The sequence below is a fragment of the Schistocerca piceifrons genome, chromosome 3 (assembly GCF_021461385.2).
Source record: "Schistocerca piceifrons isolate TAMUIC-IGC-003096 chromosome 3, iqSchPice1.1, whole genome shotgun sequence".
NCBI classification, from domain to species: domain Eukaryota; kingdom Metazoa; phylum Arthropoda; class Insecta; order Orthoptera; family Acrididae; genus Schistocerca; species Schistocerca piceifrons.
In genome coordinates this window covers 229,945,519-230,522,234 of record NC_060140.1, presented here as the reverse complement: position 1 = coordinate 230,522,234, position 576,716 = coordinate 229,945,519, and the positions used below count along the sequence as shown (strand labels likewise).

Below are 576,716 nucleotides of genomic sequence, written 5' to 3'. Positions count from 1 at the left end.
AAACTATTTTCACACATCTTCTTTTCAAAATGTCATATAATATTGGGCGCCGATCTTCAATACGACGCTGCATAATAACTAAGGTATATGAATGCACTTACCTACTTCCTTTTGTGGAGACCATATATAATTTTGTTCTTAGGTCATGGTAAGCCGCGACCAGGAACCTGCAACTATTTTCCTTTCACGAAGTGCGATCCAGTCTATTTCTTTAAAGATAAAATAAATTTATTTTTCCCCCAACTTTCCTTTGTATAGGCCACACGGGACAAGTCGTGCATGCCTCTGAACGAAGTGAACGTTCAGGGGTTTCACATAGGGACACGCAACAAACCAGTATAAATATTTGAGAAGCACAGGATTATTTTTTATCTGTGTTCTCGTTTTATCGCGAATGTACACTATGTGATCAAAAGTATCCGGACACCCCAAAAACATACATATTAGGTGCATTGTGCTGCCACCTACTACCAGGTACTCCATATCAGCGACCTCAGTAGTATCAGACATCGTGAGAGAGCAGAATGCGGCCATCCGCGGAAGTAAATATCCCTATTGTATTCTAGTCTACTGTATGGAACTGGGGACCTAGGAACGACGGAGAGGCTTCGCCCCACCGTAGGCTTCAGTTGTTCACAGCCCCACAACAGACTACAGCAGTCCACTCACCCCACCGCCGCCCCACACCGAACCCTGGGTTATCGTGCGGATCGGGGGTGTACGCGTACGTGGAGAAAGTGTTTGCGCAGCAATCGCCGACATAGTGTACCTGAGGCTGAATAAGGGGACCCAGCACGCATTCGCCGAGGCAGATGGAAAACCGCCTTAAAAAACATCCCCAGACTGACCGGCACACCGGACCTCGACACTAATCCGCCGGGTGGATTCGTGCCGGGGACCGGCACGCCTTCCCGCCCAGAAAGCAGTGAAACATCCCTAGGTCCACTGTTTCCGATGTGATAGTGAAGTGGAAACGTGAAGGGACACGGATAGCACGAAAGCGTACAGACCGACTTCGTCTGCTGACTGATAGAGACCGCCGACAGTTGAAGAGGGTCGTAATGTGTAATAGGCAGACATCCATCAAGACCATCACACAGGAATTCCAAATTACATCAGGATCCACTGCAAGTGCTATGACAGTTAGGCGGGAGGTGAGAAAACTTGGATTTCATGGTCGAGCGGCTGCTCATATGCAACACATCACGCCGGTAAATGCCAAACGACGCCTCAGTTGGTGTAAGGGGCGTAAACATTCGACGACTGAACAGTGGAGAAACGTTTGTGGAGTGACGAATCACGGTACACAATATGGCGATCGATGGCAGGGTGTGGGTGTGGAGAATGCCTGGTGAACGTCAGTGTGTGTAGTACAGACAGTAAAATTCGGAGGCGGTGTTGTTATGGTGTGGTCGTGTTTTTCATGGAGGAGGCTTGCACCCCGTGTTGTTTTGCGTGGCACTATCACAGCACAGGCCTAGATTGGTGTTTTAAGCTCCTTCTTGTTTCCCACTGTTGAAGAGTAATTCGGGGATGGCGATTGCATCTTTCAACACAATCGAGCACCTGTTCAGTATGCACGGCCTGTGGCGGAGTAGTTTACATGACAACATTCCTGTACTGGACAGGCCTGCGCAGAGTCCTGACCTGAATCCTATGGCACACCTTTGGGATGTTTTGGAATGCCGACTTCGTGCCAGGCCTCACCCACCGACATCGACACCTCTCCTCAGTGCAGCACTTCGTGGAGAATGGGCTACCAATTCCCAAGAAACCTTCCTGCACCTGATTGAACGTATGCCTGCGAGAGTGGAAGCTGTCATCAAGGCTAAGGGTGGGCCAACACCCTATTGAATTCCAGCATAACCGATAGAGGGCGCCACGAACTTGTAATAAGTCATTTTCAGCCAGGTGTCCGGATACTTTTGATCACATAGTGTACGTTTTCTCTTATTCTTACAGCCAGTCCGGTGCCATATTTTAGTAACTTTTGTTCCATATCTTAATCGCACCGCCGCTTTCCGACGGAATTTATTACGCGATTTGTCGGAAAGCTTTCTGTTTCCAAATTGCCGCGCTGACTGGTCGAAATGTAGAACAATAAACATTAGCAGAAGCAAAGGGAGAACTAACAATGGTGACTGAATGCCATGACCATTGTTATTACCGAATTCATAAATAATTATTCGACTGAAGTATTTAAGTAATTTTTGTTCAACCATTGTTGTGGCTGTAATAAATTTCTTCTTGTTGCTTGTAACGCCAACCGTGTACAATACGAGGAAACCACTAACTAATCCCGTCTACGCAAACCAAATTTAAAAGAAATTTAAACAGAGAAAATTTTGGAAAAGCAAATTTTATTTCACTTTTTCCAACCAAAAGTGCTGACCGACACAGGAGAGATCGTAAGGTAAGGTTAACAGCACTATCACGCTTCTGTTGGCAGCACATGTGGGCTATTTTTTTTAAATTTTTCCGACATCCACTGCATAAAAAGCATAAATTTTTCAAAAATATTTTTTGATTCAATTTGCGCAAAATTTAGTAGTTTTATTACACGAGGATATATCACAAGTTGGCGGATCATTTTCATTGATTGCGCGCATAGAAGTCACTTATCAGTCTTCTGTTTCACCAGAGACATATTTTACTACACTGAATTTCACGAACGAGCGCGACGTCATCTGTGATTTCCTTACGTGTAGTACGAGCCACAATAGTAGTGAAGTTCGGCTGCAAGCTGATTTACGGCTAAATACAGCTATAGCGAAATTAAGATCACAAACCAAAAGATGGATACTTCATCCGATGAGCAATCAATTTCTCAACCTATGCCTAACACATAAGTAGAAAATATTGCAGATACTGATAACGCAGAAACAGCGACTAATGGGACTCAGTCGCAAGCGACAGACGATAATATGTCAACTATGGAAGCTGTACCAGATTCCGCAAATGTGGAACGTCCGGTAGAGCCAGACATTATGCAGAGGGTTAGAGTAATGCAGACAGATTTGATGTCACAATTTGTAACTCAGATAACAGCCCAAATTAATACAGAGATAGGTAATGTCACAACACAGATAAGCAATGTTACTACACAGGTAGACAATGTCACAACTCAGATAGGGAGTGTAGCCACCCAAATGTACAAGCTAGACAGTGGTGTAAGAAACCTTACTGATACGCACAGTAACCTGACAACACAACTGACACAACTAAAAAGAGAGGTAGCGGATTAGGTAACAGAAGTAGTATATGAAGATTTAAATTCCATGTATCGGGATATTGATAGTTTGAAAACCACAGTTAAGGATGTGCCAGATCAGATACGTAAGTTAACTGAAAATTTCAATGCTATAAGTGTACAGCAAACCAAGCTCAATACAAAAATGCAGAAAGCTTTAAATCAAGTTGAGGGCAGGACAAAACAGCAAAAACAGCAGTTTGAGGGCTTTCTAGACGAAAAAGGCAAACACATAAACCGTACTCTAGAAACAGAGTTAAAAAAAGCAATAAGTAACACAATGGAAGAGGTATACTCTACACAAAACACATCTGTAGTTAAACTGCAAACTGATATAGGGCAGATACAGAAAACTTTGACACAGGACTTACCAGGCTGCCAGAATCAAATAGTTGAGCAACTTAATACAATGAATGGACGACATCAAGACGCACAAGAAATGCTTGACAACATACCCACAGGTAAGAGCGATAGTGCAGTTAGTGACTATATTACGCCGAATGTACATGTGTGTTCACCAAATTATGAGATGTACGGTAACCAACGACACCGTGATGAAAGAAAGAAATAGCAGATAGCTGAACCCACCTTCTCATCAAATTTGTTCGAAGAGAGTCTTATAAAACACCGACAGTTTCAAGGGTTCATCCCTGAAAAGAAGTCTGTGCATCCAGTAATTTTTATAAAGTCATTCAAAAATGTATTGCCTAAAATGTGGTCGGAACAGCAAAAGATCCAACATGTTACAGGTCATATTCAAGGTGATGGAGCGTTATGGGAGATGGAAATGTCAGAAACTTGCCAGACATTTAGAACAGCTTGGAAACGCGTTTCTTTCAAAGAGAGATTAAGAAAAGCCCTATTCAAGCCTGCACAATGCAATCCAAAATTTGAATCATTGCAAAAGTATTTTAAGAAATGTCTAATTAAGACGAGATTCTGGGACAAGCCAGTGACACACACTGACGTCCTACGCATTCTGGAAGCTAAACTACCGCTTAATATTCGGGAAAAGCTAGTATAAGTACACGAAAGCAATTTGGAGTATTTTCTATCTGTCTTGGACTCTATTGACTTAATTAATGAAGATGCACGACAGAGCCACACCATCCAAAATCATTTCCATGGCAGTGGTGGCAAACAGCCTCCGTAGCACCAGCCGCAGTACAGCATCAAAAATGTAGCGTGCGTGACTGAGTCACAACTGGCTTTTATTGATACCGCCGCAGCAGCGCATATGCCAGGCCCGAGGTCGGGAGGCAATTTTAGTAATAACTATAACCAAAATTTTAACCCAGAGTATAAAAAGAAAAGAATAAATGGTGACAGAAACTACTCTGGAACGAAACTGGTATAGAAACAATAATGGGAATCAGTGGGGTAACGCCTACAGTAATTTTCAGCCTCAATGTACCAACAACAACACGGCTAACCCACGAAATGTGCAGTGGCAGTTCCCGATTAGTAATCAACCCTATCTCTCCCAAGCGCAAAGTAGCATTACGCCTATAAACTCAGGGCAGAATCATGATCGGAATGCGCAACAGAGAAACAACACGTCGGGAGTGAATATTATAGAAGTGACAAACGAAACACCTACAAACGGTAATATGTTGTTGTTGTTGTGCTCTTCAGTCCTGAGACTGGTTTGATGCAGCTCTCCATGCTACTCTATCCTGTGCAAGCTTTTTCATCTCCCAGTACCTACTGCAACCTACATCCTTCCGAGTCTGCTTAGTGTATTCATCTCTTGGTCTCCATCTACGATTTTTACCCTCCACGCTGCCCTCCAATACTAAATTGGTGATCCCTTGATGCCTCAGAAAATGTCCTACCAACCGATCCCTTCTTCTGGTCAAGTTGTGCCACAAACTTCTCTTCTCCCCAATCCTATTCAATACTTCCTCATTAGTTATGTGATCTACCCATCTAATCTTCAGCATTCTTCTGTAGCACCACATTTCGAAAGCTTCTATTCTCTTCTTGTCCAAACTATTTATCGTCCATGTACTGATCTTCCCCGAGGTTGGCTTCTACTAGTTTTTCCATTCGTCTGTAAAGAATTCGTGTTAGTATTTTGCAGCTGTGACTTATTAAACTGATAGTTTGGTAATTTTCACATCTGTCAACACCTGCTTTCTTTGGGATTGGAATTATTATATTCTTCTTGAAGTCTGAGGGTATTTCGCCTATTTCATACATCTTGCTCACCAGATGGTAGAGTTTTGTCAGGACTGGCTCTCCCAAGGCCGTCAGTAGTTCCAATGGAATGTTGTCTACTCCGGGGGCCTTGTTTCGACTCAGGTCCTTCAGTGCTCTGTCAAACTCTTCACGCAGTATCATATCTCCCATTTCATCTTCATCTACATCCTCTTCCATTTCCATAATATTGTCCTCACGTACATCGCCCTTGTATAGACCCTCTATATACTCCTTCCACCTTTCTGCTTTCCCTTCTTTGCTTAGAACTGGGTTTCCATCTGAGCTCTTGATATTCATACAAGTCTTTCTCTTATCTCCAAAGGTCTCTTTAATTTTCCTGTAGGCAGTATCTATCTTACCCCTAGTGAGATAGGCCTCTACACCCTTACATTTGTCCGCTAGCCATCCCTGCTTAGCCATTTTGCACTTCCGTCGATCTCATTTTTGAGACGTTTGTATTCCTTTTTGCCTGCTTCATTTACTGCATTTTTATATTTTCTCCTTTCATCAATTAAATTCAATATTTCTTCTGTTACCCAAGGATTTCTACTAGCCCTCGTCTTTTTACCTACTTGATCCGGGGCGTTAAACTAAACGTCGCCTCATTATGTTCCCCAATGTTGGCCGTGGATAGTCGTGGGGCGATCCATGCTACCATGATAGTAATTTGCTAAGGTATCAATAAAGCGGACATGTGTGATTTGTTGGCCAATGGGGAAGGATCACATTTGTATGAAGAGGATGGTATAGTGCAATCTAGTTTACAGGCTATAGTAGGAATTAGTATGATGTCGAAAGCATTGTTTAAAGAGATTGACAGCCACACAGCTTTGCCGACCTATACAGGGCAGAATTGCAAAATATTTGGAGCCACAGGTGGAAAATCTAAACTAATTAAGGTACAAACCATGGTCGAAATAAAAATTGAAGATATTGTTTTTCAGTCAATTTTTCTAGTATCAGAAGGGCTTACGGAAAGGTGTATTTTCAGCATGGATTTCTTAAGCGGAAATTGTGCAAAAATTGACCTAGAAACTGGTAAGTGTCATCTGTTTATTAATGGCAAGAACTCCCCTAGAGATTTGATAAAAGTCAAAAGTAGGAACGGCGAGCCTTGTTAAGCTATAAACATTCAAATCTTAAAGGTCAATACATTTCGATGCCATGACTCGAACGAACTGAGGTGCCAAGAAGTAGTGCAGGACGAATTTGAAAATAAAATATCGGAATGCACATAAATCTCTCAGCAACAAGAGAACGAACTTAGAAGTGTGTTATTATGTTATGTGTATATGTTCGACAAGAAACCTGGAGTTGTTAGAACGCATCAATATTGCATGGATGTCCAGTCCCATGACACGTTCTCTAAAGACACTTGTTCCATACCATGGTCGCAAAGAGAGGCGGTGGCCCAGGAGATAAAAAGGATGCTCGCGTGGAATACTATAGACACATTATCGCCATATTGCAATCCGCTACTTGCAGTACAGAAAGCAGATAATTCAGTGAGACTTGCTCTCGATGACAGGGAGATCAGTAAAATTATTGTCCTTGTAACCATCCGACCTGAAAACCTAGAAGAACAATTACAGTGGTTCCATGGAATACAATATGTAACTAGTGTCGACCTTTGTAGTTCATACTGGCAGATTGCTTTATCACCTGAAAGTAGGAAATACACAGCATTCATATTTGTAGGTAGGTTCTACCAGTATTGTATTTTGCCTTTTGGGTTAAACACGAGTGCTGGGGTTTTCATTACTGCTCTTGACACTGTGTTAGGGCCTGACCACCTAGACAAGCTCACAGTATATAGAGACATCTTAACAGCAAAACCTACTCCGAATGAACATCTAGAGCTTTTAGATAGGATACTAGAGAGGTTTTCAGCAACTGGTGTCACAGCGAACCTCAAGAAATCTAAATTTGTAAGAAAAAACATCAAATTTCTAGGTCACTTAATTTTGCCCGCAGGGATAAAACCTGACCCTGAGAAACTGTTGGCGATAAAGAATTTTCAGCACTTCGCACAAAACGACAGCTAAAGGCATTCGTAGGTTTGTATTCACTTTTCCGTCAGTTCATACCGAACCAGCTACTCAAAAGCCCTGGATTATTAGGTCTATTAAAGAAGGACAGACAGTGGATCTGGACGCAACAGTGCCACGCTGATTTTCGTGATATAAAACAAGCTCTGGTAAATTCCAATATTTTAGGACATCTTGACATGAGCAAAGATTTTTTATAGCGGCAGATGCTTCATTTTCTTGATTAGGAGCCTGTTTATTTCAGCTGGACGAAGGTGGGGGCATCGCCAATGTTAAATTTATTAGTTTTGATAGCCGCACACTATGAGAATGTGAAAGTCGGCATTGCACAACAGAGTTAGAAGTCCTTTCTATTGTGTGGACATTTAAGAAATTTAATTATTATCTATTTGGCAGGCACATACGAGTCTACAGTGACCACCAGGCATTAAGGTTTTTACTCTCTTGTAGACTGTTATATAATCGCCTTGTGCGGTGGCCTTTGTTTTTGCAGTCCTGCAATTTTGAAATTATAAATGTGAATGGCAAAGACAACGTAATCGCCGATGCACTGTCTTGGTTACCCCAAGGTTTGCCTCAGTTTGGAGAGTTGATACAACAAAACACAGAATTTAATGTTATGCCCATTAAGGACACTACATTTAAAAAATATGTTTTGGATATGCGTAACGACATGGCGAAACTGCAGGAAGAAAATGAGCGGTGGAGGAATGTCAGATTTTAATTAGACAATAACCCATCTGCACCTGTACGACAGTATTTACAGTCGTATAAAGATGTATTATTCTATAGGAGAAACCCAAGCAGCGATACATAGTGCGTTTGTACACCCGAAGCGTATGAGAAAAGTTTAATTTGGCATACTCAGTTCACTTGGGGACACTACAGTGCCGGCAAATGCTGTAAGAAGTTGAATATGTACTGCTATTTTTCCAATATGCTTCGACACAAACAACAGATTTTGAAAACTTGGATTGTTTGTCAGAAGGCTAAGCCTGGCGATCTGAACTACGAGACAGAGTTACATCCTGTATTACCTTTTATATATATATATATATATATATATATATATATATATATATATATATATATATATATAAACCTAGAGCAGGTATGTGTAGATGCTACAGGACCTTTACCCTCTGCACGAGGAGGTGTGAAATATATAATTGGTGTACCGGTGTATGAAGTATTTTCAAAATATGTGAAACTGTAACCACAAAAACAACCGCAGCTAAGCCTATCATTAGACGAATGCTAAATGACTACTTTCCGTCTGCTGGGAAAACCTCAGGCGATCTTATCGAATAATACAACCAATTTTACATGTCATGCTTGGAAACAATTTCTAAAAGAGCAGCAGGTCAAATAAATTTAATAACCAAATATAGCCCACAATCCATCCCGATAGAATTATTCGTGAATTGAATAGGTTTATGAGGATGTGTGTAGCCAACAAACGGTCTAAATGGATTGAGTACTTAAACGTATTTGAACAGGTGGTAAATAATTTTCCGATTTACGATACGACAGTTACACCGTCGGATTTAATATATTATAGGAAAGAAAACAATGAATGGGTGAAACCCATCCCATCTGTTCCAAGACAACCTGTAGATTTAAATGAAAAGGTACGACAGGTATTGATCTCTATTACAGAACAAGCTCAACGCCGTAAGAAACATTTTGACAAACAGCTACATGGTGTTACCAGATTTGTGCTAGCGAAAAAGTATTATTTACTATCAAAAACAGTCTTGATCACAATTTATTTATTATGGTGACCGGTTTCGATCACTACTGTGGTCATCTTCAGCCCAATGAGTAAGAACCTCCTTCTGCTGGAGATTCTCCAGCAGGAGGAGGTTCTTACTCATTGGTCAGAAGATGACCACAGTAGTGGTCGAAACCGGTCACCATAATAAATAAATTGCGATCAAGACTGTTTTGGATAGTAAATATTTGTAACACATTGATCACTGTCACTCCCATAATGTATTCAAAAGTAATGAAAAAGTATTACTTTAAGACCCATGCGAAACCTTCTCTGTTAATCAAGAAAAACGCTAAGTGGCAAATCAGGTATAGTGGTCCTTACATTATTGTACATATTCGGCATGACTGATGTTATTTACTTGCGTATCCTCACAATGATAAAATCTATGCACACAGAGACTTGAGGAAATTCTACCATGTTTAAGTATCACACGTCACATCTATCCATGCACACGAGTGAAATAAGTAACCAATGGTAAAATGAAGGAATACGATTAAGGTAAAGTAAGTATATTTTATGTAGCTTCGTGGATCAGACTATTTCACTACCTTTATTTACATTAGTCAGTGACTGTGGACACAATACAGAAGCACGCTAGGAGAAACACATCAATTGATGACTAGCAATGTTAGCACAAGGTGTACTGGAGCGAACAATTTGCACAGACCTCAGAACAAAGAAGCTGTAAGTATTTTTTTTTTTTTTTTGCCTCTTGTGCATCAAGATTGTAAGGTTCATGGTAAGTTACAGAAAATATTGGACTCCCTAAGATACTGCAAAGTATATGGCCACGCAAGTACATGTCATGTTGCAGAGATAATTTTTTTCTGACGTATCCACACCAACAGACATTATCTATGAAGACATCGAGCAAACCGGTATTATTATTATTTTTTTTTTTTTTTTTTTTTTGTATGCTGCGATGATGAAATGGTTTCTGGCTGCTAATGTGCCAATGAAAGCTTAGTGTGGTATATACCATACGCGTGACAACCTAATATGAGTCAAGTGCATCTAAAGATGTAATCTATGAGTAAAAACTAGTGTGATCTTACTTAAGTCAAATAATTTTTCAACTGTATACACACGTTAGGGCGCAAATACACTTTTGAGGTACGATCTGTAGATGTTATCTGACCAAATTTAACACCGTCTCTTACAATAACGAAAAATAAATATGTATGAGGTAAGCTACAGGAAACTGACCAGCGGAGAAATTAGGTAACGCCGAAACAAACAATTCTTTACAGGTGGCGTCCATCGAGATGCTACGGTACTTCAACCGGAGATGAGAAGCAACTACGTCAACACTAACGTCACTGCGATTTACGATCGACGTTCTAAAATATTACCAAGATCACTGAGAAGTACACTACTTGACACTCAGTAACACCAGAGATTTTTAATAATTTGTCGTTTCTCCAGCATGAAAGTACTAAGAATCTATGTTGACTTTAGAAGAATACATACACTGATTTTCTCTTACGTTTATAATATTTTATCCAATCTGAGTTCAAGATGTTTTGTGGAAGAAGTAAAATAAGGGGTGACTAAAGTCACGTTCAGTATAAAACGATGAACGCTTGAACATGAAAACATGTACAAATACAGACACAGACTTAGGAAGCAGTATAGCGTACAGCATCAAGGCTTCATTATCAATCTGTTGTTCGTACTACCTAGCATTTTAATGAATGAATTTAAGTATGGTGATTTGTTTATTCGTGTGTTTTTATTTCATTCTACTTGTCTTTGATGTGTGTACCATGCGTTATTACAGTGTTGGGTGACGTAAAAATGAAATTCCCCCTCTCCCCCAACAGTAACTCGCAGGTAGTTAATGTTCAAATTTTGCCTCATTTGGAGACAATCTATGAGCACTCTTTGCGCAGCCACTGTTTCCCAGTGTCATTTCGGTGGTATTGTGCAGTTGCAGCACGATCGTATTGGAGCGGTGCTGTTAATCGTAAATTACGCATTCTCTTGTATCCACGAGGTGTAGAATATTAAGTCACGACGATGAATTAAATGCAAGAGACATATCCTGAGGGTGCATTCACCTACCAGTAATTTGTATTTTGAACTATAAAGGGCAGTGTCATTATAAACGAAGTCTTGTAAGTAATTATCGGGAATCAATGATGAATGTGGGCATAAACTCACATATACGAGCTGGTAGTATCATGATCTACGGTATTGAACGTTCAAGCGATTAGGGAAAGTGAACATTTTTGCGAGTGACAATGACATATTCAGTGATAAGTGAACTCAAGGGATAAGTGTAATTGAGATCAGTTTTCGTGTCACGAACCACTTACTTCGAACTGAAAAAGACTTGGTGAATTAAGGAAGCTCCCTACGTCACGAGTGTTTGTGCAAAGACGCAGTGCACTGTAGCCGCGCTTAAAGAGAAAAATACAGTACTTACCCTTGTGCACCGAATCTGGGATGTGCCTGTGGCTCCGTCCTGCAGCCAAGGTGTTTGAAAATTGGAAACATTTAAGTGGCCTTGCAGATACTGTAAGCGCCGCGCAAAACACTTTGCAAAGGCCAACTTTCAGCGCACGTGTGGCACCTAACCGACGAACGGCCGTTTATTGGATTTCAAACGGCGAGTACGTTGCGCCCATGGTGATTGTTGAGTACGTGTTGCGCCACGTTACTGACATATTATTGACTGACGACGTATTGTAAGAGTGTAATTTAAATTCAAAAGTGGAAGACAATATTAAATGGACGCTGACTAAAGCAAAGAGGAAAAGTATTAGAACCCCGAAAGAAACCAGCACCACTACAGCTCATGATATCTGACCTATGTCCCGAATTAAACACGACACCCAAGTTCAATATACCTATCCATGGGCCTTACCCATGTTCTTATGTATATATTTATATTAGAATTAAATTAGCTTCAGTATTAATCTACAAAAATTTTATCTATTTTTGTAAATATGTCTATGATGAGAGGATGTTATGAAACCCAGTAGAAAATAAAAGAGTGATGTGAAATAGTGAACTGATCCGGGTACACAGGATGAGAGCCTTGGAGAATATATAGGTTGTCCCACTAAAACCTCCCTGATTTCAAGGACCCAGGAGGGAAAAACCACAGTAGATACGACAATGAAAAATGCACCACATTGTAGAGCATCTCAAAGAATTTATATTCCCGCTCAGAAGTGCCAATTATCGTCGCCAGAGTGCAGCATGGTCGCATGAAGTGAAAATGGCGACTCCACAGCAGTGCATGCAAGCAGTAGTGTGGTTTGCAGAAACAAAATCGCCGAATACTGTGAAAAGAAATTATCGTCGTGTGTATGAATGTGATCCACCTGATGTAAAAACAATTTAGGAATGGCATAGGAAGTTTCTGGCAACAGGAAGTGTTCTGAAACATTCTGGCGGTGCACGTTACGGAGTTTCAGAAGACAGAGTGTAGGACATCAGACAAACATAAGTCAATTTGTCAAGCATCTAGGCAACTTGATATACCTCAATCAACATTGCATTGTGCAGTTCACCAGCATCTTCGTGTGTGTGCTTACAAAGTGCAAATTCTGCAACATCTGACGCCGAAAGACAAACCACGCCAACAACAATTTGCTTTGGGTATGCTGCAGCATTTTGATATGGATGCCAGCTCCCCAGAAATATTATTCTCAGATGAGTCAACTTTTCATCTATCAGGAAGGGTTAATAGGCATAATGTTCGGATTTGGAGTTCGCAAAATACGCACATTGTCATTAAATATGTTGGTGATAGCCCTAAACTAAACGTTTGGTGCAGGCTAATGCACGACAGGATTCTTGGACCTTTCTTCTTTGCGGAACAAACAGTGAATGGGTCAATGTATCTGGACATGTTGGAGCAGTTTGTGTACACTTAGATACAAGACTTGCAACTCATCATCATTTTTCAACAAGATGGAACTCCGCCGTATTGGTCAACGGCTGTTCACAAGTTTCCTGGACCGCGTGTATGCGACCAAAGTGGACGATATCCTACATTGTGACATCATATCACTAATGTGATTGCAACAATAACAGAGAAAATGCTACAAAGAACTTGGCATTTAATATAATATAGACTCGATATTCTTTGTGCTACAAATGGTTCACGTGTAGAGGTGTTTTGATGATATATAAATAAATTCTTTTGGTCAGGTGAATACAGGGTTAGAAATACAAAATCAAATAGGGGTAATGCAGGAGTAGGTTAATAATGAATAAAAAAATAGGAGTGGTGGTAAGCTACTACAAACAGCATAGTGAACGCATTATTGTGGCCAAGATAGACACGAAGCCTACGCCTACTACAGAAGTACAAGTTTATATGATAACTAGCTCTGCAGATGATGAAGAAATTGAAGAAATGTATGATGACATAAAAGAAATTATTCAGGTAGTGAAGGGGGACGAAAATTTAATAGTCAGGGTGGCTGGAATTCGAGAGTAGGAAAAGGGAGAGAAGGAAACACAGTAGGTGAATATGGATTGGGGGAAAGAAATGAGAGGAAGCCGTTTGGTAGAATTTTGCATAGAGCATAACTTAATCATAGCTAACACTTAGTTCAAGAATCATAAAAGAAGGTTGTATACATGGAAGAATCCTGGAGATACTAAAAGGTATCAGATAGATAATATAATGGTAAGAGATTTAGGAACCAGGTATTAAATTGTAAGACATTTCCAGGGGCAGATGTGGATTCTGACCACAATCTATTGGTTATGAACTGTAGATTAAAACTGAAGAAACTGCAAAAAGGTGGGAATTTAAGGATATGGGACCTGGATAAACTGACTAAACCAGAGGTTGTACAGAGTTTCAGGGAGAGCATAAGGGAACAATTGACAGTAATGGGGAGAAGAAGTACAGTAGAAGAAGAATGGGTAGCTCTGAGGGATGAAGTAGTGAAGGCAGCAGAGGATCAAATAGGTAAAAAGACGAGGGCTAGCAGAACTCTTTGGGTAACAGAAGAAATATGGAATTTAATTGATGAAAGGAGAAAATATAAAAATGCAGTAAATGAAGCAGGCAAAAAGGAATACAAACGTCTCAAAAATGAGATCGACAGGAAGTGCAAAATGGCTAAGCAGGGATGGCTAGAGGACAAATGTAAGGATGTAGAGGCTTATCTCACTAGGGGTAAGATAGATACTGCCTACAGGAAACTTAAAGAGCACTTTGGAGAAAACAGAACCACTTGTATGAATATCAAGAGTTCAGATGGAAACCCAGTTCTAACCAAAGAAGGGAAAGCAGGAAGGTGGAAGTAGTATATAGAGGGACTATACAAGGGCGATGTACTTGAGGGCAATGTTATGGAAAGGGAAGAGAATGTAAATGAAGATGAAATGGGAGATATGATACTGAGTGAACAGTTTGACGCAGCACTGTAAGACCTGGGTCGAAACAAGGCCCCATCTGGTGAGCAAGATGTATGAGACAGGCGAAATACCCTCAGACTTCAAGAAGAATATAATAATTCCAATCCCAAAGAAAGCAGGTGTTGATAGATGTGAAAATTACCGAACTATCAGTTTAATAAGTCGCAGGTGCAAAATACTAACACGAATTCTTTACAGATGAATGGAAAAACTGGTAGAAGCCGACCTCGGGGAAGATCAGTTTGGATTCTGTAGAAATATTGGAACACGTGAGGCAATACTGACCTTACGACTTATCTTAGAAGAAAGATTAAGGAAAGGCATACCTACGTTTCTAGCATTTGTAGACTTAGAGAAAGCTTTTGACATTGTTGACTGGAATACTCTCTTTCAAATTCTAAAGGTGGTAAGGGTAAAATACAGGGAGCGAAAGGCTATTTGCAATTTGTACAGAAACCAGATGGCAGTTATAAGAGTCGAGGGACATGAAAGGGAAGCAGTGGTTGGGAAGGGAGTGAGACAGGGTTGTAGCCTCTCCCCAATCTTATTCAATCTGTATATTGAGCAAGCAGTGAAGGAAACAAAAGAAAAATTCGAAGTAGGTATTAAAATCCATGGAGAAGAAATAAAAACTTTGAGATTCGCCGATGACATTGTAATTCTGTCAGAGACAGCAAAGGTCTTGGAAGAGCAGTTGAACGGAATGGACAGTGTCTTGAAAGGAGGATATAAGATGAACATCAACAAAAGCAAAACGAGGATAATGGAATGTAGTCGAATTAAGCCGGGTGATACTGAGGGAATTAGATTAGGAAATGAGACAGTTAAAGTAGTAAAGGAGTTTTGCTATTTGGGGAGCAAAATAAATGAAGATGGTCGAGGTAGAGAAGATATAAAATGTAGATTGGCAATGACAAGGAAAGCGTTTCTGAAGCAGAGAAATTTGTTAACATCGAGTATAGATTTAAGTGTCAGGAAGTCGTTTCTGAAAGTATTCGTACGGAGTGTAGCCATGTATGGAAGTGAAACATGGACGATAAATAGTTTGGAAAGGAAGAGAATATAATCTTTCGAAATGTGGTGCTACAGAATAATACTGAAGATTAGATGGGTAGATCACATAACTAATGAGAAGGTATTGAACAGAATTGGGAAGAAGAGGAGTTTGTGGCACAATTTGACGAGAAGAAGGGACCGGTTGGTAGGACATGTTCTGAGGCATCAAGGGATCACAAATTTAGCGTTGGAGGGCAGCGTGGAGGGTAGAAATCGTAGAGGGAGACCAAGAGATGAATACACTAAGCAGATTCAGAAGGATGTAGGTTGGAGTAGGTACTGGGAGATGAAGAAACTTGACAGGATAGGGTAGCATGGAGAGCTGCATCAAACCAGTCTCAGGACTGAAGACCACAACAACACATAGATGCTCTACAATGTGGTGCACTTTTCATTGTCGTATCTACTGTGGGTTTTTTTTTGTTCCCGGTGTCCGAAATCAGGGAGGTCTGCGTGGGCCATCCTGTATGTATCAGGATAGAAGATTTGTGGAGTTGCTACTACTCCAGGCATGCCTACCGAACATTCAGACTGGATCGTCACAGCGAACACCACAAATAATGTTACAAATGAAAGTTTTGTTATGTCATGAAGAAAGTAAACTTCAATTGAATCGAAACCAAAGACTCGACAAAGGTTCATATAACACAATTGCCAAAACACCAAAAAAAAAGTATTTTTCTTGCGGACAGTATGCCCAAGGGGGCGGTGAAGAAGAACTATTTAAATATTCATTTTTTATTTTCATTTATTGTCTTTTCTGTTTTCTGTAAATATTATAGTAATTTTCAAACAGATTTTTTTTCCAAAGATGTATGTAAGCTGTCGGAAGGGATAACGCGGAAAAACAAAGAACCGTTCACCTTCAATTTTTTCCTCGGCGAAGAGTCACATTTCGTTATCTGTGAGTCGAATTGTAAAGACGTATGAGAATGCGGTGAGTGCAAAATGCTGAATAATTACCACTTAAACACGTATCGACACTGTTTTTCATTGACGATCCATCGAATCCACAACCTTGGAATCCCGTGAAGTTATTTCTTGGAAATTTTCTTTTCCAAATGTCATATAATATTGGGCGCTGATCTTCAATACGACGCTGCTTAATAACTGAGGTAAGTGAATGCAGTTATCTACTTCCTTTTGTGGACACCATATTTAATTTTGTTCTTAGGTCACGGTAAGCCACGACCAGGAACCTGCAGCTATTTTCCTTTCACGAAGTACGATTCAGTCTATTTCTTTAAAGATACATTTATTTTATTTTCCCCCCAACTTTTCTTTATATTGGCCACAAGGGACAGGCAGTGCGTGCCTCTGAACGATATGTACGTCCACGAGTTTCGCATAGGGACGCGCATCTAACCAGTATTTGACAAACATAGGATTATTTTTTATTTGTGGTCTCATTTTATGGCAAATGTACATTCTCTCTTATTCTTACAGCCAGTCCGGCGCCATATTTTAGTAACTTTAGTTCCGTATCTTATCGCATCGCCGCTTTACGGCGGAATTTATTACGCGATTTGTCGAAAAGCTTCCTGTTTCCAAATTGCCGTGTCGAGTGGCCGAAATCTACAATAATAAAAATTAGCAGAAGCAAAGAGAGAACTTCACTGCAGTTGTAATTGACGATGTCGTCTACTTGCGGTTCTGCCGTCCTTCAACCTCTTCCATAGATGCTCACGATGGGACAGTAGCAAGCCTGTGTTGTTTCCGAGACAATCGTTCCCAGGCGCCAGGCTATACCAATCTACCCTGTGTAAAAGTCACTTATTTCAGTAGATTTCCTCATTTGCGTCCCATATTACCGGTACAATTATTTCCTATTACGCTGTCACGTAGCACAATTTAAAAGCCAATCTATACTGTGGAAGAAATTCACACAATCACAATTATTTCGAGGCAGAAACTGTATTACTTCGTTTTATGTAAATTGAAGGTGGGTGGTGTAGAAAGGAAAGGACAGGGAAGGAACTAATAATACCAGCTGCATTGAGACTTACGCCTAATCAGCAACGACGATTGAAAATGTGTGCCGGTCGGGACTCTGCACACAATCTCAGTCCTTGCCGCTGATTTTCTTAGCCACTACAGTTTCTTGACGAATCTTGCACGAGTAAAGGCAGTACAATAATTACTTGCGGATTTAACTTCAACATGAAATCCAGTTATTCTTCCTGCAACTGTCACTGCACTGTTCATACATACTACAACACTTTTTTTATATTTCCAGTCCATTTCACAGAAAAATTCGTTCGCTTTTTGAAAAACCTCCTCAAACATAATGGCTAACAAAACTAAATCTTCATATACACACTCAACATAACAGTACCTCTCACGGATGCCAACAGCTGCGTGAACATTGTTTCACCTGGCGATTCACACACAGAATTGCAAATATCGAACTTGCTTTAATTCTTGCGCTATGTTTATCACACTGGGCAGTGTTAATTTCGAAAATACGTTAACCTACGCATCGTTTAACAGTGGAGTTTATTTTAATTCGTCTGCAAAATGTTGGCCCATAATAATGTCATTCAGTCTTACTGCCACTGGTGTCACAAGATCTTTTTCAATAGCATACGATTTCTTCGCCTTTGTGATTAAGAGGGTTCATAGGCTGTTCGTAAGCGGTTCTCATCAACTACCAGAAGAAATTAGATACTCATTATCCATTAACCAACAGCTTTTCTTACAACTGTTTATTGGAACAGGAACGTACGCATGCAAATATGCATGAAAAATGCTTAAAATGCATGAAAGTGTCGAAATATGCAAGATCAGATATTAAAAAAAGCCTGGTAGTTACTGCGTGTATTATACGTCAAAGTCGAACCTGTGCATATCAGTTATGAAGAGGAGCGCCGGCCATGCCAAAAATCGGTACATTTAGAGCGCTGATGTCATTTTCTGAATACTTTCTGGTACACGTTAGAAAGGGGGCTTTTCTGGGATTATTGTCTAAAAATTTGCAAAATGGGGACGCATACCGTGTTTCAAGAATTGTTCCTTTTTTGCTATTGTTGTCGGTAACAAGTGGATGCGATGTCAATAAGTCGCAGCGAAACAATCGACATGTATAGGACCAACTTCGAGATACATCGCATGCAGAGGGGCACGCTCAAAAACTCCGTAACGTTTTATTTAAAAAACAATACCATCATGAAATTTTCTGAACATCATTAACTTTTAATTAATACTATCGGACCAAAGCATCATTTACAGTTTATTTTATATTTTTCTACTATTGTAGACAAACGACCAAGTACTGTTCCAAATGTTCGGTAGCAAGATTGTGTCTTCGATCACTAAAAATATTTTTTGTACGCGGAAAAGGACCGTTCTACATCAACTGAGGTAACTGGGCAGTATTTGAATTTGAGTGCTATGTTGGCTCTTATTTATTCTGGGAAAAGATCATCTGTCCAATTTGGCAGAAGGGTTTAAGGCCTGGGTTATGTTTAAAACGTTTTCAAACTTTTCTTTAAGTTTTCTTGGGAATACCTCTGGCAATGAGGAGTTCACTAGAAAAATTTTATTCATTAGCTGAATAGATTCATTCAACACCAAACCTTGAGTCTGAAGCTTAATACTTGCAGGTATATGGGAAAAATGAGTGCTAATCACAGCATCACTGACATCGCATCCGTATCACAGTATTTTTTAATACCGGAGTCGTTAAAATCTTCCTTGCACTGGCAAACTGCACTATCGAAGTCGTTTACTGGCCCTCTAATGGCCGCGAAACGTTCATTGTAAAACAACACAGCTCTGACCCACGTACCCCAACGAGTTACCACTGGCTCGGGAGGTAAAGGCACACTTGGTAGTTTTTCTTTGTAGGTCTTGATGCGAGCATGATCCTTTAGAAACAGTTTCTTTGTGGATAAAATCAATTTATTTAATTTACATTCACAATCGCGGAACGTACTTCTTCAGCAAGGCATGTACTCCATGACCAATGCAAGTCACATGAATCAAATTGGGATAAAATACTCGGTGGGTTTTTCCTGTTTTGATCATATAGGGAGCAGCATCTGAAATAAACACAAACACCCTTTCATCTGCAGAAGATTCTGGAAATATTTTCCTAGTACTCTCATTCACAAAGCTGGAGGTTGTAGAACGATGTACTTTTTCAAGTTCTTTGCAGGTCGCTAAATAGGAAGAAGAAGGCTCTTCTTTTAGAGCACCAACAATTAAATTTGCAGTGTAACGGCCACAAGTGTCTGTTTCGTCAACTGAAATCCAGATAATGCTGTCCTTGAGTTCACTGCGTATCTCTTTCAGAATATTTACGTAAATTGTCAGTATCTAATTTTTACGCAATGTTGGTTTATCTGGTATAGTTTGAGTTAAGCAATATTTGCGCAGGAAGCCTTTGAGAATAGGGTTGGTAAGTTTGTGAAGAGGAATATTACTTGCAATGAATTCTTCACATAGATCCATGTTAAACCGACTTTCTTGGTTATCTTTGGACAAATCCCTGCTACAGCAACTTGCTCTTGTTAGAAGTTATCGTCGTGGTACTTTTTTCTGCATTCCTGTGATATGAAGACTTGTCTTGACATGCTGGTCTATTTGAAACTTTTTTTTTTTCTTTTTTTTTTTTTTTTTTGCACGAAACGTTTCTCCCGCAAATTTGACAGTCTACAACAATTCGGTCGTATGTAAATAAATATTCCAGGATGGTCAGCTATCCACGAAACGACGTTTCTTTTTCGGGCGATATTGCGCACAAAACGTTACACACTACACGTCGTAAACACGTTCAACTGTGTACAAATAAATAGAAAGCTAAACTGAAACAATGGCCATGCGACTAAAAGCTTACATAGTTTAATTGTTGCCCACCGTACGACAGCAGAGGGGATTAACCGAGGGCACGGGCGAAGGAGCACTGACTGCCTGTTCCTGTTCTACAATGACTTCCTTAGGCAGTGGCACTCGGTTACCCATGGCACGGAATTATTGGTCGCGGTCAATCTGTGAGACATCAAAGCCAATTCGAGCTAGAAAATATTGCAAACATAGAGGGAAAATATGCATCGTCACTAGTTTTTTTTTTATTGTCTCACACGACAAAAAATACGATCTATTAACCGAGGGCACGGGCGCAGGAGCACTGACTGCCTGTTCCTGTTCTATAATGACTTCCTTGGGCAGTGGCACTCGGTTACCCATTGCACGGAATTCTTGGTCGCGGTCAATCTGAGAGACATCAAAGCCAATTCGAGCTAGAAAGTATTGCAAACATAGAGGGAAAATATGCATCGTCACTAGTTTTTTTTATTGTCTCACACGACAAAAAATACGATCTGCGTGAAAGTGAAAGAAATCGGAAACTCACTAACTTGTTAGGTGCTGTGTAAAAACTGATTTTAATTTGAACTGGATTTTAATTTGCATAATGTTTCATCTTTATTCCTTAAAAGGAACCAAATATGCAAATGCATATAATCCAGTCTCTAGTTGTAAGGCATCTTTCAAATTTTGTGGGTTTCAAGCTTTCACTAGCATTTACACACATCTTTTGCATCAGCCCGGTTCCCAGAACTCCTGAAGATAGACTTTGACTGTGGATATTATATTACAGACACAGCGCCTTTGGCTGTTCAGAGATGTCACAAAACCCGCCCAAAGATGTGAACAACCATGCATCAGCAGCGCCGATTAGACGAAGTGAGTCCGACAGCTGATCAGTTCCGGTCATTCCACCAGGAAGGAGGTATACAGCTCGTGTGGTCTGTAGTTCAACCATGCCTAAACGGTCAATACCGCGATTCGATAGCGTCCGCTTTGTTACTTTACGCCAGGAAGGGCTCTCAAGAAGGGAAGTGTCCAGGTGTCTCGGAGTGAACCAAAGCGATGTTGTTCGGAGATGGAGGAGATACAGACAGACAGGACATGCCTCACTCAGGCCGCCCAAGGACTACTACTGCAGTGAATGACCGCTACCTACAGATTATGGCTCGGAGGAACCCTGACAGCAAAGCCACCATGTTGAATAACGCTTTTCGTGCAGCCATAGGACGTCGTGTTACGACTCAAACTGTGCACAACAGGCTTCATTATGCGCAACTTCACTCCCGACGTCCATGTTGAGGTCCATCTTTGCAACCACGACACCATGCAGTGCAGTATAGATGGGTCCGACAACAAGCCGAATGGACTGCTCAAGATTGGCATCACATTCTCTTCACCGACGAGTGTCGCATATGCCTTCAACCAGACAATCGTCGAAAACGTGTTTGGAGGCAACCCAGTCAGGCTGAACGCCCTTGGCACACTGTCCAGCAAGTGCAGCAAGGTGGAGGTTCCCTGCTGTTTTGGGGAGGCATTATGTGAGGCCGACGTACGCCTGGTGGTCATGAAAGGTGCCATAACGGCTGTACGATACGTGAATGCCATCCTCCGATCAATAGTGCAACCATATCAGCAGCATATTGGCGAGGCATTCGTCTTCATGGATGACAATTCTAGTGCACATCTTGTGAATGACTTCCTTCAGGATAATGACATCGCTCGACTAGAGTGGCCAGCATGTTCTCCAGACATGAACCCTATCGAACATGCCTGGGATAGATTGAAAAGAGCTGTTTATGGACGATGTAACCCACCAACCACTCTGAGGGTTGCCATTGAGGAGTGGGAGAATCTGGACCAACAGTGCCCGGATGAACTTGTGGATAGTATGGCACGACGAATGCAGGCATGCATCAATACAAGAGGATGTGCTACTGGGTATTATAGGTACCAATGTGTACAGCAATCTGGACCACCACTTCTGAAGGTCTCGCTGTATGGTGGTACAACATGCAATGTGTGATTTTCATGAGCAATAAAAAGGGCGGAAATGATGTTTATGTTGATCTCTATTCCAATTTTCTGTACAGGTTCCAGAGCCGAGATGATGCAAAACTTTTTTGATGTGTGTACCATAAATCAAGCACACAAGTCTGTCTTCAGTATTTACAGACATAAAAGTAAATTTTTTTTTTTTTTCTGTTTTGTTTTGGATGGCCCTGTTAGGGCAGGACCTATTAGTCTCAGTACTGTGTGTTGTTCTGGTCTTTGACAAATTTAACCACTTATTCATTGCTTAGAGGCTTGGATTGTTATTGGTTCTCAAACGGTGCCAGAAAATTGCCAATATAGTTACCAATATTTTGTCTACCACTTTCTCATACAGTCCTTACCGAGCTGCAGAAAGGGACCATTCTTAACATGCTGGTGCGAGTATTCTGTCATATATTCCCAGCAAAAAATAAATGGGCCTGCAGTATGCCTGCCTGACATCTGGCCCCAAGTTCCACCCCCTCCTGTCAAAGCACAACAGTGGTTACCATTTGATTGCTCAATGAAGACTCGTCTCGGCTTACTGATACCACTTTCTGTTTCACAATTGCAAAACAAGTGTAGAACTCTCTGAAAAGCATATTTTGCAATATCAACGGTGCTTTCATTCATACTCCATCAACGGATGCAAACACATCCTTCGAAAAGAGAAAATAAAAAAAGTTATCCCACACCAGTACTTGGGACTTTCTCACATGCCATGGAGTGCAGCACCTCAAGATGCAGTTATACACTATCTGAACAAAAGTACACAGACAACCATTAGTGGACATTAATATAGTGTGTGTCCACGATTTACAACAGCTTGAACTCTGCTGGGCCCATTTTCAGTGAGGTGTCTGTGGAGAAATCACTGCCTACTCTTCCACACGAGCCTAAAGCAGATAAGACAGTAATGTTGAACACTGGGGTCTGGAGAGAAGTCTACGATCTAAGTCATCCCTAAGGTGTTCCATTGGGTTCATGTTGGGACTGGGCAGTCCAGTCCACTTCGTTATTGTTATTGTCTACATGCCATTGTCTCACAGATGAACACGGCGCACTGTCATGCTGATACAAACAATCATCTCTGACCTGTTCCTCCACTGCATGCTGTAAAACGTGTTCATATCCTTCTGCATTTAATTATTTCTTATGTGCAATATGAGCATTGCACATTAACCCTACCAAACACCCTCATACTGTAACAACTCCTTCATAATTCACTGCTGGCATTACATGTGATGGCAAGTAATTTTCTGGAGGCATTCACCAAATTCAAACCAGAGATGTGTTTCTTGAAGAAAAATAATTTTCCCTGTTTTTGTCTTAGAAAAACTAGCATCAGAAAATTTCGTACCTTTAATGACTATGGTTGTCTTTAAAATCTATGTACATACTTTATAAGCCACTGTGAAGTGCATTATAGAGGGTACATAGCATTGTACATGTTACGATTTCTTTCCATACCAATCATGTATGGAGCATGGGAAGAATGACTATTTAAAAGTGATCAGTCAATGTCCATTGGGACTTCGTGGCCTGGACAAAGAGCTCATTTTTTTTATGTTTACTGTATTTAGTATTATTTAGTATTTGTGATCCCTACAGCAACGACACTTAGTGTCCTGAAAAATGTTTCTAGATTCTTTACTTAATACTAGTTCTTAAAACTTTGTGCATAGGCTTTCATACGATGATTGGAGTCAACTTCTAAGTGTCTTCTAACTCATATGTTTCTGAATTTCCATGACATTTTCCCCCTGAGCCGAACAAACCTGCTGCCTTTCTAAAAAAAACCTTCAAAATTCGCTGCCAATCCTGTTCGGTATGGTTCCCACACACTTGAATAATATTCTTAGGTGTAATGTGAAGTGTTTTGGAAGCAGTTTCCTTTGCAGACTGACTGCTTTTTACCAATATCTTGTCAATGAACCAAAGTCTGCCACCTTCTTTACTACAACTGAGAGTGTGTGATAATTCCAATTCATATTCATACAAACTGTGACACTCAGGTATATCTAGGAATTCAATCTTTCTGAAACTTTGAAAAACTATCAAGATATTGCTGAATATTTGTGTAATTTTTTTTCGAAAGTACTTCATTACAGTCAACAGCATTCCAGCAAGCAATCTGAGACTGTTAATACAGTCTGCCAAGTCAAAAAAAAAAAAAAAAAAAAAAAAAAAAAAAAAAAAAAAAAAAAAAAAAAAAGTGAAGCACCTAGAAGACATGATTGGATACCAGTGTGACTTAGTGCATGTACACATCGGCAGGTATGTAAATTATTAGAATTGCAACACTGGAAGGTAGCATGGCCATCAGAATGCATTATTATTGTTTGTGTTTAGTGTTTTGGCAGACCTTGTGGTGTATATAAGGGACGTCAACAGCAGCAGTGTTGAGTGATCACTGTAAATGACACACAGGTTGACGCATACTCAAGTGAGACATTATCAACACCTAACAGAGTGTTAAAATGGCCTCATTATGAGTCTTCATTTGGCCAGCTGGTCAAATCATGCAATAACCAGATTTGTGGGGCATTCAAATGTGAGTGTGCCCTGATGTTGGACTGCAAGGGACCACCACTAGGGAGGACTGTCATATTGTGCACAAAACACATTGTAATCCCTTCACATCTGTGCCTCACATCTGACAATGCGTTACGGACTCCCTGCAACATTCCGTTCCATTCTACATTGTTGCAGACTAGCAGCAGACACACAGACTAGGGAATTACCATCCCATGCTTCAGCTGCCACTGACACCCAACACAAACAGCTACAATTCGAGTGATCCTGTGACTGGGAAGCATGAACTGCTGATGTATGGTATCGAATTGTGTTCAGTATGAATCGCAATTCTGCACAACCCACGATGACCACCATTGGCGAGTATGAAGGTGACCTGGGAAAAGGCCCCTTTCTTCCGAAACTTTGGAGAGCCATAGCAGTGTTACTTCTGAAGTCATGGTGTTGGGAGTCATGGGGTATGACCAGTGTGTGATTTGCAGGGAGGGATGGGGGGATTCCCCCCCCCCCCCCCCCTCTGCATCAGACCATCCCCTCCTCTGGTTTTCGTTTATGTGTCCCAACCTGGGATGTTTATTTCCCACACAGTGGAGTAAAACTTTACATATAATTTAAATTTGTGGAGCCGAACACTGAAAGTTTTTAATAAGTCTCACTATTAATACTATTAATATGTTTCAGTTTTCTATCATCAGAAAAAGTACAGCATTTCACAAATGTGCCTCTACTTTTTCAATTCCCCTCGTATACCTGTATGTTGATGATTTTGTAAATAAGCTTTACCTATAATGTACTTTTAAAAATACAACAAGGAATGGCTTTTCTGATAGTGCATATGCGTGAATAGTGAGGTTCGGCATTAACATCTATTTATAAATAGCTGTTTAACCATGCGTAACGCCACGGTCCAAGCTAGTAACATACATAATTCTAATAACCCCCTAAGACATCCCCCCCACTGGTAAAAGCACAAATCGCACCCTGGGTATGACTTCAGCTGATAGTGACTGAGGAAACTCTGGCAGCACCAAGCTTCCTTTGGCCTCCAGTGTTACCTCTCATGAGTCCCATTTCATGATTCCCTTTTTCAACAAGACAATGCTTGTCTACACATGGCATAAGTCCCTATGAACTGTCTGCATGATATTGGGATACAACAGTTGCCAGCAAGATCCATACATCCGTCCTCAAATAAAATGTGTCGGACTAGCTCAGACATCCACCCCATCCCAGTGGCAGCATTCAGGATATCAACAATCAGTTACAGCATATCGATGAGTGGGCTCATACTGCCAACTGCTTGGTAAGCTGACTCAATTCTGTAATCACTGAAATAACATGACATGCCATCTCTACGTGTCATTCCACTGCCGCCTCTCCATCTGGATACTTAATATTTTCTGTCAGCTAGTGTATTAAGAGGAATAGTGAGGGGTCCCAATACACTTCCCTAGGTCATGCCTGAAGTTACTTCTAATGCTGTCAATAACTCTCCAAAGAATACAACATGTTGTGTCCTCTCTACCAAGAAGTCTTCAATCTAGACACAAATTTTGTTTGATTCTCCACATGAATGTAGTTTTGTTAGAGTAGTGCCTAGTGAAATGCTTTCAGGAAGTCAAGGAATATTGTTTCCACTTGATTGCCTTGATCCAAGGCATTTCTCATTTGAGAAAAGTCATGGGTTTCACAAGATCAATTTTTGTCAGATTCTATACTAGTTGGCATGTTCTAGGATGTCAAAGAAGTCAATGAACTATATAGTACAGGGTGTCAATAAATTATCTTTACAACTCACAACTTTAAGACCTTTAAAACTATACTAAATATTAACAAATAGTTTTCCACATGCAATAAGGTAATTCGGTAACTTTTCATTTATAATTCATGTTTTCAAGTTCAATTTTACATCAAAATTGTATCACCCGGAAGATTTATATATAAAAAAAATTAGTTATATCAATATAATGGAAGGAAACATTCCACGTGGGAAAAATTATATATAAAAACAAAGATGAGGTGACTTACCGAACAAAAGCGCTGGCAGGTCGATAGACACACAAACAAACACAAACATACACACAAAATTCAAGCTTTCGCAACAAACTGTTGCCTCATCAGGAAAGAGGGAAGGAGAGGGGAAGACGAAAGGAAGTGGGTTTTAAAGGAGAGGGTAAGGAGTCATTCCAATCCCGGGAGCGGAAAGACTTACCTTAGGGGAAAAAAAGGACAGGTATACACTCGCACACACGCACATATCCATCCACACATACAGACATATTTAAAGACAAAGAGTTTGGGCAGAGATGTCAGTCGAGGCAGAAGTGTAGAGGCAAAGAAGTTGTTGAAAGACAGGTGAGGTACGAGTGGCGGCAACTTGAAATTAGCGGAGATTGAGGCCTGGCGGATGACGAGAAGAGAGGATATACTGAAGGGCAAGTTCCCATCTCCAGAGTTCGGATAGGTTGGTGTTGGTGGGAAGTATCCAGATAACCTGGACGGTGTAACACTGTGCCAAGATGTGCTGGCCGTGCACCAAGGCATGTTTAGCCACAGGGTGATCCTCATTACCAACAAACACTGTCTGCCTGTGTCCATTCATGCGAATGGACAGTTTGTTGCTGGTCATTCCCACATAGAATGCGTCACAGTGTAGGCAGGTCAGTTGGTAAATCACGTGGGTGCTTTCACACGTGGCTCTGCCTTTGATCGTGTACACCTTCCGGGTTACAGGACTGGAGTAGGTGGTGGTGGGAGGGTGCATGGGACAGGTTTTGCATCGGGGGCGGTTACAAGGATAGGAGCCAGAGGGTAGGGAAGGTGGTTTGGGGATTTCATAGGGATGAACTAACAGGTTACGAAGGTTAGGTGGACGGCGGAAAGACACTCTTGGCGGAGTGGGGAGGATTTCATGAAGGATGGATCTCATTTCAGGGCAGGATTTGAGGAAGTCGTATCCCTGCTGGAGAGCCACATTCAGAGTCTGGTCCAGTCCCGGAAAGTATCCTGTCACAAGTGGGGCACTTTTGTGGTTCTTCTGTGGGAGATTCTGGGTTTGAGGGGACGAGGAAGTGGCTCTGGTTATTTGCTTCTGTACCAGGTCGGGAGGGTAGTTGCGGGATGCGAAAGCTGTTTTCAGGTTGTTGGTGTAATGATTCAAGGATTCCGGACTGGAGCAGATTCGTTTGCCACGAAGACCTAGGCTGTAGGGAAGGGACCGTTTGATGTGGAATGGGTGGCAGCTGTCATAATGGAGGTACTGTTGCTTGTTGGTGGGTTTGATGTGGACGGACGTGTGAAGTTGGCCATTGGACAGGTGGAGGTCAACGTCAAGGAAAGTGGCATGGGATTTGGAGTAGGACCAGGTGAAACTGATGGAACCAAAGGAGTTGAGGTTGGAGAGGAAATTCTGGAGTTCTTCTTCACTGTGAGTCCAGATCATGAAGATGTCATCAATAAATCTGTACCAAACTTTGGGTTGGCAGACTTGGGTAACCAAGAAGGCTTCCTCTAAGCGACCCATGAATAGGTTGGCATACGAGGGGGCCATCCTGGTACCCATGGCTGTTCCCTTTAATTGTTGGTATGTCTGGCCTTCAAAAGTGAAGAAGTTGTGGGTCAGGATGAAGCTGGCTAAGGTGATGAGGAAAGAGGTTTTAGGTAGGGTGGCAGGTGATCGGCGTGAAAGGAAATGCTCCATCGCAGCGAGGCCCTGGACGTGCGGAATATTTGTGTATAAGGACGTGGCATCAATGGTTACAAGGATGGTTTCCGGGGGTAACAGATTGGGTAAGGATTCCAAGCGTTCAAGGAAGTGGTTGGTGTCCTTGATGAAGGATGGGAGACTGCATGTAATGGATTGAAGGTGTTGATCTACGTAGGCAGAGATGCGTTCTGTGGGGACTTGGTAACCAGCTACAATGGGGCGGCCGGGATGATTGGGTTTGTGGATTTTAGGAAGAAGGTAGAAGGTAGGGGTGCGGGGTGTCGGTGGGGTCAGGAGGTTGATGGAGTCAGGTGAAAGGTTTTGCAGGGGGCCTAAGGTTCTGAGGATTCCTTGAAGCTCCGCCTGGACATCGGGAATGGGGTTACCTTGGCAAACTTTGTATGTGGTGTTGTCTGAAAGCTGACGCAGTCCCTCAGCCACATACTCCCGACGATCAAGTACCACGGTCGTGGAACCCTTGTCCGCCGGAAGAATGACGATGGATCGGTCAGCCTTCAGATCACGGATAGCCTGGGCTTCAGCAGTGGTGATGTTGGGTGTAGGATTAAGGTTTTTTAAGAAGGATTGAGATGCAAGGCTGGAAGTCAGAAATTCCTGGAAGGTTTGGAGAGGGTGATTTTGAGGAAGAGGAGGTGGGTCCCGCTGTGACGGAGGACGGAACTGTTCCAGGCAGGGTTCAATTTGGATGGTGTCTTGAGGAGTCGGATCATTAGGAGTAGGATTAGGATCATTTTTCTTCGTGGCAAAGTGATACTTCCAGCAGAGAGTACGAGTGTAGGACAGTAAATCTTTGACGAGGGCTGTTTGGTTGAATCTGGGAGTGGGGCTGAAGGTGAGGCCTTTGGATAGGACAGAGGTTTCGGATTGGGAGAGAGGTTTGGAGGAAAGGTTAACTACTGAATTAGGGTGTTGTGGTTCCAGATTGTGTTGATCGGAATTTTGAGGTTTTGGAGGGAGTGGAGCTGGAAGTGGGAGATTGAGTAGATGGGAGAGACTGGGTTTGTGTGCAATGAGAGGAGGTTGAGGTTTGCTGGAAAGGTTGTGAAGGGTGAGTGAGTTGCCTTTCCGGAGGTGGGAAACCAGGAGATTGGATAGTTTTTTGAGGTGGAGGGTGGCATGCTGTTCTAATTTACGGTTGGCCTGTAGGAGGATGCTCTGAACAGCCGGTGTGGATGTGGGAGAGGAAAGATTAAGGACTTTTATTAAGGATAGGAGTTGACGGGTGTGTTCATTGGCTGAGTTGATGTGTAGGTGAAGGATTAGGTGGGTGAGGGCAATGGATTGTTCAGTTTGGAACTGGTATAGGGACTGATGGAAGGAAGGGTTGCAGCCAGAGATGGGAACTTTAAGTGTGAGGCCTTTGGGGGTGATGCCAAATGTCAGACAAGCCTGAGAAAATAGAATATGGGAGTGTAATCTGGCTAGGGCGAAGGCATGTTTGCGGAGGGAATGTAAATAAAACTTAATGGGGTCATTGTGGGGGTGTTGTGAGGGTGACATGGTATTAGAAGGTGGAAAGTGTAACATGAGGTGAAATGAAAATGAAAATAAAAATATATGGGGAGAGATAAAGGTGAACCGGAAAGAAACTGGAGATCTGGAATGAAAAAAGGCGAAAAGGTGTTGGTTACAGCTGGGCTATGTTGGACTTGGGTTGGTAGACAACGATGTGCATAAAGGTTAGGTGGTTGTGTTGCCGCCAAAACACGTTAAAGGACGGAGAAATTCGGGAAAAGTTCGAAAAAACTGCGTGTAGTATATTAAAAGGAGTGGTATTGTGGTGGCAGATTATGAAAATGAGACTAACAATTCTCTGACGAAGAAATAATCGCGTTAAAACCTGTGGGAAGCGGCTAAAAATGATCAGTGATGTGGGAAAAACGGAAATGGAAATAAAGCGAAAGTTATTAGAACTGGCCGAAATGGTTGTTTAAAAGGTGAAAGGAGCTGTTTGTGAACTAGAAACGGTGGATATTATAGCGGCGGTAGTGCTGAAAGCTGCAAAAAAAAATTTTTTTGGTTATGGTTTGTAAGTGGGTTACGTATTATTGAGTATATATATAGGCGGGATAAAATAGTATAGCAGATTACGGTAAAAAGGAGAAGGTGAATACAAAGTGAAACTACTGGCAAAAACAGAAAGAGGAAAATAAGACGACAGAAAAGATTTCGAAATGCAACAGTGACAATAACAAACGTAATTGTTGGATTCAAATTAATGATATCAATATAATGGAAGGAAACATTCCACGTGGGAAAAATTATATATAAAAACAAAGATGAGGTGACTTACCGAACAAAAGCGCTGGCAGGTCGATAGACACACAAACAAACAAACATACACACAAAATTCAAGCTTTCGCAACAAACTGTTGCCTCATCAGGAAAGAGGGAAGGAGAGGGGAAGACGAAAGGAAGTGGGTTTTAAAGGAGAGGGTAAGGAGTCATTCCAATCCCGGGAGCGGAAAGACTTACCTTAGGGAAAAAAAAGGACAGGTATACACTCGCACACACACACATATCCATCCACACATACAGACACAAGCAGACATATTTAAAGACAAAGAGTTTGGGCAGAGATGTCAGTCGAGGCAGAAGTGTAGAGGCAAAGAAGTTGTTGAAAGACAGGTGAGGTATGAGTGGCGGCAACTTGAAATTAGCGGAGATTGAGGCCTGGCGGATGACGAGAAGAGAGGATATACTGAAGGGCAAGTTCCCATCTCCGGAGTTCGGATAGGTTGGTGTTGGTGGGAAGTATCCAGATAACCCGGACGGTGTAACACTGTGCCAAGATGTGCTGGCCGTGCACCAAGGCATGTTTAGCCACAGGGTGATCCTCATTACCAACAAGTCCGCCCCAGTAGGTGAGTGGTCAGCGTGACGGTTTGCCATCCTCTGGGCCCGGGTTCGATTCCCGGCTGGGTCGGAGATTTTCTCCGCTCAGGGACTGGGTGTTGTGTTGTGTTCATCATCATTTCATCCCCATCCGGCGTGCAGGTCGCCCAATGTGGCGCCGAATGTAATAAGACCTGCGATATGGCGGCCGGACCTGCCCCGCGAGGGGCCTCCCGGCCAATGACGCCAAACGCTCATTTCATTCCATTACCAACAAACACTGTCTGCCTGTGTCCATTCATGCGAATGGACAGTTTGTTGCTGGTCATTCCCACATAGAATGCGTCACAGTGTAGGCAGGTCAGTTGGTAAATCACGTGGGTGCTTTCACACGTGGCTCTGCCTTTGATCGTGTACACCTTCCGGGTTACAGGACTGGAGTAGGTGGTGGTGGGAGGGTGCATGGGACAGGTTTTGCATCGGGGGCGGTTACAAGGATAGGAGCCAGAGGGTAGGGAAGGTGGTTTGGGGATTTCATAGGGATGAACTAACAGGTTACGAAGGTTAGGTGGACGGCGGAAAGACACTCTTGGCGGAGTGGGGAGGATTTCATGAAGGATGGATCTCATTTCAGGGCAGGATTTGAGGAAGTCGTATCCCTGCTGGAGAGCCACATTCAGAGTCTGGTCCAGTCCCGGAAAGTATCCTGTCACAAGTGGGGCACTTTTGTGGTTCTTCTGTGGGAGATTCTGGGTTTGAGGGGACGAGGAAGTGGCTCTGGTTATTTGCTTCTGTACCAGGTCGGGAGGGTAGTTGCGGGATGCGAAAGCTGTTTTCAGGTTGTTGGTGTAATGATTCAGGGATTCCGGACTGGAGCAGATTCGTTTGCCACGAAGACCTAGGCTGTAGGGAAGGGACCGTTCTTCCTAAAATCCACAAACCCAATCATCCCGGCCGCCCCATTGTAGCTGGTTACCAAGCCCCCACAGAACGCATCTCTGCCTACGTAGATCAACACCTTCAATCCATTACATGCAGTCTCCCATCCTTCATCAAGGACACCAACCACTTCCTTGAACGCCTGGAATCCTTACCCAATCTGTTACCCCCGGAAACCATCCTTGTAACCATTGATGCCACGTCCTTATACACAAATATTCCGCACGTCCAGGGCCTCGCTGCGATGGAGCATTTCCTTTCACGCCGATCACCTGCCACCCTACCTAAAACCTCTTTCCTCATCACCTTAGCCAGCTTCATCCTGACCCACAACTTCTTCACTTTTGAAGGCCAGACATACCAACAATTAAAGGGAACAGCCATGGGTACCAGGATGGCCCCCTCGTACGCCAACCTATTCATGGGTCGCTTAGAGGAAGCCTTCTTGGTTACCCAAGTCTGCCAACTCAAAGTTTGGTACAGATTTATTGATGACATCTTCATGATCTGGACTCACAGTGAAGAAGAACTCCAGAATTTCCTCTCCAACCTCAACTCCTTTGGTTCCATCAGTTTCACCTGGTCCTACTCCAAATCCCATGCCACTTTCCTTGACGTTGACCTCCACCTGTCCAATGGCCAACTTCACACGTCCGTCCACATCAAACCCACCAACAAGCAACAGTACCTCCATTATGACAGCTGCCACCCATTCCACATCAAACGGTCCCTTCCCTACAGCCTAGGTCTTCGTGGCAAACGAATCTGCTCCAGTCCGGAATCCCTGAATCATTACACCAACAACCTGAAAACAGCTTTCGCATCCCGCAACTACCCTCCCGACCTGGTACAGAAGCAAATAACCAGAGCCACTTCCTCGTCCCCTCAAACCCAGAATCTCCCACAGAAGAACCACAAAAGTGCCCCACTTGTGACAGGATACTTTCCGGGACTGGACCAGACTCTGAATGTGGCTCTCCAGCAGGGATACGACTTCCTCAAATCCTGCCCTGAAATGAGATCCATCCTTCATGAAATCCTCCCCACTCCGCCAAGAGTGTCTTTCCGCCGTCCACCTAACCTTCGTAACCTGTTAGTTCATCCCTATGAAATCCCCAAACCACCTTCCCTACCCTCTGGCTCCTATCCTTGTAACCGCCCCCGATGCAAAACCTGTCCCATGCACCCTCCCACCACCACCTACTCCAGTCCTGTAACCCGGAAGGTGTACACGATCAAAGGCAGAGCCACGTGTGAAAGCACCCACGTGATTTACCAACTGACCTGCCTACACTGTGACGCATTCTATGTGGGAATGACCAGCAACAAACTGTCCATTCGCATGAATGGACACAGGCAGACAGTGTTTGTTGGTAATGAGGATCACCCTGTGGCTAAACATGCCTTGGTGCACGGCCAGCACATCTTGGCACAGTGTTACACCGTCCAGGTTATCTGGATACTTCCCACCAACACCAACCTATCCGAACTCCGGAGATGGGAACTTGCCCTTCAGTATATCCTCTCTTCTCGTCATCCGCCAGGCCTCAATCTCCGCTAATTTCAAGTTGCCGCCACTCATACCTCACCTGTCTTTCAACAACTTCTTTGCCTCTACACTTCTGCCTCGACTGACATCTCTGCCCAAACTCTTTGTCTTTAAATATGTCTGTATGTGTGGATGGATATGTGCGTGTGTGCGAGTGTATACCTGTCCTTTTTTTCCCCTAAGGTAAGTCTTTCCGCTCCCGGGATTGGAATGACTCCTTACCCTCTCCTTTAAAACCCACTTCCTTTCGTCTTCCCCTCTCCTTCCCTCTTTCCTGATGAGGCAACAGTTTGTTGCGAAAGCTTGAATTTTGTGTGTATGTTTGTGTTTGTTTGTGTGTCTATCGACCTGCCAGCGCTTTTGTTCGGTAAGTCACCTCATCTTTGTTTTTATATATAAAAAAAATTAGTTAATATCTAGTATTGTTACAATGCTATTAAACTCTCAAGTTATAGTAAAGATAATTTATGGACATCCTGTATATCGGGAAATAAGTTATGGAAATGCTGTACACCAGAGATGATATAATCAGTGCAGAAGCAACTTTGTGTACTACCTGATTACAGATTTCAACTCCACTGTTGTTAGTTGTTCAATGTCAGATGTAAAAATGAAGTTCCTAATTAATGTGTAACAGTATCAAGAATCATAAAATGTCTACTTTGTACAGGATGAGAATTCAACATCCAGGCACTGAGGTATCGGAAAGCATATAAACAAGACTGTGAACTTTGGTAACTTTCAGGTATTTTGAAAAACTGCATTTTGCGTTGGCAGATCCGAAGATAATCTGCAATGCACATTGAAACGTATAGTCAGCAGCAAAAAGCTGTGATCCAGATGGTTTTTATTTATTTATTCATTATAACAAATGACATCATGGTTCATATAATATATCTATTACGAATCCTTTTTCAGAGCTATAGATCTGACTCACATATGCACGTACGAAAGTGCATGCGCGCGCGCACGCACGCGCACGCACGCACACACACACACACACACACACACACACACACACACACACACACACACACACACGGAGCTTTATGGAGGGGGAGTGTTCTTAATCTTGTTTATGTGCTTTTGACTAATCAGCACCTGTACTATTTGGTAAGTTGTTACCTTCACTTCTTAAATTATATATGTTTGACTACATTAGCACAGTAAATATAGGGTACTTCCACTTAAACTTTTATTACTTGAGACAGTGTAGACTGAAAACTATTTACCATATGGGCAATTAACTTCACAGGAATGAGCTTCAGATTGCACGCTGCAAAATTTGCGTTGTTAGTGTCATGATTTGCAGGTAGATGGCAGTATCGGTACAGTGGTGTAGGGCCAAAACACAAGCATCACTGTGTGTTACAGCTGCAGACAGTCTACACAAGTCAGCTCAAGGTGAGCATGGTTTTACTCGTAAGCTTTTGCCATGAACACAGACATTCAACTAGACTTTGCTCCTATATTTCAAGCAAGAGTTGAAGTTGACAACTTGCGACCTTAGAATATTTTGTGGAATTACAAAGCACACTTTATTTGTTACTGCTCTTCTGCACGTCCTTAACAAATGTTTCCACAAAGTTTCATTGTCCTATGATCACTTGTTTTTCATGGTGGCCCTACGAAGCAGCGAAAGTTTAACTATACCCACCCCGTATTTTTAAGGTTTCTCAGGTGGAGCAGCAAGGGACACTTTTTATCCAAAATTGTACACAAACCTTGCCACTATCACAGCATTCAAAAGCGTTGTTCTAACTTTCAGTTCAGATATAATAAAGACAACACACAGCTGAAAAAGAACGCATACTAAATTGCTTTGTTAAAAACCTAAAAACAATAGTCTGCCCATTCTTGCCACCTGTAAATAATCAGATGCGACTGAAACACAGTTGCTGCAAGTGCACAAAACAGAAAAATCACCCTGAAAATAATAAAACTGAAGTAGGCTCTTCACAGTGGATTGTATACAGCCCAATACTGTCTAGTGACACATCGTGCAAATTGGACACCACTGTCATGATATAAAGTATTATGTAGCGAGAATGAGGGTCGTTTAAAGATGGGAAAAAATTTCCCTATCTATGGCACCGTCCAAGTAACGTCATATAGCTCATAGGGACTGAAAAGAGAGAATTAATAGATGTAACATGGAGGGTAAAGCCTGATGTATAAACTGCTGCCATGCTTTATCAATAGTGAAATAATAACTGGTAATCCCTACCTGGCTTCTTTCCATATTGATTGGCATATCTCGCAAAAGTAAGGCAAAATTATGGAAGAGCATCTTTCTTTCCCTAAGAGGTGCTTATCTTATGCAAAATCTAACCGTAACTAGGGTGTACTGCTGAGAGCTGAAGAGTCACAAATTCCAGTACCCTGGCTTCCTACCAGAGGCCACACATGTTCCAATGCAAGATGAGAATAGTCGACATTTTGTTTGTCTTCTCCAGTTTTGCCAGTGAGTATGGGATCACATGACAGGTGACAGGAGTAGAGCAGGAAGGGGGAGAGTGAGGTACATTATGTGCTAGACAAACAGAATTCATAATCCACTGCTGTTGTGACAGAGTCGCCAGATCCATTAAATATAACTTACCGTATATAACAAGGCCAGATTGCATTTTGTCTATTTTTCTGGTTCATGTGTTCTACATATATTTCTGTCCTTCATTTATTAATTTATTCAGAGAAGCATCCAACTGAGGTCTTTAACAAAACATATATTTACTCTTTAGTGGAAATATGCTGTGATGAACATTTGTCAAACGTTAGAATTGTGTGGCAGATTAGGTTTGTCACCTTGAGCACTACCACTGGGCAATTGGAGCACACAGTAGAAGCAAATTAATGTTCAGAGTCGGTCCTTGAGAACACTGCCCACGTCAGGTTGGGCTACAGTTTTCACATGTCATACTCTGAATTTCTACTAGTAGGTTCTAGTATGGCATAGTACATAGAAAAAAATAAAATAAAATAAAAGAGAGAGAGAGAGAGAGAGAGAGCTATCTTAGAGACTATTGGAAAAGTGGAAACAGATAAACGTTGAAAACAGAAGGGAATATCCCACAGAAATAATCTGTCGGCATAAAAGACTTTTATAACAGAATTAGCTACTTACAACAAAGGGTCCTTAGCAAATCACTATTGAATAATGAAAGCTAACTTTGAATACCTTTTGATGTATGGTGTGCACATGAAAATTTGTTTCTAAATCAAGAATAGTTTAAAATCTAAGGTCCAAATAATGTTCATTCTTTTACTGATTGCAAAACTTTAACTCAATGATCAAACAAAACATTTATGATCATTTTGCTAGAACATTTTTAAAACATCTGTGATTTTGCAAAACTTTTATAATAAGTAGGATGTTGATTGTTCATTATAATTTTCCAGGTTAGAAACCATCTGCTATGACATCATTTTTACTTCTTTGGTTAATGCTGCTCCCAGTTTTTTAAAGGCATTGCTATACTTCTGGAAAATAAACTGCCATCACACATTTGTTCTAAGATTATTAATAATATATTTTCTTTCAAGTTAAAACATGTTATCAAACATATCAGCCAGTAGCCATTTCTGACATTGACCTGAAGTAGAAGATCTAGTTACTTTTACTTTTTTTAGTCTTTTGATAGGTATCTTTACCTTTCCTCCATCTTCTCTTATTATCTTCATCTGCAGTAAGTCAGTTTTAGTTATTAGAGAATCATTCTGTGGCATCATACTATACATCCAAGAATTCAGCTATTTGTAACTTTCAGTCCCCTGTATTTTCTGAATTTTAATTTAATTTTGTTTTGTTTCGAAGTTCATGGCAACAGGAGAGCCATTACACCGTTAGTGATTTGTATTCAGAATATCATACAGTTCCATCAGCAGAACAGTGCAAAGCACAGTCAGCACTTTGAAAGAAATTAGTGCCTCTATTTCTGAAGTTGCCCTCAACTGATGATTTGAATAAGGAGTCTGAGGAATTTGAACATACATGGAATTTCCCGAATTGTGATGGAGCTATCAATGGAGAGCATGTGCAATTTTTTCCTCTGCCCAAAGTGGCTCCCTGTTTTATAATTACAGACATTTTTTTCTCCATTTTGTTGCTTGCTATTATCAAACCCAACTACAAATTCACATTCACTGGTGTTGGCTCCTATGGAAAGAAAGATGGGTTGGTTGGTTGGTTTGGGGAAGGAGACCAGACAGCATGGTCATCGGTCTCATCGGATTAGGGAAGGATGGGGAAGGAAGTCAGCCGTGCCCTTTCAGAGGAACCATCCCGGCATTTGCCTGGAGTGAAAGAAAGATGGGTATTAGAATTTTGGACAAAAGCAACATTTCACAAGTGGCACTATCTCTCCACATCCCTGCAAACTGTCCAATTCTGACATCATTTTGCCACATGTTCTTAAAAAGGATGAGAGATTTTGACTGGGTGTAAACATGATAAAACCTATTCTCGGATAGCTGCAAGTGTCAGCAACAAGAAAACAATTTTTAATTATCGTATCTGCTGAGCTCTTAGTGTGTCAGAAAATGCCTTTGCTTTATTAAGCCATATATTTTACATTTTTTTATATCTCAATTGCTGTAAAGTCTTATACAACCATGGCTTTAATCACGTAATTTGTTGTCTGCACAATCTACTTAGGAATGCTTTCCAGGAGAGTAGCAACAAACCATATTATGACAGTGCAAGCAGAGCCACCACAATCTGAAAATCTTATCCGACTTGCTAGGGTTGATGGTTTTGCCAATATAAAATTTCCCTGTGTACTACTCACACACATACTATTTCAACAGCATCACAGGGGTGGTAGCATGGCAAAATAATCAGCTTACCAATATCCATTAGAATAGTTATTTCTGGTTGTACAAAGTTTGATTGTAGTACAAATTGCTAATAAAGCACACAAATAGAGTAAATACAGTATTATTCTTAGTTGATCTCTGGACAAATTCTCTAGTTTCCATCCAAACACTGTCTTTAACGTTTTGACCTTTATACACAGCACTGGCTACACACAGACATGTGGAAACTTGAACAAAATTTTCACTAGTTTTTTGTTTTCTACAAATGTGACACTTCTGAAGCAGACATTGTCAATAACTGGTATGGTAACAGCAGTGTACCGTGGTTGAGGCTGGACTGCTCTCTGTCTGGTGTAAGGACATGGCTGCTGCAGCCCGCCTGTTACGAAGGGCTGCAGACACTGCAAAGGAACTGCTCTTGATACTTTCCAATGGGACACTACGCTGTGTCAGCTGCCACAGCCGCCAACCACATGTTAGGAACCGCACTTTTAAATATCTTTTAACTTTCCTGAGTGTGCTAGTTGGGTATTTAAATATGCCGCAGGCTCACTTGAATTAATAAAACTAGTGGTGCCAATATCTACATGCAAGTTTCTAATGCATGCAGAAATTTGGCTTTCCTACTGCAATACTAACACAGAACTGTGTGATCGCTAAAGCTGGTAGTGAGTGGAAGCAAAATACAAACAGCCTGGAGACTTACGAATTCTATCTATCAAGTACTAAACACAGAGCACTCACAAAACTTTATAGACTGCAATAACATTTTTAGTGATGACTTAATCTGCAGGACTTAATGTGTACTCACATCAACATCCATCTAACTTCAGTCCTTGTCTCGGTCCATTCACCTGGTGAGATGCATGTTATTAAAACACCCTCAGACTCATTTGTTGAGGAATTTCTGGTACTCAAAACCGTTATCTTTTCGGTATCGGGTACAAAAGAGCCACTCTTGAAAACACAGGCTGCTGTGAAAAGTTTTTTAACCTGCCACTGAAATCTGATGGGGCTGTTTATCAAGCAAGTTATTTCAAACAATAATGCTCAATGTGTTATGAGAATTCATTAACAACTGTAGAGCTCCGTTTGAACTGGCAGAAATTGTGTATACCGTCCCATCATTCAGGGAGTTCATTTTGTCACTTCTTTAAATGGTTTGAAATTTTTTATGCCTGGCAAAAGTAGGCACAGTTTCCCAGTTTACAGGCCCTTTGTGTGTACTTCAGCTGTTCCTGAGTTGTTGCAAGGTTTTATTTACGTTCCTCAATTTTTCTTTCCTGATTTAATCTTACTAACTCCAGAGCATCAGGAGCTATCTTAGAATGCATAAACATATGGCTTATATAATGTTTATTGAAAATTAACAGATTAAATTTTTCAGAATTCTTACATTATAATTAAAAATTGATCTTTGAGTCAACAAATTTCTTGTCAAGCTGGGCTAATGCTAGAAGACATGCTCAATGTAATAGTATTAAATCAACTAAGGCTTGGAAGGAAATATGAAACAGGCAGGACACAAAACAAAGTGAGGATTAGAAAAGTTAAGGAGGGAAAAATGTAAGCAAAAGTGTTTGCTGAAACAGTGACAGCAAAATAGAGCTAAAGAAAAGAGTAGGAAATTGATAGCAAGAAGAAACTTGAAGGCATATCAACTGGATTGTAAACGTCAGAAATTGTGAGAAAAAAATGCTAATTTATGAAGTTCTGAGTATCATGAGACAAAGTCAGTTGTGTGTAGGTTGCAGTAGTTATTCAGAGATGGTGATGCCTGCGAAAGACAGCGTAGCATGCAGGGCTGCATCAAATCACCTCAGACTTCAGTTTAGATCATAACAAAAACACAATTCCGAAGAAATATGCTACTCAGAATGTCCAGTGACTGAGCACATCAACGCAAGAAACAGCAAATGAAGGCTGAAGTGCAATATGGTATCCATGAATCTTCCATTGGTTGCTGCTGTTGTTAATTTGTTATCAATGATGGTAAGTAACTGCATAAAAGTAATTGAATTACATGTAATGATAACTTTCCATGTAATTTTCCTTGTAATTGGTGCACATTGGGAGATGTATTTTGTACTTTTAATTTACTTATTTGAATAAAATAGTAATCATTACAACATTGGAATCATTACTTTGTAACAGTCATAACTTGTTCTCTAACACACGTATCTTGCAGGCGATGAAAAACATCTCACCTATATACACTGATGGAAATTGAAATAAGAACACCGTGAATTCATTGTCCCAGGAAGGGGAAACTTTATTGACACATTCCTGGGGTCAGATACATCACATGATCACATTGACAGAACCACAGGCACATAGACACAGGCAACAGAGCATGCACAATGTCGGCACTAGTACAGTGTAATCCACCTTTCGCAGCAATGCAGGCTGCTATTCTCCCATGGAGACGATCGTAGAGATGCTGGATGTAGTCCTGTGGAACGGCTTGCCATGCCATTTCCACCTGGCGCCTCAGTTGGACCAGCGTTCGTGCTGGACGTGCAGACCGAGTGAGACGACGCTTCATCCCGTCCCAAACATGCTCAATGGGGGACAGATCCGGAGATCTTGCTGGCCAGGGTAGTTGACTTACAGCTTCTAGAGCACGTTGGGTGGCACGGGATACATGCGGACGTGCATTGTCCTGTTGGAACAGCAAGTTCCCTTGCCGGTCTAGGAATGGTAGAACGATGGGTTCGATGACGGTTTGGATGTACCGTGCACTATTCAGTGTCCCCTCGACGATCACCAGTGGTGTACGGCCAGTGTAGGAGATCGCTCCCCACACCATGATGCCGGGTGTTGGCCCTGTGTGCCTCGGTCGTATGCAGTCCTGATTGTGGCGCTCACCTGCACGGCGCCAAACACGCATACGACCATCATTGGCACCAAGGCAGAAGCGACTCTCATCGCTGAAGACGACACGTCTCCATTCGTCCCTCCATTCACGCCTGTCGCGACACCACTGGAGGCGGGCTGCACGATGTTGGGGCGTGAGCGGAAGACGGCCTAACGGTGTGCGGGACCGTAGTCCAGCTTCATGGAGACGGTTGCGAATGGTCCTCGCCGATACCCCAGGAGCAACAGTGTCCCTAATTTGCTGGGAAGTGGCGGTGCGGTCCCCTACGGCACTGCGTAGGATCCTACGGTCTTGGCGTGCATCCGTGCGTCGCTGCGGTCCGGTCCCAGGTCGACGGGCACGTGCACCTTCCGCCGACCACTGGCGACAACATCGATGTACTGTGGAGACCTCACGCCCCACGTGTTGAGCAATTCGGCGGTACGTCCACCCGGCCTCCCGCATGCCCACTATACGCCCTCGCTCAAAGTCCGTCAACTGCACATACGGTTCACGTCCACGCTGTCGCGGCATGCTACCAGTGTTAAAGACTGCGATGGAGCTCCGTATGCCACGGAAAACTGGCTGACACTGACGGCGGCGGTGCACAAATGCTGCGCAGCTAGCGCCATTCGACGGCCAACACCGCGGTTCCTGGTGTGTCCGCTGTGCCGTGCGTGTGATCATTGCTTGTACAGCCCTCTAGCAGTGTCCGGAGCAAGTATGGTAGGTCTGACACACCGGTGTCAATGTGTTCTTTTTTCCATTTCCAGGAGTGTATATTTATTTAGCACAACCTTCATTCATTCTTTGTTAAACTTTATAAGTGCTTCGAGGGAAGCTGAGAGTTGTCTGTCTCTTTGATGCACAGCATCGCCAGTGAAATAAAAAACAGAGAGAATGTGGTTAGAATATTTCCATTTCCTTAGTTAAGAAATTATTTTGAGTTAAGTGGTGCACAATGCAAAGAAAGTATAATGGTAAAATGTAAGCTCTGACGGAGAAAAAAATTTCTGAACTCTGCTGGGAGTTCAACATCTAATTTAAAGAAGCATATACAGGTAAGCAACTACAATCTGAAAATATATTATGTAATGTTAAAGTTACAAATTGAAACAAGTGTACATACATGCCACATTTCCAAGAAACCTAAGGAAACTGTGGTGTCACTGCCAGACACTACAGTTGCTAGGTGGTAGCCTTTAAATCGGCCGCGGTCCGTTAGTATACGTCGGACCCGCATGTCGCCACTGTCAGTGATTCCAGACCGAGCGCCGCCACACGGCAGGTCTAGAGAGACTTCCTAGCACTCGCCCCAGTTGTACAGCCGACTTTGCTAGCGATGGTTCACTGGCAAATTACACTCTCATTTGCCGAGACGATAGTTAGCATAGCCTTCAGCTACGTCATTTGCTACGACCTAGCAAGGCGCCATTATCAATTGCTATTTATCTTGTGATGCATGTACCGTCAGACCAATGTTCACCAATTATGGATTAAAGTTAAGTATTCTAACAGCTACGTACTTTATTTGCTAGACTCAAATCCTTTAACTGTTCCAGACCTCACGCCAGCCTGCGTGAGCTTAAACGCGTGCCTTTCGGCTTCACCTCCTAGTGGCTTGGCTGTCTTGCCAAGTCACAACAAAAACAATACAACTATAAATGTTACTATATTATTAATACTGAGTATTATTTATTACAGCACAAATATAACAAATGGTAAAATATAACCTTTTTTGATTAATAATCACACAACCTTTGTCTCCACTGCAGAGGATTCATCCAACAAAGTTATCTGAAATGGGACAATTCCTGCAATGAGCGAAGAAATGAAGTCTGCTCTTCAGACTGAAAGTACAGGTGCAAAGGAAACATAATTTATACTTTCCCTCACAAATAACACTACCCACCATAGCACTGTCGACAAGCTAGTTTTAGATTTTGTCTGCCATTCTCTTCAGCCTTTTTCAGTGGTAGAAGCATTGTTCATAAATTTGATGAAGTCTCTGGCACCAAACAGTATAGCAACGTGTAGGATGACTGTACCTGCATGACCGAAGCAAAGGTAAAAAAAAAAGAGAGAGAGAGAGAGAGAGAGAGAGAGAGAGAGAGAGAGAGAGAGAGAGAGAGAGAGACTTGTAGAGCAGCTATCAAGAGTTAATGCTGTTACAACCACAGCAGATTACTAGACAAATTTTAGTAGGGCTTTCCTGGGCATTACCATGCACTAGCTCAATGAAGAGACACTAGGCAGAAAATTTGCGATGCTTACCATAAAAAAAGATTGTCGGATACCATACATAAGATTCTGGTTGTTGCAATTGAGAGCCGACATAATAAGTGGTGTCTTGTGTAACAGACAATAGCAGCAATTTTGTCAAGGTTTTCACATAAGTTAATTTAATCTTTGTTTCTTTTTTTCTTCATACATAACATTTCTGATATCATCTTACAAATATCAACTTTCTATTTGTTTCTTTTAAGAATATTAGAAATGAAACATGGCGAGAGCGAAGTTGCAGCATTTGATGGACTGGAAGAGATAAGAGTTTTTTCAAGTAGCACTCATTCTTGATGTGGGTGTGAATCACCCATCAGTGGTGTGGTATGCATACACTTATCCTTATAGCAGTACAGGCTTCATCATGCTAGTTAAGGAGCTAACCACAGCAGCATTTTGATCTCAGCCCTAACATTTTCCTGATGGAAGGACTTCAGAAGGAAGAAGCTATTTCTTTCTCAAAGGAACAACTACTTACAACCTTTAGAATGGAGTACGGCAAAACATAGTCTCTCGGAAATGAAGAAATCTCCGAATAAAGCGATTAAGCAGCTATGTCCTCAACTTCCTCACACTGTCCCTGGAATTAGTCATGTTACCAGGCCTCCCAGTAAATATGGTATTTCCGTAATACATGTACAACTCAGGTGTAGACAGCCTGCCACACAGCAGCAGAGCAGCTGAAGCTACAATTTTAACACAGCCATTCTATTCTGCCAACTTAACAGTTACACTGTAGTTACACAGGAGCTGAAGAAGGAAACAGAGTGATATGCAACTCAAATTGGATGTAATTGAACTTTCTCATAAATTTAGTAGCACAGCTTATATTCCAGATTTACTTCTTACTATAATCACATGTAAAAAGTTTAGGTGCAGACTATATTTGTACAAATATGGGACATCTATTAAATGTCTTTTTTTTTCATGTTTCAGTGATGGTTGTGAGAATGCCCAGAGTTTCTCATTCAGACTACTAGTCATCAAGGTCCAGGTAGTGCAGCTTCACCTTCCTTTTGGCCACAATAAAATCAGTGAGTGATACCCATTGAACAATGTACCAATCGCTACATGCGAAAAAGCAATTGGGTAAGGTGGTAGTAAATTGGACCTGAATGGACTGGGGTGGGGGATGTTGGATTCTTTTGTTTTGTATGTTAATCAATCTGTTCTCTTTTAATACATTTTATATTTGCTCCATTCAGCCTTTCCTTTATTATTTTCTTTTTACATTTGAACATTAACCAACCCAATTGAAAAATAATTGTAATTTGTAATTGTAACAGAGTACCTAGTTTGCCAACTAACTGTAATTGATCCAATTACTTTTTTGAGTACTTTTGTCAACACTCCTCATTATCATTGGCCATATCCAGTTGGGTGACAGTATAAAGTAACACCTGAAAATAGCTCAATCTTATGATATTGACCGTCCCAAATATTTGGCTGTTTTTTCTGAATGTGTGACAATTTTTAAGCTGGTGGATAGAGTGAGACCTGACAGCACAGCTTAAACATTACTATGTTTACCATCACTTTTATCATAAATGTTTTGCTATTTTTCTGTCATATATCATGAATTCTGAGGTGGTGGTTAGGTCGGTTTCTAATAACTTGCTATGAGTGAAGCAAAATACCAGTTCACTTCATTTATGAAGCATAGGAAAATATGCATGAGGTATGTGATTGGCTACCAACATCCAACTGTTCTGTTCTCATCATTTATCACTCAAATTGTTAACAGCAGCAGCATGCAATGGAAAAGCCACAGACACCATAAGTGCATTTTTACCCAAATGATCATTTATCCCACTGACAACCATTGATTAGCACATTAACATCAGAAAATAGTAATAACATCAAAAACTATTAGTAACTAATGAAATATTTTATAGTTTAATATGATACAGCAAAATATACTTTGCTTTCTCTTGTATTACACTTACGGTGTCACATTCAGGGCAAGTGGAGGTTCAAATCCCTATCTACATTTAAGTTTTCAAGGCTTACCTTGATCAGTTAAGACAAGCTGATGGATGGTTCTTTTGAAAAGGGCACAGCTGATTTCCTTCCTCGTTCTTGGTGGGTGAAAAATCATTAACTTAGTTGCAAAAATACACTGAAGAGCACATACACAAAGAAAACAAGTGATGTTGAGGAATGAGCATAAACTGGTCATAAAATTGACAGTTGCTGCAAAAATTTGCATTTGAAAAACCTTGCCTCAAGTAAATACATAGCTTACAAATTTCTTTTCAAGCCTGCAGTGTAATCAAAAAGCTGAGGGTTGGTAAATTCTCCTCTCATGTCTAATACATAATGAATATAATTTCCTTTCACTTTGATTGGCAGCTGCCCTTTAGCACTCCCGCGGCTAGCTGGACAACTGACCTGCACAAAACAAAAATTGAAGCTTATAAATTACCAGTAGAAATATATGTCAAACATTAGAAAAGTATCATCTAATGAACTTAGAACAATGTCAAAATACTTTCATTAGTATCAACCACAAAACAATCACACAGAATGTCACAGAAGAAGCAACTTTGCAGAAAATTGGTATGTCTCTTTTGTAACGTACTTAAACAAAACACAACTGGGCCACCAAGGATACTGCAGTAGCATATGTAACATTCAACATAATTCATTTAAAGTGTTCACTGGTTAAATTAAGTATGTTGTTAGATTCGAGCCAAGTTATGTAGTGAGTGTACCCAAACACCACAATTAACACAACTTCCTTTCAAATATGAAAAACTATGAATGCTATGTCACTGTGCAGCACAACAGAATGCTAATTTAAACAGGTCTCAGTTCTTTCATCAAACTCACAACTATTGTTCCCATAATGTATTCTTAAATAAACATGGAGACAAAAACCATTTAACATAACGAAGGAAGCTCCAGTATTCTCCCCCCGCCCTCCCCCCCCCCCCCACCTTTTCCTCCTTCCTCAACATATCAGCTCTTCTATTAATTTCACTGTGTTAAACATAGTTCACGAAAGGTCAAATATTTTGAAGCAGTTTGACAACAGTTAAATTATCAACACAGTTTCTAACTGCAACTTCACTCTGTCAGCATATTTCTTGACTCATTCTTCATCCCTTTGGGTTCTCCTTCATAACAAATTCTACAAAATGAATTAATGAACAACACGATTAATGTCGTATTCTAGTGTTCTAAGCAAAACCACATTAACATAGTTGATAGTTACATTCTCCACTTTTTCCTCCCAAAAATTTGCAAAACAGTTCATTCAACTTGAAATGACATGGTTGCGAAATACTGCCAAACGCTATCTCCAGCAGCTACAAAAATATAAAATAAACACTTTAGGCTGTATCTATGCACACAGTTGATTATAACACAAATCAAATTTACGACCTCTGATACGACAGTTTTGCACAAAGTTACTGAAGACTTCCCTTTATTTCAGACAGCATCAAAACAAATTCAATAAGTGTAATATTTTTATCAGTGCCATTCTAGATAAATGGCAAACAGCACAATTTATCCGAAATAAGCTAAATAACAACTTACTGAGTTTACAGTAAGTTGACTGTATGCAGGATGCAACAAGTAGTGAACACACAAATATGAATAAAACTGAGTGAAAATATTGTCAAATTCAGACTCAAAGGGGCATTTGGATACAGTTCCAAAAGTACACCCCAGGATTGACCATGACAGACTTTAACACACACACACACACACACACACACACACACACACACACACACACACAGACACACACAGAGCATATCCTGATGGAATGCTAGCAGCTGACTCAATGTGTTTTATGACAGTTGTTTGGGAGGGAGGCTGGGGTGGGGGAGGGGAGCACAGCTGGCTGGACGAGCTTTGCAACTTTGTCAATATGTGGCAGTATCTCTAAAAGTATGAGAAATCTTGAGTGCGGGTCAGCCAGCCTGAAGCTCTGACCACACAGTGGAAAAAAACCTGACTGCTTAAGTGGACTTGGGGGGACAGCTTCCATGACAAAAGAGAAATCCAAACAAAAACTAAACTAAACTAAACAACCAATGACAGAGAGGCTAGTCATATGGTTTTAAAGAAAAAAAATTTGATGAGCGGATTAGTAAATATGTGCCCACACTACGAGACTTAGTTTTCAAGTTATTTAATTAATGTTAAATGTTTTAGATATAAAATGATCTATAAAATTAACTCACTAATGCATGGAGGGAGCCATACTAACGTAGTGTCAGTTGATAGTCTCAGTGAGTACTATCAAATTGTTAAAGTACATTTTTTGTGAATAATATGCATTTTAAATTACATGCCAAAATGTATATTTCGCACATGGAAAAGTGAATTTTCTCTTAAATAAAACATGAAATAGTGCTAACATTGGTAAACAGATGTCATTAGAGATGCACGACTGTCATAGTTTAATTGTTTGATATTTACTAATCGTTTAATGACACAAAATATTGTCCACTGAACAAAGACACTAAATGTGACAAAACCATTAAAGCCACATACAAATAATAAGCAGCATCGAAAAGCTGATGAAATTTGCATCCAGATTCATGTGTAATACATATATATAACATTAAATTTATAGTTTTCAGAAGCTGAAGTGTAGAATCTCAACTCAAGTCAGTGCAAGGCTATAAATAACAGCTGCAATTATCACACAGGACACTTTGTACTCGGGAGTGAGATGGAGTGGAGTTCATAAACTGACAGTACGTATGTGCAACTGGACATCACCTAGTGTCTATCAGGAATATTTTCCAAATATCTGGCAGTGCAGTTGTAAAAATTTCACATGTGATGATCACAAGGCCTCTGAAATATTTTTGACTCATGTGGACTTACAAAAAACCAACGTTGGGCGAGCCGGGTGGTTGGGAGACGTAGTATTTCACATCTGACTGTCTCAAAGACTTGGAAACATTTCCAGCATGAGGGCTCAGTATAATTTTGGGTTAGGCAACTAATTCTAAACTTTAGAAAACTCTTCTGGAGTTAAACAACGGAAAATCCAGGTTGGGATGTAAACTATGTAAGGAAAGATAGATTGCTACTTACCGTAAACATGATATGTTAAGTTGCAGACAGGCACAATTAAAAGACACTTACAAAAAAGCTTTCAGCCGCAGCCTTTGTCAGAACAAAAAAGACACACATGTACCATTCAATCACACAAGCAAGTACACCTCATGCAGACCTGACTGCCAACTCCAGCAGCTCTGACTGGTCCGAGCCACCAAAGTTGGTGATCATGTGTGTGTGAGATGTAACAGCTTGTGTGAATGAATGGCGTTTGTCTCTCTTTTTTGTTCTGACGAAGAGTATGCTCGAAAGATTAAGTGTGTTTTTTAATTGTGGCTGTCTGCCACTTAACGTGTCATCTTCATTGTAAGTGGCAAGCTTCTGGAGTTACCTTTGAGACAGAAGCAACTTTAAATATTTTTTGTGAGTTTTCGAAAGTTTAAGCAAATACATGATGTTGGTCAGCTTATTTAGATCACCACACTGACAAATTATTTAAATGTTAAATGACTGTGAATAGTGTAAAGGGATATTTTAGTCTGTTGCTACAAACTTAGTTTTAAAAAAAAATTAAAAACACTGTGAGACATGAACATTACTTCACCACAGATTCCTGCATATATTAAAGTTTTAACTAATTTCATTTACATTTAATGCAACAGATGGTTGGTGGCCCCTGCACAACGAAGTAGCCAACAATTTGAAATCCAACCACACATTAGGAGGCCCTAACAACAGTGTTTTTTCCTTGCTTTTATTCAATTTTTTTTATTCATGGAGATGTATGTGGGGGCTCACAAGTTGATCTATGGTGGAAGAAACAGGGATTAACTTCACCACTGGACAATTATTTACCGACAGGAATCAGCATGGAGAGCAGTGTGAACATACATTATTACTTTACATCGCATAACTTATCCCACAATGTCGCAAGATGTAACTATGAATAACTGCTTCTGTGGTCACAGAAAACTGAATAACTGTTGCAATCATGTGACATGGATAGATAACTTATTATTATTATTATTATTATTATTATTATTATTATTATTATATTGTAATGTGCCATTAAAAGTTATGACAAAGTGATGTCTCTCAGTGGATTATAAGTGAATGATGTAGTTATGGCCTTGATGCAAGACCGAACAAAATGTTCACCGGCTGTGAATTAAGCATGAGATAGACCTGTGGTCTAGGGGTAGTGTCTTTGATTCATAACCAAAACGTCTTCGGTCCCGGGTTCAATCCCCGCCACTGTCTAAATTTTGATAAATAATCAGCATTGGCGGCCGAAGACTTCTGGCATAAGAAGTCAGCCTCATTCTGCCAACGGCCTTGTCAAAGAGGGCGGAGGAGCGGATAGAGGTTCAGGGCACTCTCTTGTCCTAGGGGTGGGAAATTGCCCCTAAAGGCGGAAGAATCAGCAATGATCAATGACATGAGGATGCAGAAGGCAATGGAAACCACTGCATTAAAGACACGTAACGTGTATCCACAGGACATGTGGCCTGTAATTGAAGAAGTGTCATGATGATCTCTCCATTGGCAAAAGATTCCGGAATAGTCCCCCATTCGGATCTCCGGGAGGGGACTGCCAAGGGGGAGGTTACCATGAGAAAAAGATTGAATAATCAACGAAAGGATAACGTTCTACGAGTCGGGGCGTGGAATGTCAGAAGCTTGAACGTGGTAGGGAAACTAGAAAATCTGAAAAGGGAAATGCAAAGGCTCAATCTAGATATAGTAGGGGTCAGTGAAGTGAAGTGGAAGGAAGACAAGGATTTCTGGTCAGATGAGTATCGGGTAATATCAACAGCAGCAGAAAATGGTATAACAGGTGTAGGATTCGTTATGAATAGGAAGGTAGGGCAGAGGGTGTGTTGCTGTGAACAGTTCAGTGACCGGGTTGTTCTAATCAGAATCGACAGCAGACCAACACCGACAACGATAGTTCAGGTATACATGCCGACGTCGCAAGCTGAAGATGAAAAGATAGAGAAAATGTATGAGGATATTGAAAGGGTAATGCAGTATGTAAGGGGGGACGAAAATCTAATAGTCATGGGCGACTGGAATGCAGTTGTAGGGGAAGGAGTAGAAGAAAAGGTTACAGGAGAATATGGGCTTGGGACAAGGAATGAAAGAGGAGAAAGACTAATTGAGTTCTGTAACAAGTTTCAGCTAGTAATAGCGAATACCCTGTTCAAGAATCACAAGAGGAGGAGGTATACTTGGAAAAGGCCGGGAGATACGGGAAGATTCCAATTACATTACATCATGGTCAGACAGAGATTCCGAAATCAGATACTGGATTGTAAGGCGTACCCAGGAGCAGCTATAGACTCAGATCACAATACAGTAGTGATGAAGAGTAGGCTGAAGTTCAAGACATTAGTCAGGAAGAATCAATACGCAAAGAAGTGGGATACGGAAGTGCTAAGGAATGACGAGATATGTTTGAAGTTCTCTAACGCTATAGATACAGCAATAAGGAATAGCGCAGTAGGCAGTACAGTTGAAGAGGAATGGACATCTCTAAAAAGGGCCATCACAGAAGTTGGGAAGGAAAACATAGGTACAAAGAAGGTAACTGCGAAGAAACCATGGGTAACAGAAGAAATACTTCAGCTGATTAATGAAAGGAGGAAATACAAACATGTTCCGGGAAAATCAGGAATACAGAAATACAAGTCGCTGAGGAATGAAATAAATAGGAAGTGCAAGGAAGGTAAGACGAAATGGCTGCAGGAAAAATGTGAAGACATTGAAAAAGATATGATTGTCGGAAGGACAGACTCATTTACAGGAAAGTCAAAACAACCTTTGGTGACATTAAAAGCAACGGTGGTAACATTAAGAGTGCAACGGGAATTCCACAGTTAAATGCAGAGGAGAGAGCAGATAGGTGGAAAGAATACATTGAAAGCCTCTATGAGGGTGAAGATTTGTCTGATGTGATAGAAGAAGAAACAGGAGTCGATTTAGAAGAGATAGGGGATCCAGTATTAGAATCGGAATTTAAAAGAGCTTTGGAGGACTTACGGTCAAATAAGGCAGAAGGGATAGATAACATTCCATCAGGATTTCTAAAATCAGTGGGGAAAGTGGCAACAAAATGACTATTCACGTTGGTGTGTAGAATATATGAGTCTGGCGATATACCATCTGACTTTCGGAAAAGCATCATCCACACAATTCCGAAGACGGCAAGAGCTGACAAGTGCGAGAATTATCGCACAATCAGCTTAACAGCTCATGCATCGAAGCTGCTTACAAGAATAATATACAGAAGAATGGAAAAGAAAATTGAGAATGCGCTAGGTGACTATCAGTTTGGCTTTAGGAAAAGTAAAGGGACGAGACAGGCAATTCTGACGTTACGGCTAATAATGGAAGCAAGGCTAAAGAAAAATCAAGACACTTTCATAGGATTTGTCGACCTGGAAAAAGCGTTCGACAATATAAAATGGTGCAAGCTGTTCGAGATTCTGAAAAAAGTAGGGGTAAGCTATAGGGAGAGACGGGTCATATACAATATGTACAACAACCAAGACGGAATAATAAGAGTGGACAATCAAGAACCAAGTGCTCGTATTAAGAAGGGTGTAAGACAAGGCCTACTCTTCAATCTGTACATCGAGGAAGCAATGATGGAAATAAAAGAAAGGTTCACGAGTGGAATTAAAATACAAGGTGAAAGGATATCAATGATACGATTCGCTGATGACATTGCTATCCTGAGTGAAAGTGAAGAAGAATTAAATGATCTGCTGATCGGAATGAACAGTCTAATGAGTACACAGTATGGTTTGAGAGTAAATCGGAGAAAGACGAAGGTAATGAGAAGCAGTAGAAATGAGAATAGCGAGAAACTTAACATCAGGATTGATGGTCACGAAGTCAATGAAGTTAAGGAATTCTGCTACCTAGGCAGTAAAATAACCAATGATGGACGGAGCAAGGAGGACATCAAAAGCAGACTCGCTATGGCAAAAAAGGCATTTCTGGCCAAGAGAAGTCTACTAATATCAAGTACCGGCCTTAATTTGAGGAAGAAATTTCTGAGGATGTGCGTCTGGAGTACAGCATTGTATGGTAGTGAAACATGGACTGTGGGAAAACCGGAACAGAAGAGAATCGAAGCATTTGAGATGTGGTGCTATAGACGAATGTTGAAAATTAGGTGGACTGATAAGGTAAGGAATGAGGAGGTTCTACGCAGAATCGGAGAGGAAAGGAATATGTGGAAAACACTCATAAGGAGAAAGGAAAGGATGATAGGACATCTGCTAAGACATGAGGGAATGACTTCCATGGTACTAGAGGGAGCTGTAGAGGCAAAAACTGTAGAGGAAGACAGAGATTGGAATACGTCAAGCAAATAATTGAGGATGTAGGTTGCAAGTGCTACTCTGAGATGAAGAGGTTAGCACAGGAAAGGAATTCGTGGCGGGCCGCATCAAACCAGTCAGTAGACTGATGAAAAAAAAAAATGAAATAACCCTAGTTAGATACTTGCTGAGGACTCTGGCAACTGAGATCAGAACATAAGGGAGTAGTAGAGACTGGATGGTATAAGTCTCCCCTGACCCGAGGTTCTGGGTGGCTTTTCCGAACTCTACTTGTCTTTCTAAACTTCTCCAGTCTTTTTCCTTCACCCTTCTTCCTTCCCCTTCAACACTTCTGCCAGAAGAATGAGCCACTGGCTCCAAAGCCTGCATATGTAAAACCTTTTTTTTTTTTTTTTTTTTTTTTTGCTGCTGCTTGGTGTGTAGGTTTCTCATCTATCCAGTTACACTGTATTCTCAAAAATTAATTACTTTCATTGTTATAATAGATATTGTAGTACTGGAATACAATATTTCGTAATCTTAAGTCATTTCAGTGTATTCTTGGTATTTTTATAACTACATACATAGTTTTCGTGTCTCGAAATGACAAAAAAATCTCTATGAAGACTTCATGGTCGTAACATCACTACAGAGAGGAATAAGATACACGGTCACACATTAATTCTACAGTTTGCTACGTCAGGCTGCTCCAACAATGACCCATTAGGCAACGGTTCCCTTGCCCATTCATCACTGCAACCGGAGGAAGGTGCAGGTGCTGTTGGCAACTCACTAGACGACTGCATGGCATGTGACTTATACACGTACGAACTCCTTGTCCACCCCAGCCCGTCTGGTCTCGGCCAATGGAATACAGCTGTGTACACTACAACTAGCCTGCAAGACCGCCTGCACGTCCGCATATGCCTACCTACTGTGCACCTGTGCCCATGCCAGCCAGCTGGCCCAAGCACACATGCAAGTTGGAACTGTCTGTGCAAGATGTACAAAATGACTTCTGAGTAATGCAGTGGAGTTTAAGACAGAATTTTAAGAACTTTCTGTCGGGCAACTCCTTCTACTCTACTGAAGAATATCTTCCCAGAATCTCTTATAATTGATGTTGTAGCACTGGAATATGACATTTCACAATCTTAAGTCATTTCATTGTATTGCACTTAAATAAAATGCACGTACTTGACTTCTTTTCAAATCCCAGAGACATCTCTCCCACATCTTCATGGATTGTGAGAAATGTTTTATAATATAATAGGCTTAATATTATAAAACATTTCCCACAATCCATGAAGATTATAATATAATAGGCTTAATACCCCCCCCCCCCCCCATGAACCTTGCCATTGGTGGGGAGGTTTGCGTGCCTCAGCGATACAGATAGCCGTACTGTAGGTGCAACCACAACGGAGGGGTATCTGTTGAGAGGCCAGACAAACGTGTGGTTCCTGAAGAGGGGCAGCAGCCTTTTCAGTAGTTGCAAGGGCAACAGTCTGGATGATTGACTGATCTGGCCATGTAACAATAACCAAAACGTCCTTGCTGTGCTGGTACTGCGAACGGCTGAAAGCAAGGGGAAACTACAGCCCTAATTTTTCCCGAGGGCATGCAGCTTTACTGTACGATTAAATGATGATGGCGTCCTCTTGGGTAAAATATTCCAGAGGTAAAATAGTCCCCCATTTCGATCTCCGGGCGGGGACTACTCAAGAGGATGTCGTAATCAGGAGAAAGAAAACTGGCGTTCTACGGATCGGAGCGTGGAATGTCAGATCCCTTAATCGGGCAAGTAGGTTAGAAAATTTAAAAAGGAAAATGGATAGGTTGAAGTTAGATATAGTGGGAATTAGTGAAGTTCGGTGGCAGGAGGAACAAGACTTTTGGTCAGGTGAATACAGGGTTAGAAATACAAAATCAAATAGAGGTAATGCAGGAGTAGGTTCAATAATGAATAGGAAAATAGGAATGCGGGTAAGCTACTACAAACAGCATAGTGAACGCATTATTGCGGCCAAGATAGATACGAAGCCCACACCTACTACAGTAGTACAAGTTTATATGCCAACTACCTCTGCAGATGACGAAGAAATTGAAGAAATGTATGATGAAAATAAAGAAATTATTCAGATTGTGAAGGGAGACGAAAATTTAATAGTCATGGGTGACTGGAATTCGAGTGTAGGAAAAGGGAGAGAAGGAAATATAGTAGGTGAATATGGATTGGGGCTAAGAAATGAAAGAGAATTTTGCACAGAGCACAACATATTCATAGCTAACACTTGGTTTAAGAATCATGAAAGAAGGTTGTATACATGGAAGAACCCTGGAGATACTAAAAGGTATCAGATAGATTATATAATGGTAAGACAGAGACTTAGGAACCAGGTTTTAAATTGGAAGACATTTCCAGGGGCAGATGTGGGCTCTGACTACAATCTATTGGTTATGACCTGTATATTAAAACTGAAGAAACTGCAAAAAGGTGGGAATTTAAGGAGATGGGACCTGGATAAACTGAAAGAACCAGAGGTTGTACAGAGTTTCAGGGAGAGCGTAAGGGAACAATTGACAGCAATGGGGGAAAGAAATACAGTACAAGAAGAATGGGTAGCTTTGAGGGATGAAGTAGCGAAGGCAACAGAGAATCAAGTAGGTAAAAAGACGAGGGCTAGTAGAAATCCTTGGGTAACAGAATAAATATTGAATTTAATTGATGAGAGGAGAAAATATAAAAATGCAGGAAATGAAGCAGGCAAAAAGGAATACAAACGTATCAAAAATGAGATCGACAGGAAGTGCAAAATGGCTAAGCAGGCATGGCTAGAGGACAAACGTAAGGATGTAGAGGCCTATCTCACTAAGGGTAAGATAGATACTGCCTACAGGAAAATTAAAGAGACCTTTGGAGATAAGAGAACGACTTGTATGAATATCAAGAGCTCAGATGGAAACCCAGTTCTAAGCAAAGAAGGGAAAGCAGAAAGGTGGAAGGAGTATATAGAGGGTCTATACAAGGGCGATGTGCTTGAGGAAAATATTATGGAAATGGAAGAGGATGTAGATGAAGATGAAATGGGAGATATGATACTGCGTGAAGAGTTTGATAGAGCACTGAAAGATCTGAGTCGAAACAAGGCCCCCGGAGTAGACAACATTCAATTGGAACTACTGACGGCCTTGGGAGAGCCAGTCCTGACAAAACTCTACCATCTGGTGAGCAAGATGTATGAAACAGGCGAAATACCCTCAGACTTCAAGAAGAATACAATAATTCCAATCCCAAAGAAAGCAGGTGCTGACAGATGTGAAAATTACCGAACTATCAGTTCAATAAGTCACAGCTGCAAAATACTAACACGAATTCTTTACAGACGATTGGAAAAACTAGTAGAAGCCAACCTCGGGGAAGATCAGTTTGGATTCCGTAGAAACACTGGAACACGTGAGGCAATACTGACCTTACGACTTATCTTAGAAGAAAGATTAAGGAAAGGCAAACCTACGTTTCTAGCATTTGTAGACTTAGAGAAAGCTTTTGACAATGTTGACTGGAATACTCTCTTTCAAATTCTAAAGGTGACAGGGGTAAAATACAGGGAGCGAAAGGCTATTTACAATTTGTACAGAAACCAGATGGCAGTTATAAGAGTCGACGGGCATGGAAGGGAAGCAGTGGTTGAGAAGGGAGTAAGACAGGGTTGTAGCCTCTCCCCGATGTTATTCAATCTGTATATTGAGCAAGCAGTAAATGAAACAAAAGAAAAATTCGGAGGAGGTATTAAAATCCATGAAGAAGAAATAAAAACTTTGAGGTTCGCCGATGACATTGTAATTCTGTCAGAGACAGCAAAGGACTTGGAAGAGCAGTTGAATGGAATGGACAGTGTCTTGAAAGGAGGATATAAGACGAACATCAACAAAAGCAAAACAAGGATAATGGAATGTAGTCTAAGTCGGGTGATGCTGAGGGAATTAGATTAGGAAATGAGACACTTAAAGTAGTAAAGGAGTTTTGCTATTTGGGGAGCAAATAACTGATGATGGTCGAAGTAGAGAGGATATAAAATGTACTGGCAATGGCAAGGAAAGCGTTTCTGAAGATGAGAAATTTGTTAACATCGAGAATAGATTTAAGTGTCAGGAAGTCATTTCTGAAAGTATTTTTATGGAGTGTAGCCATGTATGGAAGTGAAACATGGACGATAAATAGTTCGGACAAGAAGAGAATAGAAGCTTTCGAAATGTGGTGCTACAGAAGAATGCTGAAGATTAGATGGGTAGATCACATAACTAATGAGGAAGTATTGAATAGGATTGGGGAGAAGAGAAGTTTGTGGCACAACTTAACCAGAAGAAGGGATCGGTTGGTAGGACATGTTCTGAGGCATCAAGGGATCACCAATTTAGTATTGGAGGGCAGCGTGGAGGGTAAAAATCGTAGAGGGAGACCAAGAGATGACTACACTAAGCAGATTCGGAAGGATGTAGGTTGCAGTAGGTACTGGGAGATGAAAAAGCTTGCACAGGATAGAGTAGCATGGAGAGCTGCATCAAACCAGTCTCAGGACTGAGGACCACAACAACAACAACAACAGGCTTAGTACAAAGCTTAAAATATAAGTAGTCCATTTCCAAACTTACATAAAGATAGCGGTTATTTTGCAGCAGTTATTACTAATTAACTACCACTCCAATGTTAAAAAACAGAACTTACATTTGCAAGATCCACTGTACGTGAAATATTCCTTCCAAATGGTCCATGTGTAACAATAGTTATGCTCCTTCCCCCTTTCCGTAATATAAGATACTTAACTGATTTTGCTGTATACAAGCAAGTGGTTGTCATCAAAGTTAAACCTGGCAGGAAAAGTAAAGACTGAATTGCAAACAAAAGATCATTACTACATATCTAAGTCAAACTATGCTACTCAACAGCTGAAAACTGTCACTGTCAGACACATTTACAAGAAACAGATGTCAGTCTTCAACATTCAGAATTTTAAAACAATATTTTTCATTAAGGGAGCAACATCTACACATACCTCAAATTATACTAGTAGTTTTATGGAGTGTGGTAAGTAGCCTGCAGTGGCAGTTTCTGCCTTTTAGTGTACAAGTTGACTTTTATGGATCAAGAGGAATGTTCGATACGAGTCATCAGCTTTGGCCTGTGACATAATGTTAACAGCTGCTTTCACATCATCTTTTTGTGGATATATTCATGGTTGTATTGTTAGTTTCTGAAGCCAATGAATATGGAAAAAAAATAAAAATTAAATAAATAACAGCTTGTGGTGACAGAGTGATCTGTATAGCTTAGCCCAAGGTATAGGTTAGGTTGGAAGGTAACAGTTTGGTTGTGTGTTGACGAAGCTAACAAATGTGATATACTAAAAAAAAACTAGTTCTGGCAACTGATCTATAGCTTCTAGCAAGATTTAGATCAGGCTGGAAGGTGACAGTTTGGTTGTGATAGGCCTACTTAAAAAAAAAAAAAAAAAAAAAAAAAAAAAAAAGGGCTGGTTGTGGTGACAGACTGATTTGTCACCTTGCCCGTTTGAAAAAAATTGTCATTAACATCAATTTACAGTCACCATATTGTTTTTACAGCATTTGTTGCTTGTTTCCTATGCCACTGACCAAAGCTGATGCCTCTTTTTGAATATTCCTCTATATCTGACTTGCAGCACATCCCTGAACTCTCTTCTTCAGGGTGTGATAGCTATGAAACATGATTTGTGGATGGATGGATCTACCACTCCTTCCCTAATGTGAGGTTTCACAAAATTAAACACAACTGCGCATACTGTTAAATAACTATTCGTCCCTGTGTGTTAATGAGTTTCTATGTGTTCCACCAGTGACATTATTTTTTTTTACTCTGACCAGATGAATAGCAGGCAATGTGACTTTGTATTACTACACCTTAATATTTTTAAAAAATGTACCGTACTTCTTTGGGAAAACTAAACGTGAGAGAATATTTACACAAATCTAAAGTAGTTTATTGTTAATGACACAGCCCAAAAAATGACTTAGCAATGTATCTAAAATCTGTAATATTTGCGTCATTTGGGCATATGCAACGCTATTTGATGAGTCTTCATTTTCCTCACCTTTATCCCAGATCTGGCAATGTTAGTGGTTCAGAAGGAAAGGATTGCCCTCCCTGTCCCCACATCTTTCCCACCTCCATTATCTAGAACCTAATCTAAAGCTGGCAAAATTTTGTGTGCGTCACACACACAATAGGGTGTCAAACATACAAAATTTACCAACAAATTATCTTCTTCAGGTATGCTACTAGTGTGTGACCTCGTAACAATCTATTCCTAATAAAATGTTATACAGTCGATTATTTGTCTTCATTAACTAAAACAGATATTAGAAACTGACAAGTTTCTCATAATAATAAAAAAATAAGAATGAACTTCAGGAGCCAGAATTTCAGAAGCTGGAGATTAGCATGAAAAAAATTTACATTAAGCTACCAATTAACAATGATAATAAGAATTTCTATTGGAAACTGACGTTTTTATGACCAGCATTTTCCCAGCAAGTAATACTGGGTGTAGACCTACTTCTGATGTTGTGAAAATATACATCATCAGTCACATTTGAATTTTATCGACAGGTTGTGATATTTCTGTACTTCCGTACTTACCTACGAATATAGAAAGTAGAGTAAATCCAAGTCTATATTTCTTCTCTCCTAAATTAACCCTCCTCCAGAAGGGGAGATCTTCATTCACATCCGCTTTCACCGGCGCATCTTTCAGTAGTGTATATCCTAAATGAGCAGAATACATCCAGAAACAAAACTGACAGACTGCAAATAAATTAAGAACCGTATACCACCTGGGGTTTAGGTGTCTAAATAATATCACATCCTTCTGAATATCAGTGTTCACTTCATATGGGCGTTTCGCGCTTAGATTGGAGCTTAAATGTAATGATCGTTTTTGTGCACACCAAACGCTTTTCGGACTACAGAGTTTCACAATTATTTCACTTTTAGCGGCCGACGTAAACGCCGGTACTCCTTGTTTACACCAGGATGCGGTACATAGCAGTGGTTTCAACTTCGATGCACAATAATGTCTTTTAGAAACACAAAAAACGTAAGTGGGAAATGTACGCCACGCTGTTGGCCCTAAATAGCACAGCGACATTGCTTTTTCAATACTTTCTTCGAAAAATTCCGAAAATACTTATAACCTCAACTTTTGAAACAACACAAATCCCACCCTCGTCTGCATCGATACTCGATGTTTGTTGCAACTTCAGTGGACGCCACTAACATGAATAATTTTTTTTAGTAGCTCCCGTTTCGCCGCATTTTATACAGAATATAAAGAGACACTCAGTTACGCCTATAAGCTAAACAAAACGCATCATAATGCATATTACCGAAGTTCGTAATGATATAAAAAACCGAAAGCTGGTTCGATATCGATATACACATTCAGTATATAGAGCGGGCTAATCGCAAGGCTCGTCCACGCGCAGCGATCCGTCTGCCCACATTACATCGTACCGAGCGGGCCACGAATTTGCGCAGGTATGAGGTGTGTACCAACATGGAAATGGAGTTAGAAGAAACTTGTTGAAATCTATGGATAAATGTTAGAAATGGATTATAGAAAAAGCATTTTATACAATGCAAGAGTTCTAAATATGCCTATATTTATTGACAAGTCCTATGTCATTTTGATGATGTACTACAAGGACGCTAATAAATTGAATTGAATTGAAGATGATCTTGAGTACTAGTTATCTCACATTAAATTTATATATGTGAATACACTGAATATATCATGGGCAGTATGGCGTACAATTTTGTATCTTGTTAGACAATAATGATCTAACCATCTCTTACCTAGGGGTTGGGAGAAGTGGCCCCCGCCAGGGGCATAAGAGCAAGGGGGGCGCAAATTCCAAAGGCTGCCGACGATGACGTGACGGGGCGCCAGGCCGCCCTCTGAAAAAATAACACCGCGCCGCGCCCAGTCTGGTACGAGAAATTGTGGAAAAATTTGCTACAGAACGGAGAAGAGACAGTAAAGGAAGACGCTCTGATGACGAGAATCCTCTTCACTTTACTGGGAGGCACTTTTCTCATGTCACTCCAAGTGACCAGTCCAAGAAATGCAAACTATGGAGTAGATGTGCAGTCTGCTCGAAATAGAATGTGCGCCATGACCGGTATCATCTTTTTAGATAAACTTTTGAAAAATACTACTACTACAACTACTATCACTACTACTACTAATTTGTTCTTGATTTTTTGGCAGTGCTCAGCTAATATACATTACCCAAGCTGAACCTCCTTACCCCATGAACTTTTTTATCAGAGCACGAGACCACATAACCTTGCAAACCAGTTTTGACATCTTCATCTTCCTGCAAATGCATAAAGTGCGATTGTGGTCAGATCCAGTTGACATATTTCTTGTTTAATTGGGCAAGTAAATGTATACTCTATATTCACAGTGAGTAAATATTATTTACTTGTTATGTTAGTTTCAGGCAACAGGTACAAAATATTACCTTAACAAAGTACCCAGAAAGTCATATTAGACCTATTTAATAACAATTATCACATACACTTATAAACAAGATTCGTTGTTAATATTACTGGTCTCATTAATTTTGCTATGGCAATTGTCATATCAAATCTTTTTACCTTATTCTTTTATCTCCACTGAGTCGAAAACTTACTAGCACATTTGAGGTTTTGAAGGAACATAGATCCTTTTGGCTTAATTTTGCTCTCGCCAGGTCAGGGCAATTACGGCTTGTCCAAACGGTTAGGGGTGAGAATTTTGAAGCACGAGGCCTTATGAGAGCAACGTAGAACAAGTCTTGCTGAACGCACCATGTACACTTTCGGCATTACCTGGTTATCATACTGAGAAATAATTTAGCACTTAAAAGTTCATTGGCAGTGACGACTCGCCTACTTCCCCACCCTGGTCGGCTTTCCATCAGGTTTCAAAATCGCCACCCACCTTCATAGTGGTAGGTGTTTGTGTTAGCTGGTGAGTGGAAGTAAGCCAGACTGGACCCGCACCCCCGTGTTGTCTGTCGCCAATTCGCAGAAGGACCTCGGTGCTGACACTAATCCTGTCGACTGTGAGGCTGACTGCCCCCCCTCAAAGGTTCACCGAAGCTGCATTCACAGTTACACGGCCCTGCAAAACTCAACAGTTACCAGTTCACCTGTGGCTGTGTAGCAAGAGGAAGCACTCGGTCGTACATCAAGGAAGGGGAGTCATGTGTTCTGTAATAGCAATATGTTTCCTGTGCTCATGCTCATGGTTCATAAGCAGCTACGATTCATTCATGTTCGAATGAAACTCTTTATTTTGTTTTATCAGACAGTTAAACATTTTCCCCATTTTTCTCGAAGTAGAATCGCACTAGTTATGATTTGACGCTTCTTACATATATCTGCTTAATTTATGGACTGTTTTTTTTTTTGCAGTCAACTTTTTTATTTGAAATTCGTAGCAGTAGGTAAAGCTACATTAAAACAATATATACATATCAAAATCTGTGGAAAGTCATGCATATGTCATTATCAGTTTCAATCGACATAGGTGTTGCCAAAAGCGTCCTTATGGAAGATACTAGAATTATGTCTTGTTGTTAACGAGTACATAAAAAACCAGAGTTTAACTTTTGATTACTCAAAGTAATATGACCTTATTCATCTACAATGCCAGTCATACAATTTTTCTTTCTCACAACTACATTTCATTTACTAAAATTAATAAATATGAACATACTCGTGTTTGATAATTATAGCACCTTTATTGTTTATTTCAGTAGAATTTGGTATGCTATCTAAGGGGATTTGGCTGTTTGCCATATTGTTTATAACAGACGTAACAGTTAAAATTACACATACGATTGAAAAGTATTGAAGATGAAATCAGTTGTTTTATCCTAAATGTCATCACATTCGATAAATATTAAAGTGTCGCTAATTTCATTATAATCTCAGATGAATGTTTTTGATAAAAGCAAGCAGTGTTAAAGAAGCAAATTTGATGTACGTGTCAAGTAGAAGCGAGATATTGATACTAGCTCTCAATTTTTTCCACTGTACTACTATATGCTGTTTTGCCACATGAGGCACTAAGTGTCCCTTCGTGCATTCCACTGAGACTCTCCAGGTTAATGAAATACAGCAGAATTTTCTTGCATTTCTCAAAGCGTTTGCATGGAATAGAGAACACAGAACGACAACAATAACTTTCTTTAAAACGGAAATAAAGCCTGACGTGTGAAAAATGCTAGATGTTTATTTCTCTCTCTCTTACAGTTTTTCTTTTTCTTTTTTTTTCCCTCCAGACATCGATGATCCCTTCACAATTTTTTTCTGTACGGAATGCTGGTATTATCAGGCGCGAACCAAAGTTTCTGGTCCATTCACACAGGTAACAATGAACCATCCAGATTAATAATGGGCATTATTGTGTAAAAAAGTGTCCATAGCAGACGTTGAATGCAAAGTCGCCTTTGTATTTTTCACCTTTGATTGAAAGTGTCCTTCTAACGCTCATTCCCTTTTTAATATCAGATCTACATGCATTGTGCATTCAAGGTTCATTAAAACTGGCGATACCGCATTAGTCAATTTGCATTAGTAAAACAAGCTCTAAGCACTTCAGTTTCAGTCATATCTGGTTGCGATATGTTTCTCGATACACATTGTATCTCACTATGGGAATTTTTTTTTAAACAAATAGGCTAACTCTAAATTCTCTAGCTCTTACATCATTAGTATTGTCTACTCTAAAGCAACATCGTGTGTGCAATGTCGTTTCCCTGGCAATAAAATTTGTTTGAATTCAAAGAAATATCAAAAAGTCACACATTTATTGTCACCGTTATTTCTGATATACTTCTACAATGTTTTGCTGCTTTGGTTTTTTACCTTGATATTTGACATTCAGACCAAATCAAAGAGTCGATGGATAAGCTTTCTCTATAGCTTACTCCTATTCTTTTCAGAATTTCGAACATCTTTTACCATTTTACATTGTCGAACGCTTTTTCTAGGTCGACAAATCCTATGAAAGTGTCTTAATTTTTCTTCAGTCTTGCATCCATTATCAGTCACAGTGTCGTGACTGCCTCTCTGGTGCCTTTACCTTCCTTAAAGCCAAACTGATCATCACCTAACAAATCCTCAATTTTCTTTTCCATTCTTATATATATTATTCTCATCAGTATCTTCGATGCATGAGATGTTAATGAGATTGTACGGTAGTTCTCACATCTATCTGCCTTTGCTATCTTTGGGATTGTGTGCATGATATTTTTTCTGAAAGTCTGATGTTACGTCGCCAGTCTTATAGATTCTACTCACCTAGTTGAGCAGTCATTTGGTTGCTACTTCTCCCAATGACTTCAGAAATTCCGATGGAATATTACCTATCTCCTCAGCCTTATTTGATTTCAAGTCCTCCAAAGCCCTCTTAAATTCTGCCTCTAATACTGGATCCCCTATGTCTTCCATGTCAACACTCATCTCTTCTAGCACTTCATCTGACACGTCTTCCCCCTAATAGAGTCGTTCAATGTATTCTTCCCATCCATCTGCCCTCTCCTTTGCGCTCAGCAGTGGAATTCCCACTGCATTCTTATGTTACCACCGTTGCTTTTAACCCGGCAGATTACATCGATTTTTAATTACCATAGGACGACTCTTATTGTTATCTTTTATATGTGTCGACAAGATGGCTTCTTTTAACCAATTTTCAGACATTGCATTAATGTGAAGATTTCTCCGTGGTCTGACAGACCAGCTGAGTTTACTGCCGGGTTAATTTCCTCGAATGTTGTTTTCACTTTCCTATGTGCTGAAATAGTCTTACCGTCAATCATTTCATTTTCAATTTCTTCACATTTTTTCCTGCAGCCATTTTGCCTTAGCTTCTCTGCATTTCCTATTTATTTCATTCGTAAGTGACTTGTATTTCTGTATTCCTGAATTTCCCTGAACATTTTTATACTTCCTTCTTTCATCGATCAGATGAAGAATTTCCTCTGTTTCCCATGGCTTCTTCGTATTTACCTTCCTTGTTCCTATGTTTATCACCCAATATCTGTGATTGCTTAGTTTAGAGATGTCCACTCTTCTTCACTTGAACTGCCTACTCTGGTATCCACGACCACAGTATCCACAGCCTTCGCGATCTTCAAACGCATCTCATCATTCCTCAGAGCTTTGGTATCCCATTTAATTCCCGATTGGTTCTTTCGGATAGTTCTCTTAAACTTCAGGCTGCTCTTCATCATTACTAAATTGCGATCTGAGTCTATATCGGCTCCTGGGTACGCTCTACAATCTAATATCTGATTTGCTGCGATCTTTTGCATGCACACACATTTGCGCAGATATCTGTGCAGACAAATCGTAACGTGTGGACCGGCCTTTCCTTGTTAGCACCAACACACTATATAAATGCTTTCGTGATTTCGGTTTAAGTGACATCAACTACAAATGGCAGAAATCAAGGCAAGTTTCGACATAATAAGTCTGATTATCTCGTCTAGATTCTGCCTGACCTGGGGAGAGTACTTTAGCCAATTGATGGTACTTGAGCCCAGAGGGTTCTTTTGTGTGTGGCCCATTATAAATTATTAATATGTTATTGTTATTATTATGTGCATAGTTTAATTTTATTTTCATTTATATTTCATTCCAGGTTGAAACATTTCCTTTCATACAACAAAGAGATGGGACCCAAAAAACTATCTGGAAAAGCATTTAAAAAGCTAAGAAAAGGAATAAACTGCAGTTCTCCTTTCAGGATACTTGAAAAATTGGCTAAAACCCCATAAGGAGATGGACACACGTAACACTGCAACAGATCAAGATGAGATTAATGCCGATTTTGAATCTGATGATACGAAAACACATCCACTTACAAATGATGACAACCAACCACAACCATCAACTTCCCATCATATAGCCTCACCAGTTTCAGAAAACAACTGTGAAGAGTACGAATCGTCCACACATAGTTCTTTAGATGAGGAAGAATTAGCAGTTGGTTGTCATGATTTACCTCCACTAGAAGAAGGCTGATCACAAGAAATAGGTGAAATAGTTTTTAATGATCCAAAAAATGGCCTAGCTATCCATTGATTACTGATAGTATTCGAATTGTGCTGGTTGAACGTGGCCCTCAAATAGTTGACGTATCAACCTTCAAGTTTCCCATGTCAGATGGAGACAGATGTTTCGATAGCAAGTGCTTTTACAAAAATCTCACAAATGGCAAATGTGTGCGAAGACAATGGTTACTTTATAGCCAGTCAGAAGATTCTCTATTTTGTTTTCCCTGCCTCCTCTTTGGGAAGGATCATCGTGGAAAGTCATCTTAATTTTCAGATTTTAATAAAGGCTTCAAGGACTGGAAACACTTAAACCCTCTCATTTACAATCACGAAAACTCGTCCAGCCACAGGTTGTGTTACATGCAGTGGAAAGATTTGCAAAACCGACTAAAACAAAAGAAGACTGTGGATGATGAAATTCAAGAAAGTATTCAGAAGGAGGTAGAGAAGTGGAGAAACATACTGAAAGTAGTCATAGATGTAATAGTTTAAACCTTATCGGATCGTATGCTGCCGCTGTTTCGCCTCTAATGATTACTTTTTTTGGAACAGTTAGAAAGATATTTACTTTCTTCAGTGGCTCTACAGGAAGGTGGCAAGCTGTGTTAAGTAACTTCGACATTACGTTGAAGGGTCTGGAGGAAATGGCTGATAATAACCAAGACAAATGGAACCTGGAAACGTCAGTGGGGGCTCAAGGACTCATCAAGCAAATCTACTTCAAATTCCAATGACTTTTGCATCTGTGGGAAAGGTTTCTAGTCTCGATTGATAAAATCAGCAAGTCACTTCAGAAAGAGACTGTTGCAGTCGACAAGGCTAGCAAAATGATAAAGGGATGGTCAAATACGATTCAGAAAATCGGAGATGAAGGTATTGGTCCAGCAATCGACTATGCAACAAAGCAAGTGCAAGAAATCGGTATCGATGATAATTTTGCTGAAAAAATATGGAAGATCATAAGACAACGTCTTTCAGATTCAAATAAACAAATGCATGATGACTATCTCGACACAAAACAGGAGTTTCAGAGGGAAATAAATTTGGTTTATGATCAAATCCTGACAGAACTCACTAAGAGGTATGAGGCAATGGCTTCAATATCTTCAGAATTTTATTTTCTAATGGGAGAAGCTCTAAAAAAGAACCAGTTGATGTTCTTCTTAAACATGCTGCAGATTTTGGGATTAAGTATTCACATGATGTAGATGTAGTTGAGGTGTCACAAGAATTGGAAATTTTTTGAATGCAAGCTAAAGAACTCATTAACGATGTTGAAAAAGCAGCACTACTTGACATTCTTAAAAAGATTCAAGAGCTTTCTTTATAAGATATATATCCGAATATCCAAATAGCTCTTAGAATTTACTTAACACTTATTGTTACGGGGGCCTCTTGTGAGCGAAGCTTCAGTAAAATAAAGCTCATCAAGAATTATTTAAGACCATCCATTGGACAGGAACGTTTGTCAAATTTAGCCATTTTATCGATTGAACATGAAGAGGTAGCGAAACTTAACTTAGAGGAATTAGCTGATAATTTTGCGAAAATCAAAGCTAGGAAAGTAGCATTTAAGTAGATTAACTGAGCTTAATAACAGCTTTAAGTTAAATTTGATAGAGGTGTTCCTAGAAACTCAATGTATTTTGAGATTGACTTTATAAAATATAACGAGTTTTTGTATTTAAATGTGTGTTTCTGTTTGTTAATGCTTTATAACACCTTTGATTCTGGGCTGTAAATTAGTTTCGTTCTGTCTTAAATTTCTGTAAATTAACAATACTGAATATATATATTTGCCAAGAAACACCTTCACATTTTCTTGGGATAAGGGAAAATATCAATCTCTCTGTATTGGTAGGGGGAGCATTCTTTGCTTCCTGGGGGGTTCTTTAGAGGATGCCATTTTAAATTCTTGCCAGGGCGCCACATACTAAGGTACACCACTGCTTACACCATGCACGTTAATTATATAATTGTATATGTAAGTGTGCGTGAATACAAAAGACGATATCGGTTGCATTTTTAATGCTTAAAAATGGATAATAGAAACATACAAATTGTATTGAAACAGTGATGTTTCATTCTGCTCTGTCTCGGACGAGATTCAGGCTTGACACAGAAGCTGGAATACATTTTACATACCATTTCATGAAACAGTTTCAAGAATTTTGAAATCTTTTTAACACACTACAGCATGAAGCTTAAGATTACCGGAAATAAAATTTCGTTTCTAAGTGACTGTCCTATTCCTAAATGACGTAATATCTGCTTTCTAAACACTAACAAACAATAAAATGATGCATACTATTTGCATTAAAAATAATAAAACTGTGAAAAATATTCAGTTAAATTACACATTTCTTATATCATACGCTTCTCTGTTCATGTACAGTAATCATAATAAAAAACGCAAGTCAACCTACTACGTTTTGGATTAAAAAATGCAGAGAGTGACATTTTTCAGAAGTACAAATAAATTGGATATAAGTGAAATATTAAGCTTTATGATTGCTGGTGGTGTAATGGTCAATGTGAAGGAGTGGGAAGCATGACGAGTGCATAGTAAGTTAATGTTTCGAAACACCTTGGGGAAAAAAATTTTTTTCTCTTGTATTTTGTTATTTATTGGAATTATGTGGCGTTATTTGTGAGTCAATTGTCAATTTGCCTGTTGTCCACAATGATTCCTTTTCTGTGCATGGAAATTAGCATTTATGATTCCTCATTGCAGGATTGGTATATTACCCATACTAACAGAATGTGGGAATCCTGGTAGCATATCAGTTGTTTCTGCAGTTCGCTCCCGTCTCCAGTTCCATTCGTGTTGGTTCTTCTGTCTACAGTTATGGCACTGTGAAGTCAGTGTGGGATTATTTTATGAAGATAAATCCTGAGAAATTTCAGTGAACTCGTGCTCAGCAGTGCAGAAAATAGTTCACTTCTTGCTTGAAAAGATATTTGCGACATAAGCATCCAGCAGTTAATTTAAGGGAAACTCGTTCTAAACCAGTTTTTATGAATCTGGGCAGTGACGACGCCAGTTCAGCTTCCACAGCAACTTTCCAGGAATCGGCCATTTCAGTGCCTGTATGTCAAATGCCTGTGCAAGAAATAGCCAGCACTTCTACCAGTTCAGTTCCAGGTGGATGTGGTAGCCAAAGATTACAGGATTCGCATCAAGACCAGTGCCTTCATCGGAACAAGCCAAGATAGATGAACAGATGTTAAGATCCGTTGTTAAATAATATCTTACGTTTAATGTAGCTGAGAGTACAGAGCTTAGAGAAAAATAACTTATTTATTAAATGAAAACTATGTGCCTCCCAGTGGAAAAACACTCTGCAATAGTTTACTCTTTCAAGTTTTCAACATTTGTACTAGTGCAGGTAAGCTCTGCAGTGCGAACTGCATCCTGCATCTGCATTACGATTGATGGATGGGCATCAGTGAAAAACAAGAGAATTATGTTGCAGTGACTGCTCACTTCAGTGATGAAATCGGCAATTTGAAGTCATGTTTACTATCTAGTTGTAACTTCTATGACAGGCATACAGCTGAAAACATTTCCAGGGAATTACAAAATGTGACTTCAACTTGGGGTATTATCAATAAAATTGTAGCTTGCACTACTGATAATACATCTAATATGGTTAAGGTAGTGATTATGTACACATGGTGACATGTATCTTGTTTTGCACATACACTGCATATGGTTGTGCAAGCAATCCTTGAACCAATTACAGACACAAGAGCAAAAGTGAAGTCAATAGTGGAATTCGTCAAAAGAAGTCCTCAAGCACTTGAGAAATTACACAGCATTCAGAAGCAAATGAACTTCTCTATTTCAACATGGAAACAAGATTGCCCTACAAGTTGGAAGTCCACGTATGAAATGTTTGACAGACTTTTAAAAATTCAGAGGCTGTACAAAGCATCCTCACAATCCTCAGTGTGGATTCACAAACAGTCCTATAAAGACTGGTCAGCTACTGAAAAATCTTGTGAAATACTATCTGCTTTTGAGCAAGTAACAACAAAAATTAGCAGCCAAAGAAATGTAACCTTTTTAAAAGTTGTCTTATTAAGCAAAGATTTACAAAGTCATTGTCTGAGACTGAAAAACTCATATTACAGCAATGAAGTCATTAATACAGTAACTGCTAAACTTGAGGATAGAAACTGTACCTATTTCATTAAAAACACGTCTGCAGATAAAGAAATTGCTTGGGAAACAACATTATTGGATCCTAGCTTCAGGAAGCACAGATTTCCAAAAACTGGGCATCAATTTAAAGAAACAGAAGATGCCATAATTAACTAGTGCTGTGCGTCATAACAGAAAGCCACCCAGTGTGCTACAAACAACCCACCACCTGACCAACCAGTTGTGGTGAGCACATTCAACTCTAGCAGAGGCAACATTTGGCAAGATTTTCACCAAGCTGTAGGAGACAAACCAACTGCTCCAAGTATAGTCGAGCTTGATAAGTATATGAAAATTGCACTGATACAAAGATCACAATATCCATTGCTGTGATGGAAAGAAAATTGTTTCCTACATGTCTGAAATAATGAAATGACATCTTTGTATTACAATCACCTCCGTTCTGTGTGAGCACAAATTTTCAAAGTAGAGTAAACAATAAAAGACAGACAATCCCATTTTTTGAGTGAAAAAGTATCAAGAACGATATTTCTAAACTGCAGCTTAGAGTAGGTACATCAGATCTACTCAGAAATAAAATAGTAAAATCTGAATTGATTTTGTTCTTCTCTGAACAATGTGCACTGAACTTGCACTTGACAGTATTTTGTTTACATGTAACTACCTTACAAGAACATTATTCTCAAATTTGTTGCACATGGAAGTACAGTTACGTTTTTGCTCACCATTCAGTGTGTTTAATTTTCTTGAGTGTGTTTATTTATTTATGCATTTGAGAATAATTATCTGATTTATTTATCTATATGTTTATTTGTGCATTTATTTTTGTAAATGTGCTATGTTTGGTTATTACACAATATAGGCATCTTAATACTTGTGTCTCACAAATAATTCTGAGGTAGAGCAACAACAGTACTTTTATACTTTTGTTCCTGACATCCAGATAATGTGACAAAAATTGCATTCTAACAGCAACTGAACTTCACCTCTGATTTTCTGGGAAAGTTTACAACAAAATGATAATGTGTCTGCTTGCTGTGAGTACTTGAGGGAACTCTGTATACTTGTAAATCAAACAAAATTCTTTAGTAATAACTGTGAGTGGTGTAGAACCACGTCTGCCAAGAACATCATCATGATCCAGCTAACACAAATGCATTACACTGTATGAATTATTTTAAATTTTAGTCTGGATTTCATACTTCAGACAAACCCATCGCTGCATTTCAGTTACCTTGAAATGTTTTAAAATGTTCCTCAGTTCTATCAAGTGTGCATATTATGAGCTGTATCCAGATGACTTGTGAATGTTTGATATAAAACTGCCATACTTGATAGTTGTATTATATGCTCCAATTCCAAGTTTACAAGAATCCATAGCTTCTGGGTGCTGCCAATAGGAAGAACTTTTAAAAGCACATTTTTAGCTACAGAGTGTGGTCAATAATAGTAGGGCTGAATTCTGTAGCGTGAGCAGAGCAGTGGAGGGGGGTCAGACCACCTGGGCGTGATAGTGCGGAGCCTCTCGGAGAGACCGGTAATTTTTCCAGTCGCGTGCAGGGAAGCGGTGAGTGAACATGTAGATTTTTTGTGGTCCTCCGTTCAGTAGTGCAGTCGCATTTCAAGATGGAGAAAAATCTCGAGCAGCACTATATCATCAAACCCTGGGTGAAACTCGGGAAAACGCGACAGAGACCCTCAATATGATTAAGGACGCCTATGGAGCTGCTGCACTGCGCCGTTCAATAGTGTTCGACTGGCACAAGCTTTTCCGGGAGGGGCAGGGCCTCGTTGAAGATGACCAGCGCTCCTGTTGCCCATCAACTTAGAGGATTGGTGAAAATATGGCCAAAGTGAAGGCGCTCCTGGACTACGATCAGCGCTTAAACATTCGTCTGACGTTTGCTGATTTGGGGATTTCTTACAGTACCATCCAAAAAATTGTTACTGATGATTTGGCCATGCGAAAGGTGTGCACCAAGTTTGTGCCAAAGATCCTGAGCAAGGAACAAAAAATTAACTGTGCACAATTTTCCTAGGAAATTCTGAACTGTGACCAAGAAAAGCCAAATTTTCGTCACAATGTGATTATTGGTGACGAATCATGGTGTTTTGAGTACAACCCGGAGACCAAACACCAGAGCGCTGTGTGGCACACTGCCAATTTCCCATTTCCTGCGTCCGGAGAAAGCCAAAATGAGCAAGTCATGGGTCAAAACTATGCTCATCTGCTTTTTTGACCATCATGGTGTAGTTCACCGGGAGTTTGAGCCCCCTGGACAAATGGTGAATGCTAAATTTTACGTGGAAGTACTTGAAAGGTTGCACAAACCTGTCCTCCGAGTGTGGCCAGACATAGTTACTTGTTGGAAGCTGCACCACGCCGTGCCACTGTGCGCTACGAATCATGGAACACCTGGCCAAGCACAGGGTTGCCACGTTGCCTCACCCTGAGTCCAGATCTGTCACTAACAGACTTCTTCCTCTTTCCCCGGCCCAAGCAGGACCTCAAGGGACACTCATGCGGCTCCATATAAGACACCAGAAACGCTGTGACGGTGTGTCTAAAGAGGATCAGCGAGTTCCAGAAGTTGTACATGCAGTGAGAATCACGTTATAAGCGTTGCATCAAAGCACAAGGATGCTACTTCGAGGAACACTAAGGATTTGTACCAGTTAGTTCAATAAAAAAAATTAAATGAATTCAGTCCTACTACTTATTGATCACACCCTGTATAATTCATGCTGACAAAATGGTGCAGATATGTGTCCCTATTTTTATATTACCACCCACTCACTAAATAAATTATGGATAAAGTACTGCAGACCATATGGGCATAATTTCTTAATTCAGTGCCTCGCTTCCCAGACTGCTATCTCAATAAAATACATCCCATGACATGTCTTTTCAAGAGCACATACTGAATGTCACACATAAAACCTATCAAATTTAGGCACAAGAATACAAGTAAGTGGATTTGGCAAAATCGAATATGTCAAACATGCAAACGTGTGTCCTCAGCCAATTGGAAAGTATGAAGGGTACATGACATTAAAACAGCGCATTTGCTACAGGAAGTACGAAACTGCCAAGACACCTGACTGAAAGTTTCATACTTTCTGCTATATGTTTGACGCTCCCGCTCCTCGATTGTGTTTATATGGCAATATTAATACAGTACACACTCAAGATGATATATTTCCCCCCTTCTTGAAGCGGTGTACCATAGGTCTCTAGAAGAACGTAGCGTTCCAAAGGATTGGAAAAGGGCACAGGTCACCCCGTTTTCAAGAAGGGACGTCGAACAGATGTGCAGAACTATAGACCTATATCTCTAACGTCGATCAGTTGTAGAATTTTGGAACACACATTATGTTCGAGTATAATGACTTTTCTGGAGACTAGAAATCTACTCTGTAGGAATCGGCATGGGTTTCGAAAAAGACGATCGTGTGAAACCCAGCTCGCGCTATTCGTCCACAAGACTCAGAGGGCCGTAGGCACGGGTTCCCAGGCAGATGCCGTGTTTCTTGACTTCAGCAAGGCGTTCGATACAGTTCCCCACAGTCGTTTAATGAACAAAGTAAGAGCATATGGGCTATCAGACCAATTGTGTGATTGGATTGAAGAGTTCCTAGATAACAGAACGCAGCATGTCATTCTCAATGGAGAGAAGTCTTCCGAAGTAAGAGTGATTTCAGGTGTGCCGCAGGGGAGTGTCGTAGGACCGTTGCTATTCACAATATACATAAATGACCTTGTGGATAACATCGGAAGTTCACTGAGGCTTTTTGCGGATGATGCTGTAGCATATCGAGAGTTGTAACAATGGAAAATTGTACTGAAATGCAGGAGGATCTGCAGCAAATTGACGCATGGTGCAGGGAATGGCAATTGAATCTCAATGTAGGCAAGTGTAATGTGCTGCGAATACACAGAAAGAAAGATCCCTTATCATTTAGCTACAGTATAGCAGGTCAGCAACTGAAAGCAGTTAATTCCATAAATTATCTGGGAGTAGGCATTAAGAGTGATTTAAAATGGAATGATCATATAAAGTTGATCGTCGGTGAAGCAGATGCCAGACAGATTCATCGGAAGAATCCTAAGGAAATGCAATCTGAAAACAAAGGAAGTAAGTTAGAGTACACTTGTTCGTCCACTGCTTGAATATTGCTCACCAGTGTGGGATCCGTACCACATAGGGTTGATAGAAGAGATAGAGAAGATCCAACGGAGAGCAGCGCTCTTCGTTACAGGATCATTTAGTAATTGCGAAAGCGTTACGGAGATGATAGATAAACTGCAGTGGAAGACTCTGCAAGAGAGTTGCTCAGTAGCTCGGTACGGACTTTTGTTGACGTTTTGAGAACATACCTTCACTGAGGAGTCAAGCAGTATATTGCTCCCTCCTATGTATATCTCGCGAAGAGACCATGAGGATAAAATCAGAGAGGTTAGAGCCCACACAGAGGCATACCGACAATCTTTCTTTCCACAAACAATACGAGACTGGAATAGAAGGGAGAACCGATACAGGTACTCAAGGTACCGTCAGGTGGCTTGCGGAGTATGGATGTAGATGTAGATGAAAACATAACAGTTTGCTTTTTAAGAGCCAAAATAAAAACCAGATATGCTTTACACCACGCGAACCAGAGGGATAAGTGTTGTAGAAACATGAGAAACAATCATTTTCACAGCACTGAACACACAACACAAATATTGCATTTTAACATTTACCACTGTATCATTACAACGCAAATGATCTGGAGCCAAGTTAAGGAATTTGTCGCGAGGAATATAAAGACCGTTAAGTTGCCAGACGTACTGAAACTAAGGCACACAGCTTTTTCACATGTCACTGCTGCACGCTGGCTGGATATAGAACTGCACGTCATAAAAAAAGAGGAGAAAATGCGGCGCCTGGGTGTCCTCGTAGAATCTGTTGTTGAACGACTCGTTATCAACGTATCAGATGACAGTTCCAGAACTACAATCTATTTCTCGGATTCTGATGAGGAAGGAGCTAAGAGATTATCAGACAACTGACTGTAACTAATACCCTCAGCGGCTTCAGTATTCCACAATACAGTGAATCCCTGCAGTATGCTTTTGCATCACAAATAGCTCGCTCAGAAAAATTTCCCTGTGTTTAAGTAAGGAATTTTCATCAGTCTTATTGTAATTGGAATACTATTTTAGGTGAGAACGAGAGCATTTTATGCTTTCCATCTGCTCTCCTAAGAAGCGTACAGTAGCGCTGAAGTTTTGCTGAATATTATTTCAACCTCTTTAAAAATTGAATGGCATTCGAAACTATATTGTTTCTCTGCTCGTCCTTTTTTACGTCTGAACTGCAACTGCTCACATCGTTACAGGTTAGTTGGACCAGCTGGCTGGCCAATGGTGTCCAGGCTAAATGCGCTGGTAAAACTGTTACCCCCATTATCACTCAGTCCACGTGCGTGTAACACAGCATAAGACGTATCATTATGATTGTGCTTGGCTGTACTGGACATAGCTTGGCTTCCACTCCACCTGAAACGAAATCCAATGAAATTCAAGCAAACGCGGAAGAATACATGATGTAATGTTTAGGTAAGGTTTATTCTCATGATGAACACATACAGAAGCAGATTTTCAGAATCGATTTTGTTTTCATGACCACTCTAAAGCGATATTGGGAAATCGGTTTACGTAATCCGATTTTGGGATCTCTATGTTAACAGGATGACTAAGGGACTAATAATGGTTAAACAATGGTTGGGCTGATAACAGGACAGATCATGTCTGTTCGTGTTTGTTGCTTAGTGTTTGTTTAATTGTGATATCATCGCACAGGTGTGGGCATAGGTGCATGACTACTACGAATTAGCTTTGTGTAAAGTTATAAATTGGTGTAGCCTTTAGCTAGAACAGTGATTCGTTTGTCATTGTAAACAGCTTGTGGATTTATATTTATTTATCATATGGAAATACAGACACATAATAAAAAAAAACAGACAAATCACTAATATAACAAAAGTTAATAATTGCAAACAAACATCACTAATATAACAAAGTTTAAGGATTACAAACAAACATCAAGTCTATTAATATAATCTATCGACTCTGGAGTTGCGAGCAGGAAGTCGTCAGGGCTCCCATTATAGGATCTTCTGGAACACTCTTCAACAATGTGGCTGATGGTCTGATTTTCTCCGCAGTCACACTGAGGGGATGGTATTTTACCCCATTTATACAGGGAGTAAGCTCATCTGCCATGACGAGTTCGAATCCTATTTAGAGTGGACCACGTTTTGCGTGGTTGGTCAAAACCAGGCGGCTTTTGTATGATGCAAGGCATATTATGATTTTGCCATGCGTTCCATTTTTCAGACCATGCGTTTGTGATACTGAAACCTTCGTGTACACAGGTCCTTGCTGTTCTTGTTGGCGGGTTCCTAGATCGAAGCCTATTAGTGTTTGCAACCTCAATGTCTTGGTGGATTGGCAGGCTTCTGTTTACCATGATATTTTTGTATTCACGTACAAGGACGGCAGTACGTCGCAGGTGTGGTGGCGGGATGTGGTTTAATATTGGGAGCCACTGGAGTGGGTTTAATTACTCCAGAAATCATCCTTAGAGTGTTATGCAACTGGACATCCAACTTTTTTACATGTGGGCTGTTTAGCCAAATCGGAGCACAGTATTTGGCAGCTTAGAATACAATTGCTAAAGCAGAGGTGCGGAGAGTGGAGGCCGTTGCTCCCCAGGTAGTACCACAGAGCTTTTGAATAATGTTGTTTCTTGTCTTTGCTTTTTCGGCAGTCTTTGTTAGGTACTCTTTAAAAGATAGTGTTCTGTCCAGCGTCATGCCCAAATACTTCCGAGTTTTATTGTGCCTGAGAATGGTGTTTTCAAATCGAATGTTGAGTTCCTTTCCAGCAAGTTTGTTGTTGAGATGGAAGTAACTAACCTCTGTTTTGGAAGCATTTGGTTGAAGTTTCCACTTACGGAAATATTCACCCATTATCTTCAGGTCTTTCGTTAGGATGTCCTCAGATGCTTCATTTGTGCTACATCTTCTAGCGAGGGCCCAGTTGTCAGCATACCCGAACTTCCTTGATTGTGTTTCCGGCAGGTCTGCAATATAGAGGCTAAACAGCAGTGGTACGAGCACTACTTGTGGTAAGCCATTCTTTAGTTTTTTGATGGAACTGTAGTCAGTGCCCTGTCATTGAGCATGCTGTCTATTAAGTGTGCTATAGATTTGCAAGGAATTACTCGTAGAATTTTGTACATGATGCCTTCTCTCCAAACAGTGTCGTAAGCTGCCGAGAGGTCAATAAAGGTCACTGATGTTTTCAATTTTCTCTGGAATCCCGCCTCAACGTAAGTAGTGAGTGACAATACCTGGTCAGTACAACTTCTTCATAGCCGAAAGCCTGCCTCTTCGACTGGGATCACCCTGAACAATTCTGGGCTAATTCTGTTATATATAAGCCTCTCTAGTAATTTGTAAATTACGGACAGCAGGGCAATTGGTCTGTAGCTTTTTGGGTTGTCAGCTGGCTTCCCAGGCTTTAGAATAGCTATTACCTTACACTGTTTGAGTTCTTGTGGGATATTGCCAGTTTGCATGATGTTTGTGAAAACTGAGGCAGCCATACTTTCGTATACTTGCCACAGTTTATTATGAATTCAGGGCGAACGTTGTCGAAACCTGGTGCCTTTGTTGGTTTGACATTTTTCAGAGTTTTTTCTATGTCTTCGCTAGAGAAAGGGCGAGAGCGTTCAGTTTCTGTGGCTTAATTTTTTTAAGATTTTTCGTTCTCGCTTCACTTGGATTGTATGTATTTTATCCTTTGGTGTCCTAGACTTGTTAACCAGATGTGCAGCTATGGCATTTGGTCTTACAGCTGCTTTTTGTCGTTGTGCTGGTGGGCCACTCCCTAGTTTTCTCAGCAGTGACCATGCTTGCCTGCTAGATGTTTGGAAATTGAGGCTTTCTACAGTTTCTGTTCACTTTTGTCTTCTGGCAGCATCCAAGCTGTGAAGCAGTTCATCCGCTATTGCCTGATCTCCGGATTCAAGGAACTCTGGTACAGTTCTTCGCTGGTTTGGGACCATCCAAGGATGTATTCTTTGCGGTACGCTCTTGGTATGTGCTTCTTGGCTGTGCTTTTCATGGCACCAACAAATCTTTGGTAATTTTTGCTAGTAGGTGGTATCCATCCAAAACATTTGTCCAGGTCTGTGTGGAACCCAGTCCAATTGGCTTTTTTAAAATTCCATCATGGGCAAGGAATAGAGGTAATTAGGGGAATTTGATTTCCTACCTCTATTATAGTTGGACGGTGTTGACTGTGCAGAAAGTCGGGCAGAACTCTACCCGAGGTCATGAGAGGTTGGTCTCTGTTGTTGGACGAGACGAAACACTGGTCAGGGTTGTATTCCTGTCTCCAGGCAGCTGATCTAAACGTAAATCGTTCCTTAGCATCGAATACATTGTATAAGTATTCGTCTTCTGCCCATTTTGCTAGTGCTTCTCCATTTGCATCATTGTCTTTATACTTCCACTGTTCATGATGATTATTGAAGTCCCGAACGTATACAGCAGGATGTGGTTGAGTTCAAAGAACGTGGGCTGGCCAAGGTGTAGCAGGTGGTTTATAAATATTGGAGACGGTATGGCTTCCGATTTTGGTGACAACATTATGAATGTCTTCGTTGGTGGATGTAGAAATTAGGAAAGCGTTTTCAATATCTTGTTTGACATATGTGGCTACTGCACAAGACCTATGATAGGTCGCTCCCAATAGCTCATAGCCTGGTATTTTGCCCCTTTTATTTAGTTGTTGCACTGTATCACAATGGGTTTCCTGTATAGCAACCAAGTCAATGTTGTCATTTTTAATAGTTTTGATAGAAACTGGCACTTGGGATAGCTTATGCTTTCTATGTTTATGTGACAAATTCGAACCACAGGTCCGAGTTTCCTGGTCAGAGGGACCTGAGAAGGGCCGTTTGGTCTGTATGGTGCCATAACTCTTTCCGAGAGTGTCTTATAGTCAGGAGATCCTCAGATTATCAGACTGCCAGTATGTGCTAGTTCATTTAGCGTTACCCAGTGTACACGTGTAGTATAATACTACGGACGCGAACTAGCTTTACACCCCCAGAGCTTGTGGAGAACAACTAGGACCCAACCTCAGGCAATAACAATATTCTCCACAATATAAGTGAAAATCGGTATTAAATTCTGGCACGAAGATGTCCGCAGTGCATACTTCAGGCTAAGCGCAAATTAAGACGCATATAGCACGTGTGACGTGACACGACAGCGCGACGCGCACGTTCCGCACATGTCGCGCTGGCCCTGCGCAGATTGCGAAGCATACACACAGCTTAGCACACGCCGCATAGCGACGTTCAGCATTGACAGAACCGAAGCGCGCGCACCCTGTAATCTTTCTCAGACGATTTTACAGAAACTATTCACCGAAAATATTTGATTTTTGCATTACTTGTAGCGTTATATGTCAGCTTTGTGCCGAAGTGCCCTTCATCTCGCTTAGGCTAGGCGCAAATTGAGAAGCGTATAGCACGTGTGACGTGACACTAGACTACAGCGCGACACGCACGTGCCGCACGGGTGGCGCGGGTGCAGCGCATATTGCGACGCGTACACCATACTTCGCACGCGTCGACTGGTGAAGCTCTGCGCTGACTGAACCGAAGCGCGCGCAACCTCTTATCTTTCTCAAACGATTTTACAGAAACTATTCTCTGAAAATACATGATTTTTGCCTTACTTGTAGCGTTTATATGTCAGCTTCGTGACGAAATGCCCATCACCTCGCTAATGACCATTCTTATTGTGATGTACAAATTTTAGTGAGACACTACGCAAAACTGAATAAGTTTGCAACGAAAATTAGGGGTCGCTATGATTTTGCGTTTGGGGCGTGTTACACCATATGTTGCTGCGTGTGAAATTCAGCTAACATGCTGAATTTTTGTTTAGACTTGGGAGATCTCTATCTGCCTCCGATCTCGAGAAAATGGATCCCATGTAGCGCGCTCACTTCCGATCTCAGGCCCGCGAGAATGAAATACTCGCAACATCTCTCGTATCTCCTAAACCGCTCGAGACATCGAAACGAAAGTTTGGCGAATGATAGCACACAAAAAGGAGAGTGTTTTGCCAATTATTAAACACACGGAACTTTCTTATCTACAGCGATATATCACTACTTATACTTTTTTTATTTATTTCACTCCAGTGACTAATTTTTTATGAGTTATCGACAGCTAGCGAAACAAGAGCTTCCTACTATGAAAATAAACATGAAATTTCTTCTTTTATGTTACTGTAATCCAATACTACGAGGTTTTTCGTAAACTATTGAGCTCTGTGATTGCCAATTACTTGTTTAATGAGGCCCTCCGTTGCGGAATTCTGTCTGAATAGCTGATGTGAGATGAGTTTGGCAAATTACATTGTGACAAAGGAAGTACAATTAAACCAGTCACCAAGAGAAATGTGGCCTTTACTCATAAATGGTGATGCTTCTTCGAATGAGAAAAGGTTAACAACTCACACAAAAACAGATTGGCAATTCTGTTGGAATTTTGGTGGAATCCCCGTAACCCTTCGTATTATTAACACTGAGCGACTGGAATTAAACTTACCAAGGGATTTTATTCCTTCCCTTGATCTGAGCAGTATTAAAATAATGACGAGCGTTATTTCCGGCGGAATGATAGGCACATGCCAGATACTGTTTACTCACCTAGGGCGTGCCAAACTGACAATGCGTGATCGCGAATCAAATAGTTGTTATTGAGAAAAGTAAACAATTGATCTGTCGCACAACACAATGGTGAGTGTATTGTCAGCAGCGAAGGATAATGCGCGCGACAGGAATGCACATCCCACGCCCGGGTTCGATTCCCGGCGGGGTCAGGGATTTTCTCTGCCTCGTGATGGCTGGGTGTTGTGTGCTGTCCTTAGGATGGTTAGGTTTAAGTAGTTCTAAGTTCTAGGGGACTGATGACCATAGATGTTAAGTCCCATAGTGCTCAGAGCCATTTAAACCATTTTGAGGAATGCACAAGCTAGCCATGTGTGCCTTGTGAGATGGAGTTCGAAAAACATTGTCATGAAAGTAGATCTGCCTTTATCAACAGCACATTTCAACAAATTAAATATATCTAATCATAACACTCTTTTAGGATACTCCTACTTTCGTAATAATACCGACCATTTTCTTCATTTGTGTAACCTGTTGTTGTATAATTAGTTTATTAATGCTGATAATGTCCATGCAACAATTGAAATGCTTTTTCTCATCACGGCGAACCAATTAAAACATTGTTATTTGTGACTGCTTTTCGACTGTTTCTAGCTTGCAGTGGAAATATGTTGTTCACATGCATGTAGTACAGTGTGTCGTATTACATTATTACATCCATATCAGAGTAATCACAGTTAAACTTCTATACTTCAGATCTTGGACGCTTTTTACCAGATACACAAAGGGATTACATCTGTGGAGATTATCCCTTTCTAAATTGTACAGATACGCTAGCTTTCTAGGCAGCGAGAAGATAATCTTGCTTTACTTTCCTGCCTTGATTCTTAATCACATGATTTTATAATATTCCTTGCTTCCTTATTCACTACCCTCTGTCCCTTCTTGCGATCTGAAAACATCGCGGAGGCATATGGTGCGATTCCAGTGGCCAGTGGCTCATCAGTTACTGAAGTATACATTTTTCTTGACAGAAGAAAAACAAAACTATGCACATATAAGTAACAGAAAAGTATAATGTGCTAACGAAGAAAGCTGGAGCGTTTAAATGGCGAAAAACGAAATACTACCCAAAGGCAATAAAATTCAGTACACAGTAAGGCAAAATTTATCGTATGGGCAATATTACCACTGCTCATAAGTGCCGTTCCCATGTGAGCATATGGCCGTGCTACTTTTCCGCTCCCCGCCTCACGGAGCTAAGCCCGGTATTACACTATCAAATTTCTTTGTCCAATATCTTTGTCAAAGATATTTGATAGTGTAATAGGGATCTTTGACAAATGTCGTCCAATATTTGATCAAATCTAGGCCGAGGCCGTATATTTGATCAAAGAAATCGCTTGTCTTCTGTTCACTGCAATGCGATATGTTACCACGCGGAGCGCTAGCATCGCTGCAGCGTTCTGTCATCTGTAGTGTTTTTATAACCATTGCCGGTAAATACAATTGGTGTGTGCCGACAACTACAGAATTAATAGAGATGTTTGAAGCTGATGAGGCGCTTTTCAACGTGAGGCACCCTGAATACAAAAATAGATTAAGAAGATTGGAGACCTAACCTGACCTGACCTAACCTAACATAACCCTCTCCTGTAGCAAGGAATCGGAGTGTTATACTGAGCCTGTCTTCTGAAGATGTAGCAGTTCTTAAGTGAAAATTGTGCTTTGTGATATGAGGATACACTTCATTGAGCACATACAGAAACGTATGCTCATCCATTCTTAAGTAATTGATGTACGACTTGACTTCGTCCACTGTAAGCTCACGTAACAAGTTTTGTTGAATGCTTTTATCGCGTCGTCGTAAAACCCACGGCTCCACCCAGATTAGATTAGTTTTTCGTTCCACAGATCCGTGCTGAGGAGATCCTCGTGGATGTGGAACATGTCGATTTTTTTTAAGCTGAAATAAAAATACTAATAGTATGAATAAATACATCATTTGTTTCTATTAAAAATTTCGCCAATGGAGTAGAAGGAGTTGGCCAGTAGTAAGTCTTTCAGGCTCCTTTTAAACTGATAAACTGATCTTTATTTCTAACTAAATTTTTTATGTTTCCTGGCAAATTATTGAAGATGAGTGTTCCTGAGTAGTGGACCCCTTTTTGAGCTAAAGTAAGTGCTTTTAAGTCCTTGTGCAGATCATTTTTGTTCCTGGTATTGTATGTATGAACTGAGTCGTTTGTTGGAAAAAGAGATATATTATTTACGACAAATTTTATTAAGAAGTAAATATACTGAGAGGCAGTAGTTTTTATACCCAGTTCTTTGAAGAGGTTTCTGCAGGAGGTCCGTGAATTTACTCCGCAAATAATACGTATTACACGCTTTTGGACCTTGAAAACCTTTGTTTGACTTCAAGATTTACCCCAAAATATTATCCCATATGACAGTATGGAATGAAAGTACGCAAGCTTTTTCATTTTTATGTTGCCTATGTCTGCTAACACTCGAATTGCAAATACAGATTTGTTAAGGCGTTTCTGCAGTTCTGTGGTGTGCTCCTCCCAACTGAATTTATTATCAAGTTGTAATCCCAGGACTTTTAAGACTGTCAACCTCGTATGTGTGGTTCCATTTTTTTCCCCCACTTCTTTTCCGCATGTGCACACAATGCAATTGGAGTACGTAGAACTGCTGCGGCAAGTTGTTGTCAGCCATGTTGAACTTTGACGAAAAATTTGATGACAGTGTAATACCCCTTGTAGCGCTACGTCAAAGATCTTTGTCAAATATATTGGACGGAATATTGGATCACATCTTTGATCAAATCTTTGACAAAGAAATTTGATAGTGTAATACCGGCCTAACGAGGCAAGCGCGACGCGCGGCGCGAGAAACTGTGCCTCAACCACAACGCCGCGCGACCTGGCGCAGGCGCGTGTCGCGTCCCAGTCGCGTCGCGTCGAAAAATGCGCGGTCCCATTTGAACCTGTGATGTTACAAAAACACGCGCTGCGCTGCGTCGCGCCACACGCGCTATACGCCTCTCAATTTGCGCCTAGCCTTATGGTCATACTTATTGTGATATACACATTTTAATAAGACACAACGCAAAATTCAAAAAGTTTGCAATGAAAAATAGGGGTCGCTATGATTCTGCGTTTGGTGCGTAATATATCATATGTTACTGCGTATGAAATTTAGCTAACATATCGAATTTTTCTTTAGACTTGGGGGAGGTCTCTATCTGTCTCCAATCTGGAGAAAATGGATCCTATGCAGTGCATTCACTCCCTATCTCACGCCCGCGATAATGAAATATTTACAACGTCCCTCATATCTCCCAAACCGCTCGACACATTAAAACGAGATTTCGGCGAATGGTGGTATACAAGGAGACTACTTTGCCAGTTCGTAAACACACTGAACTTTCTTGTCTATATGTATATCAGAAGTTATACTTTCTACTTAATTTTTTCATGTCAGTGACTAATTCTTTAAGAATTGTCGACAGCTAGTGAAACAAGAATTTCCCAGTATGAAAGTAACATGAAATTTCTTCTCTTATGTTACCGCAAACCGACATAATGAGGTTTTTTGGTAAGCTATTGAGCCCTCTGGTCGCCAATTACTTGTTTAATGAGACACTTTCAGAATTATGTCACAATAGCTTCTGCAAAAATGAGTTTGTGCAAATTATGTTGTTTTGGCAAAAGAAATATAATTAAAGCTGTCATCAAGAGGAATGTGTCCATTATTCATAAATGGTGATGCTTCTTCGAATAAGAAAAGGTTAATAATTCACACAAAAATAAATAGCCAATTCTGTTGGAATTTTGGTTGAATCCTATAACTCATCATAGTTTTAACACTGAGCGACTGGAATGAAAACTTACAAAAGAATTTTATTCCTTTTCTTCATCTGAGCGGTATTAAAATAATGATAAGCGTACCTTACAGGCGGAATGACGCGCACATGTCAGATTCTGTTTATTCACCTACGCCTTGCCTAACTGACAATGTGTGATTCATGAATAAAATCGCTGTTATTGAGAAAAGTAAACAATTGATACGTGGCACAGCACAATGGTCAGTGTATTGTCAGCAGCTGAGAATATGAGAGCGATAGGACTGCGGAAGCTAGCCAAGTATGTTTTGCGAGATGAAGAGTTCAAGTCTTTCGAAAAACATTGTCATGAAAGTAGATCCGCCTTTGTCAGCAATACGTTTCAACATATTAAGTATATTAGATAAGCTCATACTTTCGGAATAATACCGACCACTTCTTCATTTGTGTAGTTTGTTATATAATTAGCTTATTAATTCTGATGGTGTATATGCTATCACTGAAATGCTTTTTCTCGTCACGACGAGCCGATGAAAACACCGTTAGTCGTGAGGGCTTCTCGACTGTTTCTAGCTTGCAGTGGAAATGTAATGTCCACATGTACGTAGTATAATGTCTCTTATTCTATCCATATCCAAATAATGATAATGAAACTTATGTACTTCATATCTCGGACGTTTTTTACCAGGAGCACAAGAGGGTCATACCAGTGGAAATTAAGCCTTTTCGACTTTTTGTAACAGATCGAACAGATTCATCAGCATAACAGGCAGCAAGTACATAACCTTGTTACACTTTCCTGCCTTGCTTCTAGACCAGGGCTTCACAACATACGTGCTCGCGGAGCAAGCTGTGAGCAGGAAGGCGCGAGCACGGAGCCCTTTACAATTGCGTCTATGTTCGGAGTAATTGTTCTTGTGCATTTTAGGTGCAGCGTGCAGTTTAAATTTCGATCAGACAATGCGTTTCTCAGGCGCGTCTTGTTACATTTAATTGCAGAGAACAGTTGTTCACAAACACACGTGGAACCGAACATTGAAATTATTGTAGCCGCCAGTTTGTGCAAACGAGGAAATCTATCCTGAGGGAAGTGTCTGTAGAATTGCAAAATGTTTTTCTTGTTCTGAAATTTGTCTCTGTATTCTCTGTCACACTGCAGGTCAATAATTTCTTGCTGCAGCTCAGGACGAATCTCTTAAATATTCGCTGAATATGGAGAGAACAGATCAAAATCACTGTCTAGTGCTGTCAGATCTTGAAAGCGCTGATCAACTAAACTATGTGAATAACGTTCACAGTCTTTGTGAACATCTTGCACGGATGATAATTTAGGAAAATGAGCTAGGTTTCCTGTTTCCAGCTGACTCACCCAAAGTGTCAATTTCATGTTAAAAGCTCGTATTCGATCTATGAAATGAGTAATTAGCAGATCTTTACCTTGTAGTAAAATGTTCAAAGCATTCAGATGGCTAGTTAAATCTGCTAAGAACGCGAGATCACATTCAAACGTGCGCGCGCATTTCCCCTTCCTCCCCTCCCTCCCTCCCTACTCCGCGACCTTGCACCTGCTCGCGAGCACGTGCGTGAGCAGACGCGAGTACTCGCGCTCAAAACCGGCCAGTTGTTCAGCCCTGTTCTAGACGACATGATTTTAAAATACTCCTTACTTCCATATTCACTACCCTCACAATGAATCGTCTGTCCCTACTTACGATCTGGAAACACTGTGGAAGCAGAAGATGTAATTCCAGTGGCTATTGGCTCACCAGTCATTGAACTGTGGATCTTTCTTGATAAAAGAATAAACTAACGGAAAGAGATGGAGCGCTTAAACGGCGAAAAACGAAACACTACTTAGTGACAATAAAATTCAGTATAGTGTAAGGCTGATTTTTCGGATGGGCAATACACTATGTGATCAAAAGTATCCGGACACCCCCAAAAACATACGTTTTTTATATTACATGCATTGTGCAGCCACCTACTGCCAGGTACTCCAAATAAGCGACCTCAGTCCCCATTCGGCATCGTGACAAAGCAGAATGGGGCACTCCGCGGAACTCACGGACTTCGAGCGTGGTCAGGTGACTGCGTGTCACTTGTGTCATACGTCTGTACGTGAGATTTCCACACTCCTATACATCCCTAGGTCCACTGTTTCCGATGTGATAGTGAAGTGGAAACGTGAAAGGACACGTACAGCAGAAAAGCGTATAGGCCGACCTGGTCTATTGAATGACAGAGATCGCCGACAGTAGAAGAGGGTCGTAATGTGTAATAGGCAGACATCTATCCAGATCATCACACAGGAATTCCATACTGCTTCAGGATCCACTGCAAGTACTACGACAGTTAGGCGGGAGGTGAGAAAACTTGGATTTCATAATCGAGCGGCTGCTCATAAGCCACACATCACGCCGGTAAATGCCAAACAACGCCTCGCTTGGTGTAAGGAGCGTAAACGTTGGACGATTGAACAGTGGAAAAACGTTGTATGGAGTGACGAATCCCGGTACACAATGTGATTATCCGATGGCAGGGTGCGGGTATGGCGAATGCCTGGTGAACGTCATCTGCCCTCATGTGGAGTGCCAACAGTAAAATTCGGAGGTGGTGGTGTTACGCTGTGATCGTGTTTTTCATGGAGGGGGCTTGCACCCCTTGTTGTTTTGCGTGGCACTATCACCACAGGCCTACACTGATGTTTTAAGCATCTTCCTGCTCCCCACTACTGAAGAGCAATTTGGGCATGGTGAGTGCATCTGTGGCGGAGTGGTTACGCGACAATAACGTCCCTGTAATGGACTGGCCTGCACAGTGTCCTAGCCTGAATCCTATAGAACACCCTTGGGATGTTTTGGAATGCCGACTTCGTGCCAGGCCTCACTGAACGACATTGATACCTCTCCCCAGTTCAGCACTCCGTGAAGAATGGGCTGCCATTCACCAAGAAACCCTCCAGCACCTGATTGAACGAATGCCTGCGAGAATGGAAGCTGTCATCAACGCTAAGGATGAGCCAGCACTACCGATGGAGGGCGCCACGAACTTGTAAGTAATTTTCAGCCAGGTGTCCGGAGACTTCTGATCACATAGTGAACTTGCGCTGTCTATATGTGCCATGCCGAAGCGAGCATATGGAAGGACTGCCTTCCCGCAGTGCTCGCGTGACACGCGGTGCGAGAAACTGTGCCACAGCCACATCGGCGCGCGACCCGGCTAAGGCGCGTGTCACGTCCCAGTCGCGTCGCACCGCAATTTGCGCGGTCCCATTTGAACCTGTGAAGTTAAAAGAAGGCGCGCTGCGCCGCGCCACACGCGCTATACGCGTCTCAATTTGCGTCTAGCCTCAGATCTTCGACAAATACGAACCGCACCAGTGTGTGATAGCGCTGGGCAAACGATTCTCGTGTTCGAAAAGGCTCGAGATTTCCCGATTTGCCGCAGTGTTCGATACAGTATCGAGTTTGAGATTGTTCGAACAACTATGTGACATTGGAGTCGCGCGGCGCTAATGCATTGGATACGCTAAAAGCTATGAACTAGCCACGACAATGAGCAATGGCTCTGCGTAATACACTCCTGGAAATTGAAATAAGAACACCGTGAATTCATTGTCCCAGGAAGGGGAAACTTTATTGACACATTCCTGGGGTCAGATACATCACATGATCACACTGACAGAACCACAGGCACATAGACACAGGCAACAGAGCATGCACAATGTCGGCACTAGTACAGTGTATATCCACCTTTCGCAGCAATGCAGGCTGCTGTTCTCCCATGGAGACGATCGTAGAGATGCTGGATGTAGTCCTGTGGAACGGCTTGCCATGCCATTTCCACCTGGCGCCTCAGTTGGACCAGCGTTCGTGCTGGACGTGCAGACCGCGTGAGACGACGCTTCATCCGGTCCCAAACATGCTCAATGGGGGACAGATCCGGAGATCTTGCTGGCCAGGTTAGTTGACTTACACCTTCTAGAGCACGTTGGGTGGCACGGGATACATGCGGACGTGCATTGTCCTGTTGGAACAGCAAGTTCCCTTGCCGGTCTAGGAATGGTAGAACGATAGGTTCGATGACGGTTTGGATGTACCGTGCACTATTCAGTGTCCCCTCGACGATCACCAGTGGTGTACGGCCAGTGTAGGAGATTGCTCCCCACACCATGATGCCGGGTGTTGGCCCTGTGTGCCTCGGTCGTATGCAGTCCTGATTGTGGCGCTCACCTGCACGGCGCCAAACACGCATACGACCATCATTGGCACCAAGGCAGAAGCGACTCTCATCGCTGAAGACGACACGTCTCCATTCGTCCCTCCATTCACGCCTGTCGCGACACCACTGGAGGCGGGCTGCACGATGTTGGGGCGTGAGCGGAAGACGGCCTAACGGTGTGCGGGACCGTAGCCCAGCTTCATGGAGACGGTTGCGAATGGTCCTCGCCGATACCCCAGGAGCAACAGCGTCCCTAATTTGCTGGGAAGTGGCGGTGCGGTCCCCTACGGCACTGTGTAGGATCCTACGGTCTTGGCGTGCATCCGTGCGTCGCTGCGGTCCGGTCCCAGGTCGACGGGCACGTGCACCTTCCGCCGACCACTGGCGACAACATCGATGTACTGTGGAGGCCTCACGCCCCACGTGTTCAGCAATTCGGCGGTACGTCCACCCGGCCTCCCGCATGCCCACTATACGCCCTCGCTCAAAGTCCGTCAACTGCACATACGGTTCACGTCCACGCTGTCGCGGCATGCTACCAGTGTTGAAGACTGCGATGGAGCTCCGTATGCCACGGCAAACTGGCTGACACTGACGGCGGCGGTGCACAAATGCTGCGCAGCTAGCGCCATTCGACGGCCAACACCGCGGTTCCTGGTGTGTCCGCTGTGCCGTGCGTGTGATCATTGCTTGTACAGCCCTCTCACAGTGTCCGGAGCAAGTATGGTTGGTCTGACACACCGGTGTCAATGTGTTCTTTTTTCCATTTCCAGGAGTGTATTAGACAATATCGTGAGACACTGGATTATATAGTATTAATTAAATCCTATCACTGCGCTAACTCCTATTGTGTCTGGACAACTGTACAATACGAGTTCACATACAGTACCGGTATGTATGGATGAATAAACACTTATGCTGGATTTTTGAGTAAAGATAACAAAGACAAAAATATTGTAATCCTAAAAATGCTACTTGACTGAACCCCGTATATTTTATTTGTTTATGAGAGGGATTAATGATTCACCAAGTAGGTTGCAGAGGAGCAATTCAATCTCTGTTCATGTATTAGAAAAACAGATAAAAACGTTACCAGATTTAAACGGTTTGAAAACACGACGGCAACATTCAGATGAAACAATCAGAAATTAAATAACAAAAAACGAAATATATTGTAGTAAAGTAATTTTTATCGCGATAATGAATTACAGCGGCAACACACGTCTTGGAGATAGTACCATCAGTCACTAGACCGCGGGCCAAGCAAAATCATAATTGCATTCTTTTGTTTATTTATTAGTCGCCGTTGTTACCCAAGACCTGCACCCTAGAAGATTTTTCAGTCCGTGTTTCACAGTTACTCTATTATTAAAACCCATAGCACATTAAAAACGCTATGACAGATCGTTGTGATAGTACCGACGAAAGACACAAGATCGCAGGGCGATCAAAAGACCGACCACCACCCTAGATATCCCGAACTGTAACGTAAACTGTTCGAACAGTTCGGGTCGTGTTCAAGTACAGCCCTAGTGTGTGGCATGCGAGAAGTATCTGTGGCATGTGCACTATGCATCGTTTCCAGTGATGCTATTAAGTTAATGCAGGTTGTTGAATTCTCTGCACTGACGGACGCCCTCAAAGTGAAACAACGAGGCTGCAACGTGCCAACCACGCAGCATCATATTTTCTGTCATGCGCGTCACCTACCTCCAGAGAAATTTGTTGTAGCACAGCGGGCAATCAATAAAATGTTATCTGAAGGCACCATGCCTGTCTCAGACAGAGATTGGACCTCTTCGCAACGCATGGTGAGAAAAAGATGGTACGTGGAGATTACTTGGCAAGTACAGAGCACTGAATGCTCGCACAAATCGGATTGCTATCAAGTACTTAACATAGCTGACTTTAACTGTTCTATCAGTGGGACACCTGTTTTCTGTGTTGTTGATAGTGCAAAAGCGTTCTCACAGATTGCGGTGGCCAAGGAGAACATAATGAAAACGGCCATTATATCCCCATTTGGACTATTTCATTACAATTGTATGCCATGTGGTTTACACAACGCAGTATGGACGTACCAGAGATTTGTTCATAGTGTGCTACGTGCTCTCCAATTTGTTTTTTGCCATCTTGATGATATATTTATCTTTTCTAAACCTTTTCAAGAACTTTTACAACATTTGCGCCATGTCTTCCAGTGCCTTGAAAACACTGAAATCCTCATTAATACAGAGAAGTGTGTGTTTGCAAAAACAGAGATTTCTTTTCTGGGATAGGTCGCCTCCTCTGGATTGGCATTACCACATGATACGATTTTAGCCATTCAAATACTGCCAACTCTATCACATACAAGGGCCTTAGGTATTTTACTGGCTTGGCAAGTTTTCAGTGCCTACATTTACTACACATTGCAGTTGTGCAATAGCCTCTTGAACTGCTTCTCTCAATGCTGCTCACACATCCGAACCCTGGTGCTCGTATTGAACTTGATGCCAGCCAGGCAGCAGTAGGTGCAGCTTTATAGAAAAAAAATGGACGTATCTTGTCAACTCCATGACATTTTTTGCTAGGCATCGTACAGGGTGCAAACAAAATGGAGCACAATAAATAGGGAGTTGCTCACTATGTACCAGGCTGTCAAACATTTTCGTCCCATTGGAGGGACACTTTTTCTTTTTTAAGACAACCGACCACTCACTGCATTTTACAGTGGCATAAATCTGCTTCCCTCGGCGTGAGAGCAATTCTTGTGTTGGCACCAGCATGAGACAATGTGCAACGGCCATGCAACCCCCCCCCCCCCCCTGCTCACCATCCGAAAGCACCAGCGCAGCGTCAAACGTACTTTCTGCCCCTTCCCCTATACACTTCTCCTGTAATGACTCACATGGGCAGAATGATCGTGTGCGAGTACCCAAATGTCCCCGACACACCAGGCTGTGATGCAGACAGACAATGCCAGACAGTGTCACCAAGCTGACTTAGATTTCTACCAATATTTCTTCGCTCTCTTGACCACTCCCTTCTTCTACGCTGACCCATTCTGAAATGACCCAACCATATTACTGCTTCGGTGACCTGCCACAGGCATGTGTTTGTCGCCTCCCTCAAGGTCCTCAGAGAGGGCGGAAGAAAGCTGAGGCACAATGCAAAATTCATTCTAAATGTAGCCTCTACAGTTTTTCAACGGCGGGGGGAAATGGGGGAGTTACTGTGGCGACCATGAGGTTGACTGGTCGAAGTGCATTGTGGTGCAATGTGATATCTTTATCTCTCTGGTTTCTTTTGCCTTTTATGTTTGTAATTTACTTATGTTACCAGTGTCTCTTTCAACGTGTATTTTTCTGAATAAATTGTGGTTATGTACTGAGGTGACAAAAGTCATGGGATGACGACATGCACATATGCAGATTGCAGTGGTATCGCATACACAGAGTGTGAGATGGCAGTGCATTAGTTGAGCTGTCATTTACACTCAGGTAATTCATTTGAAAAGGTTTCCGACATAATTATTGCCGCACGACAAGAATTAATAGATTCTGAACGCGGAATGGTAGTTGAAAGCTAGATGCATGGGACATTCAGTTTAGGAAATCGTTAGGGAATTCAGTATTCTGAGATCCACAGCGACAAGACTCTGCCAAAAATACCAAATTTCAGGTGTTGCCTCTCACCAGGGACAATGCAGTGGCCGACGGACTTCACTTAACGACCGAGAACAGCAGTGTTGGCCTAGAGCTGTCAGTGCTAACAGACAGGCAACACTGCGTGAAATAACCACAGAAATCAACGTGGGGCATACAAGAAACTTATCTGTTAGAACAGTGTGGCGAAATTTGGCATTAATGGGCTATGGCATGAGTTCCTTTGCTAACAGCGCGACATTGCTTGCAGCACTTAGCCTGAGTTCGTGACGATATCGGCCTAGAGGACTGACCTAGTGAGATGAGTCCCGATGTCGGGTGGTGGTAAGAGCTAATGATAAGGTTCAAGTGTGACGCAGACCCCACAAAGTCATGGACGCAAGTTGTCAACGAGGCGCTGTGCAAGCTGGTGGTGGCTCTATGATGGTGTGGGCTGTGTTTACGTGGAATGGGCTGGGCCTTCTGGTCCAAATGAACCGATCATTGACTGGAAATATATTCACCTACTTGGAGATCATTTGCAGCCATTAATGAACTTCACGTTCCCATGACAATGTACAAGCTTCAAAAGACTCTTAGGCCCGTTGCACACTTACGCGGATGGTCCGCGCTCCGCGTTCCGCACGCGGTCGACAGACCCGCGTCATGGTTCACACAGTCGGGCGGATGCGCGCAGTTGTGTGCAGTCGAGTGAGCGCGGTCTTAACTGCACTGTGCTGGATCTCATCTGTGGTGTAACACATCGTTCTGTTTGATCGGATGTATAGAGATGAGCTCGCTGCAAGTAAAAGTCATTTCAGCCTATATGATATACAAAAAGAGAAATTCCACGCGCGAGAGACGGTTTTGGGTGCATCCTATGGTGGAGCAAAGATGCAGAAAGGACCGTTCGTCACATTGTATTTTGTATAGAACTACAATAAAAACACAAGGAAAATATGCGTCTTCTTACCACACTTTTTTCTGAAATGCCTTGTTTAGACCTTCAAAGCCGAGTACTATATTTGCACAGGCGTCTCTAGCCACGCCTTCAATCGCATTTCACGGTTCTTGTAGTCCCCATGCGATGGATCTCATGTGTGAGGCCTTCCTTCAACTTCGGCAATTAACATGTCTGTATTGATTTCACAAGATATTTTGGAAACTTCTTAATTCACACTCACATTTACCATACTAGTCGAATGCTACGGCTGGAATGAGGTACTCTGCTTCTACTGCGCGCGCGGTATGCGCAGGACTGTGCACGCGCCAACTTGTTTCTGTGTATTCAACTGACGCGGACGGTCTGCGGCGCGCAAGGGCTGCGCGGACGGCTCCGCCGCTTGCGGACCGTCCGCGTAACTGAGTGGTGCCCTATTCGAATACGTGACTACCAACCGCACGCGGAGCGCGGACCATCCGCGTAACTGTGCAACGGGCCTTATGGTACAGAATGGAGTCCATGAAACGTAAACTCCCGAACAATGCCGCGGACTTCAGCTAGTGTAACTTAAAACTTGCGAATGCAATTTTACTCGTTACCAAACAAAGATCAGTAACAGTGGATTTTATGTTAGGTGATTACTAGAAATAACAATATTGTGATGTTTAGTTAAAAACAACTTAACAATAATGTTTTATTTACACCTCATTCTTTTAGATCCAACAAATGAAGGAAACTGAATAAAATCACTTAGCAAAAATAAAAAAAACAACATCACGGTCGGATCATTGTCTGCGCTTACACTGTGTTGGATAAACATCGTTCGCACAACCATAGTATCGAAACTATCGATACTAATCTTACCGACAGAAAGAAAAAGTAGTTTTTCTAGCGCTGTAGACACAGTTTACTTAGGTATAACTGTCAGTGTCACTTTGATTGTGACTGAGCTTTCTAAAGGTTGCCCGTAAGGAAACTCATGATGTCAAAATAAACAAATAATATAAAATAAATAAATAAAATTCCCTCGTTCCCTCCTTTTTTTGTGTGTAAACGAATGGTCCATCAAATGATGATGAAAGTACGAAGCACAAAGCAAAAAATTCAAGAGAATCATCTTCCATTTTACAGATATCATTCGTCCGAATGTTTATTTGAGTATCATGTAAAAATACGAAGTAAATCGGTCAGAATATTTGGTAAAGACGTTAATCGATTTGTCTTTATTCTGTGTGGACAGATACAGTGTGAAAAGCTCGTAAGAGTGTTGCAGGTTAGGTTGTGATGGTAAGTAATTGTTACGAAAAAATTGGATATGTTACGTCGTTTCCTAATTAATTAGCATTTAAGATAGCCAATCAGCAGTTGCACTTGCAATTAAAGTGGCCCGCCAATTACGATTAGTGCCAGTTGATATCGTAGCGTAGCTGGTAGCGCACGAGAGTGCTGGGCGTTTGGCTCAGCTTCGATCTTTACTACCGTCTCATGTCCAATTTTTATACCGCTCTCTTGTTCGGAGTTAGGGAACCAAATCAAAAACGCTTTTAGCGACACCCTATCTGGCAGGCCGATTCAATTTGCTCGTCTAGCGGCCCCATTGGCTAACTTCAGTGCCAATTAACGCGGAAATGGCGCAACGTACCGAATTTTTGGCGGAACGCTTAGTTCCCAGCACAACCTACCCTCCAAAAGCATTACAATCTTTTCAGACTGTTCCTGACCACTCTGTGTAGTGGTATAGCTATCTCTATCAGACACATCAGTGCAGATCTGTCGGTGAGAGTAGCAGGAAACGAAGGAGAAAGCGAGAGGGAAAGTTACAGACAAGGACAGAGATCGATATTGCCCTGCAACACGAAATATTCTCCGCCCGTGGTGGACGACGCAGGTGACCCCTCGGTCATACGTCGGCAGTTATCTGAAACAGCCTGCGACATCAGCCATGTTACAAAATTGCCGTTTGTTGCATCCACAATGCAGCAATGAAGGCAAGGCTATTGCCTTGAAACATTAACCGTTAACATTGTTGCAATGTTGACGGCAAAACTATTGCGGTCAAACATTGCCGTTAAACATGAGCCACCTAAATGCAACAAGAAGGCATGTTTATTGTGGCATGCACCATAAATTAGTGACACGAACACCTACATTAGTGCAACCAATCTTCCATTTTTCGTTAATCTTATGGCAGGGATCCGGACCCTCCATCTATTAATTTCCGACTTTCTACCGTCAGTTTGTAAATACCATCCACAGCTCCGCACGCAAATACCGATATATAGCCTCCACCACGGGAAACATAAACGAGTGGTAAACATTCTCATAGAGAGAGAGAGAGAGAGAGAGAGAGAGAGAGAGAGAGAGAGAGAGAGATTCGTTTTATTTCAACTACTGTTCCATAAATCCACAAAATGCGGAATTCTATCAACCACCGATGTCACCAACGGGTGCAGCATTCAGTTTCACCAAGTGCCGTAACGGCTTGTTCTCAATGCAAAATAAAGATTGTTATCTGTATTGTACAGGGCATATCAAAAAGAATCATCCGATTTGGCACGTCTCTATTTCTAAAACAAATGAATATATACAATGAATTTTGTTTTTTTGATGAATGGGAAACTCGAAATTTTCTTTCATACATTTTCATGGGTGTTCAATATGCCCCCTTGAGATGCACGGCATATGTAATGTGGTATACAATCGTTCCCGCACTACAGCGAGCGTCTCTAGTTGCAGCTTCCACATTGCTCTTATTCGATGACTCAGTTCATTCATTGTTGTTGTTAACAGAGGCACATAAACAATCTTTTATAACCCCCACAAGAAATAATCTCACAGTCAGGTCAGGTGACTTTGGAGGCCAGTAATGTATGGCTGAAACATTTGGTCCAGTGCGACCAGTCCATCGTTCAGTAATCTGATTTTAAAATTCCCACACTCCCAGATGCCAGTGTGGCGGTGCCCCATCCTGTTGGTAAATGAAGTCGTGCAAATCAGTCTCCAACTGTGGGAAAAGAAAGTTCTTAAGGATATCGAGATATGTGCTTTCTGTAACAGTGTTCCCGACAAAGAAAAATGGACCATACATCTTTTCCCACGAAACTACACAAAACACATTAAATTTTGGAGCGTCCTCTCACTTTGCACAATTTCCTTAGCCCATATTAACATATTATGACGGTTCACCTTTCCATTTAAATGGAATGTTGCATCTTCACTAAATACTAAGCATGAAGAAAACGGTCACCCTCCATCTTGCCAAGAACGAAATTACAGAACTCCACACCTAATTGATTGTCACCTTCATGAACAGCTTGCAGTAGCTGTATTTTGCATGTTTACACTTGTAAACGTCGACGCAACACACGACAGACTGACATCGTGGGCATGCTGAGATGTCAAGCTTCACGGTGAACGGATTTCTGCGGTCTCCTAAAACCATGACGGATGCATTCAACATCTGTGTTAAGACAGTCGGGGACAGCTCGGCGACTTGCCTTTACACGAACAATCTGTTCCTCGGAATTTTTCATGCTATTATCTAATGCTCTGTGCTGTAGGGGGATCCACACCATACCTAGTACGAAAGTCATGCTGAAAAGTTATTACTGACCCACACTGTGAATTTGAAAGAGAGTATTCCAGTCAACATTGTCAAAAGCTTTCTCTAAGTCTACAAATGCTAGAAACGCAGGTTTGCCTTTTCTGACTCTAGTTTCTAAGACAAGTCGTAGGGTCAGTATTGCCTCACGTGTTCCCATATTTCTACAAAATCCAAACTGATCTTCCCCGAGGTCGGCTTCTACCACTTTTTCCATTCGTTTGTAAAGAATTCGCGTTACTATTTTGCAGCCGTGACTTATTAAACTGATAGTTCGGTAATTTTCAAGTCTGTCAACGCCTGCTTTCTTTGGGATTGGAATTATTACATTCTTCTTGAAGTCTGACGGTATTTCGCCTGTCTCATAAATTTTGCTCACCAGATGATAGAGTTTTGTTAGGACTGGCTCTCCCAAGGCCGTCAGTAGTTCTAATGGAATGTTGTCTACTCCTGGGGCCTTGTTTCGACCCAGGTCTTTCAGTGCTCTGTCAAACTGTTCACGCAGTTTCGTATCTCCCATTTCATCTTCATTTACATTCTCTTCCCTTTCTATAACATTGCCCTCAAGTACATCGCCCTTGTATAGTCCCTCTATATACTCCTTCCAACATTCTGCTTTTCCTTCTTTGCTTTGAACTGAGTTTCCATCTGAGCTCTTGATATTCATACAAGTGGTTCTCTTTTCTCCAAAGGTCTCTTTAAGTTTCCTGTAGGCAGTATCTATCTTACCCCTAGTGAAATAAGCCTCTACATCCTTGCATTTGTCCTCTAGCCATGCCTGCTTAGCCATTTTGCACTTCCTGTCGATCTCATTTTTGAGACGTTTGTATTCTTTTTTGCCTGCTTCATTTACTACATTTTTATATTTTCTCCTTTCATCAATTAAATTCAGTATTTCTTCTGTCACCCAAGGATTTCTACTAGCCCTCGTCTTTTTATCTATTTGATCCTCTGCTGCCTTCACTACTTCATCCCTCAGAGCTACCCATTCTTCTTCTACTGTATTTATTTCCACCATTCTTGTCAATTGCTCCCTTATGCTCTCCCTGAAACTCTGTGCAACCTCTGCTTTAGTCAGTTTATCCAGGTCCCATCTCCTTAAATTCCCACCTTGTTGCAGTTCCTTCAGTTTTAATCTACAGTTCATAACCAATAGATTGTGGTCAGAGTCCACATCTGCCCCTGGAAATGTCCTACAATTTAAAACCTGGTTCCTAAATCTCTGTCTTACCATTATATAATCTATCTGAAACCGGTCAGTATCTCCAGGCTTCTTCCATGTATACAATCTTCTTTTATGATTCTTGAAGCAAGTGTTAGCTATGATTAAGTTATGCTCTGTGCAAAATTCTACCAGGCGGCTTCCTCTTTCGATTCTTCTCCCCAATCCATATTCACCTACTATGTTTCCTTCTCTTCCTTTTCCAACTATCGAATTCCAGTCACCCATGACTATTGAATTTTCGTCTCCCTTCACTACCTGAATAATTTCTTTTATCTCATCATACATTTTTTTTCAATTTCTTCGTCATCTGCAGAGCTAGTTGGCATATAGACTTGTACTACTGTGGTAGGCGTGGGCTTCATGTCTATCTTGGCCACAACAATGCGTTCACTATGCTGACTGTAGTAGCTTACCCGCACTCCCATTTTTTTATTCATTATTAAACCTACTCCTGCATTAGCCCTATTTGATTTTGTATTTATAACCCTGTATTCGCCTGACCAAAGCTCATGTTCCTCCTGCCACCGAACTTCGCTAATTCCCACTACATCTAACTTTAACCTATCCATTTCCCTTTTTAAATTTGATAATCTACCAGCCCGGCTAAGGGATCTGACATTCCACGCTCCGATCCGTAGAACGCGTTTTCTTTCTCCTGATAACGACGCCCTCTTGAGTAGTCCCTGCCCGGAGATCCGAATGGGGGACTATTTTACCTCCGGAAAATTTTATCCAAGAGGACACCATCATCATTTAACCATACAGTAAAGCTACATGCCCTCGGGAAAAATTACGGCTGTAGTTTCCCCTTGCTTTCAGCCGTTCTCAGTACCAGCACAGCAAGGCTGTTTTGGTTAGTGTTACAAGGCCAGATCAGTCAATCATCCAGACTGCTGCCCCTGCAACTACTGAAAAGGCTGCTGCCCCTCTTCAGGAACCATACGTTTGTCTGGCCTCTCAACAGATACCCCTCCATTGCGGTTGCACCTACGGTATGGCTATCTGTATCACTGAGGCACGGAAGCCTCCCCACAAATGGCAAGGTCTATGGTTCATGGGAGGGGGGGGGGGGGGCAAATCATCCATGCATTCCAATGTCCACACACCCTCTGATAGATTTCCCTTGCTGCCCGCTCTTTCTTCCATCACAAGAACCAAGCTACCTACTCCCACAACTAAGTCCACTTTGTCTGTACCCGCCTCAACAACCTTGTCTGAAACTCCGCAGAACCCACCCACATTAACCAATCTTATCCATTATAATAGCGTGACAGCACTACAAAACCCTGCACCACAACAGCCGCTGCCTCCCCACCAAAAAACATCTTTTAATGCAAACCCACACCAATTATCCTTAATGAAACATTTCTCCAGCCCTATCACACCATCCAAACCTCTCCCTATACCCTCCAACACACAGATAACCCCCTCCCCCTGGCCAGAGGTGGAATTGCAGTTGGTCACAACAAGAACTTCCCTGTTCAGCCACAACTCTTATACAATATTCCCACCAAAAACTTTATCCCTACCATCTTTTTCCAAACCACAACCATTACCTGTCCCACCATCTGCATCTGACCTAATCATCCCATCCTCTATGACTTTCTCACCCACATAGATCACACCTTTTCCACCTACATTATTACCACAGACCTAAACATCCATAACACATCCCTCACAGAACTCCAGCAGTGACATCAGTTTACTGACTCCCTGCAAGGTGACATTGTTTCTATCCCACACCACAGCCTTTCTCAAAGCAACTCCAATCCCAACATCATCCTAATATCTCCCAGCTTCCTTGGATGCCTTACTGCAAAAGTCTTCGATCCAACTGGAAGTGACCACCTACCGGTGCTCCTCGACATCTCCCACAAACAACCTCATCACCATGCACCCAATCCCATTCTCCATCCCAGGCTTATACAAGTCTACTCCCACACCAACTTGAATGCCAACCAGGAATCTATACAAAACCAGGCTGGAAGCCACCCCCTGTCCTTTCAGCAACCTGACATCATCCCTCATGCCACAACCTTTCAACAGCAGACCATGACAGACGATTTATACACCATTCCTACCAAGACCATATATCGTCACCGCCCTACCCTCCCGTCGTCCCCTCCTGTCCACAAGCCCTACTACTCCTTCAAGAATCCAGTCGTATGTACCACTCCTTTTTGCAGATTCATAACTAGGACACACTCACATGCCACTGGCAAAGACAGAGATATATCAGAAATTTATTAACAATAAAAAAAACACCTGGAACTGGCGCCAGACAGGCACCAAACTAAGCACTACATTCCTCATTAACTCTTCCAAGTGCTGGAAAGCATTTCATCGAATCTCTGGCAGTAGCCCTGTATGTCACTACCTGGTTCTCCTTGCCTGACAACCTGAGCAAAGCTAACCATTCTGCATCCTATCTGTCTGATATCTTCTCCATCCCTCATGACCATTTTCCTTACTTTTCCCAACCCCCGGCTCCCAGCTTCCAGAACCTGGACAACATACCACAAACATAATTAAATACGCCAATTACAGCAAAAGACATAAAAGAAGTACTCCACAAAAAACACAACACTTCCCCCATCACAACAGCATTACTTATTGGCCCCTCAAAGCGCACCCCCTCTCCTTTCTCATTACCCTTGGAACACTTTACACCACTATCCTCTACACAGGTTACTGTCCTCAACAATGGAAAACATCCGAACTACTACTTTTTTCTCAAAACCCACAAACCTCCTATTGATGCCTCTTCCCACCGCCCCATCTCACTGTTTGAATCCATCCTCTCCCAACCCATCCATCAACACTTGAACTAACAACACCTTTATACTGTTAACCAGCATGGTTTCCATCCCAATTTCTCCTTTGATGACCAGTTCCAACACATCATCCTTCTCCTGTCCTACCAACTCAACCCCCAAAAATCTGCTATTTTTTCTCTCCTTCAATCTATAAAAAAGCTTAAGACTGTAAGGCCTTCTTGTCTCCTTTTCAGACTCCAGACGTATGTACTTCCAATTAACTATGTCCATCTTATTGCATCCTTCCTATCTAATCGCCCATCCTATGTCACTAATAATAATACTAATTCCCATACATTCCATCCCACTATAGGAGTGCCCCACGGCTTTATCCTCTCTCCTCTCCTTTATACTGCTGATATATCCTTTATGTCTTATATATTGCCGATTTGCCCAGGCCAGTCCCAACAGTCTTTCTCCTTCAGTATACTGATGACACCTCTTTCCTCGCCCTCTACTCCACACTTCAGAAATCCTTATTCGATAAACCCAGTGAACACCTAATCCCTAGCCTCTTCTTCAAAATCCTAACTCAGTTACCTGTCTTGCCATCTACATCTGACCAAATAATCCCATCCCCTATAATTTCCTCACTAATATCAACTGTATCTCCAGCTATATTATTGTTGTTGACCTCAACATCCAAAGTAGGTCCCCTGCAGAACTCCAGCATCAGTTTACAGACTCCTTCCGAGATGAAAGTGTCCCAATATCATAGCAACCCATCTTGAAATCAATGCAGTGCAATGTCAGATATCATAAAAACCTCCTTGGACACCTAACTGCAGAAATCAATGCAATGCAATGTCAGATGTCATCCTAAACTTCCTTGGACACCTACCTGCAGAAGTCCTCAATCCAACTGGAAGTGACAACCTACCTGCCCTCCTCACCATATCCTACACACTACCCCATCCCCATATAACCTATCCCAATCTCCATCCAAAAGCTGTACATGACTACTCCCAACCAACTGGAATGCCTACTGGGAATCCACAAATAAGCAGATAGGAAGTCACACTATGACCATCCTTCTAATCTTCCAACAACCTGATGATATCCCCCTTGTCACAGCCTTCCTGCTGCAGACCTTGTCAGATGCTTTCTCCACCAATATGCTAGTAAAGCCATATATCCCCATCGCCCCACTCTCTCATCACAAGCTGTCCTCCTCCACGAATGCCATCACTTATATCGTTTACTCCTACGGACTCATGTACAGGACACACTCATACACCACTGGAAAATACAGCAACACATTAGAAATTTACTCAATTCCAAATGATGTCGGGACTGACGCCAGAGTCAATGCTACACTCCCAGTTAACTCTTCTAGGTACGGGAAGCAATTCCACCGACTTAGTGGTACCTATCCCACCCCTCACTACCGGGCCATTCATAACAACTATCCCTTACCTGATGACCTAAGCAAAGTTAGTCACTTTGCATCCTATCTCTCTGACTTCTCCTTCACTGATGATCCCCACTTTGACTACTCCCCTTCTGTTCACCAGCACACAGATACCTAAGTCCCACCCCTGACACCCAGCTTCCAGTACTTGAATAACATATCAGAAACAGAATTAAACACCTCAATCACAGCACAAGACATCAAACAAGTACTTCATAGAAAACACAAGACATCCCCTGTCACAACCATATTACCTGTCGACACCTCTGAGAATACCCTATCACCTTTCTCATCACGCTTGCAACCCTGAATACCACAACCCTCTCCACAGGTCACAACCTCGATCTGTGGAAAACCTCCAAAATGCTACTTTTCCTCAAACTGAATAAACCACCACTGGTACCTCCTTCTACAGTCCCATCTGCAGCATCTCAGTGTTTGGCAAGGTCTTTGAATCCATTCTCTCCTGATGCATCCACTGACATCTGCGTCAACACAATCTGCTTCCTATTACCCAGTGTGGTTTCTGTGTCGCCGCCTCCACTGGCAATCAACTTCTGAACCTCACCCACCTCCTGTCCCAACAGTTCACCAACTATAAATCTGTCATCTTTGTTTTCCTTGACCTAGGGAAAGCATATGACTATCTGCACCTTCCACCTCCATACTTATAACTGTTCTATCCAGCTAAATAAAACACTAAAATATCTTGGACTAACCTCCTTTACTAACTATCCAGCAGATAGTCCCCAACAGACCAAAACTACTAACTGACTCAACATAGGGACTACATCTCTCCACTGTCCTTAGTGGCCGCGAGGTTTGAGGCCCATGTCACGGATTGCGCAGCCCCTCCCGCCGGAGGTTCGAGTCCTCCCTTGGGCATGGGTGTGTGTGTGTTGTTCTTAGTGTGAGTTAGTTTAAGTACTGTGTAAGTCTAGGGACCAATGACCTCAGCAGTTTGGCCCCACAGGAATTCACACACATTTGAACATTTTTTCTATTGTCCTTCACACGTACAAATCTCTGATCCCACACCCCACCATCCTTTGCTATACACCCAAGTTCTACAAATCTCTCCAGATCCTTGAACACCATGTTTACCACCTCACTTTCTTCATCTGTCTACCTTCCCCCACAAGGATGCTTTACCAATTGCATGAGGCTGCCAGCTCGTCAATCGTTGTGCATGGATCCATGATCCAGACCCTGCAACTGTCATTGTTCCACCAGCTCATGTGGACATTCTCTCTTAACGACATCACACAACTGGATCTAGGGATGGAATTTTTACACCACTTCCAACTCTACCTGGTCATACACATACCACACTCCCGTAGCTGGACACTGGCCTCTGCACCCCAGGACATTACGCCTGGGTTGGGTTGGGTTGTTTGGGCAAGGAGACCAGACAGCGGGGTCATCGGTCTCATTGGATTATGGAAGGATGGGGAAGGAAGTCGGCTGTGTCCTTTCAGAGGAACCATCTCAGCATTTGCCTGGAGTGATTTAGGGAAATCAGAGAAAACCTAAATCAGGATGGCCGGACGCAGGATTGAACTGTCATCCTCCTGAATGTGACATTACGCCAGGCATCTTCACTCTAGTCTGATAATTTGACTATTCAAGACAAAGTATACGAAGAAAATCATACGTCCATTGACACACTCAATGAGTGCGCTCCCTCAAATGTAGAGCTCTTGGTGGTTCATCAGAGCTACTAACTGCCGTGGGTCATCAGACATACTTCGTGTGGAGATCTTAGATACCTATGAAAATCATCAGCACACACCACCTCACATAACAGAGCATCAGTGAATTTCTTTCCTTCCATTCGTAACTTTTTTTACCCACAGATTTCTTTCAGTTTCTTTTGTATTATTACCTCTGAATAATCAAACAAATCCCATTTTTTGCTTGTGAGTAAAACTGAGCGGCATCTTGTTGAAATTACTACAAACCATTCACTTCCAGCAACAGAAACAGGGTGGCACTGTAATCCCCGAGTGCTTTCAGTTGTGATGTGTACTGATTTCATGAAGCTGATCAGTAAGCCGATAAACTGGTGTGTGTGTGTGTGTGTGTGTGTGTGTGTGTGTGCTGTAATAGATAGAAAATAGTTGAGGACAGCCATGCAGGTTGAGATCACATGACTTAAAATGACTTCGTGGAGTGTCAGCTGTGGTCAGAGGTGCACTAGCATGCATAAAACCAATTCTGGTGCCCAACACAATGAGAAACCACCCCACATGATCATACAAGTTAACTGAAAACAGGGATACTGATGTGCAATGGAAAATGCATCATTTAAATGGCCCAATTAAGCATGAAACAATGGGTACCACACCAGTCACATAGACATATTGCTGGCAGGAGAGATCTTTTAGCTATGAATGGAAACTAATAATTTACTGACTTTGAATGTGAATGTTACCCACTGATGTCTTCCAAACAACCATGAACAGTCGGATAAGGGATATTGCTTGAAGTGGCACAGGTTGATAGACAGGATAACACAAATACGTTAATAACTCACAGACAAGGCCAGTAACTGCATAGGTTCTTAATTGGATGTAGTAAGTACACAGAAAAATAGCAGTGAACACCATGAGATTGCCAAAATGCACATTGAGAGTGACAAGCTGGATGTGTGACTAAGATTATGGACACGCTTTCTGAAGGAAGCAAGTAAGTAATATTCGTTTCTAAACTGCTTTGGTGGGCGCGATGATATGCCACCTTACCGACCAGCCAGTGCATACATAAACAGGCTGGCGGCAGCAGCAGCTGGAGGATAAGCTTTCAGACGCCTTTCTGTACTTAGTTCTCGAATACCGATATCGCCCCAGCGGCAGCAAGGCTCGTATCATCAGTCATCTCTCCTGAGGTGTGTACTTTACAAAGCCTGGGAAGAAGTCCTTACATTACAAAGAACTAAACCCAAGTTTTCTCTAAAAGCTGCCTGAAACTCGGCTGGCTTGCTGCCAGAATTGGAAATTGCTGCTCAATGAGACCAGAAATCCTTAGTTCCGATGAATTCAAAATGAGTAACAGCATTAAACAATCTCCTACTCTTTTCTGACACATTACACTGAGGTGACAGAAGTCGTAGGATAGCGATTGCACATATACATATGTCGGCAGTATCGCATAGACAAGGTATAAGAGGGCAGTGCATTGCTGGCGCTGTCACTTTTACTCACGTAATTCATATGTGAGAATGTTCCCGACTCATTTATGGACACACGACGGGACTTAACAGACTTTGAACGTAGAATGTTAGTTGGAGCTAGATGCAGGGGACATTCCATTTAGATATCATAAGGGTATTCAATATTCGAGATCCATCGTGTCAAGAGTGTGCTGAGAATACCAAATTTCAGGCATTACCTCTCACAACGGACAGTGCAGTGGCTGACAGTCTTCACTTATCGACTGAGGGCAGTGGAGTTGGCATAGAGTTGTCAGTGCTACCACACAAGCAACAGTAGGTGAAATAACTGCAGAATTCAATGTGTGACGTATGACGAACATATGTTACACTTTGAACAGCACCTGCAGTGTCTGGAAAACCATGCTCTGATCAGATGACTCCGGATTTCAGCTGGTAGGTGCTGATGGTACGATTCCAGTGTGACATGGACCCCACCGAGCCACGGACCCAAGTTGTCAACAAGGTGTTGGTGGCTACGTAATGGTGTTGGCTTTATTTACATGGAATGGATTGGATCCCCTGGGCTAGCTGAACTGATCATTGACTGAAAAGGTTTTGTTCGGCTACTTGGAGACAATCTGCAGCCATTCATGGACTTCATGTTCTCAAGCAACAATGGAATTTTTATGGATGACAATGTGCCATGTTGCCGCGCCACAATTGTTCACAACTGGTCTGAAGAACATTGTGAACAAATTGAGCAAATGATTGGGCCACCCAGGTCACCTGACCTGAATCCCATCAAACATTTATTGCACATGACAGAGGTCAGTTTGTGCACAAAATCTGCACCGGCAACACTTTCGCAATTATGGACAGCTATGCAGGCAGCAGGGCTCAACATTTATACAGGGGATTCCAATGACACGATGAGTCCACGCCATGTTGAGATGGCTGGGCTATGCCAGGCAAAAGGAGGTTTGACATCATATTAAAAGGTACACCATGACTTTTGTCACTATTGCATACCTGAGCCAACCACTCAAAGGCTGTTACAGTTGGGAGATTTCTCCCATTTCCTGACGTGGTTCTGAAGTAGACAAATAAGCTCTGCACGTAAGCACAGCATGAACGCGCGGGCACTGCCGAAAATGACAATGTCAGCAAATTGGGAGGCTGTATTATGAAAGTTTAAACTAGACGTTACTCTCAGGTATTGTAACGAACATTCATACACCTTGAGGGTAGCTACACCTGCCTAGAGATCTCTCGGCAGCTTTTGTGAAGAAATCCAGATTTCCTTCAAGAATGAATTTGTATTCCCCACCCCTTCTGGAAAGCAGACTGGGAGGAGCGATAATGCCACGCTCGCTACCTGCAGACAGGGCACCTGCCCAGAGTGAAACAGTTTGATAGCAACGAATTATTCTTAAAAGAGGCATATCTCGCGTATCCATCTCACGAGCTTTCCAGTTTTTGGGACCAGCAGAGGCTATATAAGTTAGGGAGAAGTGAAGCAAAAAACGGCCTCTGGCAATGCTAATCTCAATCTGCAATTACAGGGAAGAGTACTGACAGACTACTTGATAAAGGGAATTTGCATATAAACCTCTGAAATATGTTAGTGGTCAGTTTCGGGAGGGGGGGGGGGGGGGCGCAACTTGTTGTAACAGTGTGAATACACCTTAATGTGATGGTGTCGTAACGGCAGTGTGAATTGGCCTTCACCATGTCTACAATTTCTTTACACATGGATCTATATCTATTGTTGACAGTCTGAAGATACAAGAATGGACTGCAGACGCATGTGATGTCAGCAAAATAACTGTACAGCGAATTCTAAGCAAAAGTGTAAGATCTGTAGAAACATCAGAAAATTTGGCTTCATGTCAGCTGGAATGAATGGAAATCGCTAAAGATGAATACCACAAACAGTTGGTTTTGACAAATTTTTTAAGGCAGTCCGTCTTTGAAATTTATATAAATGGTATCAGACATCACAAAAACTTGTTACATTTATGCATGTGAAAATTGGCTTCAAAGAGTAGCACCTTGTCAATGCAAAGAATTTTAAGAGACACTGGATTCAAATATGTTAAAAGTAATGATGTAAGAAATTTCATAATGGAAAGTACTTACATAGCTGCAGCACAAGCCTATTTCTGAAATCTATGCACAAAATAAGAGAAGAAGGTAGTTCAACACAGTAGTACCTTGATGAAATACAGGTTAATCAAAACCACTCCAGTAAAACTTTCATAGGAAAAGGTTCTCAAATAATTATTTGACATGCTGGCTCTATTTCTGGTTTCGTTACTGAGAGCAAACTTTTATTTAGGTGTACGAGCACTGACTACCATTTGGAAATGAACACTGTCACTTTCAAGAACTGGCTCATTGAACAGTTCTTGTACCAACTCACTCCATAGTCATTGTAATGGACATTGTCAGTCATCATTCAGCTGTTACACAGAAAATAATCACTTTTCCATGAAGCAATAGACAACTTCTCCACTTCAGCGTGGGCAGTCTGCACGCAGCATGCTGAATGGCTTTCAGAAGAGGACTTTGCTAGGAAGGGCAACATGTATGCAGATATTGAACTTATCACTGTAAATTTACAGTCAGATGGTTCACGCACATACTCAGATAGCAGTAATGATAGTATTACAATGTAGACACGAACAAAAGAGGGTAATAACAGTCCTTGGTTTGAAGACCATGATTTTGAAAAACTTTTGTATATCAGCATATCATTTGCATATAGGGTGGGGCAAATAAAAGTGGCCCGGGTGAGTAGATTTATGCACATAACCACACCCTGTGAGGCGCATACCACATGTACGCCCGCCACGTTACCCAAACCAATTCAGAGAGTAGTGCGAGTTGGCTCTGAGCACTATGGGACTTAACATCTTAGGTCATCAGTCCCCTAGAACTTAGAACTACTTAAACCTAACTAACCTAAGGACATCACACAACACCCAGTAGTGCGAGTTGTGTCAGTGTGTGAGGAGCAATGATATAGTGTAGCAGCGGGTGTTCGTTGTGGAAAGTTGTGTGACAACAGCCGTGGAAACAGTCTGATCAGTTGTTTGCTGAGAAATTTAATGATGTCAAACTGCCAGCAAAGAGCGCCATGCAATGCTTAGTCCGAAAATGGTGTCAGACAAGATCTGTTTTGAACAAGTCAAAAAATATTCCTAAATGCACCAGCACACCAGTAAATGTGGCTGCAGTTCTCCAGGAAATGCTTCAGGGTTCTACCAAATCAACCAGACATCTCTCACAAGAGTCCGGCATATCATGTCAATCACATGAACAAGTACTCCACCTGAAGCTGCTCATGCAGCCCTACCGAGTGTCTTGGTCATGCATTAAAACCAGCAGATGCTCCTCAGCACCTCCAGTTTTGTGAGTGGCTGTTCACTGAGGTAACAATGAATGGCTTGTATATGGATCTGTTTTTTGTCTAATGAAACCTAGTTTCACCTGAGTGGTGATGTCAACTAACAGAAACACAGGTTCTGAGCAGCAGAGAATCCACATAGTGTCCATGAAATACCACTGCATGATCAAGAGGCTGGAGTTTGGTGTTTAATGTCTGCACAAAGCAGTATTGATCCCATCTTCTTTCGTTAGATGCTGACTTTGGCAGCACTACAGTGCCAAAATTTTGAAACCATTTGTGGCAGCATTAACGGAGGAGGAGAGGACCTACAGTTATTTCCAACAAGGTGGAGCAACTGCCCATACAGCCGGACAAACCTTGTAGCACATTTGCTCAATCTTCGTGCCTGAGAGAGTTTTTACCTCAGGTCATAGCCCTAGCTGGCCACCCACATCACCTGATGTGTCAGTGTGCGATTACTTTGTGTGGGAAGCCCTCAAGTCTAAGGTGTATCCCAACAACACTCAGTTTTAAAGAACTACAGCAGAACATTCTGGATGAGACTGCATCAGTTCCAGCAGTCCAGCTTTGCTCTGCCTTCAGCAACTTGCTGACCAGGGCCCAAAAGTGCCAAGGGATGAATGATGGTCACTTTCAACATCTGCTGTAGTCAGTTTAGTACTGTATTTCCTTTCCTCTGTTGTGTTTCTTTGTACCTTGAAACTGTTCTCTGGGCCATTTTTATTTGCCTCGTCCTGTACAGCAGATGAAAATGTCCTGGCCTTTCCTCATTGGGAATTTGTATCCTTAAAAGGTGAGTCACATAACAATAATTCTTGAAATATTGCCCAAGGGAATCAGCTACTTAGTTTGTTAGTTGTGAACTTTAAGCTTTTCCCAGTGTTTACTATGCTCCAATAGCTCATGAGAATGTGGTCAGATAAATTTGTCAAAAACACATATTTTGACAGCTACCCACCTGTTATTTTCAGGTATGAATTGGACACTGTCTTAAAAGACAGGGGAGGTTTGCCTGTCGAGGTTATTGGCTGTTTTCGACATACTTATCGGTCAACTTTCCCTCGAGCGATTCAAAAAAGATTGAGAGTTGTTTGCTTGTTCCATGGATAACAAATGCATTTTGTCGCTGTAATGTGGAATTGTTAGTTTACACTCAATTCTCTTTGTCAACAACAAAGTATGACAGCAAACTGACCATTTACACTGTGCTCTTTTGCATTGATCTTTGCTACCAGTAACTATTTTGCATACAGTGATTTACATTTAACTACACACACACACACACACACACACACACACACACACACACACACACACACAAAATAAAATTAAACGTTTTTAAATCTGTGGAGGCGTTGTCAAGGAAATATGATTTCAGATTTCACTCTGTCTTTGAAGTTAATTTTGTTATCCATTAGATCAGTGGTTGCATGACCCTAATCAAATGTCCATGCACCCCATGGTTCTCGGCCATATTTTTATAATAGTATGCATTTAGCACCTAACAGCTAAATCCAAAAATGTGAACCAACATTAAGAGCTTCTTACATGAGTATTTTTCTTGCTCAATAACAAACAAGAATACTCAACAGACACAGTAACATTTTAAGATGTGCTTAATTTTAATTGATGTTTGTGAATTCGGCCATGACCTAAATAAGGTCTGCTGCCTACCTCAGGAGCAGAGTCGTATGTAGTGCAGATGCTGTGGGGTGATTAGAAGTTGGAGGAGCAATATTTTACTGTGTCTTACAATTGCTGACAACTATACAATAGTGTACGCAACTAGCACTGATCAGCTGCTGTGGTACAAGGTGTACAACTTTGCTTCCGCCGATTTTTCGCCAACATTTAAGGCTTTAATGAAACAAATTGGTTACACATGTATCCTTCAAAGTATTTTCCATCGCGGGCCACTACTTTCTCCCACCTTTCTGGCAGTGTACAAATCCTGCGTCGAAAAAATTGTTCATCATTTGACGCGATCCATGAATCGAACCAATTTGTGATTTCTTCATAAGATCGGAAGTGTTGGTCAGCCAGGTCATGTGCCATTGATGTAAACAGGTGATAGTCAAATGTAGCAATGTCTGGAGAATACGGCGGGTGGGGCCGTTTGTCTTTTAATGTTCTGCTCAAACATATTAATTGCATTTGACAACGAGCACTTGTGCACTTGGTTTTAACACCTCATAGTACATGACGCCGAGCTGATCCCACCAAACGCAGAGCATGATCTTGGAGACGTGAATATTCGGTTTGACCGTTGACGTGAAAGCATGGCCGGGATATCCCATGATTTTTTGCGTTTAGGGTTATCACAATGAACCCATTTTTCGTCCCCAGTCACAATGTGATGCAGAAATCCCTTCCATTTTTGCCTCTGAAGCAAGTGTTCACAAACACACAAACACTGTTAAACGTTTCTTGGTTTCAGCTCACATGGGACCCAAGTTCCTTCTTTCTGAATCATGCCCATAGCCTTGAGACATTTTGAAATGGCTTGCTGTGTCACTCCCACTAATCGTGCCAATTCTTCTCGAGTTTGACACAAGTCTTCACTCAGCAACGTCTCCAATTCTGCATCTTCAAAAACATTCTCTCTTCCACCACTATGCCGGTCTACGACGTTAATCACCGTTCTTGAAGTGTTGAAACCACTCAACACATTCTTTCACTAATAGCGTCCTTACCATACGTACTTGAGAGCATTTGATGAGACTCAGCCACTGTTTTCTTCATATTGAAACAAAACAGTAACACCTCCGGCAAATGAAGAGAATCAGGCTCGTAAACTGACATTTTCAATCAAGAACAACTTTATGATGCAGACACAAATCGACTAATGTTTGAATGAGGTTATGTTGACCGAGGTCCAAGATAACTGCCTGACATCTGCAATCCGTTTCTTTTGACCGCTACTTACCGTTGTTGCCACCTATCGGCAAACAGCGCAAGCAAATTGTACACCTTGTATAAATGTCAAATGGAAGTAACATGGGTTCGTGAATGCACATTTTGTGACAGTCCTCTTCAAATCTGGTACGTGTTTGAAGCACTACAGACTGGAGCGTGGAATGTCGGATTCCTTGATAGAGCATGAAGGTTAGAAAATTTAAAAAGAGAAATGGATAGGTTAAAGCTAGATATAGTGGGAATTAGTGAAATTTGGTGGCGGACAAACCGGACATCTGGTCAGGTGAATACAGAGTTATAAATACAAAATCAAATACGGGTAATGCAGGTGTAGGTTTAATATTGAATACAAAAATATGAATACAGATGACCTACTATGAACAGCATAGTGAACACATTATTGTAGCCAAGACAGAGACCACACCCACCGCAGTAGTACAAGTCTGTGTACAATCTAGTTCCACAGATGAAGAGACTGAAGAATTGTATGATGTGGTGAAACAAATTATTCAGATAGTTAAGGGAGACGAAAATTTACTAGTGGAGCGGGACTGGACTTCAATAGTAGGAAAACAAAGATAAGGAGAAGTAGCAGGTTAATATGGACTGGGAGTGGGGGTGCAGGGGGGAAGGGGGCGGGGAGGGGAGGGGAGGTGTAGGAATTAAAGAGAAGCCACCTGATAGAATTTTGCACAGAGCATAATTTAATCATTGCTAACACTTGATTTAAGAGTAATGAAAGAAGGTTATACATGTGGAAGAGACCTAGACACACCAAAAGGTTTCAGATTGATTATATAATTGTTAGGAAGAGATTTAGAAACCAGATTTTAAATTGTAATCTATTTCCAGGGGCAGATGTGGACTGACCACAATTTGTCATTACATATAGATTAAAACTGAAGGGACTGCGAAAAGGTAGGACATTAAGGAGATGGAACCTGGATAAACTGAAAGAACCAGAAGATATTAAGAGTTGCAGAGGTAGCCATAGAACGATTGTCAGGAACAGGAGAGAGGAACACAGGAGAAGAAGAATGGGTAGCACTGAGAGATGAAATAGTGAAGGCAACAGAGGATCAAGTACGTAAAAAGACGAGGGCTAGCAGGAATCCCTGGGTGACGTGTTACGTGTATATATATATATATATATATATATAAAAAATCACACACACACACACACACACACACACACACACACACACACACACACACACGATCAAAATCAGATTTATTATTCTACCCACAATACAATGTACTGTATGTCAAAGAACAGACACCACACATTCATATAACTGATTCTCTTCCATGCACAATGAATCCACAAGCTTCAGTGCAGATGCACAATTATGTTTGGCCTCCTGCGGGAATCTCAAAGTAGCAAGCATGGAGGACAGGGATAGGGGCTACAGATGGGTGGCACTATGTGGGAATCTGGGTCATGCTACAATGAAAGCAAAACCCATTGCAGCTGTATATTTTAAATTTTATGTTTATCTCACTATCTCACATGCAGATTATCAATTTCAGGATAATACTGTCTCACCTTCAGGTACCTGTTGTGTGCGCTTCATTAACCGAATGCTGTGAGACTAATTGTCTTTCCATCATCTGATGTGCCTATAATGTGTGTGCCACACAAATTGGTATTTCATGTCAGATATCCTTGTATAATTGCTAGCACTTCATTTGTGAGGTCTTCATTGCTTTCTCTGGAAAACCCTTTTCCTAAATTCAGAGACAGTAAGGTTTTGCTCACAAGTTTTCTATCATAGGCCACTTTTTCAAACACTTTGGAAAGAGTGGCATAGGTCTGTATAATTATAGGTGGTTTGCTTATTTCCTCTTTTATAGATGGTTTTGACTACATAATATTTGAGCCTGTCAGGCAATATACCAGTCATGGATCAGAGAATTTGTGTATCATCATATGGCCAGCACAATACTTTAATATTGTGCTAGAAATCATCTGCCCAACCGACTCACTACTTTATAGTGGCCTGATGAATTCTGTAATTTCCTCAGTTGTATTTTTGGAATGGATGTATTTGTGGTGCCTGCAGTATATGCAAAATAACATGCCTCTGAACACAACTACACAAATATCGTGTAGGGGCCCCGCAAGCACGCAGAAGAGCCGCAACACGACGAGGCATGGACTCCCACTAATGTCTGAAGTAGTGCTGGAGGGAATTGACACCAGAAATCCCGCAAGGCTGTCTATAAATCCAGACGAGTACAAGGGGGTGGAGATCTCTTCTGAACAGCATGTTGCCAGGCATCCCACATATGCTCAATAATGTTCATGTCTGGGGGTTTTGGTGGCCAGTGGAACTGTTTGAACTCATAAGAGTGCTCCTGGAGCCACTCTGTATCAATTCTGAATGTGTGGGGTGTCACATTGTCCTGATGAAATTGTCCAAGTCCATCGAAATCCACAATGGACACATCAATGGATGCAGGTGATCAGACAGGATGCTAACGTACGTGTCACCTGTCAGTCATATCCTAGACGTATAGGGATCCCGTATCACTCCAACTGCACACGCCCCACACCATTGCAGAGCCTTCACTTGCTTGCACAGTCCCCTGCTAGCATACAGAGTCCATGGATCCACGAGGTTTTGAAATGAGACTCGTCCGACCAAGCAACATGTTTCTAGTCTTCAACAGTCCAATGTCGATGCTGACGGGGGCCTAGGCAAAGTGTAAAGCTTAGTGTCATGCAGTCATCAATGGTACGTGGTTAGCCTTTGGCTCTGAAAGCTCAAATAGATAATGTTTCGTTGATTGGTTCGTACACTGACACTTTCTGATGGCCCAGCATTGAAATCTGCTGTAATTTGCGGAAGGGTTGCACTTCTGTCACGTTGAATGATTCTCTTCAGTCTCCGTTTGTCCCGTTCTTGCAACAATGTCAGAGATTTGATGTTTTACTGGATTCCCGATATTCACAGTACACTCATGAAATGGTCACACGGGAAAATCCTCACTACCTTGGAGATACTGTGTCCATTGCTCGTGTGCCAACTATAATACCACATTCAAACTCACTTAAATATTGATAACCTGCCATTGTAGCAGCAGTAACCAATCTAACAACTGCGGCCAACACTTGTCTTATATAGGTATGCCGACCGCAGCGCCATATTCTGCCTGTTTACATATCTCTATTTGAATGCGCATGCCTATACCAGTTTCTTTGCCACTTCAGTGCATATGACAAAGTGCTGTAAGAATATGTTTAACACATTGACTGCCGCATGGCTACTGCCGTCCACAGCACAGCCTCACACCGAACACCTTGTGCCTGGCATGGCGCTGAAATATCTATCACTAAACATGCGGCAGTCAATGTGTGAAGAAGCATTTAATCTTCCCCTCTACATTGTCTCCTAAATGTGTCTCCAACCACTAACTTTATATGTGCCTTTTTCTTCAGGTTTGCTATTATTTCAATAATATATCCACTTGTTGCACAGCAATGGATAAGCACTAACCTGTGCCAAGCTATGGCAATGTCTCCACCCCATTTAAAGAAGTGTTTTTTAGTTATTTTTCCACCTTCCTTTTTAATGTTTGCAAGGAGTTTATCCACTATTACAATGTTTACTTTACCTTATCCACCAGAATTATTTTAGTTAAGTGCTGTGTACCATAGCAATCTTAGTATTTTATTAAGTATTTTCCATTTCTTTTTTCAGATTTGTAATTACAATTCCTGTCTGTCATTTTTAATTCATCCAAAACTTCTGCACATGCATATAACCTCATGCAAGTCACTACACCTCACTTTGAAGCTTGTGCCTTTACAATATCATTTCCAGTAAGTACTTAAAACTTTAGAGATGGTTAGAATTATTTCAATTGGACACTAATGTTCAAGTGCTGTACTAAATCTTCACTTTCATATATTTGAAGTCTAGGCAGATGGAAAAAATAACGTATCTGATAGAAATAACCAGTTATTGAGAAGTAGTGGTTACTGTGATAACTGCTCATCTGATACTAGCAGTTATTTCAATAACTGCCAACAGTGCCTCACACCATCTGTTTACCAAAGATTGTACTATGCTTTCCCGTCAACTCATCTCAGCCCTGGCTACCATGGAGAAGGACAGAACATCTGGAAGGTGTTCTTTACGCCATGGAAATAACGGACTGTGCACCAGCTGTTGACAGAACAGTGTACTGTTTGCATGCTCCCACTACTTTCAGCACAAACAATTTCATAAATTTAATGTCAGAGCGGTGGCTGATAGAAGCAAGCGTAAAGGCATTGCACATGTACACTCGTTACCTTGAGTCACCACAAAGAATTTGAGCAACTATGGAAATAACTGCCAGAGGTTGATATTTTTCTCTGGCAGTTATCTTATTCACTCACAGTTCTTGTTCCCTGGCAGTTAATGGGCTGCCACTGCAGTTAACCAGGAAGTTGACAACCGTGTTCCTGACTACCGTCAAAGGTCATAGGACCTGGTGATATTTCCGGAGAGGATAGTTACTGGAGTCAACAAAATATTTACGTACTGGTACGGAAATAGTCCCCCCCATGAACCATGGACCTTGCCATTGGTGGGGAGGCTTGCATGCCTCAGTGATACAGATAGCCGTACCCTAAGTGCAGCCACAACGGACGGGTATCTGTTGACAGGCCATACAAAAGTGTGGTTCCTGAAGAGGGGCAGCAGCCCTTTCAGTAGTTGCAGGGCAACAGTCTGGATGATTGACTGATCTAGCCTTGTAACACTAACCAAAACGGCCTTGCTGTGCTGGTACTGCGAACGGCTGAAAGCAAGGGGAAACTACAGCCGTAATTTTTCCCGAGGACATGCAGCTTTACTGTATGATTAAATGATGATGGCGTCCTCTTGCGTAAAATATTCCGGAGGTAAAATAGTTCCGCATTAGGTTCTCCGGGCAGGAACTACTCAAGAGGACGTCGTTATCAAAAGAGAAAACTGGCGTTCTACAGATCTGAGTGTGGAATGTCAGATCCCATAATCGGGCAGGTAGGTTAGAAAATTTAAAAAGGGAAATGGATAGGTTAAAGTTAGATGTAGTGGGAATTAGCGAAGTTCGGTGGCAGGAGGAACAAGACTTCTCGTCAGATGAATACAGGGTTAGAAATACAAAATCAAATAGGGGTAATGCAGGAGTAGGTTTAATAATGAATAAAAAAATAGGAGTGCAGGTAAGCTACTACAAACAGCATATTGAATGCATTATTGTGGCCAAGACAGACATGAAGCCCACAGCTACTACAGTAGTTCAAGTTTATATGCCAACTAGCTCTGCAGATGAAGAAATTGATGAAATGTATGATGAGATAAAAGAAATTATTCAGGTAGTGAAGGGAGACGAAAATTTAATAGTCATGGGTGACTGGAATTCGACGGTAGGAAAAGGAAGAGAAGGAAATGCAGTAGGTGAATATGTATTGGGGCTAAGAAATGAAAGAGGAAGCCGCCTGGTAGAATTTTGCACAGAGCATAACTTAAACATAGCTAACACTTGGTTCAAGAATCATGAAAGAAGGTTGTATACATGGAAGAAGCCTGGAGATGCTAAAAGGTATCAGATAGATTATATAATAATAAGACAGAGATTTAGGAACCAGGTTTTAAATTATAAGACATTTCCAGGGGCAGATGTGGACTCTGACCACAATCTATTGGTTATGAACTGTGGATGGAAAAAAAAAAAAAACACACACACAGTAAAAAGGTGGGAAATTGAGGAGATGGGACCTGGATAAACTGAAAGAACCAGAGGTACAGAGCTTCAGGGACAGCATTAGCGAACAATTGACAGGAATGGGGGAAAGAAATACTGTAGAAGAAGAATGGGTAGCTTTGAGAGACGAAATAGTGAAGGTATCAAAGGATCAAGTAGGTAAAAAGACGAGGGCCAATAGAAATCCTTGGGTAACAGAAGAGATACTGAATTTAATTGATGAAAGGAGAAAATACAAAAATGCAGTAAGTGAAGCAGGCAAAAAGGAATACAAACGTCTCAAAAATGAGATCGACAGGAAGTGTAAATTGGCTAGAGGACAAATGTACGGATGTAGAGGCTTATCTCGAGGGGTTAGACAGACACCGCCTACAGGAATATTAAAGAGACCCTTGGAGAAAAGAGAACCACTTGCATCAATATCAAGAGCCCAGATGGAAACCCAGTTCTAAGCAAAGAAGGGAAAGCAGAAAGGTGGAAGGAGTATATAGAGGGTCTATACAGGGGCGATATTCTTGAGGACAACATCATGCAAATCGAAGAGGACGTAGATGAAGATGAAATGGGAGATATGATACTGCGTGAAGAGTTTGACAGAGCACTGAAAGACCTGAATCGAAACAAGGCCCCTCGGAGTAGATAACATTCAATTAGAACTACTGATATCCTCGAGAGAGCTAGGCCTAACAAAACTGTGCCATCTGATGAGCAAAATGCATGAGACAGGCAAAATACCATCAGACTACAGGAAGAATATAGTAATTCCAACCCCAAAGAAAGCAGGTGTTGACAGATGTGAAAATTATCGAACTATGAGTTTAATAAGTCACAGCTGCAAAATACTAACGCGAATTCTTTACAGACGAATGGAAAAACTAGTAGAAGTCAACCTCGGGGAAGATCAGTTCGGATTTTGTAGAAATGTTGGAATATGTGAGGCAATACTGACCCTACGACTTAGCCTATAAAATAGGTAAGGGAAAGGCAAACCTATGTTTCTAGCATTTTTAGACTTTGAGAAAGCTTTTGACAATGTTGACTGGAATACTCTCTTTCAAATTCTGAAGGTGGCAGGGGTAAAATACAGGGAGCGAAAGGCTATTTACAATTTGTACAGAAAGCAGATGGCAGTTAAGAGTCAAGGGGTATGAAAGGGAAGCAGTGGTTGGGAAGGGAGTGAGACAGGGTTGTAGCCTATCCCTGTTGTTACTCAATCTGTATATTGAGCAAGCATTAAAGGAAACAAAAGAAAATTTCGGAGTAGGTATTAAAATCCATGGAGAAGAAATAAAAACTGAAGTTTGCCAATGACATTGTAATTCTGTCAGAGACAGCAAAGGACTTGGAAGAGCAGTTGAACGGAATGGACAGTGTCTTGAAAGGAGGGTATAAGATGAATATCAATAAAAGCAAAATGAGGATAATGGAATGTGGTTGAATTAAGTCGGTTGATGCTGAGGGAATTAGATTAGGAAATGAGACACTTAAAGTAGTAAAGGAGTTTTGCTATTTGGGGAGCAAAATAACTGATGATGGTCGAAGTAGAGGATATAAAATGTAGACTGGCAATGGCAAGGAAAGCGTTTCTGAAGAAGAGAAATTTGTTAACATCGGGTATAGATTTAAGTGTCAGGAAGTCGTTTCTGAGAGTATATGTATGGAGTGTAGCCATGTATGGAAGTGAAACATGGACGATAAATAGTTTGGACAAGAAGAGAATAGAAGCTTTCGAAATGTGGTGCTACAGAAGAATGCTGAAGATTAGATCACATAACTAATTAGGAGGTATTTAATAGAATTGGGGAGAAGAGGAGCTTGTGGCACAACTTGACTAGAAGAAGGGATCGATTGGTAGGACATGTTCTGAGGCATCAAGGGATCACCAATTTAGTACTGGAGGGCAGCATGGAGGGTAAAAATTGTACAGGGACAACAAGAGATGAATACACTAAGCAGATTCAGAAGGATGTAGGCTGCAGTAGGTACTGGGAGATGATGAAGCTTGGACAGGATAAAGTAGCATGGAGAGCTGCATCAAACCAGTCTCAGGACTGAAGACCACCACCACAACAACAACATCAATACTATTAATTCAGACTCCCACAATCTGGATACCCAAAAAGAATTAGTTAAACAGAGGAAAAATGCTATCATAATCACGTCCAAGGTGTTTAAATCTGTAATCTGTTACTATTACAAGGTCAACACAACCAATCATCCACTAGAATTCTGCGTACAATAATGCCAAATATAAGGGAGATACACAACAAACTGATGGCTTCTAGAAATGTAATTTAGTCATTCTCCCAACAAAAAATTAAGACTCCTCACACCAGCTGAAAAATCCTAGCAGTTTTCCAAATCTCACATAAAACTTGGATTAGCATACACTCAATTTCCTCAAATGGACTATCTCGTACAAGTGTAAATGAATCTACCACATTACATATATTTTGGTGTTTTATTACAGGCCGTACACTTATTCTATTAAGTTCGAAGCACAAGACACTAAACTTCGAATTTTACCTAAAAGCTTCAGCTTCCGTATTAGTCCATACTTTAAAAAAAGCAAATTTTTAACATTCCACTTAAACAGTGCTGTTACAAAGTTCCACGTACTTTCTGTTGCAGTCGCAAGGATAATATTACTACCAGTGACTGGTAACGTACATACATGTAATACGAAAAACCAGTAACCATCCAAACGAATTAAAGTGTACCAGATAGTTAATTAGCTAAGGTTATGGCACAATTCATACAACATTCCTGCCACTTTGCAGTTCTCGCACTTGTAATTAACTGATAACTAAATTGATAGATTCCACCTTTGTTATTTAACTGTAAACCCATCTAGAGTATTCAGTAGATAATAACTGACAGTTATAAATAACTGTTAAAAATATCAGTTATAAAAGAATAACTGTAACCATGATAACAGTTACTCCAAAGTAACCGTTTCGCCCATCTGTAAACCTAGGTTAGAAAATGCACAAATTCTGAAATTATGCTTATCTTGCACTCCACAGGAGAAATATGCAGTTATCTGCATTAGTAAATGATCAAGCCAAGTGTGCATGTTCTCTATAACAACAAAAGTGAGCATGTTGTACAGATTGGTTGTCCTCTGACGGATTATGGCGGGTCAAGTTAGGCACTGCTTATATTCTGAGACCTGAGTTTCTCCTGGCGTATACAATTTTCAAACAACTTACGGGAATTCAGTCAGGTAGTATTACTAGCGACCACTGATATTACGGTGGCAGCACACCCTGCCAATTGTCTTGAAAATGGCAGGATGTGCTCCGGCAGAAATATTGGCGGTCACTGTTAATATTACCTGGCTGAATTCCTGTAAGATGTTTGAAAACTGGTTATATTGTCAATGTTTCTAGACCTTAGATGAATAAGTGGTGAATAAAATGCTTTCATTACACATCTTTATTGATGGTGACAAAACCATGTACGTCCCAAACAAACACCGAACTCCACAAACCATCCTTCCTTTTGCCTTGATAAAATTTTCCGCAAATTATTCCTTACGCAAAAGCTGCATGTGAGCCACTTATGATAAAAGTTAGTACGCCCAAAAACACTCAACAACCCAGATTTTATATTGAGGTCACATTGTGTAAACTATCTAACATACTGTGTATATTATTTGCCTGTGGCAGCTGATAAACACAGATCATATTCTGCATGGCACTTAGCTTCAATAAATAGATAAATCAATTTTTTCAGATTAAGTTTTATTTGAACAGCTGGGGCTTAATACTAGTCCCCTTACTCCCGAAGGATCATGCCTGTCTACACTGTAAGCTTTGCTCATGTACACAAGCAACACAGTGAACATGCAGCACATTACCAGCTTACACTACAATTGCTCCTACCTCTTGACTCACTGAACCATTAATCACCATTATTTTAATGTATGTCTTCAAGCAGGAGACATTTTAATACAAGCCCTCTACAAGATGTTACACCAGGATGGACTTGTTCTAGCCAGAACAATTTTGTATTGCATATGCTAATAAGACAATGTTTAAGTGACAAACATGCATCATCATAATCCGCATGCAGTTACAAAGCCATAAAAAATGTGGAAAAATGCCTTACCTAATTACAATTCAAAGGTAAATAAAATTAACACTTTCTTTATTGCAATATACCCATGATTACACAAGTGAACAATGAAATAATGAGATACAATTTTACTAAATATGAGAGGCAATGAAGGGAGGGAGAGAGAGAGAGAGAGAGAGAGAGAGAGAGAGAGAGAGAGAGAGAGAGAGAGAGAGAGAGAGAGAGAGAGGGAGGGAGGGGGAGGGGGTTGATGGGCACAGGTACCATTACAGTTGGTTCTAACGGCAAAAAATGCCTTGCCAGGTACTATCAGTTTCTTAATTATAAATCTACACAAATTGATACTGCACTCTGGATACCATACATCAGATCGTAATTCTTCTTTCTCAAAATACGAAACTAATATTGATATATAACTAAAATATGATTATTTCTAATTTAATTCTTCTGCAATAAAACTAACAGTCTTCGTCATTAGGTTGGTCTCGGAAAATGTAATCCATTCCCCAAATTCATGGCTGTAAAATAACATACCAAATCAATTAAAAACTGTCTACTCATTGTCAAGATGAAACTTATCATAATGCAACAATACAATGTCCTCGGTGGTGCAAGTGTTTGAAATTTGGTGCTACAGAAGAATGCTGAAGATTAGATGGGTAAATCATGAAACTAATGAGGAGGTACTGAATAGAATTGGGAAGACAAGAAATTTGTGGCACTACTTGACGAAAAGAAGGTGTCCATTGACAGGACACATTCTGAGACAAAGTGATAACCAATTTAGCATTAAGATAGGTGTGGAACCTAGAAACTATAAAGGGAGACCAGAAGGTGAACAAAGTAAGCAGATTAGGAAGGATGTATGCTGCAGCAGTTATATGAAGCATTCCAAGCTTCTGTAAATATCTGAACAATGATTACACTCACAGTGTAATTGTCAAGAGGTCTTGTTACTAACATACGAAAGAGGATGATGGGCTCTGCACTCTGCCATTTTACCAATAAATCTGACAGGGGTGCAATGGGGAGTTTCCCTTAAAAAAAAAAAAGTTTCATGCTATACAGGCAAGCTGAGATTTTAAAAAATTAATTGTGCTAATCTTAAAGGAAAGATTCAAATAGTACAACCGACTGCAAAATTCAATGATGCTCTTAATTTTAATAGGAAATTTGGCTGCAGAGGAAAATTTGAATTTCCATTCATCCTTCAATTAAGAAACTTGGTATAGATACACTCCCTTAAATCATGTTACACACCGTTAATCGTCTTCCTCATCATCTTTTCCATTCTCTGCTTCCTTCTCTTCATCTTTTCCATTTTCTGCTTCTTCCTCTTCATTTTCTGCTTGTGAACCCCCCCCAGCTCCATCAGTTTCTTCTTCGGAATGCTCACTTCCGTTTGCTGTATTTTCATCCATCATTTCCTCAGTTGCAGGATCTAGATCCTGTAGCATTACAAGAATTCTTAACACTTAATCTAAAAACAATATATCAAGTTTCAGACTTTGCATCTATTTGCAACTGTCTGATACAAAGAAATACAAAATGTGAATCACACTATTTCAATTACATCATCCAGCAAACAACATATATTACATATGGTCTCTTACTACTATGTACCATTTACACGTACAGATAATAGGGTGCTGAGGTCTGAAGAGAAAGTGGGATGAGGTGGCCTTGCTGAGTTTTATGACTACAGAATGACCACTTCCCAGTTATCCCCTGAGCTCAAAATTACATCTACAAACTGCTGAGAAGACTAGTGACCATGTTCTACCTCGTGGCACACGGGAAGCACATAATGCCTTCATTCCCCATCTCCAGTGCCTTTAGGATTTCATAGATCCAACGTAATTCCTCTGGAAGTTGAATCCTTAAGACATGCCAGGAAAAAATACTCAGCAGCTGATAGTATGGCACCACTGGTGGTAACTTAAATTTGTGTGCTCTTCTGAAAATTTGTGGATGATCTTGTTTAAAAATAAAATTTGCACGATTTCTTTTACTTTTATCAGATTTAGAAAGACCTGGAATCACTACTAACCAGGGAGAATTATCACTCCAACCCCATGTTGACAGCGATATGAGATTCCCTACTGTAATAAAAGTTGAAGACAATGATAGAAACAATACTGATCCAAATATCAAGCAGAAATGCCCTGAAGGCCAGACAAGAGCCTTGCTGCACCTTTCCCAAATCAGAGATTTACTCACATAGACCCCTGCCATACAAAGGGAATCACTCCACAGGCTACTAAAGTTGAGACTTTTCCTGTCTACCACTGTTCCGTACCACAAAACACAAAATTATCTGCTAAAAATGTGTGGATATATATTATGTAATAGAAAACTTCCAACAATATCACATCAGCATTTAAACAAATTAGCTGAGGCCTTACATAATTAGTAAGTCATTTTGTGTGATCTAAGTGCAAAGTAGGGCTCATAACTTGTCAAAGGTGAATTACAAAGACCCAAAATACGAGGTTGTTTGATAAGCCTATTAAAAAGCAAGGAAATTTTTTTTCGTAAACAACTCCCTTCACTTCTCAACAGCCGCCTTTGAAGTACACACCCTTGGTCCAGCAATACAGCTTTTTCATCGCACCAGACAAGTAGGTCCTGTGAAACTCTGCAAAATACTCGTTTACTGAAGTTATCACTTCTCCATTTGATGAAAATTGCTTTCCAGCAAGCCGAAATGTCAAGTTGGGGACCAGGAAGAAGCCACATGAGAAAGCCAGTGAATAGTGTGCATGAAGAACCAATTCAAAGCCTAATTCATGCACTTTTACCTTTCTTATCACTGACGTGTGCGCCAACTTTTGTCTTTTTTCAGCTAACCCAAGATCCAAACGGTCCAACAATAAGGCATAACAGAGTCCAATTATGGTTCTGCTTTTTTCCAAGTAATCTATGAGGATTACTCTAATTTCTTGGGATTTCTAATAAACAGTAGCCATCATCTTACTAGCTAACAAAATGGGCTTTGCTTTCTTTGGTGCAATTTCACCAACCTTTATCCTCCGTTTTGATTGCCAGTTTGACTAATGAGTCATGACAGATCAAAGAGTCATCAACAGTCGGAGGTCTTGCGGACTGCAAGTAAACGTCTCCAGACATTGTGCTGATGTTCATCCGGATGCACTTTTGGTTGACTGTAAGCAATCACAGCACCCACTTTGCGCATAGTTTCGAAGCCAATTGTGCAAGCAAGATGATATGCACTCACTGACTACAGTCTCAGCACTAATTTTTGTCTGTTGGTCTTGCAGTACCATACATGGCTTCGCCCATAGTTTCCTTTGTGGCGGCCTCAACTGGATGGCCAGAGCACAATTGATCTTTGGTACTTCTGAGTGGCAGTCCAACCTTCCACATGAAAATGTTTAACAACAGCACAAAACTTTTCCATTTTCAACTGCAGTCAACACTTACTGAATCAGACAGTGAACAACAAACTGCACACAGTACATTATTAAAATTCTGGATACAATCCTCGGAATACTCAAGGATATCACACGTGGAGGGGGGGGGGGGGGGGGGGGGAAGGTTCCATTTTTTCCTGGAAATTTACCAGACTCATCACAAGCCATCCTTGTATACAAAAACACACGCTACACAGTTGAGAAGACAGTTACATGAAAAGCACATTGTAAGAAGATACATGCAAACGACGGGCAAAAACTAAGTATGTCCAAAGCTATGGACCAAAAATCTAATAAATGTCTGTTGTACCCACTGTCAATATCAACAGAAAAAATTTATACTCTTTGCAAGAACTATCAACAGCCATTTCTCCACTTACAGTATTTGTGTACATATGTGATTATGTCAGGTTCAGAATCTATCAAGGCAGCAATAGATCCACTTACCATCTACTCACTAATCAGCCTGATACAAATTTCTCCACGATTTTTTCACAATAATGAGCACACAAACCGTTTTCCGTTAATTACCCATAAATTATTGCACGTCAACAGGTATTAGCTCCCTCTCATCTGTTCAGAAGTCCACTTCCCTGTTACTTTACCGTTAAATAATCGAAAACAATAAATGAACTAACAATCTAATTTAGTGCGTAACGCTTTTCCAACCTCAACTACTCTCCATTGAAAGCTTATAGTTTACATCATACACTGGCCACATTTTACCACTTCCTCATGCTATTCCGAGTAGCCATCAGACTCTCAGAAAAACTATGGCTTACAAAATGTGAAATCCAGCGAAACCTCATCGCCTAAATTGTCAATTTCTTTTTGCCAATAACTGAAATGGCATAACAAGATTTGATCAGACTAACTGAAATTTAAATACATACATTAAAAACCATTACATTCATCATGCACAAGATATAAATGGCAATAGGAACTATAGTTTCAATGTTCAGTTTGTTGAAACAAGTAATATTCAGGTTTGTGTCTCGTAATCTTTAGACGCTATGATTAACCCTTCCACATTGTCACCAAACAAAGTTGTTACGCACCTCAAGTACAAAAAGGATCAAAAACCCAGAAATGATGAAGGCAAGGATATTCTCTAACTACTCAATTTTTGATCAAAATTATCAAAAAAAACACCACTAAAAATTTATGAATCATTACATATTTCACACATTACAAGAATTACTGTTATGGAAGGCCTTAACCCCAGTATTAGCAGCATGATCGCACATCAGACAGGAGAGGTACCAACAGGCAATAACTTTGAGGAAACTATGCCAAACCTCTTTCTGATAGGGATGCAACAGTTTACCATTACGCTAATTCAACTAGTTTATACAATTACAAAAAGTAAACTAACATTACCTTTGAAGAGGATGGCTCATCACTTTTGAAAAAAGTACCTACACTTCGCTGCCAACCAGGTATTGGTTGTTTTGTTATTGGAGGAAGTCTACCACTGCCACTTTTTGAACCTGGAACAAAAAGAGGAGTACTACCTAGAGCAACAAAAATGTTCAACACTTGCAATTCACAGAACTGCAGTCATAGCATATCTCCAATAACTGATTGCATAAGGCACTTAAATTGGGCAACAGAGCACTAAACCAAATATAACCATCAGAAATCTATCCTGTGGAACGGTGAAAGAAAGCGTTAGCATATCTCACTAATATCAGAAAACAAATCAACAAGTGCACGAGAATGGTACTCTTGCAGGTTGGTAGTGGTATTGCGTTGTCAAGTTCCCCCCCACACCTGTCATCTGATGAATGCCTCAGTTAAATTCATGTTCTGTAGACCATTTTGCGTGATAAATCTTAATGACGTGGAACGAGTCATTTTAAATTCACATCAGTCACTGAAAAAAATAAATGGGAACACTATTTTCATGCTCTTTTTTATACTGAGAGCATCATACAAGAATTAACAAAAGCTAGATCCACAATTGTATGTAATCAAGTACACTGAATATTTAACTCAAAATATCTAGAAGCTGTGTGTGTTTCGTGTTCGAGTCAAACATAATCAACATGGAAATTTACTCAAAGTCACAACACTGCAACCACCTTCAACTGCAAGAACTGCCACAAATACAATAACGATTCTTTAAAGAAATCCCTACAAATTAAGTTCTGAAAAAAGAAGATGCGATCAGTAGTTATAACTACAACCCATTGTTGAATCCCACAGATTAGTAGCTGTCTAAAAAAACTCGTGAAGCACCTACCTTTGCTTTTACTTTTCTTTGCAGGCGCTGGTGCCGGCGCTACCTTCCTCGGCGCCTTAGCAGCAACAGCTGTAAGAGCAACGAAACAAATATCAAAAACAGTGCGAAAATGCATGTTCCGAGATGTAAATTTCACTGTGATGAAAACGGGAACATACTTAACGCTCCTTCAACATCCACATAAATGTTAGTCAATATCTGCAAAATAAAATAAAGGAGAATTTTATATTAACGTAATGACCTGTAACGGGGAACGAAAATCCAGCTTGGACATCACGAGCGACTTCGTGTCACTTGACTGTCAAAACTTAAACTCCGGAATGAATTACACATCAGCCCTTAGGTTTTACCCACATTAATTTCAAAGAAAGAGAATACCAACCTTTGCTCGCTGCGTTCGAGGCTCGCGTTCGGACCATTTTGCAGTTCTGCGCTTGAATCAACAAGAAGACTGACACCTGATGCTTAACTTTTCCCGCAAAAATATGGAGCAAAGTTACTATACCTCAACAGTACCAGCCAGAGATCACAGGTAACAACTTTAGAAGTTAATGATGCCAACCTTCGGCCATAGCTGGCAAAACAGAAGAATCAATATTGGAAAGGTATTTTTTTTATTTCCTTATAATGCTAAAGCCCGGTACACACACAACGATCTGTCTGCGCAGACATCGGCGCAAATGTCTGTACATGCAAAAAATCGCTGCAAATGTGGTGTGTTCACACGACACAAACCCCAATCTACTACTCGCCCGCCATCTGTCGGTGTAGAAAAGAAATATCAGTGGCAAGCGACTACGCTCTCCGTAAACGTCAAAAATTTAATTCAGTTATTTTGAAATATAGAAATGGAGGAAGTTTTGTTGTGGTCTGTGTTCGCAACTTGTGTTGCAAAAAACATTCAGACCAACCGCAGGAAATAGAGAAAGCGGTAAAAATGGTGTAGACAGTGGCTGCTAAAGCGAAAGCAGTTTTCTCACGTAAATTTACTGCGAGAGTTGCAGGGCGAACCTAACGACTGTCGAAATTATTTGCGGATGGATGTCGAAACTTATAATTATCTCTTAAAGCTTGTAACCCCTCATATTATGAGAAAAAAATACTTCATGAGAATGGCAATTTCTCCTCATGAACGGCTGGCAGTAACGTTAAGATTTGTAGCAACAGGAAGGAGCTACAATGATTTGGAATTTTCAACGGCAATATCGAAACAAGCGTTGAGTGAAATAATACCCAACACATGTGAAGCAATTTACGCTGTCCTGTAGGATGAGTTCATGAAGACAAGTCAAGTAAATTAAGTCTGCAAAGTTACAGATAATATTTTTAATGTTGTAAACGTGTTTGAAACACAGTAGGCCTATATTATTAGAGATTATATACCTACATGACCAATGAGCTATGGTTTACTTTGTTTCTGAGTAGGCATTTTCAGTTCGCTACTGTGTAGAAGCAACCTGTTACAAACTTTTGTTACAGGATGCAAAACTCCACTTTGAATTCTAGACAGAGTTCGCAACGATTTTTTTAATTTTTTTATTACTGTTTCTCTGTTTGCCGTGGCGGCAACTGCCGGCAATTTTTCAATTACAGCATTGTATGCTGCTGTCTTTTTGTCTCCGTCACTATATTCTTTACTTTTAATCTTCCACAAACATGGGTGGTTTATATATATTTCAATGAATTCACTTACAAACTCTCGAGAACACTGACGAGTATCAGCCATTTTAATGCCCTGTGCGCACAAATACAAACACTAGACTGAGCAAACAGCTGTTTCGCGCCAGATTTGCGGCGATCTGCTGTCCACACGCTCCAACTTGTCTGCGCAGATGTGGTTTGAACCCACGGATTTGAGAGGTTTCGCTCAAACCTCCAACTCCAACTTCCATGTTTGCACACACCTCAGGTTGGTGCAAAACTCCTGTCCACATGCAACGATCTGTCTGCGCAGATCTGATGTGCGCAGACATTTGCGCAGACAGATCGTTGCGTGTGGACGGGCCTTAACAGTTTTTTGATATGAGCATTGAATGTAAATGTTAAGTGCTGAAATGGAAATTTATTTGTGACTTCATAGATTTAAAGCTCCTCTTGGCCCCCATAAATATCCTACATAAACAGAACAGTGTTCGTATTGGCGCGATCATTGAGTAATGATTCTTCTGCACGGTAGTACAAAGTTTGGCTACAAAATTAAATGCCATACCATTAAGGTAACTGTATATTTACAGAACCTGTGATTTTTGTCAGAACTTTGATCAACTCTAAAAATAAAAGACAAAGCTGAACTGCTGAGACAAAAACCTTATTTTCCGATGTAATTTCAGCCCATTGCAGACAACACAAAACTTTAGAAGAAGTGCTATTCGGAATGCAATACATGTCTTTCAGCATCGTCAGTTGCCAGATATCGTCATTTTACTTGCAATTTAATGCGACATAAATTATTATTATTATTATTTTCGATTATTCCCAATTAAGTGAGCGTTTGAACTTGAATTCCTTTATGATGATTGTTTATGTTTTTTCTGAGCCCAAATTTTCTTCATGTGTCCACTGTGTTGCTTTTTTCCCTCCGCTGTCCATTTGCATCCTGGTCTCTTCAGTGTTGTGGTGTCAAATTTATGTTTTTTGATGATGTTCCTGAATTCAGTTCTATTTTCTGCATCGTTTACTGTTATGTGTGCTTGTCTGAGGTCCTCTTCAACTTCTTTTATCCATTTTGTTTTTCCCCTGCCTGAGTTGGTGACTTTAAGAATTCGCTTTGAAATTCTGTTTTCATTCATCCTGTGGATATGTCCGTAGATCTGCATTCTTCTTTTCATTATTGTATCCGCAATCTTGTCTGTGTATTTATATAATTCTGATGTTGGTCTCTTCTTCCAGATTCCTTGCTCTTGTATGGAGCCAAAAATTTTCCTGAGAATTTTCCTTTCTTGTTTCTCTATTTCTTTGATTTTAGTTTGCCCACCTATTTGTGTTGTTTCAGATGCATACAGTGCCTCTGGAAGTACGACAGTGTTGTAGTGCCTCAATTTTGCGATAATGGATATGGACTTTTTGTTATAATAGTTCCACGTGAGTTTATATGCTTTCTGTAGTTTTTTATTTTTTCCTCATTGGCCTTTAGGTTGATCCCTGATGGCTGGATGATTTCTCCCAGGTACTTAAAATGTGGTACTTGTATGATTTTCCCATAGGTTGTCACAATAGGCAATTTGTCTTGTGGCACTCTTTCTATGTGCTGGGTTTTCTCATATGAGATTTGCAGGCCAGTTCTTTGTGCAATTTCGTGTAACTTCTCTATGGCGTTAGTGGCTTCTTTTCTATTATTTGTGAGGATTGCAAGGTCATCCGCAAAAGCTAAACACTTCACATTGCATCTATTATCTTTTCTAATGTCAATTTGGATTCCTTTGACTTCTTTTTCCCATGTCCTGATAATTTTTTCAAGAATTATATTAAAGAGTAATGGTGAAAGTCCGTCACCCTGTCGCACTCCAGTTTGGACTTCAAATGGTTCCGAGATATCCCCCATAAATTTAACCTTGGAGACTGTGTCAGTAAATGTTTCCCGAATGATTGCTCTTGTCTTTCTGTCAATGCTGAATTCTTCCAGCGTCTTGCAGAGCACTACTCTGTCTATTGAGTCATAGGCCTTTTTTAAAATCTACAAAAGTAACCACTGTGTTTCGGGTGTTTCTCATCTGGAGAATCATTTTCAGATTCCAGATCTGCTCTATGCATGATCGTCCCTTGCGACATAAATATGTATTAAACTTTTGTGTAAATCCAAATAATGTGACTCAGAAGGCTTTAAGAATTGATTTTACTCGGACGAAAATGATTTTCGAACGAAACGTCGTCCTCAAATGATGGCTCCCTTACTGGATGTTCCCAAACGATTCTTATGAATACTCATTTCTACATATAACATTTGTGGTTTCACTTTTTCTTCGTCAATGAGAGCCCCATACACATGCGACAGATCACAGCGATCTGTCGCGTGGGCTACCGATCTACAGCAAGCACTGGTTGCCTGGAAGTGAGGCAGTTCACCATCTTGTTGGGACCAGATCAAGAGTTTCTCACCTAAATTACTGTGTGAAACTTGCTCTCTCTACTTGAAGCCACTTTTGCATCTTAGTGCATGCTTAGATATGGCATACTTTCGCAGAGTCATGCTCATAATCAGACAGCTGAGAACAGTTTGGAATTCAGAAGAGTTGTTCTACTGAGAATGCCATTTAAATGTTCACTCACCATATTTTATAAGCATTAAAAGTAAAACAGCTGTGGTTGGTATTTGCTGTGACCTTCCTAAGACATATGACTGTATGAATCACTGTGACCTCCTGGATAAATCGAAGTTTTAGGGGACTGTTGGCATACCCAATCAGTGGATTCTGTCACATATAACCAAACAAATACCAGAAAATTGTGCTCAGCAATTCATCCAATATCGTCTGGGGACGTAATTCTCACTGGAAAAAAAAATCGTGTATGGGGTTCCCCAAGGCTCAATCTTAAGCCCACTATTGTTCTTGATATGTTTAAACTATCTCTATCTAATGCACAATAAGCAGAAATAGTTCTTTTTGCAGATCACACTAGTATTGTAATCAATCCAAGAATATGTACAGAAACAGAATAAATGAGAAACAATGATTTTAAAAATATCATTGTATTATTTTGTTTGACTTGTCTCGTCCTCAGTTTCAAAAAGGCATGACATATTCAGTTCCACCCAATTAGAACTATTACACTAATGATAAGTATAACACATGATGAGAAAATAACAAATAGGGTGCAAACTTTAAAAAATCATTCTTAGGTGCCCATATTGATGATGGTCTAAACTGGAAAAAGCTCATTTTGGAGCTCCTAAAACAAATTAGTTCAGCCACATTTGCACTTAGAATGACTGAAGATCTTGGGGAGAGACAAATCAGTAAGTTGACATATTTTCTTTCAGTAATGTCATATGGAATAATGCACTGGCATAACTAATTTTTAAGAGAGACAATCTTCATTGTTCTAAAATGGGCAGTAAGAATAATATATTGTGCTCATCCACAACCATCTTATAGAAATATGATTAAGAAGTTGGACATTCTGACTATTGCTTTGTGATATGTTTATTCCTTTACAAAGTTTCTTGTAGATAACCCACTACAGTTCAAAAGGACCAATGACATAAATAATCACAGTACAAGAAGAGAAAATAACATTCATTACTCCACATTAGGGTTCTCTCTGGCATAAAAATGGGTCCACAATGCTGCAGCAAATAGTTTGATCACTTGTTTGGTGATATGCAATGTCCGACAGACAGAAAAATAAAATTTGAAAACAACTTGAAAATAGTTTCTTTAAAAATTCCTTCTACTCCATAGATTTACTTTTATTTTAATGTGTAAAACGAGGTGGGTACGAATTTCCAACACACATCTGTATATTCTTTTTTTTAAATAAATAAAACACTTATGAATGTTCAGCACATAGCCATATTTTCAAATTAATTTTTGATGTGGGTGTAAAATGACTCATTTCAAGCCATTACTATTTATCAAGCAAAATACTTCATGGAACGTGAAACTAACTAGCTAACTTTATTTATTAATGTGAAATTTCATTCCTTCAGCATTGAATACATCATGACAGAACAGCAAACTGTTTAAATTTAAGTCGAATTATTATCTGTGATACTTAACAACACAAACAGTACAAGATCCTCCCTGACATTTCACTATCGAAATGAACGATTTTCATGGTGTAAGCAATGAAATGAAGCTTTTTAGCCCCAGGAACAGCACAATATTGTATGAAAATTATTGACTTGAATTTAGGGGCAATTAAGCACTAACAATAAAATCAAAAACTTACGCTTAATCCTATCTTTGTCTCTCTCTCATACTTCCCCTCCCTTCCTAGAATGTTTAGGTTATGTGACACATCAATTTCATTCAAGAATTTTGCACAATTGGAACTATATATTTCCACCATAATGTTAACCTGTCATTACAATCACTAGTGCATATATGTTCAGTAGTAATGTCTGTAACAAGGATTCAGTTTTGTATCATGTTGGTACACTGAAATAACAAAAGTTTATTTAATTTTGTCTTAAAGTAGTAAAATTCAAACCTGTTCACCAGAATTAGTTAGAAATGGTACAACTGATGTAATACTTAACGTCTGTACACCTGTGTGCCTCACAATTCAAATACTAGATTTTCACAGAAATGATTATGCAACTGTTGTTTTGATTATGTAAATTTATATCATGTATACAGAACAGAAGATTTATATTATCAGTTTCACTTGTAAATTTAAAAAATGTAAAAACTATGTCTACTTGCTATTACTTGAACGGGCTTCAAAAGTTTTGTCCAGGCTTCATCTGTGCAAACCTTTTGAGAGAGTGTGAAATCTAACAGCTAGTTTCTTCTTCTTTAATGTTTCTAACCATCAGATTCTCATTCACATTAATTAATTGAAAAGCAAATAACATGTCAATAGCAATCCTAAGCATAGCCAAATCTGGACAAATTAATACCACACTTTGGAAACCATTATGGTGAAATAAAACTTGTACAAAGTATTCCCCATGGCTCAAGTAGACACTGTACTATTTACTTAAATCACTAAAATATGGTTACAAATTTTGTCTGTGATACATATTTTAGATCTAATGTTATTTGAAACTCAAGAAACAGAATTAAATTGAAATATGAATCTTACTATATAACTGCAAACCTTTATCCTGTCTGTGTGATAAACAGTAATTGTAATTAACTGGAATGATGATTGCAAATAATGTAAACAAACTATTTTAAGGAAGTTAGAAGACTGTTACTACTAAATGAAATATATTTTTATTGATGCTAGGAAACATGTCAGGAAGAAATTATATTCGGTATTTTTCATGTAATCCATTAAAATGCAATACGTTTTGTTATATTTACATATCTCACTGTGAATGAGACTGTTGTGTAACAAATAACAATTTTATTCATAAGGTTGTTATGTAACAAAATTCATATACTGTCTAATGTATTTTCAGTTTACGATTTATATTATGTTATTTAGCGTTCTAATATGTGCCAACATTAATTGTATTTTATTAATTTTCTGTTTTAACAATCACCAATGTTGTAGCAAAATGTATATAAGGCCCAAGCAGGTCCGCTTTTGCATGTCAGTTTCCCTAAATTCTTTGAAGTCGCCTTCATGCCATTCTGATTTGTAAATAAGTATTCAATTCTTGGAGGTACACACTATGCCAATGTAAATATGTAATCGATTCTTGGAGGCACACACTTGTCAATTTCGTTCAGTTGCAGCATGGCTTGTTTCATTACTTGAATGACTTCAAGACAGAAATAAATTACACTGAAACTCAAAGTCAAGTGTAGTATGAATTAATGTGACCATTTCAGCCACTTAGATCAGTTGTTGTTATACCAGGATTTTGACCTTTTTATTTTCTACAGCAGCAGCAGAAAATCAACTCAATGATGCAGATAACTAAAGTTAAGTATATGTTCAATGGGTTCACCAATCTACTCATTTTCTGCAGATGCTGATAATTAACTGATAACTTAAAGAATCTTATTAAATTCAATAACTTTATAAAGTACAGTGAATTAATTGACTTCCAAGTCTTCGATACAAGATTAGGGAAACTTTAAAGGCTCTCTGAGTTTGCACTTGGAACATGCAACACTATCTAAAAAGGTAGCTTTCAAGCCCTCTCTCACCACAGAACACCGGTTCACACATACGATACGTTTTTTACATCACAGATACCCAAAAAAATAATGGTAGTTTCAATATGAGAAATAGAATAAAATGATTTCTGTGTCTGCTGGGATAATGTGAATAAATAATACTAAGAGCTAACGATGCTAATACTGGCACTGTTCCACTAATAATGATAATACAGAAATATCTGTGCTTATCTGCATGCAGAAGAGGACAACTTTGCGAATGATTGTTAAATATGACCAAAGAGTCGGACGTCAGAGATATATCGAACACAAGCGCTCTTTACCAGTCCCAATCATGGGATTTCCTGAGACAGACCTTGCAGGACAGCATTGCTGAAATCAATAATTAGATGTATTTGCACAAGTTCCTACTTCAGGTCAAGAGGGAAAAGCTTTTTATATTTTTGTAGGGCCAAAGAGATATCAAGTCCTGGGGCGCTTTATACTATGTGCCTCCATTATAACTTTATAGTGCTGGACACAACATGTTGCTATCGAGACGTCAGATATGGGCAACATTACTGCATGCACTTCCTGGGAAACTTAGGCTGCTAAGTTTGGGAAGCAAAATGTCGAAGACAGTGTCAAAAGCTTTACTGATGTCAAAGTAGCACGTAGTACTCGCCTCTTGTCCATCGATGGCATTATTCAGCTCAACTGTTACCTTTATTAAGGCAGAAGTTGTGCTGTGATTTTTCAGAAACTTGATTGGTACTCATCTAGTAGGTTGTTTGTACAATAGTTAAGTACTTCGTTAGCTGGTCGTGGACTATATGTTCTAAGGTCTTGGACAATGTAGGAAGAATACAAATAGATCAGTAATCAGGGGGCACTGTGGCAACATTCTTTCACGTAGTGGCTTAACTACTCCTATTTCCAGGACTCAGGGAAAATCCTTGAGGTTAAGGAGTGGCTGGTGATGTTTGTTGTAGGGGGGCAGTTGTGAGTTAATAATAAGCTTCATCATTTGGACTCTCGTGCCATTGTGTCCAGTGTCTGATACACATGATGCTTTTTGACACTATTGCAAGTACATTTCTTTGACAGATTTTTTGTGACTACACTCATCTATCTCCATGAAGTAATCAATGAGTATGTTTCGTTTGTGCTTCAATTGTGGTTGTGGGTATTGTGAAGTACCAGGTCAGTTCTTTGGCTGGGACAGTGGAATCAGTTCAGCTTTTACTTTTCCTTTACTAAAGCCACAAAGGTTTTTCCATAGAAGAGCTGGTCTATGCCTGTTGTTGTTAAAGTACGGGCATGCCTAGAGTTTAGCATTTCTCAAAGACTGACTGACTCTGTTCTGCTTCTGCTTGTAAGCGATATGATTTTCAGGTATAGGGCCTAGTCTGTATGCCCAATATGGAGCGTCTCTGAGATTCATGAGTTGTTTTAGTTAATCAGCTAGCCAAGGTGCAAATTTTGTTACTAATTTTCCAATCTTTAGGGGTCGTATTTGTCATATAGTTGAGTAAGTTTGTTAGAAAATTCCACTCTGAGAATGGAATAGAAGTCATCCCCCAAAGTATTTCTTACATCTCATTTGCAAGTTCAGACAAATTAATGAATGAGAACAACCTCGAAATCAACTGTTTAATAGCACACAGCCTGCAACTTGCAGTACAATAAGGGAACATAAATCTCTGATGTATCAGTAACTGACATCTATAATTTGTGTGTATGAAACAGATGTGTACATAAAATTTACCTGTCTTCACTAACTTTAGTAGGCTATTGCAATGGCTGTATTTTTCCAGCAAAAAGCCAAGAACAAACAAGCTTATGCATGAGATTGGAACTGAAGGCGAGGTAGTACCAAGAACGCCTTTAAATCACATCATACGAAAACTTATAGCTAATACACAAAGATATTCTCAGAATGTCATTTAAAATAATCAACAGCTCCTAGATGATGTATTGTATCCTTAAATTTCTAAATATTTCTTAATCTGTTCAATAGTTCCATAGCTAGTTATTTTCATGTTCCATGTAGTATATACTGTAATATATTTCTGTGATACTGGACATAAACAAGTCCTTTTAAAATCACGTATTTTTAAGAGATAATGTGACAAAAATACACTATACAAACCACTGTGAAGAGCATGCCAGAAGGTGATACCACATATTAGTCTCTCTTAACATAGCATTTGCATACTGGTATGGACCACTGGGTGAATGACTGCTAATGCCATTTTGGGTACTGTAATTAGTTCAATCATGTTCCTTGCTCTCTCTGCAGAGAGCCATAGTATATTTCCAGATTGTTCAATTAAAATTGACTTTTGAAGCTTTCTAAACAGGTCATTGTGGGTAGTTGGTGTCTCTCTTTAAGCATCTTTCAGATCAGGTTTTCCAGCAATTACATAACGATCTGCCATGAGTCATACCAACCTTGTCCACTTGTGTTCCCTTCTTTGAGTAATTCAGTACTCTTCTATTCGTGATATTTGGTATTGATTCCATACACATCAGCAGTATTCTGGGATGGGTGGCAGAACTGCTTGAATATAATCTTCTGATTGCATATTCCCAGTATCCTACCAGTGAACCAAAGCTGTTCACCCAATTCAGCTATGGCTGAGACAATGTGACAGCTTCGTTTCATATTCTCACAAACCATTACACCCAGATGTTTTTATGAGTTGGCAAACTGCAAATATGGCTCACTGATGTCGTTCTACTAGTACATAATGCTTTTTAAAATGCATAATTTTACATTTATGCATATTTGAAGCAAGTTGTTAATCATTGCATCACTTTTAATTTGTGTCGAGATCTAGCTGAATATTTGTAATGTTTTTTTAGATAGCACTACATTATAGATAACTGCTTCATGAGCAGTAAATCTAGGTTAGTGTTATTATTGCCTAAGAAATTATCGTAGACATTTCCAGAACATATTTTTTGCAAACTGTACATATAGTATGCGAATAAAAAAAATATAAACTCAGCTGGTCAAATTGAAATCTAAGTTTACATCTTTGAAGAATGCATTCATATTATAAATAATTTACTTATCATTTAAATCTGACTGCTTCCTGTATACTTGAAGCAAGCCAAGGTGTTACCTGCACTCAAAAATGGTGACACAGACAATGTAGAAAAACTGCAGACCAATTTCAGCGTTGTCTTCTAAGTCTAGAAACATAAAAAATAACGAAAAATAGACAAATGATTTGTCTAAATATATAGAATTCTCTTTGCAATGAACAATTCTGTGTCAAGCCCAGATGAGGTACACAGTCTGCTACAGTACAGTTTACAAAAGTCGTTCATGAAACACTGGAAAAATATGCCGATGCAATTGGCATTTTTATTGACCTTTCAGATGCTTTTGACACTGTTGGCCACAGAATTTTATTATATAAACTACAGATATTAGGAATAATATGTCTGGTAAATAAATTATTTGAGTTTTTCCTGAGAAAAACGGTACAGCGAATTGAAATTTGACATACTTCAATATGGTTAATGGCAAAATGCTTATCAGATCATGAATATGTTAATTTAGATGTCCTACAGGGAATTTTATCAGGCTCAGTCCTTTTCCCAATCCATACTAATCATTTGCCAATGTGTGCCAAGAATAGAGAAAAAGTATTCTGGCATGGCAGTATCATGACGATCATAGATAGATAACCAATACAATCGACAAAAAAGCCAATAATGCTCTCAAAGGTGTCCACAAGTGGTCGCTGGACAACAGATTAATATTAAATGTAAAGACGACAAATTGTATAATCTTTCAGTTCATTAAAAACGCAATGGTACTAGATTATAAGCCAACAATAATGTATTAGAATGGGTAAAAGGGATAGATTCTTGGATATGAATGTAGACTGTCATTTCAAATGGACATAACTTGTGAAGGTTTTGGCAAAGAGAATATCTGCAGCATGTTATGCCCTTCACGTCCTTGCTCCAGCATGCAGCAATTCATGCCTCGAAGTGACCTATTTTATTTACTTGTCACTTATGGGACCATGTTTTGTGGAATATTTGCTGGGAATGTACAAACTCTCTTTAAGGTACAGAAGAGAGCAGTATGAATAACAACAAACAGCAGCAGTAGGGATCAATGAGTTAAATTATTTAAAATGATAGAAATTCTAACTGCCTCACATGAAAATATTTGTTGGAATATATGGTACATTAGGAATAACTTTCATCTGTATGCCAAGAAGAGTCCAATACATGAGCACAGAAACAGATCAACTCATTGCTTACATTTGAATAGGAAAACAAGTAGAAAAGTAGTGTGTGACATCATGGACTAAAGGACACCAAACATCAACAGAATGGAATAGACAGTCAGGTGGTGTCACTGTCAAACGATGGAGGGTTCACCCTTGATGGAACAACACAACATCAGTTTCCTTAGTCCAGCACTGAACAGTGAATGTGGGGCTACAAGATACCACCTGTGATACAAAATGTCGGAGTATAATATCCAAAATATGGAACCAACAATAGCAAAGTTTGCTATTGGCCAAGGCAAACTATATAACAGACATTATTGATCAACTGCGTATGGTAAATTGCTGAGAAGTGAAAAAACATTTCAAAACATCGACATTTGTTAGTTAACCATTATGAATACACCCAAACACATGAAACAATATCTATACTGGAATGCATGTAGTCTGTTTACCTTATCCATTGTGTTTTCTTTCTTACATAGAAAATAACACCTCAAACAACTGTGTTTCTCTTGTTCAATAGGGGTGCTTTTTCACTCAAGAAAGATTATTTAATAGAAAATGCTTCACTGATTTTTGCTCTGACAGAATAGTTCACAGGCGAACGGCCAGATGACATCGTCCAGTGGGAACAATATTTCGGCAGACGACGAAGTTGCCATCATTAGGCGTGCTGATTAACTTTATTTATTTATTTTTACATATAATTTTCTACATCTCTAGAATGCAGAACGAGATGTCGTCATTATGTGACTAAACCGCTTTTCATCCATTGCAATTAGTTCTGTTGTTCCACTGTAGGGACACCGGTTATCAGGCCAGTTCTATCCTGTAACTGGTGGTACACAAAGACTTCCATCTGCTGGCAGTGATACACTGTTTCTGGCCTGCAGAATTCATTCACAGACGGACAAAAGAACTGCTAAATGTATTTCTCGGAAAGACTGGCCACCCTGGAACAATAGCGAAATACCTCACTATTCGTCACGTATGAAGTACTGAACAGTCAACAGCAGTGTGCTTTCAAATGTTCGGGATGTGCTGGCACCATCTATAAGTGGTCCCTGGCTAAGTAAAATCAGTCTCATGTAGGAACTACATTGAAATAAAACGTCCTGTCTAAATGAGATACACACGGAGCTTTGTACTAGTCATCTCACTTGACATACTGCTCTGCCCCCAACAGGTGCATCCTCCTCCTTGTTATTTTTCAACATCCAACTGAGTGAAACTATGAACACGGTCTATAATACTGTTGTTGATAACTGCTAAGGTGTTTTTCTCCCTCAATTTCAGGTATTTTGCATCAATTTTCGCAATTTTATCAGAAGTTTTTCCGTAACTTCAACCCATTTCATCCAATTACTCGTCTTCCAAACCACTGCTCTCCAGGGCTTCTCATGTCAACAAAACGTCTCATAACATCGGTCTCTGATGCTGTCTGCCAGTGACATTCAGTTGGGTTCTCAGTTTCTATATCATTGTTAAACCATCCCCTCCATTATGTTGCGAGTGCTATATATATGTGGAGATATTGTGAACTCTGCTACACTGCCTACACCACATCACACAAATACTGTTTTGTAGTGTGAGTAATAGCACACAGCAGAGGGGAGGTGCAAAATCCATGTTCCTTAGCCGAAACAATTTATAAATTTCGTAAGATTTCATTATGACTGGCCATCTTTTCCTATGTGAATGGGCGTCACAAAGTTTTCTCGCATTTGTAGGATAAAGTCAGGGATTGACAGATCTTACCAACACATTTGAAAATTGCCACCCTAACAAACGACTCAGGTCCATAGCAGCACGATGTCCTCTGTTTCGAAACGAGCTGCTCCTTCATTGAAACTGAACAAACATCTAGATGGTCTCTTTCTACAGATCTTGTAACTCTTCCTCTGTCTTTAACCAACCCTCCCTGCTATACTCTCACCAATTTAATTTGGAACTGACCAGAAGTGGGAGTTCACTACATCCATTACATTCGACGTCTCGTGAAGGAAGGGAGCGAGCTGAGTTCCATGTAATCAGTACACTTCAATATTTTGCCTATGGAAAACGCATAACACGTGTTCCAAACTTGCTCAACCAACTGACACTAATGATGTAGACCGGTATTCTCATTCCATTACCATAACGGCCATTCTGCGAAGACTGTACATATGAACCTGATGCATTTGACAATGTTGTGGTGATATAACAGACAGCCAAGAAGAAGAAGAAACAGATGGTTTGTGCATGATGCAGCTCCAGATGGAGGGAATTTGAAACATTTTACGTAAAGCACTTGTGCTATCAATTCTGAAGTATTGTTCAAGTGTTTGGAGTCCATACTATGGAGGTATGAGAAAGAGCGAAATGATCAGAGAAAGTAAACACACACTCCTAAGGCTACATGCTTCTGTGGTTAAACATGCTATAATGTTAGAGCAGTGTAGCTTTTGATATATCCGTCGTGGAAGGCAACCCTGTTAATACATCAAAGCTGGAAATATGTTCCCAGCACCTACAAGTTTTCTATCCCACTCACTATTGTGCAGACTTTAAGATGATAAAACTACTACCCTCTACATCAAAGAAAACAAATATATTCTTTGTGATACATATACTATTTAGGTTACCAGAGATGTATAGCACCCACTGGTCACGTCTGATTATGATTCAGAAATTATTTTATGCCCAGATCAGCTCTAGCAAATGATTTTTGTATGCTCATCCTTTTGGCAGGAGGTCTTTGCGACGACAGTCGTTTTCTATTGTGACAAAATAAAACACCTACAGCTGCCCTTATGAAGCGTTGAAACTGGTTGCTATAAAATGGTCGTCAGCAACGGAAAATGCATGAAACAACAACGTCTTATGAGGATATAGACAAATGCATAGCAGCATTATTTGACTAGCATAGTTACACTCAATGCTGTACCAACTCTGCTAACAGAACACAGTCTCTTCCACATACAACAACTGTCAAGCAGATGTGTACACAGGATTGCAGTAACTCACAACCTCTGTCACTGATTTAGATTCACCGCAGTTATGAAACTGACGACTCGATTTAGGTCCAGAATATGATGGGGAAGTGGTGTACTTAATATGCATTTTCATTCATCTAGAGGAGGGTGCAAAAATAGGGTTTCCATCACTTTGGCGTATATGATTCATCACACATTCTTTGAAAGTCCACTGTCAGCTTTGGTATAGGGAGGTCTGCTGTTAATGATTGCTGGTAGGTAGCGCTCTAAGTCACACCTAGAACACAAGATTTTATGAGAGTCGTGTGCATGTTACACCACAGAACTGATACAGTCCAAAAGAACAATGAAAAAAATTAAATATGCGATAAATGATCTAACTCAACATCTCCCTCTCTCTAGAATCATCAGTCTGTCTTGTTACAACCCCTTTCAACCACTTACTCCATCTACTTCTGTCATCATTTGACACAGATCCGTGTCAATTTGGAGGTAGATGGTTCTCTTTCTAGGAAGGCAGTTCAATCCCCTGTCCAGTCATCCTGATTTAGGTTTTCCACGATTTCCCTAAATCGCTCCAGGCAAATGCCAGGATAGTTTCTTTGAAAGGGCATGACCGACTTCCTTCCCCATCCTTCCCTAATCCGATGAGATTGATGACCTCACTGTTTGGTCTCTTCCCCCAAACAACCCAATCCAACTCCATCTAGGAAAGAATCCAAAACAGCAGTCAGCTTGCATTTATTCCCATTACCTCAATAGACATACTGCAGAATGTTTTAAAAATCCATTCAGCAACTGTTCTATAAGATATTTAGTAGCTAATAAAGTGCTTACCTTATTTGAACACTGTTTTCCCCCAAAACTAACCAAGGTTAGAGTAAAGTCTACAAAGAAGCCATGGATTACTCAAGGAATAGGGGTGTCTTATAAAACAAAAAGAAAACTGTATCTGTCAATCCGAAACAGTTCTGATGTTGATGCTATAGCACATTACAAGAAATACTGCATAATATTAAAGACTGTAATACGAACATCAAAGCAAATATATTACAAGGAAAAGATAGTCATATCAGATAACAAAATAAAGACAGTATGGGATACAGTGAAGGAGGAGACCGGTAAAACCAGATATGAAGAGGGACAAATAGCTTTAAGAGTAAATGATACATTGGTGACAGATGTGTATAGTGTTGTAGAACCTTTTAACAAACGTTTTCTAACTGTTACTGAAAAGATGGGCTCGTCAGGTTCTGTAGATGCTGCTATGGAATACCTCAGACCAGATATTCCAAGTAACTTCCATAATATGAATTTGACCCTCACTACCCCAGCAGAAATAATGTCCATCATAAAATCTTTAAAATCAAAAACATCTAGTGCGTATGATGAAATATCAACAAAGTTAATTAAATAACGTGATTCTAAGTTCAGTAACATATTAAACTATCTGTGTAATCAGTAGTTTATCAGTGGAATATTTCCTGGATGGTTGAAATATGTTGGCGTTAAGCCACTGTTTAAGAAGGGAGATAAAGAAATAGCATCAAATTTCTATCCAATTTTACTTTTGCCAGCATTCTCAAAAATTTTAGAAAAATTAATGTGCAATCAGCTATATCACCATCTTAAATAACATACTGTCAAAGTCGCAGTTCGGATTTATAAAGTGTTCTGATATTGAGAATGCTATCTACACTTACAGTGAAAATGTTCTTAATTCATTAGACAAAAAATTGCATGTAACTAGTATATTTTGTAAGCTGTCAAAGGTACTTGACTGTGTAAATCACAATATCCTTTTAAGTAAATTTGAATATTATGGTGTAACAGCAAATGCTGCAAAATGGTTCAAATCTTATATCTCTGGCAGGAAACAAAGAGTGTTATTAGGAAAGAGATCTGTGTTAAGCTATCAGGCATCATGCAACTGGGAACTAGTTACATGTGGAGTCCCACAAGGTTCCATTTTAGGGCCCTTACTTTTTCTTGTGTATATCAATGACCTTTCATCAGTAACATTACCAGATGACAAGTTCGTTTTGTTTGCCAACGATACAAACATTGCAATAAATAGCAAATCAAGTACAGTCTTAGAAAGATTGGCTAATAAAATATTTGTGGGCATCATTGGTTCCTAGCCAATTCTTTGTCACTAAATTTTGAAAATACACACTACATACAGTTCAAAACTTGTAAGGGGTGCCCCACGAGTATATGCCTAACATACGATGAGAAGCAGATAGAAGAAGTGGAAAGTGCTAAATTCAGACATACGGGATATAAAAATGAAAAAGGTGGCATACTATGCTTACTTTCATTCCATAATGTCATATGGGATTATTTTTTGGGGTAATTCATTACGCCAAGCTGAAGTTTTCCGGACACAAAAACGTGCAGTAGGATTTATATGGGGTGTGAACTCAAGCACATCCTGCAGAAGCCTGTTTAGGGAACTATGGATACTAACTACTGCTTCCCAATATATTTATTCCTTAATGAAATTTGTCATTAAAATATATCAATTTTTCAAACCAACACTTCAGTTCATGGAATAAGTACTAGAAATATGAATAATCTTCACAAGGATTTAAAGTCACTTACTCTTGTACAAAAAGGTGTGTATTATTCAGGTACACACATTTTCAATAACCTGCCAGCGGCCATAAAAAGCTTAACAACCAATGAAATTCAGTTTAAGAGAAGCCTAAAGGATTTATTGGTGGCCAACTCCTCTTACTCCATTGATGAATTTCTCAGTAGGACCAACTGAATTGTATATATGTATGTATATATATATATATATATATATATATATATATACATATATATATATAACTTCTGCACAATTTCAGTGCAGTAATGCGTTCATTGCAAATAAGTGTGTGTGTGTGTTTGTGTGTGTGTGTGTGTGTGTGTATGTGTGTGTGTGTGTGTGTGTGTGTGTGTCTAAGTACAATCTAACTTCTGCACCATTTCAGTGCAGTAACATGTTCATTGTAAATAAGTATTGTAGTAGTTCTATTACATGTTTATTACCCTGTGAATAAAATAACTTCATTTTATTTTAAATTCAGTGCATTAGTGTTTGTAAAATGATTCTTTCATATAGTTTTCATTAAAAAAAGATGATCATTCCACTTGGGACCCGTGGAATGGTACCTCAGCTTATTTGTTTGAAATGTAAATATTTGTCTTGTATTATTGTTGTTGTGTTCTACATCCTGGAGGGCCTCCTCACTATGGATCAATTGGAATGAAAGTAAATCTAATCTAATCTAATCTAATCACACCACATGGTTGTGATTGGTAGGGAGTACAGAGAAGCACACTGTAAATACTGTTTTTTAATGTTTAAAACACTTAAACAGTGTTGCACAGGGTCAAACATGCAATACGTTCTGTAGTTGCACAATCCAGTTCCCAGGCTGGTAATAAAATGTTCTTTAGCTAAGGAGGGTGTATAGTTTATTGTAGTCACATATTCAGATACTTAATAAAAATCTATGAAATGGTGGCCAATTACTCAGAGGTCACACCTAGACTTGTGATCCTACATATATAAATTTCTTACTCTATATCTGGTAGTGAACTACATCAAAAAAATCTATTTCTATCGCTGTCCACAATCAGTTACTGTTTCCCTGGTTCCAGTGCATGGGGCCTCCACCTGGGCACCAAGCAGATGTAATAGCGCAATTGCATTGTCTTTACAGCACACTAACATATTCCCTCTAACCACAGACATCAATCCATTATAAATATCTTGGCTGGGTTGGAGGCATGTGTCATAGTTGCATGGTATAAATAAAGTAGAGTGTCATACCCAGTAAGCAGCATCCTGTTATAGCTCCCTAAACGTTGGAGTGGTAATCAAGTCAACATGAAGAACCGTTTACAGGCTTCAAGCTTCCATCAACTGCACCACTCCATGAGTCTGGATACACTCTCTGATGCATCGATGTAGGACTTTGAATTGTTTCCAGACTTCGAATTTCCACTACATCCTTCATATGCAGCACTCTCTGAGTCTCATATGGCTACAAAACGAGGGTTACAATACTTTCAACTATCTAGTTCGATTACTTTCATCTTGCCCTATCTGTAATGCATGCATGTAGATCATCAGAAAAGTGGGAAATTCTCAGGATTTTTAGTAGACTGACGAATATTATCCATATAAAATCGAGATACACATGGCTATTTAGCAATATGGGTATATACTGTAAGTAGGCTGTTTATGTTTTCTTATTGGCAACGTTACGTAGCGCTCTGTATGAAAATCACTGGCTGTGCTGTGTGCAGTCTGTGGCTAGTTTGCATTGTTGTCGGCCATTGTAGTGTTGGGCAGCTGGATGTGAACAGAGCGTAGCGTTACACAGTTGGAGGTGAGCCGCCAGCAGTGGGGGATGTGGGGAGAGAGATGGCGGAGTTTTGAAATTTGTAAGACTGGATGTCATGAACCGCTATATACATTATGACTTTTGAACACTATTGAGGTAAATACATTGTTTGTTCTCTATCAAAATCTTTCATTTACTAACTATGCCTATTAGTAGTTAGTGCCTTCAGTAGTTAGAATCTTTTATTTAGCTGGCAGGAGTGGCGCTCGCTGTATTGCAGTAGTTCGAGTAACGAAGATTTTTGCTGAGGTAAGTGATTTGTGAAAGGTATAGGTTAATGTTAGTCAGGGCCATTCTTTTGTAAGGATTTTTGATAGTCAGATTGCGTTGCGCTAAAAGTATTGTGTGTCACTTTAGTAAATGTTTGAGTACGTTCAGTTTTGCTCAGCTGTTTGAAAAGCAGACAGTGTAAGAGGTTTATCAGCACAGTAATTCATAACTTTTTGTAAGGGGACGTTTCAATACATATTGAAAAAATGCAGAAAAAAGGCATACAATTACGACAATTTATAAATTGACGGAAAATATGACAAAAAGTGGAAAAAAATTTAGGGAGAATGAGAGAGTACTTAGATGTCTACTTGGTTAAGGAAATTTCTTGTGAATGGGTACGAGTGTATGCCATCAAGTTTAATATAAGATAAAGTCAACATGGAAGAACTTGGAACCAGGAAAACAGTAACTGTTAGTAGACAGCGAAAAGATGGCTGGAGTAGACTTTTTGAAGTGGATGACTATCAAATGTAGAGCGACAAACTTATATATGTCGAATCACAAGCCCAGGTGCAAATCCAAAGCTATCAACAGCCACCCAATAGATTTTTATAAAGTTTCTGGACGTGTGACTACAATAAACTTTACATCGTCCTTAGCTAAATGGCATTGTATTACCAGCTTGAGGACTGCAATATACAATTACAGAATGGTTCACATTATTGATCCCGTGCAAGATTGTGTAAGTGTTTTAAATTCTAACAAACAGTGTTTACAGTGCTTCTCTGTACTCTCTACCAATCACAATCATGAGGTGTCAGCTAACAAATACCTTATAGAACAGTTGTTGCATGGTTTTTAACAACATTGTGCAAAGTGTATACTGAGATAATAGGAATACAAGCAAGCTTGTAAGAGGTATGCGATGTATGTGCTGCCTGCAATAGGCAAGGCATAGGAGAATCTCTGACCAGAGAGCAGTATTAGTTAGTTGTTGCTTGTCGCTAGTCGGCATTAGTCGGCAGTTGTCGACTGTAGTCTGCATAAGTCGGCAGTAGTCGGCAGGAGACTGCGCGAGTCTGCGGACTGCCCTGGTCGGGACTCTGGAGGATGAGTATTATTGTAGAAGGTAAAGAAGCACCCTTGCACATATCTAGTAATGTATGTTAACTGTCATCCAATTTCTTTCAAAAAATTCCCCAATAATAATTTTTATAATATAAAGTAATTTTTTTTTTAAAAAAAAAGCATTCATTTCAATTTAAAGATTTTATCCAATGAATAATTATTCCTTTCACGAATCACAAAGCATACGCCAGCATTGCACGGAGCTGTGCCGAAATTTTTTTTAGGTAGGAGCAGATATATTCGCAGTTTTTATTGAGGTAAGAATTCTTGTTTTTTTTTTATTCAGAGTACAGGGCCGTGGCGCAGTGCTGCTGTTGTCATAAAATTTACCAGGTTACTGAATTTTTTTTTATTATTTTGGTGTTTAGGAGTTTTTCTGTTTCAAACTTAACATTAAATGAGAAAATAATTATGTGGGTACATTAAATGTGAATGCATTTCTGCATGGAGATTATAAATGGAAACCAATTTTGTTCAGAGGTTACAATATTTAAAATTCATTTAATTCTTATTTCCGTGGGGAGTTTACACTTGGTTTATTTTCATTTTTATATTTTTGTGGGGAGGTTACAAGCTGACTGCTGTTTTGGATGCTTTCTTAGAAAAAAGAGTCATCTACCTCCAAAGTGACATAGATCTGCGTCAAAGGATGATAGAAGTCGATACAGTAAGTGGAAGTGGTTGAGAGGTTTTGTAACAATGTAGACTGATGATGCATTCTAGAGAGAGGGAAATGTTGTGATAGATCATTTATCGCACATTTAACCAGTTTTTCTGTGGTTCCCTTGGGCTGCATCATTTGTATGGTGTAACCTACGTTTGACTCATGCACAATTGTGTGTTCTGGGTGTCACATAGAGCGCCATCTACCTGCAAATGTTAAAAGAAAACCTCCCCATACCACAGCTGGCATTGGACTACCAACACATGTGTGATGAATCATGTCCACCAAACCGATGGAAAACCTGTTCTGGCACCCTTCCCTAGACAAATAAAAATGCACATGAAGTACACAATTTTGGATATAAATCGAGTCTTCGATATCATTCATGCTGTGATTCTAAGTCAGTGACAAGGGTTTGTGAGGTACTGCAATCCTGTGTATACATTTGCTTGACAATTGTTGTGTGTGGAAGAGACTGTGTTCTGATAATAGAGTAAGTGCAGCATGGTGTGTATTTTCACATATCAAACATTGTTCAAAAATGTTAAAATGTGCGTGAAATCTTGTGGGACTTAATTGCTAAGGTCAGCAGTCCCTAAGCTTACACACTACTTAACCTAAGTTATCCTAAGGACAAACACACACACACATGTCCAAGGGAGGACTCGAACCTCCGCCGGGACCAGCCGCACAGTCCATGACTGCAGTGCCAGACCACTCGGCTAATCCCGCGAGATGCCATGCATTTGTCTATTTTCTTATGACATGTCGTTGTCTCATGCATTTCCCTTTACTGAGATTCATTTTATAGGACTGATGTCAGTATAGCATGATTTCCGACAAACAGATGTGAAAAGTGGCCGCTGTACACGTCTAGGAACCTATATAGTGTATGTACCACAAAAAATGTATTTCTTTTGCTTTGATGTATAAGGTGGTGGTTTTATCATCAAAAAGTTTGTCATAATAGTGAGTGGGATAGATAACTTACAGTTGAATATATTTCAGGAGTTGGAAATATGTGACCTGCGTTGGAGTATGAACAGTATTGCATTCCACGAAGTAATATATCAGAAATCACACTCCTTTAACATGATAGCATGTTTAAGTGCAGAAGCTTGTAGCCTTAGTAGTGTATGTTTATTTGTTATGATCATTTCTCTCTTCCCAATACTTTGTTAGGATAGACTCCAAACACTTGAACAATACTTCAGAATTGATAATACAAGTGATATACATAAAATGTTTCAAATTCCTTGTGTCGGGAGCTCCATCATGCATAAGCCATATGTTTCTTCTTCACTGTTTGTTCGATCACCACTACATTCTCAAATGTATCAGGCTCTTATCTATAGGCATCAGGAAGGGGTTGGTTAAAGACAGAGGAAAAGTTACAAGACACATAGAGAGAGACCTTCTAGAGTTTGGCTCAGGATTGATTTCTGCATACCTGAAACTGTATGTTACTGTCGACTCAACACCTACAAAAGCAGAGCACCTGGAATGGATGGACCTCTTTGTGGAACACCAGCGACAGGATAGAACAGGCCTGGAAAACCAGTATTCCAGGCTATGGGGAGAGGAAGAAGGAGGGAGGAGGAGCGGTGGGTGGGTGGGGGGGGGGGGAGGGGGAAGACTGGTTCTAAACTGCTTATTCTGCATCCTCATTTCAAGTTTAAGGCATATGCACTGTTCTGGTGGAAGGCTTTATTTTTTGATAATTGTGTGATTTTATCAGGGTGTTTTGTGTTCCTGTAAAACTAAGGCAGGGATGCGCTTGCAGTCTATCACAATCGTTGCTACTGAGTTTTTAAATATTTGCACACTTATAAGAGCATTATGTCTCTCTCCTCCTAAGGCACACTGGTATCACTCGCAACAAAATTACGTCTTTATTCAGTACTCATAATGTATGGTACCTGCTAGCTGAATGTACGTTTACAGACTGTTGGATGGTGTTAAGTGCTTATTTTGTAGTATATCCGAAGCAAGATTCAATGTAATTGGTTTAATATTCTTTGTAGCAATCGTAAGCTCAGACCACAAGAGTGAGTTTACTCTTATGTAGCTAGAGATTTCATTGATTTTAGTACTATACCCGCTATTTGCACTGTTGCGGTAACAGAATTCGTTTTAAAAGCGTAAGACAACACCATTTACACGACGTCAAGTGAACAAAAAATGGTTCAAATGGCCCTGAGCACTATGGGACTTAACTTCTGAGGTCATCAGTCCCCTAGAACTTAGAACTACTTAAACCTAACTAACCTAAGGACATCACACACATCCATGCCCAAGGCAGGATTGGAACCTGCGACCGTAGCGGTCGCGCGGTTCAAGACTGTAGCGCCTAGAACTACTCGGCTGTGAGGTGAAGTCTGTCGGCACAATGTTCATTGTAGCAAGCATAAGAATCACACCTGGAGCATACGTGATGGTAATATTTCATGGAGAAAATGACTGTTCTTATTTATTAGGACACTGGTTTTAAATAAATGATCTGACATTATACCAGCTGAGCTGCTAAGAACGGCAACACTTTAGACAGACAAGCTGTGTAATACTCCACAAGGAACTAGTGATCTGTGTAAAATTCGTCCACCATCTATTCCTCCACCGTCTATACAGCAGGAAGCCCATCCTTCCACAGTATACGAGAACACACAAACACACACACACCCACGCACGCACACACACACACACACACACACACACACACACACACACACACATGCACAAAGTTGTTATTTTGTACAGTGGTGTATCTGGAACCTCTACCAGGCAGGCTTCAGACTGTTTACTGGAAGAAATAGAATAAACGCGACCGAAGACGGGGTTTAACTGCATGCAGCAGTGGACGCTAGCGAGTGTGGAGTACTGCTCTGCACCTGTTTAGGGCAGAGTGGGGAAGAACGGCGCAGAGTGTGTATCTCCTTTACGCAGGACATATTATTTCAATGTTTTTCCTTCATGAGACTGAATTTACTTAGCCAGGGACCACTTTCTGAGTGTGCTACCACATCCAGAACGTTTGGAGGCACATCACTGTTCACCATTCAGTTCGCTATTTTTCCGAGGGAGGGGGGGGGGGCAGTCTTTCTGCAAAATTTTTCCAGGGTGCCAGTCTTTCTGAGAAATACGTTTAGCAATTTGCAGGAAGCGTCCTGTTCTTTAGTATTTTGTCCATCTGTGACTGAATTCTGCAGACCAGAAACAGTATATCACCACTAGCAGACGGGTCTCTTTGTGTACCATCATTGATGGGATAAAACAGGCCTGGAAAACCACTATCCCTATTTATATAGGGAAGGGCGGGAGGGAGGAGGGGCGGTTGTAAGTTGCTTAGCCTGTATCCACACATTGAGGTGTGCACATGTGTAATAGCCACCACTCTCTCCAGGCAGTTTCTTTTGGGGTCATTTGTTGCGATAGCTGTGTATTAGAATGATTTTTCTCAATTCCGAGTACATTTGTTACATTGTGATCCGCTGTTTGCGAATAGTGGTTTTTTCACAATTTCGATGTGTAATTACAGAAGTGAAGCTTTTTCCAGCAGTTGTGGTAGCGTGTACTGGCCTTCAAACTTCAGTGATAGTCTGCTGCCCTATCCATTCTTGTCATGTATGTATGTGTGTGTGTGTACAACTTCCTCAGCAGCTACTTCACTTGTACATCGTCAGGAGACTAGTATTACTACACTTCAGTGATAGTTTGCTGTCCTACCCCTTCTTACCGTGTATCTGTATACAAGTTCCTCAGTAGCTATACACATGTAGGTCGGTAAGATGCAATTCTTTCTGTAGCATCTATAGGACGGTTCCCCGCCAGTTCCGAATGGTATTGTGAACGAGAACTCACAACAGGATGGACATACACACTCACTAGATTGGAAAGGGGAATAAAACCTGTTTCAAGAGTTCTCAGTTGAGCCCAATACGGCGGGGCGAGCGCCTCTGGTTCATTCAGTCTGTGGTAGTGGAATAGGACAAAGTTGTCTACTGCACTGTGAATCGACCTGCCATTTCAACAAACATGAACAACTCCAACACAGGCAGTAGTCTCTATGAGTTTTGATATGCCTCTGTCCATCCTGCTACATCACCATTCTTTGCTGAAAAGTATTCCTATTATGCTCACCCTTATAACCCCCTTCCATTCCTGGTATAGGAAGTTATAGCACAGCAGTAAACTATCTAAATATCCTATGGCAAAGAAATCAAAATTGAGAAAATATTTTAATATTTTATTTATTTAGTTATGCAATAAAGTCGGTAGTGGAATAAAGAAAGAGTCAGCGAAATTTACTCAAGATGACGGCTCTCCATCACCTCCTCTCTGTGGGGGGGGGGGGGAGGTGGGAGGGGGGGAGGGTAGATGTGGCAATGTCACATTGTTCACATCACTTCCCTCTCCCCAATTTTTCCTCCCTCCTCCACTTCCCCCTCCCTTGCCCCGCTTGTGAACTGGCAGCAAAAGACTCAGTTTGTGCTGAGCTTATGGAGGGGAAGAATGTAAGGTACCGTCTTGGGAACTGTGTTCATTTATTTATATGTGTATTGTCCTGCTAGATCAATTTCCAAAATTTGGTGGAGAAACAGAACTGGCAAATACCCTACAGCCTTGCTGCTTGAAATTGTAATTAACACAACTCTCTCTTTATTCCACTACCGACTTTACTACATAAATAAATAAAATATTTAATTAATTTTGACTTCTTTGCCGTAGGATTGCTGGATAATTTACTACTGCACTGTCACTGATTGTGAAAGCATCCCTTGATGCACTAAGTAACAAACTGTTCTTTTGAGGTACATTGTTCGACTCTAACAACAGTACGAGTTCATCTGAAACTTTAACAATTCGTTGGTCCTATATCATGAAAATGACTGCTACAGCAGAGGTCATGAACTGAGCAGAGCTTTTGCATCCTCGACAATACCTTCATCTCAGTGCTAGGGCGTTGCTATATTGAGATGGAGGGCATGTCTACTGGAGTGTCTCCCATTGGTTGTGCAGCAAGCCAATGCTAATGTCTGTAGTACTGATTCATTTTACTGACTTTGGTGTGGCACTGCAATCTCTGGATGGTACCACAGTAAAATAAAATTAAATCAGCCATGCAGGGCATTAAGTCGCATAGATGGGAGTCGTAAAGATTCGTTGCATTCAAAGGTAAAATGTTTCTGAGTAGAGGAGGAAACTTCCAGGTTGATGTAGATATTCTTCTAAAGGGCGGGTGAGATTTCATAGCTACTCATCATGCTAAAGTTGACGTGGAATGGTGTATGACAGAAATAATGGAGCACCATTTTATCTTGAGTCTACGATCGGAAAACCATCACTATTGCAAGTTTCTCTCCTAGACTGGAGGTGACCACTTACACCAAGTACAAAGTCCCTTAAAGAACTCATGAGATATCGTTCTGAAAGGCACTGGAAAAAGATAATCTGGGTTGGTGTGGGAGCTGATCAGCTGGTGAATGCTGTATGTATTCTTGAGTCTTCGTCTGAAAGTGAAGAACTGGATAACGTGAAGTATTTTGCACAGTCTAGTTTATCCTATGAATGGAAAATTGAAAAAGGGAACTAGTTCCTATTAGATTTGATAACTTAAGTTCTGAGGAAGTACAGTGAGCGTCTAGAAAACTAACAGCAAATTTAGAAATAATAGATGAAGACAAATTGGACAGTGATCTCATATCAAATTACACAATACTGGGTCAGTTTGTCAGGTTGACTGCACTATGAGACAAAGTAGCACAGCTAGAGGGGCAGGACAAGGAGTTCATATAAAGGCTTTTAGAAGTATGCATAGAGTTGTTTGATCCTCCTGGCCCATTGTCTGCTATGCAATTAGCTCAACATTGTATTATCGCTTATAAGAAACCATAAAAAGTTCCCCAAAATTTACAGAATATCAAGGATAACAACTCAGTATCTTCAAGATAGGACCCAAGAAACAAATGATGGTCCCTGGTCAGTACTTGTCATCATCATAATCAAAAAATCGCCAGATAAAAGCAAAGCATATCGGTTCTGTTGTAGCTACCGCTAGTTATACACACTGAAAGGAACATTCAATATAATTAAAATACGCTGAGATGTTAAAATGCTGGTAACATTGACAGGGTCGAATTCTCTGGCCATGTGGTGTAGCTGCGTGGTGTAAGGGAGCCTTGTCATGGTCCGCATGGCTTCCCGCATCGGAGTCTCGAGTCCTCCCTCGGGCTTGAGTGTGTGTGCTGTCCTTAACGTAAGTTAGTTTAAGTTAGATTAAGTAGTGTGTAAGCTTAGGGACCGATGACCCCAGCAGTTTGGTCCTTTAGGATCTTACCACAAATTTCCAATTTTTCGAATTCTCTTTGTCAATTCTATTATTGCAATAGCCCAGAAACTGGTACAACTGGTGCCATGCAGGTATACATCCTCAGATGTATTTCTGCATGTAGAAATTTTTGTATAAAATTTTATAAGAACTGTACTGCTGACTTGCTAAGTTAAGAATTCTTAATACTAAAAATTATAATCATGATATGTGAATCAATAACAAAAGATGTGAGCCACTATCATAAAATTACTTAAAAGATCTATGTCCCATAAAAGTAGCTTAATGGGTGTTCCAAGGTGCAGTGAAAAGCACTACTGACACAAGCACCAATGGAAGTGGAAATTAATAAAACCAGCTATCATTGATAATAGAGCGCCAGACATCCCTAAAATAAAAGTACTGTAAAAGAAGTGGCGTTGGAGGTCCAACGGGAGCTACAAGTAGATCTAAATGAAAGGATAATTCAAACAATGTCGGACTCACATGTGGTAACGAAAAACTGTCTACGCTGTAGAACATCTCGATACTGAGATGACATTTTGCCAGTATTTTAACACATCAGTATATTTTAATTTGTTTGAGTGGTTCTTTTAGTACACATAATTATTTTAGCTGTAGATGCCCTACATATAAGATTGCTTGCCACTACATAAATCAGACAATGTATCAGAGACCTGTCTGATGACAAACATAACAGAGACATTAAATAATCTGAGACAGTCGCGATATTTTATAAATATGGACCTACGAAGTGGATATAATCAAATAGAGGCACCACCTGAAGTTTGTCTGAAGGCAGCTTTCTCAGCCCCATCCGATCATTATCGATATTATCACGTGCCTTTTGGGCTGAAAAATACATGTTACTTTCCAGTGATTATTAGATGATGTATTGCAAGGGTTAAAACCACAGCAATGCATATCCAGTTAGTATGATATGACTGTGTTCTCCAAAGATATTCAGGAGCATAAGGCTTTTGATTGTCTACATGCAGCAGATTACCAGCAACAGTTTATTACTGTCATGTGACTGCAGCAGTTTCGCCTTAGGTTGCTTCCTGAGTAAGGAAAGAGATGGACAGGAACACCCCATAGCATATGTATCCAGAAACAGTATAGAAAAGAGTTGCTCAGCTACTAATAAAGACATGCTAGCAGTAATATCTGGAATAACTTATTTCTGATGTTATTTATATATTTGTCGTTTTAAGGCAATAACCGATAACGTAGCATTCAGATGGTCATTAGCCCATAAAGATCCATCTAGTAGGTTAACAAGATGGCCATTGCGTCGTAGTGAGTTTCATTTCAAAGTAATATGTCTTCCAGGAGAGACATACACAAACGCAAATGGCTTGAGTCTCAAAGCATGCACCTTGGAACGCGCTGGCATACACAACGATGAATGGAAGGAAGCACAAAGCAATGACCCAGATTGTCGGCAGTTCGCCAGACAGCTACAATTCACCTCGAATGATGGATTATTGTACAGGAAGACGAGATGCAAGTTATGCATCATAGCGCCAGATTTAGGACACGTCGGTCGCAGGCCAACAGAAGACAGAGGAGCCCAAAATTACTGCTGGGTAACACACAGACAAGACATTGACCGTTATGCAAAGAACTGTATACAATGCGCACAAAAGTAGGAGCTGAGTCGCCAAAGGATTACGTTACGAAGTTTACCCGAGGCAGATATACCATTTCAAATGATTGGGGTGAATAATCTCGGATCATCTGCACAAACACCAGCAGGAAACCATTATGTGTCGACAATAAACGATCATTTTTCACATTTCGTTTCTATGAGAGCCACATCGAACCAGCATATTGAAATAGCAGCACAACCAATGGTGAAATGGTGGATACTTGAGTTCGAAATGCATGAGACAGTAATACTGACCAAAGGAAATATGTGTGAATTAATGAAGCAGTTATGGCAGTTTTTGCACATTAAGAAACTTCAGATTAGTGCTTTACATCTACAGGCAAACGGTCGAACAGAGAGGATCCATAGGTTAATTGCAAAGATACAAAGCCAATGTTTTAACTTGCAGTGTAATAGCTGGGATGGTCTACTTGCATATGTAACGGTAGCAATAATTCGAAAATCCATGAGAGTACAGGACTGTCCCCATTGTAATGTAATTAACTGTCGGAGATAAAGTTTATCTCATGCAAAAAGTACGATGCCCACAGTAAAGAGCTAAGGTAACTTCATTATGTTGCCAGAAAGTGTGTTTAATTTATTTAATTATGAATATTTTCTTTTATGATAAATAATGGATTCGTTTGAGATGTTAAATGTTGTATATTTACATGTATTTGTTTATATGTATCTTTGGAGTTTATTAAGGTCAGTAGACCAAAGATCTGGAATGCAGGAATGTCTGCAACTTCCGGGCACATTTTGGCTTGCCCGCCACTTCTTTATCGGTATTGGATGGACATGGACGTGTTTATGTGACCAGTACAGTATAATGCATTTAGAGTATCAATGTTCATAGTGAAAATGTTGTAGTTACTAAACAAAAAGTACGAATAAATATAATTTTAGCTGAAAGTATTTCGGATCCGGTAGTGTTTATTTCGAACAAGAAGAAAACCCAGGCCATGCTTGTTGGAGTAATTATTTTTGCAGACAAAACTTCGAAAACCCCTAGACAAACGAGATCTGCAGTGTGTAATCTTTCAGTAGCTACTAATAAATAAGTCTTGCTGAAATTGTGCTGGAACTACTCGTATTATTCTCAATTACAAACGCGTGGTGTGAATGTGGTCCTATCACAATATACCGCATAAGATTCCACAATCATTCAGTTATCAAGAAACGAGATAGGTAACAACCAGTACACCATACAAGGTAGTTTCTTGCCAGAAAGTGCCATCTCCTTCTGAATTTTGCAAACCTCCCCTACGAAGTGGTAGTTCACCAGTGAAAAATTTCTCTAAAAGATTATAAATTATTTGGCGGCACATGAAAAAGATGAAGACTAAAGCTTCGAAAGACGAAGCAGAACCCATAGCAAGAAGGCAGTGTTACCCAAGTCCCATGTAGATCAATGGGTTATGATCACCCACACATAAGTCCCCTCCCCCCCACCCCTCCCCAAAAAAACTAGGAAATTTTTGACATATTTGTACCGTTTTCAGGCGGCAGAGATTACGTCGCCTGTTAACAGCAAACTACAGTTCCAACCATCCCCACGATACACCACACCATCAGACAAACTCGTCATTTTAAGGGAACTATTTAGGTGCTGCCTCCATTGTCAGCAGTATCTTCCAAACAGGGGAGGGGAGAATGTTGGGAAATAGAAAGAAGAGGATAGACGAGTACAATGATATTGTCCTATAGTTACCCTACACGTCTCTATGTACCTGGGCAGCTAGCAAGAGCAATAAACTCCCAACAGGATTTCCTCTTTCTTTAGGGCAGCTTGTTCTTCCGCAGGAAAACGAGAAGCCCCGTCATAATAAGTCTACTATGCTGTTACTCATTAACGGAAGCCATCAAGGTACGTTCTCTAACAGGTGATGTCTTTTTTACACAACAAACGGACTTGATAATGTCAAGTCATCAGAGGACCCTAAGAATAGATTGGAATATCTGGGCGCTAAAGAACGAAATTCGGAGGTTGGAAGATATGTCAGGGAAATTACAGCTCATGATAAATAATCAAACAAGGTTCCACGATACGCAGGGAGAGAATCAGTTTCTGTGGTCAGCTTCCACATGACTCCAGGCACAGTTACATCAGACAACGAGTTAGTCCTGAAAGTGCAACGATAAAGAGGTTAGCTAGACGTGAGCGATTTTTTAAAACAGTTATCGCAACAGCCCAAGTGGAGGACGCAGAAAGTGTTAATATGGCATTACAACAAGGACATGTGGATGTAAGGGGCAACCAGCACGCAAAGATTTGAACACTATCCAGCTCGCCAGTTCAGCATAAAACACAATACATAATACCAGACAGCTGCGTGCTTTGGTCGCAACTCTAATGTCCTACATTCAAGTAGCAGCCAATATGAATAATCGCGACTGTCTGAATAACGTAGATCTCGGTTAATGATTATAAAATTACTCTGCAACTTTTCCGATATCACTACTGGTGAACGATTTGAGACTGCAGAATGACAGGAAGCCTTGGTACACGTTGATCACAGGCATTTAACACCGGTACTGCTACAGCGCCGAATCAATTCCTGGAAGGACTGCAGAACACCCAAACTGAATTACCACCACTAGTAGAATTACTAATAGTAGAACTGCAAGAATTTCTATCACTATACCACCGTAGGGCCGCCGTTTCAAGTAAACGACTGGGAAACTCCCAAATTCAAATCCAAATACTGCTAAGTGTAAGAACTGTAGATTTCAGCGTTACGCTCTTCATCCACACCCTGTGGCGTGGAAAATCCTACAAAAATTTTATGCAATTGAAATTACACAAAATACTATTGATGACACCAAACAAACACTCATATGCCCTGCTATCCATACTGCAATCACTACACTGTCAAACAAGGCCCATCATCACCTACCCTTTGAAACATGTGCATACTATTCTGAAACCACGTGAGTTTTCCTAGTTCTTCTCCCAAAATTCTGTCACAGAATGTCTGAAAGATTTAATTTCAGACAAAACTGTTTGTCCCAAAGTGCACAGAACTAGAATATCAGGGGCTGATAATCAATGACACCCAATGTGACATATGCAGACAGATCTTCCAGTTTCCCACTACAGTGCCAGGAACCACCACCCTGAATATAGCCCAGACACTGATATATGTATTCGATCTACCCTTGCGATTTTACCCCCAAAATAACTAACCTTCCTAAAGAATACGTTAAACCCGCCACTGCTCGACTCCCTAGATCGAATATTAGCCACACAGTATGGTCGCATGTCAATGGGACATTTTTTAGATCACACAAAGAAGTATCACCGTAGACATCAGCAGCGACTAGTAATTGCAGGATTCTCAACCTCAGCTGCCTGTATAATTTTCACAGTAGTAGGTGAGCTGGTGCGTTTCTGGCGCCAGTTTCCATCGATCGTCATTCTGATCTTTGAGTCGACTTCGATCCTTATTTGTCTTTTGCTCATCTTTGGTGGAGCGGATTGAACGGCACCGCGTGCGCTCTGCTGGGAGGTGTCAGGAACGGCAGTGAGCGAGAGTCACGTTGGGCTGTGTAAGTAGGCAGGACGGCAAGAGGACGAGTTGGAGAACGAAGGAGCGGGGCCAGCGGCTACGGCGTGTTGAGTCACGAGTGCAGATCCACCACCCATGGCGACTGGTTTTCCTAGAGCTTGGAAAGACAAGCTCCTTCGAGTCTGTTATAAGCTACGCCACCCAATTGGATTGGAGTCGCCGAGTTGTTTCGGTGGGTTGTGTGCGGTTTAATGAATATGCCAGTGTACTAAAAATCCTTTGGAATTGTTTTAGTTGTTTATCACTTACCTTGGTGTCGTGACTAGCTATCTTGATGGCAGATGAGGAAGTATGGCTACGCCCAACGAACTGACATGAAGTGAGGTTAAAGACGTAGCTAGAAGTGCAACGAGAGGTGAGTTAAGTCCAGCTCTGGCGTTTCAAGACACGCCGAGGTATGTCCTCTATTCTACCTTATAGTTCATTTGGTAGTTTGGTGTGTAAATGTGGGCTGAGATAATTCTTGTCATCTTAACTTTAGGGCATGACTTTTAGCGAACTTATTAATCAAAGTTTAAGGGTTGGCACTGGCCAAGTAACTCACAGAGGCTAATTTGTTTCTATTCAATTGTATTGATCACCTGTTCTCTGGATAAGATTGTGTGTCATGTTACAGATAATTGACAGCATTCGACACGAGCATACTGGGAGCAGATCACCATGGGGGCAGAGAGATATTTAAGGCCCTGTCCTGTCCTTTACATCTTGGGTTATGTTATCACTGTTGCGTGATTCCATCTTTCAAAAAAAAAATGTTTGTGACATCTTATGGGATTTAACTGCTAAGGTCATCAGTCCCTAAGCTTACACACTACTTAAACTAAATTATCCTAAGGACAAACACACTCACCCATGCCTGAGGGAGGACTCGAACCTCAGCGGGAGCAAACGCACAGTCCGTGAATGCAGCACCTTAGACCGCTCGGCTAATCCCACATGGCATTTCATCTTTCCAGTGGAGAATTATAGCATCTGAAGTTCAATTGCAGTGCAAAGTTGAGTACATTTCTATTTCATTTTCTGTCTCATGGATCTCTCGTATTGATTTGAATCCTTGGTCTATCGCTAATTCACACGCAATATTGAAGCAACCTAATTATTCTAACAATATAGTTGATTAATCAACTGAGCAAGTAAATTTGAAGATTGGTTTGGTCAAAATTAAAGCAACTCCTTAATCACTTTAGTCATTTGTATATGGTTTGTATAGGAAAGTTGGCTAGCCAACCCTTAATCTGTTCCTCAGCTGATTGGAAATAATGAGAGTTCTGATGGGAATTGTATGGACATTTGTACTATTTAAGTAAAGCTTTACCTGAATATATTTACCTAGTCATATTCAAATTTCAAGTTTTATGGGTCTTGTTCCGGTTAAAGAAATTTATTTGTTATTTTTCCAAGTGATCTGGCCTTGTAAGGCAGTCTACTGAATTATTGTGATTGTGATTTTATAATGCTTTTGATTCTAATAAAATATGTAGCAACTACAACGGATTACTATTGTGATTTTGGTGTGTCACTACCATTAAACATTTCAGTAGGAATCGTATACTACCAATTCAAACAAATACGAACCCAAACCCCATTCCTGACAACCTTCAACCTACAGGTTCAAACTGGTCAAATCAGCACCAACCAGAAGAAATTTGATGAGTGACGAATTGAACCATGAAGATCTCTATGTACAGCTAATTGCTAGTGAAGTCACACAGATAATGTAAATAATGCAAACAACAAAATGATAATGTAAATAGAGCTGGAGAAGAGGTGTATAAATATGTGTAAATAAACTACTGTCTATATTTCAGTAAAATTCGAGGGTGAATTTACTTCATGGAAGGGAGGAAATTAAAGTGTTACCTTTTATTTTTCATTTAGCTTATGTTCGGAAGGATTCTGTGTAACGAAAAAAACTTTGAATTTATACAAAAAAAATGTTTTTCTGCGGTTCACGTCGTCGAGAAACTAGCGACCACTTTTATGATGATAGTGAATATTTACACTTAACGAATTTATAAAACTGCATAGAATGGCAGTCCATTTCACTGTAAACAAATAATAACCTGATTCCGCTTGTTTTCTTCTTGTCTCTTTACTCTTATGGTGTCTGAGCTTGTACTGACAACATGTAAGCATAAACTGTCTGTAATTGCAGGCTTAATAATTACATTATATATTACATTTAGCTCTGTCAGTTATTTAAAGTGCTTAACGTCCTATCTCCTTCCAATAAGAATAAATTTTATCGTTTCTTGGATGTTTTATAGTGGCCAACTACGAGAGGTTGGACGCAAATTGTTCTACAATAAACTATAAACATTATTCGTATTCCTTCATTAGCTGCTTCTTTAACAGAAGCTAGAACCCCTGATATATATTTACCGATCATTTTCGTTATCTTACTTAACATTTTTTTGCAAGAACTGTATGAATGTGATCAGTCACCTGCCACCAAACAATGGTGCCAACCAGCCTACACATTTGCTTGACACCGCTCCCATTAAAAAGATTAGATGATGGACCAATACAGCTAAAAATTCACTTGAATCTACAAATTTACCAGTGTACTGCAACGTTCAGGGCTTTTGAAAAGAAACTGTTCCCCATCATCAGTGTGGCTTGTCTTCTTGTTGTGACAATTAACTTATGTAAAATGATATATTTCATTCCAATATTACCCTTTAAAGAACTTTTAATTATGAACCGCACTATGAAACAAAAAGCCATGCTACAAAATGTAGAGGGGTATAATTATAAATTAGGCTTAGAACTAGCAGTACAGCGCCAAGGCAGAATCAGGTCACACCAAAGTTGTGCACTGGCCAGTGGTCTGCACGATCGGTAGCTTCACAACTGCCTCTATGTTGACAAACTACATATGCGAAGGTCAGGCAAACCTTTAGGGAGGTATTGCAACCCAATTACAACATTGCTTGTTGTCGCCCCCGATCCAGAGGATTCAATGGACCCACTAATGCTGACATTATTATGAAATTAGCACACAGCAGTATTTAAATTTGTCTGAGCCAATTCGTCATAATCGAGCAGCTGGGAAGTTATGTGATGTCGAGCCTGTGCTTCTGCACACCGTGCTGATGATGCCGTCGATTCTACCAGCGTCACAACACGAACTGGTGCCTGCTGCCTAAGCATATGGACACCAGAGGCAGCTCTGAACTTGGTCGTAGATCTGAGAGTATGATGTGAGGATCCAGCAGGCTTTTGAAAAGAAACTGTTCCCCATCATCAGTGTGGCTTGTCTTCTTGTTGTGACAATTAACTTGCCGGGTGTCAACAGAAGACCCTGGAACCCGGAGCATAACACAGCTCGACGACCTCATAGTCGCTGCTGCCAGCCCCACTTATAATGTGCAGGAGGCACTGGAACCTGACAATAAGGCAGCAGCATGATAGCATCAGCAGAATGCGAAATCAGCAGCCTGAGGCAGCTGCACTGCGGAAATACTGTCTTATTCACTGTGCCACGAACCAATGATTTTAAAGCCTTAATAAAGAAGTCATTGTAATCAACATCAGTCCTTCATCAGCTGTATAACATCCTTCCTCAACAGAGAATCCTAGCCCATACTAAAGCCATCTCAGACACATGGTCAGAAGTGACTCAGGAAAGTGTGTCAAGTGTGTCCTCCACTTCCAGCCTATTATAATGCAAAAGTATGATATCAACTACTATAAGCTGAGTGAGTGTGGTAAAAATAGGCTAATACCGATATTAGTAAACGACAAAATTCCCCCAACAAAGCCAACGTCAGTACTCTCTTCCCAAGAAACCTTTATGATAATCTCAAATTCTCTTTCATGCCGTTGTAGCCCTGTGCGACTGCCACTAGTTGAAAACGACTCTGGAGTGATTTAGAAGCGAATTTTGACCACGAATGTGCCTAGATATTTTACTCGTATGCAGTGACGTGAAGTTTAATGATTCAACACTCTCAAAGGGTTCGTGTTGCTACGAAATGTTTTCGATGTTTGCAACATGTTGCAAACATTGGTAGTCCAGCACCAGCTACAAACAATGTTGCAAACATTATTACAAACCATGTTCCAAATTAAGTGTAAATGTTTACGACATCAGTAGTCCAGAAGTAACTCCAAAAAATGTTGCAAACACGTTTTAGACTCAATGTAGACATGGTTTAAAATAGTGGAAGAAGTAATGTCGCTTGAATTTTGCTCATAATCAAAACTGAAGTTGTCTTATACAGTGTGTAACAGGTATAAGTGCAGATATTTCTATTGGTGGCTGAGGATGCTATACTAAACAACATTACATCAGTATTTATTTCAGTTACAGAATAATAAAAAATGGTTCAAATGGCTCTGAGCACTATGGGACTTAACTTCTGAGGTCATCAGTCCCCTCGAAGTTAGAACTACTTAAACCTAACTAACCTAAGGACATCACACACATCCATGCCCAAGGCATGATTCGAACCTGCAACCGTAGCTGTCACGCGGTTCCAGACTGTAGCGCTTAGAACCGCTGGGCCACTCCGGCCGGCACAGAATAATAATTATAGTTATTAGGAGTAGTGTGTTTTAGGTTGGTTAGTTGGTTAGTATGTCCAAGTACATGTGGCAAGAACAGTAGGTCAAGTGTTGAAGTGTGGACACACGGACACAAAACAGTAAGTCCTCACTGATTGGCATAGTCCACTTAGTGGTGCAGTAACAGTTATGCAAAAAATATTAGTTCATAAAGTTGTGGCACATTTGTTGGAAGACTGTTCAATTGAGAGGAAAAACAAACAACACACTCATGTGTGCACATAATATGTATCATACAAAAATGTCTTCACTTATACTCATCACACCCTGTATACTGGCACATTTAATACAACAATTATGTTCACAGCAAAACTAAAGGAAAGATGCAATGAAGTGAGCAGTAGCACAGCAGACAACAATGGCTACCTCACGCAGTAGTGACTGTTAGCTAGCTAATGTTGGTTGAGGCCAAAAACAAATGACTACTGGCTGAAGCCTTCTGACTTTTACCCTCTTCTACAGATTCAGAACTAAGGAGAGGATCAGCCAGCTTTGAAGTTAATGTGTTGTAAAAATCAAAGGAAATATCATTTCTTGTCTGATGCTACTGATATGCCACTGCAGGGCGCTAGTATTTATTTGTGTCATGACATACTGTAATTGCATATAGTAATTGTGATCTCTCATTTGGGAGTGTGATAAGTTAAAATATCTTTTGTCTTGTCAAGACAACAGATGTTTGAAGTTCTCACGCATTATGAGGCAGAGGAGTACCTATGGAATGTGTAAACTATAAAAATTCCATGTTGAAGCAGAATCCAATCAGAAAACTGCTGCTGTGCTTAACATCATCTGCAGTTACAGAAGAAAGAAACTGATATCTGTGCTAATACTGTACAGACAAATTGTATCAGATTCCGTTTCAAATGAAACAGAATTTATTTAAGAGAACTGAGGAATCTGGAGCAAGTATGGGTATGGTGGGAGGTTCAACAACAACTGCAGATTCCTCTATCACATTCATTAGTACCAAGTGTGACATTGCTGTAGAAGAGGTGGTAGATGTCGACAATGATGATGATTTTATAAAACATATTAATGTATTATAATTATATCAGTATACAACAAATGATAAGGAATATTCCAGTGTTATATACATGATTGAATTGCATTTGCTTAATCCTTCAACCATCTGGAACTTGAGTAACTATTTGAGATATCATTGGCCTCGTAATATGAAATAAAACTGCAGAGCTTTGAAAGAAGTCATACTTCACCAAAAGCTGAAGACTCACTCCTTGAAACAAATAGCTTTATCATATTAGTTAGAATTTTAAAAATAGTGGTAAGCTCTTAGTGAAGTTACGAAAAGCTGATCTGTCTTCTAAATTCAGCTAGTGCAGCATATCATTCCCTACATGTGTTCTAAAGTATGTTTTCGTCAAATATAATGTTACACATTTGTTTTTGTATACTTAATAGTGTCGAATACTTTAGTGCAACAAAACATATTAAATCATCCTCTTTCCTGGTCATAATGTGGCTCTCAATCCAGATAAACAATGCGAAATGTTTGCCACCAGGCCCAACCTTCTAGCAGAATGCATCTATAACAATGTTTGATTCTAGTGTGAACAGGTTTGTGAAGAATGAACATGGTTGCTGACTTCAGAAACAATATTGTGACCAGAAACATATCTTTAAACTCAGTGACTTTGTGTCGTTAACAGAGCTTGCCTTAAGCCGAGTTTACACACGCAACTGATGTGGCGTCACAGCTTGTAGCTTTCTGCTGTGGCGTCAACTGAAATCATATGAGTGGGCACAAATGTACAGTTCAGATTATGGCATTAGGCCTGTGACAAGGGTTAAATACAAGGACGAAGGAACACAAATGTTGGATCCGAAAATAGATTTCATGCAGGGATGAATCAGGGGCAACAAACACATTTATAAAAGACGTAACTCATGGAGACGAAAATGCTATCTGCTGTAGCAAATTATTTATTCATTTATTTTTGTGCTCCATAGAACCTAGATGCGAGTGTATTGTTAGGACATAGAATATGACAGATTATTAGAGTAATCACCATATCTAAATGGTCATGAGGCTCACAAAATAAATCATACATAAAAAGGTACATGAGGTTCAAGTGTTTAAACAAAAACACAGATTATAGTAGTAATAAAGATTGCACAAACTATGTCTTACATTCTGATACATATAAAAAGATAAAAATCACTCTGTCATCAGTTGATATGCCAGTGCTACATAGTCATTTCTTATAGGAATACTTAAAATTTAACACATTGTACTAATTATTAGAAACTGTCAAAAATTTCTGTAAAGAATAGAAAGAAGTATTTAAAAGATAAAGTTTCAATTGCTTTTTGAATTTAGTCATATCCCCGATACCTGATTTAACATGATATGGTATGGAAATATCATCTGCAAACATGATACTCTTCCAAGATTTTAGAATCTTATTGTATTCATTGATATAGGCATTTTGAACAACAAATTTTTCGTTCAATAGCTACCAAATCCAAGGACATAGCCAAGATTATGTCAAAAGGGAGGGTATGCTTTGTTGAAGAGTACCTCAGAAAGACTCATGTTTTTCATTTATTCTGAAATTTTCCATAAAGAACGATAAACCATTTTATTCGACTATGATCTCGGAATTTTCACCAGGTGGAGGTATAATCTCATCACTTAGAAGTGCTGCAATCCACTAAGAAGCTGACATGCTACATCTCTGTTCACCTTCCAAGGTCGTTTGACACTCTTCTTCTTTTATTCTGGATATGAGCTGAGTCAGTGATCATAAATGGAAGAGGGTTAATTTTATGGGAGGTCGTAATTATTACTGGAATATAGAGATCTCTGTTTGACAACGAGGCTACAACGATTTTTGGTGGCGAAAATACAAAGGGTTCAGAAACATTCAACCTTACACATTCCCAAATTTCTTCATTTAAGTATGTATCTCTCACGTCTTGCAATGTAAGAAACATCATTTTCTGCGATAAAAAATGTTCTGACAGATAAATGGATGAACCTAAATGAGGAAAATTTCGATTACTATTTATTTATCGTATGAATTTACTGCTGTGAGTCTCCAAAGAGCTTCTCGGCTCACCTTCAGTGCAGCTCTTTTCATTTAAGCAGAGGTGCTGTATGTTTAAGTGAACTGGAATCTTTCTGGAATTCAAAAGGAATGGGCTGTGGCTTATAGTAAGAGACCATTCCTAGCATTTGCCTAAGTTGAAAATGAGAAACCACCGAAAACCATGTCAAGATTACTGGCATATGGTTCCAAACCACCTCGCCTCCCAAATCCAGGGACTGCTAGCTCAGTGACCCAACAAGCAGAGCTATCCAAGTCGGAGAAGAATTTGGAAAAACTGATCGTAGTACAGTGTTTTAAAATAAAATTTATCACAATAAAAACCTGAATTCTGACATTGTACGTTTTTCCTTTAATGGTGCATGTTTAGTCATTTGGTAGTACATGTCTTAAGACTGAATTGTGCATGGAATTGTTGGCTTCAAAACACGGTATTACATGAATGTAAATAGATTTTGGATGAAAGGGAGAGGGAGGGATACAGAGTGCAGTCGAATTAAGCAGACCACTGAAAAAATCTTTTAGAAACGAACAAAAAATCTTTTAGAAAAGAACGAACTGTAGAACGTGCTGTCGTCTCATACCCCTTCCGCTCTCCACAAACCCCTTCCCATTGTTCCATATCGGAATTAATTTTTACAACTGAGTACCACTCAGGTGACCAGATTGAGCGATATTTTGCCATTTAAGCTACTAATGATAGAATATTCAGTAAATTTTTTTAAAGAAATGCAGCCATCACTGTTTAGGCGATATTTTTGTTGATCAACGTAATTTTTGGGTGAAGCCAACAAGTTGAACTGTATTTTTATACACTGATTTTAATGTAATGTTTTTGTCATGATATTTACCGCTCACTGCCATTTGAAACACTGAAATATTGCAACTTCAATTCTACCAACTTCCAAATAACAATCCAGTGCTAACATTAAACTGCTATAGATAGGTAATTAGGCTGTTACAGCATGTCATACATATTTCTAACATACTGTAATGCTAGCAGATGAATCAAAATAGATTTTCCTCTTCTTTCTTTCTACAAACTTACCCATAGCCAGAAACTATCACAACAGCTCACAGCACAAAATAATAGCACTTATATTAAATTCAACTGCAAGTAAGAACTGAAGTGATTAACAAAATAACAACTAATCACAATAAAAAGACCAACAAATAGTTTTGGCTAAAATAAGGGTGGGCGATAGCTGACAGTGCTATGGATGTATAGATAGTTTAAATATATCGTTGGTCTTGCTCACTATCGATAGGGCGTATCACTTTTTCGTCATATGATCGAAAATCAAAATATCTTTCAATTTCACTACACAGCAGCTAGGTCATGCCTAATTTCATTTAAGTTATAGTAGGGGTGCAGAGACCCTCTTTGGGGGCCACATCACGCTCGGGAGCTAGTTCTTGCATATAATCCATGATCTATGCAACGCTTTGTCTCACAAATCACAAAGTTTATACGACTCGCTTTTTTGGTTACATATATTAAATTTATTCATTTATTCACCGAAAAATCCCACTACTGTAGAAAATCGAACATATATTTTTGTTCTTGTAGTTCCAGAAACTACGAATGTGTATCTGGTGAGCATCGTTTTCGATTTTTTTCAGTAATAAAATGAAAACACACTGAAATCGAATGGATTACAGCAGCAATTGTTCCACAATAACTGCGAAAGAATGCTTGTGTTTCGAAATACTGCCACAAGGGAGCAGTGGTGGAAGTAAAGTGGTGCAACAGAGTACAACCAAGTTGGAGTTTTCGTGCCATGATGGTAGTTCTGTCTCTTAAGTTGCGCCACTAAAGACTGGGAATACACACAAGCAACTGCAGTGTACCACTAGCAGTGGCGTCACTTTTGCTGTGTGTGTAAATCTTGCTTTAAAATCAATCTTGTATATAACCACATACAAAACAACAAAAGACGCTAAAGAAACATCATCAAAATACAGGATGATTCAAAATGAATGCAACAAAACATTCTTATGACTATAGTAATGACTATTTCAGAAAAAAAACACTAACACTGAAAGACTAACTCTCACAGTTTAGGTTGGCAACAATGAAAAGTCTCCTGTGTGGTTCGTCGCTGGTGTTAGGAATCAAATAGGGGTATCTGCAATAGGAAAGGCGTATTGTCATCAAAAACTTAATAATTGTTGTTTAAAGATTTTTGGACCAAGTTTAGTAAAGTGTCACCGTACCATCACAATAGTGCTATATGGACAAAGTAATTCGAGAAGACAGGGCAGATATGTAAGAAGAAAACCATAGTATGGTCATCCATCGAGAATGAGGTTGTGGAAGACATTTGTAAGATCTATGTAAGAAGTCCCAGAAAACCCATATGTTGTACCAGCAGAGAAGTGAATTCGTCACAGTCAAAAGTGTGGCATGTCTTGCACAAGCATCTGCAGTGTAATGCTTACAGGATTCAGATGTTGCAGGCAATAAACCAGCTGACAAATCAGAACAGAGGCCATGCTGCAATGATTTTCAAGCATGGATGGAGCATGCAGCTCGCAGGCCCCAATGAATCGTGACGTCGTCTCTCACACCAGCCAGTATCGCTAGTAGTTTCCGAACTGTGGCTGTTCTTTGAACCAAGCCCTTCTTTGCTGATGCCTTGTGTATTATGAGTGTACTATGTATACTATTATGTGTAATGGCGGATTTTGTGTTTTGTTTGCGATAAAACATTTCAATTATGGAAAACTATATCTGTACATCAGGAAAAGTGCATGATATAGAGCCAAATACGTAAGGTACAGTGAAGTGCCCACAGAACGACTGCAGGTTTTTATTCAACGTCTTGGTTAATTTGAGAACAAATGTAGCAAAAGCACATGGTTGCAAACAAGAGAGGAAAGTTTATATTCCAGACAGTGGACAGTAAGTAACTTTGTATAATAGTTTTAAGATGCACAAGAAAAGTAAAATATCTGATAAATCTATAGAATTTCGTTCTTTGTGCCTACAGTATTCTGATGCAATGTTACACTGCAAAGTTTCTTTCAGTGCATCTATGTGGATTATTTGTGGTAATAGCATATTCTCATAAGAATTGGCTTCATTAGTTAAGCTGCAATCATTGCAACTTTTTGTTGGTCAGAAATTGTGCAGTAACTGTATTCTGAGTTAAGTACAGGTTAAATATTTGCTTTCAGGAACATGTTCCTGCACACATGAAAACTTGTGAATGTTCAAAATTACATCAATGACTGTAGTCCGTATTTTTTCCAGTAAAATAGTTATGAATTGCAGTGACAGTAACCAGATTTGTAGCTAGTGTAGTCTGTTTTTTGAAATGGGTGTTTCAGAGTTTCTGAAGTGGAAGTCAAAGAAGAGAACACAGCGAGTAGATTTTTGTGTGTTTCACAGTTTATAGGCCTACTAGGGAAACTCGCCATGTCAAATAGCGAGTAACGCATCAAGCTTGGTACTTCTATGGCGATATGGGAATCCGAGCATTGTTAACCTTCACACGCTCGTGCGGGCGGTGAAGTGACCGCCTTCTTGCAATTTCGCACCATACTTACTCCACAAAGGTAACAAGGCGGCGGGAGGGACATGTATTCTCTAGTTGCACCTTTTTCCGACAGATGGTGCTCAAAGTTCGTCCAAGTCGCACCTCTCTGCCTCTCAGGACAAGTTGAAATAGGTCCGAACACGTGCGGCGGCCGGTTTACCGCCTTGCGAGCGCTTACGGCACTTACAAACACGGTCAGTTTACCGCCTTGCAAGTGATTACGGCACTTACAAAAACGATCAGTTACCGCCTTGCAAGCGCTTACGAGACTTTGTTCTACTCGTCTACTTTGGAATGTAAGTATTTCTTTTTGTAATTCCCCTATAATTCCTCAATTTTTTAGATTCTTCCAATTCTCTAGTAAATGTGCATGTGCTCCAGAATTTCAATATCAGGAAGAACACAAAGGTGACATGCATGTATATTTTTCCGCTTACTTGACTTGGTAGGAATAAATTCGTTGCGCATTTTTCAATTCAACACAGGTAATATAAAAGAAACAACGAGAAGACAATTCTTACATGCGTTATATTTGGAACTGATGAGCGAAAATCTGAAAGAAAGAGCTAAATTGAAGCATTTACCAAAAGATTTGTTAGTATTTTTGGAAAATTACAGAGAGAGTGACATAGTTTATCCAGTTGTATCAACCCCTACAAGGAGAGGAATATGTTATTTGCGTGGCTCAAAAAAGAATATACAAACAAAGTGAGAATGCGGTGAATGTAGAAGACCAATGACAGTTATGTGGAATAATTGTTGTCAGCCTCAAAACGAAAATGAAATGCATACAGACTGATCAGCATTTTTCATCTGACAGTAATTTTTGTGACGTTTTCGATCAAAAATTTTTTTTTCAAAGCAAAATTAACTTTTCTTGTGACAGGTTAAGACAATGAATAATTCTAGTCTTAAGTATTACATTATATAGTCCCAAAACATTACAATTAAAAAAAATGTTCTTATATTTCATTTGGGTATTTGGCTTCCTTTTTGTATTCCATTGTATATTTTATTGTTAAATAAATAGTTTTGATTAAAAATGTGTATGAGATATCCTATGTGGATATTTTATGGAAATATGACCTTTAAAAACGGAAAACCTCAAGAGATTGATGAAAACTCTCGGGCGGTCGGCCGACCACCCGCGGAAGCGTGAGCGTGACTATTTCTAGCGTGAGCGCATGAAGGTTAATAAAAAATTAATGCAGTGTTTGTCTGTTTCTTTTGATTTCTCTATCCTGTTGGCTATAGTTGACCAAATTTAAACGAAAAACTCAATTGACTGTTTCTAATAGGTTTGATGCTTTTGAGAGGTACGTTATGAGTATTCAGCAGTCCTTCAGTATGCATGTTTACGAATTAGCTGTGGCAAAAGAAGTCACTCACTCAAAGCATAATTTGCTTGGTAGGCATAATTGGAAATTGTCATTTTAGCTGTAATTTTAAGTTTTTAGATTATAGTATTCCCTGAGAGTTTGTCTTGCTGGCTTTCTTGGGCTTAGTTTTCTATATTTAACAAGTTTACTGACATGGTTAGTGATGGATGTTTCAGCTCCAGAGCAGGCATATGGCACTAAGCGTGCAGCTGTGCTGTGGCTGACAGTACTCACACCAAGTCAGGCGTGTGGTTTTGCTATCGCCAGTGGCAGTAGCATGGCAGTCTCTGTGTTAAGCAGGCTCTTAGAAATTGCGAGCATGAAGTATACATATCTATGATAGTCTGGCTGAAAAGATACACTTAGAATGTTAATTACTATTTGAGGGTTTTCCCTTCACACAGTTAAGTATCCTTTGTAAAATATTTATCTATAACTGAATTCATGAACAACTTTCTAGTCATTGAGTTGTTTGGTTTCGTAAGACATTGAAATAAAAATCCTGCAGACCCAGAAATCTTCTGGAAATTATAAGGAATACTGGGTACAAACGAATATCTTTGCTCAGTAATATTAAAGAATAAAAATGCTGATATCTGGTTTTTATCATGCTGACTGCCACAAGACCACTGCCAGCTATAGCAGAGGTCTCTGCTGTGGCAACCAGCACCTTTGTGCTAGCCAATGGGTTAATATACAAAAGTGGGCAGTGCAAGACTTGGTCCTTATTCCTCTTTGGTTGAAGCAACTAAAATTAAATTTCTGAGGTACGCTGGAACCATGTTATTGTTATCTTCGCCAGCATGATTAAGAAGGTGTACATTGGAGTGTCACTGACAGTGCATGATATATTTTGCAACTAAGAATAGATACTTAAAAACTGATATGGAAAAAATTTCATGAAACTCTCCAGAATCAAACCTGATAATTGTATGGACACACAAGTTAACCTATCCAAATGGCACACTAGGCTAGACGAGCATTAGCTGTAGGTGTAGAATCGGTAATATACTTTTCATGCAAATTTTATTGTAAAGCATACTACAATTAAGGGGAATATGCACGAAATAGATGAGATAAACGTGGGGAGGTGGGAACTGGTTTCACTCAGATATATGGAAAATGAACTGTAGTATTATATTGACATATTTAGTGCAGTTTCCTGTGATCCCAATATGTCTGAGGTGCAAATTTCTGGGAGAAGAGAGATTACACTGAAGTTGTCGTGTGTTGTGCTTTTTGTTGCACTGCTGGGATGGTGAGGTTGTATGGATTTCAAAATCACGGGGCTAGAAATGAAAGTCTTATCATTTTTAATATTTCAAAATGAGCACACCTGATAAAGGAAGCTGAAGTAATACTTTCATATAAACTGCAAATATTTTCTTGTTTCACCCATCACTGCGGCTGGCACTTAAAAGCACAGTGTTAGTGGTTCGTGTTGACACTTAAAAGTGTCTGCTGCAGTGAACACGTGCAAGATTTTAGAGTAGCAAAGTAGTTGTTGACATTCTGATATTAACTGATAAGAGCAGGAACCATAGCAATGAAATAAGGCAAATTACTTAAACAAGGAATAAAACATATCCACATAGCTTTGAATACAGTTGTTACACACAGTTCTTAGTCACTGCATATTTGTGTGCTTTAATTAATACAGCAACCTTTGCTTTCTCGTCTTTGATCTGGGACACATGTCACATCTTGCTCGTTTTGCTAGATCAACTCTAGGTTTACAAGATCCACATTTCAGAATTCTGGTAACTGGTAGTCCTACCTCCTGTGGAAAGTGTGAGTTGATAGCTGTCTCTTCAGATATGGTCTGATAAACTGCCATTTTAGGGACTTGAAGCAAAAATGTGACTCTTCAGTTTTCTGTCAGTGATGAATATATCACTAATGTATTTACCACAAAAATATTCGTGATGGTATAGAACAGTGTGAGGCCAACTTCTGGAAACCCCGCTGGTTGTGTATATTGTGCACTTCTCATCCAGTGCATCAATTTCTTCTTACGTAGTATCACACTACTCTGCTATCTCAGGCTTGTTTGTTGCCATGCTAAATGAAGCAGCATTATGCCTTGAAGACACTAAACTAACAGCCTTCTTAACTTTTTTGATGAAACTGGAAGACATCTTATTGTCAGCACTAAGATAACAACAGTAATGGATTTTGACTCACTAGACAGATTTTGAAATTCATTTGTGCACTGGAACTGACATTGCCATCAAAGAAAACTATATAAAAATCCTACGCATGTTCACTCTCAGCAAGCAAACTGGCTCAGAATATATTTGTGATAAATATACAGAGCAAATACTTAAACAATGCCCATGTAATACAGTCTGCCTATCATATGTCAATGTATTCTAGTATAAGCTATGGAACAGAACTATGGAGTGCCACGACACAAGCAAATCCTCCCAAGCTTTGCAGAAGAAGGCTGTAAGAATAGTTTATGCTACAAAACCAAGAAACTTATTATGTGTTATGTTCCCTAGAGTTGGGATATTAACTGTTACAAATATGTACACTGATTAGCCAGAACATTATGACCCTCTACTTAATACCCAGTATGTTCACTTTTGGCACAGATATTAGCTGTGAGACATTATGGCATGGAAACAATGAAGCACTATAGTTCAATTCTTTTATCTTGGCGGCTCGCGCATGCCCGCCCAGACGCTGGTGATTGCTGCGCTGCCAGTTGCACACGACGCACGCGCCAATAGAAGCAGCGCCATAGTATAGCATAGTTCGCAAGCTTACGTGTAGGGGGGAGCGCGCAGTTCATGAAGTAAAGCCACCACGGCCGCATCAACCCCTTCGCTGCTACAAAGACGTGCTCCCTGCATTCCGCGCTGTGCGCGATTTTGTCACTGCACTGCTCGCCTGTGCAGACACATTGTGTTCCGACTGCTTTGACACTCTTTATCATTCGATTCCACAAAAACTATTTGGCTCAAAAATTAGATTTTTGCATATCTTCTTGACTGATACCTTCCCCCCATAAATGACTTAATTTTGTTTCGATGTTCAACGCAGTTATTATGCAGCATTAAATATAGTAAACCTTTGCACGAAATTTTGAAGAGTTTGCAGAGGTAAAAGTCCATAGAGTATACTTTCCGTATGGTCGATTTTAGTTGCCACAATGTTGAGAATGAAATGTGGACAAGATACCTATATATTTCATTTAATTTAAGTACCACATAAGTGTCGTATGTAATATTGAGAGATATTCCACCTTTCGTGACTGTAACAAAAGTTTTACTTACACTGGGCACGTTTGGCTTTATTTTAAAGCACTTCAATCAATCAAAAGGAAGTGGACAAAATACATCAAACAAAACTGTGGACTTACAAAAACATTAGGACTTCAATATACCGTCTGTCAGTGAAGTGCTCAGAGCTATGTCAAATATAATTTTGTGTGTGGCACACACAAACAGCATTTATTTGCTAAAACACTGATGAGCCAACACAAACGTTGAATATTGTGCTACCGCAGCACAAAACTACGAAAGGTGACTTGGCAATGGAGGACACAAAATACTGTCCTCTTATGATGCTTCAAAAGAGAGAAACGGGTCTGGTCTAAATAAGTCGCTTATTACAGTTGCAGAAGAGGGATATATTTCAATACCATTGGTAAAACTGCGACTGTGGAACAAAAACAAGAAATAGAACATGAATACCATATGTGCCATACCTTTCACCGATGGAAGTGCTTTAAAATAAAGCCAAACGCGCCGTGTGTATATAAAACTTTTGTTACAGTCGCGAAAGACGGAATATTTCTCAATATTACATACGACACCTATGTGGTACTTGAATTAAATGAGATATTGTTATACAGTAAGTATTATATGAAATTTAGGTATCTTGTCCACATTTCATTCTCAACATTGTGGCAACTAAAATCGACCACACGGAAAGTATACGCTATGGACATTTACCTCTGCAAACTCTTCAAAATTTCGTACAATGGTTTACTACATTTAATGCTGTACATCAAAACAAAATTAAGTCATTTATGGGGGGAAAGTATCAGGCAAGAAGACGTGTAAAAATCAAATTTTTTGGCGAAATAGTTTTTGTGAAATCGAATGATAAGTGTGTCAAAGCAGTGGGGACACCATGTGTCTGCACCTGCACAGGCGAGAAGTGCAGTGATGACAAAATCGCGCACAGCGCGGAATGCAGGGAGCACGTGTCTGCAGCAGCGAAAAAGTTAATGAAGAGGCAAAGCACTAGAAATTTCATTCAAACGAATAAAATTCGTGAAGTAAGGCACTCCAATATTGTTTTTAAATAAAGAAAATATTAAGCACCGCACAAGGTTTGAACTCACCACCGTTCACTTGGCAGCCCAATACCTTAACCGTTCCGCTACTTCTGCACGTTCAGCAGTGTGACTCCATAAGGATTGGAACATCTCACGCAACTACTTATAAACACTGTTGGTATGACTATGAATTACTCACGCTTCGTCGAAGTACAATAGGAAATAAACAATTACCGCTGTTCTTTATTGCGAAAAAGCAGTTCGTGAGATTGAAACAAACACCTTTCCTTGTTATCGCCTGAATTAGGAGTCTTATTGCTTGTTTGGTTTAATTAATTAATAGAATATGAAGCAATTGGTATAAAGAATGCTTTTTCCAAACTTTCTGTAAAAGAAAGTCTGCTATCAAGACATTGCTTTTGTTCTATTACTTTATTTATGACTGAACGTTTCTAAAACTGAAGACACTCGTCCGTAGAGGTGGCAAAAAATAACGTAACTGATAGAAATAACCGGTTACTGAGAAGTAACGGTTACTGCGATAACCGTTCCTCTGATACAGGCAGTTATTTCAATAACTGTCTTATGTCAACAGTGCCTCGCGCCATCTGTTGACCGAAGATCGTACTACGCTTTCTTGTCAACTCATCGGAGATCTGGCTAGGAACTAGGGGAGAGGGTAGACCATTTGAAAGGCGTTCTATAGGCCACGGGAATAACTGTGAGACTGCGCGCCATCTGTTGATAAGAACTGTGTACTATATAGTGCGTCTTCGTTACTTTTAGCACAAACAATTAAATAAAGTTAATGTCCGAGCGGTGGCTGATAGGAGCTGTAGTACAGGCAATAACTAGTACGGTCGTTCCCTTAAGCCACCGCCTCATATGTCAATTTAGCTTGGACGGGTAGTATAAAGGAATTCGAGCGACTATGGAAATAACTGTCAGAGATCGGTATTTTCCTCTGGCAGTTATCGTTATTGGCTCACAGTTCTCGCTCTCTGGCAGTTATCGGGCTACCATTACAGGTAACCTGGAAGTTGGTAACGGAATAACTGTGTGGTTGTGTTCCTGACACAGTGACTCCAGTCTTAGACCCCTGTGATATTTCAGAGACGATAGTTACTGGAGCGAACAAATATTTACGTACTTCTTCGGAAATAGCCGCTGGCCATCGCGAATGACAAATAACATGTGTGGAAGAATAACACAATACAGTTGAATATAATAATTATTATCCTCATCATTTGTCAGGAGATTGTCAAAATATGTGAATATATTACAGTAACTGCTAGTATTTACAGAATTGATACACTGTCAGAATAAAACACAGTTACGTACTTTTAATAAATTTATCATACACAGAATACCCGATCTTGACTGTTGCAACCAAGTGCTGTCAAAACTGAAATATAGCAGAATTTTTACCTAAGCTGGTCTATCAGTCTCTGTTACGATATTCATCTACAGAGTAGAAGGAGGGGTCAGTGGAAGCGTCCGATTCCGCCCGTTTGCTTCGACGTAAAAATGTGTTGTGGTGTGTGAATGTCATTACGGCACGGTGTTTATGAGTTGGTTTTTGCGTGTGTGTGTGTGGGGGGGGGGGGGGGGGGCTGGCCGATCTAGTTTGCAGTGCCGGAATTTGCTGGTGGTAATTAATTTTTTTTATTCTAGCTGTGATGTTCTGTGTATTTATGGAGTATTGAATGTGATTTGATTTACGTAGGGATGATTGATTTGTGGACTTTTGGGATTGTGGATTTATTTTTCGCAGTTGTAGGTTTTAGTTTTTTGGCATCAGTAGCTGTGGTGGACCTATATAGGTCACCGGAAATGACCGATTCCCATTTTCATAGTTGTATGTGTTGATGTTTTGTTATCGTCATCTGGGGTTTACCTATGTAGGTCAAGGGAAATGTCCGATTCCAATTTTCGTGCTTTTAGTGTTGGTGTTTTGGTATGGTCACCTATGGTTGACCTATAGTGTTCAAGGGAAGTGTCTGATTCCTGCAGATTTTTGTTGGTGTAGCAGAATGCTGAATTTTTTTTCCTTTTTGTTCTTCATTTTGTGTTTTGGGATCATGGTGTGTTTTTTACTTGTGTTTGTTTTACTAGCTTGTCCTCACCCTAAAACCCCAAACTTGCCGCAGTTGTCCCGTTGGTTTGATTGTATTTTTGGTGGTTGATGTTATTGTATTATTTATATGTATCTTCGTGTTTGTTGCCATGTGTGTGTGTGTAGTGACGTCATGGACACACTTAAAATAGCCATTTCTGGCATATTGATGATGGGTGGAATCAGACACTTCTGTATCAAAAAGTCTTTCAAACACACTGTAAACTTAGCTTTATCTGAAACCAAGTTTTTAATGGTTGCTCACTCTGGCAGTTTATTGAAAATCCATGTTTCTGAATATTGGACCCCTTTTGGACCAAGGTAAGTGATTTTAGCTCTTTATGTAGATTGCTGTTCCTATTTCTAGTGCAGATATTATGTATTGAGCTATTGGTTGGAAATACTTGCAACAAATTTCATTAAGGAATAAATATACTAGGAAGCAGTGGTTAGAATACAAAGTTCCTTGAACAGGTTCCTACATGATGTTCTTGAATTTATACCACAAACGATTTTTATTACACTCTTTTACATGCAAAAAAACTTTTGCTACGTTTGATGAGTTACCACAGAATATGCTGCATTATGAAATAATAAGAGTGAAAAAATGTGGTATGCCCTTTCCAAATGAATTTATTATCGAGTTGTAGTCCCAGATATGTAACACTGTCAACCTTTTCGATCTGCAAGTCTTCATATGTTATAAACGTGCTGTAGCTGGAGAAATCGAGCAGTTTCCAAATCTCACATAAAACTTGGATTAGCGTACTCACACTTTCCCCAATAGGACTATCTTTTACATCACAGGAGTAAACGAATCTATCACATTACGTAGATTTTTTGTTGTATTACAAGGCTGTACACTTTATTCTATTATCTGAGCAGCACAAGAAATTAAGCTTCGAATTTAACCTACAGTACTCAGTATACATATTACTTCATACTTAAAAACGCACGTTGTTAACATTTTACTTAAACAGTGCTGTGGCGAAGTTCCGCGTACTTTCTGATGCAGCTGCGAAGATAATATTTCTAATAGCGACTGATAACCTACAAACATATAATATGAAACACTAATAATCGTTCTAACATCAACTAAAATGTACCCGGAGTTAATAAGCTAACGTTATGACACGATTCATATGACATTCCTGCCATTTCACACTACTCGCAATTATACTGATAACTAAACTGATGGATTCCAACTATGTCGTTATTTAACTCTCGGAGTATTCGGTATTCGCTAGCGAAAAATAACTTGGCAGTTATTAACAACCGTTAACAATAATGGTTATCAGAGAATAACTGGAACTGTGATAACGGTTACTCCAGAATAACCGTTTGGCCCACCTCTACTCGTCCGTGCTCTGCACTGCTGTCGAGATCTGGCAACGTCGTTCTCTGTTCATTGGCTGACTGTGTTTTGTGACATCAGATGCGCAGAACTAACCTAAACTCGGCCGCCAAGATATATGACGCGCAATTTAGTAGGTCACTGGAAGCAGTTGGCACCATGATGCAAACACAAGTCATGTAATTCCCGTAAATTCCTGGTAGAGGGGCGATGAGCTCTGACACCACATTCAATTTCATTTCAGGTGTGTTCAAGCGAGTTAAGATTTGGCTGTTTAGGAGGCAACACGTCATTTGGAACTTGCCACTATGATCCTCGAACCACTCCATCACACTCCTGGTGTTGTGACATGGCGCATTATCTTGTTGAAAAATGCCTCTGCCATCGGGAAGCATGATTGTCATGACGTGGTTTACATGTGCAACCAGTGTATGATACACCTTGGTCGTCATGGCGCCTTGTGCGAGCCCCATTGGATCCATAGATGCCCACGTGAATGTTACCCAGAGCATAATGGAGCTGTTCTCAGCTCGTCTGTATGTCACAGTACAGGTATCAAGAGGCTGTTCCCCTGGGGGACAACGGATCTGCGCCCTCCCATCAGCATGATGAGGAAGGTGTCAGGATTCACCAGACTATGCGATGCTCTGCCAGTGCGCCAATGTCCAATGCTGATGGTCACGTACCCATTTCAGTTGCAGTTGCCAATGTAGTGGTGTTAACATTGGCATATGCATGGGTTGTAGCTGCAGAGGTCCATCATTAGGAGTGTTCAGTGCACTATGTGTTCAGACACACTCACACAATGTCCAGCATTAAAGTCCGATGTTCGTTCCACAACTGTTTGGTACCTGTCCTGTTTTACTAGTGTGCCAAGCCTACGATGTCCTAAATCTGTATTAAGGGGTGGCTGCCCAACATCAAAACATCTGGACTTGATTTCGCCACATGTTAAAGACACTCACCACAGCACTCCTTGAATACCCAACAAGTCATGGAGTTTTGAAATGCTTGTGTCAAGCCCCCAAGCCATCACAGTCTGCCCTTGATCAACTCAGAAGATCGTGCGCCTTCCCTATTGTACACGGGTAGCACACTCACTGATAAAACAATGCACCATGCGTGTGTCTGACTGGTAGTCTTTCCTCACCAGGCGACTCTGCTGTAGCCTGGATCGTTTTATATCAATAGTAGGTCAAAGATCATAATGTTCTGGCTGATCAGCATATATTTTTAAACCAATTATGGTGCCTTGAGCAATTAATCTAATTGTAAATTCTGAACCTGAACAAACACAATACCGTATACATAGATCAGTTTTGTCTCATAAGCCACCAAACTGCACTTTATCACAACCTTTTATATGCAGGATTGAGGCTAATCAATTCATTACAGAGCTCAGTCACATCACTCCACACTTCAAAATTTAAAGCCAAACTGAAAAGAATATTGATCATCAACACACATTAACCACTAGATGAGTATCACTGTTCTGCACAAAATAAAGGCAATTTCATATAGGTATTATTATGTATGTTTACCACCATTTAATATAATGCTTTATCATCAAATTTAGTTTTAGTTATTTATTAATTAACTAATGTAAAATAGATACTAGCTGAAATCAAACAGTGGAAACTCCAGGTTGAAATATCAACAACATACGGAACAGATAGATTGCTGCTCACCATAAAGATGATATGTTGAGTTGCAGACAGGCACAATGAAAAGACACTAAACAATATCCTTCCGCCAAAGCCTTCTTCAGAAAATGAGAAACAAGCACACACATTCACAGTATGTGTGTGTATTTGCCTTCAATACGACATTTCGTAATGATGTGGAACATGTCACTTTAACATAAGTTTTCTTTACATAGAATAATTAATTATTTTTTACCGTTACTACTTCATATCTAAGGATTCATCTATTGAGTAGAAGGAGTTGTCATTTAGAAATTCTTTTAATTTGCTTTTAAATGTTGGTTGGCTATCTGTCACACATTGAATACCATTTGGCAAATGATCAAAGATTTTTGTGGCAGCATAATTCCCCCCTTTCTTTGCCAAAGTGAGATTAAATCAAGAATAGTGAAAATCATTCTTTCTGCTAGTGTTGTACCTATGCACTTCGCTGTTATTTTTGAATTGGGATGGGTTATTAATGACAAATTTCATAAGTGAATATATGTATTGTGAAGGTACTGTGAATATCACGAGTTCCTTAAATAAATGTCTGCAAGGTGATCTTCGGTGTGCTCGCTTTTGTGCAATGAATACTTTCTCTCTTAATGACGAATTGTCTCAAAATATGATGCCATATGAGAGGAATGAATGAAAATAGGCATAGTAGGCTAATTTACTGATATGGTTATCACCGAAATTTGCAATAACCCTAATAGCATAAGTAGCTGAACCTAACCGTTTCAGCAGATCATCAATGTGATTCTTCCAATTCAATCTCTCATCACACACTAAGTGGGCATCCTCTTATTTTATACCCAAATATGAGAACTTTCGTGGGTATCCCATCCCAACCTGAAGAATTTTTGTTTTTCAGTGTTAATATGATGTTTTCTACTTCAGTCACACACAGCTTTAAATTTTGTGAAGCATTCTGACATTTGATCAAGTTTGTAGGCACATACTTTGTTGTCATAATCTGCAATACTGACATCTGACTTCTCTACAATAATGAAGAATTCATTGAAGCATTCTGAAATTTGATCTGGATTCATTATAACCTTATCTTCAAGCTTGATTTTACAGATTTCATTATTAGACACTTTAGTATCTAATTTGGATTTCACAACTGACCACACTGCTTTTGATTTATTGTCATGTCTTAAAAGTAAACTATTATTTGACATATGCTTTGCTGCCTTGAGAACTTTCTTAAATGTAATTTTGTATCATCTAACATATTCAACAAAGTCAGTACATGTATTATATCTTAGTTCATTATGTAGCTGCCTTTTCTAGCATTGTAGATTTTTATACCTTTAGTGATACATTTAAATTTTTCTGTCATTTTATGAAAACAAGTTTTAGGTGGAAACATTAGATTGAACACATTTAAAAAAACTACTTAACAATGCGCCAAATTTTGCAGTGCCTTAAATATTTTTGTCAAAGCGCCATTCTATCTCATTAAGCTTGTCATGAAATGAGATCATGTTTTCCTGATTAAAGTTTCGTTTTACATAGACCTTTTTAAACAGAACTTCCTTACTGGATCTGGGCAACTCAATGAATAGTGCTGTATGATCAGAAATTCCTAAAACTAAACAGAATTTATGTACATCTTCAAAAACATAATTCATTAACATATTGTCAATACATGCAGCTGACTGAGCATTTTCCCTTGTTGATTCTGAAAAATTTAAACTGAAACAGTATTTTTTATTAGGTCAATGAATTCTGATGCTTCGCCATTTTCATTCAACACATTGATATTGAAATCAGCAGCAATTACAATTTTCTTTTTTTTCTTTACTATGGTGTTCATAGGAAATACTGAAATTTACATAGAAAATGCTTAGTTGTGACTTTCCCTGGGATTCTATAAATCTAGATAAGAACAACATTTAGGTTCCTTAATTCGACAGAACCCTCAAAAATATACTCTACATTTAAACAGTTAAAGTCATTTCTTACATGGCAATTTAAATCCAAATGAATAAGTATACATGAGCCTCCACATGAGTTTTACTACAGAAGCTGGTAGCTACCCTAAAGTTCTCAATTTTACTTAAGGGGATACGGAATCGGATTTTGGGTTAAAAAATCGAATTATTTTTTATTGGCGTATTATATTCTGCCATGTTTCCTCTTTAAAATGACGTATCATACATAGCTCTACTACAATTATAACTATTTTATTTTTATATATTTGTGAGATCGGGTATTGCGCTTTAGTTATACACGTCTCTCGTGGCTGACCATGAACTTTTTGGCAGTACCTTTAAAGTGACATGAATTCAAATATCCTGGTTTCCAGCGACTATTTATACACTAGTTGCCCGAAAATGTTTCTCTCTGGTTTCCTCAAGTTACTCTTTGACTTTGTGGCGGGACTGTTTTGTAAACAGTGTGATATAAGAAAGTAGTTGTTGTTGAGTTATTTCGTATTTAGTGCTTCATTTTTCGCAGTGAAAATGCCTAGAGCTAAAGCAAAAGTATTTAAAAAGCGTGTGAACTGGCAAAAGAAAAGAAATAATGATTCATTAGCAAAGCAAAGCAGTTCATCATCATCACTGTTGGAAAACGTGAATCCACTTATTACTGATTTGCCGAACGAACTTACACCAAATGAAAACAGTGCTTCTCATAAAAAACTAAGAGATTTGGAAGAGAAATATAATTTACTTGATAGAGGGAATAAAGTTTTTGAACTCATTGATACGAATATATTGTGTGAAGCTCTTGAAAACAGTTTGTGCTGCAAAAAATGTCATGGAAACGTTTCTCTGAAAGTAGAATCCCATGTTGGCCTGACTGCCCAGTTTAATTTAATATGCAGTGTTTGTAAATACAGCTGTAAGTTTCCAAGTTCGGTTTCAGTAACTGTAAATAATGGATACAAGAAAACTGAACTTTATAGTGTAAATATTAGGTTAGTTTATGGATTGCGAGCAATTGGTAAGGGCAAAGCAGCTGGTGATATGCTATGTGGTGTTCTAAATCTTCCAAGTGCACCTTCAAAGTTTGAAGCTTACAATTATGTACTAGGATCTGCAGTTGAAGATGTAGCACAGAAGTCAATGCAGGTTGCTGTGGAAGAAGCAGTGGAAGAAAATGACGGCAGTCGTGACCTCACAGTGGCGTTTGATGGCACGTGGCAGAAAAGGGGCCACACCTCCAACAAAGGTGTTGTAACAGCAACTAGTGTTGATACTGGCAAGGTTATTGATGTTGCAATAATGTCTAAATACTGTAGGTGCACAGGCAGGCTGAAAAATGAACACAGTGATGACTGTATTGCTAATTATTATGGTAGTAGTGGTGGCATGGAGGTTGCTGGGGTGAAGAAAATTTTTCATCGCTCTTCACAGTGGTATAATGTTCGCTATGTCAAATATCTGGGAGATGGTGACTCTAAAGCATTCAAAGAAGTTTTGGAAAGCAAACCATATGGGAACAGTGTAAATATAAGCAAACTTGAATGTATAGGACATGTGCAGAAGAGAATGGGTGCCAGGCTGAGAAGGTTAAAATCAGTTATGAAAGGGAAAAAACTAGATGATGGGAAAACTTTGGATGGCAGAGGAAGATTGACTGATTCCATAATAGACCACATTCAGAACTGCTATGGCCTTGCAATCAGGCAAAATACAGGCAATCTTGAAGAAATGAGGAGAGCTATATGGGCTTTATATTTCCACACCGCATCCACGGATGAGCATCCACAACATGGTTTGTGCCCCAAAGGTGAAAACAGCGGGTGTAAATACAATAGGGGACTAACAACAGGAGAGAAATACATTCACCACCACAGTCTACCATCAGCCATCATGGCAGAAATAAAGCCCATTTTCAGAGATCTGGCTGACAGAAGTCTTCTGATGAAATGTCTTCACGGAAAAACGCAGAACCCCAACGAGTGCTTGAATAGTGTGATATGGCATCGTCTCCCAAAAACAGTGTTTGTCGGAATTAATACACTACATTTTGGTGTGTATGATGCTGTGGCAACCTTCAATCTTGGAAATATAACTAAATGCCAGGTCCTTCAAAAGTTGGGTATGTGTGTTGGTTCCCGTACGGTACGTGCTATGTTCTTTTTAGATCAGCACAGACTAAGGCATGCTGATAATATAATCAAGACATTAGTGAAAAAAGCAAGACAGGTGCAGAGGGGTGCCAAAAGAAGACTTGAAGATGATTATGAAGACTGTGAAGGGGGTATTAGCTACGGATCAGGAATGTTTTAATCAATTCTTTCTCCGTTTCCCGTAAGTTTACTTTTTACTTCATCTAGGAACATTATCTCAGGTACTGGTCAACCTAGAAGTCTGAAATTTTTATGACGTAGTGACATAGGTCCCTATTACATACTGAAACAACGATTTTTTAATTACTTGATTTACAAAAGACTTAGGGGTGATAGTCTAGTAAAAAGCGATGGAAAAAATTTACTTAAAAATAAATGTACAATATCTCTGTAAGAAAATACTTTGACAATAAACTGTTGTTTCAGTATTGTTGTAACATATGAATGCACATACAATAAAATTTTTACCTCTCTGTCTCCAGTAGTTTGTGAGAAAATGTTCCCTATAGTAGGCATATATTAACATTGCGGGGATAGGTGATTCCGTATCCCCTTAAGATTTTTCTTGTATCTTCACTAAGCCAGTGTTCATTTAAACAATTAATTTAACATTTTTAAACTGAGACAATAACATTTCAGGCTTGTCTATTTTAGAGCTTCTGTCACCAGCATATTCAGCATTTAATGCATTTACATTACAGTGCATTACATATCTACACTCAGTTCTATTCACAATTTTATGTTTACTATTGGTTATAAGTCGTAAGGTTATTTAACATCCCCATCAGCACTTTTTAGTTTCCCTTGTTTCTTATGATTTGACAAGTCTCAGTAAACATTTTGCTAAATATTTTGGAACCATATTTGTTAAGATGTAAACCATCTATCCCCAGACGTTTATTACTCAAGAATTTATTAGGATTTATAAATACAGCTGTTAACCTGTTGCAATGCTATTTGACACAAGAATATATTCTTGCTATGCCCATTGTGCTCACTGACCTTCTGTATATCATGCCACTCATTACAATCCTAGAAGTTTTGTAGAGGTCTCTTGCCGTTCGAATGATGTTTCTTGTCTCACTGACGATTTCTTCCTCGCTGCTTCATGTGTGCACATCGACCTAGCGGTTATCGATCCCGTCTGGCGTAAAGTTTGCCTATATATAGAGCGCGCCTGAGGCGAGGCACGAGATATCCAGCTGGAATACACTGCTGAATAACTGGCACCACACGTGGAAGCCGTCCCGTACACTGCATGCAGACAAGCTCCACACATCCCCCACACGGTGAAATGATCGATGGCCGATCTCCCACTACTATTTAACGATCTTGATTGTTCCAGGAATGTAGCGGCTACAGCAACTGGGATACATCGCCATCGCTTGCCACGGTAATGATGCATGATACCCATACTAACAAATCCCACCTTGCATGAACTATCGCAGCTAGTATCCCACTACTGTTCTTACTACCCATCCCATTGTCGCAGAGGTTTTTTTCCCACAGCACGAGCCTTGGCACTTTTTTCCTTCTGCTCTTCAAATCGCTACCCTCACTCGCGTTTCGTCCACTATCTATCACCTCATGGACCGTGTTAATGCATAGTCATACCCAGACGCATGGATAACATCACAGCACAGCATCCTGTGATCCACTTACTAGATAACTAACATGTTGACGGAGGTGACAGTAGAACTTTTGGTTTGGTCACCACATTGGTTCAGGTGTGGAGGGGCCCCATCTCTATGTATTAAAAAAAAAAAAAAGACAGAAGAGAGAGTGAACACAGTGCCACTTGTAGGCGCGAGTCGCGCGTGCACTGTGTTTGGAAGCACTTTGGGTAGAAGTATAAGCTGGCAACACGTGGAACTGAGACTGTTGGTACTGGCGTTGGTGATTCTGACGTTCATTGGTTGACGAGACTCTGCGTGGACAGCCTTGTTTCTGCTCACGACAGCGTTGGAACCATGGGTAGGTGATTTTTTTTTTTTTGTGTGTGTGTGTGTGTGGGGGGGGGGGGGGGGGGGGGGGAGAGGAGGGGGTGAGCAAAAGTTCAGTCCATGAACTGTGGTAAAAACGTGATTGTATGTATTGCTGCCTCTTGTTGCCTCATTCAAAATTCTCATCGGCTCCTTCAATCTGTGCTATGGGTATTAACAATTGCCAGTACTGAACCATTTCCTTAGTAGTGAAATGCCTGTGTTTTGATGGTTTATCAGGTGTGGTTAAATTTTTTATTTTATTTACTGTACCAATTGGTTGCTTGAAGTTTTCCAGGTATAGTTTAAATTGTCATTATTGTATGGCCTGTATTCCCTGAAGCACATATGAATGCGCTTTTGAGGCTTGTTGAATTAACACCATCTGTTTATGTGTTTTAGGAGCTTGTATTGCCCTTTTTGTTCTCTCCCGTGTGTACAACGACCTGCCTGAGGAGACGAGGAGACGGGCGAGCTGGGGCTGTTGATTGTTGGAGAGTAAAAGGGCTCGTACCAAGAGTGGCAAGTCATCTGTAATGAAAGGAAAGCTGTGTAATCATGCTTTAAGTACACGTCTCCAAGTATAACCATTATCTCTTGATGCATTTGTAGTTGCGTGAGTGGTGGCTTAATTATAAAACCACGAGTTTGTTTAATGTTGTTTAATGATCCTGTGTTGAACAATTGCAGAAGTTAACTCAGAGAGTTATATTGTAATAAAGTTAGTCATGTTTGAGAATTGTGGCTTAATCCTTTCATTAACTGAACCATTCCTGTGCTAGTGTAAAGTTCGAGGAGAATTTGTCCCCACATGTAGGAAAACAGCTTTGTAGTTCCGGCTGGATTTGTCTCTTGAAGTTTCTTCCGAGCTTAATAAGTTATTCAGATGTTTATTCATTTGCTGAGACTTGATTCCTGGATGTACGGTACACCAATTTTTATGTTTGGTACTTAGGATGTTTTTCAGCATACTGTCGGCAATGACGAGGATTCGTTTCACTACTGTGCTGCTTGCGTACTCTTTCGTTGTATGTCACTTCCGTTCATTTGTATTTATTCCTTGATTTAAAGCCTTCAGGTTGTTCCAAGAATGTTACTCATTCTTTTGAGGATTGCGGAAGTGTATCGCTCCACTCATTTTCGCGACTTTGTCCATTATTAATGTTCCGCTCATTTTCTTGTGTATACTCCACAACTGGACTTCTCATTTTTCTACAATTGGCAATTCAGGTCTTTATTTTCTCCCGTCAGTAGCCGTATTTCACTTTTCAGAGCGTCTATATCACCTAACAGCACTTTTATAATTTCATCTTTCGGCTTCACTGCCAATGAAAACATGCGTTTTCTTGTCCTAAACACTCGACACATGACCACTGTATAGAGTCTCTAATGAATTTCAAACATATTTTGGCGCCAAAAGTTGCATTTAACGTGCATAATTCCTTTAACTACACGTTTTTGGCACTTCTTACATGATGCACTGTTTATTTTATGGGAGTGATGACTCTGCAGTCTACACCCGACGCCATTTTAAGCTACATACAACAGCTCATTTCTAACAGCAAGCTTCCTGGTCCTAATAAATTCATGTAACAGCTCAATGTGTACTTTCGTATCCTCATACTTTAACATATCTGTTCACTTACTTTCATTTCTTTATCAGACTGTAACACCACTTCAATCTAGAAGAAATGAAATGAATGATTGTATGGCATTGTTGGCCGGGTAGCTCCCTTCGGAGGAGTTCGGTTGCCGTACTGCAAGTCCTTTTTAGTTGGCACCACTTCGGCGACTTGCGAGTCAATGATGATGAACACACAAGAATCGAACCCGGGTCCCCTGAATGGCAGGCGGTAACAATACCGCTACGCTCCGGAGGCGGACAGTCTAGGAGAAACATCTCTTAAGTAGCGTCGTCAACAAACAGCTACAGATCGCTGCTCACCCCACCTGCCAGATCATTTATGTATACAGAAAATAATAGCCGTCCTATCACACTTCCCAGGGGCACTCCTGATGAATACTCAGCATTGTGGACAACATACTGGATTCTACAATTTAAGAAGTCTTCGAACCACTCACATATCTGGGTACCTATTATGTATGATGTTCACCATCCGTTACGAGTGATGGTGCTGCAAGCTATGCTGGACAGCAACACGTATGTGGCCTAAGGTGCAGAGAACTTTAGCAATAGCGTGGAATCAAACGTTTCATTTCAAATAAACTGACTGCCACGGCAGAAAAGATCAATAGAAGCTAATATCTCTCGCAGACTGAGAAAAATAACTTCGTTAAGACGATTAAAGGCTGATTGTTAATATAATAATGTAAAATCGGAAGATTGGAACTACTAACTTATTTTAGTCTTCCAAGATTATGAGGATGTATATTAGTTCACTTGATGACTCCCGACTACAGACATCTGTTTTTGTTCTCATTTGACGTGGGGCTGTTAATGGAGAGAGAACAGCAATATCACGAAACAAATACACTCGTCTCGTGCAGAAGGCCCCCCACTATAATTCGGATTGCTCTGTGCATACGCGAATCTGACAGCTTGGGAGCGCCAGAAAATTTTTTTCTGGGTAGCATGTGGGTACTTTTCATTCATTTCATTTTATTATCTTCTCGTAAATCATTTACATGATGTAGGAAGTGTCACAACAAAGTTATCATACAAGTACTACAAACATAATAATGGCATATCACTTTCAAAGCATTTTTAAAAGTACAAATTTAGACATATAAATTAAAATTTTTTGCAATAAATGTACACACAATCAAAGCACTCATCTATGTCAAGCATAATTTTTTAGCTCAGTCTTAAATTTTACTTCAGCTATTATTTCCTTCCGGTACACTGGCAGAGCATTGTAAAGTTTTATTCCAAAATAACTTGCATGCTTTTGGGTTTGTGTTGCCCTTACCCTTTCTGTATACAAATTCTTACAGCTTCTTGTATTATAATTGTGGCAGTCCTCATTCGTATGTAGATTTTTTATATGTGCTCTTGTACACAGAATGCTTTTAAATATATACAGTGATGGTATTGGGAATATTTGTAGTTGTTTGAAAAGGGGCACACAATGAGTTCATGGAAAATTATGTGTTATGATTCGTATAGCTCTTTGCTGAAATTTGAAGACATCTATTAAGCTTGATTTAGTTTTTCCCCAGAACACAAAGCTGTAAGACATAATGGACTGAAAGTAAGTGAAATACACAGTCTGTGCTGCATACTCTAGATAATATCCTCAATGCAAAACATGCCGAATTGAGCCTATGGGATAAATACTTGAAATGGTGTTTCCAGCTTAAGTTTTGATCAATGTGCATGTGCAAAAAATTTGTGGATTGCACACTATCTCCCTATCTATTACTTTTAATTGGAGGTCCATATATTGGGTTGCTTTGCCATACTGTATATAATTTGTTTTACATAGATTAAGTGTTAACTCATTGGCATTAAACCATTGTTGTATATATTTCAGGACTGTCAGTTGTGGTGTTTAATGATTTTTTATCATCACTTGTAATTATGCTCGTGTCATCTGCAAACAACATTATTTTGGTAGAAATATTTCGATTTAAATAAATCAAGAATAATAAGGGACCAAGAACACTGCCCTTTGCATCTTAAACCCACTTGATTTTCTGATTTTTGTTCTGCAATGATTTCTACCACTTGAGTTCTGTCTTGAAGGTAAGATTCAAACCATTTCCCTACAACTCCCCTTACAACTATTGCCTCCATCTTGTTTAACAGAATTTGGTGATTTACTGTATCAAAAGCTTTAGATAGATCTATGGGGAGGTGTCTTCGTTGAGTGACCTTAGGAGGATACGAGATGGCTTAGACAACATTTCTAGTTGGTGAGATGATGGCAGCTAGCTCTACTATAGTAAAAAAGTATGTAATGCAGATGAGTAGGAAAATAGTTTTCTATTGTTCAAAATGCAGCAATACAGTTACCTTGTTTAAATATCTAGGCATAATGTAGCAAAGCGATATGAAATGGAACAGGCATGTAAGGACTGTAGCACATATGGCACTAATGGTCAACTTCGGTTTATTGGGAGAGTTTGGAAAAGAGTGATTCATCTGTAAAAGACTCTGTGCATAGGGCACTAGTGTGACACATACTTGTGTCCTGTTAGAGTGTTTGGGATCTCCATCAGGTTGGATTAAAGGAAAATGTCGAAACAATTCAGACATGAGCTGCTAAATTTGTTACTGGTAGGTTTGCACAACATGCAAGAATTGTGGAGATCCTTTGGGAACTCAAATGGGAATCCCTTGATGGAAGGCAATTTTCTTTTCAGTGGCACCTATTGAGAAAATTCAGAGAACTGGTATTTGAAGCAGAGTGCAGAACATTGTTACTGCCACCAATGTACATTTCACATAAGGCCCACAAAGATAAGATGAGAGAAATTAGGGCTCATGCAGAGGCATGTAGACAGTCATTTTCCCCTCCGTCTATGTGGGAGTGGAATAGTACAGGAAATGAATAAAATCATCTCGGTTTTCAAGCCACGTCAGTTTGAAAACTCCGAGGAAAGAAAATGACTAGTAATGGTACAAGGCACCCTCTGCCATACACCATATCGTGGCTTGCATAGTATGTGTGTACATGTAAAACCATGTAAAGTTTTCCTCTGCGATTTTTTTTTTCTCAAGTGCATTTGAAATTGTGTTCAAGTATTATGTTTTATATTTATGTATATTCACACTTATGTGTGACATTTGATCTGTTCTTGTATCTAGCTGAGACTAAAAGCAATAGCAAATAAATAAATAAATAAATTGCAAAGTACACTAGTGTCTCTTGATGTTGTGACCATGTAGTCTAATTTCTGCTGCTTCCCTAATCACAGACACCCAACTGTTGAAGTCGTGGGCCTGAATCCTCGTCTGTACAAACAGTCTTGTGTTTATTCATTAGACTGTTCTTGGAAACAGCTGATTTTAATGTTTCTGTACTTAAGGTGGCAATGTTCAACACAGCAATTAGCAACAGTCTGTATAGATAGCCCTACATAACTGGTGACACACTTGCAAGGAATATTATAAATACCTGGCACTCTGAGACTGAGAGCATCTTTGGCAGATCATGTTTCTTCAATTTTCCTTGGTGGCCAGATGACCAGTCGGATTCTTTAGCCAGTTTAGACTCAACTTATCTTACTCATTGTTGCATCACAGAATGGAAGCTGTTCTATGTGTTGGACCACATGGCTCAGTTGAATGGTATATGCCTTGGTTTCCTTGACAGATTTGCTGAATTACACAGGCCTCATTCCTCCCATTTTAGCACACCTTCACTATTCATAAACTGCTTTCCTTTTTTCCTTCTGATAATGCCAGTAATGAGGTTCTACAAATATGAAAACAGTTAAAATCAAACTAAAACACATTTGAAGTCCTAAAATTGTTCTTGAATACCGATAGTGTTTAGGAGGTAAAATTGTTGATGGAAACTAAACTGAAATGAAAGATAAAAACTAAAAACTCTTTGAATCTAAATTAATCTTGAAAATTAAGTCTTCTTGAAAGTAAAAAATTCACTTTGCTTTTGGGTTGTAGAAAAGTCATGACTCTGGTGCAGACAGTACAGTCTTGAGCAAGTTCTGAAATGTTTTTTGCCCTATGCATTGCTTTTTGAAGCAGATGATAGTTGCTTTCCACTGTTCCGATTCTGTTAGCACAGAATGGAGGTTATGAGAAATATCTAAAAATCTATATGTAACTATTGCTTCTTGCTATGGGAAAATCTCTCTAGTCCAGTATAAAAAAATATGGTAGGTGATGCATTTTATTTCTGATGTAGCTCTACTGTGAATCCATGTAAATGTTTTGAAGTGTCAGTGGCAGGGACGAGCTCTGTGACTGTATCATGAGGGACAACAGCTGCATGATCAAGGCCTCTGTTACCATTAGAATATTCTGAGATAGCTGAAGAAAAGTTACTTGGCAATGGGCATCTCCATTATATGGGCTCACCCCCCCCCCCCTCTAAAAACAGTGCTGTAATTATTAATGAAGAAAGCCATTTGTATCTTATCCATTATCATCATTTTTGTCACCAGCTTTTCTGATCACTTGTCAAACTATACTGGCTCTGTTCTTCCATATTCTGTCTACGTTCAACTGCACATGCTCTTGTGTAACTTCGTATCTACCTGTGCTAACAGTCCTACAATTCTCACAGCATCAATCATCAATAGAGGCAAGTATGACAATAATGCAGGGTCTAGCTATATCCCTACCTCACTGTCTGAGCTGTAACTAAGTGACAAATGGGAAGTCGGACCTGGAAGACCAATGGAAAAGTTTCTGATCCCCCCTTGTGCAGATTTATATTACTAATGTTCTTTTTGGGACAAGGAAGACTTATCATATCACAAACACATCTCCCTTGGTACAACTTCTTATAATTAAATGTCGATTAATTGATGGTATGAGCCTTCAGGAGATCCTAAGATAAATAATAATATTGTTAAATGTTTTGTGTCTTCAGCATGACTGCATGGTTAGAGATGAGTTACAGAACCGAAGAAGGTAGGTTCACATCCTGTTGTGAGTAATAAGTGTTTCCCTCATTACATTGATAACAGATTGTGGGATCAGCAGTAACATTAGTATTCTTTCTTGTCACAAGTATTTGGACATTTTATCCACATATTTTGTGAATTCTAATGGTGTGGTTGGGCAGAAGAATTGAAAGGAATTTGATAACCAACACTGAGCATTTAACTCCAAAGTTGCAGACAAATTCTGCAGCAGAACACAGTGACATAAGAACTTCTTTTTTTGCCATTGAGTTAGTGTTACTTTTTTAATATATTTTTAATTATTTGTTTTCTGTTTATTTTTGAAATATTGTAGCACACTTGTAACATTTTGCACAAGCTGACACTGGCATCTGCTTAAGAAATTGCATGGGGGGAGCATTTGATTCCTTATGTTAGCTCTGAGATACATTACATAAGTTGTAGATGTACAGAATCTGACATAATCTTTTTTTTGCATAATTAATGTCCTTTGTGTGTATTTTGTCTTAACAGGATGACAACTGCATACATGTGCTCTGAAAGCATCTGTCTAAAATGTTAACAAAAACATGGCAAAACCCATTGCTTTCATTACTTCTGTTACATAGTTATTTTCTGTTCATCACTATTACTTATACATAAAATTTATGAGCTGTGTTGTTAACCTGTAGGAGTGTTTGACAGTACCACCTTCCTCTTCATTTGTGTTTCCCCTCAATCTTTGTTTCCCTATCATCCTGGAGTCTGAGTGATTTACCTCACATATGTGTATTTATGTACCTTTGTTTTACTATCACCTGCCTCATAGACACTGTCACTAGGGAGTTCAATACCATTTCCTTTGTTGTTGTTGTGGTCTTCAGTCCAGAGACTGGTTTGATGCAGCTCTCCATGCTACTCTATCCTGTGCAAGGTTCTTCATCTCCCACTACCCAATGCAACCTACATCCTTCTGAATCTGTTTAATGTATTCATCTCTTGGTCTCCCTGTACGATTTTTACCCTCCACGCTGCCCTCCAATACTAAATTGGTGATCCCTTGATGCCTCAGAATATGTCCTACCAACCGATCCCTTCTTTTAGTCAAGCTGTGCCACAAATTACTCTTCTCTCCAATTGTATTCAATACCTCCTCATTAGTTATGTGATCTACCCATCTAATCTTCAGCATTCTTCTGTAGTACCACATTTCGAAAGCTTCCATTCTCTTCTTGTCTAAACTATTTATCGACCACGTTTCACTTCCATACATGGCTACACTCCATACAAATACTTTCAGAAACGAGTTCCTGACACTTAAATCTATACTCGATGTCAACAAATTTCTCTTCTTCAGATATACTTTCCTTGCCATTGCCAGTCTACATTTTAAATCCTTCCTACTTCGACCATCATCAGTTCTTTTGCTCCCCAAATAGCAAAACTCCTTTGATTGATTGTTTGATTGATTGATTTTTATTGTTGTATAGACCTCAGAGATCATCTGAGGCATTTCAAAAGTCAATATTACACAGTATAAATGTTACACAAATAATTACAAAAACAAGAAAAATATTACACAATATAAATATTACACAAATAATTATTGTACCTTCTCACAAATATAAAACAGAGAAACTTCTGGTACAAATTGATATTGCATAGTAAATCTAGCCAATTACAGACTTACTCATATATAGAAGCATATAAAAACTGATCACAAAGTGTAGTCATACCATATTCTTTGCCTCCCTTAAAAATTCATCAGTTTCATAAATGCTGAGGTCAAGAAGAAATTCTTTTACTTTTTTTTTTTAATTGTTTAATTGGAAGATCCCTGATATGTTGGGGTATGGCATTAAAAAATTTTATGGACTTGTATAAGAAGCAGTTTTGTGTTTTTTTTATAGTTACATCGTAAAGAAACTAGGTCCTGCTTGTTTCTTGTGTTATAATTATGTCGCATGTCATACTGTTGATAACTCGGATAGTTTTCCTTAATATGCATTACACGCTGTAGTACAAATATTGACAGCAGGGTCATAATCTGCAATTTTTTAAAGCTTGGCCTACAGTGAGCTCTGGGTGCCAAGCTACATATCTGTCTTATTGCCTTCTTTTGTAGTTTGAAGACATTAGCTGCCTTTCTTTGATGTCCCCACAGTATTGTACCATAGGAAATGTGACTGTGTATTAAAGCAAAATAAACCACTTTAAGTACTGGCGCGTTTAGACAAAGACTAAGCTTCCTTAGAGCAAATACTCCTTTGCTAATGCTGCTTCCCACTTTTTCTACATGGCTACTCCAGGATAATTTTGAATCAATTGAGATTCCAAGGAAATTAACAGCATTTGAGCTCTGCTCAAGTTCAGTGTTATTATTCTACGATACATACAGGTCTGTTTTTTTTTTTTTCGGTTGACACAAAGGGAATTAGCTTTACACAAATTTTCAACTTTGACAGTGCACTGGTCTGCTTCATATTTCACCTTCTGAGCTGTTTCTGCAGTTACACAGACTGCAAGATCATCTGCAAATAAGTAAGTCCTAGTTGATGGCCCAACTATGTTACATGGTAAGTCATTTATATATATAATAATAAATAGAATTGGGCCAAGTACAGAACCTTGTGGGACCCCCATGCCCACAGGTAAGTAATCTGATTCTGCACCATTAAAAACCACCTGCTGCACTCTATTACTTAGATAAGATTTTATCAATTCCAGAGCACTTCCTGTAAAGCCACAGAATTGCAGTTTGTTCAATAAGATTTCATGAGACACAGTGTCAAAAGCTTTCGATAAATCAAAGAGTTTATTCTAAACCACTAGCTTGCTTTCTAGTTGCTTCACACACTGTGTTAAAAGTGATAAGGCAGATTTGCTCCTAAGCCTGTTCTGAAGCCAAATTGACTATCAGGGAAGATTTTGTTTTCTTCAAGGTATTTTACTATTTGATTATTTAATATAGCTTCTATCACTTTAGACAAGATTGGCACAATTGAAACAGGCCTAAAATTATCACAACTTGAGAGGCTGCCTTTTTTGTGTGTGGAGTGACTTTAACAAACTTTAGTGCTTTTGGGAACTGAGCCTCCAAAATACATGTATTTACTACATGTGTTATCAATTCTGGCAGTTGAACTGAATCACACTTTTACATGGCTGAACTTAAACCATAAATGTCATTACTAAAACTGTTCTTCATTTTCCTCAGTATATTAGTAACATCCTGTACCTTGACCAGTTTAAAGCTAAATGTACTTTCATGCTTTGTGGTGTTTCTCAGGTAGTATTTATGGTCAGTGGCTATATTGGAAGTGCCAATCACCTTTATTATTTCTTGCACCTTCTCAGTGAAGACTGTATTTAACTGTGCAGCATTCAGATTACTGCTTTCAGCCTGTGAAGTCATTTTCCTGTTGCACTGACTATTAATGATATTCCACATTGCACGTGTCTTATTTTCAGATGTTAGTATTATATCTTCATTTTTTTACACCTAGCTTCCTTTAAGGCCTGTCTTAATCTTTTCTTTTTCACTGTGAGCATGTCTTTAAATACTTGAGAACCTGTACTTCTAAACCAGTCATAATATTGATCACACTCCCTCTTGATCTTCAACACCTTTTCATCCCTGACCTTATTTACTCTAAGTGCCTTTTTATTATTTAGTAACTTAATGGGAAAGGACATCTTAGCATATACAGAAAGAGTAGATATGAGTTCTACCACCTTTCTATCTATTGCATGTTCTCAATAAACCTGCAACCAATTACTTTTATCAATATGAGATTTAAACATATTTAGATTATCATAATTGACCACACATACATTCTTTCCTGCCATGTGCGCTGAGTCAGTGTTACACTTTCTTGTTATATCTGTTCTAAGAAGTAGTGGCCAGTGGTCAGATACCCAGGTCTCAATTACCTCTCACTTGAGATGCATTAACTCATTTGATACAACTATATTGTCAATACAGGTACCAGTACCTTTACAATGTGGCCTTGTTATTTCAGTGGTTGTAATATAAAGACCAAAAGAATTTAATGAATTATTTACATATGGGTTATAGATAGCGGACAACTGAAAATTCTAATTGAAATCTCCACAGATTAGTATCCTACACTTATACTTACAGACTCCCTCACATAAATATACTAACATGTTAACAAAATCATCTGTTGAATTGCCTCCAGTCTCAGTTGAGTACAAAGCTACAACTATTAAATTTAAATCTGTTAACCTAACAGCTGCAATTTCACATAACATTTCTAGAGATAATGCTTTAACTTTTGCTATTTGTTCATATTTAATCCCTTTTTTAGAAATATAACACACCCACCATGATTTTTAGTAGTTCTGCAATATTTGTCAGCTAGGGTTTAGCCCTCAGGGCAGTATAGATCTATTTCATCATGCTTTAATCAGTGTTCTATGAGAGACGACATCTAAGTGATAAGTCTCTATGACATCTTCCGCTACTTCCAACTTATTAGATAAACACTGTACATTCCAGTGAAGGACATTAAATTTGTCTGATTGTGCCTGAGCCTGTTTACCTTGAGATCTACCTCCCCCTTCGGCCTACCACTAAGAAATAAATTAGATGGGAGGGAAGCACTGTTTTCCGTTTACTCGCCCTGTTAGTATTTGGTCTTGTTACTGGGATTAGTGATGATGCTGATTCATCTGCTGCTGCTGCTGGTGGTGGTGGTGGATTGTCAGCTAATGTTGTGACTGTTGCTGTTGATGAAGATTGTCTTGGTTCAGTCGATGCTGGTTTTTCTGCCACTGGTGGGGCTGTGCTGAATCAGCTGATGATGGTGGTTTTGTTTCTGATATTGATAGTGGTTTTTTGTTGCTGTAGTTTTTGATGGTTTCACTGCTGTAGTTGGTGGTGGTTGCTGTACTATTATTTGTGGCTGGCATGGTAATCTTGGTTCTACTGTTGTCATCACTGTCTCTAAAATTTTAAAGCTGAGAAGTCTCTTTCCCTTTCCGTTTAAGTGCATACCATGTCTTGTGAAACTGTCTCTCTGTAGGTAGTTAACAGGTAGAAATTGAGCGTTTTCATACATTTTGCATATTTTCTCGAACTGTTTGTTGGCTTTCATGATTTCTTTATTTACACACGAAACGTTTATGAGGTCGTGTCTATGCGGAATACCAATGATGATCATTGTTTTACTCTTATTGGTATTCAGTATTTCTTTTAAGTTTTCGAGGGCACTCGATAATTCATTTTGCCTTTTGGTAAACATCATTGGCTCCCCCCACTATCACTGTGCATTCATTTGCATTTGATGAAATTCCGGCTTTTATGTTTTTTGTAATTTCGTGCATAGGTGCCTCTAGTTTCACGTAACTAGATGCGTTTGCACCATGTTCACAACGTAAAATTTTTGCGAGTCCACGCCCATGGCTATCCGAGTATATGTTTACTTTGGAAAATTTCGTTCCTACCTTTCTCATCGAAATTATATATGTACTTTTGGTTGTGTTTTGATTTGCATATAATTCTTCAGGTTTTTCGTCTGTTTCTAAAACACTGAAACTGTTTTTTAATGGCACTTCGAATATGTTTTCACTTTGTTTTCCACGATTGAATTGTTTAGATCTCACAGACGCGGCATAGCTTTTGTTTGGCGTAACATGCGTCATATTTGCACTCTTGCATGACTGTAAATATGTCAAGTCTTGCCGTAATTTTACAATATCATCGCACAAGATGTTAATAATTTTTTCTTTTATATCTATTACACGAAGTATTTCGTCTTTGTTTGTCTGCCAAGATCCGCATTTTGAGAGTTGGTCGCTGTCGCTTTTACTTGCACATGGATTTGCTTCTTCTTTCCTTCTAGTGTTTTTTATTATGATATGACACAGCACACACACATTTTTCTACACTGCACTATATTTCTCGCACAGAGAGCATTTACGCACGTGTTTTTTACCATTATATACGGAGCTCACAAATCGTAAATCTTCTACTGCCGCCATGTTGCCTTTCAACCTTTACTACTTTAAGTGTCTCATTTCCTAATCTAGTTCCGGCAGCATCACTTAATTTAATTTGACTACATTCCATTACCCTCATTTTACTTTTGTTGACGTTCGTCTTATAGCCTCCTTTCAAGACACTGTCCATTCCATTCAGCTGCTCTCCCACGTCCTTTGCTGTCTCTGACAGAATTACAGTGTCATCGGCGAACCTCAAAGATTTTATTTCTTCTCCATGGATTTTAATTCCTACTCAGAATTTGTCTTTTGTTTCCATTACTGCTTGCTCAATATACAGATTGAATAACATCGGGGATAGGCTACAACCCTGTCTCACTCCTTCCCGAATCATTGCTTCCCTTTCATGTCCCTCGACTCTTATAACCGCCATCTGGTTTCTGTACAAATTGTAAATAGCCTTTCGCTCCCTGTATTTTACCCCTGCCACCTTCAGAATTTGAAAGAGAGTATTCCAGTCAACATTGTCAAAAGCTTTCTCTAAGTCTACAAATGCTAGAAACGTAGTTTTGCCTTTCCTTAATCTATTTTCTAACCTAAGTCGTAGGGTTAGTATTGCCTCATGTGTTCCAACATTTCTACGGAATACAATCTGATCTTCCCCGAGGTTAGCTTCTACCAGTTTTTTCATTCATCTGTAAAGAATTTGTGTTAGTATTTTGCAGCCGTGGCTTTTAAACTGACAGTTCGGTAATTTTCACATCTGTCAACACCTGCTTTCTTTGGGATTGGAATTATTATATTCTTCTTGAAGTCTGAGGGAATTCCGCCTGTCTCATACCTCTAGCTCACTAGAGGGTAGAATTTTGTTAGGCCTGGCTCTCCCAAGGCTGTCATTAGTTCTAATGGGATGTTGTCTACTCCCAGGGGCTTGTTTCGGCTTTGGTCTTTCAGTGCTCTGTCAAACTCTTCACGCAGTATCATATCTCCCATTTCATCTTCATCTACATCCTCTTCCATTTCCAGAATATTGTCCTTAAAAACATCGCCCTTGTACAGACCCTCTATATACTCCTTCCACCTTTCTGCTTTCCCTTCTTTGCTTAGAACTCGGTTTCTATCTGAGCTCTTGATATTCATGCAAGTCTTTCTCTTTTCTCCAAAGGTCTCTTTAAATTTTCCTGTAGGCAGTATCTGTCTTACTCCTAACGATATGTGCCTTTACATCCTTACATTTGTCCTATAGCCATCCCAGCTTAGCCATTTTGCACTTCCTGTCGATCTCATTTTTGAGACGTTTGTATTCCTTTTTGCCTGCTTCATTTACTGCATTTTTGTACTTTCTCCTTTCATCAATTAAATTCAGTATCTCTTCTGTTACCCAAGGATTTCTATTGGCCCTTGTCTTTTTACCTACTTGATCCTTTGATACCTTCACTATTTCGTCTCTCAAAGCTACCCATTCTTCTTCTGCAGTACTACTTTCCCCCATTCCTGTCAATTGTTCCGTAATGCTGTCCCTGAAGCTCTGTACCTCTGGCTCTTTCAGTTTATCCAGGTCCCATCTCCTCAATTTCCCACCTTTTTACAGTTTCTTCAATTTTAATCTACAGTTCATAACCAATAGATTGTGGTCAGAGTCCACATCTGTCCCTGGAAATGTCTTACAATTTAAAACCTGGTTCCTAAATCTGTCTTACCATTATATAATCCATCTGATACCTTCTAGTATCTCCAGGCTTCTTCCATGTATACAACCTTCTTTCATGATTCTTGAACCAAGTGTTAGCTATGATTAAGTTATGCTCTGTGCAAAATTCTACCAGTTGGTTTCCTCTTTCATTCCTTACTCCCATTTCATATTGACCTACTACGTTTCCTTCTCTTCCTTTTCCTACTGTTGAGTTCCAGTCACCCATGACTATTAAATTTTCATCTCCCTTCACTATCTGAATAATTTCTTTTATCTCATCATACATTTTTTCAATCTCTTTGTCATCTGCGGAGCTAGTTGGCATATAAACTTGTGCTAGGCGTGGACTTCGTATCTATCTTAGCCACAATAATGGGCTCACTATGCTGTTTGCAGTAGCTTAACTGCATTCCAATTTTTTAAATTCATTATTAAACCTACTCCTACATTACCCCTATTTGATTTTGTATTTATAACCCTGTATTCACCTGACCAGAAGTCTTGTTCCTCCTGCCACTGAACTTCACTAATTCCCACTATATCTAACTTTAACCTATCCATTTTCCTTTTTAAATTTTCTAACCTACCTGCCCAATTAAGGGATCTGACATTTCACACTCCAGTCCGTAGAACACCAGTTTTCTTTCTCCTGATTACAACGTCATCCTGAGTAGTTCCCCGCCTGGAGATCGGAATGGGGGACTATTTTACCTCCAGAATATTTTACCCAAGAGGACGCCATCATTATTTAACCATACAGTAAAGCAGCATGCCCTCAGGAAAAATTACGGCTGTACTTTCCCCTTGCTTTCAGCCATTCGCAGTACCAGTACAGCAAAGCTGTTTTGGTTAGTGTTACAAGGCCAGATCAGCCAATCATACAGACTGTTGCCCCAGCAACTACTGAAAAGGCTGCTGCCCCTTTTCAGGAACTACACATTTGTCTGGCCTCTCAACAGATACCCCTCTGTTGTGGTTGCACCTACAGTACGGCTGTCTGTATCGCTGAGCCACGCAAGCCTCCCCACCAACGGCAAGGTCCATGGTTCGTGGGGGGGACCATTTCCTTTACATAGTTTATTTGTTTGTTGCCTAGTTATTTTCAAAATTGTCTTTGCTTTGTTCTTGGACTTTAGTATGTTTTGTACATCATGCAAGATTTTTGCTTTTTTGCCGATACAGTGAAAGGTTTTACAGTGTTTCCAGAATGAGATTTTCACTCTGCAGCGGAGTGTGCGCTGATATGAAACTTCCTGGCAGATTAAAACTGTGTGCCCGACCGAGACTCGAACTCGGGACCTTTGCCTTTCGCGGGCAAGTGCTCTACCAACTGAGCTACCGAAGCACGACTCACGCCCGGTACTCACAGCCTTACTTCTGCCAGTATCTCGTCTCCTACCTTCCAAACTTTACAGAAGCTCTCCTGCGAAACTTGCAGAACTAGCACTCCTGAAAGAAAGGATATAGCGGAGACATGGCTTAGCCACAGCCTGGGGGATGTTTCCAGAATGAGATTTTCACTCTGCAGCGGAGTGTGCGCTGATATGAAACTTCCTGGCAGATTAAAACTGTGTGCCCGACCGAGACTCGAACTCGGGACCTTTGCCTTTCGCGGGCAAGTGCTCTACCAACTGAGCTACCGAAGCACGACTCACGCCCGCTACTATCAGCCTTACTTCTGCCAGTATCTCGTCTCCTACCTTCCAAACTTTACAGAAGCTCTCCTGCGAAACTTGCAGAACTAGCACTCCTGAAAGAAACGATATAGCGGAGACATGGCTTAGCCACAGCCTGGGGGATGTTTCCAGAATGAGATTTTCACTCTGCAGCGGAGTGTGCGCTGATATGAAACTTCCTGGCAGATTAAAACTGTGTGCCCGACCGAGACTCGAACTCGGGACCTTTGCCTTTCGCGGGCAAGTGCTCTACCAACTGAGCTACCGAAGCACGTCTCACGCCCGGTACTCACAGCCTTACTTCTGCCAGTATCTCGTCTCCTACCTTCCAAACTTTACAGAAGCTCTCCTGCGAAACTTGCAGAACTAGCACTCCTGAAAGAAAGGATATAGCGGAGACATGGCTTAGCCACAGCCTGGGGGATGTTTCCAGAATGAGATTTTCACTCTGCAGCGGAGTGTGCGCTGATATGAAATTTCCTGGCAGATTAAAACTGTGTGCCTGACCGAGACTCGAACTCGGGACCTTTGCCTTTCGCGGGCAAGTGCTCTACCAACTGAGCTACCGAAGCAAGACTCACGCCCGGTACTCACAGCCTTACTTCTGCCAGTATCTCGTCTCCTACCTTCCAAACTTTACAGAAGCTCTCCTGCGAAACTTGCAGAACTAGCACTCCTTAAAGAAAGGATATAGCGGAGACATGGCTTAGCCACAGCCTGGGGGATGTTTCCAGAATGAGATTTTCACTCTGCAGCGGAGTGTGCGCTGATATGAAATTTCCTGGCAGATTAAAACTGTGTGCCCGACCGAGACTCGAACTCGGGACCTTTGCCTTTCGCGGGCAAGTGCTCTACCAACTGAGCTACCGAAGCACGTCTCACGCCCGGTACTCACAGCCTTACTTCTGCCAGTATCTCGTCTCCTACCTTCCAAACTTTACAGAAGCTCTCCTGCGAAACTTGCAGAACTAGCACTCCTGAAAGAAAGGATATAGCGGAGACATGGCTTAGCCACAGCCTGGGGGATGTTTCCAGAATGAGATTTTCACTCTGCAGTGGAGTGTGCGCTGATATGAAACTTCCTGGCAGATTAAAACTGTGTGCCCGACCGAGACTCGAACTCGGGACCTTTGCCTTTCGCGGGCAAGTGCTCTACCAACTGAGCTACCGAAGCTGTGAGTACCGGGCGTGAGTCGTGCTTCGGTAGCTCAGTTGGTAGAGCACTTGCCCGCGAAAGGCAAAGGTCCCGAGTTCGAGTCTCGGTCGGGCACACAGTTTTAATCTGCCAGGAAGTTTCATATCAGCGCACACTCCGCTGCAGAGTGAAAATCTCATTCTGGAAACATCCCCCAGGCTGTGGCTAAGCCATGTCTCCGCTATATCCTTTCTTTCAGGAGTGCTAGTTCTGCAAGTTTCGCAGGAGAGCTTCTGTAAAGTTTGGAAGGCAGGAGACGAGATACTGGCAGAAGTAAGGCTGTGAGTACCGGGCGTGAGTCGTGCTTCGGTAGCTCAGTTGGTAGAGCACTTGCCCGCGAAAGGCAAAGGTCCCGAGTTCGAGTCTCGGTCGGGCACACAGTTTTAATCTGCCAGGAAGTTTCATATCAGCGCACACTCCGCTGCAGAGTGAAAATCTCATTCTGGAAACATCCCCCAGGCTGTGGCTAAGCCATGTCTCCGCTATATCCTTTCTTTCAGGAGTGCTAGTTCTGCAAGTTTCGCAGGAGAGCTTCTGTAAAGTTTGGAAGGCAGGAGACGAGATACTGGCAGAAGTAAGGCTGTGAGTACCGGGCGTGAGTCGTGCTTCGGTAGCTCAGTTGGTAGAGCACTTGCCTGCGAAAGGCAAAGGTCCCGAGTTCGAGTCTCGGTCGGGCACACAGTTTTAATCTTCCAGGAAGTTTCATATCAGCGCACACTCCGCTGCAGAGTGAAAATCTCATTCTGGAAACATCCCCCAGGCTGTGGCTAAGCCATGTCTCCGCTATATCATTTCTTTCAGGAGTGCTAGTTCTGCAAGTTTCGCAGGAGAGCTTCTGTAAAGTTTGGAAGGTAGGAGACGAGATACTGGCAGAAGTAGGGCTGTGAGTACCGGGCGTGAGTCGTGCTTCGGTAGCTCAGTTGGTAGAGCACTTGCCCGCGAAAGGCAAAGGTCCCGAGTTCGAGTCTCGGTCGGGCACACAGTTTTAATCTGCCAGGAAGTTTCATATCAGCGCACACTCCCCTGCAGAGTGAAAATCTCATTCTGGAAACATCCCCCAGGCTGTGGCTAAGCCATGTCTCCGCTATATCCTTTCTTTCAGGAGTGCTAGTTCTGCAAGTTTCGCAGGAGAGCTTCTGTAAAGTTTGGAAGGCAGGAGATGAGATACTGGCAGAAGTAAGGCTGTGAGTACCGGGCGTGAGTCGTGCTTCGGTAGCTCAGTTAGTAGAGCACTTGCCCGCGAAAGGCAAAGGTCCCGAGTTCGAGTCTCTGTCGGGCACACAGTTTTAACCTGCCAGGAAGTTTCATATCAGCGCACACTCCGCTGGAGAGTGAAAATCTCATTCTGGAAACATCCCCCAGGCTGTGGCTAAGTCATGTCTCCGCTATATCCTTTCTTTCAGGAGTGCTAGTTCTGCAAGTTTCGCAGGAGAGCCTCTGTAAAGCTTGGAACGTAGGAGACGAGATACTGGCAGAAGTAAGGCTGTGAGTACCGGGCGTGAGTCGTACTTCGGTAGCTCAGTTGGTAGAGCACTTGCCCGCGAAAGGCAAAGGTCCCGAGTTCGAGTCTCGGTCGGGCACACAGTTTTAATCTGCCAGGAAGTTTCATATCAGCGCACACTCCGCTGCAGAGTGAAAATCTCATTCTGGAAACATCCCCCAGGCTGTGGCTAAGCCATGTCTCCGCTATATCCTTTCTTTCAGGAGTGCTAGTTCTGCAAGTTTCGCAGGAGAGCTTCTGTAAAGTTTGGAAGGCAGGAGACGAGATACTGGCAGAAGTAAGGCTGTGAGTACCGGGCGTGAGTCGTGCTTCGGTAGCTCAGTTGGTAGAGCACTTGCCCGCGAAAGGCAAAGGTCCCGAGTTCGAGTCTCGGTCGGGCACACAGTTTTAATCTGCCAGGAAGTTTCATATCAGCGCACACTCCCCTGCAGAGTGAAAATCTCATTCTGGAAACATCCCCCAGGCTGTGGCTAAGCCATGTCTCCGCTATATCTTTTCTTTCAGGAGTGCTAGTTCTGCAAGTTTCGCAGGAGAGCTTCTGTAAAGTTTGGAAGGTAGGAGACGAGATACTGGCAGAAGTAAGGCTGTGAGTACCGGGCGTGAGTCGTGCTTCGGTAGCTCAGTTGGTAGAGCACTTGCCTGCGAAAGGCAAAGGTCCCGAGTTCGAGTCTCGGTCGGGCACACAGTTTTAATCTTCCAGGAAGTTTCATATCAGCGCACACTCCGCTGCAGAGTGAAAATCTCATTCTGGAAACATCCCCCAGGCTGTGGCTAAGCCATGTCTCCGCTATATCCTTTCTTTCAGGAGTGCTAGTTCTGCAAGTTTCGCAGGAGAGCTTCTGTAAAGTTTGGAAGGTAGTAGACGAGATACTGGCAGAAGTAAGGCTGTGAGTACCGGGCGTGAGTCGTGCTTCGGTAGCTCAGTTGGTAGAGCACTTGCCCGCGAAAGGCAAAGGTCCCGAGTTCGAGTCTCGGTCGGGCACACAGTTTTAATCTGCCAGGAAGTTTCATATCAGCGCACACTCCGCTGGAGAGTGAAAATCTCATTCTGGAAACATCCCCCAGGCTGTGGCTAAGCCATGTCTCCGCTATATCGTTTCTTTCAGGAGTGCTAGTTCTGCAAGTTTCGCAGGAGAGCTTCTGTAAAGTTTGGAAGGTAGGAGACGAGATACTGGCAGAAGTAAGGCTGTGAGTACCGGGCGTGAGTCGTGCTTCGGTAGCTCAGTTGGTCGAGCACTTGCCCGCGAACGGCAAAGGTCCCGAGTTCGAGTCTCGGTCGGGCACACAGTTTTAATCTGCCAGGAAGTTTCATATCAGCGCACACTCCGCTGCAGAGTGAAAATCTCATTCTGGAAACATCCCCCAGGCTGTGGCTAAGCCATGTCTCCGCTATATCCTTTCTTTCAGGAGTGCTAGTTCTGCAAGTTTCGCAGGAGAGCTTCTGTAAAGTTTGGAAGGTAGGAGACGAGATACTGGCAGAAGTAAGGCTGTGAGTACCGGGCGTGAGTCGTGCTTCGGTAGCTCAGTTGGTATAGCACTTGCCCGCGAAAGGCAAAGGTCCCGAGTTCGAGTCTCGGTCGGGCACACAGTTTTAATCTGCAGGAAGTTTCATATCAGCGCACACTCCGCTGCAGAGTGAAAATCTGATTCTGGAAACATCCCCCAGGCTGTGGCTAAGCCATGTCTCCGCTATATCCTTTCTTTCAGGAGTGCTAGTTCTGCAAGTTTCGCAGGAGTGCTTCTGTAAAGTTTGGAAGGCAGGAGACGAGATACTGGCAGAAGTAAGGCTGTGAGTACCGGGCGTGAGTCGCGCTTCGGTAGCTCAGTTGGTAGAGCACTTGCCCGCGAAAGGCAAAGGTCCCGAGTTCGAGTCTCGGTCCGGCACACAGTTTTAATCTGCCAGGAAGTTTCATATCAGCGCACACTCCGCTGCAGAGTGAAAATCTCATTCTGGAAACATCCCCCAGGCTGTGGCTAAGCCATGTCTCCGCTATATCCTTTCTTTCAGGAGTGCTAGTTCTGCAAGTTTCGCAGGAGAGCTTCTGTAAAGTTTGGAAGGTAGGAGACGAGATACTGGCAGAAGTAAGGCTGTGAGTAGCGGGCGTGAGTCGTGCTTCGGTAGCTCAGTTGGTAGAGCAGTTGCCCGCGAAAGGCAAAGGTCCCGAGTTCGAGTCTCGGTCGGGCACACAGTTTTAATCTGCCAGGAAGTTTCATATCAGCGTACACTCCGCTGCAGAGTGAAAATCTTATTCTGGAAACATCCCCCAGGCTGTGGCTAAGCCATGTCTCCGCTATATCCTTTCTTTCAGGAGTGCTAGTTCTGCAAGTTTCGCCGGAGAGCTTCTGTAAAGTTTGGAAGGTAGGAGACGAGATACTGGCAGAAGTAAGGCTGTGAGTACCGGGCGTGAGTCGTGCTTCGGTAGCTCAGTTGGTAGAGCACTTGCCCGCGAAAGGCAAAGGTCCCGAGTTCGAGTCTCGGTCGGGCACACAGTTTTAATCTGCCAGGAAGTTTCATATCAGTGCACACTCCGCTGCAGAGTGAAAATCTCATTCTGGAAACATCCCCCAGGCTGTGGCTAAGCCATGTCTCCGCTATATCCTTTCTTTCAGGAGTGCTAGTTCTGCAAGTTTCGCAGGAGAGCTTCTGTAAAGTTTGGAAGGCAGGAGACGAGATACTGGCAGAAGTAAGGCTGTGAGTACCGGGCGTGAGTCGTGCTTCGGTAGCTCAGTTGGTAGAGCACTTGCCCGCGAAAGGCAAAGGTCCCGAGTTCGAGTCTCGGTCGGGCACACAGTTTTAATCTGCCAGGAAGTTTCATATCAGCGCACACTCCGCTGCAGAGTGAAAATCTCATTCTGGAAACATCCCCCAGGCTGTGGCTAAGCCATGTCTCCGCTATATCCTTTCTTTCAGGAGTGCTAGTTCTGCAAGTTTCGCAGGAGAGCTTCTGTAAAGTTTGGAAGGTAGGAGACGAGATACTGGCAGAAGTAAGGCTGTGAGTACCGGGCGTGAGTCGTGCTTCGGTAGCTCAGTTGGTAGAGCACTTGCCCGCGAAAGGCAAAGGTCCCGAGTTCGAGTCTCGGTCGGGCACACAGTTTTAATGTGCCAGGAAGTTTCATATCAGCGCACTTTCCGCTGCAGAGTGAAAATCTCATTCTGGGAACATCCCCCAGGCTGTGGCTAAGCCATGTCTCCGCTATATCCTTTCTTTCAGGAGTGCTAGTTCTGCAAGTTTCGCAGGAGAGCTTCTGTAAAGTTTGGAAGGTAGGAGACGAGATACTGGCAGAAGTAAGGCTGTGAGTACCGGGCGTGAGTCTTGCTTCGGTAGCTCAGTTGGTAGAGCACTTGCCTGCGAAAGGCAAAGGTCCCGAGTTCGAGTCTCGGTCGGGCACACAGTTTTAATCTGCCAGGAAGTTTCATATCAGCGCACACTCCGCTGCAGAGTGAAAATCTCATTCTGGAAACATCCCCCAGGCTGTGGCTAAGCCATGTCTCCGCTATATCCTTTCTTTCAGGAGTGCTAGTTCTGCAAGTTTCGCAGGAGAGCTTCTGTAAAGTTTGGAAGGTAGGAGACGAGATACTGGCAGAAGTAAGGCTGTGAGTACCGGGCGTGAGTCGTGCTTCGGTAGCTCAGTTGGTAGAGCACTTGCCCGCGAAAGGCAAAGGTCCCGAGTTCAAGTCTCGGTCGGGCACACAGTTTTAATCTGCCAGGAAGTTTCGTTTTACAGTGTTGCTTATAGTGATTAGAGTTAGTCCTTAGGATTAAATAAAGCTGTCTCTTCCTAGTACAAGATATTGTGATTCCTTGTATTAGCCACACTTTCTGTCAGCTTGCACTAAATTGTACCTGAAACACTGTGTAGAACAGTATTCATATTGCTGAAGAAACATGTTTATTGAATAATCAAATTTCCCATTGTAATGGGACACCCTTTTATAACATAACCTCTTTTTTATAGAAATAATAAATACAAAGTAACTTGTATAGGTGAACATTATCTCAGCTGTTCAACTAAATTAATTTCATATGATTTGTGGGCATGCCTCTGATGGAAACGCGCATAGTTTTTTTAAATTTTTCCTACAACAGTGCAATTGATAGTTTTATGAAAAAGGAGAGTGTGAAGTCTGTGTGATATAGAAGAATGGGATAAAAGAAAAGAAAATCATAGCAACGGATGGTCCTTCAACAGTTATTTAGTCCTCTGTAACCCAGTAAGTCAAAATTTCAGGCTCAAGAATGTACCCCTAGACACAAGAATTGGAGACAACAAGAGAAAATCAAGATAAGTAAAAAGTTTTTCTTTTGTGTATCTTGTTGTTGTGGTCTTCAGTCCAGAGACTGGTTTGATGCAACTCTCCATGCTACTCTATCCTGTGCAAGGTTCTTCATCTCCCAGTACCTACTGCGACCTACATCCTTCTGAATCTGTTTAGTATATTCATCTCTTGGTCTCCCTGTACGATTTTTACCCTCCACGCTGCCCTCCAATACTAAATTGGTGATCCCTTGATGCCTCAGAATATGCCCTACCAACTGATCCCTTCTTCTAGTCAAGCTGTGCTACAAATTTCTCTTCTCTCCAATTTATTGAATACTTCCTCATTAGTTATATGATCTACCCATCTAATCTTCAGCATTCTTCTGTAGCACCACATTTTGAAAGCTTCTATTCTCTTCTTGTCTAAACTATTTATCGTCCATGTTTCACTTCCATACATGGCTACACTCCATACAAAAACTTTCAGAAATGACTTCCTGACACTTAAATCTATACTCGATGGTAACAAATTTCTCTTCTTCAGAAACGCTTTCTTTGCCGTTGCCAGTCTACATTTTATATCCTTTCTACTTCGACCATCATCAGTAATTTTGCCCCCCAAATAGCAAAACTCATTTACTACTTTAACCATCTCATTTCCTAATCTAATTCCCACAGCATCACCTGATTTAATTTGACTACATTCGATCACCCTCGTTTTGCTTTTGTTGATGTTCATCTTATAGCCTCCATTTAAGACACTGTCCATTCCGTTCAGCTGCTCTCCCACGTCCTTTGCTGTCTCTGACAGAATTACAGTGTCATCGGTGAACCTCTAAGTTTTTATTTCTTCTCCATAGATTTTGATTCCTACTCTGAATTTTTCTTTTGCTTGCTCAATATACAGATTGAATAACATCGGGGATAGGCTACAACCCTGTCTCACTCCTTCCGAAGCATTGCTTCCCTTTTCATGCCCCTCGACTCTTATAATTGCCATCTGGTTTCTGTACAAATTGTAAATAGCCTTTCGATCGCTGTATCTTACCCCTGCCACCTTCAGAATTTGAAAAAGAGTATTCCTGTCAACATTGTAAAAGCTTTCTCTAAGTCTACAAATGCTAGAAACATAGGTTTGCCTTTCCTTAATCTATTTTCTAAGATAAGTCGTAGGGTCAGTATTGCCTCATGTGTTCCAACATTTCTACGGAATCCAAACTGATCTTCCCCGAGGTCGGCTTCTACCAGTTTTTCCATTCATCTGTAAAGAATTTGTGTTAGTATTTTGCAGCCATGGCTTATTAAACTGATTTTGTGTATCTTGTGCCTCATGAAGCTTTCAAAAACTTGTGCACACACACAGAATTTTAATAGTGATGTGTGTGAGGGTAAGATTACACCATCTACTGCATGTCCTTGATAACTTTTTCCATTGTTCATCCTGTTAATTCTCCCTCAATAGTGTGATTGACTCAGTATTTGTGATTCTGTGAAATTGTAATTTTGTATTTTAACTAATACAGAGTGTTTTTTAAAACATTATGCCGGATGTAATACTGGAACTGTATAGTATATAATAATGTGGGTTCGACAGAAGCGTCCGATCCCACGCGTCGGCTTTGACTCGTGACGTAAGGGTGTTGTCGTGTGTGACGCCATGACGGCGCGGAGTTTGGTTTGAGTGTGGTTGTCTCTAGTTCTGTTTTATCTTATTTTATTTACTTTTCTGATCTGTTCGTTCTATCTCGTGAGATTTTTTTTTTAATTTAAAAACACTTATTACTTATTTTAATTATCTGTTTCCTCGAATTTCTGTTTTAGTTTATTATATTTAACTTTCTGATCTGTTCTTTCTATCCCGTGAGATTTTTTTTTTTAAAAAAAGACAAAAAACCCTAATCAGCTACTGAAGCATTTTCTATGGGTTGCAGGGGTTACGACCCCTGGGGAGGTGGGTGGATATTCATGCGTGGCTGCCTTCACTTACACGTTGTAGCTACGCAAGGCGTGTAAATTTGTTTATATTTAGTTTGCCCCCCACCCAAAACACCCCATTTCCCGCGCTTGTCCCGTTAGTGTCATTAGGCTTCTTGTGAAAAGTGTGTGTGTTTGTTTTTGTTTCCACCATATTTGTGACGTCATGGGTCAAAGCAGACGGGTGGGATCGGACGCTTCCGTCTTTTCATAATGTGTATACTAGAACATAAATTATAATCTTGTCATCTGTCTCACTATTGACAACAAAGCTGATGGTATTTCTTTGAAAGCAAATGAGATGTGAATTGTTAATCATTATTGCAAGCACTGGTTTCCATAACTGGATCGGTTGCTTGGGTCATTTAAGTAAATATAGTAATAAAGTTAATAACAACAGAGAACTGCATCAGAGAAAAGGTATATGAGAACCTTTTGATGTTTTTAAATAATTTACATGTTCTGTTGATCATAATTTGACTCAAGTATGTGACTAAATATGGATGGTAGATTTATCTTGAATCAAATTAAATGCGGCACCTACGAGTTTTGACTTGAAGTTTTCCGTGATATTTACAGAAGAGAGAGTTTGGGAAACGAGCTTCTTAAAATGGTTGTTGTAAACACGGTGCTCTACATTATTAAAGGTCAAAACAGATTATTTAATTTTCTTGATTCCTAAATTACAATATACAATTAACTATGTTGAAGTACTAGAGAATATTGAGGAATTAAATATATACAAATTTAGAAGTAGGCAACTCTTAAACAACATATTTTAGTATGTATTTGATTTATTTAAGAGTATGCAGAGAACATTATTATGATTGTTAATAGCCCTCAGTTACATATCCTATCTTCCTACTGAACAATCAATGATAATACACAGTTACTCTTACAAAACTCTAATCAGGTTCAATCCAGTTATGCTCACTTAATCTTTTGCATCTATAATTCCACCTGACGTTATTGCAAAAGTAGCTTCATTCTCAGGAAGTTCAGGACTGCAAAAGAGAAGCACTATCTTATAAAACAAAACATGTAAGACTGTGAGTATCTTAATTTTGTATATGTTATACAAATATATGAATGGCAGCATATTGGCAGTTGCAAGTTACATCTTTCTTGCATTTGAGAATTCACTTGTGATAAGGAGGACTCATCAAACAGAAATATGTATTAATTCACAATAAAAAACACAACCATCTTCATTATTACACTGCTTTAAAGCTGCATCATGCACTCCTTTCTGAGAAACTGATACCATGAAGACAGCCAACCGATAAGGGGGAACCACAACAAAAAAATCAAAATTACCTTTAAAATCTACCAAATTAGTCTGCATAATAGTTAAGAAATATGTTAATCTGGCAGGCAAAACTTCCAGTTATATTTCCAAGGAAGTTTGATGCTGTAACAGAGTGGACTCATATCCTAATTTCACACAGCATTCTTCCATAACAAAACTGTGTTCAGAAATGCAAATAAAGTGAGAAGGAAAAGAAAAGGAGTGGTGAGATATTTTGCATTTACTTTTCAAAGTTTTGAAACGCACCAGGAACATTAATTTGGAGATGCCATGTCATACAACAATGCCAGAGAGTATTTTCACTATTTAAAACATTTGTTACTCTCATCCGGGTCTCTGAATGGTCTGGCCTTAGCCGGCCTATCCCTCTATTCTTCCTGAGTGATGAACTGTCAACTTCAAAAGCTAGAAAGGGTACCACATTAATTTTGTCTGTGTTTATTGGTGGTACTACACATATTGCCTACTGAAGTTAAAAACGGGCCAACAATCCAGCCTCATAATTTTCTTGATTGAATTTTCCTTTGCTTCTACATTCAATATTTTCTAAATTCACTATTTTTCACTTTTGAGTTCACAAGAATGGCATTTCTGGACATTGTGCAAAATAAAGGAAAGACAACCACTCATCTATTGCTGACTGATGTGTGGCACATAGAAATTTGCAAAAGGAAACAGTATTTCACTAGCTTTTGAGCTCTTGCTCTTTCTCTAGTTGAAGTACACACATACACCCAGACAGCTGCACAGACATCCAAACTCACTTGCACACAGCCATAGTGAGACTGATTGCTAATTATTGATAACAGCTGCCTGGGCAAATGGAGATGGGGAGAGGGTAGGAAAGGATGTATGAGGTGAGGAGTGGGTTGTGGGATGGTATGAGGCAGGCCTTTTGACAAATGATTCAGTAGCTGCGCAACAATATAAAGGAAATCGGAGGTTAGAGCATATAAATGGTAGAGTGAAGGAAAGGGGGGAGGGGTGAAAGGAGAGGGAGAGAGGGGAAAGGGGAAGGGAGGGAGGGAGAGTGAGGAAGAGAGGGGGACATAGAGAGAGAGAGAGAGAGAGAGGGAGAGAGAGAGAGAGAGAGAGAGAATGCCCACATGCTTGGGGGGCACAGGGGTAGGAGGTTGGACGAGTGATGGGAGAAGGCAGTAAATGATCTGATCAGGGAAAGAGTAGTGTGGGCAGAGGAGAGAAGGGAAAAGATAAGTTGCGGCAGTAGGAAACAGGTTTGCAGAGGCTTAAGCCAGGGAGATTGTGAGAGTGTAGGACATGTTGGAGAGAGAATTCCCACCTGCATAGTTCTGAGAAAATAATGCTAGAAGGAAGTATCCAAATAGCTCATGTAGTGAAGCAGCAGTTGAAGTCATTTGTTACGTCATGCACAGCATGTTTTTCCACTGAATGGTCAAGTCTAGAATTTGCCACAATTTGGCAGGGGCCATTCATGTGAGTAGACAGTTGATTACATGTCACACCCACGTAGAATGCTGTATAGTAGTTTCAGCTCAGTGATGTATAAGATGCCTGCTTTCACATGTGGCACTACCTTTTATAGGGGAGGAAATGCCTCTGGCTGGAGCGCAGTAGGAGGTAGGTGTCTGTGTGATTGTGTGCAAGAATATGTGTACTTCTGCTACAGAAAGTGCAAGAGCTTGATAGTTCGTAAAATAGTGTTTCTGTTGCATGTCTCTGTCTCTATGCACCACACATCAGTCATCCATATGTGAGTGATAGCTTCTTTTTTATTTTACATATTATCCATCCAAGAATTTCCATCATTATTATATATTTCTGGATTTTATTTATTATTTCTGATTAATGAGGACATGACCAGGCAGACTCAGTACTTCGTTTAAACTGAGCATTTATGCCATCAGAACAGTTACAACTACTATGGAACTCTGGAGAACAGTGAACAGAAAGGCAGTTTTTAAATTATAACTGTTAAAGAAATTTTAATTTATCAAATTAAATTATTTCTACCATAAAGCATACCTGTCATAAATCTTGGCAATTCTGGTTTCACCCCTGCCTTTCCGTAGGGCTAGCCTAGTTGTTGAAGCATGGGCTAATATGTTTCCTCCTATGGGTTTCTTTGGATCTGCCTGTTGGAAATGTGCAGAAACAGCATTTCATCAGTTTTACAACTAGTATATTTAGATATTTCAGGTCACATCCTAGTCGTGATCAACTAACAAATGGTGCAAAATCAGTCAACTCTTCACCAAAGAATTGTTGAAATGTATGTTTATGGCCAATTAAAAAGATCTGCTGAAAATTCCCATCCATCACATCTACCATATTACATGCACAGATAGCAACAACATGAGAACAGATAAAAGTGAATAGCTCATTCTTCCCATGCAATCACAAATCATTTTCTGTAGATTCCATCACAAAGGAAAGCCTTCAGAGATGCACATAAAGTTAAGTTGTACATGAATGGGAAGAAGAAGTCAACGTAGACAGTTTCTGTAAAGTACATTAACAATAACTTTTAACTAGTGAAAATCTACTCACAAATTAGTTTAGTTTACTTTATATTTCAGGAGAAAAACAGATACTTTAAAAACAGTCATTACACCTCTTAAACTACTCAGCTTCTGTTTTTATTTAATACTTCAAACAAAGCATTTATGTAACCTCACACAGAACACTCACACAGAACACTATCAGCTATCTATATACTGACAAAGACAAGAGCTATTTAACACAAACATTGTAATGGAATTGGTATCTGTAAGTCCAAATATTCTGATAAATTGTTGGGGATGTGTCTAATAAAATATTCTCTTTCTTTATTTTTTAATATTAAAGATTTTAAATATCCTACCTCATGTTTACCAGCATCCTGTTAGTCTTTTGAACTAGAATTTGAAACTCCATTCTAAACTCTAGACAGGAATGGAGAGTCTATATGGAAATTATTTTTATTTTTAGTATTGTTGTGTATTGCACATTTTATTCCAAATTCATTCTTTTTATTAACCACAAATACCAATATATATTGGTGTCCGAGTGCAAGAATTCCTAGGTCAAATTTACAGAATAGTCTTCCTACATGCTTCTGTGAAATGAATACTTTTTTTATGTTAGCTGCAGTTCCACAGATTCTGCTGCCATATAATATTGAGAGAAACTATGCAAATTGTACTAGCAATCCTGGCTGCAGGTTGAAGGAATGAGATATTTCTAAATGCATAGCATGCAGAACTGTACATTTTGGCTAACTTGTCCAGGTGCTGGTGCAACCTCAATTTATCATCTATCTGGATGCCTAAGAACTTCACACATGGAGCCTCATCTAGTGTGTGCCAACTGATCTTTACTTTTAGATAATTTTATTTGTTAGGAATTACATAAAATGAGTCTTCGTCTTCAAGAGGTCAGATTCCAGTACTGCTGACAGACACATTAAAACAAAAGAAACTTCTTCTAATTTCTGTAAGTAATAGGTTCCCTTTTCAGTTCTGTGCCTAGCAGTAGTTTTTCTACATTTAATTTGCCCTTTGATACTATTGGAATTTTGTCTCCTGAATGCCAGCCATCTTATTTTCTTGTAATTTTAATTTACTCAGTTGTATCCTCTTTGTGATATAATATGAGACTTTGTAAGATTGAGAGTTAAGCTGTTTGCCACGAACCAGCAAGTCTCCATTATTCTCATTGCTATAATTGGTAAGGACATGTTTGGGTCATTTATGGTTATGCTTGTGACAGCATAGTTCTTGAAAAAGCTTCCAGTGTCACTAGTAAATAATTCATGTAGGTCAAGAAGAGCACATATCCTTGCAGGACATAATATTTTAATTTTTTCCACTTTTATTCCTGTTGTATCAACCCTCTGGGTGTGACTCCATCCATGCAAGGGGAATGCTGTTAACATCATACCATTTTAGTTTTACTAACAGAGTTGGATGAATGAAGTTCACATGAATGCCAACAGCTTGATTTTTTGTTTTACAAGAACGACTTCATAAAATCATATATTGCTTTTTCAGTAGAGAAGCCTTTATAGAAGCAAAACTCAGCTGTTATTAAAAGGTTATCCTCTGTGGTAAGCAGTTTCGTTGAGAGATTTTTTTTTTTTTTTTTTTTTTTTTTTTTTTTTGAAATTTTTGCGAGTTTTCTAGTGTAACAGCTTTCATAAGACGTTTGGTACTGCCCCTTTGGTAAGACAGTGGTTGAGCCTGGGCTGGCGTAGTAACAGATGTTTTGCATAACACTCATGCTTCATCCAAGTGAACACCATCTCACAGTAGTATTGCTGACTAGGGATGCTATGTTTGAGTACCACTGCCACCAATGGAAGGATTGTGGAGCAGGCAGTTCCTATTGCAAGGATCATTTTATACAATAGAAGAGTTCCTGAACTATAGTGTTTAACATTTCTTGTATTAAATTGGTCTGCTGTTTATAAACATGTTCCAAAGTGTCACAACATGGACCACTGGAACAATAGTCACACGGTGAGCACCATATAGTTTGGTGAGAATGCGTCTGTATTTGAAATGCTCTCGTGCCTGCCACCTTGGTCCATGACTGGCTGTATCCTTCCTGTGGCAGGAACTAGTTGAATTTAACTGTGACAGTCTTCTGTTGCCGTAGTGAGTTTAAATTTAGTGTATCTCCAAGGCGTAAGCTTTTGGAGAAATAAAATCTCCACTTCTGACTGGAATCAGTCTTTTCTTTCAAAGGTTTTCTCGAGACCCCACCAGACACACCACTTTCCCCTCATTTCCCATTCTGATCTGATGTGAAAATTGGTCAGCTGAAGTGGGATAAGCTCATGTCTACACCTGGCTCACACCTTTCCCTTGCAGATTGTTGCTGCTTTAATTTGATGGATACGAGTTGGCAGAACCTGTTAGCCTTGTTGTTATCCTGTAATCTGGATATTGTTATGAAACTTTGATACTTTGTTTGCACTTGAATGCACATATTGTGCACTTCCCATGTGTCAAGGTATGCAGAGCATACCACCAATGTATTAGACAATAGATGTCCCCTTCATTGTGTGGGGATGCTCTCACGGGCTATGCCATGCTGTTGCTGCAGTCTTCAGTGTGAGTGCACACACTGCCGACCTATCACATCTCCTCATAGTGGCGCCTTCTCATCACACTGCCGAGGGTTCATGCTGCTTCGTTACCACATGCAGATGCCACTGCCACTATCCCTCATCATTTTGATGCCTGGCACTGCCATATCACGGGGTCCATCAATGCTGCCATCTTAGCCATGTCCTCTGTCAGCACAGATGTTAATATGTCAATGCAATGCATCCTTACTTCTCTTCATTGTCTGTGCTGTGAGCTTGCACTGCAGGAACTCATCGCTGCTTAATCTACTATAGGTTGCTGTTAAGACCCCTCTTTTTTAAAGTTGTCAGTCTACAGAAATCTTGGCCCTAACACTGTAAACATACCTAATATGTGTCCACATACTTTGTCAGAGCAGCCAGAAATGGCTTTTACAGCCACTACTGCTTCAAATGATTAGATGGATTGTCTCATGCTCTTACAAATGCAGGTTAATCAAATGGCACTTGACAGAAAGCCCCTCCCCCCCACCCCACCCCACCCTCCTGTGAAACCTGGCAGGCATCAACACATACTGCTGCAAGCTCTTCCAGGGTGCCTGCAGTGGAGCCCATTGTGTATGTGCCTAATGTTGCCAGTAGTCTCCATGCAGTTACTTTTGTACCTTCATTTTATTGTAAACCAGGTAAAAATGCCACCATGTTCCTCCAAAGTGCCCATGATGTTGGGCAGACATGTTCTTGGTCTGACAGCTTTCTTTTAAACGTAAAAAAAATTAAAACTTTCTGGCAAAGCACTCATGTATGTGGAGTCAGTTGATGTGCTGCATGATGCAGTCATTTTGATGTCCAGGCAAAGGTGTTAAGAGAGCACTAGTCCAGCAAACAGGGTTTCAGTTATTACCAAGATTGATTATCGACACTCTGACAGAAGAACGGAGAGGTTTTCGAAGCACTCACTAATAGCATCAGAACTGTATCTTGCTACACTTATGCCTTAGGGAAGAATCAAATGTGTAATGATGTGCTGGTTGAGAAGACCAAAGTCAGAGCAATTTATATGGCAACAGAAGAATAAAGGGAGAGAAATTTAAATTGTGATTTACTTCAATGAACATTAAACTTGAAATGTTAAAGTTGGAATGAATGTTACTTGAATGTTAAGTGTTAATGTGCTTCACAAAGAAGTTTCCCCCCTTAATTAAGAGTGCCTTTAAATGAATCTAAACTTTCAGAACTGTTCAGATGTGCCTGTCTTGAATAAGTTTGCTTGTACAATGTAGGTTTGTACAGTTGCCGTAATGATCAAATGTTAGCAATAAGGAGCTGTAGCCCACAAACTCTGCATCACTGCTGGTGCACTCTGTTCTCTTGAGAAGCTTATTTAAGTTTGTTTCTTATGTTAGACATTTGTGGCCACCTACACTTGTAGCACACTCTGGGACATACGAATGTAGTTATCTCAATTTTTGGGGGAGAAAATATTAGTAAATTACTGTTCCACTGCAAAGATGGCCAATTGCAATGGAACTGGACTGTGTGTACGCTGGAACTAACACTCATAAAGCCACAGAGATGAATATCTAATCGTGCATATGTGTCAACTTGAAGCACAAATTTCCAGAGGTTTTAAAATGATGAAATTGCTCACCTTTGAATAAATATTTATTTATACAATAGTTCTCTTTAACAAAACTACCACTTTCATATTTCTATTTACAGGACATTATGCTTCATCATTTAAATAAACTTAATTCTCTAATTAATTCTGTAATGGCAGCCGTGCAACAGTACAATTAGATCCACTCTGACAACACATCTTTCTATTCCAGTATCTCAAGGCATAGTGAAAAGTATTATTAATCCAGTGTCAAGGATGCAATATCACCAAAGAGTACCAGCGCCTACACAAAGTTTATTCTCACAGTCACTTTCTTTCATCACTGTAAGCACATTAATTCTCAAGCGCACATAGCATAGAGTTTGTTGAACTACAGTCTGCGCCGTAAAACTGTCAATGCAAGTGATGTAGACAATTCCTCTCAAAATTAGCACATTTCTCATCTCTTAAGTTGATTTGTGTCATTACATCAGGGATTTAACCTGCAGATTGGGAGTGAGGTAAAAGTAGCCTCTCCATCTCTTTGCATAAGCCAGTTTGATTAGCATTAATAGGCAAAGAAGCAAGGTTGTTCATTTTGTCTCCTGTGCTCAGTAATGAACTGCACTGAGCTTTGTCAGTGATACTGAAGACAATAACAACCAACTGCCAGCAGTCTGATAAGTCAAATCACATTGCAGATCACTGTTGTACTCCTTTCTGCACAAAATGCCACATGATTGGGCTACCAAGTGGCAGATGTCCACAGCACAAAAGGCAAAGTTTTCCACAAGGGGTTGCTCCACAAAAGGATAGCAGAAATGGGAGCTCCCAGTGTAACAATACACAATGGGGAAATGAGCGAGGGACAGGCCCTACCACCACCCTCACCCCCAGCCAGAACTGTGAACTAGAAGGTAAGCTCAGAGGGAAGACTGTCCATATATTAGTAGATAACAGAACTCAGTTTAGTGTATTATTTGCATCACAACATGACAATCATGTGCTCAAGCCATTATGGTACAATATAAGTGTCTTAGGTGAGGAGCTAATAATATCAGCTGAAACTTGTTTTGTTGATCTGCAAAACAACACAAAAAAGTATGGGTTTGACATGGAAATAGTAAGGATACAGATGAGATTTTGATGCCATTTTAAGGTATAATTTCCTGTACTATTTTCGGGAGGTGATAGATTACAAGACGTGAACTGTTCAGTTTACTGAAACAACCCACAGTTGTGAGAAACTTGTGATATGAGGCCTCTTTAACAGGCCCTAATAGAACCATATGCATGGGATTTAAAAACTACCATTCCTGCCAGGATCAGAGGAGGTATGGGAAAAGTCCTCTGGATTGATGTGAAAACTTAAATACCACTGAGATCAGACTTTCTGGTCGATCCACTAGGCCAGAATGATGTCCTTGACCAGTTGCAAATCCATGTTAAGAGAAGCTTAAGTCAACCAGAAGTTTTAGGAAGTTTGTGTTGACAATTTTGGTCAATGAGTTATTGAGATTCCACTTGGAATGATTTTGGCAGGTGGAGAAGCGATTATGGAAACAGAAGTTCTATGTGGATAATGGTTTAAGCAAAGTAGAAAGAAGAATTTGCCAGTGAGAAAGGTTTGTGCAAAAGAAATCAGTTGTGAGAAAAGTTGGCACATTTGCCTAAGACAGCACAGAATCTTTTGTACCAAGTTCTGGATGACCATGCACGGTTGTTTGAGGAACGGCAATATTTGCCAGCAACTGACCTCGTACAGTACAAAATTTCCATGGGAGATGCTAGACTGATTGCTCAGAAACCATATAAAGTACCATTTCATTTACAATTGGTTGTTGAAGAAACTAGTTAGTAGCAGCTGGCTGCAGGGATAATTCAACCCTGTGCAAACCATAGTTGTCACCCATTGTTGTGGTCCTGAAAAAGTCATTAAATGGAGAAAAGTCCTACCATCTATGTATCGATATGAGAGCAGTAAACAGAATCACCAATGCTGACACTTACCCTCTGGCCAAAACATTGGACCATTTAGGGAATTGTAATTATTTTACCATCCTTGACATGTGCTCTGGGTACCACCAATTTTTGATTGCACCATAAGATCGGCCCAAAACTTCTTTTGTGGTTCCTTCTAGATTTCTCCATATACCTTTCGGTGTAAGGAATTTGCCTCCCACTTTTCAAAGGTTTGCTGACTTACTGTTGAAAGATATGAAGCCTACTACATGTCTTGTGTATCTGAATGACACAATAATTTTTTCAAGAACAATTAAGGAGAACACAGAGAGATTAAGGAATGTGTTGTCTAGGTTGCAAAGTGCACACCTAAGTTGGAAGATAGAGAAGTGTTCTTCCTACGTCACAGGTCCAATACCTGGGCATATTATTAGTGCAGGTGGAGTTAAGCCAGACCCTGGGTTGACAGAAGCTGTAGGCAATTTTTCCATACCTACAAATGTTAAAAGGGTTGCTATCATTTGTGGACACAGCAAATTATTATCACTGTTTTGTGGAGGTTTATGCTGTGATGGCCAAGCCATTGATGAAATTGGTAAAGAAGGGTGTTCAATTTGAGTGGACAGAGGAATGTGATGAGAAAAATTAAGGACATCTTAATGAGGTCACCGTTGTTAATCTACACAGATTTTGAAAATCATTTGTTCTGTCTGCATATGCATCTGATTATGGTGCCACGCAATTTTCTCAAGAATACATTTTTGTGGGAAGGTCTACAGGTTACAGCTCTAGACAGATGAATTCAACTGAGATTAATTACAGCACTACCGAGAAAGATTTTTCAGCTTTATGTTTAGAGTTAATTATTTTAAATGCTACCTATATGGATGCAAGTTCACTATGGTCACTGACCAGTCTGCACTTGTTTGGATGTTAAGTTTAAAGGATCTTAGTAGCCACTTAACTCAATGATCATTGAAACTGGCAGAGTATGATTACACAGTACATCACAAGCAGGGCCATCTCCATCAAAATGCAGATGCAAGTCAGAATATTCTGACAGATGATGTTTCAATAGAGGAGGTAAAGGAAGCACAGGAGATAGATGTAGAATGTCACCAGTATGCATCTCACCGACAATTTGTCACTATATTGCAAGACACCCTTGGGTAACAGAGTGGTAATACCTAAAGCACATTATGGCACAATGTCATGCCAGTTTATAGGCCTGCCACAATGGGAGACATGCCACAAATGCTAGGACAGCTTCTTGTTTTTAGTGGAAAGGCAGACAAAAAGATGTATGGAAATATATTCAAAACTGTTTACCTCATGCACAGAGAGTACCTCCTCCAAGGAACAATATCCCTTTACAGATCCTCCCAGAAGCTACAAAACCATTTCAAACTGTCATATTAGATGCTGTTGGCCAGTTTCCACATAGCACCCAAAACAATAAATAGATCTTGTCTATTCTTTATCACTTTTCTCAGTTCTTAATTGTAGTACCACTCACAGAGAAGACCACTGAAACAGTCGCTTGCACCTTTGTCGGTCACTTGGTTCTTCCTTTTTGGACACCTCAGTGCTATATTAACTGACGAAGGTTACAACTTCATGTCTGCCCTATTTGTACAAGTATGTAAACTGTTAAGAACGAAGGAATGGCGTATGACACCGCAGCCCAATAGCAGCCTCAAACGTGTCATTAGACAATCATTCAAATTCTGTCTTATTACATGCGGAAGGTTCACATAGACTGGGATATGTAAATTGCTTTGGAAGACTTATGTTACTACTGTGAACATGGAGGATGAACTGTGCTTTTCAGCACTGTTTGTAAACCCCATAGTGAAAAACTGATTTTTATTATACTGCTAGGACTATAATATACACTATGCTTGAACGTGAACTAGATATTCATAAGTCAAGCCATTTTTATTTATTCACTTAAAGGCAGGCATGACATATATATTTCATACCAAGCCAGTCCAGGGCTATTTTAAGAAGACACATTACATATTATCATTATTATTACTGAGATCCCCTTATTTGTCACACTGATGTGCAATTTGCGATCTACATGGGTAAGTTTGTCACTGAAGAACTGTTGACGCAGCTCTATGTGAGTCATCAGTCCAGTGCCCAATTGTCATGGTTGCAGGTGAGTTGAACACAAATAATTATAATTGAATATATAATAATATGAATATAAAGAGGGAAACATTACACGTGGGAAAAATATATCTAAAAACAAAGATGATGTGACTTACCAAACGAAAGTGCTGGCACGTCGATAGACACACAAACAAACACAAACATACACACAAAATTCTAGCTTTCGCAACCAATGGTTGCTTCATCAGGAAAGAGGGAAGGAGAGGGAAAGACGAAAGGATGTGGGTTTTAAGGGAGAGGGTAAGGAGTCATTCCAATCCCGGGAGCGGAAAGACTTGCCTTAGGGGGAAAAAAGGATGGGTATACACTCGCCACACACACATATCCATCCACACATATACAGACACAAGCAGACATATTCAAAGATTCTCATGAGTTGTCTCCAGGTGGGTCAGATACATGCATGTGGGCTGAGTCTGTATCTCAGTTTCCAGGAGCTGATTGCATGCTGACAGCTCTTCCTTTGCCTTTGAATATGTCTGCTTGTGTCTGTATATGTGTGGATGGATATGTGTGTGTGTGTGCGAGTGTATACCCGTCCTTTTTTCCCCCTAAGGTAAGTCTTTCCACTCCCGGGATTGGAATGACTCCTTACCCTCTCCCTTAAAACCCACATCCTTTCGCTTCCCTCTTTCCTGACGAAGCAACCGTTGGTTGCAAAAGCTAGAATTTTGTGTGTATGTTTGTGTTTGTTTGTGTTTGTTTGTGTGTCTATCGACGTGCCAGCGCTTTCATTTGGTAAGTCACATCATCTTTGTTTTTTGGATATATAATAATAATAATAATTATTATTATTATTATTATTATAATTGAAGTGTGGAAATAAACAAGAATTCACATTCAAAATAGAGGCACCCTGTCTCAGCAACATTGACTATGACAAGAAATGATATAAGGGAGAATATGACAGAACTCTTAACAGTTCAAACAGATGTGAGGCAATATCTTTTTTTACTAACAAGACTCAAGAAGCAATGATAACATGAGATGTAATGATGCCAAGCATTACCCTCAGATATTTTCAAAAACCTTCACAAGTTTGAGAGTTTAAGAAATAAAATACACTAAAAAGTTACATCAGAATTAATAATGGGAAGAGTTGATAAAACCCACTGCTGCTCTAGGTACTAATAATGTTTATTGTGTTTAGCATAAGGTTATTGAGCTCTATCTTGCTATTTTTGCATTTGTGTGTGTTAAATTTTATGATTTTGTTCTGTAAAGTGTGACAGATTTCTCCCTCCCTCTGAGCTGGGCCATAGACTTAAGTGAATTTTGCGTTATGTATCTACTGATAATGAAAGTGTTACAGCAAGAACAAACATGATTTACGTAACATAATAGTACTTCATAGAGCCAATGTAAGATACAATGAAGTACAGGTTGCACATGCCACTGAACACATTGACTGGACAACAGTATTACAGGCTATAGAATAGGCTGAGCACTCATTTGCAACTGCTTAAACAATACTGTTTCCTTGGCAGCTCACAAGAGAGCACACCCTGGGACTGACTCATGTGGCCTCTATAAGCAGGCGTGTGAACTGTACAGATGCTTGATCTCTGAAATCTCTTGTGTCATCAGTGAAGATATATCACTTCTCCCTTCTAAGGAGTGAGAAAGCCAAATACATACACATAAAAACTAGGTATAGAAAAATACATGATACAGAAAAAAGCAAGGTACTGAAAAATAAATCACTGGTACCAAAAGTAACATTGGTACCGAAAAAAAGCAATGGTGCCATGAAAATAAGCACTGGATTCACAAGGCACTGAGCTTACTAGTCACAGAAAAGACCAGTGTCAGCACTGACAGCCATTCCATCATGTGATGAAGGTGGATGCTGCAACATGTGGCTTGCAGGCCCTGGTGAGCAAGTGCACAAGTGATGGCGGGACGGTGTGGCACCCTGGCCCCTCTCTCGTGAGAGGCTGCAGAGCAGAACTGGGGGCAGCATCTCCACAGAGGCATCCTAGGTGAGGTCAGCAGTCAGCGCCAGAGCTGTCAGTGGGGGTGTTGGAGACGATGGCCACACAGGACCTAGCAATGGAGGTGGTGGCAGCTGTGTCGTCAGGTGCAGTGGGGGCTGCACCAGCGACAGCAGTCGAGGAGTGGGGCAGAGGTAGGGACACCAGGAAGTGACTTGCCAGACAGTGATCCCCACTGTGGTGCAAACCAGACTGTCTGTGACACAGGAACAGGCATTGGCAGTGGCAATGGCAGGGGTGGCAGTTGGCTCTCCGGAAAAGTCACCACCGTGTGTGTGTGTGTGTGTGTGTGTGTGTGTGTGTGTGTGTGTGTGTGTATGTGGAAACAGTTGGTCAAAGTGACAGGACATCCACTCTTCAGAAGTGCAGATGACACACAGGCACCAGCCCAGATGACTCTCAAAGATGACAGGAACTCAGTTCAGTCAGCGGCTGAAACCATGTGCCCAGACAGGTGCACCTGGCCAGAACCGTCTCAGAGCTAGTGACGCCAGCGGATGCAGTGTTGGATCCAGCAAGTGGAGGAGGATCTCAAATACAGAAGGTGAAGGTGCTGATGGATGAGTGAAAAGCTATGAATACAGCAAATGGTATAAAATAACTTCAGGCGACCTGCTGGATACATGCCTCCACCCCTGAGTTTTAAATGTCCAAACCATGTGTTCAGCCTCACCATTAGATTAAGGAAGAAATGGGGGAGCTGTGAGACAATGAACACCGCTAACCTGACAAAAAGATGCAAAGTCTTGAGAAATGAACTGGTGGCTGTTTTCGGTAACCACAATACACAGAAAAAATTGCAAAAGCAGGGCCAAAATAGTGGCCACCATGAATGTGGACAGACAGCATACTATGTAGGGAAACTTGGAATAGGCATCCACTACAATGAGCCAATACTGATTTAGGTCAGGCCCAGCAAAGCTGACATGTGGACGCTTGCATGGAAGCTGCAGCATAAGCCAGGGGGAAGACACCCGTGGGACCACCTGTTGCTGAACACAGCGAGTGCAAGTTGTGATAAGCTGTGTAATGTCCCCGTCTATGCCTGGCCAATACGCATGCTGCTGAGTGAAAGCTTTGGTGTGAGGTGTCCCCCAGTAACCGACATGGCGAAGCTACAACACATTACAGCATAAGGAAGTGGGCGTCACAACCTGGGGAGCAGCTTCCTCAATAGCTAACAAAAGAACCCCATCAAACACAGAAAGGTGGTGCTGGAGGGAGAAGTAATTATGCAAGGGATCCAAGGTACAGCCTGCAGGTTTTTCCAGCCACCTGTGCTGCACAAAAGAGACCTGACTGAGCACAGGATCCGATGCTATCGTGGCACTAGTGATAGGAAAAACATCAGCTGCATTCTGGTTCTCATTATCTAAATAGAAGCAAAGGAACTCATCGTGATTGAATGCCAGGTTGGCCTGATTGGAAGGTGAGTTAAGGCACTGGCGTTAGCGAGTTGTGCAGTTGGCCAGTAATTGATCTAATGATGATAATGGAAGAGAGAGAGAGAGACCACCACTGCAAACAATGCACTGCTTTGTCTGGCACTGAAGCCAAAGGTGTAAAGAGGGCAACCAACAGCTTTTGATCCACGAGTAAATGGAGAAGGCATGAAATTTCTTGAGGGCAAACACAGTTGCTAAAGTCTCAGAAGCATAACCAATGGGTCGTTCAGACCTGTCCGCATATTTGTTCACAACATCATGCAAAGACCATGCTGAGGAGCATTTGTAGCCAACACAAGATGCTGACCCAGCTGGCCAGACAAGGAGCAGATTGAAGGTTAGATTTAAGCAAAATAAAAACTCAGTCACTAGCTGGAGAACAGAAAAAGTCACATTTTTATGCAAAAGCGCATGCAGGGGCTGAGCAACAGTGAATGCATACAGTAGAAACTTATGGTAGTACGCAACTTTACCTAGAAACACCTTTAGTTCCTTAATGGCGGTTGGTGCAGCAAAGCTGCTATCGTATCAATATGGTGACACAGGCTTGACCCCTGTGTGAGAAACCTCAAAACCTAGGTACTCAATTGAGATTTGGCAAGATTACACTTGAGACTCACAGACTGCAAAACTCGACACAGAGGCTGTCAGCTGTACTAAAAAAAGCTGACAAATTGTGAGCAGGTTAATGACGCCAAAAGGCAAGCCTCAATACTGGTATAGCCAAAAAGGTGTATTGACAATGAGAAGGCACCTAGTGGCCTCATCCAAGGGGAGGTGGTGGTATGCTTCCAACAAATCAATCTTGAAAAAGTAGTGGCCACTTGATAATTTTGTGAGCCACTCAACAGTGTGGAGCATAGGGTATGTATCTTTTATGGACTGTGCATTAATTGTGGCACTGAAGTCACCACAGAGGTGAAGCTTATCCATCGGCTTCTTAATGATGACAAGTGGTATAGCCCATTCACTGAAGAAACAGGCCGAATAACACTGAGCAACATCAAACTGTCTAATTTAGCCTTGACAGAGTCACGAAACATGACAGGCACCTGCCATGCCCCCCCCCCCCCCCCCCAAAAAAAAAAGAGGGCATCTGCACTCTTCGATGGTAATGTGGCGTGAAAACCAGTAGCGCAACTGAGCCCAAGGGAAAAGAGCAATGAAAACTCAGTACGGTGAAACTCCAGTTGCTGATACTGAACCTGATCTGAAACTAAATTTACCTCATCAGCAATAGAGATACCAAAAGCATTCAATGCATCTATCTCGAACAGGTGTGCAATATGGGAATGATCCACAACAAGGAAGGTGAGAGGGTGAACAACAGATTTGTAAAAGATTGGCACGGACAACTGACCTAGGATCAGAATGTGCGATAACTAACCAACTTCTGTGAAACCTGTGTGAGGGGAAGGGAGCTCAAGTCCTCTTACATTTGTGGGTTTACTAAAATCACTCCAACTCCACTTCCACTTGCATTTTTAGCAGTTTATTAAACACACACAAGTCAATAAACAATTTGTTCAGGCAGCGAGTCATTGTAGAGATACAGTTTATGCCCGTTGGTACTAATGTGTTCACTATGTTTCAAGAGGAGTTACACACTGATGCAACGTGACCTTTCTTTCAACAGTTGTTGCAAATAGCCCAAAGCTTAGGACATGCAGCATGCTCATGTTGGACAAAGCAGTATGGGCACGATGGAAGGGGGGTACATGGCCACTGACGTGACATGGCCTGTTGCTGTTGTGGCCATAACTGATGCTGCCCCATGTGATGTGGAGTCGAAGGTTGTACTGCTGCAATGGCTTCCCTGCCATTCTAAACACTTGAACCGTGCCAAACAGGGGTTGTCTGAGCAACTTCAGATACCACTCCCCATGCAGTAATCTGATCGCAGGCAGCTCATGACATGTCAAAGGACTGTGCTATATTCTCACATTGAAGTGCTTTTCCACAGACTACCCTATCTGGGACCAGATGAATAAAACATCACACATCTTGTGATCAGCATAGGATTTGTGATTGGTACTAGTGACAAATTTACAATGATGGCTCAACCTGCATAATTCTGCAGCCCAGGCTTTGTAAGATTAGTTTCGACATTTCTAACAATGGTAAAATTCTACACATGTTGCAATGACATGAGTTCAGTCACAGTAATTGATGGAGAGAAGCTTGCACATTCCATCAAATGATAAGCTGGATGGTACTTGCAAAGGCACAAATTGGCATAACAACTGATACATGTGCAGCAAAAGCCAGGAAGGAAAGAAAGCCCTACACAGGTTTTTGTTGCCTATACAAAAACCCAGAAATGTTGGTGTAATCATTTCTCATAGGAGTCCCAGTCTTCAACCAATTCATCATATGCCGCAAAAGGTGGCGGTTGCACTGGTGAAAGAGGAACCTGCCGTGAATACGCAGATGCCACTAGATTTGAGAGCAGTGATGAGAGCCTGCTGTTTTCTGCGGAAGCTTGCTGCTGGGCAATGATACGTGGGGGTATTTCTTCCAGTGAGATGATGTCAGGTGACTTAGCACTGACACTAAGACACAGAGAAAACATAACCTCACTCATCACCAAGTTTGTTTTAGCAAGAACAAACATGATTTATGGAACATGAACGTAAGATACAATGATGTATAGGTGGCTCATAACACCAAACACATTGAATGGACAACAGTGTTACAGGTTATAGAATAGGCAAAACACTCATTTGCAATTGCTTAAATAATACTGTTTCTTTGGTGGCTCTCCAGAGCCCTCCAGGGGGCCAACACAGGTGGCTTCTATAAACAGACCTGTGAACTGTATGGATGCCTGATCTCTGAAACTGCTTGTGCCACAACTGAAGGTACTTCGGAAAGGAACTGAACATGTGTTGGTAAAAGTAGGTAGAGTGTGCAATTATAATTCATTCATTTATAAATATTATTGTTAAGGAAAAGCTTCCCTGTGTTCCACAGTTGACAGAAACTGTGTTCAATGTAAACGTCCACACAGCACAGAGATCCAGCTCACACTTGCTTTTGCTTTGTCTCTTCCAACACCATTGGTGCTGCACCATTACCGAAAGTTGGCCTAATGGTAGAAACTATGCTTCCAGGTGAATACTGGTGCACCACCATCCATGAGGTTTTGAGGTACAGCTACCACTAAGACCGCCCCTTGGAGAGCAGAGCTCTGTAGCCATGAGATGCAAATGTGAACCATCTGTGGCCAGCATATGTTTGGGCTTCACATGCTCTGTGCTGACATCAGTGTGAATGCAATGGCAGTGGGACAGCGGTGATTGGGCGGCAGAGCATGACATCACTCTTGGCAGGCTGAGCGCTTGGTGGGCGTGGCTTCGCACAGACCACTAGGGACAGCAGTGACAGGCAGTACTGTCCAGGAGATGTCTGTGGTGATATGTGGCTGGAAATGTTCAAAGGAGAGATCTTACCTTGGAGGACACTGACACACAAACAAAGTCTGGTTAAATGCAAATAAAAAGATATGAAACAAAATGATCATGCAAATGTCCTGTTCATAATGCACTGAGCTGAGTTTTGTCACATATCCAACTCAGAAACATAGCATGGCAGTCGATGTGGCCTCGACGCATGCAGCAGCAGGAGCACAGAGACTATGGAGAGTCTAGGCTTACAGAAACATGGTGTCTTCAGGATTCAAACCTGGGTCCAGGAACTGCAACAGACAAGGTGATGTGGGATTGGTGTCCAGGGCTCGACAGGAACATAATGCAGAAACCAGTGCAGGAGTTCATGCAGCCTCAGTGTCCAGTGCAGTCGAGGCAGACAGATGTGACAGTGGGTCCAGGAGCTGTGACAGACAAACAACCAGTGAGACGAGAGGTGACATCCAGAGCTCAACTGGAGACAAGATCACAGCTGGTGAGGTGACCTTAAAGAGACAGTGTCTCAACAGCAGGTAGAGACAGGGTGCATGCTGGCTGCATTGTGCAGTGTGACATCATTATGATGCACCACAGGCATTTGAAGCACACACGGTGGCTGGCTCATGTGACATAGTCTGCTGGCTGCTGTGGTAGGGGTGGCTGGCACACCTGTGTGGAGTGTGACCTGAGAAGCTGCCTGGGTGGGGTGGGCATGGGCTGAGGCACATGTGGCTGTGCAGTGAGTGCTGTGGCATTTGTATGTCTCTGGAGGTATACTCCTCAGTAATTGAGCACAGTCTGCCTGAATGGTTACATGGGGAGCATTGTCAATTGACAGGTCCTCTGCCAGGTTAAAGAAGTGAACAGCATCCAGGATGGTCAAGACATAGGCTGGCTTGACTTGGTCAATGGAGACTTTAGTTGGCTTCTCATCACATTCGATCTGTAGAGTTTTCTCATTGCGGCTGACCATGCGGTGTGGTCCCGAGTAGGGCAACTTATGTGGTGGCTGTACCACATCTATACATAACATAACATTTGTGCAATGCTGCAAGTTGACATGAACAAATACACTGTTGGTGCTGTACCATGTCTGTGTATGCAGTTGGAGGCTGGCCATGTGACCTGCGCAGTGGTGGGGCCAAGGAATCATTTGGTGGTGGTACCACCTCCATGAATTCACCAGGGATGGCGAGCAACTGACCGTAGATGAGGTCTGCAAATGAAACTCACAAGACAAGGAGTAAGTGTGGTGTCACCGCCAGACACCACACTTGCTAGGTGGTAGCCTTTAAATCGGCCGCGGTCCATTAGTATACGTCGGACCCGCGTGTCGCCACTGTCAGTGATTGCAGACCGAGCGCCGCCACACGGCAGGTCTAGAGAGACGTACTAGCACTCGCCCCAGTTGTACAGCCGACTTTGCTAACGATGCTACACTGACAAATACGCTCTCATTTGCCGAGACGATAGTTAGCATAGCCTTCAGCTACGTCATTTGCTACGACCTAGCAAGGCACCATTACCAGTTTATATAGAAATGGAAATTATGTACAGTCAAGAGAGATGTTCTACAATTATGGATTAAAGTTAAGTATTACATCAACTACATACTTTATTTGCTACTAAAAATTCCCTTAACTGTTCCAGACCTCACGCCAGCCTGCGTGAGCTTAAACACGTGTATTTCGGCCTCCTCTAGCAACACGGTGTTGGCTTTTCTGCCAACACTTCAGTAAGAGTGGAAGTGCTTTGACCCAGATGACTTTGTGACCTGTCTGGGATGCTTTTAGCATCCAACAGAACCGTTTGGTCATGCCATTAGGTGCTGGGTGGTAGCTGGTCATTTGATGTAGCCATACATCACACAGTCAGGAAACATGCGTAAACAGCACACTGTTGAACTGGCATTATGTGACTGCGGTAGCTGAAGTGTGCCACACTTGTGTCAACGAAGGCAGTGGCAATGGTCTCGGTGATGATATCCACTACTAGCATTGCCTCTGGGCAGCATGTGAAATGGTCCACCATTGTCGGTAGATACCAAGGCATGCCTTGTAACAGATGAAGTGGGCCCACAATATTTGGGTGGACATGTGCAAAGCAGTATGTTGCATCAGGGAAGGTGCTGATTGGTGCATGGGTATGTCTCCTGACTTTGGCACACTGGCATGGTGTGCATGTGCATGCACATATGCTCATTGGTGGCAGTCTTTCCAGAGTCCTGGCCAGATAATACTTGAGGGCACACATCACTCTTCTGTTTTTGTGTTACATCCTCAAAGTTCACGGGGGAGCTGATAGCAGCATGATCACAGCACAAGCAGTCAATGACAATGTTGCCCATCCCGTGAAAGTGTTGAATGTTGGTGGTGAACTGCAACATGTACCCCAGCTGTTGTAGTTGGCGAGGTGAACAGTTGATGTTGTTCCTCTGAAATGTGTGAGTTATCAGCTTGTGGTCGGTTAAAATGATAAAAGGGCAGGCTTTTGCTGATGAATGGAAGTATTTCACTGCCTGATAGACAGCAAGCAATTTGTAGTCATACACACCCCACGAGCGTTGTGACACTGATAATTTGTGTGAAAAGAAACTGAGTGGCTACCAGCTGCTGCCAATGTGTTGTAGGTGCACTGCGCCCATAGTGGTCTGGCAGGCACCTGCAACTACAGGTAACTCCGTGCTGCAAGCAGTGTCACTAAGCCATGGCTATGTTTGGACTCAGCAAAGCTTTGTTATACTGCATTCATCCAGATAATGAAGAACTTTTCTTTGGCAGTGAGGCCACGTAGCACCACAGTCAGGGGTTCCAGCACTGTGGCAACATTATGCAGATGGTGCTGGTAAAAGTTGATCATACTGAGGTATGGTGGATGCCCACGGGCATGGTATGTGCAAGATTGTCTGCACTTTGTCTGGTAGTGGTGATCAGATGCTCTAAAAATTCGATCTCCATTATTCTGAATACCCATTTCAATGGGTTTATAATGCTGCCAAGTCTGGGCAGCATTCCAAAGACCGAATGTCATGTAAATACTCTCAAAAAGCTTAAAGGGAGGGAAATTGCTGTTTTTTTATGTCTTCTGGTGCCATGGAAATCTACATGTACACCTTCGTGCATTCAATCTTGCTGAATATAGTCAAGTCCACCAAGGCATAACTGAAATCCAATAGGTATGGCACTGGGTATCTGTCTGGCACCGTCCTTGAATTCAGTGCGTAGTAATCCCCCACATGAGCACCAAGAATTTTCGTTTTTTGGCACTAAACTTGAAGCAGAAGACCATGAATTGCTTGACAGTCACATGAGGCCTTGTCACAGCATGACCTCAAACTCAGTCTTTGCCACCACGAGCCTGTCTGGTGTGAGACAATGTGGGCATGAGGTGGGAGGGGAAGGCTTAGAAATGTGGTGGAGTGTCATATGTTTGACTTCCCTCAGCACTCCAGGATTTCTGTGTATGGTCCAGAGCATGTCACGGGTTTTATGTTGAAAAACACTGCCTTATGTCGCTGCCCCACTATCTTCAAACTCATTGTTCAGTCGATCAAGTGGGCATTTGTGATGTCACCATGCAGTTTGTTGTGGTTGAGGAAATCCACATCCAGGATTGGCTCATTGAGGTTGGCAACAGGGAACCTCCTCGTGAATGTGCAGTGCAGTCTGAGGTCCACATTCCAGTGATGAGTATGGTATGTTTTTATGGCGGAATTGTTTGCCGCTGCAAGATACAAAGTTTCTGCCTTCTTATGGTGTCTTAACATCATCTTAGGGAAAACGGACAAATCCAAACCAGTGTCAACAAGGTACCTAATGCCCCCACACCATTCTGCTATGAACAGATGCTTTTAAACTGCTCTCCTGCCATTCAACTCTCCAGTCAATTCTTTTACGGCACAACAGTAGCCATGTTCTATGGTGTCATAGTCTCTTGGATAACTTCGGTAGAGTAAAGATGATATTAATCCTTATGCAAGCAGACAGTTTCCAATGGCCCCTGATGACACATCAGGTACATGTACATGTATGGTCACAGCTGGTGTTTGGGTGTGATGACGGTGAACAGCACTTGGTTGCTTCATTGCCAAAACTGGCGTGGTACCAACAGTAACCACTCAGAGGTGGTTCCAACGAGAGGGGGTACCATTAGAATGGCCGTTGCTGCACTGACGATTGTGAGAGCTGAGTTTCCTGTAGCCACATCTGCTATTGCTGTGATGCCTGCTGCCCTCTGGCCATGCCAACAAATTGATCTGTATGGTGAGTGCTGCCTCCAGGATGGACAAGTTCTGCACTATATAGTGTAGGTTGGCATCCAAAGCAGTGGATGCAGGAAGTGTGTGCAACTGCAGAGATGGGGTTGCTGCATCTCAGGTTGCCGCAGCTGTGGCACTGCTCCAGTGCATCATGTACCCGACTAGTCAAGTTTGCAGTTGCATCCCGCTGAATATCTGTCTGCACGGCTATTACCACTTGCACTTATGCAGGGAGGTTGCGCAGCCATATAGCGTGCAATAGAGAGTCTAGGACCTTGTCAAACTGTGTGAGGTTCCCCACAGGTGGTGCAGGAACTGAGAAGGTCTCTGGTCACCACATTCCTCTAGGTGCAGCAATTGGTCAACCATTGTTCTTCAGATGATGAAACCTCTTGGATAAATTCCCCCTTCAGCCATTTACATGAGTACTGTGTCAGTGAGGTAGTGTTTATGTCCCTCCACTTTGGCTGCATACTTTTGATTGATCTGGCTCACTACATGTCCAGATTTGTAGAGCTCACAAGTGTAATGTTGTTACTTACAAAAACCACCTCCCATGGGCTAAACCACATGAATGGGTCATGGGGCCAAAAGGGGAGCAGCCTAACGAACATGAGTCCTACATTAGTCATCGACTCAGTGGTGTCAGGTGGGTGTGATGCTGTTTTGCATGTGCAGATCCTCCAGGTGGGTCAGATCCATGCATGCGGGCTGAGTCTGTAGCTCAGTTTCCAGGAGCTGATTGCATGCTGACAGCTCTTCCTTTGCCTTTTGGAGTTCCTCCATAGCTGTCATACTCCAATAGCTAAGTTCTCATGTACAGGGAAAGACATACACAGAGAAAACATGCACACAAAAAGGATAAACATTCAATGTTCAAACCATATGTGCATATTGCTGTGGCCAACACAGAAACGTTTGTTGGGGAGTCCACTTGTGGTTCCATGTCAATTCCACTGTTGAAGTGCGTCACCACGTGTTTGCCCACAGATCACATCAAGGTCACCAATGAATCAGGAAATGATTATTTTCCCCGCTTTCAAGTTTGTAGTGTAATGAGCCAGCTTCTACTGCTGCACCCAGTCCAGAGTGTAGGCTCAGGCGACGGTGATTGATTAAATGTGTGATTACATAACAATACATTTAGTGAGAAAGGGGGGGGGGTACATAAGAAAATTGCAAAGTATTGTCTCAAACTTCCAAAGTACAGTCTAAAATATTCATATGCCACAGTAACATGACTGTGGTAAATAGCTCAGCCACTAATCCTGGAGGGTGCAGACTCCTCAGTGATTGAGTGTGTAGTATGATCTCATGGTCATGGAGAGGTGAAGGATGCGTGTCCAAACAAAAGTGCAAATTACACCTTGTCTCATGGGATGCCATATAATTTGTGGATGTGACAGGATGGAGTGAATTATCAGCACCTCTTCAAACTAGTCAGAGTGTCGGTGGGGAGCACAAGTTGTAATTGACCCATGTGGTCTGTGGCTGACAGAATCTGAGACCAATGTCAACATCCACATGACGTGGGGGTTCACTCACAATGGCTTTCATTTTGTCTCTTCTGCATCCGTGAGCACTGCACTGTTGCCAAAAGTTGGCTGAAAGATAAAATCTTCACTCTTGGGTGAATACTAGAGTGCTGCCATACACACTATTCTGTGGTATGGCTGCCACATTACCAAAATATTCTTTCAATTTGAGGACAGTAAAACCTACAAGTACCATACTAAACTGAAATATAACCCATTACCCTATCAAGTGTATGTTTATCTAAAACAGAACTTAGTTCTGAAACTCTTTGACTACCTGTCAGTTAACAGAAAAAAGTTGAGAAGCAAGTTGCTGATAGTTTTTCTCCCTAAACCCTTCTTTGCATCAGACAAGTTTTTCAATAGAGGTAAATAATCAATACAGTAGCTGCACCAGCCATAGACGTGGAACACACTGTTTTAAGAGATTTTGGAAGTCCGGTCGGTCATTGTAAACTTCATTCCATGATATTTCAACTGGACTTCTGCTGGTCACCTTCAGGTGAGCCATAGAAGACTGACAAAGATGTTCTCCACTCTGCCTTGTGTAGTACGCCCATAATATTGGTGACAGAAGGACCACACCACCCGGTGGCAGTGCCTTCACTTGTGGAACTGCAAGGATCAGCTGTTTTCGGTGTTGCCACTCTCTGCAGTTATTGCAGTATTCTGGCACCTGCATCTGGAGGAAATCTTGGAGATGAAGGGATTCTGCACATTATCCAGCTGGTAACCACTGTCATGGTTCATTAGATTTTTGCGATGCATATTTCAATGGATTCTTTTAATACTGAGTCCCAAAAAGATATTACTGTGGCCAAGATTAATGTTTTGTCATACTCTGTTGAATTCCTGTGGGAGATACAGTGTTCCACAACTACAGACCTTCTAGGTTGCAAAAGGCAAGTGCAACATTTATGTCCTGTGCAACATTCTTCCACTATGCATGTTGTTTGTTCTATATAGGCCATACAACACTGGCAAGGTATGAAACTTCCTGGCAGATTAAAACTGTGTGCCGGACCGAGACTCGAACTCGGGACCTTTGCCTTTCGCGGGCAAGTGCTCTACCGACTGAGCTACCCAAGCACGACTCACGCCTCGTCCTCACAGCTTTACTTCTGCCAGTACCTCGTCTCCTACCTTCCAAACTTAACAGAAGCTTCTGCATGGTTCGCAGGAGAGCTTTAATCTGCCAGGAAGTTTCATATCAGCGCACACTCCGCTGCAGAGTGAAAATCTCATACTGGCAAGGTATTTTGAAATTCCTGTCTTCTGCCATAACAAATTGTCTTCTGCTGCTCTCAGCAGAACCGAAATCTTGGATTGTGAGCCGAAAATCGCTTTCACCTGAAAATTATTAAATATTCTTGCTATTTTGAAAGAAATACTTCCCATGAAGGGAAGAAAAGCTTGGGACTTTACTGGCATGTTCTCTTTATCCACTTCCCTGTTCTTGATTGTAGCTGAGAATGCACTCTTAATTTGCCAGGTCAAGTATCCATTGTATCTGAACACTGCCCTTAAATGTGCAAACTTTTTACGTTAACCATCTGTATCTGACACTGTATGGGCCCTCTGTACAAGGGGTTTCGGCATACTCATGGTTTGGGATGGCTGATGGCAACTTGAGGAATGCAAGTACAAATCAGTGTGAGCGGGCTTACAGTAAACAGGATGTCCAAAAGAGCTGTCATTCTTCCACCTAGTCAAAACATCCAGGAATGGGAGACAACCATCTTTCTCTAATTCCATCATAAATCGAATGTTCTCATGAATGGAGTTAAAATGATGTAGAAACTCCATTACTTATCTTCTCTATGTGGCCACATTACGAAAGTATCATCCACGTATCTTGTAGTGTGGCCCCACAGAGAACATAAGTTAATGGAGTTTATACATCATCTTAACTCCATTCATGAGAATATTAAATTTACTATGGAACTGGAGAAAGGTGGTTGTCTCCCATTCCTGGATGTTTTGGTTAGACAGGAGAGTGACAGCTCTTTGGGACATTCTGTTTACTGTAAGCCCACTCACACTGGTTTGTACTTGCACTCCTCAAAGTTGCCATCAGCCATCCCAAACACATGAGTATGCCTAAAACCCTTGTACACAGGGTCCATACAGTGTCAGATGCAGATGGTTTACCTAAAAAGCTTGCACATTTAAGGGCAGTGTTCAGAGACAACGGATACTCAACCTGCCAAATTAAGAGGGCATTCTCAGCTAAAATCAAGAACAGAGAAGTGGATAAAGAGAACATGCCAGCAAAGTCCCTAGCTTTTCTTCCCTTCATTGGAAGTATTTCCTTCAAAATAGCAAGAATCCTTAATAATTTTCAGGTGAAAGTGACTTTCGACCCACCATCCAAGATTTTGGACCTGTTGGGATCAGCAAAAGATGGTTTGTTATTGCAGAAGGTGGGAATTTACAAAATACCTTGCCAGTGTGGTATAGCCTATATAGGACAAACAACACACATAGTGGAAGAATGTTGCACAGAACATAAACATTGCACTCGCCTTTTGCAACCTAGCAAGTTTGCAGTTGTGGTACATTGTATCTCCAACGGACATACAACGGAGTATGGCAAAACATTAATTTTGGCCACAGCAATATCTTTTTGGGAGTCCATTATAAAAGAATCCATAGAAATATGCATCGTGGAAAATCCAATGAATGACAACAGTGGCTACCATCTGCATAATGCATGGAATCCCATCATCTCCGAGATTTGCTTCAGATGAACACAGCAGAATACTGTGATAGCTGTAGCAAGTGGCAATGCTGAAGACAGCTATCCTTGCAGTTCCACCAGCGAGGACGCTGCCATCGGGCAGTGTGGTTCTCCTGTCCCCGTGATCTGACATATGTGCCGCAATACTATCAGCGCGCTACATAATGCGAAGTGGAGAACATCTGTGCAGTCTTTGATGACTCACCTGAAGGTGATTGGCAGGTGTCCAGTTGAAATATTGTGGAATGAAGTTTATGACGACCAGCTGCAATTCTGATATTTCTTCAAACATTTAATTCGCCGGAAAAATTTTGTATTTCACGACATGGAACATACATTGTCAATAAGTATGACTGACTAACCTCCCTCCTGAGTACATGAGACAGCTTGCATGAGACATGTATTGGCACCTGGTGGCCTCCTCACTCTTCAGTAACAGTCATCAAACTTCAAACAAATCCCACACTTGTCTGTGAGGAGATCCTGACACCACTGATCCAGGTTCTGTTCCAAGTGTTCCCTTGCCCACCTCTTTTGCACTCTTTGGTGATGGTGGTTATTATAATGGGTACCTAGAGTACAAATTGATTGTTTGGTGATTGTTACATATTGTCTGGGCTGACACAACCCGCCCAGTTGCCTCCAAAAAGACTGTGAACTATTTTGTTGCATTCTCCTCAGGCTAGCTATAAGCTATAATTTGCAGCTAGAGGTAATGAGCTGGTGTTGTTGACCAAGGGTGGACACAAAAGTGTAGGTGTTCAATTTTGTGTACCTCATAATAGTGCTTGAATGACTTCACTGTAGCATGTGCCAGTCTGGTGTCAATTTTCGATACTGATGACCCTTCTTGCCATAAAGTGCCAATGTGCACATGGTCTAAGCTTGAAATGATCTTTCGAAGTGTCTTGGCAGACTAAGCAGTATACACAACCTGCATGCTCCTGTTCATAGTTGGAGGCATGGCACTCTACTGAACTATGCTGAGAATGCAAGTTTACTTTTACTCCCACACACATTTTTCTTGAACATTTTATTTGTCAGATTTTCAACATAACATTTATTGGGGCCTATCACAACACTCAAATGAAGGTGCTTTATCTAGATTGCCTAGGAGACCCAATCCAGAGTTCGATAGCCAAGAAACGTTACACTTATGAATAGACCAATAAAATGTCCAAACTTCAGAAGACTTCCTCGTTACATCTTGAAGTGTAGAAACAGCTACAAGGTAAGATGATGTTCTCAGTGAAGCATTTATTTTATATGTAATAAGGATAAGCAATTATACTGTTAATGTCAGAATATCCTTTTGTGTGTCAATATTTTGCAAAATATCATCAACTGCTTCAAAGTATTGTGTCTCTTAACATTTTAAAAGGAAGGGTGCAGATTTAGTTTTCCATGCTCACTATGATACCACTCTTTGAATTTAATTCATTAATCACAGTGATGAAAAATCTTGCTGAGTAACGTTTTTACAGCCCAAAATTGATGAAAATATTATACATTTTATGCAGAATTGTCAGGGAAGCAGAACACATGAGACAACATCACTCTCTATTTTTTCTTCAGGATCGGAATCCACACATCAGTGGAAATATCTCCACACTGATTGCAGTGGGACTTATTTTTGGAAAGTATATGACTCTTTGTAATAGATCCACATCCTGTATCTGGTCAAGTTACAGTTTACCAGTAAGGCAACCACTATTATGGCTTTATTGAGGATCATCTCCAATATTAATTAAGGATCCACTAACAACTAAAACTTACAGCAGCTGCCTCTAAGTTGTTCTGCACCCATAACAGCATGAAACATATAGCCACACACACACACACACACACACACATTTCATTCTGTGTGTTCAATGGAAATGTGGAGAGATCTATGATACGCTTAAAATCAAATGCTTAAAGAATTCATTTTGTTGAGTTCTGAAAGAGATTTAAATGGTTTTCTAGCAAAATGTGGAGCATTGCCCATCAAAGCCAACATTCTGGCTCAGTTGCTACGAAGACCACCCACATGACCCCCCTCTTCAGTTTTCTGTTTTTGGTGCTGGGACAAGAGGAGAACAATTCCACATTGTTCCATTTTGGCACTCCCGTGTGGTCACATGTATTTGGGTTCACACTAGTAGGGATTTGGAAATTGATTATGGCTCACCACACCCATCATTTTGTAATGGTTGTGACAGTCCAGGACCAACTGTGCCAACACTGGAGTTAGCAGTGCTTGCACCCACAACCACCTGTCCTGACATCCAATGGAAGTATATCAGACAGCATCACCAATAAACAGGACACCACACAGCCAGACATGACCAACACTCTACCAACAGAGAGGCACCAGCACTGCAACATGACACACCTGGAAATGCCCCCCTCCTTCGGCCTGGACATATTTGAAACTTTGTGCTGTTTCAGTGGGGAAAGGATTTAGTAGCCCAATCGGACACTGATATGAAAAGTACATTATTGATCTGCTATAACTGCCTGAAACCTAGTGACCCACTTGACATACAGTGTGGGGCTGTGTATCACATCATTCAGCCACCTGCCTTGATAAAAGACCAGATGTAGTCTGTTGTAAGACACTTCAGTGTATGCCAATGTGAGCATTCTGTAGTGGTCTCTGTGTGCCTTATATGATGAACTATGTGATTTCCTAGACTGTGTTTGCTTTTCTGCTCAATGATTCTTATCTGTTGCCACTGGGCTCTAATGTGGATTTGGGTAGACCTAGGTTTTAACCTGTGACGAATATCAGTTTTGAGGTTTAATGCGCAACATTTATTTCATTTGCTTGTTCAGTGCTGTATGAGGGAATAAATGTTGAGTGCTGTCTTGCTTGCTGCATCCATGCACACCCCCCCTCCCCCCCCCCCTCCACACACACACACACATATGAGAGAAAGCACTGGTAGATAGACACAATAAAAAACACACAAATTTCAAGCTTTCGCAACCCAGGATTGCTTCATCAGGAAAGAGGGAAGGGGAGATGAAAGACGAAAGGATGTGGGTTTTAAGGGAGAGGGTAAGGAGTCATTCCAATTCCGGGAGCGGAAAGACTTACCTTAGGGGGAAAAAAGGACAGGTATACACTCGCACACACACACACACAAACACATATCCATCCACACATATTAGCTAAAAATATATTTTCATGAAAAATGGGTAATATAGTTTCTACCCAACAACAAACCTGGAATGTAAGTGCAGCTCCTGGATCAGATGTCATTTGATTTGTAATGAAGACCGCAACATTGTATTCTTCTGAAATTTTTTGTAAACGAGAAAGCATTTGAGCCAACTTTTGTTGGCGATCAGCTAGTTCACCTCGTCCACTAAAATCTACTCGGAACAGTGCCATAATAGAGTCTACTACCTGTGCATAAACACTTGATATTAACAATACACACAACAAATAAAAATGGAAGATTACATATTGTTAAAATGTTGGCTGCTTCATCATATTTCATTGCTAAACTTATTTTACCTGCTAAAGGAGACAACCTTCACTAACAAGAAAATGAAAGCTGAGCAATAAGTTAGAAAGACATGACAAATAAAGATGTGGAATGTATCCTTAACAGCATCATTGAATCTCTAACACAAATAAATTAACAAGTACAGAGATGCAGCCTAATTTCATTTATTAATGTTTCATGGAATAACATTATGGTTTAACACATCTTAGATTTGGAAGATTTTTATTGCACAATAGTACACAGTTAGGTTAAATAGTACTGCATATTATCTGACAGATGCTTCTTAATGGTCTCAGGATCTGTTCAGGGAAACACAGCATGATGACTGTTATTAAATGCACAGTTTTTGGATTTATGAGAGATTTTCCCTTTTCATTTAAGTGAATGCCATGTCTTGTATAATGTTCTCTGGCAATATCATCTGTTACAGGGCAGCATTGTTGAGAAAGGACTGGTAGATTTTTCTGTGTACATTATATGCTTTCTTTATTTCTGTGAAGATTTAGTTGAATGCCCAGTTCATTAAAAATACTTGTCAGCTGATGTGAAGGGAGTGCTACACATTCTTATTACTCACTATTGTGCAGTAAAAATTTGCAAAGTAAAAAATGAAAAGTTTACTGCAATACTGCTTTGTTTCTTTCTTCATTTACACAGAAAATATGTAGTGCAATGAAATCTGATTTAAATAACACATTTAGTTCAAAGAGAATGATAATGTCTACAGTTATGATATTACATGAAAATACGGCCTTGATTGTTCTTCATTTGAAATGGGCAAATGACACTATCACAGAATCATACAAATGCCAGGGTTTAACAATACGAAGGGATATAAAATGGGGTGATCACATAGGCTTGGTTGTGACAAGCGGGAGACCTTGGTTCCTTGACAGGAAGCTGGTAAAATTCAATCAGTTTACAAAGGAGACTGCATAGTTGAAGTACAGAAGACAATAATGGAATGACTTGTCAAAGTATATTGATGTTTTCATGTTATGCCGCTACTATAAGAACAAATTTGCAACATCATTAAGAATGATGCAAACAACTGCTATTGGTCCATGAAGCAATGAAAACTGTGCTACTGCGCATCCACATCGATATGTCCACCAAGGACAGCACAGGAAATATACCCATATACGAGGGTGAGTTAAATGAAAATCTTAAATATTTTTTTAAATATTATTTATTGTGGAGAAGTGGTACAAAGCTGTATCACTTTTCAACATAAACTCCCCCATGCTCAATGCAAGTCCTCCAAGGCTTACAAAGTTCATAAATTCCTTTAGAAAGAAATTCTTTTGGTAGTCCGCGCAACCACGTGGCGTACCTCTTCAACAGAATGGAACTTCTTTCCCCCCATTGTGTCTTTGAGAGGTCCAAACATATGGAAATCACTTGGGGCAAAGTCTGGTGAGTATAGTGGATGAGGAAGACACTCAAAATGCTGGTCTGTGATTGTTGCAACTGTTGTATGGGCAGTGTGGGGCCTTTTATTGTCATGTTGCAAAAGGATACCTGCTGACAGCAATCCATGTCACTTTGATTTGATTGCAGGCTGCAGATGATTTTTTAGAAGATCTGTGTATGATGCACTGGTGACAGTGGTCCCTCTAGGCATGTAATGCTCCAAAATGACACCTTTTTCGTCCCAAAAGAGAGTTAGCATACCCTTCCCTGCTGATGGTTCTGTTTGAAACTTCTTTGGTTATGGTGATGAGGAATGGTGCCATTCCTTGCTCGCTGTCTTCATTTCTGGTTGGTGGAAGTGAACCCAGGTTTCGTCCCCAGTAATGATTCTTGCAAGGAAGCCATCAACTTCTTGTTCAAAGTGCCAAAGAAGTTCTTCACAAGCATCAAAACGTCGTTCTCTCATTTCAGGAGTCAGCTGCCGTGACACCCATCTTGCAGACACATTGTGAAACTGGAGCACATCACGCACAATGTGGTGTACTGACCCATGACTAATCTGTAAACAGGCTGCAATGTCATTCAGTGTCACTCAGTGGTTTTCCTTCACTATGGCTTCAACTACTAAAATGTTCTGTGGAATTACAATTCGTTGTGCCTGGCCTGGACGAGGAGCATCTTCCACTCAAGTCACACCATCTGCAAACTTCCTACTCCATTCGTAGACTTGCTGCTGTGACAAACATGCATCACCATACTGAACCTTCTTTCATCGATGAATTTCAAAAGGTTTCACACCTTCACTACACAAAATCTGAATAGCAGAATGCTGTTCTTCCCTGGTGAAAGTCGCAAGTGGGGCGGCCATCTTTATACTGATACTGCGATGGTATGTGTGCATCTGCACTATGCTGCCACCTACAGGCCATTCTGTATGCTGTTTCTAGCATGCTCACCAACTTACAGGATAACGGTGTGAAATTTCGATTTGTTATTACAAATTTAAGGTTTTTATTTTACTCACCCTTGTAGAAAATGAATCTGAAGTTTATTGCTACATACGTAGAGACTCTTCTCTGATGGGAGTTAGTTTGGTACATGATAATCGATAACAAGTCACTTCTTGAATACTGATAGAACAATAATAATATCTGAAGACTGAAAATGACATAGTAACTTAAAAGTTCAAAAATCCAATGTCCATACACTAAGTGTGCTACAATCAAAGTCTGTAAGGGACATGCAAAAGTTGAAATTCCTGAGAGGAAGTTCAGTTCTGAAGAGACACACAAATGTTTGAGTCTGGCATATTGCTGATTCAAAACAAAGACAAAAATTACAAAGTCTGCCAGTGGCCACATCTCTTTGATGTAGAGACCACAAATGGTGTAAGTCCTTAGCTGGCAGCTCCTGGAGGCAAAGATCAATGTGGTTGATGGCATCATAGTGGCAGCTCCAGAGTGAAATCATGATTGTGGGAATGCTTCTGCAATCAGTGCTTGGTCCAGGAAACTAACTCAGTGTGAACCCCCTGAGCATAGCGAGGATACCAGCCTAATTACTTCCCAGGTACCAGGATACTGCAGGTACTGCTTTCAGTCATGTGGCCCATGGTGGAGAAACATCTGCGAGGCCAAAGGTACAGTGCAGCAATACCTTATCTGTCATCTGAAGAGATGTTCTCTGTGAGGTCCATGCCTGCATAACCCATCTGTGTTGTTGGTAACTGGCCGAGTAGCCAGTTTCATTGTCTCAAGCTACCAGCCTCCTAATGGTCAGCTGTAGTTTCCTCACTGTCATTGTAAGATTGAAGGAAAAGTAGAAGATTGTGAAGTCATCCACAAACAAAGAGCATTTAGCAGGTCTCCTGACTGCTGAGGAGATGCCATTGATAGTGATTGCAAACACTGTGGCACTGAGTGCACTGCCTTGGGGTCCCCATTCTCCTGAAAACAACAATCAGACAAGGCATAACAAAAATAATGTGATATTGAAGGCAGGGTCCTAGAGGAAGGACCGGACAAGAAGTGCCAGACAGCCAAGTTGTCTCCAGTCATGAAATTGGCAAAGGATGTTGGACCTCCAAAATGTGGTGTCATACTGATCTTTTAGGTCAAAAAATGTATCAGCCTAATGGTTTTGGCATAAGGAATTCTGTATCACTGTCTTTGGGAGAATTAAGTTATCATGGGCAGAATGATAGAGGCTAAAACTGCACTGGGTGTGGCACAGGTGACCTCAGGATTCGAGGTGCCAGACAAGGTAACAGTTGACCATGCACTAGAGAGTATTATCTAAACAACTGGTAAAGGCTGGACTCCAGTAACTGTCGGCTTATTTGGTCCTTTCCTGCTTTCCATTATGGAATTAATATTTCCTACTGCCAAGTCATCCATCAAACCAGATATGACTGAAACAAGATGGAAGCTTGTCCTTGCTCCAGCGCACAGATGACAGAGCATGGCATAATGAATCTGGTCCAGTCCTAGAGCAGTGTTTCTGGCTTGGACAGAGCTCATTCCAGTCTCAACATAGAGAATGGAAAATTCTGATCTCATGAAATGAGAAAAAGTAGAGTCTCCTCATCTCCACAGTCCTATGGAGCACCTGGAGCACAGGAGTTTGTGAGGATGGTGCAGTGATGGTAAAAAAGTGTTCAGCTAAAAGCTGAACCATGTATTTAGGCATATCCACCAAGTCAGCATTTCTCAACATGACCATAAGAGGAGGTGTACAACTTGCTTGAATTTCTCTGCATTGAGTCCCAAACTTGTGCAGTGGAGTGGATCAATTCACAGAAGCCTCAAATTTCTTCCAGGAGTTCCTCTTCATTTGTTTTATCATTTGCCTTACTTATGCTCTTGCACACCTGAAGGCACAGAGGTTTTCTGTAGTTGGATTGTGTTTGACGTTTCTCCAAAGTTGTGCACCTGGCTCTGATTGCCGAGTGACATTCGTCATTCCATAAGGGAACAGGTCATCTTCTGCAGTGGTTGCTAGATTGACAAATGGTATCTACTGCAGCTCACTGGATCACACAGGTGATATGATTCATCATCTCCTGGGCCACTATCCTGTTGAACACAGATGGCCTGCCAACTGTATCACATCTACTTTGCCCTCTGAATCAACCATCTTGGCTTTCTCTTGTCAACCACCATCTGAGTCAGCAGACGAATCCACACTGGAAAGTGGTCACTGGAATGCAGATGTGCTGCCACTTCCCACTGAACTGAGACTGCAAGATCTGGGGAGCAAAAACAAAGGTCAATGGCTGAAGATGACCCTGTAGCCACAGAAAAGTGTGTCATCTGATGACAGTATCAGTTGCCATCTGGCCAGACGCACTTTCCAATATGTGCACCACCACTTATACTGTCATGTTTCCTACAGCCACCACCGTGGCATGATGGTGCTGCCACAAATGATTATGCTGCTGCCATTGAGATGCAAGCATCCTCTCTTTGGAGCTCCAGCAAATGGGTGTACTTAAGTTCGAACACTCATGGACTCACCACATTTTGTGTGTTTGCTAGTTGAATAACATTTACAGACTTTCATGTCATATTTAGGGGTGAGACCAATGTCAGTTTTGATTGTTTCTGTACCCAAAAGCAGATGGCAACACATATCCGTAAGTTTTTACATTTGAGGGTTAGCCCGTTTTTCCGCATGTCTTCAAATCTACTTTAGCAACTGACACTGCAGTTCAGCAACAAAATTATATATTATTTTTCCTATTTGATGTTAGATGTAGAAAAATTAATATCTGAATTCTCCATTCATGAATGGCATCTTTTCCCCTCTTCTGTATCCATTAAAGAACCACACAGTGTGGAAAGGAAGTCATGACACTGACCAGAGTTCAAAAGGCAGATATTCTCTGAATGAACAAGATGCTCAATAATTCAATCCCTGGAACAAGTGGTAGCTGAGCTCCAAAGCACTTTTTGTACAATGAGGTCATCTACAAGAAAGAAAGGGTGGGAGAATGCCTGGAAGAGCTCTGTCAGTTCATCTGCATCCAACGGATCGTGAGGGGAAAGACATAAAGAACACACTGTGATTTTAACTGGTGTGAGAACTTCCACTGCAACTGCTTGTATGGCCATGGTAGGAAGGACAGGAGAGTAGTGGCATCTATCATTGACTTAAACAGCCACTTCATCCTTAGCTTTATCTCCTGTAGGTGTGCTACCTCCTTAATACAGGTCTGTTGGTGACTTTAAAATAAGTTTCTTGTAAGCAGATGCAGAATGATCTATCTGGGCCAGGAGCCGTAATTCTTCTACATGCAGTTATCATCTGCTTAAGTTCCACTGCAATAGAGAAATGCCTGTGGGAGCCATTGATTAGCGATGGTTGTCCTTGTCCTTTTTCCTCTGTGATGGTGTTTTACCCAAGAGGTCAGGGGAACATGAGATGGTGCCCTGCTCTAAAGTTCTTCCATGTGGATATCTGTATCCTCAACCATAAACTCACCATTGGAAAGGGGAGTGCTAGCCAATTCAATGGTTTTGCCAGTGTTTTTTTTTTTCAATTTTGAATTATTTTATGTATAACTTTTTCCTTTCTTATGTAGGAGTTGCTTCTACGGGCAGAGAGGATGGCTTAATTGGCTCCTCCTGATGGTGAATAGTGGTATGTGGCTGAGGTTCCAAGTCCATGGTTGATGGCTTCTGAATGACTTCATGTTCAAGTGAAGCTTTCACCCACTGATACATTGACAAGTGCATGTATTTGTACTTGAATCTGTGGTGTGGGTTTATGAGGAGGCATCTGGATTCCTAAGGGCTGGGGCATAAAAAAGTAACACATATTGGAGGTTGCATAGCTTCAAAAGCTTTGTTAGCTCATCATAGGGTATGTGTTTCGTAACTCCATACTGGGTGATTCCCAAAGCAGTTTATACAATTTGGACAAAGTGTATAATATTCACCTGATTCGTGAGCTGATCCTCCAAAATTTCGACACATCACTCTCCTGTTACATACCAAAGTGGTGTGAATAAATCTTTGATACTTGATCCATCACATTGGGATGGGAATCTGTGGTCAAAACTTATGATGGATGTGGCCTGAAAGAATATGTTCAGGTAATTCCAGAGTGTTGAATGTTACAATAAATGTTGCAGCTTTTTCTAATGTACCATCGGTTCTCCTTATGTAGTTCTGCACTTCCATAACATCCATACTTTTCCATTCTTTCTGCAAATCCCCAATGTCCATCTCCATTATATCAGAGCAGGTAACCACGTCTTTACAGAAGTTAAGGATGTTATGCAGCTCAGCCACAACAAGGTAGTCACCTAAGGCCTCACATCCCAGAAGCTTAGATGCTTGGTTTGACACAGCAGTTCCAACTAGAAATGTTTCATTATGAAGTTGTTTAATACTTTTTAAGTATTCAGCAATACCCTCTAATATCTAATATCCCATGAATATATAGAGGGGAGACCTTGTCAAAGGTTCCTTCTGCACTGTTGATTATAATGTGTGTGTTATGGAATAATTACAATAATTATGCCACTACTGAAAATGAAAAAGTTTTTTTTCTGTATTCTCTGTTAGTCATGTATGCATGTGATTTTTAAACATTACAGATGTAACTAATAAGATTATCATTTTTAATATTTACATCTGAGCTGCTCGGGGGAACACAATGGTCAGCGCCATTGCCGTGTATTTTGCAATAGATGGCTAATGACACCACCTGTGGGATGCACAATGCAGTAAACTTACTAGTAGCTCCAAATTCACTCAACAGACGTCAGGGCCGAGCTTAATGGTAAGCGCCACTGTCCGTATGTTGCGGAAACATAATGGTAAGGGACAGAGAGAATGGCGGCAAGTGAAAACATCTCCAAGATTATGGCAAAAGTGAACATGGCAGAAGACGAGAAATATACTTCCAATGATACTAATATCTTCGAGAGGGATCCAGAATACATTCCTAACGATTCAGATGACTCAGAGGTATGTTATTTTGTAAATATACTGTCTTTAGTATGTTTCACGGACATAATGGTAAGTGCATGTACATACCATTATGTTCCTGAAGTACATTAATTTTGAGGTTATTTTAGAATGGCTACATTTTTTTGGCTAAGTTAGTGTGTGAAAGCACATTTTTCATTTATATTGTTACATGTAATAATAATAATGGTAACGGTAATAGTAGTTTTCGTTGTTATAGAGGTTAATAGCGAATCAGACCATATTGCCCAAAACAACAAACAGTGTATTGCTCCTGCAGAAACCATTCAGGAACAGACAAAGACGTCGTCTCGGAAAAGGTGCTGCTGTGGCCAAAATAAGAACTCGAACATGGTGCTGTTTTGGAAATATCTAATTTCAACTGGTAGATTTCGTGTGATTGAACACCACTTCCCCGTGAGCGGGCACACAATTTTGCCGTCCGATAGAGATTTCGCGGCAATTGAAAATTACATTCGCCGACAAGTACAAGATGTGTACAGTCCAGATCAGTGGTGCGAGATCATCAAGAAGTCGGCTAAGAAGAATCCATTGCTTGTATATAATATGAAAAGAGAGGATTTCTATCAAATACAATACTCTAAAGAAGCGTTTGGCTTCAGAAAGAAGACAGTTGATAGTCGAGATGTCAACCTAAAGAAAGTATGTAGGTGGAAGGTGACCTCCGAATATCCATCATCTTTATTCATCAGCGAGACATTTTGTCATGACATTTGGCATGAAATAAGCTTCAGGAAACGTGGAAGACAAGGATCAGTTCCTATGCTTCGACTTAAATACAATGGGCAAAGGCTTATTGAAAAGAAGAAAGTTGCTGACGTCCTGTCGCTCCTACATTACATACCTCCTGTCCACCATGGATTTATCCTGTCACTAAAGCCAACAGTTTTGGATGAAAAAGACTTTAGTAATGAGAGTGATGAATGATTTTGCAGTTTCAGTAAAGTGTTGAAGACTTACTGTAAAATTTAATATGTAATGTTCTATCACTATGTGTTGTTAATGGTGTATGGTAATGTAATAATTTTTGTATATTTCATTTGTTTTGGTCATTTCAGAGTTTCATTTATGTCTGTACAGTAGAAGATAGGTGTTAGAATCACTACAGAATAAAAGTACTGTTCAAAAAAAATTATTCAGATTTGCAGATCAATTGAAACTGTATCCCGAAACTGTGATTTTGGCGCTTACCATTTTGTTCCCCTGCGCAGCTCATCTATCTTGGAAACATTAAGCAAATTAAAAGGTAATTGTCGAATAATTATAATGACATAAAGAGGAGGGATGAAAGATGTTTATTGGTAAATCATGGAAGTACCAAGAGCACACTAAAAAAAGTCTAAAAAGAAAGACTGGAATTTAATTTTCTGTTAATGATGGGGTCTTAAGAGAAGAACACAAGCTCTAACAGGAGAGGTATAGGGAAAGAAACTGCTCCAGTCCTGTTTGGAGGGTCCATCATAACATTTGTCTAATAGAAGAACCATTAAAACCTTAATTCTGGAAGGCTGGATAGGGGTTTAAACCCTGTTACTGACCAAGTCTCTGAGTAAAGACAAATCTCAGAAATTGGTAAAACTGTATGGTTTAACAACATAATGATCCATACACAGTGCTTTGAGATGGTGCACTCTACAAGATTATTGTGAGAACATAAAAATATATGTCATGCATCTGGTGAAACAGTCATGGTGTGATTGGTTGTTTGGCTTAAGGGGGGAGGGGAAAGGGGGGTGGTGTGGTGTACTAAAAATTGCTTCCCTGAGGTGTAACCATCACTACTGACATTTATTGACAGTTCGATATTTACAAGGGTGTAATATTGGTCAAAGAGAGTAAAGCTAAACAAGGAATACATGGAATAACAATTTCAAATATATTGACAGTATATGTGAAGAATCTGTTCTACAGTCTCATCTCAGATTATGTGTATGTTATCCTCTCCTCTGTTCTATCTCCCTCTCCAAATCCACACCTCCACACCTTTGCGCACTGAGTAAGCTCACTGGTGTCAGAGCCCATGCCGTAGTTCTATTGCAAGCATCTGCTGCCTCCCTCCCCTGTATCCCTATCCAATACATCTGCCACCTCTCCTTCCAAGCTATTAGTCACCCTTACTCTACCCTCCTTCCTGGACCCTGTCTTCTTCCTCCTCCCTACCCCACCCTTTCCACATGATGCAGCCCCCCATCTTAGTTGAGATGCAGTACCAGCACAACGTAGTCAGCCACAACAATGTAATCATATAGGTGTGTGTGTGTGTGTGTGATCTATAGCTTAAGAAAGGATGCAGTTCTCTATCTTGTTCATGTGCTTTCTGATGACTCAAGTCCTCAATTGTTACGTGTACTTCTTAAATCATTTTCATCCCTATAAATGAATTTTATGTTACATTTGTGAATGAAAATTCTGTTGCTTTGCTTTTTCCTTGAAATTTGTAAAAATATTTCATTCACATTTTAGTGTACACTTGATGGAGCACAGCTGATTAATATAACACTAAATCATTAAACCTGCAAGGTCAAACTTAGCCATATAAAAATGCTGCAGTTAACAGCAGCTACTCCCAGTCATAAAAATAAAGACACAACTATACATGACACAAGTTAAAAACACAAGTATACATTACATACAAGTAATTTGAAGACTCCAGGTTCTTCATGAAACTTTGCAGCAACATAATCCATTAGTTCATACTGATGTTCACTTGTATAAGCTCGAGCATATAAAATGTTATCAAGGACTGCATTTTGGTCCAAATTAAACCGATCAGCAATTGGTCGAAGACGATCAGGTCTACTGAGAACAAGAAGTCAAGGAAAAAAATCAGAAGTAATCCTAGAATGATTTTGATAACATTAACATCATATTTTATGGACTATAAGATGCACTTTTTTCTTCAAAAAATATCCTCCAAAATTCAGGTGTATCTTATACTTGAAATTAATATAAAAATATCCAGTATTTGATATAAAGTTCCCGCCAGTCTTAAAAATGGCCATATATTCAGTGCCATGGAAAACCTATCTCTGTCTGGTAATACTGGATTCAACTAGCCACAGCAATGCACTGATGCAGTGAACATGGGTTGTGGGGATTCACAAGCTTGCTAACACTGTCACCTTCCTACCCACCATTACAAACACAGAACACTGTCTAGCCTATGATGCATCATTGCAGTCTATGGTGCCAGTGAACTTGAATTGAAAGTGATTTGTGTTATCAATAGCAGTACAATAATGTTGTTGGAATCTAGTTTCGTAATGGAAAAAATAAAAGGTGATCATATGATGCAGGCTATAAATGAAAGTAATAGCATACACAGAAGAAAATAGAAACAGAGCAGATGAATGGCATTTCTGCCCTCCACCAACAGGAAAAACCATTTGTGATTGGTGGGCTAGTAAAGAAGAACTGAAAAAAAGAAAAAAAAAATAATCCAGAAGACTAAATTTGCAAATGGAAGACTGAATATAAAATGGCCAAAACTGGAATATGACGTATTGAAATGGATTCAAGGACACTGTCAAAATGGCACTGGAAGTAACACAAAAATGATTCAAATACACACTCATAACCTAGTGCTACACTGGAACTTAACAGATTTTAAGGGTGGTGTTGGTTGGTGCTACAGGTTTATGATGTCTCATGGACTTAGCATGTGAGACAAAACCAAAATATCTCAGAAAATGCCACAAGAGTGTGAAGAGAAAATGTTACCTTTCCATCACTTTATTATTCAACATAGAAAGGAAACCAGTGTTCAACTAAGCCAAATAGTGAATATGGATGAAACTCCTCTAACATTTGATGTGCCAAGTAACAGAACTGTTCCATGAGAGGTGCTAAAGCTATAACTACAAAGACAAGTGAACATGAAAAAATGCAATACACTGTTGTCCTTTCATGTTGTTCTGACAGTACTAAACTTGATCTAATGATCATTTTTAAGTGCAAAAAAATGCCAAAATCTTCTTATTAAATACTGACAGGTATCGTCATTCACATACATGACAAGGGTTGGATGGATGAGGCTGACATGAAATTATGGATTAACAGAGTGTGGGAGAGACAGAAAGGTGCTTTATTGAAGAAGAGCTCTCTTCTTGTGCTAGATCAGTTTAGTAGTTATTTGAAAATGTCTGTGAAAGAGAAACTGAATCAAGGAAATACAGAGCTTGCTGTTATTCTGGGAGGACTTACTTCACAACTGCAGCCTCTTGAAGGTTTGATAAATAAACTATTTAAAGTGTATATGAGAGAGGAATGGAACAAATAGATGATGGCTGAAACCCAAGATGAATTCCTACTGAAGGGAGCTTTAAACTGGCCTATAATCAAACATGTGTGTCAGTGATAAAAAGTGGTCTAGAGTGAGAGAAGAGATTAGTGATAAATTTTTCGAGAAGTGTGGCATAAGTAATGCTCTTAGTGGTAGTGAAGGCCATATTATATGTCAAGATGACCACAATTATGACGACAAAGAGGAGGAGGAGGAAGAAGAAACAGAAGAAGAAGAAGAAGAAGAAGAAGAAGAAAGTTCAGACAACGATTTTCAAGGATTTTAAAGGTGAGTTCAGTTTTATAAACTAAGAATATTTTAAAGTCTGGCATTGCAATCTAATAATAAAAATGGTAAAAATGTTATTTTTAAAAAAAATTGTTAAAAATCAAGGTACATTTTATAGTCCGTAGCATCTTTTAGTCTGTAAAATACGGTAATCACACTTCGTAGTGTCCTACAATCATAATGGAATGAAATTTTTCTTAAGTCTTGTCACTGAGACAATTTATAGTGATAGGGGAAAAAAATCCATAGAAATGTGACAAAAATATGCACTTGACCAGTAACATGAATATCAAAATGGCAAGGGAGTGCTACTGATAGAAGTAATGATAATAATCGCTGAACTTATGTTAGAAAATTATTTCAATACCACATAGAATACTTGAGATTATTGCACAACTTTATTCAACATAATATTTTTGTAGTGCCTTAAGATTAGAAATCTATAATTTTTAATGTCAGAATGGCAGCTAAAAAAATGGCAAATAATAAATTCATACGAGAACACAGAAATAAGACAAAAGCAGTGTGGTCAGTTGTTCAGTCTGAACTAGGAGCCAAAGTAAAAATTCATGAGATTTTGAAAATTAGACATGAAAATGAAATTATAGTAAACCCTGTTCAGATGTCAAGTTGTTTCAATGAATTCTTCCTAAACGTAGTAAGATCGGATGTGGATATGACATTCTATCAGGGCATCACAAATTTGGAAAACAGCCAGAACACATCTTTTAAACAATTTGAAAAAATAACCCAAAGGGATGTGGAAAAGGAAATATTGTCTCTAAAAAACAAAACCTCACATGGGTGGGATGAAATAACAACATCTGTAATCAAGTATGTGTATGATATTATTTCCCAACCACTGTCAACTATTATAAATCAATCTTATGAACAGGGATGCTTTCCAGAGGTATTGAAATATGGTGAGATCAAACCTCTATTCAAGAAAGGATCGACAGAAGATATGGGGAATTACCGCCCTATCTCTCTCTTGCCGGTCTTCTCTAAAGTGTTTGAAAAGATTGCAGCAAAACAAATTAATAACTTTCTTACTGTAAATGATATAATTTTTAAAAACCAGTTCGGATTCCAACAGGGTAAAAGCACTGCGAATGCTATAAATGAGTTTATCCAAAAAATATGCTCCACATTAGATAAAGGTAGAAAGGTCACAGGTATTTTCTGTGATCTGACTAAAGCTTTTGATTCAGTGAACCATGCATTACTCCTCCACAAATTACAGATGTATGGAATCAGAGACACTGCTTTAAAATGGTTTAGCTCTTACCTGTCAGGTAGGAAACAAAGAGTAATTTTAACTTCAAATGGAACCAATTATTCATCAGACTGGAAAACAGTTCCCCAAGGAGTCCCACAAGGTTCGATATTGGGTCCCTATCTGTTTCTTTTTTACGTAAATGACCTACCACTTGCTATTGATGTTCATTCAGTCTTATTTGCTGATGATACATCAGTTCTAATTGAAAATGAGGTATCTGAAAATATTCCAGAAAAAGCCAAAAACACTTTAGAAAAACTTGAATCTTGGTTCTATCAAAATGGACTAAAACTAAATGTAACTAAAACCAAAATGATGCAATTTGAAGCTAAATCAGCAGAAAGGAGTGAAATAAAGATAACTTGCAATGATCAGGATATCACAGAAGCAAACCACGTGAAGTTCTTAGGCCTAAATCTTGACAAAAATTTAAATTGGAAGGTACACATAGATTACTTAGCAAATCAACTGAACAACTTAGCATTTGCAATGTGTATTTTGTCAGGTGCCACAAACATAGATACCAGAAAGATAGTTTATCACTGCTACTTTGAGTCAGTTATTCGTTATGGCATAATCTTCTGGGGAAATTCAGCAAATGTCACTAGGCTCCTAGTATTACAAAAGAAAGTAATTAGAAACATGTGTGTTGCAAAAAAACGGGAATCCTGTCGACCACTGTTAAAAAATTTAAAAGTACTATCTATCCCCTCACTTTACATACATGAGATGGTGGTGTTCCTATATAGAAATCAACATACACTAGACAATTTCCGTTTTGACCACAACTACAGCACTCGCCACAGAGATAACTTCAAACTTCCAACACATCGTTTAAAACTTTATGCCCAAACGCCAGAGTATATGGGGTTAAAAATTTTCAATAAAATAAAAGGCAGTAATATATTTAAAATGGAGATTGGTTCACTGAAAAGATTGCTCTTTACTCTCCTGGTGGAAAAGTGTTATTATTCTGTCGATGAATTCATTGAGGACAGCTTCACAATCTGAACACAGGGATTGTAATACATTTATTATTTTATGTACATGTGTAGCTGTAACTTAGAAATGTAAAATATAATGTAAACTTTTGTAGTTCTCTTAAAAAAGTGAAAAAAGTTTCTTTTGTAAACCTTGACATGTCTCCTGTACATCAAATCAAATGATTTGAAAATTGTATGTAATGAGATGAATAAACCACATAACATAACATAACATAACATAACAAGAAAAAGTACAGCCAATAACATATACTGGCAACAAAAACAAGCTGCCATAACTGGCAATGTATTTTCAAGCAGATTTATGAAAGGACTTCCACCAGTACAGTATAACTTCCAAACCAAATCTGAGTGAGCAATTGATACCTTTTTGTGGCAACACTTTAATTCAGAATGTTACCTATACATTGATTTCTAAGTGCATAAATCTGCATGTGGACTCCTAATCCAGTTTCCTTTCAAGCAGGATTTAAGAGAACATTGTGTAGTATTCTGCGTTACATTTTTCAGACATGTCTCAACGAATGTGTTGTGGGGCAGCTGGTGCAATTATTGGGTTATATAATGTTTGGTTTGTAATGTAGAAAAGATGCATTTCCCAGCCGATTAACCATATGTGGGGCGGCGGGTGGAATTAATTGTTATATAAATGTTCCTATTATTTATGCTGTCTTTTGCCGTTCTCAACACTGGCTCTCTAATTACAATATTGGCAACCCGAAAGTGATTAGGAAAACGTGAAGCCTGTAATTAGAATTCCTAGTGCCCACTTCATCTGAGAAATACACTTATAGCTACAGCTTATAGCTCTGAGGAATTAGGAGATTATCTGGGATTCATAATCAAAAACGATTCTCTAAAAATGTTCATTATATTCTGAAAGTCACAGACCAAAAAGAATCCATACAATCCAACTGACAGAGCAGTTCAGAGTCTAATGCGCTGATACAACTATAACTGTTCAAATTAAATGTTTAAGTGAATGCTCGCCATAATTTGATGATAATGTTCATCAAACGCTACGCTAAATAATGGTAGAATGTCTGCCCCGCGGCGGCACATGAAAATACGACATACGCAAACTGAAGTTAGATCATTAAAGTCATCCCAGAATTAACACTTCACTCGAAAACGATTTCATGGTTACGCGTATCCCGAGTAACTTATCACGGCATCCGAGGCTGTTTATAGCAATGATACCAACGCGACGCGACTCCCGACACAGATGGTGCGCTAATCAGTGTCTGGAGAGAACTGGGGCCTTACTTCCTCACGCAGCATTCTTATATATAAAGCCGCGGTGCGGATGGTTAAGGGAATGCCTGATCATATCGGTTCTCCCTACTAGCCGCTGCACTAGTAATGCACCACTTCAAGTTATTGAATAAATCATTGGTTCCTTTGTTGATGGCCGATGAAGCTCTCAATTTAAATGCGCATTCAGCACACAGGTAAGTAATCATAATAAAAGTCTGACATGGCTAAGTCAATTATTTTGGGCGAGAGAATTAATTTAATTACACTACACGCAGTAGACGAGCTCTGAACTTGCCCTTTGGAGATACGCTATCGCCATAGTTTTATAGTTATTCAGTTGAAACTTCTCACATCTTTATGATTATAGCGGATCTACCTTCTACTTAAATTTAAACATCCTAGCTTTATTTATTCGCCTACTTAATCTATCTTGCTTCCTTAATTTCTAAGTCAAAAACCAGAAAATTATGAATTTCAACTAAAATTTTAATTTGTGAGATCCAGAATACTGTTTCTACTAAATTATTATGAAAAAGGAATCTAAATATAAATTTTTAAGTTTCTAGCTCTTTTCTGTTGCGCCAATGATTTTTACAGAAAAACGTCCAAATTTTGAAAATGGTTAAAGTTATTGAACAGATATTCAACACATATTGATTTAGTATTACTCCTGACATGCTAGAACCATTTCAGGTTATATACTTGATTTTTAAAGTATTGCGCAACATTTATGACGTCAGAGCTAGTTACAGCAGACTAGGCTGGCACACAATGGAAAGACTGATGTGAATTTTATACGGCGTGAGTAGGCTGCTTCCCTACATTACCCTCTACTTAAATTTTTTTTTTTAATGTTAATGAACGAAGAAAAAAAAATTTAATTACAAAAAGGGAAGCAAGAGTACAGCTTAACTCCCTATGAAAAAATTAAAATTGAAATGTAAACATATAGAAATATTAAAAGAAAACTGATTACCTACTTCAATTATTTAAATTGCTGGCTTGTTCACTGCCTCTTAAGCAGCATTATCACTCAAAATTTTAGCAAAATCAATGAAACACTTTGGCATACATATTGCCTTAGACAGACAAACACATAAAATATGTAAAATTATGAAAATCTTAAATCCTTTAAATACATTTTTACATACACAAATTCAAAGAAAATAACACAGTTATTCATGATACATAAACAGATAATTATATCTTAGCAGTCTTTTCTAAACCTGAAAGAAAATTTCACAAATCATGACAATTTCATTTTTACACATGTGGTTGTAGCCGCTTTGGCTGGCGTTCTACACTTCCATCCACAAGGGTATAGGAGGGGAAGTTGCTATGGTGTGCGTCCTTCACGTTCACTCTAAATTACATGGGGAAAGGGGATGGGTCACTGTGAGTTGTGTCCAAGTCACTCCACGCTTTCACGCAGCTACCAGGCTGCCATTATCTGGTTTGTCCTGTAGAACAAACAAAAAGAGTGCCTCAGACTCTGTTCACTTAATATCTAAGGGTGGGTCATAATGAAATGGGGATATATACATTTTACCTTTCAATATGTTACTGGAACAAAGTTAACAGAACTTTTTCAATTTTACTCTCGTGGTTACTTAACTGTCATAAAATCGGTAAACAAATGGCTCAAAACGCCGTTAGTCATGTACTAGAGAAAATTTATGCTCAAGGCATACAATCATAAATCCTATTTAATTTCAATTTATTATTTCTGGGCCGGAACACGGAACCAATGCTCGGTACATTCCTGACAAATCTGTATTTTATTTACTTAGCTGACTCATCTTCAATTACCTTATTCTTAGAGATAGTATGAGTATATTTGATTTGTAGTTGTCTTCTCAGCTTCTTTGTACATGTGAGTAACTTGTGGTAATAGGACAGTTCTGAGTGTTCAAAACACACTACGTTTAGTTGACTACTAAATCCACTTATTGGTCCTCTACTGCTGTGTCAGTTCCACATCTGCAATTATGTACGTACTTCATCAAAGTGTATTTATGCTGAGCTATAAATAATGTTTCTCGTCTGCCATTATGTTACTCAATTATGTTGCTAGTGTATGTACTTATTTAACTCTCACTCTATTAACATTTAACACATAGGGTAGCACATTTCTTTCATATCTATAGTGTATTGCAGCTGATCAGTTTGCTCACGTGGCAATCCATTTCCACTCGATCGGATGCTGAAACCACAGGTAGTCTCTCTCCACCTACCACTCAAGTGCATTAAGTAATTATGGATGAGGATAATGCTAAATTCCTTAAACCTATAGGACACCATGAGCTGCTCTGTCTCATCTAACATAAGGGTACCTATGGTCGCATTCACACCTCCAACTCATAACCTCAATACGTGTAGGTGTGTTCTGTCACACACTACACCAAGTAACGGCCAGCTCCAACCTTATAAATACTTCAGGGATGTGTCCTTCACGTTTCAACCACAGACACTACTCAATTCTATTACACTGCCATTCCTTGCTACACAAGGTGAGTTTATTCTTACAACTTATCTGCCTATTTTTCATAACACTAAGCAATCTCTTTTACTATTAATTAGTTAGCTCTAATGCATACACTAGGTTTCACTGCCACTACAGATCCTGCTTGTACACGAATTCGTATATCTTTTTAAATTACTGATGGTGGACCATTTCAAATAAAACAACATTTTGTACTTACAATATTACCAGGGTTCTATACATAATTGTTACTCAAATACATTTGTATCTTAATTATGTCATACTTCTCTGTTGTTTATGTCACTGTTAGGTTTGTCACATTAGATTTTTTTTTTTCACTAATCGGTGGATAGAATGGTTACAGAACTCATGGCGTGATAGCCATGATGGAAAATTTTTGTATTGCAAAGAAGGAGTCGAAACTTTGGTGGATAGGAAAGATGAAGAATGAGTGAGACCTGAAAAGGAAAGAAGATCTCACACAGCTGGGACTGCACAGCTGCCACACTGTGTAGAGGTTACAGAACAACCTCCTTCCTACAGAATTCATTAGTTTATTACTGGCTTGATAACCATAATGGAAGATTTTAGTATTTGAGAATAAGAGCCGATATTTTGGTGAATAAAAAAGATGAAGAATGAGTGAGATCTGAAATGGGAAAGAAGATCTCACATAGCTGGGACTGCACAGCTGCCACACTGTGCAGAGGTTACAGAACAACCTCCTCCCTTCAGAATTCATTAGTTTATTAAAATTTTCATATTGGAAACAAGGGGTCAACATTTTTGTAGACAGGAAAGATGAAGAATGAGTGAGACCTGAAATGGAAAAGAAGATCTCACACAGCTGGGACTGCACAGCTGCCACACTGTGTAGAGGTTACAGAACAACCTCCTCCCTTCAGAATTCATTAGTTTCAGAAATTTTTCGTATTGGAAAGAAGGGGTCGAAATTTTTGTAGATAGGAAAGATGACGAATGAGTGAGACCTGAAAAGGAAAGAAGATCTCACACAGCTGGGACTGCACAGCTGCCACACTGTGTAGAAGTTACAGAACAACCTCCTCCCTACAGAATTCAATCACTACCTATGAACTTCTTTAGGTCGATCACGTTCCTGAGACCTAATAGCTTTTTACTCTTAGGGTACTCTAGCCTATATGCATTGGCATGTGGTTTTCCTATGATCCTGAAAGGTCCTTGGTATACGAACATGAATTTCTTTGTTTCTGCATTTATTTTCTTTGATTTTTCCTTGGTTTTGACAAGGACTATCTGATCTATTTCAAAACTGGTGGGTACAGCTTTTTCGTCATGATGCTTCTTCCTTTCCAATGCTCTTTTTCTTATATTTGCCCTAGCCTTTAACTTCTTCTCGTCTGTGGATATTTGCGTTAGAATAGGGAATTCTACCATATCTAAAATCACATTGTGCGGTTCTCGGCCAAACATCAATTCGCATGGCACAAAACCAGTTGCATCATGCCTTAAGTTGTTAATTACATTCTCAAAATACTTCATGTGCTCTGCCCAACTTCAGTGCTTCCGAGCACAATAAGTCCTGCAAAGCCTATTCAATTCTCTCATAATATGTTCACTCATATTTCCTTGGGGGAAATATGCAGATATTTTCAGGTGTTTCACTCCGGCCTTATCTAGACATTCCTTAAATCTATCAGAAGTAAATTGAGGCCCATTGTCTGACAGCAGATTCTTCGGAACGCCAATGTTCACGAAGAAATCTTTTTCCAACTTTTCTACCAACGTTTTTGCATTTGCTCTTTTAATTGGGTATAGCTTAACATATTTACTAAATCCATCCACAACAACAAAAACATGGGTGCACCCACCTCTCGAAGCAGGAAGAGGGCCAAACAAATCACAAGCCAGTAATTCTAGCGTTTCAGTTGGCTCTACTGAATGCATATCCCCTTGTATTCTGGTGTTAGCAGCACGGACTTTCTGGCACACTACACAAGATGCTAGGTGCTTGGCAACACGGCGGTACATGTTGTCAAACACAACCTTCTCTTTTAATTTTGCAATGCACTTCTTTGCACGGTAGTGCCCATACCTCAGGTGTACATAGTCGATAAGTAAGTCTACATGTTGTGAGGAAAAGCACAGCTTCCACTCAGAAACACCTACCTTTTTCCTCCTAAACAGAATACCTTTATGCAGACAGTAGTATTGTGAAACCTTGTGATAGTTCGCATCTCCCAAATAGCTCTTTACTAATTTCAGCTGGTCATCTGCATTTTGCTCACGTCTCAAGTTCTTAATCACCCTCTTCAATGCACTTTCTTCCTTTACTTCGTGCAACGCAAACATTCGTACTTCATTTAGGTCTGTTGCTGTAATTCCTGCGTCATCACAGAGCTCCGCACTTCTAGATAACCCATCAGCTACCAGATTGTCTTTCCCTTGAATATATCTAACCTCAAGGTCAAACTGCTGGAGATACAATGACCATCTTACCAAACGAGCATTCCTCAACTTACAGGTCTTTAAAAAGGTCAACGCCTTATGGTCACTGTAAACAATTATCTTGTGACCTAATAGATACTGCTCAAACTTCTGTACTCCAAATACAATTGCCAATGCTTCCAGTTCTGAGATGCCATAATTTCTCTCTGCTGCCTGTAAAGATCAACTTGCGAAAGCTATAGTCTTGTGCACTTCTTGTTCGTTTTCTATTTCTACTTGGAATACCTTCACAGCTATACCATAGCCACTAGCATCAACAGACATACAGAATGGTTTTTCAAAATCAGGATGATGTAAAATAGGACTATTAATTAAAGATTGTTTAAGCACCTCGAATGCCTGTTGACATTCTGCTGTCCAAACCCAAGGGGTATTCTTTTTCAGCAGGAGGTGAAGACAGGGCGCATTAAAAGCCTGATCACTATCAAAACGCCTATAGAAGCCGAAAAGACCGAACATTGATCTCAACTGCTTCTTGTTTCTGGGAGCCTCCAATTTTTCAGTGACTGCTAGCTTGCCTGGATCAGGCAGAATACCTTTCCCACTTATCATATATCCCAAGAAACCTATTTCCTCTTTAATGCACTCTGTCTTTTCAATCTTTAGTTTCATGCCACCTCTCTCAATAGCCTCTAACACTTCCTCTAATAAAACTATGTGTTCTTCCCAGGTAGGAGTTGCTATTAACAGATCATCTACGTAGACTGTTATTTTATTAATTAAGGCTGGTCCTAAAACATGGCACATCACATGTACGAAGGCACAAACAGAGATATTAAGTCCAAAAGGTACCACACGGTATTGGTAACAAACTCCTTCGTACAAGAAAGCTGTGTACTTCCTTGAACTTTCTGCCAGTGGCAAATTCCAATATCCACATGTGATGTCCATAGAAGTTAAGAATTTTACTCCCCGGAACTTTTGCAATAACTCGTCCATGTTCTGTGGTCTATCACTTTCCCTAACCACTATTTCATTCAACCAACGAGCGTCCAAGACCAATCTGACACTCCCGTCTCTTTTTGGTACATCAACAAGAGGATTATTGTACTCACTGACTGCTTTTTCAATCACACCCCACTCTAGCACTCTCTGTATCTCCTTTCGAACCACCTCCTTCCTAGCTACATGTATTTGGTATGGCTTCCTGAAAAACACTTGACGAGATTTCACCTTTAATTGACATTCATAACCTTTGACCACACCAGGTCGATTTGAAAATACCTTATGATGCCTTTTTAAAACCTGTCTCAGTTCTTCCTTCTGATTAGCTGAAATTTTATCGATTTCCTGCAATTTAGCTTCTATCTTGTCCAAAATAATGGCTTCTTCTTCTTCTTCTTCTTCTGTGTTTAGCTTACTTTTACTAAGATTAACACCTTCGTCCCAATAGCTCCTATTTTTCAGAACTCGTATAGGCAGCTCCCAAGTTTCATCATTAGTTACTACATGTTTATCAATAAAAGGTACTGTAATTATTCCGGTTATCGGCAAGACCATTTTTAACTGGCTTCTTTCAAGGTCAACAACACTCTGATATTTTGACAAGAAATCTATGCCAATTAAAACCTCAATACTGAGATTATTTACAATTAAGCATGAATGATCAATTAAATTACCATTAATATTAAAGGGCAGTAAAGCTTCTTGCTTTACCATTTTTGACACCTTGCCAGTAGCACCAATTATTCTTAGTCCTGATACCCTCATTACTGTAAGCTTGTCTTTACCAGGTAATGCATCAAAGAAGGACTGAGATACCGCACTCACCTCACTTCCACTGTCTAAGAGACAATGTACATTGATACCCAACATATTCACTATTATTATAGGGTGGCTTATTCAAGTTTGTACAGGTGGTTCCTCAAACTCATCCAATAGTTCCTTTTGGATTTGTCTCCAACTAAAGTGATTGACATCTGTCTTCATTACATTTAGGTCAAAGTGTGTAGGGGTTTCCTGAATTACATTTTCAGCTGCCTTTTCCAGTTGGTCTACTAATTTCAAATCGAAACACCGCACGACTTCATTACATTTAGTTTGCTGAACATGACCCAAATTACTGTAGTCTGAGCGATTCTGCACCTCCAGACCGGGCATAACACTAGTTACAGCTAAACCACTTTCACTATTATCGTCGGGTTCCTTCTCAAGTGACAACTGGTCACAGCTACTGGGTTCATCGACCCCCAACAGGCTATCCTCTACATTCTCACTTACCTCCTTTCCTAAATCTATTAGTACAGTATCAACATCCTGCACAGGCACTTTAGATAAGAGCATATCATCCTCATCGTAAATATAAGCATGAATTTCTTCTGCTTCTCCACCTGACAATTCAGTATTTTGTAGCTCTTCCCTACCGTTACACTGCTGTGCCTTCTCTTTCTCTTCCCACTTAGAAAGCGTCTCTAACACGGTATCTATCAAATACTGTGAGTGATCTAATATTTCTGCTGTATTTTTAGATGCTACCGACCCCTCATCCACATGTTCAGTCTGAGTATTCTGATCTGTCTTACCAATTACTGTAATTACTGACTTAGGAAAAGTAACCGCCTGGTGAGTGCCAGTGTCCTCATAGACGGGAACTAGTTTTCCTGCCTTGGCCTACTACTGTTTACTTTATTTCCATTATAGTTAACTGGCACAGCATTGCTTTCCGCACTGTTGTTTACCTGCATAATTTTGTTCAGAACAAAATTACTATCATTTGGATCCCATTGTTGGTTCTGATAATTATTTCTCCAATTCCTACCTCTCTTAGGATGGCGAACACCTACTGTTCTGATGTTTACACTGCCATTCTGCTCGTTCTTAAAATTACTACTAGTGTTATTAGCATTTCTGTTATTACGTGCTTGCTCCTCATTGACAGCCACACTCTCTACACGTTCCAAATATTCAATGAAACGATCCAGATTGTCTCTAGGGGCAGATATAATTCTGGTTTGCCAATACCATGGCAATTTGGCTCCAAGACCTAGTATTATCATTTCAGGTTTTAGCTTTTCGGCCAAATGTGACAAACGTGAGCTCCATGACCTAGCAAATTCTTTAATAGATTCCTTGCCTGCATTGAAGCGTTTTCCATTCCAAAATTCTCTCAACACTTCATTTTGCTTATTGCTAGACCAACACTCATTAATGAAAGCTGTTTTAAATTCCGCTAGTGTTATACACTTCAACATAACATCAGCTGACCAACGCATGGTGTCACCTGTTAAATGGCTCTGAGCACTATGGGACTTAACAGCTATGGTCATCAGTCCCCTGTGTCACCTGTTAAATGGCTTCTAATAAATGAGATTTTCTCTCGTTCCAACCAAGTTGGTGGAATCACATCTTCAAAATCGTTCCAGAAATCTAGCGGGTGGATATTTTTATCTGGATCGAACCGCAAGAACTGCCAACACCTGATAAAAGCGGCGTTTGCAACTACAACTTGTTGCATACTACCATTACCAGAAGTTACTGAAGCTACTTTACTCTCAATGTTAGCAATGTTACTACTAATATTTTCTTCTCTCATTTCAACATTATCTACTCTTTGCACAATATGAGTAGTATCAGTTTTGATTGCATCTACTTCTGCTTGACATATGTTTACTTTTATATTAACATCTTTAAACCTATCTGAGCACAGTTCAGATTCCGCCTCGATCTTTTCTGTTAACTTGTGCTCCAGCTTCGCATCTTCCATTTGGAAGTCTTTGCGAACCTCAGCAACTTCGGATTTTACTGTTTTATACATCTCAGATAACTGTTGAGCAACCTTTTTCTTAATATCCTCATGGTTGTAATAAATTTTATAATTCAAACTGTCCAGATCCTCTTTCAACTTACTGCAACCAGCCTTGAAGGTATTGTCCATTTCCTCCAATCGTTTATTAAAATTGGCTTGGCTGGCCATAATCCTGTTATTTACCTCAATTATATCAGATTTTAACTCAGCTGTCGTTCTAGCATTACTGGCTGACATTTTTGCATTACTGCTTTTGACCTCAGTTATTTCAGACTTTAATTCAGCTGTCATTCTAGCATTACTGGCTGACAATTTTGCATTACTGGCAGCTATTGCTTGTAATATAACATTTAAATCAATAGCCTCAGTATCTTTGGGTTGCTCACTAGCTGGCTTTTTATCACACTCATGTGACGAAAAACTAGCTCCAATACCAGAATCATCAAAACGAAATGAAACTTCTGATTGATCAGTCATATCTAACTTATCCTTTTTAAACTCTACCACCTCTGATGACTGTTTCGTTTTTAACTCATCAGATAAACTGTCATGCAATAAATTAACAATTTCTGATTTTTGCTTTACTACAGGGGTCTCTATTATTGAATCATTGCCCCTTTTCACACTACTGTCAGGAGACAATACTTCATATTTCACTTTAACATTACTATTTTCATGCATATTTAGACTTGAACCGTTGTCTGGATTTACAGTTCCCTAAACAGACATAGGTTCTGATTTAAGTTTAACATCAGTTTCTTCTGGCGGTTCCATTGCTGACAGTCTTTTAGTGCAGGTTAGTAAAAATTTTAACAGCTTTTCACTTAACTTAGTTCCTTCTGCACAACGTATGGCGTTGCCGGCACGGCGTACCAGGATTACTGATGTGACGCGGCGCGTTGAACCGCAGACGGCACTTCAACGGCTGCTGTGTGTTTGCGTGGCCCGCAACTGCAGGCACGGGTCCGGTTGCTCCGGCGGACAACTGCGGTGAGGCGAAACTGGCTTCTCGCGGTGCTGGCAGCGCCGCTAGACTCAGTGCCAGCTCCGTCAATCCAGATGCGTTGTTAATCCAATGGCGTCGTCCACATACACACGTAACACTGTCTATCACTGTTCCCTTGCTCAGTTGTGTGTCACATTTCACTTCCGAATCTGAATATTTAAAAATCACTTTCACTTTTACTCAGTTTGTTTCCCGGCCGAAGCACCAATTGTGGGGCGGCTGGTGGATTAATTGTTGTTAGATATATTGTTTGGTTTGTAATGTAGAAAAGATGCATTTCCCGGCCGATGCACCAATTGTGGGGCGGCTGGTGGAATTAATTGCTATATATAAAATGTTTTGTTTTTCCCGCCCGATTAGCAACATTTGTGGGGCGGCTGGTGGAAATTGTAGTTATTTATTTGTAGAATGTTTTGTAATGTAGAAAAGATGCATTTCCCGGCCGATTAACCATATGTGGGGCAGCACATGGAATTAATTGTTATATAAATGTTCCTATTATTTATGCTGTCTTTTGCCGTTCTCAACACTGGCTCTCTAACTACAATATTGGCAACCAGAAAGTGATTAGCAAAATGTGAAGCCTGTAATTAGAATTCATAGTGCCCACTTCATCTGAGAAATACACTTATAGCTACAGCTTATAGCTCTGAGGAATTAGGAGATTGTCTGGGATTCATAATCAAAAACGATTCTCTAAAAATGTTCACTATATTCGGAAAGTCACAGACCAAAAAGAATCCACACAATCCAACTAACAGAGCAGTTCAGAGTCTAATGCGCTGATACAACTATAACTGTTCAAATTAAATGTTTAAGTGAATGCTCGCCATAATTTGATGATAAAGTTCAACAAACGCCACGCTAAATAATGGTAGAATGTCTGTCCTGCGGCGGCACATGAAAATACGACATACACAAACTGAAGTTAGATCATTAAAGTCATCCCAGAATTAACACTTCTCTCGAAAACGATTTCATGGTTACGCGTATCCCGAGTAACTTATTACGGCATCCGAGGCTGTTTATAGCAATGATACCAACGCGACGCAACTCCCGACACAGATGGTGCGCTAATCAGCGTCTGGAGAGAACTGGGGCCTTACTTCCTCACGCAGCGTTCTTATATATAAAGCCGTGGTGCTGATGGTTAAGGGAACGCCTGATCAAATCGGTTCTCCCTACTAGCCGCTGCGCTAGTAATGCACCACTTCAAGTTATTGAATAAATCATCGCTTCCTTTGCTGATGGCCGATGAAGCTCTCAATTTAAATGTGCATTCAGCACACAGGTAAGTAATCATAATAAAAGTCTGACGTGGCTAAGTCAATTATTTTGGGCGAGAGAATTAATTTAATTACACTACACGCAGTAGACGAGCTCTGAACTTGCCCTTTGGAGATATGCTATCGCTATAGTTTTATAGTTATTCAGTTGAAACTTCTCACATCTTTATGATTATAGTGGATCTCCCTTCTACTTAAATTTAAACATCCTAGCTTTATTTATTCGCCTACTTAATCTATCTTGCTTCCTTAATTTCTAAGTAAAAAACCAGAAAATTATGAATGTCAACTAAAATTTTAATTTGTGAGATCCAGAATACTGTTTCTACTAAATTATTATGAAAAAGGAATCTAAATATAAATTTTTAAGTTTCTAGCTCTTTTCTGTTGCGCCAATGATTTTTACAGAAAAACGTCCAAATTTTGAAAATGGTTAGTTATTGAACAGATATTCAACTCATATTGATTTAGTATTACTCCTGACATGCTAGAACCATTTCAGGTTATATACTTGATTTTTAAAATATTGCGCAACATTTATGACGTCAGAGCTAGTTACAGCAGACTAGGCTGGCACACAATAGAAAGACTGATGTGAATTTTATACAGCGTGAGTAGGCTTCTTCCCTACAGTGTCTACTGCATATGCTGCAGAAAATTTCCAATACACAAGAGCTGCCTGTGGTGCACAAAATAGGAGCTAAGAAGCAACAGGGCCAGGAAAATTTTATGATACCACCACCACCATTCCCAGTATTTGACTGAAAACATGAAGTCTGGCAGAATTATATCTCCTCACAGGAACAATGTTTCATCACACATCAAGTATCAGGTGATAATAAGCACAAAGCTTTCCTTATTAATAATACTGATCACTATATGTTCATATCAGTTCAAAAAATTATGTCCAGAAGATGACCCAGTGACTCTGTCAGATTCAGAAATTGAAGATAAATTAGAATCATATTCTAAGGCTTAAATACATTTTGCATAATTTTTCACAATTATGGGGCTTAACGAGAGAGTGTAAATTTCAGTGTGGGTGGAAATGAAAAGTAAAAGAAATCATATGCAGGTTCTCTCATTCAAAATATACTGATATGCATTTGCAAATTAAAGAAAGTCTGTCTTAGCTTAACTAATACATCTTTGCAAGACTGTCTGGCATTCATTTGAGCACTTAAGCTGATGCAAGTATCTGTTGATGTGCTCCAGGACACAGATGATACTGTGTTTATGCTGCTGAGCCAACCAGTGCCACCACACAACTTGTTCGGCCATATACACAAGTCACAGGATGGAATCAACATTACATGAAAAGATTCTTTCATGCTAAATTACAGTCTTGTGCATGCTATGGAGTTAATGACAAGCAAGAAAATTGCCCAGATCAAAAGTTTGTAACACTAAACAAGTGAGTCAATGAAATAAGACACTCAAAGATGAGGTGACTTACCGAACAAAAGCGCTTTTGTTCGGTAAGTCACCTCATCTTTGTTTTTATATATAATTTTTCCCACGTGGAATGTTTCCTTCCATTATATAAATAAGACACTCAGACATACAAAAGAGATTCAAAATAAAAATTCAAATGATTTTCAGAATGAACATGAATAAAACAATAAATTTTCATGTATGAAACATAACAAAAATGTGATCTTTTCAGTGAATGATAACTTCATGTTAACACAGTAGCATTTCAATTCTAAACTGACACAGGCTCATCAAATTTTTTAATTAATCTACAAGTTCAGAATTTGTCAGTTTGTTACAGAGGCCATCAGACTCCAGTTAATCGTCCATTTATTATGGACGAGCAACCCATCCCAGCTTCGCATAGGTAGCACAAAGTATCTACAGCCAGACCACTTGCCTGCCCCAGTGGTAACTTTTTTACAGAGCACTCCATGGAGCTATGATAAAAAAAATGAGAGAACAATGTTTGGTAGCTGAATATCTTCACGTACACACATTCTCCGCAACCCACTGTATGGTGTATGGTGGATGGTATCATATATCACTACTTGTTATTTGCTTTTTCTGTTCCACTGAGGGAATAGCAACTCTCTATATGAACCCTAATTTTTAGTATCTTATCTTCATGGTTCTTATGCGAAATGTGTGTGGGTGGTAGTAGGATTGTAGTCAGTATGATATCACCACTTTTGTATAAATTAGATGAGCTAAGCCTGAAATGATTTAGAAAAACTTAAATCAGAATGCCCAGATAGAGCAAATGTGGACCTCCCAAATCTGAGGTCTGTGTCACTGTACACACTATAGACACCTGCAGGTGACTCCTAGACCATGACGTACTGCCATGTATTTTGCTTTCCCTAAAGGTTGTTCAGAAAACTAATTCCAGACCTGTAAGCATATTATTATGCCCCATACATGTCTTCATGTCCTCTCTTCAGTATGTCTGAAAAACTGGATCAGCATTCTTTCATAATGAGTGAGACTTTGAGCTCAAGAGATGAAGAGACATTACTATTATGCACAATGGAGCTTGGGACATGATTTTCTGGTAAGAGCAGTGCTCAGTAATCATGTTTTGTACTGTGACAGGGATTTTTCGCTGTCTGCTTCTGTTATGAACCATTACCCCAAGTCCTTTAAGTAATTATTAATGGTGGATTAAGCACTACTTATAAAGTAAGTTTTAAACAAGTGTATTGTAGTAATCTTTTCATCTCCTTGGGTGATTTATTATAACATTTTGTTCCCTGATAGAAAATATTGCTTTTTCTTTCCCTTTGGTAAATTGAAGCCCAAACTGGCTCTTGTTCCATGATTATATGTAGAACTATTAGTGAAATACTTAATAATGTTTTCCCTGATATGCACAACTGATTGAAACATGTACTCACACGGTGCAATAAGAATACTCAGTTTTTTAAATTGTTTTTTATGGTGGCTTGATTATTACTTTTAGTTATTATTCATGCAGCCCCTTTCTGCAGCTTGGAAACTGTCTGCCTGTTTTGTGCCTTTGATCCCGAGAAAAGTATCCCATAACTAAGACACACTTAGAACAGAACCCTAAGATCATAACATGCTGGTGATATCCTTTCTTCCAGTATCTTTGTATGTTCATTCCATATTGACTTACAATCAATATTTATTCCTAAAAGCTCTGTGTTTGTTACATGATCTGTCAACTTATCATATGTGCTTAATATGACAGAGTTGTTTTCTTCTCCTTATGCGAAGTGCAAGCTGCTTGTTTTCTTTATGTTCAGTGTTAATTTACTACATACTGCTCCACTGTAAACATCCTTGGCCATTTCATTTGCTTTCTTTAATAGTTCTTGCTTTTTATCAGACTATGATGTAACTGTTGCTGTCATCAGCAAAGAGAACTTTGTCTTCATGTCTTGTACTCTCTGGAATGGGGTTTGTATGCTGTCTATGCACACCATTGGAATAGGCTGGAACCAAAGCCGTGTATCCTGACATCCTGGTTTTGATTCTTTAATTTCTTCTTAACTTCAAGCTCTTTTGGGGGAAATATCGTAATTGTACTCACTGTGTAATTTGTTGTGAATGCTACAAATGGTTTAAGAAGATTTTATTGCAACTTCTCTGCAGTATCAGAGAAATAGTCATTTATAAAATTTGTCAATTCCTGATGATTTTATATTACTCTAATCCCATCTTTGATTTATGTATTATGATTAATTACCATGTTAGAAATTTACACTGTAATTACCTTCACTTTTATTCAGTATAGATGGTCATATTCCATGTCCTTTCTTATGTTTGATGCATGTGATACTTCCATTTTTCACAAAATAAATGTAGATTTTCCATTTAATCAGCATGATGATAAAAATGATAACAATAAAGATAAAAATAATTTATTAAGTAATAATGTGTAGCTTCTGTGTTATAGATTAGCAATATACAAAAAAGGATACAAGGTATGCTCTGTATCAATGAAAATCACTTTGCCACCACAATACCCATTTGCTCCTGGCATTTGTGCAGACACACATAATGTGTGGCATAACTGTGTTTTACCAGTTCGAAATTCTCCAAATGCTTCTGTAATTGCCATGGATTCTACACCTCCGCCTAAAAGTTTACTGAAAATTAGAAATATATGTGCCTCTTATTCTCAGCAGCAATAAAAATGATTCAACAAAATAATTTCTGTGACTTTAAGATTGGCCTCTAAGAATTAAGCGCAGTTGGTATCTTACATATTTACTCACTCTAATTCCTGGCTTCCTGTGCTTACTCGAAAAACATATTTTCGCCTATCACTAACTTCTAGTGCTGTCAGAAACCCCATCCCTGTGCCAATCTTACAACATGCTTCTTTGATTTTGTCAACTTTAGCCTCTGAGAAACCTTTAATGCCACATAATTTTTTGCGAGTGCACATCTGAATCCCCTTTATTGTGCATATTCCAGAAGATTTAAGCTTCTTTATGTCTGCTACATTCTAAAAACAGAAGAAAAGAACAGTGTTTATTGATGTAATGTAGAACGTGACTGGCTTTGCACAATTATTCCATTACTAATACACATACTGTTTCACAACTGAATCCACACATAACATAATCACTGTTAAAATACTACTAAAACTCATTCCACATTTTGAGATCATTGACTTACGTTTTCTAGTTAATGTTGACAAATCATTAGGTGCTACTACATTAGTTCCACACAGTTTGTATGACTGCCACTGAGAGTTAGAATTAACACAAGTTTTGACTTGGTGTAGGGAGGTGATCTAAATTAAAGCTGGCTGCTGCTACAGTTGAAAGCTACTTCTGTCAGGTAGATACATTAAATTATGAAGGAAATGCAGTACAGGATAGAGTGTACCCACATGCAGTACAATGAGCACCAAACAAATAAACTTCATAGGTTTCTGGCCAGGTGACTTGGCAAAAATCATGTGATAATACGATGAGTGTAGCTCCCATCATCTTCAGACTTGGAAAAGTGTACGTGCAGTCTTGTACTTGTCTTTGTATTACTTGTCCCTTGATAAGGAACTTTCAACAGGTACATGGGAGTTGTTAGATACCACTTCAGACATTGACAGGGGGCTGCATAAACAAAGACATAATACAAGACAATGAGGCAAATGTCAACTGGGGTGAAGTGGGGCACTAAAGGTGAAGTGCAACAGCTTGAATTTTCTGCCTTTTTTGTGTTGCATGGATTTGATTTCAAGTTTATTTTGATGCTCATCTGTCCCCATAAATTATTAAATGAGGTTATGTACAGACACACATGCAGCATAATCAACTATTTTGTTCGTCAAGTGGTTAAAACAACGACTGTTAAGTGCTTTGTAAAGTTCTGTTCAAACCTACTTCACTGTGTAAAAGTAAAAAGCATTATAAATATTAGTACAATTGCATATATAGTGCTGTAACTTGTAAGGTGATTTGCTACAGTATTACAATAGTCTATTGTCAATAGCTGTTCTCACATAGTCATTTTTTCAGAAATTGTAAGTTCATGGGGTGAAATGGACCTTCATGCAAATCCACAAAAAATGTCATGAAGAGAACGTAATTAACGCTGTTTCAGAATTTAAAAGAACAGACAAAAGTGTAAGGTATATTGCTGAAAAATATCAAGTATCAAAATGACTCTGCACACAGACTGTTTAAGGAAACATTACACAGAAATTCGGTCATCAGATAATATTGACTGAAGAAGATGAGCAAATGAATTTTGATGAGATTTTACTATGGGGTGATTGGGGATTCCCATTCCAAACAAATGATGTCAGTGATTCAGTGCAGGAGGATTTGAACAGGCAAGGGCATGTGGTGAAAAAATTCATACAACAGGGCTGGAATTTGTTGGATCAGAAATCTCTTCAATCAATATGAAGTGCTTAGCACATGTCTGTGTGAGAATGAAAAGAGCATCTGAGTAGAACCAGCAGCCCTGTCATAAGCAAAAGCAGGAAACCTTTGCTGTCTCCAGGAAACAGCATCACCCCCAAAAGCAGAGTGCAAATTCAGACTTATTGGATGGCTAAAGAAAGAATAGCAAGAAGCTACTATCAGTCAGCAAAATTCCTTCAGAATTGCTGCAAAAGCCTGGAATAAATGACAGTGCTGTCCATAATGAGGTCATCTCGCATGAACCATTGGAAGAATGAGACAATGATTTTGTAATTGTGGTGTTCATCACACAGGAAGGCATGAGAGAGCAGTTTTATGTTGGTGATGTATTTTTGCAACATCCAATTGCAGTGAAGGTTTTCAGGAAAAAGGAAGGCAAGAAGGCAGTCTTCTTTCACTTCCTTGATGTTGTGGACCGTGTTGATGTGCAATACAGGGATATTGTGGTAAGACAAATAAAGCACGTAGAAAAGAGGTGTCCTTACAACTTTCCACCTTTAAAGGAACATACTGATTTCATATAAGTTTGGCAGAGAACAGAAATTGTCTAAACCTACAAACCAAAATAAGTGTTTCCTCCTCTAATGAATTGTTTCCTCCTCTGCTGCCTATGTATTTTGTGCCTTTTTGGTTCGTTAAACTTATTGTTTTCTTTAAACAATATTCTAGTTTATTTTCTGCTTCTGTATTAAACAAAAAATACTTAGGGACTAAACAGTAGAGCCTCTGACTTTCCTCATAAACTTAGCTAGGGAAGAAGGAATATTACCAACATGTTTAAAAAAAGAGTAAAGTAATCCCTATTTTCAAAGGAGGCAGCAAGAAAGACCAGGGAATTAATGACCAATAACTGTTACAGGTGTCTTACTAGGAAGTCTAATGACAGACATAATACAAATTTTATAGAAAAATGCAGTACTTTGAATGATGCCCGGCATGGGTGTAGGAAGGGTAGATTCACTAATAAAAGCTGAATTTGTAGCATGTGTAACTAAGGCACCAGACCACAAAAGAAAGTTTGTGGCATGTTCCTTGACCTTTCAAAAGCTTTTCATTATGTATGCCACAACATATTATTAGAAAAGTGTAAGTGCTATGGTAACAGGGGAAAGCAGCCGATATCATAAAATAATTCATGGAAAAGAAAACATTGTGTAGAAAAAAAGAATGTGAATAATACTATTAAAAATGTCTACTCAAATCCTGAATTTGTTAAATATGGAGGTGCCTCAAAGATCAGTGCTTGGCCCACTACTTTTTTTTTATTTTGTATGTAAATGATATGCCCAAAACAGTAGGGCAAATGCTGCCATGTTTGCAGATGGCACTTAATTTATTGTAAGAATTTGTTTCATCAGAGGACTTACAAAAGCGGGCTTCTCTAAATATGGCAGACTGATACAATCATTTCAGAGGAAATAATCTTTTTATAAATGTGAAGAAAATCACATACATGCAGGTACATGCAAACAAAACATTTAACTTGAACAATATTACTGTCAAGGTTGGGGACTTTGATCTAAAACAGACAGAAACTTATGAATTCCTGGGTGTGACAGTGGTAGGTACTTGACATGGGAGAAGCACATAACAAACATTTGTGACAATGTGGGTTCAAGTATATTTCTAATGACAAGAATGTCAAGGACAATAAACACACAAACATTGCTAACAATGTACTATGTGCTGGTTAGTAGGATAAATTTATTGGAGTCCTCTAACTTACTGTAGTACTCTGCTCTGTCCAAGACAAAATGAAATTCAGTATGGAAGTTGAATAAGGTGGCTGCCTCCTATTTCTTGACTTTTGTTCAAGATGCAAGATTGCACATTAGGTAACTTTGTACACTGGAAACTGACACCTGTGGATCTGTATTTGCATGCATCTAAATTCAGTCACCCAGCCAAATGTAACACTGTTTTGAACACTTCTTTCCAAAACACTTGGGCCATACATGATCACAAACAGTTACCTATACCTCAGAGGGATTTTCCAAAGGAATGGTTACAGTCATACACAAATTAAGAAGACAATGCAAACAATGTGTGATACATTAATAATGCAAAAAGAGACCAAGCTACTTGTGTTTCTCTCATGTGTGGCCCCATCAACAGCAAACATTGCAAAGCTTCTGAAGAAACAAAATATTTTTACAACCACTGCAGAAGAATAGAGATTTAGCTTATCAATAATGTAGGAAAAGATAGATCATTACTTACGGTAAAGATGACACATTGAGTTTCAGACAGTTACAAGTAAAAGATACTTACACTTAAGCTTTCAGCCACAGCCTTCATCAGAAGAAGAAAGAGATGCACATACCATTCATTCACACAAGCAAGCACACCTCACACACACGACAGGTAACTCTGGCAGCTGGGACCAGAATGCAACTGTCACATGGAAAGCAATCTGAAGATGGTGGGGAAGGGTAAAGGGGAGCAGTGTATGGGTGGGGAGAGAGAGGAGTGCTGTCTGCCAGCATGTGGAGGGACTAGCTGCCAACAGGCACAGTGTCCGGAGGTTGTGTGGCAAGGAGGTAGGGAAAATGAAGCAAGAAAGGATAGAAGTGAAGAAAGATGGCCAGGTGTATTGTTAGAAGGTGGATAATAGTTGGGAGATGGAGTTAGTACAGAGGGGTAGAAATTATTGGGTGGGTGCTTTGGGGACAGTATGTTACACCAGGCTGAAACCAGAATAATTACAGGAGTGGAGAATATGTTGTAAGGATAACGCCTATCTGCGCAGTTCAGAGAAGCTGGAAGTGGAGGGGAGGATACATATAGCTTGGGTAGTGAAGTAGCCATTGAAATCAAGCATGCTATGTTCAGCTGCCTGTTGTGCCACAAGGTGGTCTACTTTGTCCTTGGCCACAGTTTGGCAGTGGCCGTTCATCCTGGTGGACAGATGCTTGGTAGTCATACCAGTATAAAAAGCTGTGCAGTGATTGCAGCAGAGCCGATATATGACATGGCTGCTTTCAGAGGTGGCCCAGCCTTTGATGGGGTAGGATGAGTCTGTGACAGGATGAGAATAGGAAATGCTGGGTGGATGGATTGGGCAAAACTTGCACCTGGGTCTTCCACAGAGATATGATCCTTGTGGCAAGTGGCTGGAATTGGGAATGGCATGGGGATGGACTAGGATGTTGTGGAGGTTGGCTAGGTGAGAGAACATCACTTCAGGAGGGGTGGGAAGTATATCGGGTAGGATGACCCTCATTTCAGGGCATGATGAGAGATGATCAAAGCCCTGGCAAAGGATGTGGTTCAGCTGTTTCAGTCTGCAGTGGTTTTGAGTGATGAAGGGGGCACTCATTTGTGGCTCATTCTTGGGGTGGTGAGAGGATTGGTGTGTGAGGGGAAATGGCATGGGAGATCTGTTTGCGAACCAGGTCTGGTGCATAGTGTGTGTCTGAAGGATCCAGTGAGTTTGCATTCACCTGGTGTCTACAGAATTCAGTGAGTGAGTGGGCTGATTTACACTGAGTGTACACAACCCTGTTTTGCAGCACAGGTATGTTTGCCTTGGCCAGAAAGGTAAATCAGTAATTGCTGAACAGAGCATGGATAAAAGCTGTATGTTTGATTTTGAGTGGATTGGAGTGCTATGCGTGGCCATTTGAGTTTGGAACATTGTAATAGAGAAAAACATCAAAATTAGGACCTATAATGGCCTCAAAAACAGCGCTGAGACTACCAATTGTGCTCTGTTTGTAACCAGTTACTGATGGCAGTATGCTGCAAGCAATCCCAGTCAAAAAACATCAAGATGGCACGACTGACCAATCATGCTGGCTTAAGTGCAGCAACATTATTCTTTGGCACTGGGAGGGGATGATGGTGAATTGAGAATGATCTGGGAATATTGTAGGATCTTGTAAGGGCTCTAAAGAAACTAGATTATCAAGGCAAAACAGCCAAAAATCTTGAACAGCACGTAGTTTAATAGAGGCGTGGCTTTGGTATAGATCTAAATTCACATATTCCAGCACATGGTAGCACTGATTCATTTATTCATTCATGCATTAACTCATCTGTCTCATGCCATGCAGCCCATCATGAATCAGTCAAGGAATACATTTAAAAAGTTAATCATTAATCAGCTAGCAACAATAGTAATTATAAAACACTATAGTTAAACTGTTAAAAACTGTTTCTGCTGAATTTAAGCTACATTTAACAACATGAAAGTAACAAAAATAACAATAACTTGAAAAAGAAGCTACTGCTTCCTCAGCTATATTAAATACAAGGTGTTCCATGTATCTGATGACAGCACATACAGGGTCATGTCTGCCGGCCTCTGGTGCCACACAGGCTGGTCAAATGGGATACCACGTATCCCTGTTAATGCCATGCTACTTGTCTTTTGGACAGTGTCATTTGAGCAGTGGAACAAACACTGTGAGTGTAGCAGTGAAGTCTGCTAACACAACAATGCAAGACCAAAGTATTCCATTCTACAGCGAGTGCCCATTTACAATTTGTATATGCATACAAAGTCCGCTCACAGTGTCTGGAGATTGTTTGAACAGAAGTTTACAGGTATTTGAGTTGTGATGCAATCCATAAATTAGTGAATAAATATTATGAAACAGGAAATGTTCATAACACAAAGCATAAATGATAATGTATAGTGCTCACAGAAGTTTGCATCGATGACGCTGCATGCTGCCTCAAAAATTCCCCTAAAATGTCTCTTAAATGTCTTTCACAGCAAATGCAAATTTCTTGCACATCTGTTAAAAGAGCTACTAGGGCTAAGGCCCTATAAAGTAGCTGTAGTGCAAGAACTTAAACCTGCTGATCCTGCACAAAGAGTTAGGTTTTGCAAATGGGTATTTAGACAAGTGCGTGATGGTGGAACAGATCCTTACCTCCATCTGTTTTCAGATGAGGCCTGGCTCCATTTACATGGATATGTCAATTCCTAAAACTGTTGACATTGGAGTGCTTAAAGATCATTCTGTTCCATGAGGAACCCCTTCATCATCAGAAAATATGAGTGTGGTGTGAAGTTAATGGTGACAGAGTAATAGGCCCAATTTTTTTGATGACACAGTTAACAGCGAAAGATATGTGCAAAACATTTTGCAACCATTTTTCAATGAACTGAGTGAAAGAGAATGAAGCTTCACATTTTTGAACAGGATTTGGCATGGGCTCACACAGCCAATGTTTCTTTGCATGCAATTCACAATGTGTTCCATGGTAGAATCATTAGTAACAATATGTTGGCCACTCAAACTCCCAATTTAACCATGTGTGATTTCTATTTGTGGGAAGCAATAAAGGATAAAGTGTGCACAACAAACCGGTACACATTACATGAACTCAAAGATAATGTCCACAAGTCAACTGATTCAATTTCTCAAAGAGAATTACATTGTGGGAGAATAATTTCTCGAGTAAATGTCAGAAATGCACAGAAAACAATGGCAGGCAGTTACAGCATTTCCTTACATGATTGGGTGAGTACAAAATTTAGTTCTCCAGTAGCAGGTGGGCGACATAGCATCTGATTTACCAGACAATGGAGCACTCACTGCCCACCATCTACCGTGCTGTGGGAGCAGCCATCAGATAATTGGAACACTCTGTAGTTACTAATTATCTGCTATTGCTAGCTTAATATCTGTGTGACCACATAGACATTTAACACAGAACAACAATTATCTATGTGAAACTGTTTTTATTATTATTAATATAATAATAATGCAGTGGAAAATTAGTGTAAAAATTCAATGCTCTTTGAAGAGGCCTGTGTGCACTATGGATGCAAAGTAAGTGTTCCTACTGCTTGCTTTTGGTGAACAAATACTTTCTTTATTTTAGTTACACAGCTCAGAGGGTATGAAAGTATGAAAAATGTGACAGCTCTCTGGTATTCTATCTAACACAATGGTACAAAGTACCCTTTTCACTGCTCTGTTTACTGTCTTTCAGACTATTATGTAGATGTAGATAATGCCAGGTGTAAAACATAGCTTCTTAATTATTTTATCTGTGTATTGACCTAGTTACAGATTTTTATCCGTATAAACACCAAGGAATTTTACATACATTTTCTTTTTAGTGTATTGTTGGCTATTTCTGGCATTTTGATATTTGTTTCAAACTGTGTAATATTAGTCTTTGTGATATTAATCTTAAATCTTGATGCCTCAGTTTTTCTGTTATTATTTATGATGACGTCTGGATCTTGCTGTCCAAGGAACACAATATTTTAGCATTTGAGATGTTGTCATCATCAGGTGTGTTTATGAACTGACTGCTCATGGCCAGAGCTGCACTTCTATATCCATGAGCTCCCACCACCCTCACCTTTGCCTCCCTCTCCTTCACAACTGTCTGTAACACCATTTTAAGTTTGCAGCCAGGGATGTATTCAATGCACAATGTGCTTGATGGTACTCTGCTCTGCCTGCATCAGAAGCCAGTCTGTTGTTGTTGTTGGCAGAAATCTCTTTTAACCTCTTAACCTACATGGAGGTATGGGTATAGTAACAACAGATGTGCCACAGACCTATGTTGGTAGTGATTAACATGTACATATAAAATGAAGGTGGACATAAAACCCCTCTGCTCACACATCAGCAGTTGGTTCATCAGCACACCTGATAATGGCAACATGGTTGTTTGTCAAAATAATGTGTCTTTTGGACATCAGGATCTAGTATTACACCCATGAACTATTCTCTCATCATCAACAGCATGAAAAAATCATGTACATCTACAGAGAGTGGATTTATAACTATGTAAAGAAAATAGTTCTGTGAAGTTATGTGGTGTCTGCTGTCAGTCGCTCCTTGTCATGATATTTCTTTGGAGAGTCTTCTAGCCATATACCAAGCTCCTCTATTGAAAACATTGCAGGCTCATGCATGATATTCCAGTAACATTACTTGATTCCATGAGCCACTGCTGCAAGTCTGTGCATTATTCTGAGAGCTCTCTGTGATGGAAGTTTTCTTTATTGATATTGGATCGATTGTCTTCATTCTGTAAAACCACAAGAGAATGCTGATAACACAGAGCACAGAGTTTTCCAATCATAGAGTCCATGCACTGTCCAGATGATAACCCCCATCCTGATTGGTAAAGTTCTCAGGACACTTAGTTCAACTGATCCTTCAATGATGCAGTCCCAAAATTAGCAATAGTGGTTTGCTGGTTTAGAGAAGATGAGTATCTCACTGGTGTTCCACAATGCACTCCTAAATGGCATGTGTGGTTTGCCCTATATAAAATTTTCCACTTACACAAAATTCTGTAAACACCTGTCAGATCAAGCTCCAAGTCCTCTTTGATCAATTCCAGAATCTGAAATATGACTGTCTAAGGACCTTATTAATAAGGCAGAAGTTTCCAGGACATCACAAGGAATTCTGAAACTGGGAATATTAAGTTCCACATAGCTGATGTTCTGTTGCAATTTTATAGAACAAAGATGATAGGTCTGATATCAGCCTGCACTGTGGAGAGCATTCAGAGAAATGCACACACTTGCAGCAGATGTATATGTGCTCAAATAATACATGCACACTGTCTCCTCTTAAATATAGGAGTGTGGTCTACCTTCAGAAGTCTACAGCTGAAAAATTACCCTATTATAAGATGGAGTTTTTATCCAAATTCATAATTCTAAAAATACAGGGTCATCTTATATTTGCAGTTTGCTGCCAATTTCAGCATTTTTATGTTCTGTAATGGATTAATGTAGGCATTGTCATATATTTACAGATCAAGTTTTGGTGGTTGAGGTCATGTGCAGATTTATTTTGAAGAATGGAGAAAGGGCTGGAGTGTGAACAGTGACACCACCCTGACTGAGAACTACCAGAGATCTCGAAAAGGTAACTTTGCTGCTAAGAGCACATTTCTCTAGTCTCACAACAATTCAACAACAGTACATTTCATTATTTGCTATTACATCATTCATTTAATCTAGTGCCTACATTTATTACTGCTAGATGTTTTATGTGGTCAACACTGTTCTGTATGTACTCCGAATTCTGAAATTTCTTCCGTGACAATCACAGTTAGACTCATCAGATATATTATTCTATGTGTGCGCATGCAGACACACACACACACACACACACACACACACACACATGCTCACATGTGCATGCACATTGAAAGGGACACCCTCCTCTGACATTACTTTTCATCAACAGAAGTAGTTGATACTAGAAATATCTTTGAATTAGAATAGGTAAATTTTATCTCAGCCATTTTCCTAAAAGAATTTCGTATGATTTTGTACACGATCTATTACATTTCAGGCTAAAATCTGTAAAACGAAATTAGTTTATTTTCTTTGTTACAATTGATATGTACTGGTTCTGAATGTACAGTTGAAATTATTTTCTTTTATAAACATTTGAAATTACAAAATATTTGGCACATTTAAAATTTCTGTTATTAATTATGCAATTTAGTACTGTTTATTATGCTTATTTCTGGATTCATTTATAAAAGAGAATTTGTAAACCCTTTAGAATATTGTTAGTACTGCAGAGTGAAGTAATAGTGGGCATGCCTCCAATGTGATCAGACATGTTTTTGTTTTTCGGAAGAACAATGTAAATTTCGGCTTTGTTAATGTGAAAATTCAAAAAACAATGTGAAACAGAAAAATGTGAGAGAATAAATTATCATGAAGAAAATAAAAAATTTGTACAGGATTACTTCAAAATTATTTATGTCAATTGGAACCATGAGATCCTAAAATATCAAAATTTCAGCTTCAAGAATCAGCCCCTAGATGTGAAGAATTGGAGTCAACTATGAGAAAAGAAGATTGTAAATCTTACTCCTCTCAAAGTTTATTAAAAGAGTTAACCATAAAGACAGTGACAATCAAAAAATGATGTTAGGGAGGGGCAGATTACAACACGCACATGCATGCCTCTGCATCTAGATGCTGCTGACTGGATACATGATCCTGCATTTTGGCAGGTGCTCTAGATTGTAATAGGGGTTATGTCAGGCGGTGTGGGTAGAGGGAGAGAGAAGTGGGAGGCAGGGGGAGGGATTGGAAGTGCTTGGCTAATGGCTATACGGAAGGCAGTCAGTTTACTGGCTATGAATGCGAGAGGGAGGGGTGATAGGTGCATGGGCTAGGCATGTGATGCGCAGTTTTTGGAGACAGTGAGAAGTGGCAAATGTGAAGGGACATTTGGTCCTGAATATGGGAGGGAGTGACAGGGTGGAGAAAGGAGAAACTGTTGGGTGAAGGGTGTGGGGACAGTGGATTACTGGAGATTAAGGCCAGGACAATTTTGGGAGCAGAGGATATGTTGCATGGATAACTCCCATTTCCAAAGTTCAAAGAAGCTGGTGCTGTAGGGAAGGATCAAGATGGCCTAGGTTGTGAAGCAGCCATTGAAACTGAGCTTGTTCATTCAGCTGCATCTTTATGTTCCTCGAATTTTAATGGAAAATCTCTGATGATGGTGTAGCCAAATGGTGTAATAAATAAAGACAATTTTAATATTTATCTAGATTGTTCTATTCACAATGAATGCAGACTTGTACAAGAAATTCAAGTCATTTGTTGATAGAGGTTTTAGAAAATAGAGTGGCCACTAGTTATGCCACCTACCATAGCAAATTGGATTATATGTGGTGCAGTACTGTGTTTATGCATATCACAGGCTGCAGTCTGCACTGATCACCTTCCGATACAGCCAACTAACACAATAAACATGTTCATGTTCACAGAATGAAGAAGAACCTCAGGCATTGCACACCTGTTGGAGCACATCACCATAAATATTAATGTAAGTATATGGAAAAATTCATTCTTTTTGTTTAAGATTCTCATCAGGTTCTTTTCTTTTGGCAGTATAAGTTTCCAGTTCTTCAAGCACATCAAGATACTGTCCATTGTTTGCTCTTTGCAAAATCTCCATGTTCTTATGATTTGTTCATAAATGTGCCCCTAATGCAGTTTTACTTTGTGGAAGTGTATTTTCATTGAAGTGAGTTTCAAATGTTCAACCCATCTGCCCAATATAGTTTTGGATGTCATCATAAGTTATTGAAAGTTATCATAAGTTATCTGATAAACACTGGAATGTAAGTACTTACTCTTTCTCTTTGAGATGTTCTGCTGAATCTTGGTCCCATCCAGTTTCTTATTTTAAGTTACTTTTACTTAAGGACATTTCAATACCATCAAAAGTTGTGCCACAGTATGTTATGCTGATAAGTGTGAAAGGTCGCTACATATGTCTAACATAAAAGTAACATCAAGGATCAGAAATATGTTGGAGCTAAGGGTTTGTCATAAAATTTCACAGGGAAAGAATAGGTATTTATAGTATCAAACAATGGAAAATCCAGGATGGAATGTAACAATACTAGAGAAGAAAAGTTGCTACTCACCAGATAGCAGAGATGCTGAGTCACGATAGGCACAATAAAAAGATTCACACAATTAAAGCTTTCGGCCATTAAGGCCTTTGTCAGCAGTAGACACACACACACACACACACACACACACACACACACACACACACATACACTCACAGCTCTCTGAGATTGCAGATGTGTGTGCATGTATGTATGTGTGTCTACTGCTGACAAAGGCCTTAATGGCTGAAAGCTTTAATTGTGTGAATCTTTTTATTGTGCCTATCGCGACTCAGCATCTCTGCTATGTGGTGAGTAGCAATTTTCCTTCTGTGGTATTATTTATAGTATCATGCTTATAAGATAACATGTGACACGTGATGAATACCAAAAGAACTGTATTGGACAGATGAACAGAATATTTAAAACTTGCTACAATGGGCATATACTGACGAAAAGTAAAACTGCATTAGGTTCACATAAATCAACAAATAACCATCAAATCACTAGTACTGACAATAACATGGAGATTTTGCACAGAACAAACATGAGACTGTATCTTGACATGCTTGAAGAATTAGAAATTGGTACTATCAAAAGAAAAGAACCTGACAAGAATCTTAATAAACAGGATGAATTTTCCCATGATGTTTATGTGGTATCTGTTCTGTCAGGACATGTCTGAAAGAACAGACACTATTTTGATCCTGCAGCCATTGATTTCAATCAATGCCCACTTGCAGCCAAATGCCTGTAGCTCCTTTGTGTCTTTCTCATAATGCTTACTTAAATATCTATGATTATGTGCTCCAGTAGGTGTGTGATGCCTGATGTTCTTCCTCATTCCAGAAACATTAATGTGTTTATCTCATGTTAGCTGGCCATGTTGGAAGGTGGCTGGAGCAAGTTGCAGCATATGACTTACATAAACACACTACTACATCTCTTGCCACGCAACAAGTTATGGTAGGTGGTGTACTCTAGAGGTCACACTGTTTTCTTAAACTATCATAACTTAACATCTTTGTTAATTTGTAGTAATTGTTTCCTAAAGGTTATAGTTATTTTTGTAACTATATTCCTTTCTTCCTTTAGCAGTAAGAATTCTCAGAGCATTTTTAATTTTATTTTTTAAAATGAAGGCAAATTCCTAAAGTTTACTTTCATGGATGGAGGATTTGAGATATGCAAATTAGGTATGTTTGTTAATTTTGCACTGTCTTTTAAAATATACAAACAAGAACAAAAATGTATGATGCAGAGTGTAATGTGAGGTAATTTACTTCATTTGTTGTTTTCTGTAATGCACTCGTTCGTGTTGAAATGTATTACATTAACATATCATTTAAACCTTAATATTTATTAATGATTTTCATTTTACTTTGTAATGAGGGAATCTTTTTTAAAATGCCTCAATGTATTATGATGTATGTATGCACACATAATGTGACTATATGGAATTTTTTCCCATGACATCGTTGTATTCCATATTAGCTTTACACAACAGTTGTGTACTACAGTTACTGCCAACAAAATGCAGTTGGCAGTAGGTACATGTGGATTCATAATATTCTGTTATTATTTGTAAAACCTTATACATCACAAACATACACACATCTGCCCAAACTCTTTGCCTTTACAAATGTCTGCTTGTGTCTGTGTATGTGCGGATGGATATGTGTGTGGGTGCGAGTGTATACCTGTCCTTTTTCCCCCCTAAGGTATGTCTTTCCGCTCCCAGGATTGGAATGACTTCTTACCCTCTCCCTTAAAACCCACATCCTTTCGTCTTTCCCTCTCCTTCCCTCTTTCCTGATGAAGCAACCATTGGTTGCGAAAGCTTGAATTTTGTGTGTATGTTTGTGTTTGTTTGTGTGTCTATCGACCTGCCAGCGCTTTCGTTTGGTAAGTCACATCATCTTATACATAGTCTTTGTAATACACTCTTTTAATTTTTATTGTTGCCTTTTTTCTTGTTCCAATGTAGATCTGAAGAGGGTCTGCAGAACAGACTGAAAACAGTAGTTGGTAGTAAAAAGTTGTGAAGCAGGCGGCGTCTGTTTATTAATTATTCCATCAAGAAAGTTGTTCACCCTCTCACAGCAGACACAGCAAGGTACAAGAACTGCACCACAGAAAAATAACGTTTTGCCTTTCAAGAGTGCAGCCCTCTGTTAGATGTGAGTATTCTAGTGCTCAAAGTATATAAAAGTAATGGTACATTGCTCATGCCACAGAAGGGCTACATAAATAAGGTTAATATCTTATAATATGACTCAGTGTATAACAGGATTGACAAGGATCTCACTAACCTTGTAATGAAGAAAAGTTTTGGTACTTTTGATTACCAGTTCTCTGTCTGACGGGAGATTACCACGTGACAGAGACCACATAGATCAGTTCCACCTATGTTGAATGGGCTTCAGAGAGTCACAAATGAGGCATGCCTTTACAACAGACTGTGAGCAATATTAGAGCATCTCCTGATAGCAGGGCTGGCAGGAAATCTGCATACTTTCTGGTCACAGTGTCCACACTTAGCATATGTGTAAATAGGGAAATGGTACTGTCACTGCTCATTTAGCATATGTCTCTAAGCACAGATGTCACTGCTTCACTTTACCCAGTAGGTCAGATACACTGTACCTGGGGCACTCTCATCTCTTTTCAAAATGTGTAATGCAATCGTGGGAAGATATCATGTTATTCCACCGTGCTATCAACAAATGTCGCAGTTCTAAAACATAACGTAAAAACAAATTTGCATAAATATGCCAGATTGGTTTTGCTGCCCCCATCAGGTACCCAAATACCCTTCATGGCAAGGGTATCAAAAATGTCTCTCAATGATTAAATGATAATTTTTAAGCATGTAAGTGTACCTTGAACAACCAGTTTAATATCAAATTTTTCAAATAACAATGTTTGCGATGTTATATGGAGCAGGATGAGGCACAGTTAGTAAATAACAATTTTCCTCTCTGTGGGACACCACCTTGATGAAGCACTGTCCGTGCGGGTGGAGAGGCTTGTGTATCTGCATGAAGCTGAGGGCTATGCCGAAAGTAGAGGACCTACTGCCGGAAAGGCCTCAGCCAATGGATTAGACTAAGAGTGTCCCACAATGTCCCATCTTCCCTATCCACTCCTAGTCCTGCCCAATTCCCTTTCCTAACCCAAGGTGTGACACAATCCGTGCCGAGGGGTGCATGGCACATGGGAAGATGTCGCAAATGGAGCCTCAGGGATACTGGGCGACCTCCCTGAGTAAGTAGCCTTACACCACATGGGGTATTCATGGTGTGGACCGTGTAGATCCCCAGATCTTGTGGGACCAATATGGACATGGTTAAAGAAAATAAAGAAAAACAAACTGAGGGGCAAACTGAGACATCAAAGACACCCAAACATCGCGTTCAGGGTCGATGGAAGGCATTCCCACTACTGAATCAGGGTCTAGACGTGAGCCAGAAGTGGGAACAGTAACCGAGGAGTTGGATCAGATCAAGATTAAAGCCTTGTCTGGGGCCCAGAGGAGGAAACTACTCAGGGAACAGAGGAGAAAGAAGGGAAAGAATGGCTTCCTAAAGACAAGTGGAGAGAATTAAAGGGACTTGAACCTAAGACCCCCAAGAAAAAATTGTCTCAGGTTGAAGGGGATACGCAGACCCCACAATGTCAAAGACAGGCAGCAAGAGGATAAGGGAGGAATCTAACACTCCCTCCTCACTGAATAAGCGAGCCCAGAAAAAACCAAGGCAAGAAATAGGGAAACAGACCTATAGTACTGCAGTCTCAGTTCTTAAGATGGCAGTTATCCAGGAAGGCTATCCATTGGTGGCCATCACCTCACAGTAGGAGGAATCTGTACAGATGGCCCTCTTTGGAAAGATTGGGGGATGCGGGAGGGGGGAGGGGGGAGGGGGGAGGGGGGAGGGGCACGCTGGTCCAGGACCCAACTTCAGGAGAGTCTATCTAGATCATGGTGCCCTCCTTTTTGTCTGTGAGGGGGTGCACATGGTGGAATGGTTTAAGGACAAGGTGCCCATGATATCCCCGTGAGAAGATGTGAAGCTGCTAGTCAAGACAGCAGCGGAACGCCTTAAGAGTGCAAAGGTATCAATATGGGTACCAAAGATCCTTAAGGATGTCTCTACTAAGACTCTGTTTGAGAAAATAGGGGCTCAGAACCGAAAGTCTTGACAGAAGACAGAGAGTGATCAACCAGAAGGTTGTACCGGAAGGACGAACCCTGGCAGTGGAGGTCAGAGAGAAGTCCCTGAAGGTGATGAGAGAGCAGGACCTTAAATTGTTTTTAGGGTTCTCGCAGGTCACCGTCAGGGTTCTCAAAGACAGTGATGGCAGCAAGACAGAAACTGGTGGTGCTGCAGATTAATCTGCAGCACAGTAAAGGGGCCTCTGCTGCCCTGAGCCTCTGCCTGGGGAGGCAGGAAATATATGTGGCCCTGATACAAGAACCCTACTTATATAAAGGGGGCGTATCAGGCCTTGGTGGCACTGGAGGTAAGCTGATTTATGCTAGAAATCTAAGAAACTTCTGAACATGCATCTGTGTTAGAAATGGAATTTCTTTCATGCCAATGATGGATTTCTGCTCCAGGGATCTAGTGACCATTAAAATGCAGCAATGTGAGGAAGGTATCATGAGGGAAATTATTTTGGCCTCAGCATATCTTCCTTATGAAGACAGCTCTCCTCCTCCTTTGGAGATGAGGGGACTGGTAGAGGCTTGCCATTGGAAAGGTAATCAACTGCTGGTGGGATGCAACACCAATGCCCACAACCTAGTGTGGGGCAGGAAGGACACCAACAGTAGAGGTGAGTACCTTCTTGAATTTCTTTTAGCTAACAACTTGGAGGTCCTGAACAGGGGCAATGAAAGTACATTCAGGAATAGCAGAAGGGAACTTTTGGTTCCATGATGATGGGCAGCTATGTCAGACAATGGCACGTGGTGTTAGAGCCAACCTCATCGGACCACATGTATATTAAATTCAAGATTGAAATGGGAATCAGACTGACCATGATCTATAGGAATCCCAGTAAAACAGACTGGGAGACATATAGAAGGGACCTTGACTTAGGCTTATTGGAAATTAAAACCTCAATAAGGAATCCAGCAGAGTCTGAGGAAGTAGCAGAGGCTGTTACCTCTGCCATAGTGGCCTCATATCAGGACAACTGCACAAATAGGAGTGTGCCTTGGTGCAATAACAACTTGGAAATTCAAAGAAAACAGGTACAAAGACTGTTTAACATTGTGAGAAGTAAAGGACAATGGGCTAAATATCGTTAGGCCCTTGTTAACTACAACATTGCAATCAGACAAGCAAAGAAAACATCCTGGAAGGCATTCTGTGAGGAAGTGGAGAAAATGGTTACTCAAGTCAGACTTCACGGAATCCTCACTAGAGTACCAATCAATCCAGGAGGTACGCTGAGGAAGGAAGATGGGGAATATACAAAGACAGCACATGGGATGCTGAAACTGCTCCTCAAAACTCACTTTCCTCAATATGCTCTGCCAGACAACACAGATCATAATGTGATCCCGGAGAGACAATGGTTCTCAGGCACTCAAAGAGAGGACTGGGAATCAGCCAAGGAGCATGTAGATTTTAATAAAATCCAGTGGGTGGTGGGAACATTCCCACTGGTCAAGTCACCTGCCCATATGGAATTTTCCCAGCTCTCCTGCAACAGGCAGGAGAGACTCTCATAAAAGTCCTATGCAGGTTATTCAGGGTTAGCCTAGCAGTAGGGATCATTCCCAATGCTTGGGGGGCAGTGAAGGTTGTCTTCATTCCAAAGCCAGGGAGAATTGATCATACCAAGGCCAAGGATATGAGACCAATCAGTCTGTCCTCCTTCATTCTGAAAACATTGGAAAAACTGGTAAATGTATATGTTGGGGAGAGGAGGCTAATTAAGGCCCCTCTACATTCAGACCAACATGCATATCAACCAAGTAAATCATGTGAGACAGCTCTCCACCAACTTGTTGGGAGGCTGGAGGAAGCACTTCACTTCCAAGAAATAGCCCTCTGCATCTTCCTGGATATTGAGGGTGTCTTCAGTAACATGACCTACAATTCCATGGTAAGGGCAGCATGACCTAGAGACCACTATACGTAGGTGGACCAGGGCTATGCTTAGTGGAAGGAAAGTAGAGGCTACCATGATGAATGAAAAGATGGTAATTAACACCACTAGAGGCTGCCCACAAGGAGGAGTTCTGTCCCCTTTATTGTGGAATCTAGTGGTGAACGAACACATCGAGGAACTAAATTCCAGACAGTGCTTCTGCCAAGGATATGCTGATGATCTTGTCATAGTAATACTTGGCAAATTTACTGATACAGTTTGAAATATGGCACAAGGAGGATTGGACATTGTGCAAAATTGGTGCATTAAACAGGATCTGAGGGTTAATCATAAGAAGACTGTCGTGGTGCCATTTACAAAGAGGCATTCCAACGCTCAAATTGGAATCTAAAGCTCTTCAATGAAACTCTACCCGTGAAGGGGATAGTGAAATATCTAGAGGTAACCTTAGATGAGAAACTAATGTGGACCCCTCACATTAAGAGTATCTGCTCTGAGGCAAAAAGTGCTCTAATGAGTACTAGAAGGGCTTGTGGTAAAAACTGGCTCCTAAGCCCCCGAGGTATGCACTGGATATACAGCACTGTGGGTAGACCTAGGATTTCCTACAGGGCTGTAGTGGGGTGGAAGAAGGCAGAACAGCGAGTTGCAGCTAAGGTGCTAGCTAAGGTTCAGAGACTGGCCTGCTTGGCCAAAACGGGTGGAATTAGCAGCACACCAACTGCTGAGATGGAAGCCATGCTGGACATGTGTCCACTAAACCTTTGAGTCAAGATGAAGGCAGCAGCTGGGGGATACAGACTTAAAACTGGCAAAAACTGGATCTCATTGGGATATCCAGAATCACATACTAACATAGTGAGTGAGGTAAACATAGTAATAGCTGGGGAAATGCCTGCCAACTATATAATAACTCCCAACTGCTTCAACAAGCCTTACATTATAGTAATTGGAAGCAGGGAGCAGTGGGAAAAAACAGTTCGACACTGTATGGGGGATATTGTTTGGTTCACTGATGGGTTGAAATCAGACCAAGGCAATGGGGCAGGGGTATTCGGGGTTCAGCCAAGACTGGAGGGCATCATCTCTCTAGGGAAACTGGCCTCTGTATTCCAAGCTGAAATTACTGCAATCAGGGCATGTGTGAAGGAGAATATGCATAGGTGCTACAATGACTGTAGCATCTACATCTATTCAGACAGCCAGGCAGCCCTGAAATCACTGGCAGCTCCTGCAACAAGATCTAAGCTTATTGCAGAATGCCACAGGGCTCTGGTGGAGCTAGGGGGAAGCAATAGGGGAAACCTAGTGTGGGTCCATGGCTACTCAGGTATCTGTGGAAATGAATAAGCCAACAGAGTAGCCAGGATGGGGGCAACAACTCCATTTATTGGACAGGAACCTGTCCTGACAATCACCAAGGCAATGATAAAACTAGAACTATGGAACTGGCTCAAGAAATAGCACATAGAATATCGGACCAAGGTCCATAAACAAAAACATGGTAAGGTAATGATACCCAAATCATGTTTTAGAAGAAGCTCTGTAATCCTGATATTGAACAGGAAAGAGATCAAACTCATGACTAGACTGATGACTGGCCACGGGAATTTCAAAAAACACCTACACACAATGGTATAATGGACGAAGACCCTAAATGAAGGATCCGTCATGAGGGTGAAGAAATCTTTGAATGCATGGCATTGGAGAGCAAAAGATACAGAATCTTCAGGACAACTAGACCTGAAGAAATTGTGTCTACCAAAAAATGGGTAAAGGGACTCCTTGCACTATTTAAGGGCATTGGTTGGCTTTACTAGATATAAACGGAGCAATACCGCACAATAAACTCGGTTTCATTGTGGGCAGTGGCAGGTTAGACCTAAGCTGTTTTAGCTTCCTGTCAAAATCAAATCAAATAAAATAACAATTAGAAAAAGAAAGAAATTTGAAACCTGTTTATCATTAGTGATGAGAAATAATAAAGTTAATGTTGGGCACCAAAGCATGGCACATTGATAAACACAAGTAGTTGCAAAGATTTTCATCACTAATACTCGATCGAATCCTTGATTTATTCATTTTCATTATGGAGAAACATCTCTCTCACACACAAGTAGATCTGAACATGTACATAGCTCTCGCAGCTTCACGATGCAGGTGTGGAAATTATTGATGTGGAAGTTTTCATAGAATTCTTCTGTACTTTGTACTACAAAGAACTGGTCTTTCAGCCATGTACTGCACCGAAGGTTAATCAGTTCTATATGTAGATGATTTGGAGCATCTTCAACTAATACTGAAATTGGCTGTGCAAAGCTATGAATGATAGGAGACACACCCGTAACATCTACAAATCATGCTTAAAATTGTTTCTTAATTTTTACAATTATTGACATGTATTCTTGAAATCTAGCACTTTTGTGGACCAAACCAATGGTAGGGAAATGTGCAGTGTTTTCAGAAAACAGTTGGCTCTCCAAAAGATCAAGCTTCCTTTCAAAAGTATTTACTTTTCCCGTCATGTCAGTAATTAAATTATTTTCACCTTGCAAAGTGACATTCATGCTCGACATAAAAGTTTTCTGGGTTTGGTACCGCGACATTCATGTTGTTCATGTGAGACATAATGTCCATGAGAAATGCTGGGTCTGATATCCAGCAAGGATTTTCTAATTTTGGTTCACTCTTGCTCTTCTTATACTAAGGCTAAATGTAGGTCAAAAAATCTTTTCAGCATTTTACCTCAACTGAGCCAGTGTACTTCAGTACAATAAGGTACGTCCCATACTCCTCTCCTAATTCCTCCAAGAACTGCTGAAACTGGTGATGCATAAGCCCATGTGTTTTCAGTATGCACAATAATTTACATGACATTTTCCAACATTACTGATTTTGCACAAATCATCTCTTAATTTAGAATGCAGTGAGTTCCATATAACATCTCTTCTGTGTGTGCCAGCTTTTTGCACATCAACTATGAGTCCTTTCTGATGGCCTTGCACTGTCAGTGCTCCAGCCATGGTCACTGAGATTAACCACTTCCAGTCTGTATTAAAACCATCAAATGCTTGCTCCACAGCTTAGAGTAAGTCTACACCTGTTGTAGTCCCCTTCAAAGGCACTAAGTCTAAAATGTAATCTGCTACATGCTGTTACACACAGACTGTTATCGACACCTCATATGTATATCACTGCCTGAGCTGTATCTGTAAGATCTGGTGCTTCATCCAGCACAACAGAGAAAGCAACGAAGTCCTTAGACTTATTTATTAACTGCCTGTGTACATCACTGACCATAACACCTAAATGTTGTGGTACTGTTTGCTTGGAGAGGCCAATTTCTTGAAACCTGCTAATGTTCATGGGACATAAAAGTTCTGCAGCATCAATGTGCAGTCTTTTACACTCTCCTCTTTGGAAAACACTTACCCAGATCTTGCTATTCTGAAGGCAATTTTGAAACTTGCTCACAGTGCACATGTACTGTGATTTTCATTCTGGAAGACTGAAAATAGTAAATTGTACTCTAAAACAGATATAAATGTAACATGAGAAGTAGAAGCATTCAAGATGAAACAATTCTTATGACTCATTAAAAACTGTTGATGTGCCTCATCCATTTTCTTGAGTGCACTTAATTTGGCTTGCCATTCTTCACTGTTCAGTAGACTTCATTCTTCTTTATGAAATGAGTTGTAGTGTCTTTCAGTCATGAACCTGCACAGTCACCTATTATTTGGTGTCATAGCAAACACTGAGTTTCCACTTACTGCTGTAAAGAAGAATTGCCATTCTCACTCTTGTTTAAATGACTGAGAACACAGATCTCCTGGTCCTTGCGTTTTTTTGCAATACTTGCCATTTATCAGCATGTGTCATGTAAGGAATGGTCACCAGAGGCAAGCAAGACTGGGCGTGCTTTGGTACTCCTGGTACAGCAAAAATAAGGAAGTGGAACTGTCGCCGCTAACTTGATATACATGTCTAATCACAGATGTCGCTGCTCCACTTTGCCTGCTGGCTCAGATGTGAGTACCTGTGCCATACTTCCACACTTTTGCACAGTGTGCAGCGTTTGGCCAGCCCTGCCCTATGGTTTGGCTAGATACTGGGCATCTTTACTCAGCAACATTGTTGGCAAGTGTCCATGTCAATGATAAGTCTACTTATTTTATCTGTGGAATTAGGTCACTTGAACAACACAGACTTATTAGTCAGTTTTGATTGTCTCTCTCTCTCTCTCTCTCTTTTTTTTTTCAAAAGTGCCTTTGATGGACTTGATGCATTTCATCAGCAACAGGTTTGAGAATAACATAACAGCACTGTTAGAGTACACATTCTCATCAATATATATTTTTTTTCAGAAAGAAAAAGAACTTTTAGATAATTTGGTAGTTTTGTGATGGGGATTCCCTTGTCTCTGGTACCGTGCACCACGGAATTTGAATCCCCGCCAGACATCATGGACGTCGAAGACCCCTAAAGGTCTGTGCACCATCGCGCCATAAGCTGTGGCGGCGTGCACCTCCTGGCCCGCATTTAGAGTGAGGGTGCCACAGTGGAACACGTGGTTGCAGCAGCCAATAGCAGCATCCCCAATAGCGTACTTAAGCGCCTGCCTCTAGCTCAGCCTGCCTGTCTAACCTTGCATGCGTATCAGGACATATCGCCTCGCCTTAGACAGCGTATTTACTTTCGTGTTTTGTTTACGAGTGGACGTGGTTGTCTAGTTAGGTTTTCTTGACTCTGTTGTTTCATTCTTGTTGTTGTCGTAAGGTCCTTTGTTGGTCGTGTCCGTCCTCTCCTGTTGTGTTGTTGTTCGCAGGCTGCTCCACGGGTCCTGCCGCATTTTCCGTCTCTTCAACCCTGCAACTGTTCCAGTCGCCATTACAACATTCTGGTGATGAGGTAAACGGTGGTCGTTGTTGGTATGGAGGCAAAGTTGGTCTGTCTGCTGGAGCAACAGCAGCAGCTCATGCAGCAGCATCAGCTCCAGTTAGACATCTTACAAAAGTCACTGCAGTTGCTAACGGACAAAGTCGATGCCCGGGACGCATTACCACAACAGCTTCAGAGTTCTCGGGTGGCCAATGCTTTCCCACATCCACCATCGTTTCCACCCTTTAATGACACTAACAAGGATGGGGAAACCTACTTACATTAGCTGAAACAACATTTCACAGCTTTTCAAGTCATGGACGACTCCTTGCAGCGGTCATTGTTTTTGTCTTGGGCCTACCCGGAAACGTTCTTTCTTCTCCGCAAGTTGGCACCATTGTCCGATCCTGTGGCTCTCTCTTTCCAGAAGATCTGCCTTTTGCTGACAAACTATTATTCCCAACGCTAGCACCTGGTCGCCTCTCAGCTGGAGTTCCACCAGTACTATAAACATCCTGGTCAATCGTGTTGTTCCTGGGTCACGGACGCAGGGTCTCAGCTGTCGATGCGATTTTACATGCACCAATCAGCATTGTAAGGTTCTTATGCAGACTCCCAGATCTAGGATGTGGTGGTTCAGCTGGCTCCTGCGTTTGAGGTCTGTACTGCGGCATTGAAATTCAACAACCCCTCCTTGTAGGAGATTTTCCGCATTGCCCACATCTTTGAAATTGCTCAAGCGGCTAACAAGCATCTTATGGCGTGACCACAGGTGGCGGCAATCACGGCGTCATGGCGGGTTCCGCCCTCATGATGTCGACGTGGCCCAGCTGACAGAGGCCAGTGCCGTCAGGACCCCTCATTGTCTGACGTCTCTATGGCATAGGCGCCTTCGGTCGCCCCTCATCACCGGTCGTGCGGCCCACTTCCATCTTGCCCACAGTGCTTTACTGCACATTCACAGGCTGAGTGTCCCCACTGCTGTAAAACGTGCATGCTGTGCAACAAAGAGGGCCACATCTGATCGGTTTGTTGTAGTCGCTCGACTCGCTCCAGTCCTGCCCCGCCTGGGCCTCAAGATACAGTCCATGCTCTGCAATCGGTCATCTGACAGGATGACCCATCAGTGTGGAAGCTTTTCCTCATGCTCTACATTTTCACTGAGGATGTCATTTTTCATGTTGACACTGGGGACACCGTCTCCCTGATTAATATGGCAGACATACACCCGGCTGGGCTCTCCTGAGTTTTCACCTCCCTCTCTCTGTTTGGTCACCTACGGAGACGGTTCCATTTCCCTTTGATGGCCGTTCATCATCCAGGCGGCATACAAGTGTGTTCCCCAGCTCCTTACCGTCTTTGTTGTTGACCATCCATCGGCTTCGAATATTTTTGGCTTGGATGCGTTTCAACTTTTTGGCTTTTCAGTTTGTGATGAAGTTAAGGTCGTTTCCATGGCTGTTCCCTTTCAGGACTTGAACGATCTGTGCTCCGCTTTTGCGTCATTGTTTGCACCAGATCTTGGATGTGCTTCCGGCTTTCAGGCATACATCACCCTATGGCCGGATACACAGCCTTGCTTTTTCGAGGCCCGGCCCCTCCCGGTGGCCTTATGGGCAGCGGTCAGGCAGGAACTTGATCAGCTCCAGACCGCTGGCATGCTGGAGCCTGTAACTTACAGAGCATGGGCGACACCACTGGTGGTCATATGGAAACCCCAGTTGATCCCTTCAGCTGTGTGGGGACTTTGGTACTACAGTCAATGCTCAGTCCTTCACTGAAACCTACCCCATTCCCCAACAGGAAGACCTTCTTGCCAAGCCTGCCGGGGGAGAGTATTTTTCCAAGATCGACCTGGCTGAGGCATACCACCAGTTGCCCTTGGATGCCGAAACAGAGAACATCATGGTTATCAACATGCCTTTCGGATTGTATAAATACAAGCTCCTACTCTTTGGTGTCACTTCATCACTGACCATTTTCCAGCAATTCCTGGAGCAGCTTACACAGCCTATTCCTGCCTGCGTGAATTATCTGGATGACATCTTGGTCACAGGGCATTCCCGCCAGGAACATCTTCAAAACCTCAGCACCTTATTTCACATTCTACAGTCTGCTGGTTTACACTGTCGGCTGGACAAGTGTTGTTTTTTTTTTCAACTGGAAGTGGAATACTTAGGCCACTGGCTTAGCAAAGATGGCATTAATGTCCGGCCAGTGAGGCCCTTCCTCGTCCCAAGGACTTATCTGAACTGCAGGTGTTTTTGGGCAGGTTACTTATTAGCTTAAAGTTCTTGCCCCAGGCTGCCTCCATTGCTCAACCCCGCAATCACTTGCATCGCAAAGGGGTACCTTTTCATTGGACTCCTGCCTGTGTTCAGGATTTTCTCCATTTAAAGGCGATGCTGAAGTCCTCCCCTTGCCTTACTCCCTTTTCTCTGGACCGCCCCTTGGTTGTGGCGGCAGAGCATCGGCATGTGGCATTGGGGCCATCCTTGCGCACTGGGATGCCGATGGCTCCGAACAGCCCATTGCTAATGCCTCTAAGACGTTGACCCCAGCACAACGGAACTACTCCCAGATTGAAAAGGGGGCTCTGGCGATCGTCTCCGCCATCCAAATATTTCACACCTATCTCTTTGGGGTAAAGTTCACCCTCCTGATGGACCATAAACCCTTGGTTACACTTTTCGGACCCCACACTCACCTTCCAGAGTGGACAGCTCAACATCTCCAGTGCTGGGCTTTCTTTTTACATAATTACACTTACACCATCTGGTATAAGCCCAGCGCCCACCATGCTAACGTAGATGCTTTGTCACATCTCCCAGCTGGACCCGATCTTGCCTTTGACCAACAGGAGGTCCTCTGCTTTCACATTGTTTCTGCCTGCCAGGATGCCCTGGATGGTCTGCCTCTTATGGCTGCTCACATTGCTGCGACTACCCGCCCCAACCCTGTCTTGCGGTAGGTTCTCAACTACATGGTTCACGGGTGGCCATCCTACATTACTCGTTGGATATAGTCCGATTTGAGCCCCTGGTGCCACCTGTCCCACAGGCTCTACATGGTCAATGATGTCCTTCTGTTGGCCACAGAGTTGGATGGCCATCGGGTGGTCATCCCTCCGGAATTGCGGCTTCGGGTGCTAGGTTTGTTACACCGCTGGCACTGGGGTATGTCCCGTATGAAAGTTTTGGCTCACCAGCATGTGTATTGGCCTGGCATCGATGGCGATATTGAGCGCCTGGTATGTGGGTGCACTGTCTGTGCGCATCACCAGGCGGGTCCCCCTCAGTCAGTTGCACCCTGGCCTGTGCCTCGCCAGCCCTGGGATCACATCCATATCAATTTTGCAGGCCTGTTTTCGGGGTCCATGTGGTTATTTATCGTTGATGCCTAAACCAAATACCCATATTTTGTCTGAATGGCATCCACCACCACGGAGGTTACACTCATGGCCCTGGCCCAGGTTCTTGTCATTGTGGGCCTGCCACACATGTTGGTCTCCGATAATCGCCCCCAATTCATGGCGTCCTCCTTCCATGATTTCTAATCACCCCCACCATGGAATGCACAACATGATGGAGCAGCCGTTGCAACACTGGGTGCCCCAAGAGGGTGTATGTATCTCATGACTAACTGATGGTCCATTAACTGACATGGACAGTTGCCAAATGACATACCCACTGGCATAACCTATGTGTGGCCTTCACATGTGGGTAGTAATGATGAACATGCAACTAATGACAATCAGGGCAGGACCACAGGCTTACCCAACAAGCAGAAGGAGCATGATGCCAAGGGCTGGAAAAGCACTGCTGGTGGAAATTACACTGATATGAGCAGTGCAGACCTGCCGAACTCGCCATGGGTTTGATGTCCAAAATGTTACATAAGCAACTTACAAATCCCATCAAAGGTAAGTTCCTCAGGCTCAGTGTTGGGCTTCAAATTTTGTATGAACCTGCACTGCTGATCAACAACGAGGCAGCCTTATCAAGTGGATTTATGATACAACTTATGTGACAGCACATCAAGACTTGGCAGAGGTAATTCTGCCACCTTTCCATATATTCATTAAAGCCAGCAAATGGTGTCAGGGCTGGTGGAGACAGTGCAGAAAATGAAACAATGGTCATCTACTCCTCCTCCCCTGCCCCCAACCTGCGAGGCAGTGGTGCAAAGCAAGTCTGCATTCTGTGTTATGAGCACCTGCATCTGCTCCTGTTGCTGCTCATTCTGTACATGTGACTGTTCCTGCCAGCACAGCAGGAATGTTGGATCCATGGTATCCCAAGTGAACACTAGGAACAGGGGAAAGAAAATATAGGGGTATCACATGTGTAAGAATGCCCTTCTTTGCCACTTCAGTATCTTCACAGGCATAACAATGCCACTTCACTATGCTGTCAGCACAGATTCATGGGCCAACATTGGTTTGGTAATGGCCAGGGAACAGAATCCTGCAGGAGGGAAACAAACTTGCTTTGCGAGTCAATCTACAGGAAGCAGAGAGTCCAAAACCATGAAGAGACAAGCTCAGGAAGAACTAAGCAAACAACTGGTTTGGATGGGTAATGGCTAAGCACTTGGCACAACACATGACTACAATATGTTAAGTGAGGTCCATGGTGGATGAACTCCGAGTAAGCACTGGCCCACCTAGGGTACTGCCAAACACTTCTTCCAGTAGGTCTGCCCATCCTGTGTCATATGCGTGGCAGGTTTCTGCACTATCCTGCTGCACTACCCATGCCAGCTTTTCTGCCCCCAGTGTGATGAAATGTGCTATCTTTGTTTAGTCTGATATAATTTTGGCTAGATAATATCTCTGAAGTGCTGGAGGAGAACAGACATAGGATGCCAAGTCTGTGATTTATTTCCATGTTAGATAATGTGAAATTTGTCTTGTGAGCAGACTACACTCAAATACACCTTTATCAAGAATATAATATTTATTATACATTAGGATGAGAATGAATATAAAACCAGTCAATCTTATAAGCAGTGTTTAATGTGAAAGTAATTCTTTCTAACCAGTGTCATTTATAATGTAAATTAAGAGAATCATATTATTGGCAGAATTGAGTCGAAGAATATACTACAATAATGCACTGATAACAAGTCAATGTTTCCTTGTAAACTTGGTAAGACAAGGGCCTCTGAAGGAATCATACTCCAAATTTTACTGGATGATAAATTGAGCCAACAATGAAAAATCAAGGTGAGTATATTTATTGACTGTTAATTACTGCCACAATAAACTTGGGAACAGGCTGTCTACAATTCTGTTTTCCTACTTAAAACATTATTTTATAAAAATGCTAACAGAAATGTCAAAACTTCAATTATTAATATTTTATTATCTTCATAATTACTGAGCAGGGGGAATGGAGTAGATTGAAGATGGAGAAAGGTACTTAGGAAAGTTCAAGTTAAAGTGGTATGTGCTGCAAAAGATAGGTTTTTGTGGGATGAGAGAGCAGCAAATATTAAACAGGGCAAATCATTCAGAAGCATACTGTGGAGTACCAGTATATTCATCTCCTCCAAGCCTGCAAATCCCCTTTTGTCAATCGATGTATTACTACTGGTCATTTGATGGTCCATAAGTCAATAAGGGCAAAAGTTTTCAGCTGGACTTTACATGGAATCTATGGTTGGAAACTGTGCTCTGTACAGCTGTTGTTCTGCTGGGATTTTACAGAACAGAGGAAATAGCTGTGAGGTCAATGAAGCAAATTTCCACCACTGAGGGTGCTTGGAGCAACATGCAGACTTGCAGCAGAGATACATACACTAAAGGAATCTGTATGCTGTGACTTATGAATACACCACACCTATGCCTATAAGGTCCTAAATACAGGAGCTCATTATACCTTTGCCATTACACACCTGAAAATGTTCAGAAGACTCTGGGCAGGAAGTTACTGTGTGTGATAGTTCTTTCATAATTTCATGGAGCTTTCTCTATGCTGGGAAAAGTTTAAATAACGTATAAAAGAAAAACGGGAAATCAAAAAGTAGGTCAGACTGCATAAAATTTTGAAATTTAAGCATTTCTCTGAGTACCTACCATCAAATTCTCCCTTCAGGGTGTAACAGGACATGCTCCTCTAGCATTACTTTTCCTCAACAGTAGTTGTTGATGCCAGTATTTTTTGTTCAAATTTTGAACAGATCAGTATTATCTCAGTTGCTTTTCTGAAAACTTTCATATAATTTTACACACAGTAAATAATATTTCAAGCTAAGGCTTATGAAAAGGAAATACTTTATAAAATATTTTAGTTTCGATGTTATAATCGGTAAGTACTAATTCTGAATGTACTGTTAAAATTATTTTTTAGAAACATTTGAAATTATGAATTATTTGCACACTTAAAATTTCTATTATTAATTATAGACTCCTGTATTGTTTACTATGTTCATTTTTGTATTCATTTATGAAAAAATAATCAAAATTGATAATGTGATGAAATCTAGTAGAAATTTATTTGTTAATAAAAATTTGACACCGTTCGGAATATTGTTTTATAATAATAGGAATAATGGAAATAACCATGGGCATTTTAATAGAAGAAAAAATCACAGAAGTAACTACTCAGGAAATGGCAGTTCAACTCACTGAAGGTACCAAGTTTTGGGGCGAGGAAGCATAACAAGTACAGGACATCTAAGTTACACTTGCAATTAGACAGTAATGATAGTAGCCTATTAATGATATGGCACATGTATCTGAAATTGAATATAAGAAATATCAGATTTCTCATTTATGTTTTGATCAAAAGTCTTGGGAACTATGTTTAATTATCGTGATTAAGTGCAAATCATATACCATAATGTGAGAGCAGTGAGAATTTTGGTGTAGTATGTACTAATGATTTCTTCTCTTGGGTGGAAAACAGTGAGGTTGATGTATATAAGTCAGGAGATGACTGTATTGAATCTGAACTACATGGTATTTTTAAGTATATGTGAATGATAGCTGTGAAGTAACTGACATTGGTATGTCTGAGACTGGAGGCTTATTGCAAATGAATGAAGGAGAGATATGTAACTTTGATAGAGATGAGATTTGTATTGTCAGTGATGATGTTGATGAACTAATTTTGGAGAAATATGATCATGATGAGTATCAGGTATTTGCGGAGTTTAAAAATAATGAAGTTTCAGAGTTATTTGTAAATGATGTTGACAACACAGGTAAGGTAAGTGATATATGTGATGTTTTAAGTGAGGGTCATGGAATACCAGTCCAGTCAAAAAAGTTTTTCATCAATGTCGTGCAGGGTATTTATTTATTTATTTATTATTTATGATCCAAACAGTGAAGGTGAGGTACCTGTGAGCCTGGAGAATAAAGGTGAAAATTTTTTGAAGTTTGTTTGGTACCAGATTGATGATAACTTAAATAAAGATAGATTCTGGAATAAGTTAGCTGTGGTCAGTCAGAATTTGTATCCCAATTGTTGGAATGAAGTGAAAGAGGTTCTAAGCAGGAAGTGTAACTTTGACAGTAATGTGTTTTGTGTTTCTTCTGTAACACGTAATGTTGGTTGTGCTATGGAATCTATTCGTTGTGTTCAATCTTTACCTGACAACATGAGTAAGCAAAGTAATGTTATGATACCTGTAAAGTTAATAAAACCTTGTGAAGACAGTGTGGATGGAGCATTTGATGAAATTGAAAGTGATCTTTCGCATGAAATTTCTGACTACAGAGAAGATGATATTGAGTGTCCTTAGATTAAAATTAAGACTGATCAGTGGAAAGGCAACTGTACGACTGATACAGGTAGCCCAATTTGTGATATATCTGAACAATTTAGAGACAAGTTCAAGTATAGTAAGAATTTTGTGGAAATGCCCATTGTAGGTTTAAAGATAAGAGGACTACAGGTACACAAAGCAAATTGATAAAATCCCACGTACTTTTCACTTTTATTATAGAAGACAAGACCTTTGAACATGGATGGTTAGTGGTCCCTAGTCTGGAGGAAAATATAATTTTCAGTATGAGTTGGATAGTGAAAGTAGCGGCTTGTTTGGATGGAGTGCTAAAGAATTGTTTATTTAGGAACCTAAAAGTAATGCTTACGTGAAAACTAATTTCTGTATTTTAAATTGTGGGAAAAGTTGCAACTATCTGAAAAACATTATGAAACAAGATGAGTACCAGATGTTTTATGATGATATAAATTTTGATGAGACTGAAGATGAGGATTTTGAAAGTGTAGTAAATTCTAAAGTGAGGTTCCGCCTGGTTAGCTGGGTGGTAACGTGCTTGCCTCCCATACAAGTGGGCCCGAGTTCGATTCCCAGCTGGGTTGGAGATTTTCTCCACTTGGGGACTGGATGTTGTGTTGTCCTCATCATCATTTCATCTTAATCACCGGTGCGCAAGTCACCCAATGTGGGGTCGAATGAAATAAGACTTGTACTTGGCGGTCGAGCTTCGCCGAATAGGGGCCTCCCAGCCATCAATGCCATACGCTCATTTCATTTTTTTCTAAAGTGAGGGAAGCTAAAACCCATTATGACCAACAAAAGGAACAAATTAGGAATTTGTTATTGGAGTTCAGAAATGTGTTCAGTGAAAGACCAGGAAAAGTGAAAGGCTGTCAGTGCATGCTTTACCTTAGAGATCATCAGCATTTCTTTCTCAAGCCATATAGTATTCCATTTTTAAAAAAGAAAGATGCAGAGAAAGAAATTCAGAAAATGGAAACATGGGGAGTAATTGAGAGAAGTAGGAGTGCTTACAATAATCCTTTGGTTGTGGCAAGTAAGAGAATGGTGGTGTGGGAATTGTTTTGGACTCTAGATATCTTAATAAGTTTCTTATTTGAGAGAATGATCATCCTGAGAACATGCCCGAGCTGTTACACAAATTTGATTATGTAAAATTCATGAGTAGTTTGGATTTGACCTCTGGATTTCACCTGATCCCACTTCAAATAAATTCTAGAAAGTATACTGTGTTTTTGTATGGAGGTAAGTGTTTTCAGTACTGTGTGGTGCCGTTTGGGCTAAATATATCTGTAGCTGAATTCATAAGAGCTCTGGATTCTGTCTTGGGAAGTGAAGAGAGTTCAAAATTAATTGTGTATGTCGATGACATTTTGGTCACTGAAAAGACTTGGAAGCAATATTTGGATCTGTTAAGAGATGTGTTTCTGTTGTAACCTATAGTAACCATGACCGGAACAGTCGCGGAGTGGCCTGGAAAGCATGGCGGGACCAAACGGAGAGCAGCCCATGAACAAACAAATGAACAGAAAGGATGGACACAAAACAACAACGCACGATGGAGAGAGACCATACGACGACAACACACAAGAAGCAACGGAGTGACAGAGACAACGAAACAAATCCAAGACATCCACTAGAAATGAAAACAAAGAACGGAAAACACGCTGTCTGTTGTCGAGGCAATATGTCAAGACTCAAGCAAAAATTAGACTCGCTGGCTGAGCAAGAGTCAGGCGCTTAAATACTCTATCGGGGATGCCACTATTGGCCGCTGGAACCACATGTTCCACTGTAGCGCCCTCACACTAAATGCAGGCCAGGAGGCGCGTGCTGCCACAGCTTATGGCACGATGGTGCAGAGACCTCTAGAGGTCTTTGAGCTCCATGACATCTCGTGGTGATTCAAATTCTGTGGTTCAGGTTCCAGATCCTTCCCCCCTGAAACTTGCGCATAAGGGCAGAAACGCCCTGAATGGTGCCGAGGTGGGTGGCAGTGGGAAGAGGAGTCAGGCCCATCAACCGCTATTGGTGGGGAGGAAGGGATGACAGAGGTATCCGTGACAGCCAATCCAGAGTACAGGGTGGGGGAGGGAGCCAACGATCCATCCGGGGGCAGAGACAGCTGGCAGCAGGCCCTCGGGGAGATGGCAACTGGGGGGCAAGGACAGTGACTCGAGGACCAAGTGTGGAAAGTGGAAAGGGGGCAACAGATATGTTTGATACTGTAGGCCTGACAGAAATCATGGAAGGAGGGGGCCATTATCGGAGACCAACGTGTGTGGCAGGCCCTCAGTGATGAGAACCTGGGCCAGGGCCATGAGTGTAACCTCCGTGGTGGTGGATGCCATGCGGACAACATATGGGTATTTGGAGTAGGCATCAACGATGAATAACCACAGGGACCCCACAAACAGGCCCGCAAAATCAATATGGATGCGATCCCAGGGCCAGCGGGGCACAGGCCAGGGTGCAACTGACTGAGGGGGACCCGCCTGGTGATGCGCACAGACAGTGCACCCACATACCAGGCGCTCAATATCGCCATCGATGCCAGGCCAATACACATGCTGGTGAGCCAAAACTTTCATACGGGACATACCCCAGTGCCAGCGGTGTAACAAACCGAGCACCCGAAGCCGCAATTCCGGAGGGATGACCACCCGATGGCCATCCAACTCTGTGGCCAACAGAAGGACATCATTGACCATGTAGAGCCTGTGGAACAGGTGGCACCAGGGGCTCAGATCGGACTATATCCAACGAGTAATGTAGGATGGCCACCCGTGAACCATGTAGTTGAGAACCTACCGCAAGACAGGGTTGCAGCAATGCGAGCAGCCATAAGAGGCAGACCATCCAGGGCATCTCGGCAGGCAGAAACAATGTGAAAGCAGAGGACCTCCTGTTGGTCAAAGACAAGATCGGGTCCAGCTGGGAGATGTGACAAAGCATCTACGTTAGCATGGTGGGCGCTGGGCTTATACCAGATGGTGTAAGTGTAATTACGTAAAAACAAAGCCCAGCACTGGAGATGTTGAGCTGTCCACTCTGGAAGGTGAGAGTGGGGTCCGAAAAGTGTAACCAAGGGTTTATGGTCCATCAGGAGGGTGAACTTTACCCCAAAGAGATAGGTGTGAAATATTTGGATGGCAGACACGATCGCCAGAGCCTCCTTTTCAATCTGGGAGTAGTTCCGTTATGCTGGGGTCAACGTCTTAGAGGCATTAGCAATGGGCTGTTTGGAGCCATCGGCATCCCAGTGCACAAGGACGGCTCCAATGCCACATGCCGATGCTCTGCCGCCACAACCAAGGGGCGGTCCAGAGAAAAGGGAGTAAGTCATGGGGCGGACATCAGCATCGCCTTTAGATGGAGAAAATCCTGGACACAGGCAGGAGTCCAATGAAAAGGTACCCCTTTGCGACGCAAGTGATTGAGGGGTTGAGCCTGGGGCAAGAACTTTAAGTAATAAGTAACTTTGCCCAAAAACACCTGCAGTTCAGATAAATCCTTGGGATGAGGAAGGGCCTCAATGGCCGCGACATTATGATCTGAAGGGCGAATGCCACCTTTGCTATACCAGTGGCCTAAGTATTCCACTTCTGGTTGAAGAAATCAACACTTGTCCAACTGACAGCGTAAACCAGCAGATTGAAAAGCGTGAAATAAGGCACTGAGGATTTGCAAATGTTCCTGGCGGGAACGGCTGGTGACCAAGATGTCATCCAAATAATTCACACAGGCGGGGATAGGCTGTGTAAGCTGCTCCAGGAATTGCTGGAAAATGGCCGGCGATGAAGAGACACCAAAGGGTAGGCGCTTGTACTTCAACAATCCGAAAGGCGTGTTGATAACCCTGATGTTCTGAGATTTGGCATCCAAGGGCAACTAGTGGTATGCCTCAGCCAGGGCGATCTTTGAAAAATACTCTCCCCCGGCAAACTTGACGAGAAGGTCTTCCTGTCAGGGAGTGGAGTAAGGGTCAATGAGGGACTAGCATTAACTGTAGCACTGAAGTCCCCACACTGCCGAAGGGACCCATTGAGTTTCCGTATGACCACCAATGGCATTGCTCAGGCACTGTAAGTTACAGGCTCCAGAATGCCAGGGGCCTGGAGCCAAAGTACCTGCTTGATTGCCGGCCGTAAGGCCACCAGAAGGGGCCGGACCCAGAAAAAACGAGGCTGTGCATCCGGCCATAGGGTGATGTGCACCTGAAAACAGGAAGCACATCCAGGATCCATTGAAAACAATGATGCAAAAGCGGAGCACAGATCATCCAAATACTGAAAAGAAACAGCTGTGGAAACGACTTTAACTTCATCGGAAATTTAAAAGCCAAAAAGTTGAAATGCATGCAGGCCGAAAATATTAGAAGCCAACAGATGGTCGATGACAAAGACGGTAAGGAGCTGGGGAACATGCTTGTACATCGCCTGGACGACTAACTGCCCACGAGGGGGAATGGAACAGTCTCCGTAGGCGACCAAACAGAGAGAGGGAGGTGAAAACTCAGGAGAGCCCAGCTGGGTATATGTCGCCATATTAATCGGGGAGACGGTATCCCCAGTGTCGACCTGAAAACTGACATCCTCAGTGAAAATGCGGAGTGTGAGGAGAAGCTTCCGCACTGACGGGTCATCGTGTGGGATGACCGATTGCAGAGCATGGACTGTATCTTGAGGCCCAGGAGGGGCAGGACCGGAGTGAGTCGAGTGACTGTGACAAACCGATCAGGTGTGGCCCCCCTTGTTACACAGCAATCATGTTTGCCAGCAGTGGGGACAATCAGCTCGCAAATGTACATTAAAGCACTGTGGGCAAGATGGAATTGGGCCACGCAACTGGTGATGAGGGACAACCAAAGGTGCCGATACCATACAGACGTTGGCCTGGCCACATTGATGTAGCGAGGGCAGAACCTGCCGCGACACCGTGATCGCTGTCACCTGCAGTTGCCCCATTAGACGCTTGTTAGCTGCTTGAGTAATTTCATAGGAGTAGGCAATACAGAGAATCTCTTCCAAGGAGGGGTTGTCAAGTTTCAACACTGCAGTACGGACCTGAGGATCAGGAGCCAGCTGAACCACCACATCCCGGATCAGGAGGTCCGCATACAAAGCCTTACACTACTGATTGGTGCACGTAAAATCGCATCGATGGCTGAGACCCTGCAAGTCTGTGATCCAGGAATGATACGATTGACCAGGCTGTTACTGGTGTAACTCCAGCCGAGAGGCATCCACATGGTAGCATTGGGAATAATAGTTTGTCAGTAAAAGGCATATATCCTGGAAAGAGAGAGCCACAGGATCGGACAACAGTGCCAGAAGAAATAACGTGTCTGGGGAGGACCAAGACAAATACAACGAGTGCTGCAAGGAGTCGTCCGTGACTTGAAAAGCCGTGAAATGTTGTTTCAGCCAATGGAGGTTTCCCAGTCCTCTTTAGCGTCATTAAAGGGTGGAAACGACGGCGGACGTGGGAAAGCATCGGACACCCGAGGACTCGGAAGCTGTTGTGGTAAAACGTCCTGGGCATCGACTTTGTCCATTAGCAAATGCAGGAACTGTTGTAAGATGTCTAACTGGAGCTTCTGCTGCTACATGAGCTGCTGCTGTTGCTCCAGAAGACAGGCCAACTTTGCCTCCATGCTAGCAACTACCACAATTTACTTCATCACCAAAGATTTTGTAACCTGTTGTAATTGTGACTGTTCTGGTCACGGGCTGGCTGAGAAATCTCAGCGGGACCAAACAGATAGCGGCCCGTGAACAAACAAACGAACAGAAAGGACAGACATGAAACAATGACGGATGATGGAGAGAGAACTTATGACAACAACACACAAGAAGCAACGGAGTGACAGAGACAACCAAATCAATCCAAGACGTCCACTAGTAATGAAAACAAAGAACAGTAAACACGCTGTTTGCTGTCAAGGCGATATTTCAAAGACTCACCAACGATTAGACTCACTGGCTGAGCGAGAGGCAGGTGCTTAAATACTCTATCAGGGGTGTCTCTATTGGCCGCTGGAACCACGTGTTCCACTGTGGCGCCCTCACCACTAAATGCGAGCCAGGAGGCGTGCGCTGCCACAGCTTATGGCCCGCTGGTGCAGAGACCTCTAGGGGTCTTTGACATCCATGACGTATGGCGGGGATTCAAATTCCATGGCGCACAGTACCCGAGATTTCAAAATTCTAATCAGGAGGTATGATTTGAAAATAGGTAAGTGTAAATTTGGCATGGAAGAAGTTAAATTTTTAGGACATGTTATATCTGAGAAAGGAATTGCATCTGACAAAGAGAAACTTGATGTTATTGCTAAGTTTCCTACTCCTTGCAACAAAAAACAGCTTAAATAATTTTTTTGGTTAACTGGATTCTATAGAAAATATTGTAGCTGCCAAGTTTTGAATGCTCCATGCCTGTGTGAACTATTGAAGAAGAATATTGTTTGGGATTGGGTTCACGAATGTCAGGATGCTTTCAATGAGATTAAAGGACAAATGTGTCAAAGTTAGATATTGTTCAGACAGGATTTGTCTCTTCCTGTTTGTATTATGACAGACAGTAGTGATGTTGGTTTGGGTGCTCATTTATTTGAGGAGATTGAAGTCGAAGGTGTTATTGGACATAGATCACTTGCATTTGCTAGTAGAGTATTGTAGAAGCATGAAAAGACATGCACCGTAACTGAGAAAGAACTTATGGCTGTACATTGGGCATTCGACAAGTTTAAAAATTATTTACTAAGTCACGAAATCATCATCTATACTGATCACAAAGCATTATGTTACCTCCAGGAGTGTAAGCTGTACCATAACAAAATTACTCATTGGGCCTTGTTTTTACAGCAGTTCAGTTATGAAATCAGATACATTTAGGGCTCGGGCAATGTAGTTACTGATGCTTTGTCTAGGCTACCTTTAGGGAGTGACTCATCCAACAACTTCGGAGAAGGAGAGAAAGAGTTTAAAATTGTGTACCTGAGAGGTGTGGAAGAGGAAAATTTGCAAAGACATCTGCAGGTATCAAAATAATGATCAAAACTGGAAATTGGTTAAGAGCATGTTGGGTAAGAAAGGAAGAGAAAAGACTGAACAATATTATAAGACACACAAAAGTATTTTACTCAGGAGACATAAGACTGACTCAAATGATTAGAAACTATGTTGCCAGAACAATGTGTTGATACTTTAATTACCCATACAATGGGAGTTTTGGTCATTGTGGATCAACCAATGTACACAAAAGATCCAGGAAAACATCTATTTTTATAACCTAGGAAGGAGAGTCAAGAAGAATGCCAGCTATGACAGATGTCAAAGAGGGAAGGCAAGTAACTAAACAAGTAGAGGGCAAATGCAAAACATACTGCCTTATAGTAATCTAGACCTCGGATCTGTGGACATCTATGTTGCATAAGTCTAAGATTGTATTTTGTTATTTTTTGTAGTGGTTGATGTATTTTCGAAGTTCACAAGGCTGTTTCCTCTTAGGAAAGCTATCAATAAGCAAGTCATTTCTAAGTTTGAAAACAGATGTTTTCATCAGGTGTGTATTTCTAAAATGATTTTATCTGCCAATGGTTCTCAATTGACATCACAAGCATGGAATGACTTTGTTGACCATACAAAAATAAGGCATATTCTAACCTCTGTGTACCATTCGTCAAGTAATCCTGCAAGAGGATATAAGAGAGAAATTGGATGACTGTTTAGAACACATTGCAGTAAGAATCGTACCAACTGGATAGACAATGTAAGTGATTTTGAGGATATTATGAACAGCTTACAACATTCTTCAACAGGCTTTTCACCATCTGAAATCATGTCTGATCGCTAACCAGCTAACTTTATTTCTGAGAATGTTGAGTTTCCACCACATAAAATTCTGTTACTACAAGAGAGAGAAGAGTGTGTCAGGAAGATGGTGGAAAACCAGTGAGATAGGAGAAAGCAGAGACATGATGGTAAAGGCAGATTTCTCAAGTTTGAGATAGGAGATCTTGTGTTGGCGAAAGCCAAAAAGAAGTCTAAAGTGTTGACATCTGAGATAAAGAAATTCTTTGCTATTTATATAGAACTAGTTGAAATTCTTGAAAATCCACATCCTAATGCATAGACTTGTGTATCATAAATCTAAGAAGTTGCTTGGATTACGCAGTATCACTGAATTGGAAGCTTATAGTCATGATCCATGAGTATCTAAATTTTTTCTTTCTCCTTTGTCAGGAATGTAGTAAATGATGTTATTTCTAAAGTTCTGCCTTATCTATTGATTGAGTAGGTCCATACAACTATATAATTCAGTTATGTAATAGATTTGTGCTTTAGATTTTGATACATGTTTGCCATGTGACTAAATGGATAGATCCTTTTACAATTTTGAAATGTGACAATGCCAATAAATACCTAGTGACAGATTTCTGATTTTAGAATGTTATTAGTGTTAAATATCATTATTATTAGTCTTGTGTACTCTGCAGAAAGTAGTTTAATTTAATTGTCAGGAATCCTTTTGGGTAAAGTCATGGGCGTTGTGGTAAATTGAGTGAAGACTCATTTTATTGGTGTGTACCATAAATATTAGGAATAGTATCTTGAAATTTTATATGTGCAAACCAAACACATGTTAAACACAGAATTCTTATGTCAGTACATCATGGAATATGGTCCATACCTCATTTTGTAGGCATTTGTCAGATGCTGCATCAGTTTAGTCCAACTTGTCTTGCTTGTGTACATAATTTCTTTTAATGTGATAATTACCAAGCAAATGTTACTTTGAGACATCTTTAGCATATATGTGTATATTACTTTACTAGTTCCTTTTTCATGCATTTAGCTCTATTTATTAATGTAGCATATGTGTGAACACTTTTAATCCAATCTGATGTAAACCCTGAATACTTATTTTTTGTCGATATAGATAGGCAAAAAATATGTCATGTGATGTGAGGGAGGTATTGAACAGCATACTTAGTACATAAAACAATGTTTCAGGATTTGATGTGAAAGCGATAGAGGAGGTTACCTGGTGGTGAGAAATCTATGGAGGAAACAGAAAGATATGGGTGGATCCTTGTTGGTCTAGTTTACTTTCAAGAGGTCATAGGTGCTGGGTAATGTACTCAAGCATCTGTCAACTACATCAGCCTTGTGACTGAAATTTGTAAATTGTTAGCCAAGTAATTATCCTACATGCAAATTTTTTGTATTTTAATAAATTTCAAGGAACTATTTGTGCAGAAAGAAGTCAGTGTGTGGACAGTGTTATTCCACATAAATCCCAGTTTTTTTTCTAGTAGGGGGATTAACTTCTCAATACATTATGTAACCTTAAATCTTGTTTGACGTGGGTATAATGCTGTGAAAGGTTGATGTTCTATGACTGATGATTTGTTATGTTCAACACAGAAATGTGAAAACTGGGATCATTGTAATTATGTTCTGTAACACATTAATTTAAACCTATATTGCACAAAAATTGCACTTGTCTCTTAAGTTGCTGATTTGAAACAGTGTTTCTGGCATAACTTCATTCTTAATTAACAGCCTGTTACTCACACTAATAGAGGTCATACAGTCTTAAGTATACTGGTTAATGAGACCTATAAACTGGTGTAATCAATATTCTTGTAGTTAATATATTTTGTATCAGATACTTCTTTACATCTGAATTCTTCTTTGTGATGGTTAAAATGCGTACACTACTGGCATTTACTATGTTTGTAGCAACAATGTTTCACTTTTGTATTATGTTCATTTACACCAGGTTATTATGGTAACATTTCTATAATATTTTATTATTCATTCTTATGTAACATTAACAGACACTTAAACCTCATTCATTGCAGTGCTGAAAGAAACTTAAAGATTACACTAAATTAGGCCATTCTGTGTGAAGCTAGATATGTTAGAGTAATTTCACGTGAGCGTTTTCCATAATTTTAGAAATTGTCGCTCTATGTTAATTTTGCCATTTCACTACTCAGGTTTCACACTTATTTGGACTATAGGCAAACTGTTTGTTGTAATCAGAAATTTGTCAGATGCTGTGTATTTTCTTTTATACCTTTTGCAGTTTTTTGTAGACTAACCTATACTTATGTTCATAGGGAAGTGATGATCATACAACCTAAAATTTTCTCGTAATTTTGGAATTTAACTTTGACAATCTGTATTCTATCTTTTGGAATCATTTTGGCAACATTTGGCAAACCTTATACTAGATCACAAAATATTGTAAACACATTGTTTCCATATTATGTGAGGGGATGTTGTAATGGGACATACTCCTCTACCTTTACTATTCCTCAACAGTAGTTGTCGACTCCAGTATTATTTTTCGAATTTTGGATAGGTCAATATTATCTGTTGCTTTTCTGAAAACTTTCATATAATTTTATACACAGTGTGTTATATTTCAAGCTAAAATTTATGAAAACGAATTACTTTATAAAATATTGTAGTTTCGATGTGATAATTGATAAGTACTAGTTCTGAATGTACAGTTAAAATTTTATTTAGAAACATCTGAAACTGTGAATTATTTGCAAATTTGAAAGTTCTGTTATTAATTACACAATCCACCACTGTTTATTATGTTTATTTCTGGATTCATTTATGAAATAGTAATTGAAATAAATAATGTACCGAAAAGTAGTAGGAATGTTGTTGTTTCCACAGAGTGTGAGAGTCATAAGCTTGCCTAAGATGTGATCAGATGTATTTTCGTATAATAGGTGCAAACAATGTAATTTTGGCTTTGTTAGTGTCAAAATACCGTATGATATACAAAAATGTGAGAAAATCAGTGGAAAATATATTTACGTAAAAATTTCTGCAACAACACTCTTCCAATTTATTTAGTTCAAACCAGCAGTGAGGACATGATGTTAGATTTTCAGGTTCAAGAATCAGGCCCCTAAACAAGAAGAACTGGAGCCATCTCAGCATGACAAGCTAAGTAAACTTGAAGGTTTATTGTAATATTTTCTCCTCTCAAATCTTCATAAAAGAATTTGCTTATTAATTACTTTGACTGGGCATTATTTAATGTGGACAACAGATGAAAGAAGGAAGGAAAGGGACGGGAGAGGGGGGGGGGGGGGGGAGATTACAATGGCAATCATGACTCTCACAACCATACAACTTCATGATGTTGCTGTGTAACTCCTGAAGAAATGGCGCAACTTTGAACCCATCCAAGACCTACACCAGTCATGGATTTAATTGGCACTGAAGAACAGTTAGCTGCACAACTTTCATCTGAAGCAACTGAAGAAGTACACTGCAACAGGCTTTCCTCACCATATTGTTATCACTATTTTTGAGCTAAGCATCTTTGGCTCTGGAGTGAAGATCTCAATAATAAAAATAATGTTATTATGATTATGATTTCACTATGGAACTAGAAGTGACATCTGAAATTACCATGGTAAAGGTATTTAAACTAATGTGAATTGATTTGATTTGGTTTGGTGTTTCATAGGTTCAATTGTGTTGGGTTCACAAGGATGTGGAATGAGTGTTTTTTACAAATACAATATGATAATCTTATAGCATATACAGACTTTTGAGTACATAATTATATAAAAATATATCTAAAATCAAAGATGATGTGACTTACCGAATGAAAGCGCTGGTAGGTCGATAGACACACAAACATACACACAAAATTCTAGCTTTTGCAACCGTTTGTTGCAAAAGCTAGAATTTCCCTCAATAATTATATAAAAAATTATACAATAAATTCTTTGAGCAGCAATACAGAAAAATGATGATACATATTTTCTTAGAATCATTAAAGCACTACAGAAAAACTGATACAGAGCACACCCAGATACAGAGCTCAAGTTAAATAATATTCTTAGTGGCATTATGTCAACTTGTATTATATAATATTAAAATTTTACAGTTTATTTATTTAAAAATTCATCTAGACTGTAAAAAGCTTTTTCTAGCAGAAATATTTTTAGTGCTTTCTTAAACTTACTCTTGTTATGAATCTCTGTCTTTATTTTGGGAGTTTTGTTCCAGTGTAGTGGACAACCTTTTGTGCCAAGCTCAAATTTCTATGCTCGCTGTGTATGTCATTCTTCCTCCATGTCTTATGCCCATGATAATTACTATTTGGTTGAAATATCTCTATATTTTTACAGACAAAACACGAGAGAAAAACTATATTGGCATGTAGTTGTGTATATTTTAAGTTTTCTAAAGCTATTTCTACACGAGTCTCTTGGGCGCAATCCACATATAACTCTTAAAGCTCACTTCTGAGCAATGAACACTTTCCTTGCTAATGGCTGGTTGCCCCAAAAAATAATGCTGTATTCAACGAGTGAGTGAAAATAGCCATAGCATGCCACTTTTGCAGTGTTAGGTTCAACACATGTAGTGACAACCCATAAAGCATACATAGCAGAGCTAAGCCTCTTACAGAGATCTATAATATGCGAAGGCCAGATAATTTTCTTGTCAATGTGCATGCCAAGAAATTTAGTTATTTCCATTCTTTCTATTGACTGATTACCACATGACACGTTTATCTCTCTCTCTTTTTCTGTTTTTGCACAGAACCAAATAAAGCTGGTCTTACTGGAATTTAATGAGAGACCATTCACCTTGAACCAATTTACCACATCTGAAAGTATGTGATTAATGGATTCCTCAAGATTACTATCTGTTCTACTGCTCATAAAAATTGTGGTATCATCAGCAAATAATGTAAATTTACATGATAGGCTTGTACATGTTGGTAGATCATTTACAAAAATCAGCAATAATAATGGCCCAAGAATTGAGCTCTGAGGCACCCCACATGTAATGGAACTCCATTCAGAATGTGAAGAAACATCACATACTCCACCTGAGCTATTCGAGACAACTTTTTGTTTTCTGTCTTGGAGATACGACTGTAGCCAATTCCCTGCAACACCACTTATTTCTACTAATTTTGCTTTTTGCAAGAGAATCTGGTGATCAACACAGTCAAATGCTTTACACAAATAACAGAAGACACCAAGTGCTAGCATTTTTTCATTAAGGGTTTCTAGGACTTCATTTGCAAGTGCATAGATTGCATCTTCTGTTGAACGACCCTTTTGAAAGCCAAATTGGTTCTTGCTGAGAACTCCATTCTTCATGAGATGATCAGTAATTCTTACATGTATTAGCTGTTTTAGAATTTTAGAGAAAGCTGTCAGCAAAGAGACAGGTCGATAGTTAGTTCAGTTTTATCTCCCTTTTTGTACAGGGGCTTCACAATGACATACTTAAGCCTACTCGGAACAACACCTTTCTGAAGGGAAACGTTGAAAATATGACAGAGAATGTCCCTTCTCCACACACAAGAATATTTCAATAAATTACTAGAAATATTATCAACTGCTTCAGAGTTCTTACCTTTTAGTGACATGATGATATTTTGAATTTCATCTACAGTGACAGGATTAAGGCGCATTTCTGAAATTGTGTTTGAATATACAGTTTGATAAAGAGTTACAGCTTCATCAACATTGGGCTTGCAACCAATCTGTTGGGTTACTGATAGGAAGTGTTTATTAAAAATCTCAGCCACACTTTTTGGGGTATCTACTAGGGTACCTTCATATCTGATTTTATTTACATCTTCTTTGCTTGTCGTATCTCTTCCTGTTTCTTTTTTAACAATGCTCCAAATTGTTTTTATTTTATTATTAGAATTATCTATTTTCTTTTCATTATAAAGGGCATTTGATTTCTGTATTACATTCTTTACAGTATAATCTATAGTGTTCCCATTTTTGTACATCTTTAGATAATCTTATTGCAGCCTAAGTTTCCCTTTTGGTTTTACATGACTGTTTTATACCTTTTGCAATCCAAGGCCTACTTACAGAATTGGAAGCAATGTTTCTGACCCATTTCTTTGGAACTAGTTCTTCAAGAGAGAACAGAATTCATTTATAAAAGAGTTAAATTTAGTATAAACATTATCAAGGCTACATACTAAAGACCAATCCATTTGCTGCAACCTATGGTTGAAAGTTTCTTTTGCCTCTTTCTTCATTACTCTTATGAATTTCCATCGAGGAAATTGTTTTTTGAACAGATTAACATCATAAAGAGTGAGAATTTGTCCATCATGATCTGAAAGCCCACTTATAACCTGCCTGACAGTACAATTCTGGTGTTTTTATTTTCATCTAAAAAAATGTTATCTATCATAATCTGGGACTCAAATATAATTATTGTTGGGAAGTTTATTACTGATATCAGATTACATAAGCTCATCACAATCTCAAAGTCAATTTTATTCTTATTTTCTGTCATAAAGTTTATATTGACATCACCTGAAACTACAATATCCTTTGCTTTTGCAAGCAACCCTGATAGCAGGAGTTCCATTATATGTAGAAAAGTTTTATGTCACCTGAAGGTGCCCTGTAGACAGCCAACACTATTATTGGGTAGAATTTAGTTATTATTTCTGTTGCACATGCCTCAAATTGTTGTTCCATACAATATTTCTTAATATTTATAGCTTTGTATGCTATACTATCCTTAACATAAATTGCTACTCCACCCTTGTATTTACTTTCCCTACAGTAGTATGTTACTAAACTATAGCTTACTATAGATGGCAAGGCACATTTATCAGTAACATGGTGCTCAGTTAAGCACACAATCTGAGCATTATTTATACAATCCTTTTCATTAATGTTAGTTAGAAGTTGATCTGTTTTGTTTAAGAAGCATCTTATATTTTGATGAAAGAAAGAGATGCCTTCTTCGTGCTTTTTTATTCTATTAGTGCCGTTTTTACCTGACTGAGAATCCACTGGAGTCTGTGTTGAGACAGGAGGGAGGAGACACTTGACACTACCTACCGTTGTCCCTTCTCTTTCTTCGGGCCCACACATAAAAAATCGTTGAGATGTGAAGGAGGCTCAGCATTTCTTCTGTCCAACAATCTTTTATTTGGATTGCTTGATGAAGATTTCTTCCCATTTGTTGCGTGTGGAATTTCTGTTTTTCCTGTAGATGTAACATCTTTTTCTTCTTCAGATGATGTTAATCTTGTAGGTGAGATCACAACTTCAGCATAGGAGAGCATTTTGGATGGATCTTGCATTTCGATTTGTACACCAACTGACAAGTTATTTTTCTCCTTTACATTTTCAGCACCTGGATATCCTGGCATTCCCATTTCTAGGGCAGTCTGTGACTTGTTTCCCTTAGTGATGTTACTACTATGTTCTCTAATTTGGTGACACATAAATCACTTTCCCTTGTTGTTTAAGTGCATGCCATGTCTAGTATAATGATCCCTTTCATGGGAATGACATTCAGGAAAAGATGCATTAGGAAATGCTTTAGCAATTTTCTGTAGTTTCCTATTGGTGTTTTCGATTTCTATGTTGACACATGATGTAGGAATTAAGTCATATCTTGTTGGTATGCTCGAGAGGATCAAGTTTACATTTCGTAAATTGTTTAAGGCTTTCACTGTTTCTCTGACAGCCTGTTTAGCATTATTATGGTACACATCATTAGAATGTCCTATTAAGACAATAACATCATTTTTTGTGAGTGTCTCCAAGAGTTTACTGCAGTCTTTTGTTACTTCATACATAGGTGCATCTGGTTTTGCGAAAGATGTTACATTAATGTTCATTCCACTAAGTGTCTTAGAAATATTTTAAGCATGGCTATCAGCTAGAACTAACACTTTTCTGTCTTTATAACTTATGTCATGGCACTTCATGTTGCCACAGGGAAACGTGCTATCCTCGTTATTCAATTTCGTATAATTTCTGTGTACTTGCAGCACTTTCATGGGAATATTCACAGTATCTAAAGAATAACTCGGTTTTCACAATGTTTGAATTATCGTACAGGTACATTTATCATCTGAAATCACTTCAGAGCTATTTTTGGTAAACACAGCCATTGTAAACACTTGCTGGTATTGTTTCACATGTGAAGGCACTTTCGGCACAATGCAACAGTTCTTATTTTCACTACTGGTACCGTCACTAGATATTTTCACTGTGAGAGATTTTATGAATGTCTCCAAATTGTGAACAAATCTTTTTGCTGCAGTAAGTTCCTGATGATGTGCATCAGCAGTATTTTCTTCTACTCCAAGAGATCATGTTGTGTTTAATCTGTATACAAGTGCTGAGAGGACATGTAAATACAGTGCTTGGGGAATTTGCAAGTTGGAGAAATACAGTATTACAGATTTTTGTGGCTCATTCTGAGAAAGTGAATATTTCTATGGTAGATGTAATGTTAGTCCGTGAAGGATTCTTATATCACTGACCAAATAATGACTGAAATGCATAAAGTTTGAACGTCGGTTGGAGTTTTTATCATCTGTCCATCAGCATTCCTGCTTATGATGGATCAGTCCGATTTCAAAATACTGTTCATGCCAGCCACCGTGATCTGGCTTTTTGCCTTATAGGTGAAAAGTGTACACATTATTTATTTACCACAATTTACTTCCCTTTAAAAGGGTACAACAGCTAGACAGTAGTACAAAGAAGATATAAAAGATATAACACACAATATAATGCTCAACTTCTTGGTTGTTGGGTATTGCACTTGCCACAACCTGATAATCTCTATATGTCAAAGGCAATGTCCTGAGTGACTGACTGATCATCACCAAGCCCAAACTGCTAAGAACAGAAACTTGAAATTTGGAGATCTGGATCTTATACTGTAGGTGTCATTTAAGGATGGAGTTTTCGAAATTTCAACCCTAAGGAGGTGAAACAGGAGATGCAGGCTTTCTAGACCCCCCCTCCCCCCCCCCCCCCCCTCAAATTTTAGAGAGCTATGCTCAAGCAAATGAGACACTGTCATATTGGAACCTGGAGTGTCACATACCTTAGGGTAGACGCATCTGATATATCTGCGAGAACACATCTCAGGCACTGGAGGGGGAGTGATATCTGCCATGAGAGGCTGAGGAGGATTGGCTAGGGGTCCATATGCCATGAGGGTTGGGGGGAGACGTGGTAACTCAGTTAACACTGGTTTCGGGTCGTCAACTGAGACTGTGCATGTTTTCCATTTTTATCAATTATGAAGGTCTTGATGCCACAGAAAATCACAGTGAATGGTCCTAAATAAATAGGAGTCAATGGGGGCCTGACTATGTCATCCCTAATCCATACCTGAGGGCAAGTGAAGAGGTGTTTTTGGAAAATAATGGTCAAGGATTACAATGCAACAGGGGAGGAGGGTGTTGAAAGTGCACTGCAACCTGCAGCTGATGCAGAAATTGACTATACTGACCCGTTCCCCAGATACTGAAAGGGGATGAAGCAAAAAATTCATCTGGCATCTTCAAAGCTTCGCCATAGACCAACTGCACTGAAGAATGCCTGATATCCTCCTTTAGCATGGTATAAAGTCCCAACAAAACTATAGGCAAGGCAACTGTCCATGCCCCTCTGTGGCATCCCAAGGCACCCTTCAGAATGCAGTCCATACATTCTACCATCTCATTGCTACAGGGATGGTAGCTTGTAGTTTGCAGGTGTTTGCAACCTTTCTTACATAGCAATTCATTAAATAATTGGGAATCAAATTGATGGTGCCTGTCAGATGTAATTGCTGTAAGAATACTGGACTGACCAAACCATGTGGAGATGATAGCTCAGTCAATGGCACAAGCAGAAATGTCGGACACTGGGCACACCTCTGTCCACCTCGTAAACCTGTCAATCGAGGTGCAATATAACAAAACCCCTCCAAGCAAGTGTGATGGTCTACTGCCTCAATGTGAATGTGGGCAAAACAACCTGTATGGGTGGGGATTGCATCTATGGGAGAAGAAGTGTGACAACTGATTTTGTTTTTCTGACATGGTGCCCAGTACCAGCAATCTTTCTGCATTCCCAGCAACATCACTTTGGAGACCACAAACATAGCAGAAGCATTGATGCTAGGATGTGACAACAGGTGCAGAACATTACAGATGGTGTGTGATCACTGTAATGGAATAAATGGGTGCAAAACATTCCAAGAAGTATCGCACCATGGATGAGACTGGGAACCCTGTACTGGAACACATTCAGGTTTCACTAATGGATGCAAGATTGAGCTGACATTGTTATAAAAATGCATAAGAATCTTGATGTTTTGCAATAGATGCGCAATCAATATATGTCAAAGTAGCACAACTGTATGATAAGGAATGCACAACAGTGTTATCAGATCCACAGATGTTGCCGATATCAGCAGGGTATTGGCCAATAAATTCCACATAACAGATCTGACGTTGGGAGTTCAGTTGAGACACCTGCTGAAAAAGTGAAGTTAAGAGTTCATTGTCTGCGTAAATTTTGAATTCCACATCTTTCAGAAACTGTCAAAAATTATTGATAGATATATAGCAAGGAGCTCTCTGTCAAAATCACTCCAGTTTTTTTGCTGTGTAGATAGATTTTTGAAAAGAAAGCCAGTGGCTGCCACACACCTGATACCACTTACTGGAGTACTGCCCCCCACTGCCGACTGGCTCAAATCAACATTGGAAATGGGGTGGATCAATAAGACAACCTTCGCTAAAGACAATTCACAGACCTGAAAGCCTCCTAGGCCAGACCCATCCAAGGGACTTTTCTGACGCTGAAAGTGTGTTTGTCTTTTAGCAGGTCATTGATAGGTTCTTCAATTTCTGAAAACTTTGGCAGGTGTTGCCAGTAATAATTGACCCTACCTACAAACCCACATAGCTCTTTGAATGTGATGGAAAGAGGTACCTGCAAAATACCTGAGGCCCTCTGAAGAGTAGGGGAAATACCATCTCTCAATAAAAGGTAAACCAACAATTTTAGCAAATACACACTTGTCCTTGTTAATTTTGGTGGTGTATGTGTCAAAACAAATGAAAATCATGTTCAGATGAGAGCTATGGTTACTCATGTTATCAGCAAAAACCTACACATTGTCCGCATAACAAAAAATGTGGCTTAAACTATGTAGAATCTCGTCCATAAAATGCTGCCATATCTGAGCAGTATTACAAAGACTGAAAGGCACCATGTGCTGAAATAGCCTGAAAGGCATTATGATGGTGGTTTTGTGCTTGTCTGTCTCTGCCATTGCACACTGTGCAAAAGTCTTAGTGTAGTCTGTTCTGCTGAACACAAAGACACCTAAACTGTTTGTGAAATTGAACATGTTTGGTATCAGTTACCGGTCTGGCACAATGTGGGACTTGAGTCCCCTATAGACACTGCAAAAACGCCAAGACTCATCCTTTCTGAGAACCATTTGTATTGGGGTGGCCGACGTCCGTTTAGAGTGAGACACTGTTACATCTGTTAGCATTGCTTCAAAAGTGGCTTTAGCTGCCCCTAGCTTCATCACAGGTAATCGGTGTGGGTGGAAAGTGACAGGCTGTCCCGGCATTGTGTGAATGTGATGGATGGTGGAATGTTGCCACTCTCTCAGTGCCAATACCAGATCCGTGCCACAGGAAATTTGGCAATATCAATGGGTGTCATCATTAAACCTCGTAATTCTGCTGGAGCCTCATACAGAGCCTTTTCCATGTTGGCAGCCTGCTGCTTGAGTATACCATTGCTGTCAATTAGGCCTCTTACAGATACTTCTTCTTTGAAGAAAAGTTCATTGAGATGACTAATCTCCTGCTGTAGTGAAGTGCATTGCTGTTGAAGAGAAGCACACTCCATATGGTCATGTGGAAGATGTAACACAGTCTTCTTGCATGACACACAGTTGTGTGCTCTGCAGCAAGGCATGCACACAATGGGCAGAAATTGTCATGACGCGGAAGATGTGGAAATCTTCATGTCTTCTGATCTGGCGGGATCACATCTGTTGTCAGACATGGAAGGGAGAGTGGCTGGAACTGGAGACTGCACAAGAAGATGACTATGGAGGCCCATAAATAATGAAAAAAATTTAAGAAAATTGGCATCCAATATGGGGTAGACATGTTGGCCACTAAGAAACACCATGAAGGTGAGAAACCATCCAGGAGATCCAATGTCATATGACTCCAGCCATATGTCTGAATTGAAGATTGATTTCCAGCTGTTAGTGGAGGGATGCCAGAAAACTGAGGCTTGTCCTTTGCGTCCTGTGGAATAACACTTATCTCTTAATCTGTGGTGACCAAAAATTCAATTCCAAACATCTTATTCAAGATGAATAATCATGAAGATTCACATTTAGCAGAAACTGTGGCATTGTGCATTTCAGGCAGGTGCCTACTGGCTGTAGTACGGACACATGCAGATGTACACATCTGTTGTTGCCATTTGAGAACCCACACATTAGTGAACATTGTCTAGCATTGCACCCAAAGTGTCTATGGAACCAGCAACACTCAAATTGGCATGGAAGCCGCTCATCAGTGCACCATATGCTCCTTGGGCTGCCATCTACCAGCTTGGCATTGAGTCTTGCCAGTTCAGTGAGGGTTTGCTCCGTAGATGGCTATAGTGGTTGCACAGCCAACTGCCCAGCACGTGAAACATAACTTGGCATGCTGGATGTACACAGTTCAGGATCAGGGTCCATAATCTCATCAATTGCTGCACATGAATTAACCATTTATCACATGCAAGTGGCACAGCATCTGCCTTTAAAGCATATTCAACCGCTGTCACATCATTAAATGTGGACAAAACTCTGTGAACAGCCCACAGGAGACAACATAACCATCAACTGTTCTGAAAGGAGTCCTGGACTCACCAAAGCACAAAGTAAGTGCAGTAGCTGGGAAGGGGATTCACCAGCACCAAAATTACTGTCCACAGTCTTTTGTAAACAATATTTTGGGGACACAAGGAAATGCTGCAAAATAGTTTCTCTTAACGCTGCAAAAGAATGATGAGACAGAATATCCTCCACTTGCTCAATAATATTTGAGCCCATCTGTGAAATGACAATGGCAAATTGGTCCACATCTGAAGTAATGTTGCGCAATTGAAAAATGGTATCCACTTGTGCCAGCTATAATTGCGGGCTTGTAGGCCAACAAGCAGTAGATTTACATTATCCCTTGAAGTGTCACTGGAAGAAGCAGTATGTAATTTAGGAACTGTAGGAGACTGTAGGAAAGAACCAGTTGCTGGCAATCCTTGATCTTCTGTCTTGATGGTGGCAGGTGGCATCATCATAATGTTGGAGCATAATTATAGCTCAGAATGAAAAAGAAATTCCACAATGGATCACACTGGGGTCTCTACTATAGGTGACAAGTGTACGTGGTATGCACTTTACTGAATATTTCTTTATTTACCACAAATTACTTCCCATCAAAAGAGCACTACACAGCCACATTTTTGCAGCTAGACAGTAGTACAAATAAGATACAAAACATAATAAAACAAAAGGTATAACACACAATGTTTGACTTCTTGGTTGTTGGGAATTGCACTTCCCACAACCTGATAATCTCTTTATACAAAAGGCTGTGTGCTGATTGACTAGCTCACCATCACCCAGCCCAAACTACTTAGGACAGAAACTTGAAATTTTGGGAAGATGTGGATCTTACGCTATAGGCGTCATTTAAGAAGGGATTTTTGAAATTTCAACCCTAAGGAGGTGAAATAGGGGATGAAGTTCTTTTTTTTAATGTCACTATTAAGGCAATTTTGAAGCTAGGGTTCAAAAATTGGTATTTGGTTTATTGGTCACAAATAAAGAAATACGTGTTACAGCAGTTTTGGAAATTTAATTCTGTGAGGGTGAAACTGAGGGTGAAACCATTTTTTGAAAATGTATCAAAGAATTATTAATGTTTTTTAGAGCTACATCTATGAAATTTAGTATTTGACTCCTTGGTTACAGATTTAAAAAAATCAAAGATTATTAATGTTTTTTAGAGCTACATCTATGAACTTTAGTATTTGACTCCTTGGTTACAGATTTAAAAAAATATGTGTTTTAGTGTTTTTGGAAATTGAACCTCTAAGGGGGTAAAATAGGAATGAGATTGTTTGCGAAAATATTTTATTATAAAAGCAGTTTTAAAGCTATATCTATGAAAATATAAATTTAGCTTCTCATTAATGATATGAATATAATAGAAAGAAACATTCCACATGGGAAAAATATATTAAAAATGCTGTGACTTACCAAGCGAGAAAGCGCTGGTAGATAGACACAATAAAAAACACACAAATTTCAAGCTTTTGCAACCCACGGTTGCTTCATCAGGAAAGAGGGAAGTAGAGGGAAAGATGAAAGGATGTGGGTTTTAAGGGAGAGGGTAAGGAGTCATTCCAATCCCGGAAGCAGAAAGACTTACCTTAGGGAGAAAAAGGGACAGGTATACACTCGCACACACACACACATATCCATCCGCACATATACAGACACAAGCAGACATATGTAAAGGCAAAGAGTTTGGGCAGAGATGTCAGTCGAGGCGGAAGTACAGAGGCAAAGATGTTGTTGAGTGACAAGTGATGTACGAGGGGTGGCAACTTGAAATTAGCTAATTTGGTATTTCACTTTTTCGTTAAACATAAAAAAAAATATTTGTTAGGAGATGAAAGTTTCTGTGGAAATATCTCCATAATAATGCAAAAGGCATGATTAATAAAACCTTTGGACTCCAGCTATCAGAATCACTTTTTGGTCAAAGTGCACTCTGAAAAGATGATGCTTCTATGGCCTTAATTAGTGTGAAGTGCTTAGAAGGTGTTGCAATTTATGAACAACATAAAAATTTGATTAAATAAAAACAAAAAAGTCTCTGCTTGCCATACAGTCTACGCAAGCCAAGCAGGGGGTTCTAAGCTAGTTTATCATATGTGACATACACTGAAAAACATCATGTGACTTGCTGCTGAAAATTCTGGGAAATTCTAGGACTACTATGGTTCAAATCAGCAGAACAGTATAAAACACTCACTCACACACACACACACACACACACACACACACACACACACAGAGAGAGAGAGAGAGAGAGAGAGAGAGAGAGAGAGAGAGAGAGAGAGAGAGAGAGAGAGTCCATTTCTCTTTCATGTACTTACAATTCCATGCTCCTGCAGAACATCAACATCCTGAAAGAAACTCTCTTCTTCATCCACATCAGAGTATTCTGATGCTACTACTTGATCTCCCTTGTCCATTTCTGTAGATATGACATAAAATAAATATTTTGATAAACAAACATTAGCAATTTAAACAATTGTAATATGAAATTAAACTTGCTGTTTGTTATATTATTTTTACCATTATAGTATGACCTCATGAAACTGGTGTTAGAATGGTAAAGTTATACGTATGCAACACTTATATTCACTGTAATAAGAATACTAAAAAATGAAATTTTAATCACAGAAGTAGGAAACATGTTATTTATCACTAGGCAGCCACAGAACAGGAGAAAAATTTTTAGAATATAGATTTTTGAGATTAACTATAACAGTGCCCTGTTTTGGTGTTTGTCTTCAATCCATATTGATTAATATTTTATATTGGAAGCAAGCATGAAGTTTTAACCCAGATCTTCAGAGGCCTGTTTTTCCCAGTTTAACAACACACCCTGCCGCCAGAATTACCTTTTCAGAATGAGGAGTAGGTTCACTAGGAATTCTCACATCATGCAAATAAAATTAATGTTATGCCATTTAAAATTTTGCTATTACATTGATTATTCCATAAAATTTCAGGAAATCTGCCAAATATGCATAACTTCTGCCTTGATAATTCATTTCAGATCTTACTGACCATTATCAGGTGTTGATGATGTTGGTTTTAGGATGCTTTACAGCATGTTTATTTAAGCTCTTAAAAATATGACTGTATGCAGTAAGTGAACTGATCAAAGAAGTCTTTCCTTAAAATGTTACTGTGATAATGTTCTATAGAAATATCTTAGCAGCTTCTTTCAGAATGTGAACACAATTGTAGAGCTTGATGGGCCACCCATGTGGATCAAACATGTGAGAAGAGCTGATCTCTGAAGCTTCTTCCCACTTCCTGGAACAATGTTGCTTCACGTTTAAATTATATTGGACTGATTCACAATAATGCATAAAATACTACTTTTAGTAGTTAAAATTATGATTTTAAAAATAGGTATACTAAAACAAAGAATACAAATATATATGATTTTGTGTGTGTGTGTGTGTGTGTGTGTGTGTGTGTGTGTGTGTGTGAGAGAGAGAGAGAGAGAGAGAGAGAGAGAGAGAGAGAGAGAGAGAGAGAGAGAGATCACACATGCTCAAGAAGCTCAAGAAGATATCCTCACAGTTAAATAAAATTTTGGTAGTCATGACATAAAATACTACCTTCTGAATTGAAGACTTGCTGGATATAAGATACAAAAATGTTTACCCAGATACACATAGCTGCCTGTTCTATAATATAAAATTTAAGGTTGCATCCTAATTCCTCATAAAATTTTAAAACTCATACCAAACTTGTCCAGTTATTGCTTAAAACAGAGGGCACATCTCTAGGAGGGCATATCTCTGGTAAAACATTTAATGTACTCTTACCGGCAAACAAATACCATTCAATTCAAATACGACACATTTCTATAATGACGCTACATGCACTGCAATCTGGAGGGTCATCATGATGAAAGAGGAAGCCTGGACTGAAGGCCAGTGTTCTACAAGAAGGTGAGCTATAATGATTTTGTCTCATCTGAGAGGCTGGATGAAAGTTGTAGGGGATACCTCTCTGGAACTTTTGGAGCCAAGTGCATCTTTTCCAGCTGGGGGATTGTCCTGCTGTTACATTCAGTAATGGCCAACCACTACCAATCAAGTGCCAAAATGTGAAGAGGGAGATACTGTTCAGGTTCCACATGGAACTTTCATGTGTAGGTAAGTCACACCAAAATATTATTTGAACAGATTGCTAACGTAATGAAATATGGGAGGTTTTCCTTTAATTTATAGGACAACAGTGATTAATTATTCAATTTATTCAAAGAGGATGTGGGTAATTACAAACGAAATCTGTGGTCAAAACAGTATCATCATTCTTAGTAACATCTGCTGGTAGAACATATTATTATATGAACAGACGTAAAGGCTGCTGTGGACATATGTAATACAATAGATTAAATTGAGTAAGCAATACAGCAATGGCAAACTTCACTGTGAAAGTGGAACTAAAATTTAACTGAATGAGATTTTCACTCTGCAGCAGTGTGTGCACTGATATGAAACTTTCTGGAAGATTAAAACTGTGTGCCCGACCAATACTCGAACTTGGGACCTTTGCCTTTTGTGGCCAAGTGCTCTACCAATGATATATTTAAATGTTAAAATGAACACAGTTGGGTCTAGGCATTGTTAGGAAGTGGGTTACTTATGAATTAATAAACAAAGTAAAAATGGTATGCTTGAAAGAGCTTCATTTTCCAACTAAATTTGAAGAACTTTAGCACTTGTAAAGTAAAGAAATACATTTTCACTTTAGGCAACACGATCAGTTTCGCAATGAAGTATGTTCTCTCTGTTAACCATTTCTTACTCATGTCTGATCACCGCAAACGAAACTGTTGATAAGGGAAGGGGGATTACAAAGCATGCCATGATTTGGTAGTTACTTTCACTGTCCAAGTATTATTTTCTCATTTCTATTCACTCTCTTTTCCATGTACCAATAACTGTCCTCGTCTTTTACATAATTAACTGCAGACTGACCTTGCGTAACGTCACATCAGTAGCCTGCTTGTGTGCTGTATCATTGATCTCATTACCACAAATTCAGATGCGCACCAGTACCCATCAAAACGACATCTCCTTATCCTTCTTCTGTATGGAAATGGGGTAGCTTGGATGTCCTGGACTGAATCTTCTGCTAGGTACAGGCTCTGGATAGTCTGCAAGGCAAATTGGGGGAGGCAGCAGGTAAGGGAAATCTTTGTATAGGCACAAATAATCTGTATGAAAGTCATCAGCATTATATAACTCAAGACTGGAAATGCTGAATTCTGCTGGGAGAAGAATCTTAAGGATGTTGTCTGGGAAAACAGTGTAGCTACCAACTAAGTCCCTTGCTTGGAGTCATCTGCATAAACCATTGTTTCATTTCAGTGCTTGTTTAAAATATAGAGTTATGTATTCTGATATATATAATCTGCTATATTCAACTTGTACACAAATACTTTCACATTTATCCTAGATCTCTTTATGAACCAGGATGGACACTTACTCCAATACTCTGGGATAAACTTAATATCTATGTATCACTCTCTACTGTAAGTTGTTTTGGCAACATCCGTTATGGTTTTATCATGCATGGGCAGTTTAGGAACAGTTCAGCATAGATGCTAGTGGTGGATCTTGTTCTGAAAGCCGTTGGTGCCAGTTGGGCACACAATCCACCCAGCACAATTAGGGGCAGAAGTGTGTGCATGTGTGTATGTGTGTGTGTATTTGTTCTCCAGCTCAACAAAGGATTTATTCCAAAAGATACCAAGTTTTCTTTCTCTTCTGTGTCCAGCTGTCAATGACTCAATGCTTATGCTAGTTGGTGAGTGATCTCCTTTACTCCTAAATTATTTATAAAACACATAGTGTAGTATTTTTCACACTCAAGTGGGTGTGCCTGCGTATAAATTGCACCAACCACAAATAACATTGTCTTGTGCCGTTCCACTGTTGTTTTACAGTGATGAACCCGTACCTATTCCTTCATTATTCCTTCAGCTAACTCAGAGGTAAGCTGTGTTGTCATATTCCAAGGGAGCAGCCATAACATAATATAAACAACACACTATGTGAGAAAAAATTACAGTCCTTGCAAGAAAATGGCACAGGTTACAAACTAGCAACACACTCTCTTAATGAGGTAGTTGTCTATGAGATAATTAGTAATTGAACATGCAGTTGGGTGGGATATGACACAGCTGCACTCTTCACAGCTTCAAGAAGGTCATTACTGTGGGGTAACACTTGTATGCAGCAACAGAGAGATATAATGAATGTTTATTTTATTATTTTTTAATTTAATAGTGATTTAGCTCATATAATGTAAATTTATTATAACATTGTTGAATCAAACTAAGATTAAACTGTGATTTTGCTCATACATGTTTACCTTGGTAACATAAAGACATATATTCTTTACATGTGTACAAAGTGTGCTGCGAGCCAACTTGTGTCACAAAAAAGGACTCAACCACTCGAGGATTAAAGGACTTTTGAGCTGCAGAATAAGAGGAGAGTAAATTTCCCTGTTATGCCTCTGGAAAGTGATGCGGATCAGTTGAGCATAGTCCATACAGATAATTTCAAAACCTGAAAATCTTTTGAAAAAATTTCCAGAGAAAATTTTGACCTGAATAAAGTCCACAGTAAACTAGAATCATGGAGTCCAATATATACAGTAAAAGCAGAGGACATCATAAGCTGTCCCAAAGAAAGGTAAATGTTTAGATTCAGCTATTAATGAAATGCACGTGACATGTATTTTTCAACTTGATACCAATGTTGATACAGGGAAAGAACATTGGTAGGGAATGGAGAAAAGCTAATGCATCCTTAGATCATTTGCAGCAGACATATCTATTACAAAATAAGAAATTTCCTGTTAGCTTATGAATGAGGAAAATTGTCACAAGCAAAATTTCTGGGAGGGAATTACAAAATAAATATAGTCACTATTGTCATGTAGATGAACCTCAATTTAAAGATTGGGCAAGGAGGGAAGACACAGGCATATATGGGATCTGTACCAACAACAGGAGTAGATGGGATGTTTCCAATATTGAAAAACAGGAAGAGTATGAGCAGTAAATTGGCATTATTACAGAAAAGTGGCAACTCCACAAAAGGTGACTGACAGTCAACTGATATCATGGACAATGAGCTCAGAGAATTATTACAGGAGGAGCATTGTTGGGAGAGGAACTATGTAAAAAGGCAGTAATTAAAGTGGTAGTAGAAATGGAGGATTTAGGATTCATTTTGGATTCAGGGAGCAAAATTGTTCAGAAGGGTATTATGGGGTAGAGGACTAGAAGAAGCAGAGAATCCCAATTTTCTAGATCAAAGGAATAGGGCATTGTACACATGTTATTGAATACACTACACATGAACTCCCCAATAATCTTAGTGTTAGACCGACTAACAAAAAATAGTGCTGTCATTGACTTTAAAATTCATGTTCTTAATACAGGCAAGTGAAGTGAGAGGTGAGTGTACCTCTATGTAAAGCTAGTTTTGTGGCAAATAACTTTTAAAGGGAAATGGAGTTAGGGAGAAATACAGAATTAACAAAGGCATGAAATTAAAAAGAAGCTGCTGGTCAAAATTCATGTATCGCTGAAAACACTCTTCGTTGAGGTCAATTAATTGCAAGCTGCTGTCTTGGAGTGTAACAATGGCAGAGAAATGTATGTTGCAAGTGACACCTCAGGAATTGCTTGTTTTTCTCAAGGGCTCTGCAGCTGAGGCACGATATAAGGTACCCAACATGGAGTAGCCACACTCAGTGCAGAGTGAGTGGCAGGTTGTAACAAGTTCAGTCACTCAAGCTGGAGAGTCAATGCAGGGACTGGCCATATGGCCCCAGCCATACAACCTGTGAGTGGATAGGTGACCACTCCTTCAACAGAGCATGAGCAGGCACAGGCACAGGGGAAAATGTTTGCTAGTTATCAGGAGCTACAATGGTAGGCAAGTTCTGGAGCCCCTTAGGGCAGGATAAAAGTCCAGGGTGTGTTTGGTACATGTGCCAAGCGGCCTCATCTGAAATGTGGATGAGGCCCTGCCTGTGGTTATCAAGGGTGCAGAGTGCAGTAGTCTGCAAGTTGTTGCTCAAATCGGCACCAATGACATCTGTTGCTTGGGTTCTGAGGCCAGCTTCAGTTTGTACAGGCAGCTGGTAGAAGAGGTAAAGGCTGCTGGCCTCACTCATGGGGGTGCAAACAGAGCTCACAACTAGCAGCATTGCTTGCAGAGTTGATCACAGTCCTTTATTTTGAAGCCGAGCAGAGGATCTCAACCAAATGCTCCATTGATTCTTTGACATTCTTTGCTGCAGATTTATGGACCTGTTTGTGGGGTGGAGAACTGTAGGACTGTCCTTGATACATCAGCAGTGCACTACACAGTGAAAGTAGCTACTTGGATAGCAGAGTATTTGTGTAGTGCATATGGGGCTTTTTAGGCTAGGTGATAGTTTGTGATCCTCTGATGAATGCTCATCAGTTGGTCCACAAAGAGTGAAATCAGACTGCATGAAAAGTAAAGACACTTTGAAAGTCTAAATTTTAACAGTAAATTTACAAAGCATATGTAATGAAGTTCCTGCACTAAATTCCTTTGAGGGGAAACTGTGTTACACTCAAATTTTACTCAGAACATAGATCTCGATGAAACCCGAACAAAAAAGCTCTGATTTAGAGAGGCATAAAAAATATATTGAAAAGGCAGATTAGATGCCACAGAAGGGGTAGTGCAAAAAAAAAAAAAGTGTCTATAGAGGTCGAAATTGAGGTTGACTCCAAAGTTGTCTGAAAGCGAGTAATTGCCCTAGGTGGACTCAACTTAATCATCAGATGTATTTACCAGCCGCTCAATTCTGCTGTAAGAGTGACAGAATCATTCAAAGAAAATCTATGCTCACTGGTGTGGAAATACCCTGATCATGCAGTATTAGTTGAAGGCATCTTTAACTAGCTGTGTATAGTCTGGGACATCTATGGATTCATTGCAGGTGGTACAGACAGACAGTCTTGTAAAGTAGTTCTGAACACATTTTCCAAAAATTGCCTTGAGCAGCTAGTTTGACAGCTCACAAGCAATGGAAATATTTTAGACCTGGTAGCTACAAACAGGCCTGATCTTATCAATATTGTCAGTATAGAGACAAGGATTAGTGATTGTGATGTCATCATAGTGACAGTGGTTATGAAAGTTAATAAAACCATCCAAAAGGCTAGACAAGTTTTATGTTGTGAAGAGCAGACAAGCAGTTGTTACTTAATGAATGGATATCATTTTATTCCAATATGATGGACATTGGGGAATTGTGGGCAAAGTTTAAACCGATTGTAAATCATCCTCTGGAGAAGTATGTGCTGAGTAAGTTGATTAAGGATGGAAAAGACCCACTGTTGTTTAATAACAAAATTCAGAAAATGCTGAGAAGCAAAGGTTGTTGCACTTTTAGTTAAAAAAAGAACATGGAAATGTCAACAGGCAAATGTTAGTAGAAATTCACGTGTATATAAAAAAAATTGGTGCACAAAACTTACAACAACTTCCACCATCATATCTCAGCAGAAGATTTTGCTAAGAACCCAAGAAAATTCTAATCCTACAGAAAATCAGTATGTGGGTCAAATGCTTCTATCCAGTCACTTAACTAGTCTACATTGGCAGTAGGCGAAAGCAAAAGGAAAAATGAAGTTTTAAATTTCAGATTTAAAAGAGTCATTTATGCAAAAATATCACAAATATATACCATTACTTCACTGTCACACAGATTCCAATACAGAGAGAATAGAAATAGCCATTCCCAACATTGAGAAGCAAATGAAAGAGTTGAAAACAAAAAAGTCACCAGGTGTGGACAGAATCCCAGTTTAGTTTTACAGAGTGTTCTTTGATACCGGCCCTTATTTAGCTTGCAGTTATTGTGACTCTCTCACATAGGGCTTAGTCCCAAGTGACCAGGAAAAAGAGCAGATACACCTGTGTAAGAAGGGTAAAATAATGGACTTCCAAAATTACAGACCAGTCCCTTAACATTCCCTAATAACTGTTGACTCCATCATTATCCTCCCAGTGGACAAGGGATCTACCACTGTGCTCCTTGACCAACAGGAGCAGCTAAGTGAGAGTCTACACCAGCTGTCTGGCACCTCTACATTCGGCATCTGCCAAGTGATACAAACTGACCTTAATTGCTCCTTGAAGCCTCAGGCCCCTCAACGGACTAACACTTCAATTCACAGAACTTCTTACACCACTCAGACAACGTGGAGTTCACCTGCTTTATTATCTTGTTGATAGTCTTCGGTGTTGACATACTGCGTTGTGGTACTGGCTGAAAAATGGGGGGGGGGGGGGGGTGGAAATACAACGCTGATTACTGTAAATAATGTAGCCAACAGGTGCACAGCTGCATTTCACAGTTCTTTACTTTCACTGTTCACAACCCCTCCTCCCCTAATAATACACAGTTATATGGCCAGTTAACTACTAGCAGATTTTAATAAGCATCATTAATAGGTTGCAGGCAAACATCAGTATATTGCTACAATAGTTTACTGTTGAATATCTATGAGCAGTAAAAACCAAACCACATAGTTCACAGTTCTTTCAGAATAATATGGTATGTATTGAACAGACACTGTCATTGTCTTAACACATGGCCTATTTGTGTTACACTTATTTCACAGTTGCATTGTTGTTGATCTAACCAAGATGGGTTCCTCATCTGACACTCCGCCATGTACTGACTGACTCAAGACCAAAATTCGGGCCTTTATATATATCCTCACAATAATCGGTACTGGAACTATACATAGTTTGATGTTTAAATTACAGAAATTACAATTAAAATATAACTCATTCAATTAACTGAGTATATAGAAAAATTTCTTCTTTTTGACAGTTTCTTCTACCACGAGGGTTAAGCCGAATTATTTGTTTAAATGATGAAATTAACAGATATACAAACAATATTTTTGACAAACCCCATAATTACTTTAGAATTAATTAATGGCTGGCTTTGCCAACATGTTTCCGAACAGCGCCAAATAAATACTTAAAGAATGCTGTTAGTTGTTCCTTCAAATGTTTATAATTATTACAGAATTTATATTTGTTTATAGGTCAACAACAGAATTTAAGTTATCAAACAATTACTGATTTCACCCTACAACAAAAGTATTAACTAGGAATAGTCAAAATAAATTAGAAAATTGATGACATACATAAAACTAAGCACAAAATGAGATCTGGTGGTATATTCTTTAATACTGAGGGCCAACTTTTCTCTTTTATGGAATTGCAGATTATACTCACGTATGTTAACAGTAATTAGTCAAAAATGAAAAAATGAATTTTAAGGAGGCCGATGGCAAAACAAGAGAGGAAGTAAAAAGATCCCAGCTTGCTTTGTCACAAACTTCTTCCTAAATTCAACAAACCCAATCACTCTGGCCATCTCATAGTTGCTGGCTTCAAAGCACACACTGAATGTATATCTGGCTTAGTTGATCAACACCTGTGTCCTTCTGCAGAAAGACTTCCCTCCTATATTAAAGACACAAACAATTTCTTAGATTGTCTAAAAGCCGTGCCTGTCCCACTCCCATCACGTACCTTGCTTGTCACCATTGATACCACCTCCGTCTATACCAACATCCCCCATTAAATGGTCTATCTGCTGATGAACATTATCTCAACCAGTGCCCACCTTTTTCCACTCACCTTAACTGACTTTATACTTACCAACAACAACTTTACCTTTGATGGGCAGACATACAAACAGATCAGGGGCACGGACATGGGATCCAGGATGGCTCCTTCCTGTGCCAATATTTTTGTAGATTTCTTGAAGGGGATTTTCCTGGGATCCATAAGCCTTCAGTTCCTGGTTTGCCCTAGACACTCATGGTGAGGTCCTCCTGCCAAATTTTTTGGAATCTCTAAATACATTTGCCTAGTCAAATTGCACATAATCCTAATCCAAATCCCATGCCACTTTTATTGATGTTGACCTCATCCTCACCGACGGTTGGCTAAACACTTCTGTTCAGATTAAAGCTACTAATAAACAATGGTACTTACACTTTGACAGCTGCCATTGTTTCCATGTCAAACGCTCCCTCCCATACAGCCTTGGCATTTGAAGCAAACACATTTTTTCGGATGCAGAATCTTTACAGCAATACATCACCATTCTCACATCAGCATTCACTGGAGATAATTACCCCACCACCCTAGTTCAAAAGCAGGCCATCATATCCAATCCTGGTACTGCTGATCCCTCAAAAAAAAAACAGCTTAGGAGTATACCTCTTGTCACTCAGTACTATCATGGTCTTGAATGTATTAATCAGCTAATTTGACAAGGCTATGGTTTTCTAAAATCATGTCTTGAAATGAGGTCCATTTTGTCTGACATTTTTCTCACCACACCTGGAATAGCTCCTCATTAACCCCCCACCACCACAGCAAATATCCGCAATATTCTTGTCAAATCCTCTGCTCTTTCTGCACCCATTTCCCTACCCTACCCTATTGCTCCTGCCCTGTGACCATACCCACTGTATGACTTGCCTCACGCACCCTCTCTCACCACCTATACCAGCCCTGTAACTGGCAAAACATGTGAGGTGTGATTAAAAACTACAGTGAATGAATTCTTTTAGCACTAGCTGCTGATGCTAGAACTACTTGATGTAATTTGTCCAATAGCGTAATCCATTGAAATAGGGAATGGTAAATTAGAACACATTCTGACATTAGAGTGAGGCTGTGTTTACTGTGTCTGTCACACATTATGGATGTCAAACAATGCGTGAACATTTAGTTCCGTTTTAAGTTGCCAAAAAAGTATTAGAGAAACTTGTGAAATGTTGAAACTGGTATTTGACAAATAATTCTGTAGCTCTGAAGAGTGTTAACAAGTGTTGTGAGTGACCTAAAAGTGGAAATGAATTGGTAGAAGATGAGTATGCCCAGAATGTTTATGAACATCGAAAACAGAAGAAAAGATGTAAAAAATGACAAAAATTGTTCATTCCAACAAGCATATAATTATTCAAGAGCTTACCAAAGGATTTAGCACCTTGTATGAGTCCATGCAAATAATTTTAATTGATAATTTTCAAGTGAGATGAGTGAGTGCAAAATTTGTTCCCAGACTTTTGAGTAATGAACAGAAGGAAAATTGTGTGTAGTTCACATAGAGATGAAGGATCATCTTCATTCAGATCCAGATTTCATGTGCAAAATTGTGACTGGATATGAAACTTGAGTCTCTGGATATGACCCTGAGATGAAAATTCTGAGTTCCCAATGAAAAACCAGTGAATCTCCTTGCTTTAAAAAGGCATGGCAGTCAAAACAAAATGTCAAAGTCATGTTCATTGTTTTTTTCCCCTATGTTGAGGTTATAGTGTGATCGGAGTTAATTCCATGCAGAACAACTGTAAATCTCAAGTTTTACAAAGGTGTACTCCAATGTTTGTGAAACTATATACGAAGAAAGAGACCAGAAAAATGAGCCATTGGCTCCGTTCTTCATCATGACAATGCACTGTGCCATACCTCACTTATGCTTCATGAGTATACCTGTCCATCCACATCCATCTTACTCACCAAATTACAAGGTGAACAACTTTGCTTCTGCCGTTTGCCGATAGCTGGCGACAATGGTAAGTAGTGGTTGAAAGAAACAGATCGCAGAAGTCAGGCAGTTGGCTTGGACCTCGGTCAACATAACCTCATTCAAACATTAGTCGATTTGTGTCTGCACCATAAAGTTGTTCTTGATTGAAAATGTCAGTTTACGAGCCTAATTCTCATCATTTGCGGGAGGTGCTACTGTTTTGTTTCAGTATGAAGAAAACAGTGGCTGAGTCTCATCACATGCTCTCAGGTACGTATGGTAAGGATGCTATTAGTGGAAGAACATGTCAGAGAATGTTTTCAAAGATGCAGAATTGGAGACATTGCTGAGTGAAGACTCACGTCAAACTCAAGAAGAATTGGACAATTAGTGGGAGTGACACAGCAAGCCATTTCAAAACATCCCATGGCTACGGGCATGATTCAGGAAGAAGGAACTTGGGTCCCGTGTGCGCTGAAACCAAGAGATGTTCAACGGTGTTTGTGAACAGTTGCTTCAGAGGCAAAAATGGAAGGGATTTCTGCATCACATTGTGACCAAGGATGAAAAATGGGTTCATTATGATAACCCTAAATGCAAAAAATCATGGGGATATCCTGGCCATGCTTCCATGTTGATGGCCAAACCGAATATTCATGGCTCCAAGATCATGCTCTGCATTAGGTGGGACCAGCTCGGTGTCGTGTACTATGAGGTGTTAAAACCAAGTGAAATAATCACAGGTGCTCATTATCGAACACAGTTAATGTGCTAATGTGTTTGAGCAGAGCATTAAAAGACAAATGGCCACAACACAGCAAGAGGCATGATAAAGTGATTTTGCAGCACAACAACGCTTGACACCACGTTGCAAAAGAGGTCAAAACATATTTGGAAATATTAAAATGGGAAGTCCTACCTCACTCGCCATATTTTCCAGACATTGCTCCCTCTATCACCTGTTTAGATCAATGGTACATGGCGTGGTTGATCAACACTTCTGATCTCATGAAGAAGTCACAAATTGGATCAATTCATGGATCACTTCAAAAGGTGAACAATTTTTTTAACGTGGGATTCATACACTGCCCGAAAGATGGGAGAAAGTAGTAGCCAGTGATGGAAGATGCTTCAAATGATACATGTGTAATCAATTTGTTTCACTAAAGCCTCAAATGTTTGGGAAAAAACAGTGGAAGCAAAGTTTGTACACCTTATCACACCATACCATTTCTCTCTATTCCCAGAAATAAAGCCTGTGCTTAAAGGAAAAGATTTTGACACCATTCTTGACTTTGAGAGGTCCATAAGATAGCGGCTGAATTCAGCATTGGGATAAGTGCATTGTTATCCAAGGACAGTACTTTGAAGAAGATTAAATCAAATTTCATGTAAGCTTATAATTTTCATTATAATAAAATTATTCACCATATTTTTTATCACACCTCATACACTATGAAAGGGAGAGCCACTCATGAAACAACCCATGTTGTGTACCAGCTGTTATGTAAACACTATTTAACCTTTTACATTGGTATGACTACTGCCAAGTTATCAGTTAGGATAAATGGCCATAGACAAAGACTGTATACTGGCAAAACACAATATCCTGTTGCAGAGCATGTTCAATAACATGACAGTCATGACCTCAGTTCATGTTTCACCCCAAGTGCCATTTGGATTCTTCCCTCAGACACCATTTTCTTAGAACTCTGCAGTTGGAAACTGGCATTACACATGTGCTTGGGTCTGAATTTAATTTACATTAATTTCTTCAGTCTCAGCATTTCTTCTCATTAACTATTCCTTCCTTCAATCCACTTTATTTTCTATATCTTTTATCTTCTGACCTGTTTATTCTCCCCCCCACCCCCCACCCCTACCACATACAACACGGTTGCATGATGTTTTGTCAGCAATCTCTGTCTTGCTTATATCCTATCTTCTGCCTTTAGGTTCTCACATTTTAAAATCTGATCTGGTCCAGTCTCCAATGCTCAGTCTTCCCTTCTTGTCCTGTCCAGTAGTTTCCCCTGACCACGGGGTTCTGGGCAACTGACATAATCCATTCTTGAATGTCTTCTTCATCACATTCATGGTAATTTAGTTCTTTTAGCATACTGAGCATTTTGGATATATCATTCTGTTTGTCTTTTCAAGCAGACTTTGTGAACTTTCTGTCATTCCCAAAATTTTATTCCAAGCTTGTTTCAAACTCTGTTCATTTTTGCTATCCCATGCTGCTCTGAACATGTAGGACACAACTTTCAAATCAATATGTTTGTGATTTCTTGACAGACTTTCTTGTCCCTCCTCTTGTCTTTCTAACAATAATTTATGTAATAGTTCATTACTGCAATACCATTTGAAAGTCTCAATAATGTCTTGATCCACGGGCTGTAATAAGGAGGTTACATTAGTTGGAAGAAACATCACATTTATAGATTCGTCCTTTTCATATAAAATCACTTGATGGATGAGCTGGTGCATTGTCTTGGAAAAGTAACATTTACTCCCTTTTGGCATTCTTTTAACTAGTGAGCATTTACAAAGGGTACAAAAATGTCCATAAACATTCAATCAAAATCATGCTATCCATTCAGGTACTCTTTTGTGCTGCATAAACAACAGGTATCACAGGCATATTAACATGTTGGAAACAATAGTTTCTCGCTTTTATCAGTGATCAGCATAGGCTGGCAGTGGCTACTGGTAGAATTAGCACAAGCTAAAGCAGTCATATGATCCTCACTTGCTTTAGGATGAAGTGCTGCTGATTCATGACATAAAGCAAGAGATTTATTGGTAAAGTTTTCCAATTGCACCCAGTTTCATCAGCATTGTAAATGTTTTTGAGAGCATAATCCTCTTCCTTCAATATATCCCTCAGTTTGATTTTGAATGACTCGATTGCTGAAGAATCAGCAGACAATTTTTCTTCTTGTATTTGAAGCTCACAAATGTCATATCTTGTCTTACAGCATTTTAATCAGCCCACACTTGCTTTAAAATTTGATGTCCCACCAAACTTTCCTTTACATCAAATTGCCTTTTCTTTCTATATTTTTTGAGTAAGTATATTCATGCCTTGATCATATGGTATGTCACATCGTAGGTACTTGAAATGGGCTACTTGTTCTATCAGTTTATTATTGAGGACTATTTTTGTTCATACTGGGTGAATACCATAACAGGCCATGGTTTTAGTTTTATTTATAGACATAGTCAGATTGTAGCTTGCACTTATCTCATTTAGTTCATGCAGTACTTTTTATATTCATAATTTTTGACTTACCAATCTTATACTTATTAGATAACTTGGTTGCAGATTCACCTTTCTCTAACATTTTATTGATCTTGTATTTATTTCTCAAAGAAAGGACAACACTTTTACGTTTAAGCATTTTATACACAAGTTTACTTTAGGTGGCAAAGTTGACACACTTGTGATTGTAACAGTGCACAAACAGTTACTATTGTCAATAACTTGGCATTTCTGTGATTTGGGGGGGGGGGGGAGGGGAGGGTGGAGGAGAGGGGGGGGGGTAAGACCCGGAGGAGGGAAGCGCGTGCATGCAAGTAACAGTTAGGTCAAGCTATCATTCTGTTGGCCAATGTCTAGATAATCAACAGTCTACTTTAGTTCCATTCTTTATGAGACTTCATATGGAAGTTATCACTCCAGTGATGTGTGATGTACATGATCACAATGCCAAGACAAATTATAGCTATTCTTGGAAAAGGACAATATTAAAATGACAGACTGAAGGCCAGAGATTAATGGTTTGAGTTGAGTTAACAAACTACCAAACTCTCTAATAACATGTAAGGTGAATGATTTTAATGTTACATTATTTCTGGTAGAAAAGTGTTTTATTTATTTTTTATTTATTCAGTCCTGTTGATTACATATTGTACAGCTAGTGTACAAGTAATATAGGACAAGTCGATTGATGCAATTACAGTAGTACATTAACAGTTATATATCACATTGCACAGACATTGGTTTATTTTACAAGAACAATTACTTGCATGCAGTACTAAAGCCTGCATTATGCCAAAAACAGTTTAAGTGATTGTTTAAAATAGTAGAATAAGTGACAGTGCATATTTTTATGCTACTGACATATATAAGGAAGTAAATTTTCTTCATGGTCATGGTTTGAATGAATACAAGTTTTAACTGCATTCCTTAAGAAGAGGCTTAAGTGAATGCTCAAGAGAGTGGGATACATGGGAGTTCACATTTTCTCATAATGAAACAGATAAATTTACATTTTATCACCACAATTTCAGTTAAACTACAAGTAACAGCAACTTGTACATCATAACTCTAAGTAGTCATTCATTTTATAAAAAGTTTGTTCGATGAGAAATAATTTTAGTTTGCTTTTGAAAACCTGTGCATTATTTATTTCCTTTTTATATTGATGGGGAGCTTATTGAAGACCTTTATACCTGACTCAGTAACTCCCCTATGTACTTTAGTGGGAGATGCAGAGCCTTGATGAAAATTTTTCACCTGTCTTGTGTCATGGTTGTGGATGTCACAATTTTTCTGAATCAGTTCCCTGTTGGCTACAAATAACATCAGTGAGTATATATACTGACCTGTGATGGTAAGTATCCTGAGAGATTTGAAGAGACCTCTGCAAGATGTCCCATTAGGGACCCTACATATTAGCCTCACTGCTCATTTTTGTATTCTGAAGACTTTTTCAACACCTGCAGCATTTCCCCAGAAGATTATGCCGTAGGAGAGAACAGAATGGAAATATGCAAAGTATGACAACAACATTATTTCTCTGTCTACTAACTGATGGAGAGCTCTTAGTGAAAAGCACGATGAGCTAAGTTTCTTGACCAGCTGATCAATTTGTTCTTTCCATCTTAGGTGACTGTCTATCTGGATACCTAGGAATTTTGTATGTGTGGTTTCATTAATTTTGTAATTGTTAAATTGTATTTCAGGAGCTTTAATTTTTTTTATTTTTTGTCAGAAACCGTATCATATTGGTTTTTGAAATATTGAAGTTTAGGCTATTCGCAGTGAACCATTTGTGTACTTGAGTAGAGACTGTCATGGCTGTATTCTGCATTGTTGAGTTTGGTCCTTTTACGAGGACACTTGTATCATCAGCAAACATTACTATTTTTGCTCTGATGTTAATTGTGATTGGTAGATCATTAATGTAGATCAGGAAAATTAATGGCCCAAGAATTGAGCCCTGTGGGACTCCATACTTTATATTTCCCCAGTCTGATGTTAATGCTGTTCCTGTCCCCCTTAAGACAACCCTTTGCTTCCTATTCTGTAAGTATGATTCCAACCAAGTCAAAGATTTGTCTTTAATGTCATAATGTGGAAGCTTTTTTAAGAGTGTGTTGTAATCTACACAATCAAATGCCTTGGCAAGGTCACAAAATACCCCCACTGGATACCTTTTGTAATTTAGTTCACCCAAAATTTCATGTGTTAGGTTAAATATAGCTCTGTCTGTGGAGGAGCCCTTACGAAAGCCAAATTGTGTAGGAGCCAGTAAGCCATTTTGTGTAGTGTGACTATAAACCCTATCATACACTATTCTATCAAATACCTTTGAGAATACTGGCAGCAGGGAGATGAGCCGATAGTTGGATATTTCATCCCTTGCTCCACTTTTGTGGATTGGCATCACTACTGCATGTTTTAATCTGTCTGGGAACACACCAGTTTCCATAGATTGGTTACACAAATAGCACAATATATAACTGATTAAGTCTGCACATGATTTTAGAATCCTACTTGATATGCCATTGTATCCACAGGAATCTGAGTTTTTGAGTGTTTATAATAATAATAATAATAATAGCTTTATTCAACATCAAATGGTACACTGCACATGCACAAAGAAACAGTAACGATTAAAGTTATTTGTACAATACATAAGACACATTCTTCTGAATACATCATTAATTTACAACAAAATTACAGTAAGATGTTTACTGATTTCTATTCACATAATTTCACAAAGCATTTGTTGTTCTTCATATAAGTATGGTACTCTTCTAATGTGTAGAAAGGGTGTTTTACTAAAAATTTCTTAGGCTGATGTTTCAGATTAATTGTAGGAAGAGCCATGACTGCACTAGGGAGTGCATTAGCTAATTTTGTACCTGTGTACTGAGGCCCATTTTCGTAAAGTGCTGTTCTGTGGCTGCCAATGTAAAATATTTCTTTAGATTTATTCAATGAATTTCAAGATCCCACAAGATTCCGTCTTAGGCTCCTTACTTTTTCTTGTGTGTAATAATGGCCTTTCATAAGTAATACAGTATTATCAAGTGCCAAGCTTGTGTTGTAGGCAGATGATGCAAATTTTTGCATTAAATAACCAAACATAATAACAGAAAGAGGAGTTTATGAAATTTTCAGGACAATAATAAGTGGTTGCTAGCCAAGTTTCCTCATTAAACTTTAAAAAGACACACTGTATGCAATTCAGAACATGAAAGAGATATCCTCTCAATGTATATCTAAAATATGACAACTAGCAGACAGAAGAAGTAGTCAGTGTTAAATTCTTGGGATTATAATTTGGACTGATGACTGCTTTACCTAACAATATCAGTTGGGAGAAGTGTAATCATTTGGGTGGAGCATATCACAAAACTGCTGAAACACCTGAAGAAATCTTTATTTGTGATGTGTAAGATGTCAGACATAAAGTGACACAATATATAAAAAAAAAAGGTAGCATACTGTTACTTACATTTCTCCCATAATGTCAAATAGGATCATTTTCTGAAGTGACTCATCAAGCAAAGCAGTTCAAAAGTATGTGACACAATTTATTTGTGGTGTAAACTCAAGAATATCGTACAGGGGCCTCTCCAAGGAACTGAGCACACTAACGCTGCTTCCTAATATACAGGGTGTTCCATTTATCTGATGACTGCCTGCCCGGAGTATAGCAGGCTCGCCACAGAAGCCGCACTGCTGGTCGAATGGGTCCCTGCGCACAGGGCTAAGTTTTGCGAATGGGCTTTAAAACAAGTGCACTTGCTTCATTCCGTTTTTACGTGAGGCTTGGTTTCATCTACACAGGTATGCTAATTTCCAAAACTGTTGACACTGGAGTGCAGACAGACCTATTGTGTTTCATGAGGAACCCCTTCACGATCAGAAAATTGGGTTGTGGTGTGCCGTTAGTGGTGACAAAATAATAGGCCCATTTTTTTTTTAATGACACAGTCACAAGTGAAAGATATTGCAAAACATTTAGTGACTATTTTTTAATGAAATGAGTGAAAGAAAATGAAGTTTCACATTTTTTCAACAGGATTCAGAAAGGGATCACACAGCTAATATTTCTTTGCATGCAATTCACAATGTGTTCGATTAAAGAGTGATTAGTAACAACATCTTGCCTGCTAGAAGTCCTGATTTAACTCTGTGTGAATTTTATTTGTGGAGTGTGCTGAGGAACAAAATATATACAACATATCCTCACACAATAGAGGAACTCAAGGATAATATCTGTGAATCAATTAATTCACTATGTCAGAGAGAATTACATTGTGTGATTAATAATTTCTTGAGTAGATGTCAGAAATGCATGGAAAATAATGGCAGGCAGTTCAAACATGGGCACAAAATTTATTTGCTTATGTTTTAAACGTAGTCACATCAGACCGCAGCAGTAGACGGGTGACATGGCATCTGATTGCTGGGTAACAGAGCGCTCGCTGCCTGGCACTAGTGCACCGCACAGGTGGTCATCAGATAAATCGAACACCCTGTATTTACTCCTTAATGAAATTTGTCATAGATAACACCAACACCTCAGTTAATGGAATCAGCACTAGAAAAAAGAATAACCTGTACAAATATTTAAAGTCACTTGCTTTGGTCCAGAAAGATATCCATTACGTAGAAACACATGTCTCCAAAAACTTGCCAGCAACCACAGAAAATTTAACTTTTTAAAGTTCAGCTTCAGAGGAACCTAATGAACTTGTTGTTGGTGGCCAACTCCTTCTACTCTGTTAATGAATTTCTTAGTAGATTTAATTGACTGTATATTAATAATATCGAATAATGTGAGTGCAAAACACACTTCTGTACATCTTCAGTTCAGTAATGTGATCAATGTAAATAAGTGTTGTAAACTGCTTTCTATTTGGTCATGTGTATTCATTTACACATTTGTGACAAGGTTGGTATTACTTCTTAAATGAATATATGTTTCAGGCTTTCTATTTACCCCATATCCATGGGATCATTGCACTTAAGGTCATGGGAGCAGCATATCTCTCTCTTTTTTTTATATGTATTATGCATTCTTCTTTTATAATATGTTCTACATATTTGTTGATTTCCTCACATCTACATCTACATCCATACTCCGCAAGCCACCTGATGGTGTGTGGCGGAGGGTACCCTGAGTACCTCTATCGGTTCCCCCTTCTATTCCAGTCTCGTATTGTTCGAGGAAAGAAGGATTGTCGGTATGCTTCTGTTTGGGCTCTAATCTCTCTGATTTTATCCTCATGGTCTCTTTGCGAGATACACATAGGAGGGAACAATATACTGCTTGACTCTTCGGTGAAGGTATGTTCTCGAAACTTCAACAAAAGCCTGTACCGAGCTACTGAGCGTCTCTCCTGCAGAGTCTTCCTCTGGAGTTTATCTATCATCTCCGTAATGCTTTCGCGATTACTAAATGATCCTGTAACGAAGTGCGCTGCACTCCGTTGGATCTTCTCTATCTCTTCTATCAATCCTATCTGGTACGGATCCCACACTGCTGAGCAGTATTCAAGCAGTGGGCGAACAAGCATACTGTAACCTACTTCCTTTGTTTTCAGATTGCATTTCCTTAGGATTCTTCCAATGAATCTCAGTCTGGCATCTGCTTTACCGACGATCAACTTTATATGATCATTCCATTTTAAATCATTCTTAATGCCTACTCCCAGATAATTTATGGAATTAACTGCTTCCAGTTGCTGACCTGCTATTTCGTAGCTGAATGATAATGGATCTATCTTTTTATGTATTTGCAGCACATTACACTTGTCTACATTGAGATTTAATTGCCATTCCCTGCACCATGCGTCAATTCGCTGCATATCCTCCTGCATTTCAGTACAATTTTCCATTGTTACAACCTCTCGATACACCACAGCATCATCTGCAAAAAGCCTCAGTGAACTTCCGATGCCATCCACAAGTTCATTTATGTATATTGTGAATAGCAACGGTCCTATGACACTCCCCTGCGGCACACCTGAAATCTTTCTTACTTCGGAAGACTTCTCTCCATTGAGAATGACATGCTGCATTCTGTTGTCTAGAAACTCTTCAATCCAATCACACAATTGCTCTGATAGTCCATATGCTCTTACTTTGTTCATTAAACGACTGTGGGGAACTGTATCGAACGCCTTGCGGAAGTCAAGAAACACGGCATCTACCTGTGAACCCGTGTCTATGGCCCTCTGAGTCTCGCGGACAAATAGCGCAAGCTGGGTTTCACACGACCGTCTATTTCGAAACCCATGCTGATTCCTACAGAGTAGATTTCTAGTCTCCAGAAAAGTCATTATACTCGAACATAAAACGTGTTCCAAAATTCTACAACTGATCGACGTTAGATACTATGGATTCATGGAAGGAAAAATATATCTTATCCAATCTAATCAGTGTTTGGCAACATTACAAATGTCCATACAAATATAGTACCAAATCTACAAGAAGGGGGTACCAGGTGCAGCATTATTGGTGGACTGTCCTTAAGATAATCTCACTGCATCAATTTAAGGAACTTAATGTGCTGACAGTAGCCTCAAATACCAACATCAAAGACTAATTCTTGTAAAAGGAAACTGTAATTCATTAAGAAATGCAGATGTGCATGATCTAAATACAAAGAGAAGAAATAAGTATCTAAGTTGTTAGCAAACAGAAAATAATTTGTTTAAGGATGGCGGATCAGGACAATTGTCAGTTATTATACCAATTTCACTGTCAGGTCCAATTTCAAACTTATACAGCAGACGTGAACCCTTTGTAGAATCTTCTGTATTCTTGATTAGGTAAAATTCACAACTAGAGTAGCCAATTGCTCACAAACAGCCATTGATAATATCTTTATAGAAAGGTCCAATGAAAGAAATTTTATTACAAAACCAATAGTCAAAGGCCTCTCAGACCATGACATGCAGTTCCTTCTGTTAAGTGTTAGTAGTGAACATGATATAAAATCTGTTAAATCTGAACTCAAGAGAGTAAACAAAAACCCAAAAATTGATTATTTTAGGACTTTCCTCAGAAACATTCACTGGAGTGATGTTTACAGTGCTCATGTCATGAATGAAAAATATAACACTTTAGCTAATAAAGTGCTTACCTTATTTGTTTTCCCCCAAAATGAACCAAGGTTAGAGCAAAGTCTGCAAAGAAGCCATGGATTACTCAAGGAATAGAGGTATCTTGTAAAACAAAAAGAAAATTTATCTCTTAATCCAAAACAGTTATGATGCTGATGCAATAGCACATTACTAGAAATACTGAAAAATATTAAAGACTGTAATATGGACATCAAAGCAAATATATTACAAGGAAAAAATAGTCATATCAGATAACAAAATAAAGACAATATGGGACACAGTGAAGGTGGAGACATGTAGAACCAGATATGAAGTGGGCAAATAGCATCAAGAGTAAATGATACATTTGTGATAGATGTCTATAGTGTCACAAAACTTTTTAACAAACATTTTATAACTTTTACTGAAAAGATGGGCTTGTCAGGTTCTGTAGATGCTGCCATGAGATACCTCAGACGAGACATTTCAGTAATTTCCATAATATGAAGTTGACTCTCACTACCCAAGCCAAAGTAATGTCCATCATAAAATCTTTAAAATCAAAAACATCTAGTGGGTATGAAGAAATATCAACAAAAAAGTTAATTAAAGAATGTGATTCTGAGTTAAGTAACATAATAGGCTATCTGTGTAACCCGTCATTTATCAGTGGAATATTTCCTGAATGGCTGAAATATGCTGAAGTTAAGCCACTGTTTAAGAAGGGTGATAAAGAAATAGCATCAAATTTCTATCCAATTTCACTTTTGCCAGCGTTCTCAAAAATTTTAGAAGAGGTAATGTACAATCGGCTTTGTAACCATCTTATCACAAATAACCTACTGTCAAAGTTGCAGTTCGGATTTCTTAAGGGTTCTGATATTGAGAAGGATATCTACACTTACAGTGAAAAATACTTAATTCATTAGACAAAGTGTTGCAGGCAACTGGTATATTTTGTCATCCATCAAAGGCATTTGACTGTGTAAATCACAATATCCTTTTAAGTAAATTAGAATATTATGGCATAACAGGAAATGCTGCAGAATGGTTAAAATCTTATATCTCTGGCAGAAAACAAAGGGTGTTATTAGGAAAGAGACATGTATTAAGCTATCAGGCATCATCCAACTGGGAACTAATTACATGTGGGATTCCACAAGGTTCCATCTTAGGGCCGTTACTTTTTCTTGTGTATATCAATGATCTTTCATCAGTAACATAACCAGATGCCATGCTTATTTTGTTTTCCAATGATACAAACATTGCAATAAATAGCAAATCAAGGGTAGTCTAAGAAAGATTGGCTAGTGAAATATTTGTGTACATTAAATATGTCTGTTTATACATTAGAAGAGTTTTATGATGCAAAAAGGGAAATAGCATTTAGATAGAATTATCCATCTTGTTAACAAAGAAATATGCTTGCAATTTTTCTCCAAATTAAAACATGAAATTTTGTATTAACACTCAAAGAAATCTGCTGTTATATGTAAAATATCTGTTTTTCCTCTAAACTTTGTATTAACTATATGCAGTTATGTAGAACATTTTTTATATATTTAATGAAGACTGTTTTGTATCTTTTTGTATGTTTGACTCATTCCACATCTCATGTGACATGCTCACAATACGAGATCTACGGAACATGAAATAAATAAATAAATAAATCACTGGTTCCTAGCCAATTCTTTGTCACTAAACTTTGAAAAAACACACTACATGCAGCTCAGATCTTGTAAGGGGTGTCCCACAAGTATATGCCTAACATATGATGACAAGCAGTTAGAAGAAGTGGACAGTGTTAAATTCTTGGGATTACAGCTTAATAATAAATTCAACTGGGAGGAGCACATCATAGAGCTGCTGAAGCGTCCAAACAAATCTCTAATTGCAGTGCAAATTCTGCCAGACATGGGGGATGTAAAGATGAAAAAGCTGGCATACTATGCTTACTTTCACTCCATAATATCATATGGGATTATGTTTTAGGGTAACCCATCCAGCCAAGCTAAAGTTTCTTGGGCACAAAAACGTGCTATAAGAGTTATATGTGGTGTGAACTCAAGAACATATATATTTATTCTTTAATGAAATTTGCCCTTAAAAATATATCACTTTTTCAAACCAACAGCTCAGTTCATGGAAGCAATACTAGAAATAAGAATAATCTTCACAAGGATTTGAAGTCACTTACTCTTTTACAAAAAGGTGTGCGTTATTCAGGAACACACATTTTCTATAACTTGCCAGCAGCCATAAAAAGCTTAACAGTCCACAAAATTCAGTTTAAGTGAAGCCTAAAGGGTTTATTGGTGGCCAACTCCTACTCCATTGAGCACCATTTCAGTGCAGTAATATGTTCATTGTAAATAAACAAAAAACATTTTTTTTAATTTTAAATTCAGTGCATTAATGTGATCTAGTAAATGAGTGTTGTAAAATGATCCTTTCATATATTACACATTAAGAAAAAAAAGGCGATCATTCCACTTGAGACCTGTGGAAGGCACATTAGCCTATTTGTTTTAGTTGTAAATATTTGATATGTATCATTGTTTTTCTGACATGTTCTACATTCTAGAGGACCTCCTCACCACAGATCAATGGGAACAAAAGTAAATCGAATATAATTTGTTTAAATTAGTCATATAGTGTTGAAGTATCAGCAGTTTACATTCAAGAGTCCACAGCACGCTACAAATTTTCAACATCTGCTGTATAAGTTCAGAATTGGGACTGAAAATAAAATTGTATAGTAATAATACAAGAAAATTCATTAGATGATGTTTAAGTCTTGTTCAGTAAGCTCCAGCACTGAGAAGGTTCTGTAAGGAGTATATGAAAAGAATATGAAACTGAGAATACATTAAAATAATTCTCATATGTACTTAGTCCATGCAGCATTCTGGAATAATGGTACATCCAATATGAAAGCTGAATACTACCTAATAATATTACAAGGAAAGAAACACACAAAATTCTACAATGAACTGCACTGTCTGCTGTACCTCTCATATGACATTGCTTATGAACTGATACTGTTTTTCTGAACGTTGTCTTTGTTTCTGGTACTACTGGAAACACAAGAATCCACAAACATAAGTGATGCATAATGGGATAGTGAAACATTCATCTACAATTACACTACAAATCACTGTGAAGTGGATGACAAAGGGTAGTAGCATGGTACCAATATCAGGGTTTCTTTGCATTCCAATTGTGTACAGATTGCTGGGAATGACTGATTTAATGTCTCTTTGTGTGCTATAATTAGTCTAAGCTTGTCTTCAAGGCCCTTACAGGAGCAATGCATAGAACAGTGAAGAATATCTGTAGTTTCTTTACTTAATATTGTTTCTCAATAGTTTTTACGTAGGCTTTTGTAGGATAATTGGCATTTATCTTTAAGCTTCTGCCAATTCAGAAATCTCAACATTTCCAAGAGACTGCCCCAAGAGTCAAACAAACCTGTGACCATTCATGTTGTCCTTCTTTGTATACCTTCAGTACCCATTGGTAATCCTACTTGATATGAGTCACACACTTCTTGAACAATATTCTAACATGGGATGCAGAAGCACTCTGTAGTCGATCTCTCTTGCAGGCTGACTGTGTTTTCCCAGTATCCTGCCAATGAGTTAAGATCTACCACCTACATCAGCTATGGTTGGTCTTATGTGATCGTCACATTTCATATCCCTACAAATGATTGCAGACAGGTATTTGTACAATCTGAGTGACTCCAATAGTCAAGCATTGATGTTGAGGTCAAAGAATATTTATTTTCTGGATTTTTTAAGTGCACCACTTTACATTTCTGAGATTTAAAACAAGTTCTCAGATTCTGCATATGCTGAAATGTTATTGAGCTCTGATTCAGTTTCAGCATATTCTGAAATCTTATTGGGATATGATTGGATATTTGAGCAGTTTTTTTCAAATGGAACATTGAATGAAGACCAGAATGAGATGCAGTGTGAATGGAGATGTATAGTAATTTATTTGTCCAGGATAATACTGTATGTAGTGCTATAAGATTAATACATGAATTAGCATGGAGAATGAGAAAGAAATTATATATAGGGGTACATTCGATATTTGTGTTCTTTGCTGTACTTCATTGTATCCCAAATGTATGTTTCTGGATGAGCAAAAATATTTTATATATGCAGTGTGCTTCATTGTATCCGAAATGTATGTTTCTGGATGAGCAAAAATATTTTATATAAATTACACATTCTTATGGTTTACAAATATGCAGTGTGCATGAGCAAATATGATTTTAAAAATGCATTTATTGTACATGTATTTTAACGATGTTCATACAGTTTATATTGTTTATTGTTCAATATTATACAACGATGTATATATTGTTTTTACATGACATTACTATTATTATTATTATTTTTCATTTCGTCTATTCATAACAAATCAAATAAAGAACACTATCAATAAATAAAAATACCGCAATCACATGGATGATGAACAAAAAAATTATTAATTTTGCGCTAATAGATAAGAGTTTTTATAAAATAAGAAACTGGGGCAGAAATATTCCCATTAAATATGTTCTCAAAAATTTGTAGGAAACACATCACGTAATGTGAAATATAACGTATACGCGCACACTTGCTTTGTAAACCTGACACTCTCATATTCTCTCCATCAAAGCAACAATTTTTTCAGCTGCAAAATCACCCATAGACTACGTATTATATCTATAACGAACATTATCTGAAAACTGAAATCTAATCAGAATGGAAAAGAAAAGTCGAGTGTTTAACTTGGTATAGGAAAAGTACGACAACACAGCGACATAAAAGAATTATGAATTGCTCCAATAACAAACGAAATTTTATATACCTCAGAAATGCAAAAATTGCGTTGGAGGAAAAACTGATACACAAAATAAAAGACTTACAACGCATCCGTCTTCTGCGATGAACGATTATATTCCGGCTTATGTTTGAAATTACCGCTTTTACTACAGTCTGCGCTTTTACGTCACATCAGTCGGCGTCGCCAACATACATGCTTCTTCTTCCAACCGTGCCGGTATCCTGTAATGCATTTTAGGGAATGTATATCTACAAATTATCTACAAATTAATACAAATTAATGCAAACCAAAAAATTCTGCATTTATATATATTACTCTGCGTTCATTTCCATACTTATTACGTTATGGCAGTAATTTATGAAACTCTGTGCTACTTGTAAACTTCTTACCACAGTCTAACTTGGGATATTTATATTTCGAATACAAATACTCTCGATATATAGAACATAAGTTTCTGAATACTTTTTGTTCATTAATATAATCGAGTCTTTCGGTTTATTGCCCCTGAAGAAACTTGGAAGCATAAATTAAGTTTACAGTAGGTTCGTTTGAGCAGTTACCAGAAAGCGCCAGACAACAGGCTGTACTGCGCATGCGCAGCTACGATGACGTAGGCAGCCCGTGCTTGGTGCTTGCTCTGCTCATACGCTTTTCGTCGTATTTCTGGTGGGGCATCACGTGACCATGTGTAGCCGTGCCGCCCGTGCGGCATGTTGTTGAGAGGAGATACTGAGTTGTACTTAGAGCAATTGTTCTATCATATCCCACACAGATAGAGGATGCAAATATGGAAGCAGTTCTTGGCAAAATATCATTTCAAAATTAGACTACACAGCTCGAAGTACCATAAGGGGTGACTTTGACAGATTTTTTTTTTTTTTTTTTTTTTTTTTTTTTTTTTTTTTTTTTTTTTTTTTTTTTAAATTCGTACTCTGCAATATTGTTATGTAGCATTTCCAACAGGTTTACATCTACACAGCACTGCAAAATGCTACTAGGATGGAATACAAATTACTTACAACAAAAAAAGAGAGAGTTTCTTGTGTAGCTTACACCGGAATAAAGGACAATAAATTTCATGACTATTTCAAAATGTGAAAAAATTAACATGGTTGTCTGTGAGGTAAAGAAACTGTACAACTGACAGTTTGTATTCTACTCTAGGAATAAATATGAAGCCATGTGGGGAGTTAAAACGATAAAACATGGCGTGCTGCCAGTCTAAAATTTAGCATAGAATGGCATTCTATAAATTTAAGACGTAAGCTCAAGAAATAACTTCAGGCCCAGAGGAAGTACTAGACAAGTGCCATGTGATCGAAAAACACTTTCACAGAAGGCAGATCTATAAAATTCTGCTACAGCTGTCATTATATTTGAAACAAAATATTTACTTCAAAACTACTGACCAAATTTGCCTACTTAGCTTCAAGTCAATGTTTACTAATGTTCGTACGTATATAGCATTAAGAGATCTTACAGTGTCATAAAAGGAACAGGTCATGAGAGACTACTCCAGCCAGCATCGGAATTTCATAAACCATACTAAAATGCTTCATTCCGCTCTAATTGCACATTTATATGTCCAGATGGACTCTGAAGTACCTGATATTCAGCTTTTCATGTGGTTCTCGTGATACCAATTTTCTTGGAGGTCCAGTACTCTATTCTCATGCTTGGTTCTTTATTATGGTATAACGTCATTCGTCCCAGAAAATGAAAATTTGCACTTTAAATTGAACTAGGTTGAAAGTAGGCAATAGCGCGGAATGAAACACTTCATTTCAATAAACTAACTGCTTCAGCGAAAAAAAAAAATGAAGCCTATTTCTCTATAAAACGGACAGAAATAGCTTCATTAAGACATTAATGGTTGATTGCTAATAACGTGGAAATAATATAAAATCAGAAAATTGAAACTACTAACTTATTTAGGTCTTTCATGGTTATGAGAATGTATATTAATTCACTTGATGGCTCCTGGCCACAGAAATCTGTTTTGTTTTCGTTTGACGTGGGAGCTGTAAACGAAGACACGAAACATATACACGGTCACGGGTCACGTGGGGAAGGACCCCCACTATAACTCAGCTTGCTCTGCGCATGCGCGAATCTGGCAGCTTGGGCGCGCCAGGAAAATTTTTCCGGGTAGCTTCTGGCTACTTGCTGCTACTGCTCATACACCAAACAGCCACGCTCCAAGTAGCCAGAAACGGGAGGAAGGCACTGCTCATACGCGAATTCAGCTCTGCGCATGCGCACGAGCCCGCTGGCAACTGCTCATACGAACCTAGTATGAACCTTGAACGAGGGGCAAAGTGTTATGACCAAGATAGAAAAGTTCAAATAGCGTCTGTCTTATGCCTCTCGTCAATAGCAAGAAGACACGAAATAGTGGATTTGATAGTTGATTCTCACTAGGAATACGTGTACACGATCGTCTCATTGTCCTATCTCATAGTTTGTGAGACGCAGAACTTCGCTAACAGGTACGCTTTGCGCATATCACCAACTTAAAAGACCCTTATAATACGCCATTCTATCATATTTACCATAAAGACTGAAAGCTGTGGTGCCGTTACAATTCATAAATTAAAACACTTGTTCAAATACCCATAATTTTAAACAGTTGTACCGGCGATTAAGATACGTGATCAAAGGTACCGGTATCAAAAACAAATATATTTCAGTTTCTCACGTGTTTTCTTATATAGTATGGGCAATACGTTGCAATATGAAAATAAACATTGTCTGGATGGTCATTCCTAAAAGTATGTTTTTCATATTCTAGCAATGAAAATGGTTTCTCCGCGAAGTCTATTGCAGCTACGCAGCTTTTGTCGTTCCCAAAGTTCCGGCAAATTTCTGGCAGCAGCCGAAAGTGTTTCAATTGGCAGGAGAGAATACTCATCGAAAGAAAGTTTAGTTTCCGTTGCTGTCAACGACAAAACGGGTGAGGGAACAATTCTAGTAATAAGTGACAAGTTTATATATGCTGCAATATAAGCTGCCATTGCCATCTTGATGCCAAAATAGTGCTTTGCATGACAGTAAAGAACATGTTACTATGACTCAGCGCCAGATCACACTTTCTTATTCTATTGTTTCTCAAACCATCTCTCTGTATTATCCCCAAAATCTTTTTGAGTAGCTATACCTAGGCACAGAGTTTGCCATTTATGCAATAATAAGTATCTTATTTTTGTAAGGTATCCATATTAGTTAATACTAATGTTAAGTGTAAACAACACGAGATTCTTTGGCAGTGATTAGTCATCACGGATGGATTAGTAAATTGTTGTGGGGTCGGTCACAGATAAACTGATGAAGAATCACGGAATGATGTTTTTTTTTTTTTTTTTTTTTTTTTTTTTTTTTTTTTTTTGGGGGGGGGGGGGTATAAAACATTGTTGTTAATATAAAGGAAATAGTTCCATGCAAACTCACTTTCTCTCAACTGATAATTTGAGTAAAATTTTAGGTCACTTATGTGGTAAATGCGGTAATCCACCTATGAAAAATTCCAGATATAAGTTGTGTTATTTTGATTATTTAAAATTTAATCCACACACAGTTCATGAGTCCGTTATTTGCCTATCTTAGTAGACTTTTTCATATTTAGTTTCTTGACTGCCTATGTCTCTCCAATATTTTGCTGATTTAGAGATTGAGAACAAAAGCCTTCAAAAAATACAGAGAACATAAAGATACCTACTGAATTTGCTGCATACATATATCCTAATGATAAAAATAAATGAGCATCATAGTAACTGAGTGTAGTGAAATTACTATTGATCTCATACTAATAAATATATGTTTATGCTACTCTGACACCCAGATAATAAACTCCAGACTAGATCATTTTTCAGTCATGATAGTAACAAAAGACTGAGGGAACTGTACAGAAAACATGAGAGCACAAAAGACAAGGTGAATCACAAAATTTCATTCTATTAAAAAATATATCTGTGATGGAGAAGAGGGAAGCAGTGTACACAGATCAGCCAGAACTTTATGACCACCGACCTAAGCAGACCGGTGAAACAGGACAGGCAGCGATCAGTGGTAGAAATAACATCAGACTTTAATAAGTATTAAAGTCAGTACTGGGGAGAATATAAGTGTTTCTAAATACACAGTGCACCGAAGATTCCTAACGATGGGCCTCTGAAACCAACTACCCATGCATGTGCCATTGTTAACATGACGGCATCATTAACTATGACTGAAATGGGTACATGTCTATCGGCACTGGACGTTGATGCAGTGGCATAGCATTGCATGGTCTGATGAATCCTGGTACCTTCACCATGCTGATGGGAGGGTGCGAAACTGTCATCTTGAGGGTGCGAAACTGTCATCTTCCAGGGGAACAGCACCTTGACACTTGTACTGTGGGATGGGGACAAGCTGGCAGCAGCCCCGTAATGCTCTGGGGAACATTCACATGAGCATCCATGAGTCCAGTGGAGTTTGTGCGCTTGTGCAAGGCACCATTGTAGCCAAGGAGTATCATGCACTGGTTGCAGACAACGTAAACCTCTTCATGACAGTCGTGTTCCCTGACAACAGTTGCATTTTCAGCAAGATAGTGTACCATGTCACAAGGCCAGAAGTGTGTTGGAGTGGTTTGAGGAAACAGTGTTGAATTCCAGTTGATCTGCTGGTCCTCCAACTTGCCAGAACTGAACCCAATCAAACACATCCATCCCCCCTCCCACAGGGTGACGTGTGTGCACATGTGGTGTCAGCTCCCTCCGGTAACCTTCCGAGGTGTCATTGCTTCCACCCCATGCCACGGCTCCACTATTGTTCATGCCAAAAGTGGACATCCCAGCTATTAGGGAGGTGATGATAATATTCTGGCTGATCAGCGTATGTGGAGAGTGGTACAAATACCAAATGTGACCAGCTTTTCGCTCTTTATTTAATTATCATCATATTGTTACATAGCCTGTAAAATAGTACCAAAAAAGTAAATCTGGATGTCTGGAGAGGTAACCCACCCAAAAAATAAATTAAAATTGTATTATGACTTGAAAGAAAGAAAAAAACTTAGGCACATAATACTCTATACAAAATCCAAAAGAAAGACTACTGCTGTTTGATCAGAGAAATAAAAGTCTTCTGCAGTAAGACAGCTACTGAGAAAAGGGAAAATTATTCAAAAGACATATCACCCTTCATAAATGGAGTGACAAAGTGGAGGGAGAGAGAGAGATAGCGAGAGTGAGTATTGCCCACTGCAAGACGATAAAAGTGATGTGGATTCTCTAGAAATGGCAAACACCTTCAGTAGATTTTTTTGTAACTGTAGCAGATGAATTGGTGAAACAAACCCATAAACAAATCATACCATTGCATTCATCCTAGCAACTGGGACTGAAGTTTTGAACCTAATAAAGTAATTTAAAGTCAAACATTAATCTTTTAATGGATTGAAGGGAAAGTCTATTAGAACAAACTTATAACCTTCTTCCTGGTCACCATGACCAACTATAACCTAGCCCACAATCATTTTTCCTTTGAAGGCATCACCTACAAACAAATTCCACAGCACAGTCATCTGCACCCAAGTGGTACCATCCTATGCCAACCTACTCATGGTCCCTCTAAAGGAATCCTTTCTCCCCACCCACAATCCAAAACCCCTCACATGGTTCATATTTATTGATAAGATCTTCATAATCTGGACAGAGGATGAGTACCAGCCACTGACAACAACTCCACTTCTATGGCTGACACCAGTTCCACACCAAGAAGTACCTTCAGTATAGCCTTGCCGCCTATGGCCATCACATCTGTTGTGGTAACAAGTAGTCCCTCTTCAAAAAAGCCGAGGGTTTTACTGATGCCTTCTCAAACCAAAATTACCTTCCTCACTATGTTCAGAAACAGATTATCACATAACTCGTACCTCTGCAGTACATCTAGATGCAAGATCTATCCTACACATCCTCCCATATCATTTAATCTAGTCCTGTCACTGTCACTGTCCTGGACTGTCTGTGAAAGCAGCCATGTGATCTAATGACTTAGCTACAACTGGTGTGTGGCATTCTCTGAGGCCCATCCAAAAAGTAAGGAACATTTATACTTACAGTCAATGCATCTGTCTTGGGGCAGGCACTCATCGGTTTCTGGTGGTTGGTGTGACGCGGACAGTTGCTGTGTGTAGTTATAAGTCGGACCTTGTCCTGTGGCAAGTCCAGAGAGAGCTGTGACCATGGCTGAGCCAATTGTGAATCCCGCCGACTGTGAGGCGTAAGATGATGTTTGTTTACTGCAGGTGGAAAATGTTAGACCTTGCGGCATTCACCGCAGACTTGTTACCATTTATGGTGAAGGTATAATGAATGCAGCCAGTGTCTGAAAGTGGTGCTTTATGTTTAAGAATAGGAGAAAGATGTTCGTGAGGAAGAGAGATCAGGGCTGCCTCAAAAATCACAGGTGCACTGAAACAAAAGGTGGGTCACGTCATTTTAGGGAATTGACAGTTCACGATTAGTGATGTGGGAACATCAGGAAGTGTTTTGTTCAATTGGCACAAAGTTGTTACTCAGCACTTAAGGTACTACAAAAATCTGAACACGGTGGGCCCCATGCACACTCATGGGTGACCAGAAAGCTATGAGAATGGGTGCTGCATTAGCATTCTTTGAGCATTATGGCCACACCTTTATTGACTAGACTGTTTGAGAGGGTGAAGCATGGGTTTCTCATAACACACATACAATGAAGTGACAGTCTGTGGAGTGGTGTCATCCTCAGTTGTAACAGAAGCCACACAAATTCAAACAAACTGCATCAACTCAAAAACTGGTGGCTTGTATTTTCTGGGACAGTGAAGGGATCCTACTTGTTGATTCCATGCCCTGCAATACAACAGTCAGTAGTAATACATACTGTGCTACCCTCGAATGTCTTTGTTGGGCTATCCAGTACCAGAATTGTTGTGTTGCATGGCAGTCAACCTCCACATACTGTTTGGCAGACACAAGCCTTGTTACATGAGGATTTTCGGTGGGACAGCTTAAAGCATCCTCCCTACAGTCTGGTCCTGGATTGGTCAGACTTTCCCTGCTTCCAAAACTGAAGGAGCATCTTGCTCATAAACGCTCAGATTTGTTGAAAACCTGAAGGGCGCTGTCATGATCTGGTCGAATAGGGTAAACGTGAACTGGTTCCAAGGTACAACAAGTGTGTTAATGTCAAAGCGATTCTGTGGAAGAGTAGAGAAAGTATATGCCAACACATGTATATTCAGTTTCTGTATTAGTGTTAAAGAATATCTCAGTATGATGAAACATTCCATGGCCCACGTACATGGGTGTGGCCACTAACAGGCTATCTGTCCACATGTACAACCACCCTGTTGCTGAGCATACTACCCAACACGATGTGCCTTACTTCAACAATTGAGTCACAGCCTGTGCCATCTGGATTCTTCCCACAAATACCCACTTCTATGAATTGCACAGGTGAGAACTATCTCTGCAACATATTCTGTGTTCCCCTAATCTGTCCTCATTTCTTCTCTCCTTCTCTCTTCTCCTTTGTCTACAACTCATCAAAGCCCCCTGAAGCTGCACCTAGGAGCACACTGTCCTGTCTTTGCTGCTTACTTCTACAGACAGCCCACTCTTTCCCTGTTATCCTTCCCCATCTCACACCTCTTCTGTATCCGCACTAACCACACCAACCAAGCTCATCTGTTTGGTGAGCAGCAACCTATCCCAGATCTTCCATTGGTCAAAGTTAATAAAGAATTGATGCATCATATGTGAGCAATAAAAATATTGTGTGAAATGCATAGCTGCACTTTCTACTGATGCTACCATAAGTTTCTTGCAGCTCTTGCACTCATTTCTCAGTGCATCTACTCCTAAAAGGAGTGCAAGAAATCACACTGTTATAATAATGAAGTGGAACAGCCACACCTTCACATCTTCACCAATCATTCTGTTGTATTGCTCATATCTGAAAGAAGATAGCAAATCTGGAATGTTTTTAAATAATTGCCACTATTAGAACAGAGGTGCTTATGTTATTGTTGTGCAGTAGAATAGCTTTAACCTTGTACTTGAAGAGTTAATAAAGAGGTACAATTCTGTAGAATTATATGTGATACTCTAAGCTTCAATAAGAGAAGTGGCATTGTGGTAATAAAGCAAGGAAGTGTTAGCAGTCTTTTGTGAAATATTGTCTGAGCTGCTCTTCACAATTTTGTTACCACTGGAGCGTTATTTCTGGAGATAACAATCAAGGCTGTTGATCTGACTTGTTTTTGAAGTGTTTTCTTATATCTCACTGAAGTCACTGCCTTGTTTGCTCATCATCAGTTACTGTAGTTATGTGGTTTTTGAAAATTTAAGATTCCTAGTTTATGAGCCGCTGGCTTCATTTCACATGGCATATCTATATACTTGATATGAGGACCCTTTTTTAAGTTTGTACCTGACAAATGTACATTACTTTAAAATTTAAGAGAGAAAAGAGATCTTGTATTTTAATTCGGTTAAGAAAAGGAGCATCATAACTGATAATGACTACTTTTCAAAGTAACTTATCATTTCAGCTTGCCATCAACAGATTAGTCAGTAATACAGTCCCTATCTTTCCTCCAAACTATAAGTGCACCAAAATCCAACTACATTTACTTTGTTTTTCTTTTTGTCCAGCATTACAAACTTTCAGTGCTGTTTTGCAGTGTGTGTGTGTGTGTGTGTGTGTGTGTGTGTGTGTGTGTGTGTGTGTGAGAGGTGCAAGCATAACTTGCAAGTATGGGAGATATGTTATAATGAATATGGCTATTTTTTTATTTATGATGTTGTAACTTTACCACAAATGTAGCAAAAATGTCAGATTGGTTCTTGCATTTTCTGTTTTGTAAGATATTAAACTCAGCCAAAACTAGCTGCAACTGAGCTAACAGCATCACTGTCAGTCCCAGGTCTCTTCTGACATGTTACTTATAAACAAGGACATTCCCGTTACACATCTCTGGGGCTAACAGTGAAGTTAATGTAATTTTTCTAAATGTTATAGACACAAAGTATGTAGTCACTTCCTACTCCATTGGGTAACACCCTCACTGCCCAAAGTAGAAAGAGTAGAAAATGACAAAAAACTTTTTTATAAATTTTAACAGATCTGATTATGGCGTTCTCCTGAAACGTGTCATCAAATAATAAAGAAACATATTTATTTTGGTGACCAGGACAAGTGTATAACCATTATTTTGGTGACAAAGACAAGTGTACTACCCCTTATATTGCCAAGGACTGACAAAGATAAGTGTACTAACCCTTATATTGCCAAGGATAATTGCATATCTCTGGAGAGTCTTTTTGTCTAAAGTGATAACTTCCGTAGATAGTTTTCTCAACAAACTCGTTCTGTAATCTTATGTTAAATTTGTTGCTATTAATGTCTGATTAGTAACATACATGGGAGAGAAGAAGAAGGAGGAAAAAAAAAAAAAAACTGAATAACTCGTATACTGAAAACCTGCTGAAATACTTTACAGGAATCAGCAACTCTGATAATCTTGTACTGGTGTATTATCTCATATTGTCAAACTGTGGAATTTAATTATGAATAGGGTTTTACAGAACTAGGTGACTAATTTTAAGTCTTAAGATTCTCTGTTAGCTTCTCCAGAAATGATTTGAGGAGCAAATCCATGATTTTTTGGTATATGATATTTTCCAAAATTGTCAAAAAGCTCATCACGTTTTTTACCTCTATATTACAGATTTTCACACAGTAGAGAACAGCTTGTTGTGTTGCATTTTTCCTTTTTTTATTAAGTGATCTGGTTATCCCATCAAATTGGTACACTGAACTGAATTTGTTGTGAAGTACTGTTGTGTGGAATTGCAGAGAGAGGAGATGAGCAGTGTCACATGATGTACGACCGTAGAGTTCCTGAAAATGTTATTATTTTCTGGTTTTAATGTGTTTGTCAGTTTTAATGCATATTTTCTTGAAATGACATTGTATTATAAGGACTAAAATATTTTGTGTTTTTTCCTTCCGTTGAAATTCAATACTATATTATATGAAGATTGGGGCAATCTGAAAAGGAAATGTAAGAAGATACCTGCAGAACATAGAGTTTGCAGAAGTAGATTATTATTACATAACTGTTACAGGTGTTGCCACTGTCACAATGGGGAGGCCTCCAGTGAATGGCATGAATTTAGAACTGATCCAAGAACTGACTAGCACTTTAGAGTCTCTAGAGAAAAATAAATCGAGAGGCATGATTCTCACTTCAGTAAGTTTCAGCAGTTTTCTGCTGATTGGACACAGTTATATTTTGTTTATAGTACAGATGAGCCATTTTGCATGCATGTAGAAATTTTTAATGTTGCAAGTAATATTTACCTTAATATAAACTTTCCTGAAACTTGAATGTCATTGTGATGTAGAAGAGTGTAGTTGTGTAGCATGACTAATATTTTATTAGCTTCAGGTGCACTGCCTATAAATGTTAACATTTTGAGGCCAAATGCCTCTTAAAAGGTGTTAAAAGTTTGCTTTTCACTGTGTCATTTTCATCCTCTCCATGAAGCTTCAATTACACGAGTATTATCTGGTTTTAAATGATTATGTACTGTGACTCACCAATTCTGAAAACTATTAGTAATCCCTCCCCCCTTCCCTGTTATTTGAAGAACTGAACTTCCATTATAAAGCAAACTTCAAGTGTCATATACTAAACAACAGAGTTAATGTGTTAAATATATATGTTAAGTCCATAAAACGTTAATGACTGAAGACACAAAACCGTAATTATGTTGGTTTTGTTAGATTTGGATTATTCACACACCGATTTATGAAAATCTTAAAATCAGAAATAGTAAACTAAAAAATTGATGATCCCTTTGGGTAATCCCTTGTCAACTCACCTAGGCCTCCCTGCTTGACCATCTCAGATTTCTTTCAAATTGTATGTGAACATTTGCACATGTCCCCAATGAATATTGGTGAAGTTTAACATTTGTCAAAGCAATACTGGCAGAGATATAGGCATTTGTTGGACTCCATGGATGACTGTGCAAAGTGAATATGAATTTGTGATGAATATGAGCTGTTATATCTCAGGCATTAACACAAAATTTTGAAATATAAATTTTTATTTATGTACCACTTTCCAATACTAAATAAATTAAGTGCAAATTTGAAGACTTTGTAAAAAGGTGAAATATGTGGTATTTTTGACATGATTTTGCCGAGAAGTGTTCTATGATTCTCTCCAATTTCAGAAAGACCAGGGTTTGAACTGAAAAACAAAGTGTATTTGATTATCCAGTGTGGGTTAACAATGCTAGATAATTTGAATCAAAATTTGGTGCAGAAGTCATGGCAAGAAAAAAATGTGAACTTTGGATTCTTATATCTCATGGAGTACATAACGCATCCCAAAATGAAATTTAGAACACAATAGCTTAAGTAGCACAAGGATGTGCAATACAAAATTTCATTCATCTACTATTGTCCAATAACTTACAAATTCTTCGAAAATATGATTTTCGTGAAATAGTGAAAATAGAATATATGTGACATGTCTTTTACAAATAGCATTTTCTATTAAAGTATGAAAACCAGTGTCATTCAAAACATTTTAAGTGCCCCCCCCCCCCCCCCCCCCCTCTCCAACCCCTCCTCCCGTCCCACAACAGTGGGTTTAATTTCCAACATGAGCTAGCAGTCTACATAAATTGAGACAAAGTATCCAGAAAAATCACACTGTGAATAAGTTTTAACTTTGGCTTCTTATACCTTGTTGATTAAAGGCTTGATAAACATGAAATGTGGACACATCAACCAAGCAACATAAGGTTTCCCAATAGAGAATATCATTCACATATTGCTTTCGAAAGTCTTACAAAAGCAGTTCAAAATTGATTTCCATAAAAATCACAGAAATGAGCACATTCAATTTGCTTTTAGAGCATCTGTTTTCCATGATTGATTTCAAGCTAATCACAGTTGGAAGAGTATGTTTTCAAGCATCCGAAAAATCACATTTGATTCTCGAGTGTGCGCTAACAATACCTGTGAAACTGATGGACACATTTGAGGGAATGTACCACAGCAACAGGCTACATTGCAGCAACCTGTAGTCTGTGTTTCATTGCATGTGATTTCTATCGTTAAATTGATAGACAATATCTCACTTTATTGTGTTGGTCCATGGTTTAAGATGATGAGGCAACAACCCTATGCAATACCAGCCATGAGTGGTTTTCTTCAGCCAGGTTCCCAAATATGTAATTTGGTTTCTTAATTTACATTCCAAAGCCTTGCTGTGGTACCTGTCTGCTTATAAAGCCATTTGTTCAGTACCTTATCTCTGACATCCAAATATGTAGCAGTACCTCCCATAGGTGGCAAGCAAAAAGTAATGTCAGTTTTTATTTATAACTTCTCAACACTGCAGTTTACATTTCTCAGTATTTTTGAGCCACTTTCTGCTGTTCATTTTCTGAAACTTCATACTGTTAGCCAGATGATGATATTGAAGGAAAAGAGTTTGGAAATGAGGTGTTGCTATGGTACCCAACAAGTATCCTGTCTTTCGGGGGCAATAAAATGAATGAGCCAGGCCTTGAGGACACACAGATTTTATCAGTGTATCATTTTGTTCTTGAAGTGCATAACAACGTTGCTGATCAACCATCCCTTATCGTTGTAATAGCCAGGTAACAACTCTGTGAATGTCAGACATGAGCACGGTTGCACTAGATGCTCATGCAACATAGTACAGTGTTCTTATACACTGTGCTGATGCGTTCCGAGCTTAAGTGATTTTCTGTGGCTAGTGCCAAAAATGTTCTATTCCATATCAATTTTGAAGTCATTTTTGTGGCTACACAGATTGACAAAATTCTTATAATTTTTATATTGTGCAGCTGAGGCATCAGTGTAGTAATAGATTTTAGTGAGCTTTGTTTGAGTCAACAAAAAGTCAATGTATGTTCAAATACACATATTGCAAGTGATCTGAAATAATGCAACAACAAACAGTTTACAACATACCCCCCATTATCATAATAAGCTATGAAAGCTTGCAAATTTTCCCAGCGAAACACCTGAGCAGCATCTTGAACAACAAATTAATAATTTCATAGGTCTTTGGAACCTAAAATGGGAAACCAAATTACAGGCTTGGCAACTGGGATGAAGAAACCCACCCATGGCTGGTATTGCATGAACCCTGTGGTGTTGGGGTTCCCACTTCATGTTCTTGAATGGGTAGTGACAATCTCACCATGACCAACATAATATAGTGAGATATTACTAGTCAATTTAAAAATAGAAATTACATGCAATGAAATATGGACAACTGGTTGCAGCAATGTAGCCTGTTGCCATGGTACATTCCCTCAAATTTGTCAGTCATTTTCAAGTATTGTTAGTGCACTTTACGAACTCAAACATGATTTTTCTGTGCGCTTGAAAACATGTTCTTCCAACTGTGATTAGTTTTGAAATCAGTTGTTGGAAACAAATTTTCTGGCAGCAAATTGAATTCCATTTACAGAAAATATTTTTGAACTGTACTGTGGCACATCCACTATGGAATGCCAATGGCCAGATTCTGTTGGCCACAAAATTCAAACACCCTCAGCTCCACTCGAAGTTGGGCAGGGCCAAGAGGTTAGCAAGTAGACCATCAGGGGGCAACACCGGTGGCTGCACCAAAATCTAAGTCCGCAACCCAGCCAGTCACTAAGATGTAGTACTCTAGACATCGAGGGTTTAAGCTTTCCTGGGGGCAATGACATCACCAGCCTGGAACCAATTATCTTCACCAGATGTGCTGCCGTTGTCACTGCCCAGATCACCGTCAACCACCGCTCTTCAGCCACACCGTCATGCCCCTGCGGACTGGACTCTGCTAGCTTGGTGCATCTAAGCTTTGTCATCATTTTGGGATTGTAGCCAGGAACAACAACTTTTTCACTACTCGCGCTAGACACGGACTTGGCGTTCACAATGAATGTGTTCCATAGTCGGAACATTAACTTTTGTTGTACCAGTAATCTCATCCAGCAAGGGCTTGATTATTTGTGTTCCAATTATTGACATTTTGTAAGACTGTGTTGTCTAGTATAGTGTTCAAGAATAGCTGTTGTTGCCACAGTAAATTTTCTGAAGAAGTATTTAATATCTGTAATGTTAATTGATTCATTTTGGAAGATACTTTGAGAAGTGTTTTTTGTGTTGTTGTTAATATTTAGCTGAAGACTCAAAACTGGGCACATTCAACACAGTTCTATCAAAAAAGATGTTTCCAGTGTAAATTCTGTGTATCAGTTATGATGGATATAATAAACTGATTTTGTAGGAATTTGGAAAGCAGTATGTGAATGACAATGTTTTGTGTTGGAAAACCTTATGTTGCTTGGTTGTTGTGTCCAAAGTTTCATGTTTAACATGCCTTTATTTAATGAGCTGTAAGAGCCAAAGTCAAAACTTTATTCACAGTACGATTTCTCCAGCTACTTTGTCTCAATTTATGTAGCATTGATAGCACATGTAAGAAATTAAACCCACTGTTCTGAGGGGGGTCGGGGAGCTTCAAACACATTGTCTTGCACAAAACTTGTTTTGGAGCTTTAATAGAAAATGGTATTTGTAAAAGAGGAGTCACATTTTCACTGTTTGAAAAAGTCATCTTTTTGACAGATTTGTAAATTATTAGAAAATAGCAGGTGAATGAAATTTTATATTCCACATCCTTCTGCCATGAGCTAGTGCATATTAAGTTTCATGTTCTACATTCATTAACTCTACAAGATGTAAGCATTTTAAGTTCACATTTTTTTGTTCTGTGATTTTTGTTTGAAACTTCGATTCAATTTATGTAGCATTGTTAGACCATATTGGATAATAAACTACACTTTGCTTTGTGGTTCAAAACTACGGCCTTCCTAATGAGCCCAGTTTGGAGAGTTTTATAGAACACTTTTTTTTTTGCAGACTTATTTGAAAATACCACCTTTTAGACCATTTTTGCAAAATCTTCAACTTTGCACTTGATTTATTAACTGTTGGAAAGTGGTACGAAAATGAACATTTATATTTGAAAATCTTGTTTTTGTCAAATTACTACATTCCAAGTTCACCGTCATCATGTCCTTAGTCTTTGAGATATATGAAGACAAACTTTGATATTTTTTGGGTGATTTTTGCCTAAAATTTCTCATTGAACATCACTCATAAAATTCTTTTCACTTAATTCTTAAAACAATGCATAAAGTTGTACAATATGGCCAAATTTCATTTCCTTCAACAAACTATTGCCCAAGATTTAAAAGCTGTCACCGGAAAGTCACGCTTGCTCTGCACAATTTATGCGCAGAGTTAAACGACTATATCTCGGCCAGTATTGCTCCTAAAAATGTTAAACTTCCCCAGTGTTCATTGCAGATGCGTGAATGTTCACATCAAATTTCACTGAAATCCATGACCATCAAGCAGGAAAAAGCTCTGAAATTAGAGAATTTGACATGGAATGACCTCTTTGTATGTTCTTGTAAGTTCTTTTTGGTAAACAGTGCATAGTGTCCAATTGTTTATTTTAGACACGATTGTAGCAAAAGTAAATTATAAAAGCAGTGTCTTAAATTACAGTTTAATGATATAATCTCTTGAAAAGAGTTTGGGTAATTTGCCCTCCTTTTTTAAGAAAAGCTAGTTTTTCACGCATCTCATTGTTTATGATATCAAATCTTCAGAACTACATGTCATATGACAATATACTTTTACAGGTACACTCAGTGGTACATGTGTATACTGTCAGCAAATTGTGTTGTGAATTAAGTCAGTAATAAAGAGGTCATAAATTAAAATTTTGTGATTGTTGCTGAAGTTTTACCGCATGAACGAAGAATATATAGGAAGCGATAAACTATTTTGTATGATTATTTTGTGTTTAATACTTTACTTATTGTGGTGAACCTTTAACACAAGATTTTACCTCTTAATGAGTAAATTATGAAAATATTTTAAATTTTTAAATTCAGTCACTGATTACATGCAACTCAGAAAATCAATTTCTTGCAGCCTGCAACTGGATTTGAAGACAGTTTTGATGGTTCAGTAATATAGATGGCAGTTTATGTACATGCATATCATCAGGACCATCTGGTAATTCAGGTTATTAGTTTCCTTCATGGACAGTTCTACTTACACCTCTCCTTTTCAAGATTTTAATGCTCATAATACATGTATTTTTAAGAGCACTTTTGGTCCCTTCACTGCTGGTATGTAGTTTTGTTCATCACTACTGTTCTGTGGAAAGCAGCCAAACATCCTCATTCCAGCAATTTCTTTCCAGAAAGTGTTTAGTTTCAAGAGCTCTTGATGAAAGGATGCTAAATTAAATCCTAAAAAAGCTCATTGGATGCTATACATAATCTTGTTAGCAATCTTCAAACTAAAGGACAGTGTCTAGGATGTGACTGATTGCAATCAAGTCTATCCATTCCATTTCTCTCAGGCAAAATTGGAAGCTAAGAGTGTCAGAATTTAAAAACCGGTGACAATCGCTTCAACATTTGATGATCACACAATGAACTTTGTAGTGAATAATGCTTTATTATTGAAGGTAGCACAAGAAAATTGAAGCTGTAGTTCAAGAATTCAGAATGACAAATAACAAGTCCCTCAAACATATCGAAGTCATTACCAGGATTTATATAAAAATTGTGATCGACCATAGCTGCTCTGCAGCAAAACATAGACAGTGCCATGTGTCTGTAGAACATTACACTGATAGTACTGCTACTTTCAGTTTTCCTCTAATGTCATATTGACATAGAGGCATTTGGAAATTTAACTCCAAAAATAATATGTTATATAATTACCCTTTGTTGATTTGAGAATTGGAATAACTTCCACTGAAATTGATGATGCTCTGCACCAGGCCACAACCAAGTCTTGTTCATTATTTTGCATAAAAATCTGCTTTTTAGTTTGCAGAAAAATTAAGGCTCAAGGAAAGTTAGTTAGGTCTCCACTAACAAAATTATAGCTACCCATTACCACAATATCACTGTACTTTATATAAAGATCAGCTTGTAGGAGGAGGTCAGAACATTACAGATAAGGAAATTCCTTTGTTTGCATTCCACATGGGTTCAAGAGGGATATCAATTCACTGTCTATAACTTGACCACAATCGAGCCAACTATGCTCTTCAGAGCATTCTGGAAGCATTTTACTTTTTCCAGATTACAAAATCATGTGCTTGGAGTGACAGCACTTTGACAACTCTACCAGTGGATTTGTTGATGCCTTTGAATCTTGATGCAATCCTTCCTCATGAAATAATAATGTATTTATTTCGTAAATTGTACCTTATGTTGTTTCAATTGACATGAATGCTCTATTGCTTTTAATCCAATGTGAGATACTCATTTCAATGACAGTGAATGATACACAATCACATTGTTCATCAACTGCTGTGTATAGGGGCCCCTCTTCTCACTTTGTGACACCAGCTAGCTGCCTGGTTGCTTTATAATTTAGTCATATCAGTTTGTCTTCTGAGATAATACAAAGTGCATTCAGAAAGTTTTGCACAGTCATCTCTAATTTTTTTTTTTTTTTTTTTTCAGGAGGAGAATGAAATTTTTTGTGAATATGCTTGGAACATTTAGCTACACATTGAGCCTACTCAATGTAGCCTCCATCAGCTGTTACGCATCTGGTCCAACATTCTTTCCATGATGTAAATGCACTTTGGTAAAATTCTGGGGATTGACTTTTATACCATTGCTTGACACAGGAAATAAGGTCTTTCTCACTATCAAATGTTTTACCGCGCAGGTGGGCCTTCAGATGACCAAAGAAGTAAAAATCAGACGGAACCAAGTCCAGACTGTAGGGAGGATAAAGAACAATTTTCCAACCCATTTCCCTGATTTTCTCCTGTGTCATAACGGCTGTATGGGTTTTGGCATTGTCATGGTGTAGCCTGATGAGCTGACCCTGAAGCTGTGGTCTGTGGGTCTTAATGGCCCGTTGCAGCTTGTCCAATGACAAACAGTAATGGTCCCAGTTAATTGTGGAGCCAGGTTCCAAAATCTCAATGAAAATGACACCACACTGATCCCAGAAGAAGGAGGCTATCACCTTTCGGCCTGCTGTTCATGGAAGTCTTGGTCCCTTCTTCTGAGGGGAACCCGTATGACGCCACTCCATGGATTGGGTTTTGCTCTTAGGTTCGGTCAAAAACAACCATATTTTCATCCAGCGTAATGACGCCGTCAAAACACTGTTTCCTTTCTTCAGTAAAGGTCTTCATGAGACTGTCGCACACATTTTTCCTCATTGTTTTCATTTCTCTTGTCAATAATCTAGGCACCCAATGTGCACAGGTTTTTCTGTACCAGTGATACCAAAATTACCCAATGACAAACAAGTCATTTCAGCAAGCTGTCATGTTGTCTCACATCTGTCAGTTTGGATGATTTGATCAATGGTCTCCTTATTCACATCACTCACTACCGTCGATAGTCTATGACATTGTGGATAGTCCAGTACAGAGAAATCCTCTTCTTTAAACCTATGCAACCACTGCTGGATACTGCTGCGATCCACAGTGTCCTTCCTCTAAGCAGGGAGCAACTTCCTGTGAATCGATGTGGCAGAGTCATCGCCGGTCTTGAAGAGGAACTCAATCACCGACCGTTGTCACAACCTGACATCTACTTTTATATACCAACTTATAGCTAAATGTTCCAAGTGTGTTCAGAAAAACTTTCATTCTCCTCCTGCAAAAAATAAAAAAAATTAGAGACAACTGTGCAAAACTTTTTGAACTCCCTTTGTACTTTCACAAATTCTTTTGTTCTACTTGAGGACATTGTTTTACACATTACATTTTAATTTAAATGTAAATGTCCAAATTACATTTTGCAAATGAAATAAATTGTGTAAAGAAGGCTGTTGTTTACAATGATTGTTTTGTACTAGAGTGGTTAATGAATGGAGTGTTTTGTACTAGAGTGATTAATGTATGGAGTAACTAATATAACATATTAAATAAATAAAATATCATAAATGCAGAAGACCATTATTTGTCATGACATATCCATTGATCGTGAAAAATATTACAATCACATTTACAGACAAACTGATGCAGAGCTGCCATTTTCTTAGGGTAGGAAGCAACTTGAAAAGTAGATTTTCTACTAACAGGACATTCAAAACTAGCAGTTTGTTGTATTACTTGTGGTTTGCAATAGCAGGCTGATCACAAGTTCCATGCTGGCTATTAATGTTTTTGGAATGTATTACATTATTTACATCCATTGAGTGTGCTAAAAGATAATGTTTACAAATGGGAAGATATCTGTTGCACTGTATCTGAGAATTGTATAAAATTTTCTGTTAGACACTACTCTGTACTGAGAAACATTCCTTTATGCTTTTATCTTATGATTTCCCATAACTGAAACAGTTGTTTGTCCTATTACTATGCAAGTGTTAGAAGACTGTAGTCATTAATATTTATGCAAGTGTGTACTGAATTATGACATCATCTACCATGTCATAAACATCCAAATGTTGCTAGAGAACAGAGCAAAATCAGGAATTACTTATACACTCATGCATTCTGAGTAGTTCTTATCATAGCTTTAATTTTGTACCTGTAGCAACTTACTTGTCTTTGTTCATAAAGTACTTGTATATGTTATGTACAAATAAAATTTTAAGGCTTTAATCTGTGTTGGTTTTTAGGCTTTCCCCACAGTTTTCAGTGCTGGTTTGGATATTATGGAAATGTACAGGCCAAAAGCAGATAGAGTGAGAGCATTCTGGACGGCACTGCAAGACATGTGGCTGAAACTTTATAGTACTCCGTACCCAACTGTTGCTGCTATAAATGTTAGTATGATATACTATTGTTTTTCATAACCCAACACATTTTTTTCCCATTCTGTTAAAACCAGACAACTATGTAATTTTATTTTGTTCAAAGTTATCATGATAATAGTACAGCCTTTTCTGTTCTAAATTTTTACTTCTTGTTGGAGCTGTGATTACAGTGTTTTTTTTTTTTTTTTTTTTTTTTTTTTTTTTTTTTTTTTTTTTTTTTTTTTTTTTTTTTTTAAAATATAAAAACCCAGGCTTACATGTACATATTGCTATTTCTCTTATACACACAGGAAGATAGTGTGATTTGATTGATAGAAGTAACCTAAAAGAGATGAGATGTCTATCTGCAACAATTTGTAAAAGTACCTTTTCAAGTGTTTTCCTCAGTCTTGTGGAAAGTTGCTTATCAATATCCCAACTCATATATTGCAGTCACAAATTCATACAATGAAATATGGATTCAAACTAGTTAAAATGTTACTGGACAGGCTCCAGTACTACTTCACATTTGATGAAATCTCTCTCTGTTTATCCAACTAGTCTTCATCCAGACAACTGAAAAGCAATGAACAGGTAACAATAAAGAAAGAGTAACAAAGAATGATAATGAGATGTGGTATTAGTGAAAAGTGTGTGGAAGGAGGAACAAAAGTTGAATTATATTATAAAGCATAAGATATATCTATTCATTTTCAGTGTAATCTCCATCACTCATTATGCACTTTGGCAATGTCTATAAAGCTTCTAGAAGCTGTTAGTGAAGACCTCTTTTGGACACAATTGAAATATTGTTTAGCATTGACATCTACAGGCATACTTCTCAGGGTACCATACATTGCATGATGGGATTACCTTGTCACTATTACCCTTTCCGGTTCCACTTCCAATAGAAAGAAGGAAAAACAACTGTTTAGATGATTCCATTCAGACCATAATTTATCTTATTTTCATGGTCCTTATGCATTATGTATATTGAGTGCAGTAGAATCATTCTGCAGTCTGTGGCAAATACCAGTTCTCTAAACTTTGTTAATAATCTTTCACAAAAAAAAAAAAAAAAAAAAAATTCTTCTTCCCTCCAGGTATTCCTAGTTGAGTTCATGGAGCATTTCTGTAATATTCGCACATTGATCTAATTTACTGACAACAAACCTAGCAGCATCTCTGAGTTTCTTCAATGTCCTCTTTTAAGCTGACCTGCTGGGGATCCAAAACACTCTAACAGTACTTAAGGATGGTCACAAAAATGCTCTTTATGTGTTCTAGATTATAAATGGAGCTATACTTTCCCACAATTCTCTCAATAACCTAAAGTCACCCATTTGCCTTCGTTACAACCAACCTTGTGCACTTGTTCAATTTAATGTTGCTTTCCAACATTATGCCTATATATTTAATTGACCTAACCATGTTAAGCACCACAATTACAGGTTTGTTTTCCTACTCATGTGCATTAACTTAAATTTTCTCATATTTAGAGCTAACTTCCATTTATCACAATGTACAGAAATTCTGTCCATCATCCTGTACCCTCCGACAGTCACTTGGCAATGATACTTTGCTGTACACTACAGTGTTGTTAACAGGCAGTTGCAGGGTGAAGCTCACTCTTTATGTTGTATCGTTTTTGTACTTAAGAGAACAAGACAGTTCCATCATAGTTCGGTAGAGCTTTTATGATGGTACCTTTGTCTCTGATGAACCCTTGTCATTCAGGGAGACACAGTCCAACTACTTAAAAAGTATGAGTTATATATCTGAAAGTCTATTCAGTATGTGTGCAGTGTGGCATTGTCAAACAGATTTCTAGAGATCTACATCTACATCTACATGATTACTCTGCAATTCACATTTAAGTGCTTGGCAGAGGGTTCATCGAACCACAATCATACAATCTCTGTACCATTCCACTCCCGAACAGCGTGCAGGAAAAACGAACACCTAAACCTTTCTGTTCGAGCTCTGATTTCTCTTATTTTATTTTGATGATCATTCCTACGTATGTAGGTTGGGCACAAAAAAATATTTTTGCATTCGGAAGAGAAAGTTGGTGACTGAAATTTTGTAAATAGATCTCACTGCGACGAAAAATGTCTTTGCTTTAATCTACATCTACATCTATACTCCGCGAGCCACCTTACGGTGTGTGGCGGAGGGTACTTATTGTACCACTATCTGATCCCCCCTTCCCTGTTCCATTCACGAATTGTGCGTGGGAAGAACGACTGCTTGTAAGTCTCCGTATTTGCTCTAATTTCTCGGATCTTTTCGTTGTGATCATTACGCGAGATATATGTGGGCGGTAGTAATATGTTGCCCATCTCTTCCCGGAATGTGCTCTCTCGTAATTTCGATAATAAACCTCTCCGTATTGCGTAACGCCTTTCTTGAAGTGTCCGCCACTGGAGCTTATTCAGCATCTCCGTAACGCTCTCGCGCTGACTAAATGTCCCCATGACGAATCGCGCTGCTTTTCGCTGGATCATGTCTATCTCTTCTATTAATCCAACCTGGTAAGGGTCCCATACTGATGAGCAATACTCAAGAATCGGACGAACAAGCGTTTTGTAAGCTACTTCTTTCGTCGATGAGTCACATTTTCTTAGAATTCTTCCTATGAATCTCAACCTGGCGCCTGCTTTTCCCACTATTTGTTTTATGTGATCATTCCACTTCAGATCGCTCCGGATAGTAACTCCTAAGTATTTTACAGTCGTTACCGCTTCCAATGATTTACCACCTATGGCATAATCGTACTGGAATGGATTTCTGCCCCTATGTATGCGCATTATATTACATTTATCTACGTTTAGGGAAAGCTGCCAGCTGTCGCACCATGCATTAATCCTCTGCAGGTCCTCCTGGAGTACGTACGAGTCTTCTGATGTTGCTACTTTCTTGTAGACAACCGTGTCATCTGCAAATAGCCTCACGGAGCTACCGATGTTGTCAACTAAGTCATTTATGTATATTGTAAACAATAAAGGTCCTATCACGCTTCCCTGCGGTACTCCTGAAATTACCTCTACATCTGCAGATTTTGAACCGTTAAGAATGACATGTTGTGTTCTTTCTTCTAGGAAATCCTGAATCCAATCACAAACCTGGTCCGATATTCCGTAAGCTCGTATTTTTTTCACTAAACGTAAGTGCGGAACCGTATCAAATGCCTTCCTGAAGTCCGGGAATACGGCATCAATCAGCTCGCCAGTGTCTACGGCACTGTGAATTTCTTGGGCAAATAGGGCGAGCTGAGTTTCACATGATCTCTGTTTGCGGAATCCATGTTGGTTATGATGAAGGAGATTTGTATTATCTAAGAACGTCATAATACGAGAACACAAAACATGTTCCATTATTCTACAACAGATTGACGTAAGCGAAATAGGCCTATAATTATTCGCATCTGATTTATGACCCTTCTTGAAAATGGGAACGACCTGCGCTTTCTTCCAGTCGCTAGGTACTTTACGTTCTTCCAGCGATCTACGATAAATTGCTGATAGAAAAAGGGCAAGTTCTTTAGCATAATCACTGTAGAATCTTAAGGGTATCTCGTCTGGTCCGGATGCTTTTCCGCTACTAAGTGATAGCAGTTGTTTTTCAATTCCGATATCGTTTATTTCAATATTTTCCATTTTGGCGTCCGTGCGACGGCTGAAGTCAGGGACCGTGTTACGATTTTCCGCAGTGAAACAGTTTCGGAACACTGAATTCAGTATTTCTGCCTTTCTTCGGTCGTCCTCTGTTTCGGTGCCATCGTGGTCAACGAGTGACTGAATAGGGGATTTAGATCCGCTTACCGATTTTACATATGACCAAAACTTTTTAGGGTTCTTGTTTAGATTGTTTGCCAATGTTTTATGTTCGAATTCGTTGAATGCTTCTCTCATTGCTCTCTTTAAGCTCTTTTTCGCTTCGTTCAGCTTTTCCTTATCAGCTATGATTCGACTACTCTTAAACCTATGATGAAGCTTTCTTTGTTTCCGTAGTACTTTTCGTACATGATTGTTATACCACGGTGGATCTTTCCCCTCGCTTTGGACCTTAGTCGGTACGAACTTATCTAAGGCGTACTGGACGATGTTTCTGAATTTTTTCCATTTTTGTTCCACATCCTCTTCCTCAGAAATGAACGTTTGATGGTGGTCACTCAGATATTCTGCGATTTGTGCCCTATCACTCTTGTTAAGCAAATATATTTTCCTTCCTTTCTTGGCATTTCTTATTACACTTGTAGTCATTGATGCAACCACTGACTTATGATCAATGATACCCTCTTCTACATTCACGGAGTCGAAAAGTTCCGGTCTATTTGTTGCTATGAGGTCTAAAACGTTAGCTTCACGAGTTGGTTCTCTAACTATCTGCTCGAAGTAATTCTCGGACAAGGCAGTCAGGATAATGTCACAAGAGTCTCTGTTCCTGGCTCCAGTTCTGATTGTGTGACTATCCCATTCTATATCTGGTAGATTGAAGTCTCCCCCTATTACAATAGTATGATCACGAAACTTCTTCACGACGTTCTGCAGGTTCTCTCTGAGGCGCTCAACTACTACGGTTGCTGATGCAGGTGGTCTATAGAAGCATCCGACTATCATATCTGACCCACCTTTGATACTGAACTTAACCCAGATTATTTCACATTCGCATTCGCTAATAACTTCACTGGATATTATTGAATTCTTTACTGCTATAAATACTCCTCCACCATTGGCGTTTATCCTATCCTTGCGGTATATATTCCATTCTGTGTCTAGGATTTCGTTACTGTTCACTTCCGGTTTTAACCAACTTTCCGTTCCTAATACTATATGCGCACTATTTCCTTCAATAAGAGATACTAATTCAGGAACCTTGCCCTGGATACTCCTGCAGTTTACCAATATTACGTTGACTTTTCCTGTTTTTGGTCTCTGAGGACGGACGTTCTTTATCAACGATGATAATGTCCTCTCTGGTAAGCCGTCAGGTATTTTATCGTTTCGCCCAAGGGGGGGTCCCTCTAACCTAAAAAACCCCCGTGTGCACGCCACACGTACTCTGCTACCCTAGTAGCTGCTTCCGGTGTGTAGTGCACGCCTGACCTGTCTAGGGGGGCCCTACAGTTCTCCACCCAATAACGGAGGTCGATGAATTTGCAACCATTATAGTCGCAGAGTCGTCTGAGCCTCTGGTTTAGACCCTCCACACGGCTCCAAACCAGAGAACCGCGATCGACTCTGGGCACTATGCTGCAGATATTAAGCTCAGCTTGCACTCCGCGTGCGATGCTGGTTGTCTTCACCAAATCAGCCAGCCGCCGGAAGGAACCAAGGATGGCCTCAGAACCCAAGCGGCAGGCGTCATTCGTTCCATCCCAACTCGCGTATCATATCTGCCACACTTTCTCCCCTATTACGTGATAATACAAAACGAGCTGCCCTTTTTTGCACCCTTTCGATGTCCTCCGTCAATCCCACCTGGTAAGGATCCCACACCGCGCAGCAATATTCTAACAGAGGATGAAAGAGTGTAGTGTAAGCTGTCTCTTTAGTGGACTTGTTGCATCTTCTAAGTGTCCTGCCAATGAAACGCAACCTTTGGCTCGCCTTCCCCACAATATTATCTATATGGTCTTTCCAGCTGAAGTTGTTCGTAATTTCAACACCCAGGTACTTAGTTGAATTGACAGCCTTGAGAATTGTACTATTTATCGAGTAATCGAATTCCAATGGATTTCTTTTGGAACTCATATGGATCACCTCACACTTTTCGTTATTTAGCGTCAACTGCCACGTGCCACACCATACAGCAATCTTTTCTAAATCACTTTGCAACTGATATTGGTCTTCGGATGACCTTACTAGACGGTAAATTACGGTATCATCTGTGAACAACCCAATAGAACTGCTCAGATTGTCACCCAGATCATTTATATAGATCAGGAACAGCAGAGGTCGCTTGCCTGGGGAACACCTGATATCACTTCAGTTTTACTCGATGATTTGCCGTCTATTACTACGAACTGCGACCTTCCTGACAGGAAATAACGAATCCAGTTGCACAACTGAGACGATACTCCATAGGCCCTCAGCTTGATTAGAAGTTGTTTGTGAGGAATGGTGTCAAAAGCTTTCTGGAAATCCAGATGCACGGAATCAAGCTGAGATCCCCTGTCGATAGCGGCCATTACTTCATGCGAATAAAGAGCTAGCTACGTTGCACAAGAACGATGTTATCTGAAACCATGCTGATTACGTATCAATAGATCGTTCCCTTTGAGGTGATTCATAATGTTTGAATACAGCATATGCTCCAAAACCCTGCTGCAAACTGACATCAATGATATAGGTCTGTAGTTCGATGGATTACTCCTACTACCCTTCTTAAACACTGGTGCGACCTGTGCAATTTTCCAATCTGTAGGTACAGATCTAACAGCGAGCGAGCGGTTGTATATGATTGCTAAGTAGGGAGGTATCGTATCAGTGTAATCTGAAAGGAACCTAATCGGTATACAATCTGGACCTGAGGACTTGCCCGTATCAAGCGATTTGAGTTGCTTCGCAACCCCTAAGGTATCTACTTCTAGAAACTCATGCTAGCAGCTGTTCGTGTTTCAAATTCTGGAATATTCCATTTGGCAGTTCCATCTCTTACCAATTTATGAGGTATGAATCTCTCAATTGCTGTTGCTGCTATATCTTTGAATTTGAGCCACATCTCGTCTACATTTGCATAGTCAGTTCGGAAGGAATGGAGATTGTCTCTTAGGAAGGCTTCTAGTGACACTTTATACGCTTTTTTAAATAAAATTATTTTGCGTTTCTTTCTGGTGGATTTGGAAGAAACGCTATTGAGCCTAGCTACAACGACCTTGTGATCACTGATCCCTGTATGAGTCATGATGCTCTCTATTAGCTCTGGATTGTTTGTGGCTAAGAGGTCAAGTGTATTTTCACAACCATTTACAATTCGCGTGGGCTCGTGGACTAACTGCTCGAAATAATTTTTGGAGAAAGCATTTAGGACAATCTCGGAAGATGTTTTCTGCCTGCCACCGGTTTTGAACAAGTATTTTTGCCAACATATTGAGGGAAGGTTGAAGTCCCCACCAACTATAACTGTATGAGTGGGGTATTTATTTGTTACGAGACTCAAATTTTCTCTGAACTGTTCAGCAACTATATCATCGGAGTATGGGGGTCGGTAGAAGGAGCCAATTATTAACTTAGTTCAGCTGTTAGGTATAACTTCCATCCATACCAATTCGCACGGAGTATCTACTTCGACTTCACTACAAGATAAACCACTACTGACAGACACAAACACTCCACCACCAATTCCGCCTAATCTATCTTTCCTGAACACCGTCCGAGACTTCATAAAAATTTCTGCAGAACTTATTTCAGGCTTTAGCCAGCTTTCTCTACCTATAACGATTTCAGCTTCTGTGCTTTCTATTAGCACTTGAAGCTCAGGGACTTTCCCAGCACAACTACAACAATTTAAAACTACAATTCCGACTGTTCCTTGATCCAAGCACGTCCTGTATTTGCCATGCGTCCTTTGAGATTGCAGCCCACCCCGTACTTTCCCGAGGCCTTCTAACCTAAAAAACCGCACAGCCTCCGCTACCTGTGTAGCCGCCAGCTGAATGTAGTGAACTCCTGACCTATTCAGTGGAACCCGAAACCCCACCACCCTATGGTGCAAGTCAAGGAATCTGCAGCCAACACATTCACAAAACCGTCTGAGCCTCTGATTCAGACCCTCCACCCGACTCTTCACCAAAGGCCCGCAGTCGGTTCTGTCAACGATGCTGCAGATGGTGAGCTCTGCTTTCATCTCATAAGCAAGACCAGCAGCCTTCACCAAATCAGATAGCCGCTGGAATCCAGAGAGAATTTCCTCAGATCCAAAGCGACACACGTCATTAGTACCGACATGTGCCACCACCTGCAGCTGGCTGCACCCTGTGCTCTTCAATGCATCTGGAAGGACCCTTTCCACATCAGGAATGACTCCACCCAGAATGCACACAGAGTGCACACTGGATTTCTTCCCCTCCTTAGCCGCCATATCCCTAAGGGGCTCCATTACGCGCCTAACATTGGAGCTCCCAACTACCAATAAACCCACCCTCTGTGATTGCCTGGACCTTGAAGGCAGAGAAACATCTTCTGAAACAGGGCAGGCAGCTGCATCTGGCTCAGCCAGAGACAGTACCTGAAACCTGTTTGTCAGACGCACCGGGGAGGCTTTCTGATCAGCCTCCGGGGACATCTTTCGCTGCCTGCCACGCCTTGGAACGACCTCCCAATCAACTACAGGCGAGGTCTCAGCCCCACTGCGGGCAGCAACCGGGGCAACCACAGCGGCAGACCGATCTGGGGACAGACGGGACAAGGTTGACATCCCCGTGATACCCAAGTCCGGCTCCCCACAGTGGTGCCCATTGGCAACAGCATCAAGCTGGGCGACCGAAGTCAGTGCCACCTGCAGCTGTGAGCGAAGGGATGCCAACTCCGCCCTCATCTGAACACAGCAATCACAGTCCCTGTCCATTCTAATCGATGTTGAACTATAGTTACTGAAACAAGAGTCCATGCCTAGGTAACACAAGGGAAAAAAGAATGTATGAACTAACCTGTGCAAATGCCTAACGACTGCGCTACAATCTGCCTGAATCTACGATTACAGTAACTTAAACTCGAAATTATACCTCCTATATGAAACTTACACACAATGTAAGTAAGAATCTACTAAGTAAACACAGAAAAGAAGCTGTATACGTATCCTTCTGCACTGTCAATGTGCACCAATTGGGAGCTCAGGCCACATCTGGCAAGATGGAATCTCCAGAATGAGATTTTCACTCTGCAGCGGAGTGTGCGCTGATATGAAACTTCCTGGCAGATTAAAACTGTGTGCCAGACCGAGACTTGTACTCGGGACCTTTGCCTTTCATGGGCAAGTGCTCTACAAGTATGGTAGAGCAATTGCCTGCGAAAGGCAAAGGTCCCAAATTCGAGTCTCAGTCCTGCACACAGTTTTAATCTGCGTGGAAGTTTCAATATGGAATCTGGCTGTCCTTCATCTGTGGTTTGCAGTATATCATGCGACCAAGGGGGCAAGATGAGTTTCATGTGAAGACGCCTTCTAAATCTGTGTTGATTTGTGGAAACTAGCTTTTTCTCTCTCAAGGAAATTCATTATATTTGAACTTCGGATATGCTCAAGAACTCTGCAGCAAACTGAAATTAAGGATGTTGGCCTGTAATTTGTGTGTCTCTTTTTTTTTTTTTTTTTTTTTTTTTTTTTTTTTTTTTTTTTTTTTTTTTTACGTTTAGAATATATGGGAGTCGCCTCCTGCACTTTTATTGAGACACTAAGGACTTTGCACTGCGAGAGAGCTTTGTAATAAATGCAAGTTGAGTAAGGGATCAGTGCCAAAGAGCTACTCTCTGTAAAACCAAATTAGGTTTCCAAACCAAATTAGGATTTATTTGTCTTCAACTCTTTCAGTTGCTTTTCAACAGCAGGGGTGCCTATTTATATCTCCTCTACATGAGAGTCAGACAGTGGTATATCTATATGTCCTCGTGAGTGAATGATTTTTAAACACAAAATTAAAAACTTCAGATTGGTGTAACATGCTTTTTTGATGTCATTTGAAATATATAATATAGGCATATAGGCATTTTCCATATCAATTCAGGCAGGCTAGGAAAAAATCTTACCTTCATAGTCTCGGATGTTATTGAATTTAGCATATGTTAAAATGAAGGACTTAGTACGAAACACACATTTTTTTGTTTTCTCCAAAGAAATTTCTGCTCAGACGTACAGCCTTCAAAAGATGACACTGCGAATACCATTTTGAAGATGCGAATTTTGGAAAAAATTTTAAAATGCTGTATCTCTGGAACAGTTCTAGATATTTTGGTAGTTTTTTATTTGAGTGATAATTGCTTTATGATTACAAAGAAATCCTCCATTTGGACTTGTCTGTCAAAGTTATTTTACTACAGCATTCTGAACTTTTTTTATAATTTATGGATTTTTTTTTATTTATTTATTTATTTATTTTTTTTTTTTCCAAATGCCAATTGATAAAATTTTGATCCTTTTTTGTTGATTAGTACCATATAGCTTTACATTCCCTGAAAAGGAGAGCTTCCACTTTTAGGTTGAACAGGTTTTATAAACAGTTGAAATTTTTACCATATGTAAAACCTGTTTTATTAACACAGAACAGGCTCATAAAAATCAAAACCTAGCTGTATTTAACATAATTTTAGTTTTGAAAGATGAGTAAGAGACTCATTTTCCAAGCATTTTAAACAGTTCCAAAATGTATGTATGTGACAGGTCCAAAGACTTAAAGGTTTCAATTTATACAACTTCTGTGCACTCTGTTTCGTGCTGAAGTTAGCCAGTCAGTGAACAAAAAATGTGTTACACTGATTCAGTATCTTTCAGTATCAGTGATGCATTCCTGTTGAACTAGTAGGTACTGGAGCACTTAGTCTTCAAAACATTGTGAACAGGAAGTGAGCACTGATGGTGTTGTTGCTGTCCTTCAGCTGGAAGCCTATATCCAGCAGCTGGTCCATGTGGTATCATAAAGTTCACTGCATATTCTCTGCAATCCACCAGTCACACACACACACACACACACACACACACACACACACACACACACACACACACACACACACACACACACCGAATGAATGAAATTTCTTCTTTCTTGCTCTTTAAAGTGCATGCAATATGAGTTCGCCCCTCACTTTGAGTCCAAAAATGTTCCTTTCATAGGAGTACTTTGTTTGGACCTTTTTTTCTGCTCACAGAATTCTTCAATTTCCTCTTTGGACAGAAGAATGAGGGCTGTGGATGTGTAAGATTTCACAACTCTCATAAAACCCTCAGCATTCTGAATTGCAGCTGTATTTGGTCTGGAAAGATTATGTTTCGTAGCATAGTGCTTCAGGCCAGTAGCACTGTATACTCAGTCAGTTAGCACAAGTGACTTACCCAATTCAAACAGCTGGTAACAATTTTTAAAATGACTAGGAGCACCATCAGAAATAATGAACTTCTCTGCTCCTGTTTGCAGTTGAAGAATAACTGCAACACATGTGGTCGTGGTCTTGCTTTGAAACTATGTCGCTTCTGTAAAAATTGAAACCTGATCCTTACTCCAATTATACCCTTGTACTTCTTGTTAGAAAATTACAGACCAGTTTTCAACAAAATCACAATGAAGCACTAAACATAGTTCTTCAACCTGTACACACCCTTTCACTTCTGCAATGTGTAATTTCTTCAGATGCTGGTATGTTACTGCTTTCACATTTACAAAGTTCATCAATGAAACTGTAAAAGGAAACAGTTTTCTTAATTAGTTTATTTTCCTCCCATGTTGCATATGTAATTTCTGCAGAGTTATCTGCTACGTCTTCCAGGCCAAGTGTCTGTAAAGATAGTCCTGCCTTTCCAGGGCAGTCATCACATTCTTAAAACAAACAAGTCTCTCGCTTTATGTCACAGACTACTGATGACTGCACATGCCCAACCAAGGTGTCATATGACACGTGCTCCAGTTAAGTTCTTCAAAGTTACCACACAAAGTTCAAAATTTGCGCAGCACACACAAACAGATATCTCTAGGTGGGTGTAGAACTACCCACTTAGGTCGTAGTGCATAAAATTTTGATCTTCCAATATGTGAAGTTGTATAGTTGCTCTTATAGGCTAAATTGCAAAAGTTTCTTTAATACTGCGAGTCGTGTACCTCTTCACTTTCACAACTTTTTTACCTTCAACTGTTACAGTTATAGTATCTTTTTTGTTGGCACTCTGGTGAGAACAGTCCTATTTATCTTCCAGAAAAATGAATGTACTATTTGAACTTGAGCTTCTTCTACAGAATGACCCTAATAGGGATCTGGACTTCCAAAGACTCCTTTTACAGACCTCACATTTCTTAACCTTGTGCTTTGATACTGATGGAAAGTGGTTCAAAATTGTTTTCTTTGAAAATGTCTCTGGGATAATAGTTAAAACTTATACCTTTTCACTGTAGAATTGCACAATATTCAACAGCTGAATTGATATTTGTGAAAAATTCCTGGCAAGAGGTGCAAGAAGGCTTTTGTTCATTTTCTTCTGAAGATGGAATTTCTACTTTGAAGAGTTTGGTCAGTTTTGCTTTAGTGTATTCCTGCATAGCTTTAGTAATTTCTCTGCACTTTCTTGATGCATAGATCTTATGACTCGACTCCACTGACCACAGTTTCTTAACAGGAGTAACACCTACCTCTATAGTTGACTGATTCAGGGTATTTAATTCTTCCTCTATAGATGCAAAATCTGCATCATCTGCACCATGGGAGGCTTCACCTTATTCAGGTGCTATCATTGTTGTTATTCTGTCAAAACATTTAGAACACAAAAAGTCGTCACTGGAAACATCTTCACTTTGAAACAGAGTATTCAAATTAGAACACTTATTCCCAACCTGAACAAAGTCTTTTTTTTTTCCCCTCATATATCACTCTTTTATGGATATGCGAATAGTCAGCATACTTCTTTCCTGTGGCTCCATTCAGAAGACATTTCAAACAGTCCTTTTCACAAAACACATTGCAACTGTGCCAACTGGCAAAATCCTCACAAAAACACAGAACTCATTGGATGGTCTCAGATTTCTTAGAAGCCTCTTCAGTAAACAAATTAGCACTGAATGACTACAATACAAAAACGTGCAATGAACAACCACGACAAAGTAACTGACAAGAAACTACAACAAAGTGTTGGAAATATCTGCAACAATGAAAGTGAAAAAGAAGCAAATGAAACAAAGAAAGTGATAAGAAATAACTGCAACAAAGAAAATAGAACTAAATATTGTAATAAAGAAATTAGTAAGAAAAAAAACTTCAGTGAAAACATACATTACCGTTGAAAGTTAAAAAAAATTATTTTTTAAAAATAAAACCTGCCCAACTTAAAAGTGGAAGCTCTAAGCTCTCCTTTACAGAGAATATAGTACTATATAATACTACATGGTACTCATCAACAGAAAAAGATCTAACTTTTCTGGATCAGCATATCTGGGGGGGGGGATTCTGTAAATTATTAAAAAAATTCAAAACGTGACAGTAAAAGAACTTTGACAGATATGTCCAAACAGAGGATACCATTGTAATCATAAAGCAATTATCTTTCAAATAAAAAAACTCTAACAAAATATCTAGAACTGTTACAGAGATACAGCATTTTTTTAAAAATTCTGAAATTCACATCTTCAAAATGGTGTTTGTAGTGTCATCTTTGGAGGCTATATCTCGGGGCAGGTTGTTTGAGAAAACAAAAAAATATTTTTTTTCACTTACTCTTGAATTTTAACATATGCTAAATTCAGTAACATCAGAGATTGGGTAATCCCTTTGCCTGAACTGATACAGATTGTGCCTATAGCTATGATGATTGCTCACCATAATTCAGATAGAAGTAACAGGACAAAGTCTCATCACCTGCGGTAATGATTTGAAGGGAAAAAAGAATGTGGCCAATGAAATCTATAATAGTTTCTCCATTCATGAGACAATTTGGGTGGCACAAATGGAGCAGATCTCCCATTATGTGATTTGGTATTAACACTGACCTTGCTGTTTCTCAGTACATCTTATATTAACCTCATAGCCATCCACAAGATTCATAATGTTGCTCTGGAAAGATACTTGCTAACTCCTATAGCGACTCTGCCCTGCACCACATAAATTGCTGCAATTACACTGATACATAATCTTTTGTTCATGACAAGGGCTGTGTTCTGTGCCTGATTCATTCACACAGCATTACATTAGAAATCAAGATTAGAGTACTCTTGAAGCTCATTATAACAGTTAATTATCCCCTGACTGCTTATACATCTTTCATGTATCATATTATTTATTAGTTGTATGAATGTTGCTTTGCAGGAGACTATCTGAACACTTGCTTACTGCCTTCAGTGTCCTGCTATTATAAAATTTTAACCAATTGGAAATTAACACTTGTTGATACTTGCTCGTGTATTCCCTGCGTCATTTAACAGAAGGCTACCGATCATTTGACAGCATCTTTGACTGTGCTGCTTCAGGCAGTCTTGGTTACACTGACTGACAGATCATGTGAATACTTTCCCATATTATGGAATTTTATCTTTAATGGCCATATTAAATGCAGCAGAACTTTTGGACCCTTTTAAAACTAGCAACTTGTTCATAGAAAGCAGTTTCTCAGACAAAGCGTCAGTTTTAAAATTTTAGGGAATATGCTGTGTCACAATTCTTGGAACAAGCTTATTTTTTCCTCTGGTGCAGGTACCCTGTAGTCAAAACTCTTCTTTGTCCACAATAAAGTGTCAGGCTTACTGACATTGTGTGCCTCCCTGTTCTGTTATCTGTACTGAAGTAATAATCATTTGCTCATTTTAGTTCACACTTGGCAACAACAAAATGTACTGAAATGTTGTACTAAAAATATTCAGCCTATTACCATTAAATCTCATTGTGGTAGCCTGCTGCTATCTGCTCTCTCTCTCTCTCTCTCTCTCTCTCTCTCTCTCTCTCTCTCTCTTTCTTTTTCCCCAGAACTCTGAAATCATTTGTGATTATCACTTGGTGATTTGGATCTTGTGTCACACTAAATTTATTTTATTTGTTTATGAGGTTTTTTCATTGCAAGTCCATGTTTGCCACTCTGTGAGTTCTTTGTCTGTTGGTCATGTAACACAATTTTGCTGGTAGATGTAAGTGAAGAAAAGAATTATGTGAAAATAGAAGTAAAGAAAGAATAACTCCTATTGCCTTCCTGCTGATCTGTAATGCAAAATTGGTTATTTCAGCCTATTTAATACTTGCTAGTGCTTTGTGTATCAAATTACTAAATTTTTCCTTTAAGTATCATCAATTACAAAATAGAAAATTTCTCTTCATGTATACTGAGTATTTATTTTCTAGGGTCATAGCCCAGCTGGTGGTTGCTTGTTGTCAGTAAGTTGTGAATATCGTGTGATGGTTGGACCAAAATTCACTATTGGGTTAAATGAAACACAACTTGGAATTGTTGCACCCACATGGTAAGTTTATTTCATAATCACTATTGCACTTTTGGATGAGTGTCAGCAAGTAAATGTTAACTTTAATCATAGATTGACCATCTGCTGCACATTCACTGAAAATAGAAAAATTATGAGTATACTTGAAGCAGAGTATAATGTATTTAAGAAATTGCTATTGTGTAATTTGAGCAGTGATTTGATTTCAAATGTATTATTCACTTGTACCTAATATTTCTGAAACCAACGCGTACCACAAGGGTACCAGTGACAGAAGGGTTGATGATAGCTAGTCTCACTCATGAAGTCCCAGCACAGCTACAGATTTGCAGCATCTTTCTGATGACTGACTGGGGCCCTCTGGTCTGGAGTTGAGTGGAGAATATAAACCAAGACTTTATCACTTCTGTCACGAGATCAGTTGTAGATTCTTCAATTTACACTGCACACTAGAAACTGGAAAAGTCTGATCTGCATTGTACACCACGAATTGCCACTTTGGTGGCAATTTGTGGTGTACAGTGCAGATCAGATTTGGTGGAACGTGTGCAATGCATTTAATTCCTTTTAAATTAGATGAACCACTGAAACCGCCAGTAGAAAAACCAAAATCAGACAAAACACTTATTTTAGCAAACCAGATAACAAATCTGGAGATTGAGAATCTCAAAATATTAGTTGTTAATTGTTAGTGTGTTTCTAGTACAGTCCCAGGGCTCTCATCTCTTGTACAAAACAGTCATCTTCACATCATATGAGGAACTGAGAATACAACCGAACCTCGAGGCAGAGATGAAGGAAATCTTCAATGACACATGGCGTGTGTATTGGAACTCTCCAGGAAGAGGAGTGTTTATAGAGACTAACAGAAGTGATGAATAACCTAGTGTACACTTTCCAAGTTTATGCTGCATATATGTTTACATGTAAATGCAAATATGTTGGTGGAGTAAGTTTTCCTATCAAACAACTATAGGTGCAAATACAAAAGTGTGCTACATAGGTAATTCTTATCCCAACAGCACAGAAACTGAGAAATAATCTCAGCAAAACACTTCAGGACACTATACTGTAATATCTAAAATGATCACTTGAAAATAACATAATAGTCGAAATGAAACTTGTGTGTGAATAACAAGTTAATAAAGTCATTGTGCAACAGAAACTTGAAAAATATTTACTGTATCATTGACTGACTTTATGCAAGGAATGGGTGCATCACAAGAGAACTGGCATTAGCAAGAGCATTAGGTCTATTGAGGTCCAAAATGAGTCTGACCCTGAACTAAGATGGACGAGAGTAACTAGGGTTGATGGACTTTGATTAGTAATCAGATACATTTCTACTGACTACCATATTTACATACATTGGTTGTAGAGTCAGTCAAAGATAGCCTAAAACCACACAGATGGAAATGCCCCAAGCATATAGTTACAGTAGCAACAGATGACTTTAACCTCCCCAATATTGACTGGGTAAACTGTGTGTATGTTATCAGCAGTAGGGACAAACAGTCTTGTGAAGCAATGTTGTAAACATGAAAGGAGAATATTTAGTTCAAATCTGGTAAAGACAGAACAGTTACAGTTACAGCTGAAATATGTCACAAATTGTGCTCTGGATAAGAGCATTCCAAGGCTGTGTGTAAAGCTAAAATACATTATAAAATGTGATCTGCATAAAAATGTTTCAAGTGGAACTCACTCTGGTTTTATGGTGCCATTAGGAGGTAGTTGTAAAAACTGAGATTACATTCTTGCTGCAAGAGAAACTGCAGGAATACTGATAGATAAGTTAACAGCAGCTCTAGCTTCCATAACAAAGGTCATGTGGAACACTACAATAATTTTCATTCAATCCTGGTGAAAGATTTACCAGAAAATTCTACAAAGTTCTGGACATGGGTGAAGTCAATGAATAGATCTAAACTTTCTATTCAGTTTCTTGTGGGTCTGTGTGGTTTTGAAACTGAAGATAGCAGACAGAACGTAGAAATTTCAAACTCAAACAATGGAAACTCCAGGTTAAGATATCAGCAGTATTAGGGAAAGGAGAAATAGCTACTCATCATAAAGATGACACTTTTAGTAACAGACAGACACAATGAAAAAAGAAAAGAAAACACATGCACATGCACTTGTATTCACACAATCAAGCACATCTCATGCACACATTGTGACATTTGCCTGCTTTATTTCTTCGTTGATAGTCCTCAGTATCGACGTACTGCGTTGTTATGCTGGGCTGGCTGGAAAATGGGGGGGGGGGGGGGGGGTTCAACACTGTCTTCTGTAAATGATGTAGCTGACAGTTGCATTTCACAGTTCTTAAATTTTGCTGGCGTTCTACAGATCGGAGCGTGGAATGTCAGATCCCGTAATCGGGCAGGTAGGTTAGAAAATTTAAAAAGGGAAATGGATAGGTTAAAGTTAGATGTAGTGGGAATTAGTGAAGTTCGGTGGCAGGAGGAACAAGACTTTTGGTCAGGTGAATACAGGGTTATAAATACAAAATCAAGTAGGGGTAATGCAGGAGTAGGTTTAATAATGAATAAAAAAATAGGAGTACGGGTAAGCTACTACAAACAGCATAGTGAATGCATTATTGTGGCCAAGATAGACACAAAGCCCACACCTACTACAGTAGTACAAGTTTATATGCCAACTAGCTCTGCAGACGACGAAGAAATTGATGAAATGTACGATGAGATAAAAGAAATTATTCAGGTAGTGAAGGGAGACTAAAATTTAATAGTCATGGGTGACTGGAATTCGGGAGTAGGAAAAGGGAGAGGAGGAGACATAGTAGGTGAATATGGATTGGGGCTAAGAAATGAAAGAGGAAGCCGCCTGGTAGAATTTTGCGCAGAGCATAACTTAATCATAGCTAACACTTGGTTCAAGAATCGTGAAAGAAGTTTGTATACATGGAAGAACCCTGGAGATACTAAAAGGTATCAGGTTATATAATGGTAAGACAGAGATTTAGGAACCAGGTTTTAAATTGTAAGACATTTCCAGGGCAGATGTGGACTCTGATCACAATCTGTTGGTTATGAACTGTAGATTAAAACTGAAGAAACTGCAAAAAAGTGCGAATTTAAGGAGATGGGACCTGGATAAACTGAAAGAACCAGATGTTGTACAGTGTTTCAGGGAGAGCACAAGGGAACAATTGACAGGAATGGGGGAAAGAAATACAGTAGAAGAAGAATGGGTAGCTTTGAGGGATGAAATAGTGAAGGCAGCAGAGGATCAAATAGGTAAAAAGATGAGGGCTAGTAGAAACCCTTGGGTAACAGAAGAAATATTGAATTTAATTGATGAAAGGAGAAAATACAAAAATGCAGTAAATGAAGCAGGCAAAAAGGAATACAAACGTCTCAAAAATGAGATTGACAGGAAGTGCAAAATGGCTAAGCAGGGATGGCTAGAGGACAAATGTAAGGATGTAGAGGCCTATCTCATTAGGGGTAAGATAGATACTGCCTACAGAAAAATTAAAGAGACCTTTGGAGAAAAGAGAACCACTTGTATGAATATCAAGAGCTTTGATGGAAACCCAGTTCTAAGCAAAGAAGGGAAAGCAGAAAGGTGGAAGGAGTATATAGAGGGTCTGTACAAGGGCGTTGTACTTGAGGACAATATTATGGAAATGGAAGAGGATGTAGATGAAGATGAAATGGGAGATATGATACTGCGTGAAGAGTTTGACAGAGCACTGAAGGACCTGAGTCGAAACAAGGCCCCGGGAGTAGGCAACATTCCATTAGAACTAGTGACAGCCTTGGGAGAGCCAGTCCTTACAAAACTCTACCATCTAATGAGCAAGATTTATGAGACAGGTGAAATACCCTCAACTTCAAGAAGAATATAATAATTCCAATCCCAAAGAAAGCAGGTGTTGACAGATGTGAAAATTACTGAACTATCAGTTTAATAAGTCACAGCTGCAAAATACTAATGCGAATTCCTTACAGATGAATGGAAAAACTAATAGAAGCCAACCTCGGGGAAGATCAGTTTGGATTCCGTAGAAATATTGGAACGCGTGAGGCAAAACTGACCCTATGACTTATCTTAGAAGAAAGATTAAGGAAAGGCAAAACTACGTTTCTAGCATTTGTAGACTTAGAGAAAGCTTTTGACAGTGTTGATTGGAATACTCTCTTTCAAATTGTTAAGGTGGCAGGGGTAAAATACAGGGAGCGAAAGACTATTTACAATTTGTACAGAAAGCAGATGGCAGTTAAAGAGTCCAGGGGTATGAAAGGGAAGCAGTGGTTGGGAATCTGTGTATTATTCAATCTGTGTATTGAGCAAGCAATAAAGGAAACAAAAGAAAAGTTCGGAGTAGGTATTAAAATCCATGGAGAAAAAATAAAAACTTTGAGGTTCGCCAATGACATTGTAATTCTGTCAGAGACAGCAAAGGACTTGGAAGAGCAGTTGAACGGAATGGATAGTGTCTTGAAAGGAGGATATAAGATGAACAACAACAAAAGCAAAACGAGGATAATGGAATGTGGTTGAATTAAGTCAGTTGATGCTGAGGGAATTAGATTAGGAAATAAGACACTTAAAGTAGTAAAGGAGTTTTACTATATGGGGAGCAAAATAACTGATGATGGTCGAAGTAGAGGATATAAAATGTAGACTGGCAATGGCAAGGAAAGCGTTTCTGAAGAAGAAAAATTTGTTAACATTGAGTTTAGATTTAAATGTCAGGAAGTCGTTTCTGAAAGTATTTGTATGGAGTGTAGCCATGTATGGAAGTGAAACATGGACGATAAATAGTTTGGACAAGAAGAGAATAGAAGCTTTCGAAATGTGGTGCTACAGAAGAATGCTGAAGATTAGATGGGTAGATCACATAACTAATGAGGAGGTATTGAATAGAATTGGGGAGAAGAGGAGCTTGTGGCACAACTTTACTAGAAGAAGAGATCGGTTGGTAGGACATGTTCTGAGGCATCAAGGGATCACCAATTTAGTACTGGAGGGTAGTGTGGAAGGTAAAAATCGTAGAGGGAGACCAAGAGATGAATACACGAAGCAGATTCAGAAGGATGTAGGCTGCAGTAGCTACTGGGAGATGAAGAAGCTTGCACAGGATAGAGTAGCATGGAGAGCTGCATCAAACCATTCTCAGGACTGAAGACCACAACAACAACAATAACTTTCACTGTTCACACTGTTATACAGTTAATATGGCCAGTTCACTATTTATTAACTTTCGATAAGCTTCATTAGTATTTTCCAGGCAAACATCAGCATACTGCTACAATAGTTTAGCTTTGAACATCTATGAGCAGTAAAAACCTAACCACACAGTTCTTGCAGAATAATATGGTACATGTGGCATTATTGAACAGACACTATCATTATTTTAACACATGGCCTATTTGTGTTACACTTATTTCATGATTAAGTTGATGCATTGATATTGACCTGACCAATACAGGTTTCTCGTCTGAAAATTGGCCGTGGACTGACTGACTCGGGACCAAAAATCAGGCCTTTATATATCCTCACAATAATAGGTACTGAAACTATACATTGTTCAATGTTTAATTTACAGAAATTACAATTAAAACATAACTCATTCAATTAACTGGACGAAAAGAAAAATTTCTTCCTTTTTAACAGTTTCTTCTACTACAAGGGTTAGGCTGAATTATTTGTTTAAATGATGAAATTAACAGATTTATTTATAAAAACAATACTTTTAACGAACCTGGTAAATATTTTAGAAATAATTAAGGGCTGGCTTTGCTAAGATGTTTTTGAATAGAGCCAAATAAATACATTAAGAATCTTGGTAGTAGTTCCTCCAAATGTTTATAATTATTACAGAATTTATATTTGGTTATGTCAACAATAGAATCTAAGTCGCAAAACAATTACTGATTTCACCCTATAACAAAAGTATTAACCAGGAATAGTCAAAATAAATTAGGAAATTGATGACACAAAAACTAAGCCCAAAATTAGATCTGTTGCTATATTCTTTATGACTGATGGCCAACCTTTCTCTTTTGTGAAAATGCAGATTATACTCATGTATATTAACGGTAATTAGGCAAAAATGAAAATAAAATGAATTTAAAAAGGCAGATGACAAAACAAGAGAGGAAATAAAAAGATCCCAGCTTGCTTCGTCACAACGTGACTGCCATATCTGGCAGCATCGACCAAAATGCAACTGTCATGTTGAACAGAACTTGTGTGAATGTGCGTGTATTTTCTTTTGTGAAGTAGGCTTTGGCTGAAAGTTAAATGTGTAACAGTCTTTTTGTTGTGCCTGTGTGCAACTCAAGATGTCATCCTTACGGTGAGTAGCAATCTATCCTTTTCCTAATATTGTTAAACTTTTAAGTTTCACGTTTGAAAATGTGTATGTGCAGGCTGAAGCAATGAATGAAAATTTGTTCTAAGGCAGGGATTCAAAGTGGATCTCCTGCCCAATAGATGTGCTGACCACTATGCCACACTGGCACAGTGGCTTTGCGCAAACCACTGTGCCAGGATGGTGTAGCAGTTAGTGCCTGTGCCTAGTGAGCGGGAGATCTGGGTCCAAATCTGGTTTTTGCACAAGCCACTGCGCCAGCATGCCATAGTGGTTGGCGCATCTGCCTAGTGAGTAGGAGACTTGAGTTCAAATCCCAGCCTCACTTCCCCCTGCGGGTTCAGGGGGTACGAATAGGCCCGCGGTATTCCTGCCTGTCGTAAGAGGCGACTAAAAGGAGTCTCAACTGTTTTGGCCTTTAATGGGGTGGTCCCCATTGGGGTTTGACCTCCATTTTTCTAAATTCAACAGAAGTACGAGCCTTTTGGGGAAGGACACCTTACGTGGTGCACCATGAGTCCTCTGTGCCCTAAGACCTTGGCACTCGTTATCGTCTTGGCGTCCTAACTAGACCCTCCATCCCTCATTTTGAGTATACACACCTGATGGATTGTGTAAGTTACGCCCTTAGTGCGTCACCATCTGCGCCCGCGATCACTATGGACTACCCATGGCACCCAAAATCCAGCACGGTAGCCAGCCCGTTGTGGTGGGGTCGTCATGTACCCTCTAAGTTGTAGCCCCCTGTCAACACAGGGATCGTACTGCCGATGCCTGAGCTGACACCTCCCCACGTAAGTCAAGGAGTAGATGCCAGTCTCTCTGGGGCATCAGGACTCCCGGCAACGGCCATCCTGCCAGGTGGCCTTTGCTGTGGCTGGGTGGCGCCCGTGGGGAGAGCCCCTGGTCGGAGTGGGTGGCATCGGGGTGGATGCCCCGCAATGAAGCGGGTAAAGTCTCAATCCGGTGGTCGCACGACCACCAACGTCTCTAAGCGCGGTAAAGTCGACTTTAACGCTGTGGCATATGACCCCAAATCGTTCCCTTCCATAGCCGCGCCCTGGGAGGGACGCAGGGCTGCGGACAGACAGGAGCCATATTCACCGCGATACCTTGTGTGCAGCAGAACTGGTGGGGATTCATTTTTGGGGACGAAGCCTCTGTTCTTTGTGAGCCATCTTGAAGATAAGTTCGGGGAAGTGGCATCTCTTTCCAAAATGCGGAGCGGGGCCATTTTGATACAAGCAGCTTCCTCTGCACAGTCAAGGGCGTTACTCGCCTGTGAGAAGCTTGGTGGCATACCCGTTACCGTCACTCCCCATAAGTCACTAAATTTGGTCCAGGGGATTATCTTTCATAAAGATCTTCTGCTACAGTCTGATGATGAGCTACAGGAGAACTTGGCACGACGAGGTGTACACTTTGTTCGTCGTGTCTTTAGGGGACCCAAGGATAATAGGATCGCTACCGGTGCTTTCATCCTGGCCTTTGAGGGCGACTGCTTGCCTGAGAAGGTCAAGGTCATGATCTACTGGTGCGATGTCAAGCCCTATGTCCCGCCCCCTATGCGATGCTTCCAGTGCTGGAACTTTGGAGACATGTCCTCCAGCTGCACTGCCAGCCCCACGTGTCGAGATTGTGGACGACCTTCTCACCCCAATGCTCCGTGTGCTCCGCCTCCCACCTGCGTTAACTGTGGGGAGCATCATTCTCCCTGCTCGCCAGACTGTGCAGTCTACCAACGAGAGCGGAAGATACAAGAAATTAAGACCCTGGACCGTTTAACTTACCAAGAGGCGAGGAGGAAATTAGAACGGCTCAACCCCACACCTATGTTGAGGAGTTATGCTGCTGTAACACTGCCGCCACCAGTTCCTGCAAAGGTTCCTCTCACAGTTGGCCAACTGAACAGTCACGTTACGCCAGCCCCACCACAGGTGGGGGCCACTCTCTCTTCCACTGCTCCCAAAACACCCAGTTTGGGAGCAGTGCGCCCCGAACAACTGGGGACGTCAGTCCACACCTCTCAGCCGGAGGGGCGACAGCCCTCTCCGGCTCCTCAGCCGGGGATGCACGGGCCTCCTCCGACCTCACTTGTTCGGAAGGGATCCCTTGGGGGAGTCCCTTCCAATGACTTCCCCAGTGTCTCACAAGACACTAGCCAGTGGCTGAAGAAGCCACCAGCTGCTGGTCGAAGGGCTTCACGCTCTTCGTCTGTTCCTGATAATGCGTCAGGAAAGCCCTCCCAGCATGTCAACCCTCCTCCAAAAGACAAGAGAGAGAAGAGGAAGCTCTCTAAGAAGCCTAAGGACCCAGTGGTTCCCGCGCCACCGCTTCCTGTCGGCTCAGCCTCTGAGGATGAGGTCGAGCTCTTTGCGTCCCCTGATGACCTAGATCTCGCCATCTCCTCAGAAACAATGGACGTAGTGACGTCTGTCTCTCAATCGATGGCAGCATGTGACTCTGCGAAGTAATTTGATTTTTCAGTGCCTGCATGCCCCTACAGGACACGCTTTGTACAATCCTCCAGTGGAATTGTGGAGGTTATTTTAGCCATCTACCAGAGCTACGTCAGCTTCTAAGCAGGACACCTGCTTTATGCATTGCCCTCCAGGAAACCTGGTTCCCAGCAATGCGGACCCCTGTCCTCCGTGGATACAGGGGTTATTACTGCAACTGTAGCACATACAATAGTGTGTCAGGTGGAGCCTGCGTGTATGTCCTTACCTCTGTATATAGTGCTCCTGTTCCCCTTCAAACATCATTGGAAGCTGTGGCTGTCCGCGTAAGGACTACCCAGGACATAACCGTCTGCAGTGTCTATCTCCCTCCAGGTGGTACACACTCCCTGACCGAATTGGCTGCACTTGTCGCCCAACTTCCCACGCCTTTTCTTCTCCTTGGGGATTTTAACGCCCACAATCCCTTGTGGGGTGGATCGAAGATTACTGGCCGAGGCAGAGATGTCGAGAATCTCACCTCCCAACTCGACCTCTGCCTTTTAAACACTGGCGCTGCCACGCATTTCAGTGTGGCGCATGGCACGTTCTCGGCCATAGATCTGTCGTTGTGTAGCCCAGGGCTTGTACTATCGGTCCACTGGAGAGTCCATGACGACTTGTGTGGTAGTGACCATTTTCCCATCTTCCTTTCACTACCCCAGCGTCGATCCCATGAAGGCCTGCCTAGATGGGCATTTAGCAAGGCAAACTGGGAAACGTTCTCCTCTGCTGCCACTTTTGAATCTCTCCCCCATAGTACCATCGATGTGGTGGTTGAGACACTGACTGCAGCGATTGTTTCCGCTGCGGAACGTACCATTCCTCGTTCGTTAGGGTGCCCCCGGCGAAAGTCAGTGCCTTGGCGGTCTCTGGAGGTCGCTGAAGCCATTAAAGAACGTCGGCGGGCTCTTCAGCGACATAAGCGGCACCTGTCTTTGGAGAACCTCATTTTCTTCAAACGTCTCCGTGCTCAGGCACGGCGGCTCATCAAGAGGCGGAAACAGGAGTGCTGGGAGAGGTACGTTTCCACCATTGGTTCCCGTACTTCACCCTCCCAGGTGTGGATGAAGATTCGGCGCATCTTTGGATTGCAACACTCTACAGGTGTCACAGGGCTTACCATCAATGGGGCGCTATCCACCGATGCTGATGCATTTCGCACAGCACTATGTTCGGGCCTCTGTGTCGTGGAGTTACCTGCCCGCGTTTCGTGCGCTAAAATGCCAGGAGGAATGCAAATGGCTTTCTTTTGCTTCTCGCCCCATTTAGTTTGTGGGAACTCCAAAGTGCCCTGGCACAGTGCCCTGATACAGCCTCTGGGCCAGATGGCATCCACAATCAGGTGCTCAAACACCTGTCCCCGGACTGTCAGCGGTGTGTTCTTGCCATCTTCAACCGCATATGGGGCGATGGTGTCTTTCCATCGCAGTGGCGAGTGAGTACCATCGTCCCGGTGCTGAAGCCTGGTAAGGACCCACTTAATGTGGATAGCTATCGGCCCATTGGCTTGACAAACACTCTGTGCAAGCTACTGGAACGCATGGTGAGTCGACGGCTGTGTTGGCTGCTCGAGTCTCGGGGTCTTCTGGCTCCGTGCCAGAGCGGCTTCCGTCAGGGCCGTTCCACCGCTGATACTTTGGTCTTCCTTGAGTCTGCAATCCGCACTGCTTTTTCCAGGCGCCAACACCTCGTCTCCATCTTTTTCGATCTCTCCAGAGCATATGACACGACGTGGCGGCACCATATTCTCGCCACGTTGCATGGGTGGGGTCTCCGGGGCTTTCTCCCCATCTTTATTCAAAATTTTTTATCTGTTCGGATATTCCGCATTTTAATTGGCACATCCCATAGTTCACTTCATATCCAGGAGAACGGCGTTCCACAGGCCTCTGTATTGAGCGTGCCCCTTTTCCTTGTGGCCATTAATGGCCTTGCAGCAGCAGTAGGGTCGTCTCTCACCCACGTTATATGCTGACGATTTCTGCATCTTTTTCAGCTCCTCCACCATTGGTGTTGCCGAACGTCGGTTGCAGGGAGCCATACGCAAGGCACAGGCGTGGGCCCTAGACCATGGCTTTCAATTTTCTCCTGCGAAGACTTGTGTTATGCACTTTTGTCGGCGTCGAACTGCCCATCACCACCCTGAGCTCTATCTTCAGGATGCCATGCTCAGGGTTGTTGACACTTACCATTTTCTGGGATTGCTGTTCAATGCCCGGCTTACTTGGCTTCCACATATTAGTCAGCTCAAGCGTCAGTGGTGGCAGCATCTGAATGCCCTCCGCTGCCTGAGCAACACAACTTGGGGTGCAGATCGTCACACGCTGCTGCAGCTCTACCAAGCCCTTGTGCTGTCCTGACTGGATTATGGGAGTGTGGCGTATGGCTCAGCGTCGCCCTCAGCGTTGCACCTGCTGGATCCCGTTCACCACTGTGGGGTTCGACAGGCGACAGGAGCATTCCGCACCAGTCCTGTTCATAGCCTCCTTGCTGAGGCTGGGGTTCCTCCACTTCGTATTCGGCGTCAACAACTGTTAGCCAACTATGCTGCCCACGTCCGTTGTTCGCCCCGTCACCCTAACTATCGTCTCCTTTTCGAAAATGCGGCAGTCCATATCCCACACCAGCGGCCGCGATCAGGCCATACAATTGGGATCCGTGTTTGGTCGCTCCTTAATGAACTCGAGTGTTTGCCTCTTCCATCTGCTTTCCAGGTCCGCCCACATACACCACCTTGGTGTATTGGTCGGCCGCAGCTTCGGCTGGAACTTTCCCGATGGCCAAAAGATTCAGTTCCTCCTGCAGTCTTGCGCCGCCAATTCCTTGCTCTCCTAAGCGCATACCATGCCTCGGAGGTTATCTATACCGATGGCTCGATGGTTGATGGCCGTGTGGGGTATGCTTATGCTCATGCGGACTATGTCGACCAGTGCTCCTTGCCGGAAGGCTGCAGTGTTTACACCGCAGAACTGACAGCCATTTTTCGTGCCCTTGAGCATATTCGTACCAGCACTGGAGAGTCCTTCATCATTTGCAGTGACTCGCTCAGTAGTCTGCAGGCTCTTGACCAGTGCTACCCACGCCATCCCATTGTTGGTGCCATCCAGGGGTCCATTCACGCTCTTGAACAGCGTGGTCGTTCGGTGGTGTTTATATGGACCCCGGGACACGTTGGGATAGCGGGAAACGAACTCGCCGACAAGTTAGCCAAAGAAGCTACCCGCAAACTGCCGTTGGAGATCGGCCTCCCGGCAACTGATCTCCGAACGGTTTTGCACCGTCGGGTCTTTGGGATGTGGGGAGACGAATGGCGCACTCTTTCTGCACCCAACAAGCTGCGGCAGGTAAAGGCGACCACGACTGTGTGGGGTTCCTCCATGCGGGCCTCTCGCAGGGATTCTGTTGTTCTGTGTAGGCTCCGCATTGGTCACTCTTGGCTGACGCATGGCCATCTGCTGCGTCGAGAGGACCCCCCTCATTGTCGCTGTGGTGTGAACATGACGGTGGCCCATATATTGTTGGAATGTCCTCTTTGAACCCCTCTCAGGCGTGATTTTAATCTCCTGGGTGATTTATCCTCTCTTTTAGGTGACAATGTCTCTATGGCAGATGGGGTTTTAAGTTTTATTCACGCAAGTGGCTTTTATAGGTCCATTTAAATTTTTTTAACATCACTCTCTTTTGAGCTGTATCTTTTAATTAGTTTTGTGTTGTAATTCAACTCCACCCTCAACTTTTAGGCTGGAAGTTTTAATGTGTTGCAGAGTGGCTGGCTCATCCTATTATTTTCGTGATCAGCCAGCCACAGTCCTCTGCTGTGCAGTTTTAATTCCTTCTGCCTTTGTTCTCTATGTTGTTTTTGTTGCTGTGCTGTTTTCCGTGTTGTCTTACAATGGACCATGGGGCTTTTCTTCCCCCGGAATTTTTCTTTTAGTGCTTCGCCTGACTGGTGGATAGTTTCACTGTGCTCTGTGTTTTTATGAAACAAGGGACCGATGACCTTTGTAGTTTGGTCCCTTTAATCTTTAACCCAACCAACCAGCCTCACTACAGATTTTCATTTGTTGCTTGTCTGCATATACACACCATAGATGTGTGAGACTTGTAAGGGTGTCTGGAACCATACAATCTTATTTTATTTAAAAATGTGTTCATGAAAGAGGATACTACCATAGCAATGTCTGACCGCTGCTAAGTCTAAAAAATGAGAGTAATAGATATTAGCACCCCAGATATTGAAAATCAGTTAAGATCCCTTAAAGCAAGCAAAGGACAGGCTCTGACTGAAGTCCAGTTAGATTTTACACCAAACATATTGTGGAATTAGTCCCTTTCCTAGGTCCTATTTGTCAGATATCTTGTGTAGTGAATAGTTCATGTAACTGAAAAGAGTGCAAGTAGGCCCTGTTTACAACAAGGGTGAAAAGTCAGAATTACAGACCAATACAGGTGACTTCTAACTATTTCAGGATCCTAGAACATGTTCTAAGCTCAAAGATTGATGTTGCTGGAGGAAAACAAGTTTCTCTTTAAGAGTGAATTTAGAATTTATTGATTCATCCTATAAATCCTTCTAGATAGTGGGATACAGAAAACCACACACACACACACACACACACACACACACACACACACACAAACAAGTGACTTCTAATTAAATAACTTGCTATGGAGTATCATCTCATTTGTGTGTTTGGATTCATGATTTCCTGTCAGAAAGATCATATTTCACAGTAATTGACGGAAAGTCATGGCGTAAAACTGATTTAATATGTGGAGTTCCCCAAATAAGTGTTATAGGCCCTCAGCTTTTCCTGATCTACATCAACAATGTATGAGGCAATCTGAGCAGCTTCCTTAGATTTTTTGCAGATGATGCTGTCATTTACCATCTTATAAAGTCATCAGATGATCGAAACAAATTGCAAAACAAGATATCTGTATGGTGCAAAAAGTGGCAGTTGACAAAATAATGAGGAGAGTGAAGTCAATTTCAGTTACACGATAAAAAACACAAATCTAAAGGCTGTAAATTCAATTTAAGGAACTTGAATTGGAACAATCACATAAATAATATTGTAGAGAAAACAAACCAAAGATCACAATTTATCAGCAAAAACATAGAAAGTGCAACAGGTCTACTAAAGAGACTGCTTACACCACACTTTTCCTCTCTCTTCCAGAGTGCTGCTGTGTGGTGTGGGATCTGCATCAGGTAAGATTGATGGAGGACATAGAAAAAGTGCGAAAACGGTGGCTTGCTTTGTATTATCATGAAATAAGGTAGTGCGTGGAACAGATATGATAAACGAATTTGGGTTGTGATCATTAAAACAGACATTTTTCAGTGAGGAAGGAACATCTCATTATGTCAATCACCAACTCTGTTGGAGCCTACGTATATCATCATAATAAAATAAGAGCAATCAGAGTCAATGAACCCTCTGCCAATTGTGAATTGGAGATTAATCATGTAGATGTAGAAGTCTTGTGTGCTGCGAAGATGCTCAGGCCATGGCCCAAAGAAATTATGTACCATTTCCAGTGTTCCTAGTGAATTCCTGTTAAGTGGCATGTTGCATGTGTCAGTGACCACCAAAATGAAATTATGGACTGCACTGTGGGAACATGCAGCTAAAGGGTAGTTCTGTTGTATAAATGCATGAGCTCCACGGCTTTTTCCCGACATGGATGCAGCACCATCATAGGCCTGTCCTCATGAAAAAAACCACATAAAGACAATGTTTTACCAATTTTTCAATTATAGATCCAGCTAATCCTTTGCCAGTCACATTAAATACTGGAACAAAGTGTAGGGTATCTTCACGAATCTTGAGATCCAGGGAAATATAATGGCCACAAAGAGAGAATTGCTCTATTTCATTAGTGTCAGCAGTGTAATCTGAAAGAACCATGAAACCTTTGGCATCATTAACACACTGAACAATCCTTTCCAGGAGTTGGTTATTGATGCAAGTGACAATCTGATTTTGGATTGTGGCACTTGTCGCATTTACCAGTTTCTTTTCAAACTAGGCTGGCAGTAAGGCCTTTTGGAGTTTTAGCAGAGAATCGTCTTGCAGATGTTGATTTGACAGCTGTGAAGATTTTAACACTAGATTGGAATAATTATCCACCTAGGCTGCTACAGAACCCCAGGTTGATTTTGAATTTGAGTGTAGCAGTACATTTAATAAGCATGTTGTCTTAGTTTTATACGGGCATCAAAGCCTTACAAATATTTACACTGACGGGTGAAATCAAGAGTACATTATCAGCAGCTCAGCTATTTTTCCTGATAGTAACTTTGGGATTTACGTTCGGAATGGAGAGCTGTGTGCAATCACTAAAGCACTACAGCATACAAGGTACTGTTTATAAAAAAGCTTAAAGTCCATCTAATTGACAGTCACATAGTATATCCAGGATTTTGTTTATGTTTTGCAATGTCAAGGGAATGAGGCTTATTTTTGCTGGAAGCTGTTTTACATTGTAACTCAAGAAAGCTATTGCAAAACCTATTGTTGCTTACAGGAACATGCTTAGTGCATTGTCCCATCACCTTTCTTGCATTTACCTGATAGCGGATGAGTATGTCTTGTACTGTTGAGTGTGTATTTCTGGAGTTGCAAAGCAGCAAGTTATTGTATGAGTAATTAATTTCAGAGTGAACTTTTTAGTGAGAGTGCACTGTTTTTAAACTTCCTGGCAGATTAAAACCGTGCATTGGATTAGGACTTGGATCCAGCACCAGTGGAGGTGGATCATGAATAGTATATGGGTAGCTCAAGTTTAAGAACATTGGCCATGAATAGCTAGAGTCCTAGTCCAGCACACAGTTTAACCTTCCAGGAAATTTCACAACAGCATTTAATATGGGAAACAGTACCTCTAGGTTGTGGCTAAGCTATTTCTCCATGTTATCTTTTATTCCTGTAAGGTGTGCTGGCCCACTTTCTAGCAATAAGACTCTGTCTCAGAGTGTGGCAGTGATATTATCTGGGTTGCAGGCAGTTCTACATTCAGATGCCGTGACTCTAGGGGCTGTGGGAGAGCATATCACATAGGGATGGCTGTTGGCCTGTTACAGGAAATAAATACCTGGCTTGGTGGGTGGATCAGCAGTTCGTATCTTGTTGTTGAAGCCTAGGTAAGCTGATCCTCAAATACAACATTTACCTCACTTGCTGGACATGGATTTTGAATTGGAACTCTAATTGTGAGTGTTGTTCTCTACTACTTTATCAGACATAGGCTTAGGACTGATTTTAGAAAGTAGTTGTGGTTGGATTAGTACAGAAAATGAAACTGGACCAAGCTGAACTACAGGTTGTGGCTAAGCTATTTCTCCATGTTATCTTTTATTCCTGTAAAGTGTGCAGGTTTGCTTTTGCGAAGTCTGTAAAGTAGAAAAGAGGCCCACTTTCTATCAATAAGACTCTGTCTCAGAGTGTGGCAGTGATATTATCTGGGTTGCAGGCAGTATATGAAAGTTACTCAAATTATATAGCTATGACTAGTGCCATCTTTGATTGATGAAATTTCACAGATCAGGTTAAGTTCAGCTGCAATGAGCAGTTCACAACCTAATGATGCTAAAAAACAATGTCTTTCTTTTGCACAGATCCAGGTTGAAAAGTTATTAACACAAAAGGGTTAAGTAAATGTTTGAATATGCTACTCCTACACAACTGAAATTAAAAATTATCTGTAATGTTAGATGATACCATTCACACAATTTTCGGACTGAAGACCACAACCCAATGTTAAATTAAGCAAAGTATCATCTATATGAGTGCAGATAATAACTGACCACATAACAATTCTTGGAGAAGACTTTAATTAATATGATTAATTTAAAGGCAGTTTGCAGAGAGACAGCAGCAAAGTAGAAAAGGGAAATTCGAAATATTTTCAGTTAACAGTGAAGTATACAGAATTTAATAACTGCCTGTAATGGTTGAACACTTAGTACAAAAATCCTTTGTAGGCTCAATTAGCAGTAACTACATAATTCGTATTCAATTTTTAACCATGGATCACATGCTTGAGCTGACATGGTACCTTCATGCCCATTGATGAACAGAAATAGTTGCATGCATATGTAAGTCAGTCAGCAAAGTGATATTTAACAAATAGCATTCAGTCGACAATTGTTTCAGTGACACAGTTTTTGCGTTCTAGAGTACTGTCAGAGGGTCTTCGGTACTCTTTCCCCTCCCCTGCACTTACTGCTTTTCCCATTTGGAAGTGTTTGTTAATATCCAAAATGCTAAGTTGTTTACATTTAGGAGCCTGAAATAGACGACACTCTTTGTTAGGGGAACAGACTACAAAGAAATTCCAGTACCTACAAAAAATGAAACTAATAGGAGTTACAATGCAATTAAGGTGGCATTTATAACAATTTATTTTCAGAAAAAACAGTTAAAAATTGGGATAAATTTACATGGTTTCAGTTTGGAAATCTTATTTTTCTTTTTATATTAAAATGGGCAAAAGCATCCACTCACCTGTGACAGATGGACAACAGAAAGAAGTATTCACACTAGCTTTCAAGCTCTTGCTCTTTTTCTTGCTAAAGTACATACATTCACAAACCAGCAGCTGTGAGAGTGTAGCTGTGGGTTGTATGGTTGTGTGTGTCAATGTGTGTACTTATGCTGGGAAAAGAGTAAAAGCCCGCAAGCTAGTGTGAGTACTGTTTTCTATTACAGATGCCTGTGTTCCTCTCATCAGTCCATTATAGGTGAGTGATTGCTCTTTTCCTGTTTTTAGTTGCAGTTCTTTAATTTCTGTATTTACTTTCAATGTTACCATTTTTATTTCATGTTCTGCAAGCATGTAGTGTACTTTTGTTTTACATTCATACTGGAGGCACTGCAGTCTTTTGTAAAACTGATGGTTCACATCAAGAACATTTTCTTTCCTTGGACACAAATCTGATACTGCAGGTTTTATAGTGCTCCTGGCTCACATGTTACACATCTGTAATTAGATGTTATTTTCAGTTCAAAGCACACAATGCATTGCTGTCACACTTAGCTTACTGCAGGTTGTTGTTGTTTTTTTCAGCAATAAATATTTTTTGACGGTGCAGGTGTTTGAAAGGGACACCCTTTTCTGCTTATTTTCCTCAATCTTTACAATAACATCTTCAGTGATATATGCTGTGTATCTGCAAGGCACAGTTAATATCTGTGGTCGAAGTGTGATAATATTCTCAATAGCTGATTTTAGCAGTGTTACCAAGCATGTTTTTAGCTAATTTAGATCAACACTGAACCTCATTCTACTAATCTAAGATTACTGTTCCACAACAGAATGGACTGTTGAACTGAATTCAGTTGCGGAACTAAGGTCAAAATGACATTTATACAATCAACTGTTTGTGCCGATCTTAGTTTTCACACATTACGAGATTCATAGCAGTGACTTAATGATTCATCTATTGTAAGCATGCAAAATTCTTATGACTAGAAAGATTATGGGGTTCTATAAGGCTCAATCTTAGGTTCACGTTTAGATTCCAAGTGGGAAAAATATATCTAAAAACAAAGATCATGAGACTTACCAAACAAAAGCGCTGGCAGGTCGATAGACACACAAACAAACACAAACATACACACAAAATTCTAGCTTTCGCAACCAACGGTTGCTTCGTCAGGAACACGTGTTTGTTGGTAATGAGGATCACCCTGTGGCTAAACATGCCTTGGTGCATGGCCAGCACATCTTGGCACAGTGTTACACCGTCCGGGTTATCTGGATACTTCCCACTAACACCAACCTGTCAGAACTCCGGAGATGGGAACTTGCCCTTCAGTATATCCTCTCTTCTCATTATCCGCCAGCCCTCAACCTCCGCTAATTTCAAGTTGCCGCCGCTTATACCTCACCTGTCTTTCAACAACATCTTTGCCTCTTTACTTCCGCCTCGACTGACATCTCTGCCCAAACTCTTGGCCTTTACAAATGTCTGCTTGTGTCTGTGTAGGTTCGTATGAGCAGTTGCCAGTGGGCTCGTGCGCATGCGCAGAGCTGAATTCGCGTATGAGCAGTGCCTTCCTCCCGCTTCTGGCTACTTGGAGCGTGGCTGTTTGGTGTACGAGCAGTAGCAGCAAGTAGCCAGAAGCTACCCGGAAAAATTTTCCTGGCGCGCCCAAGCTGCCAGATTCGCGCATGCGCAGAGCAAGCTGAGTTATAGTGGGGGGTCCTTCCTCACGTGACCCGTGGCCGAAGCTAAGTAGGCAAATTTGGTCAGTAGTTTTGAACTAAATATTTTGTTTCAAATATAATGACAGCTGTAGCAGAATTTTATAGATCTGCCTTCTGTAAAAGTGTTTTTAGATCACAAGGCACTTGTCTCGTACTTCCTCTGGGCCTGAAGTTATATCTTAATTTGTGTTTACGTCTTAAATTTATATAATGCCATTCTATGCTAAATTTTAGACTGGCAGCATAACATATTTTATCGTTTTGACTCCCCACATGGCTTCATATTTATTCCTAGAGTAGAATATAAACTGTCAGTTGTACAGTTTCTTTGCCTCATAGACAACCATGTTAATTTTTTCACATTTTGAAATAGTCATGAAATTTATTGTCCTTTCTTCCGGTGTAAGCTACACAAGAAACTCTCTCTTTTTTTGTTGCAAGTAATTTGTATGTTGCAAGTAATTTGTATTCCATCCTAGTAGCTTTTTGAAGTGATGTGTAGATGTAAACGTGTTGGAAATGCTACATAACAACATTGCAGAGCACGAATTAAAAAAAAAAAAATCTGTCAAAAATTTTATGGTACTTCGAGCTGTGGAGTCTAATTTTGAAATGACTCAAAAGCCAAGAACGGATTCCTTATTTGCATCCTTTATCTGTGTGGGCTATGATAAAACAATTGCTCTAAGTACAATTCAGTATGTCCTCTCAACAACATGTCGCACGGGCGGCGAGGCTACACATGGTCACATGATGCCCCACCAGAAATACGACGAAAAGCGTATGAGCAGAGCAAGCACCAAGTACAGGCTGTGTACGTCATCGTAGCTGCGCATGCGCAGTACAGCCTGTTGTCTGGCGCATTCTGGTAACTGCACAAACAAACCTTGTATGTGCGGATGGATATGTGTGTGTGTGCGAGTGTATACCCGTCCTTTTTTCCTCCTAAGGTAAGTCTTCCCACTCCCGGGATTGGGATGACTCCTTACCCTCTCCCTTAAAACCCACATCCTTTCGTCTTTCCCTCTCTTTCCCTCTTTCCTGACGAAGCAACCGTTGGTTGCGAAAGCTAGAATTTTGTGTGTATGTTTGTGTTTGTTTGTGTGTCTATCGACCTGCCAGCGCTTTTGTTTGGTAAGTCTCATCATCTTTGTTTTTAGATATATTTTTCCCACGTGGAATGTTTCCCTCTATTATATTCATATCATTAATTTGAACCCAACAATTACGTTTGTTACTGTCATTGTTGCATTTCGAAATCTTTTCTGTCGTATTATTTTCTCTTTCTGTTTTGGCCAGTAGTTTCACTTTGTATTCCCTTCTCCTTTTTACCGTAATCTACTATACAATTTTATCCCGCCGATATATACTCAATAATACGTAATACGTAATAATACGTAACCCACTTCCAAACCATAACCAAAAAAATTTGTTTCCGCTTTCAACAGTACCACTGCTATAAAATCCACCGTTTCTAGTTCACAAACAGTTCCTTTCACCTATTAAACGACCATTTCGGCTAGTTCTAATAACTTTTGCTTTATTTCCATTTCCGTTTTTCTCACATCACTTATCATTTTTAGCCGCTTCCCACAGAATTTAACGTCATTATTTCTCCGTCAGACAATTGTTAACCTCATTTTCATAATCTGCCACCACAAAACCACTCCTTTTAATACATTTACACGTAGTTTTTTCGAAATTTTCCCGAATTTCTCCACCCTTTAACGTGTTTTGGCAGCAACACAACCACCTAACCTTTATGCACGTCGTCGTCTACCAACCCAAGTTCACCACAGGATCAACATAGCCCAGCTTTAACCAACACTTTTTCACCTTTTTTCACACCAGATCTCCAGTTGCTTTCTAGTACACCTTATCTCTCCCCATATATTTTTATTTTCATATTCATTTCAGCCTCATGTTACACTTTCCACCTTCTAATACCATGTCGCCCTCACAACACCCCCACAATGGCCTCATTAAGTTTTATTTACATTCCCTCCGCAAACATGCCTTCACCCTAGCCAGATTACACTCCCATATTTTATTTTCTCAGGCTTGTCTGACATTTGGCATTACCCCCAAAGGCCTCATACTTAAAGTTCCGATCTCTGGCTGCAACCCTTCTTTCCATCAGTCCCTATACCAGTTCCAAACTGAACAATCCATTGCCCTCACCCACCTAATCCTTCACCTACACATCAACTTAGTCAATGAACACACCCGTCAACGCCTATCCTTAATAAAAGTCCTTAATCTTTCCTCTCCCACATCCACACCAGCTGTTCAGAGCATCCTCCTACAGGCCAACCACAAATAAGAACAGCATGCCACCCTCCACCTCAAAAAACTATCCAATCTCCTGGTTTCCCACCTCCGGAAAGGCAACTCACTCACCATTCACAACCTTTCCAGCAAACCTCAACCTCCTCTCATTGCACACAAACCCAGTCTCTCCCATCTACTCAATCTCCCACTTCCAGCTCCACTCCCTCCAAAACCTCAAAATTCCAATCAACACAATATGGAACCACAACAACCTAATTCAGTAGTTAACCTTTCCTCCAAACCTCTCTCCCAATCCGAAACCTCTGTCCTATCCAAAGGCCTCACCTTCAGCCCCACTCCCAGATTCAACCAAACAGCCCTCGTCAAAGATTTACTGTCCTACTCTCTTACACTCTGCTGGAAATAACACTTTGCCACGAAGAAAAATGATCCTAATCCTACTCCCAATGATCCAACTCCCCAGGACACTATCCAAATTGAACCCTGCCTGGAACAGTTCCGTCCTCCGTCGCAGCGGGACCCACCTCCTCTTCCTCAAAATCACCCTCTCCAAACCTTCCAGGAATTTCTCACTTCCAGCCTTGCATCTCAATCCTTCTTAAAAAACCTTAATCCTACTCCCAACATCACCACTGCTGAAGCCCAGGCTATCCGTGATCTGAAGGCTGACCGATCCATCGTCATTCTTCCGGCGGACAAGGGTTCGACGACCGTGGTACTTGATCGTCGGGAGTATGTGGCTGAGGGACTGCGTCAGCTTTCACACAACACCACATACAAAGTCTGCCAAGGTAATCCCATTCCTGATATCCAGGCGGAGCTTCAATGAATCCTCAGAACCTTAGGCCCCCTGCAAAACCTTTCACCTGACTCAATCAACCTCCTGACCCCACCGACACCCCGCACCCCTACCTTCTACCTTCTTCCTAAAATCCACAAACCCAATCATCCCGGCCACCCCATTGTAGCTGGTTACCATGCCCCCACAGAACGTATCTCTGCCTACGTAGGTCAACACATTCAACCCATTACATGCAGTCTCCCATCCTTCATCAAAGACACCAACCACTTTCTCGAACGCCTGGAATCCTTACCCAATCTGTTACCCCCGGAAACCATCCTTGTAACCATTGATGCCACTTCCTTACACACAAATATTCCGCACGTCAATGGCCTCGCTGCGATGGAGCATTTCCTTTCACGCCGATCACCTGCCACCCTACCTAAAACCTCTTTCCTCATTACCTTAGCCAGCTTCATCCTGACCCACAACTTCTTCACTTTTGAAGGCCAGACATACCAACAATTAAAGGGAACAGCCATGGGTACCAGGATGGCCCCCTCGTACGCCAACCTATTCATGGGTCGCCTAGAGGAAGCCTTCTTGGTTACCCAGGCCTGCCAACCCAAAGTTTGGTACAGATTTATTGATGACATCTTCATGATCTGGACTCACAGTGAAGAACAACTCCAGAATTTCCTCTCCAACCTCAACTCCTTTGGTTCCATCAGATTCACCTGGTCCTACTCCAAATCCCACGCCACTTTCCTTGACGTTGACCTCCATCTGTCCAATGGCCAGCTTCACACGTCCGTCCACATCATACCCACCAACAAGCAACAGTACCTGCATTATGACAGCTGCCACCCATTCCACATCAAACGGTCCCTTCCCTACAGCCTAGGTCTTCATGGCAAACGAATCTGCTCCAGTCCGGAATCCCTGAACCATTACACCAACAACCTGACACCAGCTTTCGCATCCCGCAACTACCCTCCCGACCTGGTACAGAAGCAAATAACCAGAGCCACTTCCTCATCCCCTCAAACCCAAAACCTCCCACAGAAGAACCACAAAAGTGCCCCACTTGTGACAGGATACTTTCCGGGACTGGACCAGACTCTGAATATGGCTCTCCAGCAGGGAAACGACTTCCTCAAATCCTGCCCCGAAATAAGATCCATCCTTCATGAAATCCTCCCCACTCCACCAAGAGTGTCTTTCCGCCGTCCACCTAACCTTCGGAACCTGTTAGTTCATCCCTATGATATCCCCAAACCACCTTCCCTACCCTCTGGCTCCTATCCTTGTAACCGCCCCCGATGTAAAACCTGTCCCATGCACCCTCCCACCACCACCTACTCCAGTCCTGTAACCCGGAAGGTGTACACGATCAAAGGCAGAGCCACGTGTGAAAGCACCCACGTGATTTACCAACTGACCTGCCTACACTGTGATGCATTCTATGTGGGAATGACTAGCAACAAACTGTCCATTCGCATGAATGGACACAGGCAGACAGTGTTTGTTGGTAATGAGGATCACCCTGTGGCTAAACATGCCTTGGTGCACGACCAGCACATCTTGGCACAGTGTTACACCGTCCGGGTTATCTGGATACTTCCCACCAACACCAACCTATCCGAACTCCGGAGATGGGAACTTGCTCTTCAATATATCCTCTCTTCCCATTACCCACCAGGCCTCAATCTCCGCTAATTTCAAGTTGCCGCCACTCATACCTCACCTGTCATTCAACAACATCTTTGCCTCTGCACTTCCGCCTCGACTGACATCACTGCCCAAACTCTTTGTCTTTAAATATGTCTGCTTGTGTCTGTATGTGTGGATGGATGTGTGTGTGTGTGTGTGTGTGTGTGTGTGTGTGTGTGTGTGTGTGTGTGGGTGTGCGTGAGTGTATACCCGTCCTTTTTTCTCCCTAAGGTAAGTCTTTCCGCTCCGGGGATTGGAATGACTCCTTACCCTCTCCCTAAAACCCACATCCTTTCGTCTTTCCCTCTCCTTCCCTCTTTCCTGACGAAGCAACCGTTTGTTGCGAAAGCTTGAATTTTGTGTGTTTGTTTGTGTGTGTATCAACCTGCCAGCGCTTTTGTTTGGTAAGTCTCTCTTGGCCCAAACTCTTTGACTTTAAATATGTCTGCTTGTGTCTGTATGTGTGGATGGATATGTGCGTGTGTGCGAGTGTATACCTGTCCTTTTTTCCCCCTAAGGTAAGTCTTTCCGCTCCCGGGATTGGAATGACTCCTTACCCTCTCCCTTAAAACCCACTTCCTTTCGTCTTCCCCTCTCCTTCCCTCTTTCCTGATGAGGCAACAGTTTGTTGCGAAAGCTTGAATTTTGTGTGTATGTTTGTGTTTGTTTGTGTGTCTATCGACCTGCCAGCGCTTTTGTTCGGTAAGTCACCTCATCTTTGTTTTATATATATAAAAATGAGCTTTCTACCTAAAGCAGAACTTGTTGTTTTCACAGATGGTGCTAGTTTTGTAATCGATCAAACCATACATATAGCAACAGAAGAAATGGCAAATCATGTTTTTAAAAGTATTATTGAGTAGTTTTCAGCAAATGCTCTTTCTTTAAATTTCAAAAAGATGCAACATATTAAGCTTTTCAGTACAGGGGTACAGTATTACACCAATGATAGGTGTAACACGTGGTGAGGGGGTATTAAACAGGGTGGTAACTTCAAAAATTTTAGGTTCCATATTGATGAGAATTTAAACTAGCAAAAATGCCTTTTTGGGACTCCCGAAGCAACTTGGTTCAGCTACATTTTCACTTCCAGTAATTGCAAATCTTGTGTAGAGAGAAAGCAATAAATTGACATATTTGTGTATTTTAATTGAATGATGTTCTAAAGAAAGTGCTCTTTACTGCAAAACAAGCTGTAAGAATAAATGTGGTGCTTACCAATGATCATTTTGTAGACATCTGTCTAGGTAGGCCTTTTGACTTATGCCTCAAAGTATATTTATTTCCCAATGAATTTGGTTGTAAATAATCCACTGTATTTCAAAAAGAACTATGCTGTAGATAATTACAATAGCAGAAGGAAAAATGACATTAGTTATTCCACATTAAAATTGTCTTTGCCACAAAAGGGATGCACAGTGCTGCCACCTATTGTGTTGGAATTACTAATTCACATCTGTATTTAAAAAACAGAAATAAAAAAAAAACACACACTTGTAAATGCTCAGCATATAGCCATATTCCCATATGAATATGTAAGAAGAGCTGTCAGTAAAAGCACTGCCCTGAAAGGCAAAGTTTTGGGTTCTTGTACCAGCCTAACAAAGTAGGTTTCAGTAAATTGTTTATTTGATGGCAGAAGGAATGAAGTTATCAGGGAAAAAAATCACCTGGGCTGTAACTAGGCCATTTCTTAGTTGTATCCTGTTTTACAGGAAGGTGACACACGAGTTACTGAAATGGCACACCAGTGGATAGACTTAAATCACCCTGTAATGCCACATGAAATTATTATTATTATTTCCAGTAATGCTAATATTACAACGTATGCAGGAGAACTTTGGTGAATCTTGGAAAGTAGGAAAATATACTGGCTGAATTGGAATTTAGAGGACGTCTTGTGCATAAATGGCTGTTTGTGAAAGACAAGGATCTGGGTTTGAGTGCCAGTCCATACTCACAGTTTTGATATTGCAATTACCTCTACTACCGCTGCTGTTGACATCTGCCAAGTTACACAGACTGAGAGAAGTTGGGTAAATGTGCGTGGAATTTTTTTTTTTTTAGGGACTTGGTCTATGATAAATTAGCTTTGGCTCACGTGATGACACACAACCTGATGAATTAATTAAATAAAGATAGTGACAATATTAGAAAAGGATAGATTGCTTCTTGCTGTATAGAGGAGACATCGAGTCAGGCAGCCACAACAAAAGACTGCTACACACTTGGGCTTTTGGCCAAAAGGCCTTCTCCTAAAGTAGAAAACAAACAAACACACACACACACACACACACACACACAAAGCACAACTCGCACACATGAATGGTCACTATCTCTGGCAACTGAGGCCGGACTGCATACAACATCTGGGCCCAATGGGAGAAGCAATCTGTGGTTGGGGTGCAGGGGAGGGGGGAGGGGAGGGGGTTGTAAGGTGAAGACGGGATTGGGGAGTGGGGGGAATAGCAGGGTAGGGATGGGGGAAGGTGTAGTGCTGCTTGTGGGAGTATACAGGGGACATAATGGGTATGTTTGCAGTTAGGAGGCTTGAGGGAAGGATGGTGGAAGGAGAGAAGTAGAGAAGGGGAAGAAGACTAGTGGGTGCATTGGTGGAGCAGAAGTCTGTGTAGCACTTGAGTATTTTCTTTAGGTACAGTCACTGGCAATAATCAGCGTCTATGACGACGAACAGAGTTCACATACTGCTTCCTTTTCACATTAGACAGTCACCATATCAGCAGTATTCATTACTCAAAGACATGTAGCAACATAAAAGATTTACAAAATCTTTTGCCACACTTTTATAGCTGAGAACAAAGTACAGTCTATCATAAGTAATTTATCAAACATACTGCAGCTGACATACTTAACAATTGTGCTTCTCGTGCATACAGTAGGTAGTTTTACACATAAATTTAATTGTGTTTTCCTTAAAACTCAAACAGTGGAAAGTCCAGGAAAGAATACAGTAACTTGAACACACTGAGTTGCAGACAGGCATAATGAAAAGAATGCTAGAAATGATAAGTTTTCAGACCACATCCTTCATAATAATGAGAACACTCCTACACACTCACACAAGTCACATACACATACACATGGCCACTGTCATCTCCGGGAGTTAAGACCTTATACTCACAGATGACAGTGTGTGAAAGTATGTTTGTTTGCATGGCCATCCTCCACAGCAAGCACAGAAATATTTGTTTTGTAAATAAAACCACCTTTCTAGTTTGCCGCAACTGTAATATATTTTTCCCAGGCACATTTCGCCATTTTCTTACTCTAAGGCGTCCTCACAGTTAACATCACATTTTTATGTAAATATGTGGCAACAAACTTTAAGTAATTAATTATTTACATGAAAAATGTGATGTGAACTGTTTGATAATGTAAAAATAACAAAACTATATCTGCCTTAGAGTAAGAAAAAGGCAAAACGCATCTGGGAAAAATATATTACAGTCACAGCAAAAAAAGACAGTTTTATTTGCGAAACAATTATGAAAGTGTAAGTGTTTTTTAATTCCGATGGAGGACATAGTTATAAAGCTGGACATATACTGTATTCTTTTCATTGTGCCTATCTACAGCTCAAGTCCTCCAGTGCTATGTATTGAGTAGTTCAAATGGCTCTGAGCACTATGCGACTTAACTTCTGAGGCCATCAGTCGCCAGTTGAGTAATAATCTATCCTTTGCAGGTGGTTGTGGATTCCTTAATCCATTTCAGGCTCATGCCAGGATGATTCCTTGAACAAAGATATGAATGCGCTTTACATATAACATGTCTCTAATGACTGTTGTTGATGCAGTGTTTGACTTTAACATTCCTTGTGTCTTTCTTTCCATAAACTTGTACCCAAATTGATTTTACTGTGATCCATCAGTTGCCTAATAAATGTCTGAAAGTAGAAAAACCACTTTTAAATGTAACTTAAAATCATTTTTCCTTGCCAACTACTATTCCATGGATGAATTTCTGCTTAAAAATTGGTGGCCTGTAAGAATTTTTTAAGTGTAGTTGCATGAGCAAGGCTTAAAAATTTGTTCATTAATGTTAATACTAATTATGTTCACACATACTGTAAACTGACTCTTTCCACATTTCAATAAAAGAATCATTCAAATGATCTATGGAGCATGTAAGTAACTAACCACAGAGGATGGGTCATCTACTTATTTGTTAACAATTAGATACGCAAAACTGACCCTTACTTTATTCTTTCACTATTTCTTGTAATATATATTAAAGAGATTGAAATACTTTTGTTACCTATACATTCAAAAAACAAATTTGTGTATGCTGTGTGTACTGGATGCCATTTACTATGCTATTGCTACTACCTTTCCACCTGTTATAACCAAAACTGCTGAGAATTAAAAATTTTGAGCACTATTAACTCAGCTGTTGGCTGTTGTAAATCCAGCTCATCACATTCGTTGCTCCTGTTTGCTTCTTCCTCCTGCTCTCATTCCTTGCTTCTGCTTATTTACTTCTCCCTCCTCCCCTGGCACAATCTGTTTACCCTTCTTCCCCTTCTAAAGAAAATTTCAATCGTAAATTGGAAAATTAAATGGTTAATTGTTTTTTTTAACTTCTAAATGAGAATTTGCTTATAGTTAAGACCACTGTTATAATTTCTACCAATTTTTATGACATAGTGGCTCACACTGCACATCAATTTTAAAGGTTTCAGTTATCATTTAGAAATGTTGTTAAACATCGTGATGCAGAAATGGCTTTGACTCTGGGAAAAATGTTCACCACAGAAGAGGCATTAAAGATTGGTCTTATAGATGAAGTCGCCTCAGATGCTAAAGATGCCATTGGAAAAGCAGAAAAATTTATAGGACAATTTGCCAAAATTTCACGTAAGTAGTTCATTGAAAATGCTATAGTGATACATCAAAAAGTTTACTGAAATAAAAATTTTGCATTTGGGACTCATTAGCACTTTTTACTTGTCTTACATTTATTGTTTGTTGTGTAGCATATCTTGGAGTGTTGCAAGATGCCAGTACTTCTCTAATACAACATTTTGTTCATATTGTTTAATATGAGGACTATCCAGAAAAGAAAAGACTTACAAAAAACAGAAATTGGCTGCAGCACTGATCTTCCTTGAAGATTACAAGAAAAATGGTAACAAAGTTATCGATAGTATCGTGAGTAGGGGTCTGACTTGGAAAAGCATGTCAAGTGTGAAACAAAAACACAGTCAATGGAATGAGGACATACAAATTCTCCCAAGAAACCAAGAAAGTGTTTGCAAATGCTGTCTGAAGAAAGATTGTGGCAGCTGTGTTTTGGGACTCAAAAGGAGTTATTCTCATTTATTTCCTTGAACGTGACTCAACAGTTAGCTTGGAGAGGTATTGTCAAACACTGAAAAAGTTAAGATGGCCAATGCTAAACAAATACCAGGGAAAACATAGTGCAAAAGTTTTATTTTTTCACGACAATGCACTTCCACACAGAGCCAATCATATCTGAGAGCTCCTACAGGGTATTGGATGGGAGATATTTGATCATCCACCATCAGTCCAGATTTGGCACTGAGTGACTATCACCTCTTCCCAGCACTGAAGACATGTCTCACTCAACAATGCTTTGATACTGACATCGCACTGTGTATCATTATAAACCAGTGATTGCAATCACTGCTGGCAGATTTCTACAGAGATGGTATTGAAAAATTTGTGCAATGATGTATTAATTGCCTCACTTTGAAAAGGAGTTATTTGGAAAAATAGATTAAAAGTGTACCTTTAAAATGCATATAACAATTTTTTTCCATATTATTAATTATTTTTATTTAAAAACATTTGTTACTTTCTGGGTAGCCCTCGTACTATCTATTACTACTTTATATTTGTTATGTGTAATGAAACACGTCAAACAGAATTACGTCTTCTGTGCCAACCTGCATGAATTCTGAAAACATTAGTAATTTGAAATGAAGCTTGCACTTTTTTTCACTTCTCATCCTGGAAGCCACAGACCAAGTTATTTGTTGAATTCCAAAAAGCATTTAACTCAGTACCACAAAGGCATTTATTAATGAAACTACAGTAATGTGAGGTATCGAATAAATTATGATTGGATTGAGAATTTCGTGAAGGGGAAGATCCAGCATGTCATCTTGGATAGAGTGTCATCAACAGATGTAGAAGTAGTGTGAGGCATGTCCCAGAGAAGTGTGTTGGGCCCCTCACTATTCATGTAGTATATTAACAATCTGCTAGACAATATTAACAGTATCCTCAGACGTTTCACAGATGATGCAATCATGTATAATATGCTCTGAGAGATAAAAAAGCTGTCCAAATATTTAGTTGTAACTTCGTAATATTTCAAAGTGGTGCAAAGTTTGGCAATCCAGTTTAAATATTTAGAAATGTAAAATTTTGCACTTCGAAGAAGAAGAAGAAGAAGAAGAAGAAGAAGGGGGTGGGGGACATAGTGTCTTATGACTAAAGTATCAAGGAGCACAGTTGGAATCAGTTAACTTGCAAAAATACACAGGTGTCGGACATGAAATAGAATGATCAAATAAGTTGAGTCATAGGTCAAGCAAAGGGACAGACTTTGATTCATGTGCAAGATACTGGGAAAATTCAATCCATCTGCATTGTGGATTACATTCAAAACACTTGTGTAACACATCCCAGAATATTGCTCAAGTATGTGGGACCAGGGCTATTGAAAGTTTACAAAGAAGAGCAGAGGTATAGTCACAGGTTTGTTTGACCCGTTGGAGAGCATCAGAGAGACGTTGAAAAAGCTGAATTGGCAGGTGCAACTATCCCACGAAAGCCTACTGTAAAAATTTCAAGAAACAGTGTAAAAGTAAGGAATCTAGGAATATACTACACCACCGTATGTATTGTCCAATAGGGACCGTAAAGAAAAGACAAGACGAGACAGTTAACACTCGAGCCAACACTCCGATTTTCATAAAACAAGCATGCGGCATACTTTGTACATGTGTAAAGAATAGGTGTCTGTTACGAAGGTAAACATGTATGAGCAAATTCACAGTTTGACCTTAGTTTAGTTAAACAATGATAAAATAAACTAATATCAGCTAAATCACTGTTTAATTAAATGATAATAAAATAAACTTTTATTACATCATACTGTTGCTGCGTACAAATGTTACCCGACAATAATGATGACATTAAACAATGCATTTCCAACAGATTCCAGCTAAATGCTTATTCGATTACTATTTACCTGGTGAACAAGTGCCTCCTTGTGGGATTGAGCTATTAGCTTGGAATCTGGGGCATTTTCTTTGAAGGACAATAAATTTTTTCTCGTCTAGTTCACTGTCTATTTTATGTTATTGCTGCTCACTTGGACATAGGGCAACACAGCTTATCACTGTTTAGCTGAAGCAATAATGAAGGAATAGGTACGGGCCCACAATTGTAAATCAACAATGGAACAGTGAAAAACAATGTTTTTTGTGGTTGGTACAGTTTATACATAGGCATGCCCACTCGAGGGTTAAGCGGTCATTCTTCCTGCACTCCATACACAAATGGCATGAGCAGAAACCCTGATAAGTGGTAGAATACCAAGTGTATATGTATAAGGGACAGTAAAATGAGAATCAGACATATGGACAAAAGTAAGTACACTGTTTATTATTTCCAAAGTAATTGCCATAACTGATACATTTATCCCACTGTGAGGCAAGCGGGTCAGTGCCTTCATGTTTGCAGTTGCCTATGGAAAACGTGATTGTACCCAATCATGCACATCTTCATCTGAACAAAATCGATGGCCCCCAATGTCTTTCTTCAGGGCTCCAAAAGCATGAAAATTGCATGGGTAGATATTCGGACTGTATCAAGAATGTGTAGGGGCATCCTAGCATCTGGAGCATACTTGAAACAACCTTGGCAACATATTGTACCATGTTGTGCTCTAAGCACATCGTAACCCCTTGACATTTATAGTTGCCATCCAAGAACAAGTAATTAACTCCCTGCAGCATACTGTGTCATCCCATAGCATTGGCTGGAAACTAGCAGCAGTCACACTAGAGAACACAACCATGCATAGGATGGTGTTAACACAACACCACAGACAGCTGTATTTGGAGTGGTGCCATAACTGGGAAAAATCAACTGCTGAGGAATGGCACTCCATCGTGTTCAGCAGTCTGCAGTATCCTGGATGACCACCATTGGCGAGTATGTTGGCAACATGAGAAGAGGTCCCATCCTTCCAATGTTTTGGAGAGGCATAGCAGTGTTATTCCTGGCCTCATTGGTGTAGGGAGCCATCGGGAATGACTACAGATAATGGCTGGCAGTGACTGGGGGAACTCTGACAGCATGGACAGCCTATGTCCTTTTGTGTTACCTCTCATGTGACCATATCATGGTGCCATTTTTCAACAGGACAATTTTCATCTACACATTGTACGTGTACCTGTAAACTGTCTGCGCGATGTTGTCTTACTCCTGTAGATATTGCTTGCAATGGATATCTTCCCATAGAACATGTGTAGGACCAGCTCAGATGTCAGCTCCATCTCAGTACCAGTATCTAAGACATCAAGGACCAGTTAAAACAGTTGTGGGCCAGGTTGCCTCAGGAGAGTGTACGGCAGCTTTATAACACCCTTCCCAACCAAACTAGGACAGGCTTCCATGCCAAGTGGGCTGCAACATCATCTGATAACTAGGCTCATACTGCCAAATTTTTTGTAAATTTGACTCCATTCTCTGAAATAACATCATGTACACAGGTTTGGTGCCAGATGACATGTGCAAATTCCACAATGTTTCCTCGGAGCACCTGTCAGACATCATCAGGTAATTGAACGTTGCTGGTGGTAGGATACAACTGACGGTACCCACATGTCAACGCCCCTGTACATACAACACTCGCATAAGAATGCGCAGGCACATAAATAATGCATACAAAATAATTTGCAGATAGACGGCACCATACTCAAATACCCTCTGCTGAAAAACACAGAGTGGCCCCCCTGCACGTTCACTGTATGCTATTTTTACTAACAGTGGGGCCAGTCGTTAGTAAAAAATGTACTACACCAACGTTATGATGGGTCTGTTACTGAAAAGTCTTGTTGTGATTGATAGCAGCCAATGCAGGGTTTCAGCAGGCTATGCTTAGTTGAAATCCCACATCTCTGTTGATGAGATTATCAGCTGTATGGATATATATTGCTTCCTTAATGCTGAAATCCCAGAAATATGACGGTTGGTTGGTTGGTTGGTTTGGGGAAGGAGACCAGACAGCGTGGTCATCGGTCTCATCGGATTAGGGAAGGATGGGGAAGGAAGTCGGCCGTGCCCTTTCAGAGGAACCATCCCGGCATTTGCCTGGAGTGATTTAGGAAAATCACGGAAAACCTAAATCAGGATGGCCGGACCCGGGATTGAACCGTCGTCCTTCCGAATGCGAGTCCAGTGTCTAACCACTGCGCCACCTCGCTCGGTCAGAAATATGACGACAGAGATAAAACTTCCATCTTTTCATAATCATGCGAAGTCCTGTATTCAGACAGTGTTCTGCAATCGCTGACTTCTCTGATTGGTGTAGCCATGTATGACGTTGATGTTTATCACAGCATTCTTGTACTGTGCAACATGTTTGGTGTATATATGCTGCCCCACGTTGACAAGGATTCTTCTACACACCACATTTACTCAGGCCAAGATCATCACTGCTTATCCTAGATAGTTCTCCTGCAACCATGCACATCATGTAGTGTAAGTGTATTTCCCACTACTTCATCAGATATATTCGGACCCCATTTCTGTATTCCCTCTTGCCACTGGTGCTATCAATTAGTGCCAACTATAATGCTTGCCACTTTCATGTTAATTACATTTCTTTACAACATTACTTCACCAGTAAATCTAGCAAGCCGTTTAGAGAAAGACATACTGTCACTGCTATTGTATTTAAAATATTACAACCACTTGCTCTTACTGAATGCAGTAAGTTATAGATAACATATAAACATTGATAAGTTGTGTAACTAAATGTTCTACAACAGGTAATTTATTTTTAACTGATTATTACTCTCTATGAATGTTCCTGACATATCTGACTGACATTTCTTGTAGCATATGCATTGTTTAATAAACAATGTGTCCTATTGCATTATTGGACAGTTTTTGTTCTTTCTTTTTTTTTCTTTGGGGGGTGGGGGGAGGGGGCGTTGATGACTCCTTACCATATTTCAATTGATGATCGTGGGTAGTTTTAACATTTATTTGCACTGGCAAATTTCAGGAAGGAAATTGTTTTGAACATTGTTATTTTTTGCCCTAATTGTGTCCTGAAGGCTATTTGTAATGCTAACTTTAAAAATCTATCTAAAAACAAAGATGATGTGACTTACCAAACGAAAGTGCTGGCATGTTGATAGACACACACCCAAACACACACACAAAATTCAAGCTTTCGCAACCAACGGTTGCTTCATCAGGAAAGAGGGAAGGAGAGGGAAAGATGAAAGGATGTGGGTTTTAAGGGAGAGGATAAGGAGTCATTCCAATCCCGCGAGCGGAAAGACTTACCTTAGGGGGGGAAAAAGGTCAGGTATATGTGCGCGCGCGCGCATATATCCATCCGCACATACACAGACACAAGCAGACATTTCTAAAGGCAAAGAGTTTGGGCAGAGATGTCAGTCGAAGTACAGAGGCAAAGATGTTGTTGAATGACAGGTGAGGTATGAGCGGCGGCAACTTGAAATTGGCGGAGATTGAGCCCTGGTGGGTAACGAGAAGAGAGGATGTACTGAAGGGCAAGTTCCCATCTCCGGAGTTCTGACAGGTTGGTGTTAGTGGGAAGTATCCAGATAACCCGGACGGTGTAACACTGTGCCAAGATGTGCTGCCCGTGCACCAAGGCATGTTTAGCCACAGGGTGATCCTCATTACCAACAAACACTGTCTGCCTGTGCCCATTCATGCGAATGGACAGTTTGTTGCTGGTCATTCCCACATAGAAAGTTTCACAGTGCAGGCAGGTCAGTTGGTAAATCACGTGGCTGCTTTCACACGTGGCTCTGCCTTTGATAGTGTACACCTTTCGGGTTACAGGACTGGAGTAGGTGGTGGTGGTGGTGGTGGTGGTGCATGGGACAGGTTTTACACCAGGGGCGGTTACAAGGGTAGGGGCCAGAGGGTAGGGAAGGTGGTTTGGGGATTTTGTAGGGGTGAACCAAGAGGTTACGATGGTTAGGTGGATGGCGGAAAAATACTCTTGGTGGGGTGGGGAGGATTTCATGAAGGATGGATCTCATTTCAGGGCATGATTTGAGGAAGTCGTATCCCTGCTGGTGAGCCACATTCAGAGTCTGATCCAGTCCCGGAAAGTATCCTGTCACAAGTGGGGCACTTTTGTGGTTATTCTGTGGGAGGTTCTGGGTTTGAGGGGATGAGGAAGTGGCTCTGGTTATTTGCTTCTGTTCCAGGTCGGGAGGGTAGTTGCGGGATGCGAAAGCTGTTTTCAGGTTGTTGGTGTAATGGTTCAGGAATTCCGGACTGGAGCAGATTCGTTTGCCACGAAGACCTAGGCTGTAGGGAAGGGACCATTTGATGTGGAATGGGTGGCAGCTGTCATAATGGAGGTACTGTTGCTTGATGGTGGGTTTGATGTGGACAGATGTGTGAAGCTGGCCATTGGACATATGGAGATCAACGTCAAGGAAAGTGGCATGGGATTTGGAGTAGGACCAGGTGAATCTGATGGAACCAAAGGAGTTGAGCTTGGAGAGGAAATTCTGGAGTTGTTCTTCACTGTAAGTCCAGATCATGAAGATGTCATCAATAAATCTGTACCAAACTTTGGGTTGGCAGGCCTGGGTAACCAAGAAGGCTTCCTCTAGGCGACCCATGAATAGGTTGGCGTATAAAGGGGCCATCCTGGTACCCATGGCTGTTCCCTTTAATTGTTGGTATGTCTGGCCTTCGAAAGTGAAGAAGTTATGGGTCAGGATGAAGCTGGTTAAGGTAATGAGGAAAAAGGTTTTAGGTAGGGTGGCAGGTGATCGGCGTGAAAGGAAGTGCTCCATCGCAGCGAGGCCCTGTACGTGCGGAATATTTGTGTATAAGGAAGTGGCATCAGTGGTTACAAGGATGGTTTCCGGGGGTAACAGATTGGGTAAGGATTCCAGGCATTCGAGAAAGTGGTTGGTGTCTTTGATGAAGGATGGGAGACTGCATGTAATGGGCTGAATGTGTTGACCTACGTAGGCAGAGATACATTCTGTGGGGGCTTGGTAACCAGCTACAATGGGGCGGCCGGGATGATTGGGTTTGTGAATTTGAGGAAGAAGGTAGAAGGTAGGGGTGTGGGGTGTCGGTGGGTTCAGGAGGTTGATGGAGTCAGGTGTAAGGTTTTGTAGGGCGCCTAAGGTTCTGAGGATTCCTTGAAGCTCTGCCTGGACATCAGGAATGGGATTACCTTGGCAACCTTTGTATGTAGTGTTGTCTGAAAGCTGACGCAGTCCCTCAGCCATATACTCCCGACGATCAAGTACCACGGTCGTCGAACCCTTGTCCGCCGGAAGAATGACGATGGATCGGTCAGCCTTCAGATCACGGATAACCTGGGCTTCAGCAGTGGTGATGTTAGGAGTAGGATTAAGGTTTTTTTTTAAGAAGGATTGAGAGGCAAGGCTGGAAGTGAGAAATTCCTGGAAGGTTTGGAGAGGGTGATTTTGAGGAAGAGGAGGTGGGTCCTGCTGTGACGGAGGACAGAACTGTTCCAGGCAGGGTTCAATTTGGATAGTGTCTTGGGGAATTGGATCATTAGGAGTAGGATTAGGATCATTTTTCTTCGTGGCAAAGTGATATTTCCAGCACAGAGTACGAGTGTAGGACAGTAAATCTTTGACAAGGGCTGTTTGGTTGAATCTGGGAGTAGGGCTGAAGGTGAGGCCTTTGGATAGGACAGAGGTTTCGGATTGGGAGAGAGGTTTGGAGGAAAGGTTAACTACTGAATTAGGGTGTTGTGGTTCCAGATTGTATTGATTAGAATTTTGAGGTTTTGTAGGGAGTGGAGCTGGAAGTGGGAGATTGAGTAGATGGGAGAGACTGGGTCTGTGTGCAATGAGAGGAGGTTGAGGTTTGTTGTGAAGGGTGAGTGAGTTGCCTTTCCGGAGGTGGGAAACCAGGAGATTGGATAGTTTTTTGAGGTGGAGGGTGGCATGCTGTTCTAATTTGCAGTTGGCCTGTAGGAGGATGCTCTGAACAGCCGGTGTGGATGTGGAATAGAAAAGATTGAGGACTTTTATTAAGGATAGGAGTTGATGGGTGTGTTCATTGGCTGAGTTGATGTGTAGGTGAAGGATTAGGTGGGTGAGGGCAATGCATTGTTCAGTTTGGAACTGGTATAGGGACTGATGGAAAGAAGGGTTACAGCCAGAGATGGGAACATTAAGTGTGAGGCCTTTGGTGGTGATGCCAAATGTCAGACAAGCCTGAGTAAATAAAATATGGGAGCTCCCACATCAAACCCACCAACAAGCAACAGTACCTCCATTATGACAGCTGCCACCCATTCCACATCAAACGGTCCCTTCCCTACAGCCTAGGTCTTCGTGGCAAACGAATCTGCTCCAGTCCGGAATCCCTGAACCATTACACCAACAATCTGAAAACAGCTTTCGCATTCCGCAACTACCCTCCCGACCTGGTACAGAAGCAAATTACCAGAGCCACTTCCTCATCCCCTCAAACCCAGAACCTCCCACAGAAGAACCCCAAAAGTGCCCCACTTGTGACAGGATACTTTCCGGGACTGGATCAGACTCTGAATGTGGCTCTCCAGCAGGGATACGACTTCCTCAAATCCTGCCCTGAAATAAGATCCATCCTTCATGAAATCCTCCCCACTCCACCAAGAGTGTCTTTCCACCGTCCACCTAACCTTCGTAACCTCTTGGTTCACCCCTACAAAATCCCCAAACCACCTTCCCTACCCTCTGGCCCCTACTCTTGTAATCGCCCCTGGTGTAAAACCTGTCCCATGCACCGTCCCATCACCACCTACTCCAGTCCTGTAACCCGGAAGGTGTGCACGATCAAAGGCAGAGCCACGTGTGAAAGCAGCCACGTGATTTACCAACTGACCTGCCTGCACTGCGAAACTTTCGATGTGGGAATGACCAGCAACAAACTGTCCATTCGCATGAATGGACACAGGCAGACAGTGTTTGTTGGTAATGAGGATCACCCTGTGGCTAAACATGCCTTGGTGCACGGCCAGCACATCTTGGCACAGTGTTACACCGTCCGGGTTATCTGGATACTTCCCACTAACACCAACCTGTCAGAACTCCGGAGATGGGAACTTGCCCTTCAGTACATCCTCTCTTCTCGTTACCCACCAGGCCTCAACCTCCACTAATTTCAAGTTGCCGCCGCTCATACCTCACCTGTCATTCAACAACATCTTTGCCTCTGTACTTCGACTGACATCTCTGCCCAAACTCTTTGCCTTTAGAAATGTCTGCTTGTGTCTGTGTATGTGGGGATGGATGTGTGTGCGTGCGTGCGGGCGAGTGTATGCCTGTCCTTTTTTCGCCCTAAGGTAAGTCTTTCCGCCCCCGGGATTGGAATGACTCCTTATCCTCTCCCTTAAAACCCACATCCTTTCATCTTTCCCTCTCCTTCCCTCTTTCCTGATGAAGCAACCGTTGGTTGCGAAAGCTTTAATTTTGTGTGTATGTTTGAGTGTGTTTGTGTGTCTATCAACATGCCAGCGCTTTCGTTTGGTAAGTCACATCATCTTTGTTTTTAGATATATTTCTCCCACGTGGAATGTTTCCCTCTATTATATTCATAACTTTAAAAATATGCTGACTTGATATTTTAAGTATGTTCTCCTTTCTGTGTAAAGCATAGCAGAACAGTTTCCTTCTATAATTACATGGGACATGAACAGGCAAGCAAGCTGACAAAAGGAGTCGGTAGGGGTAGAGCAGGAACACAGTGTTCTCCAGTATCACCCTAATTTCTGGTATCAGATGAGGAGTGCAAATAAGAGAGAGAACAAGTGGTAAGAAAGTAAGAGTTGCTATGGATTCAACAATTTTAAAATTGTAATTTCATTACTTTTTAAATGATTTCAAACTTAAAATAGCCAGACTGAATTGAACTGTCAGCAGAAGTAAGTGCTAACCCACACGAGAAGTTTTTTGCATTCTGCTTGTTTTGTGTTTCGTTAAATTCAAAGATAAGATAACAATACATAAGACAAAGCAATTTATATAGTATATATAGAACTGCTTGTTACCAGCATGTGATGCCTTTGTTAACACAACAGATACAGTGATCAGATTAACCATTGGTAAATTGAGTGTTAGCTCTTTCTTCTACTAATTGCTTCAACTAATACATTCTTGTATTCGTTTTAATTATGTTTGCAATTTCAACACACAAGGGTGCAAATAATCATAATTTTGAGTGTCCAATTGAAAATACATAATTATTTTTTATGACAGTGGGGATTCATGTTGAGGAGACACATGCATAAGGCATGAAAATAGAATAACATAATTTACCAGCATTTCGCTTCACAATTCAAGTAAGGGAATGAGTTTCTCCTGTAGACATGAAGTTGAACTGAAAAATTAAAAGAAAAATATTTTTACAAAGAAATGTAGTGTAAACCACATTTAATAGAGGATTATGATCATTCCATTACCTTATAATGTATGATTTATAGCTATAATCCTATTTTTTTAAAGAAATATGTTGCATGACTGACTGAAGATTTTTCAGTTTTATTTTGCTATTAATAGTAGTCTGATGCTTCTCACACTTAACGAAGTTATTAAATATTATTTTAATGAAGATGCATTCTGAATATTCACTGTACTATTAGTAATTTGATTTTTGCATTTTTCAGCTGTGGCACGAAGTATGACCAAGGTTCAGTACAGAGCAGAAACAATTAATTGGCTAGTGAAGAACAAAGAATCAGACTTAAATCAGTTCTTGACATTTGTAAATGATCCTAAAGTGCAAAAGGGACTCGAGCTTTATCTTGAGTCACTGAAGAAGAAGTAAACTTCCTTTGCAATTTGCACTTTTCCTACAAATAATGACTTTGATAACTGCAAAGGTATCACTGTCAAAAAGAAACAGGGTAGCAGAAGACCTGCAGATTATTACACCATGAAGCTTATAAGCTGTGGTCTCCTGTACATATTTGCCTTTTTGCGAGTACACAAAAGCTTGCACCTGTATTTTTTTTAGAAATAATTTTGAAGATACCATTGTATAAACCTGCTGGAAAGTGTTATTGTATTTTTAGAACATTTGTTGCATTTGTAATTTTATACTGTATATACATGTTGTCAATAAAATATTGATATTGCTGTAACAAAGATGCACAATCAGAAAATACACACAGACCCTTTATTGCATAGAACCTAAAGGAAAAAAATAGTTAAATGTTGAAGAACCTAATGTGTGTATTCAAAGTTATGTTTAGTTGCATTCAACATCAGTTTTAGAAAAGTGTAACAATGATAGAACTACAGCAAACCTAGACAAAAGGACATTAATACTGCAAAGATTTTTTCAGTTACATTAAATACTAAGTACATTTCTTCAGTGACAAGAAAATTATTTAGCCTTTTGCATAGTGCAGATGTAGTTGTATCAGGTAATCAGTGAAATAACATATTTTTGAAAATGTTCAGTGACATTTTTAGAACTTTAACTTGAAACGAATTCTTTGGTAACAGTTCCGGTCTTGTCTCTAGTTTTGCAGTAGTTGGTGTGAAAATAAAGTATTATGACTATTAATCACTGGAAAATGAAATCCACATTTTCAAGTTTTTTCCATTATCTGTATCATATGTATACCCTGACTAGTACTCGCAGACTGTAGAACACAATCTTTGTGCCACGTTCATTGTAATCAACTAACTGCAAGTATGTTGAATTGTTTAAAGGGTGGTGGTACAGTTTTGTGGGCTCATAATACGTCAATTTTATGTCATAATTTTACGTATATTTGTAATAAGCATGAAATTTGCTACGAAAACAGGTAGTCAAACTCCTACTATAATGTAAGGCTCTTAAAGTTAGTAAAGGTGAACATAGTCATGTATTTACATGTTATTGGAACATGCTTGAAGTGCTACATAAGTAGGATACAAAATATTTATTCTTCTGAAGGAAGCTAATGCATGATATATCCTATTTACTGAGTTTCGTGTGTGCATAATTTATATACAGAATCAAACAGTGGAAACACCATATAGGAATATCAAACAATGCAGAAAAGATATATTGCTACTAACCATAAAGGAGACACATTAAGTTGCAATCAGCCACAATTAAGACACTTGCATAAAGCTTTTGGCCGCAGCCTTCATCAGCAAAAGAGAAACACACACACCATTCATACACACAAGCGAGAATACCTCATGCACACATGACTGCCCAGCATCTCGGGCAGCCCAAGATGCTGGTGTTGGCAGTTGTATGCATGAGGTGTGCTTGCTTGTGTGTATGAATGGTGTGTGTTTCTCTTTTGCTGATGAAGGCTGTGGCTAAAAGTTTGTCTTTTAATTGTGCCTGTCTGCAACTTAAACGTTTTTCCTTTGCAGTAAATAGCACTGTACCTTTTTGTACGTTGTTAATTTACACTGAAGAGCCAAAGAAACTGGTACACCTGCCTAATATCACGTAGGGCTCCGCGAGCATGCAGCAAAATGACGTGGCATGAACTCAGCTAATGTCTGAAGTAGTGTTGGAGGGAATTGACACCATGGATCCTGCAAGGCTGTCCACAAATCTGTAAGAGTACAAGAGGGTGGAGAGCTCTTCTGAACAGCATGTTGTAAGGCATCCCAGATATGCTCAATAATGCTCTATGGAGTTTGGTGGCCGGTGGAACTGTTTAAAATAGGAAGAATGTTCCTGAAGCCACTCTGTAGCAATTCGGGACGTGTGAGGTGCCAAATTGTCCTTCTGGAATTGCTCAAGTCCATCGGAATGCATAATAGACATGAATGGATGCAGGTGATCAGACAGGATACTTAAGTATGTGTCATCTGTCAGTCATATCTTGACGAATCAGGAGTCCCTTATCAGTCCAACAGCACACACCCGACACCATTACAGAGCCCCACAAGGGGCTCATGGTTCTTTTGCGAGTTTGTGCATGGTGCACATGGGGCCCTGAGCTATTGCACACAATTTTTCTTCCCTGGCTGCATTTCGTTCACCCTGTCCTCCCTCTCTATCCTTGTTCTTTCCCTTTTGCAACCTCCTTCCCCTCTCTGTGTTCTGAATTATGTCGCCGTTGCTATCCACCTAGTTTCCTGAACTGGAAGCAATTTAGTTCCTTTTGCCTGTTCTTTCACCCTTTCTGGCATTTAGGTCCCCACTTGAGGTTTGACCTCCACTTCAAAATTTCCTGTTTCTAGTGTGGGCCATTTGGGAAGAACTCCCTCCCTAGCATCTACGGTGTGGATTCCTCTCCCCCCTTCCTTCCCCACTGTAGCCCTCTTACACCCTGCTAGGTCACCAGCATGTGTAGCCAGTCCATGTACCCATATGCGTGAGCACCCTGACAGAGATCACACTACTGCCCAATGTATGTCAAGGAATGTTTGCTTATCTTCTTGGAGCATGGGAACTCCCAACAACGGCTGTCGTACCAGATGGTCCTTGCTGTGGCTGGGTGGTGCCCGTGGAGTGAGCCCCTGTTCGGAGTGGGTGGTATCATGGTGGATGCTTGGCGCATGAAACATATCAAGCTGCAAAAATCTGGCCGTTCTCAAATGGTCGTCTCTGCAAATAGTGAAGGATCATTGAATACTGCTTCATATGACCCGGCAATCTCCCCCTTCCCTGGCTACACTATGGGAGGAGGGCAAGGCTCACAATCTTGGGATGAAACCCTTTCCCTGTTACCCCCTCGGTACTAGGGCAGATGGCAACACATTCACTACCACAAAGCCATTGTTTTTCATGGAAAATGACGAGGATAAGTTTGGTGAAGTAGAGTCTCTCAGTAATATGTGGTCGGGCTCCTTGTTGATCAGAACTTCTGCCATCCAATCTGCAGCTATTTGTGCCTGTGATCATCTTGGCAATGTCCCAGTGTATTACTCCTCATCAGTCTCTGAATATGGACCAGGGAGTAATTTTTCACAGGGACCTCATCCTGCAAGCTAATGAGGAACTTTGGGCTAATCTGAAGCGGTGTGGCATTCATATTGTTCAACATGTGCAGAAGGGTCACAAAGACAACCACACTGACACTGGCACCTTCATTCTGGCTTTTGAGGGGGATACCATCCCAGAGGAGGTCAAGGTTATGTGCTACAGATGTGATGTGAAGCCGTACATCCCTCCACCTGTGCTGTGCTTTCGGTGCTTGCATTTTGGGCATATGTCTTCCTGCTGTACGGTGGACCCTTTGTGTGGTGACTGTGGCCACCCACTCCATGAGGGAAGCCCCTGTGTTCTGCCACCTATAAGTGTCAATTGTGCAGACTGCCATTCCCCTTGCTCGCCGGATTGCCTGGGTTACAAGAGAGAAGATCCAAGAATAAAAATCCCCGGATCTCCAGTCTTATGCTGAAGCTCGCCAAAAATATGAAACACTCCATCCAGTGTCACTATCTTCATCTTTTGCCTCTGTTACTTCATTTCCTCCTCCTCCCTCGTCCTTACCCCAGCCCTATCCCTCTGACCCCTCCCCCTCCCCTGCAGTTCCCACGACGACGAGTGTAGGACAGTATCTCGTACTCTGCTGGAAATATCACTTTGCCACAAAGAAAAATGATCCTAATCCTACCCCTAATGATCCAACTCCCCAAGACACTATCCAAATTGAACCCTGCCCAGAACAGTTCCGTCCTCCGTCACAGCGGGACCCACCTCCTCTTCCTCAAAATCACCCTCTCCAAACCTTCCAGGAATTTCTCACTTCCAGCCTTGCCTCTCAATCCTTCTTAAAAAAAACTTAATCCTACTCCCAACATCACCACTGCTGAAGACCAGGCTATCCGTGATCTGAAGGCTGACCGTTCCATCGTCATACTTCCGGCGGACAAGGGTTCCACGACCGTGGTACTTGATCGTCGGGAGTATGTGGCTGAGGGACTGCGTCAGCTTTCACACAACACCACACACAAAGTTTGCCAAAGTAATCCCATTCCTGATGTCCAGGCGGAGCTTCAAGGAATCCTCAGAACCTTAGGCCCCCTACAAAACATTTCACCTGACTCCATCAACCTCCTGACCCCACCGACACACCGCACCCCTACCTTCTACCTTCTTCCTAAAATTCACAAACCCAAACATCCCGGCCGCCCCATTATAGCTGGTTACCAAGCCCCCACAGAACGTATCTCTGCCTATGTAGATCAACACCTTCAACCCATTACATGCAGTAACCATTGATGCCACTTCCTTATACACAAATATTCCGCACGTCCAGGGCCTCGCTGCGATGAAGCACTTCCTTTCACGCCGATCACCTGCCTCCCTACCTAAAACCTCTTTCCTCATTACCTTAGCCAGCTTCATCCTGACCCACAACTTCTTCACTTTTGGAGGCCAGACATACCAACAATTAAAGGGAACAGCCATGGGTACCAGGATGGCCCCCTCGTACGCCAAACTATTCATGGGTCGCTTAGAGGAAGCCTTCTTGGTTACCCAGGCCTGCCAACCCAAAGTTTGGTACAGATTTATTGATGACATCTTCATGATCTGGACTCACAATGAAGAAGAATTCCAGAATTTCCTCTCCAACCTCAACTCATTTGGTTCCATCAGATTCACCTGGTCCTACTCCAAATCCCATGCCACTTTCCTTGACGTTGACCTCCATCTGTCCAATGGCCAGCTTCACACGTCCGTCCGCATCAAACCCACCAATAAGCAACAGTACCTCCATTATGACAGCTGCCACCCATTCCACATCAGACGGTCCCTTCCCTACAGCCTAGGTCTTCGTGGCAAATGAATCTGCTCCAGTCCGGAATCCCTGAACCATTACACCAACAACCTGAAAACAGCTTTCACATCCCGCAACTACCCTCCCGACCTGGAACAGAGCCACTTCCTCGACCCCTCAAACCCAGAACCTCCCACAGAAGAACCACAAGAGTGCCCCACTTGTGACAGGATACTTTCCGGGACTGGATCAGACTCTGAATGTGGCTCTCCAGCAGGGATACTACTTCCTCAAATCCTGCCCTGAAATGAGATCCATCCTTCATGAAATCCTCCCCACTCCACCAAGAGTGTCTTTCCGCTGTCCACCTAACCTTCGTAACCTCTTAGTTCATCTCTATGAAATCCCCAAACCACCTTCCCTACCCTCTGGCTCCTACCCTTGTAACCACCCCCGGTGTAAAACCTGTCCCATGCACCCTCCCACCACCACCTACTCCAGTCCTGTAACCCGGAAGGTGTACACGATCAAAGGCAGAGCCACGTGTGAAAGCACCCACGTGATTTACCAACTGACCTGCCTACACTGTGAAGCTTTCTATGTGGGAATGACTAGCAACAAACTGTCCATTCGCATGAATGGACACAGGCAGAAAGTGTTTGTTGGTAATGAAGATCACCCAGTGGCTAAACATGCCTTGGTGCATGGCCAGCACATCTTGGCACAGTGTTACACCGTCCGGGTTATCTGGATACTTCCCACTAACACCAACCTGTCAGAACTTCGGAGATGGGAACTTGCCCTTCAGTATATCCTCTCTTCTCATTATCCGCCAGACCTCAACCTCCGCTAATTTCAAGTTGCCGCCACTCATACCTCACCTGTCTTTCAACAACATCTTTGCCTCTGTACTTCCGCCTCGACAGACATCTCTGCCCAAACTCTTTGCTTTTACAAATGTCTGCTTGTGTGTGTGTGTGTGTACCTGTCCTTTTTTTCCCCCTAAGGTAAGTCTTTCCGCTCCCGGGATTGGAATGACTCCTTACCCTCTCCCTTAAAACCCACATCCTTTCGTCTTTCCCTCTCCTTCCCTCTTTCCTGATGAAGCAACCGTTTGTTGCGAAAGCTTGAATTTTGTGTGCATGTTTGTGTGTCTATCGACCTGCCCGTGCTTTCGTTTGGTAAGTCACATCATCTTTGTTTTTAGATATATTTTTCTCACGTGGAATGTTTCCCTGTTTTCTGTTGATGGTTCTACAGTAAGATGGTTTGCCTGAAGGGAAGGTGAAGAGTAGAGCGAGCGAGCCTAGTGAGGTTTTGTGAGGGAAAATGTTTACTTCTTTCTAAGTCATAGCTGGCAACATACGGATGTGGATGCCTCATACCAATCAGCAGCTATGGCATAAATAAGAAAGCTTCTGGAAAGAAGTGCTTGTAGGGTACACATATACGTGCAAATTTCTTAAGTTTTATTTTAATTATATTTGTGCATTACAAATTGTGAAAACAATAGTTTTGTTTAGATTAGATTCATTTTTCATTCCGTACACCCAAACTGAGGAGATCCTCATAGGCGTGGAACATATCCAAAAACATAGTAGGGCTATAACAAACACATTTAGGACACTTGAGTGTAATACTCACTCCACTGACCTATAGTGTAGTGTGTCCATTTCATTTTTATTAAAAAAGGGGACATTTTAAAAAAATTAGAGAAAAAACTGGGACAAATAAGGAAAAAATGACAATTGTATTACCAAAATTTAATGGGCTTATTTTACCTTTACATCATGCACTTAGATCCAAATAGCTTTTTACAGTTATTCTGCCACACTGTTACTGTACGTGTCGCTTATGTATTTTATCAAGAAGTGCACTTCATTTTGATACTGTGTCATAAGTGTCGACTAATGATACACCATTAAAGTGTGTGTTGATGATGAGCAAAGCCTTCACTGTTTGAACTCTCAAACTGTTTATTTATTTAAATCTGATCACAAAGAGTTCATTAAGGAAAACATATTCCACTGCAGCATTTGACCCACGAATGCACTAACACTGCCATTGTCTCATCTTTCACTTTTTACTGAATTCTGTACAGGTAAAAATTCCTCAAGAGTTAGTCTTCGCCAACAGAAAAATTTGGTACAATACTTCTAACAAAGGCACAACAGTCCTGAACATCTTACACTGTAACTATCCCTATGTAAGAAATCTTTCAGACTTGCTATTTTTTAAGTTGCCTGATAAGTTGTTTATTTCTTGATACACATCCACTTCTTTTTCTCAGCAATCTGAGCATTTATATTTCTTCAAAGAGCGTTGATTAGATATGACAACACATCACATATTTCATTCACGCTTCATCATACAGCTTGAACAGCCATAATACTGATCTTTTGCTTCTGCCAAATGGATGGTCCATGCTCAGATGCTTCAGAGAATTCATTTGACAGAGCTATGTTTCAGTCTTAATCCACATTGTGCATGCATTCCAACTCTAATACACTACAGTGGATAGTGGAAGTTCAAGTACTGCCTCTTATGAAATAGTATTAAAAATTTCTTCACATTTGTGGGTCTTGTTTTAAGTTGTTGTGGTCTCATTTCTAAACTAAGTTACATCTTAAGTATTGTGTCAATCAATGATGATTTAGGAAACTGAATTCACATATTTTTTGTCTATTAGGAACTAAAAGAATAAGTATGGCAGCAAAAACACAATGACAACCTCGTGAACTGTCTTCTTTTCAAAACCTCCTGCCCCCCTTTTTGTTTTACATCTCCATCGAGAAGTGAAAATGCACCCCAGACTGACATAACTCTCAAGTTAAGAACAAGTGATGTAGAGCGACTATGGCCAAAATTTAGTTGCATCAGCACTGAATAGATAGGTATCAAATAGAGCAGTTCATGGTAGAAGGGAGCCTCCATGGTATACAGTCTCTGTAAAAAGCTTCTACACCAATTACAGTAATTCATAGTACTATAGAGAAATGCTAAATGAAATGTCTTTGAAATGTGTTTGGAACACTGTTGTTGAGCCAAGTTCTCCACACCTCTACAGATGGGCCTGCTCCACATCAACAGTTCTTATGGTCCTTAAGGAACGATCTCAAGATCTCTTAGAAGATCAAAGCTGGTCACTTAAAAATAAACAACTTATTTGTGATCACGACTGGGTGTATTGAAATAAGTTATGAAATGTCTTTGGCTGTCAGAGGGGCAATACTTAAAGTTTCTAACAAATACCTAAACAATTTTATCGAAAATCTCTCATAAAACATAACAAATTTTGGTCATGTGTAAAATCTGTCAGTGGCACAATAGTACCCAAACACTTGTGGATGACACAAGATCTGTAATAGAGGCTAACAAAGAAAAATCGGAAATATTACACTCCATTTTCTAAAATGTATGTTTGCAAAGGAAGATACTGAGGTGTGGAGCCATGCATTAAAAATAAATAAAAATAATAATTAAAAAACCCTATGATGTAGATTTTAATGTCAGTGGTGTTGAGAAACAGCTGAAATAACTACAATTGAATGAAAGGCTTGATGAAATCCCCATCCAAATCTAAACAGAATTTGCAGTTATCAACCACAGGTACCTGAAACAAAAAACTGCGTTCCATAATGCGAAGAAAGCACATCACAGACATGATCCATGAAACTAATATCTAGTGCACTGACATCCATCTGTTGTAGTATATCAGAACACATTTTGGACTGATGTCCTTGCCCATGTCGACCAGCAAGGAGCCAAAACCATCAATCATGCAAAACCGAACATGTGCTTTTCCCACGACATCCTGAAAGATACGGATCAAGGTAATCAGGTGGACACAGTATTTCTTGAGTTCCTAAAACCATTTGACTTACGTCAGTATCACAGCAAAGCTCATAAATGAGAGTATGATCATATGAGGTGTCAAACAATTTGTGGCTGTAGTGAGGATTTCTCGGCAGGGAGAATGCAAAGTTACCTTTGACAGGAGGTCACTCATAAATATAAAAGTAACTTCACGCATGCTCCAAGTAGCAGTAGGCTAATTTTAGGATTTTTGCAAACAATGCAGTTATCTACAGTATAATGAAGTACCACCTGAAAAAAGCTGCAAAGATATTCAGCCATGTCTTTATAAAGATTTCAAAGTGGTGCAAAGATTACTGGCTTACTTTCACAGTTTAGAAATGTAATATTGGACTTCACCAAATGCAAAAATTTGGTATCCTATGATTACGATATTGCTATCAATTAGCCACAATGAAGTCAGTTAACTCAAATACTTGGATATAACAGATTCTGAGGATACAAAATGAAATCATCACATAGACTTAGGCAACGGTAATAACAGATTCTGAGGATACAAAATGAAAGCATCACATAGGCTTAGGCAACAGTAAAGGAGGTGGCAAGCTTCAGTTCATTGGTAGGATAGCCTTCTGAGATTTAGTCAGTCTAGATAAGGAATTGCTTACAAAACACTCGTGTGACCAATTGCAGGATGTTACTCAAGTGTATGCATCCTCTAACAAATAGAGCAAGATAAGATATGGAACATATACAAAGAAGGGCAGCATGAATGATTACAGCTTTGTTTGACTTGTGGAAAAGCCTCACAGAGATAATGAAACACTTAAAATGGCAGACACTTTGAAATAAGATGCAATCTATCCTAAGAAAGCATACTTACAATGTTTGCATAACAAGATTTAAGTGAGGAATATACTGCAACACTAAATATCGTTCCTGTAGGAACTGCAAAGACAAGATTAGATTAATATATGTGCATGCAGAATGTTTAAGCTGCCATTCTTCCCATGCACCATGTGATAGTGGAATAGGAAGAAACCCTAATAAATGGTATGAAGAGAACACACTTCATTGTGTGTTTGCAGAGCATAAATGGGGGTGTAGATATTCAGTTGTTCATCCAATCCTCAAAATTGCTGACTCATCCTTTTACCACTCCTGCTCCAAATACATAGTCAATGTGGGTACTTCCACTGACTTCATTCTCCCACATGGGTTATATACCTCAACAAAAGTCTTATTTTTTTATGGAATTTATACATGGTTTGTTGACATTCTGTTGTCAGAGAAAGTAGAACAGGGTCATCCACAAACCAAAAGATGTTCATAGAAGATCCTTTTGTATATATTCTTTAATTATGGCGCCTCAAGCAGCAGAAAATATGTTTATTAAAACAGTGTAACACTAATTACATGTTGAAATATGATTTTTTTGATCTCTTTAATGTAATTGTAACATTGCTGTAGATGTTCCTTCATAGTAATAAACTGACATTAAATTCATTGTTCTCAACTGGTAGTAGTACAGATGTTATTAAAACAGAAGGGATGAAGGGCCCCTACTTTTTAAAGAACTCACATTTGCTCACAACAAGTCGTTGGAAATGAAGGGCCCCTACTTTTTAAAGTACTCACATTTGCTCACAACAAGTCGTTGGAAATGGAGCACTTTCTCAGATGAAAATGAGAAAGAAAATTAACCAACGCTTTGTTGGAGGAATCGTACTGAAATTCAGCTGCAGTGATTCCGCAAAACTGTTGATAATTTCATGAAGAGCAATGAACAAATATTTGTCGTTCCTTTGTGATGTTCAACATATCGGCTACTGGTATCTGAAATTCTCTCTCTCTCTCTCTCACAAACATACACACACACACATATGTAACGACTTAGGTAATTTAGGTGAAATATTATCCAAATGATTTCATAGTACCAACAAACGTCACGAAAATAAATATAACGCGCAAGTATTGAACAACGGTAAACTAGTCACATCCTCGTGCACCCAGCTTGCTCTATGCGCACATCAAAAGGGATATTTCACGTGCATCATTAGCGAGTATTCCAATAGAAATATTTTTCTCTAATAGAAGACCACAGTTTTAATCAATATAAAATTTTCGTCATATTTATGACTCAAACTAAACAAACATTTACGTTGTTTACCGAGAACTATCATGATCACGTTGCTCTGTCTCTCATTCCTTTCTCCTTCCCAGCTTTACCAAACTACTCTGCACTCAAAAACATGGAACTTCATTACATTCTAGCAACTTGAGAAGTGTTTATTGTCCTCAAGAATTTTATTTGGTTGGTGAACAGTGCGCACTGCATGACGAAAATATAAAAATTTTCGACACATTTTCCATGGTGTGTAGTCGAAACAACATAGAACAGTTGTTCTGCACCGCTTCTTTATGAAATCACACATCATACGAAAATAGGAATGTTACCATACACAAACACTATTTTATAGTCTCATCGCAACACACTCCATTTTGAGGTTACTTTAATGTACACACAGTGACGTTTCTCTCCCATTGACTTTTGCTGTGAGGGCGTGAGCTACGTCACATGATTCATTTGTCAGTGAAACATGTCGTTCTTCGGAGGTAATCCGTTTGCTACGCCTGTGGGGCAGAGAATAGGTAATTTCACATGTACTCTACATTTAATAATGTCGTGTTTTTATGTAAGAAGTGTACAATCGTCCCCGTCAAAGAACAGAGATAAGGTGACACATTTGCGCAGAATTCATAAGCAATATTCAGCTCGCTTCGAATGACAAATGACAATCGATCTGCTTGCTTTAGCTTTATGTTCTGTAGATATTTAAGTTTATTTCCTGTGACACGGGCGCAGCTATAGAATTACATTATTTACAAGCTTGTATCTTGAGCTTCTAGATAGAGTTTTCGGCGTCATACTCCAGTGAAGTATTCACACTACTTATGGTTTGACAACTGACATTACGACGTCATTCATAGCAAAATAACTGCGATGAAATTAATAAAATATAAGAAAATAGGTTTTCACATTGTTAACTTGTCATCATCTCTCCCCGAAGGTTAAAATAAAGTATCTATAGTATCTATCACACCAGGTTTCACCATTGGAGCCCATTTTTTTCAAAAGTATGTTATGTAATTAGAAGCTAACCGGTTCACAGTGTCATTAGCACCTCTTTTTAAGCACTAGACTGTTCGTTCAACTGTCCCTTGTTTACATTAGTTTTGCATCTTGACTCTAGCAGCACTGCGCATCCCTAGGTTTAGAGAGACACATGTCACATTGTGGCATTTTAGCGCCATTATTTACGTGTTACGAAACGCATTGCAATAGTCACGTTAACACTAGACCCATGCCCGCACCATTAAGTTTAGTTTATTATCGTCCATTTGGATCTATCACCCGTGCGGTATAGGAATCGCCAGAATACCATACTGCATACGCATAACGCAGTTCTACAAAATAATATAATAAATGTAAATTAACATTTTACAGTGAACTAATGCGTTGGCTTTATGCATGCTCTGTGAACAAGTAAATAATAATTTGCATACATGCAGTACACTTTGGGGAACACATTTATCACATCATTTACATGTAATAGAGTATACAAACTATAAATACTGTCGTGCTTTATCCAGCAGCCTCAATCAGTATTTTATTGATAATCATTTATATAGGAAGTAGAATATCATGCTCAGTACGAAAATACATTTACATTTTCGGGTTATTGCATCAGTTATTTGTCCATTTTCCAAAATCTTTGAAAAGGTGGTGTGTTCTAGAATAGTATCTCCTCAGCATACCACAGTTTGGGTTTCAGAAGAGTTGCTCTAATAAGAATCCCATTTACATGTTCACTCATCAAATTTTACTAGCATTAAATAATAAAATAGTGGTTGTTGGTATTATCTGTGACCCATCCAAGGCATTGTGACTGTTTGACTCACAGTATTCTCCTAGATAAATTGAAGTTCACTTGTAAGTAAGTTCCCCAGTGATACTGTAATCATCAGTGGTGACTTTTGTTTTGTTAGTGGTAGGTGTTATAATACATCATGTGAAACATTACTAAATGCCTTCACTGAAAACTACCTAGAACATATAATTAGGAACCCCATTCACGACGAGAATATATTTGATCTTATGGCAACAAATACACCTGATCTCTTTGAGTATGTCCACATCAAAACTGTGATCAGTTACCATGACATAGTTGTGGTAGCAATGATTACCAAAGCACAAAGTACAACTAAAACAAGCAGAAAGATATATGTTCAGTAAGCTAGATAAAAAAATCAGTAGTGTCATTTCTCGAAGATTTCAGTACAGGCAGGAGCATGTAAAGGAACTGTGGCTCACGTTTAAAAGAATAGTTGACCATGCACTGGATAGATATGTACCCAGTAGAACAGTCCATAATGGGAGGGATCCTCGCTTACAGTCATTGTAAAGAAACTTCTAAAGAAACAGAGATAGCTGCATAATAGGTGGAAAGCACAGCATAGAGAGATGCTGAATGAAATGCATTTTTCTGTTAAGAGAGCGATGTGTGATGCATTCAGTGACTACTGTAGCAGAATATTGCCAAATGATATTTTACAAAACCCAAAGAAATTCTGTCATATGTAAAGGCTGTTTGTGGCACCAAAGGTAGTGTTCAGTCCCTAGTGAATGAGACAGAAACTGAAATTGAGGGTAGTGAAGCAAAAGCTGAAATTCTTAACTCCATTTTCAGATGCTCCTTTACAAAGAAAAACCCAGGATAAATGCCCCAATTTAATCCTTGTACCATTGAAAAGAGGAATGAAATAAGTATTAATGTCATTAGTATGGCGATACAGCTGAGATCATTAAAACTGAACAAAGATTCCGGGCCTATGGAATCTCTATCAGACTCTACATTAAATTTGCAACTGAGCTAGTCCCTATTCTAACTATAATCTGGATACATCCCTTGAACAAAAAATGGTGCTCAATTACTGGAAAATAGCATAGGTCACCCCGTCTACAAGAAGGGTAGTCAAAGTGATTCACAAAACTAACATCCAATATCCTTTATATTGATCTGTTGTAGAATCTTAGAACATATTTTGAGCTCAAATATAATGAAGTATCTGGAAGAGAATGACCTCCTCAATGGCAGCTATCATGGACTCAGAAAACATTGATCAAGTGAAACACATTGTTGTTGTTGTTGATGTGGTCTTCACTCCAGAGACTGGTTTGATGCAGCTCTCCATGTTACTCTATCCTGTGCAAGGTTCTTGATCTCCCAGTACCTACCGCAACCTACATCCTTCTGAATATGTTTAGTGTATTCATCTCTTGGTCTCCCTCTGCGATTTTTACCTTCCACACTGCCCTCCAATACTAAATTGGTGATCCCTTGATGCCTCAGAACATACCCTACCAACCGATCCCTTCTTCTAGTCAACTTGTGCCACAAATTTCTCTTCTCTCCAATTTTATTCAATACCTCCTCATTAGTTATGTAATCTACCCATCTAATCTTCAGCATTCTTCTGTAGCACCACATTTTGAAAGCTTCTATTCTCTTCTTGTCTAAATACATGGCTACACTCCATACAAATACTTTCAGAAGTGACTTCCTGGCACTTAAATCTATACTCAATGTTAACAAATTTCTCTTCTTTATAAATGCTTTCCTTGCCATTGCCAGTCTACATTTTATATCCTCTCTACTTCGACCATCATCAGTTATTTTGCTTCCCAAATAGCAATACTCATTTACTACTTTAAGCATCTCATTTCCTAATCTAATTCCCGCAGCATCACCCGATTTAATTCGACTACATTCCACGCTGCCCTCCAATACTAAATTGGTGATCCCTTGATGCCTCAGAATATGCCCTACCAACCGATCCCTTCTTCTAGTCAACTTGGGCCACAAATTTCTCTTCTCTCCAATTCTGTTCAATACCTCCTCATTAGTTAGGTGATCTACCCATCTAATCTTCAGCATTCTTCTGTAGCACCTTATTTCGAAAGCTTCTGCTCTCTTCTTGTCTAAACTATTTGTCGTCCATGTTTCACTTCCATACATGGCTACACTCCATTCAAATACTTTCAGAAACGACTTCCTGATACTTAAATCTATACTCAATGTTAACAAATTTCTCAACTTGCATTTTTCTCACATGACATAGTGAAAGCTTTGGTTAAGGTAGTCAGGTATGTGGAATATTTCTTGATTTCCAAATGCATTTGACTCAGTGCCACACCTAAGTTTATTGTCAAAAGTATGATCATATGGGGAACCAAATGACATTTGTGTCTGGATTGAGGACTTTTTGGTAGGGGAAACACAGCATGTTATCATGGATGGAGAGGCACTCTGATGTAGAAGTAAATTTGGTTGTGACCCAGCGATGTGTGTTGGGATCCTTGCTGTTCATGTTGTATATTGATGACCTCGCAGACGATATTAACAGTAACCTCACACTTTTTGCAGATGATGTTGTTGTCTATGATGATGTACAGTCTGAAAGAAGTCGCATGAATATTGAACAGTCGGATCTTGATAAGATTTCAAAGTGGTGCAAAGATTGGCAACTTGCTTTAAATGTTCAAAAATATAAAATTTTGCACTTTACTAAACGGAAAAATGTATTATTGTATGACTATAATATCAGTGAGTCATTGTTGGAATTGGCCAACTCATACAAATACCTGGATGTAACCATTTTTAGGGACATGAAATGGAATGATCACATTTTCTCAACTGTGGGTAAACTAGGTGTAGACTTTGGTTTATTGGTAGTATACTGGGGAACTGCAATCTGTCTACAAAGGAGATTGCTTACAGATAACTTGGACAACTAGTTGTAAACTATTGCTCAAGTGTGTGGGACGTGTACCACAGGGGATATTGAACATATACAGAGAAGGGCAGCATGAATGGCCACAGGTTTATTTGATCCATGGGAGAATGACAGAGATACTGAACTGAGGTCGCAAACTCTTGAAAATAAGACATAAACTATACTGAGAAAGTCTTTTAACAAAGTTTTGGGAACCGGCTTTAAATGATGACTCTCGGCATATAGTACAACCCCATAAGAATGACTCACAATGGGATCGTGAGGATGAGATTAGAATAATTACTGCATGAACAGAAATAGGAATAAATTGTGGCTTCAGGGATGCAATTAGCTTCTGTCCACTTTCCATAACAGTAGGCCTGGCAAAATTACCACCTCTGTGTAAGCAGTTCAACTTCTTTGGTCCTTTTCTTTATACTGTCATAACACACTTTCAAACTTTTCCATCACGATTGGTTCCTATCTTCTATAAATTAATGTCAACAGCAGCATCTTTCCTTGTGCTTACTTTGTTGGCTGCAGTAACTGATAATATATGCTGCCTATCTGTGAGGTAAGATTAATACCTGTGGTCAAAGTGCAATTATAGTGTTGACAACTAATTTTATGAGTGTTGCCAAGCAAGATTTTTGCAATTTAGATCAACAGTGAACCTCATTCTGTTGATCCATGTTTACTATTACACAACAGAATGGATTTCTGGACCGAGTTCACTTACTGGACGAAGGCCAAAACTTATCTCCAGTCTGTGACATTTATAAAGGCGATTCTTTTTGTTGATCTTTGTTTTCACACACTATGAGTGTTATAACATCAAGTTGAACAAATATATTTCAAGGAAGACACAATACATGAAAGTCACCGATCAAGTAAAAAAGAGTAAGACGTGTGTACACTTTAACAGTCAAATCATAACTGAGTTCAAGTCTAGCGGCCGCTGGCTGGCTGGCCGCTTAGGTGGCGCTGTTGCTGCGTGGCTGGCAGACAGCGCAACATGTAGAGGACGGGCGTAACTGCGCAGCAGCACTTTGAAAGATCGGCGAGTCACAACACTTTTCCCCCCTTTGAATTTTTTTTGCACAGGTCTTGATGGATGTGGCCCGTAGATTGCTAATGTCCATAGGTGTTGTTTGACTGGCCGTTAAGTCTCGAGGAGGAGGCTTCCCGTACGGACGGAACTGTCCCCGATGATAACGGGTCGAGATGACAGGAGACGTGGGGGTCGAATCTGCTGGGGCCCCGTGCACCAGCAGCAAGTCAGGTTGTTATAAAGGAGACATGGGCGATGTGTCCACGTCCGTAGGAGAAGGAAGCGAGTAGAGTTGCTCCGACAGATGATGGTCGTCTGATTCCTGCATGGGCACGTCTCGTGGTGGCATCAGTTCTTGTGCTGGCACCGATATGATGGTGAGAGGACTGCATTGTGAGTAATGAGAGATTCCAGTATCCCAAGCATCACGTAGAGTCGAAGGTGGTGTAGCGGCATCCGGAACAGGCGTTGCCGACACACGAGACCAAAGCTGGTCCGAATGAGCAACTGCAACACCCGTGTCTGTCTGGATTTCATACAAGCGTCGGCCATGGTGTCATAAGATGCAGCCAGGACTCCATTTTGGCTGCCAGCCATATCCCCATACCCATACAGGGTCGTCGGCGGTGAACCGGCCAAGCGATGGCACCTGCGGCTGTGAGGTGGAAGTCCGCAGAAGATGAAGTAGCGTGCGGGGCTGTCGGCCATGTAAGAGCTCAGCCAGGCTGTGGTCGCCCATGGGGTTGAAACGGTAAGAAACCAGAAATTGGAGAAGTGCATTATTAGCAGAAGAAGTCAGGAGTTTCCTCATCTGAGCCTTAAATGTGCGGACCAGTTGTTCAGCCTCACCGTTTGACTGTGGATGGAACGGAGGGGCCGTTACATGCATGACGCCGTGACGGGCACAAAAATCTGCAAAATCAGAAGAGGCAAATTGCGGACCATTATCAGTAACAAGAGTAGAGGGAAGGCCTTCCAAAGAGAAGAAGTGAGCCAGAGCATTGGTGGTTGCCGCGGTGGTAGGCGATGTGCAAGGGACAATGAAAGGAAAGTCAGAGTAGGCATCAATAACGAGAAGCCAATAAATACCGAAAAAGGGTCCCGCGAAGTCAGCATGAATACGCTCCCAGGGCGAAGGCCACGGTGACAAAGATGACTTTTGGGCGGTGGCCTGTGACGCACAAGGGCCGCAGGCAGCGACCATATGTGTGATTTCAGAGTCGATACCGCGCCAGTACACATGACAGCGCACCAGAGATTTTGTGTGAGAGACACCCCAGTGCCCTTGGTGAAGGAGGTGCAAGACCGAAGCACGCAAAGACGCAGGTACCACAACACGTGGTGAAGCATTTTCGGTGGAAAGGAGGATAACACCATCCCTAGCTGTGAGCTGGTAATGCAAAGCGTAGTAGTTCCGCAATGGATTAGAAGTCTTAGCGGACAGACGATCTGGCCAACCCTTCTTAATACAGCGTAAAACCCGGGAGAGGGTAGGGTCAGAACCCGTAACAGCCGCCAGCCAGTCCCTGGTGATGGGGAACCCATCCACAACCCGCTGCTCGGCAACATCCAGGTGGAAACACAAAAGTTCGTCCCTATCGAATGCCTGATCAGGACCCACGGGAAGGCGAGACAGTGCATCAGCATTCGCATGTTGAGCCGTCAGCCGGAAATGAATCTCATAATTGAAACGAGACAAGTAAAGAGCCCAACGCTGGAGGCGGTGTGCAGCCTTGTCGGGAAGTGACTTTGATGGATGAAACAAGGAAAGAAGTGGTTTGTGATCTGTAACAAGATGAAATTTGGATCCATAGAGGAAAACACCAAACTTATGAAGAGCATAAATAATGGCCAAAGCTTCTTTTTCAATTTGAGAATACTTTTGTTGGGCATCTGTGAGCGTTTTGGAGGCATAAGCAATGGGTTGTTCAAAACCGTCAGAAAAACGGTGCGCAAGGACTGCACCGACCCCATATTGAGAGGCGTCCGTGCCAAGAACAAGATGTTGGCCAGGTCGATAAGTTGCCAGGCACGGGCCTGTTTCAGCATAGTCTTCAATTTCTGGAAAGCCGCATCGCATGACGCGGACCAGTGAAAAGGCACGTTTTTATGCAACAGGCGATACAACGGCTGAGCCACCGAAGCAACAGACGGTAAAAATTTGTGATAGTATGCTATTTTCCCCAAGAAGGCCTGCAGTTCCTTAACAGATGTAGGGCGAGGAAGGGTATCGATTGCAGCGACAGTTTGCTGAAGCAGACGAATACCATCCCGAGAGCATTGAAACCCCAAGGACATGATAGATGCCTGAAATAATTTTTAGTTCTGAAGTTTACACTTAAGACCGGCAGTCTGTAAGACATGAAAAGTTGTGCGGAGATTTTGAAGATGTTCGTCAGTGGTGGAGCCAATGACAACAATGTCGTCCTGGTAATTTATACACCCAGGTGAAGTGAGCAATAATTGTTCCAAGAATCGCTGAAAGAGAGCAGGGGTGCTGGCAACCCCGAATGGCAATCTTTGGTATTGATAGAGGCCAAAAGGCGTGTTAAGGACCAGAAACTGCCGGGAAGCACCTCGAGAGGAAGTTGATGATAAGCTTCTGACAGGTCAAGTTTAGAAAAATACTGGCCTCTAGCAAGTTTAGCGAACAATTCTCCAGGTCGAGGCATAGGGTAAGTGTCGATAAGGCAATGAGCATTTACAGTGGCTTTGAAATCGCCACAGAGACGAATATGACCATTTGGCTTAGCAACAACAACAGGAGAGGACCACTCACTGGAAGTGACAGGAAGCAAGACCCCTGAAGCAGTGAGCCGATCCAGCTCCCATTTGACCTGATCACGAAGGGCCACAAGAATGGGCCGAGCCCGAAAAAACTTAGGCCGAGCAGTGGGTTTTAGCGTGATATGAGCTTCAAAGTTGTTTGCACGGCCTAACCCAGGAGAAGAAAGGGACGAAAATGTCGTCGACAAGGAATCCAGTTGAGCATAAGGAATAGCATCAGAGACGATATTGACAGAGTCATCTATGGAGAACCCAAAAACATGAAAGGCATCGAAACCAAAAAGATTCTCCGCGTTACTATGGTCGACCACAAATATGGGAACAGTGCGAACGACAGAGTTGTAAGATACCTCAGCATCAAATTGTCCCAAGAGAGAAATCTTCTGTTTATTGTAAGTCCGTAATTGCCTAGTGACAGGTGACAGGATTGGAGAACCCAACTGAAGATACGTCTGAGAATTGATGATAGTGGCAGCAGAACCAGTATCCACCTGCATGCGAACATCTTGAGCAAGTATTTGGACAGTGAGGAATAACTTCCTGAAAGGGAAGAAGTACAATTGACAGACAACACAGAATCAGTGTCATGTTCATGAACATCATGTATGCGGTCGGATCTGCAAACGGGTGACACATGACCCTTTTATTTTATTATTTTTTTATTTTTTGCATTTGTGACATACAGCCCAACGTTGTGGACAATCTTTTCGTGAATGTTTCGTAAAACACTGCGGACATGAAGGAAGTTGCTGTGGGTTTTGCTGCAGTTTCTTAGAGGTTTGTTTGCAGTTAGGCCGCGGCTGCACTTGGGAGCATACTGCAGCCACGTCGGCTGGCGGAGACACGCCACACACTTCGTCAACATCGCACAGAGGTTGTATTTCCCCGACGTCGCCCCATGCCTTTATTTGCGCTCCAGCAGCGCGAGTAATTTCAAAAGACTGAGCGATGGATAGGACTTCATCTAGAGTCGGATTTGCCAACTGAATGGCACGTTGCCCAACTTCTTTGTTGGGTGCCGATTGGGTAATAGCATCCCGTACCATGGAATCGGCGTAGGATTCTTTGTGAACTTCAGTAACAAATTGACACTTTCTACTGAGGCCGTGAATTTCAGCAGCCCAAGCGTGATAGGATTGATTTGGTTGTTTTTGACAACAATAAAAGGCAACACGAGATGCTACCACATTCATTTGCTTTTGAAAATAGATGGACATAAGTGAGCACATTTCAGCAAAGTACAAAGACGCAGCATCTTTCAAAGGAGCCAATAGCGACAACAACCGATACATTTGAGGTGAAATCCATGAAAGGAACGGAGACTTACATGTTTGTTTGTCTGCAACATGAAATGCCAAGAAGTGCTGTCGAAGACGTTTTTTGTAATCAGACCAGTCTTCCGCCGTCTCGTCGTAAGGAGGAAAAGTAGGTAGAGAGAATGACGAGAGACACCCTGCATTTGATGCTGCGACGAAATCATGAATCGCATTTGTGAGAAGCGTTTGCTGTTCTATAAGATCTTGCAATAGTTGCTCTAAAGTAGCAATGGAAGCATGTGAGTCAACGATGGAAAAGAAAAATCCCATCCTAGTCGCCAATTGTTATAACGTCAAGTTGAGCAAATATATTTCAAGGAAGACGCAATACATGAAAGTCACCGATCAAGTAAAAAGAGTAAGACGTGTGTACACGTTAACAGTCAAATCATAACTGAGTCCAAGTCCAGCGGCCGCTGCCTGGCTGGCCGCTTAGGTGGTGCTGCTGCTGCATGGCTGCAGACAGCGCCACATGTAGAGGACACATGTAACTGTCCGGCAGCACTTTGAAAGATCGGTGAGTCACAACAATGAGATTCATGGCAGTGAGTTAATCATTCAGCCAATGTAAGCAGGCAAGATTCATCTGATTGGGGAGATTACGAGATTCAACAAGACTCAACATTAGGCCCACTATTGTTCCTCTTATATGTAAATGATCTTCCATCTAATACACAACAGGCAGAATTGATTCCTTGTGCAGATGATGTTAGTATTGTAATAAGTCCAAGCAGACATACAGAAACAGAAGAAATGGTGAAAAGACGCAGCATATTCAGTTCTGCACACCTAGGGATACTACACCAATAATACGTGTAACAAGTGATGGGGAAGTACTGTAGTAAATAGAGTGGAAACTTCTAAATTCTTAGGTGTCCATATAAATGAGAATTAAAACTGGAAAAAGCACATTTTGAAACTCCTAAAACAACTTAGTTCAGTCACATTTGCTCTTAGGATTATTGCAAAACTTGGGAAGAGAGAAATCAGTAAGCTGATATATTTTGCATATCTTTCATGCAATAATGTCATATGGAATAATGTTCTGGGGTGACTCATCTTTAAGAAAGTAAGTCTCCATTGCTCAACAACAGGTTGTAAGAGTAATATGTGATGTCACCCACAATCATCTTGTAGATATTTGTTTAAGGAGTTGGGTATTCTGACTATTGCTTCACAATATATTTATTCCCTCATGAAATTTATTCTAAATAATCCACTACATTTCAGCAGGAACAGTGATGTGGATAATTACAGTACCAGAAGCGAAAAGAATTTTTGTGATCACTTACCCAGTGACACAAAATGTCTGTCAGATAGCAAAGTAAAATTTGAAAAAAACTGAAAATTTTTCTCCTTGACAACTCTTCTTCCTCTTCCTTTTTATAGCAAAATATATTACCATATCCATGAAGCAAATGATAATTGAAGCTTCATGATTGCATACAGAAATAGGCTATTCCCATTTTTGCCAACTGAGCTGGGCTCTGTCTTCAAATTGTGCCGGAGGAAGATTTTATAAACCATGCAAACAACTAAATAATAATTTCAATGTAGTTGATGGTTACAGGTTAGCAACAGTGTAACTGTAGGCTATAAGGAAGATCAGAGTGAGGCCATAACTTGTATCATTTATTTATTTGTATATTTATTCATCCTTTGACCATTTGACTCAACAAAATAGGATATGTCAGATACAGTACAGAAGTAATCTTTACATATATAAAACAGGATGATATTTGGTGAGGATAAGGCACAAGTTAATGGCAATATGCGGTACACATGTGTTCAGCGATGTGCCACCATGTGTTAAATATCTTTTGGGTGATGTAGTGTGGTTTAAGATTGAATTAAATAATTACATATTGAATAACTCTTATTACACCATTGTAGATTATCTTCGAGGCTTCTAAATGTTGTAGGTTATTTTATAACCAAAATTAGCTGCAATAATCATTTTTCATTGTATTGCACTTGAATAAAATATATGTATTTCACTTCTTTCCACATACTAGAGACCCCTCTCATCAGAATCCGTGGAATACAAGTAACAAATGCAATAACAAAAAGAATCTGTTTTAGAAAATATAATCCTGCATGAAGCTGCTGGTCTCCAATCGGGTGAAAGAGGCAAACTTATTTTATAACTGTAGCAAAAGGAACCCTGAGTTCGGGACAGGATTTGTGGTGCATCACCAACTAAAGCACTTTGTAATAGGATTCAATGCAGTAAACCCAAGTCTATCATTTTTTAGGATAAAACGGAAATTCTTCAATTACTCCATAATTAATGCTCATGCACCAACTGAAGAATCAAGAGTATGAGGTGAAAGGAGCTTTCTGTGAATCTCTGGTATGATATGAGACCTGGTGTATGATATGAGACCTAAATGCCCAAGTGGGAAGAGAACACATCTACAGACTTACATGCCATAAGTAATGACAACGGAACTATTTTAATACCATTTGCAACATCTAGCAACGTGATGGTAGGCTCCATATTGTTCCCACACAAGGAAATTCGTAAGGGGACATGGACAGCACCAGATAGAAATACAACAAAATGGCTCAATCATGTATTAATTGATGCAATGCACAAGTCAGTCTCATTGGATTAAAGGAGTTTAAGAGGTCCAAATATAGATACGCATCACTTCCTAGTTTGGGCATGGGTGAGGGCAAAAATATCTAACACAGTGAAAGAAACCCAGCTCAAGACACAGAAATATAACATCACAGCTTTAGAATCAGAGGAAGCAAGGAAACAATACCAGGAGAGAATAATTCAGGCCTTTGAAAATGCTGGAGAATGTAACAACATTGAAGATCGACCTAACCGCCGTCTGCTTCATGTCTGCTGTGCAGCGAGCTACCTTAATTTAAGTATTAACTGTATTTTTCTTACTTGTCACTTCTTCTTCCGTGTGTTTTTGCTTTTAGGAAGCTTTCATTGTCGAGTGCTAGTAATAGTGTTCCATAGATTTCGCGTTTGTTTTGAATACAGTCAGAGAGAGTCCCTTTAGTCAGCCATAGTGCCAGTAGTGTCAGTGTCGTCCTAACCACCGTCTGCTTCACGTCTGCTGTGCAGCGAGCTACCTTAATTTAAGTATTAATTGTATTTTTCTTACTTGTCACTTCTTCTTCTGTGTGTTTTTTGCTTTTAGGAAGCTTTCATTGTCGAGTGCTAGTAATAGTGTTCCATAGATTTCGTGTTTGTTTTGAATACAGTCAGAGAGAGTCCCTTTAGTAAGCCATAGAGCCAGTAGTGTCAGTGTCGTCCTAACCGCCATCTGCTTCACGTCTGCTGTGCAGCGAGCTACCTTAAAGTGGCTAACAACCACAGTTTAGTCAATAAACAGCCGCCTTTAGTGAACTAGCAGTCTAGTTAAAAGTTGATTAACTCTCTTCAGTAAATTGATTCCTTAGGATGGATAGGATGTGTGACTGCTGTGTACGGACGCAGGAGGAGTTCGCCACTGTTCGCAAACAGCTGAGCGTGTTCATGGCCGCGGTCAGCAGTCTTCAGGCTGCTGCCTCGGGAGTGTAGCGGCAGTGGGGAGTCTGGTGTGTCGCAAGGTACACCCCAGGTTTTACATGCTTCACCCACTGTCCCTGCTGTCGAGACATCTTCGCATGTACCGGACGCGGTTGGGCCACCCTCTCCCCAAGGGGAGTGGTGGGTTCAGCGGCGTTCGCAGCACACGAGGCGGAGGATAAATGTGGAGGCTGGCCGTGTGGCCCGCTCTGCCTGTGAGTGGACATGTGGCTGCTCGTTCAGCAAGGTCCGAGTAGGCACACGGGGGGAGGGGTCTATTAGTTATTGGGAGCTCCAGCGTTAGGCAGGTGATGGAGCCCCTTAGGGAAATAGCGGAAAGGTCGGGGAAGAAGGCCAGTGTTCACTCTGTCTGCTTGCCAGGGGGTCTCATCCGAGATGTGGAGGAGGCCCTACCGGCAGCGATAGAGAGCACTGGGTGCACCCGACTGCAAATTGTTGCTCATGTCGGCACCAATGACTCCTGCCGTCTGGGTTCAGAGGTCATCTTCAGTTCATACAGGCGGTTGGCGGAATTGGTAAAGGCGGAAAGCCTCGCTCGCGGGGTGGAATCAGAGCTAACTATTTGTAGTATCGTTCCCAGAACCGATCGCGGTCCTCTGGTTTGGAGCCAAGTAGAAGGCTTAAACCAGAGGCTCAGACGATTCTGCGGAGATCTGGGGTGCAAATTTCTCGACCTCCGCTATCGGATGGAGAAATGTAGGGTCCCCCTGAATAGGTCAGGCGTGTACTACACGCCAGAAGCGGCTACAAGGGTAGCGGAGTACGTGTGGGGTGGACATGGGGATTTTTTAGGTTAGAGCATTCCTACCCTAGGCCCGACAAGACGCCTCCTGAGACGCGGCAAGGTAGGAGTAGGCAAAATGCAACAGGGAATAACAATATTAATGTGCTAATAGTAAACTGCAGGAGCATCTATAGAAAGGTCCCAGAACTGTTCTCATTAATAAACGGTCACAACGCCCATATAGTACTAGGGACAGAAAGTGGGCTGAAACCAGACGTAAAAGTAATGAAATCCTAAACTCAGATTGGAATGTATACCGCAGAGACAGGCTGGACAGTGAAGGGGGAGGCGTGTTTATAGCGATAAGAAGTGCAATAGTATCGAAGGAAATTGACGGAGATCTGAAATGTGAAATGATTTGGGTGAAGGTCATGGTTAAAGCAGGCTCAGGCATGGTAATTGGATGTCTCTATAGGCCCCCTGGCTCAGCAGCTGTTGTGGCTGAGCACCTGAAGGATAATTTGGAAAATATTTCGAGTAGATTTCCCCACCATGTTATAGTTCTGGGTGGAGATTTTAATTTGCCGGATATAGACTGGGAGACTCAAACGTTCATAACGGGTGGCAGGGACAAAGAATCCAGTGAAATTTTTTAAGTGTTTTACCTGAAAACTACTTTGAGCAGTTAAACAGAGAACCGACTCGTGGCGATAACATATTAGACCTTCTGGTGACAAACAGACCGGAACTATTTGAAACAGTTAACGCAGAACAGGGAATCAGCGATCATAAAGCGGTTACGGCATCTATGATTTCAGCCGTAAATAGAAATATTAAAAAGGGTAGGAAGATTTTTCTGTTTAGCAAAAGTGACAAAAAGCAGATTTCAGAGTACCTGACAGCTAAACACGAAAGTTTTGTCTCAAGTACAGATAGTGTTGAGGATCAGTGGACAAAGTTCAAAACCATTGTACAATATGCGTTAGATGAGTATGTGCCAAGCAAGATTGTAAGAGATGGAAAAGAGCCACCGTGGTACAACAGCCGAGTTAGAAAACTGCTGCGGAAGCAAAGGGAACTTTACAGCAAAAATAAACATAGCCAAAGCCTTGCAGACAAACAAAAATTACGCGAAGCGAAATGTAGTGTGAGTAGGGCTGTGCGAGAGGCGTTCAATGAATTCGAAAGTAAAGTTCTATGTACTGACTTGGCAGAAAATCCTAAGAAATTTTGGTCTTATGTCAAAGCGGTAGGTGGATCAAAACAAAATGTCCAGACACTCTGTGACCAAAATGGTACTGAAACAGAGGATGACAGACTAAAGGCCGAAATACTAAATGTATTTTTCCAAAGTTTTTTCACAGAGGAAGACTGCACTGTAGTTCCTTCTCTAGATTGTCGCACAGATGACAAAATGGTAGATATCGAAATAGACGACAGAGGGATAGAGAAACAATTAAAATCACTCAAAAGAGGAACGGCCGCTGGACCTGATGGGATACCAGTTCGATTTTACACAGAGTACGCGAAGGAACTTGCCCCCCTTCTTGCAGCGGTGTACCGTAGGTCTCTAGAAGAGCGTAGCGTTCCAAAGGATTGGAAAAGGGCACAGGTCATCCCCGTTTTCAAGAAGGGACGTCGAACAGATGTGCAGAACTATAGACCATCTCTAACGTCGATCAGTTGTAGAATTTTGGAACACGTATTATGTTCGAGCATAATGACTTTTCTGGTGACTAGAAATCTACTCTGTAGGAACCAGCATGGGTTTTGAAAAAGAAGATCATGTGAAACCCAGCTCGCGCTATTCGTCCACGAGACTCAGAGGGCCATAGACACGGGTTCACAGGTATATACCGTGTTTCTTGACTTCCGCAAGGCGTTCGATACAGTTCCCCACAGTCGTTTAATGAACAAAGTAAGAGCATACGGACTATCAGACCAATTGTGTGATTGGATTGAGGAGTTCCTAGATAACAGAACACAGCATGTCATTCTCAATGGAGAGAAGTCTTCCGAAGTAAGAGTGATTTCAGGTGTGCCACAGGGGAGTGTCATAGGACCGTTGCTATTCACAATATACATAAATGACCTGGTGGATGACATCGGAAGTTCACTGAGGCTTTTTGCAGATGATGCTGTGGTGTATCGAGAGGTTGTAACAATGGAAATTTGTACTGAAATGCAGGAGGATCTGCAGCGAATTGACGCATGGTGCAGGGAATGGCAATTGAATCTCAATGTAGACAAGTGTAATGTGCTGCGAATACATAGGAAGAAAGATCCCTTATCATTTAGCTACAAAATAGCAGGTCGGCAACTGGAAGCAGTTAATTCCATAAATTATCTGGGAGTACGCATTAGGAGTGATTTAAAATGGAATGATCATATAAAGTTGATCGTCAGTAAAGCAGATGGCAGACTGAGATTCATTGGAAGAATCCTAAGGAAATGCAATCCGAAAACAAAGGAAGTAGGTTACAGTACGCTTGTTCGCCCACTGCTTGAATACTGCTCAGAAGTGTGGGATCCGTACCAGATAGGGTTGATAGAAGAGATAGAGAAGATCCAACGGAGAGCAGCGCGCTTCGTTATAGGATCATTTAGTAATCGCGAAAGCGTTATGGAGATGATGGATAAACTCCAGTGCAAGACTCTGCAGGAGAGACGCTCAGTAGCTCGGTACGGGCTTTTGTTAAAGTTTCGAGAACATACCTTCACCGAAGAGTCAAGCAGTATATTGCTCCCTCCTACGTATATCTCGCGAAGAGACCATGAGGATAAAATCAGAGAGATTAGAGCCCACACAGAAGCATACCGACAATCCTTCTTTCCACGAACAATACGAGACTGGAATAGAAGGGAGAACCGATAGAGGTACTCAGGGTACCCTCCGCCACACACCGTCAGGTGGCTTGCGGAGTATGGATGTAGATGTAGATGTAGATCAATGGGAAAAGATAAAAAAGACTGCAGATAGCAGCAAACAAGATACTTGGGAACAGCATAAGGCAAACAAGAATCTCATGGCTCAGTACCAAATGTGAAACGGTAACAGATGAAAAGAAATGAAGCATACAGAAGGATTTACAACTACATCGCCAGCCAGAGGGGCCGAGGGGTTCTAGGCGTTACAGTCTGGAACCGCACGACCGCTACGGTCGCAGGTTCAAATCCTGCCTCGGGCATGGATGTGTGTGATGTCCTTAGGTTTGTTAGGTTTAAGTAGTTCTAAGTTCTAGGGGACTTATGACCTCAGCAGTTGAGTCCCATAGTGCTCAGAGCCATTTGAACAACTACATTGTAGCAGGAGGGTAATGGAAGAATATAAAGAAGAAAGGACCCATTAAAGGAAAAAGAGCAAGTGGATTAAGGTAAATATTGAAGAAATGGAGCTTCGGAGAAGTTCAAACAAGGCAAGGAAATTTTATAGAGAGATGATTAAGGCACGGAAACCTTTCGAGGCAGGACAAGTATGATAAAAGATTAGAAGGGCAAAATTATAAGCGAAGAGAAGGAGATATGTGAGAAGTGGTGTTGCCACTTTGATATACTCCTTAATACAAGACAAGTTGTACTGAGAAACCCATCAGAAATACTGGAGGAAGAGAATCCAGACAACAGTGTGGATGCACCTACCTTAGAAGAGGTGTGAACTGCAATGAGCAAATTAAAGAACAACAAGGTTACAGTAACAGATGGCATTCCAGCAGAACTTTTCAAGCACGGACGCTCAGAATTAGAAAGGAACACCCAGAAACTGGTGAATCTAGTATGGGAAAAAGAAGAAATTCCTCAAATATAGAAAGATGGAATTATATGCCCTATGTATAAGAATGGAGGCCCGATGGAATGCGGTAACTATAGAGGAATCACACTGCTTAATCTGGGATACAAATCCTCTCTAACATACTATACGACAGACTCCTTCCAATAATACAGAGGGAAACAGGGATGCACCAACATGGAGTTATGTGCAGCAAGTCAACAGTCAACCAGATATTTACCATAAGACAAATTCTGGAAGAAACAAAGGAATATGATGTTTTAACTTGTCATCTTTTTATTGATTTTGAAGCAGCCTACAATAGTATAGATGGAGAGCAACTATATCAAGCTCTAGGTGAATTGGGTATTTAAAAAAAATTGATAAGCATAGTAAGAATGACAATGAGAAAAACACAAGGTAACATAAAAACCGGAGGAATTTGGTCCAATACTTTGGGAAGTAAAAATGGAATATGGCAAGGTAATGCACTGGCATGTCTCCTATTCAATGCAGCCTCGGAGAAGGTGATGAGAGAAGGAAATGCCTTGAATAGGGGAACGATTTTCCATAACATCTTCAACTTTTGTAGGCCTGTCTTCCTCAGTTGCTTGTAATATTACAGTATATTGATAATATTTGCTTTTGGACTGTCTAACTACAAATGAGTGAAACACAATTTTCATGCTAAACACGTTTTGCCTTTATTTTCTGCAAGGCATCTTCAGTGGCCTGGAATATGTATATATTTTTACTATTTAGATTACATTTTGGGGAAATGTGCCAATAGGTTATAAACAATTCTGGTAGTGGGTTTTTGCTGTGACATAATAATATTTTAAATCCTACTTACAGGGTGCATGGATGGTTTTCTACATGTTATGTTTCTGTTCCATTTTTGGTGCTGTTTCTCTTCTTATAATTACCACTTGGGTTTTTTGTGTTCCACATTTCACAGCACTAGGAACTTTCATCAAAACAAGTGTTCAGTTCCTAGTGCTGTGAAATGTGGGAAACAAAAAGCCCAAGTGACAGTTATAAGAAGAGAAACAGAACCAAAAATGAAACAGGACATAATATATAGAAAATCATCCATGCAACCTATAAGTAGAATTTAAAATATTACTACATCATAGCAAAAACCAACCACCAGAACTGTTTATAGCCTATAGGTGCATTGCCTCAAAATGTAAACTGAATAGTACAATTATGTACATATTCCAGGCCACCGAAGATGCCTTGCAGATAATAAAGGCGAAATGTGTATGGCACGAAAACTGTATTTCATTCCATTGTAATTAGATGGTCCTAAAGTAAAAATTATCAATATACCGTAATTTTTCATTAATCTGTGCAGATATTGGTCTATGTCGACAACATCGACGTAGTAGCAAGAATTCTGACAACAATGGAAGAGTCGTTCAACACACTTAAACAGGATGGCAGGCATATAGGACTAAATATCAATGAGCAGAAAACAAATTACCTAGCTGCTGACCGTCTCTAATGACCTCGTTGTTGACAGGATGTTAAACACTAACCACCACCACCACCACCACTTAGCTGCTGGGAAAGCACACAGGGAGAACATGCCAACTGAAATAACGATGGGTAGTTACACCTTTGAAAGAGTCAATCATTTCAAGTACCTGGATTTGATTGTAACCAGTCTAAATGATACCTACTATGAAATAAAGCAGAGACTAATTGCAGCCAATAAAGTGTATTTCACCTTAATAAAGCATCTATCTACAATGCTCCTGACTAGAACCACAAAACTAATCATCTATAAAACAGTGTCAGATCAGTGCTTATACATGCTTCTGAAACCTGGGCTCTGACAGCAAAAGATGCATTCGAGAGAAGGATACTCAGGGGAATCGTTGGCCCAATTTGCGAAAGGGAAATATGGAAGAAGAGATAAAGCCATGAGTTGTATGTGATCTAGAAAGATCGGCCTGTTAGAAGAATTGTGAAGTCATCTAGGCTGAGGTGGGCTGGACATGTGGCACGGAAGAATGATAAGGATTTTACAAGGAAAGCCAGATGGACAGAGAGGAAGTGGTTGATCAAAAACTAGATGGGAGGATGGAGTCATAGAAGACCTTCAGAAGATGGGCTAGAGGAACTGGAAAATGCTAGTAAGGGATGGAGATAAATGGAAGGAGATAGTTGAAGAGGCTGAGACTCATCATGAGTTGCAGAGCCACAGAAGAAGAAGAAAATATAATATAATTGGACAGATAAAATACCTACTCACCAAGCAGTGCCAGGAGAAACATATATAAAAGTTAAAGAAATGTGCAAGCTTTGGGAGCCAGTGCCGCCTCCTTCTGGCAGAAGGGTTTCAGGGGAAGGAAAATGGTTGAAAGAAAAGGACTGGCAAGGTTTAGGAAATGAGGAGAGTTATGGAAAAGTTGCTGAGAACCAGGAGCAGAAGAGACTTACCAGATGGAGTGAAAAGGGAAGTATCAATTTATTTTAGACTTTTTGAACATTTTATGTGCTTATACATTATTACTTTTTTGGAGAACACAAATCTAATGTGTAATTCAACATGAAGTCTGCAAACAGAGATCTTGCAAAAATCAGCTCGCTGTTGAGATCTGAGTGCCAAGATGATGATGATCAGGTAGATGCCATGTTCTTTGACTTCAAGATGGCATTTGGTATGGTTTCGCATCATTGTTCAGTGAATAGAACATGAGCTCAGCAAGTCTTGGGCGAGATTTGTGATTGGGCTTAGATTTCCATGCCGGTAGAATTCAACACCACCCAAAGTACAAGATTGCCAGATGTGAAGGTGACTTCCTAAAATTCAGAATCCCAATCATCCCAGCCGCCCCATTGTAGCTGGTTACCAAGCCCCCACAGAACGTATCTCTGCCTACGTAGATCAACACCTTCAACCCATTCCATGCAGTCTCCCATCCTTCATCAAAGACACCAACCACTTTCTCGAATGCCTGGAATCCTTACCCAATCTGTTACCCCCGGAAACCATCCTTGTAACCATCGATGCCACTTCCTTATACACAAATATTCCGCACGTCCAGGGCCTCACTGCGATGGAGCATTTCCTTTCACGCCGATCACCTGCCACCCTACCTAAAACCTCTTTCCTCATTACCTTAGCCAGCTTCATCCTAATCCACAACTACTTCACTTTTGAAGGCCAGACATACCAACAATTAAAGGGAACAGCCATGGGTACCAGGATGGCCCCCTCGTATGCCAACCTATTTATGGGTCACTTAGAGGAAGCCTTCTTGGTTACCCAAGCCTACCAACCCAAAGTTTGGTACAGATTTATTGATGACATCTTCATGATCTGGACTCACAGTGAAGAACAACTCCAGAATTTCCTCTCCAAGCTCAACTCCTTTGGTTCCATCAGATTCACCTGGTCCTACTCCAAATCCCATGCCACTTTCCTCGACGTTGACCTCCATCTGTCCAATGGCCAGCTTCACACACCCGTCCACATCAAACCCACCAACAAGCAACAGTACCTCCATTTTGACAGCTGCCACCCATTCCATATCAAATGGCCGCTTCCCTACAGCTTAGATCTTCATGGCAAACGAATCTGCTCGTCCTGAATCCCTGAACCATTACACCGATAACCTGAAAACAGCTTTCGCATCCCGCAACTACCCTCCCGACCTGGTACAGAAGCAAATTGTTAGAGCCACTTCCTCGTCCCCTCAAACCCAGAACCTCCCACAGAAGAACCACAAGAGTGCCCCACTTGTGACAGGATACTTTCCGGGACTGGATCAGACTCTGAATGTGGCTCTCCATCAGGGATACGACTTCCTCAAATCCTGCCCTGAAATGAGATCCATCCTTCATGAAATCCTCCCCACCCCACCAAGAGTGTCTTTCCGCCGTCCACCTAACCTTCGTAACCTCTTGGTTCATCCCTATGAAATCCCCAAACCACCTCCCCTACCCTCTGGCTCCTACCCTTGTAACTGCCCCCGGTGTAAGACCTGCCCCATGCACCCTCCCACCACCACCTACTCCAGTCCTGTAACCCGGAAGGTGTACACGATCAAAGGCAGAGCAACGTGTGAAAGCACCCACGTGATTTACCAACTGACATGTCTACACTGTGAATCCTTCTATGTGGGAATGACCAGCAACAAACTGTCCATTTGCATGAATGGACACTGGCAGACAGTGTTTGTTGGTAATGAGGATCACCCTGTGGCTAAATATGCCTTGGTGCACGCCAGCACATCTTGGCACAGTGTTACACCGTCCGGGTTATCTGGATACTTCCCACTAACACCAACCTGTCAGAACTCCGGAGATGGGAACTAGCCCTTCAATATATTCTCTCTTCCTGTTACCCATCAGGCCTGAACCTCCGCTAATTTCAAGTTGCCGCTGCTCATACCTCACCTGTCATTCAACAACATCTTTGCCTCTGTACTTCCCCCTCGACTGACATCTGTGCCCAACCTCTTTGCATTTACATATGTCTGCCTGTGTGTTTATATGTTCGGATGGGTATGTGTGTGTGCGCGAGTGTATACGTGTCTTTTTTTCCCCCTACGGTAAGTCTTTCCACTCCCGGGATTGGAATGACTCCTTATCCTCTCCCTTAAAACCCACATCCTTTCATCTTTCCCTCTCCTTCCCTCTTTCCTGACAAAGCAACCTTGGGTTGCGAAAGCTTGAAATTTGTGTGTGTGTTTTTTATTGTCTCTATCAACATACCAAAGTTTTATTGACACAGATATACGCAATAAGCTTGTGTCCTGAGACAACTGTATCACATGCAACTCCAGGAAACAAGCAGAAATGAAATACTGTAAAATCAGATATGAAATCACTAGAGTGTAGAGACTTCCATTGGTATGATGAAATATAAAGCAGAATTTTGAAGATCCGTACAGTCACCTGTGCAATTTATCTTTCAGGTGTGATCAGTTTCCTGAGAGATTGAAGTACTCATTAGTGAAACTACTTCACAAAAAAGGGGAAAGTGATTATGTAGATAATTACCAGTTTGTTTATGACCAGTGTTTTTTAAAGGTTTTGGGGAATCCACGTATAAGCACATCTCAGTGCATTTATATGCTCTCAGGCTCAAAGTTTGGCTTCAGAAATGGAGTACTTACAGAAAATACAATTTATTGTTTTAGGTGTTAGTAACAAGCAGGGCTAAGTGATAGGTTGCGGGCAGTAGCTATTTTCTTTTATTTAACGAAAGTATTTGATTGTGCAAAAGTTGGAACTTTATAGGATTAGAGAAACAGCTCAACCATGGTTCACATCATATCTGGAAAGTAGGGAGCAGGAGATTGTCCTCCAGTGTCAATAAACAGGGAAAAGATTTGAAACTGACTGGGGTCACATACAGTGAGAGGTGTTGTAGGGTTCTGTTCTGGGTCCATTTCTGTTGTTGATATAAACCTGTATCAGTGATCTGCCACCAGACATGACAGATGACTAAAAGTTTTTATCTTTGGAGATGACACAAGTGTTACTGTGAAAGGAAATTGAATGTAATGTACATGGCATAGCTAATAGGGTGATTGGTAACATCAGCAAGTGACTTTCAGAGACCGATTAACGATTAACCACAATAAAATCCAATATATACAGTTTGTGACACATAAGTCTCGTAAAAGTAAAATTTTATTATTCCAAGTTGATCAGTCAGTTAAGTCAACTGTTTTAAATTCGTAGGACTGAGAATAGATGCAAAGCTTGGATGGAGGAATCACATTTAATAACTTGTGTAAAAACTGAATGCTGCTGGCTTCATTATAAGAATAACCTCCACTGCCTGTAATGCTGAAAAGTGAAGGCTTGATTACCTAGATTACTTTCATTGTTTTCTAGTTTTTTTGTACTATTTTGGAGCAACTCTGTGCACTCATCAAGAATTTTCCTAGCCAAGAAAAGGGTGGTCTGACTAATTTGTGATTCAGTTCACAAACTACATGTAGAGTGTTGTTCAGGTGTCTCGGAATTCTAACTCTGCCATCCTTGTACATATATTTTGTCATTGCATATGTTGTTGAAAATATTGGCTCATTAAAAAGAAACCACAACATTATTCAGTGAACAATAAGCAGAAAAACAATATTCACTTCAGTAACACTTCCTTAAGCATTGTACAGAAATATGTTCACTGTTTAGAAGATTTCATTTTCAGTCGACTTTCAGCAGAACTGGGAAAGTTGCATGATAAGTGCCTAGTATTCAAACCTAATTGATAGCTTCTCTTGTGGCACACTCCTGTCTGTGTAGGTGTTACTTGCAGTTGTTGAGAAGTTTGGTCTGTCTGGAGGAATGAGTACAAGGGTATCTTCATGATGTAGACCCAGGGCCAAGATACCCTATCCCATTTCCCCACAGCCATTCACTTCATCTGCACCTACTCAGCACAACATGCTAGCTTCCTGGACATTGACGTCAACCTCTCTGATGGCTCCATCCACACTTCTGTCCATATCAAGCACACTAACCACCAAATTACCTGCATTTTAAGAGATGTCATCCCTTCCACACTTAATAACTGCCCCTATGTAGCCTGGCTACCTGTGGACGACATATCTGCATAGATGAGAATTCACTTGCCCAGTATGCTGGAGGTCTCACAAGGGCCTTCACAGACAAGCACTATCCCCAAAACCTAATCCTCATACAGATCTCCTGCATCCATGAATCTCTCAGCACCCTCACAAAGCAGTTGCAGGGGAGCAAACCCTCCTCCCCCTTTTCATCAAACATCATCACATACTGGAGCAATTGAACCATGTCTTTGCCACAGCTTTGACCATCTATCAACATGCCTGGAAATGAGGAGCATCTACCCATAATCCTTCCCACCTCTCCTAAATTGGTATTCTGCCATTTACCCAACCTGTACAAAATCCTGTCCATCCCTATGCCACTCCGTCTCCCACTCCTGTGTAAAACCCAGGTGCAAGATATGCCAGGTTCACCCACCCACCCACAGGCTTGTCCTAGGCTATAAGAGATGGGACCACCAGTGAGAGCAGCCATTTCATATATCATCTCTGCTGCAGTTTCTGCACAGCATTTTATGAGTGCATGACCACCAACTAGCTGTCCACCTCAATGAGTTGCCACCACTAAACTGTGACAAAGAGCAGAGCTGACCACTCAGTTGCAGAACACGCTGCTACACACAATATGCTTAATTTCAGTGGTTGCCTCGCAACTCATGCATCTGGAGACTGCCAGCACTAGCTTTTCTGAATTACATAGATGGGAGTTATCCTTGCAACACATCTTTCACTCCCTTAATCCTTCTGACCTCAATCTCAACTAAGTCACTGCACCCACACACTCTACCCTACAGTCTCCCTTCCCCTATCCTCACCTCCTCTCAATCCATGCCTCCATGACGTCACTGTCACTCTGTGTCACATGAACTATGAGGGTAAGTCAATTATTATCCGCAAAGTAGTTATAAAATTTTATTGTAATCAAATAGGAAACTTACAAGAACATCATTTTTCGACGTAGTCTCCTTGCGTTTAACATGCTTGGTCCATCGTTGTACCAGCTTCCTGATGCCCTCAAAAAACAAGGTTCTTGGTTGAACTGTAAGCCAGGAGTGCACCGCTTCTTTCACTGCTTTGACGGCCCCGTAATGCCTGTTTGAGTGGACCAAACAAGTGATAGTCTGAAGGGGCAAGATTGGGACTATATGGAGGATGATTCAGTACTTCAAATTTGAGGTTCTGGAGCATTTCGGCAGTGTGGACAGCAGTATGCAGACGGGCATTGTCGTGCAACAACACAACACATTTTGACAGCAATCCTCGGTGTTTGTTCAAATTGCAGGCTTTAGCCTGGCACTAAGCATTGTTGTGCACCTTTCCACACAATGTTCCAGTACTGGACCTTATGTGTCCCAAAAAACCATAAGCATCAGTTTTCCTGCAAACAGTTGGGTCTTAAACATTTTCTTACATGGCAAATTTGGTTGTTTCCATTCCATACTCTGCTGTTTACTCTCCGGCTCATAATGATGGATCCATGTTTCGTCACCAGTAATGATCCTGTCTAAGAAGTTGTTCCCTTCGTTACCATAGCAGACCAAATGCTTTTTGCAGATTTCCAAACGTGTTTGTTTATGCAACTGTGTGAGTTGTTTTGGGACCCATGTTGCACAAACTTTATGCAACTGAAGTCTGTTGTGGATGATGTCGTAGGCAGAACCGTGACTAATTTGCAGACAATGTGCCACTTCGTCAATAGTTATTTGTCTTACTAAGAGAATCATTTCACATGAACGCTTAATAGTTTCTTCATTTGTGGCAGTAAACAGTCGTCCGGCTCCTTCATCATGTGTAACACTTGTGCGACCATTTCAGAATTTTTCAATCCATTTGTAGACACACCATTGTGGCAAAACACTGTTCCTGTACTGTACCGAAAGTCTTTGATGAATTTCAGCCTCTGATACGCCTTTCGACCACAAAAAACCAATCACTGAACGTTGCTCTTTTTTGGTGCAAATAGACAGCAGAGCAGCCATGGTTAACAGCAGGGCAGCAGTAATGAAACTAACCTAGCAGCTTGAAAATTGCAACGATATAACACCAAATAAACAAAGAATGTGTCATCAATGTAAAATGACAGTACTACCAAAATAAACAAAAATGTAACTGAATTGTAAATAATAATTGACTTACGCTCGAATCAGCTCCGGCACCTGTGTATGACATCCATACACCTGCTGCCTCCTTTTCCTTCATTTTTATCCCTTGCACAACCATTTATTTCATATGCTTGTATTCACAAACTCATCTATCATTACAGTAATATATACACTGACTAAACAGGAGGTGTTTGAGAACATCATCTTATATATAGTACATGGTACACTGCAAAACATGAAATTGTGTATGATACTCATGTATTTTGGTAATCTCACATTCAAAAACTCATCAGTAAAATAGAAAGAGGTTATCCAACAGAAATTGGCTAATTTAGTTTAGAAATTGGGTTCCCAGTTTCTTAATTGTTTAAACTCAGTGAGAAGCACACTTAACATACATTTGCGCCCATCACAGATTTTTTTAAATGCATGATGGATGTCATTCTTAAATCTGACATCATGCATGTGGATTTTTGCATTGCTTCCATAGTAATTAGGAATGTTTGGAAAAATGTGCAAGAGAGATAACTATGTTTTCATCTATATGTACATCTACATGGGATACTCTGCACATCACATTTAAGTGTCTGGCAGTGGGTTCATCAAACCACCTCCACAATTCACTATTATTCCAATCTCGTATAGTGTGCAGAAAGAATGAACACCTATATCTTTCCATATGAGCTCTGATTTCCCTTATTTTATCGTACTGATCGTTCCGCCTTATGTAGGTCGGTGTCAATAAAATATTTTCGCATTCGGAGGAGAAAGTTGGTGATTGGAATTTCGTGAGAAGATTCCGTTGCAATGAAAAACACCTTTCTTTTAATGATTTCCAGCCCAAACCCTGTATCATTTCTGTGACACTTTCTCCCATTTTCGCGATAATACAAAAGTGCTGCCCTTCTTTGAACTTTTTCGATGTACTCTGTCAGTCCTATCTGGTAAGGATCCCACACCACGCAGCAGTATTCTAAAAGAGGACGGACAAGTGTGGTGTAGGCAGTCTCCTTAGTAGGTCTGTTACATTTCTTAAGTGTCCTGCCAATGAAACGCGGCCTGTGGTTAGCCTTCCCCACAACATTGTCTATGTGTTCTTTCCAATTTAAGTTGTTCGTAATTGTAATACCTAGGTATTTAGTTGAATTTATGGCTTTTAGATTAGACTGATTTATCATGTAACCGAAGTTTAATGAGTTCCTTTTAGCACTCATGTGGATGACCTCACACTTTTCGTTATTTAGGGTCAACTGCTACTTTTCGCACCATTCAGATATTTTTTCTAAATTGTTCTGCAGTTTGTTTTGATCTTCTGATGACTTTATTAGTTGATAAACGACAGTGTCATCTGCAAACAACCAAAGGTGGCTGCTCAGATTGTCTCCCAAATTGTTTATATAGATAAGGAACAGCAAAGGGCCTATAACACTACCTTGGGGAACACCTGAAATCACTTCTGTTTTACTCGATGACTTTCTGTCATTTACTACGAACTGCGACCTCTCTGACAGGAAATTGCAAATCCAGTCGCATAACTGAGACAATATTTGAGAAGCAATGGTGAGTATTACTAACCGTGGAAAAAAAACTGTGGCAAGAGGTCCTTGGACTCGCTATACAGATGATTCCAATCATACTGCTGTGGGTAGTGAAAATGTTTTCAGAAAGAGACGAGTTCCCCCAGAAAATAATTCCTTAAAAGATAATATAGAGGACTTAAGCATAATGAGTTGCTCATCAGTGCTATAAAATATTCTTAAGGCACAAATGGGTGTGTTCAGTCTCTTCAGTGTCTGAAGTTTACTCTCCAGACTGACTAAAGAACTTAGCACTATTTATTCTCTGTAACTGCTGTTTATTGTTCATCACTGTAAATTCCTCTGGATCTCTATCACTACAGCAAAACTAAATGAAGTTGATCTCCTTTCATTGGGTGAATGTTACTTGACAACAAACCAGTTGAGGACCTTAAAGATTATTGCATTTGTTTCTGTTGACAACAAATTTTGAGGCACGGTGCTGGAGCCAGTTGATGAATTACGTCACTATTCAGGCTGTGAGCAGGTGTCAGCATAAATCAGAAACACAGAAACATGGGGGGGGGGGGGGGGGGGGGGGGGGGGGTAGGACCCTGAGGAATCCCATATAATGATTAACTTCCCAGTGAAAAACAACAGATACCCTATGGTCCTTCTTCCTGTTAGTTACATAGGATTTCAACACGTTACCTGATGAGTCCCGGATTCCATACAGGATGATTATTGACCCCTACTCTGACACCTCCCTGTGCATCTTTGTTTCCCCAGTCTTCACAACAATTGAGTTCGCCTTGTCCTTGGGTCCGAGTGACCTGCTCTTCAATTTTAACCTTTCCAGACTTATTCTTGTCTCCTCTCTGAAGAAGGAACTAGTAATTCTGAAAACTAGGTTAGTGTGGGTACTTTAATATGTGTCTATCAGCAGTCATAAATGTTTCATTTTGTGAAGGTATCTACTGACTAGCAATTCTGTTAAAAAGCAAATAATCTCTAGTGAATTTTCATTTTTATGGTTACTGATAAAAATTTTGTTTTTAGTCTGTGATTGAGCCTAGAATTTTTTCCGACCCTACATATATCCTTCACTGGTGACAGTGCTTTTTGTTAGTGAAGAATGTCAAGTGCACCTTGGTTTGCATTTTGTGTTTAATTGTCTACCATAAAATTGCATGTGCTGGTTCACAGTCATGTGACATACGAGTCCTGTGACATACGAGTCCTGTATCCTATTAGGTTAACTGTAAATGACTGTTATGTTCAAATTAATGTTCAGATTGAAAATTGCTTTACTTAGTAAATACCTAACTCCTATTACAAAGCCATTTGAAGTTCCTCGTTAGCTCCAGTTCCTATACTTATCCTTCATTTCAATTTTACTCAGTTATTACAAGAACTTTCATATTCTATTCCTACTGTTTGTGCTTGCCGCTGATACTTTCAACAAGTGCAATTTGGCTAAGCTCATAGTGGGGTGCGTGCATTGTGTTGCTTAGCTTCACCTGTAAGAAAAAGGTTTATGTGTGGCAGTGTTATAATACTACAAAAATAGTAATAGAAAATCCTTGATATGGAATAAAGGGAAAGACAAAGATGGACTACTATGTGCAATGGTGGAGAAGTAGTGAGTAAAAGATAACAATTTAGTAATGACTGCTGCTCAGTGACTGGACTTATACTCTTTGTCAGAGTATTCATTAGGAAAATAATCAGTTTTTGAAGATATAATGTAATTGGATAGATAAAAAATCTGCCCTCCAAGTGGTGGCAGGAGAATACACATACAAAGATATTAAAGTTTGCAAGCTTTTGGAGCCAGTGGCTACTCCTTCTGGCAAAAGGGTTTAGTGGGAAGGAAGAAGGGTGAAGGGAAAGGACTGGTGAGGTTTAGGAAAAGTGGTACAGTTCAGAAAAATCACTCAGAACCCTGGGTCAGGGGAGACTTACTAAATGGGATGAGAAGGAAAGACTGATTGTTGGGAACTGCACTGAACAAGATTTGGAAAGCTGAGAACTTAAAGGTGGAAGATAGGGCAATATACAAGACAGAGATTACTGCAAAAACAAAAACATTGTGCAAAAGTTAATGAGAGTGAATCGGTAACTGCATTTTATGTAATTGGGGGGGCGGGGGGGGGGGGGGGGGGGTCAGCAAAAAATAAATAGGTCAGAAAATGGAAGATATAGAAAACTAAAAGGAATAAAGAAAGGAATGGTTACTGAGAAGAAATATTGAATCTTAAGAAATTAGTGTAAATTAAGGCCAGATGGGTGGCGGGAACCAAGGACATGTTATAGCAGCAATTCCCACCTGTGGAGTTCTGAGAAATTGGTGTCTGGGGAAAGAATACAGATACCATGTGTGGTGAAACAGGCGCCGCAGTCATGACTGTCATGTTATAGAGCATGCTCTGCAGCAGCATATTGAATGTTGACAGTAAACGCTCTCTCCCTATGCCCATTCCTCCTAACTGATAACCTGGTGGTAGTCATGGTGAAGTAAAAGTCAAACGGTGTTTATGTAACAGCTGGTATACTGCATGTGTTGTTTCACAGCTGTTTCTTCCTTTAATAGTATATGTTTCATCAGTTACAGGGCTGTTAGATGTGGTGCCAGGAGGATTCGTAAGGCATTACTGTGGGAATGGTCACAGTGGTAGGAGCTGTAGGGTTGGGAGAGCAGTGCAGAAGGACCATAGGGTTTGACAAGGATATTTATCGAGATTGGGAAGACAACAAAAAGCTATTCTGGGTGTGATGGGCAAAATGTCAGACAGAATGGACCTCATTTCACAGCATGATTTTAGGAAGTCGTATCCTTGTCAAAGTAGCTGAGTAATACATTCAAGACCAGGGTAATACTGAGTGAAAAGTGCTGTACTCCTAAGTTGCTTTTTGGAGGGATCAGCGGTATCAGGATTTTTTTTGTGTGTGTGTGTGTGTGTGTGTGTGTGTGTGTGTGTGTGTGTGTCGAATGCTATGATGAGGAATGAACTTGAGTTCTTATTTTTAATCTTTCTTGTTTTTGGTTGGGGGAGGGGGCGTTTGCACATATCACAGTACAGTGTTATTAGTTCAAAAAGTACCAAAAATTTGTATTCAACTGAAACAGTCACAGGTCATGTACAGTTTTATTCACTATAACCAGTTTCACTCGTCAGGTGCAAGCACCATCAGATATTCTTTGCACTGGTGGCAGCTCATAAATGAGTTAAAAGTACCCACTCAGTACCACAGTCAAACTCAAGGTGACTTAGCATGTGCAACTGTGGCTGCTTTTTCTGAATATTAATTACGATAATGGCTGTGTCCCTAGCAGGCTATATCTGTTTTTGCAAGTACCAAGCAACTTATAGGAGGGATAATGAGATTGACATATCAGGTCATGTGGCATGAAGTTATTCATCAGCATTCAATTTCAAAATCTCTTCAAATTTCCCTGTTTCCAGGTACTGGACTACTGAGTAATTGGAATCTAATTCATTGACTAGAAGATTCTTTTATTGAAAAGAAAAAAAAGGAAGAAACTGGAACAGTACTTGTATTCAAATTGCAAGCACAAAATTATTTGTGATTTTCTTGCATTTGAATTACATAATAAATTATTGTATCACACCATTCATTAGAAAATGTCCTAATTTTTATTTTATATTTCAACAGAGCAGGCAACAGATGCATCATTGGCTTCAGAGAATTGGGCACTTAACATGGAAATATGTGACATAATAAATGACACAGAAGATGGACCAAAAGATGCTATTAAAGCTATTCGTAAACGTCTGCAACAAAATGCAGGGAAGAATTACACTGTTGTGATGTATACTCTGACGGTGAGTCTGAAAAAATATTTCAATTTTATTTACAGATTTTGATTACGGTACCTGTAAGCATTTTTTATACACATTCATGAATGTGTAGTCCTTCTCTCAAAGTGTGATTGTACAATGTTCTTCTGTTATTCATGTGTGCTTGTCTCCCTTCCCCTCCCACTTTCTCCCCCACCAAAACCCTCCACCCCTCACCTCCCAACCATATGTCTAATTTCAGAAGTTTATTCAAACTCTCTTCTCACATAGGCTGTGTGACATAGTTAATTATTATTGTTGAGTGCATTTTTGTAGGGAAACTTTTAGTCATTGAGCTATTCATCAATGTTACCATACTCTCTGTACTGCGTGTTTCAGGTATTAGAGACCTGTGTCAAAAATTGTGGCAAAAGGTTGCATATTCTAGCATGCAACAAGGAATTTGTCCAGGAACTGGTAAAATTGATTGGTAAGTAACATATACTCATCTCAAACAATAGAAACTCCAGGTAGGAATATCAATAAAATAGGAAAAGACAGATTGCTCCTTACTGTAAAGAAGACACGTTAAGTTGCAGACCGACACAATTAAAAGACACTTACTTAAATTTTCGGCCACAGACTTGATCAGTAAAAAACACACACACACACACACACACACACACACACACACACACACACACCATTACCATTACCATTCATATACACATGCAGGCACACGTCATGCACACGTGACCACCAACTCCAGCATCTCGGGCTGGAATGCAGCTATCACGTGGGACACAAGTAGCAGTATGGAGGGGGTGGGGAAGGGGAAGGGATAGTAGTGTACGGCAAAGGGGGGGGGGAGAGAGAGAGAGAGAGAGAGAGAGAGAGAGAGAGAGAGAGAGAGAGAGACGCTGTCTGGTAGAGTGTGCAGGGACTAGAATGCCAACAGGCACAGCATCAGGAGGTTGTGGGACAGGGAAGTGGAAAAAAAACGAGCAAAAGAGGAGCAGAGAAAGACGGGTGGAAGCATTGGCAGAACAGGGCGGAAAATAAACAGGATGGGACATGAGAATGGGGAGGAGATGATGGGATAGAGGGGTGGAAACTGTTGGGTGGAGGGTGTGTGGGGACAGTATGTTACCTTACATATAGGCCGGGATGGTTACGAAAGTGGAGAATGTGTTGTAAGGATAACTCCCACCTGTGCAGTTCAGAAAAACTGGTGGTGGAGAGAGGATCCATATGGCTTCGGTAGTGAAGCAGCCATTGAAGCAAAGTGTGTTATGTCAGCTGCAGACACATTGTGCTTTGGTTACCTCTCAAAGTGCCCTGCAATGAGGGACATTCTATTCAACATGCTTCCTATCCCGCTTAAAGTGGTGTTCCATCACCTACCCAACCTCCACAACATCCTAGTCCATCCCACTTCCAATCTCAACACCTTGCCACAAGGATCGTATCCCCGTGGAAGACCCAGGTGCAAAACCTGGCCATTCCACTCACCCAGCACTTCTTGTTCCAAACCAATCACAGGTTTATCATACCCCATCAGGGCTGGGCCACCTTTGAAAGCAGCCATGTCATTTACCAGCACCGCTGCAGTGATTGCACAGCTTTTTATATTGGTATGACTACCGACCAGCTGTCCACCAGGATGAACAACCACCACCAAACTGTGGCCAAGAGCAAAGTAGACCACCTTGAGCACAACATATAGCTGAACATAATACACTTCATTTCAATGGCTGCTTCACTACCTGAGCCATCTGGATCCTTCCCTCCACCACGAGCTTTTCTGAACTGCACAGATGGGAATCATCCTTACAATACATTCTCCATTCCTGGCCTCAACCTAATGTAACATACTGTCCCAACACCCTCCACCCAACAGTTTCCTCCCCCTCTGCTCTGTCATCTCCTCTCCATTCTCATGTCCTGCCCTGTTTATTTGCTGCCCTCAGCCAATGCATCTGCTATCTTTTCCCACTCCCCTCCGTTTTTGCTCCTTTTTTTTCCCCACGTTCCTACCCCACAACATCCTAACACAGCACCTGTTGACATTCTAGTCACTGCACACTCCACCAGCCAGCGCTCATCTCTCTCCCCACCCGTACACTACTATCCCTTCCCCCCTCCCCTTCCTGCTCCAGATTGCTGCTTGCAACCCTTATGATACTTGCATTCCAGCCCAAGATGCTGGAGTTGGTGGTCATGTGTGCATGAGGTTTGTTTGATTGTTTGTATGAATGGTGTGTGTCTCTCTCTTTTACTGATGAAGGCTGTGGCCGAAAGCTTTATGTAAGTGCCATCTAATTGTGCCTGTCTGCAACTTAACGTGTTTTTTTTATGGTAAGTAGCAATCTGTCTTTTTCCTGCAGTGTAGATATACTCATCTCAGTTCCTTAAGAAATGCTTTTAGCAGATATAAGGTAGAATTTGTTATTTTTAGTAGCAAAGTTGTAAGTTGTGTGTATAGATTTGTAAGATGAATGCTTACAGGTCCCAAGAATGATCCACCTACAGCAATACAGGAGAAGGTCCTAAGTCTAATACAGAGTTGGGCAGATGCTTTCCGGCACCAGACGGAACTTTCTGGAGTAGTACAAGTCTATCATGATCTGAAGCAGAAAGGAATAGAGTTTCCAATGACAGACTTGGACACAATGGCCCCCATTCATACCCCTCAAAGGGTAAATATTTGTTTTTTTGATTTACTACTTCACTTGAATATGAAACACAATTTTATTTTTGTTTCCATAACACTCAGTGACTCTCATGTTGAAAGAATCGTTTAGATAACATTAACCCTAATACCACACATAACTAATGGCAATATAAGTTGATAATTATTATTTTGGGTCAGTGTCATTGATTCACTTTCATAACATCAGTACTGTGCAAAATTGCCGGGAGCTAAAATTACGACTTGATGTGTGACTGAGGCATTGCTCATGCCAAGGTACTATAGAAGGGAGAAAATTAAGTTGGGAGTTAATTTATTTACTTAGAGGTTCTTAGAGATGATTTAATACCTCATCTGAAGCAGTATAGTGGGAGAAACATGGCATATTTAGGAAACATATGACATTTGAATTGACTTACAAGGGGAGATTCGAGGCGACTGACTTTTTGGAATTACCTACTCTACGTGATCAAAAGTATCAGGACACCTGGCTGGAAATGACGTGTAAGTTTGTGGCACCCTCCATCGGTAATGCTGGAATTCAGTATGGTGTTGGCCCATCCTTAGCCTTAACGATGGCTTCCATTCTCGCAGGCCTACATTCAGTCAGGTTCTGGAAGGTTTCTTCACGGACTGCTGCACTGAGGAGAGGTATTGATGTTGGTCAGTGAGGCCTGGCACGAAGTCGGCATTTCAAAACATCCCAAAGATACTTTATAGGATTCAGGTCAGGACTCTGTGCAGGCTAGTCCATTACAGGGACGTTATTGTCATGTAACCGCTCCACCGTACGTTATGAACAGGTGCTCCATCATGTTGAAAGATGCAATCGCCATCCCCGAAATGCTTTCCAACAGTGGGACAGTGGGAAGCAAAAAGGTGCTTAAAACATCAATGTAGGCCTGTGCTGTGATAGTGCCATGCAAAACAATAAGGGGTGCAAGCCCCCTCTACGAAAAACATGACCACATCATAACACCACCGCCTCCAAATTTTACTGTTGGCACTACACAAGCTGGCTGATGACGTCCACCGGGCATTCACCACACCCACACCCTGCCATCCGATCGCCACATTGTGTACCATGATTTGTCACTTCACACAAAGTTTTTCCACTGTTCAACCGTTCAATGTTTATGCTCCTTACACCAAGCGAGGCGTCATTTGGCATTTGCCATTGTGATGTGTTGCTTATGAGCAGCCGCTCGACCATGAAATCCAAGTATTCTTACCTTCCGCCTAACTGTCACAGTACTTGCAGTGGATCCTGATGCAGTTTGGAATTCCTGTGTGATGGTCGGGATAGATGTCTGCCTATTACTGATTACGACCCTCTTCATCTGTCGGCAATTGCTGTCAATCAACAGACAAGGTCGGCCTGTACGGTTTTGTGCTGTACGTGTCCCTTCACGTTTCCCCTTCACTATCACGTTGGAAACAGTGGACCTAGGGATGTTTAGGAGTGTGGAAATCGCGCATACAGACGTATGACACAAGTGACAGCCAATCACCTGACCACGTTCGAAGTCCGTGAGTTCTGCGGAGCGCCCCATTCTGCTCTCTCATGATGTCTAATGACTACTGAGGTTGCTGATATGGAGCACCTGGCAGTAGGTGGCAGCACGATCCACCTAATATGAAAAATGTATGTTTTTGGGGGTGTCCGGATACTTTCGATCACATAGTGTATATGGTAGTGTAAGTTTGGTTCGCAGGTATCGCACCTTGCAGGCATTCACCCTGTTAGGCCGTCATTTGTGAGTAGTTGGTGAAACCAAAATTCACATGGGAAAAAAAAGATGATCATTGAATCAGCACTGTAGCCTAATGGTTAAGCTATTTTTAGTTGGCATTTTGAAGGTTGTGGGTTCGAGTCCCATCAGGTCCCATCTTTTTTTTTTTTTTTTTTTTTTTTTTTTTTTTTTTTTTTTTTTTTTTTTTTTTTAATCATTATTGCAATGACATTATTATTTTTATTTAATTATGTCATTTTATTGTCATATTAAATTTTTTATTTGCTTTCGTATTTTCCTTCTTTTATTCTCCTTTTTTTGCATTTGGAATCTTGGCCCACATTATTTTAATTATTTTTGTATGTCTGTTGTAATACTTGAAGGTTTAGAATTTCCAATATGTTGATAGAAAAAAAAATATTTTTCATTACGAGGTGTAAATATTTTTGGATGTTAATCATCATGCAAACACCTAAAACATTAATTCTTCTCCTACCATGGACCAAATATAAATTATGCCTTTACTGCAGTCACATTTTTCTTTAACAAATTCATATTGAAGCACACTTCATTAACATAATGAAATATTATGTTTTCATTAAATGACTTTGATCCATACCGTGTTACTGAGTGCCAGGGCATACAGAATTCAATTAACAATTGAATGGATTTTGACCACTACTTCACATTTAACAGTTTCACATTTATTTTGAAGTAATTCAGGCATGCTCTTAAGATTTTTTTATTTTTTTTCTGATGATAAAAATATTTGTCACATGGCTGATAGTAAAGTGCATTTCAGTGGAATAATTTTCATAGTGTACGTAGTTTATCCAGCACTTTCCACAAATACTTTGTCGTGTAGTGGATTGTCAGTCTGACTGCTCCATGGTTCTGCAAGTAACAAAAAAACCTTTTTCTTTGATATATGGTTTCATTATGGATTCAAAATATTATATGTAGAATTCTTATGGTAATTTTTCTGAATTCAATTTTCTGTACCATACCTCCAAGCTTTCAGTTTCTTTGGCAGTCCTCAGCCCAAATTTATCCTCAGCTTCCTGTGTGCATAGGAAACTGTGTGACAGAAATTCTGCAGGGAACATTATAGGTTATTGCGCAGTAAAAGAATGCATTGTTTTCACCAAATTTTTGTTTTGAGCAATGTCTGTTTTCAATCACAAGAAGTCCCGTGAGTGTATGGTGATTCGTAATTGCATCCTATTTAATCAGCATTAATAACTTTAGACTTTAATTAATTATTTGTGTCCAGAATTATTCTGGTACTTCAACAGATTCTTCAAATGTAATGATGTTTGTACTGTTGAATTTGGCCACTTTTATTTCTCTACAAGTACATCTACATGGGTTGGGTAAAAAGTAGTTAGCAGAAGGCCAGCTAAAGGAGCGCAGTGAGTGGCAATAGCTGTCTCTGAGCCAGTTTCTGTGTGTACTGCCTGAAAGTGAGGCCAGTTCAAGTGCCCTAACAGTATGTTTAGGAAACACAAATGACAAATGGAGGTCAAGATGGAAGTGGTGCAAGGTTGGAGCTCCCAGTAGTGTTTTCTTCTGGTGCTGCATCCCGTGATTCTTCTTGACAGTGTACGGTGCCACAAGGCGAACACTGTACAGGAGCTCCTGTGTATGGGGGAGTGAGAAATGCTGGAACGTCCATCATATTCACCCAATATGAGTCCATGCAATTACGATCTGTTTGCCGAAATGAAGGAACCTGTTCATGGGATGCACTACAAGACAAGAGAAGGCAATGCACTACAACACAAGAGAAGGCATCATCTGTGTCTTCCAAGACATCGAAATAGGTGGACGCCCTGCTGTACGATGCCTTCTACCCCTGTGGGGGAAGGTGATCGAGATGTGAGGCGGTTATATTGAAAGCGTATAATGTGTTGAACGTGTGTAAATGAAGTCTATTATGAATTATAATTGTTATCCAACCCATGTATATTCTTCATACCACTGTGAAGTGTATGGCAGAGAGACACCCCATCGGCCCAATTATTAGAGTTTCTTTCCATTTCATTCCCATATTGAGTGTGGTAAGAATGATTGGTTAAATACCTGTGTGTGTGCTGTAATTAATCCAGTCTTGTCTTTTCCCCCCATAAATAGGGGGTTGTAATACATTCCTAGAATCATCATTTAAACCTGATTCTTGAAATTTTGTTAGTTGGCTTTATCGGGATAGTTTACCTCTGTCTTTCAAGAATCTGCCAACCCAATTTCTTCAGCATCTCTATGACACTCTCACATGGGTCAGACAAACGACTGACCATTTATGCTATCCTTCTCTATAAATGTTCAATATCCCCGAATTGGTACAGGTTGCACGCATATGAGCAACATTCCAGAATGGGTTACACGAATGATTTGTAAGTAATATTCTTTGTGGACTGATTGCAGTTTTCCAGTATTCTACCAATAAACCAAAGTCTACCACCTACTTTACCCATGGCTGAGCCTATTTGATCATTATATTTCATATCCGTAGAAAGGCATAGAATACCTTTTTCCCCATTTTGAAAGCAAGTCGCTAATCTTTGCACAACTTTGAAATCTTGTCAAAATCTGACTGAATATTTATGCAGTTTCTTTCAGGCAGACCTTCGCTGTCAATAACTGTGTGAGCTGCAAAAAATCTGAGGTTACTATTAATATTGTCCACAATATCATTAATATACAAATTGAAAGCAAGCATTCCAACACACTTCCCTGGGGCACCCACAAAGTTACTTCTACTTCTGACGATGACTGTCCACCCAAGATAACATACTGCAATCTCCCTAACAAAAAAATCCTCAGTACAGTGGCAAATTTTGCTTGATACCCCATATCATCATTCTTTTGACAATAAGCATAGATTTGGTACTAAATCAAATGCTTTTTGGAAATCAGAAAATACTGCATCTGTCTGATTGTCTTGATGCAAAGGTTTAGTGTGTCATGTGAGAATAGTGCAAGTTGCATTTAGCATGATCGATGTTTTTGGAATCTGTGCTTGTTGGCATGGAGGAGGTCATTCTGTTCGAGATACTGTTTGAGCTCAGAATATAGTTAAAAGAGGTGCTGACTCAACTTAATAAATTTAGTATAGAATCTGATAGCCATCCCATCGGACTCTGGAGCTTTGTTCAGTTTAACAATATCAGCTGCTTCTCAACACCACTTACACTAACACTTATTTCACTCTACTTTTCAGTCATTCAAGGATTAAATTGGGGCAATTCTGTGTTTTCCTTTGTAAAGGAACATTTGAAAATGGAGTTAAGCTTTTCAGCTTTAGCTTTGCTACTCTGTATTTCAGTTCCTATCTTATTCACAAGTGACTGAACACAAACTTTGGAGCCACTAACAGCCTTTACATGTGTTGTTTCTGTGGATCTTGTGAAAGATCATTATTTGACAATATTCTGCTACGGTAGTCATTGAAGGCTTCATCCATTTCTCCCTTGACATTCAAACACATTTCACTCAGCATCTCTCTATCTATAGCCCTATTCCTTGTTTTACATCTATTATGCGATAGTCTCTGTTTATTTAGATGTTTCTTTACAGTGACTGTATACACAGAGAGCACCTCCTGTTATGAACTGTTCTACTGGGTACATACCTATACAGTGCATGTTCAACTATTCTTTTAAACTTGAGTCATAGGTTGCCACAACCACGTCATGGTCACTGGTCCACCACTAACAAAATTGTAATTTTCCCAGTTGATTGCTGGATGATTAAAGTCTCCACCAATGATTACAGTGTGATTAGAGAACTTAAGCACAAGTGAACTGAGGTTTCTTCTAAAGTTTTCAGTTACATCATTAGGTGAGACAGATGGCTGATAGAAAGATTCAATTACAATTTTATGCCCATATACTGAGTCTTGCCCAAATAAGCCCACATGCAGCTTCAAGTTCTAACTCGGTGGATCTGAATTCTTACCTACTGTGACAAATACACCAGCTCCATTTCCCTTAAGCCTATCCTTTCGATAAAATCTTAAATCTTCCCAAAAAATCTCAATGCCATAAATTTTGTTACGCAGATTCTGTATTTTATTTTAACATTCTTCATCCACTACCCACTTGCAAAACAAGAAAAGTTTTGTGATAAATACAGTAAAGTGATAGTCATTGTCCATTGTTGGTGCATATGCATTGTCACTTGTTCATGGCATATTTCCACTTTCTTCAGTTTTTCAAGCATTTCAGAGTCTGTCAGGCATAAGTTTTTGATTTTTATTCTCACTTGCTTGAGGTCTCCTATCAATTTAGTCAAATATTCTTTTCTTCATAAACAGGAGAAACTACTTTCTTCAAGACTTCTGAAGAGTGCTTGAGATAAACTTCGATGAAAGCAAGTGCTTTTGATCTTTTTGTTAAGGAATGTAATTCAATGGAGGTGCCTTAAAATGGAGGGGTTAAAATATTCATAGTAGAGTATACACTGCAGTGAAGATGAACATAATAATGTTGGAAGAAAAGATTGGAAAATTTAAAGATAGCAGTATGGAAATGCAAACTCATACATTCCCTCTTCATCGGTCTCACTGTGTAAGGGTACAAAATCTCCTGTACATATGTTGATTTTATATCCACATTTTGTAGCTTCAAATAAATGAACAAGCAGAATGAGTTGAGGATTAGAGTGTTTTTTTGTTAAGGAGATAATCATCTTTATTTCATTTTTAGAGTTGTTTCATTTTTGTGGTCTGTGGTTGTTGTATTCTTGTCTGAGGTATTGCTTTTGAGCTACGAGCATCGCCAAGTGCATTCCAGCTGCCTGTGATGTCATCACAAGTACCAGCAAAGAGACCCCAGGCCTTGCACAGCACCCAAGAAGTACCAAAGACCAGAATGTAGAGCTGACAAGAATGTCAGTGGGAAACTCTACTGGTTGCAACAATGTTATGAAAAGGAAAGTTGCTACTTACCATATAGGAGAGATGCTGAGTTACAGTTAGGCACAACAAAAAGACTGTCACAAACAAGCTTTCGGCAAACAAGGCCTTTGTCAAAAATAGATATCTATCTCTCTCTCTCTCTCTCTCTCTCTCTCTCTCTCTCTCTCTCTCTCTCTCTCACACACACACACACACACACACACACACTCTCTCTCTGCAGTCTCTGGCAGCTGAAGCCACACTCACACACACTTTCCATTGTTTGATTTAAATTCAATTGTTTCTTGTTTGAGAATGAGATTGGTCAGTCCTGCTTGTCTGTATTTATGAAGGAATAAGAAATTGTTATTCTGTATTTGAGGAATGGTGCTGCTCCTTTATTAGAGTAGTGTGATATTAAACAAAAACAAAAAAGATTTTGTCGAGAGTTAGTTGACGTTTGTTCCACTGAAGACACAATATTGTCGAAAACCCTCACAACCATTTAAAGTGAGGTTCTCATTGTGAACAATAACACTCTCCTTCGTGAACAGAATTATTTCCTCTGCAATTGATTTGCACTTCACTATGGCATCTGCATTTATCAAATCAGGAGGATTTTTGTATGTGATAGATCTCACCTTGTAAATAAATAATGGATAGTGTAAGACAATCACTGAAATTCACTTTTTTTTTGTTTTGTATTCACTCGTTCTTTCATTGTGATTTTCACAAGTTGATGGATTCCTGTTGTTAAATTTTAAATGCCGCTCTCACAAGAATAAACAAGAGGAAAATTGCAGAGAAACTTGAACAAAATACAAAAATGAATTGATTCATGACAGGTAACGCGATATCAACCAATGGATTTCATCTCACTGGAGTAGTGAAACATTGATTCAAATTCCGCTTAGCTGCTTTGACAAAAATATTGTATGCTAATGATAATTTTAAAATATTTATTATGGTTATAAAATACAGATGAATCCAGAATGTATTATTATCCAGAGGCTGAGTGTGTGATGATATGAAACTTCCTGCCAGATCAAAACTGTATCTGTACCGGGACTTGTACCTGGGACCTTTGCCTTTTATATGTTAGGAAGTTTCAGTACAGTTGAGGATTTAAATGTAAGAAGGAATTATAAATAAAACAAAATCCAAGCAAAATGAGTGAGTGAAATAATGATTGCAATAATGTGGACAAAAATGTAAAATGATAAAAAGTAAGTCATTAAATTGAAGTAAATATATGAAGAAAGAATAAAAGGATGAAAAACTGAGATCAAACAATAAAGAAAATGCAGTGATGAAAATGGCATGGCATAGGATTAGAAATGAATAAAAAATTAAACCACTTAACTCAATAGACATAATGATACTGCGATGCTGAGAAAGGTTTAAAAAAACAGGTAGCACCCAACAAGATTTGAACTTACAGCCTGCAGCGTACCAGCCAAATAACTTAACTGCTAGGTTGTGGTGTCAATTCAAAGACCAGTGTTATTTTCACACCTCTAGTGGATCATGAGAAATTCATTTTCGTTGATTACTCACAAACAATGGTCAACAAAGGTGAATGGCTGTAGGATGTGATACCTGGGACCCTAACCTACACCACCATATAGGTGGTTTCCAAAAGTTGATTGTATCTGTGGGGTCCTCCTCTTGTTAGAGAAAACCTAGACCTGAAATATTAGATAGGGATGTGAAACCTGCTGCTCTATTGTCCCATCGTCCTCAGTTTCGGCTAGTTTAACCCAAGTTTGTGTCTGATATCTACACATACTGTGTGCATGTAGTTTTTTGTTTCCGTGTGTGTTGTTGTCTGCAACTTCACATATCATCTGTTATTTAATAGAGTATCCCAGATGCTGAGATTGCTGTGGGTGTGCCTGCACGTACTACTTCTGTATCGCCTGGGCCTCCATCACCTAACAGCGCCCCCCTGCCAGCACCCAGCACGGTTGTTGGCCCTGCAGGTGACCAGCAGCAGGTGACTGTGCTTACATCTGATCAACTGGGAAAGCTGCAGAGTGAACTGGATGTTGTACAGGGCAACATGGCTGTCCTTAATGAGATGCTTTCTGAGTTAACACCTGGCAAAGAACATCCAAGTGATCTGGAGCTATTACAGGTAAGTTTTCTTTTATTAAAGACTGAGTCATCAGAACATGCATCCTTTTTTTTGGCACAAAGCTTCATTCTGCCTATAGCTTTCCATTAGGTTCTACACACCACAGAGGTTTTCTTGCATGTGTTGTTGGACTACCCCACCTAGGAGAAAGTAAATGAAACTTCGCTAGCTTTCAGATGAACCACACGCGCGCGCATCCACACACACACACACACACACACACACACACACACACACACACACACACACACACACAGAGAGAGCACAGAGAAAATCTGTACAGCTATGATGACCTGACACTGCTGTTTGAATGGGTTGAGAGGTTGTATCTGATGGAATGGTGGTGGGGAAAGAGGCGCTGGGGAGCAGGAGAGCTCAGCTGGGGTGAAGCATTGTGTCTGGTTGGGTTGGTATGGTGGAAGAGGAGGCGGTGGGCATGAGGGAAGGTTGAGGAAGAGTGGCTGACATCTTGAATCGAGAGGCGGCAAGTGCACATGATAGAAATGTGGAACTGTTGAGCTCACTGTGGCTGCAGGCAGAGATAGTTACACAAAGCAAACAATGTCATTGTTGAGTGGATTGGAGGGGGAGGCAGAACAAAGGAAGAGGAGGATTGTGGGGAAGTTGGTGTGAATGTGGCGGGACGAGTGACGTTAGGGTCATGGGGTGCAGGTGGAGGCGACTGTGGAGCAGGGCCTACCAGAGATTGAGGCTAGGAGGATCATATATTTGGAGGATGTGTTGCAAGGACAATAACTGAAATGCATGTTGCGCTTAACAGCATGTTCTGCCACTGGTTGATCAAATCTGCTCTTGGCCACAGTTAAGCAGAGGTCATTTAATCAAGTGGGCACCTGGTTGATGGTCATGCCATCATGTGCTGAATGGGTGTATCTGACACGTCTTGCACTTAGATCTTGCATACAGGTATCACCCATGTGCCAAAGAATTGGGAGCATGTGTGTCACAAGGATGGACTATGATATTACATAAGACTGTGTGGCCAGTGGAATACCACTTTGGGAGCAGTGGGAGGGATTGTGGGTAGGATGTTCCATATTTATGGGCACAATGATAAGTAATCGATCCCCAATAATTGACTTGGTTTAATTTTTCCATTCCAGGATTATATTGGATGCTGGGGGAGGGGTGACAGATGGGGGTGCTCCTGTCTAGCAGCTTTATGGGATGGTCAGATGATTAGGGAAATAGACAGATTTCTGTATGCAAGATGCATATTGATTGACTACTATCTTGATAATTGTGTTTTAACTACACCATGAGACGTACCATACTGTATGGTTAAAAAATTCTCTATGCTATCAGATTCATCAGTGACAAAGTTAATAGTTTTCAGTAAAAACAGTCAGCCACACAATACACTACAATTTTGTCCTAAATAATTTAGACAAGCAGTTTAAGAATTCACAGTATCTTACCTTTGTATCATCTTAGACTCAAATGAAGCATAAGTTAGCCTAAATTAGCCTTTTCTCTCATGTTTGAATACAAAATACAACTACATAAAATGTGACCTACTGAAATCAGTACACCACAAACACTGCGTTTTAGTAGTTTCTCTTGGGAGTGAAGGAATTTATTTGTCAAATGGCATTACCCTATTTGCTGACATGTTAAAAGCATATAATCTCTCCAAATAGGTAGTTGGAGGTATAACAAAGCCAAATTTCTTGTTTGGTTCACGGATCCCAACTCGTCCCATACTTCCACCCACTCTTCCTCTTATATGTGTGCCTGTCCGTCAGCAGCAGGCTGAATATATGAAAGTAAGGCACAATATACCATTTTATTTCTCACACAGATTTCCTAGGCCACCAAATTTATTTCCTTGAATTCATGCTTCCTAACAGAATGACACCACTATTCTCAGAATTTGGAGGTTAGGAAGAGAACTCCTAACCAAATTCATTAACAGATAGTATCCTTTGTCATCCATATTCTAACTAGGAACGCAAGGAAACACACAGCCATAAAAGAGATACAATTTATTGCATCAGAGAATGACATCAGCAAAAATACAATGAAAGTATGAAACTTCCTGGCAGATTAAAACTGTGTGCCCGACCGAGACTCGAACTCGGGACCTTTGCCTTTCGCGGGCAAGTGCTCTACCATCTGAGCTACGGAAGTACGACTCACGCCCAGTACTCACAGCTTTACTTCTGCCAGGCTAGGAGACGAGATACTGGCAGAAGTAAAGCTGTGAGTACCGGGCGTGAGTCGTGCTTCGGTAGCTCAGATGGTAGAGCACTTGCCCGCGAAAGGCAAAGGTCCCGAGTTCGAGTCTCGGTCGGGCACACAGTTTTAATTTGCCAGGAAGTTTCATATCAGCGCACACACCGCTGCAGAGGGAAAATCTCATTCTGGAAACATCCCCCAGGCTGTGGCTAAGCCATGTCTCCGCTATATCCTTTCTTTCAGGAGTGCTAGTTCTGCAAGGTTCGCAGGAGAGCTTCTGTAAAGTTTGGAAGGTAGGAGACGAGATACTGGCAGAAGTAAAGCTGTGAGTACCGGGCGTGAGTCGTGCTTCGGTAGCTCAGATGGTAGAGCACTTGCCCGCGAAAGGCAAAGGTCCCGAGTTCGAGTCTCGGTCGGGCACACAGTTTTAATCTACCAGGAAGTTTCATATCAGCGCACACACCGCTGCAGAGTGAAAATCTCATTCTGGAAACAATGAAAGTAGTTTATGCGCCTCAAACATGTTAAACAACTGAGATCCTGGAGGCCTGTGCCTGCCTGTATAAAGATACTTTCCATGTCAAGAATCACTGGTGTAGCACTGTGATGGTGCTTGGTGACCAGGCTGCTCTCATGGCCACTTTGGGTAGTTGCAGGTGCACCGTTGGAATTTCAATGCACACTAGACTTGCCATAGTGACCTGACTTATGTCTGATGTGGGCAGAAGGTGTAGTAACTGGTGGGTTATTCCACTCCTCCTCCTTTGCAGGGGGAAAGACAAGGCAGTGTGACTGAAGAGAAATTTGTTGTGATGCTAGGGAAGGCAGCCAAATGTGCAAGAAGTTCCTGATCCACCCGGACTGGTGCGAATGGATGGAAGTGAGTGTGATGAGGGCCCCCCCTTACTGCCTGTGGACCCGGGGCAGCCAGTGGACTGGAGCAGCTGTGGGGCAGAAGCCATCCAGAGTCCATGACAAGGGGCACAGGCACAGGCAGTGACAAAGGCAGAGACTCTGGCAACAGAAGACCCAGTTTCTGTCCTCTCTGATGGTGCTGCCTGCTCAGTGCAGTGGCTAGTACTGGCACTGGCCACAGGAAGCAAACCTACTGTTGGTGGTGATGAAGCCCTGGCTGCTGAAGTAGGTGGGCATGACCAGACCTGTTCGTAACCTGGAGTGGCCAGGGCTGACAAGGAACAAGGTTTTGAGCCCACAGCCTTGGGAGAAGCCCTGCACCCATCTTGGAATGCAAATGGTTTCGGTGCCTGAGACGATCTCCAGTGTTAACCGTGGAAACATGGTGACTGCACTGGCTGTGGACAGTGGCTGGAATCCAGTGAGGGCACCAGCCATATGCCTGGCCCAGACTGGTGTGGTGGGGATGAATGTCAACAAAACTCATGCCATTGGGGAATGCCTGCATGGCAGCAAGAGGTTGAGCAGCATACATGGGTGGTGATGGCGATGCAAGAACTTGGTGGCACTCTTGGCCCCAATTGGCTTCGTTCTGTAATAGCATTAAAAGGAGGTGGGGGAGGGGGGAGAGAGAGAGAGAGAGAGAGAGAGAGAGAGAGAGAGAGAGAGAGAGAGAGAGAGACGCCTCAACTGGGAAATCTTCTGCGTATTTACGCATCTGCATCTTATAATCATTCAAACAAGACAGTCCACCTGGCCATTTGTCTGCAGATGGAAGGGAGCCGCTGTGGTGTGCAAATCTCATTGTGAATAAAAAAAAGTCCTTGAAAGATTGCACCATGAACTGAGCACCATTGACCAAAACCAGGGTCTAAGGCAAGCCTTATGTAGAGAACATATTTTGATAGAGCCCTGACAGTCACATCTGCTCTTGCAGACAGACGTGTGATATAAGGAAAATGAGAACAAGCATCAGTTGCCATTAACCAGAAAGTATGTAAAAAAGGACTAATGAAATCAATGTGTACTCTTTCCCAAGGTTGTGTGGGGCCTGCCCATGGTGAAAAAACAGTAAAAGGTGCTGCCTGCTGACCTGAACACCGGCGGCAAGCCATGACAAGGTGTTTCACCTCCTGGTCAATTCCTGGTCAAAACATATGGCAGCACACCAATTGTTTTGTGTGAGAGATCTCCTAGGGACTTTGATGTAATACACAGAGGACCTCCCACTGCAGATCCCCTGGAACCATGATGTGGGGTGTAAACCCTTCCATCTGTAGGAGAACAGTGCCATTCAAGATGGAGAGGCAGTGGTGCAACACATAAAAATTCATAAGAGGGTCCAATGCCAGGCTCATTGGCTCCTTGGATGGTCATGTTGTGTTGTGCACAACCTGCTGGAGCAGCAGACTTGCTGTCACAGAAGAGGCAATATGAGAACTTATGATGGGGAAGCCATGCACCATGTGCTTCGCATCCATATTCAGTTGAAAACATAACAGTTATTCCTGCTCAAGCGAGGGGTCAGGACCCATGGGGAGCCGGGACAGAGCATCAGTATTCACATGTTGCAACATGGGACAGAAATGGATCTTGTAATCATACTAGGACAAGGACAGAGCCCAACACTGAAGACAATGAGCAGCTTTGTTTGGTAAGGACGCCAACAGGTTAAATAGGTAAATCGAGGGCTTATGGTCAGTAAATAAATATAAGAGATCACATGGAATTTTTTAAGGCATAGACAATAGCAAGAGCTTCTTTTTCCACATGAGAATAATGTTACTGATCAGAGTTGAGTGTTTTCAATGCAAATGTGACAGGTTGTTTGGAGCCAACTGAATGACAGTGGGCCAGGAGCACTCCCACCCCGTACTAGACCACGTCCCGAGGCTAGCACCAGATGCTTGGTGGGTTCAAATGTTGCAAGACACACCATGGAACAAAGACTATCCTTAAGCTGCATAAATGCTGCCCACAGGCTGCAGACCAAATATAAGGAACAATTTTCAAAGCAACATATGCAAGTAGTAGCTGCTTTGGGAATAAACTGATGATAGTACATCACTTTTCCAAGGAATGCTGGAAGTTCTCCTAGATTAGACAGACAGAGCAAAGCTGTAATGGTGATGACATGTTGCTCCATGGGGCACATGCTCTGGGGAAATTTCATGACCCAAATAAACAATGGAAGGCTGGAAAAAGTAAGACTTAGTGAGATTACATTTGAGCCCTGTGGTCTGTAGAACAGTAAACAAAGATCAGAGGCAATGTAGGCGATCTTCTGTGGTAGTACCTGTCGTGATGATATCATCAATATAGTTAATTCAATGAGGGACACCTGTTGTAATTATTCTAAAAAATGTTGGAAGATGACTGGCACATTTGTGATTTCAAATATTATCCATTGGTACTGATAGAGGCCAAAAGACGAATTAACCACAACTGTTTTGATGCCTTGTCCAATAGAGTCTGAAGGTAGGCTGTAGCCAGGTTAAGTTTTGAAAAGAATTGACATGAAGTGAACTTTGTTAGCATCTCCTGCGGGTGAGACAGCTGTAAGAGTCTATGACTACTTGTACATTAATTGTGACCTTAAAGTCGCCACAGAGCTGAAGCTGTTTGAATAGCTTCTTTACGATACTTGAGGAAATCGGTCTAATCATTCCCAGTGTCATTAAGCGGATCAAGCTCCTTCTTCATCTGGTCACGTAAAGCAACTGGTACTATTCGCACCCAAAAAACCAAGGGCAGGCGAAGGATTTGAGGGTGATATACGCTGTGAAATTATTTGCACAACCTAATGCTGGGGCAAACAGATCTAAAAACTCAGAACACAATAAATCTAATTTGTGATAAGGCACTTGATCTGACACTAGATGCACTGCATCTGAAAATGAAAAAGCAGACAGTAGCAAAGGCATCTAACCCAAGCACATTTTCAGTTCTCACATCATTAACCACCAAGTACATAACAGAACAGACAACTGACTGGTAAACCTTGTTGGTGGCAAACTGGCCAAAAACAAGAATCTGCTGTTTGTTGAAGCTTACCAATCATTGCTCAACACACACCTATGGCAGGGACTGTAGCCTGGCATATGTCTGTGAGTTGACTTGTATGGTTAATGGCTTGTGTCCTGCAGACAGAGGCAAACACAATGATGAAACTAAAAATGTCGACGTCCATAGTTTCCTGCAGTGTCGTAATGAGGTGGGAGGTTACAGATTAACTTAATGCTGCTATGTAACTTTTCTTTTTTACAGTTATCGCTAGAGTCCTACTGCTTGGGGCAGACCACCTGCTCACCTGCTCCTTCTGTAGGATACAAGGGGGGCTTGAAGGAAGTGCCATTTGCTGTTCCTGGTGCCAACGATGTACTTGCCCACATTGGCCTAGTTGGCTTTGTTTGTACTGCAGCGATATCCTCTTTCCCTCATCTGGCTAGGCTCCACACATTGGGGCTGCATGCTGTCAACAATGGCGACATCACTCCAACCCTCTTAATTGGCGGCCCGCAGTGCTAGAGACCTTGCTTGAATGACTGTGCAATATTCAGAACATCTTCTAATGTAGGGCCCTCAAACTGAAGGTCACTTTGATGTCCTTATCTGGGGCCAAATAAATGATCTTATCTCCAACATTGGTATCTGCATAAGACTTAGCCATGACAAACCAGTTCTTATGACTGAGGCCTTGAAGCTCAGCCGCCCAAGCTTGAGACGACTGTTGCAGCTGTTTGCATCATTGGTAGAATTCAATACATCCAGCAACCACATGCATACCCTTGTGGTGATAGCACAGCAAACTATACACATTGTCAAAAGAAAGCAATGCTGGTGCTTGAAGAGGAGCTAACTGGCACAGTACGTAATACTTACGTGGGGGTATCCGTGATGAGAAAAGAGCCCTAGAGACCTTTGTGTAAACCACCTGGAATTCCACAAAATGTTGGCAAAGCCACTTCTCATAAGTGTCCTGTCCTTCTGTGGATTTATGATATGGGGGAGAAGGGGTGAATGTGAGCATGGGATGTGGGAGACAGCAGCAGGTGAACAACCTGTGACTGAGCCCGGATCAACATAGCCAAATCAGCTGTTACAACATGGTCATATACCACTGCTGTTGCAAAAATGACCAGAGTAAAGCTTTCATGGAAGGGTCGAGCGGCACAAAAACAAAAGAATTCAAAGCATGAGAAAATTCAACCCTCAATGTCACCATTTGTATTCTTAGTAGGAACAAAAGGAAGCATACAGTTGTAGAAGAGAAGCTATTCATTGGGTCACAAAATGACACCAACAAGAATGCAATGCAAGCAGTTTACATGTCTCTTAAGACATTTAACAATTGAGGGTGTAACCTCCCCCTTACTAATCGGCCTATCATGCTTGCGATATAAAATATGACCGTGGATCGCATGTATGTCTAATGGATTTTTACTAATTGGATAAGGGCTATCTTTCCTGAAGAAATAATACCGTTAAGTAGGAGGAGAGTGTACAACAGACCCTTCTGATGGAAAAGTCTACTAAAAATAAAAAGTAATTAAACCAAACAGCGTTATAATTTGGAAAAATGAAAGTTATTTTGTGCACTCACTCACGAACAACACTGGACAGAAAATGGGTACCACTGATCATGAATTCAAAAGTTACACTAATGAACAAAAAGGAAATAATTAACGGTCACCAGCCCACAGGGTAATTTACATCCAAAATCCTGTACAAGATGATGGGAAAGAAAAACATGTATTGTTAAACACTGACATGGCAACTGAAAATTGTCACTTTTTTTTTTTTACACTAATTTTAAGTGAGTATGTAATGATAAAGAAAACTGAGAAGTCACTCTTACATTATGTTTGTCATTAAATTTTGAAGAAAAAAAACAATCGAATATGATTTGAAAGTATGCAATTAAACTGTATGTTAGTATTGAACTTTGTTACATGAACAGTGACTCTCAGTGACCTCAACGTAACGTCATCAAAGAAGTTTAAAAAAAAAAAAGCAAGCACTTTTACTTTGCAGTTACTTATTTTGCAAACTGGATTTCAAATTATTGCCTGAACAACTGAGCCTTTTTTTACTGACTTGAACAGAAATAAATAATAGAATTCATACCAAACCAAACAGCCATGTGCTCCAAGCTATATGTAAAATAAATAAAACTTCTGCACTCTTAATTTGTGCATTTCTTTAGATTTGGATTTTTTTCCTGTGATTGATTCTCAAACTTGAAAAATGAAATTCCTTTACTTTACTCATATACTGAAGTGTCTGTTGTACAACAGCTAATTGAAAGTAGACTGAGGCTAAAATTCTTAAAAGTGAAATTATTCATCAATAAACTGGCTGTAACTATTCAATTTGTTTCTTATGACACTCGGTTACCATATAAGGAAAAAAAAGGAACAAGGAACTGCTTGGTAACAATATCTGAGGACAATGAGGACACAATCACCCTGAGTTTAACTGATTATTATTTAAATAAATTTTATCAATCAAATCACATTCAGTTGTGCTGCTGGGTTAGCCGTTAATACTTTCTATCAATGAGCAGTCTTACTTCAGTGCTGTGCATACGACTAATCTGTGTTGCTGGAACTGCTGCTGTTGTTGAAGACGGTAGCATCTTGTGGAGCACGGCTAATTACAGGAATGTGCAATCATAATTAATACAGCCTCTTCCCCCCATCCACTGTCCTTACTTCTGCTGCTAGACATCTGGCCGGCGTGCGTACATGATGCCGCCGAAATGGTACTCTCTACTGCGAGAGCATTAACACCACACTTTTGCACACTACAAGCGCTGGAACCCGTCTCCCTCTCTCCGTGCAACAACTCCTTACCCAAAAATTTTACAATGCATGAGCACTGCTATTATCATTGCTAGTTGGTGCAAATAACAGTTCTTTTGGCTTTTCCCCAGAGCTTATAAGTTTCACAGTAAGACACAGATAAATACAATGAAATGTCAACAGACTTCTACCTAAATTTACACATACAGTGAAGCAATGTCCTTACTTATTAAAAGAAAGCATTTAAACTACAAATATTTACATACAATTTTGCAAAAAAATTTTATATATCGATAGCAGGTGCCATACTTCCTGTATTTTTGGTGTTACAAGGGCTCAGAGGTTTCTACTCTCCTCTATAAAGACAATATTCCCCCAAAACTTACCAAGGTTAGAGCAAAGTCTACAAAGAAGCCATGGATTACTCGAGGAATAGGGGTATCTTGTAAAACAAAAAGAAAACTGTATCTGTCAATCCGAAACATTTCCAATGTTGATGCTATAGCACATTATAAGAAATACTGCAAAATATTAAAGACTGTAATACGGATGTCAAAGCAAATATATTACAAGGAAAAGATAGTCATATCAGATAACAAAATAAAGACAATATGGGATATAGTGAAGGAGGAGACCGGTAGAACCAGACATGGAGAGCAACAAATAGCATTAAGAGTAAATGATGCATTGGTGACAGATGTGTATAGTGTTGCAGAACTTTTTAACAAACATTTTATAACTGTTACTGAAAAGATGGGGTTGTCAGGTTCGGTAGATGCTGCTATGGATTACCTTAGACCAGACATTTCAAGTAACTTCCATAATATGAATTTGACCCTCACTACCCCAACAGAAATAACGTCCATCATAAAATCTTTAAAATCAAAAACATCTAGTGGGTATGATGAAATATCAACAAAGTTAATTAAAGAATGTGATTCTGAGCTAAGTAACATATTAAGCTATCTGTGTAACCAGTCGTTTATCAGTGGAATATTTCCCGAATGGCTGAAATATGCTGAAGTTAAGCCACTGTTTAAGAAGGGAGATAAAGAAATAGCATCAAATTTCCGTCCAATTTCACTGTTGCCAGCATTCTCAAAAATTTTCGAAAAAGTAATGTACAGTCGTCTTTATAACCATCTTATCTCAAATAACATACTGTCAAAGTCACAGTTTGGATTTCTAAAAGGTTCTGATATTGAGAAGGCTATCTACACTTACAGTGAAAATGTACTTAATTCATTAGACAAAAAATTGCAGGCAACTGGTATATTTTGTGATCTGTCAAAGGCATTTGACTGTGTAAATCACAATATCCTTTTAAGTAAACTAGAATATTATAGTGTAACAGGAAATGCTGCAAAATGGTTCAAATCTTATATCTCTGGCAGGAAACAAAGGGTGTTATTAGGAAAGAGACATGTATCAAGCTATCAGGCATCATCCAACTGGGAACTAATTACATGTGGGGTCCCACAAGGTTCCATTTTGGGGCCCTTACTTTTTCTTGTGTATATCAATGACCTTTCATCAGTAACATTACCAGATGCCAAGTTTGTTTTGTTTGCTGATGATACAAACATTGCAATAAATAGCAAATCAAGTGTAGTCTTAGAAAGATCAGCCAATAAAATATTTGTGGACATTAATCACTGGTTCCTAGCCAATTCTTTGTCACTAAACTTTGAAAAAACACACTACATGCAGTTCAGAACTTGTAAGGGGTGTCCCAAGAGTATATGTCTAACATATGATGACAAGAAGATAGAAGAAGTGGACGGTGTTAAATTCTTGGGATTACAGCTTGATAATAAATTCAACTGGGAGGAGCACACCACAGAACTGCTGAAGCGTCTTAACAAATCTCTGTTTGCAATGCGAATTTTGTCAGACATAGGGGATATAAAAATGAAAAAGCTGGCATACTATGCTTACTTTCATTCCATAATGTCATATGGGATTATTTTCTGGGGTAATTCATCAAGCCAAGCTAAAGTTTTCCGGGCACAAAAACGTGCAGTAAGAATTATATGTGGTGTGAACTCAAGAACATCCTGCAGAAGCCTGTTTAGGGAACTAGGGATACTAACTACAGCTTCCCAATATATTTATTCCTTAATGAAATTTGTCATTAAAAATATATCACTTTTTCAAACCAACAGCTCAATTCATGGAATCAATACTAGAAATAAGAATAATCTTCACAAGGATTTAAAGTCACTTAGTCTTGTACAAAAAGGTGTGCATTATTCAGGAACACACATTTTCAATAACTTGCCAGCAGCCATAAAAAGCTTAACAACCAATGAAATTCAGTTTAAGAGAAGCCTAAAGGATTTATTGGTGGCCAACTCCTTCTACTCCATTGATGAATTTCTTAGGAAAACCAACTGATTTGTATATAAGTACAACATAACTTCTGCACAATTTCAGTGCAGTAATGTGTTCACTGAAAATTTGTGTGTGTGTGTGTGTGTGTGTGTGTGCGTGCTTGTGTGTGTGTAAGTGTGTAAGTATAATCTAACTTCTGCACCATTTCAGTGCAGTAATGTGTTCATTGTAAATAAGTATTACAGTAGTTGTATTACATGTTTCTTACCTTATAAATAAATAAAAAACTTTTTTATTTTAAATTCAGTGCAATGGTATTTGTAAAATGACTCTTAGTGTTCATTAAAAAATGACGATCATTCCACTTGGGACCTGTGGAATGGTACATTAGCTTATTTGTTTTAGTTGTAAATATTTGTCATGTATTGTTGTTTTTCTGACATGTTCCACATCCTGGAGGACCTCCTCACTACGGATCAATTGGAATGAAAGTAAATCTAATCTAAATCTAATCTAATCTAGTCACATGTTGCTGGTGTAATGCTATGTGCACACGGTGGACCTGGTGATGGCAGCTGGTGATCGGGCTGCCCCTGGTGGCCACGTCAGATAGTTGCAAGTCACCATTTAAATGTCAGCATGCACCATGCTTGTCGCAGTGCCCCGACTTACATCCACTGCATGCAGTAAGTGTAGAACTGTCAGGTTACTACAGTCTACTGCTATAAACTTCAAGCATGCAACCACCTTAAACATGAAGCTGAAATATTGTGTATCACTGGGGATGTGGACCTTGGCTTACAACACAAAATCTACAACCTCAAGATGTGATGCATGCTGGTAGAAACTTTTGGCTCATCTCAGTTATTCTGTATGTGTCCGAATAATATATTATTGAGCAAGGTGGCACATTGTTTAGCACACTGGACTTGCATTCAGGAGGATGACACTTCAGACCTGCATCTGGGCATCTTGATTTAGGTTTCCTGTGATCTCCGTACATCGCTTCATGATCCCCTCTTCCCAAATCAACCAACCAAATAATATAGCACATTGTCTAGTTGACATTTATTTTCCTAGCTGCTTGTGAGAACTAAATGAACTATTATTTTTGTGTTATGGTAAACACCATTCTAAATTTTCTGAATTTGAGAAAGTTTTGGACCTCACATTTGGATGTTGTTTTCACATCTAATGAATGTAAAGGAAAAGTCCTTGAAGGCAATGGATGTTTTAAAGTGCCTCAAATATAGGCCTCTTAGAGACCAGTGTGCATCTGCTCCAGATCTATACAGCTTTTGTATGATCCCAGTTAAAATAATGAATACATTTTATGTAGATTAGCAATACCTTTGTGCCAAAAGACCATTGAAACTTCCACCAAGAGTGGTTTATGTTGGCCACAAGTGCCAGCAAGACCAATCCAATAGCGAGCCTCTTCTCAGAATGATTTTAGATTTACTGACATTGTTAATGGATATAAGACCAAGATTGTCATGAAATGCTCTGTGTAAACATTATGTTTCAGAAGTTGCCTATGGGTCATTCCATCACCATGATGACAAAATTAAATCAAAGCAATATACAGTTTTCGTACAGCATTACATGCCACCATGAGGGGAGTGGGGCATCTGAAATGTATTTTTGTTGGATCTCTGATATCCTGAGTGCTTTTGAAGCTATATGGCATATGTTCCCAGCAGATAAACACACCCAGAAAATTCACGACACCCTTCTCTGCCCACTAAGGCTGACAATTAAAGTAACAGGCTGCTGGGTAACACACCACAAAGGAATCCAAAGAAATGAAACAGCAGATTTATCAGCTAAGAAGGCGTGCACTGAAAATCATACAGTTCAATTTGCTGCTCCCTTTCTTGCAATCTCCTCGATGTTCAGGGACGTGTTTTCATTACGTTAGCGGAACGAGTGGTTCAAGCAGTTTTTTTGTAAACCATATATCAGTAACACATTTCTGAATATTGTTCTTAACTTGTGAACACATCCATATTTTAAGATGATTTTAGAGCACTGGCCCCTTTTCTCACTTTGTTTGTTGTGTGTGCTTGTGGATGTAGTTGAGTGAAAAATGGGGAAGAGTGGTGAAATGGTTAGTATGATTAGCTCTCTGGACTTGCCATTGAGGAGGAACAGAGTTCAAATCCATGTTCTGTCCTCCAGATTAAAGTTTTTTGTGGTTTCCCTAAATGAGTTAAACTGAATATGTTTGTTCCTTTAACCTCACCATCAATGTGACCTTAAACTCTGTAATTGGATAGATAAAAAATCTACTCACCAAGCAGCAGCAGAACACACACATTAGAGAAAGTTATAATTAGGTAAGCTTTCGGAGCCTGTGGCTCCTTCGTCAGGCAGAGGGGTTGAAGGGGAAGGAAGAGGGGTGAAGAAAAAGTACTGGAGAGGTCTAGGAAAAGGGGTAGATTTTGGGAAAGTCACTCGAACCACGGGTCGGGAGAATGACCAGACGGGTTGACAAGGAAAGAGTGATTGTTGGGGACTGCATCAGATGGGATTTGAAACCTGAGAGCTTAAAGGTGGAAGACAGGGTACTATTCAAGACAGAGTTAACTGCTTAAACATCATGCATGAGTTAATAAGAGTGAAAAGCTAAGTGCATTGTACATAACAGAGGTGAAAAATAGACAGGTAAGACTATGAAAGACATATAAAACTAAAACGGAGTGAAGAAAAGAGTAGTTACTGTGAAGAAATTAACATAAATTAAGGCCAGGTGGGTGGCAAGAACCAATGGCATGTTGTAGGGCTAGTTCCCACTTCCGGAGTTCCGAGAAACTGGTGTCTGGGTCAAGAATCCAGATGGCATGTGTGGTAAACAGGTACCAAGATCATGATCGTCATGTTGTAGAGCAGGCTCTGCAACAAGATATTGTGTGTTGCCAGTATATGCCCTCTGTCTATGCCCATACATCCTAATTGATAATTTGGTGGTAGCTATGGCTATGTAAAAGGCCGAACAGTATTTACGTAACAGCTGGTGTATGACATGTCATTTCACAGGTGGCTCTCCTTTGATAGCTTATGTTTTGCATGTTACAGAGCTGGTATAGATGGTGGTAGGAGGGTGCATAGGGCAAATCTTGCAGCGGGGACGGTCACAGGGTCACATGGGTAGGAGCCATAGGGTAGGGGGGTGGGTGCAGCAGGAGCATAGGGTCTGAAAAGAATATTGCAGAGATTGGGAGGGTGATGAAAAGCTATTCTAGGTGTGGTGGCTAAAGTCTCAGACAGAATGGATCTCATTTCAGAGCATGCTTTTAGGAAGTCATGGCCTTGTCAAAGTAGCTGATTAATACATTCCACACCAGGATAATACTGAGTGACCAGTGCTGTGCCCCGAAGCCTTTTTTTTTTTTTTTTTTTTGAGGGATCAGCATTACCAGGATTGGATGTGACGGCTCAGAAAATCTGCTTTTGAACTAGGCTGGCTCGTTGGAGTGATCAGCATTGCCAGGATTGGATGTGATGGCCCATAAAATATGCTTTTGAACTAGGCTGGCTCGTGGGGCGAACAAATACATTTGCCTCAAATGCCAAGGTTGTATGGGAGGGAATGTTCGACGTGGAAAGGATGGCAACTGTCAAAATGTAAGTACTGTTGTTTGTTAGTACGTTTAAGGTAGACAGAAGTGTGTAGCTCTCCTTCAGTGAGGATGAGATCATCATCAAGGAAAGTGTCACAGGATTCGGAATAGGACCATGTGAAATTTAATTGTGGGAAGGTAGTCAGAGATTCCAGGAATTTCAACAGGTCAGCCTCACCATGAGTCCATATGGTAAAGGTGTCATCAGTGTATCTAAACCTTACCAGGGGCTGAAGCCTTGTGGATCCTAGGAAAGCCCCCTCCAAGCAACTCATGAAAAGGTTGGCATAGGAATGAGCCATCCTGGTTCCCATGCCCATACCCCTGATGTGTTTGTATGTCTGCTCCTCAAAGGTGAAGTAGTTGTTGGTAAGTATAAAGTTGGTTGAGGTGAATAGGAAGGATGTAATAGGTTTGGAATCAGGTGGTCACTGAGGAAATGCTCAGCAGCAGACAGACCATGTAAGTGGGGGATGTTGGTATAGAGGGATAGAGGGAGGTCGCATCAATGGTGACAAGCAAGGTGTGTAGTGGTAGTGGGACAAGAAAGGATTTCAGATGATCTAGGAAATGGTTGATATCTTTGATATTAGAGGGAAGTCTTTGTACAATGGGTTGCAGGTGCTGATCAGCTAAGGCAGATATACATTTGGTAGGTGCTTTGAAGCCAGCAACTATAGGACAGCCAAGATGATTGGGTCTGTGGATCTGAAAAAGCAGGTAAAGGTTGGATGTGCGTGGTTTGGGCGGGGCAAGAAGTTCTGTGGATTGAGGTGCGAGTCCGTGCAAGCGGCCTGAGGTTTTCAACAGGGACTGCAGGTCAGTTTGAATCACAGGGATGGTATCTTGATGGCAGATGCTGTATGTAGTGATGTCAGACAATTGGCGTAGACCTTAACTAACATACTCCCTTTGTTCAAGTACCACAGTGGTAGATCCTTTATCTGCTGGGAGGATAATGATAGAGTCATCAACTTTCAGGGAATGTAGAGCCAGGAGTTCTGCAGAGGACAGGGTAGGGTCATGTTGTAGGGACCTGAGGGAGGGCTGTGAAGCAATGCTGGATGTGAGGAATTCTTGGAAGACTTGTGAGGGATGTTTTTGAGGTAGTGGTGGTGGATCAGGGTGGGATCGTGCTTGGGACTGTGCAAGGCAGGGTACAGTGTGCTGTTGGATAGGTTTTGGGATTTGGTTGCAAAGTGATATTTCCAGTTGACAATTTGTGTGAAGGAAAGTAGGTCCTTTACCAAAGCAGCATTATCAAATGCAGGTGCAGGGCTGAAACTGGGACTATTAGATAATACATATAATTCAGGAGGGGAAAGTGCTTTAGTTGAGAGATTGAGGACACTGTACTTTTGTGGCTAGTTCTTTTGACTGTGGGTTATTCTTGGTCTGGGAGGCAGTGGTGAAGGCAGTGGGATGTTAAGGAGGTTGGCCAAGCTCAGTTTGTAGGAAAGGATTGGTGTTGGTGGGGCTGTTTAGGTAGATGCAGAGGGACAGGAAGGGAAACACCACTGTTCAGGTTGTTTAGGAGAAGGTGGGATATTTTTTTGAGGTGAAGTCTGGCATGTTGTTGCAATTTGAAGTTGGCATGGCAGATAGGAAACATGAGGGGGCAGATAGCTCCAGGATTTTGTAGAGGGAGAGAAGTCTGGTGGAGTGGAAATTGGCTTATGAGGCATAAAGGTCACAGATTAGCCAGGTAAGAGCAAGAGATTGCTGTGTTTGAAACTGTACTAAGTGGGCATTGTTATACTCTGATATCCACTTTCTGCATGTAATGCATGCCTGACTCATTAAGGGGTAATGGGCAGGGGTGTATCCTATAATTCTCCAGCTGACAGTGGAGGTTGGAAAATCTACTTCCAAGATTGTCCTAGAATCATCTGAGCCTCTGGTTTAAGCCTCTCATTTGGCTCTGACCCAGAGGACTGTGTTTGTTACTGGGAATAATGACACAGAGGACTGTGGTTGTTACTGGGAATGATGCTGCAAAATGCTATCTCTGCTTCCACCCTGCAATCTTGAAAACTCCAAGATCCATGTCCCTGCACAACAGAACAGTAAACATTGTGAGCACTATCTCTGAACTAGAGTTTATAACTGCAATAAATGACATCATATCAAGGAAAGTGTCCGGACATGATGGAATACTACTGGAGTTTCTAAAGAACATAGGTCCAAGAGCTTGCACATGGCTCTGAAAATTTTTCTCCGCCATACTTGAGACTGGAAACATCCCAAACAAATGGAAGAAGTCGATGATAATAGCTATCTTGAAGCCTGGAAAGAATGAGAGAGATTCCAAGAGCTACAGACCTATCTCTCTGCTGTGTTTAATGTACAAACTTCTCGCGAAAATTCTCCTAAAGAGAGTGACCCACCTAATAGCTGCAGCAATACCCGTGGAGCAAGGTGGTTTCAGGTCGAAGAGGAGCTCTGCCATCAAGTCCTGGCACTAACCACGCATATTGAACGTGGTTTTCAGAACAAGAAAAAGATCAGTGTAGTATTTATAGATCTCTCAGCTGCTTACGACACAGTATGGCTTAAAGGATTACTGTATAAGCATGCTACAGTAATCAGATGTAAGAAGTCATTAAAGCTCTTATATAATATGCTATCCACAAGTAAGTACAGAGTACATCTTCATGGAAAAAGCAAGCAAATCCCAAATCCTCAGTAATGGACTGCCACAAGACTCTGTCCTAGCTCCTTTACTGTTTAATTTCTACATCTCTGATGTGCCGGAACTCAAATCACGGAAGTTTGCGTATGCTGATGATCTGGCTATTGCTTTGCATGGCGAGTCATTCAAACAATTGGCATCAGGCCTAAATTCTGACTTGGTGCAGCTTTATAACTACTACATCACCTGGCATCTGAACTTTTATGCATCAAAAACAGTAAGCACAGTGATGCCCTTGAATAACAAACAAGCAGACAGGAAGCTGTGCTTGAATATAGTAGGCCAGAATATAAGACATGAAAGAGCACCAAAATACCTGGGTGTTAAACTGGACCACAACCTAACATTCAAAGAACACCTGCAGGATGTCAGCCAAAACCTCAGAGGCAGAGTCAGTATCATCCAGAAACTTGCAGGCTCTACCTGGGGAAGTAATACTACGGCTCTTCGTACTTCCTCCTTGGCTCTAGTCTACAGCGTTGCAGAACACTGTGCACCTGTATGGGCCAACAGTTCGCACATCAATAAAGTAGATGTTCGCCTAAATGACACCTTGCAAACAATAACTGGGACAGTAAGACCAACCCCAACACCATGGCTCTCTATGCTGGCAAACACTGAACCTCCCTCACTCTGCAGACAACATGCAATCAGAAGAGAAATGCAAAAAATTACTGCTGACACCACACTGCCAATACACGCTGATGCGCATGGCCCGACACAATTAAAGCCAAGAAATCCCTTCTGGAACCACTCCTTGAACAACCAGGACACCATAGCAGAATGAAAACACCTATGGCAACAAGCAAGTGTTAACAATGGACACCTCATTAAGAACACAGCTGATCATGTTCCTGGCCTCAACATCCCTCAAAGAACCTGGGTGGCACTAAGCAGAATGAGAACTGGTGTTGGACGGTGCAACGAGCTGATGGCCAAGTAGGGCTACAAGGACGATTGCTTATTGTGACTGCGGCAAAATACGGTCGATCCAGCACATAATCAAGTGTGAAATTAATGGTTTTTGGGATGGTTCACTAGAGGATCTGCATAGACACTCAGACTGTACCATACTTGGCTTTATAATGTAAGTGTTTCTGTTTAATTGTTAATTTTTTTTACAGATTACAACATGTATGCATTATTGGTTTATAAGTACTGTAATATGTATAACTAAATTTATAATGAATAATGTTTTGCTACATTTGCGTGTTGATTAAGTTTCCCATGCTGAATATGTATAGTACTATAAGGCATCCAGCATATCGAACGCAAAATAAATAAATAACCCTGCAAGCGAGGCTAGTTGTCTTCATCAAAGAAGCCAGCTGGCTGTAGGAACCAAGGATGGCTTCTGTACCAGGCAACAGATGTTATTCGTGCCAAGATGAACCACATTTTGCAGGCAGGGTGCACCCCCATTGTGCTCGCTGTTGGCAGAGCTGCCTCCACATCGTGGACATGACCCTCCAGCAAGCAAACAGAATGGACACTGCCCTTCCTTCCTGACATGTCTGCTGTTTTTCTAAGGGTCTCCACTGCCTGCATAATGTTGGAGCTAATAGTTACAAACAGTCCCACCCTCTGTGCGTGTTCAGATCTTTCACGAAGGTCAGCCCCAGTCTCGACAGACATGGCAGCTCTTGCTGTCTCAGATGTATTGTTGGCAGTGGACTATACCTCAAACCCTTTTTTGTGGCATAAGGGAATAGCCATGCACCCGGTACCCATTTTTCCCCTTTTGAGCAGATATTTGTGATCCCGCCACTGTTCATTATTTATCATTAGGATAGTGTTGACAGCCAGGATAAGCCAATCAGAAATTGCTGCAAAATCAGTGATCCCATGCAATGCTATAGTCTTTACAATTGTCAAAGCATTCATCAGAAGTGCCCCAATACCAGTGCAGCAGCTTGAAGTTTGTCAACTGTGGTCAACACAGCTTCCAGCTGTTTATGGCCTACGTAGCTTCCAGCAGTTTACACACCGTGGCCAGTTCTACCTTTATCCATACACAACAGGTGCAGTCCCTGTCCATCTTTAATAAACATTTGATTATATCCCAAAGAATATGTGGAGTGGCCGAGCGGTTCTAAGCTCTTCAGTCGGGAACCATGCGAACGCTATGGTCGCAGGTTCGAATCCTGCCTCGAGCATGGATATGTGTGATGTCCTTAGGTTAGTTAGGTTTAAGTAGTTCTAAGTTCTAGGGGACTGATGACCCCAGCTGTTAAGTCCCATAGTGCTCAGAGCCATTTGAACCAAAGAATATGACATCAACCTAAGTAGACGCTGGACACAATTTACAGTCTGCTGCTGCTATACCACTTCTGGTTTTTACTTCACTCCAAAAGCAGCTCACACAATGCAAATGCTGTAAAATTTATGCAGTAACTTATTCTAAGTTAGTATACACTAGTCAACACAGTTAAATACACAATTCACATCTTCAAAAAAGCACATACGAACAAAAACTGTATTAAATCATCAGAGTAAACAGAAACTGCTACTGCTGGCATATTCTCTGGACACCTCTGCTATGGCTACATGAGTTACTGTATTCAAAAGTTGCTCAATCAATGCCCGTTTTCAAACATGTTTTAAATGTTTGAATTAAGATGGGTTTCAAGGTGCATGTGTTAGCTTAAGTGTTAAAGATAAAGATGCATCAATTAGTGACTGTGGTTAGAGACTTTAAATTTTCATTGCAGTGCGTAATATGACATTTCTTTCTGTAATGGCATTGTCGTCAACAGGATGTAGGCATTTTTCCGTAATACTGTCAAAATATAACTTAAAAGCAGGTGCTCATAATTCACCTCAGAGTTAACTTCATTTTATAAATTAATAAAATGTGTCACAGTACCACAGATGTTGTCATGTAGATATTTGCTTTTAGTATCAATGGAGAATATGTAAGAATTATTTACAATTTTCGACAAAAGTAGTAGATTTCTTTACCAGATAATGGTTGGAAATATTGAATCTTTTTTTACTTCCCTCATTTGTGCTTTTACAGACACTATCATGTCTCATTTGATATTTCTTTTGTTCAGGAATTGCATGCTACCTGTCAGGCTATGCAGCAGAGGCTTGTAGAACTGGTTGGAAAATTAGCCAATGATGAAATCACTGCAGAATTATTGCGTGTCAATGATGAATTGAATAATCTGTTTTTGAGGTAAGTGACATTTGCATTGTTGGCTATTGATGAATTTTAGAACATTTTTGGTAAGCGTCAGTGAATGTGGCATTATAAATACCTGATTTTTTTCTGTCAGTGTTCATAAAATGTAACTGATTCATGTGTCATGTGCTTTGACTGTCTTAATAAATTTGGTGTTTAAATAATAATTCCAAATAGTGAACAGGAAATAGAGATATTGTATTCGCATAACAGGGAACTTGCCGTCCAATGAAATCAGTGGAAAAAACCTTGCAAGGGGCTAAAATGAATGAAAGTTGACATCTAAGGGTAATTTTGAGTGAGGAAAATAAAAATTACACAAGTGAAGCAAAAATAGCTATCAAGGATCAGCTAAAACTTGAGTCAGTTCTTCCATTTCTCATCAGAATCAGCAGTCAGGACTGGATAAATACTTCACAAAGAATTTCAGAATATTGGATACAAATTCCTAGATCAGACCATGACAGTATTTGGCAGTTTTAACCAGCCAGCCGTAGTGATTTCTCAGGTTTTCTCGGCATGATTTATTTATGATGTGCCTTTGGTTTGTTCTTAATATTTTCTGTCAAACAGGAAATAACTTGATGTCAAAATTTGTGTAAAAGGTTCTGTGAAACAATTGTCAAACTTTTCTGCTATTAACTCCAAGGAATCAGAAAGTGGAAGTCTTGTAAAGAGGGAGAGAACATTGAAACTGAGCATAACATCTGCATCCTGAAGCCACAGTTGACTGAGACTGTATATAAAGTCATCAGACTTCCCGACATACTCACTGAAAATGCGTTTCAGATATTTTGGCAGTGTGTAGATTTTCCAATATTACTAACTATGGGTCTTAGAGGAATTCTTTCCTTGTTTACCGTTGGAAGGCCATATAATTGTGACATGGCAAGCCTGTCTCATAGAGAAGAGTTGTCATCTTCCTCACGACTTTATTTGTAGGATCGACATCTATCTGTCTGTATGCAACATTGTTCAAAACATAAAAAATTTTCTTGTTGTAGTCCACATGTGATGTGAGGACCATGGTGTTGCACTTGTCAGGTGGCAGAACTACAGTTTCCTTGTCCTCGTGCAGATTTCTCAAAGCTTCTCATTCTCTCTTGCGATGTTGGATCTTACAAGGAAGGAGTGGTCTCCAGCAGTGGGATTGACTTTCTGAAACAACCTGTATAGTGATGTAGGTCTAAGATCCCCGGTATCACACCCTATAGCCATTCATGCTGGTGGACAATCGTTTGCTAGTAATTGACAGAAACAAATTCAGAATTTTGTGTGATGCTTAATAGCTTTAAAAGAGGAGATTAATGTAGAGTGATTGTGTGATGCAATGTCTACTGTAAAGCCTCCATGTGCTGAAGGTCGTGGGTTCGAATAGCATCAAGTGCCTTAAAATAAATCTTTACCAGAATTACTTTGATCTTTATTTTTATTCAATTAATTGGTTTAAATGTAATTTTTTATTTCTTTTCCTTTGTCAAATTTTAAACATTGTATGAATTATTTCATTTGTTCTCATTTTCAGCTTGGAATTTTTCTGAATATGAATTTCATTATATTTATCTATTACAATATTTAAATATTTGAAAATGCTGCTCCATCAGTTAATAAACAAAAGATAAAATAATCTATTTATATTGACTGTGCAATAGTGTTGAAAACTATTTTTTTATTTTTTGGAATGGTAATCATTGTACAAACATTTAAAACGTAATCCAAATTCCTTAATATGCTATGGACATAAAACAAGAAGTGAAGAGTTAAGCACAAGAAGGGATTATAAGTAAAATAAAATTCAAGAAAAATGAGGAACAGAAATAATGACTGCAGTAACATGAACAAAAAAATAGGATGATAAAATGAAAGAAATTAAATCAAAATTAACTGAAATCATGGGAACAAAGATTTCAAATGATAAAAGAATAATAGGAAGAGAAGTGAGAGCAAATGAAGAAGCTGATATGATGATTAAAATAATATGAGAAAGGAACATAAATATAAAATTATATTTAAACCAGTTAATTGAATAAAATTAATGATCAAAGTAATTTTGATAAAAATTTAAAAATAAAAAAAGGAGTACATAATGAGATTGAAACCCATGACCTTGTCCATGTCAGGGCCTTACCCTATCCATTAAACCATGCAGCCAATCAATATGAGTGTACTAAATTAATGATATTGAGTGTCAAGCAAAATTTCAATTCCCCCTCCCAATCAATAACTCACAAATGAGGGCCTACCAGGGTGAATGGCTGCAGGGTGTGATAGCTGGGATATTAACCTACATCACAGTATATACGGATTCAAAAAGTCAGTCCAACATCTGGTGACCTCTCCTTGTAAGCATTGGTGTCTTGTCAAGTGCTGTATAGGTTTTGCTTCAACTCTCTTTGGTGCTTCTTGTGGGGAAGACGCTGTTACATGTTCTTCGGAGCATATGTGATCTGCTATTGGTAGCATTGTTAAGAGCTGGTGTGAAATTTACCCCATTAGCACGGATCTTCACTGTATCTTTGTCCAGATATTTGATTGTGAATGCATGTCCATAGACCTAGAAACCTAACAAAAATAGGGGTGGGAAGAAGCATTATGAGAAATTAGGGAGGAATCTTAGAAAATATGGTGGAAACAGGGCTAGAATTAAGTGTACGACAGTAACTAGGGGAGACTATGTCAAGGGGGATTGCAACATCTAGATGGTGTCGGTTGCCAAGTGGCCATTGCACCACTGGGTGTCCATTGTTGTCCTTGGACATAATTTAAGAGTTGCTCATAATTGTTAACAGCTGCATGTGGTCATGTCCACATCAAAAGCCATGTGATAGTTGATATATGACATGGCTGCTCTCACAGATGGCACTACGTCTGATGGAATTTTAGACTTTGGCTTATTAAAGAAAGGTAAAGTTCCAGATTGTGGTCCTAGATGGGCCAATCGGGCCCGACCGACCTCAGTGTTATCCTCTGCCAGTGGCATCATTGGATGCAGTATGGAGGGGTATGTGATTAGCACACAGCTCTCCCATTCTTTATTGGGTTTCTTGACCTTGGAACTGCTACTAATCAGTCGAGTAGCTTCTCATGTGGCCTCATGGGGCTGAGTGCACCCTGTACCAATACTCCCACTAAGAAAAAAATCCCTGGGAGTGCTAGGAATTGAACTCAGGTCCTCCACAAGGTAGTTAGCCGCACTGACAACTCAGCTTTGGAGGCAGACAGGCAGTAAAATAAAAAAAGAGTCTCTAGAACTTCCTTTTTATTTCCAGTGTTTGTAAAAAGTTATACTTGTCATCACTTGATAAATTTGAGGCACTGTTTCTTAATGTGAGCCCAGTACTCCAGCTTCATGAAATAGTTTTGAAATACTTTTGGTTAGACCTTTTACTGCTAGTATTTTATTCTGCATTGTCTTCATGCTAGTTCCTTAGAAGCAACGTGTCTTGTCTTACACATTTGCTTTTTTCCCAACCAACAAATCTTGTGAAGCTATGAGGCGGTGAGGGTATGCACAGGACAATGAGTCAGTGTCGCAAGGGGCTATGGAAGTGTATTCATTAGAAATTTTCACTCTGCAAAAGTGTGTCCACTGATTAGAAACTTCTTGACATATTAAAACCATGTGCCCAGTGTGTGCAGGACTGGGACTCAAACCTAGGACCTTTGCATTGTGCAGACAAGTGCTATACTGATTGAGCTATCCCAGCATGTCTCACAACTCACCATCACAACTTAACTTCCACCAGTACATCTCTCCCACCTTCCAAACATTATAGAAGTTGTTCTGCATGATTTCTACATCTACATAATTACTCTGCAATTCACATTTAAGTGCTTGGCAGAGGGTTCATCGAACCACAATCATACTATCTCTCTACCATTCCACTCCCGAACAGTGCGCGGGAAAAATGAACACCTAAACCTTTCTGTTCGAGCTCTGATTTCTCTTATTTTATTTTGATGATCATTCCTACCTATGTAGGTTGGGCTCAACAAAATATTTTCGCATTCGGAAGAGAAAGTTGGTGACTGAAATTTCGTAAATAGATCTCGGCGTGCCGAAAAACGTCTTTGCTTTAATGACTTCCATCCCAACTCTCATATCATATGTGCCACGCTCTCTTCCCTATTACATGATAATACAAAACGAGCTGCCCTTTTTTGCACACTTGTGGGACTAGCACTCCTGAAAGGAAGGGTTTTGCAGAGAATGGTCTTAGACTTTCTTCCACAAGTGCTAGTTTCACAAGGTGTGCAGGAGAACTTCTGTGAAGTTTGGAAGTTAGCAGATAGGTACTGGTGAAAATAAAGCTGTAAGAGTAGGCTGTGAGTCATGCTTAGGCAGCTCAGTCAGTAGAGCAATTGCCCTCAAAAGGCAAGGGCTCCAGGTTTAAGTCCCGATCAGGCACATAGTTTTAATAGACCAAGAAGTTTCAGGTGTGTTCTGTGCAGCATAAAACAGTATGAAGTGAGAGCTGAAAGAGGTGGGATATAGTTGTGTAAGCTAACAGCAAAGGAAAGAAAAGAACAGGAAGATACATGGTTGTGGAGATATAAGGAAGAGCCAGGTAGAGAAGTATTTAAGAAATAAAATAAAAGAACAATTACATTTATGAACAGGAAGGACAACAGGAAACATAATTATATAAATGTAAAGTTTATTAATGAATGAATTATATAAATGTAAAGTTTATAAATGAATGCTGATAAATGTTCAGCTTGCTAAGAGGGAGTTGGCGCAGAGTGGAAATTCATCCTGGGAAATAGTCCCCTCCCTTGGCAAGAACAATTTGAACTGCTCATTGAGGGATTAGGGATTAATTTTGTAAGCTGTAGATGATACAGTTTTGAGGAAGCTAGGAGGAGAGGAGAAAATTTAAACACAATGAATTTAAAAGAAGAAACCATACATTACTTATGTTTTCCCTTAGGTCTCTGACACTAAAGTTAAGTCAGAGTGTGGCTTGGGGTTCCTATCATATTTCCCCTCAGGAAATGTAGTGGAAATGAAAACTATTAAATTACAAGGAGACAGAATGGCCAACAATTATTTAGCTTCAGAATACGAAATTCTTAACACTGCCTGCAGGAAAACTTCAAAGTAAAAAGCATTATTGTTAGCTTTCATGACTTGTATGTCCCTTCCACAGACAGAAGGGGGAGAAAACTAGAAAGAAAAGATCACTCAGGCCGTAGACTGTTTTCCCTATTCAAAAAAATAAATTCAGTAAAATAAATTATTCACTGGCATCAGATTGTGTCTGGAATAAGTTTGATAGTTTATTTTAAGCCTTTATGTAAACAATATCAGATACAGGACATATTAGACACACATGAATATTAGACAGGTATGTACAAGTATACAACATCCAGTAAAGATATCTGAACTTCAGATGCCCTTGTAAAAGAAGATAGGTATGTGAAATAGTAAGAATGTGAGAAAAAGGGGGAAAAAAATATTACTATCGTGAGCTGATACATTTTCAATTCAGTATGAAATTTTTTAGCCGTAAGTGATTCCATGAATTCTATTTCCATGACCGAGCGAGGTGGTCAGCATACTGGACCCGCATTCAGGAGGATGACTTTTCAAATACACATCCAGCCATCCTGGTTTAGATTTTCTGTGATTTCCCTAACTTGCTGCAGGCAGATGCTGGGATGATTCCTTTGAAAGTGCACGGCCAACTTCCTTCCCCGTCCTTCCCTAATTCAATGGGACCAGTGATGTCATTTTTTGGTTCCCTCCCACAAATCAATCAACCAACCAACCAACCAACCAACCAACCAACCATCTATTTCCATGGTAAGAGACATTTAGTATAAATATGATAAAGCAGACTCAGTTACTGTTATATGTGAAGAAAGAACTTTCTTCAGATTCTTACTGATATATTTGCGTCACGTAACATGGACTGTTACTGCATAAAAAAGTGAATTGTTGAAGAGTAAAATAAAGATTGACACTACAGATGATGATGCAGTGTTTCTGTTTTATAAACAAATATTGTATCATTGAGTAGTGCTCCATCATTTTTACAAGCCACTCTATCTACTGTACTGAAATAATTTCATTTACTTAAGACAAGCACAGGAGACCTTTAACTGAGTATAATTATTCATTGAAACATTCAGAGTGTGCATAGCTGAATTCTAAGATCTTTAAAAAATTGTCAGAATAATGTTTTCCTCATTTAAGGTAGAGGTACGTAGATGTAGGTAATTTGTTTGGAGCGAAAGATGAACAATGAATTAGCTGTTGCAACCATGTGTATTGTATACTTTGCACTTGTACATTCTGTGCTCATTCGTTGCATTCCATTTTGGGGTACCTCATACAGAGAGCAAATTATTATATGGAAGATAATGAGACAAGTGCCTCTTTCCTTTGCCACTAAATACCTATTTCTGGAGTTCAGTATGCTGCCATTGCATTGTATTTATGTTCGCCAAACAGTATAATTTATTCATGAAAATTTGCCAATTTTTGAAAAATAGAGAGAACCGTCATCGTCAGGCCCCTCATTCCATTGATATATTTTTAATTAGTAAGAGCTATCTAAATGTCACAGCAGTGTAAGGCAACATTTGCATTCTATACAACAAGCTGCCTGACAGCTTAAAGTCAAACAGAGAAAAATTAGAGCAAAAACAAAAATAAGTAATTATCTTAAGTAACTGTTCACCTAGTGTTGGACAATAAATCTCGTGTAGTCAGATACTGTTAGGGCACCAACAAATCTCTTTTTTTACCTTCGTTCGAAGAAAAAATCCATCTAAAATTGAAATCACGCACGTCTCATTTTTTTTTTTTTTTTATTTCTTTATTTTATTTTTTGTCCAGATACAAAAGATTTGAAAATAACCGTGAGGCCAGCAATCCAGCAGCAGCTGCAGCTGCAGCTGCTGCTGCCGCCACTGCCACTGCAGCAGCTGCAAAGGCTTCTGAGGCAGGAGACTCACTGATAGACCTGAGTGAAGATGCAGCACCAACAAGCCTCAACACGAAACTTGCTGGTTTGAGTAAGTACCAGATGTTATGAATTTTATATCTGAAAATGTGCACGTTCATTATATTATTGTTGCAAACGTTTTGCCATCATACTAAACTGTATTAACAATTGCAGGTTTGGGCAGTGGAAATGCTACTTCTCAGTTGAGTATGATCAATACTGTGCCAGCTCAGTCAGGAACACAGAAAGATATGAAAGAAAAGGAGGACAAGGACTTTGATATGTTTGCCCAATCAAGAAATGTTACTTATGAATCGTCAAAAAAAGGGCAAGTTCTCCTTCAATACCGCAGTACCTTTTGCTGTCATTATGATCTATTTCAGAAGTGGAATTGAATTTACAGCTACCGTTACATAGTTTTCACATCAACATATAACCCCTTTTCAGGGGTTATATGTTTTTGTATAAAAATCATTTCAGAATTGTATTTTTTTTTCATAGCTTTTCTTTAGTTTCATGAAAAATCTATGAAATTTGGTATCTCTAACAGCCAAGAAGAGTGTTAATCATCACCACAGAGACTTTACGTGGTTTTACCTACCATATTCATGGCAATGTTCTAGCAAGTAATTACTGTAATTATATAATGACCACAATTAGTAAAAAGGCCTGCAAAGAAATTATTAAAATAAGAAAGGTAACCTTTATTTGTATTTCACATACTATTTTACAGTACTGTATTTGAGAAAAATAAGGAACAGGTATCATCTCATCAACAGGATACAGGGCTCTTTCTTGGTTGTCTGATTTTGTGTCGGCTCTCTCTAGTTAACTGTGGCCTAGTTAAGTGGTACATTCTTTCACATAAACTGGTGAAAAATTTATGTAGTGGCTTGGTAAGCATTTGATGCTCCAGAACTTCTAGATTTGACACTTCTGTCACAATCGTGATCAATCTTAACTGCTCCATCTAGCCACAAAGACTGCAACTCGCTTTCTTTCTGACAGATCAACGTTGAAACTTCATAATCCCTTAAATAAACATATGGAGAGCTTGCTTGGGTTCAGTTAAGTACCATACTGTCTTGGTGGACATTGCAATTCATTATTCTACTGACTGCTACATTAAATTATTTCCTTTCTTGAGTTTGTACAACACTGACCACTCACGTAAAAGTAAATTGGATAAATGGTCTGCCTTACATAGAATTAATTTCTAAAATTTCAGATATGGTAAAGACTGGACACACTCTGTTACTTTCATTCCACGAGATAAAATGGGAGGAAACCAAAGAACATGTGCCTTTACAAGTGTTTGCACAGTTGTTATTTTACACACCCTTCTAAGTATCAGATACCTTTTTCATTTTGACAGTAAGTGCATTCACATTTATGGTACATCGTTTATTTAAATTGTGTGGCATACCTTCACATGTATACTGTTGGTCAAGTCTCTTTGCTTGCAGTGCTAGTGGCCTGTGTTGATCAGATTCTCAATTCACATTCACTTAGTTCCTATTATTACTACTGTATAACACTCTTATCAGTACCGAAGTTTCACAGCCATTTTTCCACTGCAGTCATTTTTGTATGGTTAAGACAGAACAAGCAGGTATTAGAACATGTTTGTAGATATGCGTATTACATCTACATTCAACTGAAAACTCGTTACAAATCTGTATTGCCTTCATGATAATATTTGAGACTTTTGTAAGCAGCTGAGACATTTTGTAAGCAGCAAACACAGTCAAAAAGCAAGAAGCAAAACCCATATGGAACAGATTTATTTTTATACGCTATCAGGTCAGCTCAAAGCAAACCTTTCCACCAGCCTCTTCCCATTGCTATTTTTTCCCCTCTCTTCTTTCAATTTATTTTTGTGCTCAACCTTGCCACTATTAGGCCAACTGCTTTCCATATCTTATTTTTATCCACTTCCTTCCTTCCTTTCTTCTTCTTCTTCTTCTTCTTCTACAAGTTGAAGTCATTGACTACCACTCATGTATCTCCAAATCCAGATTTTGGAATATCTTTTTCTTCCTGACAGCACATGTGCATATATCTATTTCTGTCCTCCTTTGTCTCTATCCTGTTGAAAGAATTGTAGAAAATTCCAAAAGTGTCAGATTTAGCTATGTTTTCAGATTTGTGTGCCTACCCAATAAGTTACAGTTGTTCCTATTTTGTTATTCAGTAGTAAGAACTGCTCTTCTGTCATAAATATAAAACTTCAGTTTATTTTCTCACATTCACAGGAAAGTGGAAAATGGGCTCTCTTTGCAGCTTTTAAATGCTACTACTAGGGTATTAGTTACTCACTTTGTTAATGTTAGAGCATTAATTTTGTTTTGTGTCCATAGATCTATGATGATAAATGCTTCTAAGTACCCTCAGCATCAGTAATGACTGCTTACACATTTTCAAGCATTAAATGCCCCATTTGATTATTGGGTGCATTCCTTATTGACAATTTTGAGTACTGTATATGGTAAATCATATCTCAGACTTCACACTCAGCAGGATATCAGAAGCAACGTTTATTGTCACAGGTTACTATAGTCACTGTAGAAGTAGGTCACATATCCAACCATCATCATGAATAGTTATGTTCAAGAATGGATTAATTGGTTAATACTTCACTTCGTCATCTGTCAGGTTAATGTTGACTGATACTGTATCTAAATGGCATGAGCTATTTCTCTTCTGATAATACAAGTCTTTCTCACATATTTATGTATTAGGTGAACATATTTTATACGCAACACACAAATATTTTGAGAGTTGTTATGGATTTTATTTCCATTTTCTGTTGATGAATTTTGTAATCAAGGACATTGTCAACAAATGTAAAAGGTGACACACCTGATTATCAGCATCAGTGACAGCATATTGCCCATTCCATATTTGAGGTATGTAAAAGTGGATCAATAAGTAAGGCCGTGTTTATTTTTCTCCAAAATCATTTCATTTACAAACACACAAGAAAATTGCTTTTATATATAATCATCTGCCATGTTGAAATGTTATTTAATTGATTGTAAAGCTTCTCTGTTTAGCTATAGAAAAATGTTTTTCATTATATTTCAAACTGAGTTTTCCCCTTATTTTCAGTCTTCATAATGTTTGTGATATCCACTCATTATATCCTGACATCTGATTGATAACTGCGTTTCATACTGGACATAACAGATGATGGCTATTTCGATCAGATAATTGATTATTCCTCCTATTATTAACTCTGTCTCTGACAAACACTCTGTTGATGAGGCAAAAAAAGTGAACATTTATTCTGTGCGAAATAAAGAAATTTTGTAGAGGATTGTGGGTCATTCTGCACAACATCCAGCTGTGTAGAGATGTGTGCAACAAAGTAATGTTTTGATGTACAACTGCCAAATTTATAGTACATACAAAAGCCATAACTGAGCTATTATTGAGTAAAGCTCACTGCACTCTATTTTCTTATATCTGTAAGAAATTTTAAAGGTTGGTTATATTGTAGCGTCAGTAAATTAGTAAGAATTCTTCAGAAGAAAAAGCGTTCTTCAGAAGGTAATAGTGTTAATGTTATCGGCAAAATTATTAATGCACATACTGTAAGTTTTCAGTTTGCCCTAATATTCTGCAAGTGATATAAAGTTTGATTAGTGTATGATTTTTTTGGTTTCAGAAGCAGTAGCTATCAGGATAATCTGGAGCCTGACCAGTTAAATGGAGCCCTTGGAGCAGTAGCACAGACTCGCTCTCAGCCAGTCGTGAGTATTTCCTGAGATTTGAGCAGCCTCGATTTCTGTTTATTTTTATTTTTTCTCCTTTTTAAAGACTTTAGAATGAAACTTAAGCATGGGTTGTTTGATTAATCACACAGAAACCACAAGCTGAGTTAATAAAAAAGATAAATAATCAGCATAAATTAATGGCGAGGAAATTTTGAAATTATTGTTACATTCAGTTTCTGTAAGACTTGACTGTTGATAATGTACTAAAATTTAACACCTGAACATATTCCTCACATAAAGTTTTCCGAAAGATTCGTTGACCAAAGTATCTTGGATTGCTAACCAGCAAGGGTGTTATTTATAACTTTAAAGAAGTTCCAGCCAGAAGCTTGGTTCATCATCTAAGTATCAAAATAATTCCTCGAATACTCTGTAGTCTCTTCTTTCAGATAAGACACTTAATGTGCACTTCATTGAAGCCAGAGGTAGGAAGATATTATTTTTGCCTTCAAAATATAATACTTTGAAAATTGAGAACTGACAAGTGCTGATGGATGGCATGTGAAGATATTAGCAAAACACTATTAAAATGTGGTGATTTGCAATTGTGCTTTGAGAATCAATCAGTATAGATAATTTAAAGTCAGGGAAAAAAGGCCTATCACTCAAGCTGAACTCAGAATTCTGGATTGTGTAAAAGTTAATCTCAGATTATTTCAATACAAATTACAGTCAGTTTCAACTAGCAAAATTTTGCAAATCAAGTCTGTTTCCATTGCTGTCGGCAGTTCATATCCTAGTGATACTAGACAAGAAATTGTTGATGATGAATGTAAATGAGTTCCCATAACACATGTACCTGCTTAGGTGTATTCACTTAAGCAGTGAGGAAAACAAAATTGTAAATGAACCTCCTGAAAGCATGTCAGCAAACATTCAATTTTGATTCCTAAAATAATTGTTCAAATTAGCATCATCTGTAATCTCTTAGCGGTATCCTACCTCTTGGTAGAATTATGTCAACTATACACTGATCACTGTGCACTGATGGATTTTTTTTAACTTTGTCTGTCGTTCTAAAACCTAACATTTTATAAAACAACAAAAATTGAAACGACGGACAGGCACAAGGATCAAAATGGTAATAGATAACAATTAAATTGGTAATTATATGCACAAGCTTTTGGAATCAATAGTTCATTTTTCAGGTTTCATACAGAAAACAGGTAAGTAGAATGCACAGGTAATTAGCAAAAGGAAAGCTGAATTGCTGAAAACTCAGGAGGAGACATGAAACATTTCATGCAGGAGAGAGAAATTGTGAAGTGCTGGCAAATAGATTTATTGTGCCACTAGAATAGAATGAGCTTCAGTGAGTATGTCTGTTAGAGAAGATTCATTGATGGTGATGAGAAGCATACTGCTGCAGAAAAAGAAATAGACTTAAGTGAATTGCAAAATTTTCCTGGCAATTTGTATGTTTAACCAAATTTCAGGCTTGTGGTTGGTCATCTGTCTTCATTGGCTCACCTGAAGATGATTGGCAGGTGCCCAGTTGAAATATCATAGAATGAATTAAATGGCGGGCCGGCTGCAAGCCTGAAATTTGTTTGAACAAGACATAGACTGTTGCAGAAAATCAAATACAGGAAAAAGTCTACCTTTGGGAAACAGAATTAAAAGATAAAGTAAGAAAGGACAAAACAAAAAAATAACTGGAAAGGAAGAGCTAAACAATATCAATGGAGAAGGAAGCAGATAAATGTGCTCTTATTTAAAATACCAGGACACAATTTCTCCAGAGAGCAGAGACTGAAGAGATAATATAATTCATGTTTGTTTACAATTGTAGTCATGGCCATGCTTTTCCAGGTGACACAGATAATGTTTATTGCCAGTGTTGTATTTTTGTCTGTTTCCAATATTTCTTCATTTTTCATAAAGGATGTAGAGATGAGCATGTTGATGTAAAATGAGAATTTGAAAGTCAACAGAAACTTATAAAAGGTAGAGTGAGCAAGTGAACTCATTGAAAGTACAGATGGCGATACAACCAACAGCAACAAAATAATTATCATGACAATAATTTTAAAAAACAGGCACTGAATCCTTCCAGTTTCAGAGTCAAAAAATCCTCCTTGATATTTAAAAGGACAGTTGACCGACAGAAGAATAAGAATGAAGGCTGTGGTATGATGCAAACATAATTTATCAGGTAGAAGAATTGTTACAGAGTAACTTCAAGTATGTACCCTACCACAATTATTTATTCAAACCTCATCACCAGCATGGACAAAATTTAACAGATATCTTTAAGATCATTTATGATAAGTACCAACTTACATGTAACTTCTATAAGCAGTATTATGAGTAGAGAAAGTATGAAAAATGCAGTGACACTAGTGGGCAATGTACGCTTGAGATACACACTGGTCACACCTAGAACGTGGTCTTCAGCTTTGTAGAGAAATGTGAATGTCTTTCTGGAAGTGAATACTCTCTTGCAATACCAACATTTCAGAGCTTTGCAGATGGCAGATTGCTCTGTACCACATCCTGTGCACCAATATTCCAGATAAGCTTGGTTGTTTTATTTGTCTCTATTTTTATGAGCTTCAAACTACTGTGAGGTGTGAAGTAAAGGATATTTTTTATTCTACCAGATATTAAATTTATATATGTTGCCTTTGATGGGTGGCGTATAGGAAGCATGATTGCTTGTATGCATCTGTGTGAGCCATTATTAGTCTGTCATTTTTATGTTCCCTACAGAAGCAGGTGTTTCTTACCTCTTTCAATTTGTTTCTGCTACTGCTTAATGCAATTAGCTTTCATTAGAGCAATTAGTTCTCCTGAATTTTTGTTGCTTTTTGTTATTCGCTCACTTTTTCTTCAATTTTTTCCACACCACTCCTTTTTTTCAGCTTTTTCCCAACATGTACTCTTTTTTTTATATTTCGTTTATACTGCTATCTATTTTGGTTGCTTGCTTTGATTGTTTGCCTTTTGCCTGTTTTCCATTGTCAGCTACCTTTCTTTTTAATTTCTGCTCAAACCATTATTGCTTACCCATAATATTCTACTTGTTGATTGAAATTTCTGTAATAACCTTATACTATCTTCTTAACACTTTTGAGATGATATCTCTGACTCGGGCATTGACTATAGCTAGTGCCTGCACGAGACTGGGGTTGTGTCTCAAAAGTGTTAATGTTTTGGTAGATGGAATTTGTCTTATCTTTAGTAGAGAGCCAGTTGTATTTCGGATTCACCAAAATTATTTTCATTTTAAGTAAATGCAAATGCCCAGTATTTATTATTCTTTTTTCCATCTTACATATTGCAGTTACTGACATAGTAATCAAGATAAAAACTTTATATTTTTACACTGTTGATACTAGGCATATTCAACATAACAGGTTGCAAAATCTGGACAGTGTTAGCGGTATTCACATAAAAGTTACTATATCTTTTATTAACATATTTAGATAAATGAGCCGCCGCATGTATACTGCTACCTTAAACTTCTGCAATCGGTTGAATTAGTGATGTTTCAATAAATTGGTTCTAATGACAACAGCAAAGCCTACAATGGTGTTTCCGAAGAACGTGCATATTTTGGAAAAAAATCAGTACATATCATTTTAAATACTAGCATGTTACGTGTACACACTAAGGATGTGCTTTGTAATGATTCTGTGGGAAACTACAGTGTTTCTTTCGATGGTTGATCCTTCAATAAGGTGTTATTGGCAAAGCAAGACTAAACTGCTACCACTGACACAGTAACTCTTTGCAAAAAGTTTTTCCCTTTTCCCCTCTCCCATATGGAGGTTTATATAAGACATGTGGGCTGTATGTACTGTGTAAAATACCTCTGTTTCACATACTTTCAAGTTTCATGCTGTACAGCTGTATTGGTAATTTGTCACACAAAAACTTAGTGAGTTTAGCTACAAGTGTGGTAACTAAATCAGTGGTTGCTATTCTCCTCTTGTGAACAGATGTGAGGATACTAGTGTAGACAATATGAGATGCAGAAATTTTCCATAACCAGTTTTCAGTTGTTGTGTCAGTAGCCAGTCATTAATCTCCTAAGGCTCTGAGATTGACCTTGCATGTATATTTTTTAATTGCGACCTTCCAAGTCACTACTTCAAATTTTTGCATGGTTTCTTCCCCTACCTCCAGCTCTCTTGATCCATAGCAGTCTGTATTCAGTTGGTCATGATTTGAACGTCAGGTAGAGAGAGATGCACTATGCTCAGGTCATCTTTCTAGGTCACTCTTGAAATTTGGAAAAGCAGAGTATTCCTAAATAAGACATTTATGATGTCATATGCACTACCCAAAAACCACCCATCTGCCATTATTGATTTCTGGAGCAACCACTTCCATCCAACTTCCGTATGTATAAAGGGTGTGAGGGTGCAGTGCATTAAACTCATCAGGATGTCGTCACTCCAAGAATATATTTCAGTGGATAAGCATTCGTTCAGTTGTGAGTGCAGTCTGTTTTCCCGTACACCAGTGGGCAGTGGAACCAAGATGAAATGATTGGTGAGAGATAAGGGATGCATCAACAGACAGCAGTGTGCTACAGAGATTCCCATCCATGCACTGAAGACATGTCACACAGACCCGTTGCATCACCACAACAGAAAAATATTTCATCAGTAGTGTCTGCCTCCAGTACTGATGCAGACTCCTGCACAGAATGGAGAATCTCCCCTAGTGCTACAATCTCCAAAGAGTACAGGGTCTTCTTCACCAGGTTTATGAGACGTTGCCCCTGCATACTCAAGAATTACTGGTAGTCACTGGTCTAGAGATTTGGGAGTGCTTGTGGATCAAGCAACAAGTACAACTTACCCTTCAGGTGTAAGTAGATCAGTAGTTCTGTAAAAATGCTGCTGTTTTAAGCATGCATTACCCATTTTACCAACATATATGCCAGTTATTTAAACCTACTACATCTGCTTATCTAATCCACAACTCCATGTACATTGTGTGGCAAATAATTCATTGTCCTGTTCCATTTACATTTGGAGTGAAGGGAATATGAAATTTGAAATTACCTGGTTTTAGGCTTGTTATTTTCCTGATTATTTCATACATTTTGGTACTTTTGTACAGCGATTATCCAGTGTTTAAATGTTTCTCACCATTGTTTCTCTGTATTTTATTTCAATAGACATTTCACCATTTTTCCTTCCAGCTTTTATTCTTCTTTTTCATACTTCATAGTTTTTATACTATTTTATTTCCCACTTACTCTCTGAATACATTCCATGAGGTACTGCTATACATGCCATTGCACTATCTTCATTAATTTTTAACTCTTCTGGTTCAATCTACTCTTCTGCCTAGTTTTTCACACTCTCAGGAGCACCTATTTCCATCGTACACATGACTTCAGCTTAATGTATTGTGCTTCAACATTGTGTGTTTGCAGTACCTTCCTGCACCCACTTTGTGTTGCCATAGGACCATTATATTGGCTTCTGTTCTCAGTTATTTCCTGACATTATTTTTTTCTGTACTTGAGACATTGCTACAGTAATAACGTTTTTAGTTCCTGCAGCCCTACAATATTTCATGAGCTCATTTCTTACATATTTCTGTTAACTTGGCATCTGAAAATGCAAATTGTAAACAATAGCAATAATGTCTGCTGTTTACAGTGCTCATTTTGGAGAAGCTCTCAAATTTTCTTGTGTGTCCCACTCATTTCTATCTACACAAATAAAACAGTTGTTTGCGTCAGTTACTCATTTATTTTGTCACTACGTGTTTCGATGGTTCACACCGTCATCTGCAAGTGGAGAAGAGGTTATTTACATAGCTCGTTGGTGAAGAGTAAAGACATCTTATCACAGCAAGAAACCAAGAGCAGTGTAGGTTATGTTGCTCCATTTGGGGGAGGGGGGACAGTAGAGTCGTAAAAGATCTGTGTACTGATACCTGATGTATGTCATCTTCACGTTACATTATGTTTACACTGTACTGCTTTGCAAAGGTAGCTGTTCATCAATACCAGCTATTTAATTAAACAATTCTCCAACTGTAGATGATGGTGTGAACTAGCGATATGTGCAATGGCAAAATAAATAAGTAACTAATGCAGAAAACTGTTTTATTTGTATTTATCAATACTTGCAGCCCTGACAGTGTCTTCTTTCATGGATGAAATACTCATTCTTATTTGTGCTACCATAAATTATTCTGCATTTGCCTCCATCCCATTTACACAACGACATTGACTAACTCTTTTGTGAACGCATGTCCCACATCTATGCACACAGTTAGTCTTACCACACAAGAGACTATACACCTGGTTCATTGTAAAGTTCTCAAAGGTGCCACACCTAAAATTGTTATGTTGTCTGTTCCAAAGTTTCACATCCTTTACTTGAAGTGCCAATTGAAATTATAATTGTATCTCTAAAACATTGCCTCCTCATGATACATCTGCTTCACATACCCATAAATGCTTCTGCACAGCATGTTACATAGTGAGAGTTGTTGCTCTGGGCATGCATTCAGGATGACAGTGCACTGAATAGATTTAAATTTCCTGTGATTTCTGAAGACAAATGCCGGGATGATGATTTTTTTTTTTTTTTTTTTTTTTTTTTTTTTTTTTTTTTTTTTTTTTTTAGAAGAACACAGCTAATTTCATTTTCTATCTTTTGTCAGTTTGAGTATTTGTTGCAGTTGTGACATAATGTGGCTATATTGCAGATCAGTAGGAGTAATGCACAATTGCTGCGTTGGTCAGAAAATAAGAAGCCACCAGCTGATAAACCATTGATTTTATCAGATGCGTTTAGGATAGAATCCATCCTCAGATTATCCACAAACAGGAAATATATAGCAAGTAACACAAAATGTAACTATACAAAGAATATATAAGAGTATGAAACTACAAGTATCATCAAAATTAAACAGCTAAAACACACACTATGGGCATCTTGGTGATCAGATATATAAGGGCAGTATGTGAGAAACAAAGCTGTCATCGCAGACTAACTGACTAGCTACAATGCGATAACCAGGAAGGCTTCTTTTTTTGTGGCCAATACAGCAATTGTGCAGTACTCCTCTATTGATTTGAGATTTTGCTTGACCTATAGCAATCTCATTGTTAATCATATGTTAAACTCTAATATTTCTTTTGATCATTTTTTACAGCATGTTATTAAATTCTTTATTATTGAATGTTAGTAGTTATGGAGCACGGTTTGAGTTTGGTTTGATCTTGTTTTTGGGTGTGTTGTTGTTGGCTTAGGTTTCTGAGGAGTTTGCATTTCTCACTGCTACATCTGCCAGCTCTCTATATTTGCTTTTCCTCTTTCCTACTTATTTAGTATTGTTTCTGGTGTCAGTTTCTTTGACTTGAAATGTTCAGATGCCCTTAAGACTGAAAATCAAAATAACTCATGTTTCTTGTCCTTTTTTTCTGTTATCCCTTTACTTTTATGATTTTGAAAAACCTAAAATCCAGTTACTATCTTTTTATTCTGTCACCCCTGCCACAGTTTCTACTTTGGTAAATATGGCTTTCTTATTTATGTTAATACTACTCATAGTTATCAAACATAGGGAGCTAAATGGGCACTATTGATGGTAATCAACATTTATAGTAGATTTGTCTGTAAAGATTTTGGTTACTTCCATTTGAGTAGAAATTGTTAAAGTACTGTGGTAAATAATTGTGTGTGTATTTAACTACTGTAACAGTTTCATGGTGCACTTATAACTTTTTTAGCTTTTATATTTGTGCCTTCAGAGTTGGGTTGATTGTTGTTGCTTGAAAATTCTTTTTCTGTGCAAGGTATATTTGAAAATATCTATCTAGAAGTGTTATAATTTTATGTTTGTAATTGTCATTCTGTAAGGAATAGTTTTGTATTAAATAGGAAACAGATGCTCGATGTTTTGCAAAGATTTTAATGTTCTGTCAAGTACTGACGAAAAATTCAGGTAATGTTATAAAGCATGAAAGATTTTGTTTCTACAAAAACCTTCCTGAGATTTATGTGCAAATGATATTTGGCCTTATTTTTCTGACGAGCTTCCATGATCTAGTGTTTTATCTTTCAGTTTATTTTATATGGGTTTTATTGGTGACTAGCACTGTTATTACCAAGAAAATTTTATTTATTAAAATAATATGTATCCACTGCCAACTTAAATGCAAGTGCTTCATTGGTTCCAAGGATGTATGTTATGATTTAAGTTTTTGAAAAGTCATTGTATTCCATATTACTAGAATTTCATGAGCTTTTGGATTTAGGAAATATTACCGAGGTGAATATCACAAAGACATAAGAATACTTTAATTTGAAATCAGCTGAAACTCATTTTTTACATCCAGGCGAAAAATTAAGGAAATGCTGAGATTTGTACAATGTCTTGGCACTTGTCCTGCAAAGATTCAGGTTTCCATTTCAAACTGTGTATTAAGATCATTGTAATCTATGAAAATACATTCATTTTAAGCATAACTGAGTTTGATTTCAAACACATACCTGACTCATACGACAATAGTTGGTGGTGACTTTAATTTGCCCTCAATATGTTGGTGAAAATACATGTTCAATTCCGGAGGTACGCATAAAATATCATCCAAAATTGTGCTAAACGCATTCTCTGAATACTATTTCGAGCAGTTAGTTCATGAACCCACGCAAATAGCAAATGGTTGTGAAAACACACTTGATCTCTTAGCAACAAATAATCTTGAGTTAATAAAGAGCATCAAAACTGATACAGGGATTAGTGAACACAGGGCTGTCATAGCAAGATTGAATATTGTAACCCCCAAATCCTCGAAAAATAAGTGAAAAATATACCTATTCAAAAAAGCAGATAAAAATTCACTTGACGCCTTCATGAGAGAGAATCTCCATTCATTCCAAATTAATAATATATGTGTAGACCAGATGTGACTTAAATTCAAAGAAATAGTATTGGCAGTCTGTCAGCTTGCTGGCTCTGCATTTGATTCTTGTTGCTGCCGCTTTTTTAAATTCTTCACGATGTTAAACTATTAATTATAACATTTAAATATATTTAAACACTGTGTCTATGGGTACTGTAGGAATAGATGTTGGTCAAGCAATTGCAGAACAGGTTATTGAAAATATGAATGATAATTTCATAGTGAATGATGATGATTTGATATTGTACACCAAACCTGATTAACAAACTAACAATCTTTATGAAGAGTTACGTGGATTTGCTCTCTCTCTCTCTCTCTCTCTCTCTCTCTCTTTGCTCACACATGCTTTCATGTATGGAGCCCTATTTTATTTGTAACAGGTTCCTTCTTCAGGTCCTGACGACAGTGATTACAATCCTTAAGAATAATCCTTAGCGACTTCCTGTGATATTTTGGTTTTGTTGGCAGGAAGTTCTCGTCATCAAAATCAAGATTTCCAATCTTGGGGAAAAAAAATTATTTTCAAATTTGGGGGAAAAAATTTGAACAAGTTGTCACTATAAAAGATAAAATTGCATTCATGAACTCTGAAATGTGGGAAAGATTTCAAGATGCACGAGGCTGTTATGAATGAGTGACCTCAAGAACATTACAGCAATGGGCAGTGCCAATAGCATTCCCATATTTCTCAGAAAAATTTTAATTTACTGCTTGTGATATCTGGGTAAAAAGCTTCAAAAATAGACATTCAATGAGACAGTGAAAATCACCAAATTCTTCAGCAAAAATGATGGTGCAACTTTGGAAGAAATAGTGTAAGCTGCAGAGAAGTTCTGTATACGGAAAAGACATATAATGCCTAGCTTCATCCTCGTTTACATATTTTAAGAATAGAAATAATGAGTCGTCAGCTACACAAATTTTTATTATATAATTTAATAAAAATTCGTGCAGCTGATGACTGATTATTTGTATTCTTAAAACATGCTTCACAGCTGCTGATTGACAGCCATGAATAAAGTTTTTTACATGATTTCATAATTAACACTGACCAGACTGGATGCCAGCATGAATCAACATGTAACAGGTACTGGATTACAAGGATGGAAAGATGGTTTTGGTGAAAAAATTCAATCTCTCCTAAACCACTTAGTCTTACACAGCACAGTACAGTTTAACCACTTCACAGAAACTCAGTTTTTATGTGTGCAAGAGCCTGGTAATATATTTGGTCCTCAGGTTGCCAGTACTGTCAAGAAATTAGAAGAGTGTAATAATGTTGTTATTACATGCTCCAAGTCATGAAAACTAACAAAAGAGTTGTATGCAAATTTGTTTGAAACAACATTAAAACCATACATTGCTAACAACAAATTCCTTTTATTGGTGGATTTGTAGGGTGGCCAAACAGATTTGATACTGTATGATGGAATATTCATCAGTGAGGAAGGTGAAGTAATGTATGCCTTTGAAGTTCATTCTACCCAAATATACCACTCTTGCTCAACACTGTGACATATATTTCTGTCACCAAGTCAAAAAGTTATTTAAAGTATTACAAAATGCCTCAAAATTGCTACAACAGCAGCAATTATCACTGAAAGAGGATGCAGTTAACAATACAGTTGATCATGCAGCATCAATTCAGCTCTCCTGTTTTCACTCCAGTGATTTCGTGTGCTTGGTATGCATCAAAATTGACAGAAGCAAGACCTTCATTTAAAAATCTGAATCGTGTATGCATTCCATGGAAGCGTACTTTAGAAAAATGTTTTTGCTCAAAAAATGAGTTCATAAAATGCACCTGGTGTGAACAGTATTTATGTTTTTAAATGTTTATTTGATGGTTATCACCCTAAAAAGTATGGTATACCTTCTAATAATAAATGAAAAACAGATAATTGAGTGCTAGAATTTTCAGAAATTTTTCTTTCATTGTAAACTTCACCCAGTTAGATAAACTAACTGCTTAAGTATATTAATTAATCTTAACTAAATTGAATATATTGATTTTATGTATATAAATTGAACTGTTGAAATGTATTTAAATTTTATAGTTGAACACTGTGAGGAATTAAAAAAACAATAGCAATTAGAATCAAACCCAAACCAATGAATTGCCAGACAGTGCATTTGACCACTGTGCCATGCCACTGACTTGAAAATTATTAGGAAAAAATCTCTCACACTCTAATCAAAAATCATTAGAAAGTGTTTCACTTTTCCCATGGCCCTCTCAGGTGAGATATTCTAGGAACTCGAAAGAAGCATCTACCTACTTCTGCTCAGACAGCCAAATTGGTGACCCAGGCATTGACAGTTCATTTTAGACTTCTTTTTACTGCAGAGTGGAATATTTTATTCTTGAGCTGCCATATTTGTGGCCTTGTGGTATAATAAATGTAGCTGTGCATAAGTCTATGAAATGTTTCCCCGTAGTTGAAGTGGTAGAGCATTGTTCGCGTAAGGCAGAGATCTGTGTGTGTATCTGAATGTGGCAAATAGTTTTAATATGTTAAGAAGTTATCATGTACTATTAACTGAATAGCATTTTCTTCTTCATTGAAATAGGTAGAGTATTATCATCGAATTCAGCAATGGAAAGTGCAAGTAGGAACATCAGCAGTGTAGGAAAAGACAGATTACTACTTACCCTAAAAAAGACACATCAGGTTGTGAACAGGCATAATTAAAAGACATTTACATAAAGTTTTCGACCAGATCCTTCATCAGTAAAGACACACACACACACACACACACACACACACACACACACACACACACACACACACACACACAAGCAGGCACACCTTGTGCACACGACCGCCAACTCCAGTGTCTCAGGCCGGAATTCAACTATCATGTAGGACCCAAGCAGCAATCTGTATGGGGCAGGGAAGGGATAGTAGTGGTGGTGGTGGGTAGTGTTTAACGTCCTGTCGACAACGAGGTCATTAGAGACGGATCGCAAGCTCGGGTTAGGGAAGGATCGGGAAAGAAATCGCCCGTGCCCTTTCAAAGGAACCATCCCGGCATTTGCCTGAAACAATTTAGGGAAATCACGGAAAACCTAAATCAGGATGGCCGGAGACGGGATTGAACCGTCGTCCTCCCGAATGCGAGTCCAGCGTGCTAACCACTGCGCCACCTCGCTCAGTAAGGGATAGTAGTGTACAGGTGGGGTGAGAGAACAACGCTGTCTGGTGGGGTGTACGGGGACTAGGCTGCGAACAGGTGCAGCGTCAGGAGGTTATGGGCCAGGGAGGTGGGGGGAAAAGGAGAGGAGCAAGGAAAGATGGGTGGATACGTTGGTTGGGGTCTGCAAATAAACAGGGTAGGATATGAGAATGGGTAGGAGACAGTAGGACAGAGGGGGTAGTAACTATTGAATGGAGGGTGTGGGGACAGTATGTTACTGTAGATTGAGGCCGGGATAATTACTTTAGCAGAGAATGTGTTATAAGGATAACTCCCATCTGCACAGGACAGAAAAGCTGGTGGTGGAGGGAAGGATCCAGATAGCAGCTATTGAAACGTGTTATGTTCAGCTGCATGTTGTGCCACAGGGTGATCTATTTTGCTCTTGGCCACAGTTTGGTGGTGGCCATTCATCCTGGTGGACAGCTGGTTGGTAGTCATGCCAATATAAAAAGCTGTGCAATCATTGCAACAGAGCTGGTACATGACACGGCTGCTATCACAGGTGGCCTGGCTCGTGATGGGATAAGACTGGAATATGAAGTGCTGGGTGGTTGGAATGGACATGTTTTACAACTGGGTCTTCCACAGGGATACGATCCTTGTAGCAAGAGATTGGAATTGGGAGTGGCATAGGGATGGACTAGGATGTTGTGAAGGTTGGATGAGAGATGGAACACCACTTTAGGAGGGGTGGGAAGTATATCAGGTAGGATGACTCTCATTTCAGGCCATGATGATAAGTAATCAAAGCCCTGGCGAAGAATGTGGTTCAGTTGTTCCAGGCCGGGGTCATACTAGGTGATGAAAGGGACACTTCTGTGTGGTTGGCTCTTGCAGGTAGTGGGAGGATTGGGGGTGTGAGGGGAAATGGCATGGGAGATCTGTTTGCAGACTAGGTCTTGGGGGATAGTGCCTGTCTGTGAAGGTCTTAGTGAGACGCTCAGTATAGTGAGCGAGGGAGCTTTTCTCACTGCAGATATGCCGTCCATGGGTGGCCAAGCTGTATGGGAGGGGTTTTCTGGTGTGAAAGGGATGACAGCTGTCAAAGTGCAGGTACTATTGTTGGTTGGTGATTTTAATGTGGACAGGAGTGCAGATGGAACTACCAAAGAGGAGGAGGTCAACAATTAAGAAGGTGGCAGGCTGGGTTGAGGAGGACCATGTGAAGCAGATGGTACAGAAGGTGTTGCGATTGTGAAGGAACAAAGATAAGATGTCTTGGCCCTGAGTCCAGATCATGAAGATGTAGTCAGTGAACCTGTACCAAACTAGCGGTTTGGTGTTTTTGGAAGCAAGCAAAGTCTCCTCTAGATGGTCTGTAAAATAGTCAGCATAGGAGGGTGCCATGTGGGTGCCCATGGCTGTGCCGCAGATTTGTTTATATACCTTCTCTTCTGATGGGAATTAGTTGTGGGTTATGATGATATTAGTAAGGTGTATGAGGAGTAAAGTTGGTGGTTTGGAGTCTGAAGGGCGTTGGGAAAGGTAGTACAGTTGTGGCAAGACCATGGGCTTGATGGATGTTGGTGTACTGGGAGGTGGCATCAACAGTGATGAGTAGGGACCCAGGAGATAAAGAAGTAGGGATGGTGGAGAGTCGGTGAAGGCAGTGGTTCATGTCTTTAACATGGGAGGCTGCATTACAGGCAGTTGGTTGAAGGTGTTGGTCAACGAGGGTCAGAAATCTAACAACCAGCCACAATGGGGTGTCCAGGATTGCTGGGTTTGTGGATGTGTAGTGTGTCATAGGGGTGAGGAGGGAAATGGATTCAGCGGAGATGTTCTGTATCAGACAAAGGTTCCACCAATGTTGTTATGAATCACAGTGACTATCTGTCAGAAGGCTTCTGCCAGTTATTTGATTCAACCACATATAAACTCTGTCAGAGTGATCCCGTCCTAGAAGTCCAACACAAACTCCAGTCAGTGCTTAAAGCCTTAGCAGGTTCCTAGAACATCTCCCGCGAATCCATTTCCCTCCTCATCCCTATGACATTCTGCACACCCACCTTCTACATGCTCCCCATAGTCCACAAACCCAACAATCATGGATGCCCCATTGCGGCTGGTTAATGTGCCCCCACCAATAGAATTTTGGCCCTCATTAACCAACGCATCCAACCAGTTGCCCTTAACTTACTCTACCATTTCAAAGACGTGAACCACTTCCTTTTCATTGATCGTCCACCACCGTCCCTACCCCTTCACCACCTGGATCTCTACTCGTCACTCTTGACGCCGCCTCTTTATACGCCAACATCCCTCATGCTCACAGTCTTACCGCTATTGAACAGTACCTTTCTCAATGTCCAGACTTCAAACCTACTACCTCTTTCCGCATACACCTTACTACCTTCTTCATAACCCGCAACTACTTCTCATTTGAAGGGAAGGTATACAAACAAATTTGCGGCACAACCATGGGCACCCTCATGGCATCCTCACATGCCAACCTTTTTATGGGCCATGTAGAGGATACCTTCCTAGCCTCTCAAAATACCAAACCACTAGCCTGGTTTAGGTTCATTGATGAGATCTTCATGATCTGGAGTTAGAGCCAAGACACCCTTTTTGATCCTTCACAACCTCAACACCTTCTGCCCCATCTGTTTCTCATGGTCCTCCTCAACCCAGCCTGCCACCTTCCTAGTTGTTGACCTCCTTCTCTCTGATGGCTCCATCTGCACCTCTGCCCACATTGAAACCACCAACAGTACCTGCACTTTGGCAGCTGTCATCCCTTTCATGCTGAAAAATCCCTCCCATACAGCCTGGCCACCTGGGGCGGCATATCTGCTGTGACGAAAACTCCCTTGCTCAATATACTGAGTATCTCACCAAGGCCTTCACAGACAGGCACTATCCCCCAGACCCAATCTGCAAACAGCTCACTCGTACCATTTCCCCTCACACCCCCAATCCTCCCACCATGTGCAAGAACCAGCCACAAGGGAGTGTCCCCTTCATCACCTAGTATGACCTCAGCCTGGAATAATTCTTCGCCAGGGCTTTGATTACCTATCATCATGCCCTGAAATGAGTCATCCTACCTGATATACTTCCCACCCCTCCTAAAGTGGTGTTGTCACCCACCCAACCTTCACAACATCCTAGTTCATCCCTATGCCACTCCCAATTCCAACCCCTGGCCACAAGGTTCATATCCCTGTTGAAGACCCAGATGTGAAACATGTCAATTCCACCCACCCAGCACTTCATAGTCCAATCCTGTCACAGGTTTATCCTATCCCATCAGGGGCCAGGCCCCCTGTAAAAGCTGCCATGTCATGTACCAACTCTGCTGCAAAGATTGCACAGCTTTTTATATTGGTATGGTTACCAACCAGCTGACCCCTGGAATAAATGGCCACTGCCGGACTGTGTCCAAGAGCAAAGTAGAACACGCTGTAGCACAACATGCAGCTGAACATAACACACTTGATTTCGATGGCCCTGTACCAATACATCCACCTGTCTTTCCCTACTCCTCTTCTTTTTTGCTCCTTTTTTCCCCACCTCCCTGCCCCACAACCACCTGTTGGCAGCCTAGTCCTTGCACACACCACCAGATGGTGTTCCTGTCTCTGCTACCCATACACTACTGTCCCTTCCACATCTCCACCCCTCCAGATTGCTCTGGCATACCGTGTGATAGCTGCATCATGGCCTGAGATGCTGGAGTTGGCGGTTGTGAGTGCGTGAGGTGTGCCTGTTTGTGTGTATGAATGGTGTGTGCGTCTCTCATTACTGATGAAGGCTGTTGCTGAAAGATTTATGTAAGCTTCTTTTAATTATGCCTGTCTGCAACTTCGCGTGTCTTCTTTACAGTATGTAGCAATCTGTCTTTTCTTACATTGTTGTTACCATCAAATACAAATTATCAAAAAAGTTTATTACCATAGTATGAAAATTGCTGAGAGAGATAACTATTTGTAATTATATATTGAGATATTATAAGTAAAGATAGAAAAGGTGGAGGTAGTAGGTGAGTTGATACCATCTCTATGGAACAAGATATTGATAAATGAAAGAATGTTTTGTAGATAGAGGAAAACATGCTCGAAAAAGGGTAAGATAATACAAAGTAGACAAGGAATTTAAAAAGTGAGTGATATAAAATGGAGTAAAAATGACAGTAGATGTATACAAAATTTAAAAAGACAGGAGAATAGAACAATTCTGGAATTAAGGAAAAGAAAGTTCATCAGATATCAGTATTTTTGTATTCATCAGCTCTTTGCAGTTTCTACATCTTCCATCACAACTGTCCTTTTGTAGTTAACATCATGTTTATATAACCACTACGCTCTTCCCTTCTCTCAAGCTCCAACGCCCTGTTGATTTCTATCCATGGAAGATACATACTTCCTTTTCTCCTTCAGTCAATTCTCAGCCAGTTTGAAGGAAAGTTAACAACATTGTTTCCATTACCTTGTCTACAAAATTGTGTTTATGGTATCAGCATGATTGGCCAGTTTCAGCCCAGTATCAAGTGCTAAGAATTATGAACATCAAAATTATTTCAAAAGATCAGTTGTTTGAAGCCAACACAGTGAAAGGGAGCTGTCATGCATCCTAATACAGTAATGATCACCACCTGATTAGATGTTATTGAACACACTGTGTGCACATTTTCAAGTAAGTGTATTAACCTTCAGTGAATTTATGTGTGTGATAGCCCATATGAAAAAGGTTTGATTGAAGAAAGCAAAAAAACCATACACTTTATTTTATATTAGTACTGGTAATTATTTGCTTTGAGCCTATGTATTCAAAAAAGACTAGTATTCATTTACAATTTACCCACCACATAAATTCTGTATTTATTAATAGATTCCTGTTGAATAAATTAATAAGTGGCAGTTTTAAATCAAACTTAAAGTTACCATGGCTTGGTATCAACATTTATTGCAATCTTATTTTGGGTGAAGGCTGTGTATAAGCATCACAGTGTGGTAATTTTCTTGGAAATTTTAAAACATTGAGGACTAAAGCTATTCCTTACAGAATGCAAGAATGTAATGTACTGCCTGCTTTTTACTGTGATATTTGTGTCCCCTTCTTGGTGTGCTGTTGGTGGTTGTGTTCCCTTTCTGCTCCCATACTTTGTGTTCTGGAACACCGCTGTTGGACTGGGGCTTTCCTCCTTTCTCCTGCAGGAAGACTTGATTGCGGTAAGCTAGCTTTGTGTTCCTCGATTTCTACTGTTAATTGCATCTACACACATGAGGTAGTTGTAGTTATACAAATGGTACTTCCTCACTTAATTTAGCAGAAGAATTATTATTGACTTTGCTTAAGCTGTATGTTTATTGCTTGCACTATGAAATCTTAGAAGTGACATTTCTCCAGCACACTGTTCATAATAGTTATCACACCATCTTTAAAATTCCTGAGAATGAAAAAATATATAATATGTTGTAAGTGTTCTCATGAAATTATTGTAAGTGTTCTTATGAATGATTTCAAGAAGTGAAACAAAGCAATCTAGTTTATGTATATAACATATCACATGCATGCTAGAAAGAATTGTTGTGAGAATGAATAATAACACTGTGTGTTTCCATGCAACCTCCCCATCCCCACGTCTCTCTCTCTCTCTCTCTCTCTCTCTCTCTCTCTCTCTCTCTCTCTCTCTCTCGCTAGTTTATGTATATAACATATCACATGCATGCTAGAAAGAATTGTTGTGAGAATGAATAATAACACTGTGTGTTTCCATGCAACCTCCCCATCCCCACGTCTCTCTCTCTCTCTCTCTCTCTCTCTCTCTCTCTCTCTCTCTCGTTACCCTTTGACTAGCCAGAGTAAAAAACACACACTCTCACACACTCACTCACTCCTATATGCTGCATGATGCTGACTGGACGAACAGTGCCAGTGCTATTTTTCAGCAGCTGGACTGATTGTGGTGGAGGTGGTGTCAGGTGTAGTGGGTAGAGGGAGAAGGAGGCAGGGAGAGGAACTGGGAATAGGTGGCTAGCAGCTCAGAGGGAGGCGACAGTTTGCCGACTAGGAATGCACTAGGGAGGGGTGGTAGGTATATGAACTGGCATGATTGTAGCTACCGGTGGGAAACAGCACATGCTGAAGGAACGTGAATAGTGAGGAGGTGAAATGACTAAAAAGGGGAACTTTAGGGCATAGGATGAGGGGACAGTGGGTTACCTGAAATTGAGGCCAGGACAATTATGGGAGTGGAGGATATGTTGTAAAGATAACTCCCATCTGCGTAATTCAGAGAAGCTGGTGGTTGAGGGAAGTATCTAGATGGCTTGGTTTGTGAAGCACCTATTGAAACTGAGCTTGTTGTGCCATTGGGTGGTTAGTTTGTTCTTGACAACAGTTTGGCAGTTGTCATTCATTCTGGTGGACAGTTTGTTTGCAGTCATACCAAAATAAAGCTGTAAAAAGTTTGCAGCAGAGTGGTACATGATATGGCTGCTTTAACAGGCAGCCTGACTTCTGATCACGTAGGGTAAATCTGTGACAGGAATGGAGTAGGGGGTGCTCGGAGGAACAGTTTTGCAGGTCTTATACCATGGTGCACCGCAGGTGTATGGTCCTTGTGGCAAGGGGTTAGGAATGGGAATGGGAGTGGCAGTGGCAGTGGGAGTGGGAGTGGCACACGGATGGACTAGAATTTTGTGTAGATTGGGTTGGTGATGGAAAACCACTTCAGGAGAAGTGAGAAGGATCTAGGGTAGATTTCCCTCGTTTCAGGGTAGGATGAGAGATAATCAAAGCCCTGGCGAAGGTTATGGTTATTCCAGTCCAGGGTGATATTGGGTGACAGGGGCGCCGCTCCTTAGTAGCTGATTCTCTGGGCTGATGGGAGGATTGGGGATGTGTGGGGATATGGCACAAAAATCTGTTTTTGGTCTATGTTTGGGGGGTATTATCAGACTGTGAAGTCCTTTGTGAGGCCTTCAGCATTGTGGACAAGGGAGTTCTCATCACTGCAGACTTGTTGTTCATGGGTGGCTAAGCTTTTGGGAGGGATTTTTAGTGATTTTGGTTACTGATAAAGAAAAAAATACCACTACAATAGTTCTGGACATCTTAAACCAGATATTTACAGATTTTGAAAACTAAGAGTAAGTTTCAGTTGCTTTATATGGCCTAAGTAAACCATAAAACATTAAAAAATATTGCTTTAGAAGTTTGAGTTTGAGTAAACAGTATGTAAGAGTGAGAAAACTATTGAAAGAGGTGTTTTGCAGGGATCAGTTCTTGGATGTTCTTTTTTATAATGGGAATCAATGACTTGCCACATCATTTGCTCCAAACTGTGATCTGTTATGCAGATAACACAGCCTTGATTACTGCCCAACAAGACAAAATAATATTAAAACAAATGTTACTGGAAGCACTAGGTGCTGCAGTGAAATGGTTCTCATTCAATTAACTTGTGTTTAAACCAGGTAAGATTCACCGTCTTTTGTTAGGACTATCAAACAATACAGAAAGTAAGTTAGTAAGCTTCATATTGTCTCCAGGTTGGCTTGAGAAGAACATGTCTGTCGTATTTGCAAAAGAGTGTCAAAGGTAACATAACTAATGTGGAAACTGAGAGATGTAGTTATTTCTGAATATCTAAGATTACATATTTCGGACTTGACTCTCACATTTTGTATGAGCTGCTGTTATGGAGACACACTTCTCATATAAGTGATGTATTGAAAATACAAACAGAAAAAAAATCTTACATGAGATATGTGTAGTGCTAGTCCAAGAGATCACGTAAGATACAATTGTCAGTCTGTATGTATGTCACCTTTCTACGTGTTAAACTAAATATTACAGAATTTTCTGTAAGAGGAGATATTCATCGCACAACACTAGTGAAAAAATTAAACTTGGTTTTCCAAGGTACTGACTCATAAAAGCAGGCCACTCATCCAGCATCAGCTTCCTACAACTCTTTAATAGATTAGCACCTTCAGGTTGGTCCATGTCTTGGAATTTCTTTCAAAGTAAAGTATATAGCTGGATGGCTGAAAACCCATTTTGTAATATAGGAGAACTTTTTGATGTACATAGTGTAAAATGATATGTTAAAATTCAAAATGCTTGACTATGTGGCTGTAATTATGTGTGTTTGTAATTAAAGAGAGTCTAAGATTATATACATGGTATGTCAAACCTTTTGGGTCAAACTGAAACAAGTGATTGTGGCTCCACAGCTGATTATATGAGATAGGGAACCAATGGTCAGAAATGTGTATTTATTGTGATACGGATATACACAGTGTGCACCACATAACAACAACATAGCTCATAGTAAATTGTTCAAAGGGATGAGTGCCAGTCTCAATCCATGTATTGCAACAGTGCATACAGTTCTTGAAGACTGTACCTCTTCTTGTTGTCCCTGAAAGGATGTGGTTTCAGCACGACGCACCAGCCCATTTTGCTGTTACTGCCCGTGAGCATCTGAACAACACATACCCTCATCATTAGACTGAAAAGGGAGGTCCTGTCCCATGGCCAGCACGATCACGAGATCTCGCACCTCTGGAGTTTTTCCTCTGGGGTTACGTCTAGAAACAGATGAAGACATGCTGGCTAGGGTCCAAGCTGCCTGTCTTCTGGTACAACAGACACCAAGGATCTTTGAGAGAGTGTGGCAGAACTTCATGCACCATTGCCGTGCATGCATTGAGACTGGCAGTCATCACTTTGAACAATTACTATGAGCTAGATTGTTATTATGTGGTGTACACTGTGTATATCTGTAACAAAATAAATATGCATTTCTGACCATTGGCTCCCTATTTCAGTATACCCACTATCACCTGTTTCAGTTTGACCCAAAAGATTTGAATCAGCTTGTATGTTTGCAATTATGTATAAGAAGGAGGTTCCAGAGGCACCACAACTGTAAGATTTCTGTACAAGACATATAACAATTAGTATTGGCCACTTGCGCCCGCATCTCGTGGTCATGCGGTAGCGTTCTCGCTTCCCACGCCCGGGTTCCCGGGTTTGATTCCCGGCGGGGTCAGGGATTTTCTCTGCCTCGTGATGGCTGGGTGTTGTGTGATGTCCTTAGGTTAGTTAGGTTTAAGTAGTTCTAAGTTCTAGGGGACTGATGGCCATAGATGTTAAGTCCCATAGTGCTCAGAGCCATTTTATTGGCCACTTGGGCCACTGAGCTGAGAGGGGCACCAGTGGAACCCAAGAGCAAGATTTGTATAAGTGTGTATCACAATTAATAATGAAAACTGAAACATGTGAAAGTGTATGAGGGGTAAAGGGTCAGGGCTGGGCACCAAATAAAAAGTCACTTGTGTGGAAAAATTTTCTTGAACTAGTCCTATCCAAGTTAGTTGTTATTGTAGTACTGGTATCTGAAGAGTAAACAAAATTTTAATATTTGTAGGCTATGTGAAAAAATTTTTGAAAGAACTCTACAAACTGACAACAGATTAAATTCATTTGTAAAAAATGGTGGGGTTGGCTGTTCAGTGAGTGAGGAAAACAGTTCACTGTGTATAGAAGGTGCTAAGCAGTGGACAGCCATACAACAAAAAGTTGAACATTGCCTCTGCTTAGCACTTCATCTATTCAGTTGGCAGTTGACTTTACTCATTCCACTGTCTGTTATTGACAGGAGACATTTGACTTGCCTTTTTTACCCACCAGTAAAAACATTAAAGCTCAGGACATTCTGTTATGTTTCAATACTTTCTTTGGCCATCTCAACAATGCAGCCTTGTTGTACCACTATCTTAAACTGTGTATGCTCTCAAGGGCATAACTACCAAATGTTTACTAGAGAACCTTAGATATCTCCCAACACCTCATATCCATATCTACAGACCTCATTAATCCATGTAAACAACAGCTGCCCATTATATTCCTGACTGCTACCCTTGTTGCCTTTAAAGTAATAATTGAATGGTTTAATTCTATCCCACATCTTGCTGCTTACTGTTTACTATAATTCTCTGTACTCCACTGTTCTTGTTTCAGCCTTGATCACTCCTGAACATTCATTGAGCATCAGTTATTCTCCATTGCTTCAGCATTTCCACCAATGCTGGATTGGACTACAGAATTTCTTGACTGTCTGAATTTATTTTTGCAGATAAGATTCAACTGCTCTCTCTCTCTCTCTCTCTCTCTCTCTCTCTCTCTCTCTCTCTCTCTCCCTCCCTCTCTCTCTCTCTTTCCCTCTCCCTCTCTACCCCCCCCCCTCTCTCTCCCTCCCCCCTCCCTCTACCCCTTCCCCACTACTTTGATGTGATCTCCATTATACGGAAGCCAACAACAAAGTTTACCATATACCAACCCTAAACAGACAAGTCTTGAATCTTGATAGACACTATTGCTTTCAGCTGAAATATTTCCTGAAAACTTTGCAAGTGCAAACTATAACTCAAGTTGGGTTAACTGCATTCACCTAGACTCAGTTACAATAATATCTCGTGTAGATATCTTCCCTCCCCTCCCCCTCCCCCCCATCTCCCCCAGCCCACCCCACTTCTCCCTACCCTTCTTCATCCATTTCTACGATCTCTTTCCCACCCGCATCATATATTTTCAACTGCTCTTATGTGTTGTGGCTTTAAATATCTTTATTTTTCTTAATTCTTTCTTCCTTGCCACCACACATTACCCATATTTGCTTCTATCTAACTTTTGAACTATTCTCTTTGTCACTTCAAATTCCTCATATTTTGTATCCCTCATTTTTCATGACCATTGAATCAATGAAGGTCAGCCCTGATTTCTCTCTTTTGGCATACAATGCTTAAGGTCATGGGTACTTAATGCCCAAATGGTCCCTTGTTGTCTCTGTTGCCAGATAAAGAAAATGTTGTTTCTGGAAATCAATATTTTTTGTCATATTTCTGTCCTCCACTTTTTTTCACTTTTTATTCATATGCATAGCCTGGTAAGTAAAAGTTTCCCTATCTTTTTTTGGTTGTACAGGGTAGGCAAAATAAAAATAGCCCAGAAAATATTTGTAAGGCTGATGCAGAACCGACCCTTGTTAATGAACTAACCCATAACAAAAAATGCTGGGAACTGAGATTTCAGTGCACCTATTGGTTGTTGTCAAATGCCTGCACTTCAGCGTCTGTCACATGCTCTGTCCCGAGTGTGTCTCTATATCATTTTTCACCTCTTCAGATGAGGCGTGATTCAGCCTGTCAGGATGGGTAGACTCAGAGCATGCACTATCATGCGACAGAAAGACCTCATAAGTACTGTTAAGAGCCATTGCTTAATCTCAAGACTTGTATTTGAGGTGCAGTGTGGGGTGTCCGCATTGTAGCACCCAACCAAAAATATGTCCAGAAACTGCTTAATCCATATGTGGATTGACTGATAGAAGATGAATGACAGTATGGATATTTTCAGAAAACAGTGAGACAGCACGTAACACTTAATAATGTTGTCATGAATGCATGAGGCATTGAGTGAGGAGAGGACAGTCAGCAGAGGTAGTGTAATGCTCACTGTGATTTTTACCTGTGGGACAAATTTAAGGGTCAGGTGTAGTCAAATAATCATCACACTGGAAGAGCTTAAGTAGAACATTGAAAATGCTATTGCTGCTATCCTGACACAGTCCCTTTCACTGTTCAGAGTTGTCACTAACCCCCCCCCCCTCCCCCCCCCCCCCCAAAAAAAAAAAAATGTAAACAAAAATGCATGAGCAGCACCTATTAGGCGGAGTGGGTCCAACAGCCGATCAGTTCCAGTGATTCCACCAGGAAGGAGATACAAGGCTCATGTTGTCTGTAATTCAACCATGCCTAGACGGTCAATACCGCGGTTCAATCACGTCCGCATTGTTACTTAGTGCCTGGAAGGGCTCTCAACAAGGGAAGTGTCCAGGCATCTCGGAGTGAACCTAGGCGATGTTAAGTTCGAGTCTTGGTCCGGCACACAGTTTTAATCTGCCAGGAAGTTTCATATCAGCGCACATCTCATTGTGGAAGGTGATGTTGTTCGGACATTGAGGAGACACAGAGAGACAGGAACTGTCAATGACATGCCTCATTCGGGCCGCCCAAGGGCTACTACTGCAGTGGATGACTGCTACCTATTGTTTATGGCTCAGAGGAACCCTGACAGCAATGCCACCATGTTGAATAATGCTTTTCGTGCAGCCACAGGACATCATGTTATGAATCAAACTGTGCGCAATAGGCTGCATGATGCGCAACTTCACTCATGACGTCCATGGCAAAGTCCATCTTTGCAACCACGACACCATGCAGCACGGTACAGATGGGCCCAACAACATGTCAAATGGACCACTTAGGATTGGCATCACATTCTCTTTACCAATGAGTGTTGCATATGCTTTCAACCAGACAATTGTCAGAGACGTGTTTGGAGGCAACCCGGTCAGGCTGAATGACTTAGATTCACTGTCCAGCGAGTGCAGCAAGGTGAAGGTTCCCTACTGTTTTGGGGTTTCATTATGTGGTGCCAGCATCTGCCACTGGTGGTCATGGAAGGCGCCGTAACAGCTGTACGATATGTGAATGCCATCTTCCAACCGATAGTGCAACCATATTGGCGGCATATTGGCGAGGCATTTGTCTTCATGGACGACAATTTGCATCCCCATCGAGCACATCTTGTGACTTCATTCAGGATAATGACATCGTTCAACTAGAGTGCCCAGCATGTTCTCCAGACATGAACCCTATCGACATGCCCCGATAGATTGACAACTGCTGTTTATGGACAACATGACCCACCAACCACTGTGAGGGATCTACACTGAATTGCAATTGAGGAGTGGGACAATCTGGACCAACAGTTCCTTGATGAACTTGTGGATAGTATGCCACGACAAATGCAGGCATGCATCAATGCAAGAGGACGTGCTACTGGGTATTAGAGGTACCGTTGTGTACAGCAATCTGGATCACTACCTCTGAAGGTCTTGCTGTATGGTGGTACAATATGCAATGTGTGATTTTCATGAGCAATAAAAAGGGTGGAAATGATGTTTGTGTTGATCTCTATTCCAAATTTCTGTACAGGTTCCGGAACTCTCAGAATTGAGATGATGCAAAACTTTTTTTGATGTGTACTTTCAATGAGAGGCATTTGTAATTTGGCTTCATCTATTTTGTGAAATATTGTTTGAAATCAGTGTATCAGTGAAACATACAGAACAGTACTAATACAAAAACTCTTGCTTCTAAAGGCAAATATTCCATGCTCATGAGACTAAAGTAACAGAGTTTGCTTTAGAGATAAGCTAAAGAATAATTTAGTAAACAATAGTGAATTCTGAAGCAAATTTTCAGCTATTCTCATTCTCAAAGATAAGCTATTTGTTTAAATAAATTGCAACCTAATAATATCATCATCATCATTATTTAAGACTGATTATGCCTTTCAGCATTCAGACTGGAGCATAGCCCCCCTTATAAAATTCGTCCATGATCCCCTATTCAGTGCTAACATTGGTGCCTCTTCTGATGTTAAGCCTATTACTTCAAAATCATTATTAACCAAATCCAAGTACCTTCTCCTTGGTCTGCCCCGACTCCTCCTACCCTCTACTGCTGAACCCATGAGTCTCTTGGGTAACCTTGCTTCTCCCATGCGTGTAACATGACCCCACCATCTAAGCCTGTTCGCCCTGACTGCTGCATCTATAGAGTTCATTCCCAGTTTTTCTTTGATTTCCTCATTGTGGACACCCTCCTGCCATTGTTCCCATCTACTAGTACCTGCAATCATCCTAGCTACTTTCATATCCGTAACCTCAACCTTGTTGATAAGGTAACCTGAATCCACCCAGCTTTCACTCCCATACAACAAAGTTGTATCAGATAATATCAGATAAATTTTTCAATCATGGTGGCTTCTTGTAACTTAATGCAGTTTTATGTCACTGCATATTATAAAGTTCCCTACCACTTTTTCTGTCCATAAGCAAAGCCTTATCCCAGTAATTGCTATAGGGCTTTTGATATAGTTTTCACTAATAGACAGATAGAGTCACTTGGAATGTTTGTTTATTTAATTTGTTACTACTACATCATACAAGTCATTGATCCATAGATACTTTGTCCTACTTGTGTTAAGTCTAGTAGTACAATAGTAAATTCTGAAGCAAATTTTCAGCTGCTCTCATTCTCAAAGGTAAGCTATTTGTCTAAGTAAATTGCAACCTAATAATATCATCATCATCATTTAAGACTGATTATGCCTTTCAGCGTTCAGTCTGGAGCATAGCCCCCCTTATAAAATTCCTCCATGATCCCCTATTCAGTGCTAACATTGGTGCCTCTTCTGATGTTAAACCTATTACTTCAAAATTACTTAAATTTTTAGTGAACATCAGAATGGTACACAAAAGTATTAAGTGCTGTTTATGGCATGGCTGTGGAGGTGGAATTAAGGCACCTCAGATACTCGTTTATGAGTCTAGTCTCTTCTCAATGTGAATAAGATATAACACACAGTTGCAGGAACTGTAACAGTGCCAGGAATGCAATTGCTGTGAGACGTATGCAACCTCTTTCCAACGCTGGGCTCCTTTGTAAATGTGTAACTGGTTGTTCTGGTTTCTTATGCTGGCATCACCTTGCATGAACAAAATATTGTCATTTTCCTTACACTGTCAAAATTAGCAATCCGGATCACCACCCTGAAGCTCTTGCTGTATGGTGGTACAACATGCAATGTGTGATTTTCATAAGCAATAAAAAGGGTGGAAATGATGTTTATGTTGATTTCTATCTCAATTTTCTGTACAGGTTCCAGAACTCTCAGAATTGAGATGATGCAAAACTGTTACTGTCAGAACTGTAACAACCGAGTTTCAGGAATTGTTGAGCTAATAACATGCCTGCATTGATCAGTTCCTATCAAATGAATTTTGACGGCATCTTTTACAACTGGGACCCAGGATATGTGGAAGAATCTTCATTGTAAACCATATATCACATTCTATGCAGATATCACAATTTTTCTGCTCTGATATAAATATCTGGATCAAGATAACATATAAGTTGGTGTAGTAAATGATGCAAAGCATGAGTATCCCTGAATCCACACTAACATGGTGTATATTTATACACACAGTGAGCTTAAGATGACTCATTAAAGTGACTTGCTCCTCTCCTCTTCTGTAAATTGATTGGCTCCTTTGTTAAACAATGTCTGGATGTAGCTACATTGTCAGACTAATCAGACTTCTGATACAAGCCCCAGTCTAGCCACTAGGGCAAGTGACACTAGTGTGATCCCCCTTAAAACTCTGTACTGGTTTTTGATGCGAACCTCAAACCTTTGCCTTTTCCTGGCAGTTTCCTTGTCAATTGAGCTATCCAAGCACAACTCACAACCCATCCTCACAGCTTTACTTTCACCATTACCTCTCTGCTGCCTCCGAGACTTCACTGAAGTTCTCCTGCAAACCATGGGGCACGAGCACTGCTGGAAGAAAGGATTCTGCAGACAAATGGTTCAACCACAGGTATGGAATGGTTCCAGGATGGAGGTGATACTCCTGTATTTATGTTTTGTTGTGTCCTGCCTGCTCGTCGAATATGGCGTGCCTAGGAAACCTGCTTTCTCGGATCACTAGACTACAATTCAAGCAATTTGTATTAATGAACTTTTATTACAGTGACATAAATGACAATACTTAACTTTGAGAGTTTACATTGTTGTGTCGCAAGCAATGTGCGACAGACAAAATAAGAAATCTCATCAGTGTAGACAATGCGTAATACAAGTGAAATTATACAGTCTCTAAATTGCTGCTATAGAACCGGTAGGACAGCTAGTCTTCCATTGGGCTGCGGCCAGGCGGCGCGGCACTTATGTCCTCTTTGTGTAGATGCTGCCGCTGTCTCGGTTTTTGTCCTAGAGAAGGGTCGGTCAGTGACCTATTAGCTGACGTCTTCTTCACATCCTTTCTGCTGTAACATTCATGACCGGCATGCTGGTGCTTGATGTTACGCTGGAACATGTTCCTCCTTGGAAAGGGAGCTGTGTGTGCTTTGCCTCTACCACCCTGTTAGTCTGCCTCTGTACCAGCCAATGTATCCATATTCCATACCACATATAGGACGGTAGGTTGTCCCAATGAGTTTACTAGGATTATTCATCTTTCCATCTGAAGATAGCATCCAACTGTCTCTTGTAATGATGTCATAATATTTTCCAGCACAAAATTCATGTAAATCAGGCCACCAAGAAGCAGAAGTATTTTATGGCAAATGTGACATGGGAGGAATAGTGTGCAGAGATCATGACGCCAGAAAGTAAATGTAGGAACCAAGATTCTGGAGGGGTGGGGGTGGGGAGTTATGGAGATTTCAAGAGGACTGTTAGAACCTTAGTATAAACTGAGGTGTTTTGTATGATGTGATATGTAAAGAACAGAATTTCTCTGTTGTCCATTACAGTGGCTCATATAGTCTACCTCCATGATCTAGTAGTTAGCATTGTTACTGAAGCAGTGGTCCCAGGCTCAATATCTGGTGACCATTTCAGATTTTTCTGCAGAGAGGTGGTCTGGAATGCGAGCTACTGTACTTCTTGAGATCAAGTGAGTAACTACTTAATAAATTGAGTAGTGAAATTGTCACTCTAGCTGCCAAAAAGGTATCAAATCAAAATTCTGTTGGCAGACTGAGAGCCACATGACATTTTGATCATATGTAGAAGATGCAGTGGAAGTTGAATATGATAAACCTTATCCATGCTTGAGAAAAGACGTCATTTCACTGGGCTCTTTTTTCAAAATCTTACTTTATTCAGCACTATTACTTTCCGTGACCTGTCAAGCACATCTCTGACAGATATGGATACACTGTCCTTGTCTCATAATAGTTGTAGAGAACAGACAGCAGTCATTTATTTGTTCCATCATTGGGAAACTAAAACAAAGAATAATAAAGAAAAACACAAATTCAACATATCTTTTCCCATATACTCTACATTACTGAAAATCTTTAGAAATGCAGTTTAGAAGTTACTTGACAGTATTATGAAAAGGATAGATTGCTACTCACCATATAATGCGGAGACATTGAGTCAGACAGGCACAACAAAAAGGCTGCTAAACTAGTAAGCTTTTGTTCAAAAGGCTGCCTTCTGAATCAGACAAAATCACAATGGTTGCATAACTTCCAACAGTGCTACAGAGCTGGGAGATGAACATAGCGAAATTTCAAATAAAGCCTCAACTTGATGATGCACGTCAAACTGCGGAATCGGCCCGAAAATTTGTAAATGAGATGAACAAACTCGACTCTGACTGATCGGGATTTGAAGAGGAAATGCATATGAAAGGAACCCTGAAAATCACTGGTACATAGAGAGTTGTATCAAAGTCAGCTAACAGCAACTCACCCACACATGTGGCCAAAAGCTTACTTGTTCGGCAGTCTTTTTGTTATCCCTTTGTGCGACTCATCCCCCCCACTTTATGGTGAGTAGTAGTCTGCACTTTTCATAATACTGTCATTATTCCATTCTGAATTTTCAATATTCAGAAGTTACTTCTTAGTACAGCAGTCTTATGAAGTTCACTGTGTGACAGCAAGACTGATGTACAGAAAATAATTACGTTTTCCTGTGTGTGTGTGTGTGTGTGTGTGTGTGTGTGTGTGTGTGTATAGTGGTTCTCAGAAGTTTGTGGACAGCAGTAGGTCTGCAGCATTTCACACACCCACCATTGAAGTACCATAAAATCTTAGCACTTTTTAGTAAAATCGTACACCAGATCAGAGATTTTGATGCAAAAATAGCTGTTGATTATGAAGTGTAATGACAACATGAATCAGGCAGTTAGGAATTTATCTTAAAGTAACTGGTGTTAAATACTTTAACCGTATGTAAAATTGGAATCAAAAATTGGTTGTTTTCATTGCTTTTGTTTTTTATGTTAAATACTGATTGTTGTAGGAAGAAAATACAAGCTCAGTCACGATGTTTCTGTCATGACAGAGATACCCACCCAGAGAATGGAGCAGCTAGAATGCTCACCCCCTCCCCCCACCAACCCCATACCCTTCTCTCCTACACATTTGTACAATCATGAGATATTAAGGAGAAGTTAATTTTACATTAAACAGCATGAATAATTTTACCGAGTGATAAAGTGACTTCAGTGCTGATTGTAAGGCAAGTTACATACAAATAAACAACACGGTTCTGTGTAATGTTATGAGTAAAATCATATTTCATTAGATTGATAGAAACAAAAGACTCATTAAATGCTCAAGTACCTGAGAATTATGTTACTGTACTGGAGGACACTAATTGTGCCATTGTAGGTTATAAAATTCAACACTGGAGTGTGTTTTCAAATTACCTTTGCATTACTTATACCAAAATAACAAGGGAATTTTATAGGTTGCTAATGGAAGTGCATTTTCAAAAGGAAGGACTATGTTTTCAATTTTTAAAAAAGTTGATCTTGCTGTATAGATGTCCTATGCTACAAAATTTTAATGATTTTCCACAAATGAATAATACCATTTACTAAAATATTCTTTTTTTTATACCTGTGAAGGTAGATGTATTTACAGATTTAGATTCTTGTAAAAATGAACTACAACCAAAGCATCCAGAGTTGTGTTTTTTTAACCATTTAACGAAGTCACTGCTCTAGCTAGTTAATGAACGTCATTCCTTCCTGAAGTAACTGAACTATTTTCCCAGTAAGAATTAATGCAAGGTTTTATTAATCCTTTCCTGGATGCGTATGCTTCACTATTTAACTTCATTTCTTAATTCTGCCACATGGACCTACTTGACTGTGCTTTGGAAAACACTGGAGCTCTTAAAAAATTATCTTTTGCAGTCTCCATATGAGGAATCTTCTTTTCTTAGATATCTTAAACCACCACATTCTGGCTTGAGAAACATCATTTTCACCACTTTTAGCAGGGTATTTCTTTACGACTTTATCATAAACTGCCTGGTATTTTCATGAACTATGACATCAGTAACACTGTTGCCAAGTTGCATATTTCATTCAAATTAGCAACACTTTCATTACATATTTTGTTGCCTGTGCTTGGTTATAATTATCACTCATGTTATCTATTTTTATAAGGTGCGAAAGTAGTTGACTTTTCCCATTTTAAACTCATTTGCAGGTTCAGATTGAAAATAAATAAATAAAAGAAATAATTGACATTAGTTTGTAATTCCTTTCTCAACAAATGTTATGGAATTTGTATTTTTACTCTTAGCTTTGCTACTGTCAATTTATTTATTTTACTGTGTGGTGTCCTACAGATTAATGAACTTGAAAACCCTGAAAAAACCTACACAACAATGTAATTTAAGAGAAGGCACAGTGAATTGAAGTGAACCAAAACAACGTAGCAGCTGATGCTACAGCCAGTCAGTAATACGCATTATGAATATTTTTCCACTAAATCGTTTTTCTACAAGTATTACAATGTCATTTATTGTTGATGGGCTACTTATTTCTAACTGTAGACACAATTCTCATTTGTATGTTTCATATTTTGGAATTTGTTCGTAAACTAAACTGTTCCTGATCCAAAACATTTACGAATCAAGGTTGGACTCTAATGGTACAATTATGATTAAAGCATAATGTATTTTTCGCACTCAAAGATGATTTTATGGAATTCATAAAGGTCACGTTCGTTGTCACTTTGATTACATAACTCTTTGATTAAAAATGCAATCAGTTTATACTTTTGTGATACACTTAATTTTGTTTGCACTTGTTTGCTTCTACCTGTACAGTCTTATATAAACTTGCAAAAGCTAATCTATTATTGCATATTGAATTGTAGAAAAGGGATCTGGCGTGTATGTTTGGGAACACATTTCTTGAGCTTCTATTATGATTTGTATCTGTTTAGTAGAAGGGTACTGTGTTTGTCTTATTTGCTTATGTGGAAAAATGTTTTTGTACTGTCTGTCTTTCAAAATTTCAGTTTGAATTATGTTTCTGTGGAAGATATAATGCAGTAGTGAACAAATTAACCTGAAGAGAGAAAAAATAAGCATTTTCTTGGGTTGTTTTTTTTCCCTTTATCATAGTACTTCCATTACAGTTGTATGTTTACATAGTTTCACTTATTAAAATAATAATACCCATATATTATTTTGAAAAGAAGGCTAAATTAAACAAGAAATGAACAGCAGCAAAATGCTAAATTTAGATTGGCATAGTTTATCAAATAAATGGAGGAGAGGCCAGATTAGAAGTTTGATTGTGTTTCTCTCCTATATTAGTTCAATAAATCCATTGTGCCACCTTAGTGTATGATTTTATGCTTTGATTTTTTGTGAATTATTTCCCTTGCATACCATGCATCAGTGATGTTAAAGCAAATTTTGGATCAGTATGGTGCAAGTTTAGCGGGTTTCAGTTAAATTTTGATTGGCTACTAGGAAGCAGCTTCATATATTAACCCTTTTAGTGCCAAATACGATCTGATCGTGATCCAGATTTTCGGCGAAAAATGCCAGTAACGATCTGATCGTGGTGCCTTTCTCATTCATTTTTTCCGTGCTTGAAGGCAAAGTTGTTAGTATTTCCTAGCGAATGAGAAAGGCATCACGATCAGATCGTTACTGGCATTTTTCGCCGAAAATCTGGATCACGATCAGATCGTATTTGGCACTAAAAGGGCTAAAAATTGGAATATTAAATGTGCAGAAGGCAATAAAACCATGCCATGCTGAATGAAGCTCACAAGATTGTCCACTGTGGACTGCAGCACAGGAAATAGCATCCAATGAGATCAGCATTTCTGTACTGACAATTTGCTGAAGATTCTTGTGACTGGAGAGAGAGAGAGAGAGAGAGAGAGAGAGAGAGAGAGAGAGAGAGAGAGAGTAGTTGTTGATGCACACCGAACAACAAAAAGTCCTTTCAAAGTACAACTCTCCACTTTTCTTCTGTATGTAGGAGTTTTCTACAAGACTAGAGAGTACACTTTGTTTAGAAATTAAAAATAAAAAAATCTGAGAGTGAACAATACAAGAATTTGGCTACAAGAAACTGCTAAAAAAAATCCTGACATTGCAACACCCATGAAAACCCAGTAGGAACCACACTTCTTAAAGGAATAACAAAAAGTGATCATTATTGATTGGCAACTCCATGGAGTGTCCTGTGCCCCACGACCAGATACTGGATATACTTGGAAGGAGAGACAGCATTGGTCGTATTTTTTGTTTTTTTGTTTTATTAACCGCAAAATCAATTTTCGGTCACTAAGTGACCGAAAATCGATTTTGCGATTAACAAACCAAAAAATACGACCAATGCTGTCTCTCCTTCCAAGTATAAAAAGTGATCAGTACAATAAAATGTTCAGAATAAAATATCATGACACGTTAAGTAGATCAGTAAACTCTTCCTCCAGCAAGGTAACATGCTGCACAATGCACCAAAGGGAACAACTACTAATTCAAATGCTGCATTGACTATTATGTTCACTTTGTATAAATCTCTTTGAAATGGTAATGGGTTGTACTGAATAACAGACTTGCTCATGAAAATGTGAAACAAGGGTTAATATATTTAGAATACATAATAAATCTTTGGTTACACTCTGGCTGTGGTAGAGTTGATTTGCAAAGAAGATAAGTTTCTGAATGTTTTAAATTTCATACATTTTACTGTGTAAAATGAAGGTTTCTAAAGAAAACTGTATGTGCTCAGATTAATTTGTTCACTGTTGTATTATATCTAATGACAGAAATTTTGAGATTTTTTTATAAACGCATGATACCTTGAGTTTGTGTACAAGCTGCATACTTCCTATTCTCTATTCTTTGAACAAATTTGTGATTTTCATTACTGTAAATGAATACCTCCCAAGACTTTTATGATTTATTAGATATGCACAGAATCTTGATTATGACATTGTCTGGATTCTGTGTGCCATCTTTTTTGCTTGTAGAGAAAAGTAGTTATACAGTTAAATTGATTTGGTTTTTGTTCATTGTAATAATTTGTTGTCCTTTGTTTATGCTGTTGCAAGTTTGTGCTTTGTTGCTGCATTGTGTGGTGATGTTTCTGTTTCAAGATGCATAACGAGAGTGACTTTGATGAAATGGCTGCATGGCTAGATGAAAGGGTAAGTGAAACGTGGGTATGCGATTGTTATACAGTAGACCTACCGTTTCAGTTGTTAAATCATTAAGCTTTTTTTGCTTTTTGCTCTTTTGTTTTGGTTTGGATAACCTTGTTATTTTTAATCATTCGTGCAGTATTTTTTTATCAGCTTCTGTTTTATGTTGTTAACTAGGTATTTTGATTTCTTCGTATTACCAAGCTGTGTGATTGAAATTATTTATGATGTAGACTAAATCTGTAGACAGATTTTGATAATATCAGTATAATGTAAAATGAAATAGCTGTATGATGGCAATGGCTGTTCAATTCTTAAATTTGGTGGTGACTCTGATGGTTAGGAATAAGCATAGCACGATAAATCCCACTGATCTTCATTGGTAAATTGATTTTTACACCACATCTGTACTGTTAATGTTTATTATAATACACATTAGGCAAGGTTGTTCCTGAAGCTTAAGACAGGCACACTTTTTTTCTCAGTACAGCATGCACTCATTACCTCACTTAAAATAAAATGAATATATAGAGTTATACAAAAACAGAGTGGTGTGCATACATTAAGTTTCACTAAATTCCCAGTTTAAATGGGTGAGATTTGGAGTCATGGTTCATTTGCACGTTGCTATAAAATAATAACAAACATGTTTTTCATTTCAGTTAAGGATCATTACTCATTCTTGTGATCTCTTTCAATAAATTTTACTTATAATCTGAACATATTTGACATGGGTAATGCTTTGCCCATCTACAGTGCAAGCATTAAGGTGATAAGAAGCATTTGCAGAGCTGAAGTCCCTTTCCAGGAGGAAGAAAGAGCAACTGCCTTCCCGCTCCTTAGCTTCGCGGTGTATGTAGATAATCTGTGTTGCACAGAGAACTAGCCCTTCAATTTTTTACCAACATATTTTTACAGAGGAAGCTGTTTCAATAGATATTAAATAAAATTTGAAATTTCCCAAAATGTGCTATCAAAAAGTCAGTTACCACCTGTTGAACTCCAAGATTTTTCAGTGAGTGATATGTCAGATGAGTGCATTGGGCATGAAAGAAGCAGGGTCTGTCTTTCAAAGAACGTTTGGATGATTGATGTCCAATTTGCATATTGCATCAGAAATCCCTTTAAGGAAAGGTACCACATCAGGGACTATAGTTTTGAAACCTGTTTAAAGCACTGATGCTTCAGAATACTTCTGTTGACGTATATGCCCCAGACCATAACTCCAGTCTTTCGTTTGATATATGCTTTATGAGATGAATGTGGTTACAGTATATAAAATTCAGATGTGCCAATCTTTCTCACATTAGCACACAAAGCTCTCATGAATACAAAATCAGAAACTGTTAACAAAGTTATCCTTCTGAAATTGTGGAAAAATACAGCACTGTACCATTTTGAATTAGGAATTTTTTCTTTCAGACAATAAAGGACCAGAAACAGTCATTTCAGACATGAAACCCACACAGAATGCTAATAACAGCTGTCTTTTTAAACTGAAGTTTTTGGATGTTTAAGCAGTAAAAAATCATCTTTGGTGACAAATAGGGTTACATTGGTATTAGGCTATAAAAGATAGGCTCTTTTCTTTAAGGTAGTGGTTATTTAGAACTGCTGTTAATGCACTGCAAAATAATGGGGTTCCATTGGTATTAGGCTATAAAAGATAGGCTCTTTTTTTAAGGTAGTGGTTATTTAGAACTGCTGTTTATGCACTGCAAAATGCTGCAAAGTCTGAAGAAATGTGTCCACCGAGATGAAAGCTTCTGCATAATCTTTCATTGATTGTGTCGATACCTGTTTACATTGTAATACATTGTGAAATTTTGAACATTCATGGGTACCGCGATACATTTGAACTGTTTTCAATTATAGGTTCAAATTGAATTGTGATCTTTTAAAATTTTTGCGAACAGTAGGCGTATTCTCATTCAGGACAATCATTCTCTAATTTCATTGTACAGTCACGTGAGAAATAGGTTATTTTTTTTTTTAGAATTTTCGGATGCTTACAAAATTATAATTTTGTAAATTACTGCTACAAGTGTTTTGGATACATAACTTATTTCATAGCAGATCTGTGTTTGTGGTTCCCAGTTCTGCCAAAGAATACATCATGCCTGAATTTCATTGTATATCAACACAAATAAATGTGTGTTTTTGATAATTTTCAGATGCGACCATTGTCCTTTGAATAACTTACAAGCAATTTGTAGTACATCAGCATTTGTGATTTAGTTACTGTAGCAGATACTACAACTAACATATTGTGTTACATCTAGTTTTCCCTTAAAGTGGAGTGGCCCTATATATTATTTGCATTTACAATAAATTATCTCTATTTTTGAGTTTGCTAACGACTGTAATTAACCTCAAAATGATTTAGGAGACTAGTAATTTTTACCACAGGTTCTTGATTTGCCTTAATAGAAATCTCATTTTTTGTATTTGCTTCAATTCTTATAGGGAATTAGCACCTTTTAGCTCAACAGATTAAAGGATAATCAGCTAGCTTAATTTAAAGTTAAATGTTCACTGCCTTGTAATGCACTGCACGAGCCAAAATGCAGCCCTGCTGTTAGTACTGTTCTCAAACACAGGATGAATTGATTGACATTCGTAAGGAGCTGGAAGTTGCCCTGACCACTGTCAAATGATTGGTAGCTGCTGCCAATTGGTGTGTTGGAAGAGCTCCCGAGAATCATGTACCTGTGATACCAGTATCAGAGATACCTCAAGTACTATCCTCTCCTGTGGATCCTGCCTCCTCAGCAGTGAGTACAGGATCTGTCATTACTCCCCCACTTGACTGCGAGTGGCTTATCATCGGTAGATCTAGGCATCCTGTACACAGTGCATGTGGACCAGGGAGGACTCAGGGTGTTATACCAATTCCCCTAACCAACAATTTTGAGGTGCTGTCCTTCTCTGAAACTGAAACTGAGCCAATGGACCTCATTTCACATGTTTTGGGGAAACCTGTTTTGTTCAATGTCAGGAGGAGGCAGGCACAAAAGGGTAGGGTTCTATTAATCATTGGCAGTTCAAACATGTGGTGAATGATGGTACCCATTAGGGAAATGGCAGCAAGAGACAAGAAAGGAGACTAGGTGCACTCAGTGTATATGCTTGGGGGCCTCATTCAACAATGTTGAATAGACTATTCCAGCAGCCATTGAGGGAACAGGGTGCAACCAAATACAGGTTGTGACACATGTTAGAACAAATTATGCCTATCATCAGGGCTCTGAAGTCATCCGTGGGTCATCCCAGTGACTGGCAGAAAAGGTTGATAAGACAAGCGTTGCACATGGAGTTTCACCAAAGCTCACAATTTACAGCATTGTCCCCAGAACTGATCGTGGCCCTTTGCTTCTGAGTCAAGTGGAAGGACTGAACCGGAGACTATGAAGGTTCTGTGGCGAGCTAGGCTATGTCTAGAACTTTAGGGTCCCCATAAGTGGGTCAGGTGTGCACTACACATCAGAGGCTGCTACTCAGGTAGCTGACTGTGTGGGATGCAGACAAGTGTTTATTAGAATGAAATTCTCACTCTACAGCGGAGTGTGCACTGATATGAAACTTCCTGGCAGATTAAAACTGTGTGCCGGACCGAGACTCGAACTCGGGACCTTTGCCTTTCGCGGGCATGTGCTCAACCAACTGAGCTACCCAAGTGCTTGAGTAGCTCAGTTGGTTGAGCACTTGCCCACGAAAGGCAAAGGTCCCGAGTTGGAGTCTCAGTCCGGCACACAGTTTTAATCTGACAGGAAGTGCAAGTGTTTATTAGATTAGGCAACACACTATCCAATTTAGATAATGATAGCTGCAGGAAACACAGAAGTATCAGTGTAAGATTGAAAGAAATTCCTCCCACAGGTGAGAGTATTAAAATCGTAGTGGTAAACCGCCGAAGCATTCGCAACAAATTGCCAGCGTTTGAAGCGTTCATGAAAAGCAGTGGATCTCCCATAATGCTAGGTAAAGAAAGCTGATTGAAACCTGAAATTGATAGCAGTGAGATTTTTGGGGAAAATTTAACTGTGTATTGAAAGGATAGATAAATGTGAAATGAAGATCAGGGTATTCATTGCAGTAGACAATAAACTCAAATCCATCTAGATAGAAATTGAACCTGGACTTATCTGGGCAACACTCAATACCAAAGGTGAGTATAAAATAATAATTGGATCATTCTATCACCAATGAGACTCATCTCCTGATGTAACTGAAAACTTTAGAGAAAACCTCAGTTCACTTGTACTTAAGTTCCTCAGCTATACTGTAATCATCAGTGGAGACTTTAATCATCTAACAATTAATTGGGAAAATTATGATTTTGTTAGTGGTGGGCATGATAAGATATCCTGTGAGACATTACTAAGGACTTTCTCTGAAAACTACCAACAACAGATGGCTAGAAACAACACTCTTCATGGAAATGTATTGGATCTGATAGCAACAACTAGACCTGACCTCTTTGAGGAGATCCACATGGAAACTGGTATCAAGGACAATGATGCGGATGAGGCAGCAATGATTACCAAAGCACAAAGGTCATCTAAAACAAGCAGAAAGATATGTATGTTCAATAAACTAGATAAAAAATCAGTAGTGTCATATCTCAATGAGGAACTTAGAACTTTCAGCACAGGGCAGGAGCATGTAGAGGAAACTAAGGCTCAATTTTAAAAGAATAGTTGACCATGCACTGGATGCTCCATTTTCAAATGTTCCTTCACAACGGAAAGCCTGGGATAATTAGTTTAATCCATGTACCACTGAAAAGATGAGTGAAATTAGTATCAGTGCCAATGGTGTTGAGAAACATCTGAAATAGTTAAAATTGAACAAAGGTCTGGGACTATAGATTCCCTACCAAATTCTGTATTGAATTTGTGTTTGAGTTAGCCCCTCTTCTACTTATAAACTGTCAAAGACCCCTGGAACAAAAAACCGATGCTCAGTTCTTGGAAAAAAGCATACATCACACCTGTCTACAAGAAGGATAGTAGAAGTAATCCACAAAACTACTGTCCAATGTCCTTGACATTGATTTGTTGTAGAATATTAGAACATATTCCAAGCTCAAACATAATGAAATATCTTGAACTGGAGGGCCTGTCTCAATGCCAGCCAGCATGGATTCCGAAAACATTGATCATGTGAAACCCAACTTGCACTTTTCTCACATTAGATACTGAAAACTTTGGATCAAGGCAGTAAGGTAGACGCAGTATTTCTTGATTTCTGAAAAGCATTTGACTCAGTATCACACCTGTGCTTACTGTCAAAAATACGATCATTTGGGATATCAAGTGAAAGTTGTGACTGGTTTTGAGGACTTTTGGTAGGGAGGATGCAGCATGTTATCTTCAATGGAGAGTCATTGTCAAATGTAGAGGTAACTTCAGGTGTGCCCGAGGGAAATGTGTTAGAACCCTTGCTGTTCATGTTCTATATTAATGACATTGCAGACAATGTTAATAGTAACCTCAGACTTTTTGTAGGTGTTGCAGTTACCCATAATGAAGCACTATCTGAAGTAAGCTGCATAAATATTTAGTCAGGTCTTGATAAGATTTCAAAGTGATGAGAGATTGGCAACTTCCTCTAAATATTCATAGGTGTAAAACAGCCCACTTAACAAAACGAAAAAAGTGTAGTATCCTATGACTATTGTTTATTTATTTTATTTTTATTTATTTATTTATTGTTCCGTGGGACCACATTTAGGAGAAGTCTCCATGGTCATGGAACGAGTCAATACATGAAATTGTAACACGATTGTAGAAACAGATAAAATGAAATATAAGAAACATATTCAGGCGACAAGTCGTTAGTTTAAATAAAGAAAATCAAAAATGTACACTGGAATTTGCTTAATTTTGTATCTCTTCCAGGAGCTCCTCGACAGAATAGAAGGAGTGAACCATGAGGAAACTCTTCAGTTTAGACTTAAAAGTGTTTGGGCTACTGCTAAGATTTTTGAGTTCTTGTGGTAGCTTATTGAAAATGGATGCAGCAGAATACTGCACTCCTTTCTGCACAAGAGTCAAGGAAGTGCATTCCACATGCAGATTTGATTTCTGCCGAGTATTAACTGAGTGAAAGCTGCTAACTCTTGGGAATAAGCTAATATTGCTAACAACAAACGACATTAAAGAAAATACATACTGTGAGGGCAATGTCAAAATTCCCAGACTATTGAATAGGGGTCGACAAGAGGTTTTCGAACTTACACCATACATAGCTCGAACAGCACGTTTTTGAGCCAAAAATACCCTTTTTGAATCAGAAGAATTACCCCAAAAAATAATACCATATGACATAAGCGTATGAAAATATGCGAAGTATACTACTTTTCGTGTTGAAATGTCACTTATTTCAGATACTGTTCTAATGGTAAATAAAGCGGCATTTAGTTTCTGAACAAGATCCTGAACATGGGCTTTCCACAACAGCTTACTATCTATCTGTACGCCTAGGAACTTGAACTGTTCCGTCTCGCTTATAACATGCCCATCCTGTCTGATTAAAATGTCAGTTCTTGTTGAATTGTGGGTTAGAAACTGTAAAAACTGAGTCTTACTGTGATTTAGCATCAAATTATTTTCCACAAGCCACGAACTTATATCATGAACTACATTATTTGATAATGTTTCAATATTACACACAAGATCCTTCACTACCAAGGTGGTGTCATCAGCAAACAGAAATATTTTTGAATCACCTGTAATACTAGAAGGCATATCATTTACATAAATAAGGAACAGCAGTGGCCCCAGCACCGACCCTTGGGGAACGCCCCATTTAACAGTGCCCCATTGGGACTGAACATCATTACCACTCTCAATATTGCGGAGGATTACCTTCTGCTTTCTGTTCTTAAAGTAGGAGGCGAACCAATTGTAAGCTACTCCCCTTACTCCATAATGTTCCAACTTCTGCAGTAATATTTTGTGGTCAACACAGTCAAAAGCCTTCGTTAAATCAAAGAAAACACCTAACGTTCGCAACCTTTTATTTAATCCGTCCAAAACCTCACAGAGAAAAGAGACTATAGCATTGTCAGTTGTTAAACCGTTTCTAAAACCAAACTGTACATTTGACAGCAAATTATGTGAATTTAAATGCTGCAGTAACCTTGTATATACAACCCTCTCAATAACTTTAGCAAACACTGATGGCATAGAAATAGGTCTATAATTGTCAACATTATCCCTGTCTCCCTTTTTATAAAGTGGCTTCACTACCGAGTACTTTAATCGGTCAGGAAACCGACCACTCCTAAAGGAAAAGTTACAGATATGGCTAAGTACTGAGCTAACATACGTGGAACAATACTTCAGTATTCTGCTAGATACCCCGTCATATCCATGAGAGTTCTTGGTCTTTAGTGATTTAATTATTAACTCAATCTCCCTCTTGTCAGTATCATGGAGGAGCATTTCAGGTAACAGTCTCGGAACACTTTTTTCTAAGAGCGCTATATGATTCCCTGTTGGGACTAGGTTTCTATTTAGTTCACCTGCTATATTCAGAAAGTGATTATTAAGTACTGTACATATATGCGACTTATCAGTAACACGGACATCCCCACTACGCACTGATTCTATATTCTCGACCTGTCTCTGCAGACCAGCCACTTCCTTTACGACTGACCATATGGTTTTAATTTTATCCTGAGACTTAGCTATTCTATCTGCATACCACATACTTTTTGCCTTCCTAATAACTTTTTTAAGCACCTTACAATACTGTTTGTAATGGGCTGCTGCATTTAGATTTTGACTGATTCTAACGTTTTGATATAATTGCCACTTTGTTCTACAAGATATTCTTATCCCTTTAGTCAGCCACCCAGGCTGCCTGTTTGTGCTAGTACCCTGTTTTGAACGTTCTAACGGAAAGCAACTTTCAAAGAGCACGAGAAAAGTCTTGAGGAAAGCATTATATTTATCGTCTACTGTATCAGCACTATAAACATCTTGCCACTCTTGTTCCTTGATAAGGTTTACAAAAGTCTGTACAGCAACTGGATCAGCTTTCCTAAAACGTTGGTAACTATATTTAACATGTGTTGCAGCACAAAAAACTTTTAGACTTAAAATTTGTGCATCATGATCTGAAAGGCCATTCACCTTTTTGCTAACAGAATGCCCTTCTAATAATGACGAATGAACAAAAATATTGTCTATGGTTGTTCTACTGTTCCCTTGCACTCTCGTTGGAAAGAATACGGTTTGCATAAGATTATATGAATTAAGGAGGTCTACCAGCATCCTTTTCCTTGCACAATCACTTATACAATTAATATTGAAGTCACCACATATAACTAACTTTTTGTATTTCCTATAAAGTGAACCAAGAACCTCCTCTAGCTTTAGCAAAAATGTTGTGAAATCGGAGTCTGGGGATCTATAAATAACAACAGTAAGAAGTTTAGCTCCACTAAATTTAACCACACCTGCACAACATTCAAACACCTTTTCAGTGCAGTACTTTGAAACATCAATTGACTCAAATGGGATACCGTTTTTCACATACATGGCTACTCCCCCACACCGCAAAGAGCTCCTAGAAAAGCTGCCAGCCAACCTGTATCCTGGTAAAGGAAGCCTCTGAATTATCTCCTTATTTAAGAAGTGTTCAGATATACCAATAATTTCAGAGTCAACATCTATAAGCAGTTCACTAACTTTATCTCTAATACCTTGTATATTTTGATGAAATATACTAATTCCCTCATTAATCGGATACCCAAGCTTTGTAGAGAGTGGTTTCTTTGTTAGAGAGACTTCCCTTAAGCAGGAATACCTATCAGCTGACTTCAATCTAAAAAAGGTACAGCTCTAACACCCACAACTACCGGAATTTTCCCATGAGTGATCCCACCACCCCCACCTATGCTGTCACCTATAAGTTTTGCCAACCTCCCCTTCCCATACCTGTTGAGGTGCAGGCCATGTCTAGTGAAACCCGTCCTACTGATAGACTCCACCGACACCACTGAAATGTGACTCCTGCCTTCTGTCATCAGCGCACCCCCAAGTCTCATGTTATTACGCCTGACGGCTGTATTAAGATGAGGCCGATCGTGACGCTGAAACAGTTCCACGAAATGCACATTCGTGTTGCCAGTCTGAGTGGCTATCTTTTCCAGGTCACCATCTATGTCATACTCCCCATCCCTATCAATACTATTACCAGCCCCACCCACAATCACTACCTGATCCTCTTTAGTAAAATCCCTACATAACCCCCCTATGTTAAAAGTCACCTGAGCCAATCCTGCATTAGGCTTCACAATGCTGGTGACCTGGTACTCACTCCCCAAAACTTCCTGCAACTGCTGGCCTACACCTCTACCATGAGAACTACCTAACAGCAGAACCTTCTTCTTTCTCTTAGACTTTGCAACTGTCCTAGCCACCGTAACTGCTGAGGTCTGCTGCATACTTCCTACATCTACAGCTACTAGAGATTCCTCTCCACTAGACTCTGACAGTTGGTCATATCTATTACAAACACCAATAGTAAAACTATCTGAAAATCTCCTTCTCCTAGCAGATCTCTTGCCAACAGCCAGCTCCCATTCCCCAACCCCCTTCTCCCTCCTCATCCTATCTAGCTCCTCCTGTGCGTTTTTCAACTGCACCTGAAGGGCACAGATCTTACGCTCCTGCTCCTCTATCAACTTACTCTTGCTACATAACCTGCAGTTCCAGGAGAGGATCTCACCAGAATGCCCACTGGCTTCCCCACTGCATTCCCCCCAGTGAAAATACTTCGAACAAGTCTCACACCGCAATCCACTACTCACGAACCTACGGCAAAGCCCACACTTCTCACTCATGGTAAAATTTTACAATTATTGAAACAAGAAAACAACTTTATCTAAGTTCCGCTACTACAATAAGAAGATGTTAAATACTGACTACAATAATGACAAACTTGCTCTACAAGGGAAGTAACTACTATTATTGACAGTATTAATCAACAACAAATGAGAATATAACAAAATACTAACACAGAAAGAAAATCAAACGTCTAATGACAGTAACGAAACTGAAAGCAGTTCGCAAAAATTTCTTCTGAAGTTATTTCACCGGAAAACACCAAGAACACCGGTTGAAGACTACTAAAGTTCCTAAATAAACTACTATACACAAACAATTAATTAGTACTTAGCTTTCGATGCGCCGCTACAGCTGCAACTGGTCAGCGCGGAATGTAAACACGGGTAAGAGGTTAAGTTGCTCGATACGAAACACTCACAAATATCAGGCCACAACACAAGAAATGCAGAGGTGAATGAAGAAACCACTAATAAGTCACTTATATAGTAAATATTATCACAAAAACAGTTAAAATATATATCTGAAACCTAAAAATAGATGAAAACTTAGAGAGCGATCTCACACGCAGTCACGCGCTTATGACGTCACACCAAAGCTTTCATACTCAAACCCCGTTGTGTTAAACCCCGGGACCTAGAAACGACTGAGAGGCATCATCCTGCGGTAGCCCTCAGTGGTTCACAACAGGCCACAGCAGTCCACCCACCCCACCGCTGCCCCACACCGAACCCAGGGTGGTTGTGCACTTCGGCCGCCAGTGGACACCTCTGGGAGCGTCTCATACCAGACGAGTGTAACCCCAAATGTTTGCATGGTAGAATAAGTATGGTGTACATGTACGTGCAACAGAGGATCAAGTAGGTAAAAAGACGAGAGCTAATAGAAATCCTTGGGTAACAGAAGAGATACTGAATTTAATTGGTGAAAGGAGAAAATACAAAAATGCAGTAAATGAAACAGGCAAAAAGGAATACAAACGTCTCAAAAATGAGATCAACAGGAAGTGCAAAATAGCTAAGCAGGGATGGCTAGAGGACAAATGTAAGGCGTATATCTCTAGGGGTAAGATAGACAAAAGAAAAATTCAGAGTAGGAATTAAAATTCATGGAGAAGAAATTAAAACTTTGAGGTTTGCTGATGACATTGTAATTCTGTCAGAGACAGCAAAGGACCTGGAAGAGCAGCTGAACGGAAGGGACAGTGTCTTGAAAGGAGGATTTAAGATGAACATCAACAAAAGCAAAAGGAGGGTAATGGAATGTAGTCGAATTAAATCAGGTGATGCTGAGGGAATTGGATTAGGAAATCAGACACTTAAAGCAGTAGATGAGTTTTGCTATTTGGGGAGCAAAATAACTGATGATGGTCGAAGTAGAGAGGATATAAAATGTAGACTGGCAATGGCAAGGAAAGCAATTCTGAAGAAGAGAAATTTGTTAACATCGAGTATAGATTTAAGTGTAGGAAGTCTTCTCTGAAAGTATTTGTATGGAGTGTAGCCATGCATGGAAGTGAAACGTGGACAATAAATAGTTTAGACAAAAAGAGAATAGAAGCTTTCGAAATGTGCCGCTACAGAAGGATTCTGGAGATCAGGAGGGTAGATCACATAACTAATGAGGAGATATTGAATAGAATTGGGGAGAAGAGAAATTTGTGGCACAACTTGACTAGAAGAAGGGATCGGTTGGTAGGACATATTCTGAGGCATCAAGGGATCACCAATTTAGTATTGGAGGGCAGCACAGGGGGTAAAAATCGAAGAGGGAGACCAAGAGATGAATATACTAAACAGATTCAGAAGGATGTAGGTTGCAGTAGGTACTGGGAAATGAAGAAGCTTGCACAGGATAGAGTAGCATGGAGAGCTGCATCAAACCAGTCTCTGGACTGAAGACCACAACAACAAAACAGCATATACGTGGAAATGGTGTTTGTGCGGCAATCGCCCACACAGTGTAACTGAGGCAGATTAATTGTAACCAGCCTGCATTCGCCAAGGGAGATGGAAAACCACCTTAAAAACTATACACAGGCTGGCTGGCACACTGGACCTCAATAGTAATCCGCCAGTCACCTTCCCGCTCGGGAAGTAGCGCGTTAGACTGTGCGGCTAGCCAGGCGGGCTTCCTGTGAGTATAATATCAGTAAGTCACTGTTGAAATCAGTCAACTCCTACAAATACCTCAGTGTAACACTTTCTAGGGATATGAAATGGAATGATCATATAGGCTCAGCTGTGGATAAAGCAGTGTTAGACTTAAGTTTATTGGTAGAATACTACAGAAGTGCAATCAGTCTACAAAGGAGATTGCTTACAAATCATTTTTGTGACTAGTTCTAGAATATTGCTCAAGTGTGTGGAACCTGTACCAGATAGGACTAACAGGGGATATTGAATGTTTACAGAGAAGGGCAGCACAAATAGTTCCAGATTTGTTTGACCCATGGGAGAGTGCCATAAAAATACTGAAGAAAGTGAACTGACAGTCTCTTGAAAATAGATGTAAACTATCCCGAGAAAGTCTTATTAACAAAGTTTCAAGAACCTGCTTTAAATGATGATTCTAGAAATATACTACAATCCCCTACGTATTGCTAACATAGGGTTCGTGAGGATAATATTATAATAATTGCTGAATGCCTGGAAGCATTCACGCAGTCCATACGTGAATGAAACGGTGCAGTGGGACATACCCCTGCCATGCACGTCACGTGGTTTGTAAAGTATAGATTGAAAGTGGATGTCAATAAATAAATCATTATTGCACGCTTGTTGTAAAAGCTGATTTTTAATGAGGCGGAAACAATATTTTATGCACTCTTTCACTTATAACAGGCTTCTCACAAGGATCTTTGTCTGATCTCAAGAGTAGAGGAATCCATTCCACCAAACCCTCCCACTCTCCACTCTCACAAAATTAAAACAAGTGCCACAATTGCTTTTCCAAACATGGAGGCTGTAAATACGAGGACCGCCTTTTATGTTTTTAAAAGTAACCATAGAACAAACCTTTATTGTACAGATTGTTCCATTGTTTCTCAAAATAGTCAACACTAAAATTTATACAGATTTGATGCATTTAACCAGTTCTGGATAAAAATTTTCTATTCCAATTTTAGTACCTCAAAAACATGACCTTAGAGGAATTCAATAGCTTCTTGATGTAAAAATTGCTGTCCACACATTTTTTGTTTAACGTAAGGGAACAAAAATGAGTTCGTAGGCAGTAAATTAGGTGAATAATGGCAATGAGAGATTAATTTGATATTTGTTTCTGTCAAATAATCAATTGCTTTGTGATAGTGCACACTGTCATGATGAAAATTCATGCAACGTTTGTTATTGTATTTGCTGATTTGATCGATAACTAGTGGGAAAGAAATTATTGATATCCACGCATCTCTGATCTTCAAAAACAGTGTTCATAACATGGGCAGTACAGCCAGAGAAACGAGCAATAATTTTCTTGGAAGTGCTTTGTGAACAAACCATTTTTGTTGCTTTTAGTTCATTTTGGAACACCTGCTTAGTTTCTTGTGTGTAGGAATACATCCAAGTTTTGTCTCCTGTTATGATTCTTTATATGGATTTTGCATTCCCTCGGTCTAATTGTTTGCACGTTTTCTCACATCAGTTGACACAAGCCTGTTTTTGAGCTGTGGTCACATTGTGTGTCCATTGGTAACAGATCTTTTCACAGATAAGTGTTCTTGCAAATTCAAATGTACTACAGTCTTCAGTATTCTTAATGGTGCCTCTGTCTCATGGTAAGTCAGAAGCCAGTCCTCTTTGGTCATGTTCGCACAACATTTGTGCTTTTTGGAACAACAACCAGTTTTTATTGATATTCACAAAAATCATCACTGATGCGCATGACCTTCACAAATTTCTGGAAATCTGTTGCAAGCAGTCTTTCATGAAGATCACTTGTTACTAAAAGTTGGACAAAGTGATTTGAGTCATTGTTGTTGAGTTAGGCCTTTGTGAAAATAATAAAAATCATGCAACAAAAACCTTCCCATGAAATTACCATTTTTTTTCACAACTCTGTTTCTTCCAACATACACTGTAAATAAACTTCTCATCAAATTTCTGAACTGTTATTGTTTTAACAATACTCGCCACAAGTAATGAATGATAATCTTGAACAAAACAATAATCTTGAAAATAATAATCATGCCTCATCTCAGTGGTGCCGTCTTAATGTGGTTGTTTGTAAGAAGCTAAAAGGTGATCCTCATACAGTAAAAAATTTTATTGGTGATTTCATGACATCACATTTTTTCCGATCCTCTCACTCCCTTCATCACATACACATCCCAGCCCCAAATTAAGGGAAAGTCCCATTACAGTTCATGTTAATTTTAAATTTTCAGTATTTATTTGAAGTGAAATGAACTGTATGATTTTATCTTGCTGAACAGGTCAGAGAATTCTTTTCCAACTTCAATATTTTCATCAGAACTTGTTTTTAAATTAATTTATATTCTTATGAGTTCATAATCATTTTTAAAATGTTAATGGAACCATTCTTAGTGCAATTCTGTGGGGCTGTGTTCAGACGGATATAAAATACGCAGGATTTAATGTTACGTACCAAGCATCATGGTACAGTTTTGGACTTGCAGTCAGGAGGAGTGGATCTCAAACCCCTATCTGGCTATCCTAGTTTAGGCTTTCTCAATTGATTAAAACAATGACAGGATAGTTCCTTAAAGTTGACCTCAAACCCCTATCTGGCTATCCTGATTTAGGCTTTCTTAACTGATTAAAACAATGATAGGATAGTTCCTCAAAAAGTGACATGTCCAACTACCTCGTCCTGTCTGAGCTTAACTCTGTGCCACTTGATTTTGTCAGTGTCCTTCCAGTAGTATTTTATTTTTCATTAATTTATTTTCTTAATCTACCTAATAATACATTGTTCTGTTTTATGTATTGAGTAAAAGCAATCACCCAAATTCTTATTGTAAGGACAACCATTGATCAACCAGAAGTGAATACACGTCCGAGAATCAAGAACTTCCATGAATACACCCAACAGAATATATCATTCTGGTCGTGAGTGCTGCCAACTTGAGATAAACTACCACAGAAAATGGAAGGTCTTGTTCTCAGTTGTATTCAAATACTTGACATCAGATCTTAAGAAGAGTTCAGGATCAAGAACTTCTTGATTTGTGTTTATAGGTTCTTGGATTGCTTACCCCAAGGTTGGCTTTTACAGATGATACATTAGTGAAGGCTGACTGTTAACAGGCACTCAAACTATTTAAGAAGAGCATTTGCTAATGACGAATCTTAGTGTTCTCTAACACAATTGTTACTTGTGACAAGTAATTCCATGATATATTCATTAATTTTCTGTAGTGCTTTATTGTGTATATACGACTATTTAGTGTGTGTTGCAGTACTCAAAATGCACTACCACTTAGTAATTTTACCAAATAAATTGGAATTCCACAATGGCAGAAATAATTAGGCAGAAGGTATTGATATTATTGAATATTAGTAAATGAAAGGTGTTCAGTGGCAGACAAACACAATGAAAAGACTGGTATATATTGTTTTGCTGTCAGGCTAAGTCCTGCATCAGATGTAGTCAGCAAAAAAAGGACACACACAGCCACTGTTGTCTCCGGGCACTAAACCTTGACAGACACAGTAACAATTGAGACGTAAAGACCGGAGGCAACAGTGGTCGCATGTGTGTGTGTGTGTGTGTGTGTGTGTGTGTGTGTGTGTGTGAGAGAGAGAGAGAGAGAGAGAGAGAGACATCTACATGGCTACTTTGAAAATCATACTTGAGTCCGTGGCAGAGGGTTCATCAAACCACCTTCACAAAATTTTCTATTATTCCACTCTCGAACAGTGCATGGGAAAAACAAACACCTATATCTTTCTGTGTGAGCTCTGATTTTTCCTTATTTTATTATTTAAATATGTTTAATATTTTCACATTCGGAGGAGAAAGTTGGTGATTGACATTTTGTGAGATGATCCCACCGCAACAAGAAACACCTTTGTTTGAATGCTGTCCGTCCCAAATCCTGTATCACTCCCATGGAACTCTCTTCCCTGTTTTTCTATAGTACAAAATATGCTGCCTTTCTTTGAACTTTCTCAGTGTACTCCATTAATTCTGTGTGGTAAGGAATCCACACTGCACAGCAGTACTCCAAAAGAGGACAGACAAGCATAGTGTTGGCAGTCTCTTTAGTAGGTCTGTCACATCTTCAGAGTGTTATGCCAATAAAACGCACTCTTTGGTTAGCCTTTCCTACAAATTTTCTGTGTTTTCTTTCCAATTTAAGTTGTTCATTAATTTTAATTCCTGGGTATTTAGTTGAACTTACGGCTTTTTGATTTGATTATTGTATTGTGTAACTGTAGTCTAATGGATTCATTTTAGCACTCATGTAGATGATCTCACACTTCTCATTATTTAGAGTCAGTTGCTGGTTTTCGCACCATACAGATATCTTATATCTTATTGAAATCTCTTTTTGATCTTCTGTTCACTTTACTAGATGACAAAAGACAGCACCATCTGCTTACCACCTAAGACAGCTGCTCAGAATGTCTGCTAAATTTTTTTCGTAGATAAGGAACAGCACGTGGTCTACAGCATGACAAGGGAAATGCCAGAAATCACTTCTGTTTTACTTGATGACTTTCTGTCAGTTACTACAAACCGTGACCTCTCTGACAAAATCAGAAATCCAGTTACATAACTGAGACAATATTCCATAAGCACGCAATTTGATTACAAGCCACTTGTAAGGTATGGTGTCAAAAGCCTTCTGGAAATCTAGAAACAAGGAATCAATTTGAAATCCCATGTCAATAGCACTCAACACTTAGTGTGAGTAAAGATCTAGTTGTGTTTCATGTCTTCTAAATCGTTGTTGACTGTGTGTCAGTAGATCGTTCTCTTTGAGGTAATTCATAATGTTTGAACACAATATATGTTCCAAAATCCTGCTGCATATCAACTTCAATTATATGGGCCTGTAATTTAGTGGATTACTCGTATTGCCTTTCTTGGATACTGTTGTGACCTTTCCAGTCTTTGGGTACGGGCCTTTCATTGAGTGAGCAGTTGTATATGATAGTTAAGTGTGGAGTAATTGCATCAGCATACTCTGAAAGGAACCTAACCTAATTGTTATACAGTCTGGACTGGAAATTTTGGTTTTATTAAGTGATTTAATTTGCTTCACTACTCAAAGGATATCTACATCTAAGTTACTCAAGTAGGCAGCTGTTGTTGATCCATATTTTGGAATATTTACTTCATCATCTTTGGTGAAGGAATTTTGGAAGGTTGTGTTTAGTAATTCTGCTTTAGCAGCACTGTCATCGATAGTATTTCCATTGCTATCCTGAAGAGAAGGCACTGATTGTGTCTTGCCACCAGCATTCTTTACACACAACCAAAACCTCTTTGGATTTTCTGCCAGTTCTCAAGACAAAGTTTCATTGTGAAAACTATTATGAGCATCTCACATTGAAGTCTACACTAAATTTTAGGCTTCTGTAAAAGATCACCAACCTTGGGGATTTTGCATTTGTTTAAATTTGGCATATAGATGACTTAGTCCAATAGCTGAATAATATCTAGCAGCCCTTTTTGATTGTGCCTGTCTGCCACTCAGTTCCCCCTCTATTTGATGAGTAGCAATCTATCCTTTTAATATTATTGTCATTCCACCCCAGGCTTTCCATTGTTTGAAAGAAGTGTGCAGTATTTCAAACTCGATATATTATGTAGCGTATCTAGTGTTGTAAGCTGCAGTCATAGTCCACTACAGTCTTGAGACCTTAGTTACAGCACACTTTACCATTCCTTATTGATTCTTTATACTTTTTTTTTCTTTCTGTGCATTTTCATATATGTTACTAGTTTTTTTTCCAAGTCAGAAATGTGATGAGGCATTCATAACTTACACCCCAAATCTGACAGATTTTTGTGAAGAGGTTTACTGTGAAGAATGCATGCTATAGATAGGGCACACATCTCAGAAATATCTGACACGTATAAGTTAACTTTTGACACACATGAATGTGATGGAATATGAACTCAATATTTAATTTGGGGCATCTATGAAAAGAAAACGTTCACTGTCATAGTAACATAACTCAGTAGCTGCGTCGACAGTTATGGGATGGAAAAATAATATAGCATTGATTTATGTTAAGGATACAGTATGTTTATGAATTAGATAAAAAAATTATACTTTAATGGAAAATCGTTACTGTACTATAACCTATGACCTTAATAGATAACAACTCACACTGTCCACAAACATTGAAAGCCAATAATTGAAGTTTAACTGGTAGCAGTGTTGCTGACCTCTGGAGTTCACGTTTATCTTCAAGTGCATTTTCAGTCACCATTCCATTCATTCCACTGTCTCGTTCTTCATAAAAGCTTCTTTGGAGAAAAAAATGTAAAAAGCAGGTGGTGATCAAAGCTATGCCCTCATTTTTGAGGCATTGCATGATAGTTCAGTGGATATGGTTCTCTATTTTAAAGCTGTGGTTCCAATATATTTCACATCTGCTGGACACCTTAAATATTACAAAAAGATAAACATTGTCTCATAAGTAAAATTTCACTGCTTCAATAAACTTTCATGCTTTGCCTTATAATTAGCATTTTCTGTGGCCATAAGTTTGTCCTAGTTGGCTTTGTAGTGCATAGAGAATACAAAATAATTTCCATTACTTTTAGCCTGCACGATCTAGTGGCAGTGGAGCAGCTCCCGAGGAGTCACTGACTAGCAGTGAATTTGAGCGATTCCTGGCAGAGAGGGCAGCAGCTGCAGAGGCTCTTCCCACTGTTACCAACAGCACAACCAGCACAACCTCTACACTACAGGGACGTTCACATCACCGGCAGCTTAATAAGGAAGCTGACTCTGACAGCTCACTGTTTGCCTTGTGAGGTCAGTTTCTTATCCGTAGTTTACTTATGTTATTTAGACAATACAGAACCACTTTTCATTGAATATTTAGCGTTGTGTTACTAACTCATGGTTATATATTGATGTGACAAGCTTTATGGGTCCTTGAACATGGTATATACAGAGGAAATTTTGAACAGAATGCAGATATTAAGTAGTAAGTTGTTTCTTATATACGGTCATTGGCAGTAGAGTTAGCTGTGAAGCAAATCATGAAATGCTAGTTCTACACGTTACGTGTCACAGGAATTGACGAGGATACTACACTAGTATCTACTTACGAGTAGTGGGGCCTGTTGAGAGGACAGTGATATGCAAGACATGAATAGGAGAACAGGAGGAAAAGAAATAGAAATCTGTGAACTCAAAAAAGAAAAATTGTATCACAAGCAATGAGACAAGTGAACAGACTTTTGTTTATTATGTCAGAAGAAATCTAGGAAAATAAAATTAGCTCATCCTTAAACAATTTTTTTCCTTCAACCAAACATTGACCTCTTCAGGTGTCTTTGATGTTGGTGTTGGCGGGTCCTCCACATTGCATTTGACACAGCACAAACAACATTGCAGTAATTGGACTGCAATACACTGTTCTTTGCACTTACACATTATAGATACCACACTCCAGGCCCAGTTCTTAAGATGATTCTCCATTTTCTATCAAATGAATTGGCTTAGTACAAAGACACTGGAATCTTACTCAGGAAGACAGCAGTTCAAATCCTCATACAGCCATGTAGATTTAGATTTCTGCAGTTTCCACAAATAACATAAGGTAAATGACAGGATGATGCCTTTGAAAGGGCATGAACAGTTTCCTTTCCAAATCTGAACTTGTGCTCCAACTCTAATGACCTGTTCATTGATGGGATGTTAAATCGTAATCCTCTTTCCTTTCTTTACACTTTGTACTCAGAAGCACAGGTATTCTAAGAGTTTGTAACGAGGCTTCTCATCTGAGCCAACCTCTTATTAAAATTCTGCACTGCAGCTTGTCACTTTTAATTCTAGCTTGAAGGATGTTTTTGCAAATGACTGTGGCTGTGTTAGCAGACCGTTCTTTGATCTGAAAGAATGATGTGTGGTTGATAAGGATGGGTCAGAGATGTTAGTGCCTAAATCCTTTTTCTACTGGTCACTATTTTCAATTAATTTTGGATGGTATATTTTGCCCATTATGCTGTGCTGTTCTTCCACTAGTATATGTTATTGAGAGTGACATACATTGCAACAGATGATGACAGTAAAAAAATTGGTCAGGTGCGACAAGGACTGACGCACTGAGGGTTCTGTACAAACTTAATTATTTATACAGACAGTTCATCCATTCTGGGAACTGAGAATCTTGACAGTTTTTGTCTGTTAGCACCATTGAAACCTGAAAGATATTAGTCCCAGGAATTCCAAAACTTTCAAGAATGCTTTGAATTAAAGTTTGATATCAGAAAACAGATGACAAATGATTTTTTTTTTTCATGTACTATAATTACATATTAACAATTTTCAGGTTTTTTTCCTTTACTTGTACTGTGAAACCGTTCTTCTTGCCAAATGGGGAGGCACCCTACAGGTTCTGATGGGTGGGTTTGCGAGTATCAAAATATGTGACCTAGATGGTCACATCTTTTGGTTGCGTTGATTTAGAAGCTTACATTTACTAAATGCCAAGTGACAATAGATGTTACTACATGACATTAATTTCAACATGATATGTCTACCTGTTCCTGATGGAAGTGGGGCTTAACAGATGGACGGGCAGACACTGAGGTAATGAATGACAATTTTTTTTTGTGTGTGATGTAATTATTTCCCTTTATTTGTTCATTGAAACTTGTTCCTTGCCAAATTTCGTGAGTCTAGTCAAACGGGAAGTACCCTATGGGTGATGTAAATGGCTGTATCTTTTGATTGCCTTGACTTATAAGCTTAAGTTTTTGCTCTGCCAAGGGATCATAGGCCATAGTATGTGATATCAATTTCAACTGGATATGTGTACCCGTTCCCGGGGTCTTAACAGCCAGCCAGCCAGCCAGTCAGACAGACAGACGCCAAAGTGATCCTGGAAGGGTTTTGTTTTTACCCATTGAGGCACAGAACCCTAAAAGGAAGTAAGGTAGCTGAACTGTTAGAGGGGACTACTGGATCAAAATAATCAGGATACTGAGCTAAAAAAGAAGTGTTTCAGGAAAAGGGAGAACAAGAGTGTGACAGACAATATAAGGGTATGCAGCTAAGGGACGAAATCCAAATATTACCGGTGGGCAGTCTGTTACTGTCTTTGTGTCAAGCCAAATAAAGTGACACTGTGGTTAAAGTTGGGAGGACAGTGGTTCAAATCTACATCTGGCCTTCCTGATTTAGGTTTTCCATGATATCCCTAAATCGCTTCAGGCAAATGCCAGGATGGTTCCTTTGAAATGAAATGGCACGACCAACTTCCTTCCTTAATGCGATGGGACCGATGACTGCATTGTTTGGTCCCCTCCTCCAAATCAACCAACAACAACCAATGCAATGGTTAGGGTGTGGGATTCATATTTACATCTCCATATTTGCAGTCCATATTTAAAATTTCCTATGGTCCCCATAAATTGCTCAACACAATGCAGGGATGTTTCATTTGACAGTACTCCAAATTCCTCTTGATACTTGTCCATCTGAGTTGTTGTTCACTCGCTCTCTCTCTCTCTCTCTCTCTCTCTCTCTCTCTCTCTCTCTCTCTCTCTAATGATATGTATTCAGTTAAAACATTGCGTGGTGACTTTCAAATGGTTCTGGACTTAGCGCAATTGTGCTTCTGCATTGAATATCGCTTTTTGTGGAAGAGCCAATATATTACATTTTGGACTTATAAATCCAAATTTAGACATTTTCATTTCAGATCATTGGCTAATTTTCGCATATTTTCACTCTCTGTTGTCTGATGGAATAAAATTCTGGACCAATTCACTTAATGTAAATAAAGTGTTTATTCAATGGAAGCAAACAGTAAAAATATTGTGTAAAATAATGACTGTATCCTTGCAGAAGTCTTTCTCAGGCTCTTGGGAGTTCTTACAGTCATTTTCCAGTATGTTTACTCCTTAACATTTTCCTTGTTGATGACAAAAAATCAGTTTCATCTGAACTGTGATTTACACAGTCACAACAAAGGACATAAAAGTAATTTTTTTGTAAACTTTTCACCCTTTTCCGGGGTTCAGAAAAGAGTTATGTATTCTTTTAAGAAGATTAAAACAAGCTCCTGTCATAAAAGCAAGAAATTGGGAATGAGTACCAATTCAAAGGAAAATTGAAAATGTACATAAACTGTAAATTATCTGAATATTTGGATTCAAAGACTGAAAAGTTTTGTTAGATATATGCCAAGTAACAATATTTGTTATAAAGCTATGTGAGTAGTAGTATTGTACTGTAAATAAGACTCAGTATTGACAGATGTAAGAAAATATTTTCTTTGAAAAATACAGTTTTAATCTAGTAAATACTTAACTATTAGCAGCAGATTAACAGCTGCCATATAGCTACTGAGAAGGCAGCAGCTGTTTTTCAAAGTCAAAGTTTTTATTCTAATTTACTCGATCAAAGTTAGATAGCATATACATGAATAGCACTAAGCAGTATAGTGATAGTTTATTCTTAACGCAGTATGAGTGCCCACCTGTTTCTAAATTATTGTCTTTTTACAGGTTATTTGGTTATACAGCTTCACTGTTTCTTTGCAGTCCATCATATTCTTGCAGTATATGTACTTACGTGCTTCATTCAGACATGACACTAAGTACATGCAGAATGGGGAAACTATTAAAGGAGAGAGTATACATATTGGATATAAAGAGTAGCTTTTAATTATTCATTTGAGACTGTATCTATGTTAAAACTGGGAAAATGTTGTTAGCTCATGATGCACCCATCTTGCAGTTTAATACCCCTGACCCTCAAATTATGCAGGTAACAGATGTTACTTTTTGTTGTTCATCTTTTCTGTTTGAATGAATGAAGAATATGAAGCAACTGCTTGATGTACCTGTAATGTAAACACGTTTTGATGTTGTTACTGCATTGTTTTCTCCATTGATTGTGACCAGCATGTATTTGGTCAGGTAATGGATAACTGACTGCAACTCAAATAAGTTTTGCAAAATAAATAGTATTTGCCTTGCTGCAAATCCACAGTGCTTTCAGAGACTTATCATATGTTCAACTACTATTGATGCTTTTAAAATATGACAGATGTATTCAGTGCTTTGGCCTAATCATCAATGATAGCCTTGATCTTTAACATTCAATATTATCCACTCTTCATGCAGGGCTTCATAATTGTAATTTCTTGTTCATTTTGTCATATCATATACAGGATCCAAATTATAACTGTTGCTTCAGATTAAATTATTCATTTATGATGTGAAATGGTGAATAATTGTTCCACAAATAATATATATTTCCATGTTATGTAATGAATACATTGATACATTGTGATGTTTATTATTATGCAAAATGAACTATTTCTTTAAAAAGTCTTGTTCAGAGTTTTGATTTATTGTGTTGCTTGGGCTAATTTTAAATAAATTGTTATCCAGTGCAGACTGCCTTTCTTATAAAAACAAATTCAGTTAATTTGATTATCATTGTAAATGAACTTATTTATTTCTAACTTGTTAATAAATACAGCAATTAGTAGTAAAGATACACCTGTCTTGAAATTTGGAAAATACAGCTCCCTTTACTTCCCCTTAAACATGTGAAAAATACAGCTTTCACTTATATGTATAGGCAAAAATACATTATGAGACCAGAGGTGCTACACATAATTTTGTGGAGTAATATTAATTGTCATCACCATGGAATGCCAGACAATAACTTGACAAATTATTTTTTGTAGACTGTAGGAGAGAAACAGATTACATGTTCTAGCAAATAAGTGAAATTAGTCTCTCATACAGCAAATTTACCCTATCCTCATATTGTGCAAGAACTTAATAAAAACTTTAATCAGTACCCTGTGGCAGCTACTCCAAACTACTACTGCTGCTTGCAACAGTTTAAGCTTACCTGTCAAGTCTTAAGCTAAGCACAAACATGGGCTGCACTATAATTTGAAATTTACAAGATTATGAAGAATGAAGGAAATTATGGGTTGCTACTTACTGTAAAGAAGACACATTAAGCTGCAGACAGGCTCAATTAAGACTCTTACTCAAAGCTTTCGGCCATGACCTCCATCAGCAAAAGAGACACACATGCCATTCACGCACCAAGCAAGCACATCTCACACACACATGACTGCCAACCCTGGCAGCTCTTCCCTTTCTCATTTGCACTCTTTTCATTGGGCTCTCTACCCCATTCTGACATAAATGTGTCTGTCACTAACTCTCAGCAAACTGAGCAGTAGGCCACTTATCTTGACACTGTTGGTGTGTAACCGCTATCTTAACTGTTAAGCATTATTGCATAACTGTAACCAAACTATACAATTATTGGCATGCAGAACGAATACAGAGGTCTTTTGGAGTAACAGATATGATTGCTGTGTCTCAAACAAGTGTATACACTTTGCATCTCCTTGAGGTGTTCTCATATTATTTGGGTAAAGTGATATCTCATTATTTCCATTTTGTGTAAATGTGTTACAAACAACTTTTCATTAAAATTATAACTTTGATTTATCAATTATGCAACGATGTGGGAAAGGCAATGACTAAGAATGAAAGGTTTCTTCTTATTATGAAGAAACAGCTCTATTCCAGTCATATTGTAAATAATTTATTTTACAAAGCACAACTTGTTTCCAAGAACTGTTTTGACATTCACATTTTTAAATCAAATTATTCTACATTTGATAGTGAGCTGTTCCTTTATTTGTACGTGCTTATGTAGTTTACTATTTGTCATAATTTCACTGCAAATCAATACACTAACTTAAGTACAATTGTTAATAATAATAATAATAATAATGTAAAATTGCACTTACATATGGAATATTAGACTTCTGTCACTGCAGGAACTCTCTCTCTCTCTCTCTCTCTCTCTCTCTCTCTCTCTCTCTCTCTCTCTCATCCACATTATCACTATAAAAACATGTAAAACAGCAAATACAAATGAATTTACATACACAATACTAGACTTTATACAGTAAAACTTGCTCAAAATGGTATCACGTGGGGCTAAAATAATTTTCCAAATTCAACAAGTCTCCGGATTACACAAAACTCACTGGACTACGTAAAATTTGTACATCGGTTCCCGTCAGATCACTGAAGTTAAGCGCTGTCGGGCGTGGCCGGCACATGGATGTGTGACCATCCGGGCTGCCATGCGCTGTTGCCATTTTTCGGGGTGCACTCAGCCTCGTGATGCCAACTGAGGAGCTACTCGACCAAATAGTAGCGGCTCCGGTCAAAGAAAACCATCATAACGCCCGGGAGTGCAGTGTGCTGACCACACGCCCCTCCTATCCGCATCCTCAGCAGAGGATGACACAGCGGTCAGATGGTCCTGATGGGCCACTTGTGGCCTGAAGACGGAGTTCATACTTTATTTATGTACCTTTGCTTCAGTGCAGTAGATGTTCATTTACTGTATATTGGACAATAGAACAGTGCGCTGTGACACTAATTGATAAATAACACGACATTTCTATATTTTTACTCAAACTTTAAATTCATTTGTTATTGTATGTACATACGTATTATTCCCATGTTTATTTGCTTTACATTTCACTTTTTTTGCCACATATCAAGGAAGGAAACTTGTTGTAATTTCCTGTTCAAAACTGTTTTTTCTAGGTAATTTTTTCCACCATACAATAGTTCCAACAAGCTGGAAGAATTTGTGTGTGAATTTGCGTGTGCTGCAAATTGTATAACGTTGTTTATGCATGCAATGGCTTTTTCAGTCATATTAATTTCTCTAGGGACATCATTTTGTCCTCTTCTTCTTCCTTTGTTTCTTCATCATCATCATCGTCATCCTCTGTGTTGGGGATTTCTATTAAATCTGTTGCTGAAGTGAAAGTGGAGGGAGTTGACAGAAAGTCATCACTTTGAATGTAATCATCTGCACTACATGAAATGTTTTGCATTTTCATTAATTCAGCAATTTCTGCTGCATTTTCTTGAACTTCAGT

At 40.1% G+C, this 576,716-nt stretch overlaps 5 protein-coding genes, 1 long non-coding RNA gene and 1 other non-coding gene across 11 annotated transcripts; 4 read left to right on the top strand and 3 right to left on the bottom strand.

Annotated features, from left to right (window-relative positions):
- Nucleotides 1–46,254: 46,254 nt before the first annotated feature.
- On the bottom strand, nt 46,255–60,883 carry LOC124787946 (transmembrane protein 223). The gene is made up of 3 exons (XM_047254945.1): nt 60,137–60,883; nt 58,187–58,329; nt 46,255–46,492 (listed from the first exon to the last, which is right to left on the bottom strand). Exons 1-3 carry the CDS (start codon nt 60,642–60,644, stop codon nt 46,343–46,345), a joined length of 801 nt encoding a protein of 266 aa, XP_047110901.1. The 5' UTR covers nt 60,645–60,883; the 3' UTR covers nt 46,255–46,342.
- A 76-nt stretch (nt 60,884–60,959) lies between these two features.
- On the top strand, nt 60,960–68,607 carry LOC124787947. Of its 2 annotated transcripts, none has more exons than XR_007016037.1 (4): nt 60,960–61,033; nt 61,356–61,677; nt 61,767–61,964; nt 66,195–68,607. It is a non-coding gene; the product is annotated as an uncharacterized LOC124787947 (long non-coding RNA). The 2 variants fall into 2 exon arrangements; XR_007016038.1 differs by having other exon boundaries at nt 60,967–61,040.
- A 53,991-nt stretch (nt 68,608–122,598) lies between these two features.
- LOC124789752 (PCNA-associated factor-like) lies at nt 122,599–128,721 on the bottom strand. Its single transcript, XM_047257205.1, has 5 exons — nt 128,580–128,721; nt 128,198–128,266; nt 127,333–127,442; nt 123,779–123,966; nt 122,599–123,036 (listed from the first exon to the last, which is right to left on the bottom strand). Exons 1-4 carry the CDS (start codon nt 128,614–128,616, stop codon nt 123,781–123,783), a joined length of 402 nt encoding a protein of 133 aa, XP_047113161.1. The 5' UTR covers nt 128,617–128,721; the 3' UTR covers nt 122,599–123,036; nt 123,779–123,780.
- An 81,137-nt stretch (nt 128,722–209,858) lies between these two features.
- On the top strand, nt 209,859–209,933 carry Trnas-cga. Its single transcript has one exon. It is a non-coding gene; the product is annotated as a tRNA-Ser (tRNA).
- A 4,923-nt stretch (nt 209,934–214,856) lies between these two features.
- Nucleotides 214,857–356,522, bottom strand: LOC124787847 (meiotic recombination protein DMC1/LIM15 homolog). Its single transcript, XM_047254800.1, has 10 exons — nt 356,400–356,522; nt 356,093–356,231; nt 351,210–351,252; nt 329,529–329,629; nt 275,696–275,928; nt 275,399–275,566; nt 254,999–255,164; nt 244,671–244,853; nt 217,295–217,404; nt 214,857–214,985 (listed from the first exon to the last, which is right to left on the bottom strand). The coding sequence occupies exons 4-10, from the start codon at nt 329,625–329,627 to the stop codon at nt 214,916–214,918; spliced, it is 1,029 nt and encodes a 342-aa protein (XP_047110756.1). The 5' UTR covers nt 329,628–329,629; nt 351,210–351,252; nt 356,093–356,231; nt 356,400–356,522; the 3' UTR covers nt 214,857–214,915.
- Nucleotides 356,523–358,304: 1,782 nt separating this feature from the next.
- Nucleotides 358,305–431,264, top strand: LOC124787848 (enoyl-CoA delta isomerase 1, mitochondrial-like). The gene is made up of 7 exons (XM_047254801.1): nt 358,305–358,499; nt 358,802–358,963; nt 366,168–366,292; nt 375,778–375,924; nt 390,915–391,033; nt 419,562–419,743; nt 430,788–431,264. Exons 2-7 carry the CDS (start codon nt 358,804–358,806, stop codon nt 430,946–430,948), a joined length of 894 nt encoding a protein of 297 aa, XP_047110757.1. The 5' UTR covers nt 358,305–358,499; nt 358,802–358,803; the 3' UTR covers nt 430,949–431,264.
- A 10,894-nt stretch (nt 431,265–442,158) lies between these two features.
- LOC124787846 (TOM1-like protein 2) lies at nt 442,159–574,272 on the top strand. Of its 4 annotated transcripts, XM_047254795.1 has the most exons (13): nt 442,159–442,277; nt 473,514–473,683; nt 474,038–474,128; nt 476,147–476,337; nt 484,822–485,097; nt 505,721–505,845; nt 512,696–512,874; nt 512,979–513,132; nt 516,475–516,559; nt 533,831–533,845; nt 550,706–550,756; nt 569,356–569,569; nt 573,277–574,272. In XM_047254795.1, the coding sequence occupies exons 1-12, from the start codon at nt 442,226–442,228 to the stop codon at nt 569,566–569,568; spliced, it is 1,602 nt and encodes a 533-aa protein (XP_047110751.1). In that variant the 5' UTR covers nt 442,159–442,225; the 3' UTR covers nt 569,569; nt 573,277–574,272. The 4 variants fall into 4 exon arrangements, with proteins under 4 accessions (XP_047110751.1, XP_047110752.1, XP_047110753.1 ...); XM_047254796.1 differs by lacking the exon at nt 533,831–533,845; XM_047254797.1 differs by lacking the exon at nt 550,706–550,756.
- The last annotated feature ends 2,444 nt before the right edge of the window (nt 574,273–576,716 follow it).

What these genes read in the sequence shown, in the direction of transcription:
- LOC124787946 (XM_047254945.1), bottom strand. Translation starts at nt 60,644, where the DNA reads ATGTCGCTGTGCTATTTAGGGCCAACAGCGTGGCGTACATTTCCCACT. An exon ending in TCTACTTTCTATATTCGTAG is followed by an intron (nt 58,330 to 60,136) that starts GTAAGTACGGAA and finishes TTTTCCTGCCAG; the next exon opens with GTTTAACTTTGATGACAACC. An exon ending in GTACAGTGGATCTTGCAAAT is followed by an intron (nt 46,493 to 58,186) that starts GTAAGTTCTGTT and finishes TGTTTTGTGCAG; the next exon opens with GTCAGTTGTCCAGCTAGCCG.
- LOC124789752 (XM_047257205.1), bottom strand. Translation starts at nt 128,616, where the DNA reads ATGGTCCGAACGCGAGCCTCGAACGCAGCGAGCAAAG. An exon ending in CTCGAACGCAGCGAGCAAAG is followed by an intron (nt 128,267 to 128,579) that starts GTTGGTATTCTC and finishes TTGCTCTTACAG; the next exon opens with CTGTTGCTGCTAAGGCGCCG. An exon ending in AAAGAAAAGTAAAAGCAAAG is followed by an intron (nt 127,443 to 128,197) that starts GTAGGTGCTTCA and finishes TTTTTGTTCCAG; the next exon opens with GTTCAAAAAGTGGCAGTGGT.
- LOC124787847 (XM_047254800.1), bottom strand. Translation starts at nt 329,627, where the DNA reads ATGGACAAGGGAGATCAAGTAGTAGCATCAGAATACTCTGATGTGGAT. An exon ending in CTGGAGTCTTCAAATTACTT is followed by an intron (nt 244,854 to 254,998) that starts GTATGTAATGTA and finishes GTTTATGCACAG; the next exon opens with GTAGTAGACTCTATTATGGC. An exon ending in GAGCTGCACTTACATTCCAG is followed by an intron (nt 217,405 to 244,670) that starts GTTTGTTGTTGG and finishes CATTTCCAACAG; the next exon opens with GCAGATCCAAAGAAACCCAT.
- LOC124787848 (XM_047254801.1), top strand. Translation starts at nt 358,804, where the DNA reads ATGAAAATGGTTTCTCCGCGAAGTCTATTGCAGCTACGCAGCTTTTGT. An exon ending in CAACTGTTGCTGCTATAAAT is followed by an intron (nt 375,925 to 390,914) that starts GTTAGTATGATA and finishes TTTATTTTCTAG; the next exon opens with GGTCATAGCCCAGCTGGTGG. An exon ending in ACAATTTGCCAAAATTTCAC is followed by an intron (nt 419,744 to 430,787) that starts GTAAGTAGTTCA and finishes TGCATTTTTCAG; the next exon opens with CTGTGGCACGAAGTATGACC.
- LOC124787846 (XM_047254795.1), top strand. Translation starts at nt 442,226, where the DNA reads ATGTCGTTCTTCGGAGGTAATCCGTTTGCTACGCCTGTGGGGCAGAGA. An exon ending in GCCTGTGGGGCAGAGAATAG is followed by an intron (nt 442,278 to 473,513) that starts GTAATTTCACAT and finishes ATATTTCAACAG; the next exon opens with AGCAGGCAACAGATGCATCA. An exon ending in CCATTCATACCCCTCAAAGG is followed by an intron (nt 476,338 to 484,821) that starts GTAAATATTTGT and finishes GTTATTTAATAG; the next exon opens with AGTATCCCAGATGCTGAGAT.